Source organism: Aquarana catesbeiana, linkage group LG13 (assembly GCF_042186555.1).
Source record: "Aquarana catesbeiana isolate 2022-GZ linkage group LG13, ASM4218655v1, whole genome shotgun sequence".
Taxonomy (NCBI): domain Eukaryota; kingdom Metazoa; phylum Chordata; class Amphibia; order Anura; family Ranidae; genus Aquarana; species Aquarana catesbeiana.
The window spans coordinates 1,074,475-1,558,266 of NC_133336.1; the positions used below are offsets into that span (position 1 = coordinate 1,074,475).

The 483,792-nt window shown below is 48.7% G+C and overlaps 2 protein-coding genes across 5 annotated transcripts; one reads left to right on the forward strand and one right to left on the reverse strand.

The window, feature by feature from the left end:
- WDR25 (WD repeat domain 25) lies at positions 1–48,160 on the forward strand (the record flags this gene model as incomplete). Its single annotated transcript, XM_073609953.1, is given in 5 exon segments — positions 1–92; positions 5,668–5,798; positions 38,742–38,912; positions 45,590–45,730; positions 47,282–48,160. Coding segments are annotated over 5 exon segments (757 nt in total), but the record flags the coding sequence as incomplete, so codon positions are not given.
- A 24,061-nt stretch (positions 48,161–72,221) lies between these two features.
- Positions 72,222–312,051, reverse strand: BEGAIN (brain enriched guanylate kinase associated). Of its 4 annotated transcripts, XM_073610034.1 has the most exons (8): positions 311,727–312,049; positions 221,497–221,586; positions 178,789–178,950; positions 171,885–171,951; positions 101,337–101,444; positions 98,946–99,029; positions 88,545–88,568; positions 72,222–88,448 (listed from the first exon to the last, which is right to left on the reverse strand). In XM_073610034.1, the coding sequence occupies exons 1-8, from the start codon at positions 311,738–311,740 to the stop codon at positions 87,198–87,200; spliced, it is 1,800 nt and encodes a 599-aa protein (XP_073466135.1). In that variant the 5' UTR covers positions 311,741–312,049; the 3' UTR covers positions 72,222–87,197. The 4 variants fall into 4 exon arrangements, with proteins under 4 accessions (XP_073466135.1, XP_073466132.1, XP_073466134.1 ...); XM_073610031.1 differs by having other exon boundaries at positions 72,222–88,568; positions 311,727–312,051; XM_073610033.1 differs by lacking the exon at positions 221,497–221,586 and having other exon boundaries at positions 72,222–88,568; positions 311,727–312,051.
- Positions 312,052–483,792: the final 171,741 nt, after the last annotated feature.

Below are 483,792 nucleotides of genomic sequence, written 5' to 3' on the forward strand. Positions count from 1 at the left end.
GGCGGTCCGGGACGCGCAGTGGTCTGTCTGCGGCCAGAAGATTCTCACCGGCGGCTTTGACTCCACTTTACATTTAACTGACGTGGAAACAGGTCAGTCCAATTCACCGAATCCACCCAGAAGATACACCCCGCTCCGCCCACAACTGACATCATAGTGTACACCCCCCGCTCTGCCCACAACTGACATCATAGTGTACACCCCCCGCTCTGCCCACAACTGACATCATAGTGTACACCCCCCGCTCCGCCCACAACTGACATCATAGTGTACACCCCCCACTCCGCCCACAACTGACATCATAGTGTACACCCCACTCCACCCACAACTGAGATCACACCGTACACCCCGCTCCACCCACAACTGAGATCACACCGTACACCCCACTCCACCCACACCTGAGATCACATCATACACCCCGCTCCACCCACACCTGACATCACATCATACACCCCGCTCCACCCACAACTGAGATCCCAGGTCTCCGTAGTGCTGACATGTTGGAGCAGGTCTATCTCTGGCAGCCATTGGATGGAGTCATGAACTCCTCTGGTCTCCCAGTGATCTGGAATAAAGGAATTCACACTGAGAGTGACGTCTTCATTATGACCTCATAGAGATCTGATCTCCGCCCACACAGGAATCACTACAAATACCATCTGCCACCACGGCTGCCAGCTTGTATCTCTCTATGAACTGTGGGGGCGCTGGTGAGCACTCCTGTCGTTTGATGACAATTGCTTCACCTTTCTAAGAGCCCTTCACACCGAGAGCGCGGCTGCGTTATCACTTTACCGTCATTTTTGAGGCGCTTTTAACCCCTGCTGGCGGCCAATCAAAGGGTCAAAAATTAAAGTAAGCGGGACCTGTCACTACATTTAATTTAGGAAAGGCGTGACTCCAATATTGGAAGAAGGAGACTTTGAATGAGGCGTAGAATATAAAGAACATAAAACCATGACATGTAATAATTCATAACATAATATATTATAATATACTAATGAAAAATCTATGTTTTAAACATAATAGTAATAATAAAATATTTAATAAATGTTTAGCTAACATGACTGATACAATAATGCAGCAAAAATGATGTAGACATAATTAGCAAAGTATACCCACATCGAATCTTACATCAATAATAAAAACATATAGATTAAAAATTCATAGTTAAGGCAAGCTTGTCTTGGCACCCTATGTTGGAAACTCGACGCGTTTCATGTCATACAGCCACTCATCAGAAGATAAATGCATAGTTATACTAGAAGGATAAATGGATAATAAATCGATTAATATGTGATACTTTCTAAGAAACATCACATACCGAGCCAGTCCTCAATCACTCACACAGCAGCCCCTGGGCTGAGCCCAGCTCCTATGGGGGAGTGAGCGGTGGTCTTGCCCGAAGTTGAGGACCCGAAGAAGCTACCAAAGGGAATAACCAATTGTTGGGGCATATTCCCTAGGTGGCGTGTGTGCACTTATCATGAACATGATACTTTGCAGGCGCTTCGGTGGCTCTGCCCTTTGATTTCAATGGGCGGGGCGCTTTAGGAGCGGTTTATACAGCGCCCCAAAGATACTGCTTGCAGGACTTTTTTTAGCTTTCTGCCAGTGCAGCGCCCCCCTGTGGAAGCCCTCGGGCCTTCACACTGGGACTGCAGGGGAGGCGTTTTCAGGCACTATTTTTAGCACTAAATCCCCTGAAAAACGCTTCATTGTGAAAGGGGTCCGACTGATACCTGTACAGATGCCCTTATACAACCACGAACCTATACTTATCCCTATATACTTATCCACTATACTTGGTCCACAATTGTATTGGCAACTTGCTTTCTGGGGATGATACCTTTTGTGGTCTGTCATCTGCTGGAATTCCTTCCACCTCCGCTCCCGGGACGGGCAGCCCCATTTGGCCCAGTTCTCACACATATCACAGCTCAGTATAATTCGTAAGGACGCAGAATTGATATATTGTCTCTTCTGGTGATATTAAGTCAATCATCTGATTAGTCTATACTCTATTGTTTCACCCTTTAGCATCCGCCCCTGAGGAAGTGTTTTCACATGAAACGCGTCGGGCATCAAGGATGTAGCTATATGCGCTAATAAGATTCCAATCTAATATACCATTTTTATACAACCTTTCAATGTTTTACTCAGGTTACCACCTGCTATGTGCTGCTCAGCTTTTATATGTTTATACACTATATGTTGCTTTGATCTTAACCATGTACTGCTATGTGTTACCTTACTAACATTTGGTTATGCTATGTGCTTATGTACACGCTACCTGTACACATGATATTCATTACCCAATACACATATGCAACACTACAGGTTTCATTTAATTTTTTTATCCCTACCAGTCTACTGCTTCATTCAAAGTCCCAATGTCCTTCCGATCCTCCCATTCCCCCGATCCTCCCATTCCCCCGATCCACCCGTTCCCCGATGCTCCCGTTCCCCCGATCCACCCATTCCCCGATCCACCCATTCCCCGATCCTCCCGTTCCCCCGATCCTCCCGTTCCCCCGATCCTCCCGTTCCCCCGATCCACCCATTTCCCCGATCCTCCCGTTCCCCCGATTCTCCCATCCCCCCCTATCCTCCCATTCCCCGATCCTCCCATCCCCCCAATCCACCCATTCCGCAATCCACCCATTTCCCCGATTCTTCCAATCCCCCCCTTTCTCCCATTCCCCGATCCCCGATCCTCCCATCCCCCCAATCCACCCATTCCGCGATCCACCGTTCCCCCGATCCTCCCATTCACAATGCTCTGATGGCTCCTGAGGAAAACAATTTAAATGCCAAATAATAGATACTTTTTTTTTTTTTACCTGAAAATCATCACCATTTATTTTTGTAAAAGATGAGCTTCTCCTTTTAAGGGCGCTGCAGGTCCCCTTGTAGTTTCTGTCCTAAATGTGACACAGAGTCAGGAGGAGGTATATCTGAGGATCGGAGAGTCAGGAGGAGGTATATCTGAGGATCGGAGAGTCAGGAGGAGGTATATCTGAGGATCGGAGAGTCAGGAGGGGGGTATATCTGAGGATCGGAGAGTCAGGAGGAGGTATATCTGAGGATCGGAGAGTCAGGAGGGGGGTATATCTGAGGATCGGAGAGTCAGGAGGGGGTATATCTGAGGATCAGAGAGTCAGGAGGGGGGTATATCTGAGGATCGGAGAGTCAGGAGGGGGGTGTATCTGAGGATCGGAGAGTCAGGAGGGGGGTATATCTGAGGATCGGAGAGTCAGGAGGGGGTATATCTGAGGATCGGAGAGTCAGGAGGGGGGTATATCTGAGGATCGGAGAGTCAGGAGGGGGTATATCTGAGGATCGGAGAGTCAGGAGGGGGTATATCTGAGGATCGGAGAGTCAGGAGGAGGTATATCTGAGGATCGGAGAGTCAGGAGGAGGTATATCTGAGGATCGGAGAGTCAGGAGGGGGGTATATCTGAGGATCGGAGAGTCAGGAGGAGGTATATCTGAGGATCGGAGAGTCAGGAGGGGGGTGTATGTGAGGATCGGAGAGTCAGGAGGAGGTATATCTGAGGATCGGAGAGTCAGGAGGGGGGTATATCTGAGGATCGGAGAGTCAGGAGGGAGGTGTATCTGAGGATCGGAGAGTCAGGAGGGAGGTGTATCTGAGGATCGGAGAGTCAGGAGGGGGTATATCTGAGGATCGGAGAGTCAGGAGGGGGGTATATCTGAGGATCGGAGAGTCAGGAGGGGGGTATATCTGAGGATCGGAGAGTCAGGAGGGGGTATATCTGAGGATCGGAGAGTCAGGAGGGGGGTGTATCTGAGGATCGGAGAGTCAGGAGGGGGGTATATCTGAGGATCGGAGAGTCAGGAGGGGGTTGTATCTGAGGATCGGAGAGTCAGGAGGGGGGTGTATCTGAGGATCGGAGAGTCAGGAGGGGGGTGTATCTGAGGATCGGAGAGTCAGGAGGGGGTTATATCTGAGGATCGGAGAGTCAGGAGGGGGGTGTATCTGAGGATCGGAGAGTCAGGAGGGGGGTATATCTGAGGATCGGAGAGTCAGGAGGGGGGTGTATCTGAGGATCGGAGAGTCAGGAGGGGGGTATATCTGAGGATCGGAGAGTCAGGAGGGAGGTGTATCTGAGGATCGGAGAGTCAGGAGGGGGGTATATCTGAGGATCGGAGAGTCAGGAGGGGGGTGTATCTGAGGATCGGAGAGTCAGGAGGGGGTATATCTGAGGATCGGAGAGTCAGGAGGGGGTATATCTGAGGATCGGAGAGTCAGGAGGGGGGTGTATCTGAGGATCGGAGAGTCAGGAGGGGGGTATATCTGAGGATCGGAGAGTCAGGAGGGGGGTGTATCTGAGGATCGGAGAGTCAGGAGGGGGTTATATCTGAGGATCGGAGAGTCAGGAGGGGGTTATATCTGAGGATCGGAGAGTCAGGAGGGGGGTGTATCTGAGGATCGGAGAGTCAGGAGGGGGTTCTATCTGAGGATCGGAGAGTCAGGAGGGGGTTATATCTGAGGATCGGAGAGTCAGGAGGGGGGTGTATCTGAGGATCGGAGAGTCAGGAGGAGGTATATCTGAGGATCGGAGAGTCAGGAGGGGGGTGTATCTGAGGATCGGAGAGTCAGGAGGGGGGTATATCTGAGGATCGGAGAGTCAGGAGGAGGTATATCTGAGGATCGGAGAGTCAGGAGGGGGGTATATCTGAGGATCGGAGAGTCAGGAGGGGGGTATATCTGAGGATCGGAGAGTCAGGAGGAGGTATATCTGAGGATCGGAGAGTCAGGAGGGGGGTGTATCTGAGGATCGGAGAGTCAGGAGGGGGTATATCTGAGGATCGGAGAGTCAGGAGGAGGTATATCTGAGGATCGGAGAGTCAGGAGGAGGTATATCTGAGGATCGGAGAGTCAGGAGGGGGGTGTATCTGAGGATCGGAGAGTCAGGAGGGGGTATATCTGAGGATCGGAGAGTCAGGAGGGGGTATATCTGAGGATCGGAGAGTCAGGAGGAGGTATATCTGAGGATCGGAGAGTCTCCCATCACCCTGTCCATCTAACCCAGGGGGGTCAGAACTACATTCCGGGTTCCAGAGGGGGCTGCTTGTGTCTGTACAGACCGGGGTCACACCTGATCCATCCCATAGCCACGCCCGTTCTTCTCCCGCACTCTCGGGAAGTAGTTATTGGGATGACATGAAATGTGTCGCTTCCAATGGAAGTTGTAATTAGCGCTGGAAACATTGATAAAATTACAGTGGGCTCGCCGATCGTTTGCGCTGACGTGTGTTTTTTTTTCTCCCAGCTGTCAGAGAGTTTTGCCAAAGGTTTTGTTAATAAAATTTTGTATCTAACAGTTGATAATAATTCCATACATAATTACATCTTAAACCGCATCCCCATGGTAACCACCTCCCTCCCCTCCCCCGTCTTAATATCTCAATGTTATTTTCCGTGGGGAAATTAAGATGCGTTCTTTCACATGTTTCATGTCGTGTATTAGAAAGGAGAACAATTACAATTTTCTGATGATTATTTCGCAGGACGCAGAACGGGACCCCTAATTTACACGCGTCCCATCCCCCCCATGTGGTGATTACAGGGGCGGGGCAATCAGTCATTTCTGCCTATTTTTACTGATAACTTATCAGACGATTTGTTTTCCCTTTGTTTAGGAAAAGACCTTCTGCGTGCAAACAATGAATGGAAGATTGGCGCAGTCAAGTTTCATCCAATTGACCCGAATCTTTTCATATGTGGGGGGTCCTCACCGACCGTGAAGGCGTGGGATGCCAGGATGAACAAGGTAGGTGTACGTGTGAGTATGTACAGTCAGTGGCTGGTGTATATATACTGTGTGGAGAAATATATATATAATTCTGAGTCATGGGGAAACAAAAGAATTGTCAAAGGATCTGCGGGAAAAGGTAGTTGAACTGTATAAAACAGGAAAGGGATATACAAAGATATCCAAGGAATTGAGAATGCCAATCAGCAGTGTTCAAACTCTAATCAAGACGTGGAAAATGAGGGGTTCTGGTGAAACCAAGCCACGGTCAGGTAGACCAAGTAAAATTTCAGCCACAACTGCCAGGAAAATTGTTTGGGATGCAAAGAAAACCAGACAAATAACTTCATGTGAAATCCAGGACTCTCTGAAAACATGAGGTGTGGCTGTTTCAAGATGCACAATAAGGAGGCACTTGAAGAATGATGGGCTGCATGGTTGAGTCTCGAGAAGAAAGATGGGCTGCATGGTCGAGTCTCCAGAAGAAAGATGGGCTGCATGGTCGAGTCACCAGAAGAAAGATGGGCTGCATATTCGAGTCTCCAGAAGAAAGATGGGCTGCATATTCGAGTCTCCAGAAGAAAGATGGGCTGCATGGTCGAGTCTCCAGAAGAAAGATGGGCTGCATGGTCGAGTCTCCAGAAGAAAGATGGGCTGCATGGTCGAGTCTCCAGAAGAAAGATGGGCTGCATGGTCGAGTCACCAGAAGAAAGATGGGCTGCATGGTCGAGTCACCAGAAGAAAGATGGGCTGCATGGTCGAGTCTCCAGAAGAAAGATGGGCTGCATGGTCGAGTCACCAGAAGAAAGATGGGCTGCATGGTCGAGTCTCCAGAAGAAATATGGGCTGCATGGTCGAGTCTCCAGAAGAAATATGGGCTGCATGGTCGAGTCTCCAGAAGAAATATGGGCTGCATGGTCGAGTCTCCAGAAGAAATATGGGCTGCATGGTCGAGTCTCCAGAAGAAATATGGGCTGCATGGTCGAGTCTCCAGAAGAAAGATGGGCTGCATGGTCGAGTCTCCAGAAGAAAGATGGTCTGCATGGTCGAGTCTCCAGAAGAAAGATGGGCTGCATGGTCGAGTCCCCAGAAGAAAGATGGGCTGCATGGTCGAGTCTCGAGAAGAAAGATGGGCTGCATGGTCGAGTCACCAGAAGAAAGATGGGCTGCATGGTCGAGTCACCAGAAGAAATATGGGCTGCATGGTCGAGTCTCCAGAAGAAAGATGGGCTGCATGGTCGAGTCTCCAGAAGAAAGATGGGCTGCATGGTTGAGTCTCCAGAAGAAAGATGGGCTGCATGGTTGAGTCTCCAGAAGAAAGATGGGCTGCATGGTCGAGTCTCCAGAAGAAAGATGGGCTGCATGGTCGAGTCTCCAGAAGAAAGATGGGCTGCATGGTCGAGTCTCGAGAAGAAAGATGGGCTGCATGGTCGAGTCTCCAGAAGAAAGAAGGGCTGCATGGTCGACTCTCCAGAAGAAAGATGGGCTGCATGGTCGAGTCACCAGAAGAAAGATGGGCTGCATGGTCGAGTCTCCAGAAGAAAGAAGGGCTGCATGGTCGACTCTCCAGAAGAAAGATGGGCTGCATGGTCGAGTCACCAGAAGAAAGATGGGCTGCATGGTTGAATCTCGAGAAGAAAGATGGGCTGCATGGTCGAGTCACCAGAAGAAAGATGGGCTGCATGGTCGAGTCACCAGAAGAAAGATGGGCTGCATGGTCGAGTCACCAGAAGAAAGATGGGCTGCATGGTTGAGTCTTCAGAAGAAAGACGGGCTGCATGGTCGAGTCTCCAGAAGAAAGTCATTACTACACAAATGCCACAAAGTATCCCGCTTACAATACGCCAAACAGCACAGAGACGAGCCTCAAACCTTCTGCCACAGTCATTTAGAGTGATGAGACCAGAATTTATCTTTTTGGCCACAACCATAAACGCTACATTTGGAGAGGAGACAACAAGGTCTATGATGAAAGGTCCACCATCCCTACTGTGAAACACGGAGGTGGATCGCTGATGTTTTGGGGATGTGTGAGCTACAAAGGGAACAGGAAATTTGGTCAGAATTGATGGCAAGATGAATGCAGTATATTATCACATAATACTGGAGGAACATTTCATTCATCAGCCAGGAAGCTGCGCATGGGACAGACTTGGACATTCCAACATGACAATGATCCAAAACATAAGGCCAAGATCGACCCGTCATTGGTTACAGCAGAATAAAGTGAAGGTTCTGGAGTGGCCATCTCAGTCTCCTGACCTCAATATCATTGAGCCCCTCTGGGGAGATCTCAAATGTGCCGTTCATACAAGACAGCCCAAGAATTTCCAGGAACTGGAGGACTTTTACCAAGAGGAACCATCTGAGAAGATAAAGAGCCTCATCCACAAATACCATCAAGCTGTCATTGGGGGCAAAGGGGACAATACACGGTATTAAGAACCTGGGGTATGTAAACTTTTGATCAGGGTCATTTGGGTAGTTTCTGTTGTGATTATGATATAAAAAGAGTAAATACAGATGATTGATAATAAATGTCTTCAGACAAACACTGACCATGAGTGAGAGAAAAGTGTTCTCATTTATATTCTCTGAAAAATGGTCAAGAAATCATAAATTCTGCTAGGGTGTGTAAACTTATGAGCACAGCTGTTTGTATGTGTATATATGTGTGTGTGTATATATATATATATAATAATCTATCTCACATTTTTCAGCTTTTATTGTCTCAGTGAAATATATTGTAAAACAAGGTAACAATTGGAGATTAAAATGAAATTTTGGAATCATTTTAACAAAATTTTTACATTTAAATTTTTGACTTGTGAAAGTCGCCTCCTTTGGAGATATGAGAGGCGATCTCACTCCTAATATTCTATTTATTAATCGGATATTACGTGGAACACGACATTCACACTACTAATGGAATCACATCTGTTCCTGCACCTGTAGCCGGAACCCGCTGCTCTTTAAAAACACGTGGTGCTGCCGTTCATCCTCAATGGTGCGTCACACGTCTATAGAGGCAGCACATTTGTATACACCATGCGATTTTTTTATTTTTTTTTCCCAACCGCTGCATTTTCAAAGTGCTGCTGGAACCTTTTTCCTGCGTGAAGCACAGGAGTGAAAGTACAAACAAATGGCCACTGCCCCACCTATAAGTGGCCTTCGTACTGTTGGAATACTGGTGAGGGGAAGTATTGGACACCTTTGCTGCCTTTGTGCTATGTGCTGGGTGTCCGGTGCGGCCTTCCCGCACCTGGTTTTTAGGAAGTGGTTGTAGCGGGATGATCTGCAGCTGCAGGCTTCACCCCGGTACCGTTTTTTTAGAGCTGCCGGTCGGCTTTCTGATAACAGCCGCTCAGCTGTTGTCACAAAGAGCGGGGGGGGGACACCACCCCCCCCTTCTGCCGCTCCGCCCAGGTCTCCCTTCCCACCGTGAAACCCGAGTGACCAACCAGTGCGTCCGCCAGCTGGCCGGAGTCCTGAACAAAGCCGGAATTGGCTTCAATCGGGTCTCCAATGTGGTCACCCGGAACTAACGTCACAACATCACTTCCGGTTTACTCCGCTGCGAATGGCGCCGATTTAAAAAAAATTCCACAGTATTCAATAACGCAGATTTTTGCAGTTTGAATACTTTTAAGTGCAGTGGAGGGGTTTGGGGTCTTTTAGATAAAGAGAGCAATAAAAGTGATCAGATTTTTTTTTTTTTTCTTTTTAAAAAGAATCCGTGTAAATAAATAAGAAAAAAAATTAAAAATTTTAAGCGCCCCCCCATATTCCCACATTCTCGCGCACCAAAGAAAACACAAACGTAAGTCCCGCCCACAAATGTAAACGGTGTTCGCACCACACACGTGAGGTATCGCCGCAATTGTCAGAGTGAGAGCAATAATTCTACCACCAGACCTCCTCTGTAACTCTAAACTGGTAACTGTTAAAGTTTTTTTTTTTTTTTTTCATTTAAAGAGTTTTTTATTGAGTACACCGGGTAGGGCAAAACAAGACCAACATTGACAGTTTGTACATTGAAGGCAGAACGATATATAGACCAAAAATACAGCATCAATATACTATATGAAGGTGACACGTCTGCTGGCACCAAAAATAGCGCCAGCTCACCCACAATAACCATAAAGTACTACGATGTACATTAAAAAGGCAATATGCTCGCCCCAGGTCAGGTGCACCCACACAAGTTTTTCAAGTAGTAAAGAGGACATAACAGTACGGAAAACTGAAGACAGGAAAGAAGACTTGAACAAGGAAAGAACCGATAAGGTAAGGCATGTTTAAAAGAGAGAAAGGGGTGGAAGGACAGTAAGGGGAGGGAGAGGGGGTTGGCAAGAAAAAAAAAAAAAAAAAAACCCCAACCCACATGCTCCGTCACTGTAGCTCTACTGAGGGGGTCACAAAGGTGTTGTAATCCTGAGAGAATCGGAAATCGTGCCAGTGATACCAGGTTTTGTTGAATTTTTCCTCCTTACGATGTAATGCAGCCGTCAATTGTTCCATCAGGTTAATTTCATTCACCACAGCTATCCACTGTCCAATCGACGGGGGTTCTGAGCATTTCCATTTTTGCGGAATGCATATTTTAGCGGCGTTTAGAAGGTGTATTAAGAGGGACTTCTTATACCGACGTCTCGACATCGGAGTAAGGTGGAGCAGGCATTGAGCCGGATCATCTGCTAATGTAATGTCTGTCAATCTATGAGTTATGCGCCTAATGTCATCCCAAAAGGGACGAACCCGGGGGCATGTCCAGAAAAATGTGCAGTATTGATCCGTCAGGGTGCTGGCAACGCCAGCAGGAAGAAGGAACTGAAGGGTAGATTTTGTGGAGAAGCTTGGGCACTCTATACCAGCGAGTCATTATCTTAAACCCAACCTCCTGGAACCTGCTCGCAATTGAGGAGCGGTGTGCAAAGTATAAAATTCGTTCTCTCTCTTCCTCCGAGAAGGCTCGACTCAGGTCATCCTCCCATTTCCGTAAATATTGAGGTATAAAGCCGTCCTGAGGGTCGACTAGAATCCCATACATTAAGGACAATAGATGACGGAGGGGAGTAGGATCCAGGTAGAGCCTCTCAAAATCGGACGAGGAATAACTAGTGGATGGCACGAACTTCGAGGAGGTAAGGAAGTGTCTGATCTGCGTTGCTCTCCATCTACCTAATGGTGGCGATAGCATTGCTTGTATTTCCTCGATGGTACGCCAACGACCCTCATGATGAAAGTCTTGAAACCTAAATCTGTTGATTATCAGAAATTCCCTAAACCTCCTCCCCGATAGACTACATGGGAACTCCTGAGCGCCAATTACCGGTGACAAAGGTGAGGGAGTGTGGGAGACCAATGTGACACATCCCGTTTTTGCTACCACCGACACCGTAGTCCCAATCAAGGGGTGGGATTTCAGGGGTACTGGCAAGGCTGAAGTCTGCCACATCAAGGTTGGGAGCGGGAGAGGTGTCAATGCCTGCTCTACCCCCACCCACTCCTTCTCTGAGGCATGCTTGGCCCAGTCTAGGGCTCTAGTTAGATGAACCGCCTGGTAATACTTAAACGGGTCTGGGAACCCCAAGCCGCCCTGGTCTTTTGGTAAGGACAGGATATGATGAGACAGTCTTTTTGCTTTGTAGCCCCATAAGAAGTTCAAAAATTCTCCTCTGACAGAGCGAAGGAAGTGATTTGGGACCGTTATTGGCAATGTTTGGAGGAGATATAATAATTTTGGCATAACCGCCATCTTTAAAATACTGTTCCTTCCGAACCAGGAGAAAGTATTCTTGTGCCAGCGCTGGAGATCTCGACGTAGAGAGGCCAGCCAGGGGACGTAATTCTCTTGGAAGACTGCTGGCACCGAGGGTGTAAGGTAAACACCCAGATATTTCATTTTTTGGTGTGCCCATGAGAAGGGGAAATTCTGTTGAATAATGTTGAGCGTCTCCCTGGGTAAATTAATATTTAGTGCTTCTGATTTGTGCACATTAATTTTATAATTAGAAAGAGCAGAGTATGTCTTGAGCGCCTGTAGTAAATTGGGGATTGAAGTGACGGGACTTGTCACAAAAAATAATAAATCATCGGCGTACGCCGCAACTTTATGCTGTGTGTTGCCAGTGCTAACGCCCTTTATATTTTGGTCATTCCTAATGTGAGCTAGCAGGGGTTCTAGTACCAATATAAATATTAAAGGCGACAGTGGGCATCCCTGTCTTGTCCCGTTGCTCAAGGGGAAGGGGGCTGAAATTGCTTCGTTTGCTCGGACTGCTGCTGAGGGTTGGGAGTAGATTGCCTCTATCCATTGACACATATGGGGCCCTATGCCAAGGTGCTTCAGCGTGCGTTTCATAAAGAGCCAGTTGACCCGGTCGAAGGCTTTCTCCGCGTCAGCTGAAATCAGCAACATTGGAGTTTTCCTGGACCGGGTCAAGTGGATAAGATTCAAGGCCCTAATCGTATCATCCCTGGCTTCCCTAGTTGGGACAAAACCTACTTGATCGTAATGGATTAATTTGGGGACAAAGGAGATCAGGCGGTTAGCTAATATTTTGGTAAATATCTTGAGGTCCGTATTCAATAAAGATATTGGGCGGTAGTTTGCACAGTCTGTCGCATCTCTACCCTCTTTAGGTATCAGGACTATGTGAGCAAATAAGGAGTCCCTAGGGAGTGGGGTCCCATCCAGGAGCGCATTGTAGGCCTGCACAAAACGCGGCACCAAGTGCGATGCAAACGTCTGATAATAAAGCAGGGGAAAACCATCGGGTCCCGGTGCTTTGCGCGCTTCCATACCTTTGATGGCTTTGAGCACTTCTTGTTCTGTAATATGGCCTTCCATTTCCTCCCTCTCCTGAGACGTCAACGTGGGAACACCTGAAGTGAGCAGGTATTCGTCTATTAACGAGTTGTGAGTCTGCAACGCAGACTCTGTTGCCTTAGGGGTCAAATTGTAAAGTTTCTCGTAATAACTGCGAAAGCAGTTGGCAATCTCTTGTGATTTGAAGATTTTTTGGCCCGACGGAGACGTCAGAGAGGGGATATAGGAACGTGTCGTGGTCTCACGTAATGCACGGGCTAGGGGTCTGCCGGGTTTACCACCAAATTCATAAAATAGTCTCCGTGAGTACATGAATTTGGTTTTTGCTTTAGCCATCAGGAGAGAGTTAAGGGAGTCACGTAAGTTCTGTAGATCTACGGCAACGTCTCGGGCTAGAGATAGTTTATGTTGCTTTTCCAGGACCCCAATGCGCTCCAAGAGAGAGTCCACCTCCCTCTGACTGTCTTTCTTGACTTTAGCTCCCAATTTTATAAGTACTCCCCTGACTACACATTTGTGTGCCTCCCATAACAAGCAAGGCGAGGACACCGAAGCTGCATTGGTTGCAAAATAAGCTTTAATCTCCTCCTCCACCATTTTTGCATTTGGAGGCTGCTGGATCAAACTCTCATTTAACCGCCATGACCCTGGTTGATGTGGCCGTCCCCCTCCCAACATGAGTGTCAGTAGAATTGGTGCGTGATCCGAAATGGATCTCACCCCTATACTGCTGGAGGACACTAAAGGAAGGGCCGATTGGTGTATTAGAAAGTAATCCAGTCTCGAGTAAGAGTTATGGGGAGACGAAAAAAAGGTATAATCCCTAGTGTCACTGTGTGTGATCCTCCACGCGTCCACCAAGTGTACAGCTGTCAAGGCTTTCTTAATCCGACGAAGGGCCGCATACGACAGATGCGAGGAACCCGTGGAGGTGTCCAACAGGGGGTCCAAGGCTACGTTTAGGTCTCCTCCCAAAATCACCTGTCCCTCTGCAAAGTCAGTCAGTTTGTCCAAGCAGTCCTCAATAAAGCCCACCTGACCTATGTTGGGGGCGTAGATGTTGGCTAATGTAACAACCTGCCCATAGATTGAACCCTTCACAAAGATGTAGCGTCCCAGATTGTCACTGAAGACAGCTGACATCGACCAAGCCACATTTTTAGAGATAAGAACACTTACCCCCCGAGATTTAGAGTCTGGGGAGCAGCCGTGGTAAACAAAAGGGTACCTGAAGTTCCCAAATTTTGGGGGTTTTGAGGCCTTAAAATGAGTCTCCTGGAGGAAGGCTACGTGGGCACGATTTCTCCAAATCTCACCCAGCACCTGCGACCTCTTCTCTGGGATATTCATCCCGTGGGCATTCAGGGAGAGCATGGTAACTTTTGGCATGTTGAAGAGCGAAGTATTCCCTGGAAAAAAAAAAAAAAAAAAAAAAAAAAAAAAGGGGGGGGGGGGGGGGGGGGAGGAGAGAGAAAGAGAGAGGGGAAGGGGAAGGAAAGGGAGAAAGAGAAAGAAATAGAGGAAGAGAGAAAGAAAGGTAGAAAAGTAAACCACCTGTCAGGATCACTCCCTCAAGGGTGGTAGCACAAATTCACAACGATATAAACACTTATACCAGAAAGATCTGGTAAACACAAGACTAATATATGGTCTCCACCTAAAAACGCAGGTGGAGAACGGGCCTATGTGGGGGAAGTGTTGACCGTGGCGGACCCGATTACACACATGGGCCTCCCGGGCCAAGGTGAAATGACAGTAAGTCACGGGGACCTTAAACATATCAACCTGGCCAGGGCCTGAAGCTATCCACTAAACCACTCCCCGCAAGTATAAAAATGAGGAATATAAAAGAAACTGAATGCACAGTTGTTTAGTGACCAACCGGATCTCCGGGACCCAAATACCAACCGTTTGAGTGGGATTGGGTTTGCGGTTGTCGTATAAGGTGCAGGGAGCAGTGTAGTGGCCGCTCGTGGCAAGGTAACTTATAGAAGAACGGAGCTAGAAAAAAAAAAAAATACAGCAGAAAACAGCTTAATGTATTTGTAGCCTTAATATGTTATGAAATGAAATGCCCCCAAAACCTCCCTCATCGGGCCACCCAACCATGGGAACTGGGGTGAAAGGGACCAGTCCTTATATGCCATCCCGTTGGCAGAGAAACCCGGAAGAGGATGAGCTGGGGACAAAGTACAAAGCCGCCCCATATCGACTGAATGTCGATCAGAGCTCGCCCATCCCTCCGCGTAGATATATAACTCTGGAACTTTGGGTGACCTGGACCGGTAAGGTTAAAGTTAACCATGATGTATCCAGCGGGAGCAAAGGTTCATAACCGAGGGTTATTGGCTATAGGTATAACCGTGTAATGTCATCTTTGGAAGTTCACAGGGCACTTGATGGTTGTCACAGCTCCGGATCAGAAGGGTGGATGTGAGCCTGACCTGAGACCGCACCTCTGGAGCGAGACCTTCTGCGCCTTTGGGGCAGGGGATTGGATATCTGTGGAACTGGATCATCAAGGAGGACATCCAACCAATTGGGTACGGGGATCGGGTCAGACCCCAAGAACAGAAAGAGTTCAGGGAGTTGGTCCGGTGACCTCAGAGTAAATTGGCGATTTTCCTTCTTCACTTGCACATAAAATGGGAAGCCCCAGGTATATGTAGCTCCAGATTCGCGTATAACATTTAGGAGGGGTCTAACTGCCCTGCGCATCCCTAGGGTAGCACGGGACAGATCTGGCAGGAGTTGTATGGAGGCTCCATCAAAGTCAATAGGACCCCTGTGCCAAGCCTTCCGGAGGATCAGGTCTTTCTCTTTATAGTAATGGACGCGACACAAAACATCCCTTGGGCGTCCGCTAGCAGGGGTCATGCCTGGAGACACTCTGTGTACTCTGTCCAACTCAATCTCTGTGGTTGGGGCTCTATCAAGGTAGGAGTTAAAAATGGATGTAATAGTCACAGCAAGGTCCCCGGGGGCCGTGGCTTCCGGTAAACCCCTGATCCTAATGTTATTCCTCCTGCTCCTGTTCTCGAAATCTTCTGACCTTAGTCGGACTTGGAGGAGTTGGGATCTATGGTGGGACACTATGGATTCCAAAGCAGTGATGCGGGTCTCCTGTAGAGCTTGTTCTGAGGCAATAGCAGTGACCCTATTATCAGTGTGGGTGACCTGTGTTCGGAGATCCTCCACCTCTCTCTTGAGGGAGGATTCAATCCGTTGAGCCCAGTGATCTAGCTCCTGTCTAGTGGGGAGAGTGGCTAAGCTGTGTTGAATCTGCTTCAGGGCTTCTAAAGGGAGTAGCTCTTCAGTGCCGTGTCTGTCTTCAGTAGCGGCATGTGAGGGAGACAGGCTTAGGCATGGTGAGGGGATCGGAGAACAGTCTCTCACCTCATCTGTGGGCGCCTCCGGTGAAGCAGTGAGGCTTGATCGTGGGGATGGTCTGTTCGTCACTGCGCGGCTTGTGGTCGGAGGCGCCGGCGCCATGTTGGCTGCGGCCGACTCCACGAGGCCTGGTGTTTCTGGGTCCCGGGAACCAAAGTAGCGGGTGATTACCGCCGATGTTCGGGGTCGCGGGACGCTCTGGGTCCTCCTCCTTCTGGGCATCAGTCGGGTGACTGTCACATCTAGTGAAACGGCCGCGGGGATAGCTCCGTGTGTCGGGAGCTCTGGAATCAGCGTCCGAACTCCGCCATGGCCAGCCACGCCCCCCTGTTAAAGTTTTTTAAAGCGTCACCTATGGAGATTTTTAGGTACTGTAGTTTGTCGCCATTCCAGGAGTGTGCGCAATTTTAAAGTGTGACATGTTAGGTATCTATTTACTCGGCATAACACCATCTTTCATGATATACAAAAAATTGGGCTAACTTTAATGTTTAGTATTTTTTTTTTTAAATCAGTGAAGTGAATTTTTTCCAAAAAAATTGCGTTTGAAAGACTTCTGTGCAAATACCGTATGACATAAAATATTGCAACGACCGCCATTTTATTCTCCAGAGTCTTTGCTAAAAAATAAGATACATAATGTTTGGGGGTTCTGAGTAATTTTCTAGCGAAAGATACAGATTTTTACTTGCAAACAAAAAGTGTCAGAAATAGGCCTGGTCCAGAAGTGGTGAAGGACGGGGGGTGGGGGGTGGGGTGGTCTCCCTCCAGGCTCACCTGCCCTCTATCTATCCATTGTTATAAATGTGCTCCTCCTGTGGAGGTTCTCACAATTTAGAGTGAGGATTGCAGATAATACCTCAGATAACACCTCGGACTTTACCGGGACACACATGGATTATCTGATATAAATACAGTACATGTGTTGGTAAGGTCCGATGTTTCTTCTTCTTGGTGGAAGTTTGGTATACATTACGGATGTGGCACCACAGGGGTCTCGTTGCTCCAGGCGTACATGTATGTGATCTTATACACCTTCATAAGTCCTTTCAGGAATGGTGTCTCCTTCGTGTTCTTGTGATTACTCTCATATATTAATTCCCACGTGAGTTGCCACCACCTTCACCTTTCACTCGATGTGCGCTCACCTCAACGAATTGACCTAATAAATAAATAGGTCACCATGTGCTTTCCCCTTTCATGGATTCCAACCATCTCCTCAGGATATCTCCTGGATATATCATCAATCTCTCTCTTTTCTCTCCAGATCTTCTTATTAGTTACAGCAATAGAACTCCTTGCTCCCCTGGTAAGCTCCTCAGCTCAAAAAAGGATTAAAAAGCCATCATTGTGCTTTACCATTTCTAAGAATGACACTTTATTAAAAGAGAAATTTGAGTTTAAGTAAAATAAAAAAAGATACTGACCTAGATACTCACCAGATTCGAAGGGAGTCTGGTTACAAAGGATGCGGAGATGGCGAAGGTATTGAATTTATTCTTCTCCTCAGTCTTCACGAGTGAATCGGGGGGCTTCAGTAACCAAAACTGCAGTGTTTATCCTCAGGACACAACACAGGAAGCACCTCCATGGTTAACAGAGGACAGAATTAAAATTAGACTTGAGAAACTTAACATTAATAAATCACCGGGACCAGATGGCTTGCACCCGAGGGTACTTGTCAAGCCAATGTAGCACCAATATTTGAAAAAGGGCCCAAAATACACCCCTGGGAATTACAGACCAGTTAGCCTAACATCAATAGTATGTAAACTCTTGGAGGGGATGATAAAGGACTATATATACAAGATTTTAGTAATAAGAATGATATCATTAGCAGTAATCAGCATGGATTCATGAAGAATCGTTCTTGCCAAACCAATCTATTAACCTTCTATGAGGAGGTGAGTTGCCATCTAGATAAAGGAAGGCCCGTAGACGTGGTGTATCTGGATTTTACTAAAGCATTTGACACAGTTCCCCATAAACGTTTACTGTACAAAATAAGGTGCGTTGGCATGGACCATAGGGTGAGTACATGGATTGAAAACTGGCTACAAGGGCGTGTTCAGAGGGTGGTGATAAATGGGGAGTACTCAGAATGGTCAGGGGTGGGTAGTGGGGTCCCCCAGGGTTCTGTGCTGGGACCAATCCTATTTAATTTGTTCATAAACGATCTGGAGGATGGGATAAACAGTTCAATCTCTGTATTTGCAGACGATACTAAGCTAAGCAGGGCAATAACTTCTCCGCAGGATGTGGAAATCTTGCAAGAAGATCTGAACAAATGAATGGGGGAGGGGCGACTACATGGCAAATGAGGTTCAATGTAGAAAAATGTAAAATAATGGATTTGGGTGGTAAAAATCTGAATGCAATCTATAGACTGGGGGGAGAACCTCTGGGGGAATCTACGATGGAAAAGGACCTGGGGGTCCTAGTAGATGATAGGCTCAGCAATGACATGCAATGCCAAGCTGCTGCTAATAAAGCAAACAGAATATTGGCATTAAAAAGGGGATCAACTCCAGAGATAAAACGATAATTCTCCCGCTCTACAAGACTCTGGTCCGGCCGCACCTGGAGTATGCTGTCCAGTTCTGGGCACCAGTCCTCAGGAAGGATGTACTGGAAATGGAGCGAGTACAAAGAAGGGCAACAAAGCTAATAAAGGGTCTGGAGGATCTTAGTTATGAGGAAAGGTTGTGAGCTCTGAACTTATTCTCTCTGGAGAAGAGACGCTTGAGAGGGGATATGATTTCATTGTATAAATACCGGACTGGTGACCCCACAATATACAAATACCGGACTGGTGACCCCACAATATACAAATACCGGACTGGTGACCCCACAATATACAAATACCAGACTGGTGACCCCACAATATATAAATACCGGACTGGTGACCCCACAATATATAAATACCGGACTGGTGACCCCACAATATATAAATACCGGACTGGTGACCCCACAATATATAAATACCTGACTGATGACCCCACAATATATAAATACAGGACTGGTGACCCCACAATATATAAATACCGGACTGGTGACCCCACAATATATAAATACCTGACTGATGACCCCACAATATATAAATACCGGACTGGTGACCCCACAATATATAAATACCGGACTGGTGACCCCACAATATATAAATACCGGACTGGTGACCCCACAATATATAAATACTGGACTGGTGACCCCACAATATACAAATACCGGACTGGTGACCCCACAATATACAAATACCGGACTGGTGACCCCACAATATATAAATACCGGACTGGTGACCCCACAATAGGGATAAAACTTTTTCGCAGAAGAGAGTTTAATAAGACTCGTGGTCACTCATTATAATTAGAAGAAAAGAGGTTTAACCTTAAACTACGTAGAGGGTTCTTTACTGTAAGAGCGGCAAGGATGTGGAATTCCCTTCCACAGGCGGTGGTCTCAGCGGGGAGCATCGATCGTTTCAAGAAACTATTAGATAATCACCTGAACGACCGCAACATACAGGGATATACAATGTAAAACTGACATATAATCATATGGACTTGATAGACTTGTGTCTTTTTTAAATCTCACCTACTATGTAACTATGTAGGTGGGTGCTGCATCTGTCCCCATCAGTTCCACCCCTAATTCTGAGAAATGAACAATCAAGGACTGCTGATTGCTCAGTTCTCAGCCTTCAGCAAGCAGAGAGCCAGGACTGTCAGTCACCGGCTCTCTGCTCTCCCCTCCAGCACTCACGGGAGTGCTGGGCTGTGAAGTTGGTGGGAGGGGCTAGCTCAGGCTCTCGGCTGATCACTAAGAGGCGGAGCCAGTCGCTGGTCCAGGCTTCTGGGTGGATCCTGACCATTTGGTTGATATTTTTTCAGAGCATAGATCGTCTCTGTGACGTCTTCTGACAGCAGGCTTTAGCAGGAACTGCTCTCCTGTGATCCAAAGGAGAAGTCCAATCAAAAAAGATTCAATACTTCTCCTTTAAAATAATACAACAGTTTCACTCGCATAACTTGTGTGCTCTATACCAGGTACACAGCAGTATTTTCACCTCAAAATATCAAAGCATTGCCCCCTTAAGGCCTGGGAATCAATATCGCCTCATTAGAAAAAACTTCTTCCAATCGCTTCTGGTTTTACACAATGAAGTCGCTAGGCTCCGCCCCTCTGTTGTAGAAGTTTCCACAAATTAGTTTCACTTGCAGGCTTCTTTGCTCTCATTCTTTTATCCATTTCCTCCCACACCAGCTTTGTGGGATTTATGTCTGGAGGTATGATATAACCCAAAGGTAGGTTTAGGATTATCGTCTTGCTGTAGGAGGAACTCCAGACCAATTAGGCATAGGATAGAGGTATTGCATAGCGCTTCAAAATGCAGTGGTAGACTTTATAGGGTCAGGGTGTCGGTCACTCTGTACAAGTCGCCAGCACTGGATCCAACAAAAGAGGCCCAGACCATCATGATTTTTCCCACAATGTTTACAGATGGCGTCACACTTAGGATCCATCCTTTCGCCGGCTTGAGACACAAACCCTGTGTGATGAACCAGAGATATTACATTTTTAATTGGTCCATTAAACGTACTTCTAGTCTTTAGTAGTCCACTGGCAGTAATTCCTAGCCCAGGCAAACCTCTTACGCCCACTCAACCTCAACCTCAAGCTACAGCTTGAAGCATTCTCTTCAAAGATAATAGTGAGACTTGCTTACTTCAACCACTGTTATGCCCCGTACACATGGTCGGACATTGATTGGACATTGATCGGACATTGATCGGACATTCCGACAACAAAATCCATGGATTTTTTCCGACGGATGTTGGCTCAAACTTGTCTTGCATACACACGGTCACACAAAGTTGTCGGAAAATCCGATCGCTCTGAACGCGGTGACGTAAAACACGTACGTCGGGACTATAAACGGGGCAGTAGCCAATAGCTTTCATCTCTTTATTTATTCTGAGCATGCGTGGCACTTTGTCCGTCGGATTTGTGTACACACGATCGGAATTTCCAACAACGGATTTTGTTGTCGGAAAATTTTATATCCTGCTCTCAAACTTTGTGTGTCGGAAAATCCGATGGAAAATGTGTGATGGAGCCTACACACGGTCGGAATTTCCGACAACAAGGTCCTATCACACATTTTCCGTCGGAAAATCCGACCGTGTGTACGGGGCATTACACTGTTTCTTGGAGATTATGTCCTCTAAGGTTGTTCTAGAGTTGGGTCTGAAGAATCTGTTGTCCTGTAAGGCTGTTGTGGAGTTGGTCTAAAAGACCTATTGTCCTCAGAGTCTGTTGTGGAGTTGGGTCTTTAGGACCTGTTGTCCAGTGAGGTTGTTGTGTTGTTGGGTCTAAAGGACCTGTTGTGCTTTGAGGCTGTTGTGTAGTTGGGTCTTAAGGAACCTGTTGCCCTGGGAGGCTATTGTGGAGTTGGGTCTAAAGGACCTGTTGCCCTGGCAGGATGTTGTGGTGTTGGGTCGGAAGGACCTGTTGTCCTGGGAGGCTGTTTTAGTTTTGGGTCTGAAGGACCTGTTGTGCTTTGAGGCTGTTGTGTAGTTGGGTCTTAAGGAACCTGTTGCCCTGGGAGGCTATTGTGGAGTTGGGTCTTAAGGACCTTTTGTCTTGTTTGGCTGTTGTGGAGCTGGGTTTAAAGGACCTGTTGTCCTGTGAGGCTGTTGTGGTGTTGAGCCTGAAGGACCTGTTGCCCTAGCAGGCTGTTGTGGTGTTGGGTCGGAAGGACCTGTTGTCCCGGGAGGCTGTTTTAGTGTTGGGTCTGAAGGACCTGTTGCCCTGTGATTCTGTTGAGGTTTTGGGTCTGAAGGATCTGTTGCCCTGTTGGATTGTTGTGCTGTTGGGTCTGAAGGACCTGTTGTACAGTGAGGTTGTTGTGGTGTTGGGTCTGAAGGACCTGTTGCCCTGGGAGGCTGTTGTGGTGTTGGGTCTGAAGGACCTGTTGTCCTGTGGGGTTGTTGTGGGGTTGGGCCTGAAGGACCTGTTGTACAGTGAGGTTGTTGTGGTGTTGGGTCTTAAGGACCTGTTGCCCTGGGAGGCTGTTGTGTTGGGTCTGAAGGACCTGTTGTCTTGGCAGGCTGTTTTAGTGTTGGGTCTGAAGGACCTGTTGTCCTGTGAGGCTGTTGAGGTTTTGGGTCTGGAGGACTAGTTCCTATTAGCGTCTCCTCCAGTTTTCAGGTGTTGTGTGATGGTTTAGGGAACTGAACTCACTGACACCTTTTTTTTTTTTTCTTTGAAAGTTCTCCAAAGGAAAGCCCTTCACCTTCTATTGATACAATGGTCTCTCTGTCTTCAGGGACAACTGTAGGGATTGTTTGCATCAAAATTCATAATGTAATTACTGTAGAAAATCTCCAATTTTTTTGTTCCTGAAAAGGACCTTTTTGTATGAATTTATATAATTTTTTGGTAACAAACTTTTTTTTCTTTTTTTTTTTTTTTAACCACTTGCACCATTCCAGAGTATTGCTTGGACTTGAGATTCTTAACATTGAGAAAGTGGTGGTGTTTTGTAAAGTGAACCTGACCCTATTCTGTGCAATTCAACTGACAATTTCATGAACAATCTGGATAGGTGGAGATTAAAGAAAAATGAGACATTAAGAAACTGAATATAGAACCAGATCTTGACGAGTTCTCTGGCGGTTGGGTCTGGTCCCATCTTCTGAGCTCTCTTGTTAGTTGGTGAGATCCCTTTTCTCATGACAGTTTATGTAAATCCATTTCTTTTTAGTTCTGGATAGAATAGGAAAGTGTTAGAACCCCTGTCAGGTTTTTATGGAGGGAAAGGATAAGGACGTCAAGTTGTAGGGATCGGTCCAGACAGAAATTTGCTTTTGTCGTCCTAAAAGGGACCATGAAGAACTGAGAGCATCGTGTTGGTTAAGCACAAACCTCTCTTCACCAGGACTGGATTTATCATCTGAGTGGGATCTGGATAGGGGATGATCTGGGATTTCATTTCTTTCTGGGTTGTGGTGAGAAGTATCCATTAGACAACTTAAGTGAGTGAGCTTCTAACCGCAGCTCAAGAAGAATGTAAATCCAGGAGTAACTCCTCACCTCGCCCCGTCTAGATTCTTCCTGCACAATAAATCTAAGCCCTGATGAAGGGAGGTTTGTACATACCCGCCGGAACGTGTTGGTTTTCTATCACTATAAGCTGACTGATCCAGGGACCCCGCTGGGATTCCACCAGGGGGTAGAGAGCTGCCACGCTTTATCCACTGTTTAATTTATTCTGACCCCCTCATCAAGCTTAGAATCCAGCACTCAGCACTTTTTCAACATACGTTGGTGTGTCCCCTTGTACCGCACTATACTGCAGGCCTGACGGGAAGGTGTGATGGGGCCCCACTCAGAATTCTGTGCATGTTCCTGCAATGCGATGGTGTGAATGGAATCTAATGACAGCGGAAGGGATTGGTCTGTTCTTCCTCCAGGTAGAGATTCAGCCTTTGTTTTCATTTCCCTCAATGTGGAGTGAGAAAAGTTGACGCCTTAGTCGTTCTGCTGAGTTTCAGTCAATCTTTTGTTACCGTGGTAACCACCCTGCAGATGATTGCCTCTGTGACAGCTCCTCACACTTCTCCTCTGAGTGTTCTCCTCCAATCTCACTCTTATAGCCAATCTTTTTGAGGGAACCGGTCGAGTTGAAAGACTTGTCTTCAGGGTGAGGTCCAGGACTGTCATCTTTATCCTTGCTTTACGGCTGGGATGACCCAAAATGAGTATTTGGGTCTGAAGTTATGACGCCAGGAAGCAGGCGACCCCTGGTGATCCCCGAACAAAGATGGCGCCCTCCTTCTTGAGAGAAAAGAAGATGAAGGCATTGTCAGGGGGAGTCCTGTGATGTCTGTGGGAGAGAATACCTGGGGGGGTCACGGTGACTTAGTACTGAGCATGCTTCAGTTACCATAAATGAAATGTCTCTTTTGCTAGGTCCCCTGTAAGTGCGGTTGTAAAGGGGCCGGTAAAGGAAGGGGGTTGGATCCACCAGAATTCCTCATAGTGGAGTAAAAGGACCGCCCCACCTTCTCCACTCTCCTTCCTTCCAGTAATTGTAAGATGACAGGTGCACTTTACTGACACTTTACTGACACTCAGTGTTATCCAGCAGATGATACATTTGTAAAGCCGCGTACACACGAGCGGAATGTCTGACAGAAAAAGTCCGACGGAAGCTTTCCATCGTCTATTCCGATCGTGTGTATTCCTCATCTGACTTTTTTTTTTTTTGAAAATTCTGATGGACCTAGAAATGGAACATGTTCTAAATATTTCTGACGGAACAAATTCCTATCGGGAAAACCGATCGTCTGTATGCTGTTCTGACGGACCAAAAACGATGCATGTTCTGAAGCAAGTACGAGACGGAAGCGATTGGCTACTCGCTATTGAACGTCCTTTCTCTAGTCCCGTTGTGCGTGTTGTACGTCACCGCGTTCTGGACGGTCAGATTTTGGTCCAACTTTGGTTTGACTGTGTGTAGGCAAGACCGCTTGAATGGAATTCCGTCAGAGAAACCTTCGGAATTTATTCCGACGGCAAAACCGGTCGTGTGTACAGGGCATGATATAGAAGAGTGATGGCAGAAAAGACTCTGCGATCCATTGAGTCCGCCCATTTTGGGGGGGAGGGGACTGTTTCTATTGGTCTGAATATAGATCTATGTTTGTCCTAGGAATGTCTAAAGTCCCTGAAAGTTGTCACTCAGACCGGCTCTAAGAAAAGGGCTCCTGTCCCACTTCTAAAAAGGAATCATTCCAGGACTGACCTGCCCATCTGATGACATCATTGTGGGAGGAGCTATCTGTGATAGGCTCACCCGGGACAGAGGCTTTTGGAGGGGACTGAATGCTAGCCTCTTACCTACCAACAATGGGCTCTGGCATTTGAGGGAGCTCCAAGCATTTGTGAAGGAGTTCTGTGTTTATACTTCTGATGATGTGTATTGTGTCTTCTGAGCTAGAAGACAGCAAGTCTGACCTGGAAGGTCAAACCTCGGAGTCACTCGGAGTTAATCATAGGCTGGTTAAATGAATAGTTAATTAGCTCATGATAATTTATGTTTCTGGTTACAGTTTTTATTGTTAGGGTGATGTGATCAGGAGGGGGAACCTCCTTCTCAAGTGTATAAAAGCCTGTGTTCTTGTCCAAATTATTCTAGTTTACTCCAAAACTGGTATTGCCTGGTTCTTGGGGTAACTATAGCCAGACTTGCAGGTCTCGTGTTCCAGAACTTGGGAAGCAGCTTCTTGGTGGGTGTCCGGAGTCCATCACACTATCTCTTTGGCTTTGTCAGCCATATCTCCGTGTGTTGTTTTCACAATCGGTCTTCTGTCTCATCTGTGGCTGATAAATAGAATTATTTCCCCACTCCTTTCTCTCTATGACTAAGTCCTGGTGGGTGGGGCTATATGCATGAGGGGCGTGGCTTAGGAGGAGTTTCAGGCATTCCTCTCCACCCGTTGAGCCGGTGGTGTGCATTGTCTCCTCCCTTTATGCTGGATGCTGATGACGTCACATTTCTTCCGGGGAGATCCCGGGGAATACAGAGCAGACCACATCCGGTGGGAAGAGCTTCTTCCAATGGACTGGAGGCTTTACCGGCTCTCCAGAAATCTTCCAGGAAGGACGGTGACATCACACCCCACCATATGGAAGGTCGGGGGGGGGGGGTTTACATCTGCCTTCATTTTACACCAACAGTAAGGGATGTGTAATGGGGGAGGGGCATTTTCCTGGAAGGTCAGCTGGAAATAGGTTTTTATAAAGGCGGGATGAGTTGGAGGGTACATCGGGATGCAGCAGATTTTAGGGTCCTCAGCCTCCCCGGATCTCAGCACCTCTCTAAGTACTCAATCCTGCAGACGCGGCTGGGAATCCCGCCCTCCGCCTCCGGCGCACATCGTCTTATAGCGTATGGATTTTTCCTGTGTGCTCCTATTGATCTTCCCGAGAGCTCAGCCGCTGATGTGACACGGAGAATGCCGCCATCGATCAGGACGGTCCTTCATTGTAATACTTCATTTAATGTGAAAGTGCGCGAATCCCGATCGATGAGCGGAGGATGGGAACTCGTCTCTTCTCTACACGCAGGAACAGCGGAAAGAACAGAAGGAATGAAGATAAAAATCTGTATTTCTGTCTCATTTGGGGGGATTTTCCTGCACTTCCTATCTCTGAAATAGGAAGGTTGTCACCAGGAGCTTTTCTATCCCTCCCCTGTTAGAGAGATTCAAACCACTTCCTGTCCTGAGAGGAATGTGATTGGCTGGGAGACCCGAGTACATGGGACGGGATTGCATCCTCCCCCTATGCCAAGAAGCATTCATTATTTTAGCCAGGGGGGTCGCTGGAAAGCTGAGAATTGGCTGTTCTGGGGGGGGGGTTCTTGTACCCTGTCATCATTGCTGGCACAGAATCGCTTTAACACTTAAAAGTTTCATATTATTTTCACCCAATACGAGGTGTTCAGAGATTGGACATGGGGAGATCCTGTTGTTCATCCATCCCCCCTCTCCCTTTATTCATCCATTCACGACAACTCGTTATGTGTATAAAAGACACCTGTCCACAGAATCTCTTTCTTCCATCCAATCCTCACCATCATGGGGAAGACCAAAGATCTGTCAGAGGACGTCAGGGAGAAGATTGTAGACCTGCACAAGGCTGGAATGGGCTACAAGACCATCAGCAAGAAGCTTGGTGAGGAGGAGACAACTGTTGGAGCGATTATTCACAAATGGAAGAAATACAAAATAACCATCAATCGTCCTCGGTCTGGAGCTTCATGGAAGATTTCTCCTCATGGGGTGAGGATGGTCATGAGAAAAGTGAGGGATCCGCCCAGAACTACATGGGAGGAGCTTGTGAAGGATCTCAAGGCAGTTGGGACCACAGTCACCAAACAAACCATTGGTAACACAATACACCACCATGGATTGAAATCCTGCAGCCCCCGCAAGGTCCTCCTCCTCAGGAAGACGCATGTAGAGGAACGTCTGAAGTCTACCAATCAACATCTAAATGATTCAGAGAAGGAGAAAGTTCTGTGGTCAGAGGAGACCAACATTCATCTCTTTGGTATTAACTCGACTCACCGTGTTTGGAGGAAGAAAATTGCTGACTAAGACCCTAAGAACACCATCCCTACAGTCACATCATCCCTACAGTCACATCATCCCTACAGTCACACACCATCCCTACAGTTACACATCATCCCTACAGTCACATCATCCCTACAGTCACACACCATCCCTACAGTCACACACCATCCCTACAGTCACACATCATCCCTACAGTCACACACCGAGGTGGAAACATTATGATTTGGGGCTGTTTCTCTGAGCTCACCAGTGCGTTCTTCTTTCCTCAGAATGTACCAAACTGTTGATTTGGCCACTCCTAATGTTGCTGCTATCTCTCTGATTGATTGGTTTAATTTTTGAAGCCTTACAATGGCCGTTTCACCTGCATGGACAGCTCCTTGGAACGCATCCTGTAGGTTCACAGCAATAGATTCCAAATTCAAATACCGCACTTTTACCTGCATAATTGATGAAGAAATAAGGAAGGAATAGCCCACACCTGGCCATGAAACCGCTTTTCATTCAATTGTCCAGTTACTTTTGGTGGATGGATATTCTTAGGAGTTGTAATTCCTAAACCCTTCCTCCGATTTGGATGTACATACCCTCAAATTAAACCTGAGAGTGTGACTGTAACGAAACGTCCCACACTCCATTTGAGTGCTTTTGTCATATACCACTTCCTCCAGTCTGTATATAGATATCAGATATTCCAACCTCTCTGAGCACAAAACAAGACGATACTTATTTAGTTGCTGAACATGGACTGTTTTATTAGAACCAAAATACAAGTCTTATATACAGTGAAAGAGGAGGTTCCTCCCTCCTGCTCATATTACTCTAATGCTGCGTACACACGGGCGGACTTTCCGACAGACTTTCTAACGAACGGACTTGCCTACAAACGATCACACCAAAGTCCGACAGATTTGTGCGTGATGACGTACACCGGACTAAAATAAGGAAGTTGATAGCCAGTAGCCAATAGCTGCCCTAGCGTCGGTTTTCGTCCGTCGGACTAGAATACAGACGAGCTGACTTTTCGACCAGACTCCGTCGGAAAGATTTGAAACCTGTTCCAAATCTAAAGTCCATCAGATTTTCAACCGAAAAAGTCCGCTGCAGTTCCGATGGAGCCCACACACGGTTGAATTGTCCGCCGGATTTGGTCCATTGGACCAGTCTGGTCGAAAAGTCCACCCCTGTGTATGCGGCATAACAATACACCTGTAACCAGAAACCTAATTAACATGAGCTAGTTTACTAAATCATTTACCCAGACGAGGTGACTCAGAGATATGACCTCTCAGGGTAGACTTCACATCTCCTAGCTCACTGACTATACACTATACATTATCATAAATATCAACACACAACGCCTTCATACAATAGCAAGGTTAATTAGCACAAACAACAATGGGTGAAAATACTCTTAGAAGCCACACTAGTAGACAACAGGAGACCCAGGGCTTTCCAGATCTCATTAATCATCATTCCTTTCACATACATCTGCTATATGAGTCCCAAGCTGGCCGAGACCATCATGGCCACCTTAATAATGTCCTTTTGCATTACATAACAGAACATCTAACTAAATGCTTGTAGCTCCCTCAAATGCCAGGGCCCATAGTCATGTATCCAGGTCCTCCAGGGCCCATAGTCATGTATCCAGGTCCTCCAGGGCCCATAGTCATGTATCTTTGTCCTCCAGGGCCCATAGTCCTGTATCCGGGTCCTCCAGGGCCCATAGTCATGTATCCGGGTCCTCCAGGGCCCATAGTCATGTATCCAGGTCCTCCAGGGCCCATAGTCATGTATCTGGGTCCTCCAGGGCCCATAGTCATGTATCCGGGTCCTCCAGGGCCCATAGTCATGTATCTGGGTCCTCCAGGGCCCATAGTCATGTATCTGGGTCCTCCAGGGCCCATAGTCATGTATCTGGGTCCTCCAGGGCCCATAGTCATGTATCCGGGTCCCCCAGAGCCCATAGTCATGTATCCGGGTCCTCCAGGGCCCATAGTCATGTATCCGGGTCCTCCAGGGCTCATAGTCATGTATCCGGGTCCTCCAGGGCCCATAGTCCTGTATCCGGGTCCTCCAGGGCCCATAGTCATGTATCCGGGTCCTCCAGGGTACATAGTCATGTATCCGGGTCCTCCAGGGCCCATAGTCATGTATCTTGGTCCTCCAGGGCCCATAGTCATGTATCCGGGTCCTCCAGGGCCCATAGTCATGTATCCGGGTCCTCCAGGGCCCATAGTCATGTATCCGGGTCCTCCAGGGCCCATAGTCATGTATCCGGGTCCTCCAGGACCCATAGTCATGTATCCGGGTCCTCCAGGGTCCATAGTCATGTATCCGGGTCCTCCAGGGCTCATAGTCATGTATCTGGGTCCTCCAGGGCCCATAGTCATGTATCTTGGTCCTCCAGGGCCCATAGTCATGTATCTGGGTCCTCCAGGGCCCATAGTCATGTATCCGGGTCCTCCAGGGCCCATAGTCCTGTATCCGGGTCCTCCAGGGCCCATAGTCATGTATCCGGGTCCTCCAGGGCCCATAGTCATGTATCCGGGTCCTCCAGGGCCCATAGTCATGTATCTTGGTCCTCCAGGGCCCATAGTCATGCATCCGGGTCCTCCAGGGCCCATAGTCATGTATCCGGGTCCTCCAGGGCCCATAGTCATGTATCCGAGTCCTCCAGGGCCCATAGTCGGTAGGCAAGAGGCTAGAATTCAGTCCCCTCCAGAAGCCTCTGTCCCGGGTGAGTCTGTCACAGGGACCTTTCATCCCATATCCATTATAGAACTAGAGCTTGAACATGTTTTGGTAAATACCAGAAAAAAACCTAACATTGTGCCTGTGTCCAAATATATATGGACCTAACTGTGTGTATACAGTGATACCTCGGTTTGCGAGTAACGCGATATATGAGCGTTTCGCCAGTTGAGCGGTATTTAAAAAAAAATCCTGACTTGATTTGTGAGCGCTGTCTCGCAAGACGAGTTGGTCGCAAGCCGCTGTGTATATATTACTTTATGTGGCCAGAGGCCCGGGGGCGCTGGTGGCTCCCAGCAGTTCATGGAGAACTCAGAGACGCTCGGAGACACTCCCAGCTAGGTGGGTCAGGCGTAACGTATGTCATAGCACCTGAAAGTGTCAACAGTTCCAGAGCACCTCTGGCCACATACAGTACTGCACACACCAGCGCCCCCGCACCTCTGGCCACATACAGTACTGCACACACCAGCGCCCCCGCACCTCTGGCCACATACAGTACTGCACACACCAGCGCCCCCACACCTCTGGCCACATACAGTACTGCACACACCAGCGCCCCCACACCTCTGGCCACATACAGTACTGCACACACCAGCGCCCCCACACCTCTGGCCACATACAGTACTGCACACACCAGCGCCCCCACACCTCTGGCCACATACAGTACTGCACACACCAGCGCCCCCACACCTCTGGCCACATACAGTGCTGCATACACCAGTGCCCCCCACACCTCTGGCCACATACAGTGCTGCAAACACCAGCGCCCCCCACACCTCTGGCCACATACAGTGCTGCAAACACCAGCGCCCCCCACACCTCTGGCCATATACAGTACTGCACACACCAGCGCCCCCCACACCTCTGGCCATATACAGTACTGCACACACCAGCGCCCCTGCACCTCTGGCCACATACAGTACTGCATACACCAGTGCCCCCGCACCTCTGGCCACATACAGTACTGCACACGCCAGCGCCCCCGCACCTCTGGCCACATACAGTACTGCATATATCAGCAGAGGTTGTAGAACTAATCATCTGAGTTTCCATTATTTCTTATGGGGAAACTCGCTTTGATATACAAGTGCTTTGGATTACAAGCATGTTTCCAGAATGAATTATCCTTGCAATCCAAGGTTTTACTGTGTATATATGTGTGTGTGTATATATATATATATACTTTGTGTAAAGCAGGTCCCTCTATACAAGGACTGTGTCCGGTCCTCAGGGACATTTTTGTATTCTGGGCCCAGAAGAGAATAATGAATGTTTTGGTTGAGGCGAGCTCTGTGGTAACCCCTCTCTATAGGAACACATTGTACGGAGCTCTGCGCTGCGCATTAGTGGGGAGGAAGGAGGTAGAGGGGCTCGTCAACAGTTTATCATACAATACGGGGAATTTAAGCGGCAATAACAGGATAATGGTTTACTAAGCCAAGTACCAAATCCTTAGTTTCCATAGCAACCATTTGTGCACATTAGGGCCGGTTAGCGAGTAATATTCAGCCGGGGGTAAATGGCGGGAGGTAATTGTTTCTAGTAGGAGCCTCCGGTCACCCCCCTGAGCCTCCGTTTGTTTGACCTCATTATTTCCAGCTCTTCCATCTGCTGCAGTAATTACATTTACCATTAAAATCCACCAAATAAGGTACAGAGAGGTAATTTACCGTGACGGGAAGTCGGGGCGCGCCGCCCGTCTGCGACATGAAACGCCAAAACATGGAACTTTTTATTGTTCGCTGTACATTTCAATCAAAACCCATCCGAAACAGAGGGGGGGGGGAGGGAACACTTCTGTCCCTGACACCATTGGGGAGATTTTCACTCACTTCCTGTCCTTGTGACACCTGTTAAAAGAATGAGGGGTGTGGTTGTCACCCACCTAGACAGCAATGACAGAGGCTTTAACACCCCCTCCCCCCCTTCCCACCATCACTTTGCTAAAAATGTATTTTTTGTCCTGTATTGGCGAGATTTTCTATTACTTCTCCACTGGAAACGGGGAGAAATCTTAAAGCAGAACTCCAGCTGCAAATGACAAGATTACAATAAATAATCCATAAAAGAAAAACTGTGTTTGCTGCAAAATTCACCTTCAATCCACAGATTTCCCCCGCAGTAATTATTTTCTGCCACTAGATGTCCTCAGTCTGATGGCCAGCATCATTCAACCCACTGCCTCTGAGCCCAGGTCATCCTGAACCCCTCCCCCAGCCTGTGACTGGACAGTGAAAGGAGAAGCAGCACAGTGATGAGCTCATCTTTTTGCCACTCATTGACATACACTTTATTATTTAGCAGATTAATAGAAATCATTTATTATGATCTATTTTCTAATCATTGAATTTCATACATCAGACAGTGCAATCTGCATTCTTGCTGAACGCCTGCTGGGAGTAAAACAACCGCAGCACCTCCAGACTGCGCCGTCTCCTGAGACGCAGGAAGAGGCCGTCCATCCGCCATACTTGTCACTTTTCAGAACCTGAATTTCGGGTCATAAGTCAGAATCGGCGGCTCCCATATTGAGTTCTCTAGTTTTGGGAACCTTGGCGCCGGTCTTCATGGTGCATTTTATAAAGCGTGTCCATTGTCTGCCCTTGAGGAAGGCGGGTTGTGCCGACGCGGTGTGCACTCTATGCAATAAAACCTCTATGCAAAAAAAAAAGCGCCGGAAGTTTTGCCGCGACGGTTTCTAAGCGATGGAAGGCTGATGATCGGTGAAATTCATAGTAGCCGGGACTTCTGACCTTCATGAGCTCTGCGATTCTAAAGCGGCGTCTCTGTGCTGGTAGACAGGAGCGGTGACCTCCAATTACTGCCGGATCAATAGACGGTCGTTTTCATTATTTGTTGACACAAAGCGACTTCCAGAGCAATTGTTCTGCGTCTAATTATAGCACCGCCGGCGAGCGATGGCCTTGCCGGATCTCCAAATTAAAGGACTCGGCTTGTTACTGTAAATAGGACACGGGGACAGATTGTCTAACCAGAGAGCGAGAAGAGCGGGATGAACCCTCGGAGATCGATCGCACTGCTGGGGTACCGATCACACAGGACAATGTCTTCATCGGCACCCCAACACTCTACAGATAAAAAGGATCTTCTGACCCTCAAAATGTGAATGAGCCCTATGAGTAGACCTAGATCTCCTCACCTTTAATGATCACCAGACAATGGAGCAGATCGTATGCGGGCAGGAGATAGAGGACACTGGATGGGGGAGGGGAATGGAGGGGAGGAAGGAGACACGGGACACCGGAGAGGGGGGTATAATACCTCTTCTATTACAGGGAATGGAGAGGAGGTAGGAGACACAGGACACCGGAGAGGGGGGTATAATACCTCTTCTATTACAGGGAATGGAGAGGAGGTAGGAGACACAGGACACCGGAGAGGGGGGTATAATACCTCTTCTATACAGAGAATGGAGAGGAGGAAGGAGACACAGGACACCGGAGAGGGGGGTATAATACCTCTTCTATACAGAGAATGGAGAGGAGGAAGGAGACACAGGACACCGGAGAGGGGGGTATAATACCTCTTCTATTACAGGGAATGGAGGGGAGGTAGGGGACACAGGACACCGGAGAGGGGGGTATAATACCTCTTCTATACAGAGAATGGAGAGGAGGAAGGAGACACAGGACACCGGAGAGGGGGGTATAATACCTCTTCTATTACAGGGAATGGAGGGGAGGTAGGAGACACGGGACACCAAAGAGGGGGGTATAATACCTCTTCTATTACAGGGAATGGAGAGGAGGTAGGAGACACAGGACACTGGAGAGGAGGGTATAATACCTCTTCTATTACAGGGAATGGAGAGGAGGTAGGAGACACAGGACACCGGAGAGGGGGGTATAATACCTCTTCTATTACAGGGAATGGAGGGGAGGTAGAAGACACAGGACACCGGAGAGGGGGGTATAATACATCTTCTATTACAGGGAATGGAGAGGAGGAAGGAGACACAGGACACCAGAGAGGAGGGTATAATACCTCTTCTATTACAGGGAATGGAGAGGAGGAAGGAGACACAGGACACCGGAGAGGGGGTTATAATACCTCTTCTATTACAGGGAATGGAGAGGAGGTAGGAGACACAGGACACCGGAGAGGGGGGTATAATACCTCTTCTATTACAGGGAATGGAGAGGAGGAAGGAGACACAGGACACCGGAGAGGGGGGTATAATACCTCTTCTATTACAGGGAATGGAGGGGAGGTAGGAGACACAGGACACCGGAGAGGGGGGTATAATACCTCTTCTATTACAGGGAATGGAGGGGAGGTAGGAGACACAGGACACCGGAGAGGGGGGTATAATACCTCTTCTATTACAGGGAATGGAGAGGAGGAAGGAGACACAGGACACCGGAGAGGAGGGTATAATACCTCTTCTATTACAGGGAATGGAGAGGAGGTAGGAGACACAGGACACCGGAGAGGGGGGTATAATACCTCTTCTATTACAGGGAATGGAGAGGAGGTAGGAGACACAGGACACCGGAGAGGGGGGTATAATACCTCTTCTATTACAGGGAATGGAGAGGAGGAAGGAGACACAGGACACCGGAGAGGAGGGTATAATACCTCTTCTATTACAGGGAATGGAGAGGAGGTAGGAGACACAGGACACCGGAGAGGGGGGTATAATACCTCTTCTATTACAGGGAATGGAGAGGAGGAAGGAGACACAGGACACCGGAGAGGGGGGTATAATACCTCTTCTATTACAGGGAATGGAGAGGAGGTAGGAGACACAGGACACCGGAGAGGGGGGTATAATACCTCTTCTATTACAGGGAATGGAGGGGATGTAGGAGACACAGGACACCGGAGAGGGGGGTATAATACCGCAAAGTCAAATTTTGGTGTCATCTGACCAGATCACCTTCTTCCACATGTTTGCTGTGTCCTCCACATGGCTTCTCACAAACTACAAACAGGACTTCTTATGACTTTCTTTCACCAATGTCTTTCTTCTTGTCACTCTTCCATAAAGGGCAGATTTGTGGAGAACACGACTAATAGTTGTCCTGTGGACAGATTCTCCCACCTGAGCTGTGGATCTCTGCAGCTCCTCCAGAGTTACCATGGACCTCTTGGCTCTTCTCTGATGAATGTTCTCCTTGCCCGGCCGGTCAGTTTAGGTGGACGGCCATGTCTTGGTAGGTTTGCAGTTGTGCCATACTCTTTCCATTTTCCGATGATGGATTGAACAGAGCTCCGTGAGATGTTCAAAGCTTGGGAGATTTTTTTATAACCTAACCCTGCTTTATACTTCTCCACAACTTTATCCCTGACCTATCTGGTGTGTTCCTTGGCCTTCATGATGATGTTTGTTCACTAAGGTTCTCTAACAAACCTCTGAGGGCTTCACAGAACAGCTGTGTTTATACTGAGATTAAATGACACACAGGTGGACTCTATTTACTAATTAGGTGACTTCTGAAGGCAATTGGTTCCAGTAGATTTTAGTTAGGGGTATCAGAGTAGAGGGGGCTGAATACAAATGTCCCCCCCCCACACTTTTCACATATTTATTTGTATCATTTATAATTTTCCCTCCACTTCACAATTATGTGACACTTTGTGTTGGTCTATCACATAAAATCCCAATAAAATACATTTACATTTTTGGTTGTAACAAAATGTGGGAAATTTCAAGGGGTATGAATACTTTTTCAAGGCACTGTATATCTTTTTCATACACCTTGTTTGAATAGTCCGGGTATGTGACAGGTCCTCTTTATCGAGTAACAGAATTGCGCTTTGTTTTCTATTGCTGGATCCTGTTGCTTGGTCTCAGGCCAGTCGTTGTGAATTGCATGGTGGCAGGACAGGTGGTGAAGGTGACAAAGGCCGATCGAAGTCCTGGCCAGCACTCTGTCACACGGCTGTTGTATTTTTCTCCCGCTCCTTTATTGCCTCTCTGGACAGAAGTCCAACTGTCATTCCCGGAAATATCATAGCATTTAATTGCCTCTGGATGAAAGCGATGAGCAGTAATAGTCCCCTGAAACGCAGAGACGATTGCTCGGTCTTAAAGTGCTTATTAGTGTCATCCATTTACTTGCGGGTTGAATGTACTGTGTGGACAGTTTGCACACAGGCCCTGAAGAGTCATTTTTCTTCATCTCTGCTGAGGAAGCAAAAACTGCAAAATGTGTCTGTACACATTATAAAAAAATACCTATATATTGTATATAATGTGGCCAAATGTATGTGAACCCCCCCCCCCCCCAAGTTCAGGGGTCTCCAGTGAAAGGTCCTGGTGATACTCCAAAGACATTGTAGACATTTGTGCTCTTCAAGCCTTGTGGTAACCGTTTGACCCTTTTCTGTTCCAGCATGACTGCTGGAGGATGTTATAGTCACAAAGAGGACAACTCCATAAAGAAATGGATGACCAGTTTGATGTGGAGGAATTGTCCCGAGAACCTCCAGAGAAATGTGAATGAACAATGAGGCCTACAGTAATTTCATGAGGCCTTGGTTGACCTAGGCCTAGGGGACTCTTCATAGACAATTGTGCTCTTCCAACCTTGTAGTAACAGTTTGAAGACCCTTTTCTGTTCCAGCATGAATGTGCCCCCCTTGTGTACAAAGCTAGCTCCATAAAGACACGGTGTAACCAGGATGGTGTGGAGGAACTCAAGTGTTCTGCATAGAGCTCTGACCTCATCCCTATTGATCACCTTTGGTATGAATTGAAATCCTGATGTGAGCCAAGTCTTCAGATCTAATATCAGTCCTGTCCCTCATTTATGATCGAAGAACTCAACCAATAATGGTAATAGGGCCATGCTACTCCAAAATATCAAATTGCGTGGCCAAAAGAATGTGGACACTCCTCCCAATGATGGGGTTCATGTGTCTTCAGTGAGGGTTCTGGTAATCCTCCATCATACAAAGACATTTGTAGACAATTGTGCTCTTCCAACCTTGTGGCAACAGTTTGATGAAGACCCTTTTCTTTTCCAGCTTGACTGTGCCCCCCCCACCCGTGTACAAAGCCAGCTCCATATAGACATGAATGTGCCCCCCTGTGTATAAAGCCAGCTCCATATACAGTGGGGCAAAAAAGTATTTAGTCAGCCACCAATTGTGGAAGTTCTCCCACTTAAAAAGATGAGAGAGGCCTGTAATTGTCATCATAGGTAGACCTCAACTATGAGAGACAAAATGTGGAAACAAATCCAATCACATTGTCTGATTTTTTAAAGAATTTATTTGTAAATTATGGTGGAAAATAAGTATTTGGTCTCCTACAAACAAGCGAGATTTCTGTCTCTCACAGACCTGTATCTTCTTCTATAAGAGGCTCCTCTGTCCTCCACTCATTACCTGTATTAATGGCACCTGTTTGAACTTGTTATCAGTATAAAAGACACCTGTCCACAACCTCAAACAGTCACACTCCAAAATCCACTATGGTGAAGACCAAAGAGCTGTCGAAGGACACCACAAACAAAATTGTAGCCCTGCACCAGGCTGGGAAGACTGAATCTGCAATAGGCAAGCAGTTTGGTGTGAAGAAATCAACTGTGGGAGCAATAATTAGAAAATGGAAGACATACAAGACCACTGATAATCTCCCTCGATCTGGGGCTCCACACAAGATCTCACTCTGTGGGGTCAAAATGATCACAAGAACGGTGAACAAAAATCCCAGAACCACACGGGGGGACCTAGTGAATGACCTGCAGAGAGCTGGGACCAACGTAACAAAGGCTACCATCAGTAACACACTACGCCGCCAGGGACTCAGATCCTGCAGTGCCAGACGTGTCCCCCTGCTTAAGCCAGTACATGTCCGGCCCCATCTGAGGTTTACTAGAGAACATTTGGATGATCCAGAAGAGGATTGGGAGAATGTCATATGGTCAGATGAAACCAAAGTAGAACTGTTTGGTAGAAACACAACTCGTGTTTGGAGGAGAGAGAATGCTCAGTTGCAACCAAAGAACACCATACCTACTGTGAAGCATGGGGGTGGCAACATCATGCTTTGGGGCTGTTTCTCTGCAAAGGGAACAGGACGACTGATCCGTGTACATGAAAGAATGACTGGGGCCATGTATCGTGAGATTTTGAGTGCAAACCTCCTCCCATCAGCAAGGGCATTGAAGATGAAACGTGGCTGGGTCTTTCAGCATGACAATGATCCCAAACACACCACACGGGCAATGAAGGAGTGGCTTTGTAAGAAGCATTTCAAGGTCCTGGAGTAGCCTAGCCAGTCTCCAGATCTCAACCCCATAGAAAACCTTTGGAGGGAGTTGAAAGTCTGTGTTACCCAGCGACAGCCCCAAAACATCACTGCTCTAGAGGAGATCTGCATGGAGGAATGGGCCAACATACCAGCAACAGTGTGTGACAACCTTGTGAAGACTTACAGAAAACGTTTGACCTCTGTCATTGCCAACAAAGGATAAATAACAAAGTATTGAGATGAACTCTTCATATTGACCAAATACTTATTTTCCACCATAATTTGCAAATAAATTCTTTAAAAAATCAGACAATGTGATTGGATTTGTTTCCACATTTTGTCTCTCATAGTTGAGGTCTACCTATGATGACAATTACAGGCCTCTCTCATCTTTTTAAGTGGGAGAACTTCCACAATTGGTGGTGACTAAATACTTTTTTGCCCCACTGTAGACATGGTGTGGCCAGTTTGGTGTGGAGGAACTTGAGTGTCCTGGACAGAGCTCTGACCACATTCCTACTGAACACCATGAATTGGAACTCAATACGGGGTACAGGGTATAAATCTCAGTGTACTGAAGAGCAGCTTATAATGAAATCTTCATCTTTCAGGTGATCCATGTATATAAAGCTTCAGTGCAGCAACACTTCGATGTCCTCTTCCTCCCCGGTGGGAAGGAATTTGTGAGCACAACAGACTGCGTGAGCCGAGATTCTGCTGACCGCACCATTATTGCCTGGGATTTCGGCACAGCTGCCAAAATATCTAATCAGATATTCCATGTAAGTTTTTTTTTTTTTGTTTTCATGTTGTAATTTTATTTGGTGTATATAAAGGGCTTTTAAAAAGAAGTGGGTGGGGTCAGACCCCCTGTCAGGCTTTGATTGCTGTACTACGAGGACTGGATCTGGGCGTCTTACAGAGGAAGGCCTCTTATGGAGTTCAGTGGCTCCAGTAGGACACTTTTTGAGCATGAAATGGCCGATTCTAAGTTCTCTGATAGAATTCAGGAAATATGAGAGAAGAAGATCGATTCGCCGTTGATTGTGAAGTACAGAAGTAATTCAATTACTATGTCTTAAAAATCTAAGCTGACAAACCAATACCATGTTTTTGGGAAGGGGGTGGGGGTAAAAGGTAGCCCCTTCATCAGGGATTAAGGTGCCATATAGAATACTTTTAGACTCAAAGCCGATGGTGTGGTGTTCTTGTTCTCTTTTATTCCCTGGTATTGATTGCTGACTGTTCATTGGGGATATTTCCCCTCATTTCCTGTCCCGGTGGCTGGGGAAATTTGAGAGACAGGAAGTAGCACCCTATGGGGAGAGTAAAGAGGAAGAGGTATTCATTATCATTTCTCTGCACACAAGTCATGCTACAACATAGGTTGTGACAACATTCTAAAAATATTTTTATGAATGAAGCCTGCAGCTAATGTTTGCAGACATCATTTACACAGAAGCTGCTGTCAGTGCTGATGCAGAGAGCTGGACCCAGCTTTGAGATATATAGTGAGGTCACTGCTTGGCCTCCCCCTGATTGGCTGACCAGGGGTTGCCTTCCGCTTGATTGTTTGCCATAGTTGGATGAGAAGATTGGTGTACTGCACAGAAATGTGGAAATTCAAAAAACAGAGCTTTTTTCCCACACATGTATTAAATTGAATAACCAACGCGTTTCAGAGGACACACTTTGCCCCCTTCTTCAGGGCTTACACATTCCAGCTGCTGAACGGGACCAAGCTGTGTTTGATATTCAGTTTTCTCTATATTCTGAATGCTTCTCAGCCATCTTCTGAAGCCTATTGCATTCACAGCTGGCTGTCTGTGTGGGAGGTCCTCGATGTCCTCGATGTGGCCCACATATCACCCAGATGCCTTACTGGGATAGTATCAGTATAGTGTTGATACAACTGATCTCAGATTCCAGTGCCATCAGCTCACTACCTCAATCACAACAATTGACAGGGCTTTGAATGTATTGGGGTCTCCTCCTGCTCTCTCCTGATTAGCTGACTTGAGGTGTGGATGTGTTGGGGCCCCACCTCCTGTCCACTCTCTGATTGGCTGACCTGGGCTTAAGATGGGGTCACCTCCCGTGGTCTGAGCAGATGGTTGCACTGACATTAGGACCTGTTAAATATGTTTTGGTGCTATCAACCTCCCCCCTACTCTGCCGCATCACACCCCCAAGGGGGGGTATAATTTGTGGTAATGGTATGCCGAGGTGTACCCAAATGAAAAAAAGGGAACCACTGGACGCAAATTTTCATCAGCATGTACCTTCCCCACCCTTCTCTTTCGCAGTGGTGGCCCGGGTGCTGTGTGTTCTGTTCTATCATGACGATGTCCCTGGCACCATGACACAGGTGCCGCCATCTTTGTTTATCACCACCTCAGTGTTCAAGGCTTCCATGGTCGGTGTCTGCTCCATTGTGTGCTTTCTAGAACATCGCCCGTTAAAAAGAAAATCTTTTAGAAAAATGTCCTTCCAATCAGCGTGACGTGACGCCTTGATGGTTCTCCATATAATGAGCAGTTCTGTGGAGTCTGCCATGTGGAAAATAACTCGTGTTCTTCTAGTAGAACCCATTAATATTTCCCGTCTCAGCGCAGAGCGTGACACTGTGCTGAGGATTATTTGTTGATTGTGATTCCTGAGGGTTTATTAAATGTGTACATTCTGCATGTGTCAACCTCTCACCAGAAGACTGGAGGGGCCGGAGGAGGTCGTCCCGACTTTCATGTCAAAATTTGAATAGAGCACCTTGAAGGGAACAGGGAGGCTGCCATTGCCGTCCTCTCCATACAGGTGAGGTGAGACTGGGCTGCCATTACTGCCCCTCCCTATACAGGTGAGGTGAGACTGGGCTGCCATGCTGCCCCCCCCATACAGGTGAAGTGAGACTGGGCTGCCATGCTGCCCCCCCCCCCATACAGGTGAAGTGAGACTGGGCTGCCATGCTGCCCCCCCCCCCCCATACAGGTGAAGTGAGACTGGGCTGCCATTGCTGCCTCTCCCTATACAGGTGGGGTGAGACTGGGCGGCCATGCTGCCCCTCCCTATACAGGTGAAGTGAGACTGGGCTGCCATGCTGCCCCCCCCCCATACAGGTGAAGTGAGACTGGGCTGCCATGCTGCCCCCCCATACAGGTGAAGTGAGACTGGGCTGCCATGCTGCCCCCCCCCATACAGGTGAAGTGAGACTGGGCTGCCATGCTGCCCCCCCCCATACAGGTGAGGTGAGACTGGGCTGCCATTGCTGCCCCTCCCTATACAGGTGAAGTGAGACTGGGCTGCCATGCTGCCCCTCCCTATACAGGTGAAGTGAGACTGGGCTGCCATGCTGCCCCCCCCCCATACAGGTGAAGTGAGACTGGGCTGCCATTGCTGTCCCCCCCGCACACACAGGTGAGGTGAAACTGTATATAAAAAGGTATAAGCTCCATATATAGTATGTATAAGCTCCATATAAAGTATGTACAAGCTCCATATTACTAATAGATGGTGTGATATCATTCCTACTCCAGGCAAATAAAAAGCTGATCGTCCTCCAGCAGATCCGCCATGTATAATATAGAACATCTATTCTCTTTCTTCATTGAAGGACACAGTGAAGATTTCTGACAATTGGGTTCTGGTGTCACCTTCAGGAGTAGGATATGGGACACAAGAAATTAAACCCCCTAGTGATAGCCAAACCCTCCCGAACACCAGAGACGACTCAGGTCACACCTGACGTCCAGGAGAGAGGTCCCAGGTCCCTACGGGGAATCTTCTTTTTGTTGTTTTCTTCTTTTCCTTCATTGCCTTGAGGTTGTCTTCCTTATTTCTATCACCTCCATGAGGTACACATTTCCTGAGCGGTCTTGTCCTGTACAGAACCTTTCCGGGTCCTATATGAGGGGGGCAGGGGTTTTTCCAATGTGATTTTGGCTGTCTACTTCAGTCAGGGCGGCTTCCCTGGATTTCTGTCAGCTCCTCGGATGGAAATGTTCTCCTCCTGTCTCTCTGTAGCTCCTCAGGTTGGACCATCTCACAACATTGCTTCAGTTTGCTCTGTGGTCTTCTTCAGACCTCCTAGCAGGGGGTCCTACAACCCCCCCCCCCAATCCCTCGGGCCATTCTCCTATTGGAACTAAGGCAGCCCATGCAAGATTCCCCATCTGTAGAAAGTATGTGTTGACCGCACTCCCATTATAATGGAAAACGTGAACTTTATTAGATAAAATCTGTACACAGAGTAAGCACAGATCCCAAGTCTATTATGACAGCGGTAGATGTTAACGCGTTTCATGCAGGAAGTGCTTCGTCATAACAGCCCATACTGGATCCATTCCGTGGAAACCGCCTGGAGAACATTCCACACAACTAAGAACCTGTGGTTCCTCCATTGTTGGCGGTGTCCCCTCACATTTGGGTTGATGCCAGGGGGTGAGGCCCCCGTTCCGATGGTTGTTTACTCATCCGATACAAACACAGTAAGTTTATAAAGAAGCCTGGGCTTATGTCCATCATAAGACCTGTTTACACCTCTAATTATTATTTATATCAATCTGTCAGCGATGTATGAAGGGGAGGGGGAGGGGGTGTTAGTCGGTTTCATATAACTCTATACCCGGGTGATCTGTTATGTGTATAATATGGTTTTGTACAAATAAAGTTGTCATTGTTTTGTTTACATATAAATAATGGTGGGGTATATGAATCTGACTGCTATACAGTCCTGGGGGGAAATATAAGAGAATGAGGAGGAGAAGGAGGGTGGGTGGAGCTTCAGAGAGATGTAGGGGGATGGGTGAGGATAGAGAGAAGAATGAATGGATGTAGAGATATGAATGGATCAGTGGAGGATGAGATGAGGAGAGGAGAGGTGGGTGGAGATCAAGTGATATAGATGGAGAAGGGTGATCTAAATGGATGGAGGGAGAGATGTAGGGAGGGGGGAGGGAGGGATAGCGGGTGATATGGATGGATGGATGGATGGAAGGTGATATAGATGGAGATATGGATGGATGGATGGATGGAGGGTGATATAGATAAATGGAGGGAGGGATGGATAGATGGAGGGATGGATTGGTGGAGGGTGATATAGATGGATGGAGGGTGATATAGATAAATGAATGGATGGATGGATGGAGGGTGATATAGATAAATGAATGGATGGATGGATGGAGGGTGATATAGATGGATGGATGGATGGATGGATGGATGGTGATATAGATAAATGGATGGATGGATGGAGGGTGATATAGATGGATGGATGGATGGATGGATGGAGGGTGATATAGATGGATGGAGGGTGATATAGATAAATGGAGGGATGGAGGGTGATATAGATGGATGGTGATATAGATACATGGATGGATGGATGGAGGGTGATATGGATGGATGGTGATATAGATACATGGAGGGATGGATAGAGGGTGATATAGATGGATGGATGGATGGATGGATGGAGGGTGATATAGATAAATGGATGGATGGAGGGTGATATAGATGGATGGATGGATGGATGGAGGGTGATATGGATGGATGGATGGATGGATGGAGGGTGATATAGATGGATGGAGGGTGATATAGATGAATGGATGGATGGATGGAGGGTGATATAGATGAATGGATGGATGGATGGAGGGTGACATAGATACATGGATGGATGGATGGATGGATGGATGGAGGGTGATATAGATGGATGGATGGATGGATGGAGGGTGATATGGATGGATGGATGGATGGATGGAGGGTGATATAGATGGATGGAGGGTGATATAGATGAATGGATGGATGGATGGAGGGTGACATAGATGAATGGAGGGTGATATAGATGAATGGATGGATGGATGGAGGGTGATATAGATGAATGGAGGGTGACATAGATGAATGGATGGATGGAGGGTGACATAGATGAATGGATGGATGGAGGGTGATATAGATGGATGGAGGGTGACATAGATGAATGGATGGATGGAGGGTGATATAGATACATGGATGGATGGATGGATGGATGGATGGATGGATGGAGGGTGATATAGATGGATGGAGGGTGATATAGATACATGGATGGATGGATGGATGGATGGAGGGTGATATAGATGGATGGAGGGATGGATGGAGGGTGATATAGATAAATGGATGGATGGATGGATGGATGGATGGAGGGTGATATAGATAAATGGATGGATGGATGGATGGAGGGTGATATAGATGGATGGATGGATGGATGGAGGGTGATATAGATACATGGATGGATGGATGGTGATATAGATGGATGGAGGGTGATATAGATGAATGGATGGATGGAGGGTGATATAGATGGATGGAGGGTGATATAGATACATGGATGGATGGATGGATGGAGGGTGATATAGATGGATGGAGGGTGATATAGATACATGGATGGATGGATGGATGGAGGGTGATATAGATGGATGGAGGGTGATATAGATACATGGATGGATGGATGGTGATATAGATGGATGGAGGGTGATATAGATGGATGGAGGGTGATATAGATGGATGGAGGGTGATATAGATACATGGATGGATGGATGGATGGAGGGTGATATAGATGGATGGAGGGTGATATAGATACATGGATGGATGGATGGATGGAGGGTGATATAGATGGATGGAGGGTGATATAGATACATGGATGGATGGATGGATGGAGGGTGATATAGATGGATGGAGGGTGATATAGATACATGGATGGATGGATGGATGGAGGGTGATATAGATGGATGGAGGGTGATATAGATACATGGATGGATGGATGGATGGAGGGTGATATAGATGGATGGAGGGTGATATAGATACATGGATGGATGGATGGTGATATAGATGGATGGAGGGTGATATAGATGAATGGATAGATGGAGGGTGATATAGATGGATGGATGGATGGATGGATGGAGGGTGATATGGATGGATGGATAGATGGAGGGTGATATAGATGGATGGATGGATGGATGGATGGATGGAGGGTGATATGGATGGATGGATGGATGGAGGGTGATATAGATGGATGGATGGATGGATGGATGGAGGGTGATATAGATGGATGGATGGATGGAGGGTGATATAGATAAATGGATGGATGGATGGATGGATGGATGGATGGTGATATAGATAAATGAATGGATGGATGGAGGGTGATATAGATGGATGGATGGATGGAGGGTGATATAGATGGATGGAGGGTGATATAGATGAATGGATGGATGGAGGGTGATATAGATGGATGGATGGATGGATGGAGGGTGATATAGATACATGGATGGATGGATGGTGATATAGATGGATGGAGGGTGATATAGATGAATGGATGGATGGAGGGTGATATAGATGAATGGATGGATGGAGGGTGATATAGATGGATGGAGGGTGATATAGATGAATGGAGGGATGGATGGATAATGTGGCATTGTGCAGTAAGATTATTTCTCGGGTATTTCAGGAGCGGTACACCTGTCCCAGCCTCGCCCTGCATCCCCAGGAGAGCGTTTTTATCGCACAGACTAATGGGAACTACATCGCTTTATTCTCCACCCAGCCCCCCTACAAGATGAACAAGAGGAAGAGATATGAAGGACACAAGGTAACACACTCTGTCTGTTTAGGACCATAGAGAGGCCAGGATAATGGGGGGCCAGGGGGTCAGTTTAGGTCAAAGATGGGTCATGGCATCCAGGGGAGGGGTGATGGGGATCAGTGTGGCGATCCCTCCAGTGAATATGTCCCGGTAGGGGGAGTTATGGATAATGTCTCAGTCAGGGAAGGTGAATTTACAGTCCTTACCGTTCCACACTCCACCCAAATCTACAACCAAGTCCCGGAGATCCGGCATCCAGTCCCAGCAGCCGCTACAATGTGGAGCTCCGGTGGAGGGGCTTACAATAGATACAATTTATCGGATAAGGTTTTGGGGTACAGAGGATAGATACAATTCTGGGGTACAGATATGAGGATGTGGGTATGCTGGAATCTGGTCCGTGGTTTGTGAAACGCGTTGCTCTGCTCCCCCAGCTCAGACACAATCCCAGATAAATGAGATCTGGGAGTCTCCACCGTTGGAATTGATCGTTTATACTTCACACCTGAAATGTGACAGAAAATGAGATGAGAGCCTGGAGGATATAGACAGAGCGCCCCCATATCAGCCGCACGTTGTACCGCCATCGGCGGCACGCTCATCTATCATTCATGTTCAGCTCTTTGTCTTCTCCCTGAGAGCGGTGTGGAGACGCGTCTGATGTGAGCGGCAATACGAGGGAATATTTGGTTTGATAGATTGAAGTGAAGAAATATTTAGTTTATACGCAGACTCTGCGCTACTCATCTCCATTCCTTATACCCATCATACAGTAGCCGAGTAATGAGCAGTGGAAATTCATGTCTTTAGTTAAATATCTCTTGTATCAAAATCTGATCTTCATCCCTACATTGTCCTCCAATGATCTCCAGCCTCCTCCTGTCACTCTGAAGGAGACCCCACACATCTCCTTCCTGGAATTCTGGGACATAGTCACTATGCCCTGTGAGGAGGCACTGCTGTGTCACACATTTCAGAGCCTGCCTTCTGAGGGGAGGAGCTTCAGGCAGAGTTGGACCTTGTTGGGTGATGTACAATGTGGAGCTAGTTGGGCAGTATATGATTTGGACCTCGTTGGGTGGTGTATGATTTGTTCCTCATTGGGGGGGGGGGGGTGTATGATTTGTTCCTCGTTGGGGGGGGGGGGGTGTATGATTTGTTCCTCATTGGGGGGGGGGTGTATGATTTGTTCCTCGTTGGGGGGGGGGTGTATGATTTGTTCCTCATTAGGGGGGGGGGTGTATGATTTGTTCCTCGTTGGGGGGGGGTGTATGATTTGTTCCTCGTTGGGGGGGTGTATGATTTGTTCCTTGTTGGGGGGGTGTATGATTTGTTCCTTGTTGGGGGGGTGTATGATTTGTTCCTTGTTGGGGGGGTGTATGATTTGTTCCTCGTTGGGGGGGTGTATGATTTGTTCCTTGTTGGGTAATGTACGATTTGTTCCTTGTTGGGTAATGTACGATTTGTTCCTTGTTGGGTAATGTACGATTTGTTCCTTGTTGGGTGATGTATGATGGGGATGATACTCTCACTAATCTCTGTTCTTGCCTCTTCTAGGTTGAGGGGTACTCTGTGGGATGTGAGGTGTCCCCCGATGGGTCACTTATCGTCACGGGAAGTTCTGACGGCTCCGTGTATTTCTACAATTATCGCACTTCCAAGATGATCAGATCGCTGGCTGGTGACGGCACCGCGTGCGTCAGCGTTTCCTGCCACCCAGTTCTCACCTCCCTGCTGGCCACGGCTCACTGGGATGGACACATCCGAGTCTGGCAATAGCCGTATTGTGACCCTGACCACCTGACTGTATGACCACATCCAGCCAAAGCCACCTTCCTGTAGTGAGGACGGATTGTGTAATCACTGTCCCAGAGATCTCCCTTCTCCCCCTGGTGGTCAGAGAACAGAATGTTTTATATGGAATAAGAGCCGACACATTCCGGCAGACACTTCCCTTCATCAGGGAGTGTATGTATATATGTATGTATGTGACCTCATAACGAATGGCTGGACACAGGAATCTGATATGTGAGAAATTCAGATTTTACCTCCAGCGGTTTGTGTGATGTGAGCCAAGTCCCCCCCCCCCTTCCCCAAATGGGCTCTCCCGCCCCTCCTGGAACCACAAGGAGTGGTGTTAGGATGGATAACCAAAATACAGTGGGAAAGTTCCTGGGAGGGTGAAGCACTCAATTCTGGGATTCAGAACTTGGTTGCCTGGAGTCCCTGCCAGGGGACCAGTGGATCAAACACAATGTGTTCTCACCTGGCTACAGCAGAGGGCAGGGGAGACATGAGGGGTCTGGAAGAGGACCTGTCACCTGCCAATATTATGAAAATGTAATAAACTAAATACAAAAAAAACAAGAAATCTTTTCCTGAAGACATATAAAGAATTGTACAAATCTCATGTGACATAAAAATTGTTTCTAAACATTTTGTCTAAATGGACTTCCTCAGGGGGTGGGGGGGACTCCTCTCCTGAAGAAGTCAGTACAGACAGAACACTCAGTGGGAGGGGATAGGTGACATTGTTATGTTTCCAGGAAGTGATCAGCTGCTGCTTGTCCTGGAAGGTGATTGGTGTACAGAATGTCAGTCTTTGTTTTATCTTTGAATGAATTGCTTTGATGGTTTTACACAACGAGAGACTCTTCATGACCCCACACATTCTGGGACACGGAGTCAGGAGGAACTGCTGTGTCACACATTTCAGAGAGCCCGCCTTCTGAGGGGAGGCGGAGTCAGTACAGGAATCAGCAAGGTACCAAGGGATATGTAGTCCTTAGATCTTATATGTCACATTTTGTTGGGTCAGTAAGGAATATTTGTCCCTCATTGTATATATCTGATATTTATTGTGTATGTAGTGAAGTGAGATCTTCAGCAGGGACACAGACAGGGGAACTCTGGGACAAGGGGTGGGGGGTGGGGTGGCTGCCCTGGGCACAATGGTCAACTGTAGGGATGGGGGCGCTTCTCCCTTCTGTCACAAGGCTGAAAGGAGTGACAAAGGCAGTGATTTTAACAAGGGTGTGACAGCTAAACGTATTGGGAGGGTGCAGCTTGGCATCTTTGCCCCGGGTGCTACATGACCTTGTCCCAGCACTGCAGATAGGGAACGACTGGGACCTCTCACTGCTTCCTGTTGCAGATTTCTCTCACTTCCTGTTTGATGAATTTGTTGTCACAGTGATAGGAAATCTCTCTTGGGTTTTTTTTGCCCCTGAACCCAACTCAATAAAAACGGATGTCTCCAGAGACTTTCTTCAGAGTTCAGGGGCCGTCCTTGTCCTGAGTGCAGAAGAATCGCCTTCAGGAGAAAAATCAAACATGGAAAAACTGTGTGAACGCACCTGAGCACGAGCCACGTTTAGCGGCTGGATGCTTATTCAATGGCAAGTACTCTGGCCAATGAAATGAATGAACTCCAAGCACTTAATGCAGCAATGACCCGGTGCCGCATTTTTGCTGCGTTTATTGTTTTTCTGCTGCCAGGAGAGTTCTGTTTAGGGGTGACCAGTGTACAGGCAGCCTTACAGATCCTCGGATGTCATAAAAACCCGACAGAAGTTCTAATCCTCTCCTGGGGATGACCTGACATTTCCAATGCATTGTCTTCGCCCCGCCCCCTGCTATATGTACAATGCGGGAAGGATGTGGTTCATGTTGGAGAGGTCGGGGGATACTCACAGTATTCCTCCACTGTCCTGAGTTTCCACCCCGCTCATCTGATTGGCAGACAAAAGAAATGAAACCGCCCCAACACGGGGTCATTCCTCCGGACTTCCAGTATACAGCTCAATCAGTCTACCACTGACCCCACCCAGTGTCCTGGCAACTCCACCCCACCCGCTATCAGTGAAGAACTTCTGCACATCACACACTAAACAATCTCCTCCGAGAATCAATCATCTATACCTGATGTGCTTTAATCTATTCTGCATGAAATCGCTTATTTTCTGCTTCCTTAGGGTTAGCTCCCAAACGTCTCCTTAACCCCCCTCACTTCCATTTGTTTGGAAGAAGCAATGTGTTAGTGGTGGCCATGTGTACTGCTCTGTAATATAGTCCTTAATTCATAGTCCTTAGACCATACTCCATTCTCCATAGTCCTCAGACCATACTCCATTCTCCATAGTCCTCAGACCATTCTCCATAGTCCTCAGATCATACTCCATTCTCCATAGTCCTCAGATCATACTCCATTCTCCATAGTCCTCAGACCATACTCCATTCTCCATAGTCCTCAGACCATACTCCATTCTCCATAGTCCTCAGACCATTCTCCATACTCCTTAGACCATACTCCATTCTCCATAGTCCTCAGATCATACTCCATTCTCCATAGTCCTCAGACCATACTCCATTCTCCATAGTCCTCAGATCATACTCCATTCTCCATAGTCCTCAGACCATACTCCATTCTCCATAGTCCTCAGACCATACTCCTATCTCCATAGTCCTCAGACCATTCTTCATACTCCTTAGACCATACTCCATTCTCCATAGTCCTCAGACCATACTCCATTCTCCATAGTCCTCAGACCATACTCCATTCTCCATAGTCCTCAGACCATTCTCCATACTCCTTAGACCATACTCCATTCTCCATAGTCCTCAGACCATACTCCATTCTCCATAGTCCTCAGATCATACTCCATTCTCCATAGTCCTCAGACCATACTCCATTCTCCATAGTCCTCAGACCATACTCCATTCTCCATAGTCCTCAGACCATACTCCATTCTCCATAGTCCTCAGACCATACTTCATTCTCCATAGTCCTCAGACCATACTCCATTCTCCATAGTCCTCAGACCATACTCCATTCTCCATACTCCTTAGACCATACTCCATTCTCCATAGTCCTCAGACCATACTCCATTCTCCATAGTCCTCAGACCATACTCCATTCTCCATAGTCCTCAGACCATTCTCCATACTCCTTAGACCATACTCCATTCTCCATAGTCCTCAGACCATACTCCATTCTCCATAGTCCTCAGATCATACTCCATTCTCCATAGTCCTCAGACCATACTCCATTCTCCATAGTCCTCAGACCATACTCCATTCTCCATAGTCCTCAGATCATACTCCATTCTCCATAGTCCTCAGATCATACTCCATTCTCCATAGTCCTCAGACCATACTCCATTCTCCATAGTCCTCAGACCATTCTCCATACTCCTTAGACCATACTCCATTCTCCATAGTCCTCAGATCATACTCCATTCTCCATAGTCCTCAGACCATACTCCATTCTCCATAGTCCTCAGATCATACTCCATTCTCCATAGTCCTCAGACCATACTCCATTCTCCATAGTCCTCAGACCATACTCCTATCTCCATAGTCCTCAGACCATTCTTCATACTCCTTAGACCATACTCCATTCTCCATAGTCCTCAGACCATACTCCATTCTCCATAGTCCTCAGACCATACTCCATTCTCCATAGTCCTCAGACCATTCTCCATACTCCTTAGACCATACTCCATTCTCCATAGTCCTCAGACCATACTCCATTCTCCATAGTCCTCAGATCATACTCCATTCTCCATAGTCCTCAGACCATACTCCATTCTCCATAGTCCTCAGACCATACTCCATTCTCCATAGTCCTCAGACCATACTCCATTCTCCATAGTCCTCAGACCATACTTCATTCTCCATAGTCCTCAGACCATACTCCATTCTCCATAGTCCTCAGACCATACTCCATTCTCCATACTCCTTAGACCATACTCCATTCTCCATAGTCCTCAGACCATACTCCATTCTCCATAGTCCTCAGACCATACTCCATTCTCCATAGTCCTCAGACCATTCTCCATACTCCTTAGACCATACTCCATTCTCCATAGTCCTCAGACCATACTCCATTCTCCATAGTCCTCAGATCATACTCCATTCTCCATAGTCCTCAGACCATACTCCATTCTCCATAGTCCTCAGACCATACTCCATTCTCCATAGTCCTCAGACCATACTCCATTCTCCATAGTCCTCAGACCATACTTCATTCTCCATAGTCCTCAGACCATACTCCATTCTCCATAGTCCTCAGACCATACTCCATTCTCCATAGTCCTCAGATCATACTCCATTCTCCATAGTCCTCAGACCATACTCCATTCTCCATAGTCCTCAGATCATACTCCATTCTCCATAGTCCTCAGACCATACTCCATTCTCCATAGTCCTCAGACCATACTCCATTCTCCATAGTCCTCAGACCATACTCCATTCTCCATAGTCCTCAGATCATACTCCATTCTCCATAGTCCTCAGACCATACTCCATTCTCCATAGTCCTCAGACCATACTCCATTCTCCATAGTCCTCAGACCATACTCCATTCTCCATAGTCCTCAGACCATACTTCATTCTCCATAGTCCTCAGACCATACTCCATTCTCCATAGTCCTCAGACCATACTCCATTCTCCATACTCCTTAGACCATACTCCATTCTCCATAGTCCTCAGACCATACTCCATTCTCCATAGTCCTCAGACCATACTCCATTCTCCATAGTCCTCAGACCATTCTCCATACTCCTTAGACCATACTCCATTCTCCATAGTCCTCAGACCATACTCCATTCTCCATAGTCCTCAGATCATACTCCATTCTCCATAGTCCTCAGACCATACTCCATTCTCCATAGTCCTCAGACCATACTCCATTCTCCATAGTCCTCAGACCATACTCCATTCTCCATAGTCCTCAGACCATACTTCATTCTCCATAGTCCTCAGACCATACTCCATTCTCCATAGTCCTCAGACCATACTCCATTCTCCATAGTCCTCAGATCATACTCCATTCTCCATAGTCCTCAGACCATACTCCATTCTCCATAGTCCTCAGATCATACTCCATTCTCCATAGTCCTCAGACCATACTCCATTCTCCATAGTCCTCAGACCATACTCCATTCTCCATAGTCCTCAGACCATTCTCCATACTCCTTAGACCATACTCCATTCTCCATAGTCCTCAGATCATACTCCATTCTCCATAGTCCTCAGACCATACTCCATTCTCCATAGTCCTCAGATCATACTCCATTCTCCATAGTCCTCAGACCATACTCCATTCTCCATAGTCCTCAGACCATACTCCTATCTCCATAGTCCTCAGACCATTCTTCATACTCCTTAGACCATACTCCATTCTCCATAGTCCTCAGATCATACTCCATTCTCCATAGTCCTCAGACCATACTCCATTCTCCATAGTCCTCAGACCATACTCCATTCTCCATAGTCCTCAGACCATTCTCCATACTCCTTAGACCATACTCCATTCTCCATAGTCCTCAGATCATACTCCATTCTCCATAGTCTTTAGACCATACTCCATTCTCCATAGTCCTCAGATCATACTCCATTCTCCATAGTCCTCAGACCATACTCCATTCTCCATAGTCCTCAGACCATACTCCATTCTCCATAGTCCTCAGATCATACTCCATTCTCCATAGTCCTCAGACCATACTCCATTCTCCATAGTCCTCAGATCATACTCCATTCTCCATAGTCCTCAGACCATACTCCATTCTCCATAGTCCTCAGACCATACTCCATTCTCCATAGTCCTCAGATCATACTCCATTCTCCATAGTCCTCAGATCATACTCAATCTCCATAGTCCTCAGACCATACTCCATTCTCCATAGTCGCATAGTCCTTAGACCATTCTCCATAACCCCATGGTCTTTAGACCATACTCCACACGCCATTCTCCACAGTCCTTAGAACATACTCCATTCATTCTCAATAGTCCTTAGACCATACTCCATTCTCCACAGTCCTTAGACCATACTCCATACACCATAGTCCTTAGGCCATACTCCATAATCCTTAGGCTATGCTCCATAGTCCTCAGACCATACTCCATTCTCCATAGTCCTCAGACCATACTCCATAGTCCTTAGACCATACTCCATCCTCCATAGTCCTTAGACCATACTCAATTTTCCACAGTCCTTAGACCATACACCATTCTCCATAGTACCATAGTCCTCAGACCATACTCCATTCTCCATACTCCTTAGACCATACTCCATTCTCCATAGTCCTCAGATCATACTCCATTCTCCATAGTCCTCAGACCATACTCCATTCTCCATAGTCCTCAGATCATACTCCATTCTCCATAGTCCTCAGACCATATTCCATTCTCCATATGCCATTCTCCACAGTCCTTAGACCATACTCCATTAATTCTCCATAGTCCTTAGACCATGCTCCATTCTCCACAATCCTTAGACCATATTTCATTCTCCAAAGTCCTTAGACCATACTCCATTCATTCTCTATAATCCTTAGACCATACTCCATACACCATAGTCCTTAGGCCATACTCCATAGTCCTTAGGCTATGCTCCATAGTCCTTAGACCATACTCCATTCATTCTCCATAGTCCTTAGACCATACTCCATTCTCCATAGTCCTCAGACCATACTTAATTCTCCATTCTCCATAGTCCTCAGACCATACACTCCATTCTCCATAGTCCTCAGACCATACTCCATTCTCCATAGTCCTTAGACCATACTCCATAGTCCTTAGACCATACTCCATTCTCCATAGATCTTAGATCATACTCCATTCTCCATAGTCCTTAGACCATACTCCATTCTCCATAGTCCTCAGACCATACTTCATTCTCCATAGTCCTCAGACCACACACTCCATTCTCCATAGTCCTCAGACCATACTCCATAGTCCTTAGACCATACTCCATAGTCCTTAGACCATACTCCATTCTCCATAGTCCTTAGATCATACTCCATTCTCCACAGTCCTTAGACCATACACCAGGGGTCTCAAACTGGCGGCCCTCCAGCTGTTGCAAAACTACAAGTCCAATGAGGCATTGCAAGGCTGAGAGTTACAAGTATGACTTCCCCAGGCAGAGGCATGATGGGACTTGTAGTTTCGCAACAGCTGGAGGGCCGCCAGTTAGAGACCCCTGCCATACACCATTCTCCAAAATCCCATAGTCCTCAGACTATACTCCATTCTCCATAATCCCTTAGTCCTTAGACTATACTCCATTCTTCATAGTCCTTAAACCATACTCCATTTTCCATAGTCCTCAGAGTATTCTCCATAATACCATAGTCCTCAGACTATACTCCCTTCTCCATAGTCCTCAGACCATACTGCATTCTCCACAGTCCTTAAACCACACACCATTCTCCATAATACCATAGTCCTCAGACCATTCTCCATAATACCATAGTCCTCAGACTATACTCCATTCTCCACAGTCCTTAAACTATACTCCATTCTCCATAGTCCTCAGACCATTCTCCATAATACGATAGTCCTCAGGCTATATGTTATTCCCCTTAGCCCTCAGACTATACTCCATTCTCCATAGTCCTCAGACTATACTCCATTCTCCATAGTGCTCAGACCATACACCATTCTTCATAGTCCATCATGGGAGCAGTGAAGAGAGGGTGGCTACCATCGTACATTCAGGGGGACCACGGAGGACGAATGAAGCCACCCTCTACCAGTAAGTGTGATCCCAGCAGCAATACAAAGAGTAGATTTGGAGGCTGAGAGCCATAAGAGGGACTTTCCCAAGACCACAGATTGGAGTAGAATGGATTTGGTGTCACTGTGATGACAGCTCAGTCATATTTGTGGTATTCCCTCCCCCCCCCCATGTCAGTGATAGCGGGAGAAGCAGATTGTTATTTAATGAAATGAACTGCGTCAGCTCTTTCCATATCTGTGCGCTATGTCACCTTCAGACCCGTATACAGAACTTTCCGCACCAGAGGAGACATTGAATTCTGGTGTAGAATGGAAGGCTGACCTCACAGAGGACCTGTCACCCCGAACTGGAGGAATCTTCTTCATCCTGATACTTCATCTGACAATCTTTGTAAAGATGCAGCCTATACCTAATAGATCTCCACATTGATCAGCCCTTCCCCCCACTGATCAGGCCTTCAGTTTAGGCATCGGTCACATAGTCTGTGGCGCCCTGCAGCCTCCTGAGAAGATGACTTCACTAAAGGCCTCAGGAAGATCTTTCCAATCCAAGTGCCTGCATCTTCTTGTTTTTTAGCGCTGATGAAGGCCGAGTGCTGACCCCCCCTCCCCCCCTCTAAAACGTGTTGGCTGTTACAAAATAAAAAACTGCGTACAAGCTGGTGTGATGCTCCCAACATTTTAAAACTTCAACAAACTCCTCTGGGGGGTCCAGCACAACCCCACAGTTGCTGGTGAGCAGCCTTTAGGACCGCAAACCACCCATCTCGTTAAAACGCATCTCCATAAGGTTCAGTGCTCCCACATCACAAAGAGTTCAGGAAGATCTCAGGAATATACAAAATTTTACCAATCTAAGGAGAAAAACCATTGATGTGCATCGCTATGAATGTCGTTATTTTATTCCTGGGATCCGCCTGCGTCCGGTCATGACTTTCTATAGAGATTTCCAGAAAAGAGGATCAGGATGACGGACCCAGTTCGGTGTAAAAGGTATGCTATAAGTCGAGGTGAGCAGTAATTCAGATGGGGGGGGGGATAGATTAAATTTGCTGTAAAAGAAAAAAAAATCTGTGTTTGAGAAATCCTTCCGTGCTGCTGTGACGCCCCCCTCAGGCCACCTCTGTGAACTTCATGCCTCACTCGATAAAATGGTTTAATAAGACAACTAAGCCGACATCAGACAGGCGGTCGTCACAATACTGGCCAACCGGATGAATGCAGCATACAGCTACCTACCGCAATCGTGGTACTTCTACCAAGACACCCGAGCAACAGACGATTATCCCCGCCCTCCAAATTCCCCATCCTAGCACAAATACCCCCCAATCATCCCTACTAGCACAAATCCCCTCCACCCAAAAAAATAAATCCCCCCCCACCTCCACATCACCTCTTCCAGCACAGACCCCCGCAAATCCCCCCTCCGAGCACAAATCCTCTTCCCCATCACCCCTTACAAAACATATCCCCCTAAATCACCACTCCTAGCAACCCCCCCTAAAATTTCTCCTCCTAGAACAATTCTTACCCCCTCGCGCCCCCCCAAATTCCCCCTCCTATCACAAATACCCCTCCCCCATCTCCCCATGCCCTTCCCCCACCTCACACCCCTCCTGCCCACCCTTTGTCCCCAGCCTTGTCAGATTTACATCCATCACTAAAATGTAATTTAATGTTTTGCGATTTAATGTAATTTCAAGCGACTTTCAATTACTAATAATCCATGGGGATCCCGCCATGGAGGTCCTTGTCCAGGTACTTCCTGTTATAGGGTGACAACCCTGTGTCCCTGTCTACCAGTTGTGCTCCATGTGTTGTCACCCTGGTGATCCCGCCATGGAGGTCCTTGTCCAGGTACTTCCTGTTATAGGGTGACAACCCTGTGTCCCTGTCTACCAGTTGTGCTCCATGTGTTGTCACCCCGGTGATCCCGCCATGGAGGTCCTTGTCCAGGTACTTCCTGTTATAGGGTGACAACCCTGTGTCCCTGTCTACCAGTTGTGCTCTATGTGTTGTCACCCCGGTGATCGAGCCATGGAGGTCCTTGTCCAGGTACTTCCTGTTATAGGGTGACAACCCTGTTTCCCTGTCTCCCAGTTGTGCTCTATGTGTTGTCACCCCGGTGATCGAGCCATGGAGGTCCTTGTCCAGGTACTTCCTGTTATAGTATGACAACCCTGTTTCCCTGTCTCCCAGTTGTGCTCTATGTGTTGTCACCCCGGTGATCGAGCCATGGAGGTCCTTGTCCAGGTACTTCCTGTTATAGGGTGACAACCCTGTGTCCCTGTCTACCAGTTGTGCTCCATGTGTTGTCACCCCGGTGATCCCGCCATGGAGGTCCTTGTCCAGGTACTTCCTGTTATAGGGTGACAACCCTGTGTCCCTGTCTACCAGTTGTGCTCCATGTGTTGTCACCCCGGTGATCCCGCCATGGAGGTCCTTGTCCAGGTACTTCCTTTTATAGGGTGACAACCCTGTGTCCCTGTCTACCAGTTGTGCTCTATGTGTTGTCACCCCGGTGATCGAGCCATGGAGGTCCTTGTCCAGGTACTTCCTGTTATAGGGTGACAACCCTGTTTCCCTGTCTCCCAGTTGTGCTCTATGTGTTGTCACCCCGGTGATCGAGCCATGGAGGTTTTTGTCCAGGTACTTCCTGTTATAGTATGACAACCCTGTTTCCCTGTCTCCCAGTTGTGCTCTATATGTTGTCACCCCGGTGATCGAGCCATGGAGGTCCTTGTCCAGGTACTTCCTGTTATAGTATGACAACCCTGTTTCCCTGTCTCCCAGTTGTGCTCCATGTGTTGTCACCCCGGTGATCGAGCCATGGAGGTCCTTGTCCAGGTACTTCCTGTTATAGGGTGACAACCCTGTCTCCCAGTTGTGCTCTATGTGTTGTCACCTGCTCCCATGTTGGAGAAACTACAGACAGCCAACACATTGCACAGGCCTTGTCCACCGTTGTCACCACCAGTAGGCGCAGTGATGTGCGGCCATTGATGGAGCCTGTGCATGTAGACAGGAAATGGCTGAAAGAAGGTGGAGGAGATCATCAGCAATGAGCTGGAAAAAAAGGATGTAAATCTGTCATCCAGTTCTGGTTTCCATCTGCTTTACACTTACACTTTACATCTGTTTCTGTAGAAACAAAACTGCTGAAAACGTCTTCCCACTGAAAATTTCCCATAAATCTACCGAGAACCCCGATATGACCCTGCCCCCCCCCCCTCTATTGGTGTCTATGGTGACTTTGGAGGGGCTCAGATATTAGAAGAGAATTTCTGGGCTGTATCAGTCCTGGCTCCCTGACAAGGCGGCACAAGGCCAAGAAGGGTGACGTTGTTTAGAGAGTAAAGATCCGTGACTCACTTTGTTTCACCATCTGCTGGAGAAAATCCCCCAAGACATCGAGGAGGACAAACAAACAGCAGGAGCGCCGACTTCAATCACAAGGAAAGAACGTGCGCTGGCTGCACTGACTGCCTCATCAGAATTCTATTACTGCAAAACAAACGCTATCAAAGGAGAAGCCGGGGTTGCCCTGGGAGACGGGGCTCGCCAGTGATTTGAAAGCCGTGACATTTGCCGGCATTAGATGATGACATTTCTTTGTCTAATGAGATCCGACGTCTCAGCAGAGCAGTCCAGTGTTGAGAACCGTGCATGCCGCAACCATGAAGGCCGATTTACTGAACGCAATGTGTGACAAGCAAAGTCCTCTTGTTTCATCCGCATTGGACTGGATCATTGCATTCATTGTCTGAAGATTCTCATCTCCTTTACTACATTATGTGTAAATTCACAACAACGCATGGCAGTCTATGTAGTGTTCTGCAGTGACAATCCAATACACAGAACAGTAAGTATTGATGGACCTGCGTTGTGTCTAAGGTTTGAGTAACCACCGAGAACATGCAGCAACCCAGCACTAAGGTGTGAAGGGGACCTTAAAGCAGAATTAAAGGCGTTGTAGGTCCACGCACAGCACTTGCCTATTTTGGCAGACTTTCTTCCGTGACCTCCAGCAGTGGGAGGTTTGCACCCCCCTTCATCGCTCCATCTGCTGCTGCCACCATCATCTCATGGACCACTCTCCCCTTCATCGATCCATCCACCACTGCCGCCATCTTCTCCTGGTCTGCTCTCCCCTTCTGTGTAAAAAATACATAATCTAAATCCCTGTAAGAAAATCAGAAATGTGCATCAAAAAATATTGATAATTAATCAATGGTAAAAAGCTGTGAAAAAAATATGCTTAAAAAGTGTCATAACATTTCAAGAAAAGTTTTCACAACCCAAATGGATAAGGAACAGTCCTTAGATGAAATACTCCAAGGAGCGAAAGTTCTTATGATGAACAGTAGGAGAGGGAGTCCCATACATAAACAGTTACTTCACAGAAGCAGGAGGAAGCATCCACCTTCCGGCCAGTCAGACACTGCACATATATATCATTGATAGGAACAAACGGCTGCAGCAATCAGCGTACGGATGTCAGCCTGCCTGACATGTTTCATCATAACAGATGTCTTCACATGCCTCTGAAGACATCTGTTATGATGAAACATGTCAGGCAGGCTGACATCCGTACGCTGATTGCTGCAGCCGTTTGTTCCTATCATTGATGCATGCTGTTTTAAGCTTCAACTTGTGCTTGTCACTCCCTCCCCCCCAGGTGGACGAGTTGGTAGAAGCCAAGCTGGAGACGCACACTGTATGAGCTGGATCCGGACATCATCCATCCACAGTCCCTGCAGAGGGCAAAGTCTGCCTGCGTGTGAGACCTCGCCAGAGAGGAGGTCCATCATTGAGGGTAAGGGTCCACCTTTTAATACTGTGGGACTATATGAGAGCTCTTATCCTCATTTCCCTCCCTCTCCATATATATGTGCAGTGTCTGACTGGTCGGAAGGTGGATGCTTCCTCCTGCTTCTGTGAAGTAACTGTTTATGTATGGGACTCCCTCTCCTACTGTTCATCATAAGAACTTTCGCTCCTTGGAATATTTCATCTAAGGACTGTTCCTTATCCGTTTGGGTTGTGAAAACTTTTCTTGAAATGTTATGACACTTTTTAAGCATATTTTTTTCACAGCTTTTTACCATTTATTAATTATCAATATTTTTTGATGCACATTTCTGATTTTCTTACAGGGATTTAGATTATGTATTTTTTACACAGATTATGTTCATTATGAGCGCACGTTTGTTTTCTCTTTTATTTTTATTGTACACAGGTATTGGTGTTTTATTCGTGCAGCTTTAAGTGTTTATATTATTTTTCAGCGCGTTTTTTTTTCTTTTATTTATTGCTGCTCTCCCCTTCACCTATCCATCCACCACTGCCGCCATTTTCTCCTGGTCTGCTCTCCCCTTCACCTATCCATCCACCACTGCCGCCATCTTCACATGGTCCGCTCTCCCCTTCACCTATCCATCCACTGCCGCCATCTTCTCCAGGTCTGCTCTCCCCTTCACCGATCCATCCACCACTGCCGTCATCTTCTCCTGGAGACTCTCCCCTTCATCGATCCATCCATCACTACCGCCTTCTTCTCCTGGTCTGCTCTCCCCTTCATGGATTCATCCACCACTGCCGCCATCTTCTCCTGGTCCGCTCTCCCCTTCATGGATCCATCCACCACTGCCGCCATCTTTTCCTGGTCCGCTCTCCCCTTCACCTATCCATCCACCACTGCCGCCATCTTCTCCTGGTCCGCTCTCCCCTTCACCGACCCATCCACCACTGCCGCCATCTTCTCCTGGTCCGCTCTCCCCTTCACCGACCCATCCACCACTGCCGCCATCTTCTCCTGGTCCGCTCTCCCCTTCATCGATCTATCCACCACTGCCGCCATCTGCTTCTGGTTGCTCTCCCCTTCATCGATCCACCACTGCCACCATCTTCTCCTGGTCCACTTTCCCCTTCGTCTATCCATCCACCACTGCCACCATCTTCTCCTGGTCCGCTTTCTACTTCATCTATCCATTCACCACTGCCGTCATCTTCTCCTGGTCCGCTCTCCCCTTCATATATCCATCCACCACTGCCGCCATCTTCTCCTGGTCTGCTCTCCCCTTCATCGATCCATCCACCACTGCCGCCATCTTCTCCTGGTCTGCGCTCCCCTTCATCGATCCATCCACCACTGCCACCATCTTCTCCTGGTCTGCTCTCCCCTTCATCGATCCATCCACCACTGCCGCTATCTTCTCCTGGTCCGCTCTCTCCTTCACTGATCCATCCACCACTGCCGCCATCTTCTCCTGGTCTGCTCTCCCCTTCATTGATCCATCCACCACTGCCGCCATCTTCTCCTGGTCTGCTCTCCCCTTCATCGATCCATCCACCACTGCCACCATCTTCTCCTGGTCTGCTCTCCCCTTCATAGATCCATCCACCACTGCCGCTATCTTCTCCTGGTCCGCTCTCTCCTTCACTGATCCATCCACCACTGTCACCATCTTCTCCTGGTCTGCTCTCCCCTTCATCGATCCATCCACCACTGCCGTCATCTTCTCCTGGTCCGCTCTCCCCTTCATATATCCATCCACCACTGCCGCCATCTTCTCCTGGTCCGCTCTCCCCTTCATCGATCCATCCACCACTGCCACCATCTTCTCCTGGTCCGCTTTCTACTTCATCTATCCATCCACCATTGCCGCCATCTTCTCCTGGTCCGCTCTCCCCTTCATATATCCATCCACCACTGCCGCCATCTTCTCCTGGTCTGCTCTCCCCTTCATAGATCCATCCACCACTGCCGCTATCTTCTCCTGGTCCGCTCTCTCCTTCACTGATCCATCCACCACTGCCACCATCTTCTCCTGGTCTGCTTTCCCCTTCATCGATCCATCCACCACTGCCGTCATCTTCTCCTGCTCCGCTCTCCCCTTCATATATCCATCCACCACTGCCGCCATCTTCTCCTGGTCCGCTCTCCCCTTCATCGATCCATCTACCACTGCCGCCATCTTCTCCTGGTCCGCTCTCCCCTTTACCTATCCATCCACCAATGCCGCCATCTTCTTCTGGTCTGCTCTCCCCTTCACCTATACATCCACCACTACCACCATCTTTTCCTGGTCTGCTCTCCTCTTCACCTATCCATCCACCACTGCCGCCATCTTCTCCTGGTCTGCTCTCCCCTTCATCGATCCATCCCCCACTGCCGTCATCTTCTCCTGGTCCGCTCTCCCCTTCATCGATCCATCCACCACTGCCGTCATCTTCTCCTGGTCCGCTCTCCCCTTTACTTATCCATCCACCAATGCCGCCATCTTCTCCTGGTCGGCTCTCCCCTTCACCTATCCATCCACCACTGCCGTCATCTTCTCCTGGTCTGCTCTCCCCTTCATGGATTCATCCACCACTGCCACCATCTTCTCCTGGTCCACTCTCCCCTTCACCTATCCATCCACCACTGCCGCCACCTTCTCTTGGTCCGCTCTGCCCTTCACCTATCCATCCACCACTGCCGCCATCTTCTCCTGGTCCGCTCTCCCCTTCATCGATCCATCCACCACTGCCGCCATCTTCTCCTGGTCTCTCCCCGCTTCATCGATCCATCCACCACTGCCGCTATCTTCTCCTGGTCTGCTCTCCCCTTCATCGATCCATCCACCACTGCCGCCATCTTCTCCTGGTCTGCTCTCCCCTTCATCGATCCATCCACCACTGCCGATATCTTCTCCTGGTCCGTTCTCTCCTTCACTGATCCATCCACCACTGCCGCCATCTTCTCCTGGTCCGCTCTCCCCTTCACCTATCCATCCACCACTGCCGCCATCTTCTCCTGGACGACTCTCCCCTTCATCGATCCATCGATCACTACCGCCATCTTCTCCTGGTCTGCTCTCCCCTTCATGGATTCATCAACCACTGCCGTCATCTTCTCCTGCTCCGCTCTCCCCTTCATCGATCCATCTACCACTGCCGCCATCTTCTCCTGGTCCGCTCTCCCCTTCACCTATCCATCCACCAATGCTGCCATCTTCTCCTGGTCCGCTCTCCCCTTCACCTATACATCCACCACTACCACCATCTTCTCCTGGTCTGCTCTCCCCTTCAACTGTCCATCCACCACTGCCACCATCTTCTCCTGGTCCACTCTCCCCTTCATCGATCCATCCACCACTACCATCTTCACCTGGTCGGCTCTCCCCTTCACCTATCCATCCACCACTGCCGTCATCTTCTCCTGGTCCGCTCTCCCCTTCATGGATTCATCCACCATTGTCACCATCTTCTCCTGGTCCACTCTCCCCTTCACCTATCCATCCACCACTGCCGCCATCTTCTCCTGGTCCGCTCTCCCCTTCATCTATCCATCCACCACTGCCGCCATCTTCTCCTGGTCCGCTCTCCCCTTCATATATCCATCCACCACTGCCGCCATCTTCTCCTGGTCTGCTCTCCCCTTCATCGATCCATCCACCACTGCCACCATCTTCTCCTGGTCTGCTCTCCCCTTCATCGATCCATCCACCACTGCCGCTATCTTCTCCTGGTCCGCTCTCTCCTTCACTGATCCATCCACCACTGCCGCCATCTTCTCCTGGTCTGCTCTCCCCTTCATCGATCCATCCACCACTGCCACCATCTTCTCCTGGTCTGCTCTCCCCTTCATAGATCCATCCACCACCGCCGCCATCTTTTCCTGGTCCACTCTCCCCTTCACCTATCCATCCACCACTGCCACCATCTTCTCCTGGTCTGCTCTCCCCTTCATCGATCCATCCACCACTGCCGTCATCTTCTCCCGGTCCGCTCTCCCCTTCATATATCCATCCACCACTGCCACCATCTTCTCCTGTTCCGCTCTCCCCTTCATGGATTCATCCACCACTGCCGCCATCTTCTCCTGTTCCGCTCTCCCCTTCATGGATTCATCCACCACTGCCGCCATCTTCTCCTGGTCTGCTCTCCTCTTTATCTATCCATCCACCACTGCTGCCATCTTCCCCTGTTCCGCTCTCCCCTTCATGGATTCATCCATTACTGCCGCCATCTTCTCCTGTTCCGCTCTCCCCTTCATGGATTCATCCACCACTGCCGCCATCTTCTCCTGTTCCGCTCTCCCCTTCATGGATTCATCCACCACTGCCGCCATCTTCTCCTGGTCCGCTCTCCCGTTCATGAATTCATCCACCACTGCCGCCATCTTCTCCTGGTCTGCTCTCCCCTTCATCTATCAATCCACCACTGCCGCCATCTTCTCCTGGTCCGCTCTACCCTTCATCGATCCATCCACCACTGCCGTCATCTTCTCCTGGTCTGCTCTCCCCTTCACCTATCCATCCACCACTGCCGCCATTTTTTCCTGGTCCACTCTCCCCTTCACCTATCCATCCACCACTGCCACCATCTTCTCCTGGACCACTTTCCCCTTCATCGATCCATCCATCACTACCGCCATCTTCTCCTGGTCCGCTCTCCCCTTCATGGATTCATCCAGCACTGCCGCCATCTTCTCCTGTTCCGCTCTCCCCTTCATGGATTCATCCACCACTGCCGCCATCTTCTCCTGGTCTGCTCTCCCCTTCACCTACCCATCCACCACTACCGCCATCTTCTCCTGGTCCGCTCTCCCCTTCACCTATCCATCCACCACTACCGCCATCTTCTCCTGGTCCGCTCTCCCCTTCACCTATCCATCCACCAATGCCGCCATCTTCTCCTGGTCCGCTCTCCTCTTCATGGATTCATCCACCACTGCCGCCATCTTCTCTTGGTCCGCTCTCCCCTTCACCTATCCATCCACCACTGCCGCCATCTTCTCCTGGTCCGCTCTCCCCTTCACCTATCCATCCACCACTGCCGCTATCTTCTCCTTGTCCGCTCTCTCCTTCACTGATACATCCACCACTGCCGCCATCTTCTCCTGGTCCGCTCTCCCCTTCATGGATTCATCCACCACTGCCGCCATCTTCTCCTGTTCCGCTCTCCCCTTCATGGATTCATCCACCACTGCCGCCATCTTCTCCTGGTCCACTCTCCCCTTCATGAATTCATCCACCACTGCCGCCATCTTCTCCTGGTCCGCTCTCCCCTTCATCTATCCATCCACCACTGCCGCCATCTTCTCCTGGTTCGCTCTACCCTTCATCGATCCATCCACCACTGCCGTCATCTTCTCCTGGTCTGCTCTCCCCTTCACCTATCCATCCACCACTGCCACCATCTTCTCCTGGACCACTTTCCCCTTCATCGATCCATCCATCACTACCTCCATCTTCTCCTGGTCCGCTCTCCCCTTCATGGATTCAGCCACCACTGCCGCCATCTTCTCCTGGTCCACTCTCCCCTTCACCTATCCATCCACCACTGCCGCCATCTTCTCCTGGTCCGCTCTGCCCTTCACCTATCCATCCACCACTGCCTCCATCTTCTCCTGGTCTGCTCTCCCCTTCATCGATCCATCCACCACTGCCGCCATCTGCTGGTCCGCTCTCCCCTTCATCGATCTATCCACCACTGCCGCCATATTCTCCTGGTCCGCTCTCCCCTTCACCTATCCATCCACCACTGCCGCCATCTTCTCCTGTTCCGCTCTCCCCTTCATGGATTCATCCAGCACTGCCATCTTCTCCTGTTCCGCTCTCCCCTTCATGGATTCATCCACCACTGCCGCCATCTTCTCCTGGTCTGCTCTCCCCTTTATCTATCCATCCACCACTGCCGCCATCTTCCCCTGTTCCGCTCTCCCCTTCATGGATTCATCCACCACTGCCGCCATCTTCTCCTGTTCCGCTCTCCCCTTCATGGATTCATCCACCACTGCCGCCATCTTCTCCTGTTCCGCTCTCCCCTTCATGGATTCATCCACCACTGCCGCTATCTTCTCCTGGTCCGCTCTCCCCTTCAGGAATTTATCCACCACTGCCGCCATCTTCTCCTGGTCTGCTCTCCCCTTCATCTATCCATCCACCACTGCCGCCATCTTCTCCTGGTCCGCTCTACCCTTCATTGATCCATCCACCACTACCGCCATCTTCTCCTGGTCCGCTCTCTCCCCTTCATGGATCCATCCACCACTGCCGCCATCTTCTTCTGGTCCGCTCTCCCCTTCACCTCTCCATCCACCACTGCCGCCATCTTCTCCTGGTCCGCTCTCCCTTTAAATATCGTACAGGACACAGGCAGTAGATTCGTATTTGTAGACCCTGGGTTATAGGTATGTACCTTTGGGTGATAGGACAATGGCAAAGATTTGAGGACACGCCCCCTAAGGGCCTTCCATATAAACAAGACCAGTTGCCCTGCACAAGGAGAGAGAGCAGAGGTATGGGAAGGGCCAGCAGGCTCCACCCAATACAGAAAACTACAGGAGGGGGTGGATACAAGACCAGTCCCTCTGCACAAGGAGAGAGAGCAGAGCTGTGGGAGGCGTCCAGCAGACTCCACCCACTACAGGAAACTTCAGGAGGGGGTGGAGACAAGACCGGTCCCCCTGCACAAGAAAAGAATGCAGAGCTGTGGGAGGGGACCAGCAGGCTCTACCCACTACAGAAAACTACAGGAGGGGGTGGAGACAAGACCGGTCCCCCTGCACAAGAAAAGAATGCAGAGCTGTGGGAGGGGACCAGCAGGCTCTACCCACTACAGAAAACTACAGGAGGGGGTGGAGACAAGACCGGTCCCCCTGCACAAGGAGAGATCACAGAGCTGTGGGAGAGGCCCAGCAGACTCCACCCACTACAGAAAACTACAGGAGGGGGTGGAGACAAGTCCGGTCCACCTGCACAAGGAAAGAGAGCAGAGCTGTGGGAGGGGCCCAGCAGACTCCACCCACTATAGAAAACTACAGAAGGGGGTGGAGACAAGACCAGTCACCCTGCACAAGGAGAGAGGGCAGCAGTGGACGGTCTTTATTACAGGAAGTTTCACACTGGATTACTGCACAGATCTAGAAGAAGATTCCAGAAGAAGTCACATGACCGATGGATTTATTATCTCGGAGTTCACTTAACTCAACTGTTCATTGAGAAGACAAATGGTAAAAGTCTGTTGTTGGCTTTCTTAGTAAAAATCCCAGCATCCTTTTCAAATTGTGCATGTGAAGGTTCCATGTCATAATTGTTAATCTGTGTAAAATATTTAGTTCCCAAATGATTAAAAATATACAGTAAATAAAACCTAAGTTTATAAATCTGTAAACCTCCAAAATAAAAATAAATAAATGAAAATGCTTAATATTCATTATAGTTTCCAGACAAAGTAGCAGATTTTTCATGTAGAGTAAAAAGACTAAAGTCTTACCTGGTAGGTGGCTTTTAACTATCATTCCGGCATTGATGTTGCCCACCTGGCTGAGGCCCTGTTTGGTGCATATTCAGCTGCTTTTGTCCTCATCTTGCCTATGTGACCTGAAACTGAGCCCTTGTATATGCAGGTCATTGGGATCAAAGATACCTACAGGTGCATACCAGTTATACCTGGCTCACCATCGGTGTCCCAGTTCATCCCAAAGGTGATCAGTAGGGATGAGGTCAGGGTTTTATGAGGAACACTTGCGTTCCTCCAGACCAAACTGGTCACATCATGTCTTTATGGAGCTTGATTTGTACGGGGGGGGGGGGGCACAGTCATGCTGGAACAGAAAAGGGTCTTCACCAAACTGTTCCCACAAGGTTATAAGAGCACAATTGTCTACAATGCCTTTGTATGATGGAGGATTACCAGGACCCTTCACTGGAGACACCTAGACTCTATAATGCAGAGGGGAGTCCACTGATTTTTGGCCATATGGTGTTTGTTTATAGTTGGATGACCCTTATACCATTAATAGTAGAGTTATTTAGTCATGAGCCTGCAAGAACAGGATTGATATTGGATTAAAAGACCTGGTTCACTTTTAGTGTTACAGTTCATCCCAAAGGTGTTCAGTAGGGATGAGGTCAGGGCTCTGTACAGGATATTCGAGTCCCTCCACACAATACTGGTCAAATCATGTCTCTGGACATCGAATTTCAAAACCCATGGCCATTATTATGGAGTTCCCTATGGCCATTTATATTGTGTTGCCCCCTCTCCTGTCCCCCCCCCCCCCCCATGGCCACTAGCATACCCTACTTTGCAGCTTTAATATCCTCCACTTTTCTAGGAAGACTTTCCACAAGATTTGGAGGGTGTCTGTAGGAATTTAGCCCATATGGGAGGTCAGGTACTGATGTTGGATGAGAAGACCTGACTTACACATTGATGCCTCACATTGGGCACCAAATAAATCCTAGTTCATCCCAAAGGTGTTCAGTAGGGATGAGGTCAGGGCTCTGTGCAGAACACGCAAGTGCCTCCATCCCAAACTGGTCAAACCATATCTTTATGGAACTGACTCCACTCTTCATAAATAGTTGGCTTTCTTTGTGTCTCTAACATCCTCCACTCATCCAGAAAGACTTTTCATAAGATTTTGGAAGGTGTCTGGGAATTTGTGTTCATTTGTGAGGTCAGGTACTGGTGTTAAATGAGAAGACCTGGCTCACCATCACCATTCCAATTCATCCCAAAGGTGTTCAGTAGGGCTCTGTACAGGACACTTGAGTTCCTAAACACCAAACTGGACAGACCATGTCTTTATGGAGCTGGACATCTCATTTATGAAATCCATGGCCATTATTATGTAGTGCCCCTATAGCCATTAATGTGTCATTGCCACACCCATGGTCATTAACAGTTATCCTCCTTTGTGGTTATAACATCCTTCATTATCTTTCTACATTTTTCACAAGATTTTGGAGGGTGTCTGTGGGGATTTGGCCCATTTGTGAGGTCAGTTACTGATGCTGGGTGACAAGACCTGGGTCACCAATCCATCCCGAAGGTGTTCAGTAAGGTTGAGGTCAGGTACTGATATTGGGTGAAATGACTTAGGTCACTGTTAATGTTCCAGTTCATCCCAAAGGTGATCAGTAGGGATGAGGTCAGGGTTTTATGAGGAACACTTGCGTTCCTCCAGACCAAACTGGTCACATCATGTCTTTATGGAGCTTGATTTGTACGGGAGGGGGGGGGGGGGCACAGTCATGCTGGAACAGAAAAGGGTCTTCACCAAACTGTTCCCACAAGGTTATAAGAGCACAATTGTCTACAATGCCTTTGTATGATGGAGGATTACCAGGACCCTTCACTGGAGACACCTAGACTCTATAATGCAGAGGGGAGTCCACTGATTTTGGGCCATATGGTGTTTGTTTATAGTTGGATGACCCTTATACCATTAATAGTAGAGTTATTTAGTCATGAGCCTGCAAGAACAGGATTGATATTGGATTAAAAGACCTGGTTCACTTTTAGTGTTACAGTTCATCCCAAAGGTGTTCAGTAGGGATGAGGTCAGGGCTCTGTACAGGATATTCGAGTCCCTCCACACAATACTGGTCAAACCATGTCTCTGGACATCGAATTTCAAAACCCATGGCCATTATTATGGAGTTCCCTATGGCCATTTATATTGTGTTGCCCCCTCTCCTGTCCCCCCCCCCCCATGGCCACTAGCATACCCTACTTTGCAGCTTTAATATCCTCCACTTTTCTAGGAAGACTTTCCACAAGATTTGGAGGGTGTCTGTGGGGATTTGGCCCATTTGTGAGGTCAGTTACTGATGCTGGGTGACAAGACCTGGGTCACCAATCCATCCTGAAGGTGTTCAGTAAGGTTGAGGTCAGGTACTGATATTGGGTGAAATGGCTTAGGTCACTGTTAATGTTCCAGTTCATCCCAAAGGTGATCAGTAAGGATAAGGTCAGGGCTCTGTACAGGACACTTGAGTTCCTCCACACCAAACTGGTCACACCAAGTCTTTATGGAGCTGGCTTTGTACACAGGGGGGCACATTCATGCTGGAACAGAAAAGGGTCTTCACCAAACTGTTACCACAAGGTTGGAAGAGCACAATTGTCTACAATGTCTTTGTATGATGGAGGATTACCAGGACCCTTCATTGGAGACACCTGAACCCCATCATTGGAGGGGATTCCACATTCTCTCACCCATATGCAAAAAGACCTGAACAAATTAATGGGGTGGGCGACTACATGGCAAATGAGGTTCAATGTAGAAAAATGTAAAATAATGCATTTGGGTGGCAAAAATATGAATGCAATCTATAGACTGGGGGGAGAACCTCTGGGGGAATCTAGGATGGAAAAGGACCTGGGGGTCCTAGTAGATGATAGGCTCAGCAATGACATGCAATGCCAAGCTGCTGATAACAAAGCAAACAGAATATTGGCATTAAAAAGGATCAACTCCAGAGATAAAACGATAATTCTCCCGCTCTACAAGACTCTGGTCCGGCCGCACCTGGAGTATGCTGTCCAGTTCTGGGCACCAGTCCTCAGGAAGGATGTACTGGAAATGGAGCGAGTACAAAGAAGGGCAACAAAGCTAATAAAGGGTCTGGAGGATCTTAGTTATGAGGAAAGGTTGTGAGCTCTGAACTTATTCTCTCTGGAGAAGAGACGCTTGAGAGGGGATATGATTTCATTATATAAATACCGGACTGGTGACCCCACAATATACAAATACCGGACTGGTGACCCCACAATATATAAATACCGGACTGGTGACCCCACAATATATAAATACCGGACTGGTGACCCCACAATATATAAATACCGGACTGGTGACCCCACAATATATAAATACCGAACTGGTGACCCCTCAATATATAAATACCGGACTGGTGACCCCACAATATATAAATACCGGACTGGTGACCCCACAATATATAAATACCGGACTGGTGACCCCACAATATATAAATACCGGACTGGTGACCCCACAATATACAAATACCGGACTGGTGACCCCACAATATATAAATACCGGACTGGTGACCCCACAATATACAAATACCGGACTGGTGACCCCACAATATATAAATACCGGACTGGTGACCCCACAATATACAAATACCGGACTGGTGACCCCACAATGTATAAATACCGGACTGGTGACCCCACAATATATAAATACCGGACTGGTGACCCCACAATATATAAATACCGGACTGGTGACCGCACAATATATAAATACCGGACTGGTGACCCCACAACATATAAATACCGGACTGGTGACCCCACAATAGGGAGATAACTTTTTCGCAGAAGAGAGTTTAATAAGACTCGTGGCCACTCATTACAATTAGAAGAAAAGAGGTTTAACCTTAAACAACGTTGAGGGTTCTTTACTGTAAGAGTGGCAAGGATGTGGAATTCCCTTCCACAGGTGGTGGTCTCAGCGGGGAGCATTGATAGCTTCAAGAAACTATTAGATAATCACCTGAATGATCGCAATATACAGGGATATATAATGTAATACTGACATATAATCACACACATAGGTTGGACTTGATGGACTTGTGTCTTTTTCAACCTCACCTACTATGTAACTATATAGTAGATGTGAAGGTCAGGTGTCTACAAATGCTTGACCATATACTATATGTAGGCATTAAACTGCCAATACTAAAAAAAATTTCATGATTTTGAATATCTAGTCAGTATGTGAACACCACCATGTTGTGTCTTCTAGGGGTTCTTTAAAACTGAACCCCAGATAAAAGTAATAGAGTGGAAGTGATGGGGTGGAGGGCTAGACCTACTGTATATCAGTGTTTTTTTATTACTGTATATCCAATGAGAAGATCCCATGTCATTTCCTTTCTCGGTGACCATCCAACACCAGGACAGAAAGTGGAGGGAAATCTGCCTAGAAATTACAGACAGTAATAATAAACACAGAGAAGCGACCACCAACCGCCCAATAATCCCCCCCCCCCACCACCCCATAACAATTCTACTTCATTAAAACATTTCTGTGTGCACCGCGGTATAAGGAGTTTAAATACTGCCTCAGCTCGGAATGGCTGAAGCTCAATAATAACCCCCCCCTCATATATTAGTTACCTTCAACCCCAACCAATGACAACACCAAATAACCACACGAATTATCACTAAGTCATATTTTTTTATTCATTTTAGGAGCTTTCATCATTGAAAATTACAAAATATTTCATAAATGCATTCTTCTTTTTTTCCCAAAAAATGGAAATGTCACAGTTAGCAGAATAGACAAATTTTAAAGGTGACTGGATGAAGAAAAAGGGCAGCAGCAAAATCTGGGATCAGTATGAAACCAACCTTGCCTAGTTTATAAAGCAAGGGCGTTCGGGAAGAAAAAGAAAGAAAACACCAAAAACTAAAATGTACAATGCAGCTGCATAAATCTCATCCATGTGCAGAAATCGGGGGATGTGCTCCACCGGCGGGGCGAGGTCAGTCCGCTCTTTTTTTTAATATTTTTTGTCATTGTTTTTCTAATGAAGGAAATGCTGTTTGCTGTGTTTAAAGGATAAGTGCACTTTTAAAACTCATTAGCTCATTGAATAAATTCAGGTAAATGATTATTAGACAGAATTTATATTGCGCCAATGGTTTGCGCAGCGCTTTACAACATGAAATCAAGCATGTTTGCAGATTTAGCCAATTTCCTTACCCCTTTCCTTACAGTTCTAAAGAGCGGTCTTCAAGGACCCGTCTGGTCTATATATCCTCCTTATGTTTACATTGGACCTTCACACGCATGTGTTAAAGAAGGCTCCCATGGAGCGTTAGCGTCTAAAGGCTAGCTGCACCTGGACAGAGGTCGGCTCTCAGAGCCCAAGAGACAAAGTGCTGCTGGGGACGCCGTCTTCTGCAGCTCCACCCACTTCCTCTCATTTCCTGTCTGTAGAAGTTCCACTGAAGGCATGTACTGTTTGGAAATCATTTTATGGCTCCTAGCATTAAATTAACCAGGTATGAGGAGCAATATAACATTATTATATCACAGAGGTGGACATATCCTCCTTCCCGACACTTTGTAGAATTCTGGTCTATCAAGTGATTGGTGCAGGAGAGGGCGCTCTAATCTGTAAACTGTGCTTCCTTCTTCTCTGTGCTGTTAACAGTGGATTAGGTTTGCTTGGCTTACGTGCAACTTTAACGCACATCAAAATTCAGCCAGTCTTATGATACACTCACCTCCATACCCTTCTGGTTTGTGAAGGTCTAAATGAACCAATTTTAAATAGGGTTCCTCCAGAGATTGCTGGGGGTTCCTTAAGTTATGGCCGATTGACCTCCTATTTGATGTTGCCTGCATATTTCTGTGGGCCAACTCCCCATGGCATAGCCAGTTGCATGACACCATTGATCTTTTTAGCTGTCTCTAAGGGTAGAATTCTGACCACCACTGTAAGGGGAGCATTCTTCTCAAAATAAGGGGCAATTTTTATACTGACTCCCAAAAGAATTGGTTGTAGCGGGGGTTCCCAATGACCTGAAAATTATTTTAAGTGTTCCTCTGAAGTAAAGGTTGAGAAAAGCTGGATTCTGGAGCACTGACAACTAGCTGTGCCACACATTCTCTCGGTGCAGGAATATATTGACTGTTTTGGGATTGACACCCGGTGAAAGGAAATGAAAACAAACTTTGCACTTGGAAACCTCCAGGGGTCTCCAGTAAAAACAAACAAAACCTTATTCTCCTATCAGGGTTAAATAGGTAATGGCATTTCTATAGCCACATCTACCGCTGAATTAACTGGCCTAACTCGGAACTAAGGTCTACAATGACCACTTTAAATCATTCACCGTATGGCCTAAAGCTTGTGCAGCCCTGACCTTCACACCTATATGAACATGTTACACACCCCATTCCAAAACTATAGGCATTAATAGGGACTCTTCCCCACTCCCCCCCTGTCCTTATTGCTACAACATCCTCCACTTTTCTGGGAAGGCTTCCTACAAGATTTTGGAGGGTGTCTGTGGGAATTTAGCCCATTTGTGAGGTCAGGTATTGATGTTGGATAAGATGACGTGGCTCATAATTCGTGTTCAAATTCATTCCAAAGGTGGTAAGTAGGGATGAGGTCAGGGCTCTGTGCAGGACACTGGAGTTCCCTACTCACCAAACTGGTCACAACAAGTCTTTATGGAGCTGGATTTGTACACAGAAGGGGGTACAGCCATGGTGGAACAGAAAAGGGTCTTCACCAAACTGTTACCACAAGGTTGGAAGAGCACAATTGTCTACAATGTCTATAATTTGGAGGAATGCCCACATGGGTGTAATAGTCAGGTGTCCAATACTTTTGGCCACATGGCGTACCTGCTGCTCTCTTGTTCAATCGCTGATCTGAACAAACAAAGTTGTGTTGGGGAGGAGAGGAGTGGTGTACATTTTTTTTAGTGGAAGTGTGATGGCTTTTCTGGGGTGCATTAAGGTGTAAGAAAGGATTGACACAAAGATTTGTCGGAGAGATGTCCTGAAATGGAAACCAAATCTCTCAGATTGTCAGTTCGGAGGGGTCAATCAAAACTGTACTGAATGTAGCATTTTTGGCAAGTAAAATAGAACAGGAAAAAAATGAATGAAGACCTTGATATCATTCATCTTCCCGTGCTTCCTTACACTGGCACCAACCATTCCTTTACCACATTCATCAGTAAGGACCCTCACAATTCTCACATTCGATATTTTGTGGGTATTGTACATCGGCATGGCATTTTACCTGGAAGCTGTCCTTGAGCCATTTGTTTTTTAGGGCTAAGTGCTTGCTGGAGTTGACCTTCACAAGGTCTGACCAACTTAAAAACTTAAAAAAAAAATCTTCAAAAGATTCCAGCTTCCTAGAAACTCACCAAGATGCCAACAGATGTGACCACTGCTAAGATCCCAGCTGTCCCCCATAACGCCCCATGACTTGCCTAAAGGCCTTTGACTGGACAGTGTTGGTTCCCATCACCCACTGGATTGTCCATTAGATGATCCGGGTAGCAATGCTCCTCAGTATAAAGCCATGTTGGGGAGCCTGTGGCACATTTATTTGAAATCCCAGTAGGGATTATCTTTGTTTTGGAGTCCTGGAAAGCCCTACCAAGCTGGTGATTGTTAATACATTTGGGTTGACTTGTCCTTGTGGTCCTGTCACAAAGTGCACCTAGAACTTTGTTCTCCTTCAACAGCATTTCAGCTAAAGCTTTTACTCCATTCAGAACTGCAATACTTAACCCTGAAGCCTAATGAACACAAGCGCCCCAGGTGTACAATGAAGGCTTGTTTAAAGCGGATGTTTAGTCTGGTTATATTTTGCCTTCCCCGGATCCCCCCTCATTAACACGCTGAAAAAATGTTTCCATCAAACCTATCTATTTTCATTACATAACCTATTTTAGATCCAGTGATGTCATCACCGGGTCTCTATGTTTCTCTTTGCAATGCAGGCAGATCATGACTGGTGGGAGGGGCTGGCTGGGGCCTGGAAATATCACAGCCCCCGGCCTCAGTACTCCTCTCTAGAGCCCTCAGTCCTGATGCAAGCAGTGGGAGGGGTTATGGAAATATCACAATGCCTTGATGGGTGGGTGTCAGTCTGGAGGAGTGGGCGGTCCTAGGCAGGCTGTGTTTGCATAGGTAACGCCCACATGTGATGCTGAGCCTCCATGATTGACAGAACTGAAATCCAATTAATAAAAGGGGTGGGGCCAGGGACAGTCAGGCTGGGGAGAAAGGGGCTAGATCAGTGGGCTCCAAACTGCTGCCCATTGTTTGCTTTTATCCGGCCCCTGGAGCACTATTTTATCCCCTGATACCTAAAATGGGGCATAATTCTCCCCAATGACACCAATGAAGGGGCACAATTTCTTCCAATGACACCAACAATGAGGCCCAAAGACACCAATGACAACCAACAATGGCATCCAATGATAGGGCACAATTCCTGCCAGTGACACCAACGATGGGGAACAATTACTCCTACTGAAACAAACAATGGGGCATTATTTTCTCTCACTGACATTGGGACCTTTTCTACTCCCAATGGCCACAGTGCAACCCCCCTAAAGTCTGAAAGACCGTAAACTGGCCCTTTCTTTTAGAAAGTTTGGAGACTCCTGGATTAGATGATGCTGGACATCCTCCAGACAGGAAATGAGGTGGGGCTCTATCTGACTTGCTGCAGCTTCCAATGCACATTGTGAGAAGCTCAGAGTGTTCAGTGAAATCAGAGGAAGCTGTTTCAGTCCAGGAGAGGAGCCGGTACAACTGCGCAAGACTGAAGGGGAGGCCGGAACCTTTACTTCCTTGGAATATTTCTTTTAACTTTTCTAATGGCTCCATTTAACATATAATGTTTTATGGAGGTTATTATGCAAAAACAGAGCAGTTTAGCACTGCAGCACCATTTGACAGACTGAAGGGTGCATCTCCCAATCTTTCTGGTCTTCCATAGTGCATCTCTGACCTGGATGTACCAGCACATCGGCCCACCAGCAGTTTAAACTCAGCAAAGCTGCATCATTAGGATGTGATCGGGTGCCCATGTACATGGCCCTTAGATGTGACCTCGCCCTCCAGTGATCGGGTGCCCGTGTACATGGACCTTAGATGTGACCTCGCCCTCCAGTGATCGGGTGCCCGTGTACATGGACCTTAGACGTGACCTCGCCCTCCAGTGATCGGGTGCCCGTGTACATGGACCTTAGATGTGACCTCCCCTCCAGTGATCGGGTGCCCATGTACATGGACCTTAGACGTGACCTCGCCCTCCAGTGATCAGGTGCCCATGTACATGGACCTTAGACGTGACCTCGCCCTCCAGTGATCGGGTGCCCATGTGCATGGCCCTTAGACATGACCTCACCCTCCAGTGATCTGGTGCCCGTGTACATGGCCCTTAGACATGACCTCACCCTCCAGTGCTCGGGTGCAAGTCTACATGGACCTTAGACGTGACCTCGCCTCCAGTGATCAGGTGCCCATGTGCATGGCCCTTAGATGTGACATCGCCCTCCAGTGATTGGGTGCCCATGTACATGGACCTTAGACGTGACCTCGCCCTCCAGTGTTTGGGTACCCATGTATACGGACCTTAGACTTGACCTTGCCCTCAAGTGATTGGGTACCCATGTACATGGACCTTGGATGTGACCTCGCCCTCCAGTGATTGGGTGCTTGTGTACATAGACTTAAGATGTGACTTTGCCATCCAGTGATCGGGTGCCCATGTGCATGGACCTTAGACGCGACTTCGCCCTCCAGTGATCGGGTACCCATCTGCATGGACCTTAGATGTGACCTTGCCTTGCAGGGGGTATTCTCTCCACGTTGTGGAAAGGAGCCGAGCTTCAGTCATACTTTCCAGTCCTCAGGTTTGATGAAGACCTTTCATTTGTATGTAGATGATGGATGGTGGGATTGTCCACCACAGTGAGAAAGTATTTGGTTGTGGAATTCTGTCTCTACTTTGAATTTTGAGGTTCACTTTAATTTCTAAAATGAATAATGGTGGAAGGTTTTATCTATGAAAATAAATTACAATGGAGTGCACCTCCAGCCCAAATGTTTTGAGTCAGTTATGGATGAGGAAACCTGCTGTCTTTTCTTTCTGTGTCCCATTGGGGAGATTTTCTTCTACATCTTGTCACATAAACAGCAAGGAGGAGAAATGCCCTCTCAGGGGTCCTTCCTGAAAAATGTTCCCCTCACCTCCCATTCTGGTAACCAAAAGAGAGTTTTAGATTTTTCATTACTCTGACCATAGAGCTGAAACCTGGAGTTTTTTTTATTTTAAATGATCATCTGATAGTCTGGTGGTGTAAGCATAGAATATTGGGCCAGCTGCCTCTACACATCAGGGGATTTCAGTTATCACTCTGGGTTGTGATAGGGATGGGAGGAATCTAGAATGGAAGCACCAGAGTGTGATATTCATGTCCAGATACAAGTTCTTTCCAATGTCTGGTTCGTTGGATGTACACAGGCTCAGTAGTAAGGGTATAGTTGGGTCAATGTTGTGGGTTTGCTTAGCATCCATCAGCAGATGGCTCTAGCGGGGCTACTATGCTGAGCAGACCAACAACATTGTCTAAACACCCAATAGTACCCTTACTACCGAGTCCATGTACATTGTTACCCCAGCATTTCACATCCCTGATAAATGTCAGTTGTCCCATGTACTGGTATGAAGAAGTCTCCTGTTCTCTTTGCATTGCTTCCATTGCGTGAAATACCTGATGATCCTGCCAGCCCCTCTGCTTTCTATTTTAAACTGACCACACCAGGACATGGAAGCACATGCATCCCAGCGTGGTCAGTTTTCTTCTTTGCATTATACTTGGGAGCACCGCCTGCCTGTGAGGGTTCACATATACTTTATATTTTGATGTAGGACCTGAAACATGTTGGATTCGCAAAGAGTCTGTTATTGGAATAAACTTGTTTCTGGACTCGAATATCACACTGTGGCACTTCACTTCCGGGTGACATGGATGACCAATAGAGTAAACCTCCAGAGCGGGGACACAGAGCAGTAAAAAACTGACAGAGGTACTAATCCTTCCCCAATCCATCCATAAACTACACAAGAGATACTTTAAGAACCTCAGTTGGTAAAAAGACACAAGAAATCCTTCCTCCAACATAGTAGAATACCCCCTGAGCGTTGTAATCATCACCCATGCAATGCTCCATCTCTAATCCAAGAAAACAGAATCAGCGGAATGAATAGAAAATGTTTGACTCTTGTCCTGCTTCTCACATTTCTCACCGTTCCAAAATGTCTGAAGGGGAAACGTATTCCTGAGAAGGGTGAACATTTTAAGCAAGGCGCTAGTGTGCATTAAATCCACAGAGCGTCCTCCATGGCGGATCCATCGTCTTGACAGACAGGAAATCATCTGCAGATTTTTTTTTTTCCCATTTAGAAACACATTTTTAAAAACACAATCCTCATAGAAAATAGAAAGAGTCCAACTTGCTGCTTTCATTGGAGAATGCAAAATACAACACTAGTAAGGACAGTTCATGCGTTATTACCAATATAAATGCAAGCCTATAGAAAAAAATTCCTCTCAACAAATCGCCCCTCTTGTGAGGTAGCCATGAGGAGCCCCCCTCTGTGCCACCCCTACGATCAACCTCCCTAGTTTAGGAAGCTGGGCATAGTTGGTGATACGTTTAGGCTGAAAACCTTTCATTGATTCCCGGGAAGCACCGCAGCGTAGACGACGTTCTTAATTTGGTTGCAGATAGTGGTGGGGCCCCGCGGTACGACATGTGCAGCTACGACAGTCACAGTTAAAAATTTGCAAATTTATTCAAATATATACAGTGCATTTTTTGTTTTTGTTTTAATGTACACTTTTGAACACCTTACTGACCAGCTCCTATAACGTCACATCCTCATTCCCACACTGGGGCTTAGATCTATGCTACGTTTATAAAGTGCCCGTGCCCCTGCACTCACATGCACACTTCAGTATGACGGCTGTGAGCAAGCGATTGCTATGCATATGACCACAGTCCTGGTGGGTGGAGCCTAAGGATTTTAGAAGACAGATGATAGCTGGGTGTCAGTATTGTCATGGGGGGCAGTAAATGTAGTACCAGCTGACCACTCTTGGTCAGTGGGGGAGGGAAGAAAATTGGTGGACATTGTTAGAAAAACTGTTTTGAGATAGGTAGTGCATTCAGCATCTGCCTGCACTGGTCTCCTACTCTGCTCTCCATCAACAAACTCACATTCTAAAATTGCGAATCGGAAATTCCTCCAACTTGCCTATTCCACTCCACGAAAGTCGATCCAAACCCTGACTGGGTGACATTCAGTTTATTGAAGGACTGTGAATCAAACAATTGCCCCTTTTTTCCCCCATAGAACACTGTTTTTACCTTTATTTCAGTGACACTGATCTCCTACAACCTTTTCCAGCCTCTTCCTATCTCCATGCACTTGCTTCAACATTGGCTGCACATCATTGTTGGAGATCAGCTTCCTGATGGTGACAACAGTGGACCACGTCTGCACAAAGTGTGTCATTCACAGCCACTTGCCTCCATGGGGGGTGTAGATGGCCATTCACTGGCCCAAATGCCTTAACATTGGGTCTCTGCTTGTTCACATTGACTCGCCCGTATATTAGAGGTCAATATTTCAGGGCGCCTGTCGCTCTTCTATGACTTTTGGTGAGCATGGTGGGTAACTAGGCAGGGCTCTGATTGGACAAAAGTTCCATTATCAGAGTATCAGACAACAAAGAGAATCCCAATGGTTGGAACTTGACGACATATTTTAAATCTTGTGTTTGTACTTATGAACCCCAAAGCAGTGACAACAGTCGGTCCATAGGAAGACAATGATCCCACACCGACTCAAATCCTTTCTCCGCCACTTTTCACTCTGGATTTTATACAAGCCAACACGGGGTTAGCAGTCCTAAAAATCAACAATGGATTTCCTATTGGCTGTACTCGGTCATGTGACATGGTACTGCTTCTTTGCTCAGTATGTCCTATCATGAACACTCAAAACCATCAGACTGCTAGAGAGAGTCAGAGCTTTCCTTCACAAGGGCTAAATTCATTTTACTTTTGACCCCAGCCATGTACGATTGTAATAGAGATTTGTTTTCATTCAAAGCAGCATAAAAGGACACCAGCCTTCCCACACTGGTGACTACTATGTAGAGAGATCCAGACTTTGGGGTCACCTAAGAAAGGGTAATTTTTGGCTCTGCTCTGTGACTACAATGTAGAGATTCATAATATGGGGTCACCTAAGGAAGGGTCTATCTTGGCTCTGCTCTGTGACTATGATGTAGAGATCCAGACTATAGGGTCACCTAAGGAAGGGTCATTCTTGTCTTTGCTCTGTGACTACGATGTAGAGATCCAGACTATAAGGTCACCTAAGGAAGGGTCATTCTTGGCTTTGCTCTGTGACTACGATGTAGAGATCCAGACTATAGGGTCACCTAAGGAAGGGTTATTCTTGGCTCTGCTCTGTGACTACGATGTAGATATCTAGACTATGGGGTCACCTAAGGAAGGCTCATTCATGGCTTTGCTCTGTGACTATGATGTAGAAATTCAGACTTTGGGGTCACCTAAAGAAGGGTCATTCTTGGCTCTGCTCTGTGACTACGATGTAGATATCCAGACGATAGGGTCACCTAAGGAAGGGTCATTCTTGGCTCTGCTCTGTGACTATGATGTAGAGATTCAGACTTTGGGGTCACCTAAAGAAGGGTCATTTTTGGCTCTGCTCTGTGACTACGATGTAGATATCCAGACGATAGGGTCACCTAAGGAAGGGACATTCTTGGCTCTGATCTGTGACTACAATGTAGAGATCCAGACTATGGAGTCATTTAAGGAAGGGTCATTCTTGGCTTTGCTCTGTGATTACGATGTAGAGATCCAGACTATAGGGTCACCTAAGGAAGGGTTATTCTTGGCTCTGCTCTGTGACTACGATGTAGAGATCCAGACTATAGGGTCACCTAAGGAAGGGTTATTCTTGGCTCTGCTCTGTGACTATGATGTAGATATCTAGACTATGGGGTCACCTAAGGAAGGGTCATTCATGGCTTTGCTCTGTGACTATGATGTAGAAATTCAGACTTTGGGGTCACCTAAAGAAGGGTCATTCTTGGCTCTGATCTGTGACTACAATGTAGAGATCCAGACTATGGAGTCATTTAAGGAAGGGTCATTCTTGGCTCTGCTCTGTGAGCATGATGTAGAGATCCAGACTATGGGGTCACCTAAGAAAGGGTCATTCTTGGCTCTGCTCTGTGAGCATGATGTAGAGATCCAAACTATGGGGTCACCTAAGAAAGGGTCATTCTTGGCTCTGTGACTATGATGTAGAGATCCAGAACGTGGGTTTACCTAAGAAAGGCTCATTCTTGGCTCTGCTCCTCTTTCAGGTACTGCATGATGGGACAATATCTCCTTCATAAAACCTGAATCAACCCATTTCCTGCTCATGGACACTTCAGTCTAAAGCGAATCTTTCATTTGATGTATACAACTGAACGCAATCAGCTTAAAGAGAACCAGTCATCGTTGGGCTGATGCAAGAATACAAATGGTTGTACACAAGGCAAAGATACTTTGTTCTCCCTAACACTCAACGCAACACTGCTCGTGTTTATTTGCAGCTATGCACTATGGTGTGGTAAAGGGTCAGGTGTGTTACTGCATGGAAGTCTAGGGAGCTCCACTGAAATAAATGGCCATCATTCTAATCGCATTCACAACATTCCGCAATGCACATGGTAATGCATATAGGGGGAAGTCAGCCTGAATAAATAGACTTATGTGTCATTGGGAAAGGTTTGATTTTTTGCCCTCCTATTTAGCTTTACATTCTCTGAGCTAGGCTCTTCGGCGTGGCAGGCAAGGGTCAGAGGCCACCAGAACTTTGGAAATTACTGTTCTGTCAACTTTGTTACCACAAATACAACATTAAACACATATAGGACTTCTACGGGTGTCCTAACATTTATACACTGTACACCACAGCTAAGACCTCAACCTTCTCACTTCTGTTCCTCTATAACATTGTTCTTCAGATTCATTAAAATACATAATTCTCAGGCAGAAGACGGCCCATTAATGGACATAGAACAGCAGATATTACAGTACATACTCATAATGGTCTCACAGGTAACCCTTGTGCTGCCCACCCTTCAGCCAATGGCTCATATCTTCATCATTTCTGTACAGGGCGTTTTCCAAAACCCTACCTGGTGATCAGATCAGGGGGTTTCAGCAGCTATTACACAACACATTTACTGGGTTTTACAGGTCCCACTTCTTCAGGTTCTGTGAGAAAGAAAGTAATAATGTTGCCCCTCTGCTATCCCAGGCCAGTCAATTATCCGTGGGGAAGAGACTCATGATAATTATATAACGACCTTAAGTCATGTGGCAGAATCGTATGTCCCTATGCCTGAGTGAGACGGAGCCACCAGAGGATATGTGCTTAAGGGCATTCGAACCTGAAGAAGTGGGACCTGTACCCAGCCACTGACACCAATGATGGGGCACTATACCTCCCACTGATACCAATGATGGGACACTATTCCTCCCACTGACACCAATGATGGGACACTATACATCCCACTGACCCCAATGATGGGACACTATTCCTCCCACTGACACCAATGATGGGGCACTATTCCTCCCACTGATACCAATGATGGGACACTATTCCTCCCACTGACACCAATGATGGGACACTATACATCACACTGACACCAATGATGGGGCACTATTCCCCCCACTGACACCAATGATGGGGCACTATTCCTCCCACTGACACCAATGATGGACACTATTCCTCCCACTGATACCAATGATGGGGCACTATTCCTCCCACCGACACCAATGATGGGGCACTATTCCTCCCACCGATACCAATGATGGGACACCATTCCTCCCACTGACACCAATGATGGGGCACTATTGCTCCCACTGACACCAATGATGGGGCACTATTCCTCCCACTGATACCAATGATGGGACACTATTCCTCCCACCGACACCAATGATGGGACATTATTCCTCCCACTGATACCAATGATGGGACACTATTCCCCCCCACTGATTCCAATGATGGGACACTATTCCTCCCACTGATACCAATGATGGGGCACTATTCCTCCCACTGATACCAATGATGGGACACTATTCCTCCCACCGACACCAATGATGGGACATTATTCCTCCCACTGATACCAATGATGGGACACTATTCCCCCCCACTGACACCAATGATGGGACACTATTCCCCCCACTGATACCAATGATGGGGCACTATTCCTCCCACTGATATCAATGATGGGACACTATTCCTCCCACTGATATCAATGATGGGACACTATTCCTCCCACTGATATCAATGATGGGACACTATTCCTCCCACTGACACCAATGATGGGGCACTATTCCTCCCACTGACACCAATGATGGGGCACTATTCCTCCCACTGATACCAATGATGGGACACTATTTCTCCCACTGACACCAATGATGGGGCACTATTCCTCCCACTGATACCAATGATGGGGCACTATTCCTCCCACTGATACCAATGATGGGACACTAATCCTCCCACTGACACCAATGATGGGACACTATTCCCCCCCAACACCAATGATGGGGCACTATTCCCCCCCAACACCAATGATGGGGCACTATTCCCCCCCCAACACCAATGATGGGACACTATTCCTCCCACTGATACCAATGATGGGGCACTATTCCTCCCACTGATACCAATGATGGGGCACTATTCCTCCCACTGACACCAATGATGGGGCACTATTCCACCCACTGACACCAATGATGGGGCACTATTCCTCCCACTGATACCAATGGTGCGATTTTCTTTGCTCCCGCTGATGCTGGGATATTTTCTACTTTCACTGGCCACAATCTTGCTCCCCCCCCCGAAGTTTGAAGGCCAGTAAACTGCCCTTTTGGTTGAGAAGTCTGGAGACTCCTGATATAGAGAAACACAAATGAAAATGTAGAAGACTTACCCGTGGTGTACAGTGTATAAATGTTGGGGAGCCTATAGAAGTCCTATATGTGATTCTTTGCAATTTATGGGATATTGGTGTCCTTCTATGTGATCTGCTGCTTTGTTTGACCACAAATATTGTCTTCCAGCTCCTGAGTGTGCACAGCTGTGTCACCTATCATAGCCCGCTGCTTGTTTTCTGCATCGCTACACAAGTCAGGAGCTGACAGGACGATCAATGTGACCCCAAACGGGTAAAAGCTGAACAGGTAAATGCCGAGGCAAATCTTTTGTAAGCAGCCGTAATCTACTAATAACATTGAGGTTCTTGCATAAGCCCAATCATGATCGATTTCTTTGATGTTAATGCTGTGAGATCGTTGTGTCTATGTGGAGTTTCTATCATTGGGAAGGTTCCAGCCATGCTTGTCCCATTCCCATGCCGGCTGGACTTCCCTTTTCGTAGGGCTGCACAGTGATTGTACTATACTGCTCCTCATTCATTGCAGGTCAGTCAGTCTGCTAAGACTGAGAACACAAGGATGGACTTGCAATGGTTTTCTTCAGCAGTTGTAGTTTTGTGTGGCCAATCAGACAGACTGACGCTAGAAGGAGGATCTGTAATGTATGAAATGCCGCCACGAAAAATATGGAACAAGCAAGCATGTAAAAAAAGTGAAGGTCACATCAAAAATCACTTTCAGGTAACAATAATAACAACTCAAACTTACTGAAAAGAACGCTTTCCCTTTAACTTTAGATTTTTATGGCTAAATGTAAACGATCGTTCGGGCTTTGGTTCAATTATTTGTCTCCCGGCCTTAGAAATGTGACTGCGCTCAGTATAGAAACGAGGCCGGCGCTCCCTTCCTGACAAACCTGATCTGGTAAGGTATGGCAGAAGACTGCTCTCCCGATGATTGGGCAGGCTCTAGAGGTATCCATCATGGTGGAGGGATATTTGGAGCGGTTGTATTTGCTGCATTGGCACCTCAGAAATTCTACACAAGCATAGTAGTAGCCATACCTATTTGGAACTGACGCTAATAGCCATTAAATATAATTTACCTGAACCCTTAACTTAACCCTGATCCCGAAGACTCAACAATGCACTGGAATCATAGGCATGCGCACAGGGTGTGCCGGGTGTGCCTGGGCATACTCTAATCACCTAATAATGCACATTAGCATTATCGCTCTATGTAGCAGCGGGGAAATGGGAAAGATCTCCTTTTTACCGGCTCTGCCATAAGGGAAGTGCTTACGCGCTTCTCTTTCTCTGTGCTGGCAGGGAGGTCAATGTGCCAGGGTCATATATACAGTATATAGACACACACATGTGTTTGAGCTTTGGGGTGCACACCCTAATGCAATAGGCTTTGCACAACTATGATTGGAATCAATGGGGGGAGGTGAATGACGGTGCTTTCTGGGGGTTTTATAGGTATAATGGCTTAAACAAAAAAACAAAAACACAAAAAAGTGGCAATGTGGGGTTACAGAAGGTCCCATCAAGGTATCCTGGACCAGATCTTGTACCAGGTGAAAGCCTCTCAATGGCCTCCTCACTCGTCTTCACAGAAATATAAAAAAGTGAAAAAAGAAAAAAAAAGTACACAAATAATGAAATACATAAAAAAGGGGGAAAACCCAAATAAAACCCCCCTAAAAGCCCATTTACACCGATGCAGTGCGGTAATGCTCCTGGTATCGTAGGGCGCATAACACACATTGGTGTACTCCGGTGCGATTCATTCTTAATGACACTTCAACACACCTGGCCAATACACCTATAGCACGATGTATGGTGGCACACAAGGGTGCGTTGAGGTGTTCTGCCTTGTAGGAAATGGGGCAGGCTGTCTTCTCTGTGCATTGCCAACCCATGCCAAGGAAGAGGTCACCTTAATCCAATGTACTGGCATGAAGGGCTCTGAAAAAAGCTAAACTACCCGAAATACACAAAGAAAAAAAATACATCCTGCAAATAAAATTTCAAGAACGCATAATTTCCTGGTCACTCTGCCATCCCTAAACATACCTACCTACCATACAAAAGCCATAGATCTAGAACCAATGACTTGGGCCTCAATCCTCAGCCACCTATGAACAAGAAAATTACAACCTACAATATACCAAATAAAAAATAATTCCGTAAAGCCAATGCCAAATACAACCGGGTCACCATCTGGTCCAGCAGAAGTTCCAGAGTTTGCTTGGAGTTTGCACACGTTCCTCTGGACATAATGGTCACCTCCAAGGCTTGTACAAACATGAGCAGATAAAAGAAGATAATACATGAAAGCGCCCGACTTCACCAGATCAGATTTCTTAGAAAAGTGGAGTTCTACTTTAATATGAGGTAATCTTTATATGTACAAGGTCATTAAATTTTGTTTTTGTTTTTTCTCTTCTTAAACTGGAAGCTTTCCACAAAAAAAGTGCAAGTTACACGAACATGGAATAAAACAACTGGTAATACTGGCACGCTAGCATCATCAGAACCCCACGGCGTTCCCATCATCCTTTGTGTCAATGCGTACTCTGCAATGTTGCTTATTGCAATCTGGAAGATCATTAATTTAAGAGGGTGCCGTACAATTGTGCTTTTGTAAGACTGTCTTTCCTAGTTAAGCCGATGCTCCCAGTTCTTTGGAATGGCTGGGGCTTGCCGTGGAAACTGGCGTGTCCTTGGTCAATGGAAGACTGGTGTAAGTCTGAGGCCTCAATGGGGCTTTGATTCAGAGATTCTGCCGAACTGTTTGGGCTGACGTCTACATATTCCCTCTTGACTGACGAGTTGGAATCCAGGCTTTTGCTCCCTAGCTGGACCGACATCCGCTCACTTTTTTGGTCTCTCGTTTCTTTTGCCTTAAAAGAAGACAGCATTTCTTGTTTGCAGCTGGCGCTGATGTCAATTTTCAAGCCAGAGTCCGTTCTTAGGAAGCAAGAGTCTCCCATTCTGCTTTGACAAACCTCTTCTCCTTCCGAAAAGCTATCCTGCTTGTAACTGGCATACAGCGGGCTTATGGGGCTCTCCAGCTGCTTAACTGGACTTGGTGCAAAATACTGTTCTGTAAAACTACACTGCGATATTCTGCCATCGTTGCTGAAAGAGTATGCGCCAATATCTTCTACGCTCAGCTGCCTCCACCTAGTCGGTAAGTCTTCTTCGGAAAGGTTTGAGCTTCTACACTCACTGTGTGACTTGTGAGATCCCTGTTGAGTACGGATTCTGGAGAAGTGGAATGGTTCCTCTACATAGGAAGAAGATCTTATGAAGTTTGGAGATACTGCGTTTTCCGGACTGTGCTCCATGTGCTGGACAGACTTGGACTTTACAAAGCGAGGACTGGCTGCATGTTCGTAACCGGTGGTGGACTTCCTTTCGAAGAGGTCATCTCGGTTTCCCATGTATATGGCCTGTTGGGAAGCGGTCAACGTATTGGCTTGGTTGTTCTCTTTCTCTTCAGAAGTAGCGCTGAAGCTGGAGTAGGAACTTGATGTTGGTAAAGATGCTACATATTCATTGAAGGCTTCGTGTGAAAAACTTGAGTGGAAGCCGTCTTCTACCGTGCTGTCTGTGGAGTTCTGAGATCTCAGGAAGACCTCGCCTTTGACCTGTACGTCAAAACTCTGCCTCCGGTCTCTTCTCCTTTCTTCTGGGCAGTACAGGGCCGTGTCACTACAGTAGATCTCTGACTTGAACTGCTGCCTCTGGCGGAACTTTTCCTCCGGTTCTTGACTTGCTTGTTCATAAGTAAGGTCCCTCATTGAAGTACTTGATAGATGTGAAGAGAGGCTGCTGGGATCGGGCTTTTCCAGCACCTTAGCAATGACACAAGTAGGAACGCTGTCAGCATATGTAGCGTTAGAGAGGGGCACACTTAGTTTACACCCATGCTTTTCCAAGTGTTCACTTACTCTTTCCTGGAAGTCGGCTGGCAGCTGCAGGCAAAAAAAAAAAAAAAAAAAAAAAGGTGTCAAAATTTAGTATTAAATGTTATGAAATAGAGAAAAACACATTCCATTGGACACATTTACATCAGACATGATAACCAACAAAGGAATCCTTTTCACAATCATATTTTTAGCTCCATGATTAATTCTATGTCTGTCGCTATGTCTGCCCGGGAGATGACCGGCCTCCATGTGTAGAACCTCAGACTGCCAGCTGATAAATATATCTTCGCTGATTCATCATCATCATTCTGCTTAGAGGATTACTAGTGAGTGCCATCTTCAATGGAAAAACACATTTAAAGTGGTTGTAAACCCTCCACATCCCCAAGTGACTGGCCTCAGGTCATACACAGAGAGGAAACAAATCCTCCTACATAAGTTGCACCTGTTTTTCTGCTGCAATCTTCCCCCTACGTCCGTTCAAAGTGCAGAATTTACACAGGATCTCTGAAAAGAAGAGGCGGAGAGCTGAAATTACATCAGTGAGGGGAGCTCTGAGAGCTGATTGGAGGGAAGGGACACCCCCCCCCCCCTTCACACAGCACACAGGAACAGAGCTGAGGCTGTCAATCACAGGCTGTGTGCTGAAGCTCCTTCCCCGGTCACCTTTTATCTCTTGGTGTCAGGAAAACTTGTCAGAAGTGACTCATGCAGATAGCAGAGGAAGGAGGGGGAGGGGGGAGGAGGAGGCTCATGCAGATCGCAGAGGAAGGAGGGGGCAGGAGGAGGCTCATGCAGATCGCAGAGGAAGGAGGGGGCAGGAGGAGGCTCATGCAGATCGCAGAGGAAGGAGGGGGCAGGAGGAGGCTCATGCAGATCGCAGAGGAAGGAGGGAGGGGGGAGGAGGAGACTTATACAGATAGCTGAGGAAGGAGGGGGAGGGGGGAGGAGAAGACTCATGCAGATAGCAAAGGAAGGATGCAGCAGACAGACACTTTGCTCTGTAATAAGACAAGTATACACTAAAGGGATATGCTTTGTTCAGATTTCATGTCTGAGGTTTCCAAACACTTTAAGTCTGATGGTCTTCTGCGATAACCGGAGTAGTTGCTGGTCCTCAGCCTCGTAGTCAGTGGCTCTGCTTGCGGTTTCCATGTTTTCCCATTTACAGGTATATAGATTCTCTCCTCATGAGTTGCTTTTCTCTGATGACCCTAAAAATATACTTGGTGGTTGACCCCCATGCAACCTTTTTTTCTTCATATGCTTGTCTGCATCTTATGCTTGGAAATGAGGCAGACTGGATGGAGGACGTGGTCTTCTTTCTGCCGTCACTCTTCTCTGGGGATGGCTCTACACTGTTTTTAGGGTTCGTTGTTCATGTGTGGGTACTTGGGGTGTACACATAGGGCAGGCTATGGATGGGTTAGGTAAGCAGCTGGGGGTGTAGGTTTACGCTCCAGGCAAGGGGGGTAAGTCCACTTTGGCTAAAAAGCACACTTGCCCTATAAAGCAGATCTTCCAGAAACCTGCAAATCCCGGGTTGTTGAATAGTAATAAATCTCAGAGGTTTTGTGGATTAGAATTCTGCAGTTCTACAAATTACTGGCAGAAGCATCGTCTGGTAAAATAGGATTTGTGACGGGAGTCACTTTGGGTGGGGGGCCCGTGGAACCCAGAATCCCTTGGAGAGGTTGGGAAACCCTTGCTCGAGCTCCCCATGCACCTCCTATGTCTAAGTCACCCTCTGTCCATTCGAGGCCCAGGGTGTCGGAGAACCCCAGTCTGATCTGTACTAATCGGACTCGCTGTACAACCACACTGGAATGTTGTGTATATATTTATATTGTATATTGTCTCATACTGTTGTGGTCTCTTTGCTTGGTCATTTGGGGTGTGGCTGTATCCCATTCTACTGTGTGTGTCTGCCTTGGGAGAAAAGTATTATGGGATGTGTATGTGTGTTTTCTGTGAGGAGGGAGGGGGGAATTCCTCCAACAGCTCTCCCTGCTGATTGGACAGCCTACTCCACCCTGAATGCAAAGGGAGGGGGGATTGTCCCGAGTGTTACCGCTGTGTACTGGTGTTTCAATAAACAGTTCATGTTCAGCAGCCAAAACGAGTCCTGCCTAGTTCTTGGTTGTCAGCGGTTGGAATATCTGATATCTATATTCAGACTGGGGGAAGGAGGTATATGACGAAAGCACTCAAGAGTAGTGTGGGACGTTTCGTAACATTTTATTTTTAATTTTTTTAATGTAACGAAACCTCCCACCTTCCTCCTCACAGCAAACACACATACACATCCCATAATACTTTTCTCCCAAGGCAGACAGACAAAATAAAACAATGGAATACAGCCACACCCCAAACGACCCAGCAAAGAGTCCCCAACAGTATGAGACAATATACAATATATATATATATATATATATATATATATATATATATATATATATATATATATATATATATATATACACACACACAACATTCCAGCGTGGTTGTACAGCGTGTCTGATTAGTACAGATCAGACTGGGGTTCTCCGACACCCTGGGCCCCGAATAGACACAGAGTGACTAGACATAGGAGGTGCATGGGGAGCTGAAACAAGGGTTTCCAACCACCCCAAGGGATTCTGGGTTCCATAGGCCCCCCGCCCAAAGGGACTCCCGTCACAGGATTGTCTGTGGAAATCATTGTAAATACATGGCGACTTGACTCCACCTACCAAACATTGTAAATGTTGTGGGGGCGGAGTCTGATTCTCCAAAATGTAACAGCGACAGTAAAGATCGCTTCACTGGACTCTGCGGCTAATCTGTCCAACTGAATGATTTTCACATTTTTCTAAGGACATATAAGGATTTCATTTGGTATATGTTTATATACAATATTATATATACATTTTTTGCATTTTTGGGATGTATTTTTTTTATTACTATAATTGTACAGTGAGGGGAAAAAAGTATTTGATCGGCTGCTGATTTTGTGATAAAGAAACGATCGTCTATAATTTTATTGGTGGGTTTATTATAACAGTGAGAGAATAACAACAAAAATATCCAGAAAAACACATTTCATAAAAAGTTATAAATTGATTTGCATTTTAATGAGTGAAATAAGTATTTGACCCCTTCACAAAACATGACTTAGTATTTGGTGGAGAAACCCTTGTTGGCGATCACAGAGGTCAGACGTTTCTTGGAGTTGGCCTCCAGGTTTGCACACATCTCAGGAGGGATTTTGTCCTCTTTGCAGATCCTCTCCAAGTCATTAAGTTTTCCAGGCTGACGTTTGGTAACTCGAACCTTCAGCTCCCTCCACATATTTTCTATGGGATTAAGGTCTGGAGACTGGCTAGGCCACTCCAGGACCTTCATGTGCTTCTTGAGCCACTCCTTTGTTGTCTTGGCCGTGTGTTTTGTACCATTGTCATGCTGGAAGACCCATCTATGACCCATTTTCAATGCCCTGGCTGAGGGAAGGAGGTTCTCACACATGATTTGATGGTCCATGGCCTCGTCCATCATCTCTTTGATGCGGTGAATTTGTCCTGTCCTCTTAGCAGAAAAACATCCCCAAAGCATAATTTTCCCCTTCCATGTTTGACGGTGGGGATGGTGTTTTTGGGGTCATAGGACCTCCATGTATGACGGTGAGGGATGGTGTTTTTGGGGTCATAGGACCTCCATGCATGACGGTGGGGGATGGTGTTTTTGGGGTCATAGGACCTCCATGTATGACAATGGGGGATGGTGTTTTTGGGGTCATAGGTAGCATTTGATGTTCATTAGTGATCTTCAGGCGGACCTGTACATGTGATTTCCTGAGCAGGGGGACCTTGCAGGCGCTGCAGGATTTCAGTCCTTCACGGTGTAGTGTGTTACCGATTGTTTTCTTGGTGACTATGGTCCCAGCTGAGATCATTGACAAGATTCTCTCGTGTAGTTCTGGGCTGATTCCTCACCGTTCTCATGATCATTGAACCTCCACGAGGTGAGATCTTGTATGGAGCCCCAGACCGAGGGAGATCGATCGTTATTTTGTGTTTCTTCCATTTGTGAATAATCCCACCAACTGTTGTCACCCTCTCACCAAGCTGCTTGGCGATGGTCTTGTAGCCCATTCCAGCCTTGTGTAGGTCTACAATCTTCTCCCCGACATCCTTGGACAGCTCTTTGGTCTTGGCCATGGTGGAGAGATTGGAATCTGATTGGTTGCTTCTGTGGACAGGTGTCTTTTATACAGGTAACAAGCTGAGATTAGGAGCACTCCCTTTAAGAGAGAGTACTCCTAATCTCAGCTCATTACCTGTATAGAAGAGGCCTGGGAGCCAGAAATCTTGCTGATTGATCGGGGATCAAATACTTATTTCACTCATTAAAATGCAAATCAATTTTTAACTTTATGGAAATGTGTTTTTCTGGATATTTTTGTTGTTCTTCTCTTACTGTTATAATAAACCGACCAATAAAATTGTAGACGATCGTTTCTTTGTCACAAAATCAGCAGCCGATCAAATACTTTTCCCTCACTGTATCAGACAATTACAATATTAAACAGAAGCACACTGCCATCTAAAAGACCTTTTCCTTAATCAAGCCTTAGTTTAAATATGATCCCGATATGTCATACAGTAGCTGACATAGTGATCACATGATCGAGAAGAATCTGATTGGTTCTCGATTGTTAGCTGGGACCAAAACTGTCAGAAGCAGCCATGCAAAGTGCCATCTGAGAGCTATCAAACATTTATTAATGTATCCTCAGCATGGAGCACCACATACAGACCACAGGCTGAAAGGGGGGCAAAGAAATTATTTTCTGTCAGGTCATCTTCTTCCTAAAATGGATTGGCGTGATACCAGGAGAAACCACCCGCATCCTCCACCCCAATACCAGGAGAAACCACCCGCATCCTCCACCCCAATACCAGGGGAAACCACCCGCATCCTCCACCCCAATACCAGGAGAAACCACCCGCATCCTCCACCCCAATACCAGGAGAAACCACCCGCATCCTCCACCCCAATACCAGGAGAAACCACCCGCATCCTCCACCCCAATACCAGGAGAAACCACCCGCATCCTCCACCCCAATACCAGGAGAAACCACCCGCATCCTCCACCCCAAGGCCAGGAGAAACCACCCGCATCCTCCACCCCAAGGCCAGGAGAAACCACCCGCATCCTCCACCCCAAGGCCAGGAGAAACCACCCGCATCCTCCACCCCAAGGCCAGGAGAAACCATCGCATCCTCCACCCCAATGCCAGGAGAAACCACCAGCATCCTCCACCCCAATACCAGGAGAAACCACCCGCATCCTCCACCCCAATGCCAGGAGAAACCACCCGCATCCTCCACCCCAATACCAGGAGAAACCACCCGCATCCTCCACCCCAATACCAGGAGAAACCACCCGCATCCTCCACCCCAATGCCAGGAGAAACCACCCGCATCCTCCACCCCAATACCAGGAGAAACCACCTGCATCCTCCAACCCAATACCAAGAGAAACCACCCGCATCCTCCATCCCAATACCAGAAGAAACTACCCGTCTCCTCCACCCCAATACCAGGGGAAACCACCTGCATCCTCCACCCCAATACCAGGAGAAACTACCCGCATCCTCCACCCCAATACCAGGAGAAACTACCCTTCTCCTCCACCCCAATACCAGGGGAACCACCCGCATCCTCCACCCCAATACCAGGAGAAACCACCCGCATCCTCCACCCCAATACCAGGAGAAACCACCCCATCCTCCACCCCAATACCAGGAGAAACCACCCGCATCCTCCACCCCAATACCAGGAGAAACCACCCCATCCTCCACCCCAATACCAGGGGAAACCACCCGCATCCTCCACCCCAATACCAGGAGAAACCACCCGCATCCTCCACCCCAATACCAGGAGAAACCACCCGCATCCTCCACCCCAATACCAGGAGAAACCACCCACATCCTCCACCCCAATACCAGGAGAAACCACCCGCATCCTCCACCCCAATACCAGGAGAAACCACCCACATCCTCCACCCCAATACCAGGAGAAACCACCCGCATCCTCCACCCCAATACCGGGAGAAACCACCCCATCCTCCACCCCAATACCAGGAGAAACCACCCGCATCCTCCACCCCAATACCAGGAGAAACCACACGCATCCTCCACCCCAATACCAGGAGAAACCACCCGCATCCTCCACCCCAATACCAGGAGAAACCACCCGCATCCTCCACCCCAATGCCAGGAGAAACCACCCGTATCCTCCACCCCCATACCAGGAAAAACCACCCACATCCTCCACCCCAATACCAGGAGAAACCACCCGCATCCTCCACCCCAATACCAGGAGAAACCACCCGCATCCTCCACCCCAATACCAGGAGAAACCACCCGCATCCTCCACCCCAATACCAGGAGAAACCAACCGCATCCTCCACCCCAATACCAGGAGAAACCACTCGCATCCTCCACCCCAATACCAGGAGAAACCACCCGCATCCTCCACCCCAATACCAGGAGAAACCACTCGCATCCTCCACCCCAATACCAGGAGAAACCACCCGCATCCTCCACCCCAAGGCCAGGAGAAACCACCCGCATCCTCCACCCCAAGGCCAGGAGAAACCACCCGCATCCTCCACCCCAAGGCCAGGAGAAACCACCCGCATCCTCCACCCCAAGGCCAGGAGAAACCACCCGCATCCTCCACCCGAAGGCCAGGAGAAACCATCGCATCCTCCACCCCAATGCCAGGAGAAACCACCAGCATCCTCCACCCCAATACCAGGAGAAACCACCCGCATCCTCCACCCCAATGCCAGGAGAAACCACCCACATCCTCCACCCCAATACCAGGAGAAACCACCCGCATCCTCCACCCCAATACCAGGAGAAACCACCCGCATCCTCCACCCCAATGCCAGGAGAAACCACCCGCATCCTCCACCCCAATACCAGGAGAAACCACCTGCATCCTCCAACCCAATACCAAGAGAAACCACCCGCATCCTCCATCCCATTACCAGAAGAAACTACCCGTCTCCTCCACCCCAATACCAGGGGAAACCACCCGCATCCTCCACCCCAATACCAGGAGAAACTACCCGCATCCTCCACCCCAATACCAGGAGAAACTACCCTTCTCCTCCACCCCAATACCAGGGGAACCACCCGCATCCTCCACCCCAATACCAGGAGGAACCACCCGCATCCTCCACCCCAACACCAGGAGAAACCACCCGCATCCTCCACCCCAATACCAGGAGAAACCACCCGCATCCTCCACCCCAATACCAGGAGAAACCACCCGCATCCTCCACCCCAATACCAGGAGAAACCACCTGCATCCTCCACCTAAATACCAGGAGAAACTACCCGTCTCCTCCACCCCAATACCAGGGGAAACCACCCGCATCCTCCACCCCAATACCAGGAGAAACTACCCGCATCCTCCACCCCAATACCAGGAGAAACTACCCTTCTCTTCCACCCCAATACCAGGGGAAACCACCTGCATCCTCCACCCCAATACCACGAGAAACCACCCGCATCCTCCACCCCAATACCAGGAGGAACCACCCGCATCCTCCACCCCAACACCAGGAGAAACCACCCGCATCCTCCACCCCAATACCAGGAGAAATCACCCGCATCCTCCACCCCAATGCCAGGAGAAACCACCAGCATCCTCCACCCCAAGGCCAGGAGAAACCACCTGCATCCTCCACCCCAATGCCAGGAGAAAACACCCGCATCCTCCACCCCAATACCAGGAGAAACCACCCGCATCCTCCACCCCAATGCCAGGAGAAACCACCCGCATCCTCCACCCCAATGCCAGGAGAAACCATCGCATCCTCCACCCCAATGCCAGGAGAAACCACCAGCATCCTCCACCCCAGTGCCAGGAGAAACCACCCGCATCCTCCACCCCAATGCCAGGAGAAACCACCCGCATCCTCCACCCCAATAACAGGAGAGACCACCCGCATCCTCCACCCCAATACCAGGAGAAACCACCCGCATCCTCCACCCCAATACCAGGAGAAACCACCAGCATCCTCCACCTAAATACCAGGAGAAACCACCCGCATCCTCCACCTAAATACCAGGAGAAACCACCCGCATCCTCCACCCCAATGCCAGGAGAAACCACCCGCATCCTCCACCCCAATGCCAGGAGAAACCATTGCATCCTCCACCCCAATGCCAGGAGAAACCACCAGCATCCTCCACCCTAATGCTAGGAGAAACCACCCGCATCCTCCACCCCAATGCCAGGAGAAACCACCCGCATCCTCCACCCCAATGCCAGGAGAAACCACCCGCATCCTCCACCCCAATACCAGGAGAGACCACCCGCATCCTCCACCCCAATGCCAGGAGAAACCACCCCATCCTCCACCTAAATACCAGGAGAAACCACCCAATCCTCCACCCCAATACCAGGAGAAACCACCCGCATCCTCCACACCAATACCAGGAGAAACCACCCGCATCCTCTACCCCAATACCAGGAGAAACCACCCGCATCCTCCACCCCAATACCAGGAGAAACCACCTGCATCCTCCACCTAAATACCAGGAGAAACCACCCGCATCCTCCACCCCAATGCCAGGAGAAACCACCCGCATTCTCCACCCCAAGGCCAGGAGAAACCACCCGCATCCTCCACCCCAATGCCAGGAGAAACCATTGCATCCTCCACCCCAATGCCAGGAGAAACCACCAGCATCCTCCACCCCAATGCCAGGAGAAACCACCCACATCCTCCACCCCAATGCCAGGAGAAACCACCCGCATCCTCCACCCCAATACCAGGAGAGACCACCCGCATCCTCCACCCCAATGCCAGGAGAAACCACCCGCATCCTCCACCTAAATACCAGGAGAAACCACCCGCATCCTCCACCCCAATACCAGGAGAAACCACCTGCATCCTCCACACCAATACCAGGAGAAACCACCCCATCCTCCACCCCAATACCAGGAGAAACCACCCGCATCCTCCACCCCAATACCAGGAGAAACCACCCGCATCCTCCACCCCAATACCAGGAGAGACCACCCGCATCCTCCACCCCAATGCCAGGAGAAACCACCCGCATCCTGCACCTAAATACCAGGAGAAACGACACGCATCCTCCACCCCAATACCAGAAGAAACCACCCGCATCCTCCACACCAATACCAGGAGAAACCACCCGCATCCTCCACCCCAATACCAGGAGAAACCACCCGCATCCTCCAACCCAATGCCAGTAGAAACCACCCGCATCCTCCACCCCAATACCAGGAGAAACCACCCCATCCTCCACCCCAATACCAGGGGAAACCACCCGCATCCTCCACCCCAATACCAGGAGAAACTACCCGCATCCTCCACCCCAATACCAGGAGAAACTACCCTTCTCCTCCACCCCAATACCAGGGGAAACCACCCGCATCTTCCACCCCAATACCAGGGGAAACCACCCCATCCTCCACCCCAATACCAGGAGAAACCACCCGCATCCTCCAACCCAATGCCAGTAGAAACCACCCGCATCCTCCACCCCAATACCAGGAGAAACCACCCCATCCTCCACCCCAATACCAGGGGAAACCACCCGCATCCTCCACCCCAATACCAGGAGAAACTACCCTTCTCCTCCACCCCAATACCAGGAGAAACCACCCGCATCCTCCACCCCAATGCCAGGAGAAACCACCCGCATCCTCCACCTGAATACCAGGAGAAACCACCCGCATCCTCCACCCCAATACCAGGGGAAACCACCTGCATCCTCCACCCCAATACCAGGAGAAACCACCTGCATCCTCCACCCCAATACCAGGAGAAACCACCCACATCCTCCACCTAAATACCAGGAGAAACCACCCCATCCTCCACCTAAATACCAGGAGAAACCACCCAATCCTCCACCCCAATACCAGGAGAAACCACCCGCATCCTCCACACCAATACCAGGAGAAACCACCTGCATCCTCCACCCCAATACCAGGAGAAACCACCCGCATCCTCCACCCCAATACCAGGAGAAACCACCCGCATCCTCCACACCAATACCAGGAGAAACCACCCGCATCCTCCACCCCAATACCAGGAGAAACCACCCGCATCCTCCACCCCAATGCCAGTAGAAACCACCCGCATCCTCCACCCCAATACCAGGGGAAACCACCCCATCCTCCACCCCAATACCAGGAGAAACCACCCGCATCCTCCACCCCAATACCAGGAGAAACCACCCGCATCCTCCACCCCAATACCAGGAGAAACCACCCGCATCCTCCACCCCAATACCAGGAGAAACCACCCGCATCCTCCACACCAATACCAGGAGAAACCACCCGCATCCTCCACCCCCAAGCACTCAGAGAGCTTAGTCATGAAACACCGACCTCAGACAGCTTGTGCGCTCTGTAGAAGCCTTTGCTGCACTGCAGTAACTGAGAGGCCAAGTTGCAGTCTTTTCGGTACAGCTCCTAAAAAGTGAACATACAGCAAGATTGAAGGTCACACAGCAAGATTGAAGGTCATACAGCAAGATCGAGGGTACTATTGCTGTACATGGGAGCAAACAGCTTTTGCTGCAATATTTACATTCAGTTCAGAGATTTTCCCATGTAATACTTTTTTCTGCCATTAGATGTCCCCAGCCTGATAGGCCAGCTTCATTGAACCCACTCCCTCCTAACCCACGTGGACCTGGACAGCACCTCATCTTCCTGTCACTCTGCTCTCTCCTCCTATCTGCATGGTCTATGTACTGCATTGCAATTGTTTGGCTCATTGTGCTGCTTCTCCCTCCCCTAGTTTGAGTTCTGCTGTACAGAAGATTGCAGGGGGCTGATACAAGGTAACTTTTAGGTGCTTGTATTAATGATACAGACCTGCAATGACGAGTGCCCAGAGCTCCTTCCTATTCAGTCTTCTCTATAATGGATCAGACCCGCCTTGTACCCCATTATATGGTGTCATGGTGCAGCTCTAAGACCCGCCTTGTACCCCATTATATGGTGCAGCTCTAAGACCCGCCTTGTACCCCATTATATGGTGCAGCTCTAAGACCCGCCTTGTACCCCATTATATGGTGCAGCTCTAAGACTCGCCTTGTACCCCATTATATGGTGCAGCTCTAAGACCCGCCTTGTACCCCATTATATGGTGCAGCTCTAAGACCCGCCTTGTACCCCATTATATGGTGCAGCTCTAAGACCCGCCTTGTACCCCATTATATGGTGTCACGGTGCAGCTCTAAGACCCGCCTTGTACCCCATTATATGGTGCAGCTCTAAGACCCGCCTTGTACCCCATTATATGGTGCAGCTCTAAGACCCGCCTTGTACCCCATTATATGGTGCAGCTCTAAGACCCGCCTTGTACCCCATTATATGGTGCAGCTCTAAGACCTTCCATGTACCCCATTATATGGGGCAGCTCTAAGACCCGCCTTGTACACCATTATATGGTGCAGCTCTAAGACCTTCCTTGTACCCCATTATATGATGTCATGGTGCAGCTCTAAGACCCGCCTTGTACCCCATTATATGGTGCAGCTCTAAGACCTTCCATGTACCCCATTATATGGTGCAGCTCTAAGACCCGCCTTGTACCCCATTATATGATGTCATGGTGCAGCTCTAAGACCCGCTTTGTACCCCATTATATGGTGCAGCTCTAAGACCCGCCTTGTACCCCATTATATGGTGCAGCTCTAAGACCCGCCTTGTACCCCATTATATGGTGCAGCTCTAAGACCCGCCTTGTACCCCATTATATGGTGCAGCTCTAAGACCCGCCTTGTACCCCATTATATGGTGCAGCTCTAAGACCCGCCTTGTACCCCATTATATGGTGCAGCTCTAAGACCCGCCTTGTACCCCATTATATGGTGCAGCTCTAAGACCCGCCTTGTACCCCATTATATGATGTCATGGTGCAGCTCTAAGACCCGCCTTGTACCCCATTATATGGTGCAGCTCTGCCTGTTCTGCTTTATGTAAGTGAACAGAAGGCTGATGGGGAAGTAGTTCGGGGCAGACATGAAATACACCAATCAATGCAGCTCTATATACATGAGTGTATGTAATCCCCTTTATATACAGAAGAGGGAGGGGCAGGGCTGGGAGCCAATAAGATGTGCTGCATGTAAATATGTTAAAAAGGGGCATGCTGATAGGAGGAGACAACAGAGTGAGTAGAGGGATGACCTCCCTTCTGCTGCTCCTTCACTGTCCAATCAGCAGGCTGGAGGAGGAGCGAACACCCCTGCATTCCTTCTACAGTATAAAACTAATAGAGAAATTGGTGTCCTTTGCATGGCTAAGCTTTGTGACAGAGCTGTGTAAATCTCAGGACTGGATGGACAGAAATACAAACCTTTTTGCAGGTAAAACATCTCCCATATGTGACTGTCATCCCTGTTCTTGCAGTTCAGATTCGCCACAAAACGACTCGGGAGGGGGGGGGGGGATTTACTAAAACTGGAGAGTGCGGAATCTGGTGCAGATCTGCATGGCAGCCAATCAGCTTCTAACATCATCTTCTTCAATGAAGCTTTGACAATAAATCCTGGAAGCTGATTGGTTCCCATGCAGAGCGGCACCAGATTCTACACTCTCCAGTTTTAATAAATCCCCTCCCCCCGTGTCACCCCTCCAGCCACACTGTTCATGTATCTTCTATGGCAGCCAAAGATAAGAGACATTCATTTCTTATATTTAGTGATTAATGATTGGTAACATTTTATCTGACTACGGAAGATTTGATACCATTGGTTGTCCACTTACGTTGTCCTCGGAGAGTTTCTCGATGGTCACCTTGGCCTCCAGCAGATGATTATTGAGCGCGATCACCTCGTGACCCAAAGCTCTCTTCTCCTCTTCATAATGTTGTCCCTGGAAATACACAGCTGGCGTTAGCGAATGGTTTGTCCCTCCGCTGCAATCCAGGTAAAATGAGGCAATCAGTAATGGTGAAAGGCTTCCCCTCCCAGAGATGGAAGGAAATCTGCGTCCAATCCGGACACGGAAATCTCATTTACATTTACATTCATTCCCACAATGACTTCCTATACATAACACCCCCCCCCGGATCCGAGAGCCCCCTCCACCATTCCCACAATGACTTCCTATACATACCCCCCCGCATCCGAGAGCCCCCTCCACCATTCCCACAATGACTTCCTATACATAACACCCCCCGGATCCAAGAGCCCCCTCCACCATTCCCACAATGACTTCCTATACATACACCCCCCGGATCCGAGAGCACCCTCCACCATTCCCACAATGACTTCCTATACATAACACCCCCCCCCCGGATCCGAGAGCCCCCTCCACCATTCCCACAATGACTTCCTATACATAACACCCCCCCCCCGGATCCGAGAGCCCCCTCCACCATTCCCACAATGACTTCCTATACATACCCCCCCGCATCCGAGAGCCCCCTCCACCATTCCCACAATGACTTCCTATACATAACACCCCCCCCCCCGGATCCGAGAGCCCCCTCCACCATTCCCACAATGACTTCCTATACATACCCCCCCGCATCCGAGAGCCCCCTCCACCATTCCCACAATGACTCCCTATACATACCCCCCCCCCGGATCCGAGAGCCCCTCCACCATTCCCACAATGACTTCCTATACATAACACCCCCCCTCCTGGATCCAAGAGCCCCCTCCACCATTCCCACAATGACTTCCTATACATACCCCCCCAGATCCAAGAGCCCCCTCCACCATTCCCACAATGACTTCCTATACATACCCCCCCGGATCCGAGAGCCCCCTCCACCATTCCCACAATGACTTCCTATACATACCCCCCCAGATCCAAGAGCACCCTCCACCATTCCCACAATGACTTCCTATACATACCCCCCCGGATCCAAGAGCCCCCTCCACCATTCCCACAATGACTTCCTATACATACCCCCTCCTGGATCCGAGAGCCCCCTCCACCATTCCCACAATGACTTCCTATACATAACACCCCCCCGGATCCGAGAGCACCCTCCACCATTCCCACAATGACTTCCTATACCTACCCCCATCGGATCCGAGAGCCCCCGCCACCATTCCCACAATTACTTCCTATACATACCCCCCCAGATCCGAGAGCCCCCTCCACCATTCCCACAATAACTTCCTATACATAACACCCCCCCCGGATCCGAGAGCCCCCTCCACCATTCCCACAATGACTTCCTATACATACCCCCCTCAGATCCAAGAGCCCCCTCCACCATTCCCACAATGACTTCCTATACATACCCCCCCGGATCTGAGAGCCCCCTCCACCATTCCCACAATAACTTCCTATACATAACACCCCCCCCGGATCCGAGAGCCCCCTCCACCATTCCCACAATGATTCCTATACATACCCCCCCCGGATCCGAGAGCCCCCTCCACCATTCCCACAATGACTTCCTATACATACCCCCCCGGATCCGAGAGCCCCCTCCACCATTCCCACAATGACTTCCTATACATACCCCCCTGGATCCAAGAGCCCCCTCCACCATTCCCACAATGACTTCCTATACATACCCCCCCCGGATCCAAGAGCCCCCTCCACCATTCCCACAATGACTTCCTATACATACCCCCCCGATCCAAGAGCCCCCTCCACCATTCCCACAATGACTTCCTATACATATCCCCTCCTGGATCCGAGAGCTCCCTCCACCATTCCCAAAATGACTTCCTATACATACCCCCCCCCCGGATCCAAGAGCCCCCTCCACCATTCCCACAATGACTTCCTATACATACCCCCCCGATCCAAGAGCCCCCTCCACCATTCCCACAATGACTTCCTATACATATCCCCTCCTGGATCCGAGAGCTCCCTCCACCATTCCCAAAATGACTTCCTATACATACCACCCCCCCGCATCCGAGAGCCCCCTCCACCATTCCCACAATGACTTCCTATACATACCCCCCCCTCGGATCCAAGGGCACCCTCCACCATTCCCACAATGACTTCCTATACATATCCCCTCCTGGATCCGAGAGCCCCCTCCACCATTCCCACAATGACTTCCTATACATACCCCCCCCCGGATCCGAGAGCCCCCTCCACCATTCCCACAATGACTTCCTATACATACCCCCCCCCCCGATCCGAGAGCCCCCTCCACCATTCCCACAATGACTTCCTATACATACCCCCCCCGGATCCGAGAGCACCCTCCACCATTCCCACAATGACTTCCTATACATACCCCCCCGATCCAAGAGCCCCCTCCACCATTCCCACAATGACTTCCTATACATACCCCCCCCTCAGATCCAAGAGCCCCCTCCACCATTCCCACAAAGACTTCCTATACATAATACCCCCCCGGATCCGAGAGCCCCCTCCACCATTCCCACAATGACTTCCTATACATACCCCCCCCCCGGATCCGAGAGCCCCCTCCACCATTCCCACAATGACTTCCTATACATACCCCCCTGGATCCAAGAGCCCCCTCCACCATTCCCACAATGACTTCCTATACATACCCCCCCCGGATCCAAGAGCCCCCTCCACCATTCCCACAATGACTTCCTATACATACCCCCCCGATCCAAGAGCCCCCTCCACCATTCCCACAATGACTTCCTATACATATCCCCTCCTGGATCCGAGAGCCCCCTCCACCATTCCCACAATGACTTCCTATACATCCCCCCCCCCGGATCCAAGAGCCCCCTCCACCATTCCCACAATGACTTCCTATACATACCCCCCTCGGATCCAAGGGCACCCTCCACCATTCCCACAATGACTTCCTATACATATCCCCTCCTGGATCCGAGAGCCCCCTCCACCATTCCCACAATGACTTCCTATACATACCCCCCCCCGGATCCGAGAGCCCCCTCCACCATTCCCACAATGACTTCCTATACATACCCCCCCCCCGATCCGAGAGCCCCCTCCACCATTCCCACAATGACTTCCTATACATACCCCCCCCGGATCCGAGAGCACCCTCCACCATTCCCACAATGACTTCCTATACATACCCCCCCGATCCAAGAGCCCCCTCCACCATTCCCACAATGACTTCCTATACATACCCCCCCCTCAGATCCAAGAGCCCCCTCCACCATTCCCACAAAGACTTCCTATACATAATACCCCCCCGGATCCGAGAGCCCCCTCCACCATTCCCACAATGACTTCCTATACATACCCCCCCCCGGATCCGAGAGCCCCCTCCACCATTCCCACAATGACTTCCTATAGATACCCCCCCTCGGATCCGAGAGCCCCCTCCACCATTCCCACAATGACTTCCTATACATACCCCCCCCGGATCCAAGAGCCCCCTCCACCATTCCCACAATGACTTCCTATACATACCCCCCCGCATCCGAGAGCCCCCTCCACCATTCCCACAATGACTTCCTATACATACCCCCCCCGGATCCGAGAGCCCCCTCCACCATTCCCACAATGACTTCCTATACATACCCCCCCCGCATCCGAGAGCCCCCTCCACCATTCCCACAATGACTTCCTATACATACCCCCCCGGATCCGAGAGCACCCTCCACCATTCCCACAATGACTTCCTATACATACCCCCCTGGATCCAAGAGCCCCCTCCACCATTCCCACAATGACTTCCTATACATACCCCCCCGGATCCGAGAGCCCCCTCCACCATTCCCACAATGACTTCCTATACATAACACCCCCCCTCCTGGATCCAAGAGCCCCCTCCACCATTCCCACAATGACTTCCTATACATACCCCCCGGATCCGAGAGCCCCCTCCACCATTCCCACAATGACTTCCTATACATACCCCCCCAGATCCAAGAGCACCCTCCACCATTCCCACAATGACTTCCTATACATACCCCCCCGGATCCAAGAGCACCCTCCACCATTCCCACAATGACTTCCTATACATACCCCCTCCTGGATCCGAGAGCCCCCTCCACCATTCCCACAATGACTTCCTATACATACCCCCCCCCCGGATCCGAGAGCACCCTCCACCATTCACACAATGACTTCCTATACCTACCCCCATCGGATCCGAGAGCCCCCTCCACCATTCCCACAATTACTTCCTATACATACCCCCCCGGATCCGAGAGCCCCCTACACCATTCCCACAATAACTTCCTATACATAACACCCCCCCCGGATCCGAGAGCCCCCTTCACCATTCCCACAATGACTTCCTATACATACCCCCCTCAGATCCAAGAGCCCCCTCCACCATTCCCACAATGACTTCCTATACATACCCCCCCCGGATCTGAGAGCCCCCTCCACCATTCCCACAATAACTTCCTATACATAACACCCCCCCGGATCCGAGAGCCCCCTCCACCATTCCCACAATGATTCCTATACATACCCCCCCCGGATCCGAGAGCCCCCTCCACCATTCCCACAATGACTTCCTATACATACCCCCCCGGATCCGAGAGCCCCCTCCACCATTCCCACAATGACTTCCTATACATACCCCCCTGGATCCAAGAGCCCCCTCCACCATTCCCACAATGACTTCCTATACATACCCCCCCCCGGATCCAAGAGCCCCCTCCACCATTCCCACAATGACTTCCTATACATACCCCCCTCGGATCCAAGGGCCCCCTCCACCATTCCCACAATGACTTCCTATACATATCCCCTCCAGGATCCGAGAGCCCCCTCCACCATTCCCACAATGACTTCTTATACATACCCCCCCCCCGGATCCAAGAGCCCCCTCCACCATTCCCACAATGACTTCCTATACATACCCCCCTCGGATCCAAGGGCACCCTCCACCATTCCCACAATGACTTCCTATACATATCCCCTCCTGGATCCGAGAGCACCCTCCACCATTCCCACAATGACTTCCTATACATACCCCCTCCTGGATCCGAGAGCCCCCTCCACCATTCCCACAATGACTTCCTATACATACCCCCTCCTGGATCCGAGAGCCCCCTCCACCATTCCCACAATGACTTCCTATACATACCCCCTCCTGGATCCGAGAGCCCCCTACACCATTCCCACAATGACTTCCTATACATATCCCCTCCTGGATCCGAGAGCACCCTCCACCATTCCCACAATGACTTCCTATACATACCCCCCCCCGGATCCGAGAGCCCCCTCCACCATTCCCACAATGACTTCCTATACATACCCCCCCCCGATCCGAGAGCCCCCTCCACCATTCCCACAATGACTTCCTATACATACCCCCCCCGGATCGGAGAGCCCCCTCCACCATTCCCACAATGACTTCCTGTACATACCCCCCCCCCGGATCCGAGAGCCCCCTCCACCATTCCCACAATGACTTCCTATACATACCCCCCCCCGCATCCGAGAGCCCCCTCCGCCATTCCCACAATGACTTCCTATACATAACACCCCCCGGATCCGAGAGCCCCCTCCACCATTCCCACAATGACTTCCTATACATACCCCCCCCCGGATCCAAGAGCCCCCTCCACCATTCCCACAATGACTTCCTATACATACCCCGCTGGATCCAAGAGCCCCCTCCACCATTCCCACAATGACTTCCTATACATACCCCCCGATCCAAGAGCCCCCTCCACCATTCCCACAATGACTTCCTATACATACCCCCCCCGGATCCGAGAGCCCCCTCCACCATTCCCACAATGACTTCCTATACATAACACCCCCCCCTACCGGATCCGAGAGCCCCCTCCACCATTCCCACAATGACTTCCTATACATACCCCCCCCCCGGATCCGAGAGCCCCCTCCGCCATTCCCACAATGACTTCCTATACATACCCCCCGGATCCGAGAGCCCCCTCCGCCATTCCCACAATGACTTCCTATACATACCCCCCCCCCGGATCCGAGAGCCCCCCTCCACCATTCCCACAATGACTTCCTATACATACCCCCCCCGGATCCGAGAGTCCCCTCCACCATTCCCACAATCACTTCCTATACATACTCCCCCCCCGGATCCAAGAGCCCCCTCCACCATTCCCACAATGACTTCCTATACATACCCCCCCCCTCAGATCCAAGAACCCCCTCCACCATTCCCACAATGACTTCCTATACATAACACCCCCCTCCCCCGGATCCGAAGGCCCCTCCACCATTCCCACAATGACTTCCTATACATACCCCTCCTCGGATCCGAGAGCCCCCTCCACCATTCCCACAATGACTTCCTATACATACCCCCCTGGATCCAAGAGCCCCCTCCACCATTCCCACAATGACTTCCTATACATACCCCCCCCGGATCCGAGAGCCCCCTCCACCATTCCCACAATGACTTCCTATACATACTCCCCTGGATTCAAGAGCCACCTCCACCATTCCCACAATGACTTCCTATACATACCCCCCCGGATCCAAGAGCACCCTCCACCATTCCCACAATGACTTCCTATACATACCCCCCTGGATCCGAGAGCCCCCTCCACCATTCCCACAATGACTTCCTATACATACCCCCCCCCGGATCCGAGAGCCCCCTCCACCATTCCCACAATGACTTCCTATACATACCCCCCCGGATCCGAGAGCCCCCTCCACCATTCCCACAATGACTTCCTATACATACCCCCCCCCGGATCCGAGAGCCCCCTCCACCATTCCCACAATGACTTCCTATACATACCCCCCCGATCCGAGAGCCCCCTCCACCATTCCCACAATGACTTCCTATACATACCCCCCCCCCTGGATCCGAGAGCACCCTCCACCATTCCCACAATGACTTCCTATACATACCCCCCTGGATCCAAGAGCCCCCTCCACCATTCCCACAATGACTTCCTATACATACCCCCCCGATCCAAGAGCCCCCTCCACCATTCCCACAATGACTTCCTATACATACCCCCCCCCGGATCCGAGAGCCCCCTCCACCATTCCCACAATGACTTCCTATACATAACACCCCCCCTACCGGATCCGAGAGCCCCCTCCACCATTCCCACAATGACTTCCTATACATACCCCCCGGATCCGAGAGCCCCCTCCGCCATTCCCACAATGACTTCCTATACATACCCCCCCCCACGGATCCGAGAGCCCCCCTCCACCATTCCCACAATGACTTCCTATACATACCCCCCCCGGATCCGAGAGCCCCCTCCACCATTCCCACAATCACTTCCTATACATACTCCCCCCCCGGATCCAAGAGCCCCCTCCACCATTCCCACAATGACTTCCTATACATAACACCCCCCTCCCCCGGATCCGAAGGCCCCTCCACCATTCCCACAATGACTTCCTATACATACCCCTCCTCGGATCCGAGAGCCCCCTCCACCATTCCCACAATGACTTCCTATACATACCCCCCTGGATCCAAGAGCCCCCTCCACCATTCCCACAATGACTTCCTATACATACCCCCCCCGGATCCGAGAGCCCCCTCCACCATTCCCACAATGACTTCCTATACATATTCCCCTGGATTCAAGAGCCACCTCCACCATTCCCACAATGACTTCCTATACATACCCCCCCGGATCCAAGAGCACCCTCCACCATTCCCACAATGACTTCCTATACATACCCCCCTGGATCCAAGAGCCCCCTCCACCATTCTCACAATGACTTCCTATACATACCCCCCGGATCCGAGAGCCCCCTCCACCATTCCCACAATGACTTCCTATACATACCCCCCCCCGGATCCGAGAGCCCCCTCCACCATTCCCACAATGACTTCCTATACATACCCCCCCGGATCCGAGAGCCCCCTCCACCATTCCCACAATGACTTCCTATACATACCCCCCCGATCCGAGAGCCCCCTCCACCATTCCCACAATGACTTCCTATACATACCCCCCCCCCTGGATCCGAGAGCACCCTCCACCATTCCCACAATGACTTCCTATACATACCCCCCCGAATCCAAGAGCCCCCTCCACCATTCCCACAATGACTTCCTATACATACCCCCCTCGGATCCAAGAGCACCCTCCACCATTCCCACAATGACTTCCTATACATATCCCCTCCTGGATCCAAGAGCCCCCTCCACCATTCCCACAATGACTTCCTATACATACCCCCCTCGGATCCAAGAGCCCCCTCCACCATTCCCACAATGACTTCCTATACATACCCCCCCCCAGATCCGAGAGCCCCCTCCACCATTCCCACAATGACTTCCTATACATACCACCCCCCCGCATCCGAGAGCCCCCTCCACCATTCCCACAATGACTTCCTATACATACCCCCCCCGGATCCAAGAGCACCCTCCACCATTCCCACAATGACTTCCTATACATACCCCCCTGGATCCAAGAGCCCCCTCCACCATTCCCACAATGACTTCCTATACATACCCCCCCGGATCCGAGAGCCCCCTCCACCATTCCCACAATGACTTCCTATACATACCCCCCCGGATCCGAGAGCCCCCTCCGCCATTCCCACAATGACTTCCTATACATACCCCCCCCGGATCCGAGAGCCCCCCTCCACCATTCCCACAATGACTTCCTATACATACCCCCCCGGATCCGAGAGCCACCTCCACCATTCCCACAATGACTTCCTATACATACCCCCCCCCTCAGATCCAAGAGCCCCCTCCACCATTCCCACAATGACTTCCTATACATAACACCCCCCCGGATCCGAGAGCCCCCTCCACCATTCCCACAATGACTTCCTATACATACCCCCCCGGATCCAAGAGCACCCTCCACCATTCCCACAATGACTTCCTATACATACCCCCCTGGATCCAAGAGCCCCCTCCACCATTCCCACAATGACTTCCTATACATACCCCCCCGGATCCGAGAGCCCCCTCCACCATTCCCACAATGACTTCCTATACATACCCCCCCCGGATCCGAGAGCCCCCTCCACCATTCCCACAATGACGTCCTATACATACCCCCTCCTGGATCCAAGAGCCCCCTCCACCATTCCCACGACTTCCTTTACATACCCCCCTTGGATCCAAAAGCCCCCTCCACCATGCCCACAATGACTTCCTTTACATACCCCCCCGGATCCAAGAGCCCCCTCCACCATTCCCACAATGACTTCCTATACATTCCCCCCCCCCCGGATCCAAGAGCCCCCTCCACCATTCCCACAATGACTTCCTATACATTCCCCCCCCCCGGATCCAAGAGCCCCCTCCACCATTCCCACAATGACTTCCTATACATACCCCCCCGGATCCGAGAGCCCCCCTCCACCATTCCCACAATGACTTCCTATACATACCCCCCCGGATCCAAGAGCCCCCTCCACCATTCCCACAATGACTTCCTATACATACCCCCCTTGAATCCAAGAGCACCCTCCACCATTCCCACAATCACTTCCTATACATACCCCCCCCGGATCCGAGAGCCCCCCTCCACCATTCCCACAATGACTTCCTATACATACCCCCCCCTCAGATCCAAGAGCCCCCTCCACCATTCCCACAATGACTTCCTATACATAACACTCCCCCCCCCCCGGATCCGAGAGCCCCCTTCACCATTCCCACAATGACTTCCTATACATACCCTTCCCCCCGGATCCAAGAGCCCCCTCCACCATTCCCACAACGGCTTCCTATACATAACACCCTCCGGATCCAAGAGCCCCCTCCACCATTCCCACAATGACTTCCTATACATACCCCCCCCGGATCCGAGAGCCCCCTCCACCATTCCCACAATGACTTCCTATACATAACACCCCCCGGATCCAAGAGCCCCCTCCACCATTCCCACAATGACTTCCTATACATACCCCCCCCAGATCCAAGAGCCCCCTCCACCATTCCCACAATGACTTCCTATACATACCCCCCCGGATCCGAGAGCCCCCTCCACCATTCCCACAATGACTTCCTATACATACCCCCCCCAGATCCGAGAGCCCCCTCCACCATTCCCACAATGACTTCCTATACATAACATCCCCCCCGGATCCGAGAGCCCCCTCCACCATTCCCACAATGACTTCCTATACATACCCCCCTCAGATCCAAGAGCCCCCTCCACCATTCCCACAATGACTTCCTATACATACCCCCCCAGATCCGAGAGCCCCCTACACCATTCCCACAATAACTTCCTATACATAACACCCCCCCCCCGGATCCGAGAGCCCCCTTCACCATTCCCACAATAACTTCCTATACATAACACCCCCCCCCCGGATCCGAGAGCCCCCTCCACCATTCCCACAATGATTCCTATACATACCCCCCCCCCGGATCCGAGAGCCCCCTCCACCATTCCCACAATGACTTCCTATACATACCCCCCCCCGGATCCGAGAGCCCCCTCCACCATTCCCACAATGACTTCCTATACATACCCCCCCCGGATCCGAGAGCCCCCTCCACCATTCCCACAATGACTTCCTATACATACCCCTCCGGATCCGAGAGCCCCCTCCACCATTCCCACAATGACTTCCTATACATACCCCCCTGGATCCAAGAGCCCCCTCCACCATTCCCACAATGACTTCCTATACATACCCCCCCCGGATCCAAGAGCCCCCTCCACCATTCCCACAATGACTTCCTATACATACCCCCCTCGGATCCAAAGGCACCCTCCACCATTCCCACAATGACTTCCTATACATACCCCCCCGGATCCAAGAGCACCCTCCACCATTCCCACAATGACTTCCTATACATACCCCCCCAGATCCAAGAGCACCCTCCACCATTCCCACAATGACTTCCTATACATACCCCCCCGGATCCAAGAGCCCCCTCCACCATTCCCACAATGACTTCCTATACATACCCCCTCCTGGATCCGAGAGCCCCCTCCACCATTCCCACAATGACTTCCTATACATAACACCCCCCCCGGATCCGAGAGCACCCTCCACCATTCCCACAATGACTTCCTATACCTACCCCCATCGGATCCGAGAGCCCCCTCCACCATTCCCACAATGACTTCCTATACATACCCCCCCAGATCCGAGAGCCCCCTCCACCATTCCCACAATGACTTCCTATACATACCCCCCCAGATCCGAGAGCCCCCTACACCATTCCCACAATAACTTCCTATACATAACACCCCCCCCCGGATCCGAGAGCCCCCTTCACCATTCCCACAATGACTTCCTATACATACCCCCCTCAGATCCAAGAGCCCCCTCCACCATTCCCACAATGACTTCCTATACATACCCCCCCAGATCCGAGAGCCCCCTACACCATTCCCACAATAACTTCCTATACATAACACCCCCCCCCCCCGGATCCGAGAGCCCCCTTCACCATTCCCACAATAACTTCCTATACATAACACCCCCCCCGGATCCGAGAGCCCCCTCCACCATTCCCACAATGATTCCTATACATACCCCCCCCCGGATCCGAAAGCCCCCTCCACCATTCCCACAATGACTTCCTATACATACCCCCCCGGATCCGAGAGCCCCCTCCACCATTCCCACAATGACTTCCTATACATACCCCCCTGGATCCAAGAGCCCCCTCCACCATTCCCACAATGACTTCCTATACATACCCCCCCCGGATCCAAGAGCCCCCTCCACCATTCCCACAATGACTTCCTATACATACCCCCCTCGGATCCAAAGGCACCCTCCACCATTCCCACAATGACTTCCTATACATATCCCCTCCTGGATCCGAGAGCCCCCTCCACCATTCCCACAATGACTTCCTATACATACCCCCCCCCGGATCCGAGAGCCCCCTCCACCATTCCCACAATGACTTCCTATACATACCCCCCCCCCGATCCGAGAGCCCCCTCCACCATTCCCACAATGACTTCCTATACATACCCCCCCCGGATCCGAGAGCACCCTCCACCATTCCCACAATGACTTCCTATACATACCCCCCCGATCCAAGAGCCCCCTCCACCATTCCCACAATGACTTCCTATACATACCCCCCCCTCAGATCCAAGAGCCCCCTCCACCATTCCCACAAAGACTTCCTATACATAATACCCCCCCGGATCCGAGAGCCCCCTCCACCATTCCCACAATGACTTCCTATACATACCCCCCCCCCGGATCCGAGAGCCCCCTCCACCATTCCCACAATGACTTCCTATACATACCCCCCCTCGGATCCGAGAGCCCCCTCCACCATTCCCACAATGACTTCCTATACATACCCCCCCGGATCCAAGAGCCCCCTCCACCATTCCCACAATGACTTCCTATACATACCCCCCCGGATCCAAGAGCCCCCTCCACCATTCCCACAATGACTTCCTATACATACCCCCCCGCATCCGAGAGCCCCCTCCACCATTCCCACAATGACTTCCTATACATACCCCCCCCGGATCCGAGAGCCCCCTCCACCATTCCCACAATGACTTCCTATACATACCCCCCCCGCATCCGAGAGCCCCCTCCACCATTCCCACAATGACTTCCTATACATACCCCCCCCGGATCCAAGAGCACCCTCCACCATTCCCACAATGACTTCCTATACATACCCCCCTGGATCCAAGAGCCCCCTCCACCATTCCCATAATGACTTCCTATACATACCCCCCCGGATCCGAGAGCCCCCTCCACCATTCCCACAATGACTTCCTATACATAACACCCCCCCTCCTGGATCCAAGAGCCCCCTCCACCATTCCCACAATGACTTCCTATAAATACCCCCCGGATCCGAGAGCCCCCTCCACTAATCCCACAATGACTTCCTATACATACCCCCCCAGATCCAAGAGCACCCTCCACCATTCCCACAATGACTTCCTATACATACCCCCCCGGATCCAAGAGCACCCTCCACCATTCCCACAATGACTTCCTATACATACCCCCCCAGATCCAAGAGCACCCTCCACCATTCCCACAATGACTTCCTATACATACCCCCCCGGATCCAAGAGCCCCCTCCACCATTCCCACAATGACTTCCTATACATACCCCCTCCTGGATCCGAGAGCCCCCTCCACCATTCCCACAATGACTTCCTATACATACCCCCCCCCCGGATCCGAGAGCACCCTCCACCATTCCCACAATGACTTCCTATACCTACCCCCATCGGATCCGAGAGCCCCCTCCACCATTCCCACAATTACTTCCTATACATACCCCCCCGGATCCGAGAGCCCCCTACACCATTCCCACAATAACTTCCTATACATAACACCCCCCCCGGATCCGAGAGCCCCCTTCACCATTCCCACAATGACTTCCTATACATACCCCCCTCAGATCCAAGAGCCCCCTCCACCATTCCCACAATGACTTCCTATACATACCCCCCCCGGATCTGAGAGCCCCCTCCACCATTCCCACAATAACTTCCTATATATAACACCCCCCCCGGATCCGAGAGCCCCCTCCACCATTCCCACAATGATTCCTATACATACCCCCCCGGATCCGAGAGCCCCCTCCACCATTCCCACAATGACTTCCTATACATACCCCCCCGGATCCGAGAGCCCCCTCCACCATTCCCACAATGACTTCCTATACATACCCCCCTGGATCCAAGAGCCCCCTCCACCATTCCCACAATGACTTCCTATACATACCCCCCCCCGGATCCAAGAGCCCCCTCCACCATTCCCACAATGACTTCCTATACATACCCCCCTCGGATCCAAGGGCACCCTCCACCATTCCCACAATGACTTCCTATACATATCCCCTCCTGGATCCGAGAGCCCCCTCCACCATTCCCACAATGACTTCCTATACATACCCCCCCCCGGATCCAAGAGCCCCCTCCACCATTCCCACAATGACTTCCTATACATACCCCCCTCGGATCCAAGGGCACCCTCCACCATTCCCACAATGACTTCCTATACATATCCCCTCCTGGATCCGAGAGCACCCTCCACCATTCCCACAATGACTTCCTATACATACCCCCTCCTGGATCCGAGAGCCCCCTCCACCATTCCCACAATGACTTCCTATACATACCCCCTCCTGGATCCGAGAGCCCCCTCCACCATTCCCACAATGACTTCCTATACATACCCCCTCCTGGATCCGAGAGCCCCCTACACCATTCCCACAATGACTTCCTATACATATCCCCTCCTGGATCCGAGAGCACCCTCCACCATTCCCACAATGACTTCCTATACATACCCCCCCCGGATCCGAGAGCCCCCTCCACCATTCCCACAATGACTTCCTATACATACCCCCCCCCGATCCGAGAGCCCCCTCCACCATTCCCACAATGACTTCCTATACATACCCCCCCCCGGATCCGAGAGCCCCCTCCACCATTCCCACAATGACTTCCTGTACATACCCCCCCCCCCCCCGGATCCGAGAGCCCCCTCCACCATTCCCACAATGACTTCCTATACATACCCCCCCCGCATCCGAGAGCCCCCTCCGCCATTCCCACAATGACTTCCTATACATAACACCCCCCGGATCCGAGAGCCCCCTCCACCATTCCCACAATGACTTCCTATACATACCCCCCCCCGGATCCAAGAGCCCCCTCCACCATTCCCACAATGACTTCCTATACATAACACCCCGATCCAAGAGCCCCCTCCACCATTCCCACAATGACTTCCTATACATACCCCCCCCGGATCCGAGAGCCCCCTCCACCATTCCCACAATGACTTCCTATACATAACACCCCCCCTACCGGATCCGAGAGCCCCCTCCACCATTCCCACAATGACTTCCTATACATACCCCCCCCCGGATCCGAGAGCCCCCTCCGCCATTCCCACAATGACTTCCTATACATACCCCCCGGATCCGAGAGCCCCCTCCGCCATTCCCACAATGACTTCCTATACATACCCCCCCCCGGATCCGAGAGCCCCCCTCCACCATTCCCACAATGACTTCCTATACATACCCCCCCAGATCCGAGAGCCCCCTCCACCATTCCCACAATCACTTCCTATACATACTCCCCCCCCGGATCCAAGAGCCCCCTCCACCATTCCCACAATGACTTCCTATACATACCCCCCCCTCAGATCCAAGAGCCCCCTCCACCATTCCCACAATGACTTCCTATACATAACACCCCCCTCCCCCGGATCCGAAGGCCCCTCCACCATTCCCACAATGACTTCCTATACATACCCCTCCTCGGATCCGAGAGCCCCCTCCACCATTCCCACAATGACTTCCTATACATACCCCCCTGGATCCAAGAGCCCCCTCCACCATTCCCACAATGACTTCCTATACATACCCCCCCGGATCCGAGAGCCCCCTCCACCATTCCCACAATGACTTCCTATACATACTCCCCTGGATTCAAGAGCCACCTCCACCATTCCCACAATGACTTCCTATACATACCCCCCCGGATCCAAGAGCACCCTCCACCATTCCCACAATGACTTCCTATACATACCCCCCTGGATCCAAGAGCCCCCTCCACCATTCCCACAATGACTTCCTATACATACCCCCCGGATCCGAGAGCCCCCTCCACCATTCCCACAATGACTTCCTATACATACCCCCCCCCGGATCCGAGAGCCCCCTCCACCATTCCCACAATGACTTCCTATACATACCCCCCCGGATCCGAGAGCCCCCTCCACCATTCCCACAATGACTTCCTATACATACCCCCCCGATCCGAGAGCCCCCTCCACCATTCCCACAATGACTTCCTATACATACCCCCCCCCTGGATCCGAGAGCACCCTCCACCATTCCCACAATGACTTCCTATACATACCCCCCCGAATCCAAGAGCCCCCTCCACCATTCCCACAATGACTTCCTATACATATCCCCTCCTGGATCCAAGAGCCCCCTCCACCATTCCCACAATGACTTCCTATACATACCCCCCCCCCGGATCCGAGAGCCCCCTCCACCATTCCCACAATGACTTCCTATACATACCACCCCCCCGCATCCGAGAGCCCCCTCCACCATTCCCACAATGACTTCCTATACATACCCCCCCCCCGGATCCGAGAGCCCCCTCCACCATTCCCACAATGACTTCCTATACATACCACCCCCCCGCATCCAAGAGCACCCTCCACCATTCCCACAATGACTTCCTATACATATCCCCTCCTGGATCCAAGAGCCCCCTCCACCATTCCCACAATGACTTCCTATACATACCCCCCCCCCGGATCCGAGAGCCCCCTCCACCATTCCCACAATGACTTCCTATACATACCACCCCCCCGCATCCGAGAGCCCCCTCCACCATTCCCACAATGACTTCCTATACATACCCCCCCCGGATCCGAGAGCCCCCTCCACCATTCCCACAATGACTTCCTATACATACCCCCCCGGATCCGAGAGCCCCCTCCACCATTCCCACAATGACTTCCTATACATACCCCCCCGATCCGAGAGCCCCCTCCACCATTCCCACAATGACTTCCTATACATACCCCCCCCCTGGATCCGAGAGCACCCTCCACCATTCCCACAATGACTTCCTATACATACCCCCCCGAATCCAAGAGCCCCCTCCACCATTCCCACAATGACTTCCTATACATACCCCCCTCGGATCCAAGAGCACCCTCCACCATTCCCACAATGACTTCCTATACATATCCCCTCCTGGATCCAAGAGCCCCCTCCACCATTCCCACAATGACTTCCTATACATACCCCCCCCCCCCGGATCCGAGAGCCCCCTCCACCATTCCCACAATGACTTCCTATACATACCACCCCCCCGCATCCGAGAGCCCCCTCCACCATTCCCACAATGACTTCCTATACATACCCCCCCCGGATCCAAGAGCACCCTCCACCATTCCCACAATGACTTCCTATACATACCCCCCTGGATCCAAGAGCCCCCTCCACCATTCCCACAATGACTTCCTATACATACCCCCCCGGATCCGAGAGCCCCCTCCGCCATTCCCACAATGACTTCCTATACATACCCCCCCCGGATCCGAGAGCCCCCCTCCACCATTCCCACAATGACTTCCTATACATACCCCCCCCGGATCCGAGAGCCCCCTCCACCATTCCCACAATGACTTCCTATACATACCCCCCCCTCAGATCCAAGAGCCCCCTCCACCATTCCCACAATGACTTCCTATACATAACACCCCCCCGGATCCGAGAGCCCCCTCCACCATTCCCACAATGACTTCCTATACATACCCCCCCCGGATCCAAGAGCACCCTCCACCATTCCCACAATGACTTCCTATACATACCCCCCTGGATCCAAGAGCCCCCTCCACCATTCCCACAATGACTTCCTATACATACCCCCCCGGATCCGAGAGCCCCCTCCACCATTCCCACAATGACTTCCTATACATACCCCCCCCGGATCCGAGAGCCCCCTCCACCATTCCCACAATGACGTCCTATACATACCCCCTCCTGGATCCAAGAGCCCCCTCCACCATTCCCACGACTTCCTTTACATACCCCCCTTGGATCCAAAAGCCCCCTCCACCATTCCCACAATGACTTCCTTTACATACCCCCCCGGATCCAAGAGCCCCCTCCACCATTCCCACAATGACTTCCTATACATTCCCCCCCCCGGGATCCAAGAGCCCCCTCCACCATTCCCACAATGACTTCCTATACATTCCCCCCCCCCGGATCCAAGAGCCCCCTCCACCATTCCCACAATGACTTCCTATACATACCCCCCCGGATCCGAGAGCCCCCCTCCACCATTCCCACAATGACTTCCTATACATACCCCCCCGGATCCAAGAGCCCCCTCCACCATTCCCACAATGACTTCCTATACATACCCCCCTTGGATCCAAGAGCACCCTCCACCATTCCCACAATCACTTCCTATACATACCCCCCCCCTCAGATCCAAGAGCCCCCTCCACCATTCCCACAATGACTTCCTATACATAACACTCCCCCCCCCGGATCCGAGAGCCCCCTTCACCATTCCCACAATGACTTCCTATACATACCCCTCCCCCCGGATCCAAGAGCCCCCTCCACCATTCCCACAACGGCTTCCTATACATAACACCCTCCGGATCCAAGAGCCCCCTCCACCATTCCCACAATGACTTCCTATACATACCCCCCCTCAGATCCAAGAGCCCCCTCCACCATTCCCACAATGACTTCCTATACATAACACTCCCCCCCCCGGATCCGAGAGCCCCCTTCACCATTCCCACAATGACTTCCTATACATACCCCTCCCCCCGGATCCAAGAGCCCCCTCCACCATTCCCACAACGGCTTCCTATACATAACACCCTCCGGATCCAAGAGCCCCCTCCACCATTCCCACAATGACTTCCTATACATACCCCCCCCGGATCCGAGAGCCCCCTCCACCATTCCCACAATGACTTCCTATACATAACACCCCCCGGATCCAAGAGCCCCCTCCACCATTCCCACAATGACTTCCTATACATACCCCCCCCAGATCCAAGAGCCCCCTCCACCATTCCCACAATGACTTCCTATACATACCCCCCCGGATCCGAGAGCCCCCTCCACCATTCCCACAATGACTTCCTATACATACCCCCCCCAGATCCGAGAGCCCCCTCCACCATTCCCACAATGACTTCCTATACATAACATCCCCCCGGATCCGAGAGCCCCCTCCACCATTCCCACAATGACTTCCTATATATACCCCCCCCGGATCCAAGAGCCCCCTCCACCATTCCCACAATGACTTCCTATACATACCCCCCCCGGATCCGAGAGCCCCCTCCACCATTCCCACAATGACTTCCTATACATACCCCCCCGGATCCGAGAGCCCCCTCCACCATTCCCAAAATGACTTCCTATACATACCCCCCCCGGATCCGAGAGCCCCCTCCACCATTCCCACAATGACTTCCTATACATACCCCCCCAGATCCGAGAGCCCCCTCCACCATTCCCACAATGATTTCCTATACATAACATCCCCCCCGGATCCGAGAGCCCCCTCCACCATTCCCACAATGACTTCCTATACATACCCCCCCCGGATCCAAGAGCCCCCTCCACCATTCCCACAATGACTTCCTATACATACCCCCTCCTGGATCCAAGAGCCCCCTCCACCATTCCCACAATGACTTCCTATACATACCCCCCCCGGATCCGAGAGCCCCCTCCACCATTCCCACAATGACGTCCTATACATACCCCCTCCTGGATCCAAGAGCCCCCTCCACCATTCCCACGACTTCCTTTACATACCCCCCTTGGATCCAAAAGCCCCCTCCACCATTCCCACAATGACTTCCTTTACATACCCCCCCGGATCCAAGAGCCCCCTCCACCATTCCCACAATGACTTCCTATACATTCCCCCCCCCGGATCCAAGAGCCCCCTCCACCATTCCCACAATGACTTCCTATACATTCCCCCCCCCGGATCCAAGAGCCCCCTCCACCATTCCCACAATGACTTCCTATACATTCCCCCCCCCGGATCCAAGAGCCCCCTCCACCATTCCCACAATGACTTCCTATACATACCCCCCCGGATCCGAGAGCCCCCCTCCACCATTCCCACAATGACTTCCTATACATACCCCCCCGGATCCAAGAGCCCCCTCCACCATTCCCACAATGACTTCCTATACATACCCCCTTGGATCCAAGAGCCCCCTCCACCATTCCCACAATGACGTCCTATACATACCCCCTCCTGGATCCAAGAGCCCCCTCCACCATTCCCACGACTTCCTTTACATACCCCCCTTGGATCCAAAAGCCCCCTCCACCATTCCCACAATGACTTCCTTTACATACCCCCCCGGATCCAAGAGCCCCCTCCACCATTCCCACAATGACTTCCTATACATTCCCCCCCCCCGGATCCAAGAGCCCCCTCCACCATTCCCACAATGACTTCCTATACATTCCCCCCCCCGGATCCAAGAGCCCCCTCCACCATTCCCACAATGACTTCCTATACATACCCCCCCGGATCCGAGAGCCCCCCTCCACCATTCCCACAATGACTTCCTATACATACCCCCCCGGATCCAAGAGCCCCCTCCACCATTCCCACAATGACTTCCTATACATACCCCCCTTGGATCCAAGAGCCCCCTCCACCATTCCCACAATGACTTCCTATACATACCCCCCCCGGATCCGAGAGCCCCCCTCCACCATTCCCACAATGACTTCCTATACATAACACCTTCCCCCCGGATCCGAGAGCCCCCTTCACCATTCCCACAATGACTTCCTATACATAACACCCCCCCTCCCCGGATCCGAGAGCCCCCTTCACCATTCCCACAATGACTTCCTATACATACCCCCCCCCCGGATCCAAGAGCCCCCTCCACCATTCCCACAACGGCTTCCTATACATAACACCCTCCGGATCCAAGAGCCCCCTCCACCATTCCCACAATGACTTCCTATACATACCCCCCCCGGATCCGAGAGCCCCCTCCACCATTCCCACAATGACTTCCTATACATAACACCCCCCGGATCCAAGAGCCCCCTCCACCATTCCCACAATGACTTCCTATACATACCCCCCCAGATCCAAGAGCCCCCTCCACCATTCCCACAATGACTTCCTATACATACCCCCCCGGATCCGAGAGCCCCCTCCACCATTCCCACAATGACTTCCTATACATACCCCCCCCGGATCCAAGAGCCCCCTCCACCATTCCCACAATGACTTCCTATACATACCCCCCCTCAGATCCAAGAGCCCCCTCCACCATTCCCACAATGACTTCCTATACATAACACCCCCCCTGGATCCGAGAGCCCCCTTCACCATTCCCACAATGACTTCCTATACATACCCCCCCCGGATCCAAGAGCCCCCTCCACCATTCCCACAACGGCTTCCTATACATAACACCCCCCGGATCCGAGAGCCCCCTCCACCGTTCCCACAATGACTTCCTATACATACCCCCCCGGATCCGAGAGCCCCCTCCACAATTCCCACAATGACTTCCTATACATAACACCCCCCGGATCCAAGAGCCCCCTCCACCATTCCCACAATGACTTCCTATACATACCCCCCCCCAGATCCAAGAGCCCCCTCCACCATTCCCACAATGACTTCCTATACATACCCCCCCCAGATCCAAGAGCCCCCTCCACCATTCCCACAATGACTTCCTATACATACCCCCCCCGGATCCAAGAGCCCCCTCCACCATTCCCACAATGACTTCCTATACATACCCCCCCCGGATCCAAGAGCCCCCTCCACCATTCCCACAATGACTTCCTATACATACCCCCCCGGATCCAAGAGCACCCTCCACCATTCCCACAATGACTTCCTATACATACCCCCCCGATCCGAGAGCCCCCTCCACCATTCCCACAATGACTTCCTATACATACCCCCCCGGATCCAAGAGCACCCTCCACCATTCCCACAATGACTTTCTATACATACCCCCCCGATCCGAGAGCCCCCTCCACCATTCCCACAATGACTTCCTATACATACCCCCCCGGATCCAAGAGCACCCTCCACCATTCCCACAATGACTTCCTATACATACCCCCCCCCCAGATCCGAGAGCACCCTCCACCATTCCCACAATGACTTCCTATACATACCCCCCCCCGGATCCGAGAGCCCCCTCCACCATTCCCACAATGACTTCCTATACATACCCCCCCGGATCCGAGAGCCCCCTCCACCATTCCCACAATGACTTCCTATACATACCCCCCTGGATCCAAGAGCCCCCTCCACCATTCCCACAATGACTTCCTATACATAACACCCCCCGGATCCAAGAGCCCCCTCCACCATTCCCACAATGACTTCCTATACATACCCCCCCCCGGATCCGAGAGCCCCCCTCCACCATTCCCACAATGACTTCCTATACATACTCCCCCCCCGGATCCAAGAGCCCCCTCCACCATTCCCACAATGACTTCCTATACATACCCCCCCGGATCCAAGAGCCCCCTCCACCATTCCCACAATGACTTCCTATACATACCCCCCCTGGATCCGAGAGCCCCCTCCACCATTCCCACAATGTTGTCCTATACATACCCCCTCCTGGATCCAAGAGCCCCCTCCACCATTCCCACGACTTCCTTTACATACCCCCCTTGGATCCAAAAGCCCCCTCCACCATTCCCACAATGACTTCCTTTACATACCCCCCCGGATCCAAGAGCCCCCTCCACCATTCCCACAATGACTTCCTATACATTCCCCCCCCCCCGGATCCAAGAGCCCCCTCCACCATTCCCACAATGACTTCCTATACATTCCCCCCCCCCCCGGATCCAAGAGCCCCCTCCACCATTCCCACAATGACTTCCTATACATACCCCCCCGGATCCAAGAGCCCCCTCCACCATTCCCACAATGACTTCCTATACATACCCCCCTTGGATCCAAGAGCCCCCTCCACCATTCCCACAATGACTTGCTATACATACCCCCCCCGGATCCGAGAGCCCCCCTCCACCATTCCCACAATGACTTCCTATACATACCCCCCCTCAGATCCAAGAGCCCCCTCCACCATTCCCACAATGACTTCCTATACATACCCCCCCCCGGATCCAAGAGCCCCCTCCACCATTCCCACAATGACTTCCTATACATACCCCCCCCAGATCCGAGAGCCCCCTCCACCATTCCCACAATGACTTCCTATACATAACATCCCCCCCGGATCCGAGAGCCCCCTCCACCATTCCCACAATGACTTCCTATATATACCCCCCCCCGGATCCAAGAGCCCCCTCCACCATTCCCACAATGACTTCCTATACATACCCCCCCCAGATCCGAGAGCCCCCTCCACCATTCCCACAATGACTTCCTATACATACCCCCCCGGATCCAAGAGCCCCCTCCACCATTCCCACAATGACTTCCTATACATACCCCCCCAGATCCAAGAGCACCCTCCACCATTCCCACAATGACTTCCTATACATACCCCCCTTGGATCCAAGAGCACCCTCCACCATTCCCACAATGACTTCCTATACATACCCCCCCAGATCCAAGAGCACCCTCCACCATTCCCACAATGACTTCCTATACATACCCCCCTTGGATCCAAGAGCCCCCTCCACCATTCCCACAATGACTTCCTATACATAACACCCCCCCCCGGATCCGAGAGCCCCCTTCACCATTCCCACAATGACTTCCTATACATAACACCCCCCCCCGGATCCGAGAGCCCCCTCCACCATTCCCACAATGACTTCCTATACATAACACCCCCCCCCGGATCCGAGAGCCCCCTTCACCATTCCCACAATGACTTCCTATACATAACACCCCCCCCGGATCCGAGAGCCCCCTCCACCATTCCCACAATGACTTCCTATACATACCCCCCCCGGATCCGAGAGCCCCCTCCACCATTCCCACAATGACTTCCTATACATACCCCCCCCCCGGATCCGAGAGCACCCTCCACCATTCCCACAATGACTTCCTATACATAAAACCCCCCCCCGGATCCGAGAGCCCCCTCCACCATTCCCACAATGACTTCCTATACATAACACCCCCCCCCCGGATCCGAGAGCCCCCTTCACCATTCCCACAATGACTTCCTATACATAACACCCCCCCCGGATCCGAGAGCCCCCTCCACCATTCCACAATGACTTCCTATACATACCCCCCCCGGATCCGAGAGCCCCCTCCACCATTCCCACAATGACTTCCTATACATACCACCCCCCCCGGATCCGAGAGCCCCCCTCCACCATTCCCACAATGACTTCCTATACCTAACATCCCCCCCGGATCCGAGAGCCCCCTCCACCATTCCCACAATGACTTCCTATACATACCCCCCCCGGATCCGAGAGCCCCCTCCACCATTCCCACAATGACTTCCTATACATACCCCCCCCCGGATCCGAGAGCCCCCTCCACCATTCCCACAATGACTTCCGTATACATACTCCCCCCGGATCCAAGAGCACCCTCCACCATTCCCACAATGACTTCCTATACATACCACCCCCCCGGATCCGAGAGCCCCCTCCACCATTCCCACAATGACTTCCTAAAAACTGCACCCGATCAATAAGGTAAGTAAACAACAAACTTCTCTTCTATAAAATCTGTGAAAATTCCAAGATAAAAATGTGACAAAGTCTGTTGGCTTCTCATGGCATTCACCGTGTTACTCCACAGTGCCTGGAACTATAATACACCTCCATCCAAAATCTACACCGTGCTACGAAAGCCCTTCCCGGACCCATGTGGAGTCTATCTTCTACTGACTCTAAACTTAAAGTGTTTGTAAACCTCAGATATGAAATCTGAACAAAGCATCTCCCTCTATAGTGTGTACTTGTCTCAGTCCGGAGCACTAAGTGTCATTTCTGTCTGCTGCCTCCTTCCCCCTCCTCCCTTCTATGCTATCTGCATAAGACCCCTCCCCCTGCCCCTCCCCCTCCTCTGCTATCTGCATGAATCACTTCTGACAAGTTTTACTGACATCAGGAGAATAATGGTGACAGGGGAGGAGCTTGTTGTAATTATGCCACAAAAAATGAAGGCCAAAGGGGGTCCAACCCGCTACTACCAAGGTGGACCTAATAAAGGGGGTCCAACCCACTACTACCGAGGTGGACCTAATAAAGGGGGTCCAACCCGCTACTACCAAGGTGGACCTAATAAAGGGGGTCCAACCCGCTACTACCAAGGTGGACCTAATAAAGGGGGTTCAACCCACTACTAGAAAGGTGGACCTAATAAAGGGGGTCCAACCCACTACTACCAAGGTGGACCTAATAAAGGGGGTCCAACCCACTACTACCAAGGTGGACCTAATAAAGGGGGTCCAACCCACTACTAGCAAGGTGGAACCTAATAAAGGGGGTCCAACCCACTACTACCAAGGTGGACCTAATAAAGGGGGTCCAACCCACTACTACCAAGGTGGACCTAATAAAGGGGGTCCAACCCACTACTACCAAGGTGGACCTAATAAAGGGGGTCCAACCCGCTACTAGCAAGGTGGACCTAATAAAGGGGGTCCAACCTACTACTACCAAGGTGGACCTAATAAAGGGGGTCCAACCCGCTACTAGCAAGGTGGACCTAATAAAGGGGGTCCAACCCACTACTACCAAGGTGGACCTAATAAAGGGGGTCCAACCCACTACTACCAAGGTGGACCTAATAAAGGGGGTCCAACCCACTACTAGCAAGGTGGACCTAATAAAGGGGGTCCAACCCACTACTTCCAAGGTGGACCTAATAAAGGGGGTCCAACCCACTACTAGCAAGGTGGACCTAATAAAGGGGGTCCAACCCACTACTACCAAGGTGGACCTAATAAAGGGGGTCCAACCCACTACTACCAAGGTGGACCTAATAAAGGGGGTCGAACCTACTACTACCAAGGTGGACCTAATAAAGGGGGTCCAACCCGCTACTAGCAAGGTGGACCTAATAAAGGGGGTCCAACCCGCTACTAGCAAGGTGGACCTAATAAAGGGGGTCCAACCTACTACTAGCAAGGTGGACCTAATAAAGGGGGTCCAACCTACTACTAGCAAGGTGGACCTAATAAAGGGGGTCCAACCCGCTACTAGCAAGGGGGACCTAATAAAGGGGGTCCAACCCGCTACTAGCAAGGTGGACCTAATAAAGGGGGTCCAACCCGCTACTAGCAAGGTGGACCTAATAAAGGGGGTCCAACCCGCTACTACCAAGGTGGACCTAATAAAGGGGGTCCAACCCACTACTACCAAGGTGGACCTAATAAAGGGGGTTCAACCCGCTACTACCAAGGTGGACCTAATAAAGGAGGTCCAACCCACTACTACCAAGGTGGACCTAATAAAGGAGGTCCAACCCACTACTAGCAAGGGGGACCTAATAAAGGGGGTCCAACCCACTACTACCAAGGTGGACCTAATAAAGGAGGTCCAACCCACTACTAGCAAGGGGGACCTAATAAAGGGGGTCCAACCCACTACTACCAAGGTGGACCTAATAAAGGGGGTCCAACCCACTACTAGCAAGGTGGACCTAATAAAGGGGGTCCAACCCACTACTACCAAGGTGGACCTAATAAAGGGGGTCCAACCCACTACTAGCAAGGTGGACCTAATAAAGGGGGTCCAACCCACTACTACCAAGGTGGACCTAATAATAGGGGGTCCAACCTACTACTAGCAAGGTGGACCTAATAAAGGGGGTCCAACCTACTACTACCAAGGTGGACCTAATAAAGGGGGTCCAACCGCTACTAGCAAGGTGGACCTAATAAAGGGGGTCCAACCTACTACTAGCAAGGTGGACCTAATAAAGGGGGTCCAACCCACTACTACCAAGGTGGACCTAATAAAGGGGGTCCAACCCACTACTAGCAAGGTGGACCTAATAAAGGGGCGTCCAACCCACTACTACCAAGGTGGACCTAATAAAGGGCGTCCAACCCACTACTACTAAGGTGGACCTAATAAAGGGGGTCCAACCCGCTACTAGCAAGGTGGACCTAATAAAGGGGGTCCAACCCGCTACTAGCAAGGTGGACCTAATAAAGGGGGTCCAACCTACTACTAGCAAGGTGGACCTAATAAAGGGGGTCCAACCCACTACTAGCAAGGTGGACCTAATAAAGGGGGGTCCAACCCGCTACTAGCAAGGTGGACCTAATAAAGGGGGTCCAACCCACTACTAGCAAGGTGGACCTAATAAAGGGGTCCAACCCGCTACTAGCAAGGTAGACCTAATAAAGGAGGTCCAACCCACTACTAGCAAGGGGGACGTAATAAAGGGGGGTCCAACCTACAGCTACGGGCCGAATGACAGCTACGGCGCAACACATTGCTGGGAGAGCGTCATATGATGTCCAGCCTTGATTGTGCTTCTCGCACATCTGCAGGCATCTGTGATCACAGATCGGGGTAAACTGATCACAGTGCACAGAGGATTTGCTGGTTATCGGAATTCCTCTCCTCACACTGACAGCATATGAGAAAAGGAGATCCGATAACCAGCAAATCCACAGAGAGGACATCTACACTGATAATCAACATAATAATAAAGAGTACCCATCATTGCCGCCTATCAATACCCATCATTGCCGCCTATCAGTACCCATCATTGCCACCTATCAGTACCCATCATTGCCGCCTATCAGTACCCATCATTGCCGCCTATCAGTACCCATCATTGCCGCCTATCAGAACCCATCATTGCCGCCTATCAGAACCCATCATTGCCACCTATCAGAACCCATCATTGCCGCCTATCAATACCCATCATTGCCGCCTATCAATACCCATCATTGCAGCCTATCAGAACCCATCATTGCCGCCTATCAGAACCCATCATTGCCGCCTATCAATACCCATCATTGCAGCCTATCAATACCCATCATTGCAGCCTATCAGAACCCATCATTGCCGCCTATCAGAACCCATCATTGCCGCCTATCAGAACCCATCATTGCCGCCTATCAGAACCAATCATTGCCACCTATCAATACCCATCATTGCCGCCTATCAGAACCCATCATTGCCGCCTATCAGTACCCATCATTTCCGCCTATCAATACCCATCATTGCCGCCTATCAGAACCAATCATTGCCACCTATCAATACCCATCATTGCCGCCTATCAGTACCCATCATTGCCACCTATCAGTACCCATCATTGCCGCCTATCAGTACCATCATTGCCGCCTATCAGTACCCATCATTGCCGCCTATCAGAACCCATCATTGCCGCCTATCAGAACCCATCATTGCCACCTATCAGAACCCATCATTGCCGCCTATCAATACCCATCATTGCCGCCTATCAATACCCATCATTGCAGCCTATCAGAACCCATCATTGCCGCCTATCAGAACCCATCATTGCCGCCTATCAATACCCATCATTGCAGCCTATCAATACCCATCATTGCAGCCTATCAGAACCCATCATTGCCGCCTATCAGAACCCATCATTGCCGCCTATCAGAACCCATCATTGCCGCCTATCAGAACCAATCATTGCCACCTATCAATACCCATCATTGCCGCCTATCAGAACCCATCATTGCCGCCTATCAGTACCCATCATTTCCGCCTATCAATACCCATCATTGCCGCCTATCAGAACCAATCATTGCCACCTATCAATACCCATCATTGCCGCCTATCAGAACCCATCATTGCCGCCTATCAATACCCATCATTGCCGCCTATCAGTACCCATCATTTCCGCCTATCAATACCCATCATTTCCGCCTATCAGTACCCATCATTGCCGCCTATCAGAACCCATCATTGCCGCCTATCAGTACCCATCATTGCCGCCTATCAGTACCCATCATTGCCGCCTATCAATATCCATCATTGCCGCCTATCAGTACCCATCATTGCAGCCTATCAGAACCCATCATTGCCACCTATCAATACCCATCATTGCCGCCTATCAGAACCCATCATTGCCGCCTATCAGTACCCATCATTGCCGCCTATCAGAACCCATCATTTCTGCCTATCAGAACCCATCATTGCCGCCTATCAGAACCCATCATTGCCGCCTATCAGTACCCATCATTGCCGCCTATCAGAACCCATCATTTCTGCCTTATCAGAACCCATCATTGCCGCCTATCAGAACCCATCATTGTCGCCTATCAGAACCCATCATTGCCGCCTATCAGAACCCATCATTGCCGCCTATCAGAACCCATCATTGCCGCCTATCAGAACCCATCATTGCCGCCTATCAGTACCCATCATTGCCGCCTATCAGAACCCATCATTTCTGCCTATCAGAACCCATCATTGCCGCCTATCAGAACCCATCATTTCTGCCTATCAGAACCCATCATTTCTGCCTATCAGAACCCATCATTGCCGCCTATCAGAACCCATCATTTCTGCCTATCAGAACCCATCATTGTCGCCTATCAGAACCCATCATTGCCGCCTATCAGAACCCATCATTGCCGCCTATCAGAACCCATCATTTCTGCCTATCAGAAACCATCATTTCCGCCTATCAGAACCCATCATTTCTGCCTATCAGAACCCATCATTGCCGCCTATCAGAACCCATCATTGTCGCCTATCAGAACCCATCATTGCCGCCTATCAGAACCCATCATTGCCGCCTATCAGAACCCATCATTGCCGCCTATCAGTACCCATCATTGCCGCCTATCAGAACCCATCATTGCAGCCTATCAGTACCCATCATTGCCACCTATCAATACCCATCATTGCAGCCTATCAATACCCATCATTGCCGCCTATCAGAACCCATCATTGTCGCCTATCAGAACCCATCATTGCCGCCTATCAGTACCCATCATTGCAGCCTATCAGAACCCATCATTGCCGCCTATCAGAACCCATCATTGCCGCCTATCAGAACCCATCATTGCCGCCTATCAGTACCCATCATTGCCGCCTATCAGAACCCATCATTGCAGCCTATCAGTACCCATCATTGCCACCTATCAATACCCATCATTGCAGCCTATCAATACCCATCATTGCCGCCTATCAGAACCCATCATTGTCGCCTATCAGAACCCATCATTTCCGCCTATCAGAACCCATCATTGCAGCCTATCAGAACCCATCATTGCCGCCTATCAGAACCCATCATTTCTGCCTATCAGAACCCATCATTTCTGCCTATCAGAACCCATCATTGCCGCCTATCAGTGAAGGAGAAAAATTACTTATCTACAAAATTTTATAACAGAAATTAAGAAAAATCTTTTTTCATTTACATTATCTGACAAAAGTAAGTACACCCCTCAGTGACATTTGTGTAAATCTTTTCTTCTCTCTTTTCATGTGACAACACTGAAGAAATGACACTTTGCTACAATGTAAAGTAGTGAGTGTACAGCTTGTATAACAGTGTAAATTTACTGTCCCCTCAAAATAACTCAACACACAGCCATTAATGTCTAAACCGCTGGGGGTGCTCTATAGGTAAGTGGGTAAGGATTACTCTGCTCAGGTTTTTATTATATAAGGGATGTTTTATTAATGTTCTAAAATCCTATTTTCATGTAACAGATGGCGCCTCCAGCGATCTTCTATGGATGAAGCTCTGACATGTGATGACAGTCATATTTCTCGATCACATGGTCATCAATAATACTGATTGGTTCCTGTACACCAAGGCAGGCCCAGAGCTGTCATGTGACATTGGAGTCTGATCCCTGGAAGGTGCACAGGGGTGTTGGGACGGAATGTTTTCTGCGGGTCAGTGACTCACGGCTGTGCCAAGGATCCCACACTCCATTATTCTATTGTTGCTCAGTCCGCCACATGACATCATTATTTTTTCATCCAATGACATTGCATCTCATTCTCTGTGTTTGTCGTCTTCACCAGGGACATCCCGGAACCCCAATACAGCGATATTCCTGAGTTCTCCAATAGCCCTGCAGGGGGCGCCACAGCCCTGGCCACGATACAACCCAATACAAGTCTAACATTTAATCCATTATAATAAATTGTACAAAAATCTGACAGGTTTTCTCTTTTCCATCCTGGAGACAAAATGAAAATAGAAAGTTCTTGGCATTGGCTGCACTTTAATTTGACCCACAAATCCCCCTCAGGCCTGCCTGGTCACTTCCAGAGCCTGCGCAGCATGTAGAACGCCTGCCATTCATCACCGCTCATAAAAGGACCTGAAAGCCTCCAGGAAGATTGAAGGTTTATTTTTCCTGCCAAAAGCTCTGCCAGTCTTGCTCTAAAATTAGCCGCTTTTCCCGGAATCCCGCTCATTAATTCAACCCGGCGCTCCGAGCCGCAGAAGATCCTCCAACTTGAATCTGTCAGAATTGACTTCTCCTCACCGGCTCTGTGCAGGGGGGCGCCTCCCATCCTCCGCGAGTTCCAAATGCGAACGGCGAGGAGATATTTGTATAAAACGTACCTGAAAATTAGCATCAGGCCTAATGACCTCACAAGTGTCAGATGTTACTATGGGATACGGAAATATAATGACATCATAGTGTCAGATGTTACTATGGGATACGGAGATATAATGACATCATAGTGTCAGATGTTACTTTGGGATACGGAAGTATAATGACATCATAGTGTCAGATGTTACTATGGGATACGGAAGTATAATGACATCATAGTGTCAGATGTTACTATGGGATACGGAAGTATAATGACATCATAGTGTCAGATGTTACTATGGGATACGGACGTATAATGACATCATAAGTGTCAGATGTTATTTTGGGATACGGAAGTATAATGACATCATAGTGTCAGATGTTACTATGGGATACGGAAGTATAATGACATCATAGTGTCAGATGTTACTATGGGATACGGAAGTATAATGACATCATAGTGTCAGATGTTACTGTGGGATACGGAAATATAATGACATCATGGTGTCAGATGTTAATATAGGATACGGAAGTATAATTTCAAGCATTCCATAAGTGTCAGAGGATTTTATTGCCAATGACATGAAGTTTATGCAAAGAGTCAATATTTGCAGTGGTGACCCTTCTTTTTCAAGACCTCTACAGTTCGCCCCCAGATGCCATCACTCAACTTCTGGGCCACACCCTGACTGATGGCCACCCCTCATTCTTGCATAATCAATGCTTGGAGTTTGTCAGAATTTGTTGGGTTTTTTTGTTCACTCGTCTCTTGAGGATTGACCACAAGTTCTCATTGGGATTAAGGTCTGGAGAGTGTCCTGGCCATGGACCAAAAAAATTTCCCCAAGACACTTAGTTATCACTTTTGCCTTATGGCAAGGTGCTCCACCATGCTGGAGAAGGCATTGTTCCTCACCCAACTCTTCTTGGATGGTTGGGAGAAGTTGCTCTCGGAGGAGGTTTTTGTACCCTTCTTTATTCCTGGTGGTGTTCTTAGGAGCCCCCCACTCCCTTGGCTGAGAAGCCTCCACATATGAATGGTCTCAGGATGCATGACACAGGACTGATGGTAGCGTTCACCTATTATTCTCTGGACAAGGTTTCTTAGGGATGCCCCAAACAATGAGGAAGGAGAAAATGACTTTCCTCCAGTCCTTAGCAGTCCAATCCCTGTAGATTCTGCAGAATATCAGTCTGTCCCCGATGTTTTTACTGGAGAGAGGTGGCTTCTTTGCCGCCCTTCTTGTCCCCAGGCCATCCTCCAAAGGTCTTCTCCTCTCTGTGCGTGCCGATGTCCTCACACCTGCCTGCTGCCATTCCTGAGCAAGCTCTGCACTGGTGGTGCCCCGATCCCTCCTCCCTTCTGCACTGGTGGTGCCCCCGATCCCCCCTCCCCTCTGCACTGGTGGTGCCCCGATCCCCCCTCCCTCCTGCACTGGTGGTGCCCCGATCCCCCCTCCCCCTGCACTGGTGGTGCCCCCGATCCCCCCTCCCCTCTGCACTGGTGGTGCCCCGATCCCCCCTCCCTCCTGCACTGGTGGTGCCTTGATCCCCCCTCCCCCTGCACTGGTGGTGCCTCGATCCCCCCTCCCCCTGCACTGGTGGTGCCCCCGATCCCCCCTCCCCTCTGCACTGGTGGTGCCCCGATCCCCCCTCCCCTCTGCACTGGTGGTGCCCCGATCCCCCCTCCCTCCTGCACTGGTGGTGCCTCGATCCCCCCTCCCCCTGCACTGGTGGTCCCCCGATCCAGCCTCCCCCCTGCACTGGTGGTGCCCCGATCCCCCCTTCCTCCTGCACTGGTGGTGCCCCCGATCCCCCCTGCACTGGTGGTGTCCTGATCCCCCCTCCCCCTGCACTGGTGGTGCCCCGATCCCCCCTCCCTCCTGCACTGGTGGTGCCCCCGATCCCCCCTCCCCCCTGCACTGGTGGTGCCCCCGATCCCCCCTCCCTCCTGCACTGGTGGTGCCCCCGATCCCCCCTCCCCCCTGCACTGGTGGTGCCTCGATTCCCCCTCCCCCCTGCACTGGTGGTGCCCCCGATCCGCCCTCCCTCCTGCACTGGTGGTGCCCCCGATTCCCCCTCCCCCCTGCACTGGTGGTGCCCCGATTCCCCCTCCCCCCTGCACTGGTGGTGCCCCGATTCCCCCTCCCCCCTGCACTGATGGTGCCCCCGATCCCCCCTCCACCCTGCACTGGTGGTGCCCCGATGACCCCTCCCTCCTGCACTGGTGGTGCCCCCGATCCCCCCTCCCTCTTGCACTGGTGGTGACCCCGATCCCCCCTCCCACCTGCACTGGTGGTGCCCCGATCACCCCTCCCTCCTGCACTGGTGGTGCCCCCGATCCCCCTCCCTCCTGCACTGGTGGTGCCCCCGATCTCCCCTCCCTCCTGCACTGGTGGTGCCCCCAATCCCCCTCCCTCCTGCACTGGTGGTGCCCCCGATCCCCCCTCCCCCCTGCACTGGTGGTGCCCCGATCACCCCTCCCTCCTGCACTGGTGGTGCCCCCGATCCCCCTCCCTCCTGCACTGGTGGTGCCCCCGATCTCCCCTCCCTCCTGCACTGGTGGTGCCCCCGATCCCCCCTCTCCTGGTGGTGCCCCCGATCCCCCCTACCCCCTTCACGGGTGGTGCCCCCGTTCCCCCTCCCCCCTGCACTGGTGGTGCCCCGTTCCCCCCTCCCCCCTGCACTGGTGGTGCCCCCGATCCCCCCTCCCACTGCACTGGTGGTCCCCCCGATCCCCCCTCCCCCTGCACTGGTGGTCCCCCGATCCCCCCTGCACTGGTGGTGCCCCGATCCCACAGCTGAATCAACTATAGGAGACAGTCCTGGCACTTGTTGGACTTTCTTGGGCGCCCTGAAGCCTTTTTCACAACAATTGAACCTCTCTCCTTGAAGTTCTTGATGATCTGATAAATGGTTGATTTAGGTCAATCTTAGTAGCAGCAACATCCTTGCCTGTAAATTCCTTTTTGTGCAAAGCAATGATGACTGCATGTGTTTCCTTGCAGGTAACTGTGGATAAAAGGGGAACAATGATTTCAAGCACCACCCTCCTTTTAAGGCTTCCAGTCTGTTATTCTAACTCAATTAGCATTACAGAGTGATTTCCAGCCTTGTCCTCGTCAACACTGACACCTCTGTTACCGAGAGAATCACTGACATGTCAGCCGGTCCTTTTGTTGTTGGGCTGAAATGCAGTGCAAATTTTTTTTATGGGATTAAGTTCATTTTTATGGCAAAGAGGGACTTCATTCATCTGATCGCTCTTCATAACATTCTGGAGTATATATGCAAATTGTCATCATAAAAACGGAGGAAGCAGACTTTGTTAAAAGTAATATTTCTGTCATTCTCAAAACTTTTGGCTATGGCTGTAATTGTACCTCCAGAAATAAAACACATCCTCCCCCGCCCCCGCCCGGACCGCAACCACCACAGAAAGTAAATCTTATAGTATGTGGAGTCATTGAAGGACAGAAATGAATGCATGATCTGCTTCTAGCCACCCCCCATACAGGGGCATTCATTGTGGAAGGGGAGGGGCATGACAGGGAGTCAATCAAGTTCACTGCGTGCAAATATGTTGGCAGGGAACATGCTGATAGGAGGAGAGAGCAGAACCAAATTCTCATATATCCGCTGTATTCGGACTGGCAAATCTGGTAACATATAGAAAGAAGATGATTCTACAGAATTCCACCACCAGGGTTCAAATAAATCCTCTTGTGACACCCCTCACCCGATTCATAGAGAGGATGGACCATCGATCTCTAGAATGGTAAACCTCTGCAGGATGTTAGAAGCGTTAGGACTCTCCCTGGATCAATGTATGATTGCCGTGACAAACTCCCATATAGATGTCCAGATCTCAGCCAGATATGATGAGTATGTGAAGAAAGAAGGGGCTCCAGTAATGTAATACAATAAGGACTACGTTTATATAAAAGTCAAAAACCTACTTACAATTATAAAATCAAAAGTGAGCCTTTCATAAAATGTGTTTGCCGACACACAATCAGTTCCACCCGCACTTCCAGGATCATAAGGGATGTGACAGCTTTGGCACGTAGCTCCGCCCGACATGTTTCGTCCTACATGATGTCTTCCTGCGGAGCGGGCGAAGCGCTGAGCTGTCGCTATAAATAGCACAATAACCAGGCCGAGCCTCGTTCTTGAACAGCGGCCATTTTAGGCAACATCCAAGCCTTGTTTTAATAGTCCTTAATGTATTATATCACTGGAGCCCCTTCTTTCTTCACATACTCATCGTATCTGGCTGAGATCTGGACTTCTATATGGGAGTCTGTCATGGCAATCATACATTCCAGTGATCCAGGGAGAGTCCCAACACTTCTAATACCCTGTGGAGGTTTATCTGCATGTGTGGGTGACCATTCTAGAGATCGATGGTCCATCCTCTCTATGAATCGGGTGAGGGGTGTCACAAGAGGATTTATTTGAACCCTGGTGATGGAATTCTGTAGAATCATCTTCTTTCTATATCTACCACAGGGAGAGAATTCTTATAACACTTTTGCACTGATTTATGGACTTTTATGGATTATTGATTTGTTATTGATGTATTATATGTCACCAAAACTTTTCACTTTATAGAGAGAGACTTTTTATATCACGTAGTCGCTGCAATTCACTGCAAAACTTGTGTTTATACCTCAGTGCGGTATTCTTCTTTATTTAAAATCTGGTAACATGTCTGTTATGTTCTGATTGTATGTGTGCTGTGCCAGTACGTGTTCTATGTGTCCCCCAATCATGTGTCCCCCAATCATGTGTCCCCTGTGTGTCCCCCAATCATGTGTCCCCTGTGTGTCCCCCAATCATGTGCCCCAATCATGTGTCCCCTGTGTGTCCCCCAATCATATGCCCCCCAATCATGTGCCCCCCAATCATGTGTCCCCTGTGTGTCCCCCAATCATATGCCCCCCAATCATGTGCCCCCCCAATCATGTGTCCCCTGTGTGTCCCCCAATCATATGCCCCCCAATCATGTGCTCCCCAATCATGTGTCCCCTGTGTGTCCCCCAATCATGTGTCCCCTGTGTGTCCCCCAATCATATGCCCCCCAATCATGTGCCCCCCAATCATGTGTCCCCTGTGTGTCCCCCAATCATGTGCCCCCCCAATCATGTTTCCCCTGTGTGTCCCCCAATCATGTGCCCCCCAATCATGTGTCCCCTGTGTGTGCCCCAATCATGTGCCCCCCCAATCATGTGCCCCCTGTGTGTCCCCCAATCATGTGTCCCCTGTGTGTCCCCCAATCATGTGCCCCCAATCATGTGTCCCCCAATCACGTGTCCCCTGTGTGTGCCCCAATCATGTGCCCCCCCAATCATGTGTCCCCTGTGTGTGCCCCAATCATGTGCCCCCCCCAATCATGTGTCCCCTGTGTGCCCCAATCATGTGCCCCCCCAATCATGTGTCCCCTGTATGTGCCCCCCAATCATGTGTCCCCTGTGTGTCCCCCAATCATGTGCCCCCCAATCATGTGTCCCCTGTGTGCCCCAATCATGTGCCCCCCAATCATGTGTCCCCCAATCATGTGTCCTCTGTGTGTGCCCCAATCATGTGTCCCCTGTGTGTGCCCCAATCATGTGCCCCCCCAATCATGTGTCCCCTGTGTGTCCCCCAATCATGTGTCCCCTGTGTGTCCCCCAATCATGTGCCCCCTGTGTGTCCCCCAATCATGTGTCCCCTGTGTGTCCCCCAATCATGTGTCCCCTGTGTGTCCCCCAATCATGTGCCCCCTGTGTGTCCCCCAATCATGTGCCCCCCAATCATGTGTCCCCTGTGTGTCCCCCAATCATGTGCCCCCCCAATCATGTGTCCCCTGTGTGTCCCCCAATCATGTGTCCCCCAATCATGTGCCCCCCAATCATGTGTCCCCCAATCATGTGCCCCCCAATCATGTGTCCCCTGTGTGTGCCCCAATCATGTGTCCCCTGTGTGTCCCCCAATCATGTGCCCCCCAATCATGTGTCCCCTGTGTGTCCCCCAATCATGTACCCCCCCAATCATGTGTCCCCTGTGTGTCCCCCAATCATGTGTCCCCTGTGTGTCCCCCAATCATGTGCCCCCTAATCATGTGTCCCCTGTGTGTGCCCCAGTCATGTGCCCCCCCAATCATGTGTCCCCTGTGTGTGCCCCAATCATGTGCCCCCCCATCATGTGTCCCCTGTGTGCCCCAATCATGTGCCCCCCCAATCATGTGTCCCCTGTGTGTCCCCCAATCATGTGCCCCCAATCATGTGTCCCCTGTGTGTGCCCCAATCATGTGCCTCCCAATCATGTGACCCCTGTGTGTGCCCCAATCATGTGCCCCCTGTGTGTCCCCCAATCATGTGCCCCCCCAATCATGTGTCCCCTGTGTGTCCCCCAATCATGTGTCCCCTGTGTGTCCCCCAATCATGTGCCCCCAATCATGTGCCCCCAATCATGTGTCCCCTGTGTGTCCCCCAATCATGTGTCCCCTGTGTGTCCCCCAATCATGTGCCCCCCAATCATGTGTCCCCCAATCATGTGCCCCCCCAATCATGTGTCCACTGTGTGTCCCCCAATCATGTGTCCCCTGTGTGTCCCCCAATCATGTGCCCCCCAATCATGTGTCCCCTGTGTGTCCCCCAATCATGTGCCCCCCAATCATGTGTCCCCCAATCATGTGCCCCCCCAATCATGTGTCCACTGTGTGTCCCCCAATCATGTGTCCCCTGTGTGTCCCCCAATCATGTGCCCCCCAATCATGTGTCCCCTGTATGTGCCCCCCCAACCATGTGTCCCCCAATCATGTGCCCCCCAATCATGTGTCCCCTGTGTGTCCCCCAATCATGTGTCCCCCAATCATGTGTCCCCTGTGTGTCCCCCAATCATGTGTCCCCCAATCATGTGTCCCCTGTGTGTCCCCCAATCATGTGTCCCCTGTGTGTCCCCCAATCATGTGCCCCCCAATCATGTGTCCCTTGTGTGTCCCCCAATCATGTGCCCCCCAATCATGTGCCCCTCCAATCATGTGTCCCCTGTGTATCCCCCAATCATGTGCCCCCCAATCATGTGTCCCCTGTGTGCCCCAATCATGTGTCCCCCCAATCATGTGTCCCCTGTGTGCCCCAATCATGTGTCCCCCCAATCATGTGTCCCCTGTGTGCCCCAATCATGTGTCCCCCCAATCATGTGTCCCCTGTGTCCCCTCAATCATGTGCCCCCCAATCATGTGTCCCCTGTGTGTCCCCCAATCATGTGTCCCCTGTGTGTGCCCCAATCATGTGCCCCCCAATCATGTGTCCCCTGTGTGCCCCAATCATGTGCCCCCTGTGTGCCCCAATCATGTGCCCCCCAATCATGTGCCCCCTGTGTGCCCCAATCATGTGTCCCCTCAATCATGTGTCCCCTGTGTGTCTCCCCCAATCATGTGTCCCCCAATCATGTGTCCCCTGTGTGTCCCCCAATCATGTACCCCCCCAATCATGTGTCCCCCAATCATGTGTCCCCTGTGTGTGCCCCAATCATGTGCCCCCCAATCATGTGCCCCCCAATCATGTGTCCCCTGTGTGTCTCCCCCCAATTATGTGTCCCCCATTCATGTGTCCCCTGTGTGCCCCCCGATTATATGCCCCCCAATCATGCATCCCCTGTGTGTCCCCCAATCATGTGTCCCCTGTGTGTGCCCCAATCATGTGTCCCCCAATCATGTGTCCCCCAATCATGTGTCCCCCAATCATGTGTTCCCCAATCATGTGTCCAATCATGTGTCCCCTGTGTGTGTCCAATCATGTGTCCCCCAATCATGTGTCCCCCAATCATGTGTTCCCCAATCATGTGTCCCCTGTGTGTGCCCCAATCATGTGTCCCCCAATCATGTGTCCCCCAATCATGTGTCCAATCATGTGTCCCCCAATCATGTGTCCCCCAATCATGTGTCCCCTGTGTGTCCCCCAATCATGTGCCCCCCAATCATGTGTCCCTTGTGTGTCCCCCAATCATGTGCCCCCCAATCATGTGACCCCCAATCATGTGTCCCCTGTGTATCCCCCAATCATGTGCCCCCCAATCATGTGTCCCCTGTGTGCCCCAATCATGTGTCCCCCCAATCATGTGTCCCCTGTGTGCCCCAATCATGTGTCCCCCCAATCATGTGTCCCCTGTGTGCCCCAATCATGTGTTTCCCCAATCATGTGTCCCCTGTGTCCCCCCAATCATGATCCCCCCAATCATGTGCCCCCCAATCATGTGTCCCCTGTGTGTCCCCCAATCATGTGTCCCCTGTGTGTGCCCCAATCATGTGCCCCCCAATCATGTGTCCCCTGTGTGCCCCAATCATGTGCCCCCCCAATCATGTGCCCCTGTGTGCCCCAATCATGTGCCCCCCCAATCATGTGTCCTCTGTGTGCCCCAATCATGTTCCCCCCCATCATGTGTCCCCTGTGTGCCCCAATCATGTGCCCCCTGTGTGCCCCAATCATGTGTCCCCCCAATCATGTGTCCCCTGTGTGTCCCCCAATCATGTGCCCCCCAATCCTGTGTCCCCTGTGTGTGCCCCAATCATGTGTCCCCCAATCCTGTGTCCCCTGTGTGTGCCCCAATCATGTGCCCCCCAATCATGTGTCCCCTGTGTGTGCCCCAATCATGTGCCCCCCAATCATGTGTCCCCTGTGTGCCCCAATCATGTGCCCCCCCAATCATGTGCCCCTGTGTGCCCCAATAATGTACCCCCCCAATCATGTGTCCCCCAATCATGTGTCCCCTGTGTGTGCCCCAATCATGTGCCCCCCAATCATGTGCCCCCCAATCATGTGTCCCCTGTGTGTCTCCCCCCAATTATGTGTCCCCCATTCATGTGTCCCCTCTGTGTCCCCCGATTATATGCCCCCCAATCATGCATCCCCTGTGTGTCCCCCAATCATGTGTCCCCTGTGTGTGCCCCAATCATGTGTTCCCCAATCATGTGTCCCCAATCATGTGTCCCCCCAATCATGTGTCCCCCAATCATGTGTTCCCCAATCATGTGTCCAATCATGTGTCCCCTGTGTGTGTCCAATCATGTGTCCCCCAATCATGTGTCCCCCAATCATGTGTTCCCCAATCATGTGTCCCCTGTGTGTGCCCCAATCAGTCCCCCAATCATGTGTCCAATCATGTGTCCCTCAATCATGTGTCCCCTGTGTGTCCCCCAATCATGTGTCCCTTGTGTGTCCCCCAATCATGTGCCCCCCAATCATGTGACCCCCAATCATGTGTCCCCTGTGTATCCCCCAATCATGTGCCCCCCAATCATGTGTCCCCTGTGTGCCCCAATCATGTGTCCCCCCAATCATGTGTCCCCTGTGTGCCCCAATCATGTGTCCCCCCAATCATGTGTCCCCTGTGTGCCCCAATCATGTGTCCCCCCAATCATGTGTCCCCTGTGTCCCCCCAATCATGTGCCCCCCAATCATGTGTCCCCTGTGTGCCCCAATCATGTGTCCCCCCAATCATGTGTCCCCTGTGTCCCCCCAATCATGTGCCCCCCAATCATGTGCCCCCCAATCATGTGTCCCCTGTGTGTCCCCCAATCATGTGTCCCCTGTGTGTGCCCCAATCATGTGCCCCCCAATCATGTGTCCCCTGTGTGCCCCAATCATGTGCCCCCCCAATCATGTGCCCCTGTGTGCCCCAATCATGTGCCCCCCCAATCATGTGTCCTCTGTGTGCCCCAATCATGTTCCCCCCCATCATGTGTCCCCTGTGTGCCCCAATCATGTGCCCCCCAATCATGTGCCCCCTGTGTGCCCCAATCATGTGTCCCCCCAATCATGTGTCCCCTGTGTGTGCCCCAATCATGTGTCCCCCAATCATGTGTCCCCTGTGTGTCTCCCCCAATCATGTGTCCCCCAATCATGTGTCCCCTGTGTGTCCCCCAATCATGTACCCCCCCAATCATGTGTCCCCCAATCATGTGTCCCCTGTGTGTGCCCCAATCATGTGTCCCCCAATCATGTGCCCCCTAATCATGTGTCCCCCAATCATGTGTCCCCTGTGTGTCTCTCCCCAATTATGTGTCCCTCATTCATGTGTCCCCTGTGTGCCCCCCGATTATATGCCCCCCAATCATGCATCCCCTGTGTGTCCCCCAATCATGTGTCCCCTGTGTGTGCCCCAATCATGTGTTCCCCAATCATGTGTCCCCCAATCATGTGTCCCCCGATCATGTGTCCAATCATGTGTCCCCTGTGTGTGTCCAATCATGTGTCCCCCAATCATGTGTCCCCCAATCATGTGCCCCCTAATCATGTGTCCCCCAATCATGTGTCCCCTGTGTGTCTCTCCCCAATTATGTGTCCCTCATTCATGTGTCCCCTGTGTGCCCCCCGATTATATGCCCCCCAATCATGCATCCCCTGTGTGTCCCCCAATCATGTGTCCCCTGTGTGTGCCCCAATCATGTGTCCCCCAATCATGTGTCCCCCAATCATGTGTCCAATCATGTGTCCCCCAATCATGTGTCCCCTGTGTGTCCCCCAATCATGTGTCCCCTGTGTGTGCCCCAATCATGTGTTCCCCAATCATGTGTCCCCCAATCATGTGTCCCCCGATCATGTGTCCAATCATGTGTCCCCTGTGTGTGTCCAATCATGTGTCCCCCAATCATGTGTCCCCCAATCATGTGCCCCCTAATCATGTGTCCCCCAATCATGTGTCCCCTGTGTGTCTCTCCCCAATTATGTGTCCCTCATTCATGTGTCCCCTGTGTGCCCCCCGATTATATGCCCCCCAATCATGCATCCCCTGTGTGTCCCCCAATCATGTGTCCCCTGTGTGTGCCCCAATCATGTGTCCCCCAATCATGTGTCCCCCAATCATGTGTCCAATCATGTGTCCCCCAATCATGTGTCCCCTGTATGTCCCCCAATCATGTGCCCCCCAATCATGTGTCCCCTGTGTGCCCCAATCATGTGCCCCCCCAATCATGTGCCCCCTGTGTGCCCCAATCATGTGTCCCCCCAATCATGTGTCCCCTGTGTGCCCCAATCATGTGTCCCCACAATCATGTGTCCCCTGTGTGTCCCCTAATCATGAGCCCCCCAATCATGTGTCCCCTGTGTGTCCCTCAATCATGTGCCCCCCAATCATGTGTCCCCTGTGTGTCCCCCAATCATGTACCCCCCCAATCATGTGTCCCCCAATCATGTGTCCCCTGTGTGTCCCCCAATCATGTGCCCCCCAATCATGTGTCCCCTGTGTGTCCCCCAATCATGTGTCCCCTGTGTGTGTGCCCCAATCATGTGTCCCCTGTGTGTCCCCCAATCATGTGTCCCCTGTGTGCCCCAATCATGTGCCCCCCCCAATCATGTGCCCCCTGTGTGCCCCAATCATGTGTCCCCCCAATCATGTGTCCCCTGTGTGCCCCAATCATGTGTCCCCTGTGTGTCCCCCAATCATGTGTCCCCTGTGTGTGTGCCCCAATCATGTGTCCCCTGTGTGTCCCCCAATCATGTGTCCTCTGTGTGCCCCAATCATGTGCCCCCCCAATCATGTGCCCCCTGTGTGCCCCAATCATGTGTCCCCCCAATCATGTGTCCCCTGTGTGCCCCAATCATGTGCCCCTTGTGTGCCCCAATCATGTGTCCCCCCAATCATGTGTTCCCTGTGTGTCCCCCAATCATGTGTCCCCTGTGTGTGCCCCAATCATGTGTCCCCCAATCATGTGTCCCCTGTGTGTCTCCCCCAATCATGTGTCCCCCAATCATGTGCCCCCCCAATCATGTGTCCCCCAATCATGTGTCCCCTGTGTGTGCCCCAATCATGTGTCCCCCAATCATGTGCCCCCCAATCATGTCCCCCAATCATGTGTCCCCTGTGTGTCTCCCCCCAATCATGTGTCCCCCAATCATGTGTCCCCTGTGTGTCCCCCAATCATGTGTCCCCCAATCATGTGTCCCCTGTGTGTGCCCCAATCATGTGCCCCCCCAATCATGTGTCCCCTGTGTGTCCCCCAATCATGTGTCCCCTGTGTGTCCCCCAATCATGTGTCCCCTGTGTGTCCCCCAATCATGTGCCCCCTGTGTGTCCCCCAATCATGTGCCCCCCCAATCATGTGTCCCCTGTGTGTCCCCCAATCATGTGTCCCCTGTGTGTCCCCCAATCATGTGTTCCCCAATCATGTGTCCCCCAATCATGTGTCCCCCAATCATGTGTCCCCTGTGTGTGCCCCAATCATGTGTTCCCCAATCATGTGTCCCCCAATCATGTGCCCCCAATCATGTGTCCCCTGTGTGTCCCCCAATCATGTGTCCCCTGTGTGTCCCCCAATCATGTGTTCCCCAATCATGTGTCCCCCAATCATGTGTCCCCTGTGTGTGCCCCAATCATGTGTCCCCCAATCATGTGCCCCCTGTATTATAGATACAGAAGATTGGGACATTTGTGGGAAGATGGAGAGATTTCTCTATAATGAATCCAATGATTGCTCCTCACACCGCGATCCGCCGCCCGCCATTCTCAGTGATGGATTGCCGGGTGAAATGGAACGTCAATTCTACTAAATTATTCAAAGTCATCCAATATTCATAGTGAGAGATAATTGGTGCCGCCATCAGTGCGGAATAATCCGGAGACACGGGATGTGGAGGCCAACGGTCATTTTATGGGGCTCAACCCCAAATTCAGAGAGGACAGACTTCGGGCTCACAGCTTTCACATCCATTCCTCAATAAACATCAGGAAAAGAATTCCACCAAACACCTTTACAAACCCAGATATCACCTTGTAAATGTAGCATAGCCTGTGCAGAAGTGCGAGGGGCCAGCAGGCCCCACCCACTACAGGAGGGGGCGGAGACCAGACCAGTCCCACTGCACAAGGAGAGAGAGCAGAAAGGTGGGAGGTCCCAGCAGGCCCCACCCACTACAGGAGGGCGGAGACAAGACCAGTCCCACTGCACAATGAGAGAGGGCAGAGCTGTGGGAGGGGTCCCAACAGGCTCCAGCCACTACAGGAGGGGGCGGAGACAAGACCAGTCCCACTGCACAAGGAGAGAGGGCAGAAAGGTGGGAGGTGCCATCAGGCGCCACCCATTACGGGGGGGGGGTGGAGACAAGACCAGTCCCACTGCACAAGGAGAGAGAGCAGAAGTGAGCGGTCCTTATTCCAGGAAGTCTTGCACTGGATTACTGCACAGATCTGGGAGAAGATTCCAGAAGAAGTCACATGACCGATGGATTTATTACCCCGGAGTTCGGGGTTAAAGCAGCACCTGTGTGCACTTGAAGCCCTGGTGATAATGCTGCTTGCTTGGCAGTCTCTGGCTTCTTATTTGTTCCAGAATGGTGAAAGCCAGGCAACCAGGATGTTAGAGGAAGAATAACAGTAAAGGAGACCACATACATCTCCATTACCACTGTCACGGAACGCCCCACACTCCGCTTGAGTGCTTCCGTCATATACCGCTTCCTAAGTTCTGGAACACGAGTCCAATGGATCTGGCTATAGGAACCCCAAGAACTAGACAACACCAGTCTTGGAGTACATCAGAACTACCTTTATTTTGAGATCTCACAGACCTTTATACAGCAGGGATGACTCAAAGCTAACCTAATTAACATGACCTAATTTACTACAAAATGTACCCAGACCAGATGACAGTCTTGTGGGCACCGAGCTTCACACATTAATACAATTAACAATACAAACAACAATCTCCCCCCTCCTCAGCCTAGACCATTCGTCTATTAGCCAGGGCTGGTGGCTAATGTGATCAGCTCTCTCAATTAACATAAACACATGTTGATAACACCAGCATCTCCTCACAGGATGTGTCCCAGCAGAATGAATCAGTCTTATCAGCAGGGGGCTGCTGGAGGAATCCCCCCTCCCTCTTCAGGGACACAAATATACAGTAAGGAGTCCCCATACAATATATACATGACTGAGTCCGATTAATACAGTTCAGACTGGATTTCTCATTCACCTCAAATGCTAGGGCCCATAATCGGTGGGCAACAGGCTTGCACACAGTCCTCTCCAACAGCCTCCGCTCTGGCCATGCCCGTGACATTTCTCCCCTTTCGGCAGGAGACTAACACAGGAGGAGACCCCAGACGGGTTGACTCCGAAGTTAGTCCATAGTTCCAGTCCTCTACTGCCTGTACCCACACAGTACCCCAAACAAATCATCCCAAACAGTGTATTACTCACCCAGCCAACCTCTGCCTCTCTCAGAGAACATATCTGCCGCTGGGGAGAGGCCCAGACTGGCCCTTCTCCCTGGAATCCTTTCTGCCGCTGGAGAGAAGACAGGGGGACTGGGCTCACTCCATCCTGCTGTTGGGGATCTGGGCCGACTGCCCAGCATCCCTGGGGTATACAGGTGGGGACTGAAGCCCCATCAACCAACACCAGATCAAGCTGCAGTTGTGAGGTGATGACTGCATTCTCTCCTTGGATCCTGATCTGCAGCTCGCGATAGACTGCAACCTCCTCACCTTGGGCCTCCACAATTGCTGCAGGTGTGGGGCAGAGGTCTTGGACCCTCTGTCCGGTTGCCAGCACTTCTGCTGGGGGTTTGCCAGGTGGTTCCTCCTCTACAGAAACGTCTATTAAATCCCCAGTCTCTGGAATTGGTAAGAGTGTGGGACAGAGGTCTTGGACCCTCTGTTCAGTTACCAGATCTTCAGCTGGAGAAGTTTGTTTTAACTCCATAGATGCTGCTGGCAGAAAATCACATGTCCCTGTCATTGTTGTGGGAGAAAGGCTGACTACCTCTTCTCTCAGGAAGGCTGAAGCCACTGTTGGTGCTGGGCAGAACACAGTGAACTTTGGCCCTGATAGCAGCTCTTCTGCTGGAGGCTCATCAGGTTGTTCTTCCTCAGCAGAAAAGTCTATTAAATCCTCTACCTCTATAACTGGTGTCTGTGGATAGAGGTTCACCATCTCCTGTCCGTGGAACTCAGAAGATGCCATCAGTGCTGGGCAGAGGTTAGCAGAGCTCTGCCCTGTTGTCAGCACTTCAGTTTTGGGATGGCAATCTCCAGATTTTCCACTGCAGATTCTCTGGCATGCTGCTGGACAGGCACATTCCTCCATCCAAGATCATCCCATGCAGAAACAGGATCATCAAGGTCAGTCAGCACTTGCTGCATCCGCCATAAGACCTCCGCCTCCATAGCTGTGGGGGCAGGTTGGCAAAGCACACTATCGCTCTGCCCCATTGCCGACTCTTCAGCCAGGATTTCAGGGTTGTCAGCTGGTATTTCCTGATAGTCCCAGGCAAAGGGAGCCCAGCCCTGGCACTGAGCAATGTCTAGCAGCCGTCTGTAGGCGATCTCTAGCTCCCATTCCTGAACGGCCAGAAACTCCAAATCTTCCTGTGCCCAGTGCACTTCCGAAATGTTCAGTAGCCCTTCTCTGAAATCCATGATTTCGTCCACCCGCCGCTCCAAATCACTCCCAAAGTTAGGGTCCCCTGTCAGCTTCACAAACAACAGTCCCAAGCCGCCGTAGCTTAAGCCTTCCGTTGGGCTGTCATCCGCTATCCAGGGACATGCTTGGGATACATGCCACCGGAGGGCTCTGTAGCTCTCATCCAGCTTTATCTCTGCCCAGACCAGCCTGCTTAATTCAGCTGTCTGCTTCTTGTGTGGTTTTTCCCCCAAAAACCGCACCCGCAGTCCGTACTGCGACCAGTACCTTTCCTCGATGGAGGGGAGAACTTTTCCCTGGTGTCGCTGCTCACGGGCTAGCGCTTCCTTCCAGAGTTTGCAGCGAATAGAATCACACCATCCCAGCAGGACCTGCTCCGATACTGGTCCTCTGTGCTGTATCTGCATCTCTCGCAACCTCCTTCTGAATTCCTCATCCATGGCGGCTGGTATCTGTACCTCTCCTCTTCTGCTATCTGGACCTTGGATCCAGATGGAAGTTTGGATGTCCCAGACTTCAGGAAGCTTTCCCGCTGCTTGCCACCAATGTCACGGAACGCCCCACACTCCGCTTGAGTGCTTCCGTCATATACCGCTTCCTAAGTTTTGGAACACGAGTCCAATGGATCTGGCTATAGGAACCCCAAGAACTAGACAACACCAGTCTTGGAGTACATCAGAACTACCTTTATTTTGAGATCTCACAGACCTTTATACAGCAGGGATGACTCAAAGCTAACCTAATTAACATGACCTAATTTACTACAAAATGTACCCAGACCAGATGACAGTCTTGTGGGCACCGAGCTTCACACATTAATACAATTAACAATACAAACAACAATCTCCCCCCTCCTCAGCCTAGACCATTCGTCTATTAGCCAGTGCTGGTGGCTAATGTGATCAGCTCTCTCAATTAACATAAACACATGTTGATAACACCAGCATCTCCTCACAGGATGTGTCCCAGCAGAATGAATGAGTCTTATCAGCAGGGGGCTGCTGGAGGAATCCCCCCTCCCTCTTCAGGGACACAAATATACAGTAAGGAGTGCCCATACAATATATACATGACTGAGTCCGATTAATACAGTTCAGACTGGATTTCTCATTCACCTCAAATGCTAGGGCCCATAATCGGTGGGCAACAGGCTTGCACACAGTCCTCTCCAACAGCCTCCGCTCTGGCCATGCCCGTGACAACCACAGGTTTCTGTTTAGGGGAATTCTTCACAGAGTGTATCTAAAGCCCAAACTTCATATTCATTGTGTAACAAAGGAACACTCCAAGGTGAATAGGCCCCCAAGATTCAGCCAGGAGCAGAAAATGTTCTTTAGGGACTTTCCTCCATATGGAGTCATAGATCATCATTCAGAGCCTGTAAGGTTTGATGGCTTCACATTAGTGAACTTCTGACTCCACCCCATCCCAAAGGGTTCACCAGACTCCGAGGCTGGCCATCTGCAGAAAATGAGACCAGCAAACCTTTCTCCAGTCTGGACTCATCCAGTTTTGGTGACCCTGTACCCTCCCCCGAAGTCTCATTTTCCCATCCTTAGTGCCCAGAGGTGCAGCTTGCTGGGATCTGTAGTGTACTGTGTCCTCCTCAAGGTTCCTCTATTCAGGGAAACCTTTCTGCTCAGCACTGCTGTAAACAGAAGGTGTTAGGGCAGTTGTGGACATCTTTTCTGGTCATTCTCCTTTGACTGTCACTCATGGGAGGCTCTTCTTTAGTCTACACCCTCTGGTGACTGATGTGGGCTCACTGGAAACGTGGAGTCTAAGTATCAGCTGGTTCTCACCAGAGCTCCTGATGATGGAGATAACTTTTGGATGTGTTTGGACAAGGAAGCCATGGTGTGGAGACATGAGACTGGAGTGTAGGCAGGATCAAGAAAAGGGTCCCAACAGGGAGCAAGCAGAAAATAGCCAGGCAGTCCAGGTCATCAACAAGTAAGCAGAAGACAAGGCAGGAGATGAGCAGGGGGTCGGGTGGTCTAGGTCAGCAACAAGCAAGCAGAAGACAAGGCAGGAGATGGGAGAGGGGACGATGGTGTGGGTGTCAGTTGGTGTCAGTCTAATGTCAGTTGGTGTCAGTGTCGGTCTAAATGTCAGTGGGTGTCAGTGTCTCAGTGTCAGTTGGTGTCAGTGTCTCAGTGTCAGTTGGTGTCAGTGTCTCAGTGTCAGTTGGTGTCAGTGTCAGTTGGTGTCAGTGTCTCAGTGTCAGTTGGTGTCAGTGTTTCAGTGTCAGTTGATGTCAGTGTCTCAGTGTCAGTTGGTGTCAGTTGGTGTCAGTTGGTGTCAGTGTCTCAATGTCAGTTGGTGCCAGTGTCAGTTGGTGTCAGTGTCTCAGTGTCAGTTGGTGTCAGTGTTTCAGTGTCAGTTGGTGTCAGTGTCTCAGTGTCAGTTGATGTCAGTTGGTGTCAGTGTCTCAGTGTCAGTTGATGTCAGTTGGTGTCAGTGTCTCAGTCTCAGTTGATGTCAGTTGGTGTCAGTGTCTCAGTGTCAGTTGATGTCAGTTGGTGTCAGTGTCTCAGTGTCAGTTGATGTCAGTTGGTGTCAGTGTCTCAGTGTCAGTTGATGTCAGTTGGTGTCAGTGTTTCAGTGTCAGTTGGTGTCAGTGTCTCAGTGTCAGTTGATGTCAGTTGGTGTCAGTTGGTGTCAGTGTCTCAGTTGGTGTCAGTGTTTCAGTGTCAGTTGATGTCAGTTGGTGTCAGTTGGTGTCAGTTGGTGTCAGTGTCAGTGTCAGTTGATGTCAGTTGGTGTCAGTTGGTGTCAGTGTCAGTGTCAGTTGGTGTCAGTATCTTTAGGTAGAACAAAGGCACAATGCATACTATTGTTTCTTGGCCCTCCAAATATCGCACACATATGTGGTATCGCCTTTGATTTGCTGGTGTTTTTGGTGGTGGGTGATATACAAATCTGCAGCTAGAATTGAAAAGATTATATTTTTTGTACTATTTTGGGTCAGTTTTCTTTTTATAATAAAATAATATCAGAAGAAATCTATTAAAATTTACCAGCCAATGAAAGCCGATCTGTCCTGGAAGAAAGGCGGTATAATCCGCCTGGATACACTGAGTGGATGTGATGAAATGTGCGATTTACTAACACATGTCAGAGTTGTGAAGTTGGATATGATTTTGGTAAAGAAGGGGTTAAGTTCCAGGAAAGTGTCCTGAATATTAGATGGAATGATCTGATATGGGCAGAGTTCCCCTTTATGGAGTCTATAGGTCCTCAGTGTGAAGATGGAGAAGGCGGCACAAGAGGGATCGTTTGACTGACAGATGCCGGGAATGGCCGTTTAATTAGATTTGCTCTATTTACAACAATTCATCATCTGGCTGACAGTTCTAGCGGAATGGAGCTTCAGGCCACATTAAACTCATAGAAGAGACGTCTGGAGACCTTTGCAGGATCCAAGAGTCCCGGCCTGGCAAAACAAAACTCTGCATTTTACAGGATTTAAAGGTAAGTGACCAAAAAGAATTAAATAAATGCAGATTTTGCTGCTGAACTCACCTCCTTTCCAGAGCCGTCCTCTGCAGACTCATCCCACTCCTGACCCGACTGTGTCCTGATGGCGATGTCCTCACCAGGACAGGAAAGAAGGGCGATGTGGTCACCAGAACAGGAAAGAAGGGCGATGTGGTCGCCAGGACCGGAAAGAAGGGCGATGTCCTCACCAGAACAGGAAAGAAGGGCGATGTCCTCACCAGGACAGGAAAGAAGGGCGATGTCATCACCAGAACAGGAAGGAAGGGCGATGTCCTCCCCAGGACAGGAAGGAAGGGCAATGTGGTCACCAAGACAGGAAGGAAGGGCAATGTGGTCACCAGGACAGGAAGGAAGGGCGATGTGGTCACCAGGACAGGAAGGAAGGGCGATGTGGTCACCAGGACAGGAAAGAAGGTCAATGTGGGCACCAGGACAGGATAGAAGGGCGATGTGGTCACCAGGACAGGAAAGAAGGATGATGTCCTCACCAGGACAGGAAGGAAGGGAGATGTGGTCACCAGGACAGGAAGGAAGGGAGATGTCGTTCACCAGGACAGGAAAGAAGGGCGATGTCCTCACCAGGACAGGAAGCAAGGGCGATGTCGTTCACCAGGACAGGAAAGAAGGGCGATGTCGTTCACCAGGACAGGAAAGAAGGGCGATGTCCTCACCAGGACAGGAAGGAAGGGCGATGTGGTCACCAGGACAGGAAAGAAGGTCAATGTGGGCACCAGGACAGGATAGAAGGGTGATGTGGTCACCAGGACAGGAAAGAAGGTCAATGTGGGCACCAGGACAGGAAAGAAGGGCGATGTCCTCACCAGGACAGGAAAGAAGGATGATGTCCTCACCAGGACAGGAAGGAAGGGAGATGTGGTCACCAGGACAGGAAGGAAGGGCGATGTCGTTCACCAGGACAGGAAAGAAGGGCGATGTCCTCACCAGGACAGGAAGCAAGGGCGATGTTGATATCAAGACAGGAAGGAAGGGCAATGTGGTCACCAGGACAGGAAGGAAGTAAATTACTGCAGAACACAAGAATGGAAAAGAGTCCCCAATGTAAGAATTTAAAACAGGTCAGCAATGATTTTGATGCTGGATGTCATTCTACCCTGAATACGAAGGACATCTTGTCATGAAGGAGTGGTACTGCAGGGACAGCTCTGAATTTAAGGTGAAGATGGCAGCCGGAGCTACTTTTCTTGTTTTATCACTTTCTGTTTAAGTGGAAGAAATGTGCTCAGGGTTGGGCTGGAAGATTTTGTGAACGTTGGATCCTGATCAATTTCCGCCCACCAGAAAGCCATTGCTGGGAATTGAGAAAGGAAAGTATCAGCATTGCCCGTGGCAACCAGAGCGCTGCCGCATCCCGAGGTAAAACCAGGACAGCTGGAATGTAATTGATGGCCACAGGCAGCACTCATCTCTGCTTGATGTATCCTATATAATTACCATGGAGGCACTACGGGCCCCACACAGAAGGGGCCCCACACAGAAGGGGCCACACGTCTCCATATCCCTGCACGGTGCATGCGTCACCGGTGTCCCCTCCACATCTGACCCCACTTCATGGTAAAATGGAGGGTTATGTCCGGACTGAATTCATTAACAGCGCTAATGGCTTCTAATTGATTATTAAAAGCTCAGCGTGCGGCTCGGAGTGGCGTTTAATGACAGATTTGATGCATTTAATCTACACAAAATCAAAGTCAATTAAATCAAAAAAACTTCCATGTAAATGAGGAGAAATCATCTTTAAATAGAACATTTCAGATGACGTCCCCTCTATTTTAAGACGATGGAATATCTAGATGCAGCTTTTCTCATTACCCACCGAGGACGATCCTCACACACCACATTGGAAGGACAGAGGTGGACGGGGGGTGGAAGGACAGAGGTGGACGGGGGGTGGAAGGACAGAGGTGGACGGGGGGTGGAAGGACAGAGGTGGACGGGGGGTGGAAGGACAGAGGTGGACGGGGGGTGGAAGGACAGAGGTGGACGGGGGGTGGAAGGACAGAAGTGGACGGGGGTTGGAAGGACAGAGATGGACAGGGGGTGGAAGGACAGAGGTGGATGGGGGGAGGTATATGGGGGGTGGAAGGACAGAGGTGGACGGGGGGTGGAAGGACAGAGGTGGACGGGGGGTGGAAGGATAGAGGTGGACGGGGGGGGGGTGGAAGGACAGAAGGTGGACGGGGGGGTGGAAGGACAGAGGTGGACGGGGGGGTGGAAGGACAGAAGTGGACGGGGGTTGGAAGGACAGAGGTGGATGGGGGGAGGTATATGGGGGGGTGGAAGGACAGAGGTGGATGGGGGGAGGTATATGGGGGGGTGGAAGGACAGAGGTGGACGGGGGGTGGAAGGACAGAGGTGGACGGGGGGGTGGAAGGACAGAGGTGGACGGGGGGGTGGAAGGACAGAGGTGGACGGGGGGTGGAAGGACAGAGGTGGACGGGGGGGTGGAAGGACAGAGGTGGACGGGGGGGTGGAAGGACAGAGGTGGACGGGGGTGGAAGGACAGAGGTGGACGGGGGGTGGAAGGACAGAGGTGGACGGGGGGTGGAAGGACAGAGGTGGACGGGGGGGTGGAAGGACAGAGGTGGACGGGGGGGTGGAAGGACAGAGGTGGACGGGGGGGTGGAAGGACAGAGGTGGACGGGGGGTGGAAGGACAGAGGTGGACGGGGGGTGGAAGGACAGAGGTGGACTGGGGGGTGGAAGGACAGAGGTGGACGGGGGGGTGGAAGGACAGAGATGGATGGGGGGTGGAAGGACAGAGGTGGACGGGGGGTGGAAGGACAGAGGTGGACTGGGGGGTGGAAGGACAGAGGTGGACGGGGGGGGTGGAAGGACAGAGGTGGACGGGGGGTGGAAGGACAGAGGTGGACTGGGGGGTGGAAGGACAGAGGTGGACGGGGGGGTGGAAGGACAGAGATGGATGGGGGGTGGAAGGACAGAGGTGGACGGGGGGTGGAAGGACAGAGGTGGACTGGGGGGTGGAAGGACAGAGGTGGACGGGGGGGGTGGAAGGACAGAGATGGATGGGGGGTGGAAGGACAGAGGTGGACGGGGGGTGGAAGGACAGAGGTGGACGGGGGGGTGGAAGGACAGAGATGGATGGGGGGTGGAAGGACCTCTGTTGGGTCTTTGTGGTCTGGGGAAGATTGGGGGAGATTTATTTTCATTGTGATGTCAGCAGGGCGGAGCACAGAGAAAAGTCAGCTAATCACAGGTGACCGTTGCACACGGAGTGACCACACAGATACATTTATAGGAACTCTTCCACACGTCTACAACTGACAACCCTTCAATGTTTCTTCATTTCTTTCACTTAATGTGGAACTAAACCCATCGATTTACCAGTTGCAAAAATCAGTTACATTCCCGGCATGGCAGGAGTGCTTACTTTCACAGTTGCTTGTGCTCTCAACAAAAACTGTTAAACATCCAATTGTAGGTGTCATAACGGATCACATGTGCAGCATCATGGTAGCTGAAGATCAAACATGGCGGCTTCCATGGCTGAGAAGGATAGCGGGGTTTAGTTCCTCTATAAAGGATTTGTATGTCCCGTGTGGCCATCTGATCAGCAAACTGGGCAGCGAAATATGTCAAAATAGATCAAGAAATACTTTTCCTTCAATTTCCTGCCTTCTCCCCGTCTTCTGTGCACATCACCGGCACAGTCCCGGTGTGACGTCATCCCGCTCCAGATAATGATGACGCCTGTGACCGGTCTTGTGGAACCTCCTCTCTAAGGTTCTCCCAGTCGCACGTCTGCCTAATGATGATGCTGAAGGACCGCCCACAAAATCCAAAGCCCCGGAGGGGGAGGAGAGCACTAAAGCCTGTCATAGTAAGGGGGGCGGGGGCAGGGAAGGACCTCCCACAAAAACCAAACCCCTGGAGGGGGAGGAGAGCACCAAAGCCTGTCATAGTAAGGGGGGCGGGGGCAGGGAAGGACCGCCCACAAAATCCAAAGCCCCGGAGGGGGAGGACAGCACCAAAGCCTGTGATAGTAAGGGGGGCGGGGGCAGGGAAGGACCGCCCACAAAATCCAAAGCCCCGGAGGGGGAGGAGAGCACCAAAGCCTGTCATAGTAAGGGGGGCGGGGGCAGGGGCGGCCCACTGCACAGGTTTTTTTCCCCTCCTCCAGCCCGGAGTTGGGCTTTAAGAACCCTAAAACTTTTTTTGGCGGGACTTATGACATAATTTCTGTCTGGGGGTGGGCGGTACCTTGTTTCCTGCTTGGTTCTGATTGGTGGATGTGTAAATATTTTGCTGTACACGTATCACATGCCTGATGAAGGGTCCCGCGTGATTCCGTAACGCTCCCTTCTTTGTGGTGATACTTCAATTAGAATGATTGGACTCAATGTGAAGATCGGAGGTGAGCTGGAAATATCTACACTAACCCTAAAACTAAAAAAAAAACAAAAACCATTCTTCTGTCCCTACAGATAAATATAATCACATGACACAAGGGGTGGAGCTTATAGAAAAGGGCCCCGGGCCACAATATCCAAGTTGTAGAGGAGTTGGCGTTCTTCCTTAAGTCCTCGTGATAATGAGGTGGGAATATTCAAGTCTTCCTCTGAGGAGAGATACAAAGTCATGAATCGCACATCTTTCTTCTTTGTTGGCTCTCGGTTTCCATTCATTATCCCCGTGTGGTTCTGCCGCATTGGAGATAGACAGAGTTTCCTTTCAAGCGGTTCCCGCCAAGAACACAGCGCTCCCTCGAATTATCATATTTCCACACTGAATACCGGGACGCCGATTTGCTCGCTCTTTGTTGTGACAGCGTTTGTCTACGCACAGCTGTGCCGACCTTATAAGGCAACGAGACTTGTCATCCAATTAAGTCCTGCCGGACCTCTTTCTTCTCCTCTGCCCCCCTCCCCCTCCCCCCATCTTTTGCGTCTTTATCTCCGACTTCAATATTCATGTCTTCCATCCTCAACCTCATTATGCAGCTTCTCCGCTGCACAGAAGAAGCATGTAAAAAAGGAGGATTGTCTTCTTCTACGGCTTTAACAAATATTCAACTTGATTGGCTTCTCTGGCTTTTCACGAAGCCCATCTGCGCTGGGCCAAGAAGGAAGAGGAGCAGCTGCTCTATTTCGCACGTTCGTTCGGCGTACAGAAAGGGAAGAAAGGGAAGGCAGATTTGGGAAGCAAGTCAATGCAAGAAAATAATTAGCTCCTACGCCTTGCAAGAAGAGATTCTGGCATTAAAGAGAACATATACTCTACATCGATTTTTTACAAGGAGCAACCCTAATGTACATTCTATGTTAAAAAGTATGTGAACCCCCTCCAATGATGGAGTTGAGGTGTCTCCAGTGAAGGGTCCTGATAACCCTCCATCAGATAAAGACATTGTAGACAATTGTGCTCTTCCAGCCTTGTGGTAACAGTTTGGTGAAGACCCTTTTCTGCTCCACCATGACTGCCCCCCCATGTACAAAGCCAGCTCCATAAAGACATGGTGTGACCAGTTTGGTGTGGAGAAACTCAAGTGTCCTGTACAGAGACCTGACCTCATCCCTACTTTTGGAAGATCTTTGGTATAAGGTCTTCTCATCCAACATTAGTACCTGACCTCAACCCTACTGAACACTCTTTTAGGATGACGCCTTCCCAAAAGGTGTTTTGTAGGTTTGAGGTCATGGAGGAACTCGAGTGTCCTGCACAGAGCCCTGACCTCATCCCTGCTAAACACCTTTGGGATGAACTGGGATTTATTTTGTGCCCTATGTGAGGCCCTGACGTGCAAGTCAAATTCCCACAGACACCCTCCAAAATCTGGTGGAAATACTCCCAGAAGACTGGAGGCTGTTAAAGTCACAAACCGGGCACCTTCATATTATTGGCCACCCCATAAAGACATGGTGTGACCAGTTTGGTGTGGAGGAACTCGAGTGTCCTGCACAGAGCCCTGACCTCATGTCTATTGATCACCTGACCTCATCCCTATTGATCACCTTTGGGATAAATTGGGATCACAGATGGACCAGGTCTTCTCATCCAACATCAGCACCTGACCTTACAAATGGGCACAAATTCCCAAGGAGCACAAAGCCAAAGGGGCACATTGCAGTGTTGGCCAGGTGGTCCTGAAATGTAAAAAATATAACCAGCAAGTCCTGTAGTGCTCCAGTTCCAGGTTGCATGCCCTAAGACTATGACAGAAATGCATCATGGGTGCTAATATCCATCTGACCCCATATTGCCTTGGAACACATTGGCCAATGTGCTACTGAGGGTCACATGACCTCTTATTTCCACCTGATGGGCAACTTTTTTGGTTTGGGACCCTCACCCTGCCTCTCTAGGGGACTTGGCAAACTCTTCCTAAGATTGAATAGAGAGATTCTGCGTATGAGTGGGCCTGGCGTCTTCATGGACAATATCTCACAGGATCCGGGAAAGGAGTAGAAGACTGGGTGGGGGTGGGGAGGGATTGGTGGTATCAAGGTGCAGCTACATCTGTGGTAAGTGATTTCCTATTGGTAGCGACCACTCTGCAGATGTTCAGTATCTATACAGTCATTAAAGCTGGACTATACAATTGTGTTACATGGTCCAATGGCACCACCAGCCCCTGAGGACACAATGAAGTCATAAGGGGGGAGTCCCCCCCCCCCCCATCTGCTGAGCCACCAGGGACACCTAATGTGCTGGAGAACCAATGATCCCGGAGACCACGACCCATATAATACGTCTCACCCCTTCCCCCGAGGAACGTATATCACAGCATCTCCTATGTAGACTCCCCAAGATGGACAATGCACCATGTGAACCCCAAATCTTCACCCACATCACCAATAAGAACAGCCCCCCCTCCCTCATACATGGTGAAAAGACGATTATTCTGGGATGTTTCAGGACTTTCTGCTTTTTTCTCAATCTTTGAAGACAACAAAATTAAGAAATAATTGGACTATTTTATTTCACTTTTTTATGTCCAAATAAATTCTGCCCTAAGCCCAGCATGATAGTCTGCTGACCAATATACAGTGCTGTGAAAAAGTATTGGCCCCCTTCCAGATTTACTCTTTTTTTTTGCACATTTGTCACATAAATGATTCGGATCATCCAACAAGTTTTATTACAACACAAAAATAACCGAGGAAATACAAAATGCAGTTTTTAAATGAGGATTTCATTTATTAAGGGAAAAAAGCCGTCCAAACCTGCCTGGCCCCGTGTGAAAAAGTCATTACTCCAAGGAGCACAACGAGGACTCATCCAGGAGGTCATAAAAGAACCCAGAACATCATCTAAAAGACCTGCAGACCTCACTTCCCTCAGGTAAGATCAGTGTTCATAATTCAATAATAAGAAAGAGACCGGGCAAAAATGGCGTCCATTGGAGACTTCCAAGGCCAAAGCCACCGCTGACCAAAAAGAACACAAAGGCTCATCTCACATTTGATTATCCCCAAGACTTTTGGGCAAATATTCTGTGGACTGATGAGAGAAAAGTAGAACTTTTTGGAAGGTGTGCGTCCCGTTATATCTGGTGTAAAACTAACACAGCATTTCATAACAAGACCATCATACCAACAGTCAGACATGGTGGGGGGTAGGGGGATGGTCTGGGGCTGGACGACTTGCCATCATTGATGGAACCATGAATTCTGAGCTCTACCAGAAAATGCTGAAGGAGAATATCCGGCCATCAGTTCCTGACCTCAAGCTCAAGTGCACTCGGGTTATGCAGAAGTACAATGATCCGAAACCCACCAGCAAGTCCACCTGTGAATGGCTCAGAGAAACTAAAATGATGGTTTTGGGAAGGCCTAGTCAAAGTCCTGACTTAAATCCCATTGAGATGCTGTGGGATGACCTTCCACAGGCCGTTCATGCAGGAAAACCCTTCAGTGTGGCTGAATGAAAACAATTCTGCAAAGAAGAGAAAAATGCCTCCACAGCGATGTGAGGGACTCATTGCCAATTATCGCAAACACTGGATTGCAAGGCTGGCTCAACCAGTTATTAGGTTTAGGGGGGTGATTACTTTATCACACGGGGCCAGGCAGGTTTGGAGATTTTCTCCCTTAATAAATGAAATCGTCATTTAAAAAGGTCATTTTGTATTTCCTCGTTTATCTCTGTGTAATAATAACGTTTGTTTGATGATCGGAATCCTTGAAGTGTGACAAATATGCAAAACAATAAAAAATCAGGACGGGGCAAATACTTTTCCACAGCGCTGTAAATACCATATAGCCAGCGGCGGCTCTGAGTGAGAGATAATTTCCCAACAGGCTGGTTGTACACAAGTCGATCGATAGATTAATAGGTAGACTCGCGTACAACCAGCCTGCCCATACACACATGGAAATCTGTCCGGTCCCCGCTGAATTTGATCCATATATGGCCGGCCTGAGGCAAAAATCTTTTGTTGCGGCTGCTTCATATTCCATTGTCAGCGACATTCATCAAATCACAGCGATCGCTTTTTATAACAGACATTTCAAAGACGTAGAAGGAGGCATGAAATCCCCAGACAGGCATCCCGCCGGTTATTTCCCGCCATAAATCCACATTTCAGCAATAAGAACTCAAAGCTCGGCATTTTCCTGCATCATTTCACCAAATTCATTGATTTCCATCCCGGTGCGGCGCGTTTCCCCCCCTCATCAGAGCCCGAGAAATGCCGCGTTCCTAAATGGCAGACGAACGAGCGGCGAGGGGCAGAACATGAAGTCTGACTATTGTTCAGGCAGCTGATTGCACTGCGTACTTGTCACCCATAATTGTGCCGCCGCTTAAAACCTCTCAACAAAACGCGTCGGTCATCAGCAAGGGAAGAACGAGTCCCATTCCCCCACAGCTCCTTCCAATTCTTCAGTTCTAATGAGTGTCAGGAAGTTCCCCCAATATCTGTACACAGGGGGCCCCAACACCTTCATCCAATTATCATGGGATGTGTAGATGTGGGCTGTCCAAATACAAAATGGGAGGGGCAAATGTTGTGGACCCCCCCCTGTTCTGCTTATATAATCCCATCCTGTAACTAGACAACCAATGTCTGCCTTGATACATCTCATGGTGATTGGATGAAAGTGGTTCCAAAATTCTAAAATGAACAAATCATATCCTTCTATTTCTGTCCATGTTTTCCTATGAGACTGTGTAAAGGGGGTGTGTCCATTCCCTCAGGTCTCAGATTACACCTGGCTCTATGCTGTGCAGTGTGTGAGGTAGATGTCAATAAATTTGTTTCGTTTTAAAATTAATTCGTAATTCGTGTCCGAAATTCAATTCAGATTCCTACGAAATACGAATTTTCGTTGGGTTCGTAAACTTTTTGTAACAATAACGAAAGTTCGTTATGATGAATTTATCATTATGAGGGGCTCCCACCATCCCTGTGCTGTGCTCATTATGAGGGGCTCCCCCCATCCCTGTGCTCATTATGAGGGGCTCCCACCATCCCTGTGCTGTGCTCATTATGAGGGGCTCCCCCCATCCCTGTGCTCATTATGAGGGTCTCCCACCATCCCTGTGCTCATTATGAGGGGCCCCCACCATCCCTGTGCTGTGCTCATTATGAGGGGCTCCCACCATCCCTGTGCTGTGCTCATTATGAGGGGCTCCCACCATCCCTGTGCTGTGCTCATTATGAGGGGCTCCCCCCATCCCTGTGCTCATTATGAGGGGCTCCCACCATCCCTGTGCTCATTATGAGGGGCCCCCACCATCCCTGTGCTCATTATGAGGGGCTCCCCCCCATCCCTGTGCTCATTATGAGGGGCTCCCACCATCCCTGTGCTCATTATGAGGGGCCCCCACCATCCCTGTGCTCTTTATGAGGGGCCCCCACCATCCCTGTGCTCATTATGAGGGGCTCCCACCATCCCTGTGCTCATTATGAGGGGCTCCCACCATCCCTGTGCTGTGCTCATTATGAGGGGCTCCCACCATCCCTGTGCTCATTATGAGGGGCCCCCACCATCCCTGTGCTCATTATGAGGGGCCCCCACCATCCCTGTGCTCATTATGAGGGGCTCCCACCATCCCTGTGCTCATTATGAGGGGCCCCCACCATCCCTGTGCTCATTATGAGGGGCCCCCCCATCCCTGTGCTGTGCTCATTATGAGGGGCCCCCACCATCCCTGTGCTGTGCTCATTATGAGGGGCTCCCCCCATCCCTGTGCTCATTATGAGGGGCTCCCACCATCCCTGTGCTCATTATGAGGGGCTCCCACCATCCCTGTGCTCATTATGAGGGGCTCCCACCATCCCTGTGATCATTATGAGGGGCTCCCACCATCCCTGTGCTCATTATGAGGGGCTCCCACCATCCCTGTGATCATTATGAGGGGCTCCCACCATCCCTGTGCTCATTATGAGGGGCTCCCCCCATCCCTGTGCTCATTATGAGGGGCCCCCACCATCCCTGTGCTCATTATGAGGGGCCCCCACCATCCCTGTGCTGTGCTCATTATGAGGGGCCCCCACCATCCCTGTGCTGTGCTCATTATGAGGGGCCCCCACCATCCCTGTGCTGTGCTCATTATGAGGGGCCCCCACCATCCCTGTTCTGTGCTCATTATGAGGGGCCCCCACCATCCCTGTGCTGTGCTCATTATGAGGGGCCCCCACCATCCCTGTGCTGTGCTCATTATGAGGGGCCCCCACCATCCCTGTGCTGTGCTCATTATGAGGGGCCCCCACCATCCCTGTGCTGTGCTCATTATGAGGGGCTCCCCCCATCCCTGTGCTCATTATGAGGGGCTCCCACCATCCCTGTGATCATTATGAGGGGCTCCCACCATCCCTGTGCTCATTATGAGGGGCTCCCACCATCCCTGTGATCATTATGAGGGGCTCCCACCATCCCTGTGCTCATTATGAGGGGCTCCCCCCATCCCTGTGCTCATTATGAGGGGCCCCCACCATCCCTGTGCTCATTATGAGGGGCCCCCACCATCCCTGTGCTGTGCTCATTATGAGGGGCCCCCACCATCCCTGTGCTGTGCTCATTATGAGGGGCCCCCACCATCCCTGTGCTGTGCTCATTATGAGGGGCCCCCACCATCCCTGTTCTGTGCTCATTATGAGGGGCTCCCCCCATCCCTGTGCTGTGCTCATTATGAGGGGCCCCCACCATCCCTGTGCTCATTATGAGGGGCCCCCACCATCCCTGTGTTCATTATGAGGGGCCCCCACCATCCCTGTGCTCATTATGAGGGGCCCCCACCATCCCTGTGCTCATTATGAGGGGCCCCCACCATCCCTGTGTTCATTATGAGGGGCCCCCACCATCCCTGTGCTCATTATGAGGGGCTCCCACCATCCCTGTGCTCATTATGAGGGGCCCCCACCATCCCTGTTCTGTGCTCATTATGAGGGGCCCCCACCATCCCTGTTCTGTGCTCATTATGAGGGGCTCCCACCATCCCTGTGCTCATTATGAGGGGCCCCCACCATCCCTGTGCTCATTATGAGGGGCTCCCACCATCCCTGTGCTCATTATGAGGGGCCCCCACCATCCCTGTTCTGTGCTCATTATGAGGGGCCCCCACCATCCCTGTGCTGTGCTCATTATGAGGGGCCCCCACCATCCCTGTGCTCATTATGAGGGGCTCCCACCATCCCTGTGCTCATTATGAGGGGCTCCCACCATCCCTGTGCTCATTATGAGGGGCCCCCACCATCCCTGTGCTCATTATGAGGGGCTCCCCCCATCCCTGTGCTCATTATGAGGGGCTCCCCCCATCCCTGTGCTCATTATGAGGGGCTCCCACCATCCCTGTGCTGTGCTCATTATGAGGGGCTCCCACCATCCCTGTGCTCATTATGAGGGGCCCCCACCATCCCTGTGCTGTGCTCATTATGAGGGGCCCCCACCATCTCTGTACTGTGCTCATTATGAGGGGCTCCCCCCATCCCTGTGCTCATTATGAGGGGCCCCCACCATCCCTGTGCTGTGCTCATTATGAGGGGCTCCCCCCATCCCTGTGCTCATTATGAGGGGCCCCCACCATCCCTGTGCTGTGCTCATTATGAGGGGCTCCCCCCATCCCTGTGCTCATTATGAGGGGCCCCCACCATCCCTGTGCTCATTATGAGGGGCCCCCACCATCCCTGTGCTGTGCTCATTATGAGGGGCTCCCACCATCCCTGTGCTGTGCTCATTATGAGGGGCTCCCACCATCCCTGTGCTCATTATGAGGGGCTCCCCCCATCCCTGTGCTCATTATGAGGGGCCCCCACCATCCCTGTGCTCATTATGAGGGGCTCCCCCCATCCCTGTGCTCATTATGAGGGGCTCCCCCCATCCCTGTGCTCATTATGAGGGGCCCCCACCATCCCTGTGCTCATTATGAGGGGCTCCCACCATCCCTGTGCTCATTATGAGGGGCCCCCACCATCCCTGTGCTCATTATGAGGGGCTCCCACCATCCCTGTGCTCATTATGAGGGGCCCCCACCATCCCTGTGCTGTGCTCATTATGAGGGGCTCCCCCCATCCCTGTGCTCATTATGAGGGGCTCCCACCATCCCTGTGCTCATTATGAGGGGCTCCCCCATCCCTGTGCTGTGCTCATTATGAGGGGCTCCCACCATCCCTGTGCTGTGCTCATTATGAGGGGCTCCCACCATCCCTGTGCTGTGATGACTTCCTGGGGTTTTTAACTTTTAGGTTTAACTTTTCGTAACAATTACAAATGTTCATTATGATAAATTTATCTGAAGTTTGTAAACCAAATTTCGTATTTCGTACAAAATTCGTATTTCGGATCCTCAGGAATGTAGGAATTTCCGATTCATAGGAAACGAATCGCACATGTCTAGTGTGAGATCCTCCAGACCAGACACTACGAATTCCATTCCTGGCTTTATCATAAACCCCAGACAGGGAAGAAAGACCCCCAACCTTAATCAGTAGATCCTCTACAGCTGTCAATCAATCTTTAAACAATGAATTGAAGGTCTTAAAGGGTAAGTTCACCTTTGTACATTTTTTTTTTTTTAATTTCCAGCTCCTCTGTGCACCAATATCGCATTCATGTACTTTTTTTGCAAAAATATCAAAGCTTTAAATCTCCAGTCACTTTTCTTGTCCTCATCCATGTTTCCAGACATTTCCATTAGTGATGTCTTTCTTCCTGATCAGAGGTCATGACACAGGAAGGAGATGACCAGCTGACCTCACCGGCACACCCCCGGCATCATCCGCCCTCCCACTCCCAGGTGCACGTTTTTTAAATGAAATGCAATCAATCAGTGATCGCCCTTCTCACTAAATACACAATCAGATTGTTTAGTGTATGGCCACCTTTATACACCTACAATGACTAGTTGGCTTTCAGTGTCATTAATTGGTAACGGCGCACCAAACACACATTTTACCATGGGAAAAAACGAGGGACAAATGCTGCAAAACACACCGTAAAAAACATGCAACCCACAAAACGCCAAAATGTCCCATTGACCAAATATAGTGCAGCCAATTTCGATCAGCAGTCTGCCCTATGCGTGTCACAGGAAAAACGAGCCACAAAACGTTCGCTCCCCACTATACTAGATGTGAACGGGGCCTGAAAGTGAAATTGGTGCAATAAGACGAGAACAATGCGGCTCCAATCACATCTGTGCGTTTCCTCGCATTTCAGAAATAAGCTGCCCCGAAAATTGCAGTAAAAAACGCACCAAGCCCCGCCCTAAAAAAAGCTTCTTCAGAAGTCCCGGCGTGAGGAACTCCTTCATCCTCCTCCATTCACAGGAAATCGGTTTTTGTTTTTTTGTTCAACCTGCTGACTGAATGAAAATAAAATAATTTATGGCGGCTGATAGGTTGTCTATACTGATAGGTTGTCTATACTGATAGGTTGTCTATACTGATAGCGTCTGCCGCGCCTGCAAACCGCCCCTAATAGGATAATTCTATACAAATAATACTATATATATCTATCAATAATCATATAGAAAGTATTAACATCTCATGAGTAGTTTGGTACCGATCTCACTGAGGTTATGGATCGGTCCTATACTGGGCATGGCTCGGTCCTATACTGGGCATGGCTCGGTCCTATACTGGGCATGGCTCGGTCCTATACTGGGCATGGCTCGGTCCTATACTGGGCATGGATCGGTCCTATACTGGGCATGGCTCGGTCCTATACTGGGCATGGCTCGGTCCTATACAGGGCATGGATTGGTCCTATACTGGGCATGGATTGGTCCTATACTGGGCATGGCTCGGTCCTATACTGGGCATGGATTGGTCCTATACTGGGCATGGCTCGGTCCTATACTGGGCATGGCTCGGTCCTATACTGGGCATGGCTCAGTCCTATACTAGGCATGGATTGGTCTTATACTGGGCATGGCTCGGTCCTATACTGGGCATGGCTCAGTCCTATACTAGGCATGGATTGGTCTTATACTGGGCATGGCTCGGTCTTATACTGGGCATGGCTCGGTCCTATACTGGGCATGGCTCGGTCCTATACTGGGCATGGATTGGTCCTATACCGGGCATGGATTGGTCCTATACCAGGCATGGATTGGTCCTATACTGGGCATGGATTGGTCCTATACTGGGCATGGATTGGTCCTATACTGGGCATGGCTCGGTCCTATACTGGGCATGGCTCGGTCTTATGCTGGGCATGGCTTGGTCCTATACTGGGCATGGCTCGGTCCTATACTGGGCATGGCTCGGTCCTATACTGGGCATGGATTGGTCCTATACTGGGCATGGCTCGGTCCTATACTGGGCATGGATTGGTCTTATACTGGGCATGGCTCGGTCTTATACTGGGCATGGCTCGGTCCTATACTGGGCATGGCTCGGTCCTATACTGGGCATGGATTGGTCCTATACCGGGCATGGATTGGTCCTATACCAGGCATGGATTGGTCCTATACCGGGCATGGATTGGTCCTATACTGGGCATGGATTGGTCTTATACTGGGCATGGCTCGGTCCTATACTGGGCATGGCTCGGTCTTATGCTGGGCATGGCTTGGTCCTATACTGGGCATGGCTCGGTCCTATACTGGGCATGGCTCGGTCCTATACTGGGCATGGATTGGTCCTATACTGGGCATGGCTCGGTCTTATACTGGGCATGGATTGGTCCTATACTGGGCATGGATTGGTCCTATACAGGGCATGGATTGGTCCTATACTGGGCATGGCTCGGTCCTATACTGGGCATGGATTGGTCCTATACCAGGCATGGCTCGGTCTTATACTGGGCATGGATTGGTCCTATACTGGGCATGGATTGGTCCTATACAGGGCATGGATTGGTTCTATACTGGGCATGGCTCGGTCCTATACTGGGCATGGATTGGTCCTATACCAGGCATGGCTCGGTCTTATACTGGGCATGGATTGGTCCTATACTGGGCATGGCTCGGTCTTATACTGGGCATGGCTCGGTCCTATACTGGGCATGGCTCGGTCTTATACTGGGCATGGATTGGTCCTATACTGGGCATGGCTCGGTCTTATACTGGGCATGGCTCGGTCCTATACTGGGCATGGATTGGTCCTATACCAGGCATGGATTGGTCCTATACTGGGCATGGATTGGTCCTATACCGGGCATGGATTGGTCCTATACTGGGCATGGCTCGGTCTTATACTGGGCATGGATTGGTCCTATACTGGGCATGGCTCGGTCTTATACTGGGCATGGATTGGTCCTATACTGGGCATGGATTGGTCCTATACAGGGCATGGATTGGTCCTATACAGGGCATGGCTCGGTCCTATACTGGGCATGGATTGGTCCTATACTGGGCATGGCTCGGTCCTATACTGGGCATGGCTTGGTCTTATACATGCTATGGGGGAGATTTACTTAAACTGGAGGGTGCAAAATCTGGTGCAGCTCTGCACAGAGACCAATCAGCTTCTAACTTCAGCTTGTTTGATGAAGGTTTGACAATAAAACCTGGAAGCTGATTGGTTTCTATGCAGAGCTCACCAGATTTTGCACCCTCCAGTTTTAGTAAATAAACTTGGCATGGTCCTATACAGTATGTGGCATGGTCCTGTACAGTATATGGCATGATGGTCCTATACAGTATATAGCATGGTCCTATACAGTATATAGCATGGTCCTATACAGTATATGGCATGGTCCTGTACAGTATATGGCATGATGGTCCTATACAGTATGTGGCATGGTCCTGTACAGTATATGGCATGATGGTCCTATACAGTATATAGCATGGTCCTATACAGTATATAGCATGGTCCTATACAGTATATGGCATGATGGTCCTATACAGTATATGGCATGGTCCTATACAGTATATAGCATGGTCCTATACAGTATATGGCATGGTCCTGTTCAGTATATGGCATGGTCCTATACAGTATATAGCATGGTCCTGTACAGTATATGGCATGGTCCTGTACAGTATATGGCATGATGGTCCTATACAGTATATGGCATGGTCCTATACAGTATATAGCATGGTCCTATACAGTATATGGCATGGTCCTGTTCAGTATATGGCATGGTCCTATACAGTATATAGCATGGTCCTATACAGTATATGGCATGGTCCTGTACAGTATATGGCATGATGGTCCTATACAGTATATGGCATGGTCCTGTACAGTATATGGCATGGTCCTATACAGTATATGGCATGATGGTCCTATACAGTATATGGCATGGTCCTATACAGTATATAGCATGGTCCTATACAGTATATGGCATGGTCCTGTTCAGTATATGGCATGGTCCTATACAGTATATAGCATGGTCCTATACAGTATATGGCATGGTCCTGTACAGTATATGGCATGATGGTCCTATACAGTATATGGCATGGTCCTGTACAGTATATGGCATGGTCCTATACAGTATATGGGATGATGATCCTATACAGTATATGGCATGGTCCTATACAGTATATGGTATGATGGTCCTATACAGTATATAGCATGGTCCTATACAGTATATGGGATGATGATCCTATACAGTATATGGCATGGTCCTATACAGTATATGGCATGGTCCTATACAGTATATGGTATGGTCCTGTACGATGGGAGGTATATAATTCTTATGCCCCATACACACGGTCGGACATTGATCGGACATTGATCAGACATTGATCGGACATTGCTCGGACATTCCGACAACAAAATCCTAGGATTTTTTCCGACGGATGTTGGCTCAAACTTGTCTTGCATACACACGGTCACACAAAGTTGTCGGAAAATCTGATCGTTCTAAACGCGGTGACGTAAAACACGAGCGTCGGGAGTATAAACGGGGCAGTGGCCAATAGCTTTCATCTCTTTATTTATTCTGAGCATGCGTGGCACTTTGTCCCTCGGATTTGTGTACACACGATCGGAATTTCCGACAACGGATTTTGTTGTCGGAAAATTTTATATCCTGCTCTCCAACTTTGTGTGTCAGAAAATCCGATGGAAAATGTGTGATGGAGCCCACACACGGTCGGAATTTCCGACAACAAGGTCCTATCACACATTTTCCGTCGGAAAATCCGACCGTGTGTACGGGGCATAAGAATCTACTGGGATGGTAATTGAATGGTATCACATTGCAGCATTGAGTACAATACAAATATGACAATCTTCCGTCAGCAGAAGGTGACTGAGGTTCTAACCCTTCCTTACTATCCAAAGCGAAAACATGACGGATGATGGAATGGAAGACGAAGAGCGGCTCAAAGACAATATAACAGAAGGAAAAGAGATTGCAAGCCGCAATCAGGAGATGAGAAGGTGGCAGACCGATCCCTCAGAAGAAGATTCGGAGCTTCCGGGGTGTTCTGACCGAATCCTCAGCCAGGAAGACGTCTCACATCTTCACTTTGATACCTTCATCACTCCGAGCCAAATCCCAGAATGAAGAAGAAGGAGCCGGACGGGTTCCCTTTGATCTCCTTCTGTACAGCGAGGAGATGGAAAGTGAAGGAACATCGTGTGCCAGATCAATGCCAGGACTGCCGAAATAACAATCCTGTATACAAGATAAATACAACTCAGCCTCCGTATGTAGACCGGTCAGGGGTCCGTATACTGTGGGGGATGGGAGAACTATATATATATATATATATATATATATATATATATATATATACACATACAGTATCTGACAAAAGTAAGTACACCCCCCAGTCACATTTGTGTAAATCTTTTCTTCTCTCTTTTCATGTGACAACACTGAAGAAATGACACTTGTCTACAATGTAAAGTAGTGAGTGTACAGCTTGTATAACAGTGTAAATTTACTGTCCCCTCAAAATAACTCAACACACAGCCATTAATGTCTAAACCGCTGGCAACAAAAGTCAGTACACCCCTAAGAAAAAAAAAATCTCCAAATTGGGCCCAATTAGCCATTTTCCCTCCCCGGTGTCATGTGACTCGTTAGTGTTACAAGGTCTCAGGTGTGAATGGGGAGCAGGTGTGTTAAATTTGGTGTTATCGCTCTCACTCTCTCATACTGGTCACTGGAAGTACAACATGGCACCTCATGGCAAAGAACTCTCTGAGGATCTGAAAAAAAGAATAGTTTCTCTATATAAAGATGATCTAGGCTATAAGAAGATTGCCAAGACCCTGAAACTGATCTGCAGCACGGTGGCCAAGACCATACAGCGGTATAACAGGACAGGTTCCACTCAGAACAGGCCTCGCCATGGTCCACCAAAGAAGTTGAGGTCACGTGCTCAGCGTCATATCCAGAGGTTGTCTTTGGGAAATAGACGTATGAGTGCTGCCAGCATTGCTGCAGAGGTTGTAGGGGTGGGGGGTCAGCCTGTCAGTGCTCAGACCACACGCCGCACACTGCATCAAATTAGTCTGCATGGCTGTCATCCCAGAAGGAAGCCTCGTCTAAAGATGATACACAAGAAAGTCTGCAAACAGTTTGCTGAAGACAAGCAGACTAAGGACATGGATTACTGGAACCATGTCCTGTGGTCTGATGAGAGCAAGATAAACTTATTTGGTTCAGATGGTGACAAGCGTGTGTGGGGGCAACCAGGTGAGGAGGACAAAGACAAGTGTGTCTTGTCTACAGTCAAGCATGGTGGTGGGAGTGTCATGATCTGGGGCTGCATGAGTGCTGCCGGCACTGGGGAGCTACAGATCATTGAGGGGACCATGAATGCCAACATGTACTGTGATATACTGAAGCAGAACATGATCCCCTCCCTTCAGAGACTGGACCGCAGGGCGGTATTCCAACATGATAACCACCCCAAACACACCTCCAAGACCACCACTGCCTTGCTAAAGAAGCTGAGGGTAAAGGTGATGGACTGGCCAAGCATGTCTCCAGACCTAAACCCTATTGATCATCTGTGGGACATCCTCAAACAGAAGGTGGAGGAGCGCAAGGTCTCTAACATCCACCAGCTCTGTGATGTCATCATGGAGGAGGGGAAGAGGACTCCAGTGACAACCTGTGAAGCTCTGGTGACCTCCATGTCCAAGAGGGTTAAGGCAGTGCTGGAAAATAATGGTGCCCACACAAATTATTGACACTTTGGGCCCAATTTGGAGATTTTCACTTAGGGGTGTACTGACTTTTGTTGCCAGCGGTTTAGACATTAAATCTGCAATTTTTTTTTTTAAATTCAGCAGCTACAAACTTTTAATAAGGACACTTATCTGTCCAGCGAGCATGGGATGTTGGCCCCCCGAGGCCGATCTGTCCATCGGATGCTGGCGCCTCCATCCTAATGAGGGGAAACAGGCAGTGGAGCCTTGCGGCTCTACTGCCAGTTTCCTACTGCGCATGTTCGAGTCGCACGGCGCTTTGTGAATGGCCCCGTTGTTTTTTGGGACACACACATGTCCCAGAATGCAACGGGGCTGCTCGTCGAAGAGGAGGAAGCTCCGCGGAATAGGAAGAGGCAGATTAGGAAGACTGCGTAGCAATAGGGGTTTCAGGCAAGTTAAATTTTTTTTTTTTTCAAATGTTTTTTTTAAAATTTTTTTAAGAATATGAATGCACTTTTTTTATTTTAGGGTGGCCTTCCGCTTTAAGGGCCTTGTCTTGAGTTATTTTGAGGGGACAGTAAATTTACACTGTTATACAAGCTGTACACTCACTACTTTACATTGTAGACAAGTGTCATTTCTTCAGTGTTGTCACATGAAAAGATAGAAGAAAAGATTTACACAAATGTCACTGAGGGGTGTACTTACTTTTGTCACATACTGTATTTATATGTATTGCTGCACATTGAAGGGCGTGTTCTCTGGGGTGAGCTGCACATGTCCGGCATGTCTGTGTTCCTCTCTCATTCATCAGGCCTGCAGATTTATTTCACTTGTATATTTAGCGGTTTGCCTGGAGTTCATCTAGTGGACCGGTTGGCTCAGATATATATACAGGGGCTGCATCTGACTTATGTGCAGGCTCTGTGCTGTCAGCCGTACCCTGACCCAGAACAAGCTCAGACTTTGCTGTCTTCATGCTTGTTCCAGGTCAGTGACAGCCCCGGAACCGGCACCAGTGAAAACAAGTCAGCCCCAGAATCGTGTCCCGATCGCTTTTATTTTATCTCAAAAAAATCAAATGCAGTAAAAATATTCAAAATATTAAAAATGCAGCAACAGCATTAAATCCATAGAAGGTTCTCTCACCATCCGGTGCAGCTTCTCCTCCAGCTCCTGATTTATTCTCTGCAGGGACATGTAATTGGTTTGTATTCTGAAAAGAAAAAATACAAAAAAAAAGAAAAAAGAAAATCGATCAGAAATAACAACTTCCATTTTTTATTTAAAGTGATCATGTCAGCCATTTTTAAATGTTTAATATGCGCCGCTGTTATCTGTGTTACCCCCCCCCCCCCCCCCCCCCCGTGCTCCTCTCTGATCTGGTTTCACATTGTCATGAACGGATTGATTTCCCTGATGTTGTGGCTAAGCCCCGCCCCTGGCGACAAGCTGTGCCCACCCAAGTCGCGGTGTCAGTAAAGCCACGGCTGAGCTGATATAAATGTCCCGCCGAATCTCTGTTGACAAACCTGCTTTAGATGATGAATATTCATTGCGGCACGGTGAAATCTTTCTGGCGGGGTTACGGCAGCGATACTTCTCGCTGGTTCCTTAATGAGTTCTTCTGTCCACCAATTATTCTAAATGCCGCAGAAACAATGAATCACAGACGGGCCTGTCAGCTCGGAAAAATTCCGCCAGACGGGGATCATTAAGGTCCAGGCAGCCTGGGACAGATAATAAACGCGGATTCTGCGACAGATGATGAGGGGCGCCGGGCGATCGTAAACATCGCACTCTGATTTGCACTTTTATCAGCGGCTTAATGTCACATGGGGATAAAATACAGCAAATTACTGTACATGCTAAGGAGCTCAGCTCTGTCCTATACACAGGAGGGTGACATCCCATAATATACTATACAGGGGACTACATCCCATAATATACTATACAGGGGGCTACATCCCATAATATACTATACAGGGGGCTACATCCCATAATATACTATACAGGGGACTACATCCCATAATATACTATACAGGGGGCTACATCCCATAATATACTATACCGAGGACTACATCCCATAATATACCGGGGACTACATCCCATAATATACTATACCGAGGACTACATCCCATAATATACTGGGGACTACATCCCATAATATACTGGGGACTACATCCCATAATATACTATACCGAGGACTACATCCCATAATATACTATACAGGGGGCTACATCCCATAATATACTATACCGAGGACTACATCCCATAATATACCGGGGACTACATCCCATAATATACTATACCGAGGACTACATCCCATAATATACTGGGGACTACATCCCATAATATACCGGGGACTACATCCCATAATATACCGGGGACTACATCCCATAATATACAGGGGACTACATCCCATAATATACTATACCGAGGACTACATCCCATAATATACAGGGGACTACATCCCATAATATACCGGGGGCTACATCCCATAATATACCGGGGACTACATCCCATAATATACAGGGGACTACATCCCATAATATACTATACCGAGGACTACATCCCATAATATACTGGGGACTACATCCATAATATACCGGGGACTACATCCCATAATATACCGGGGACTACATCCCATAATATACAGGGGACTACATCCATAATATACTATACCGAGGACTACATCCCATAATATACAGGGGACTACATCCCATAATATACTGGGGACTACATCCCATAATATACCAGGGACTACATCCCATAATATACCGGGGACTACATCCCATAATATATGGGGACTACATCCCATAATATACTATACCAGGGACTACATCCCATAATATACCGGGAACTACATCCCATAATATACTATACCGAGGACTACATCCCATAATACACCGGTGACTACATCCCATATATACCGAGGACTACATCCCATAATATACCGAGGACTACATCCCATAATATACCGAGGACTACATCCCATAATATACTATACCGAGGACTACATCCCATAATATACTATACCGGGGACTACATCCCATAATATACAGAGGACTACATCCCATAATATACTATACCGAGGACTACATCCCATAATATACCGGGGACTACATCCCATAATATACTATACCGAGGACTACATCCCATAATATACTATACCGAGGACTACATCCCATAATATACCGAGGACTACATCCATAATATACTATACCGAGGACTACATCCCATAATATACTATACCGAGGACTACAATGTATCCAAACTGTCCTATACTATCACACCTGTATCTCCTCCAATGATCACACCTGTATCTCCTCCAATGATCACACCTGTACCTCCTCCAATGATCACACCTGTACTTCCTCCAATGATCACACCTGTATCTCCTCCAATGATCACACCTGTATCTCCTCCAATGATCACACCTGTATCTTCTCCAATGATCACACCTGTACTCATCCAATGATCACACCTGTACCTCCTCAATGATCACACCTGTATCTCCTCCAATGATCACACCTGTACCTCCTCCAATGATCACACCTGTATCTCCTCCAATGATCACACCTGTACTTCCTCCAATGATCACACCTGTATCTCCTCCAATGATCACACCTGTACCTCATCCAATGATCACACCTGTACTTCCTCCAATGATCAAACCTGTATCTCCTCCAATGATCACACCTGTACCTCCTCCAATGATCACACCTGTATCTCTCCAATGATCACACCTGTACCTCCTCCAATGATCACACCTGTATCTCCTCCAGTGATCACACCTGTACTTCCTCCAATGATCACACCTCTATCTCCTCCAGTGATCACACTTGTACTTCCTCCAATGATCACACCTCTATCTCCTCCAATGATCACACCTGTACCTCATCAATGATCACACCTGTACCTCATCCAATGATCACACCTGTACTTCCTCCAATGATCACACCTGTATCTCCTCCAATGATCACACCTGTACCTCATCCAATGATCACACCTGTACCTCCTCCAATGATCACACCTGTATCTCCTCCAATGATCACACCTGTACTCCTCCAATGATCACACCTGTATCTCCTCCAATGATCACACCTGTACTCCTCCAATGATCACACCTGTATCTCCTCCAATGATCACACCTGTACCTCCTCCAATGATCACACCTGTATCTTCTCCAATGATCACACCTGTATCTCCTCCAATGATCACACCTGTACCTCTCCAATGATCACACCTGTATCTCCTCCATGATCACACCCGTACCTCCTCCAATGATCACACCTGTATCTCCTCCAATGATCACACTGTACTTCCTCCAATGATCACACCTGTACCTCCTCCAATGATCACACCTGTACCTCCTCCAATGATCACACCTGTATCTCCTCCAATGATCACACCTGTACCTCCTCCAATGATCACACCTGTATCTCCTCCAATGATCACACCTGTACCTCCTCCAATGATCACACCTGTACTTACTCCAATGATCACACCTGTACTTCCTCCAATGATCACACCTCTATCTCCTCCAATGATCACACCTGTACCTCCTCCAATGATCACACCTGTACCTCCTCCAATGATCACACCTGTACTTCCTCCAATGATCACACCTGTACTTCCTCCAATGATCACACCTCTATCTCCTCCAATGATCACACCTGTACCTCCTCCAATGATCACACCTGTACCTCCTCCAATGATCACACCTGTATCTCCTCAATGATCACACCTGTACCTCCTCCAATGATCACACCTGTATCTCCTCCAATGATCACACCTGTATCTCCTCCAATGATCACACCTGTACTTCCTCCAATGATCACACCTGTATCTCCTCCAATGATCACACCTGTACCTCCTCCAATGATCACACCTGTATCTCCTCCAATGATCACACCTGTACTTCCTCCAATGATCACACCTGTACCTCCTCCAATGATTACACCTGTACCTCCTCCAATGATCACACTCGTACCTCCTCCAATGATCACACCCGTATCTCCTCCAATGATCACACCTGTACTTCCTCCAATGATCACACCTGTATCTCCTCCAATGATCACACCTGTATCTCCTCCAATGATCACACCTGTATCTCCTCCAATGATCACACCTGTACTCCTCCAATGATCACACCTGTATCTCCTCCAATGATCACACCTGTATCTCCTCCAATGATCACACCTGTATCTCCTCCAATGATCACACCTGTATCTCCTCCAATGATCACACCTGTACCTCCTCCAATGATCACACCTGTATCTCCTCCAATGATCACACCTGTACCTCCTCCAATGATCACACCTGTACCTCCTCCAATGATCACACCTGTACCTCCTCCAATGATCACACCTGTACCTCCTCCAATGATCACACCTGTATCTCCAGTGATCACACCTGTATCTCCTCCAATGATCACACCTGTATCTCCAGTGATCACACCTGTATCTCCTCCAATGATCACACCTGTACCTCATCCAATGATCACACCTGTACCTCATCCAATGATCACACCTGTACTTCCTCCAATGATCACACCTCTATCTCCTCCAATGATCACACCTGTATCTCCTCCTCTGTGTCCCAATAGTGCCACGTCAGTGCCCAGCAATGCCCCTTCAGTACCACATCTGCTTTACAGTGCCACTAAAGTGCCCAATAAGTGCTCACGTCACGAGTGCCACCTTGTCAGTGGATCCTCATCAGCGCCGTCAGTGCCGTAAAAAATGCATAGAAAAATGCGTTTACATTTTCTTTCCACATTTTCCAAAAACGTGTGGAAAAAAATGACATGTTCAAAAGACTCATTATGCCTCATAGAATATATAGGTTGGGGTATATGGTTTCCAATATGGGGTCATTTTTGAGGTGTTTCCATTGTCCTGGTGCTCAGGAAATGAGATGTGTAATTTATGACCCTAGAACCCCCTGAAGGTGCTCCCTGCATGTTGGGCCTCTATGTGGCCAGACTGTGTGAAGGTCTCACACCTGTGGTATCGCCGTACTCAGGAGGAGCAGCAGAATGTATTTTGGGGTGTAATTTGTGGTATGCATACGCTGTGTGTGAGAGATAACCTGATAATATGACAACTTTGTGAAGAAAAAAAAAATCTTCATTTTGCAAAGAATTGTGGGGAAAAAAATAAAAACTTCAAAAAACTCGCCATGCCTCTTACTAAATACCTTGGAATGTCTACTTTTGAAAAAGGGGGAGATTTGGGGGGTATTTGTACTTTCCTGGCTTGTTCGGGTCTCAAGAAATGAGATCGGCCGTCAGTACATCAGGATTGATCGATTCTCAGTGATTGGCATAGATTGTGGACTCGATAACTTTCACAAAGACCAAATAATTTACCCCGATTGGGGTTATTTTTACCAAAGATATGGAGCAGAATACATCTTGGCCAAAATTTATGAAGAAAAATTATGAATTTGCAAAATTTTTTAATAGAAACGAAGAAAAATGCATTTTTTTAACAAAGTTTTCAATCTTTTTCTATTTATAGTACAAAAAATTTGCCCCCCCCCACGAGCAAAAGAAAGTTCTATTTATGTGAAAAAAAGGACAAAAATGTTCCATGTGTACAATGTCACATGACTGAGTAATTGTCATTCAAAATGTGAGAGCACTGAAAGCTGAGAATTGGCCTGATTAGAAAGGGGGAGGGGAGTGCCCGGTGGGTAAGTGGTCGGGAAGGGGGAGGGGAGTGCCCGTGGGTAAGTGGTCAGGAAGGGGAAGCGGAGTGCCCGGTGGGTAAGTGGTCAGGAAGGGGGAGGGGAGTGCCTGGTGGGTAAGTGGTCAGGAAGGGGGGGGGAGTGCCTGGTGGGTAAGTTGTCAGGAAGGGGAGTGCCCGGTAGGTAAGTGGTTAGGAAGGGGGAGGGGAGTGCCGGTGGGCAAGTGGTCAGGAAGGGGGAGGGGAGTGCCCGGTGGGTAAGTGGTCGGGAAGGGGGAGGGGAGTGGCCGGTGGGTAAGTGGTCAGGAAGGGGAGTGCCCGGTGGGTAAGTGGTCAGGAAGGGGAGTGCCCGGTAGGTAAGTGGTTAGGAAGGGGGAGGGGAGTGCCCGGTGGGTAAGTGGTCAGGAAGGGGGAGGGGAGTGCCCGGTAGGTAAGTGGTCGGAAGGGGGAGGGGAGTGGCTGGTGGGTAAGTGGTCAGGAAGGGGAGTGCCCGGTGGGTAAGTGGTCGGGAAGGGGGAGGGGAGTGCCCGGTGGGTAAGTGGTCAGGAAGGGGGAGGGGAGTGCCCGGTGGGTAAGTGGTCGGGAACGGGGAGGGGAGTGCCCAGTGGGTAAGTGGTCAGGAAGGGGGAGGGGAGTGCCCGGTGGGTAAGTGGTCAGGAAGGGGAGTGCCCGGTGGGTAAGTGGTCGGGAAGGGGGAGTGCCTGGTGGGTAAGTGGTTGGGAAGGACGAGGGGAGTGCCCGGTGGGTAAGTGGTCAGGAAGGGGAAGGGGAGTGCCCGGTGGGTAAGTGGTCAGGAAGGGGGAGGGGAGTGGCCGGTGGGTAAGTGGTCAGGAAGGGGGAGGGGAGTGCCCGGTGGGTAAGTGGTCAGGAAGGGGGAGGGGGGTGCCCGGTGGGTAAGTAGTCGGGAAGGGGAGTGCCCGGTGGGTAAGTGGTCAGGAAGGGGGAGGGGAGTGCCCGGTGGGTAAGTGGTCAGGAAGGGGGAGGGGAGTGCCCGGTGGGTAAGTGGTCAGGAAGGGGGAGTGGCCGGTGGGTAAGTGGTCGGGAAGGGGGAGGGGAGTGCCTGGTGGGTAAGTGGTCAGGAAGGGGGAGGGGAGTGCCCGGTGGGTAAGTGGTCGGGAAGGGGGAGGGGAGTGCCCGGTGGGTAAGTGGTCAGGAAGGGGGAGGGGAGTGCCCGGTGGGTAAGTGGTCAGGAAGGGGGAGGGGGGTGCCCGGTGGGTAAGTGGTCAGGAAGGGGGAGGGGAGTGCCTGGTGGGTAAGTGGTCAGGAAGGGGGAGTGGCCGGTGGGTAAGTGGTCTGTCTGTCTCTGGGGGTTTCAGACTCCGCCCACACAGAAGGGCGCGGTAGGTTGGTGGACTGACCTGCGCAGCTTCTCGGTGACTTTCTCCAGCTCCTCCTGCGCCCTCCTCAGCTCCGTCTCCAGATATTGGCGGGTGGAATCAAATTCGCTCTCCATCATCTCCAGCTTGTGCGTCGTGTAGGACAAACGTTTCTGCACTTCCTCCTTCTGGTCCTGCAAACTGCTGAAAAGAGAAATTCCAAGAAATGGGATTATCAGCGAATGGCTCGGCACAAGACGATCGCTGCCCGACGCTCGCTGCGCCCCCCCCCCCCCCCGCCATGCACAACGCTCATTAACTATTCATTCCTTCCTCGCCTTTAATTGGCACGACGCAGACTTACTTCAGAGAAAATTCCTCCCCACCCCCCCTCCTCCTTCATATCTGCAGTCGGGGGATGGTGGATGGGATTTGTGCCCCATTTGTGTCACATTAGCGGGAGATTAGTGACGGGCAGATCTGATTGGGTGGGATTGACCGGCACTTCCTGCAAACATCTAAAAATCTGCAAACTTTAATGTGAACCCCACTGAAGTCAATGGGAGGCAAATCCTGAAAGGATTGTGGGGGAGGGGCACTTCCAGGGGAGACATGGAGGGGGGCACTGCCAGGGGAGACATGGAGGAGGGGCACTGCCAGGGGAGACATGGAGGAGGGCACTGCCAGGGGAGACATGGAGGGGGGCACTGCCAGGGGAGACATGGAGGAGGGGCACTGCCAGGGGAGACATGGGGGGCACTGCCAGGGGAGACATGGAGGGGGGGCACTGCCAGGGGAGACATGGGGGGCACTGCCAGGGGAGACATGGGGAGGGGCACTGCCAGGGGAGACATGGAGGGGGGCACTGCCAGGGGAGACATGGAGGGGGGGCACTGCCAGGGGAGACATGGGGGGCACTGCCAGGGGAGACATGGGGAGGGGCACTGCCAGGGGAGACATGGAGGGGGGCACTGCCAGGGGAGACATGGGGGGCACTGCCAGGGGAGACATGGGGGAGGGGCACTGCCAGGGGAGACATGGAGGAGGGGCACTGCCAGGGGAGACATGGAGGAGGGCCACTGCCAGGGGAGACATGGGGGAGGGGCACTGCCAGGGGAGACATGGAGGAGGGGCACTGCCAGGGGAGACATGGAGGGGGGCACTGCCAGGGGAGACATGGAGGAGGGGCACTGCCAGGGGAGACATGGAGGGGGGGCACTGCCAGGGGAGACATGGGGGGCACTGCCAGAGGAGACATGGGGAGTGGTACTGCCAGGGGAGACATGGAGGGGGGCACTGCCAGGGGAGACATGGGGAGGGGCACTGCCAGGGGAGACATGGAGGGGGGCACTGCCAGGGGAGACATGGGGGGCACTGCCAGGGGAGACATGGGGGAGGGGCACTGCCAGGGGAGACATGGGGAGGGGCACTGCCAGGGGAGACATGGAGGGGGGCACTGCCAGGGGAGACATGGGGGGCACTGCCAGGGGAGACATGGAGGAGGGGCACTGCCAGGGGAGACATGGAGGAGGGCCACTGCCAGGGGAGACATGGGGGAGGGGCACTGCAAGGGGAGACATGGAGGAGGGGCACTGCCAGGGGAGACATGGAGGGGGGGCACTGCCAGGGGAGACATGGGGGGCACTGCCAAAGGAGACATGGGGAGGGGTACTGCCAGGGGAGACATGGAGGGGGGCACTGCCAGGGGAGACATGGGGGGCACTGCCAGGGGAGACATGGGGAGGGGTACTGCCAGGGGAGACATGGAGGGGGGCACTGCCAGGGGAGACATGGGGGGCACTGCCAGGGGAGACATGGAGGGGGGCACTGCCAGGGGAGACATGGAGGGGGGCACTGCCAGGGGAGACATGGAGGGGGGGGCACTGCCAGGGGAGACATGGGGGGCACTGCCAGGGGAGACATGGGGAGGGGCACTGCCAGGGGAGACATGGAGGGGGGCACTGCCAGGGGAGACATGGGGGGCACTGCCAGGGGAGACATGGGGGAGGGGCACTGCCAGGGGAGACATGGAGGAGGGGCACTGCCAGGGGAGACATGGAGGAGGGCCACTGCCAGGGGAGACATGGGGGAGGGGCACTGCCAGGGGAGACATGGAGGAGGGGCACTGCCAGGGGAGACATGGAGAAGGGGCACTGCCAGGGGAGACATGGAGGGGGGGCACTGCCAGGGGAGACATGGGGGGCACTGCCAGAGGAGACATGGGGGGCACTGCCAGAGGAGACATGGGGAGGGGTACTGCCAGGGGAGACATGGAGGGGGGCACTGCCAGGGGAGACATGGGGGGCACTGCCAGGGGAGACATGGGGAGGGGTACTGCCAGGGGAGACATGGAGGGGGGCACTGCCAGGGGAGACATGGGGGGCACTGCCAGGGGAGACATGGAGGGGGGCACTGCCAGGGGAGACATGGAGGGGGGAACTGCCAGGGGAGACATGGAGGGGGGGCACTGCCAGGGGAGACATGGGGGGCACTGCCAGGGGAGACATGGAGGGGGGCACTGCCAGGGGAGACATGGGGGGCACTGCCAGGGGAGACATGGGGGAGGGGCACTGCCAGGGGAGACATGGAGGAGGGGCACTGCCAGGGGAGACATGGAGGAGGGCCACTGCCAGGGGAGACATGGGGGAGGGGCACTGCCAGGGGAGACATGGAGGAGGGGCACTGCCAGGGGAGACATGGAGAAGGGGCACTGCCAGGGGAGACATGGAGGGGGGGCACTGCCAGGGGAGACATGGGGGGCACTGCCAGAGGAGACATGGGGAGGGGTACTGCCAGGGGAGACATGGAGGGGGGCACTGCCAGGGGAGACATTGGGGGCACTGCCAGGGGAGACATGGGGAGGGGCACTGCCAGGGGAGACATGGAGGGGGGCACTGCCAGGGGAGACATGGGGGAGGGGCACTGCCAGGGGAGACATGGGGGAGGGGCACTGCCAGGGGAGACATGGAGGAGGGGCACTGCCAGGGGAGACATGGAGGGGGGCACTGCCAGGGGAGACATGGAGGAGGGGCACTGCCAGGGGAGATATGGAGGAGGGGCACTGCCAGGGGAGACATGGGGGGCACTGCCAGGGGAGACATGGGGGAGGGTCACTGCCAGGGGAGACATGGAGGGGGGGCACTGCCAGGGGAGACATGGGGGGCACTGCCAGGGGAGACATGGGGGAGGGGCACTGTCAGGGGAAACATGGGGGGCACTGCCAGGGGAGACATGGGGGAGGGGCACTGCCAGGGGAGACATGGGAGAGGGGCACTGCCAGGGGAGACATGGGAGAGGGGCACTGCCAGGGGAGACATGGGAGAGGGGCACTGCCAGGGGAGACATGGGGGAGGGGCACTGCCAGGGGAGACATGGGGGGCACTGCCAGGGGAGACATGGGGGGCACTGCCAGGGGAGACATGGGGGGCACTGCCAGGGGAGACATGGGGGGCACTGCCAGGGGAGACATGGGGGAGGGGCACTGCCAGGGGAGACATGGGGGAGGGGCACTGCCAGGGGAGACATGGGAGAGGGGCACTGCCAGGGGAGACATGGGGGAGGGGCACTGCCAGGGGAGACATGGGGGGCACTGCCAGGGGAGACATGGGGGGCACTGCCAGGGGAGACATGGGGGGCACTGCCAGGGGAGACATGGGGAGGGGCACTGCCAGGGGAGACATGGGGGGCACTGCCAGGGGAGACATGGGGGGCACTGCCAGGGGAGACATTGGGGAGGGGCACTGCCAGGGGAGACATGGGAGAGGGGCACTGCCAGGGGAGACATGGGAGAGGGGCACTGCCAGGGGAGACATGGAGGGCACTGCCAGGGGAGACATGGGGGCACTGTCAGGGGAGACATGGGGGAGGGGCACTGCCAGGGGAGACATGGGGGAGGGGCACTGCCAGGGGAGACATGGAGGGGGGCACTGCCAGGGGAGACATGGGGAGGGGCACTGCCAGGGGAGACATGGGGGAGGGGCACTGCCAGGGGAGACATGGGGGAGGGGCACTGCCAGGGGAGATATGGGGGAGGGGCACTGCCAGGGGAGATATGGGGGAGGGGCACTGCCAGGGGAGACATGGGGGGCACTGCCAGGGGAGACATGGAGAGGGGCACTGCCAGGGGAGACATGGGGGAGGGGCACTGCCAGGGGAGACATGGGGGAGGGGCACTGCCAGGGGAGACATGGGGGGCACTGCTAGGGGAGACATGGGGGGCACTGCTAGGGGAGACATGGGGGAGGAGCACTGCCAGGGGAGACATGGGGGAGGGGCACTGCCAGGGGAGACATGGGGGAGGGGCACTGCCAGGGGAGACATGGGGGAGGGGCACTGCCAGGGGAGACATGGGGGGCACTGCCAGGGAAGACATGAAGAGGGGCACTGCCAGGGGAGACATGGGGGAGGGGCACTGCCAGGGGAGACATGGGGGGCACTGCCAGGGGAGACATGGGGGGCACTGCTAGGGGAGACATGGGGGAGGAGCACTGCCAGGGGAGACATGGGGATGGGGCACTGCCAGGGGAGACATGGGGGAGGGGCACTGCCAGGGGAGACATGGGGGAGGGGCGCTGCCAGGGGAGACATGGGGGAGGGGCACTGCCAGGGGAGACATGGGGGAGGGGCACTGCCAGGGGAGACATGGGGGGCACTGCTAGGGGAGACATGGGGGAGGAGCACTGCCAGGGGAGACATGGGGGGCACTGCCAGGGGAGACATGGGGGAGGGGCACTGCCAGGGGAGACATGGGGGGCACTGCTAGGGGAGACATGGAGGAGGGGCACTGCCAGGGGAGACATGGAGGAGGGGCACTGGCAGGGGAGACATGGGGAAGGGGCACTGCCAGGGGAGACATGGAGAGGGGCACTGCCAGGCGAGACATGGGGGAGGGGCACTGGCAGGGGAGACATGGGGGAGGGGCACTGCCAGGGGAGACATGAGGGAGGGGCACTGCCAGGGGAGACATGGGGGAGGGGCACTGCCAGGGGAGAAATGGGGGAGAGGCACTGCCAGGGGAGACATGGGGGAGGGGCACTGCCAGGGGAGACATGGGGGAGGGGCACTGCCAGGGGAGACATGGGGGAGGGGCACTGCCAGGGGAGACATGGGGGAGGGGCACTGCCAGGGGAGACATGGGGGAGGGGCACTGCCAGGGGAGACATGGGGGAGGGGCACTGCCAGGGGAGACATGGAGTAGGGGCACTGCCAGGGGAGACATGGGGGAGGGGCACTGCCAGGGGAGACATTGAGGAGGGGCACTGCCAGGGGAGACATGGGGGAGGGGCACTGCCAGGGGAGACATGGAGGAGGGGCACTGCCAGGGGAGACATGGGGGAGGGGCACTGCCAGGGGAGACATGGGGGAGGGGCACTGCCAGGGGAGACATGAAGAGGGGCACTGCCAGGGGAGACATGGGGGAGGGGCACTGCCAGGGGAGACATGGGGGAGGGGCACTGCCAGGGGAGACATGGAGGGGGGCACTGCCAGGGGAGACATGGGGGATGGGCACTGCCAGGGGAGACATGGGGGGCACTGCTAGGGGAGACATGGGGGAGGAGCACTGCCAGGGGAGACATGGGGGAGGGGCACTGCCAGGGGAGACATGGGGGGCACTGCTAGGGGAGACATGGAGGAGGGGCACTGCCAGGGGAGACATGGAGGAGGGGCACTGCCAGGGGAGACATGGAGGAGGGGCACTGCCAGGGGAGACATGGGGGAGGGGCACTGCCAGGGGAGACATGGGGGAGGGGCACTGCCAGGGGAGACATGGAGAGGGGCACTGCCAGGCGAGACATGGGGGAGGGGCACTGGCAGGGGAGACATAGGGGAGGGGCACTGCCAGGGGAGACATGAGGGAGGGGCACTGCCAGGGGAGACATGGGGGAGGGGCACTGCCAGGGGAGACATGGGGGAGAGGCACTGCCAGGGGAGACATGGGGGAGGGGCACTGCCAGGGGAGACATGGGGGAGGGGCACTGCCAGGGGAGACATGGGGGAGAGGCACTGCCAGGGGAGACATGGGGGAGGGGCACTGCCAGGGGAGACATGAGGGAGGGGCACTGCCAGGGGAGACATGGGGGAGGGGCACTGCCAGGGGAGACATGGGGGAGGGGCACTGCCAGGGGAGACATGGGGGAGGGGCACTGCCAGGGGAGACATGGGGGAGGGGCACTGCCAGGGGAGACATGGGGGAGGGGCACTGCCAGGGGAGACATGGGCCAATGCAAAGAAAATAGTGAAATCTGAACTCCAGGTCTGGTATATATATTGGATTGTTACATTGCTCCAGTTTGGACCAACTCTGTATATACCGGATCTGGGGGGTCCCTCAGGAGAAGTGGGAGGACACAGAGGGGTTGGGCCAGTCATGGAGGATTCCAATATCTTTCCTGAAGGAGGGGTGCAGGGGGGGGGTGCGGGGGGGTGCAGAGGGGGGGAGGTGCCACCTTTCCTTCAAGCAAAACCCCAACACAGCTAATTGTTGGGGGATTTATAAAATGAGGATAATATTTTGTCTAAATACTTTTTCTAATCATATGGAGTTAATCACAAGAGTCTCCCCTACATCTGAATCCGCAGAGTTCCCCTTTACATCTGAATCCGCAGACTTCCCCTTTACATCTGAATCCACAGAGTTCCCCTTTACATCTGAATCCGCAGAGTTCCCCTTTACATCTGAATCCACAGAGTTCCCCTTTACATCTGAATCCGCAGAGTTCCCCTTTACATCTGAATCCGCAGAGTTCCCCTTTACATCTGAATCCACAGAGTTCCCCTTTACATCTGAATCCGCAGACTTCCCCTTTACATCTGAATCCACAGAGTTCCCCTTTACATTAGAGTCCACAGAGCACCCCTTACATCAGAGTCCCCCCCAGAGGCAGGAAAGAGAAGGAGAGGAGGGGGGAGACTTCAGTCACAGACGGGATGGATGGTGTAATGGAAATTTGTAAGTTCTGTATATAATTGTATTGTATTTTGTATGTATTGCACTCTGCCTTCACTGTGCACACGGCACTAATAATGTTTTCAGTAAATGTTTACATTCTTTTGAGTCCTGATTAGAATTAGCCTGCCTATGTTACGCCCCTTGTTACCATAAATGTACAATTGTAATATTAATGTGATACCTACGTAATCATGTGCATAAAAACCTTCAAATTGCGTCATAATAAAGCAGAACAGTAATTTGGAAAGATGCTGAGCGTATCTTTTGTGTCTGTTCCCTACTGCAGTAGTTATTATTAATTTGGAACCACTAATCAATATGAGGATAGGAGTTGCCTATCATCAATTTAACCAAGTCATGCATGGCGAGCTTTGCCTTAGGAGGGGATTCCAGGTGACCCTGAGTATCCGAAACAAGGAGCTTGAGACGATCCGGGAATTTCTGATAATCAGCCTTTTGCTTACATTTGAGTTATCAGACTTCCTTGATCGGTAAGGCATTTTCGGGACAAAGGGTACCTATTTTACTCCCCTTAATCGAACTGTATTGATTGGTGGTTATATGTTATGTTGTCACTGTCTATTGTCCATCGGAGTGTTATAGATAAGAAAGGGAAGAATAGTGCTGTTTACAGGTATATGTAGTAAATCTGCTAGATAAAGTAGTTTAGAGGCAAGAGGGTATAGGCACACGTAGAGAAGAGAGAAGACTGGCCAGTCATTATAGGCATTGAATTAAGTAAGGGAATGAAGGGTAAGAGACCCTCAAAAATGCCCAGCGCAAGAGGAGTGCTATATATGAACCGAAGGTGCGGTTCTGCCTATACTGAGCCCCTAGATTAATGGTTAAAGTGGACAGGGATCCACATTGGGTAACTGGGTTACCAAGGTCCACAGAGACTAAGAATCATGCAGAGTAAACAGCTAGAGAAACAGTTATCTATGTGAGCAGGATGGATCAAGGGTGACATTAACACTAGACAGAAAGGGACATTTTCATGTAAGTTGTGGGATGAATTTGGGGTCAGGCACTACAACTAGTAAAAGTCAGAAACAGAGAAATGAGAGGTAAAACAGAATACTTTATATGTTGTCAGAGAGAGAAGATGGGATGAGCACTGTGGCTCCCCATCTGATCATAGAATCATAGAAGCTAGATATAAAAGTTATTTAAACAAAATAAGGAAAGCAGAATTTAGGCAGGGAAATATTAAAGAGTTAAAAGAAATTGAGAGAATGATATGCATGTGTTGTGTACAAATGGGAAAAATGTAAGCGATTTTAGAGAGATATTGGTGTATGTGTGTGAATGCTGGGACCTTTAGTTCTATTGCTTGTGTGTGTCATGTATGCAGATGTGACCCCCTCCTTTGTGCTCTCATGAAAGAAATGTGGCTGGGATGAGAGGTCAGTGATAAGCTGGAAGGACACCATGCCAATTTCTGTTTTTTAGACAAAACATTTAACAAAATGTGCCGGGTTAACGAATCTAATGGTAAACAATGTGATCATAATTATTTTGAATCTGTTTTCCGGACATGGTAAAATGAAGGTTACATTTAACCGTGTATTACACAAATTGAATATCCTTTGATAGTGGAAACACTGCATGTAAAAAAGTAAAATTAAGTAATAATAAGTATTAATTTCTAATATGAGTTTAACAATTATATAGATATATTGAAACTGGTTTAGACAACCTTTGGTTGGAAATGAAATCCAGGTTATTGGGGAAATTTGTAAAAATGGGATTAGTTTAGATTAAGATAACAATTTTGTAATTTTACATTTATTCAATAAGCCCTTATTGAGAGAAAAAAAAGATTAAGATGAGGTTGTTATTTGGAATAAAGCTGCCATAATATTTAACAAAGCCAAGATGGATGGGATACATAAGAAGTTCTTCTACAAAAATGATATTGTAAGGTTTTTGATGATAACTTGATGTGCGGTCCATGATGTGAGAGTAATAATAAATAAAATGTAAATATAACAGACCCATCACATCAAGTCCACACACCCTGTTAGGATAGATGCCGCCTGCAGCCAGTTGTTTTATAGTTTTTGATGCTTTCTGGTCCATCATACAGATTGTTGGTCCTTTTGTTTTATTTATTTTTATTTTTGAAATCCAAAGCAGAATGTGTGGATTGTGAAATGATGTGCCCCTTTTTCTTGTAAGTACAGTGGTATAAGCAGAAGAATAGTTTTGGATTTATGGACATCTCTGCATGACCGCAGGGTATTGTTATCATTTATTATAATATTGCCAGGAAGAAGTTGTCTTTTGAAACATGAAACTGGAGTTCTTACACAAACAGTGTGATAGAAAACAATCCATTGTAATATATTTATGTAGCTGGACCCAGTAATGAAGGGTTCATCCCGATATATCAGAGCTGCAGTTTTTATGCAAAGGTGTTATTAGACAAAGTTAGATATTGTTTTGGTCAAACATTTAATTTTTAATGGTCCGACATTCTGTGCAGCAAATTTACAGCTAACTAAATGTTTGTATAATGAAAGGTTTAAAATATGAGTTTGTTTATGTACAAATCTAACAATGAAAAGTGCGTACATTTGAATCCAGCCACCTTATTGCCTCTATTGGAGGAGGCTGGAGACAAAGGAAGACACGTGTGTTAAATTGATGGTGTAGGAATCAGCTGCTGTGAGCCCAGTGCAGGACACACTCCCTGAAGACCCAGATATTACATTTTTTGTAGATTTGAGTATGCAGTTTATCACCCAGAAGGATACTCTGTATTCAAAGTCATTGGATCCTTTTTCCCCAGCTCAAGAAGCAGAGCTCCATGTTTTAGCAAAGCCTGTGAGCTATAAAAAGAGTGTATATTTATATAGATAGTCGAGATATAGAGAGCTTTTGGTTCCCTTTAAAGGGCCAGAAGTTTGTTTTTACTTCATCAGTTAAACCAACCAAGCATGCCAAGTTAATTTGATTGGCTGTTTTCAGCCTTCCAGCTTCTTGCTGAGGTAGCCATATTAACTTTCACACATGGAAGCAGACCAGGTGACTAAGGATGCTGCATTCACAGCCCCGGACACTTGATGGGTCTGTGCAACTCACAGATTCCACCCTAGTTCTGGCCCAGTATAGCTGGGATTAATAATTCAACTTTAAGGACCCCAGAACGAGAAGAACAAGTGGTCCACAGGGGGCAACTTCTTATGAAACAGGACTTTGGAAAAGGTGATCATTTATGTCTGCCAGCCACTCTTTTCCCTCCAGCTTGACACATGGACCGTGTCATCAGTCACAAGCAGTTATGGCTGCCTTAGTAAATGAGCGTGGGATAGAGCCAGGGTTCACCACAGTTGTTTTTATAACACACCACTTCTTGTTTTACCTGTTACCAAAGGTGTTACCAAAAGCTGAACATCCCTCCCAGAGATTACAAAAAGATATATCCAGATGCCCAAGTCAGGATCTTACAAGCATGCATTTTGTCTGTATGGACATGTTTCTTGGATGTCCAGTGGCAAATGCTACTGCAAAGGCCACAGTAAAAAGTGTTATCAGAAGTAGTTTGTAAGTACAGAGTGCCAGAAAGTACAGAGAGTAACAGAGGAAATCATTTTTTATAGGAGAGTCCTTAATAGAAGTTTTGAGGTTTTATTTTTACACCCCTTACTGTCTACAATGTAGCGGACAAAGTAGAGTAAGAAACTAGAAAACTTTTGCCTGAATGTTTTCTTCTATTTTATGAAGCCCCTAAGGGGGATGTTGGACTCTCTCCCTATGGGATTTGGTTTGGGAGTGTGTTACTCATTTGCTTATATTTTGTCTCAGCAGCTGAAGTCCTCCATTCGGATCTCACAGAGAATGTTGCTGATCTTTTAAGGTTTTTGACAAACTCATTTATGTGTTTTCTCCCCAATTCCAGATCCTAAAAGTTTGGAAGGATCTAAAACTAAAGCCAGGTGACTTGTGGATTGTTAAGAGACATTTATATATAAGGAAATGTTTGGAGACTCAATACAGCGTCTATTCCATGTACAAGTTGTGCAAAACTTGAAGGAAAAGTCACCTGGATCCACACCAGACACTGCAAAAATGACTAAATTACAGAAATCTCTGGGTTTGATTTGTTTCCCTCTTGTGATCACAGTCTAGGGTACTTTTTTATTCAATTACTTTAATTGTAAGGGATATATATATTTGAAAAATAGTTTAGCCATGTTGAAGTCATATTTGTCTTTTGTACGTCTTCCATTTTATGTAGAATTGTCTGTGTTTACATATGCTGATAAGTCAGCATGTCCACAATTCAGCTAGAAGGCCATTCTGGCCACAGGAGTGTACAGCCAGTACTCTGTAAATATGTCTTATAAATCATTTGTTCTTCACAATGAAAAGTCATTTTGTAATGAAAAAGTTGCTCAGCTATTATTTTCTCCACAATGGAGTTTTTGCTCTTTGGCCAGGACTACCTCTACCTAAGCGTGTGGAGGTTCCAGGTTAAAGGTGATAGCAGGTATGGTTAGTGATCAAAATATTGATCAAAAGAGGGGAGACTGTAATGGAAATTTGTAAGTTCTGTATATAATTGTATTGTATTTTGTATGTATTGCACACTGCCCTCACTGTGCACACAGCACTAATAATGTTTTCAGTAAATGTTTACATTCTTTCGAGTCCTGATTAGAATTAGCCTGCCTATGTAACGCCCCTTGTTACCATAAACGTACAATTGTAATATTAATGTGATACCTACGTAATCATGTGCATAAAAACCTTCAATTGCGTCATAATAAAGCAGAACAGTAATTTGGAAAGATGCTGAGCGTATCTTTTGTGTCTGTTCCCTACTGCAGTAGTTATTATTAATTTGGAACCACTAATCAATATGAGGATAGGGGTTGCCTATCATCAATTTAACCGAGTCAGCGGTGAGCTCACTCACCCAGGATGGATGCTCAGCCATCTGCAGCTTTCATCCATGATGTAGTTTCCAGCTGCTGGGCTTCAATTTTCCTGCCCACTCATCCCCTTTCTGAGGCACGGCACTGCTGAGGATAGGAGTGTGGGCGGGGCAGACACGGGATGGGAGGGGCGAGAGGAGGAGCACATTGAGCAGGAGAAGGGCAGGGGGTCAGCACTGGCTCTGGGCAGTGTGTGAGAGAGTCACAGATACTCGTATCTTACAACTGCAGCCAGCAGCCCTCCTGGGGAGCCAAAGTCCGGGCTGAATAATGTGTCCGGGTATCAGGCAGTCATAACCGAGCACATGATTGAAAACCCAGATTGTCTGGGTGAATCCTGGACAGATGGCAACCCTAGCGGGGAGGCTTACCTGCTGGCAGAGCATAATGATTACTGCTGGTGCTGTGGCCACCAGCAGTAATCCCGTGCAAAAAATCTGACAGCCTGGTTGTCTACTTCAGTACAACCAGCCTGCCCATAGATGAATCAAATCTCGCTGGTCCCTGCTGAAACAGCTTAAATCTGATCTATTTATTGCCGGCTAGGAGAGTGTCTTCTCTCCCCAACATTCTCTCCTTTCTTCCTCATCCACAGCCTGTCAGCCTTCTTCTCTAGCTGAGCCATGGCCTGTCAGCTTTCCTCTCTAGCTGAGCCATGGACTGTCAGCTTCCCTCTCTAGCTGAGCCAAGGCCCGTCAGCCTTCCTATCTAGCTGAGCCAAGGCCTGTCAGCCTTCCTCTCTAGCTGAGCCATGGCCTGTCAGCCATCCTCTCTAGCTGAGCCACGGCCTGTCAGCCTTCCTCTCTAGCTGAGCCAAGGCCTGTCAGCCTTCCTCTCTAGCTGAGCCACGGCCTGTCAGCCTTCCTCTCTAGCTGAGCCACGGCCTGTCAGCTTTCCTCTCTAGCTGAGCCACGGCCTGTCAGCCTTCCTCTCTAGCTGAGCCAAGGCCTGTCAGTCTTCCTCTCTAGCTGAGCCAAGGCCTGTCAGCCTTCCTCTCTAGCTGAGCCAAGGCCTGTCAGCCTTCCTCTCTAGCTGAGCCACGGCCTGTCAGCCTTCCTCTCTAGCTGAGCCACGGCCTGTCAGCCTTCCTCTCTAGCTGAGCCAAGGCCTGTCAGCCTTCCTCTCTAGCTGAGCCAAGGCCTGTCAGCCTTCCTATCTAGCTGAGCCAAGGCCTGTCAGCCTTCCTATCTAGCTGAGCCAAGGCCTGTCAGCCTTCTTCTCTAGCTGAGCCAAGGCCTGTCAGCTTTCCTCTCTAGCTGAGCCATGGACTGTCAGCTTCCCTCTCTAGCTGAGCCAAGGCCCGTCAGCCTTCCTATCTAGCTGAGCCAAGGCCCGTCAGCCTTCCTATATAGCTGAGCCAAGGCCTGTCAGCCTTCCTATCTAGCTGAGCCAAGGCCTGTCAGCCTTCTTCTCTAGCTGAGCCAAGGCCTGTCAGCCTTCTTCTCTAGCTGAGCCAAGGCCTGTCAGCTTTCCTCTCTAGCTGAGCCATGGACTGTCAGCTTCCCTCTCTAGCTGAGCCAAGGCCCGTCAGCCTTCCTATCTAGCTGAGCCAAGGCCCGTCAGCCTTCCTATCTAGCTGAGCCAAGGCCTGTCAGCCTTCCTATCTAGCTGAGCCAAGGCCTGTCAGCCTTCTTCTCTAGCTGAGCCAAGGCCTGTCAGCTTTCCTCTCTAGCTGAGCCATGGACTGTCAGCTTCCCTCTCTAGCTGAGCCAAGGCCCGTCAGCCTTCCTATCTAGCTGAGCCAAGGCCCGTCAGCCTTCCTATCTAGCTGAGCCAAGGCCCGTCAGCCTTCCTCTCTAGCTGAGCCATGGCCTGTCAGCCATCCTCTCTAGCTGAGCCACGGCCTGTCAGCCTTCCTCTCTAGCTGAGCCAAGGCCTGTCAGCCTTCCTCTCTAGCTGAGCCACGGCCTGTCAGCCTTCCTCTCTAGCTGAGCCAAGGCCTGTCAGCCTTCCTCTCTAGCTGAGCCAAGGCCTGTCAGCCTTCCTATCTAGCTGAGCCAAGGCCTGTCAGCCTTCCTCTCTAGCTGAGCCACGATCCTGGCTGAAGATTGTTATTTTAGATCAGGTTGTTCCAGGGTACCTATCATAACCCTAACCCTGCAGTCTCCTCTCCCCTCTGCAGTCTCCTCTCCCCTCTACAGTCCCCGCTCCCTTCTGCAGTCTCCTCTCCCCTCTCCCCTCTGCAGTCTCCTCTCCCCGCTCCCCTCTGCAGCCTTCTCTACCCTCTGTAGTCTCCTCTCCCCTCTGCAGTCCCCGCTCCCCTCCACAGTCCCAGCTCCCCTCTGCAGTCTCCTCTCCCCGCTCCCCTCTGCAGCCTTCTCTCCCCTCTGTAGTCTCCTCTCCCCTCTGCAGTCCCCGCTCCCCTCCACAGTCCCAGCTCCCCTCTGCAGTCTCCTTTCCCCTTTGCAGTCCCCGCTCCCCTCTGCATTCCCAGCTCCGCTCTGCAGTCTCCTCTCCTCTCTGCAGTCCCCACTCCCCTCTTCAGTTTCTTCTCCCCTTTGCAGTCCCCGCTCCCCTCTGCAGTCTCCTCTCCCCTCTGCAGTCCCCGCTCCCCTCTGCAGTCCCCGCTCCCCTCTGCAGTCTCCGCTCCCCTCTGCAGTCCCCGCTCTACTCTGCAGTCTCCTCTCCCCTCTGCAGTCCCCGCTCCCCTCTGCAGTTTCCTTTCCCCTGCAGTCCCCGCACCCCTCTGCAGTCTCCTCTCCCCTCTGCAGTCCCCGCTCCTCTCTGCAGTCTCTTCTCCCCTTTGCAGTCCCCGCTTCCCTCTGCAGTTTCCGCTCCCCTCTACAGTCCCCGCTCCCCTCTGCAGTCTCCGCACCCCTCTGCAGTCTCCTTTCCCCTGCAGTCCCCGCACCCCTCTGCAGTCTCCTTTCCCCTGCAGTCCCCGCACCCCTCTGCAGTCTCTTTTCCCCTGCAGTCCCGCACCCCTCTGCAGTCGCCTTTCCCCTCTGCAGTCTCCTCTCCCCTCTGCAACCCCCGCTCCCCTCTGCAGTCTCCTCTCCCCTCGGCAGTCCCCTCTCTCCTCTGCAGTCTCCTCTCCCCTCTGCAGTCCCCCCTCCCCTCTGCAGTCTCTTCTCCCCCTTCAGTCTCCTCCCCCCCTTCAGTCTCCTCTGCCCTCTTCAGTTTCCTCTTCCCTCTGCAGTCTCCTCTCCCCTCTGCAGTCTCCTCTCCCCCCTTCAGTCTCCTCTCCCCCCTTCAGTCTCCTCTCCCCCTTCAGTCTCCTCTCCCCTCTGCAGTCTCCTCTCCCCTCTGCAGTCTCCGCTCCCCTCTGCAGTCTCCTCTCCCCTCTGCAGTCTCCTCTCCCCCCTTCAGTCTCCTCTCCCCTCTGCAGTCTCCTTTCCCCTGCAGTCCCCGCACCCCTCTGCAGTCTCCTTTCCCCTGCAGTCCCCGCACCCCTCTGCAGTCTCCTCTCCCCATTGCAGTCCCCGCTCCCCTCTGCAGTCTCCTCTCCCCTCTGCAGTCCCCGCACCCCTCTGCAGTCTCCTTTCCCCTGCAGTCCCCGCACCCCTCTGCAGTCTCCTTTCCCCTGCAGTCCCCGCACCCCTCTGCAGTCTCCTCTCCCCATTGCAGTCCCCGCTCCCCTCTGCAGTCTCCTCTCCCCTCTGCAGTCCCCGCACCCCTCTGCAGTCTCCTTTCCCCTGCAGTCCCCGCACCCCTCTGCAGTCTCCTCTCCCCATTGCAGTCCCCGCTCCCCTCTGCAGTCCCCTTTCCCCTCTGCAGTCCCCGCTCCCCTCTGCAGTCTCCTCTCCCCCCTTCAGTCTCCTCTCCCCTCTGCAGTCTCCGCTCCCCTCTGCAGTCCCCGCTCCCCTCTGCAGTCTCCTCTCCCCCCTTCAGTCTCCTCTCCCCCCTTCAGTCTCCTCTCCCCTCTGCAGTCCCCGCTCCCCTCTGCAGTCCCCGCTCCCCCCTGCAGTCTCCGCTCCCCTCTGCAGTCTCCTCTCCCCTCTGCAGTCCCCCCTCCCCTCTGCAGTCTCCTCTCCCCCTTCAGTCTCCTCTCCCCTCTGCAGTCTCCTCTCCCCCCTTCAGTCTCCTCTCCCCCCTTCAGTCTCCTCTCCCCTCTGCAGTCTCCTTTCCCCTCTGCAGTCTCCTTTCCCCTGCAGTCCCCGCACCCCTCTGCAGTCTCCTTTCCCCTGCAGTCCCCGCACCCCTCTGCAGTCTCCTCTCCCCATTGCAGTCCCCGCTCCCCTCTGCAGTCTCCTCTCCCCTCTGCAGTCTCCTCTCCCCTCTGCAGTCTCCTCTCCCCTCTTTAGTCCCCTCTCCCCTCTGCAGTCTCCTCTCCCCTCTGCAGTCTCCTCTCCCCTCTGCAGTCCCCGCACCCCTCTGCAGTCTCCTTTCCCCTGCAGTCCCCGCACCCCTCTGCAGTCTCCTCTCCCCATTGCAGTCCCCGCTCCCCTCTGCAGTCCCCTTTCCCCTCTGCAGTCCCCGCTCCCCTCTGCAGTCTCCTCTCCCCCCTTCAGTCTCCTCTCCCCTCTGCAGTCTCCGCTCCCCTCTGCAGTCCCCGCTCCCCTCTGCAGTCTCCTCTCCCCCCTTCAGTCTCCTCTCCCCCCTTCAGTCTCCTCTCCCCTCTGCAGTCCCCGCTCCCCTCTGCAGTCCCCGCTCCCCCCTGCAGTCTCCGCTCCCCTCTGCAGTCTCCTCTCCCCTCTGCAGTCCCCCCTCCCCTCTGCAGTCTCCTCTCCCCCTTCAGTCTCCTCTCCCCTCTGCAGTCTCCTCTCCCCCCTTCAGTCTCCTCTCCCCCCTTCAGTCTCCTCTCCCCTCTGCAGTCTCCTCTCCCCTCTTTAGTCCCCTCTCCCCTCTTTAGTCCCCTCTCCCCTCTGCAGTCTCCTCTCCCCTCTGCAGTCTCCTCTCCCCTCTTTAGTCCCCTCTCCCCTCTGCAGTCTCCTCTCCCCTCTTTAGTCCCCTCTCCCCTCTGCAGTCTCCTCTCCCCTCTGCAGTCTCCCCTCCCCTCTGCAGTCTCCCCTCCCCTCTGCAGTCTCCCCTCCCCTCTGCAGTCTCCCCTCCCCTCTGCAGTCTCCCCTCCCCTCTGCAGTCTCCTCTCCCCTCTTTAGTCCCCTCTCCCCTCTGCAGTCTCCTCTCCCCTCTGCAGTCTCCTCTCCCCTCTTTAGTCCCCTCTCCCCTCTGCAGTCTCCCCTCCCCTCTGCAGTCTCCTCTCCCCTCTGCAGCCCCCCCTCCCCTCTGCAGCCCCCTCTCCCCTCTGCAGCCTCCTCTCCCCTCTGCAGTCTCCTCTCCCCTCTGCAGTCTCCTCTCCCCTCTGCAGTCTCCCCTCCCCTCTGCAGTCTCCCCTCCCCTCTGCAGTCTCCCCTCCCCTCTGCAGTCTCCTCTCCCCTCTGCAGTCTCCCCTCCCCTCTGCAGTCTCCCCTCCCCTCTGCAGTCTCCCCTCCCCTCTGCAGTCTCCCCTCCCCTCTGCAGTCTCCTCTCCCCTCTGCAGTCTCCTCTCCCCTCTGCAGTCTCCTCTCCCCTCTGCAGTCTCCTCTCCCCTCTGCAGTCTCCCCTCCCCTCTGCAGTCTCCCCTCCCCTCTGCAGTCTCCCCTCCCCTCTGCAGTCTCCTCTCCCCTCTGCAGTCTCCTCTCCCCTCTGCAGTCTCCTCTCCCCTCTGCAGTCTCCTCTCCCCTCTGCAGTCTCCCCTCCCCTCTGCAGTCTCCCCTCCCCTCTGCAGTCTCCCCTCCCCTCTGCAGTCTCCCCTCCCCTCTGCAGTCTCCCCTCCCCTCTGCAGTCTCCTCTCCCCTCTGCAGTCTCCCCTCCCCTCTGCAGTCTCCTCTCCCCTCTGCAGTCTCCTCTCCCCTCTGCAGTCTCCTCTCCCCTCTGCAGTCTCCTCTCCCCTCTGCAGTCTCCTCTCCCCTCTGTAGTCTCCTCTCCCCTCTGCAGTCTCCTCTCCCCTCTGTAGTCTCCTCTCCCCTCTGCAGTCTCCTCTCCCCTCTGTAGTCTCCTCTCCCCTCTGCAGTCTCCTCTCCCCTCTGTAGTCTCCTCTCCCCTCTGCAGTCTCCTCTCCCCTCTGTAGTCTCCTCTCCCCTCTGTAGTCTCCTCTCCTTGATGTCACCTAAAGTCCTAATCAGTCACAAAGTCACTTCTGGATCATTCACACTCCTCAGTGGCTGCAATCATTGCAGAGGATTTATCCTGAGAGACGATCGAGTGAACGACCATAAAACAGCGGGAAGGATGTGAAGCTTTGATAAAAAAAACCTCCAAATATTCAGAAATCAGAGAGATCAGCAGATGAGCGTCTATGAGATTATCAGACATGAAGAGAAGGGGAAGGAGCGGAAATGAGGAGCGGCTGGAAATGAGGAGGGGCTGGAAATGAGGAGCGACTGGAAATGAGGAGCGGCTGGAAATGAGGAGCGGCTGGAAATGAGGAGCGACTGGAAATGAGGAGCGGATGGAAATGAGGAGCGGCTGGAAATGAGGAGCGGCTGGAAATGAGGAGTGGATGGAAATGAGGAGTGGATGGAAATGAGGAGCGGCTGGAAATGAGGAGCGGATGGAAATGAGGAGTGACTGGAAATGAGGAGCGGCTGGAAATGAGAAATGAGGAACGGCTGGAAATGAGGAGTGGCTGGAAATGAGGAGCGGCTGGAAATGAGGAGCGGATGGAAATGAGGAGCGGATGGAAATGAGGAGCGGATGGAAATGAGGAGCGGCTGGAAATGAAGAACGGCTGGAAATGAGAAATGAGGAACGGCTGGAAATGAGGAGCGGCTGGAAATGAGGAGCGGATGGAAATGAGGAGCGGATGGAAATGAGGAGCGGATGGAAATGAGGAGCGGCTGGAAATGAGGAGCGGCTGGAAATGAGGAGCGGCTGGAATGAGAAATGAGGAGCGGCTGGAAATGAGGAGCGACTGGAAATGAGGAGCGGCTGGAAATGAGGAGCGGCTGGAAATGAGGAGCGGCTGGAAATGAGGAGTGAGTGGAAATGAGGAGCGGATGAAAATGAGGAGTGGATGGAAATGAGGAGTGAGTGGAAATGAGGAGCGGATGGAAATGAGGAGTGAGTGGAAATGAGGAGCGACTGGAAATGAGGAGCGGCTGGAAATGAGGAGCGGCTGGAAATGAGGAGTGGCTGGAAATGAGGAGCGGATGGAAATGAGGAGCGAGTGGAAATGAGGAGTGGCTGGAAATGAGGAGCGGATGGAAATGAGGAGCGAGTGGAAATGAGGAGTGAGTGGAAATGAGGAGCGGATGGAAATGAGGAGTGGCTGGAAATGAGGAGCGGATGGAAATGAGGAGCGGATGGAAATGAGGAGTGAGTGGAAATGAGGAGTGGATGGAAATGAGGAGTGGATGGAAATGAGGAGTGGATGGAAATGAGGAGTGAGTGGAAATGAGGAGCGGATGGAAATGAGGAGTGAGTGGAAATGAGGAGTGGATGGAAATGAGGAGCGGATGGAAATGAGGAGTGGCTGGAAATGAGGAGCGGATGGAAATGAGGAGTGAGTGGAAATGAGGAGCGGATGGAAATGAGGAGCGGATGGAAATGAGGAGTGGCTGGAAATGAGGAGCGGATGGAAATGAGGAGTGAGTGGAAATGAGGAGTGATGAGCCTGGAAGGAAAGTTCCGGAGGTTTCTCCATGATTGATTGGAATTTCAGCCTCACAATATGTTGTGTGTTTGGAGAGAAGTCTGATACGTGTCGGGAGGACCTCCGGGGATCGGCTTTATTACTTATTAATTAGTAAATAAATGAGTGAAGCTGAAGAAGTTTCCAAACAATCCAACAAATCTCTGCAATCCTAGAGAGAAAATCCTCGAATGAAAGGTTATTTATCATCGGGGAGGTGAGTACCGAGGGGAGTCTCTGGGCACCTCTCTACAATCTGCTTCTGGGTAAAGTAGGAAATGGTCCTTCATTGGGGAGATTTCCCTTCACTTCCTGTCCCCAAAACACAACAGGAAGTGAGAGGAAATCTCTTCAACAAGTCACTGGAACAGGTGTCCCCATTGGAGGATTTCCTCTCACTTCCTGTTCTGGGAAGTCATGATCACCAGGACAATAGAGAAGAGGAATCTCCCCAGCGGAGACACAAAGAGAAGTACAAATAGAGAGACTTCGAATGGATTTATATACACAAAGGCTCAAAAGCTAATTTTAATGACATTCTGAAAAAGAGTTAAAACACCCCCTCCCCCCTTCCTCACACTTACTAGCAATTCCCAGCTGTCACAATGACAGCCGAGAGTTGCTGTGTATATGCAGAAGTTGTAGAATCAGCAATTGTCAAAATAAAAACAAAAGAGATAGAGAGATACAAAGTAACATTGTTTATAAACATTGATCAGACTGCAGATAGATACAAAGTAACATTGTTTATAAACACTGATCAGACCAGAGATACAAAGTAACATTGTTTATAAACATTGATCAGACAGGAGATAGAGAGATACAAAGTAACATTGTTTATAAACATTGATCAGACAGGAGATAGAGAGATACAAAGTAACATTGTTTATAAACATTGATCAGACGGGAGATAGAGAGATACAAAGTAACATTGTTTATAAACATTGATCAGACGGGAGATAGAGAGATACAAAGTAACATTGTTTATAAACATTGATCAGACAGGAGATAGAGAGATACAAAGTAACATTGTTTATAAACATTGATCAGACGGGAGATAGAGAGATACAAAGTAACATTGTTTATAAACATTGATCAGACGGGAGATAGAGAGATACAAAGTAACATTGTTTATAAACATTGATCAGACTGCAGATAGATACAAAGTAACATTGTTTATAAACATTGATCAGACCAGAGATACAAAGTAACATTGTTTATAAACATTGCTCAGACCGGATGTGTCATGTATAATTGGGAACTACAAACTAAGACCCCACTGGACCCATCTGTGTATTCCTCCCGGGGTTGTCGGAGGTCGTGTTCTTACTGCTGCCCGATTGCTTCATATTGGAGGCAGACACCGACCCACAATACCAGATTTACATTCCCGCCAGTGGCGACTGGTGCTCAACGATCCATGGCCTTACCTTATGTGGGGCGGAGGTTGCAGAGGGAGGAGCCAAGCCGAGCCGTTGCAAAGACTCCCTGGCCAATCGGGTCTCAGGACTCGCTTCCTGATTGGCCAGGAGGAGAAGCAGGAAGACATTAGCAAATATTAATTTGCTCTTGTCACACAACTGGGTGGGATCGGGGTGTGGTGCAATGCTCTGCGCCCCCAGCCCACCCTTCTTGAAGACAATTAGAGCCTCCGGCTATAATCAAGTACTCCTAAAAAATAAAAAAACCCCATAGAAATCCAAGTGTCCGGCTCCCTGCATGGAGATTAGGGGTCGGGCACATGGATTGGGGGGACAGCACCCCTGGGCCACTAATGAGCGGGCCGCCACTGATTCCCACTGTAAAAAAAAAACAGCGAGCAGGCAGGCTTGTATTGCAGAAGAGACGTGCGCTGTATTGTATGTATGTATTGTATGTATTGTATGTATTGTATGTATTGTATGTATTGTATGTATTGTATGTATAGTATGTATTGTATGTATTGTATGTATAGTATGTATAGTATGTATAGTATGTATAGTATGTATTGTATGTATTGTATGTATAGTATGTATTGTATGTATAGAATGTATTGTATGTATTGTATGTATAGTATGTATAGTATGTATTGTATGTATAGTATGTATTGTATGTATTGTATGTATAGTATGTATTGTATGTATAGTATGTATAGTATGTATTGTATGTATTGTATGTATAGTATGTATTGTATGTATTGTATGTATAGTATGTATAGTATGTATTGTATGTATTGTATGTATTGTATGTATAGTATGTATTGTATGTATTGTATGTATTGTATGTATAGTATGTATAGTATGTATTGTATGTATTGTATGTATTGTATGTATAGTATGTATTGTATGTATTGTATGTATAGTATGTATTGTATGTATAGTATGTATAGTATGTATAGTATGTATTGTATGTATAGAATGTATTGTATGTATTGTATGTATTGTATGTATAGTATGTATAGTATGTATTGTATGTATAGTATGTATTGTATGTATAGTATGTATAGTATGTATTGTATGTATAGTATGTATTGTATGTATAGTATGTATTGTATGTATTGTATGTATTGTATGTATTGTATGTATTGTATGTATAGTATGTATTGTATGTATTGTATGTATAGTATGTATAGTATGTATAGTATGTATAGTATGTATTGTATGTATAGTATGTATTGTATGTATAGTATGTATTGTATGTATTGTATGTATAGTATGTATTGTATGTATTGTATGTATAGTATGTATTGTATGTATAGTATGTATTGTATGTATTGTATGTATTGTATGTATAGTATGTATTGTATGTATAGTATGTATTGTATGTATTGTATGTATAGTATGTATAGTATGTATAGTATGTATTGTATGTATAGTATGTATTGTATGTATAGTATGTATTGTATGTATTGTATGTATAGTATGTATTGTATGTATAGTATGTATTGTATGTATAGTATGTATTGTATGTATTGTATGTATAGTATGTATAGTATGTATTGTATGTATAGTATGTATAGTATGTATAGTATGTATTGTATGTATAGTATGTATAGTATGTATAGTATGTATTGTATGTATGTATTGTATGTATTGTATGTATAGTATGTATTGTATGTATTGTATGTATAGTATGTATAGTATGTATGTATTGTATGTATTGTATGTATAGTATGTATTGTATGTATTGTATGTATTGTATGTATAGTATGTATTGTATGTATAGTATGTATTGTATGTATAGTATGTATAGTATGTATAGTATGTATTGTATGTATAGTATGTATTGTATGTATTGTATGTATAGTATGTATTGTATGTATAGTATGTATTGTATGTATTGTATGTATAGTATGTATAGTATGTATTGTATGTATAGTATGTATTGTATGTATAGTATGTATAGTATGTATTGTATGTATGTATTGTATGTATTGTATGTATAGTATGTATTGTATGTATTGTATGTATAGTATGTATTGTATGTATTGTATGTATAGTATGTATAGTATGTATAGTATGTATTGTATGTATTGTATGTATAGTATGTATTGTATGTATGTATTGTATGTATAGTATGTATTGTATGTATTGTATGTATAGTATGTATAGTATGTATTGTATGTATGTATTGTATGTATTGTATGTATAGTATGTATAGTATGTATTGTATGTATAGTATGTATTGTATGTATTGTATGTATAGTATGTATAGTATGTATTGTATGTATTGTATGTATTGTATGTATGTATTGTATGTATTGTATGTATAGTATGTATAGTATGTATTGTATGTATTGTATGTATTGTATGTATAGTATGTATTGTATGTATAGTATGTATTGTATGTATGTATTGTATGTATTGTATGTATAGTATGTATAGTATGTATTGTATGTATTGTATGTATTGTATGTATAGTATGTATAGTATGTATTGTATGTATAGTATGTATAGTATGTATTGTATGTATAGTATGTATTGTATGTATTGTATGTATAGTATGTATTGTATGTATTGTATGTATAGTATGTATAGTATGTATTGTATGTATAGTATGTATAGTATGTATTGTATGTATGTATTGTATGTATTGTATGTATAGTATGTATTGTATGTATAGTATGTATTGTATGTATTGTATGTATAGTATGTATAGTATGTATTGTATGTATTGTATGTATAGTATGTATAGTATGTATTGTATGTATTGTATGTATAGTATGTATAGTATGTATTGTATGTATGTATTGTATGTATTGTATGTATAGTATGTATAGTATGTATAGTATGTATTGTATGTATTGTATGTATAGTATGTATAGTATGTATTGTATGTATTGTATGTATTGTATGTATGTATTGTATGTATTGTATGTATAGTATGTATAGTATGTATTGTATGTATAGTATGTATTGTATGTATTGTATGTATAGTATGTATAGTATGTATAGTATGTATTGTATGTATAGTATGTATTGTATGTATTGTATGTATAGTATGTATTGTATGTATAGTATGTATAGTATGTATTGTATGTATTGTATGTATTGTATGTATAGTATGTATTGTATGTATTGTATGTATAGTATGTATTGTATGTATAGTATGTATTGTATGTATTGTATGTATAGTATGTATAGTATGTATTGTATGTATTGTATGTATAGTATGTATTGTATGTATTGTATGTATTGTATGTATAGTATGTATTGTATGTATAGTATGTATAGTATGTATTGTATGTATAGTATGTATAGTATGTATTGTATGTATAGTATGTATTGTATGTATTGTATGTATAGTATGTATTGTATGTATTGTATGTATAGTATGTATTGTATGTATAGTATGTATAGTATGTATTGTATGTATAGTATGTATTGTATGTATTGTATGTATAGTATGTATAGTATGTATTGTATGTATAGTATGTATAGTATGTATTGTATGTATAGTATGTATTGTATGTATTGTATGTATAGTATGTATTGTATGTATAGTATGTATAGTATGTATTGTATGTATAGTATGTATTGTATGTATTGTATGTATAGTATGTATTGTATGTATAGTATGTATTGTATGTATTGTATGTATTGTATGTATAGTATGTATTGTATGTATAGTATGTATTGTATGTATTGTATGTATTGTATGTATAGTATGTATAGTATGTATTGTATGTATAGTATGTATTGTATGTATTGTATGTATAGTATGTATAGTATGTATTGTATGTATAGTATGTATTGTATGTATTGTATGTATAGTATGTATTGTATGTATAGTATGTATTGTATGTATTGTATGTATTGTATGTATAGTATGTATTGTATGTATTGTATGTATAGTATGTATAGTATGTATTGTATGTATAGTATGTATTGTATGTATTGTATGTATTGTATGTATAGTATGTATTGTATGTATTGTATGTATAGTATGTAGGGATGAGCTTCGTGTTCGAGTCGAACCCATGTTCGACTCGAACATCGGCTGTTCGATCGTTCGCCGAATTGCGAACGTTATGGGCCGTTCGCGCTAAATTCGTGTGGCGCGTCACGGCCCATAATTCACTGCGGCATCGCAGTGCATTGCTGGCTGATGATTGGCCAAGCATGCACTATGACCCGCATGCTTGGCCAATCACAGCGCTGTCAGTAGAGAGAGCTGTAATTGGCCAAAGCCAGGGTGGCTTTGGCCAATTACGGCTCAGGGCATTTAGTACACACCCCACACTATATAAGGCCGCCTGCACGGCGGCCCTGTGTAGTGTGTGTTCCGGTGTGCTGAGAGATAGAGAGAGAGAGAGACAGTGTCATTTGATTTGAGTTAGATAGATTAGGCAGAACAGTCAGTCAGTTAGCTGCACTTACAGTGTATTGTGTATATATATGCATCCCAGGTGTTGCATATATATATATACACTGTATTCAGTTTAGCTAGATCCGTTCCTGTTATCTTCTATCTAGACTATTTACATTTAATGCAGTGCGTCCTGCTCACAGTGTTCAGCTAGATCCGTTCCTGTTATCTTCTAGACTATTTACATTTAGTGCAGTGCGTCCTGCTCACAGTGTTCAGCTAGATCCGTTCCTGCTATTTACATTTAGTGCAGTGCGTCCTGCTCACAGTGTTCAGCTAGATCCGTTCCTGTTAAATTCCTACTGACCGGCAGGCTTGTCTGGTTACAGTATATAAAGCTACCTGAAGAAAATTACAGGTGTTCTATTTGATCCTATTAGTACCACGGTCAGGCAGCTAGACTATTTACATTTAGTACAGTGCGTCCTGCTCACAGTGTTCAGCTAGATCCGTTCCTGTTATCTTCCTACTGACAGGCAGGCTTGTCTGGTTACAGTATATAAAGCTACCTGAAGAAAATTACAGGTGTTCTATTTGATCCTATTAGTACCACGGTCAGGCAGCTAGACTATTTACATTTAGTACAGTGCGTCCTGCTCACAGTGTACAGCTAGATCCGTTCCTGTTATCTTCCTACTGACAGGCAGGCTTGTCTGGTTACAGTATATAAAGCTACCTGAAGAAAATTACAGGTGTTCTATTTGATCCTATTAGTACCACGGTCAGGCAGCTAGACTATTTACATTTAGTACAGTGCGTCCTGCTCACAGTGTACAGCTAGATCCGTTCCTGTTATCTTCCTACTGACAGGCAGGCTTGTCTGGTTACAGTATATAAAGCTACCTGAAGAAAATTACAGGTGTTCTATTTGATCCTATTAGTACCACGGTCAGGCAGCTAGACTATTTACATTTAGTACAGTGCGTCCTGCTCACAGTGTTCAGCTAGATCCGTTCCTGTTATCTTCCTACTGACAGGCAGGCTTGTCTGGTTACAGTATATAAAGCTACTTGAAGAAAATTACAGGTGTTCTATCCCAGCTTAGTGCAGCTACAGGCCATTAGTATGTCTGGAAGGCCAAGAAGGAGAGGCAGACAGTCACAAGCCAATAAGAGAGGGCAAGCAGGCTCTGTGTCTAGTGCTGGTCGTGGAGACGGTGCATCCTCATCAGCACGTGGCCATGGGACACGCTTGGCCTTTTTTTCGGCAGCTGGCCATGTTGAGCCGCAACATGCGGAAGACTTGGTCGAGTGGATGACCAAGCCGTCCTCATCCTCCTCATCCTCTCTCACCCATGCCCAGGGTGCTTTGTCTGGCAAAGCAGCGGCCTCTTCCCTCAGCTCAATGTCATCAGTGACTCCTTCCCTAGCTCCACCATGTCCTCATGAGGATTCCCTCGAACTGTTTGACCACAGTGTTGGGTACATGCTCCAGGAGGATGCCCAGCGTTTGGAAGGCTCTGATGACGATACTGAGCTCGATGAAGGCAGTAACATGAGCGCGGACAGAGGGGGTGCCCAAGAAGGACAGCAATCTGGCAGTCATGCTCCCCCTGCTGCAGCATACTGCCAGGTTTGCTCCAGTGATGAGGAGGGAGGGGATGATGAGGTCACTGACTCAACGTGGGTGCCTGATAGGAGAGAGGAGGAGGAGGAGGAGGAGGAGGAGGAGGAGGAGGAGGAGGCGGCAGCACATCACCAACGAGGCAGGATGCCCTCCAGGGGCCAGCCTAAGGGCAACACATTGACTGCATCACACCCCAAAGCTCCACATGTGCAGGGCGCTGCAGTCTCTGCGCGTTATTCAAAAAGTTCTTTGGTGTGGGCCTTTTTTGAGACGAGTGCATCAGATCGCACCGCTGCTATTTGCAACATATGTCTCAAGCGTATCTCGCGTGGCCAAAATATCTCCCGCTTGGGTACCACATGCTTGACCAGACATATGTTGACCTGCCATGCAGTTCGTTGGCAAGCGTATCTAAAAGACCCACACCAAAGAACAAAGAGGATCTCTCCTTGCTCCTCATCAGCTGAGATTTCCAACCCCACTAGACCTTCAGTCCTCTCTGAGACCTGCAGTGAGAGGAATGAAGGTGTAGAATTAGGTGTGTCACAGCCAAGTACTTGTGGGCAATCTGCTTTTGGTACACCGACGTCAGATTGTACCAGGCAAATTTCCCTGCCCCAGCTGCTGCACCGCCGAAAGAAGTTTGCTCCCAGCCATCCACATGCCCAGCGGTTGAATGCTAGCTTGGCAAAATTGCTAGCACTTCAACTGCTGCCTTTTCAGTTGGTAGACTCTGCCCCCTTCCGTGAGTTTGTGGAATGTGCGGTTCCTCAGTGGCAGGTACCCAAACGCCACTTTTTCTCACGGAAGGCGATTCCGGCTCTCTACCGGCATGTGGAAGGCAATGTCCATGCCTCGCTGGACAGGGCGGTCAGCGGTAAGGTGCATATTACCGCTGACTCATGGTCCAGCAGGCATGGACAGGGACGTTACCTAAGTTTCACGGCGCATTGGGTGACTCTGCTGGCAGCTGGGAAGGATGCAGGACAAGGTGCAGTAGTGTTGGAGGTTGTTCTGCCACCACGCCTCCAAAATGCTGATTGTGACACACCTCTCTCCTCCACCCCCTCCTCTTCTTCTTCCTCCATGGCCTCTTCCTCGGAACCAGCGGTGCTCCGTAGGCGTTCAAGGGGCTACGCAAGTACGCAGGCCAAAAGATGCCATGCGGTGCTTGAGCTGGTGTGCTTGGGGGACAGGAGCCACACTGGGGCAGAGGTTCTGTCAGCTCTGCAGGGGCAGGTTCAGAGGTGGTTGACGCCACGCCAACTTAAGGCAGGAATGGTGGTTTGCGACAATGGCACCAACCTCCTCTCTGCCCTCCGACAGGGACAAATGACCCATGTGCCCTGTTTGGCTCACGTCCTTAACTTGGTGGTGCAGCGGTTCTTGGGCAGGTACCCGGGCTTACAGGATGTCCTGAGGCAGGCCAGGAAAGTCTGTGTGCATTTCCGCCGGTCATATAATGCCAGTGCTCAGCTGACGGACATCCAAAAGGAGTTTAACCTGCCCAAGAACCGCCTAATCTGTGACATGCCCACCAGGTGGAACTCAACGTTGGCCATGCTGCAGCGGCTGCACACGCAGCAGAGGGCCATCAATGAGTACCTGTGCGACTATGGCACCAGGACAGGGTCAGGGGAGCTTGGTTTTTTTTCCCCACGCCAGTGGGCCATGATCAGGGATGCATGCACTGTCCTGTCACCATTCGAGGAGGCCACGAGGATGGTGAGCAGTGACAGTGCATGCATCAGTGACACTGTCCCCCTTGTCCACCTGTTGGAGCACACGCTGCGTGGAATAATGGACAGGGCACTTGAGGCAGAACAGAGGCAGGAAGAGGAGGACTTCCTTAGCTCTCAAGGCCCCCTTTATCCAGACAGTGTTCCTGCGTGCCCGCCGATCACACAGGAAGAGGACGAGGAGGAAGAGGAGGAGGAGGAAGATTGTGTCAGTATGGAGGTGGAGCCTGGCACTCAGCATCAGCAGCAGTCTTTAAGGGATCAGTCCCAAGAAACACATGGACTTGTACGTGGCTGGGAGGAGGTGGCTGCGGACCATGTCGTTCTTAGTGACCCAGAGGACTCCGGACCGAATGCCTCAGCAAACCTACGCTGCATGGCCTCCCTGATCCTGCAAAGCCTGCGTAAGGATCCTCGTATTCGTGGTATCAAGGAGAAGGACCAATACTGGCTGGCAACCCTCCTTGATCCACGTTACAAGGGTAAGGTTGCGGACCTTATCTTGCCATCGCAGAGGGAGCAGAGGATGAAACATCTTCGGGAGGCCTTGCAGAAAGGTCTGTGCAACGCGTTCCCAGAGACTGGGAGGTTACAAACTCCTGTTTCTGGACAACGTGTTGCTGAGGCTTCGGTCAGTCAAAGAAGGAGCGGTGGAGAAGGTGGCCGTCTGACCGATGCGTTCAGACAATTTTTTGGTCCGCAGCCCCAAGGTATGATCGGTTCCAGCAACCATCGCCAGCGTCTGTTTTACATGGTGCAGGAATACCTAGGGGCAAGATCAGACTTGGACACCTTTCCCACCGAAAATCCTCTGGGTTACTGGGTCTTGAGGATGGATCACTGGCCAGAGCTTGCACAGTATGCAATTGAGCTACTGGCCTGTCCTGCATCCAGCGTTCTTTCGGAACGCACATTCAGTGCTGCTGGAGGCGTGGTAACCGATCACAGGGTGCGTCTGTCCACCGACTCGGTCGATCGGCTGACCTTCATAAAAATGAATGAGTCTTGGATCACCACCAGCTACCAAGCACCTGATGCTGATGTAACCGAATAATTTTTTTTGAAATCTCAGATCCCTTCAAAGACTGCCTATGCTGATGCTGAGTGACTATCCCTGAGTAATTATCCTCTTCCTCCTCAATCATCACGCTGATAGCTTGTAAGAACATTTTTGGTTCTGGGCGCCACCACCAGTGCCTAAGGCACAATTTTTCAGCCCCTGTTTAACAGGGGCGTGTAATTACAATTTTTGATGTAATACTTTGCAGCAGGGCTCGTTCCTGCATTCCAACTAGAGTGTCTGTGAGGGGTTGCAGTGTTGTGGCACCAGCACCAGTGCCTAGGGCCCAATTTTTCTGCCCCTGTCTAACAGGGGCGTGTAATTACAATTTTTGATGCAATACTTTGCAGCAGGGCTCGTTCCTGCGTTCCAACTAGAGTGTCTGTGAGGGGTTGCAGTGTTGTGGCACCAGCACCAGTGCCTAAGGCCCAATTTTTCTGCCCCTGTCTAACAGGGGCGTGTAATTACAATTTTTGATGCAATACTTTGCAGCAGGGCTCGTTCCTGCGTTCCAACTAGAGTGTCTGTGAGGGGTTGCAGTGTTGTGGCACCAGCACCAGTGCCTAAGGCCCAATTTTTCTGCCCCTGTCTAACAGGGGCGTGTAATTACAATTTTTGAAGCAATAATTTGCAGCAGGGCTCGTTCCTGCGTTCCAACTAGAGTGTCTGTGAGGGGTTGCAGTGTTGTGGCACCAGCACCAGTGCCTAAGGCCTAATTTTTCAGCTCCTGTTCAACAGGGGCATGTAATTACAATTCTTGATCTAATATTTCACAGCAGGGCCCTGTGAGGGCTTACAGTGTTGTGGCCACAGCAACACCTAAGGCCCAAATTTCTGCTGAGTATATAGGGCAGGACCCTACTTTCAAACATCTAACTTACAAACGACTCCTACTTGCAAACGGAAGGAGACAACAGGAAGTGAGATGAAATCTACCCCTAGGAAGGGAAATTCTCTCCTGTAAGAGTTAATATGGGAAAACAATTTCTCCTTTCCACTGATGCTTTCCAATCCTTGTTCCACAAAAAAACCCAAATTTTCAAAAAACATTTTTCATTGGGACAAAAAAGTGAGGTGAAATCTTCTGAAGAGGAGGAAAGACAGCAAAACAAATGTCACAGGGGTGATAACCCTTCCCTATGTTTTCCAAAAAGCTTAGAAAAGATTTTTTGGCTGGAGCTAAACACGTTAAAAATGTTCAAAATTACAAACAGATTCTACTTAACAACAAACCTACAGTCCCTGTCTTGTTTGCACCGCCTGTATACTGCTGTTCAGAGTATATAGGGCCTGGTGGCCCCACACCTTTCCTTATTTTAATTTGGGTGCGGGGTTCCCCTTAATATCCATACAAGACCCAAAGGGCCTGGTAATGGACTGGGGGGTACCCATGCCGTTTGTCTCACTGATTTTCATCCATATTGCCATGACCCGACATGACATTAAACCCGCAAGCAGTTTTAAATGAGATTTTTTCCTTTAAAAATGACATTTGGTGCAGGGACTGTTCTAAACATGGGAAACACGCGTCACTTTACAGGCATACTATAGACACCCCCCAGGTACGATATTTAAAGGAATATTTCACTTTTTTTTTTTTACTTTAAGCATCATTAAAATCACTGCTCCCGAAAAAACGGCCGTTTTTAAAAGTTTTTTTTGCATTGATACATGTCCCCTGGGGTAGGACCCGGGTCCCCAAACCCTTTTTAGGACAATACCATGCAAATTAGCCTTTAAAATGAGCACTTTTGATTTCGAACGTTCGAGTCCCATAGACGTCAATGGGGTTCTAACGTTCGTGCGAACTTTCGGTCCGTTCGCGGGTTCTGGTGCGAACCGAACCGGGGGGTGTTCGGCTCATCCCTAATAGTATGTATTGTATGTATAGTATGTATTGTATGTATTGTATGTATAGTATGTATTGTATGTATAGTATGTATTGTATGTATAGTATGTATTGTATGTATAGTATGTATAGTATGTATAGTATGTATTGTCTCTTCTGTAATAAAATCCCCCAAACCTGCCAGCTCACTGTCTCCTCCGACACTGTAAACAGAGCTGTGCATGCGTGGCTTAGCTTATAGTGCCGGGCCGGTCTCTTTGTGCCGGGATGATGGCCTCCTGCACATGCACAGGAGTGACGTCACCCCCCTATTGGCCAATGAAGAAACCTGAAGTCCAGCACTCAGAAGAAGATGTTGATGGAGGACCATTGGACAGGTAAGTATGGAGACTTCAGTGCCGCTTTAAACTTATGGAAGGGCTTACAGAAAGGACAAATAATCCTCTTGTGACCTTGGAATGGGTGTGGGACCCCTAAATCCACATGGACACCTCCCCAGAAATATATGCTGAGACACTGACCCGGGGTAATTGTCGATCTCTCTCCCCCTTCTCTTCCAGCCACCCCATTCCTTCCCCCATCCACTTTCCATGAGGATAATGTTTATCTGTTTACATCTGAGGAGATCTACCTCCTCGGCACAGAGCCAGGACAGATTGTTCTATGCATGCCGACGGAATGATTCCTCCAAAAAAAAGAGACTGTGACCCCGTACACTATACAATGTGCGTTAGTACGGCTTGTCACATTTTTGTACATCCTCCATAAGACCCTTTTGGTGACAATTGGAATGAAATTTCACCAACTTGCATTGGGGGAAGGTAAAATGTACTCTGGTGTCTTTAGGGGTGCAATGGGTTTTAAATGGTTCTGGATCCATTTTTGAAGGGTTCTGGAAGCTCCTTCCAATTGCCCTGGACCTCTGTCCTCATTAGTCTCATTATTTTCATAGAAAGAAAGAAAATAAAAACTGTGAAAAAAAAGTAAAAAAGTAAACTTTTAAGTGACAATACCTTAATAACAAAAAAGGAAAAAAAACTAAAATACTAAAGTAAATCCCCCTCCCTATATTACACCCCCTAAAAACAAAGGAAAGTGACAGGACAGGTGAGCAGACTAGGAGACGTTATTTAGAATTCGTTGGGTGGGGTAGCAGTTACAGCCGAGGTTTAAAGCTCCTTCAGTTCATAGAACTGTTGGTGTCTTTAGGGACTCATTGATGGGGTGTACCTATCCCTACACCTGTGTGTGGAGGACTTTCTTTACCCAGATGGGATGCAAAGGTGTTCCATACATCCACATGCAGGCAGTCCTATGCATGCCTATTAATTCCAATTTGACATCCTTGTGGGTGCCTGTCCCCGAACTCACATTGTCTGTATTTGGAGACACGCACCCTTACAGCTGGGAGCAGCAGCTGTCTATTGGAATCTCTATCTCTGCTTCTCTTCCTCTTTAGGTTAGGGGAGCCCAAGTCTATGTCCTTCCAAAGCTCTGTCCTTCCAAAGCTCTGTCCTTCCAAGGTTGTGTCCTTCCAAGTCTCTGTCCTTCCAAGTCTCTGTCCTTCCAAAGCTCTGTCCTTCCAAAGCTCTGTCCTTCCGAGTCTCTGTCCTTCCGAGGCTCTGTCCTTCCGAGGCTCTGTCCTTCCAAAGCTCTGTCCTTCCGAGTCTCTGTCCTTCCGAGGCTCTGTCCTTCCGAGGCTCTGTCCTTCCGAGGCTCTGTCCTTCCGAGGCTCTGTCCTTTCAAAGCTCTGTCCTTTCAAAGCTCTGTCCTTTCAAAGCTCTGTCCTTTCAAAGCTCTGTCCTTCCGAGGCTCTGTCCTTCCGAGGCTCTGTCCTTCCGAGGCTCTGTCCTTTCAAAGCTCTGTCCTTTCAAAGCTCTGTCCTTTCAAAGCTCTGTCCTTTCAAAGCTCTGTCCTTTCAAAGCTCTGTCCTTCCGAGGCTCTGTCCTTCCGAGGCGCTGTCCTTCCGAGGCTCTGTCCTTCCGAGGCTTTGTCCTGCCGAGGCTCTGTCCTTCCAAAGCTCTTTCCTTCTGAGGCTCTGTCCTGCCAAGGCTCTGTCCTGCCAAGGCTCTGTCCTCCAAGGCTCTATCCCTCCAAGGCTCTGTCCCTCCAAGGCTCTGTCCTTCCAAAGCTCTGTCCTTCCAAAGCTCTGTCCTTCCAAGACTCTGTCCTTCCGAGGCTCTGTCCTTCCAAAGCTCTGTCCTTCCAAAGCTCTGTCCTTCCAAAGCTCTGTCCTTCCAAAGCTCTGTCCTTCCGAGGCTCTGTCCTTCCAAGGCTCTGTCCTTCCGAGGCTCTGTCCTTCCGAGGCTCTGTCCTTCCGAGGCTCTGTCCTTTCAAAGCTCTGTCCTTTCAAAGCTCTGTCCTTTCAAAGCTCTGTCCTTTCAAAGCTCTGTCCTTTCAAAGCTCTGTCCTTCCGAGGCTCTGTCCTTCCGAGGCTCTGTCCTTCCGAGGCTTTGTCCTGCCAAGGCTCTGTCCTTCCAAAGCTCTGTCCTTCCAAAGCTCTTTCCTTCCGAGGCTCTGTCCTGCCGAGGCTCTGTCCTTCCAAGACTCTGTCCTTCCTAGGCTCTATCCTTCCAAGGCTCTGTCCCTCCAAGGCTCTGTCCTTCCAAAGCTCTGTCCTTCCAAAGCTCTGTCCTTCCAAGACTCTGTCCTTCCGAGGCTCTGTCCTGCGGAGGCTCTGTCCTTCCAAAGCTCTGTCCTTCCAAAGCTCTGTCCTTCCGAGGCTTTGTCCTGCCGAGGCTTTGTCCTGCCGAGGCTCTGTCCTTCCAAAGCTCTTTCCTTCTGAGGCTCTGTCCTGCCAAGGCTCTGTCCTGCCAAGGCTCTGTCCTGCCAAGGCTCTGTCCTGCCAAGGCTCTGTCCTTCCGAGGCTTTGTCCTGCCGAGGCTCTGTCCTTCCAAAGCTCTGTCCTTCCAAAGCTCTTTCCTTCCGAGGCTCTGTCCTGCCGAGGCTCTGTCCTGCCGAGGCTCTGTCCTGCCGAGGCTCTGTCCTTCCAAGGCTCTGTCCTTCCGAGGCTTTGTCCTGCCGAGGCTCTGTCCTTCCAAAGCTCTGTCCTTCCAAAGCTCTGTCCTTCTAAGACTCTGTCCTTCCAAGGCTCTGTCCCTGGGTCCCTCCTATTCTTTCTCTACACCTCTTCCCTGGGCCAGTTGATAACTTCCCACAGTTTCTACACCAATGACATCCAGATATATCTCTCTACTCACCGACCTCACCTCACCCCCTTAATCTCTTCACATATCACAGATTTACTGAGTGATACATCAGTCTGGATGTAATATTTCCTCCTCTCCGACCCCCGCACACATGACTTTACCATTGGGATCAACAGCACAATAGGTGTGATCCTAGATTCTGACCTCTCCTTCTCCCCACATCCAATCACAACATTTCCAGAATCTGCCCCTTCCTAACGACACCATGAAACAACGTATTCACTTCTTCAAGCCCCTGATGCTGATGTAACTGATTGAATTTTCTATGGCTGTGGGATGACTATCCTATTCCTCCTCAATCTTGATGATTCTAGCTTCCAACAATATTTTTGGTTTAGGGCACCACCAACACCCAAGGCCCAATTTTTCTGCCCCTGTTTAACAGGGACATGTAATTACAATTTTTGATCTAATATTTCACAGCAGGGCTCGTTCCCACGCCCACCAAGAGTATCTGTGAGGGCTTACAGTGTTCTGGTACCACCAACACCTAATACCGCGTACACACCACCGGTTTTGCTGTCAGAATAAACTCTGAAGGTTTTTCCGACGGAATTCCACTCAAGCTGTCTTGCATACACACGGTCACATCAAATTCCGACCGTCAAGAACGTGGTGACGTACAACGCGTACGATGGGACAACGTGTGCGACGTCTCATACTTGCTTCAGAGCATGCGTCATTTTTGGTAAGTCGGAACAGCATACAGACGATCGGTTTTCCCGATAGGAATTTGTTCCGTCGAAAAAAAAAAAGAACATGTTCTCTAAGTCTGTCTGAATTTTCGACGTAAAAAGTCCAATGGGACATACACACGGTCAGAATATACGACGAAAAGATCCTGTCGGACTTTTTCTGTCAGAAATCCTGCTCGTGTGTACATGGCATAAGGCCCAATTTTCTAAGGAGTATATAGAGCAGACCGTATAGTATATATACTGCTGTTCAGAGTATATAGTGCCTGGGGGACCCCCACGCCTTTTTTAAAAATTTGGGTGCGGTTACCCTTATTATCCATACCAGACTTGGTATGGCTTTTGGGGGGGGGGCATCAATGCCATTTTTTTTGGTATTTTTATCTATATTGCAGGGTTCCCACAATTCATTATTAGCCGCAAACAGTTTTAAATGACATTTTTTCCTTTAGAAATGTCATTTTGCTGTGGCACTGTTCTACACATGGGAAAGATGCGCCACTTTACAGGCATACTAAGGGGACCCCCCAGGCACGATTCTTAAAGGAATATTTCAAAAATTCTAATTTATTGTTTCACTTTAAGCATTATTAAAATCACTGCTCCCGAAAAAACGGCCATTTTTAAAACTTTTTTTTGCATTGATCCATGTCCCCTGGGGCAGGACCCGGGTCCCCAAACACTCCCCTGGGGCAGGACGCGGTCCCCAAACACTTTTTATGACAATAACTTGCATGTAAGCCTTTAAAATGAGCACTTTTGATTTTTCACGTTTGCGTCCCATAGAGTTTAACGGGGTTCACACAAAATTTTTGCCTGTTCGCATGTTCTGGGAGTGTTCGGCTCATCCCCACATACAAAGCCATTCACAACATCTCCCTCAGCTACATCACCAACCAAATCTGCAGATATCACCCAAATCCTCCTCTCCAGCTCCCTTGTCACCTCCTCCCATGCACACCTTCAGGACTTCTCTAGAATCTCTCACATCCTCTGGAACTCCCTACTCCAGTATGGAGTGCCAATCCTTCCACTGGAATCCAGTCAGTGTCCTCCACCCCTCTGTGCCAATCCGTCCACTGGCCTCCACCCCTCTGTGCCAATCCGTCCACTGGCTTCCACCCCTGACCTTCCCTCCACTGGCCTCCACCCCTCTGTGCTAATCCCTCCAGTGGCCTATACCCCCCTGTGCCAATCCCTCCACTGGCCTCCACCCCTCTGTGCCAATCCCTCCACTGGCCTCCACCCCTCTGTGCCAATCCATCCACTGGCTTCCACCCCAGACTTTCCCTCCACTGACCTCCACCCCTCTGTGCCAATCCCTCCACTGGCCTCCACCCCCTGTGCCAATCCCTCCACTGGCCTCCACCCCTCTGTGCCAATCCCTCCACTGGCCTCCACCCCTCTGTGCCAATCCATCCACTGGCTTCCACCCCTGACCTTCCCTCCACTGACCTCCACCCCTCTGTGCCAATCCCTCCACTGGCCTCCACCCCCCTGTGCCAATCCCTCCACTGGCCTCCACCCCTTTGTGCCAATCCGTCCACTGGCTTCCACCCCTGACCTTCCCTCCACTGGCCTCCACCCTCTGTGCTAATCCCTCCAGTGGCCTATACCCCCCTGTGCCAATCCCTCCACTGGCCTCCACCCCTCTGTGCCAATCCTTCCACTGGCCTCCACCCCTCTGTGCCAATCCCTCCACTGGCCTCCACCCCTCTGTGCCAATCCATCCACTGGCTTCCACCCCTGACCTTCCCTCCACTGACCTCCACCCCTCTGTGCCAATCCCTCCACTGGCCTCCACCCCCTGTGCCAATCCCTCCACTGGCCTCCACCCCTCTGTGCCAATCCCTCCACTGGCCTCCACCCCTCTGTGCCAATCCATCCACTGGCTTCCACCCCTGACCTTCCCTCCACTGACCTCCACCCCTCTGTGCCAATCCCTCCACTGGCCTCCACCCCTCTGTGCCAATCCCTCCACTGGCCTCCACCCCCCTGTGCCAATCCCTCCACTGGCCTCCACCCCTCTGTGCCAATCCCTCCACTGGCCTCCACCCCTCTGTGCCAATCCCTCCACTGGCCTCCACCCCTCTGTGCCAATCCATCCACTGGCTTCCACCCCTGACCTTCCCTCCACTGGCCTCCACCCCTCTGTGCCAATCCATCCACTGGCCTCCACCCCTCTGTGCCAATCCCTCCACTGGCTTCCACCCCTGACCTTCCCTCCACTGACCTCCACCCCTCTGTGCCAATCCCTCCACTGGCCTCCACCCCCCTGTGCCAATCCCTCCACTGGCCTCCACCCCTCTGTCACCCATCCCCCCTTCTATCCTCACCGCTGTCACCCATCCCCATTCTATCCTCACCGCTGTCGCCCATCCCCCCTCATTTCTCACCGCTGTCACCCATCCCCCCCTCAATCCTCACCGCTGTCACCCATCCCCCCCTCAATCCTCACCGCTGTCACCCATCCCCCCTCAATCCTCACCGCTGTCACCCATCCCCCCTCAATCCTCACCGCTGTCACCCATCCCCCCTCAATCCTCAGTGCTGTCACCCATCCCCCCTCAATCCTCACCGCTGTCACCCATCCCCCCTCAATCCTCAGTGCTGTCACCCACCCCCCCCTCAATCCTGCCCGGGGTCACTGGATGGAGACAGCGGTGACCCCTTCATTCTTTTAGCAATGGGGCCAATTAGAAGATATTTTCTGTAGCAAAAAAAAAACCCGGAGGGTGCGCTGACTGCGCTGTCGGCTGTCATACACTTTATGATGACAGTGATCCTGGAAACTACTTAGAGGACTTCTCTACCTTCTCCTCCATGGGGGTGGAGCTGGATGGAGTCTCTGCACCCCTCCCCCTTAGATACCTTATACCAGGGGTCTCTAAACCTCCGAAACAAAGGGGCCAGACTATGGTCAGCTGGAATAAATAAAGTTACCTACCACCTGTAGTCAGCAGGAGGAGGAATAGTGCCCCATCATTGGTGTCTGTGGAAGGAATAGTGTCCCATCATTGGTATCAGTGGGAGGAATAGTGTCCCATCATTGGTATCAGTGGGAGGAATAGTGTCCCATCATTGGTATCAGTGGGGGGAATAGTGCCCCATCATTGGTGTCAGTGGAAGGCACAGTGCCCTATCGTTGGTGTCAGTGGGAGGTATAGTGCCCCATCATTGGTATCAGTGGGAGGAATAGTGTCCCATCATTGGTATCAGTGGGAGGAATAGTGTCCCATCATTGGTGTCAGTGGGAGGAATAGTGTCCCATCATTGGTGTCAGTGGGAGGAATAGTGCCCCATCATTGGTGTCAGTGGGAGGAATAGTGTCCCATCATTGGTATCAGTGGGAGGAATAGTGTCCCATCATTGGTATCAGTGGGAGGAATAGTGTCCCATCATTGGTATCAGTGGGAGGAATAGTGCCCCATCATTGGTGTCAGTGGGAGGAATAGTGCCCCATCATTGGTATCAGTGGGAGGAATAGTGTCCCATCATTGGTATCAGTGGGAGGAATAGTGTCCCATCATTGGTATCAGTGGGAGGAATAGTGCCCCATCATTGGTATCAGTGGGAGGAATAGTGCCCCATCATTGGTATCAGTGAGAGGAATAGTGTCCCATCATTGGTATCAGTGGGAGGAATAGTGTCCCATCATTGGTATCAGTGGGAGGAATAGTGTCCCATCATTGGTGTCAGTGGGAGGAATAGTGTCCCATCATTGGTGTCAGTGGGAGGAATAGTGTCCCATCATTGGTGTCAGTGGGAGGAATAGTGTCCTATCATTGGTGTCAGTGGGAGGAATAGTGCCCCATCATTGGTGTCAGTGGGAGGAATAGTGCCCCATCACATTGGTGCCAGTGGGAGGAATAGTGCCCCATCACATTGGTGCCAGTGGGAGGAATAGTGCCCCATCATTGGTGCCAGTGGGAGGAATAGTGCCCCATCACATTGGTGCCAGTGGGAGGAATAGTGCCCCATCACATTGGTGCCAGTGGGAGGAATAGTGCCCCATCACATTGGTGCCAGTGGGAGAAATAGTGCCCCATCATTGGTGCCAGTGGGAGGAATAGTGCCCCATCACATTGGTGCCAGTGGGAGGAATAGTGCCCCATCACATTGGTGCCAGTGGGAGGAATAGTGCCCCATCACATTGGTGCCAGTGGGAGGAATAGTGCCCCATCATTGGTGCCAGTGGGAGGAATAGTGCCCCATCACATTGGTGCCAGTGGGAGGAATAGTGCCCCATCACATTGGTGCCAGTGGGAGGAATAGTGCACCCCCCTCCTGAACCATACCAGGCCACATGCCTTTACATGGGGGGGGGGGGTTGAGGCAGGGGGGCTCTGCCCCCCAAAGCACCTTTTTCTCATGTTGATGAGGACACAAGGGCCTCTTCTCCACAACCCTGGCCCGGTGATTGTGGGGGTGGGGTGGGGGGGTGACTTATCACAACCTGGAAGCCCCCTCAAGCACCAGTTTTTGAGAAGTCCTTTATTAAAAAACAAAGAACAAAAGATAAATGTCCCCCAAAGTAGATCCAAATGGAATCATGATGGCCGCCGAAGAAGTAAAAAAGAAAGCTCTGCACCCAGCGAAGGCTCCTGCTGTCTGACAGTTCTTACATAACTAAGGGGCGGGGCCATCCAATGACATCATTGACCAGGGCATGCTGGGTCGATGATGTCACAAGGGTCACCCCATGTAGTCATCAGGGGGTCCCAACCCCTCAGATATTTAAGTACTGTCAGATGGCGGGAGCCTTCGTTGGGTGCAGAACTTTTTGTATGTATTTTTGTGGTGGGTCGGCGGCAGTGATTGACGATGGATCGACTTCTGGGGACATTTATTTTTTATTTTTAATAAAAGGGCTGTCTGTTTTTTTATTTACTTTTTACACTTTTTCTTGGTCAATGTGTGGGGGTAGTATGTACCCCATAAATCATTCACATGGGGGGCCGGGATCTGGGGGACCTCTTGTTATAGGGGACTGCCAGATTCCAATAAAAGATAAAAGCCTCCCCACCCCAACATGGAGGACAAGGTGCTTTGGGAAGGGAGCAGAGATTTTGGGGGGGACCCCAAATTATTTTTTTTAAAACAATTTGGTGTGGGGTTCTCATTAAAATTCATAGTAGACCTGAAGGGCCTGGTATGGACTGGGGGAGGGGATCCCCACCGTTTTTTTTTTTTTTTAACCGGCATTCTTTTTTTTTACATGTTTAGTGAGGAATCCTCCTGACAGCGGACGAGTTCTGGTTGTTAGGGACGCCAGCGGCCGCCCACTCCTTAACAACCAGTTATTCTGATTTCTGAATGTACAAAAGGAATGCCGAAGATGCAAAACCAATTCTGAAATTCCAAAACTAATGGTCCAATATTGCAATAACGGACCAATTCATTTTCTGAATTTTTTTATTTGTTTTGTATTTTTAGCATTGTTTATTCAGAATAGCATTCAATTTTTTTCTACAGCATGGGGTCCCCCCCAATCCCTAACAGGCCCTCAGGCCTGGTATGGATTTTAGGGGGAACCCCACACCATTTAAAAAAAAAATGGCATGGGGTCCCCCCCGAAAATCTATACCAGACCCTTATCTGAGCTTTCAGCCGGACAGGTCAGGAAAGGGGGGGGGGGTTGAGCAAGTCCTTCCCTCTTGAATCATACCAGGCCACATGCCCTCAATGTGGGGGTGTGCTCTGGGGTAGGAGGGATCCCCCCAAAGCACCTTGTCCCCTGTTGATGAGGACAAAGGCCTCTTCCCCACAACCCTGGCTCGGTGGTTGTGGGGGTGCAGGGGGTGACTTATTGGAATCTGGCAGCACCCTTTAAGAAGGGGGCCCCCAAATCCCCCCCATGTTAATGAGTACCCCCAAATCCCCCCCCATGTTAATGAGTACCCCTACCCATTCACCAAAAAAGTATAAAAAGTAAATAAAAACACAACAGTTTTTGACAATTTCTTTATTAAAAAACAAAAAAATAAAATAAATAAATGTCCCCCGAAGTAGATCCATCATCAATCATGATGCCCGCCACGACCCGAAAAAAAAAAAAACAGTTCTGACAGTTCTTATTTACTAAAGGGTGTGGCCACTGGATGACATCATCGTGTGACCCCCTGCCCCCTTGTGACGCCATGGACCCAGCATGCCCCGGTCAATGACGTCACAAGGGGGCGGGGGACACCCAATGAAATAATTGGATGGCTCCGCCCCTTAGTTATTTAAGAACTGTCAGAGGGCGGAGCTGACACTTGGTGGGAGCCTTGGAGTGCGGAGCTTTTTTTGGGGTTTGGCAGCGGGAATCATGATTGACGATGGATTTACTTTACGGGGCATTTATTTTTTTGGGATCTTTTTTGTTCTTTAATAAAGGAATTGTCAAAAACTGCTGTTGTGTTTTTAATGACTTTTTCCACTTTTTTTGGTGAATATGTAGGGGTTCTTTGTACCCCTGACTCATTTATATGGGGGGGCGGGATCTGGGACTCCAGATTACAATAAGTCACCCTCCACACCCCCACAACCACCGAGCCAGGGTTGTGGGGAAGAGGCCATTGTCCCCATCAACAGGGGGAGAAGGTGCATTGGGGGGGGGAAGCCCCCTCTGCCCCAAAACACCCCCATGTTAAGGGTATGTGGCCTGGTACAGTTTGAGGAGGGGGCGCTCACTCGTCCCCCCCCCTTTCCTGGCCTGCCCGGCTGCATGCTCGGATAAGGGTCTGATATGGATTTGGGGGGGACGCCATTTTTTTTACCCTTAAAATCTATTGGATTGGGGGGGCGACCCCACACAATTTATTTTAAAGAATTTTCCAATGTTTACATTTCAGCTGTCAGAGGGGAAGACCGCTGGCAGCTGATCTGTTGTTAAGGACGCGGCGGACGGCTTCCCGACCTGATCCTTACCAACCAGCTATTCTTCACACAGAATTTGAATCGGTCCATCATTTTTCGACTGATCCAAATTCGAGTCTTTATTAAAATTTGGAATTTGTTAGAAAACGAATATACGAAACTAAACACATTTCAACAGAATTTGTTACTATTTCATTCAGAAATTCAGATACATCCAAATCTCCGAATAACCCAAATTTTCAGAATTTCTATTCGGATCCAAACGAATTGCACATGTCTATATCAGATGTCGAAGCCTGACCCCCCCCCCCCCCCCCCGCTGGTGCCCCCCCCAACATGTGAACTGATCTTATAGAAAGTGCCGGATTTCCCGGTTCGGCGTCCTTCAGTCTCTATTGTATGTATGGATAATAGGTGAAGAAAGTCCCTCTACTAGAGTCCTGGAATGACAGAAATACACAGAACATCACATGTAGTTACCTGTCCCAGAAGCTAGGAGAAGATTTGGCGTGACTGTCTTGGAGAATTTTAGGTTGCCATAGACAGGTGGGCACCCAGGAATTTCGTACCCTGCAGCATAAAGGATAAACCATGGCTAAATGTGGGACATACATAACAGATATCAGAACACCCTCAACTTCAACACTGTGCATGAGAACCTGTCATTTACACCCCACCGGGGGGAGGGGAGGGGGGGTACGGTCTTATTTTAGTATTAAGGTGCCTGAGCCATATAAAGGTTAAACTTGTCACAAAGCAGGGGGGCGATTCAGATGGAGTGTACATTGAAAATATGAGGAAGCAGAGGGCATCTCCAGAGAACATCGCATGTAAAGTGACCAGCAGATCCGGAGATATAAGCAGACAAAGATCTATGCCTCAAGGAAAAGTACAGCGTGGCCCCACCCCCTCCTGCTCCAAGCCTTCCTATTGGTCACTGAGGTTGCCCTTTATATTAGCAGGCCAATGGGAAGAAGCCTGGCCCTCACCCCTCCTGCTCCAAGCCTTTCTATTGGTCACTGAGGTTGCCCTTTATATTAGCAGGCCAATGGGAAGAAGCCTGGCCCTCACCCCTCCTGCTCCAAGCCTTTCTATTGGTCTCTGAGGTTGCCCTTTATATTAGCAGGCCAAAATGGAAGAAGCCTAGCCCTCACCCCCTCCTGCTCCAAGCCTTCCTACTGGTCACTGAGGTTGCCCTTTATATTAGCAGGCCAATGGGAAGACCTGAGAGGCAGGGCCAAGTCTGACTTTTGTAGAAAAAGAGGAGATTTTGACATAACTTCAGCTGCCCATATCTCTGCATCTTTTTTGACATGCAGTTTTTACTGAAAATGCAACTAAAAGGCAAAACTTATTTTTGTTTATTTTGGATGGTGTAAAGGGGGGGGGGGGGGGTTATAACCCTTGTCAGTTTTTATGCCATCTGTGTCCCATAAAGGTGATTTTCCTTCACTTCCTGTCCCATAGCCCAAACAGGAAGTGAGAAGAAATCCCTCCAAAAAAGGAGGGAATCCCTGGTTGTCACCAGAACTAGTGTCCCCATTGGAAGATTTCCCCTCTATTAGTGTTCTGGTGACAACTCCTAATTTGTGATTTTCTTTTACTTTCAATAATAATGGTAAGCAGAACAAGGAATTGCAATCATCAGGATAATTCTAGAGCTTCTGAAAATTCTATCACCAATTATTTCACATTCTGAAAGAAATCTGCAAAAGATGCGCCACAAACAAACAAAGCCACGGAGATTTCAAGCCCATCGAATAATAAAGCAGCGACACATGGCGGTCATTGGCGACCAACGTCAGCGTTTAGCGGGACGACAGGCTCAGCGTTCTGCATGTGACAGACATGGAACACACGCAGCATCGGGGTACAGAGATTACCGGCCTCTCCTATGGGTGAAGGAGGTTCTCAACCTGCAGTCCTAGGGGCCCTTTGGTCTATGAGGTGTGGCCCTTGGCCCTCAGCAGTCTGTAGTGGGAACATTGATCTCTATCAGGTTTATGTAACATCTCCCCAGCCTACAATGTATCCTGTCCATAGGCATGCTACGCTGCGCGCTTCCAGCACAGAGATCAGGATCTCATCGGTTGGGGCCCAGGACTCCCACTAACCATTTGGGGCCCGGGACTCCCACTAACCATTTGGGGCCCAGGACTCCCACTAACCATTTGGGGCCCAGGTCTCCCACTAACCATTTGGGGCCCGGGACTCCCACTAACCATTTGGGGCCCGGGACTCCCACTAACCATTTGGGGCCCGGGACTCCCACTAACCATTTGGGGCCCAGGACTCCCACTAACCATTTGGGGCCCGGGACTCCCACTAACCATTTGGGGCCCGGGACTCCCACTAACCATTTGGGGCCCGGGACTACCACTAACCATTTGGGGCCCGGGACTACCACTAACCATTTGGGGCCCGGGACTCCCACTAACCGTTGGGGCCCAGGACTCCCACTAACCGTTGGGGCCCGGGACTCCCACTAACCATTTGGGGCCCGGGACTCCCACTAACCATTTGGGGCCCGGGACTCCCACTAACCATTTGGGGCCCGGGACTACCACTAACCATTTGGGGCCCGGGACTACCACTAACCATTTGGGGCCCGGGACTCCCACTAACCGTTGGGGCCCAGGACTCCCACTAACCGTTGGGGCCCGGGACTCCCACTAACCATTGGGGCCCGGGACTCCCACTAACCATTGGGGCCCGCGACTTCCACTAACCATTGAGGCCCAGGACTCCCACTAACCATTGGGGCCCTGGACTCCCACTATCCATGAGGCCCGGGACTCCCACTAATCATTGGGGCCCGGGACTCCCACTATCCATGAGGCCCGGGACTCCCACTAACCATTGGGGCCCGGGACTCCCACTATCCATTGAGGCCCGGGACTCCCACTAACCATTTGGGGCCGGGACTTCCACTAACCATTGGGGCCCGGGACTCCCACTATCCATGAGGCCCGGGACTCCCACTAATCATTGGGGCCCGGGAATCCCACTATCCACGAGGCCCGGGACTCCCACTATCCACGAGGCCCGGGACTCCCACTATCCACGAGGCCCGGGAATCCCACTATCCACGAGGCCCGGGACTCCCACTATCCACGAGGTCCGGGAATCCCACTATCCACGAGGCCCGGGACTCCCACTATCCACGAGGCCCGGGACTCCCACTATCCACGAGGCCCGGGACTCCCACTATCCACGAGGCCCGGGACTCCCACTATCCACGAGGCCCGGGACTCCAGTTTCTTAGTCACCTGATCGCTGTGATAGCCTCTCATTGGCTATCGCAGTGATCAGTCAATCTGTGCAGCCCGCCCCCGTGTTTTTTCTCTTTTGAATAGAGACAAAGATACTTTGTATCAGGAGAGAGAGAGAGATGGAAACAAATAGAAGTATGTACAAAATAATTTAAAAAAATTAAAAACAAAATTAAAAACAGGGAGATCAAGGTGTGATGGAGGTCAGTGCCGGGTTAGTGTCAGGGTCAGTACACACTATATTACTAGATTACCCAAAGAAGAACCGCCCAACACCCCCCTCCCAGGTCAGTCGGTCGCACCCCCCCTCCCCCCCGTTGCTTGATCGTTAGCCCACCAGCCCCACACTTACCCCGTCTAAGTCGTGGTCAGCGCTTCCTCCTCCTCGGCCTCCCCTGCCTATTCTCCCCCTCCTCGGCGGCCAATATGATCGCTTCTCCTGTCGGCCAATTGGGTCTCAGGACCCTCTTCCTAATTAGCTGGGAGAAGAATCGGAAGACAATAACGAATATTAATTCGCTATGGTCACACAACTGGGTGGGCTCAGAGTGCACCCCGAGCCCACCCTTTTATGAAGCCAGTTAGAGCCTCTGGCTTTAATCACATGCTTCTAAAAAAAAAAAAACCCACTGGAATCCATGCGTCCGGCACCCTGCATGGAGATCAGGGGCCGGGCGCATGGATTAGGGGGACGGCACCAGTGCACAAAGCAAGGTCCATAAAGACATGGATGAGCGAGTTTGGGGTGGAGGAACTTGACTGTACTGCACAGAGTCCTGACCTCAACCCCACAGAACACCTTTGGGATAAATTAGAGTGGAGACTGTGAGCCAGGCCTTCTCATCCAACATCAGTGCCTGACCTCACAAATGCTCTTCTGGAAGAACGGTCAAACATTCCCATAGACACCCTCCTAAACCTTGTGGACGTCCTTCCCAGAAGAGGTGAAGCTGTTATAGCTGCAAAGGGGAGGAGCCAACTCAATATTGAATCCTACGGACTAAGACTGGGATGTCACTAAGGTTGGGTTCACACTGCCGTATGGAGCGGCTCACATCGGGGGTCCGGTGTGTCCCCATTCAACGTTTCAGGTCCGATTTCAGTCCGAATTTGGACCTGAACAAGGACCAGAAGACACACAGGACTCCTGTGCAATTCGCCCTGCGGCTAGGATTGCACCTCATCCCCTTAATCCGGAACACATCTGAATTACTCGGGTTCTGAGGACAATTTAATGCAGATGAGGCCCCAAGTGAGTTTAATTAGCACCTTAATCAGCCACAGAACCCGAGTAATTAATGGGTGTCCTGGATTAAAGGAATGATGTGGCAACTCTACCTGCACCCACTGGAGATGTGTGAAGTTCTCCATAGAGAGCTCCATGAAGAGCCAATCGCAATCTCCTGACATGCCAATTGGATGCAGGGAAACCCTCATCCAATCCGCAATTGTCTGAACTCAGCCGTGTAAAGGCAGGTGTCCCAATACTTTTGGTAATAAAGTGTATTTTGAGTAGAATTATTATTTTTTAAACATTTTTTAAATTAATGTCTGTGTGGGGTTGGAAGCTCTTAAATCTAAATGGACGCTGGACTAGGGTTGCCACATCATCCCTTTAATACAGGACACACAATAATTACACAGGTTCTGTGGATGATTAGGGTGGTAATTAAACTCATTTGTTGCCTTATCTGCATTAAATCGTCCTCAGAACCCGAGTAATTCATATGTGTCCTGGATTAAAGGGATGATGTGGCCACCCTACGCTGGACGTCCCTGACATGGATAATGAAGGGTGGGAAGAGACATGGGAATGTGAATTTTTAGAGCTGGTTTCCGGAAGGGACAGGTGGATTGAGTACAAACTCCTACATGGGATGTCCCTCACGGCTGTGCGTTTACACAGAATATATCCCTCCGTTCCTGCAGAGTGTTGGTCATGTGCGGCGCACTCAGCAGACTTTCTCCACGTATTCTGGCAATGCCCTAATATTGAGATATTCTGGGAAGCGGTGGTCTCGGTCATACACTCTGTGACCACCATTCATGTGGCCCGGACAGTGGTGGTTTGTTGGTTGGGTTTGGTGGACGGTAATGTATGACGAGTTGTAGATATAATAACTTTTAGCAGAGGGTTCCCTGAGACAAGAAAGTTATTTCAAAGATTCCTCTGGGTGGAACACACTGAGGCTGGTGAAGAGATACCGGATGTATGGTTTTGCCAAGCAGTCAGCCCATATCTCCTGAGGACCCGGCTTCCATGTAGTGCTCGGTGTCCATGGGTGGTCATCCTTGGCAGTGCCTACATTATAATTGGGTATCTTCTCCTCACCAGCCCTCTTTATAATGGAATCAATGTTATAAACTTTGCCCGGGCTCAGTTCCCTGTCCTTTCCCAATAATCCACCTAAAGAAGCCAATCCTAGCGCAGTACATATGTAAAAATGTATGAAAATGTTACATTAGGATACAGAAGATCACAAGATACGTTTCATTTTAGATTGTAAGCGCTGAGGAGCAAAACCCTCCTGGATTGGATTGTAACTCTCTGGTCTCGTTTAATAAAGTGCTGAGCAAACTGTTGGCTATAAATAAATCCTGTGCAATAATAATAATAAAAAGGGATCCAAATTCATTGGCAAAGTGTCCCTGAAAGTTTAAAATGTTGAAGACTTTTCTAGTTTGGTGATCGGTTTTCTTTTGTAATCGATGGATTTGTGTTTTACAGAATCTAACAGACGTTTAAGAAGGTTTACGAAGGTAAAGCCCAAGTCTTTTATTATGAATTTTATTATTAGGAATATTCGCTGTTGTAACACTGATCCTCAATCCAGCTAATCAGAAGAGGGTGTGAGACCTGTTTTCTGATTGGCCGAAAAGAAAAGACTCGCCAAGAAGGAGGGAGGAAACGGAAGCTGCCGCCGCCGCTGCCGTGGAGACCCGTGGAAGACAGGGGAACGGGAGGCCGCCGCCGAGCATGGGAAGCCGCGATGCGGTAAGTGCGACCGACTATCCCACCGACCGGCCGCCACTGCTGGATACACACTATACAACTTTTGTTGTTCGATTCCCTTTAGATTTACCGTCAACTATGTAGTGCAAGGACCTGCCTGATTCCATACAACTTGAAAATGTTTAGGTTTGACCTCATATTATATGGTTTTGGTAAATCTAAAGGAAAAAAATCTAAAGAAAATTGTATAGCGTGTATCCAGCTTTAGGAACTCTGTCTGTAGGGCCCAGTCTGTGAGGTAGGGATGTTATACAAAGTTAGTAGGGGGTTTGTAGATATAGTAAAGTGGGGACACTTAAGAAAATGCTTGGAGAACAAGCTTCAACAGATACTTCAAGGGTTTGGGATACTTCAAGGGTTTGGTAAGTTTCTAGGGATAGACAGAAAACTGGATCTTCTTCAACAAAGATATTAAAGAGAGAACACATGAGAAGAGAAAGGCATCCAGAGGGATGAGGAAGCCAGAATAGAAAAAAAGAGATGTTCAGGGTTTGGTTAGGTGTGTAAGGTGGTGCTGGACTTGAGGAGTAAAAGGTGGTAGTGGACCCATAGTATAAGTAACCTAAGTTAGATTGATTTTGCTCACAGTATGAGCAGAGAACGATTCACAGCAGGAATCTGGCTCAATCTGGGTTTTTTTCCTGGCTCTCTTGGCCTTCTTCACTCGGGCTTCAGCTTGTAAAAGAACAACACGTAACAACAAGCTTTTATGAAGCATCAATTATCTCCACCAGCTTCAAGCAGCTTTGCTAATGGTTTTAAAGCCCCTTTATCTCTGGTTTGGAGATGGTAATCATGGATCCCAATGGGAGTGGAAGCTGCTAGCAGGAAGCTTCAGTAAACTTTGCTTGTGGAATCCTCTGCTCCCATTACATCTGCATTGAATATCTTTCAACTGGACCCGAAGGGTGCTTTACACAACAAAGTTGTCTGAAACTTGCTAAAAGTTTTGCTTTGCTTAGGAAAAGATTGCTGTACACACGGCTCCTATACAAGTTTTATACCCACCCTGGAGGGGTTTCTTTATCCTGAGTCTGATATGTGGCTGTGAGCCAAAAGCTGGATGGTAGTTGGTTGGTTAGAAGGAGTGAAATGAAAGGGATATGTGGATCAGATGTTCATGGTGGATGAACTGTTCATCCTCAAGGTGAAGATTCACTCATTGAACCCTACAGACCCCTTACCAGGACACTTTCTTCTCATGCAGCATGCAATGGGTTCCCGCCATCCTCCTCCAGTCACAGAGTCCCCATCTGGAGCACCACCACCTATTATGGCTGACTTACTGAAGACCTTAAAACGCTTTCTATGAAGAGTGACCTTCTAAGGCTGTCTTCACATCAACAGAAAATGACCAACTTGCCGATTGACCATGTAGAGGCCACTGAAGAGGAGATGGCTGCAATCTTCCTAAAAAGACGAGCAGGAGAGGAACCTGTCCCCCATAAGAGGGATTTAGGTGGATCAAATGTTCATGGTAGATGGACTGTTCGTGCCTCAAGGTAAAGATTCACTGATCGAGCCCTATAGACCCCTTACCAGGACATTTTTGTTCTCATGCAGCATAAAGTGCCCCCCCCCCCCCCACATTTTCCTCCAGTCACAGATTCCCCAACTATCAGGGTTGACTTACTGAAGACCAAAAAACACCATCTATGATGCGTGACCTCCACCTACACTTCTACAAAAGATGGCCACCTTGTCTATTGGACCAAATAAAGGCCACAGAAGAGGAGATGGGAGGCCACACTCTTCCTGAAGGCTGGAGGAGGGGAACCTGTGTATCCTATGGATGGATGTGACAGGCGGGCAATGTGAACGATGAACAAGGTCTTAAGGCACAAAGACATGATTTGTACTTAGACCCAGCATGGCACTTGGCGTTCTGTCTCCCCCGCATTCAGTGTGAAGCCATCCCCCGGTGAGAGGTACAATTGAACAGAATTCCTTATCACCACCGCTACGTCTGTTCCAGAGCTACGTACACGTTATAAATAAATACAACGAAGGGCGAAATTTAAGCCTCATTCTCTTTCTTTTCCCCTCGTCGGCAGAAAAGTTGAGTTAGAATGTGAGCGCTCAGAGTCTGTAATCACACAATGGATGCCGGTGACTGGAGATCTGCGTGAGGCCTCCTGGCTGCCATAGGCGGCTGTCAGCTGTCACCGGCAGAGATGAATGTGAGGCTCGGCACGGCTCTGTCAGGTAATGATCCCGGCGTGTTGAGTGAGTTATTATGAGGCACAGGTGCCACCGCTGCTCCCAGAATGCTGAGCCAGCTGAAAGTTAAGGAGCTGAGCTCTCCATGGAAGTCATCAGAGACTATAGAAGAACGTGGGCGTTATTAGACACAAGACCACCTTCATTATAAAGACTGCTGTGCTCATTTCTATATATTAAGGAACTCGGCTCTCCGTGGAAGTCATCAGTGACTATAGAAGAAAGTAGGCATCAGGGCCGGATCTAGATTGTCTGATGTGGGAGTGCAGTAAAAAATGTCAGGGGGTCAGAGAATGCGAGGTCAGCAGGGCAGTGTACAGGGGGTCAGTAGGGCAGAGGATAGGGGTCAGCAGGGCAGTGTATAGGAGTCAGTATAGCAGTGTATAGGAGTCAGTATAGCAGTGTACAGGGTGTCAGCAGGGCACTGTATAGGAGTCAGTATGGCAGTGTACAGGGGGTCAGCAGGGCACTGTATAGGAGTCAGTATGGCAGTGTACAGGGGGTCAGCAGGGCACTGTATAGGAGTCAGTATGGCAGTGTACAGGGGGTCAGCAGAGGAGTATACAAGAGTCAGTATGGCAGTGTACAGGGGGTCAGCAGGGCACTGCATAGGAGTCAGTATGGCAGTGTACAGAGGGTCAGCAGGGCAGTGTATAGGAGTCAGTATGGCAGTGTACAGGGGGTCAGCAGGGCAATGTATAGGAGTCATTATGGCAGTGTACAGGGGGTCAGCAGGGCAATGTATAGGAGTCAGTATGGCAGTGTACAGGGGGTCAGCAGGGCGCTGTATAGGAGTCAGTATGGCAGTGTACAGGGGGTCAGCAGGGCAGTGTATAGGAGTCAGTATGGCAGTGTACAGGGGGTCAGCAGGGCACTGTATAGGAGTCAGTATGGCAGTGTAGAAGGGGTCAGCAGGGCACTGTATAGGAGTCAGTATGGCAGTGTACAGGGGGTCAGCAGGGCAATGTATAGGAGTCAGTATGGCAGTGTACAGGGGGTCAGCAGGGCACTGTATAGGAGTCAGTATGGCAATGTACAGGGGGTCAGCAGGGCAATGTATAGGAGTCAGTATGGCAGTGTACAGGGGATCAGCAGGGCGCTGTATAGGAGTCAGTATGGCAGTGTACAAGGGATCAGCAGGGCAATGTATAGGAGTCAGTATGGCAGTGTACAGGGGGTCAGCAGGGCACTGTATAGGAGTCAGTATGGCAATGTACAGGGGGTCAGCAGGGCAATGTATAGGAGTCAGTATGGCAATGTACAGGGGGTCAGCAGGGCAATGTATAGGAGTCAGTATGGCAGTGTACAGGGGGTCAGCAGGGCAATGTATAGGAGTCAGTATGGCAGTGTACAAGGGGTCAGCAGGGCAATGTATAGGAGTCAGTATGGCAGTGTACAGGGGGTCAGCAGGGCAATGTATAGGAGTCAGTATGGCAGTGTACAAGGGGTCAGCAGGGCAATGTATAAGAGTCAGTATGGCAGTGTACAGGGGGTCAGCAGGGCACTGTATAGGAGTCAGTATGGCAATGTACAGGGGGTCAGCAGGGCAATGTATAGGAGTCAGTATGGCAGTGTACAGGGGGTCAGCAGGGTGCTGTATAGGAGTCAGTATGGCAGTGTACAAGGGGTCAGCAGGGCAATGTATAGGAGTCAGTATGGCAGTGTACAGGGGGTCAGCAGGGTGCTGTATAGGAGTCAGTATGGCAGTGTACAGAGGGTCAGCAGGGCAATGTATAGGAGTCAGTATGGCAGTGTACAGGGGGTCAGCAGGGCAGTGTATAGGAGTCAGTATGGCAGTGTACAGGGGGTCAGCAGGGCAGTGTATAGGAGTCAGTATGGCAGTGTACAGGGGGTCAGCAGGGCACTGTATAGGAGTCAGTATGGCAGTGTAGAAGGGGTCAGCAGGGCACTGTATAGGAGTCAGTATGGCAGTGTACAGGGGGTCAGCAGGGCAATGTATAGGAGTCAGTATGGCAGTGTACAGGGGGTCAGCAGGGCACTGTATAGGAGTCAGTATGGCAATGTACAGGGGGTCAGCAGGGCAATGTATAGGAGTCAGTATGGCAGTGTACAGGGGATCAGCAGGGCGCTGTATAGGAGTCAGTATGGCAGTGTACAAGGGGTCAGCAGGGCAATGTATAGGAGTCAGTATGGCAGTGTACAGGGGGTCAGCAGGGCACTGTATAGGAGTCAGTATGGCAATGTACAGGGGGTCAGCAGGGCAATGTATAGGAGTCAGTATGGCAATGTACAGGGGGTCAGCAGGGTAATGTATAGGAGTCAGTATGGCAGTGTACAGGGGGTCAGCAGGGCGCTGTATAGGAGTCAGTATGGCAGTGTACAGGGGGTCAGCAGGGCAATGTATAGGAGTCAGTATGGCAGTGTACAAGGGGTCAGCAGGGCAATGTATAGGAGTCAGTATGGCAGTGTACAGGGGGTCAGCAGGGCAATGTATAGGAGTCAGTATGGCAGTGTACAGGGGGTCAGCAGGGCAATGTATAGGAGTCAGTATGGCAGTGTACAGGGGGTCAGCAGGGCACTGTATAGGAGTCAGTATGGCAATGTACAGGGGGTCAGCAGGGCAATGTATAGGAGTCAGTATGGCAGTGTACAGGGGGTCAGCAGGGTGCTGTATAGGAGTCAGTATGGCAGTGTACAAGGGGTCAGCAGGGCAATGTATAAGAGTCAGTATGGCAGTGTACAGGGGGTCAGCAGGGCACTGTATAGGAGTCAGTATGGCAATGTACAGGGGGTCAGCAGGGCAATGTATAGGAGTCAGTATGGCAGTGTACAGGGGGTCAGCGGGGTGCTGTATAGGAGTCAGTATGGCAGTGTACAGGGGGTCAGCGGGGTGCTGTATAGGAGTCAGTATGGCAGTGTACAGGGGTCAGCAGGGCAGTGTATAGGAGTCAGTATGGCAGTGTACAGGGGGTCAGCAGGGCGCTGTATAGGAGTCAGTGAGACAGTGTACAGCGGGGCAGAGGACAGCAGGGAAGTATGTGGGGGGTCAGCTAGGTATTGTACAAGAGCTAGTATGGCAGTGTACAGGGGGGTCTGCAGTCCAATCTAGCGATCCTGTGTCATCTTCTGCATGGAGGAGCACTGTTCTGATAGGAGGAGGAGAGCACAGCCCGCACCTCCACCTGGCTCTCTCCTTCCTGACTCACCAGGCTGTCCCCCTTTGTCCCAGCTTTGAGTGCCGGGATGGGGGGGGGCTCAGCAGGCCAGGTACAATGTCTATGGGGGGGCCAGCCTGGGAAAGCACAACTGAAATTTGCCCCACCCCCGCACCCTCCTAGATCCAGCCATGGTAAGCATTATTAGACAGAAGATGATTATTATAAGGACGGCTAAGTTCATTTATAAATATGTTCTATAGAATAATCTGTCTACAAGGAACAAAAAACACCCAGTAAAGTATCTAAATGTATCCAGTGTTTATATGTATCAAAGTTTGGACAGAGTGGTGGTGGTGGGGGGTTAGAGCCTCTGTCAGATATTTATGGCCTTCTGTGTTCTGGCTTGAGAGAATAATGATGAGAAATATGAAATGTTACAGATGGAGGGGTGGAAATGTTCAAATGGTGGCACATTATGGTGACAACCAAGAGTATTCCTCACACTTCCTGTTGGGCACTGAGGTATCATGTGAGGTGGGGGAGGGGGGGGGGCACCACAAGGAGATTGGAGGGGAAGGGATTTGGGTTGTAAAGGGGGAATTTGAGGGGTAGTAGGTGGTAAGTATTGTTCTAGGAAGGGGAAATGGGGGGGGGGGAGTGTTCTAAGAGGGGTGATTTAAGGGGGATTTGTGGAGGGATGCGGGGAAGATTTGTGCTAGGAGGGGGGATTGGGGGGGGGATATGTGCAGGGGGGGGATTTAGAATGGATATATCAGAAGATGTAGACTCAGAGGAGACATTTTATGGGTAGAGGAATGATTTGGAGGGGAGGGGGGTCAAATAGCTCTGCTGGAGGGGGGGGGGGATTTGTACTGGGAGGAGGGGGAATTTATGATTAGGGGTAATCATGCAGATTAGTGCTGTTTTTTGGGGGGTATTTTTGTTCACATATAATGCTCATACATCTTTAAAGGGGGGTGGTGGCGCAGTTTGGCATGTTCGCCCTCGGCTATAGGTGACCTTGTCCCGGCACTGCACGGTGGTCAATATTGTGAATGTGACCCCAGCATGGGATAAGTTGGGGGTTCCCCTATAAATGAAGCTGATTTTGTCTGAAGGTTTATCCTGCGATCTCCTCATTGAAGAGCAATCACTGGAGGTTTAGACATATTAGACCTCCCCGGGGCAGCAGGAAAATAAGAAATCCTTAAGGGCAGATGGCAAAATCCAACTTCCTGCGGTATGACAAGAGAGGCGCGCTGATTTAACAAGAACGCTATTAGAAGAAGGCGAGCGATAAATAATGCAGAACACGGGCAGCTGGAGGCTGCAGAATTAGCAATGCAAAGTATTCATATGTGAGCCAAACTCAGTGTGACTCCAGGATAATAGAACCGAGGATCCGAAATACCCACCAAGGTGAAGGAGGACCTCGGCATAGATAACCCTGCTTCTCACTGCTGCCTGCTAAGAGCCGGTTCACACGGGGGCGACTTGTCAGGCAACCTAGCCGCCTGCCAAGTCGCCTCCTGTTCTGTACAATGGAACCGTTCTAATCGGAGCGACGCAAGTCGCTCCGACTTAGAAGAAAGGTTCCTGTACTACTTTGGGGGCGACTTGCATAGACTTCTATACAGAAGTCGTCTTGCAAGTCGCCGCGGCAGTCGTGTGAGGCGACCTGCAAGTCGTGCCGCTTCTAATGTGAACCGGCGCTAAATCTTCACTAGAATATATCAATGGAAGTCAAATATATCCAGAATATCACTGAGAATGCAGCCTATCCAATCACTAGAGAGCAATGACATCACTGAGAATGCAGTCTACAGTATCTGACAAAAGTCAGTACACCCCTAAGTGAAAATCTCTAAATTGGGCCCAAAGTGTCAATATTTTGTGTGGCCACCATTATTTTCCAGCACTGCCTTAACCCTCTTGGACATGGAGGTCACCAGAGCTTCACAGGTTGTCACTGGAGTCCTCTTCCCCTCCTCCATGATGACATCACAGAGCTGGTGGATGTTAGAGACCTTGTGCTCCTCCACCTTCCGTTTGAGGATGTCCCACAGATGATCAATAGGGTTTAGGTCTGGAGACATGCTTGGCCAGTCCATCACCTTTACCCTCAGCTTCTTTAGCAAGGCAGTGGTGGTCTTGGAGGTGTGTTTGGGGTGGTTATCATGTTGGAATACTGCCCTGCGGCCCAGTCTCTGAAGGGAGGGGATCATGCTCTGCTTCAGTATGTCACAGTACATGTTGGCATTCATGGTCCCCTCAATGATCTGTAGCCCCCCAGTGTCGGCAGCACTCATGCAGCCCCAGACCATGACACTCCCACCACCATGCTTGACTGTAGACAAGACACACTTGTCTTTGTCCTCCTCACCTGGTTGCCCCCACACACGCTTGTCACCATCTGAACCAAATACGTTTATCTTGGTCTCATCAGACCACAGGACATGGTTCCAGTAATCCATGTCCTTAGTCTGCTTGTCTTCAGCAAACTGTTTGTGGACTTTCTTGTACATCATCTTTAGAAGAGGCTTCCTTCTGGGACGACAGCCATGCAGACCAATTTGATGCAGTGTGCGGCGTATGGTCTGATCACTGACAGGCTGACCCCCCACCCCTACAACCTCTGCAGCAATGCTGGCAGCACTCATACGTCTATTTCCCAAAGACAACCTCTGGATATGACGCTGATCACGTGACCTCAACTTCTTTGGTGGACCATGGTGAGGCCTGTTCTGAGTGGAACCTGTCCTGTTATACCGCTGTATGGTCTTGGCCACCGTGCTGCAGATCAGTATCAGGGTCTTGGCAATCTTCTTATAGCCTAGGCCATCTTTATGTAGAGCAACAATTCTTTTTTTTTCAGATCCTCAGAGAGTTCTTTGTTATGAGGTGCCATGTTGAACTTCCAGTGACCAGTATGAGAGAGTGAGAGCGATAACACCAAATTTAACACACCTGCTCCCCATTCACACCTGAGACCTTGTAACACTAACGAGTCACATGACACCGGGGAGGGAAAATGGCTAATTGGGCCCAATTTGGAGATTTTCACTTAGGGGTGTACTGACTTTTGTTGCCAGCGGTTTAGACATTAATGGCTGTGTGTTGAGTTATTTTGAGGGGACAGTAAATTTACACTGTTATACAAGCTGTACACTCACTACTTTACATTGTAGACAAGTGTCATTTCTTCAGTGTTGTCACATGAAAAGATAGAAGAAAAGATTTACACAAATGTCACTGAGGGGTGTACTTACTTTTGTCAGATACTTTATGTACATACAGACGTGTATTTTGTTCGGTGCCGTCCGCCATCCAGGGAAGGGCCCCTCCTCACCTCCGCACAGCGGAAACCATCGTTCTCTATGACATTCGATGTAAAGTCGTCTTTGAAATGCGTGGTTCAGGTAAAACAAACGCTCCCAGAAATGCCGATGTGGAAATTTATTCACAGCAGGAAACGAGAAGATATTTGTCACTTCGGAGCAGCTGTGATCTTCCCGGATATCGGGCGCTGTGTGAAACGTGGGTTGGGGGTCATACAAACAGAATATGGAGAGGAGATTGTATGTTTTATGGAGAGAGGTGGGAGGGAGATATCTGAGTATTACATAAGATCAGCCGGTGGTCGGATCGCTTCCCTCCTGAGTGCTGAGTCTGCAGATTTTGGGCTGCTATCTGGATTTTAGGTCAATGCAGGACTCAGCGCTGCTCGAGGTGTGTGAGGTCTCTTCATTGGAGTCTTCACCGAAGAGGTCACATATTGAAGATTATTAGTCCTTGTGTCAGGACGCCCATGTGCAAAAACAAAATGCTGGCCACACACTATACAAAAAATTGTTCAAACCCATTTTTAAAAAACGAACATTCGGCCGTGAGAGCAAACGATAGTGCCGCCATGTAATGACCGATAAATCGTTCAATAGACATAAATTAATCCATTTTTTGTTTATTTTTTCACATATATCTAGTGCAAGCAGTTTAGACGGGGAACACATTAACCTTTCAATTTATCGTTTGTTTGGCAGAAAATTTCCAAACTTATCCTACGTTTTTTTGACTAAAAACGTCCCAACCGATTACCAATTTGTACCCATTAACTGGCCGAAAAACGAACAAACTGTCTAAATGACCGAATTTCAGCCAATTTTTCGTATAGTGCACGGCCAGCAAAAAAGACTAGGAACTCCCAGCAGAATTCTGTGTGGACACGCCCATTTCTGAAACACATTCAGGCGCATTGCAGAGACATCTGAATGTACAGGTGAGCACAATTCCAGATCTGGCACCAAACACTCTTTGGCTTTGGCTTCTGACCACTTCGTCATCTCCATTCCTACTGACCACCTGTGTATGACCTTATCTTGGCTCCCGAACATCACTCTCCCATCTCCATTAGTACTGACCACCTGTGTATGACCTATGGCTTGGCTTCCAACCATAACTCTCTGATCTCCATCCAACTGACCACTTGTGTATGACCTTGGCTTGACTCCCAACCATCACTCTCATCCTATTCGTACTGACCACCTGTGTATGAACTTGGCTTGGCTCCCGACCATCACTCTACCATGTCCATTACTACTGACCACCTGTATATACCCTTGGTTTGGCTTCCAACCATGACTCTCTCATCTCCATCCTACTGACCACCTGTGTATAACCTTGGCTTAGCTTCCAACCATGACTCTCATCTTAATCCTACTGATCACCTGTATATGAACTTGTCTTGGCTCGCGACCGTGACTCTCATCTCCATCCTACTGACCACCTGTGTGAGATGACCTTGGCTTGCCTCCCAGCCATGACTCTCATCTCCATTCCTACTGACCACCTATGTAAGACCTTGGTCCTATCCTGCATCATCTCTGCCTATGGTCTGTGTCAGCATTCCCCCAGCGGCTGGGCCCAACCTGCTCCTCTTCAATGTCTCTCCATGATCCCTCTGAGGCTCCCATCTCCTGCCTAGAGAGCCACCCTGCTGACCACCTCCATGAGGAACCAATAATGAACTGAGCCTTCGGCACCCGCACCACTTTGTGGCCTGCACTCCCTGTCACCACCTCCAAGGGCGTTCAGACCAGAGCTGCAAGGGAAGCCCTCACATCACTTTGGCCTCTAACTAGGTACATGCCACCTTGAATGTGTTGGCTGCATTTGTTTTTTCTTTTTCAGGCTAAGAACATTGTCATCATATACAGAAAAAAAATAGTTGACCCTGCCAGAAATGACGTGTCCTTATCACTTCCTGTGAGTTGTGATGAAATCACAAACTGTTTTCTTCACTCTGAACTATATAATGTAAACTTCTAATCTCCCCCCCCCCCCCCCCCATTTAATGGACATGGAGAGGAAGATGTGTTTGTAGTCTGAATCGGGAGAGCAGCCTCGGGTGACAACCATGGTTCCCTCCATAGATATAGTGATGTGGGCGTTGTCACCCTAGGACAGAAAATGCTTTATTTGCAGGATTATGGGGTAAAAATAAAGGAAAAAAAATCCTGCAACAAGAAAACTAATGCAGCCAGCTCATGTAAGGATTGCTAAGTGGAGTTGTATTAAAATGTTGTTGTTGGTCCAGCACATATCTGGTCCCCCCCCCGACCGAGCGGATACAGCACCTGAGAACTGTTCCTGATCTCCCATAATGATGAAGAGCGGTAATAACCACCCAGGTTTACGGATCTCTTTATGAAATCAATGCGTTTGTTCTGGCACCTCATCAGAGTGCCATCATTAAGATGATGTATTGCCCGGGAACGCCGCGCTCTCCCGGCTTACCATCCGCCGCCACCTCTCCCAGGCTGGAGATTCATGATGTAGATTGAGTCATCAATAGTTAATGAGGGAACTATGGGAACACCTGCCATGTCGTACTCACAGAATCCACTGAGGGACTAGGAATGGGACTAACACACCTATCAATACAACCCTATTATCATCGAATGTTACTCTGTATCCACTCAGTTCAATGGAGCTTCAGTACGTTATCAGTGAACGGTGCAGTCTGGTCATAAAATACAGTCTAGTGGTCGGTGAGATGTCCCACTTGTAGATCAGATCTGTCCGTCATCTTATCTCCATCCGGTCTTTGCTGCTATTATTCCTGTCGCAGTGTCCCCTCCCCTGTGCCTCCTGACTGGTGCCTGAACTCTGCTGCCAAGGGCTCATTCACACCATACAGTTGTGTAAATGCATGTGTTTGCCCATTAACTTCAATGGGTTGCCCTATGAGCGCAAGACAACCAAAAATATAGCGCAGGCACAATTTTTAAAATTGCGCCGCACCAAACCGCATAGTACCGCAGTGCAGTCTGATAGGTGTAAATAAAGATGTGTGGGGGTGCCATTAGGGATCAATGGCACCCACGAGCCTCCGCAGAAGGCAGTGTGTTTTCATGCGGGAAAACGCGCAATTTTGCACACTGCACCCATCCCATTGTGAACAAACTCTAAGTTCTGCCCTGCTCAGATACCAGCAGATATCTCATACCATGTATACTAAGTGTAGGTTTTATAGATGAATAGATGGAAACGAAGGACAGACAGACATTTCAGGTATGGAGACACTGCAACTTACATTCATATAAAATCCAATGGACTCATCCTGACAGCTCCTCTGGTGCCTCCCCCTGGACTTGAAGATTGTAAAAACTTCCAGAGCTAGTGGGTGGAGGTTAGGAGGAGCTGTTTGGAACACTTATGAGGGCCTCAGCCAATCCCCAGTAAAGGGCCGGCAGGGGGCAGGCCACCTCATAGATGGGCATGATTTATACCATCAGAAGAGGAGTCAAATATGGAGATGTAGTGCTGTGGCCCTCAAGGGTTAACCCTTGTGTAGCGCTACCCCCACAGGAGCCGCTTAAGTATGTTTGTTGTGTACTCTGCCTCTCAACCCCAATAACAGTCTCTGCCCCTCTTGGCACACCTGGTAATAGTGTAAGTGCAATGACCAATGAGAAACACTCGTTATGATAAAACACAGAAATTGTCTTTACTGCAATATTTCTGTGGACAAGTAACAGACAATACCAGTATATATATATTCAAGTAATCAACTGGATGGATCAACAAGGCTTTGACATTCTCCGTTAGTTGGAGGATAACCCCCCTGCAAGGCGTTGGGAACTCCCTTCTTCCACTCTGTCAAAACAGAGGTAGTATCAGAGCTAGGATCTGCCTTCACATCCAAAATGCTTACTCTTTGGCCCAGATCCAAGGCATCCAGGGCTTCACAGACCGGATCCTCGGTCCAGCCACCGCCAGGAACTTCAATCACCACGCACACAGCTCCACTTGGTTGTTTTCTTCTGTATACCACTGGGTCACAGCAGCAGAGTCCAACTTGGTGTCTTTAGGGGTGCTGTCTTGAGGAGTTGATTGCAGAGTAGTGGTAATATCCCGGACGAGCCCCCACATGTATCGCTACCCCCGCAGGAGCCGCTAAAGTATGTTTGTTACGTACTCTGCCTCTCAACGCCAATAACAATCTCTGCCCCTCTTGGCACACCTGGTAATAGTGTAAGTGCAATGACCAATGAGAAACGCACATTATGATAAAACACAAATTGTCTTTACTGCAATATTTCTGTGGAAGAATAACAGACAATACCAGTATATATATTCAAGTAATCAACTGGAGAGCAATAACGGAGATTAAGAGCAATATAGCCCAATACTATAATCAGGCTGCTTTCAGGGGATTCCAAACCTGAGAATGTCCCCAAGAGCAGAGGCACAATTAAATGGCAAACAAAACCCAATATGACACTTTATATCGGATTGGTTACCTCTACTCAAATGTGGCTCTATGAGTCCAGGCAGGAGGAATGCAGAGGAAGGACCCTCTCTTAATGTCAGAACTCTCGCTTCTGTTTTCTGACACCACAGGCCCAACAACAAACACTTTATTCAAATCAACATTCAATGGATCAGGCCCCAAGATAAACTACCCCGCACTCCCACTGCATTTACAGAGCCCTGACTATGTGTGTGCGGGTCCATATGGCACTAATAGCTTCAGTCCTTTTGAAGAAAGAAGAGGCTTTGTATCTTCAGCCACTCTCGTTGGTGCACTTAAACTCCTGAATAGCAGAGCCAAGCAACACAACTGGCCTGGATTATCAAGGAAAGAATACAGGATCTTCCTCAGCAAGGTGAAAGAACAATGATGTCTATATACAGCGTCTCTGTATCTGAATCGCTTTGTGTCCTGCGACACTACAGGTGTCAGCAAGGTGACTAAGAGCAATGGTGTCTGTATACAGTGTCCATACAACTCTGTGCGCAGTGTCCTTGTTTCCTGCAAATGGGCAAAAGCCCTCTCACCCAGTCCTGCGGTCAAGGCCCAAACGAAGGTCCTGGAACAGACAGGCTCTTCTAGTGACCTGACTGGTCACCTCACATTGTCGGTGCAGGTGTGTCTGGATATGCACCTGGGATCCCCCTCTCTCAGGCTGGATGTCCCCACTGGCTGTGGATGCCTGAAATCACGCGGTGGTGGACTGACCTGGGAGGCAGACCCTCTCCCCTAGGACGAATTTCTTCCCTTGTGTTGTTGGAAAATCCCTCAGCAAAGCAAGAATGAGTCTTCAGTTCCTCTTCTCCAGAGCATGCTGGCTCTTGTAGTTCCATACAGTTCAATCTGAATGTGTAACTTGAGTGCTGACAGGATGTGATGACACAGAGTCTTAGCTGGCACTAGAGGGAAACAGTCTTACTGCAACAATGTTGCAGAGTGTCTTCTGATACCGCAGATAAAGTAGCCAGCCCCCCGCTACACTAATCTGAGAGTTTGTCAGATATCCAAACAGTGATTCAGCTGGGTTCTGCAAGCGAGTGCTGGAGGAAGAGATCAGAGCTGTATATAGATTGTATATAGGAAGAGTGTCCCTGAAGTTTTGCTATAGTCAAGTGGGCATCCCATAACCTCCCATCCCTATCCAAGTTATTACCCTTAGTAAAACACAAAAACAAAGTCCCGGACTGTTCTCTGTCTTCGGAGTGCCTGTGAAAATCCGCTGTGCAGGGTGGGGGATCCCAGTTTACCTGCGGCTCCTTAGGGGGTGCGCTACACATAAAAAGTTTATCTTATAAAGGTGTCCGGCCACCAACAGTCATTGTAATCCCTCCATCACAAACAGATCCCTACCCAGCACCCATTAAATACAACCATTATACAATATGTGTACCCCTGCTCAGAAAAACATTCATTGGTCACATTATCAATTGTCTAATATGGGATTGAACCAGGGATCTACGCGTTTCACGGGTGAACTCTGCTTCTTCAGGAAGGTGACGGAGGCGATTTCCAATTACTGCAGACACAAAGGAGCAAGGTCACCAAGACTGTAATCAAGGAGCCCCCAGGAAGCACAGACTTCCACAGATCTTATATTAACGTGTTCAATTATTTCCCAAACTCTTCCCATATCCATGGGGCCTGGTTCATTTCATCTGGCCTCGTTCTGTAGGTGACACTAACACTTCCCTCCTCTTGTGGGAGTAGTTGAGGTTGTGAGTCAGATTAGTTGGGGTTCATATTTCTCCACATGACCAGATGTACATAGATAGTGATCCCTGGGCTCCATAAACTGGTATGGGATGAGGAAGGAGAAATAGATGCACTAAAGATGGAGAATAAACTTCTCACCTCCCCTGAGGCTGTCCTCTTAGTACTGATATTATTTTACATCTGGATTACTACATATGTAGGGATGTAGGGTTTTTGCTACATTTGATTTTTTTTCTAATTATGTAGTCAGTCTAACTGTTACCCTCTAAGCATACAGTGTACGTTCTCTGCCACATGTTGTTTGAGCTTGCTCCAGCAGGGTGTGCTAGGGAGGTATCATTATGTGTTATGAATACTTAATAGTCGACTCTGGCCAATCAGTGGGCCTGGAGAACCTGCTGAGACATATTGGGAGAACATAAATATCTAAGTCACTCCCTGATCTGGTTCTTCCCTCCTGGGCTTTTGTGAGATGTGAGAACATCAGCCTAAGAGTTCAGTCTCTTGTGGGCCTTGTGCCTAGGCATATAAATGGAAATTATGACATTTTGAGAAGTGTGATGGACATATGGAGATGTGGAGAGGTGTGATGGACATGTGGAGAGGTGTGATGGATATATGGAGAGGTGTGATGGACATATGTAGATGTAGAGAGGTGTAATGGACATATGTAGATGTAGAGAGGTGTAATGGACATATGGAGATGTGGAGAGGTGTGATGGACATATGGAGATGTGGAGAAGTATGATGGAGTGGGAGATTATACACACTGACCTATCTTTGTTTGTCCTGCCTTGGAAGTGGACACTGAGATATAACTTGTACCTCCATTGGAAGGAAGCCTGAGCTCTGCAAGAGTCCAGCCAGCACAGTCTGTGATCTGAAGGTAGCAATGAGAGACTTGAGTGAGTTCTACAAGAGACTGAGGTCTAATGTCTGAGATCCAGTATACTCAGGAACATCCTAATCCCTACCTCACCCTCCATCCCACATTGCCATCTAAAATACATTTCTTTTCCATTTAAAAAGAGAAGTAGGTGGCGAAAGCATTGATCCAACATTGTCTCTGTTCCCGCTGCTGCTAAGACCGAGAACTGAGCAATCAAAGACTGCTGATCGCTCAGTTCTTCATCTTTAATGAGTAGAGAGCCATGACTGTCAGTCACCACTCTGTACTCAGCCCCTCTGGAGCTCATTGGAGCGCCAGGCTGTGGAGGAGGTGGGAGTGGCTGGCTCAGGTGCTGAGAAGCTGAGCCAGCTGCTTGTCCAGGCATCTGGATGGATCCCAACAATAAAGTTGGGATCGCTCCAGAGTTTGGACCGGCTGAGTGATGTCAGCCAACAGTGGGCTAAATTCGGGTCACAGGAGTGCAAAGCGAAGTGCCCTCATGTGATCCCCAGGAGAAGTATGGCCAAAAGAGCTTTCCCCGTACATCTCCTATAAAGTCTTCTAACGTTAGTGGTGCCCATCATTCTGAACATCCAGAGCGAGGAACCACTCAGAAAAAAATGTTCCTGAGATTTCACAGCAGATAAGTGGACTGAAAACATTTGTAGTCGCAGCAGAACTGAAGATCGATGTTTAGTATTAAAGTGCGTCACCCTCGGGTTACACATGTACAGCAGGAATGAGCAAATAGTGGGTGTGTTTGGGAGCACTAAGTCAAATTCAGGGGCTTACACCGTTTACGTTCAGAAAACACATTGAAATGATGTATGATAAATATGGAAGTCCATTCATTTGTGTCCCTCCCATCTGCCCAGAGTTCAGCTTTATTCTGTGGAAAGACTTTGTTCAGAGGAGTCCCGAGGAGTCCCTGCAGCTCATTCCAGCAGATGACAGCTCAGCCTTGTCCATGGAGGGGGACATGGTGATGTCACGACCTCTTCTATCACCGTTTGTGGAATGGAGCTGTGAACGCTTGGGGGGCGCTGTGAACGCTCGAGGGGGGTGCGGCAACACTGGGGGGGCGCTGTGAACACTCGGGGGGTGCTGTGAATGCTCGGGGGGCGCGGTAACACTGGGGGGGGGGTGCTGTGAACACTCGGGGGGTGCTGTGAACGCTCGGGGGGAGCGGTAACACTGGGGGGGTGCTGTGAACACTCGGGGGGTGCTGTGAACGCTCGGGGGGCGCGGTAACACTGGGGGGGGGGGCGCTGTGAACACTCGGGGGGTGCTGTGAACGCTCGGGGGGAGCGGTAACACTGGGGGGGTGCTGTGAACACTCGGGGGGTGCTGTGAACGCTCGGGGGGCGCGGTAACACTGGGGGGCGCTGTGCACACTCGGGGGGTGCTGTGAACGCTCGGGGGGCGCGGTAACACTGGGGGGGGGGGTGCTGTGAACACTCGGGGGGTGCTGTGAACGCTCGGGGGGAGCGGTAACACTGGGGGGGTGCTGTGAACACTCGGGGGGTGCTGTGAACGCTCGGGGGGCGCGCGCTGTAAACACTCAGGGGGTGCTGTGAACGCTCGGGGGGAGTAGTAACGCTCGGCTGCTCTGACATGTATTCGCTTTGTTGCAGATTTCCTTGGCAATTTATCAGCCAGAATGAAGGTGCAAATCTTGGCTTTTCACAAGTCATTATATAAAACAAGGCTGTGACTGCGGAAACGCCCGCAGCCAGATGCAGAGTCATATTGCTACTGACACCCGTTAATGGCAATAATTTATTGTCTGAAACATATCCAGCCAGATGAGGAAACGCAGCCAAAAATTTAATAGAATTTCGTGTTTTATCCGGTGAACGGTCCACTTCATGTCCTCCGTCCGCTACAAAGTATAAAAGTGAATATTGGAATCAGAGATCTCATAGATTGCTACAAATATCATTCACTGGAATCAGCATATCCCAGCAATGATACAATGTAACAAAACTCGGGGGGGGGGGGGGGGGGTACAGTGTTCCCATCTTCTGATGGCTCCTTCCAGCAGGATAATGCACCATATCACAAAGCTCCAATCATCTCACCACTGGACAATGAGGTCCCTGTACTCCAATGGTCTCCACACTCACCACATCTCATCCAATAGAGCACCTTTGGGATGCGTTGGAATGGGAGATTGGCATCATGAATGTGCAGCCGACAAATCATTATCATGTCACTATGGAGCAAAATCTCCATAGTTTCCAACACCAGGAACAGGAACGTTTCTAACACCTTGTTGTATCTATGCCACCAAGAATGAAGGCAAAAGGGGGTCCAACCCGCTACTAGCAAGGGGGACCTAATAAAGTGGCTGGTAGGTATATAATACTCCTTAAAAACCCCCATACAGTATATCTGCCCCATGTGGTAGATTCTATAGGCTTCTCTCTACCAGGAGATGATATTGTGATGAAATGGAATAAAAGGCACTTAATGAAGACATTTGCCCGTTCTCTAGTGATCCCAATTTTCAGTCTCAGTAGATAATCTGAATAATAATAATCTGATAATTCGATCCCAAGTACACGCTGCGATCTGCTCCCTGAGCTCTCGCTAATATAGACTCAGTCACTAGGGTAACCCTATTTTAAACAAAAGCCGTGGAATAATGATTTACGGTTGCCATGGCAGCAGAGAATCTCACAAGACAATGGCTGACAGCGGTTGACTAGCGGGGGTCACGTGATATCACGGCGGCTCCACACGACAAAACCTCGCACATCCCCAGGAAGAAAACTGCAATTATCCCCGTTTCCTTCTTCGGTAGTTATGCGCTCTTAATTAGTACATACCATGAGATCTACATGGAGGATCCCATCATTAATTAGTACATACCATGAGATCTACATGGAGGATCCCATCATTAATTAGTACATACCATGAGATCTACATGGAGGATCCCATCATTAATTAGTACATACCATGAGATCTACATGGAGGATCCCATCATTAATTAGTACATACCATGAGATCTACATGGAGGATCCCATCATTAATTAGTACATACCATGAGATCTACATGGAGGATCCCATCATTAGAGACAACATTTTGGAGATACAGGACTTTATGGGTGCATTGCAACGCAGAAATCACTGGAGAGTGTATGTACAAATATATAAAAAATGTATTATAAAATGAACAATATAAAACGGATACATACAATACAGTCCTAGATGTCCTCATGTTTTCTACATGTTTCACCATATGGCTTCCTCAGGAAATAACGTGAAGATTCCTTTATTAAATATGAAGACCTATAATCAATCAGCTTTAAATATGCACAAAGAAACAAAAAAACAAAAACTGAGTACACCAAAAATGAAGAAATCATATTATTTATACACATATATATGGCTGGCGTTGTACACATGACAAGGAACACCTAATGAGAAATCTTATGTTCCTTCCTCACTGACTGAGTTTGGGAACTCGGATGAAATGTAAAATATGAATAGGGAGTGGGATCCCATAATGCACTGCATCCACACAGCCAAAACCGCCCAAAAGTTGCCGGTTCTCCCGTAGGGAGGGGTGTGAAGCGTTATGGTAAAGAGAGGTTCCAAAGATGACCTGCCGATATAAACCTACAATAATCACATCACATTATACTAGATAAGAGTGAGAGATGAGAATTCATGGCAAACTTCTAAATATGCTCAACTCAGTCAAACCCGACTTCTCATCAGGAGTGATCTATACGGGGAGCCTTCGTTTCTGATAGACTCCACCAAATGCCTCGTAGTTCAGAGGAGCGTTCTGTGAATGTAAGGATACATAGAAGTATACGGAGGAGTCCTCGTCATACCGCATTCACAGTGCAATACAACCTGTTAAGGTGCTTGAATTAAATCTCAAATAAATTTGCCTCAATTTTAAGTCAATGAAGGCCACCCATGGGTCAATCTATATTCCAACCGACAAAGAAAGAGAGACCACAGAAAAGCCCCTCACCGCAGACGATGTCTACACCTAATAAAGATAAACAAAATAAGGATATTGCTCTTCTGTGGTTTGTCAAGCAAAGGGATCTCCTCAAACACTTGTCTAGGCCACAAAGTACCTGTTGTCCTGTCACAATCAGCGCAAGGCTCCCAGGGATCCCTACAAAATGGCTACTGCCACATGGGTCCTTAAATACCCCTCCCCGTTGCATCAAAACACGGTCCGTTACGTTGCACCATGATGACGCACCGCGGACGCAAAAAGGGGAGGGGACGCGTGGCACATGAATCTAAAGCAGCAGATTATCTTGGCACCGCTATATCGATGACGTCTTCATGGTATGGGCAGGATCAAAGGACGATCTGATTACATTTTTGGACAGCTTACAGCAAAACTTATATAATCTTAAGTTCACGTATACTTTCGAGCAGAAAAGGATTACATTCTTAGTCGTGGAAATTTTCATTAATGAGATGGGAGTCCTGTGTTCCACATTATATAGGAAACCTTCATCTGGAAACAGCTTGCTACATGCAAGTAGTTGGCATCCGGAACAATTAATTAAGAGCATCCCTTACAGTCAATTCCTCAGAATAAAACGTACGTGTACCCAGCATGAGGACTTCCAGAAGGAAGCAGATCTGCTGTGAGAAGGCCTCCTGGTTAGGGGCTACAGCAAGACATGCCTTAGAAAGGCTTTCAACAGGGTTAATATTCAGGATAGACACTCACTGATTTACAAACCTAAAGGAGATACACAAACAACATCCACACAAATCGTTACCAAGTACAATCGACAGCATGGCAAAGTACGCAGTATATATAAAAAATTTTGGTATCTTTTAACTGCGGACCAAAAGATTTTGAAATTTATTAAACCTTACCCCGAAATCACTTATAAAAGATCAAGATCCCCTCGAGATACATTAGTGACCAGCCACCACAAGACCAATGATATAGGTAAGATCATGACACCAGGCACATATCCATGTGGAAAATGTCACTTTTGTCCCTTTATTTTGAAAAGGAACAGAGTCTTCCTTCCCAACAACACAACTTGGACCCCGAGATACAGAACCACCTGCCAATCCATTGGAGCTGTATACATAATGACAGTTTATATAAGAAAGACGAAGTGTCCCCTTTTATGCAGGATTGGGGGCCATGTTTCCCTAATTTCCAAACATAAAATGGACACTCCCATTGGTAGGCATGTAGGATTACATCATAACTTTCATCGTAACTCTATTGCTTTCTTTAGTCTTGAACACATCCCCCATCATGAATGTGGGGGTGACATTGACAGGAAACTTCTACAACTAGAAACCAGGTGGATTGATTTGTTACAAGAGACCCGATATCCTGCCTTCAATGAGGGAATTAGTTCTAATACATTCCTGTAAAGGTTTTTGGCAATTTGTGGTTTTCCACTCTACTGGACTCTGTTTGATGCCTGGTGCCGCGTTTTGTCCGCGTCCCCTGTTCTTCTCCATTAGACTCGGCAATATCCTGGGATGTGTTTGCCGGTATCCGGTCCTTATAGCTGCTACCGTGTTCTGTGCAAAGGTAAATACAATATATTGTTTGTACTGCATATGTTTCTCTTTAATAGCTGTCATGGGTTTTTATACCCTTGTAATCTTTAATGTGTTTATGCTTTATTTGAATTTATGTAATTGTGCATGGCTGCATTTGTCCATTTGGCGAGACCCCTTTTTTTTTATTAGGGGACGCTATCCATTTCTGCTCTGCTTCTTGCTTTGGGTCCCTATACGGCCGAGGGCGTTCATGGGATTGCCCCGATTATCTTTGGGGTGCCCCTGTGGCATGGCCTTCCAGTTCCGTGCTGTGCGGTGTGCGGCGGTGGCGTCCCACTTACACGCAGAGGGAACAGTCTCTGGTCTCCGCCCTATGGGCGTGTATACCTTGACGCCCTTTGTGTCTGGTGGGCGTGTCTGGAGCGTGCGGCGCGGCTTTTGGATTCCGGATATTACTCTGTGCCATGCGGCCCCTCCCCTTTTTGCATCCGCGGTGCGTCATCATGGCGCGACGTAACGGACCGTGTTTTGACGCAACGGGGAGGGGTATTTAAGGACCCATGTGGCAGTAGCCATTTTGTTGGGATCCCTGGGAGCCTTGCGCTGATTGTGACAGGACAACAGGTACTTTGTGGCCTAGACAAGTGTTTGAGGAGATCCCTTTCCTTGACAAACCATAGAAGAGCAATATCCTTATTTTGTTTATCTTTATTAGGTGTAGACATCGTCTGCGGTGAGGGGCTTTTCTGTGGTCTCTCTTTCTTTGTCGGTTGGAATATAGATTGACCCATGGGTGGCCTTCATTGACTTAAAATTGAGGCAAGTTTATTTGAGATTTAATTCAAGCACCTTAACAGGTTGTATTGCACTGTGAATGTGGTATGACGAGGACTCCTCCGTATACTTCGATGTATCCTTACATTCACAGAACGCTCCTCTGAACTACGAGGCATTTGGTGGAGTCTATCAGAAACGAAGGCTCCCCGTATAGATCACTCCTGATGAGAAGTCGGGTTTGACTGAGTTGAGCATATTTAGAAGTTTTCCATGAATTCTCATCTCTCACTCTTATCTAGTATAATGTGATGTGATTATTGTAGGTTTATATCGGCAGGTCATCTTTGGAACCTCTCTTTACCATAACGCTTCACACCCCTCCCTACGGGAGAGCCGGCAACTTTTGGGCGGTTTTGGCTGTGTGGATGCAGTGCATTATGGGATCCCACTCCCTATTCATATTTTACATTTCATCCGAGTTCCCAAACTCAGTCAGTGAGGAAGGAACATAAGATTTCTCATTAGGTGTTCCTTGTCATGTGTACAACGCCAGCCATATATATGTGTATAAATAATATGATTTCTTCATTTTTGGTGTACTCAGTTTTTGGTTCTTTGTGCCCATTTAAAGCTGATTGATTATAGGTCTTCATATTTAATAAAGGAATCTTCACGTTCTTTCCTGAGGAAGCCATATGGCGAAACATGTAGAAAACATGAACGTGATGAAAACACGAATGTGATTACAGTAAATCATTGTCAATAATAGGATGTTTGCGCACACCTATGGCTAGGACTGTATTGTATGCATCTGTTTTATGATATTGTTCATTTTATAATATATTTTGTATATATTTGTACATACACTCTACAGTGATTTCTGCGTTGCAACGCATCCATAAAGTCCCATATCTTCAAAATGTTCTCTCTATGTCTAAATAGATGTTGGTGTCATATTTTCTGTAGATTGTGATGCTGGCCTCTGTCCATACATTTGTCCATCATTAATTAGTGCATATCATGAGATCAACATGGAGGATCCGATCACACTATACAAGAAATTAATCTTTAATCTCCAGAAAATGGGATCCTCATCCGATGGTGGGAATATTGGACGGTGGAAGCTGCAGCCTATGGAGGCCGAATACACTGCCTTGCAAAAGTATTCACCCCCCTTGGCTTTTTACCTATTTTGTTACATTACAGCCTTTAGTTCAATGTTTTTTTAATCTAAATTATATGTGATGGATCAGAACACAATAGTCTAAGTTGGTGAAGTAAAATTAGAAAAATATATACATAAAACTATTTTTTTAGAAATAAAAAACTGATAATTGTCATGTGTGTATGTATTCACCCCCCTTTGTTATGAAGCCAATAAAAAGCTCTGGTGCCACCAATTACCTTCAGAAGTCACATAATTAGTGAAATGATGTCCACCTGTGTGCAATCTAAGTGTCACATGGTCTGTCATTACATAGACACACCTTTGTGAAAGGCCCCAGAGGCGGCAACACCTAAGCAAGAGGCACTACTAACCAAACACTGCCATGAAGACCAAGGAACTCTCCAGACAAGTAAGGGACAATGTTGTTGAGAAGTACAAGTCAGGGTTAGGTTATAAAAAAAATCCAAATCTTTGATGATCCCTAGGAGCGCCATCAAATCTATCATAACCAAATGGAAAGAACACGGCACAACACCAAACCTGCCAAGAGACGGCCGCACATCAAAACTCACGGAGCGGGCAAGGAGGGCATTAATCAGAGAGGAGCACAGAGACCTAAGGTAACCCTGGAGGAGCTGCAGAGTTCCACAGCAGAGACTGGAGTATCTGTACATAGGACCACAATAAGCCGTACGCTCCATAGAGTTGGGATTCATGGCAGAGTGGTCAGAAGAAAGACATTACTTTCAGCAAAAAACTAAATGGCACATTTTGAGTTTGGGAAAAGGTATGTGGGAGACTCCCAAAATGTATGGAGGAAGGTGCTCTGGTCTGATGAGACTAAGATTGAACTTTTTGGCCATCAAAGAAAACGCTATGTCTGGCGCAAACCCAACACATCACATCACCCAAAGAACACCATTCCCACTGTGAAACATGGTGGTGGCAGCATCATGCTGTGGGGATGTTTTTCAGCAGTCAGGAAACTAGTCAGAGTTGAGGGAAAGATGGATGGTGCTAAATACAGGGATATTCTTTAGTAAAACCTGTAGCACTCTGTGTGTGATTTGAGGCTAGGACGGAGGGTCACCTTCCAGCAGGACAATGACCCCAAACACACTGCTAAAGCAACACTTGAGTGGTTTAAGGGGAAACATGGAAATGTGTTGGAATGGCCTAGTCAAAGCCCAGACTTCAATCCAATAGAAAATCATTGCTGCATTTTCTACTATTGTACCTTTTAACGCCAATAAAAATATTGAAATATAAAAGGAACTTGTCAGGATGGACATGTGGAAGCTGCCATGTTGACAATTTTGGAGGCGCGGGCATTCTTATCCTTTCTTCTCTACACGAGGAATCACTGAAACAAATCTGTAGATTATCAGTTATTAGGACATCTCTGCACACGCTTGTTACCAAGTCAGTTAATTACTAAGCAGTGAGGGAGAAGGATGAGCCCTGGACTGGGCACCTTAGAAAACAAGTCGGCAGTGGCGGCTCCATTGCTTTGGCCTTTACACGGTTCCCTTTGAAATGTTTGTGAAACGCGTCGTGGTTCTTATCGGTATGATAGAAGATGGTGATGATAGAAGAATTAGGATGATATCTTAACATTGCCTAGCAGTTCTCAATCCCTTTTATCTCTTGTATAGCGCTCAATAAACTTCCCCGATACAATCAAAGAATTACAAGGATTTGCATTTCCTTAGCATAGAATAAGAGGTGTCGGTACGGCTCTCCCCGAGCCTCCTCGCCACACTACAATATTTACAACAAATAACACTTTCAAAGAAATAATCTTGTTTCACGCTGGATTTTGTTCAGGCTCTCAGGCGTTTGATTATTCCGGCTATAGACGTACATCTCCAAATCTAACTTCTTCTTCCTTCCAAGTCATCAGCCTGTCCCCCCAGCACCTGCTGGTCACTCGACAATTCTGAATGCAACCAATGAATGGCTCTGTTTACCCCAGGGGCAGACATATTGCCTGTGCTGGACAGTGGTGCCAGCAATTCTGACATTAGTTTGCTGCAGAAATTCCAGACCTTGAAAATAAATTAATTATTACACCCGAAAAGAGTAACAATATGGCCAAAAGTTTTGGGCACACCTGACCATCACACATATATATGCTTGAAGGACATTCAATTCCAAAACCATGGCCATTAATGTGGAGTCCCAGCCCCCCCCCCAAATAATGGCTATTAATATGGAGGTGCCCCTCCCTGCATGACCATTAATAAGTAGGTTCCCCACTTTGTGCCCTATAACATCCTCCACTCTTCTGTAGAGGTTTTCTCCAAGATGTTAGAGAGTGTCTGTGGGAATTTGTGTTCATTTGTATGTCGGATGAAAAGACCCGACTCACCATCGGTGTTCCAATTCCATCCTAAAGGTGTTCAGTAGGGTTGAGGACAGGGCTCGTTGTCTCCCTCCCATTAATATGGCGTCTCCCCCTTAGTGCCTAAGGATGAGCTCCGGCGTGTTTGCATGCTGAATGTGCCGAGCCCGCCGGGAAGTCGGCACGGCGCAGCGCTAATCACAGGTAGGGAGACATTTCCCGATCTCTGCAGCCACACATCGGGAAACGACTTCCTGGCGGGCTCGGCACGTTCAGCATGCAAACACGCCGGAGCTCATCCTTATTAGTGGCTATTACAGTCTCCACTCTTCTGGGAAGGCTTTCCACAAGATTTTGCAGGGGGTTTGCGGGAATTTGTTTCCATGTATAAGACCCATTAGTGTTCCAATTCACCCCAAGGTGTTCAGTAGAGATGAGGTCAGGACTCTCAAGTTCCTCCACACCAAACTGGTCACACCATGTCTTTATGGAGCTGGCTCTGCTCTTCTGGAAAGCCTTCCCACAACATTGCGGAGTATGCCTGTGAAAACTTTTGTGAGTACTGCTTGGACCTTGAAGAAGGGGACATACCCCGAAAGCTTGTCCTGAAAAATTGTATGTTAGTGCAAATAAAAAAAGTATCACGGACAGTACTTAATTTTCTCTGTCACAATTGCACTAATACGGCTACAATCAAATCAAGTATGTCCAATAAGCCAAAGGAATATTTGTAAGGTCAGGTTCTGATGTTGGACCAGAAGACCTGGCTCACAAACCATCCCAAAGGTGTTCAGTGGGGATGAGGTCAGGACACTCGAATTCCTCTACACCAGACTGGTCACACCATGTCGTTATGGAGCTGCCTCCACTCTTCAGGGAAGGCTTCCTACAAGATTTTGGAGGGTGTCTGTGGCCATTTGTGAGGTCAGGTACTGATGTTGGGCACCAAAAAAAGACCTGGCTTGCCATTAATATTCCAATTCATCCCAAAGGTGATCAGTAGTGATGAGGTCAGGGCTCTGTACAGGACACTTGAGTTCCTCCAGAGCAAACTGGTCACATCATGCCTTTATGGAGCTGGCTTTATACACGAGGGGGCACAGTCATGCTGGAACAGAAAAGGGTCTTCACCAACCTATTACCACAAGGTTGGAAGAGCACAATTGCAATGTCTTTGTATTACCAAGACCTTTCACTGGAGACACCTGAACTCCATCATTGGGAGGGTGGATCTACATTCTTCGGCCATACCTGAAAATGAATAGTTACTGAGGCTGGCCAAAGGCAGGTAGATACTTCCCCCAAGAACACCTGGAAAGTATGTCTCATCTACACTAACGTGTTGAGCTCCTCTCCTGACTGCAATGAAGATCGGGGCTTCTGATTATTTAATCTAACTCAGAAAAGTAAATAAGATCTGCACCCTCAGAGGTAGGCATTCATACAAGTTAGAAAATCTGATCATAAGATCCTCTACTTCTTTGTAAAATCCTCTGTGAGCTCTTGAACCTCTCATATCCCCCCTCAATTCTGTTTGTTTGCAAGGAGCAGTGCAGGTTAGCTGTAGTTAAGTGCACTGCTCTAGGCATACTACAAACCCCATAGTCCATAGTTCCTAATTCATAATCCATAGTTCCATAGTCCCTAATTCATAGTCCTACTGTGTTTACCTCATTTCATTTTTTTCCATCTCAGAGCTGCTGATTTCCTTTGGTCTTTTTCAGTCATTTCCTGTTTACGTGATCTCCATTTAGTGTCAGCTGCACATAGTTTCTATATGACATTCACAACAGCAGAACATGCCTGCCTAATGCAGAGGAACATGACAAGAGAGCAGGAAAGGATTGGACGGCTATTGGCCGAGAGCAGGAAAGGACTGGACGGCTATTGGCCGAGAGCAGGAAAGGATTGGACGGCTATTGGCCGAGAGCAGGAAAGGACTGGACGGCTATTGGTCGAGAGCAGGAAAGGATTGGACGGCTATAGGCTGAGAGCAGGAAAGGATTGGACGGCTATTGGCCGAGAGCAGGAAAGGATTGGACGGCTATTGGCTGAGAGCAGTAAAGGATTGGACGGCTATTGGCCGAGAGCAGGAAAGGATTGGACGGCTATTGGCTGAGAGCAGGAAAGGATTGGACGGCTATTGGCTGGGAGCAGGAAAGGGTTTGACAGCTATTGGCTGGGAGCAGGAAAGGATTGGGCGGCTATTGGCTGAGAGCAGGAAAGGATTGGACGGCTATTGGCTGGGAGCAGGAAAGGATTGGATGCCTATTGGCCGAGAGCAGGAAAGGATTGGACAGCTATTGGCTGGGAGCAGGAAAGGATTGGATGGCTATTGGCCGGGAGCAGGAAAGGATTGGACGGCTATTGGCTGGGAGCAGGAAAGGATTGGACAGCTATTGGCTGGAAGCAGGAAAGGGTTGGACAGCTATTGGCTGGGAGCAGGAAAAGATTGGACGGCTATTGGCTGGGAGCAGGAAAGGGTTGGACAGCTATTGGCTGGGAGCAGCAAAGGATTGGACAGCTATTGGCTGGGAGCAGGAAAGGGTTGGACAGCTATTGGCTGGGAGCAGGAAAGGATTGGACAGCTATTGGCTGGGAGCAGGAAAGGATTGGATGGCTATTGGCCGGGAGCAGGAAAGGATTGGACGGCTATTGGCTGGAAGCAGGAAAGGGTTGGACAGCTATTGGCTGGGAGCAGGAAAAGATTGGACGGCTATTGGCTGGGAGCAGGAAAGGGTTGGACAGCTATTGGCTGGGAGCAGCAAAGGATTGGGCAGCTATTGGCTGAGAGCAGGAAAAGTTGGACGGCTAATGGCTGAGAATAGTTAAGGATTGGACAGCTATTGGCTAACAGGAAAGGACGGCTATTGTTTGAGAACAGGAAATTACTGGAAGGCTATTGGCTAAGGGCAGGAAAGGATTGGACAGCTATTGGCTGAGAAAAGGAAATGATTGGCTGTTTGTTGGTTGAAAATTATCTAAGTAAATGATTTCATCTGAGATCATAAACAATCCTTTTTTTATTTCAGTACCCAAAAACAGCCGAAGTGCTGGACGTTGGTCCAACCATGTACTGTATATACATCCCAGGTACCAGCCATAGGATCCCACCATGTATATACATCTAGGGTTGCCACTTTTTCTCCAAGCCAACCCCGAACACTGTAGCGGCGCACAGCAAAATGATCTTTTTTTTAGTATAAACTATAGCAGTGGTCATCAACCCTGTCCTCAGGACCCACTAACAGGCCAGGTTTCCAAGATAACTGAAATCCATCTCAGGTGATATAATTTGCTGCTCAGTGATTGCAGTATTCTAGTCTACATCTCCCCAAGGTAATACATAAAACCTGGCCTGTTAGTGGGCCCTGAGGACAGGGTTGATGACCACTGAACTATAGGATTGTAACAGATCTGGGACATCTTTGGGAGGTCCAAAGAGAATACTAATGCATAGTGCCCCATAACCCTCCTGTCAGGCCCTGTTCCGAGCCACATTCCTGTCTAAATAATGTGTCTGGGTTTCAGGTGGACTGAAACCTGGACACATGATTCAAAACCCGGACTGTCCGGGTGAATCCTGGACAGGTGGCAACCCTATATACATCCCAAATGCCGGCTGTAGGATCCCACCATGTATATATATCCCAAGGATCCCACCATGTATATACATTCCAAGTGCTGGCCGTAGGATCCCAAAATGGATATGCATCCCATGGATCCCACCATGTATATACATCCCAAGGATCCCACCATGTATATACATCCCATGGATCCCACCATGGATATACATCCCAAGGATCCCACCATGTATATACATCCCATGGATCCCACCATGGATATACATCCCAAGGATCCCACCATGTATATACATCCCATGGATCCCACCATGGATATACATCCCAAGGATCCCACCATGTATATACATCACAAGGATCCCACCATGTATATACATCCCAAGGATCCCACCATGTATATACATCCCATGGATCCCACCATGGATATACATCCCAAGGATCCCACCATGTATATACATCCCAAGGATCCCACCATGTATATACATCCCATGGATCCCACCATGTATATACATCCCAAGGATCCCACCATGTATATACATCCCAAGGATCCCACCATGTATATACATCACAAGGATCCCACCATGTATATACATCCCATGGATCCCACCATGTATATACATCCCAAGGATCCCACCATGGATATACATCCCAAGGATCCCACCATGGATATACATCCCAAGGATCCCACCATGGATGTGGAGTGTTTCTACAGATCTACACTAGTCAGATGTGAGACTGCGGAGAGGGAAGACCGGAGGGCTGCGCTGGGTCTGCTTGGGAAACCCTCAATCGCTTCCCTGGATGACTCACCCCGTTCTCCGGCTCCAGGAAAATCTCTGCCAATTACATCGGAGTCAGGAGAAGCCAGCGTGACCGAGGCCATCAAATTCTAAGCACTGCTCCAACGCTATACACCAGACTCCGCATACTAATAACCGCTGTACCGACAGGGAGGCACAGAGAAGAAAAAACACGGCCAATCCCATTCACTAAAACATTAACAATCGCAATAACTCGGATCTATAAAGCCCCTCCACACGGTGCGAATGGTAAAGTGTGTAAACCGAAGTCTATTTCTCAGTATATTTGGCTCCATGCCTCACTACATACAGATTCTTTGGGCAAATCATTTTTTGTCAATCTGTTACAAAGCTTCTTACCGGAGATCCTGCCACAAACAGAACTTCCTGTTGCAGGATGACAACGCTAACTCAGTGTTATTAGCAGTGTTGTCAGCCCGCCATTTCCCCCGTTGTGATTTGTCATTAGGCTGCCTATCAGGGGAGCAGGAGACTCGCTCAGACCTTAGTGGACAAGTAAAGGAGGTGACAACGCCGCTGCTGATGGTGGATTAGCGTTGTCACCGAGCAACAGGAAGTGATGTTACTGGCAGGATCTCCAGGCAAGAAAATTTACATCAGAATGACAGAGAATGAAAAGTGAAATGATCCCCCCTAATGCTGAAGATGGGTTTACATATAACGTGATCCGCAGGCCGGAAAACAATCAAATGTCATTAAATGATGAAATGAGATCAAAGTTCACCAACCTCACCCCATTCTAATCTATACATTATTAATCCTGAAGGATATAGGCATAGCAGCAGCTCAGCTCCCCCCTCCCAGCAATGTCTCAGCTCAGCAGCTCAGCTCCCCCCTCCCAGCAATGTCTCAGCTCAGCACCTCAGCTCCCCCCTCCCAGCAATGTCTCATCTCAGCTCCCCCCTCCCAGCAATGTCTCAGCTCAGCACCTCAGCTCCCCCCTCCCAGCAATGTCTCATCTCAGCTCCCCCCTCCCAGCAATGTCTCAGCTCAGCACCTCAGCTCCCCCCTCCCAGCAATGTTAATCTCAGCTCCCCCCTCCCAGCAATGTCTCATCTCAGCTCCCCCCTCCCAGCAATGTCTCAGCAGCTCAGCTCCCCCCTCCCAGCAATGTCTCAGCTCAGCTCCCCCCTCCCAGCAATGTCTCAGCTCAGCTCCCCCCTCCCAGCAATGTCTCAGCTCAGCAGCTCAGCTCCCCCTCCCAGCAATGTCTCAGCTCAGCAGCTCAGCTCCCCCCTCCCAGCAATGTCTCAGCTCAGAAGCTCTGCTCTCCCCTCCCAGCAATGTCTCAGCTCAGCAGCTCAGCTCCTCCTCTCAGCAATGTGTCAGCAGCTCAGCTCCCCCTCTCAGCAATGTCTCAGCAGCTCAGCTCCCCCTCTCAGCAATGTCTCAGCAGCTCAGCTCCCCCCTCTCAGCAATGTGTCAGCAGCTCAGCTCTCCCTCTCAGCAATGTCTCAGCAGCTCAGCTCCCCCTCTCAGCAATGTCTCAGCAGCTCAGCTCCCCCCTGTCAGCAATGTCTCAGCAGCTCAGCTCCCCCCTCTTAGTAATGTCCCAGCAGCTCAGCTCCCCCTGCTCCCCCTCTCAGCAGTGATTTAACAGCTCAGCCCCCCCCCCCCCAGCAGTGGCTCAGCAGCTCAGCTCATCTCACTCCAGACCAGCTTTTTTTCCCAGGACATTCTGATGCTTTTTTCCTGAATCTGGCTCCAGCAGACTCATTTTTAACCCTTCATTTCACCAGTTCTGGAGAATTTTATTCTCACCTTAGAACATGGTTTGGCCCACAGTTGGGTGACTGGTGTCCACTCTAACTTCCTCATTCTTCCACTCTATACTGCATGGCGAAAGGCCCTTCCCGACTTCCACTTGTCTCCAGAAGCTTTTCTGAGAGTCGTCTCCTCATCTCCACATGCCCCCCACATTGAGCTTTATTGGACTTCAACACCCATTCCTCACCACCTTATATTCCAGCCTGGGAAAAAAACTCAAACCTCTTACAAAAAACCAAACTGGCTAAAGCCTTCTCTTAGCTCACAATCTTCTGTTTCCAGTACAATCCAGGAATCTGGTGGTGAGACGGTATATGACCCTGGAGCCCCTGGATTGGATGTACCCACAAAGGTCCTCACTGGATGTACCCTGGAGCTACTACTGTACACTGGATGTACCCTGGAGCTACTACTGTACACTGGATGTACCCTGGAGCTACTACTGTACACTGGATGTACCCACAATGGTCTCCACTGGATGTACCCTGGAGCTACTACTGTACACTGGATGTACCCACAATGGTCTCCACTGGATGTACCCTGGAGCTACTACTGTACACTGGATGTACCCTGGAGCTACTACTGTACACTGGATGTACCCACAATGGTCTCCACTGGATGTACCCACAATGGTCCCCACTGGATGTACCCTGGAGCTACAAGACTGGATGTACCCTCAAAGCTTCCCACTGGATGAACCCTCAAAGGTCCCCATTCTTCTTTCATTGTCAATCCCCCAGGGTCAGTCTTCTCCGTGTACTTTGGAATGCCATCTCATTACTTCAATGTGGAAGTCAGTAAGGAAATTTCCACTGAATAAAGATCCCTTCGCTTTTTTATTCCATATCAATCCCCTTTCCACCCAAATATACGAAAACTCTGAGTATTTATTTTATTGTCTCATTGGCTCATTGTCTCATTATGTACTCCCTTCCTTTGGGAACAATCATCCCCTCCTATGGTGCAATGGTGTTTCTACATTAATGAAACCACGGAAGACCTAACAGCCTGTCTCTATCATTGAAAAAAATTTAAACAAATAAGTAAAACATGGAAATATTGTTTAGATTTCCTCACCACTCTGGAATATGGTTCCATCCCACTAGATGGACCAACATGGACCTACATGGACTTAAATGGACCTATGTTCTTAGGGCTGGTCCCACATGCCTTCTTTTCTCACACCAAGAGTTGACTTATCCCCTCTTCCCTCCCTTCCACTGCAGACCCCACTTATCCCTATGTCCGTCCTCACCCCTCCTTGTGTTTTTATCTTTCCTGTCTTACCAGACCCCATCTTCCCAAATGCCACACCAGACCCCATCCCCCCAAATTCCACACAACACCCCACCACACCAAACTCTACACCGGACCCCACCCCCCCAACGCCTCTCCAGACCCCATCACCCCAAATTCCACACACACCCCACCATACCAAACTCTACACCAGACCCCACCTCCCCCAAACGCCACACCAGACCCCATCCCCCAAAATTCCACATAAGACCCCACCACACCAAACTCTACACCAGACCCCACCCCCCCAAACTCTATACCAGACCCCATCTTCCCAAACTCCACACCAGACCCCATCCCCCTAAACCCCACAATAGACCCCGTCCTCCCAAACCCCACACCAGAGTCCATCCCCCCAAACTTCACACCAGACCCCATCTTCCCAAACCCTACACCAGAGTCCTTCCCCCCAAACTTCTCACCAGACCCCATTTTCCCAAACGCCACACCAGACCCCATCCCATCAAAATTCCACACAACACCCCACCACACAAAACTCTACACCGGACCCCACCCCCCCCAAACGCCACTCCAGACCCCATCCCCCCAAATTCCACACAACACCCCACCACACCAAACTCTACACTGGACCCCACCCCCCCAAACGCCACTCCAGACCCCATCCCCCCAAATTCCACACAACACCCCACCACACCAAACTCTACACCGGACCCCCCCCCCCAAACGCCACTCCAGACCCCATCCCCCCAAATTCCACACAACACCCCACCACACCAAACTCTACACCGGACCCCACCCCCCCCCAAACGCCACTCCAGACCCCATCCCCCCAAATTCCACACAACACCCCACCACACCAAACTCTACACCGGACCCCACCCCCCCCAAACGCCACTCCAGACCCCATCCCCCCAAATTCCACACAACATCCCACCACACCAAACTCTACACTGGACCCCACCCCCCTCAAACGCCACTCCAGACCCCATCCCCCCAAATTCCACACAACACCCCACCACACCAAACCCTACACCAGAGTCCATCCCCCCAAACTTCACACCAGACCCCATTTTCCCAAATGCCACACCAGACCCCATCCCCCAAAATTCCACACAAGACCCCACCAACCCAAACTCTTTACCAGACCCCATCTTCCCAAACTCCACACCAGATTTTATAGGGAATTCTTCTCTATGGAAGGTCCATATTTTTGGTATTATCAGATTTTCTTGTTCGGGTTTATTTGTCTGGAAGTGATTTCCTCCCCATAGGTCTCTTGAGCCCAATTAACATTATAAATCCAGAATCCGTCACTTTAAATATGTATCCCGACTCCTAATATTTGTATATTTTATCTCCACCTAAAATGAAATTAATCCAGAAACTTCCTTCCTGTGGAATATGGAAGATAAACGCCGACCATCTCCCAATAACGACCCCCAGGAGACGAGCTCACCGATGTCATACATGTATCCCGGGAGACGAGTTCACCGATGTCATCCATGTACCCCCCGGAGACGAGCTCAAAAATGTCATCCATGCACCCCCCGGAGACGAGCTCACCGATGTCATCCATGCACCCCCCGGAGAGGAGTTCACCGATCTCATACATGTATCCCCAGAGACGAGCTCACCAATGTCATACATGTATCCCCCGGAGACGAGTTCACCAATGTCATCCATGCACCCCCCGGAGACGAGCTCACCGATGTCATCCATGTACCCCCCGGAGACGAGTTCTCCGATGTCATCCATGTACCCCCCGGAGACGAGCTCACCGATGTCATCCATGTACCCCCCAGAGACGAGCTCACCGATGTCATACATGTACCCCCCGGAGACGAGCTCAAAAATGTCATACATGCACCCCCGGAGACGAGTTCACCGATGTCATACATGTACCCCCAGGAGACGAGTTCACCGATCTCATACATGTATCCCCAGAGACGAGCTCACCAATGTCATACATGTATCCCCGAGACGAGCTCACCAATGTCATACATGTATCCCCGAGACGAGCTCACCAATGTCATACATGTACCCCCCGGAGACGAGTTCACCGATGTCATACATGTACCCCCCGGAGACGAGTTCACCGATCTCATACATGTATCCCTGGAGACGAGCTCACCAATGTCATACATGTATCCCCGAGACGAGCTCACCGATGTCATACATGTATCCCCGGAGACGAGCTCACCGATGTCATACATGTACCCCCCGGAGACGAGTTCACCGATGTCATACATGTACCCCCCCGGAGACGAGCTCACCGATCTCATACATGTATCCCCGAGACGAGCTCACCAATGTCATACATGTACCCCTGGAGACGAGCTCACCGATGTCATACATGTACCCCCGGGGACGAGCTCACCGATGTCATACATGTACCCCCGGAGACGAGCTCACCAATGTCATACATGTATCCCCGAGACGAGTTCACCGATGTCATACATGTACCCCCGGAGACGAGCTCACCGATGTCATACATGTATCCCCGAGACGAGCTCACCGATGTCATACATGTACCCCCCGGAGACGAGTTCACCGATGTCATACATGTACCCCCCGGAGACGAGTTCACCGATCTCATACATGTATCCCCGGAGACGAGCTCACCAATGTCATACATGTATCCCCGAGACGAGCTCTCCGATGTCATACATGTATCCCCGGAGACGAGCTCACGATGTCATACATGTATCCGCGGAGACGAGCTCACCGATGTCATACATGTACCTCCGAATACGAGCTCACCAATGTCATACATGTACCCCCGGAGACGAGCTCACCAATGTCATACATGTATCCCCGGATACGAGCTCACCAATGTCATACATGTACCCCTGGAGACGAGCTCACCGATGTCATACATGTACCCCTGGAGATGAGTTCACCGATGTCATATATGTATCCCCAGAGATGAGCTGACCAATGTCATACATGTACCCCCGGAGATGAGCTCACCGATGTCATACATGTACCCCTCGGAGACGAGCTCACCAATGTCATAGATGTATCTCCGAAGACGAGCTCACCAATGTCATATATGTATCCCCGGAGATGAGCTCACCAATGTCATACATGTACCCCCCGGAGACGAGCTCACCGATGTCATACATGTATCCCTCGGAGACGAGCTCACCGATGTCATACATGTACCACCCGGAGACGAGCTCAGCGATGTCATACATGCACCCCCCGGAGACGAGTTCACCGATGTCATACATGTATCCCCCGGAGACGAGTTCACCAATGTCATACATGTATCCCCGAGACGAGCTCACCAATGTCATACATGCACCCCCCGGAGATGAGCTCACCAATGTCATACATGTATCCCCCGGAGACGAGTTCACCGATGTCATACATGTATCCCCGGAGACGAGCTCAAAAATGTCATACATGCACCCCCCAGAGACGAGTTCACCTATGTCATACATGTATCCCCGGAGACGAGTTCACCGATCTCATACATGTATCCCTGGAGACTAGTTCACCGATGTCATACATGTATCCCCGGAGACGAGTTTACCGATGTCATACATGTACCCCCGGAGATGAGCTCACCGATGTCATACATGTATCCCCGGAGACGAGTTTACCGATGTCATACATGTACCCCCGGAGATGAGCTCACCAATGTCATACATGTACCCCTGGAAACGAGCTCACCAATGTCATACATGTATCCCCGGATACTAGCTCACCGATGTCATACATGTACCCCCGGAGACGAGCTCACCGATGTCATACATGTACCTCCGGATACGAGCTCACCGATGTCATACATGTACCCCCAGAGACGAGCTCACCGATGTCATACATGTACCCCCGGAGACGAGCTCACCAATGTCATACATGTACCCCCCGGAGACGAGTTCACCGATGTCATACATGTACCCCCGGAGACGAGTTCACCGATGTCACACATGTAACCCCAGAGATGAGCTCACCAATGTCATACATGTACCCCCCGGAGACGAGTTCACCGATGTCATACATGTACCCCCGGAGATGAGTTCACCAATGTCATATATGTACCCCCAGAGATGAGCTGACCAATGTCATACATGTACCCCCCGGAGATGAGCTCACCGATGTCATACATGTACCCCTCGGAGACGAGCTCACCAATGTCATACATGTATCTCCGAAGACGAGCTCACCAATGTCATACATGTATCCCCGGAGATGAGCTCACCAATGTCATACATGTACCCCCCGGAGACGAGCTCACCGATGTCATACATGTACCACCCGGAGACGAGCTCACCGATGTCATACATGTACCACCCGGAGACGAGCTCACCGATGTCATACATGCACCCCCCGGAGACGAGTTCACCGATGTCATACATGTATCCCCCGGAGACGAGTTCACCGATGTCATACATGTATCCCCAAGACGAGCTCACCAATGTCATACATGCACCCCCCGGAGATGAGCTCACCAATGTCATACATGTATCCCCCGGAGACGAGTTCACCGATGTCATACATGTATCCCCGGAGACGAGCTCAAAAATGTCATACATGCACCCCCCCGGAGACGAGTTCACCTATGTCATACATGTATCCCCGGAGACGAGTTCACCGATCTCATACATGTATCCCTGGAGACTAGTTCACCGATGTCATACAGGTATCCCCGGGGACGAGTTCACCAATGTCATACATGTACCCCCGGAGACGAGCTCACCGATGTCATACATGTACCTCCGGATACGAGCTCACCAATGTCATACATGTACCCCTGGAGACGAGCTCATCAATGTCATACATGTATCCCCGGATACTAGCTCACCGATGTCATACATGTACCCCTGGAGACGAGCTCACCGATGTCATACATGTACCCCCGGAGACGAGCTCACCGATGTCATACATATACCCCCGGAGACGAGCTCACCAATGTCATACATGTACCCCCCGGAGACGAGTTCACCGATGTCATACATGTACCCCTGGAGACAAGTTCACCGATGTCACACATGTAAACCCGGAGACGAGCTCACCAATGTCATACATGTACCCCCCAGAGACGAGTTCACCGATGTCATACATGTATCCCCAGAGATGAGCTCACCAATGTCATACATGTACCCCCCGGAGACGAGTTCACCGATGTCATACATGTATCCCCAGAGATGAGCTCACCAATGTCATACATGTACCCCCCGGAGACGAGTTCACCGATGTCAAACATGTACCCCCGGAGACGAGTTCACCGATGTCATATATGTATCCCCAGAGATGAGCTGACCAATGTCATACATGTACCCCCCGGAGATGAGCTCACCGATGTCGTACATGTACCCCTCGGAGACGAGCTCACCAATGTCATACATGTATCTCCGAAGACGAGCTCACCAATGTCATACATGTATCCCTGGAGACAAGCTCACCAATGTCATACATGTACCCCCGGAGACGAGCTCACCAATGTCATACATGTATCCCTGGAGACAAGCTCACCAATGTCATACATGTACCCCCGGAGACGAGCTCACCAATGTCATACATGTACCCCCGGAGACGAGCTCACCGATGTCATACATGTATCCTTTGGAGACGAGCTCACCAATGTCATACATGTATCCCCGGAGACAAGCTCACCAATGTCATACATGTATCCCCGGGGACGAGCTCACCAATGTCATACATGTATCCCCGGAGACAAGCTCACCAATGTCATACATGTATCCCTGGAGACAAGCTCACCAATGTCATACATGTACCCCCGGAGACGAGCTCACCAATGTCATACATGTACCCCCGGAGACGAGCTCACCGATGTCATACATGTATCCTTTGGAGACGAGCTCACCGATGTCATACATGTATCCCCGGAGACAAGCTCACCAATGTCATACATGTATCCCCGGGGACGAGCTCACCGATGTCATACATGTATCCTTTGGAGACGAGCTCACCGATGTCATACATGTATCCTCGGAGACAAGCTCACCAATGTCATACATGTATCCCCGGGGACGAGCTCACCAATGTCATACATGTACCCCCCCGGAGACAAGCTCACCAATGTCATACATGTATCCCCGGGGACGAGCTCACCAATGTCATACATGTACCCCCCCGGAGATGAGCTCACCGATGTCATACATGTACCCCCCCCCCCGAGACGAGCTCACCAATGTCATACATGTACCCCCCCGGAGACGAGCTCACCAATGTCATACATGTATCCCCAGAGACGAGCTCACCAATGTCATACATGTACCCCTGGAGATGAGCTCACCAATGTCATACATGTACCCCTGGAGACGAGCTCACCGATGTCATACATGTACCCCCCCCCCCCGAGACGAGCTCACCAATGTCATACATGTACCCCCCCGGAGACGAGCTCACCAATGTCATACATGTATCCCCAGAGACGAGCTCACCAATGTCATACATGTACCCCTGGAGATGAGCTCACCAATGTCATACATGTACCCCTGGAGACGAGCTCACCGATGTCATACATGTACCCCCACGGAGAGGTGGTGGGATGTGACGGGAGCCGGGATTTAGTATTTTTCTCAGCATGGAAAGGAGGAACAGAACCCATTGATGCCGGTGACAGGCGCGGACGTTGTTCCACTATATTAGTCATTGTTTTCTTCATTTCCCTCTGGTATGGCAAACAGCAAAACAATTTATTTCCTCTTGAGAAAGCAAGTAGCTCAGTAGTGTTCCGGAATCTGAGGCCGGCTCTCCTCGCAATGCTGCACGCGCTTCGCTTTATACATTTCAAACCCCCTAAAGGATAGTCACAGTTTAAAGAGTACAAGTCACCATTGAGCTCATCCTGGAATTTAAAGAGGAACTTTGGCCTTTTCCCTTCTCTCATTTTGAGAGCTGCACTACCTGTATAAAGGATTTGTGACCACTCAGTCCTGAGATTTACACAGCTCTGCCATTCAGCAAAGCCGTGTCTGCTGCAGTTTCACTTTCACATCTCTTCACAGCTCTTTCCCCACTGGCAGTAATTTTTGCCTTTATGGTTGTGGTGTGGCCCCATTAATCTCGGGGGGAGTCTGATAGGTGGTGCCGTCTGTCAAACTCTTCAGCTGCTACATGTGTGCAGGCCTGTCAGTCTGTAATGTCAGAATTCCGGTGAGCAGCCGGGAAAGGGGGCAGTACGACCGCAGCTCAGCCGCCTGTTTTTACTGCTCCCTGGCCGCCAGCATAAATGAAACCCTACAGCTGAGGGCTAAATAGGAGTCCCTTAAGAGAAGGTCTTGGATAGCTGGAAGAAGATTACATTCGGTTTCCTCATTGACTCCCAAAATGACAAAATTTCTCTTAAGCCTCCAGATTTTTGCAGAAATTTTCAGGGAAATTTACATTTTTGCCCACCATACCTATTCAAGACAACTCTTTGGAGAACCCAACACACAACTCTGCACCCTGTGTATAGTGCACTCCTGAACTCTGCACCCTGTGTATAGCACACTGCTGAACTCTGCACCCTGTGTATAGCACACTGCTGAACTCTGCACCCTGTGTATAGCACACTGCTGAACTCTGCACTCTGTGTATAGTGCACTCCTGAACTCTGCACCCTGTGTATAGCACACTGCTGAACTCTGCACCCTGTGTATAGCACACTGCTGAACTCTGCACTCTGTGTATAGTGCACTCCTGAACTCTGCACCCTGTGTATAGCACACTGCTGAACTCTGCACTCTGTGTATAGTGCACTCCTGAACTCTGCACCCTGTGTATAGCACACTGCTGAACTCTGCACCCTGTGTATAGCACACTGCTGAACTCTGCACTCTGTGTATAGTGCACTCCTGAACTCTGCACCCTGTGTATAGCACACTGCTGAACTCTGCACCCTGTGTATAGCACACTGCTGAACTCTGCACTCTGTGTATAGTGCACTCCTGAACTCTGCACCCTGTGTATAGCACACTGCTGAACTCAGCACCCTGTGTATAGCACACTGCTGAACTCTGCACTCTGTGTATAGTGCACTCCTGAACTCTGCACCCTGTGTATAGCACACTGCTGAACTCTGCATCCTGTGTATAGCACACTGCTGAACGCTGCACCCTGTGTGTAGCACACTGCTGAACTCTGCACTCTGTGTATAGTGCACTCCTGAACTCTGCATCCTGTGTATAGCACACTGCTGAACTCTGCACCCTGTGTATAGCACACTGCTGAACTCTGCACCCTGTGTATAGCACACTGCTGAACTCTGCACCATGTGTATAGCACACTGCTGAACTCTGCATCCTGTGTATAGCACACTGCTGAAATCTACACCCTGTGTATAGCACACTGCTGAACTCTGCACTCTGTGTATAGCACACTGCTGAACTCTGCACCCTGTGTATAGGACACTCCTGAACTCTGCACCCTGTGTATAGCACACTCCTGAACTCTGCACCCTGTGTATAGCACACTGCTGAACTCTGCACTCTGTGTATAGCACACTGCTGAACTCTGCACCATGTGTATAGCACACTGCTGAACTCTGCACCCTGTGTATAGCACACTGCTGAACTCTGCATCCTGTGTATAGCACACTGCTGAACTCTGCACCCTGTGTATAGCACACTGCTGAACTCTGCATCCTGTGTATAGCACACTGCTGAACTCTGCACCCTGTGTATAGCACACTGCTGAACTCTGCACCCTGTGTATAGCACACTGCTGAACTCTGCACCCTGTGTATAGTGCACTCCTGAACTCTGCACCCTGTGTATAGTGCACTCCTGAACTCTGCACCCTGTGTATAGCACACTGCTGAACTCTGCACTATGTGTATAGCACACTGCTGAACTCTGCACCCTGTGTATAGTGCACTCCTGAACTCTGCACCCTGTGTATAGTGCACTCCTGAACTCTGCACCCTGTGTATAGTGCACTCCTGAACTCTGCACCCTGTGTATAGCACACTGCTGAACTCTGCACCCTGTGTATAGCACACTGCTGAACTCTGCACCCTGTGTATAGCACACTGCTGAACTCTGCACCCTGTGTATAGTGCACTCCTGAACTCTGCACTCTGTGTATAGCACACTGCTGAACTCTGCATCCTGTGTATAGTGCACTCCTGAACTCCGCACCCTGTGTATAGTGCACTCCTGAACTCTGCACCCTGTGTATAGCACACTCCTGAACTCTGCAGCCTGTGTATAGCACACTGCTGAACTCTGCACCCTGTGTATAGTGCACTCCTGAACTCTGCACCCTGTGTATAGTGCACTCCTGAACTCTGCACCCTGTGTATAGCACACTGCTGAACTCTGCACCTTGTGTATAGCACACTGCTGAACTCTGCACCCTGTGTATAGCACACTGCTGAACACTGCACCCTGTGTATAGCACACTGCTGAACTCTGCACCCTGTGTATAGCACACTGCTGAACTCTGCACCCTGTGTATAGTGCACTCGTGAACTCTGCACCCTGTGTATAGTGCACTCCTGAACTCTGCACCCTGTGTATAGCACACTGCTGAACTCTGCACCCTGTATATAGCACAGTGCGAAATCTGCACCCTGTGTATAGCACACTGCTGAACTCTGCACCCTGTGTATAGCACACTGCTGAACTCTGCACTCTGTGTATAGTGCACTCCTGAACTCTGCACCCTGTGTATAGCACACTGCTGAACTCTGCAACCTGTGTATAGCACACTGCTGAACTCTGCACCCTGTGTATAGCACACTGCTGAACTCTGCATCCTGTGTATAGCACACTGCTGAACTCTGCACCCTGTGTATAGCACACTGCTGAACTCTGCACCCTGTGTATAGCACACTGTTGAACTCTGCACTCTGTGTATAGCACACTGCTGAACTCTGCAACCTGTGTATAGCACACTACTGAATTCTGCACCCTGTGTATAACGCACTCCTGAACTCTGCACCCTGTGTATAGCACACTGCTGAACTCTGCACCCTGTGTATAGCACACTGCTGAACTCTGCACCCTGTGTATAGCACACTGCTGAACTCTGCACTCTGTGTATAGCACACTGCTGAACTCTGCACCCTGTGTATAGCACACTGCTGAACTCTGCACCCTGTGTATAGCACACTGCTGAACTCTACACCCTGTGTATAGCGCACTCCTGAACTCTGCACCCTGTGTATAGCGCACTCCTGAACTCTGCACCCTGTGTATAGCGCACTCCTGAACTCTGCACCCTGTGTATAGCACACTTCTGAACTCTGCACCCTGTGTATAGTGCACTCCTGAACTCTGCACCCTGTGTTTAGCACACTCCTGAACTCTGCACCCTGTGTATAGCACACTCCTGAACTCAGCACCCTGTGTATAGTGCACTGCTGAACTCTGCACCCTGTGTATAGGACACTCCTGAACTCTGCACCCTGTGTATAGCACACTGCTGAACTCTGCACCATGTGTATAGCACAGTGCGAAATCTGCACCCTGTGTATAGCACACTGCTGAACTCTGCACCCTGTGTATAGCACACTGCTGAACTCTGCACTCTGTGTATAGCACACTGCTGAACTCTGCAACCTGTGTATAGCACACTACTGAATTCTGCACCCTGTGTATAGTGCACTCCTGAACTCTGCACCTGTGTATAGCACACTGCTGAACTCTGCACCCTGTGTATAGCACACTGCTGAACTCTGCACTCTGTGTATAGTGCACTCCTGAACTCTGCACCCTGTGTATAGCACACTGCTGAACTCTGCAACCTGTGTATAGCACACTGCTGAACTCTGCACCCTGTGTATAGCACACTGCTGAACTCTGCATCCTGTGTATAGCACACTGCTGAACTCTGCACCCTGTGTATAGCACACTGCTGAACTCTGCACCCTGTGTATAGCACACTGTTGAACTCTGCACTCTGTGTATAGCACACTGCTGAACTCTGCAACCTGTGTATAGCACACTACTGAATTCTGCACCCTGTGTATAACGCACTCCTGAACTCTGCACCCTGTGTATAGCACACTGCTGAACTCTGCACCCTGTGTATAGCACACTGCTGAACTCTGCACCCTGTGTATAGCACACTGCTGAACTCTGCACTCTGTGTATAGCACACTGCTGAACTCTGCACCCTGTGTATAGCACACTGCTGAACTCTGCACCCTGTGTATAGCACACTGCTGAACTCTACACCCTGTGTATAGCGCACTCCTGAACTCTGCACCCTGTGTATAGCGCACTCCTGAACTCTGCACCCTGTGTATAGCGCACTCCTGAACTCTGCACCCTGTGTATAGCACACTTCTGAACTCTGCACCCTGTGTATAGTGCACTCCTGAACTCTGCACCCTGTGTTTAGCACACTCCTGAACTCTGCACCCTGTGTATAGCACACTCCTGAACTCAGCACCCTGTGTATAGTGCACTGCTGAACTCTGCACCCTGTGTATAGGACACTCCTGAACTCTGCACCCTGTGTATAGCACACTGCTGAACTCTGCACCATGTGTATAGCACACTGCTGAACTCTGCACCCTGTGTATAGCACACTGCTGAACTCTGCATCCTGTGTATAGCACACTGCTGAACTCTGCATCCTGTGTATAGCACACTGCTGAACTCTGCACCCTGTGTATAGCACACTGCTGAACTCTGCACCCTGTGTATAGCACACTGCTGAACTCTGCACCCTGTGTATAGTGCACTCCTGAACTCTGCACCCTGTGTATAGTGCACTCCTGAACTCTGCACCCTGTGTATAGCACACTGCTGAACTCTGCACCCTGTGTATAGCACACTGCTGAACTCTGCACCCTGTGTATAGTGCACTCCTGAACTCTGCACCCTGTGTATAGTGCACTCCTGAACTCTGCACCCTGTGTATAGTGCACTCCTGAACTCTGCACCCTGTGTATAGCACACTGCTGAACTCTGCACCCTGTGTATAGCACACTGCTGAACTCTGCACCCTGTGTATAGCACACTGCTGAACTCTGCACCCTGTGTATAGTGCACTCCTGAACTCTGCACTCTGTGTATAGCACACTGCTGAACTCTGCATCCTGTGTATAGTGCACTCCTGAACTCTGCACCCTGTGTATAGTGCACTCCTGAACTCTGCACCCTGTGTATAGCACACTCCTGAACTCTGCACCCTGTGTATAGCACACTGCTGAACTCTGCACCATGTGTATAGTGCACTCCTGAACTCTGCACCCTGTGTATAGTGCACTCCTGAACTCTGCACCCTGTGTATAGCACACTGCTGAACTCTGCACCCTGTGTATAGTGCACTCCTGAACTCTGCACCCTGTGTATAGTGCACTCCTGAACTCTGCATCCTGTGTATAGCACACTGCTGAACTCTGCACCCTGTGTATAGTGCACTCCTGAACTCTGCACCCTGTGTATAGTGCACTCCTGAACTCTGCATCCTGTGTATAGCACACTGCTGAACTCTGCACCCTGTGTATAGCACACTGCTGAACTCTGTACCCTGTGTATAGCACACTGCTGAAGTCTGCACCCTGTGTATAGCACACTGCTGAACTCTGCACCCTGTGTATAGTGCACTCCTGAACTCTGCACCCTGTGTATAGTGCACTCCTGAACTCTGCATCCTGTGTATAGCACACTGCTGAACTCTGCACCCTGTGTATAGCACACTGCTGAACTCTGCACCCTGTGTATAGCACACTGTTGAACTCTGCACTCTGTGTATAGCACACTGCTGAACTCTGCAACCTGTGTATAGCACACTACTGAATTCTGCACCCTGTGTATAACGCACTCCTGAACTCTGCACCCTGTGTATAGCACACTGCTGAACTCTGCACCCTGTGTATAGCACACTGCTGAACTCTGCACCCTGTGTATAGCACACTGCTGAACTCTGCACTCTGTGTATAGCACACTCCTGAACTCTGCACCCTGTGTATAGTGCACTCCTGAACTCTGCATCCTGTGTATAGCACACTGCTGAACTCTGCACCCTGTGTATAGTGCACTCCTGAACTCTGCACCCTGTGTATAGTGCACTCCTGAACTCTGCATCCTGTGTATAGCACACTGCTGAACTCTGCACCCTGTGTATAGCACACTGCTGAACTCTGTACCCTGTGTATAGCACACTGCTGAAGTCTGCACCCTGTGTATAGCACACTGCTGAACTCTGCACCCTGTGTATAGTGCACTCCTGAACTCTGCACCCTGTGTATAGTGCACTCCTGAACTCTGCATCCTGTGTATAGCACACTGCTGAACTCTGCACCCTGTGTATAGCACACTGCTGAACTCTGCACCCTGTGTATAGCACACTGCTGAACTCTGCACCCTGTGTATAGCACACTGCTGAACTCTGCACTCTGTGTATAGCACACTGCTGAACTCTGCACCCTGTGTATAGCACACTGCTGAACTCTGCACCCTGTGTATAGCACACTGCTGAACTCTACACCCTGTGTATAGCGCACTCCTGAACTCTGCACCCTGTGTATAGCGCACTCCTGAACTCTGCACCCTGTGTATAGCGCACTCCTGAACTCTGCACCCTGTGTATAGCACACTTCTGAACTCTGCACCCTGTGTATAGTGCACTCCTGAACTCTGCACCCTGTGTTTAGCACACTCCTGAACTCTGCACCCTGTGTATAGCACACTCCTGAACTCAGCACCCTGTGTATAGTGCACTGCTGAACTCTGCACCCTGTGTATAGGACACTCCTGAACTCTGCACCCTGTGTATAGCACACTGCTGAACTCTGCACCATGTGTATAGCACACTGCTGAACTCTGCACCCTGTGTATAGCACACTGCTGAACTCTGCATCCTGTGTATAGCACACTGCTGAACTCTGCATCCTGTGTATAGCACACTGCTGAACTCTGCACCCTGTGTATAGCACACTGCTGAACTCTGCACCCTGTGTATAGCACACTGCTGAACTCTGCACCCTGTGTATAGTGCACTCCTGAACTCTGCACCCTGTGTATAGTGCACTCCTGAACTCTGCACCCTGTGTATAGCACACTGCTGAACTCTGCACCCTGTGTATAGCACACTGCTGAACTCTGCACCCTGTGTATAGTGCACTCCTGAACTCTGCACCCTGTGTATAGTGCACTCCTGAACTCTGCACCCTGTGTATAGTGCACTCCTGAACTCTGCACCCTGTGTATAGCACACTGCTGAACTCTGCACCCTGTGTATAGCACACTGCTGAACTCTGCACCCTGTGTATAGCACACTGCTGAACTCTGCACCCTGTGTATAGTGCACTCCTGAACTCTGCACTCTGTGTATAGCACACTGCTGAACTCTGCATCCTGTGTATAGTGCACTCCTGAACTCTGCACCCTGTGTATAGTGCACTCCTGAACTCTGCACCCTGTGTATAGCACACTTCTGAACTCTGCACCCTGTGTATAGCACACTGCTGAACTCTGCACCATGTGTATAGTGCACTCCTGAACTCTGCACCCTGTGTATAGTGCACTCCTGAACTCTGCACCCTGTGTATAGCACACTGCTGAACTCTGCACCCTGTGTATAGTGCACTCCTGAACTCTGCACCCTGTGTATAGTGCACTCCTGAACTCTGCATCCTGTGTATAGCACACTGCTGAACTCTGCACCCTGTGTATAGTGCACTCCTGAACTCTGCACCCTGTGTATAGTGCACTCCTGAACTCTGCATCCTGTGTATAGCACACTGCTGAACTCTGCACCCTGTGTATAGCACACTGCTGAACTCTGCACCCTGTGTATAGCACACTGCTGAAGTCTGCACCCTGTGTATAGCACACTGCTGAACTCTGCACCCTGTGTATAGTGCACTCCTGAACTCTGCACCCTGTGTATAGTGCACTCCTGAACTCTGCACCCTGTGTATAGCACACTGCTGAACTCTGCACCCTGTATATAGCACACTGCGAAATCTGCACCCTGTGTATAGCACACTGCTGAACTCTGCACCCTGTGTATAGCACACTGCTGAACTCTGCACTCTGTGTATAGCACACTGCTGAACTCTGCAACCTGTGTATAGCACACTACTGAATTCTGCACCCTGTGTATAGTGCACTCCTGAACTCTGCACCCTGTGTATAGCACACTGCTGAACTCTGCACCCTGTGTATAGCACACTCCTGAACTCTGCACTCTGTGTATAGTGCACTCCTGAACTCTGCACCCTGTGTATAGCACACTGCTGAACTCTGCAACCTGTGTATAGCACACTACTGAATTCTGCACCCTGTGTATAACGCACTCCTGAACTCTGCACCCTGTGTATAGCACACTGCTGAACTCTGCACTCTGTGTATAGCACACTGCTGAACTCTGCACCCTGTGTATAGCACACTGCTGAACTCTGCACCCTGTGTATAGCACACTGCTGAACTCTACACCCTGTGTATAGCGCACTCCTGAACTCTGTACCCTGTGTATAGCGCACTCCTGAACTCTGCACCCTGTGTATAGCGCACTCCTGAACTCTGCACCCTGTGTATAGCACACTTCTGAACTCTGCACCCTGTGTATAGTGCACTCCTGAACTCTGCACCCTGTGTTTAGCACACTCCTGAACTCTGCACCCTGTGTATAGCACACTCCTGAACTCAGCACCCTGTGTATAGTGCACTGCTGAACTCTGCACCCTGTGTATAGGACACTCCTGAACTCTGCACCCTGTGTATAGCACACTGCTGAACTCTGCACCCTGTGTATAGCGCACTCCTGAACTCTGCACCCTGTGTATAGCATACTCCTGAACTCTGCACCTTGTGTATAGCGCACTCCTGAACTCTGCACCCTGTGTATAGCACACTCCTGAACTCTGCACCCTGTGTATAGCACACTCCTGAACTCTGCACCCTGTGTATAGTGCACTGCTGAACTCTGCACCCTGTGTATAGGACACTCCTGAACTCTGCACCCTGTCTTTAGCACACTGCTGAACTCTGCACCCTGTGTATAGCGCACTCCTGAACTCTGCACCCTGTGTATAGCATACTCCTGAACTCTGCACTCTGTGTATAGCGCACTCCTGAACTCTGCACCCTGTGTATAGCACACTCCTGAACTCTGCACCCTGTGTACAGCACACTGCTGAACTCCGCACCCTGTGTATAGCACACTGCTGAACACTACCCCCTGTGTATAGCACACTGCTGAACTCTGCACCCTGTGTATAGCACACTGCTGAACTCTGCACCCTGTGTATAGCACACTCCTGAACTCTGCACCCTGTGTATAGTGCACTCCTGAACTCTGCACCCTGTGTATAGCGCACTCCTGAACTCTGCACACTGTGTATAGCACACTGCTGAACTCTGCACCCTGTGTATAGTGCACTCCTGAACTCTGCATCCTGTGTTTAGCACACTCCTGAACTCTGCACCCTGTGTATAGCACACTCCTGAACTCTGCACCCTGTGTATAGTGCACTGCTGAACTCTGCACCCTGTGTATAGCACACTCCTGAACTCTGCACCCTGTGTATAGCACACTGCTGAACTCTGCACCCTGTGTATAGCGCACTCCTGAACTCTGCACCCTGTGTATAGCACACTCCTGAACTCTGCACCCTGTGTATAGCGCACTCCTGAATTCTGCACCCTGTGTATAGCACACTCTTGAACTCTGCACCCTGTGTATAGCACACTGCTGAACTCTGCACCCTGTGTATAGCACACTGCTGAACTCTGCACTCTGTGTATAGCACACTGCTGAACTCTGCACCCTGTGTATAGCACACTGTTGAACTCTGCACCCTGTGTATAGCACACTGCTGAACTCTACACCCTGTGTATAGCGCACTCCTGAACTCTGTACCCTGTGTATAGCGCACTCCTAAACTCTGCACCCTGTGTATAGCGCACTCCTGAACTCTGCACTCTGTGTATAGCGCACTCCTGAACTCTGCACCCTGTGTATAGCACACTTCTGAACTCTGCACCCTGTGTATAGTGCACTCCTGAACTCTGCACCCTGTGTTTAGCACACTCCTGAACTCTGCACCCTGTGTATAGCACACTCCTGAACTCTGCACCCTGTGTATAGTGCACTGCTGAACTCTGCACCCTGTGTATAGGACACTCCTGAACTCTGCACCCTGTGTATAGCACACTGCTGAACTCTGCACCCTGTGTATAGCGCACTCCTGAACTCTGCACCCTGTGTATAGCATACTCCTGAACTCTGCACCTTGTGTATAGCGCACTCCTGAACTCTGCACCCTGTGTATAGCACACTCCTGAACTCTGCACCCTGTGTATAGCACACTGCTGAACTCCGCACCCTGTGTATAGCACACTCCTGAACTCTGCACCCTGTGTATAGCACACTCCTGAACTCTGCTCCCTGTGTATAGTGCACTGCTGAACTCTGCACCCTGTGTATAGGACACTCCTGAACTCTGCACCCTGTGTATAGCACACTGCTGAACTCTGAACCCTGTGTATAGCATACTCCTGAACTCTGAACCTTGTGTATAGCGCACTCCTGAACTCTGCACCCTGTGTATAGCACACTCCTGAATTCTGCACCCTGTGTATAGCACACTGCTGAACTCCGCACCCTGTGTATAGCACACTGCTGAACACTACCCCCTGTGTATAGCACACTGCTGAACTCTGCACCCTGTGTATAGCACACTGCTGAACTCTGCACCCTGTGTATAGCACACTCCTGAACTCTGCACCCTGTGTATAGTGCACTCCTGAACTCTGCACCCTGTGTATAGCGCACTCCTGAACTCTGCACCCTGTGTATAGCACACTGCTGAACTCTGCACCCTGTGTATAGTGCACTCCTGAACTCTGCATCCTGTGTTTAGCACACTCCTGAACTCTGCACCCTGTGTATAGCACACTCCTGAACTCTGCACCCTGTGTATAGTGCACTGCTGAACTCTGCACCCTGTGTATATCACACTCCTGAACTCTGCACCCTGTGTATAGCACACTGCTGAACTCTGCACCCTGTGTATAGCGCACTCCTGAACTCTGCACCCTGTGTATAGCGCACTCCTGAACTCTGCACCCTGTGTATAGCACACTCTTAAACTCTGCACCCTGTGTATAGCACACTGCTGAACTCCGCACCCTGTGTATAGCACACTGCTGAACACTACCCCCTGTGTATAGCACACTGCTGAACTCTGCACCCTGTGTATAGCACACTGCTGAACTCTGCACCCTGTTTATAGTACACTGCTAAACTCTGCACCCTGTGTATAGCACACTGCTGAACTCTACACCCTGTGTATAGCACACTGCTGAACTCTGCACCCTGTGCATAGCACACTGCTGAACTCTACACCCAGTGTATAGCACACTGCTGAACTCTGCACCCTGTGTATAGCACACTGCTGAACTCTGCTCCCTGTGTATAGCACACTGCTGAACTCTGCACTCTGTGTATAGCACACTGCTCAACTCTTCACCCTGTGTATAGCACACTGCTCAACTCTGCACCCTGTGTATAGCACACTGCTGAACTCTGCACCCTGTGTATAGCACACTCTTAAACTCTGCACCCTGTGTATAGCACACTGCTGAACTCCGCACCCTGTGTATAGCACACTGCTGAACACTACCCCCTGTGTATAGCACACTGCTGAACTCTGCACCCTGTGTATAGCACACTGCTGAACTCTGCACCCTGTTTATAGTACACTGCTAAACTCTGCACCCTGTGTATAGCACACTGCTGAACTCTGCACCCTGTGTATAGCACACTGCTGAACTCTGCACCCTGTGCATAGCACACTGCTGAACTCTACACCCAGTGTATAGCACACTGCTGAACTCTGCACCCTGTGTATAGCACACTGCTGAACTCTGCTCCCTGTGTATAGCACACTGCTGAACTCTGCACTCTGTGTATAGCACACTGCTCAACTCTTCACCCTGTGTATAGCACACTGCTCAACTCTGCACCCTGTGTATAGCACACTGCTGAACTCTGCACCCTGTGTATAGCACACTGCTGAACTCTGCACTCTGTGTATAGCACACTGCTGAACTCTGCACCCTGTGTATAGCACACTGCTGAACTCTGCACTCTGTGTATAGCACACTGCTGAACTCTGCATCCTGTGCATAGCACACTGCTGAACTCTGCACCCTGTGTATAGTGCACTCCTGAACTCCGCAGCCTGTGTATAGCGCACTGCTGAACTCTGCACCCTGTGTATAGTGCACTCCTGAACTCTGCACCCTGTGTATAGTGCACGCTAGACATGTGCGCCGTCAATAAATTTGTTTTTTTTCGTTCCGTTTTGTATTAAAATTGATTCGTAATTCATGTCTGAAATTCAATTCGGATCCATACGATTTCGTTGGGTTCGTAAACTTTTTTGTAACAATAACAAAAGTTTGTTATGATAAATTTATCCGAAGTTCGTAAACGGAATGCCGTATTTCGTACAAAATTTGTATGCATAAAAATTCGTATTTCGGATCCTCACGAATGTACGAATTTCCAGAAATTCGTACGAAACTAATCGCACATGTCTAGTGCACGCCTGAACTCTGCAACCTGTGTATAGTACACGCCTGAAAGTTGCACATAGCACACTCCTGAACCCTACACTCTGTACGCAGCACACTCCTGAACTCTGCACCCTGTGTAAAGCGCAGTCCTGAACTCTGCACCCTGTGTATAGTGCACTCCTAAGCTCTGCACCCTGTGTATAGCACACTCCTGAACTCTTCACCCTGTGTATAGCACATTTTTACACTCTGCATTCTGTATGTAGCACACTCCTGAATGCTGCACATAGTGCACTCCTAAGCTCTGCACTCTGTATGCAGCACATTTCTGAACTCCGCACTCTGTATGTAGCACACTCCTAAACTCTGCACTGCATATGTAGCACACTTCCAAATCCTGCACTCAAACAGCACACCCCTGAACTCTGCACTCTGTACGCAGCCCACTCCTGAACTTTGCACACAGCAAACGCCTAAACCCTGCACTCCATACGCAGCACACACCTGAACTCTGCACTGCATATGCAGCATGCCCCTGAACTCTGTATGCATCCTGCTCCTGAACTCTGCACTCTGTACACAGTGCGCTTCTAAACTCTGAACTTTGCACTTTGTATGTAGCACACGCCTTAAAGCTGCACGTAGCACACTCCTGAACCCTGTACTCCGTAGGCAGCACACTTCTGAACTCTGCACTGTGTACGTAGTGTACTGCCGAACCTTGCACCCAGTGCATAATTCACTCCTGAAATCTGCACGCTGTACATAGCACACGCCTCAACCCTGCACTCTGTGCATAATGCACTCCTGAACCTTGCATTTTGTATGTAGTGCACTTTTGAACCCTGCACCCTGTGTGTAACTTACTCCCATTAAGACTCTCCTACTTTTAGTGCAATTTGGCCACACCCACTATTTGATCCACCAATGGGGGAGTGGGGGGTTGATGGCATGCGGTGCAGGCGTGGTTGAGTTCCTGCACCTATTGTCTAAGAAAAAAGCCCTGTTCTATCCATAACTAGTAATAATAGAATAAATAATAATAATAATACAAGATTTTGGCTTTAGATAGACAGAGTAACAGGAATAGCACCATTCTCTGAAGGGTTTTCCATCCCAGGATGGTCTTCCTATTGGTTGTTCTATCAGGGTAGATGTAACACATCATAGAGGGGGACTGTACAGAGGCCGGCCTTTCCTGGTTTAATAATTAGATACTTGAGGACTTTGGGTGAAAGAGATATACCCTAAAATCTGTTCCCCTACCCCTGCTGCTGCTCCTGTGCCACTATCTTATTTTCACAGCCGGGACTTGCAAATCACAGGAATGGCTGATCTGCAGAGTTGTGTATAGTGATGAGCTGAACAGCCCTGGCTACGGTTTGAGAAAAGTTTGGCAAACCCAAACCAATAGGAGCCAAATCTGTCAAATCAAAAATGACAATTTTCTGGGCTAATAGGCAAGGAGTTGGTGGGCACTGCCCTGGGGAATATGTACCAATGCACAATGTACAGTATCTGACAAAAGTAAGTACACCCCTCAGTCATATTTGTGTAAATCTTTTCATGTGACAACACTGAAGAAATGACACTTGTCTACAATGTAAAGTAGTGAGTGTACAGCTTGTATAACAGTGTAAATTTACTGTCCCCTCAAAATAACTCAACACACAGCCATTAATGTCTAAACCGCTGGCAACAAAAGTCAGTACACCCCTAAGTGAAAATCTCCAAATTGGGCCCAATTAGCCAGTTTACCGGATCCGGCCGTGACCACCAGCTGGATACCGGAACATACACGGCACAACGTAAATATTCGCCACCACACCGCGGATCTTCAATTAAAGGAAAGATCGCATCACAGTGCAACGTTCCAAAGCCGCAATCATCACATGCCTGACGGAGGGTCCGAAACGTTGCACTACACATACATGTTATGTGATGTGAACTTTCTTCAATAAAAAACGTTTGGACGTAATTGAAGATCTGCGGTGTTCTGGCGAATATATACAGTGTCTGACAAAAGTAAGTACACCCCCTTCTTCTATCTTTTCATGTGACAACACTGAAGAAATGACACTTGTCTACAATGTAAAGTAGTGAGTGTACAGCTTGTATAACAGTGTAAATTTACTGTCCCCTCAAAATAACTCAACACACAGCCATTAATGTCTAAACCGCTGGCAACAAAAGTCAGTACACCCCTAAGTGAAAATCTCCAAATTGGGCCCAATTAGCCATTTTCCCTCCCCGGTGTCATGTGACTCGTTAGTGTTACAAGGTCTCAGGTGTGAATGGGAAGCAGGTGTGTTAAATTTGGTGTTATCGCTCTGACTCTCTCATACTGGTCACTAGAAGTTCAACATGGCACCTCATGGCAAAGAACTCTCGGAGTTTCTGAAAAAAGAATAGTTGCTCTACATAAAGATGGCCTAGGCTATAAGAAGATTGCCAAGACCCTGAAACTGAAAATCTCCAAATTGGGCCCAAAGTGTCAATATTTTGTGTGGCCTCCATTATTTTCCAGCACTGCCTTAACCCTCTTGGGCATGGAGGTCACCAGAGCTTCACAGGTTGTCACTGGAGTCCTCTTCCCCTCCTCCATGATGACATCACGGAGCTGGTTGATGTTAGAGACCTTGCGCTCCTCCACCTTCTGTTTGAGGATGTCCCACAGATGATCAATAGGGTTTAGATCTGGAGACATGCTTGGCCAGTCCATCACCTTTACCCTCAGCTTCTTTAGTAAGGCAGTGGTGGTCTTGGAGGTGTGTTTGGGGTGGTTATCATGTTGGAATACTGCCCTGCGGTCCAGTCTCTGAAGGGAGGGGATCATGCTCTGCTTCAGTATGTCACAGTACATGTTGGCATTCATGGTCCCCTCAATGATCTGTAGCCCCCCAGTGCCGGCAGCACTCATTCAGCCCCAGACCATGACACTCCCACCACCATGCTTGACTGTAGACAAGACACACTTGTCTTTGTACTCCTCACCTGGTTGCCCCCACACACGCTTGTCACCATCTGAACCAAATACGTTTATCTTGGTCTCATCAGACCACAGGACATGGTTCCAGTAATCCATGTCCTTAGTCTGCTTGTCTTCAGCAAACTGTTTGTGGTCTTTCTTGTACATCATCTTTAGAAGAGGCTTCCTTCTGGGATGACAGCCATGCAGACCAATTTGATGCAGTGTGCGGTGTATGGTCTGAGCACTGACAGGCTGACCCCCCACCCCTACAACCTCTGCAGCAATGCTGGCAGCACTCATACGTCTATTTCCCAAAGACAACCTCTGGATATGACGCTGAGCACGTGACCTCAACTTCTTTGGTGGACCATGGCGAGGCCTGTTCTGAGGGGAACCTGTCCTGTTATACCGCTGTATGGTCTTGGCCACCGGGCTGCAGATCAGTTTCAGGGTCTTGGCAACCTTCTTATAGCCTAGGCCATCTTTATGTAGAGCACCAATTCTTTTTTTCAGATCCTCAGAGAGTTCTTTGCCATGAGGTGCCATGTTGTACTTCCAGTGACCAGTATGAGAGAGTGAGAGCGATAACACCAAATTTAACACACCTGCTCCCCATTCACACCTGAGACCTTGTAACACTAACGAGTCACATGACACCGGGGTGGGAAAATGGCTAATTGGGCCCAATTTGGAGATTTTCACTTAGGGGTGTACTGACTTTTGTTGCCAGCGGTTTAGACATTAATGGCTGTGTGTTGAGTTATTTTGAGGGGACAGTAAATTTACACTGTTATACAAGCTGTACACTCACTACTTTACATTGTAGACAAGTGTCATTTCTTCAGTGTTGTCACATGAAAAGATAGAAGAAAAGATTTACACAAATGTCACTGAGGGGTGTACTTACTTTTGTCAGACACTGTATATATTCGCCAGAACACCGCAGATCTTCAATTACGTCCAAACGTTTTTTATTGAAGAAAGTTCACATCACATAACATGTATGTGTAGTGCAACGTTTCGGACCCTCCGTCAGGCATGTGATGATTGCGGCTTTGGAACGTTGCACTGTGATGTGATCTTTCCTTTAATTGAAGATCCGCGGTGTGGTGGCGAATATTTACGTTGTGCCGTGTATGTTCCGGTATCCAGCTGGTGGTCACGGCAGGATCCGGTAATTTTGAGAGTCCATCCCAGGAAGGTGTGCGGTGGGAATATGGACTCTTGTACCAATGCAAACATTTTTTTTTTTAAATCCCCAGTGACATCATTGGTCATATACGGTCATATCCATATATAGGTAAAGATGTCGCCGGTGAACCCCGCCCCCCTTGTATATAACAGGCGTCATGCACAGGAATAGTCATTTGGCCAGACTGAGATACAACATAAGATGAAGAAAAAGCAAATAATGGGAACGGTTTCTCAGTGATTTCGGGTTTCTATCACATTTCTTATTAAATATTATTCATGAAAGCCGGAATTCTTTTCCTTTAATATCAGAATTCCTTGGTGACTTTGGCGCGGTGACACGTTGCAGTAACAGGTCCGCGTTAGGCAAGCTCTGTTTTCATGTCAGAGCGTGGAATTGCAACTCAACGGTTAACATGAAACAGAAGCTAATTAACTTGGGGAGCACAGTGCGCCTTTGTTGATTCCGCTCAGCCATCTATTTTGGCGTGACAGTTGCGGTTTTCAGGAGCGAACAGTCCCCGCTGTGTTGGATGTTTCCCCATCCTAGAAAGTCCTAATCGCTTTCTGAAGACTGCGGCCATTCCACTGAAAATACTGCAAGGCTCAACATGGCATCCAAATTAAAAGGGCTCACCCTGCGTTTTACTAAAAAAGATTGTAAACTACGGATGATTAAAAAAAAACAAAAACCATTGGTACAGCACTCCTGACAAAATACACAAATGGGATATACAAAAACCAGACACTTGCTGGAGATGTCTCTCCGAAAAAGGCACACTAGCCCACATCTGGTGGCATTGTCACAAAATTGAACCATTCTGGAATGAAGTTAGGGTTTTAATTAAAAAAATTACAGAAACCAGAGTAGAACTGACCCCAGCATGTTGTCTACTACACCTGTCCAATACCTCTTTTAAACGCTACAAACGCTCGTTGACGATTCACCTCCTCAATGCAGCCAAATCTCAAATACCTCTGCACTGGCTCTCTACATCTACTCCAACTGTTAGGGATTGGCTGTCGAGAGTCAGTGAAATCCACGAAATGGAAGACGTACTGGCTCAAGACAAAGGCCATATCGAACGATTCCGCAAAACATGGCAACCCTGGTTGCTTTTCAAATACTCTGCAGAATTCCCTTCCTGAACTAGGTTTGGGAGGGACCTCGCGGTCTGGGCGGGTGCCCTGCCTCTGTATTCTATTTCTGCCCTTCACATCATTATTTCCTTTACTTTTTCTTACTTCTTTTTCTACATCTAACTTCTTACCACTTTATGGTTGATCTATAGCCTATGTTCTCACTGGTATATATCTTGGAAATCCGTACTTCTCTTATAGACGTGAGTTAGATTGTCTCAGAGAATCATAGAGACCACACTTCTGCCTGTTCTCAACAATAAACAATCTGAACAACTGATAAGAAATGTTTGTCGCAATGGCTTACGAATGCGTAGATAGAAATATTATATTGTATTTTTTACAGTCACAAAGTCAGCTTAGTGGAAATAACCTCAGTGATGCGGTGTCTGTTAAACATTTAGACTTCTACACGAGTTTCACACTAACTGTTTATTTTGTAAAAAGACGGAAAGTACGCAGTTGCATCTGCAAAATTTGCAATATACAGTGTATTCTTTTGTTGCTATTCTTTTTTTTTTCAATAAACTTGAAATGATAAAAAAAAAAAAAAAAAAAAAAACCTGCAAGGCAATGTCATAATGTGTGAGATGCATCACATACTAGAACTATTAAATACTCACCTCCGAACAAAGCCTTCCAACACTATGAAGTCACCATTGAGGAGGCTGACATCTTCCCCCCGCCTTTCTTCCGGGTTCGCGAGCTCCGGTGCTGTGCCTGGCTGGAGCCACAATGACGTCACTCCCGCACATGCAAGTCGGAGCCCTCAGTTCTGGAATGAACCTCTGAAGTTCCAGCAAGGTATGCTGGACCTTCAGAACGCATGTGCCAATGATGTCACTGGCCGCATGCAGGGCAAATACCTCCTAAGTGGTGTGCATTTAGGGGATATTCATTTTAGCTACAGGCAGGGCTAGCGCTCCTGCTAGGTCGCCTAGGTACTGCTGCCTAGGGGCCACAGCCGCTGACTTCACCACAGCTGGGGAGGAGGAGGGCGCGAGGACAGCTGGGGAGCCGGAGGAGACGGACAAGCTCCTCAACTTTATCCGACCACTGCATCTACGCTTCTCAACGTTACCTGACCACTACATCTACGCTTCTCAATGTTACCTGACCACTGCATCTACGCTCCTCAACGTTACCCGACCATTGTGTCTACGCTCCTAAACGTTACCTGACCACTGTATCTACGCTCCTCAACGTCACCCGGTCACTGCATCTATGCTCCTCGAAGTTACCCGACCACTACATCTACGCTCCTCAACTTTACCCGTTCACTGTGTCTACGCTCCTCAACTTTACCCGATCACTGCATCTAAACTCCTCAACTTTACCCGACCACTGCGTCTACGCTCCTCAGCGTTACCTGACCACTACATCTACGCTTCTCAATGTTACCTGACCACTGCATCTACGCTCCTCAACGTTACCTGACCACTGTATCTACGCTCCTCAACGTCACCCGGTCACTGCATCTATGCTCCTCGAAGTTACCCGACCACTACATCTACGCTCCTCAACTTTACCCGTTCACTGTGTCTACGCTCCTCAACTTTATCCGACCACTGCATCTACGCTTCTCAACGTTACCTGACCACTACATCTACGCTTCTCAATGTTACCTGACCACTGCATCTACGCTCCTCAACGTTACCTGACCACTGTATCTACGCTCCTCAACGTCACCCGGTCACTGCATCTGTCAGGGAAGTCATCCGCAGAATACAGCTAATGCTTGCAAGCATACGCCTGTGCGCAGGCGCCAGCAAGGGATTCTCAGAACAACTACGGGCGCATCGGCGAATACGCGATCGCGCATGCGCGATCGCGCGTTCGCGAGTGCGCGCGTTCGCGATCGCGCGTCCGCGCGTGCGCGCGTCCGCGTGCGCGCGCGTCCGCGCACGCCTGTCATCAGAACTGGCGCCAGACGGCCTATTTAAACACGGACTTAGTACTGGCTGGTTGCTGCTTGGTCTACAGCGTGTACCTGAATTCTTGCTACCTGTGTTGACTTCCGATTATCGAACCTGCCTGCGACCTGACCTCTCTCCTGCCTGCTGTTTGTACCTGATCTGCCTACCTGCTGCCGAACCTGCCTGTGACCTGACCTCTCTCCTGCCTGCTGTTTGTACCTGATCTGCCTACCTGCTGCCGAACCTGCCTGTGACCTGACCTCTCTCCTGCCTGCTGTTTGTACCTGATCTGCCTACCTGCTGCCGAACCTGCCTGTGACCTGACCTCTCTCCTGCCTGCTGTTTGTACCTGATCTGCCTACCTGTTGCCGAATCTGCCTGTGACCTGACCACGTTCCTGCCAGCCAAGTCATCTGATCTGTCTCTCTGCTGCCGAGACCTGCCAGTGATCCAGCGACTCTCCTGTCTGCTTTCAGTCAAGTCCAGCGTCCACCTGTGTGTTCCGGCAACTTCCTGCTCAGACTTCGGGACTTCCATAGGCACTCTTACCTCACCGTGCTCCAGCGCCAGCTGTTCCACTATCAGCGGCCCTTGAGCCGGAGTTGTACGGGAGGCCTTCCTCTACACGTCAGGCTCGCCATCAGGTACGTGACAGTACCAAGCAGCCATGACTGAGCCTGCAGGAGGAATCTCTCCCCTACATGAAGTCTGCCAATGTCTCACAGGCCTTACTCAAGCGGTCAAGTCCCTGCAGGAGAAATATGTGCGTCTGGTGGAGCACGTGCAAGTCCAGCTCTCTTCAGCCATTCCCGCTGCAATGATGACATCCCCAGAACCACGAGTACCTAATCCTGACAGATTTTCTGGAGATCGGACCCAGTTCAGAGCATTCCGCAATGCCTGTCAGCTTTACTTTTCACTTCAGCCACGGACTTTTTCTGCAGAGACTACAAAGGTGGGGTTCATCATATCCCTACTTCAAGGTGAACCCCAAGCCTGGGCTCATCGTCTGTTGGAAAAGAAGGACTCCCAACTAAATACTATGCCCTCTTTTTTCCAAGCAATGTCCAAGATATACGAGGACCCTCTACTAACCACTACTGCCGAGTCCTCTCTCCATGCACTCCGACAAGGCCGCAGAGCGGTCGAGGACTATATAAGAGACTTTAGGTGCTGGAGTGCAGATACCCACTGGAATAACGCTGCTCTGCGACATCAGTTTCGCCTGGGGTTATCGGAGGACTTAAAAGACGAGTTAGCTCGTGTGGGTGCTCCAAGTACCCTGGAGGACTTAATCACATTATCTATCCAGATCGACCGTCGTCTGCGAGAGCGCAGACGGGAGAAGTCAGCAGTTCCTGTTCGGCCAACATCTGTCAGGCCGGCCTCTCCCGCATTAGGAACCGTAACACCCACACGGCTAGGCTTGATTCGCCCGTCGCTGTCCCCTGAGGAACGGACACGACGTCTTCAAGGCAACTTCTGCCTCTACTGCGGCAGAGCGGGTCACTATGTACGGACTTGTCCTGCTAAGGGACGCGGATCCTTCCCGGCTTCTCCAGCAAGTCAGGCGGTTCCTCCAGCAACTTCTGCTCAATTGGCACTTCCTGTTACCTTTCAGCTCCCAGGGAGAAGTGTGTCAGCTACTGCAATTGTGGACTCGGGGGCGTGCAGTTGATTTATTGATCTGGCATTTGCTGTCAAACAAGGTATCCCTCTTCAATCCAAAGAGCAGGGACTTACCGTATTTCTGGCTGACGGCTCCCGTATAAAGTCCGGATTGGTGAACCAGGAGACCCCCCCACTGTTAACTACGACCTCTACTGGTCATAAGGAACTTTTGCGGCTAGATGCCATTTCTTCACCTCTGTACCCCGTCATTCTTGGTCTACCATGGCTACAGGCCCATAATCCGGCGGTGGACTGGAAATCAGGCAGTATCAAGTATCAATCATCTTACTGCCAGAAGCACTGCCTGTCCAATCCCACTGCTGCACCCACCACCCTGTTGTGTATGGACGTTGATGCTGAGCTCTGCCAAAGGGTGCCTGAGGCCTATCACGAGTTCCTTGATGTCTTCAGCAAGCGGGGAGCAGACACATTACCTCCACACAGGGCGTACGACTGCCCCATTGAGCTCCTTTCTGGGGCTGCTATTCCATTTGGTCGGATTTTCCCACTGTCTGAGAAAGAATTAGCAGCTCTAAAGGAATATATTGATGAGAGCCTCCAGAAAGGCTTCATTCGCCCTTCTACCTCACCTGCCGGGGCGGGAATATTCTTCGTGGAGAAGAAGGACCATTCACTACGGCCATGTGTAGATTACCGGGACCTGAACAAGATTACGGTGAAAAACCGTTATCCTCTTCCCTTGGTTCCTGAGCTTTTCCAAAGACTTCGTTCTGCTACTATTTTTACTAAACTTGATCTGAGGGGAGCCTACAACCTCATCCGCATACGCCAGGGGGATGAGTGGAAAACCGCCTTCCGTACTCGTTTTGGCCACTACGAGTATCTCGTCATGCCCTTCGGCTTGTGTAACGCCCCGGCCACCTTCCAACACTTCATCAATGACGTCTTCAAAGACTACCTGGACATTTTCGTTATTGTTTATTTAGATGATATCCTGGTGTTCTCTACCTCCCTTGCTGACCATCGGGAGCATGTCAAGAATGTTCTCTGCCGTCTCCGCTTACATGGACTCTATGCCAAACCCGAGAAATGTGAGTTCGAGCGGCAGAGTATCCAGTTCTTGGGCTTGATCATTTCTACCGGAGGAATTGAAATGGACCCTCAAAAAGTGTCTGCAATCCTGACCTGGCCTGCGCCCACTGATAAGAAGGGGATCCAGCGGTTCATTGGGTTTGCTAACTTTTACCGCAGATTTATCAAGAACTTTTCAGCTATCATCTCACCAATTACCCAACTTACCAAACAGGGTGCTCGTTTCCGCTGGTCTCCCGAGGCCCAGGCTGCCTTTGAAACTCTTAAAGGACTGTTTACAACTGCCCCTGTACTAAGCCACCCAGATCCGGCACTACCTTACATTCTGGAGGTAGATGCTTCCGAAAATGCAGTCGGGGGAGTTCTGTCTCAGCGCCAAGGTCCCAAGGATCTAGTCCACCCTGTAGCTTTCTTTTCCAGAAAGCTTGCCCCAGCAGAAAGAAACTACGACGTGGGAGACCGGGAGCTTCTTGCCATAAAGGCCGCCCTGGAAGAGTGGAGGTATTTGTTAGAAGGAGCCGCTCATCCAATTTTGATTTATACAGACCACAAGAACCTTGAATATTTAAGGACTGCCAAAAGACTAAGACCTCGACAGGCCCGATGGGCACTTTTTTTTTCAAGGTTCTTGTTCCACATCACCTATAGACCCGGATCAAAGAACGTCAAGCCTGATGCGCTATCACGTATGTTCGAGGATCCAAAGGTCTTACCAGTACCTGACACCATCCTACCAGCAGGAAATTTTCTGTTACTACAGTCCGATCTCATGTCCCAGTTGAAGCAGGCGTCCGCAGTCTCCCCTGATCCTGTCGGGGAGACGCTACAGGCAAGAGATGGACTTCTTTGGAAAGGGAACAAGGTCTTCGTCCCAGAAGCAGTCCGTTTATCAGTTCTAGGACTCTGCCATGATCACCCTCTAGCAGGTCACTTTGGCATTCGCAAAACAATAAACTTAATGCAACGCACATTTTGGTGGCCTAATTTGGAGAAGGACTGCAAAGAATATATAGACACCTGCATTACTTGCATCCGGAGTAAGAACATCCGAAATAAGGCGTGGGGTTTGCTCAGACCTTTACCCGTGCCTGACAGGCCGTGGACCATGATCTCCATGGATTTTATAGTTGAGCTACCTCCCTCTGAAGACTGTACAGCCATTTTCGTCATAGTAGACCGGCTAACTAAGATGGCTCATTTCCTACCCTTGAAGGGTACACCCTCTGCTGCTGAGACTGCTCGAGTATTTATTAAGGAAATCGTTAGACTCCATGGGGTACCCATCGACATTGTCTCTGACCGCGGAACCCAATTTACTTCAAGGTTTTGGAGGGCACTGTGTGAAGCTTTAAGAATTAAACTTTCCATGTCATCCGCATATCATCCGCAGTCTAACGGTCAGACTGAACGGACCAATCAGACGCTGGAACAGTACATCCGCTGTTTCACTTCGTTTGTGCAGGATGATTGGGTGTCTCTCTTACCCTTGGCCGAGTTTGCATATAACAACTCCTGTCATGCAGCCACCAAGCAATCCCCATTCTTCTCTAATTATGGCTTCCATCCCACCTTTTTGCCTGACCTTGTCCCTGAATCTTCAGTACCGGCTGTCCAAAGCACTGTAGACTTCTTCAATCGCAATAACAAGCTGTTGAAGGAAACCGTAACCAAGGCTCAACAGGATAATAAAAGAGCTTTCGATAGGAAGAGGAGAGGGGAACTCATTCTGCAACCAGGAGACCGGGTTTGGTTGGCAACAACAAATCTGAGACTGGCCTGCCCGTCAAAGAAGTTGGCCCCTAAATTCCTTGGGCCATTTCCTGTGAGGAGAAGGATTAATGATGTTTCTTACGAGCTATCCCTACCAGAATCCCTCAGCATACATCCGGTATTTCATGTATCTTTGTTAAAACCCGCATTGCCTGACCCCTTTCCTAATCGAGAGTCTAGACCACCCGAACCGGTGATGGTCAGTGGAGATGAGGAGTTCGAGGTGGAAGCGATTATGGACTGTAGAAGGAGAAGGGGTCAATTACAATATCTGATCAAGTGGAGAGGTTATGGACCGGAGGAGAACTCCTGGGAACCAGAGCGGAATGTACATGCTATGGACTTAATACGTGCCTTCTTCCGCAGTCATCCCCTGAAGAGGAACCAACTGGGCATCCGGAGGCTGCCCGTAAGGGGGGGGCAATGTCAGGGAAGTCATCCGCAGAATACAGCTAATGCTTGCAAGCATACGCCTGTGCGCAGGCGCCAGCAAGGGATTCTCAGAACAACTACGGGCGCATCGGCGAATACGCGATCGCGCATGCGCGATCACGCGTTCGCGAGTGCGCGCGTTCGCGATCGCGCGTCCGCGCGTGCGCGCGTCCGCGTGCGCGCGCGTCCGCGCACGCCTGTCATCAGAACTGGCGCCAGACGGCCTATTTAAACACGGACTTAGTACTGGCTGGTTGCTGCTTGGTCTACAGCGTGTACCTGAATTCTTGCTACCTGTGTTGACTTCCGATTATCGAACCTGCCTGCGACCTGACCTCTCTCCTGCCTGCTGTTTGTACCTGATCTGCCTACCTGCTGCCGAACCTGCCTGTGACCTGACCTCTCTCCTGCCTGCTGTTTGTACCTGATCTGCCTACCTGCTGCCGAACCTGCCTGTGACCTGACCTCTCTCCTGCCTGCTGTTTGTACCTGATCTGCCTACCTGCTGCCGAACCTGCCTGTGACCTGACCTCTCTCCTGCCTGCTGTTTGTACCTGATCTGCCTACCTGTTGCCGAATCTGCCTGTGACCTGACCACGTTCCTGCCAGCCAAGTCATCTGATCTGTCTCTCTGCTGCCGAGACCTGCCAGTGATCCAGCGACTCTCCTGTCTGCTTTCAGTCAAGTCCAGCGTCCACCTGTGTGTTCCGGCAACTTCCTGCTCAGACTTCGGGACTTCCATAGGCACTCTTACCTCACCGTGCTCCAGCGCCAGCTGTTCCACTATCAGCGGCCCTTGAGCCGGAGTTGTACGGGAGGCCTTCCTCTACACGTCAGGCTCGCCATCAGGTACGTGACAGCATCTATGCTCCTCGAAGTTACCCGACCACTACATCTACGCTCCTCAACTTTACCCGTTCACTGTGTCTACGCTCCTCAACTTTACCCGATCACTGCATCTAAACTCCTCAACTTTACCTGACCACTGCGCCTACGCTCCTCAGCGTTACCTGACCACTGCATCTCCTCAACGTTACCCGACTACTGCGTCTACGCTCCTCAACGCTACTGGACCACTGCATTTACGCTCCTCAACGTTACCTGACCACTGCATCTATGCTCCTCAAAGTTACCCGACCACTGCATCTACGCTTCTCAACGTTACCCGACCACTGCATCTACGCTCCTCAATGTTACCCAACCACTGCGTCTACAATCCTCAACGTTACCTGACTACTGCATCTCCGCTCCTCAACATTACCGGACCACTGCATTTACACTCCTCAACGTTACCCAACCACTGAGTCTACACTCCTCAACGTTACCCAACCACTGCATCTATTCTCCTCAATGTTACCCGACTACTGCATCTATGCTCCTCAACGTTACCCGACCACTGCATCTATGCTCCTCAACATTACCCGATCACCGTGTCTACGCTCCTCAGCCTTACCCGACCACTGCGTCTATGCTCCTCAAAGTTACCTGACCACTGTGTCTACGCTCCTCAACGTTACCCAACCACTTTGTCTACGCTCTCAACATTACCCGACCACTGCATCTCCTCAACGTTACCTGACTACTGCGTCTATGCTCCTCAACGTTACTGGACCACTGCATTTACACTCCTCAACGTTACCCGACCACTGCATCTATGCTCCTCCAAGTTACCTGACCACTGCATCTACGCTCCTCAATGTTACCCGACCACTGCATCTACAATCCTCAACGTTACCTGACTACTGCGTCTACGCTCCTCAACGTTACCCAACCACTGCGTCTACATTCAACATTACCCAACCACTGCATCTATTCTCCTCAATGTTACCCGACCACTGCGTCTATGCTCCTCAGCGTTACCCGACCACTGCATCTACGCTCCTCAACACTACCTGATCACCGTGTCTACACTCCTCAGCCTTACCCGACCACTGCGTCTACACTCCTCAAAGTTACCTGACCACTGTGTCTACGCTCCTAAACTTTACCCGACCACTGTGTCTACGCTCCTCAACGTTACGCGACCACTGCATCTATGCTCCTAAACGTTACCTGACCACTGAGTCTACGCTCCTCAAGGTTACCCGACCGCTGCGTCTACGCTCCTCAACGTTACCCGAATGCTGCGTCTACGCTCCTCAACATTACCTGACCACTGCATCTACACTCCTCAATGTTACCCGACCATTGCGTCTATGCTCCTCAACATTACCCGACCACTGCATCTATGCTCCTCAACATTACCCAATCACCGTGTCTACGCTCCTCAGCCTTACCCGACCACTGCGTCTACGCTCCTCAATGTTACCCGACCATTGCGTCTACGTTCTTCAACGTTACCCGACCACTGTGTCTACGCTCCTCAATGTTGCCCGACCACTGTGTCTACGCTCCTCAATGTTACCCGACCACTGCATCTACACTCCTTAACGTTACCAGACCAGTGCATTTACACTCCTTAACGCTACCCAACCACTGCGTCTACACTCCTCAACGTTACACAACCACTGCGTCTATGCTCCTCAACGTTACCCGACCACTGCATCTATGCTCCTCAACATTACCCGATCACCGTGTCTACGCTCCTCAGCCTTACCCGACCACTGCGTCTACGCTCCTCAAAGTTACCCGACCACTGTGTCTGCGCTCCTCAACGTTACCCGACCGCTGCGTCTACGCTCCTCAACGTTACCCGACTGCTGCATCTACACTCCTCAATGTTACCCGACCACTGTGTCTACGCTTCTCAACGTTACCCGACCACTGCGTCTACGCTCCTCAACATTACCTGACCACTGCATCTATGCTCCTCAACATTACCCGACCACTGCGTCTACGCTCCTCAACATTACCCGACCACTGCATCTACGCTCCTCAAAGTTACTCGACCATTGCATCTACACTCCTCAACGTTACTGGACCACTGCATCTCCTCAACGTTACCTGACCACTGCGTCTAAGCTCCTCAAAGTTACCCGACTACTGTGTCTACGCTCAACATTACCAGACCACTGCGTCTACGCTCCTCAACGTTACCCAACCACTGCGTCTACACTCCTCAACGTTACCCGACCACTGCATCTCCTCAACGTTACCCGACCACTGCGTCTATGTTCCTCAACATTACCCGACCACTGTGTCTACACTCCTCAATGTTACCCGACCACTGCGTCTACGCTCCTCAACATTACCCGATCACCGTGTCTACGCTCCTCAGCCTTACCCGACCACTGCCTCTACGCTCCTCAAAGTTACCCGACCACTGTGTCTACGCTCCTCAACGTTACCCGACCACTGCATCTACGCTCCTCAACGTTACTTGACCACTGCATCTACGCTCTGTTACCCAACCACGGCATCTACGCTCCGCAAAGTTACCTGACTACTGCGTCTACGCTCAACGTTACCGGACCACTGCCTCTACGCTCCTCAATGTTACCCAACCACTGCGTCTACGCTCCTCAGCATAACCCGACCACTGCGTCTACATTCCTCAACGTTACCCGACCAGCGTGCCTACACTCCTCAATGTTACCCGACCACTGATTCTATGCTCCTCAATGTTACCCGACCACTGCGTCTATGCTCCTCAACGTTACCCGACCACTGCATCTTCTCAACGTTACCCAACCACTGCGTCTACGCACCTCAAAGTTACCCGACTACTGCATCTACGCTCAATGTTACCGGACCACTGCGTCTACGCTCCTCAAAGTTACCCAACCACTGCGTCTATGCTCCTCAAGGTTACCCAACCACTGCATCTACGTTCTTCAACATTACCCGACCACTGTTTCTACACTCCTCAATGTTACCCGACCACTGTGTCTACGCTCCTCAATGTTACCCGACCACTGCGTCTACGCTCCTCAACGTTACCCAACCACTGCATCTCCTCAACGTTACCCAACCACTGCGTCTACGCACCTCAAAGTTACCCGACTACTGCGTCTACGCTCAATGTTACCGGGCCACTGCGTCTACGCTCCTCAAAGTTACCCAACCACTGCGTCCACGCTCCTCAACATTACCGGACCAGTGCTTTTACGCTCCTCAACGTTACCCAACCACTGCGTCTACACTCTTCAACGTTACCCAACCACTGCGTCTCTGCTCATCAACGTTACCCGACCACTGCATCTATGGTCCTCAACATTACCCGATCACAGTGTCTACGCTCCTCAGCCTTACCTGACCACTGCATCTACGCGCCTCGAAAGTTACCCGACCACTGCATCTACGCTCCTCAACGTTACCCGACCACTGCATCTCCTCAAAGTTACCCGACTACTGCGTCTACGCTCAACATTACCGGACCACTGCGTCTACGCTCCTCAACGTTACCCAACCACTGCGCCTACGCTCCTCAATGTTACCTGACCACTGCATCTCCTCAACGTTACCCGAGCACTGCGTCTACGCTCCTCAACGTTCCTTGACCACTGTGTCTATGCTCCTCAACGTTACCCAACCACTGCATCTCCTCAAAGTTACCCGACTACTGCGTCTACGCTCAACGTTACCAGACCACTGCGTCTACACTCCTCAACGTTACCCAAGCACTGCGTCTACGCTCCTCAATGTAACCTGACCACTGCATCTCCTCGTTACCCGAGCACTGCGTCTACGCTCCTCAACGTTACTCGACCACTGCGTCTACGCTCCTCAACGTTACCCAACCACTGCATCTATGCTCCTCAACATTACCCGACCACTGCGTTTACGCTCCTCAACGTTACCGACCACTGCATCTACGCTTCTCAACGTTACCCGACCACTGCGTCTATGCTCCTCAACGTTATCTGACCACTGCGTCTACGCTCCTCAACGTTACCGACCACTGCATCTACACTCTTCAACGTTACCCGACCACTGCGTCTACGCTCCTCAACATTACCCGACCACTGCGTCTACGCTCCTCAAAGTTACCCGACCACTGCATCTCCTCAAAGTTACCCGACTACTGTGTCTACTCTCAGCGTTACCAGACCACTGCGTCTACACTCCTCAACGTTACCCAGCCACTGCGTCTACACTCCTCAATGTTACCCGACCACTGCATCTCCTCAACGTTACCCAAGCACTGCGTCTACGCTCCTCAACGTTACCCGACCACTGCATCTTCTCAACGTTACCCAACCACGGCGTCTACGCTCCTCAACGGTACCCGACTATTGCATCTACGCTCCTCAACGTTACCTGACCACTGCGCCTACGCTGCTCAAAGTTACCAGACCACTGCATCTATGCTCCTGAATGTTACCTGACCACTGCGTCTACGCTCCTCAACTTTACCCGACCACTGCATCTCCTCAACGTTACCCGACCACTGCATCTACGCTCCTCAAAGTTACCTGACCACTGCATCTACGCTCCTCAACGTTACCCGACCACTGCGTCTACGCTCCTCAACGTTACCGTCAATGTTACCCGACCACTGTGTCTACGCTTCTCAACGTTACCCGACCACTGCGTCTAAACTCCTCAATGTTACCTGACCACTGTGTCTACGCTTTTCAACGTTACCCGACCACTGCGTCTACTCTCCTCAAGGTTACCCAGCCACTGCGTCTACTCTTCTCAACGTTACCCAATCACTGTGTCTACGCACCTCAATATTACCCAACCACTGCGTCTTCGCTCCTCAATGTTACCCAACCACTGTATCTACGCTCCTCAACATTACTCGACCACTGCGTCTCCGCTCCTCAAAGTTACACAACTACTGCATATACGCTCCTCAACAATACTAGACCACTGCATCTATGCTCCTCAGTGTTACCTGACCACTGCGTCTACTCTTCTCATCGTTACCTAACCACAGCGTCTACACTCCTCTTTGTTGCCCATTTCTTTCTGCTTCTTCAAAAGAGCCTGAACAGCACATCTTGAACCCCCAGTCTGCTTTGAAATTTTTGCCTGGGTTAGACGTTGCTGCAGTATAACTACCTTGTGTCTTGTTGCTGTGCTCAGTCTTGGTGTATGACCTGTGACATGGAACTGTCCTCCACAACATCACCTTAGTACCCCTGTTTCAACCTACATATGAAATTGATGATCATCAGCCCCTGCTTGGAATAATTGGTTAATGGTACAGCTGACTCCAATCCTCCAAAATCCCTGACTTTGTGCGAGTGTACAAAGTGTACGAGTGTAAGAACTGATGCTGGTTTGATGCCAAAGGGCGGTCACACCAAATATTCATTTGATTTAGATTTATCTTCTGTTTGCTCACTTTGCATTTATTAAAACGATAAAACAAGAAACAGTTAAAATATGTATTTCTGAAAGCATTCCTTCCTTAGAGCATTTCTTACCACCTGCCTAAAACTTTTGCACAGTACTGTATATTTTTATTTCTGTTTTTCTTTTGAAGATTTTCCTTCACATTCTGTCTGGCAAAGCCGTTGTCCCAGGACAGTAAATAAAAATCTCTCTCCTAAGATAGCAGTAAATCCCCCGCAGATACCCCCCCCCATGGTAGACATACACTTTAACTTAGCAGGATACCATCGTTCTTTGCAGTGACAGTGTTGCTATGCAACAGCCAAAGCCGGTGTCCCTTCCCATGATCCTGCACTCTCGGACTTTGATGGCGGGGCCCACCAAGTGCAGAGGACGAGCTCCACAACATGAACCCTGCTCTGCAGGAACGTTGTATAATGCACATCATCCAATGATGGCCTCAATAAAGACACACTGTTAATGTGAAAATGCTAACAATTGGTGAGAGAAGTAAAACATTTTAATTTCCGAACCCGCAGAGGTGACATGAGGGCGCTGGCGATGGGTGGCACTGGTGGACAGAATCTGTATTTGGTACATGAATGTGATTGACCATTGATGATCCCCCCCAGTAAAGCACCATCCTGCTTCCTAGCACCGCACTCTATCCTTCCAGCATAAACAAGTGGAGCTTCGTGACAGCTATCGCCATGGCGACCAAGCACACGCTCGCTCATTACCCGGGAAGAAGCTACCTCTGCAGTTGCACCATCAGATCAGAAGCAGCTTTTTCCCACCTGTGGCCCACAAATTGCACATCTCTCTGGCATTCTGGGCTTTTGGTTTTGTCCGGAGGCTCCAAATAATTGCATCTTGCTTAAAGGTCCTCACCCTGGGAATGGCCTGATATATGGCGCAATGTCCTGACAGGCCGCTCACCGGGGTGTTGGATGGATGTGTAGCAGATGCAGCCTGAGGCATTCCAGCCAAGGATCTGCACTATAGAGAGGAATATTGTATGCTGAAGCTGTACGGGGCCACAATCTCAGCTTTCATTACATAGATTCCTAGTTTATTTCACATCCCTGACTTACAAGGTTCTCCACATCTACATGAAGGCCAAGAGGTCCCGCAAAACTCCCAGGGCTTGGGGCAAACCATAGAACACAGAACTTACAACCATATATTGTTTGAACCTTTTTTCAAAGAATTTTAAGTGGAAGTAAACCTCAAAAACTAAAACTTGTCAGCAGGTCAGGTCTATTGGTGGAAGGGACTTTATAGGTTTCTTTGGCCAAAAAATGTAGCTACCTGCTAACAATTTCCTAATATCTGTACACCGATTGTGGTGCATGCGCAGTATACAGTCCTGATGTTATCGTGCCCCATGGTGGGTGACGTGAGCTAATCTGAGGAGGCAGAATATAAGAGGAAGCTACTTCTCACCAGAGCTCTTGATGGTGGAGATGGCTGGGAACCCTTAGTGGTTGTAATTTTCTTTAATGTAACTGGCACCAGGTCATTGCTCTTAGGATTGCCCCACAAGGGGATGGGGTTGAGACAGAAGGCAGGCGAGTGGGTAGTCAGGTTAATGCAGAGGTCATAAAAGGAGAGGGAGTAGGTCTATCTAGGCATCATACATACCCTGACTACATAGCACCATACATAGCATGTCTACATACCACCATATATAACATGTCTACATACCACCATACATAGCATGTCTACATACCACCATATATAACATGTCTACATACCACCATACATATCACCATACATAGCATGTCTACATACCACCATACATAGCATGTCTACATACCACCATACATAGCATGTCTACATACCACCATATATAACATGTCTACATACCACCATACATAGCATGTCTACATACCACCATATATAACATGTCTACATACCACCATACATAGCATGTCTACATAGCACCATATATAACATGTCTACATACCACCATACATAGCATGTCTACATACCACCATATATAACATGTCTACATACCACCATACATAGCATGTAGGTGAGGTTGAAAAAAAGACACAAGTCCATCAAGTCCAACCTATGTGTGTGATTATGTGTCAGTATTACATTGTATATCCCTGTATGTTGGGGTCGTTCTGGTGCTTATCTAATGCCCCGTGCACACGATCGGACTTCCCGACAACAAATCCGTGGATTTTTGTTGGAAGGTTGTTGGCTCCGAAATGTCTTGCATACACACGGTCACCCAAATGTTGGCCAACAATTACAAGACGTACGACGAGCCGATAAAAAGGAAGTTCAATAGTCATGTGATATCTCCATAGCGCTCGGTTTTACAAGACTTGATATCGAACATGCGTGGACTTTTGTGCGACGGACTTGTGTACACATGATCGGAAAGTCCGACAACAAATGTTCGATGAAGCATATACACGGTCGGACTTTCTGCCAACAAGCTCACATCCAACATTGTCAGAAAATCCGATCGTGTGTACAGGGCATAATAGTTTTTTGAAACTATCGATGCCCCCCACTGAGACCACCGCCTGTGGAAGGGAATTCCACATCCTTGCCGCTCTTACAGTAAAGAACCCTCTACGTAGTTTAAGGTTAAACCTCTTTTCTTCTAATTTTAATGAGTGGCCGCGAGTCTTGTTAAACTCTCTTCTGCGAAAAAGTTTTATCCCTATTGTGGGGTCACCAGTCTGGTATTTATATATTGGGGGGTCACCAGTCCGGTATTTATATATTGTGGGGTCACCAGTCTGGTATTTATATATTGTGGGGTCCCCAGTCCGGTATTTATATATTGTGGGGTCACCAGTCCGGTATTTATATATTGTGGGGTCACCAGTCCGGTATTTATATATTGTGGGGTCACCAGTCCGGTATTTATATATTGGGGGGTCACCAGTCCGGTATTTATATATTGTGGGGTCACCAGTCCGGTATTTATATATTGTGGGGTCACCAGTCCGGTATTTATATATTGTGGGGTCACCAGTCCGGTATTTATATATTGTGGGGTCACCAGTCCGGTATTTATATATTGTGGGGTCACCAGTCCGGTATTTGTATATTGTGGGGTCACCAGTCCGGTATTTATATATTGTGGGGTCACCAGTCCGGTATTTATATATTGTGGGGTCACCAGTCCGGTATTTGTATATTGTGGGGTCACCAGTCCGGTATTTATATATTGTGGGGTCACCAGTCCGGTATTTGTATATTGTGGGGTCACCAGTCCGGTATTTGTATATTGTGGGGTCACCAGTCCGGTATTTATATATTGTGGGGTCACCAGTCCGGTATTTATATATTGTGGGGTCACCAGTCCGGTATTTATATATTGTGGGGTCACCAGTCCGGTATTTATATATTGTGGGGTCACCAGTCCGGTATTTGTATATTGTGGGGTCACCAGTCCGGTATTTATATATTGTGGGGTCACCAGTCCGGTATTTATATATTGTGGGGTCACCAGTCCGGTATTTGTATATTGTGGGGTCACCAGTACAGTATTTGTATATTGTGGGGTCACCAGTCCGGTATTTGTATATTGTGGGGTCACCAGTCCGGTATTTATATATTGTGGGGTCACCAGTCCGGTATTTGTATATTGTGGGGTCACCAGTCCGGTATTTATATATTGTGGGGTCACCAGTCCGGTATTTATATATTGTGGGGTCACCAGTCCGGTATTTGTATATTGTGGGGTCACCAGTCCGGTATTTATATATTGTGGGGTCACCAGTCCGGTATTTATATATTCTGGGGTCACCAGTCCGGTATTTATACAATGAAATCATATCCCCTCTCAAGCGTCTCTTCTCCAGAGAGAATAAGTTCAGAGCTCACAACCTTTCCTCATAACTAAGATCCTCCAGACCCTTTATTAGCTTTGTTGTCCTTCTTTGTACTCGCTCCATTTCCAGCACATGTCTCTCCTACAGTATAAATCCTGCTTACAATTTTTTTCTTGTAAGTTTAGTTTCACTTTAAATACCCTTTGTCATTACTGGGAACTCTGGAAGTCCTGTAGGTAAAGGAGGTCTTAGGAAACTTGGAAAACCCAGCAGGGGTCCTGCAAAGAATCCTGGAAGACAAAGCAGGAATCCTTTGAAGAACCCTGGAAGACCCAACAGGGATCCTGTTAGGAATCCTGGAAGACCCGGGAGGGATCTGTGAGTACTGTAACACCTGTCTTTATCTAGATGCTGGGAGTTAACATAATGTAGCTTACGGGTGTATGCCTGGGAGTAACATCATCAGTGCCTTCCTGATGGGCAAAGCAGGAAGATGGCAGGAAGAGGGATAGAAACATACATGGCACTGATGGGGACACCATGGATTTGGGAAGCTCAGACCTCACATGGCTGGAGAAAGGCAGACCTAAGATAAGTGCTGTAAGATGTAGGGATTATGGAAGCACATTTCTGAACCTTGTAAAGGCAGCTCAGACATTGGTCAGTTGTCACCCTCAGCCGGTTTTGCTCAGACATTGGTCAGTTGTCACCCTCAGCCGGTTTTGCTCAGACATTGGTCAGTTGTCACCTTCAGCCGGTTTGGTCAGACATTGGTCAGTTGTCACCCGCAGCCGGTTTTGCTCAGACATTGGTCAGTTGTCACCCGTAGCCGGTTTTGCTCAGACATTGGTCAGTTGACACCCCCAGCGGTTTTGCTCAGACATTGGTCAGTTGTCACCTTCAGCCGGTTTTGCTCAGACATTGGTCAGTTGTCACCCGTAGCCGGTTTTGCTCAGACATTGGTCAGTTGTCACCCTCAGCTGGTTTGGTCAGACATTGGTCAGTTGTCACCTTCAGCCGGTTTTGGTCAGACATTGGTCAGTTGACACCCTCAGCCGGTTTTGGTCAGACATTGGTCAGTTGTCACCTTCAGCCAGTTTGGTCAGACATTGGTCAGTTGTCACCCACAGCCAGTTTTGGTCAGACATTGGTCAGTTGTCACCCACAGCCACTTTTGGTCAGACATTGGTCAGTTGTCACCCTCAGCCGGTTTCGTCAGACACTGGTCAGTTGTCACCTTCAGCCGGTTCGGTCAGACATTGGTCAGTTGTCACACTCACATGATTTTATGAAGGTCCTTTGTTGAGTCCCGGCATTTATCTCATCTCACCGTCAGCTCTCTCGTTTCTGACCTAATTATCACCCAGACATGATGTGTGACAGCAGGGAGGGGGGTGCTATGATTCTACAGGGTCCCAGAAGGCACCGGTGTAATTAAAACACAGAAGTGCTATGAAATGTTCCAGCAATGTTCTAATGCCCAAAACACATGCCGCTGCTACACCGCTCCCACCACTCATCACTCTGCATCCTTCAAATCATTATTTCTGGTGACGGGATCATTCCGAGTCCTCCTAAATTCATAGAGCTCTGGAGGAGGGGAGATCTGTGAGCCCCCAAAACACATCGGCCGTTTCATATCTTCTTGTTTTGGACTCTCGGCTCCTTGGTCTGGTGCTCTCATTAGACTTTTCATACCAGGTTTATATTGTGGGCCCCCCGATAGGGAGATTTACACTTTATTATCCTAATGTCACGGGACCGAAAGAGATGGAGAATCCAAATGAGTTGTCACCAGAACAGGAATAGAGGGGAATGGTGGGTCCCCGCAGTGTGGCCCCCAATGTGGAATGGTGGGTCCCCACATCTGCCAGCTCTCGCAGTATGATCAGGAACTGGAAAGACTCCCATTAAGTTGGCAAAGTCTATGATGGAATGAAGTCTCTGATCCGGAAGGTTCTCGTCATCTATTATTGAAGAAGGTTCTGAATTTTTTATCACTTTTTATGGAAGAGGTGAGGCCAGAGGAATGCCAGGGAGATATTTCCTCCACACAAGTCTATGACAACCCTTCACTCAGCTTTATACAACTTTATAAGACATGGAACCAATAGTGGGGGGAGGGGCAGGAGGAGGGTAAGATAGGGCCTGGTCGAAGCAAAGCTGAAATCTGGGATATAAAACCCACTAATAAATGTAGTTTATCCATAAAGAGGAGGACTAAGCGTTAGATATACTGTATCTTCTCATGTGAGGTACATGCATGCCGAGTATGGTGTCAGTGCCACCCCTCCAGGTGTTTATTACCCCTCACAGAGGTCACAGGACTGGGGGAACGGTCAATGGACAATGAGTGTGAAGCCTTCCCCTGAGAACTACTACTACAATTGGGAGGGGGGGGGATGGGATTTGTAGTTTATTCATTCACAGATCTCTGGTAATGGATGATGCAGCTGTGTGGGTGGAGCCATACAAATTGTGACTAGTGCCCAGGGGGAAGAACTCTGCAATCCCGTACGAGGGGGTCCCGTTGGGTACATCTTGGCACCCTATTACACCCTAAATATGTCTTTAACATGTAACATGGTATGAAAAGCGGACTGTGCCTTTACAGACATTTCCTCTCACTTCCTGTTTATCTCTGGCACAGGAAGTGAAGAGAAATCTCCCCAATGGGATCCAGATTAATAAAAAAACATCTGATGGGTTTTATTCTTCCTTAGTCTCTCCAAAACCAGAAAACATTGACTTTAGATACATTCTAACATCCGGCTCTCCTGGACCAAGCAGACTGGGAGAGGGAAGGACAATCCCGCTGTGCCCATTGGTGCCCACATGCCAGTCTGGTGATGGGGATTTCTTACACAAGCTGTGCTGCTGCAGTGACAGTGGAGGACCTGGCTGTGCTGTCTGGCAGGGGTGCCGGGTTGTGGCTGAACACAAGCAGATATACAGGTATACATTTATATATTCCGCGGATATTTTCTAATCATCAGCCTGTTCCTGACTAGAAGACAATTGTTCTCTATTTGTCCAGACACCAGCATTACAATAAAGCTTCTGATAGGTGCACTGTATGCTCCGCCCCCTTTCCTGGATGACATCAGACTGAACACAGCAGAGTCCAGTATAGATTACAAGTCACATGATTGGTAGCCCACAGGGCTCCGGACTCTATGTGTGACAGCTGTGATTGGGCCAACACTGTCACATGGAGCAAGTCACATGCTCCTCTGTACCTGGAAGTACTGGAAGTTTCCTTTATCTCTCAGCACTGAGCACAGCGATGGGGGAAGGGAAGGCGGGGATGTGCTGCTGGGAATGGGAGGGGAGGGAGGCAAAGAAAAAACCCAACAGAACAAAGTACAACTGAACCTTCAGTATAAATCCACCAAATTCATTCCAGGAGCATCAAAACAAAAGCCGTTCACTAGAAAGCAGAAAAGCCTGTCCACTGCCAGCAAGCTGCAGAGATGTAGCCATTGGTAGTTGTTTGTATGCAGGGGTCTCTCTGCAGAGGTCTGACATGCCTAGAGCTATAGTCCTCCAATCAGCAGGGAGCAGGAGTTCAGCTGATTGGAGAGCTATTTTCTGACTCAGCAGGGGGAATACCAGACCTCTGCAGAGAGACCACTGCTTCCCTGCAGAGAGCGAGGGTCCCACATTGCAGCATGCTGGCAGGGGGCCGGAATTCCTCCCCAGGCTGTGGCTGCTTTCTAAAGAAATATGAATGGTAAGACCTTGCACACCTTTTGTTCTGATGGACCTGGGATGGATGGATGGATGGAAGGACGGATGGATAGAAGGACGGATGGAAGGATGGATGAATGGAAGGAAGGATGGATGAATGGATGGATGGATGGAAGGACGGATGGATGGATGGATGGATGGATGGAAGAATGGATGGATGGGTGGATGGAAGAATGGATGGATGGATGGATGGATGGATGGAAGGATAGATGGATGGATGGATGGATGGAAGGACGGATGGATGGATGGAAGGACGGATGGAAGGACGGATGGAAGGACGGATGGATGGATGGAAGGATGGATGGAAGGATGGATGGATGGAAGGACGGATGGATGGATGGATGGAAGAATGGATGGATGGATGGATGGAAGGATGGATGGATGGATGGATGGATGAATGGATGGAAGGATGGATGGAAGGACGGACGGATGGATGGATGGATGGATGGAAGGATGGATGAATGGAAGGAAGGATGGATGGAAGAATGGATGGAAGGATGGATGGATGGATGGAAGGATGGATGGATGGATGAATGGATAGAAGGATGGATGGAAGAATGGATGGATGGATGGAAAGATGGATGGATGGATGGATGGAAGGATGGATGGATGGATGGATGGATGGAAGAATGGATGGATGGATGGATGGATGGAAGGATGGAAGGATGGATGAATGGAAGCAAGGATGGATGGAAGAAAGGATGGAAGGATGACCTGGAATGAAGTTATTTGATTTGTACTGAACGTTTAGTTGGGCTTTCAACTCATCTCATAAAAAGTGAAAAAAGTTGAGTTTCTTCAAATCCTTTAGACCTTCTCTACATGGCGGTCCAATAATGGAAGATGCGTCAGTCCACAATGAGACATAAGAAACCGATGTACAAGCGCCCCACCCACCAATGTGCCCAGTGCACAGACTGGGCGTGGCCTGTACATGGACCAGATACCAGCAGAGACATTCCGAAGCATCAAGCCGAATCTTTCTTCTATTCTTCTGCTTCAGACTTGCCTAATCACAGCCCTCTAACCTAATTATTACCCAACTACTACCTAATTATTACCCACTTATTAACTAAATTCAACTTACAGTACTTATCCAATTATTACCAAAATATTATCCAAATATTACCCAATCATTGCTCATTACCTAATTATTGCCTCTTGCTGATTTTGCCTCTAGTCTACTGTTAAAGCCCAAATAGTTTATAATATATAAATAGACATGACTGGTTCTCCCATACCGGCCCCAATTCAGATTGTTTGCTCAGATACTGAAGTATTGTCATGTAGGTCTGCTTTAAAGGGGACATGTTGGGGATGATGTAGGTCTGTGTTGTAGGGGCCATGTTGGAGATGATTTAGGTCTCTTTTGAAGGGGCCATGTTGGGATTGATGTAGACCTGTGTTGTAGGGGCCATGTTGGGGATGATGTAGACCTGTGTTGTAGGGGACATGTTGGGGATGATGCAGACCTGTGTTGAAGGGGACATGTTGGGGATGGTGTAGACCTGTGTTGTAGGGGCCATGTTGGGAATGATGTAGGTCTGTGTTGTAGGGGTCATGTTGGGGATGATGTAGACCTGTGTTGTAAGGGTCATGTTGGAGATGATGTAGGTCTCTGTTGAAGGGGTCATGTTGGGGATGATGTAGACCTGTGTTGTAGGGGTCATGTTGGAGATGATATAGGTCTCTGTTGAAGGGGTCATGTTGGGGATGATGTAGACCTGTGTTGTAGGGGTCATGTTGGAGATGATATAGGTCTCTGTTGAAGGGGTCATGTTGGGGATTGATGTAGACCTGTGTTGAAGGGGACATGTTGGGGATGATGTAGACCTGTGTTGTAGGGGACATGTTGGGGATGATGCAGACCTGTGTTGAAGGGGACATGTTGGGGATGGTGTAGGCCTGTGTTGAAGAGGCCATGTTGGGGATAATGTATTCCTGTGTTGAAGGGGTCATTTGGGGATGATGTAGGTCTGTGTTGAAGAGGTGATGTTGGGGATGATGCAGACCTGTGTTGAAAAGGCCATATTGGGGATGATTTAGGCCTGTGTTGAAGGGGTCATGTTGGGGATGATGTAGACCTGTGTTGAAGGGGACATGTTGGGGATGATGTAGACCTGTGTTGAAGGGGACATGTTGGGGATGATGTAGACCTGTGTTGTAGGGGCCATGCTGGGGATGATGTAGTCCTGTGTTGTAGAGACCATGTTGGGGATGATGTAGACCTGTGTTGTAGGGGCCATGTTGGGGATAATGTAGGTCTGTGTTGTAGGGGCCATGTTGGGGATGATGCAGACCTGTGTTGAAGGGGTCATGTTGGGGATGATGTAGGCCTTGTTGAAGGGGTCATGTTGGGGATGATGTAGGCCTTGTTGAAGGGGTCATATTGGGGATGATGTAGACCTGTGTTGAAGGGGTCATGTTGGGGATGATGTAGACCTGAGTTGTAGGGGTCATGTTGGGGATGATGCAGACCTGTGTTGAAGGGGTCATGTTGGGGATGATGTAGGCCTTGTTGAAAGGGTCATGTTGGGGATGATGTAGACCTGTGTTGAAGGGGTCATGTTAGGGATGATGTAGACCTGGGTTGTAGGGGTCATGTTGGAGATGATGTAGGTCTCTGTTGAAGGGGCCATGTTGGGGATGATGTAGACCTGTGTTGTAGGGACCATGTTGGGGATCATGTAGGTCTGTGTTGAATGGGCCATGTTGGAGATGATGTAGGCCTGTGTTGAAGGGGCCATGTCGGGGATGATGTAGGTCTGTGTTGAATGGGCCATGTTGGAGATGACGTAGACCTGTGTTGAAGGGGCCATGTTGGTGATTATGTAGGTCTGTGTTGAAGGGGCCATGTTGGGGATGATATAGACCTGTGTTGTAGGGGCCATGTTGGGGATGATGTAGTCCTGTGTTGTAGGGGCCATGTTGGGGATGATGTAGTCCTGTGTTGTAGAGACCATGTTGGGGATGATGTAGGCCTGTGTTGAAGGGGCCATGTTGGGGATAATGTAGACCTGTGTTGTAGGGCACATGTTGGGGATGATGAAGGTTTGTGTTGAAGGGGACGTGTGGGGGTTATATAGTCCTGTGTTGTAGAGACCATGTTGGGAATGATGTAGGTCTGTGTTGAAGGGGCCATTTTGGGGATGATGTAGACCTGTGTTGTAGGGCACATGTTGGGGATGATGAAGGTTTGTGTTAAAGGGGACATGTTGGAGATGATGAAGGTCTGTGTTGAAGGGGTCATGTTGGAGATGATGTAGACCTGTGTTGTAGGGGCCCCATGTTGGGGATAATGTAGGTCTGTGTTGTAGGGGACATGTTGGGGATGAAGAAGGTTTGTGTTGAAGGGACCATGTTGGAGATGATGTAGGTCTGTGTTGAAGGGGACATGTTGGGAATGATGAAGGTTTGTGTTGAAGGGGACATGTTGGGGATGATGAAGGTTTGTGTTGAAGGGGACATGTTGGGGATGATGTAGGTCTGTGTTCAAGGGGCCATGTTGGAGATGATGTAGGTCTGTGTTGAAGGGGCCATGTTGAGGACGATGTAAGTCTGTGTTGAAGGGGCCATGTTGGGGATGATGTAGACCTGTGTTGAAGGGGACATGTTGGGGATAATGTAGGTCTGTGTTGAAGGGGCCATGTTGGAGATGATGTAGGTCTGTGTTGATGGGGACATGTTGGGGATGATGAAGGTTTGTGTTGAAGGGGACATGTTGGGGATGATGTAGGCCTGTGTTAAAGGGGCCATGTTGGAGATGATGTAGGTCTGTGTTGAAGGGGCCATGTTGGGGATGATGTAGACCTGTGTTGAAGGGGACATGTTAGGGATGATGTAAGTCTGTGTTGAAGAGGCCATGTTGGGCATGATGAAGGTCTGTGCTGAAGGGGTCATGTTGGAGATGATGTAGACCTGTGTTGTAGGGGCCATGTTGGGGATCATGTAGGTCTGTGTTGTAGGGGCCATGTTGGGGATCATGTAGGTCTGTGTTGTAGGGGCCATGTTGGGGATGAAGAAGGTTTGTGTTAAAGGGGACATGTTGGAGATGATATAGACCTGTGTTGTAGGGGCCATGTTGGGGATCATGTAGGTCTGTGTTGTAGGGGACATGTTGGGGATGAAGAAGGTTTGTGTTGAAGGGGACATGTTGTATATGATGTAGGTCTGTGTTGAAGGGGTCATGTTGGGGATGATGTAGGTCTGTGTTGTAGGGGACATGTTGGGGATGAAGAAGGTTTGTGTTAAAGGGGACATGTTGGAGATGATTTAGGTCTGTGTTGAAGGGGACATGTTGGGGATGATGAAGGTTTGTGTTAAAGGGGACATGTTGGAGATGATGAAGGTCTGTGTTGAAGGGGTCATGTTGGGGATCATGTAGGTCTGTGTTGTAGGGGACATGTTGGGGATGAAGAAGGTTTGTGTTTAAGGGGACATGTTGGAGATGATGTAGGTCTGTGTTGAAGGGGTCATGTTGGAGGTGATGTAGACCTGTGTTGTAGGAGCCCCATGTTGGGGATCATGTAGGTCTGTGTTGAAGGGGACATGTTGGAGATGATGAAGGTTTGTGTTGAAGGGGACATGTTGGGGGTGATGTAGGGCATGTTTTGTAGGGGCCATGTTTGGGACCATGTAGGTCTCCATTGAAGGGGCACCATGTTTATGTTATGACAGTTGGACTCAGGGATAGAGGAGTGCCCTGACTTAGGGAACTGGTGCTCAGCCGTTCTGGCATGGCCTCGTCTTTATGTCTACGAGGCCACACACAGGTCCTGGATTTTTGTTTTCTTATACATGAGAGCGACAGTTAGGTGATGACTCTGAAATCCTGGTGGGGTATTTTTTTGTAAGGGGCACGGTTAGAACTGTACTCGCCCTGGTCCTGGTGTGACATTCCTTCCTGGCTTCCTGTCCCCCGGGTGTCACTGAGTGGGCACTGTGACTGGTTACAATGGGAACATTTGTGTCAAATATAAAGAAATCCAGAAAGATAATACAAGAGCCTCCAACATGGGTGCTAAACCTGTGGCCCACCAACTGTTGGGGAACTACAAGTCCCATGAGGCATTGCAAATCAGAAGAATTGAAGATACTAAGCCTGAGATGAGAAGAAGGTTTACAGGCTATCACTCACCAAGAAGGGGGTCAGACCTGCAGCAGCTCAATAATGATTGAAAGCCCATTATAACATTTATTAGAACACCCCAATAAATTCAGGGGGCATCCCGCAGCACCCATTGATTCCTGGCTACACTCCGCTTTGGGCTACGCCACTGGGAGTTTTTTGTATAGAATACAATTCCTCTGATTTTACACAGCTGGTTACTCAGCAAGCGACAAAGTGCAGTAACCCATAGCAGCCAACTGATCTGAAAGGTGATTGGTCACCATGGGGTTCTGCACTTTGCATACTGCTGTGAATTTAATTCTGGGGACTCCCGGGGTCACGGGTCCCTGCGTCCTGCACCCCGAGGAGGCGGATTTATACTGAGACAACCATATGAGATGATTAGCAGCACAGGCGAGCTGGAGTCTCCACGGGCAACGCTATGACAACCCGGCACAAATACCACGCCACACATTTACAGATAATAAAAGACAGAAAACACGCCACACAAAGCAAAGCACGGCATTGGACGCAGCCAACCTCAAACATCCGCTCTTTGTGTCTTTATCATTTCCTCGGCTGCAATGAACCCATTCAATAAAGCAGAGAGCGAATCTGCAAAGAGCCGTTACCCACGGCAACCAATGAGAAGGCTCAACCGCTCGCAGTATCCCGTGGCAACCACTTTGCAGATTGCTGCTCTGATTATCACAAAAAAATAACCCATTCCTCCTGAAATTGCAGGAAATGAATTGAGTTGGACACTTGGCTGCCTATTGTCCTGGCCATGAATTCCCCGCACCCCTCCGAATAATCGGCTCCCTCCTCGGGGACTCCCCCAACCCCCGAATAATCAACCCCCTCCTCAGGGACTCCCCCCCTGGATGATCGGCTCCCTCCTCGGGGACTCCCAGGGAACGCTCAGCTGGGTCAGAAAATGGAAATAAAATGGCACTTACCTGATTTTCTCCATGTCGGTGACGGAGGCCTAGAAGAGACGAGAGAGGAGGCTCATATGAATGATGGCAAGAGGCTTCACTCCGCACATTTATGCATCGCTCGAGCCCTATTGACGATCCCCGATTCTTTCTTTTTTTTTTTTTCCTGTAGAGCTGTGAACACAATCACATCCGCATCAGCAGAGAGCAACGCTGTGCCGCTCAACTCAGGAGTGCCGCCGCCGCCGCCACACTGCACAACCCATCTATACCCCAGAGCCAAAAGCAGGCGAATGACTCAGTTGTAGAGCAAAGACGGAATATTAAAAAAAAAAAAAGGAGCGAGCGAGAGATCGAGTAACAGGTTCTGCGCTCGTACATTCCTCCAGCTAAACTTCATACGGATTGATACATATCCATACCGATAGATATTTATACATAGCAATAAATAATGATACTCATTTATATATATCTCTATATATCGATACATATTTACACATATTTATATATATTGTTACATAGCAATACATATTTATACATATTGATATATACTGAAAATTCAAACAAGGATTGCGGCACTTTCTAATGTATAAGTGAAGTAATCCTTGTTTGAATTTTCTATATATGACCAGTGGGACGGTCTGATTGTTTTTGCACTTCATCTGGAACCGTTGTGCTGCTCACCTATTGATATATATTGATACATATTTATACATATTTATATCTATCAATTCATATTGATATATATATTGATACATATCGATACATATTTATACACATTGAGGTTGATTTACAAAAGACAAAACACACTGAGTACTTTGCAAAGTGCGGTTGCTCCAGATCTTAGTAAATGAGGGGAAGCTTCACTTTACAAAGAATAGCCAATCACATGCAAGGGGGGAAAAAAACAACATTTTTTTTTTTTTTGCTTGTATATGATTGGATGATGGAAGTCAGAACAGCTCTCCCTCATTTACTAAGCTCTGGAGCAAATGAACTTTGCAAAGTGCTCAGTCTATTTGCCTTTAGTAAATCAACCCCACTGATACATGTTCATACATATCGATACATATTGATTATATATTGATACATAGCGTTTCCTTTTATTGAAGTTGATACAAACCAACCACCAAAATCTCATACAACCTTCAATGTGATCCTGACATTCCACAAGTCTTTTTATTAGGACGGTCCCCGGGGACCCCTCTAGGAAGATTCAGGCACTTCCTGTTATACGGTGACAACGCTCTGTTCCTTTCTTCCACTTACATAGTCAGGTTGAAGAAAAGACACCCGGATTCCATTCAGTTCAACCAGCTGTGCTTCTATGTTGTCACCCCGTCACATGGACTTCCAGAGGAGACTACAGGCAGCCGTTCTAGCACACATGACACAGACACGGTCCACTGTTGTCACCATCAGGAAACCCACCCTGAGAAATGCCACGGAGCCATCCCTGGAGTGTATATAGGTAAGAAGTGGCTGCAAAGAGCATGCAGGAGATCAGCAGCACTGAGATGCAACAATGGTTAAAAAGAGATTAAATCAAATACTAATACTAACTAAAATGAATTATCAATATTAATTGTTAATGCCCAACCCTCACCCTCTGATTGGCTGTGCTGATATGAACCTCACTTAACGTCACAATTTAAAATTGCGCAAATTCGTGGAATGGCAACAGACTACAGTACTTAACCACTTACCCACTGGGCACTTCAACCCCCGCCCCGCCCCCACCCTATCTGCCCAGGATAATTTTCAGCTTACAGCGCTGTCACACTGTGAATGACAATTGCGCGGTCATGTGACACTGAACACAGAGGACATTTTTATTATTTTTTTCACACAAATAGAACTTTCTTTGGGTGGCATTTAATCACTACTGGGGGGGGGTTATTTTTTGTTAAAAAAACAAAATAAGACCGAAAATTTTGAAAAAAGAAATATTATTTTTCATAGTTTGTTATAAAAGTTTGCAAACAGGTAATTTTTCTCCTTCACTGATAGGCACTGATGAGGCGGCACTGATAGGCACTGATGAGATGACAATGATGAGTCGGCACTGACAGGTAATGATGAGGCGGCACTGATAGGTGACACTGATGATGAGGCACTGATGGGCACTGATTGGCAGCACTGACAGGTGGCACTGAAAGGTGGCACTGGTGGGCACTGATTGGCACCGAAAGCAAACTGCAACGTATATATTCATATTGCAGTCTGCAGGTGCTTAAAATGATCCCTCTCTGGCCAACTGTGTCAAAGTGATCCCTCTCTGGCCATCAATGTCAAAGTGAACACTCTCTGGCCAACCAAGTCAAAGTGAACACTCTCTGGCCAACCAAGTCAAAGTGATCCCTCTCTGGCCATCAGAGTCAAAGTGATCCCTCTCTGGCCATCAGTGTCAAAGTGATCCCTCTCTGGCCATCAGTGTCAAAGTGATCCCTCTCTGGCCATCAGTGTCAAAGTGATCCCTCTCTGGCCAACCAAGTCAAAGTGAACCCTCTCTGGCCAACCAAGTCAAAGTGAACCCTCTCTGGCCAACCAAGTCAAAGTGATCCCTCTCTGGCTAACCAAGTCAAAGTGAACACTCTCTGGCCAACCAAGTCAAAGTGATCCCTCTCTGGCCAACCAAGTCAAAGTGAACCCTCTCTGGCCAACCAAGTCAAAGTGAACCCTCTCTGGCCAACCAAGTCAAAGTGAACACTCTATGGCCAACCAAGTCAAAGTGATCCCTCTCTGGCCAACCAAGTCAAAATGAACCCTCTCTGGCCATCAATGTCAAAGTGAACCCTCTCTGGCCATCAATGTCAAAGTGAACCCTCTCTGGCCATCGATGTCAAAGTGAACCCTCTCTGGCCAACCAAGTCAAAGTGAACACTCTCTGGCCAACCAAGTCAAAGTGATCCCTCTCTGGCCAACCAAGTCAAAGTGATCCCTCTCTGGCCAACCAAGTCAAAGTTACCCCTCTCTGGCCATCAATGTCAAAGTGAACCCTCTCTGGCCAACCAAGTCAAAGTTATCCCTCTCTGGCCATCAATGTCAAAGTGAACCCTCTCTGGCCAACCAAGTCAAAGTTATCCCTCTCTGGCCATCAATGTCAAAGTGAACCCTTTCTGGCCAACCAAGTCAAAGTGAACACTCTCTGGCCAACCAAGTCAAAGTTATCCCTCTCTGGCCATCAATGTCAAAGTGAACCCTTTCTGGCCAACCAAGTCAAAGTGATCCCTCTCTGGCCATCAATGTCAAAGTGAACCCTCTCTGGCCAACCAAGTCAAAGTTATCCCTCTCTGGCCATCAATGTCAAAGTGAACCCTTTCTGGCCAACCAAGTCAAAGTGAACACTCTCTGGCCAACCAAGTCAAAGTGAACACTCTCTGGCCAACCACGTCAAAGTGATCACTTTCTGGCCATCTATGTCAAAGTGATCTCTCTCTCTGGCCAACCAAGTCAAAGTGATCTCTCTCTGGCCATCTATGTCAAAGTGAACCCTTTCTGGCCAACCAATTCAAAGTGAACCCTCTCTGGCCATCTATGTCAAAGTGGTCTCTCTCTCTGGCCAACCAAGTCAAAGTGATCCCTCTCTGGCCATCTATGTCAAAGTGGTCTCTCTCTCTCTGGCCAACCAAGTCAAAGTGATCCCTCTCTGGCCATCTATATCAAAGTGGTCTCTCTCTCTCTCTCTCTCTCTCTGGCCAACCAAGTCAAAGTGATCCCTCTCTGGCCATCTATGTCAAAGTGATCTCTCTCTCTGGCCAACCAAGCCAAAGGGATCCCTTTCTGGCCAACCAAGTCAAAGTGAACCCTCTCTGGCCAACCAAGTCAAAGTGATCCCTCTCTGGCCATCAATGTCAAAGTGAACCCTCTCTGGCCAACCAAGTCAAAGTGATCCCTCTCTGGCCATCAATGTCAAAGTGAACACTCTCTGGCCAACCAAGTCAAAGTGATCACTTTCTGGCCATCTATGTCAAAGTGATCTCTCTCTCTGGCCAACCAAGTCAAAGTGATCTCTCTCTGGCTAACTATGTCAAAGTGAACCCTTTCTGGCCAACCAATTCAAAGTGATCCCTCTCTGGTCATCTATGTCAAAGTGGTCTCTCTCTCTCTCTCTGGCCAACCAAGTCAAAGTGATCCTTCTCTGGCCATCTATGTCAAAGTGATCTCTCTCTCTGGTAAACCACGTCAAAGTGATCTCTCTCTGGCCATCTATGTCAAAGTGATCTCTCTCTGGCCATCTATGTCAAAGTGGTCTCTCTCTCTCTGGCCAGCCAAGTCAAAGTGATCCCTCTCTGGCCATCTATGTCAAAGTGGTCTCTCTCTCTCTCTCTCTCTCTGGCCAACCAAGTCAAAGTGATCCCTCTCTGGCCATCTATGTCAAAGTGATCTCTCTCTCTGGCCGACCAAGCCAAAGTGATCCCTTTCTGGCCAACCAAGTCAAAGTGATCCCTCTTTGGCCAACCAAGTCAAAGTGATCCCTCTCTGGCCATCAATGTCAAAGTGAACCCTCTCTGGCCAACCAAGTCAAAGTGACCACTCTCTGGCCAACCAAGTCAAAGTGATCACTTTCTGGCCATCTATTTCAAAGTGATCTCTCTCTCTGGCCAACTATGTCAAAGTTAAACCTTTCTGGCCAACCAATTCAAAGTGATCCCTCTCTGGCCATCTATGTCAAGGTGGTCTCTCTCTCTCTCTCTCTGGCCAACCAAGTCAAAGTGATCCCTCTCTGGCCATCTATGTCAAAGTGATCTCTCTCTAGCCATCTATGTCAAAGTGAACCCTCTCTGGCCAGCAACCAAGTCAAAGTGATCCCTCTCTGGCCAACAACCAAGTCAAAGTAATCCCTCTCTGACCATCTATGTCAAAGTGATCCCCCTCTGGCTAAACAAGTCATAGTGATCCCTCCGGCCAACCAAGTCAAAATGATTCCTCTCAGGCCAGCTATGTCAAAGCGATGTCTCTCAGGCCATCTATGTTAAAGTGATCCCCCACTGGCTAACCAAGTCAAAGTGATCCCTCTCTGGCCAACCATGTCAAAGTGATCCCTCTGTGGCCAACCATGTCAGAGTGATCCCTCTGTGGCCAACCAAGTCAAAGTTCATTCATCTAACCCCACACTTCATTAATCGAATCCTGCACTTCATTCATCAACGTCTGCTCTTACATAGTATTACATAGTAGATGAGGCTAAAAAAAGACACAAGTCCATCAAGTCCAACCTATGTGTGTGATTATATGTCAGTATTACATTATATATCTCTGTATGTTGTGTGATTATATGTCATATTACATTATATATCTCTGTATGTTGTGTGATTATATGTCATATTACATTATATATCTCTGTATGTTGTGTGATTATATGTCATATTACATTATATATCTCTGTATGTTGTGTGATTATATGTCATATTACATTATATATCCTGTATGTTGTGTGATTATATGTCATATTACATTATATATCTCTGTATGTTGTGTGATTATATGTCATATTACATTATATATCTCTGTATGTTGTGTGATTATATGTCATATTACATTATATATCCCTGTATGTTGTGTGATTATATGTCATATTATATTATATATCTCTGTATGTTGTGTGATTATATGTCATATTACATTATATATCTCTGTATGTTGTGTGATTATATGTCATATTACATTATATATCTCTGTATGTTGTGTGATTATATGTCATATTACATTATATATCTCTGTATGTTGTGTGATTATATGTCATATTACATTATATATCTCTGTATGTTGTGTGATTATATGTCATATTACATTATATATCTCTGTATGTTGTGTGATTATATGTCATATTACATTATATATCCTGTATGTTGTGTGATTATATGTCATATTACATTATATATCTCTGTATGTTGTGTGATTATATGTCATATTACATTATATATCTCTGTATGTTGTGTGATTATATGTCATATTACATTATATATCTCTGTATGTTGTGTGATTATATGTCATATTACATTATATATCTCTGTATGTTGTGTGATTATATGTCATATTACATTATATATCCTGTATGTTGTGTGATTATATGTCATATTACATTATATATCTCTGTATGTTGTGTGATTATATGTCATATTACATTATATATCCTGTATGTTGTGTGATTATATGTCATATTACATTATATATCTCTGTATGTTGTGTGATTATATGTCATATTACATTATATATCTCTGTATGTTGTGTGATTATATGTCATATTACATTATATATCTCTGTATGTTGTGTGATTATATGTCAGTATTACATTATATATCTCTGTATGTTGTGTGATTATATGTCAGTATTACATTATATATCTCTGTATGTTGTGTGATTATATGTCAGTATTACATTATATATCCCTGTATGTTGTGTGATTATATGTCAGTATTACATTATATATCTCTGTATATTGTGTGATTATATGTCATATTACATTATATATCCTGTATGTTGTGTGATTATATGTCATATTACATTATATATCCTGTATGTTGTGTGATTATATGTCATATTACATTATATATCTCTGTATGTTGTGTGATTATATGTCATATTACATTATATATCTCTGTATGTTGTGTGATTATATGTCATATTACATTATATATCTCTGTATGTTGTGTGATTATATGTCATATTACATTATATATCTCTGTATGTTGTGTGATTATATGTCATATTACATTATATATCTCTGTATGTTGTGTGATTATATGTCATATTATATTATATATCTCTGTATGTTGTGTGATTATATGTCATATTACATTATATATCCTGTATGTTGTGTGATTATATGTCATATTACATTATATATCCTGTATGTTGTGTGATTATATGTCAGTATTACATTATATATCTCTGTATGTTGTGTGATTATATGTCATATTACATTATATATCCTGTATGTTGTGTGATTATATGTCATATTACATTATATATCTCTGTATGTTGTGTGATTATATGTCATATTACATTATATATCTCTGTATGTTGTGTGATTATATGTCATATTACATTATATATCTCTGTATGTTGTGTGATTATATGTCATATTACATTATATATCTCTGTATGTTGTGTGATTATATGTCATATTACATTATATATCCTGTATGTTGTGTGATTATATGTCATATTACATTATATATCTCTGTATGTTGTGTGATTATATGTCATATTACATTATATATCTCTGTATGTTGTGTGATTATATGTCATATTACATTATATATCCTGTATGTTGTGTGATTATATGTCATATTACATTATATATCTCTGTATGTTGTGTGATTATATGTCATATTACATTATATATCTCTGTATGTTGTGTGATTATATGTCATATTACATTATATATCTCTGTATGTTGTGTGATTATATGTCATATTATATTATATATCTCTGTATGTTGTGTGATTATATGTCATATTATATTATATATCTCTGTATGTTGTGTGATTATATGTCATATTACATTATATATCTCTGTATGTTGTGTGATTATATGTCATATTACATTATATATCTCTGTATGTTGTGTGATTATATGTCATATTACATTATATATCCTGTATGTTGTGTGATTATATGTCATATTACATTATATATCTCTGTATGTTGTGTGATTATATGTCATATTACATTATATATCTCTGTATGTTGTGTGATTATATGTCATATTACATTATATATCTCTGTATGTTGTGTGATTATATGTCATATTACATTATATATCTCTGTATGTTGTGTGATTATATGTCATATTACATTATATATCTCTGTATGTTGTGTGATTATATGTCATATTACATTATATATCCCTGTATGTTGCGGTCATTCAGGTGATTATCTAATAGTTTCTTGAAGCTATCAATGCTCCCCGCTGAGACCACCGCCTGTGGAAGGGAATTCCACATCCTTGCCGCTCTTACAGTAAAGAACCCTCTACGTAGTTTAAGGTTAAACCTCTTTTCTTCTAATTGTAATGAGTGGCCATGCATCTTGTTAAACTCCCTTCTGCGAAAAAGTTTTCTCCCTATTGTGGGGTCACCAGTACAGTATTCCTATATTGTGGGGTCACCAGTCCGGTATTTATATATTGTGGGGTCACCAGTCCGGTATTTATATATTGTGGGGTCACCAGTCCGGTATTTGTATATTGTGGGGTCACCAGTCCGGTATTTATATATTGTGGGGTCACCAGTCCGGTATTTATATATTGTGGGGTCACCAGTCCGGTATTTGTATATTGTGGGGTCACCAGTCCGGTATTTATATATTGTGGGGTCACCAGTCCGGTATTTATATATTGTGGGGTCACCAGTCCGGTATTTATATATTGTGGGGTCACCAGTCCGGTATTTGTATATTGTGGGGTCACCAGTCCGGTATTTATATATTGTGGGGTCACCAGTCCGGTATTTGTATATTGTGGGGTCACCAGTCCGGTATTTATATATTGTGGGGTCACCAGTCCGGTATTTATATAATGAAATCATATCCCCTCTCAAGCGTCTCTTCTCCAGAGAGAATAAGTTCAGAGCTCACAACCTTTCCTCATAACTAAGATCCTCCAGACCCTTTATTAGCTTTGTTGCTCCTCTAAAACAGAAAAATAAAAGGTCCACTTTCCTGCCCACAGCTGTCCAAATCGAGAATTATCTGTAAAAGTTAGGTGGTCCCTCACCACCGCCTCCCAGGAGAGGACATCCTCGGAGAATATGCCCCGCCCATTACAGGACATCACTTGCACCTCAGGGGAGGGACATGGGGAGAACCTTTTCATCTGACCTTCTATTTACATGACAGGTCAGCTTTACATTTCTTTAAATCATTTTTTAAACAAAATTGAAGCAAAGTTTTTCTCTCTGGGGTCACACCCATCGATCACTGATAGGAGGAGTCTGCTAAACAATCAACACGATCGCCAAGTCAGTGCTGAGCAACAAAGCCATGCGATCACAATGTCGGTGTTTACATAGAGCCCCAAGAACCAGCCCCTCCCCCTATACTCCGCAGTGATCTTCTCCTAGATACAGTGGGGGGGGGGGGGAAATAATGAATGTCTCCCCTGCAGATGGTGTAAGTTTTGCCCCCTTACATAGAAATGAAGGGTCTATAATTTTTATCATAGGTGTATTTTATATGATAGAGACAGAATATCAACCAAAAATCCAGAAAAAACACAAATGTTATAAATGGAGTTGCAGTTCAGTGAGTAAAATAAGTATTTGCTCCCCTTAGTAGTTGGTGGAGAAACCCTTGTTGGTGATCACAGAGGTCAGACGTTTCTTGTAGGTGGTGATCAGTTTCCACACATCTCAGGAGGGATTTTGTCTTCTTTACAGATCTTCTCTAAGTCCTTAAGGTCTCTTGGCAACTCGAAGTTTCATCTCCTCCATACATTTTCTATAGGATTAAGGTCTGGAGACTGGCTAGGCCACTCCATGACCTTCATGTGCTTCTTCTGGAGCCCCTCCTTTGTTGCCTTGGCGGTAGGTTTTGGGTCATTGTCATGCTGGAAGACCCATCCATGACCCATCTTCAGTGTTCTGGATGAGGGAAGAAGGTTCTCCTCCAAGATCTTACAATACATGGCCCCGTCCATTGGACCCTCAATGCGGCAAAGTCGGCCTGAACCTTTATCAGAGAAACACCCCAAATCATCATGTTTCCACCTCCATGTGTGACTGTAGGGATGATGTGTGACTGTAGGGATGATGTGTGACTGTAGGGATGATGTTCTTAGGGTCATAGGAGCTTGACAAAGGAGCGTGCCCTGAGTCCCATCTACCAGTTCGCATGCTCCGAAACGCTGTTGCAACCCAAAAGTCTCTCTCCCGGCTAGGTCTGTCACAGACGTCATCACGCCCGGCACCGCGTTCCAGCCCTCACCATCGGCCTGATCTAAGCCTCGGTTTCATCAATGTGGTACTCAGAGATGCTGTTGGTTAGGATTTCTCCCCCACAGGCAGAAAAACCAGCTGTTCAGAATGCCGCTCTGCAGTGAACACCACGCCAGTGTGGATGGACTTGTGCCTTACTTCCTTAACCTGCACTAAGTGGATAATGGACCTGTATCTCATTAAAATGTTCACAGTTCTAACCTAGAGGCGCCTGTGTTTCTCTTCTCAAGAAATGTCTGACCTCTGTGATTGCCAACAAGTGTTTCTCCACCAACTACTAAGTCATGTTTTGCTGGGGATCAAATACTTATTTTGCTCACTGAACTGCAGCTCCATTTATAACATTTGTATTGTAAGATTTTTATGGATTTTTGGTTGATATTCTGTCTCTATCATATAAAATACACCTATGATAAAAATTATAGACCCTTCATTTCTATGTAAGGGGGCAAAACTTACACAATCTGCAGGGGAGACAATCAGTATTTTCCCCGCTGTAGGTGCTAGGTAAGCGGTAGGGTTTGCTTTGATTGGTAAAAGCATCGTTTGGTTCACTGTACTCAGTAAGCTGCAATTGGCTAGTCAGGCCTGATCTGTATGCTCTGCTGCTGCCAGTCTGGTCTATAGCTTCCTCTGGAGACTGGAGAAGTTTCTGGATGATAGGTGTGGAGCTATACAGCATGAAAATCAATACAGCCCCGGCCTATCCCAGAGAGGCAGGCTCTGAAGGCATTCTTGGAGTCTGTATTTATTATGACAGCACACTGAGCTCTGGGTCTTGTCCCAGAGGGGAGGAGTCCAGCTTGAGGCTCTAAAGGAAGAGGAACTCTTTGAAACGCGTTAGCCTATTTGCACGATGGCTCCAGGAGATGGGGATGGTTGTACATGGACTTTTATGGAGGAACTATTTGATGTGCTTTTATTCAAGTTTACACTTGTACTCTGAGTCTCTAGTAGACCGTATCAGGAAAGGTACGAAGGGAAAACAGGAAGTGACTTGGGGTGTGCCATAGTCACGTGGTCAGTATGACTAAAGGGGGCAAAAATAAAGACAGTAGGATGAGCTAGCCAAAAAGATTTATTGAAAGTCACCGTATGCAGCATAAATCAGCCAAACGCATGAATACCGTGACATCTCTACATGTGGATCCAGGATATATATATGAAGAAGCATGCTGAATTCCACTGGTCTCGAAAAATCTAACATCAGTACCGGCTCCTGTCTGCTGTGTCTTGCAAGCGTCCAGAAGCAACCGGAAATGAACGGGGTACCTAACTAACTGGTAGATCAAGAGTATGCGGAATCTCGTCCCTGTACGAGTGAACTCACCTGGCCCGAGAAAACCCATAGAAAGCCAGATACATGGCCACCTTGTGGACCAACCAAAAAATAGAGAAAATAGTTCTCCCAAGAGACCAAGCTGAGAAAAAAGTTCTCCTTTGTGGACCAAGCTGGGTAGCAGCCCGAAAGGAGACCTGGAGAGTAAAGCGGACATGCTCAGGAAAATATGCTCTCTAATGGGGAGTCTGCTAACCGTGGTAGGGGGGCTACTCTTCTGATTCCCCTTGAGAATGGCCTTGATGGGATGTGTTGCAAAATGGATGGCCTATTAGGGTCCCATACAGGACAAAAAATACTGGATACCTGACAGATATGTCTTGATAGTGCTGTAGGACAGCTTGAGCTGTGAGTGGCAGAAAGCAACAAAAGCAAGTAGATAATGAATGTTGGCAATCACTCCTAGGATACCTAGACTGGAAAGCCTGGATGGTACTCCAGGCCGTGTCATAAGCCTTCCTGATGTTAACTGACAATGACTTGTTGATCAAAACTGCTGCGTCGGCCCAGTGGGAATCTAGCCCATAGTTAGCAGCGAGAACTGCGGGACGGTGTGACACAGACGTCTGTGTCTGGGATCTGTCAGGAAAATATCGGGTAGTATAAAACGAGACACAGCATCCGCTGCTGTATACTCTACACCACTGATAAACCTACAGTGTATGTGGAAATGGAACTGAAGGGACAGCCAAATCAGCCTACGTACAGAAGACATGATGAGCAAGACCTGGATCTGCCTTTCTTAACAATTTCTGAAGTAGCCTGATTGTCCGTAGGGAAAAACATTGTTCCACCAGTCCAAAAATGACCCCACGCCTGCGCTGCCAACACTATGGGGTAAATCTCAAACAAAGCTGATATCACTGCAACCCTGGAATAGCTAAGATCTCATCTGGCCATGGCCCAGCTAGCCAGTGAGTGCCAAAAATAGCCGCATAGCCTTTGGTGGCTGCTGCATCACTCAAAAGCTTGAGGAGAAAAAAACGACTCTGCAGGGATGAACATGGTGACCCCGTTTCCAATGTTGAAGGAACTCGTCCCACATACGCAAGTCAGATAGAGCCGCAGAATCTAACTTGACCCGAAAGTCTGAGTCAGGGCCTGAGGATAACAAGGCCAACAAACGAGAAATGTACGACCTACCCTGGGGAATGATCCCCATGGCAAACTTATGCATGCCTAACAGTGACTACAATTTGATTCTGGAACAGGCTTGGACTTACCCGGTAGAATGGGAAGTTCCGTATTCGGGCACCAGTACCCAGTATATGGTATGAGATGACAACTGGCAAGTCACACAAACTGGCGACCTCAGCCCAGCAAAATTCCGGCAAAACAGCTCATGTCAATTTTGCTCCAGATTGTCACCACCTGGTGTTGAGGAAAAACGGCAGTGACTTTAGCAGAAAAAGAACGATGATAATTGTAAAACCAACCCCCTGTAATTCTGACATAACTCCACTACCGCATAGAAGTAAAGATCCAGCTCCTCCCTCCTCTGGGGGCTCACTGAGCAAATAATGTCCCGAAATAACTGAAAGCCAGGAAAAACTCTGAGATGGAAAGCTTACGGTTGAGCCTGTGGCCCCTGGTCTTAACAACCCCGGAAACGTCACCGCAAGCGCACGACTTGTTGTTGGCTAAATTGGGGGTGGCAATTAAGAGGGATGCCAAATCAACGTCTTTGCCGTCTGAACTATCTTTTCCGATATCCCCGGGAATGAAGTGAGCCGGGATAATGGAGGGAGCACTTGCGCTTTAACCTAAAGCTAAAGACCCGGGGCTTGGTACCAAGGGGGGTCCTGGAACCTGCTGACGTCCCTGGAACGGCAGGATCCACCGAGGCCAGACTTGGATGGCTCTCCAAAGCCTCCACCCTGGCCCATAACTTCTGACAGGAGGTTGCTAGTGAGCTCAGGGTGGCGTGAATCTGTGAAAGGGACAAGGAGACAGTCCGTAGGGTCACCAGCTCAGCATTTGAGCCTGAAGTACAGGAGAATAATAATCGTAATAGTTCCGCTTTGTGAGCCGAAGCCGGGTATGAAATACCCCTGCGTCACAGTTCCGCCATGAGTCTCGGTATGGTCCAGGTTCTTCTGGAGGGCGTGCTACCCTGTTCAGAACCCCTGGCCAGAGAAGGAGGGATGGAGGCAAAGTCTTCGATATCCGCTGCCCGTGACATGACCAATGCCACTGAGAACAACATTGTCATAAGCAAGAGTCATACCTAATGTACCCCTTTTCTAAGGAAAGGAAAATCTCTTTACTTTTTATTATTTTTTATTTATTTCCACAACCTCCCAACAGTGATCGTGGATAATGACGAAGTATACATTGTGCAGGACTGAAAACGCGTCAGTCTTACAACCTACCAAGGCCGAGTTACCTGAGGCGTATCAGGCAAATCAAAAACGTAAACTCAGACCTATGGAACCTGAAGAGGTGTCAGGCAAATGATATGAGTAGTATGAAATCACAATGTAAGCCATATGAGAAATGGGTGAGGAGACTTGCCACCGCACAAGTCACTTAGAAACGATCATCTCAATCCATTGGTACCCATAAATGTGACAGGTAAACTTGTGGTGGAGTGTTGCCGTAATACCCACAGTGTGAGGATATGATCATGTACCGTGTGTGCGATGACAATTAACCCGATGTTAGGAGAAAATGAAGTATTTAAGAAAATGTTCACCATATGAATTACCGAGGCCGAGTAACCTGAGGTGAAGCAGGCCAATTAAAAACATAAACTCAGGCCTACGGAACCTGAAGGCGTGTCAGGTCAAATGTGGTGAGTAGAGCAACAACAACAACAACGTATGAAAACAGTCTAAGGTCTGCTGTATGAGAAACGGGTGAAGAGACTTGCCACCGCACAAGCCAATTAGAAACGATCATCTCAACCCGCTGTTACCTATACATGTGATAGGATATACTGCAGTGGTGAATGCCATGACCTAAAACGTGCAGGCAAAACATACAGTATACCAAGTATGGAAATGACAACGAGACACCGGTAAGTGGGGAAAAAAAAAAAAAAAGTACAGATATCTGAGCAAGAATAGTACGTGAAAAGCAACCATAACTTACCTTCGCCCTAGATTTCGTTTCTCTTATCCTTTAAGGCCAACCCTGAAATACAGCGTATGAGTAGGACTGAAAAACGTGTCAACCCCCTGAAATACTGAGGCCAAGCAACCTGAAGCATGGCAGGCAAATGAAAACGTAGCTCAGGACTAAGGAAGACCTAAAGACGTGTCAGGGAACTGTAGGGGTGGTGAAATGTATGATGCATAAAAACGTAACGTATGAGAAATGGATGAGGAGACTTTCCACCGCACAAGTCAATTAAAAATGAACATCTCAATCCGTTAGCCCCCATAAACATGACGGGTGACCCCACAATGGTAGAACGTCATAAGCCTAACACATGAAATATGATCATGTAACATGTATGAGCTGCAAAAAAAAAATGCCGGTATTTATGTGAAACAAAAAGTATCCACATAAGATGGACTGAAACTGAAAAAATAAGAAACTTTGTGATCCCTGATGATCTGTAGAGGCAATGACTATGGAAAAAAGGAAGATAACATACCAACGATAACACTCGTAACAACGCATGGGTTATTCAAATCAGACTTGAAAAAGAAATCATCATCGTAACTGAAACCATGGCATGACTTGTGGAGTAGTGGACACGGTGAGTGACCTCTGAATGGAGGAGGTCCCGATAATACGTGCCCTATGTGACCCCTGCCAAGCTATGATGTGGGGTGCCCAGGTGCAAACAGGAAGATACCCGCTAGCCACTCCCAAGTAGCGTGGTGGGGTGCAAGCTGCCAACCATTGGAACAAGGTGATAAACAGTGCTGCTCCATGACTCAACTATGCCAAGAAATGTGGCCCATGCACCCGAAGGACAACCCACCTTATGTGGCCATGGACACTGAACCCAATATGGCTCCAGCAACACAATCCCCACAAACCTCCAACCCATCCTAAGCCTGCCCAGTGTCCTCACTCTGCCCGCTCTGCACCCCTTTATACCTATGTGAGGTATTTACAACAGTCTCCAGAACTTCAGCTGAATGACACCACCCCCCCCACCCCAACCTCCCCAGCGTGAGAAGACCCTCAACAGCCCCTCCACCTCCCCGGATTCCATGCAGAAGTGTGCGCTGGTTGCACCACCCCCCCATGGACAAGGAAAACCATACAGATACAGAGCTACACACATCGTGAAAGGACCCCCTCTGTACGCCATGCAGAGCAGGCCCCCCTAACGGCCAACACCGCGGCCACGAGACAGTCCAGAAGCGGGCAAATAAACCCAGAAATTACATCAATGGTCGCACCGGAAATGATGCAACACCAGAGAAACGTCAACAGGAAATGGAGGCTAGAGGGCGATTCCTCCTACAAATTTAGTCTGACCTGTGGTCAGCCTTCCTGCTTGTGAGTACGATACCTATTTATTATCTATTAATAAAACTTTTATTGAGGATAATGTGCTAGTCCGCGCGCCTTCTATTTGTTTTTATGTTCTACTTTGTGAAAGGCAGCAAGTCGTGCATTATCCACCTAGAGACCTCAGAACATTTACTCCATTTTTCATCAAGGCTTACCGCACAGCGCAGGAGACATATCTGTGTGTTTAGCAGGCTGCCATGAGGAGGGCTCAGGTGGGGAACTTGAGGGAGGAAAGCAGAGACCCGGGTGCTTAGAAGAAGCTGACTGAGGGGGGAGGGGGGGGGGGCACGCTGCCCTCTCAGACACAGGCTGCCATGAGGAGATCTCAGGTGGGGAACTTGGGGGAGGAAAGCAGAGACCCGGGTGCTTAGAAGAAGCTGACTGAGGGGGGAGGGGGGGGCACGCTGCCCTCTCAGACACAGGCTGCCATGAGGAGGTCTCAGGTGGGGAACTTGAGGGAGGAAAACAGAGACCCGGGTGCTTAGAAGAAGCTGACTGGGGGGGGGGGGGGGGGCATGCTGCCCTCTCAGGCACAGGCTGCCATGAGGAGGTCTCAGGTGGATGACCTGAGAAAGGAAAGCAGAGACCCGGGTGCTTAGAAGAAGCTGACTGAGGGGAGGGGGGGGGGGGCACGCTGCCCTCTCAGGCACAGGCTGCCATGAGGAGGTCTCAGGTGGATGACCTGAGAAAGGAAAGCAGAGACCCGGGTGCTTAGAAGAAGCTGACTGAGGGGAGGGGGGGGGCACGCTGCCCTCTCAGGCACAGGCTGCCATGAGGAGGTCTCGGGTGGATGACCTGAGAAAGGAAAGCAGAGACCCGGGTGTTTAGAAGAAGCTGACTGAGGGGGGAGGGGGGGGGGGGGCACGCTGCCCTCTCAGGCACAGGCTGCCATGAGGAGGTCTCGGGTGGATGACCTGAGAAAGGAAAGCAGAGACCCAGGTGCTTAGAAGAAGCTGACTGAGGGGGGAGGGGGGGGGGGGGCACGCTGCCCTCTCAGACACAGGCTGCCATGAGGAGATCTCAGGTGGGGAACTTGGGGGAGGAAAGCAGAGACCCGGGTGCTTAGAAGAAGCTGACTGAGGGGGGAGGGGGGGGGGGGGCACGCTGCCCTCTCAGACACAGGCTGCCATGAGGAGATCTCAGGTGGGGAACTTGGGGGAGGAAAGCAGAGACCCGGGTGCTTAGAAGAAGCTGACTGGGGGGGGGGGGGGGGGGCATGCTGCCCTCTCAGGCACAGGCTGCCATGAGGAGGTCTCAGGTGGATGACCTGAGAAAGGAAAGCAGAGACCCGGGTGCTTAGAAGAAGCTGACTGAGGGGAGGGGGGGGGGCACGCTGCCCTCTCAGGCACAGGCTGCCATGAGGAGGTCTCAGGTGGATGACCTGAGAAAGGAAAGCAGAGACCCGGGTGTTTAGAAGAAGCTGACTGAGGGGAGCTGTCTGCCATAGATCTGTCTGGTATCACTGGAGGGCACCGCTTGGAAGATTGGAAGGAGATACTGCTGGATCTTGGGGACCTTGTGCTCTAGCTACCCCTCTGGTGCTAGTTATAGTTAGCTGTGGGCCTATTGATGGGGACACTGGCTGGTGTCCTGAAGAGCTCTGTCCAGATACCTTACTACTTAAAGGGACTTTGCTCTTCTACTACTGTTTAAGCTAAAAGGAAGATTGATAAGTTCTTATCTTGGAGTATCCCACCACTTCCCTCATCCCTATCCAAGTTCTCCAAAAACAAAAACAATATCCCCTAGACTGGTCTATGGAGAAAGAGTGAATGAGCCTGTTGTGTTGGGTGGACCTGGACAAGTAAAGTTGTGGCTCCCACGGGAGTAGCACTACACACTCTTTATACATTTGTGATTTCACATTTGTATCTCTGTCCGTCTCTCTGTTGCAGATTTCCTCTCACTTCCTGTCTAGTGAAATTGTAGTCAGCGGGACATGATGGGAAAATCTCTCTATTGCAGCCCAGCAGTAAAAAACAGACAGGGGGTCTAACCCTCCACTATCCAAAACCAGGAAAATGTTTTTTGGATTGGAGTTCACATAAATGATTTGTTTTATTCACCTGTCTTTGATATCTGTCAGGGTTTCTGTAGATTCGGTACAAATTATTACTCAACAAAGATTGCAGGTGCAGAATCCGGTAATCCAGCTTTGTAAAGGCGGAAGGTCACCTCAAGTCCTGCCTGGCTATCCTGCCTATAATGTTTACTTTCGATTGTCTCTGATGGGGTTAATGTCCAGTGAGTAGTTAGTATGCTGTGGTGGGTCTGCCAATTGGCCTGTGGTGCTTCCCATAGTTGCGGATATTTAAGTGGGAAAGGGCTGGGTCAGTGGAGGACCTTGGTTGGTTGATTGGTTGGTTGGTCGTAGGAGTGAGAAGGACCATACATGGAAAGATGTGGTTTGCAGTGGGGTTGCCCCTTAGCAGGACCCTGAAATGAGGCCGTCTAGTCCAGCCATGTACCATAACTTGGAAATTACTACAAGCTGAAGGTATGAGGAGCCGGCAAAACCCAAGTCCAGTCTAGTGTATGAGAATGGGAAGAAGGAACCACGTCATGTTTGGTGACCATCATTTATCAGACTAATGGAAACGGTAATGTGGAGATAAAAATTAACCGTCACTCATTGCCTTTATTCAAGTGAAGAGAGTTCAGATTTAGTAACAAAGACTATTCAGATTTGCTGTAACCAAAGAATGAGAGGGCGCTCCTATCATGAATGGGGAACGAAGTGTAAGTCTTCATAGTAACCTTCTGGGTGATGGAGAGTCAGAAGTTCAAAGATGGGGAGCGGCTATTTGGAGAGAGGGAGACAGTAGTGGCCGGTGATGGAGGTTTCCTCAAAGGGGTAGATTGGTGACTGTACGGTCTTCCCTTCTAAGTGGTTGGGTCCCTACATTATGGTCCACTGCATAACGTAACCCTGCTATGGCCTGGGTCTGTTCCACGGGTATGCGAGGCCTTGTGAAGTACACAGCAGCTTCCTCCATGTCTTCAGGCTGAAGAGTGTAATGTATAAAAGAGCTGGTGGAAGAAAACCCACCATCTCCCTCAACGGTCAGTGCTGGGAAAGGTGTCACTGGCAAGACATTATCCTTCCAGTGTGGGACCAGATGTAGTGGTTTGGCCTCTGGCCATGAGGGGTGCTACCTCACACATTGCAGCAATTTTAATCATACTAACAGTTCACCAAATTAATTTAAGCTGACAGCACACAGAACACTCAACTAGGACTCTGAGTTATATCTGAATCAATCTACATACATTGGATGATGGAAGATGGAACAATCAGGGCTCAGAATTCCGGCTCTGACACGTTATCCGGGCCGGTGATGACTTGTAATGAGTTCCAGAGTCACATATCTGCAAAGGGCAGAGAGTCTTCCGAAAATTCACATCATTGGTGCACCTTTAGACACACCGGCAATTCCTGACCTTTCCGCTCGATGTCTCGGCCATCCCAGTAAATTGAATCTTGCCGTGAATTATTGTTTGATGCCGAATTACAAGAGAACATTTCCCAGGATGACATTTCAGAAGGCCCGGGGTGGTGGTGGGAAGTTTCCACAGAAGAAATAGAATTTCAGTGAAGGAGCACTTTGTACAAAATATCTCAACCAATATCTATCATCATCATTATCATCTTCATCGTAATCCTCATCATCATCATCTTTATCTTCATCATTATTATCATCACCTTCATCATCATCTTTGTCATCATCAGCATCTATTATCATCTTCTTCATCATCATCATCTCAGGATATTCTGATTCTCTCTTCAATGGACAATACAAGATTCTCACAATCCGGCCAATCAGAGCCTGGGAACCACGGAGGAGCTGAATGAATAGAGAGGAAGATACAGAATGCATTGAAGTCCATGGGGAAGGTGAAGTGAAGGTGGTTGTTGAAGGCACGATGGGCTTTAAATGACTCTTAAGACGTTCAGAAGTTTCTTTCAACTATCCAGGATCACTTTTTCTGCCAAATACAGACACTCACAGAGGTTTTTTTTGTAAAAAACAAAAAAAACAAAACAAAAACTATACAATCACAATCAAATACACAGAAAAGGCTAATAAGTGGATACTAGAGTTCCCCAATACACCCCACAGCAGATTCACCAATCAAACCTCACCAATGCAACTTAAAGCTGAACTTGATATGTTATACATGGTTACATTGTTTCAGCTTGGACAAACTATGTATATACCAGACCTGGGGGATCCCAAGCTGCAAATTTGTATAGGCACCACTACTAAATCCTTACTACACCACTACTATACCTCTTCTACACCTCTACTGCACCGCTATTTTACAGCTACTATACCTCTACTACAACGCTATTACACTGCTACTACACCTCTACTACACCTCTTCTACATCTCTACTGCACCGCTATTTTACTGCTACTATACCTCTACTACAACTCTACTACACCGCTATTACACTGCTACTACACCTATACTACAACTCTACTACACCTCTACTACACCTCTATTACACCGCTACTACACCACTATTTTACTGCTACTATACCTCTACTACAACTCTACTACACCGCTATTACACTGCTACTACACCTATACTACAACTCTACTACACCTCTACTACACCTCTATTACACCGCTACTACACCACTATTTTACTGCTACTATACCTCTACTACAACTCTACTACAACGCTATTACACTGCTACTACACCTATACTACAACTCTACTACACCTCTACTACACCGCTATTACACTGCTACTACACCTCTATTACACCGCTACTACACTGCTATTACACTGTTACTACACCTCTACTACACCACTATTTTACTGCTACTATACCTCTACTACAACTCTACTACACCGCTATTACGCTGCTACTACACCTCTACTACACCACTACTACACCTCTACTAAACCTCTAACAAACTGCTATTACACTGCTACTACAGCTGTACTACAACTCTACTACACCTCTACTACACAGCTATTACACTGCTACTACACCTCTACTACACAACTGATACACCTCTACTACACTGCTATTACACTGCTACTACATTTATACTACACCTCTACTACACAACTGATACACCTCTACTACACTGCTATTACACTGCTACATTCTATGGAGTCTGTGAGGAGGAAATTAAACCGAAAACGTTCAGATTTTTCTGTAAATGTGACCTGTGCATTGTGCAGAAATCATACAATTCACAAAGCAGATGTTCCAGGATTGTAGTATTCCTCAGAGAAATGTGCGAGTCTCCAGAAGGGGGAAATGATGAGCAGATGTTGCCGGGGATTACCATCCTGGAGGGGGGGGTCAGAGCTTGGCCCAGGCCGGCGTACAATCAGCCTCCTGCAGCACCCAAGTCTCTTTGGTCGGAGACCAGAGAAGAAGGAAGGAGGATGCCTACAGACGCCGGCCACATATTTCTACAGTTTCAAAGGTCAGATGCCACCTGACCTATGAGCATCTGACAGACAAGCCAGCTCAGTGTAGAGTTGGGGTCACTGGGGTACCCGGGGCTCTGTACTTTGTATTTTGAGATGGAAAACAGAAGAAGCCGACCCTTCATATTGGATCGATCCCCTGGGACGGTTCACACCACCTCCATGGAAAGATTAGACAGCTCCATGACTGAGGATGATATCCTCGTCCATGAGCAACTAATCCCAAGCATGTCTGAAGCCAGGAAAGTTGGGGCTCCTCATCAGTGGCACGCCAAGTAATGGAGCACCGGCAGCTCCCACATTAAAGAGGACATGGAACCCTCAAACCAGAAATACACAAGCTACCATTGCATTCATACCAATTGTCTCGGATTTACTGGGATAGTCCCTGTGACGGAATCGCTTCTCACACTCCGCTTGAGTGCTTCCATCAGTATATCGCTTCTTAAGCTCTGGAACAGGAGACCAGTGGATCTGGACAAGTTACCCCAAGAATCAGGCAGTACCAAGTTTTGGAGTAAACCAGAATAAGAACTGTTTATTTGAACACGTATACAGGCTTTTATACACTTGAGAAGGACATTCCCCCCTTCTGATCAGATTACCCGTAACAATACAAACTGCACACAGGAATATAATTACAACAACAGACATATACTATACACATGATGTTAATTAACCCCCTGGATGACTCAGAGGTCTGACCTTCCAGGTCAGACTTGCCGTCTCCTAGCTCACAAACTACAATACACATTATCATAAGTATAAACACAGAACACCTTCACACAATAGCAGAGTTAATTAGCACAAACAACAATGGGTGAAAGACCCTTAGGCGGCACACTAGACCTACTTAAAATAAACCCATTATGGCAGGGGGCCCCAGATGGTGGCTTGCTGAGGACATCTGCTATGAGTCTCAAGCTGGCAGAGACCATCATGGCGTCCTTAATAATGTCCTTTTGCATTACATAACAGAACATCTTCCCAAATGCTTGCAGCTTACCTCAAATGCCAGGGCCCATAGTCAGTAGGCAAGAGGCTAGCATTCAGTCCCCTCCAAAAGCCTCTGTCCCGGGTGAGTCTATTACATTTCTCCCCCATCACAAGTTGACTAACAAGGTCCCAGACCTCCACCTGGTCTGGACATGCATTAGTCGGGCAGAGTGAACTCACATAGTCAGTTCTTATGATCCCCATTCTTGGCTGCAAGGAGCAGTGCAGGGAATAGTTGTCGTCAGTAAGTGTGGGGCAGAGGTCTTTGTCCGGCTGCCAGCGCTACAGCTGGGTGATTTGTAACATTCTGGGGCTTGGTCTGCTGGGGAGAGGAGCCGATCGCCCCAGCTCTCTGAAGCTGTGGAGGCACTGTAGGTGCTAGGCAGAGGCCAGCGGCGCTCTGCCCTGTTGCCAGCGTTTCAGCTGGGAGTAGAAGCTTCATTACATCAGCTTGTCATTGGAGAGAGGGGCCGACTGCCATGGCTCCCTGGATCTCCACAGTTGTTGCCGGTGCTGGGCAGACGTTGGTAGCACTCTGCCCTGTTGCCAGCACTTCTACTGGGGACTCCACATCATCCATTCTGAGTAACAGTTGTGGCGGGAGGCCGGCTTCCCCCATTCCCAGACTGTGGATCTGCTGCTGGGGAAGAAGGAGACCTCCGTCTCTTCCAAACTGTGTAGCTGCCATTGGGGAGGTGAGCCGGCTGCTTCCTCTTCCGTTCCCTCATCTGGCTGCTGGGATGACATTTCTCTGTCACTGTCTGCCAGGTGCATGGTTCCTGGCTGGTGAGTGAAGACAATTTCCTCCACTCTGTCTGACTGTTGGGAAGGGAGGACGACAACCTCCTCTCCCTTTTCCCCTTGGATCCTGATCCGCTGCTGGGAAGTGACCATCTTCTCCTCACCCTGGACCTCCAGAACTGCAGCAGGTGTGGGGCAGATGTCTTGGACCCTCTGTCCAGTTGCCAGTGCTTCAGCTAGGGAAGTTTCTTGTAACTCCACAGATGCTGCTGGCAGGAAATCACATGTCCCTGTCAGTTTTGTGGGAGAAAGGCTGACTGCCTCTTCTCTCAAGACAGCTGAAGCCGCTGTTGGTGCTGGGCAGAGCTCAGTGTTGTTTGGCCCTGATGACAGATCTTCTGCTGGAGGCTCACCAGGTTGTTCTTCCTCAGCAGAAAAGTCGATGAAATCTCCAGTCTCTAAAACTGGTGTCTGGGGATAGAGGTTCACCATCTCCTGTTCTTAGAACCCAGAAAATGTTACTGGTGCTGGGCAGAGGTTAGCAGAGCTCTGCCCTGTTGTCAGCACTTCAGGTTTGGGGACGGCCATCTCTGGAGTTTCTCCTGCCGATTCTCTGGCATGCTGCTGAACTTGTTCTAGCAGTTCCCTGTATGCTCTTACCAGATGCTGTTCTTTCCTTAGCAAATACTCCAGATCAGTTTTGAGCTCTGAGACCCCTACAAGACTGAGCATAGCCTCTCTATATTCTCTCAGGTCCTCAAGGGTAGATTCCCCTTCATCGCCAAACACAAAAACATTTGTAAGGCTCTCCCACAGCGAACCAGGGCCACCAAAGTCATATCCCTCTGGAGAGAATTCTGTTGTCTCCCCTAAATATCCCTCCTCTGCGTGCCATTGCAGAGCCCGATAACGATTGTCCAGCTCTATCTCCTGTTGGACCAACCTGTCCAACTCAGTCACCCATTGCTCCTGGGGCCGCTCTCCCAGTAACGGCATCTGCAAATCCCGTTGGTCACTGGCCCTGTTGCTCTGGGGTTGGAAAGCACTTGTCCTGATGTATACCAACGACCTGGAGGGATTCAATCTAGAGCCCTACCCAAATCTGTTGCCTGAGCTCCAGGTATTGATCTGCAGACACAGTCCTGAAGTATCCTGAAAGGACGAACTGCAGCAGCCCCCGGGAACTCTGATGCCAGGTCCATATCTCCGCTGGGGTGGCTGAAGTCTGATCAGATTACCCTAAGGGTCCATGCACACATATGGACCGTTCAGGTCCGCCTGTCAGTTTTTCAGGTGGACCTGAACAGACGCTCAATGCATTCTTTATGGAGCGACAGATGTCAGCGGTGACATGTCCGCTGACATCCGATCCGCTACGCTAAATCCAGATAGATGGAAACCCTATTTTCCATCCGTCTGGCGGTTCGGATAAGAACGGACAGGTGGATCCGTTTTCATCCGATCCCCCATAGAGGAGAGCATGGGAGGAGCCTGTGATACTTATGTACATGGGAGGAGCCTGTGATACTTATGTACATGGGAGGAGCCTGTGATACTTATGTACATGGGAGGAGCCTGTGATACTTATGTACATGGGAGGAGCCTGTGATACTTATGTACATGGGAGGAGCCTGTGATACTTATGTACATGGGAGGAGCCTGTGATACTTATGTACATGGGAGAAGCCTGTGATACTTATGTACATGGGAGGAGTCTGTGATACTTATTTACATGGGAGGAGCCTGTGATATTTATGTACGTGGGAGGAGCCTGTGATACTTATGTACATGGGAGGAGCCTGTGATATTTATGTACATGGGAGGAGCCTGTGATATTTATGTACATGGGAGGAGCCTGTGATACTTCTGTACATGGGAGGAGCCTGTGATACTTATGTACATGGGAGGAGCCTGTGATACTTATGTACATGGGAGGAGTCTGTGATACTTACAGTGTGGAAAATTCTGATTGTCTCCCCTGCAGATGGAGTAAGTTTTGCCCATTTACAAAGAAATGAAGGGTCTATAATTTTTATCATAGGTGTATTTTATATGATAGAGACAGAATATCAACCAAAAATCCAGAAAGAAAACACATGATACAAATGTTATAAATGGAGTTGCAGTTCAGTGAGTAAAATAAGTATTTGTGTCATGGTTATGCAATAGAGTTTGTCTGTCAGCTTACCTCTCACCATGTGTTCATCTCTAGAGACCAGCCACTCTCACCTGACTACTTTTATAATCTCTCCTCTAAGCATGGCTCCACCTCAGCTCCTATCAGAGAACTCTATATTACCCTCTGTACTTCAGGCCAGCCCTGCTGATCAACATTGTGTGTTTGGCTTTCTGTTTCCTGCTTGCCGTGTGCTCCACGTTTGTCTCTGTGACCGACCTTGGCGTGTTCTCGACTATTCCTGTCTGCTCGTGACCCTGACCTTTTGGCTCATACTCTGTTGTCCTCGTCTGCTTGTGGCCCCGACCTTGGCTTATTCCCTTACTATCCCTATCCTCCTGTTGCCTACTGTTGGCGTGAGCTGGGGAACCCTGGGGGTAACGACCTGGAGCCAGTTGCAGCCCAGTCCATCCTCACCATCAGAGGCTCTGGTGAACACCTGCTGGCTCTTAGACTCCGCGCCCCAGGGAATCTTACGCTCTAACCCCGGTGGGATCCGTGTTGGTGTTCCAGCGGCCCTGCCTTCCTTTACCATCCTGACTCCCGTCCGTAGCAGTCAGCCGTAGGGTCCACTACCTTGCGGGGCACTCCTGATCCCAACGGGGTGCCTCTGTCACCTGGCCTCAGGTGGCCTGACAATTTGATCCCCAAGAAAACCATGACTTAGTAGTTGTTGGTGATCACAGAGGTCAGACGTTTCTTGTAGGTGGTGATCAGGTTTGCACACATCTCAGGAGGGATTTTGATCCACTCTTCTTTACAGATCTTCTCTAAATCCTTAAAGGGGTTGTAAAGGTTCGTTTTTTTCTAAATAACAAACATGTCATACTTACCTCCCTTGTGCAGTTGGTTTTGCACAGAGTGGCCCTGATTCTCCTCTTCTGGGGTCCCCCATTGGCGCTCCTGGCTCCTCCCTACATCAAGTGCCCCCTCGGAGACCCACATTCCAAGGGGACACTCGTGTCCATTGACACAAACAGCCCCCCGGCTCCCGTATCACTGGATTTGACTGACAGCAGCGGGAGCCAATGGCTGCTGCTATCAATCTATCCAATGAGGACCCAAGACAGGAGCTGCTGGGCTCGTTCTCGTCGCTGGAAAGATTGGGGTCAGGTAAGTAAAAGGGGGGCTCTGGGGAGATTTTTCACCTTAAAGCGGAGTTCCACCCATTTAAAAGTCAGAAGCTACAAAAAGTGTATCTGGTGACTTTTAATAATCGGACACTCACCTGTCCCTCGGTCCTGCAATGCGGGGGAATGAAGCCTCGCTCCTCTCCTCTCTGTGGTGCCGGCATTCTAATTGTGGGTACCCGGCTGTGGCTTCACAACCAGGCATGCACTGCACATGCGCAAGCTGCGCTGCACGCTATGAATGGCTGGGCAATCTTCTAGGACCTGTGACATATCCCAGAAGATTGCAGGGAGGGAAGGGGAGAGGTGATCTTCCTTCCGGCACCAGGGGAGGAAGTGGGAGCTGGGTGCCTGTAAAAACAGGGTACCCGCTCCTCCCCCCCAAAAAATGACATGCCAAATGTGGCATGTCAGGGGGTCATCAACACTTAAAGCGGAAGTTTCATTTTTGGGTGGAACTCCGCTTTAATGCACAGAATGTATTAAGGTGAAAAACCTCGAGGTTTACAACTCCTTTGAGGTATCTTGGCTGTCGCTTGGCAACTCGAAGTTTTAGCTCCCTCCATAAATTTGTGATTGTAAAGGTTCCAGTTTTATTTTTTTAAATAAGAAACATATCAAACTTACCTCCACTGTGCAGTTCGTTTTGCACAGAGTGGCCCCGAACACGGTCTTCTGGGGTCCCTCGGTGACTCCTCCCCACATTGTATAACCCCCTAGGAGAAACGCTCTCCCAGGGGGTTACCTTGCGGGCGCGCTCCCGAGTCCAGCATTCGGCGTCCATAGACACAGAATGCCTTACTTGGCCCTGCCCCCCCGGCATCATTGGATTTGATTGACAGCAGTGAGAGCAAATGGCTGCGCTGCTATCAATCTATCCAATCAAGAGCCGAGAACCCCCGACAAAGGAAGAGCGCATCCCCAGCGGGTCAAGTTCCAGGGCTCAGGTAAGTAATACGGGGGGGGCACTGTCAAGTGTTTTTTTACCTTAATGCATAAGATGAGGGTTTACAACCCCTTTAAGGTCTGGAGACTGGATAGGACACACCATGACCTTAATGTGCTTCTTCTTGAGCCACTCCTTTGTTGCCTTGGTGGTATGTTTTGGGTCGTTGTCATGCTGGAAGACCCATCCATGACCCATCTTCAGTGTTCTGGATGAGGGAAGAAGGTTCTCCTCCAAGATCTTACAATACATGGCCCCGTCCATTGGCCCCTCAATGTGGCAAAATCGGTCTGAACCTTTATCAGAGAAACAGCCCCAAATCATCATGTTTCCACCTCCATGTGTGACTGTAGGGATGGTGTGTGACTGTAGGGATGGTGTGTGACTGTAGGGATGGTGTGTGACTGTAGGGATGATGTGTGACTGTAGGGATGATGTGTGACTGTAGGGATGATGTGTGACTGTAGGGATGATGTGTGACTGTAGGGATGATGTGACTGTAGGGATGATGTGACTGTAGGGATGATGTGACTGTAGGGATGGTGTTCTTAGGGTCATAATCAGCAATGTTCTTAATCCAAACACAGTGAGTCGAGTTAATGCCAAAGAGCTGAATTTTGGTCTCATCTGACCACAGAACTTTCTCCCAATCTTTCTCTGAATCATTTAGATGTTCATTGGCAAACTTCAGACGGACCTGTCCATGTGTCTTCCTGAGGAGGAGGACCTTGCGGACTCTGCAGGATTTCAGTCCATGGTGGTGTATTGGGTTACCATTGGTTTGTTTGGTGACTGTGGTCCCAACTGCCTTGAGATCCTTCACAAGCTCCTCCCGTGTAGTTCTGGGCGGATCCCTCACTTTTCTCATGACCATCCTCACCCCATGAGGAGAAATCCTCCATGGAGCTCCAGACTGAGGACGATTGATGGTTATTTTGTATTTCTTCCATTTGTGAATAATCGCTCCAACAGTTGTCTTCTTCTCACCAAGCTTCTTGCTGATGGTCTTGTAGCCCATTCCAGCCTTGTGCAGGTCTACAATCTTCTCCCTGACGTCCTCTGACAGATCTTTGGTCTTCCCCATGATGGTGAGGATTGGATGGAAGAAAGAGATTCTGTGGACAGGTGTCTTTTATACACATAACGAGTTGTCGTTAGGAGAACCTTCTTACATTGACAGGACTAATCTGTGTACCACATGAGGACCTACTGTAGTGTCTGTGTATACTCCATATATACCCCCCATATATACTATATACACTCTCTATATACTCCATATATACCCCCCATATATACTATATACACTCTCTATATACTCCATATATACCGCCCATATATACTATATACACTCTCTATATACTCCATATATACCCCCCATATATACTATATACACTCTCTATATACTCCATATATACTATATACACTCTCTATATACTCCATATATACCCCCTATATATACTATATACACTCTCTATATACTCCATATATACCCCCCATATATACTATATACACTCTCTATATACTCCATATATACTATATACACTCTCTATATACTCCATATATACCCCCCATATATACTATATACACTCTCTATATACTCCATATATACCCCCCATATATACTATATACACTCTCTATATACTCCATATATACTATATACACTCTCTATATACTCCATATATACTATATACACTCTCTATATACTCCATATATACCCCCATATATACTATATACACTCTCTATATACTCCATATATACCCCCATATATACTATATACACTCTCTATATACTCCATATATACTATATACACTCTCTATATACTCCATATATACCCCCCATATATACTATATACACTCTCTATATACTCCATATATACTATATACACTCTCTATATACTCCATATATATACCACATGAGCACCTACTGTAGCCAGTCTGTGGGGGGAGAATTATTGTTGGTTGGTTGGGGATCAAATACTTATTTTACTCCATTTATAACATTTGTATTGTGAGATTTTTCTGGATTTTTGGTTGATATTCTGTCTCTATCATATAAAATACACCTATGATAAAAATTATAGACCCTTCATTTCTATGTAAGTGGGCAAAACTTACACAATCTGCGGGGGAGACGATCATTATTTTCCCCGCTTTATGTGCATGGGGATTTTTTTTATTTTTTTATTTTTAATACATTTGCAAAGATTTCAAACAAACTTTTGTAGAATTTTGAGGAAAATAATGAACTTAATCCATTTTGGAATAAAGCTGTGGCATTAGAAAATGTGGAAGAAGTGAAGCTCTGTGAATACTTTTGGGATGTACTGTATCTCTGTGTTAGACGTCGTTGATCTCCATGGTCGGTGGGCCTCCTCCCTCTGTGTTCTGCTTCTCTCCTCAGATCGCTGTGAGCTGCACTGTGCACCAGAGAAATGGCAGAAATATTCTGTTTTCAACCATTAAAAAAAAAAAAAAGAATGAAATAAAAGTTTGCTGAATGGAAAGTAGATGTTAAACGTTCGATTGATTGTGGTGGAAGCCAAGAAATGAATAAAGACCTCCTAGGACTGCAATATGTTCTGTAAATCTGAGCAGGTTGGAATAATCGCCCCATTGTCTGAGAATAAAGGCGCCTGACGGGCGAGCGGGCGACCACTGAGACGGAGGTGGCAGCGGCGGGGGGGAGGGGCTCAGGACGTGGCCGGGGATTGTGGAAGGTGGATGTACATTATAGAAAAACCAATTACCTTCCACACCGCTGATCAACGACACAATTCCTAATCACTCTAAAAATAAGAATCACGCCGGTCGCTAAAATATCGCTTCCTGAAATAATCGCTGGATTTTCCCGGGACAGAGGCGCTCCAGAGGGAACACACGGCTCGTGACTTTATCTGACAGCGAGCGTCCGGCTCCTGCCAGCTGGGAAGGAACACGCCGATCCTTCGCCATTTTCCTCCCTGGGTTTTCTGAATTGTGCTGAAGGGGGACAAACTCCGAATGAACAGGCTGAGGAATAGGTTTTTCACACCTGGATTTGGGGATCCTCTGCCATTCCTCCTTGCAGATCCTCTCCAGTTCTGTCAGGGGGGATGGTAAACATTGGTGGACGGCCATTTTTAGGTCTCTCCAGAGATGCTCAATTGGGTTTAAGTCAGGGCTCTGGCTGGGCCATTCATGAACAGTCACGGAGTTGTTGTGAAGCCACTCCTTCGTTATTTTAGCTGTGTGCTTAGGGTCATTGTCTTGTTGGGAGGTAAACCTTCGGCCCAGTCTGAGGTCCTGAGCACTCTGGAGAAGGTTTTCGTCCAGGATATCCCTGTACTTGGCCACATTCATCTTTCCTTCGATTGCAACCAGTCGTCCTGTCCCTGCAGCTGAAAAACACCCCCACAGCATGATGCTGCCACCACCATGCTTCACTGTTGGGACTGTATTGGACAGGTGATGAGTAGTGCCTGGTTTTCTCCACACATACCGCTTAGAATTAAGGCCAAAAAGTTCTATCTTGGTCTCATCAGACCAGAGAATCTTATTTCTCACCATCTTGGAGTCCTTCAGGTGTTTTTTAGTAAACTCCATGCGGCTTTCCTGTGTCTTGCACTGAGGAGAGGCTTCCGTCGGGCCACTCTGCCATAAAGCCCCGACTGGTGGAGGGCTGCAGTGATGGTTGACTTTCTACAACTTTCTCCCATCCCCCGACTGCATCTCTGGAGCTCAGCCACAGTGATCTTTGGGTTCTTCTTTACCTCTCTCACCAAGGCTCTTCTCCCCCGATAGCTCAGTTTGGCCGGACGGCCACCTCTAGGAAGGGTTCTGGTCGTCCCAAACGTCTTCCATTTAAGGATTATGGAGGCCACTGTGCTCTTAGGAACCTTAAGTGCAGCAGAAATGTTTTTGTAACCTTGGCCAGATCTGTGCCTTGCCACAATCCTGTCTCTGAGCTCTGTGCCTTGCCACAATTCTGTCTCTGAGCTCTGTGCCTTGCCACAATTCTGTCTCTGAGCTCTTCAGGCAGTTCCTTTGACCTCATGATTCTCATTTGCTCTGACATGCACTGTGAGCTGTAAAGTCTTATATAGACAGGTGTGTGGCTTTCCAATCAAGTCCAATCAGTATAATCAAACACAGCTGGACTCAAATGAAGGTGTAGAACCATCTCAAGGATGATCAGAAGAAATGGACAGCACCTGAGTTATATATATGAGTGTCACAGCAAAGGGTCTGAATACTTAGGAGCATGTGATATTTCAGTTTTTCTTTTTTAATAAATCTGCCAAAATGTCAACAATTCTGTGTTTTTCTGTCAATATGGAGTGCTGTGTGTACAATATGGGGGGCTGTGTGTACAATATGGGGTGCTGTGTGTACAATATGGAGTGCTATGTGTACAATATGGGGTGTTGTGTGTACAATATGGGGGGCTGTGTGTACAATATGGAGTGCTGTGTATACAATATGGGGTGCTGTGTGTACAATATGGGGGGCTGTGTGTACAATATGGGGGGCTGTGTGTACAATATGAGGTGCTGTGTGTACAATATGGAGTGCTGTGTGTACAATATGGGGTGCTGTGTGTACAATATGGAGTGCTGTGTGTACAATATGGGGTGCTGTGTGTACAATATGGGGGGCTGTGTGTACAATATGGGGGGCTGTGTGTACAATATGAGGTGCTGTGTGTACAATATGGAGTGCTGTGTGTACAATATGGGGTGCTGTGTGTACAATATGGAGTGCTGTGTATACAATATGGGGTGCTGTGTGTACAATATGAGGTGCTGTGTGTACAATATGGGGGGCTGTGTGTACAATATGGGGTGATGTGTGTACAATATGGGGTGCTGTGTGTACAATATGGGGTGCTGTGTGTACAATATGGAGTGCTGTGTGTACAATATGGGGTGCTGTGTATACAATATGGGGTGCTGTGTGTACAATATGAGGTGCTGTGTGTACAATATGGGGTGCTGTGTGTACAATATGGGGGGCTGTGTGTACAATATGGGGGGCTGTGTGTACAATATGGGGGGCTGTGTGTACAATATGAGGTGCTGTGTGTACAATATGGGGTGTTGTGTGTACAATATGGGGTGCTGTGTGTACAATATGTGGTGATGTGTGTACAATATGGGGTGATGTGTGTACAATATGGGGTGCTGTGTGTACAATATGGGGTGATGTGTGTACAATATGGGGTGCTGTGTGTACAATATGGGGGGCTGTGTGTACAATATGGGGTGCTGTGTGTACAATATGAGGTGCTGTGTGTACAATATGGGGTGTTGTGTGTACAATATGGGGTGCTGTGTGTACAATATGGGGGGCTGTGTGTACAATATGGGGTGCTGTGTGTACAATATGGGGGGCTGTGTGTATAATATGGGGTGCTGTGTGTACAATATGAGGTGCTGTGTGTACAATATGGGGGGCTGTGTGTACAATATGGGTGCTGTGTGTACAATATGGGGTGCTGTGTGTATAATATGGGGTGCTGTGTGTACAATATGGGGTGCTGTGTGTACAATATGAGGTGCTGTGTGTACAATATGGGGTGTTGTGTGTACAATATGGGGTGCTGTGTGTACAATATGTGGTGCTGTGTGTACAATATGGGGTGCTGTGTGTACAATATGGAGTGCTGTGTGTACAATATGAGGTGCTGTGTGTACAATATGGAGTGCTGTGTGTACAATATGAGGTGCTGTGTGTACAATATGGGGGGCTGTGTGTACAATATGGGGGGCTGTGTGTACAATATGGGGTGCTGTGTGTACAATATGAGGTGCTGTGTGTACAATATGGGGTGTTGTGTGTACAATATGGGGTGCTGTGTGTACAATATGTGGTGCTGTGTGTACAATATGGGGTGCTGTGTGTACAATATGGGGTGCTGTGTACAATATGGGGGGCTGTGTGTACAATATGAGGTGCTGTGTGTACAATATGGGGTGTTGTGTGTACAATATGGAGTGCTGTGTGTACAATATGAGGTGCTGTGTGTACAATATGGGGGGCTGTGTGTACAATATGGGGGCTGTGTGTACAATATGAGGTGCTGTGTGTACAATATGAGGTGCTGTGTGTACAATATGGGGTGTTGTGTGTACAATATGGGGTGCTGTGTGTACAATATGGGGGGCTGTGTGTACAATATGGGGTGCTGTGTGTACAATATGGGGTGCTGTGTGTACAATATGAGGTGTTGTGTGTACAATATGGGGTGCTGTGTGTACAATATGAGGGGCTGTGTGTACAATATGGGGTGCTGTGTGTACAATATGGGGTGATGTGTACAATATGGGGTGCTGTGTGCACAATATGGGGTGCTGTGTGTACAATATGGGGGGCTGTGTGTACAATATGGTGTGCTGTGTGTACAATATGGAGTGCTGTGTGTACAATATGGGGTGATGTGTACAATATGGGGTGCTGTGTGCACAATATGGGGTGCTGTGTGTACAATATGGGGGGCTGTGTGTACAATATGGGGGGCTGTGTGTACAATATGGGGTGCTGTGTGTACAATATGGGGTGATGTGTACAATATGAGGTGCTGTGTGTACAATATGGGGGGCTGTGTGTACAATATGGGGGGCTGTGTGTACAATATGGGGTGCTGTGTGTACAATATGGGGTGATGTGTACAATATGAGGTGCTGTGTGTACAATATGGGGGGCTGTGTGTACAATATGGGGTGCTGTGTGTACAATATGGGGGGCTGTGTGTACAATATGGGGTGCTGTGTGTACAATATGGTGTTCTGTGTGTATAATAAGGGGAGCTGTGTGTACAATATGGGGGGCTGTGTGTACAATATGGGGGGCTGTGTGTATAATAAGGGGAGCTGTGTGTACAATATGGGGTGCTGTGTGTACAATATGGTGTGCTGTGTGTATAATAAGGGGAGCTGTGTGTACAATATGGGGGTGCTGTGTGTACAATATGGAGTGCTGTGTGTACAATATGGGGTGCTGTGTGTACAATATGGGGTGCTGTGTGTACAATATGGTGTGCTGTGTGTATAATAAGGGGAGCTGTGTGTACAATATGGGGTGCTGTGTGTACAATATGGGGGTGCTGTGTGTACAAGATGAGGTGCTGTGTGTACAATATGGGGTGCTGTGTGTACAATATGGGGTGATGTGTGTACAATATGGGGGGCTGTGTGTATAATAAGGGGAGCTGTGTGTACAATATGGGGTGATGTGTGTACAATATGGGGGGCTGTGTGTATAATAAGGGGAGCTGTGTGTACAATATGGGGTGTTGTGTGTACAATATGGGGGGCTGTGTGTACAATATGAGGTGCTGTGTGTACAATATGAGGTGCTGTGTGTACAATATGGGGTGCTGTGTGTACAATATGGAGTGCTGTGTGTACAATATGGTGTGCTGTGTGTATAATAAGGGGAGCTGTGTGTACAATATGGGGTGCTGTGTGTACAATATGGGGGGCTGTGTGTACAATATGAGGTGCTGTGTGTACAATATGGGGTGCTGTGTACAATATGGGGGGCTGTGTGTACAATATGAGGTGCTGTGTGTACAATATGGGGTGCTGTGTGTACAATATGGGGTGCTGTGTGTACAATATGGGGGGCTGTGTGTATAATATGAGGTGCTGTGTGTACAATATGAGGTGCTGTGTGTACAATATGGGGTGCTGTGTGTACAATATGGGGTGCTGTGTGTACAATATGGGGTGTTGTGTGTTCAATATGGGGTGCTGTGTGTACAATATGGGGGGCTGTGTACAATATGGGGGGCTGTGTGTACAATATGGGGTGCTGTGTGTACAATATGGGGTGTTGTGTGTACAATATGGGGGGCTGTGTGTACAATATGGGGTGCTGTGTGTAGAATATGGGGTGCTGTGTGTACAATATGGGGTGCTGTGTGTACAATATGGGGGGCTGTGTGTACAATATGAGGGGCTGTGTGTACAATATGGGGTGTTGTGTGTACAATATGGGGTGCTGTGTGTACAATATGGGGTGTTGTGTGTACAATATGGGGTGCTGTGGTGCTGTGTGTACAATATGGGGTGCTGTGTGTACAATATGGGGTGCTGTGTGTACAATATGGGGTGCTGTGGTGCTGTATGTACAATATGGGGTGCTGTGTGTACAATATGAGGTGCTGTGTGTACAATATGGGGGGCTGTGTGTACAATATGGGGTGCCGTGTGTACAATATGGGGGGCTGTGTGTACAATATGGGGTGCTGTGTGTACAATATGGGGGGCTGTGTGTACAATATGAGGTGCTGTGTGTACAATATGGGGTGCTGTGTGTACAATATGGGGTGCTGTGTGTACAATACGGGGTGCTGTGTGTACAATATGAGGTGCTGTGTGTACAATATGGGGTGCTGTGTGTACAATATGAGGTGCTGTGTGTACAATATGAGGTGTTGTGTGTATAATATGGGGGGCTGTGTGTACAATATGGGGTGCTGTGTGTACAATATGGGGTGTTGTGTGTACAATATGGGGTGCTGTGTGTACAATATGGGGTGTTGTGTGTACAATATGGGGTGCTGTGTGTACAATATGGGGTGCTGTGTGTACAATATGGGGTGTTGTGTGTACAATATGGGGTGCTGTGTGTACAATATGAGGTGCTGTGTGTACAATATGGGGGGCTGTGTGTATAATATGGGGGGCTGTGTGTACAATATGGAGTGCTGTGTGTACAATATGAGGTGCTGTGTGTACAATATGGGGTGCTGTGTGTACAATATGAGGTGCTGTGTGTACAATATGGGGTGCTGTGTGTACAATATGGGGTGTTGTGTGTACAATATGGGGTGCTGTGTGTACAATATGGGGTGCTGTGTGTACAATATGGGGTGTTGTGTGTACAATATGGGGTGCTGTGTGTATAATATGGGGTGCTGTGTGTACAATATGGGGGGCTGTGTACAATATGGGGTGCTGTGTGTACAATATGGGGTGCTGTGTGTACAATATGGGGTGATGTGTGTACAATATGGGGTGCTGTGTGTATAATATGGGGGGCTGTGTGTACAATATGGGGTGCTGTGTGTACAATATGGGGTGCTGTGTGTACAATATGGGGGGCTGTGTGTACAATATGGGGTGCTGTGTGTACAATATGGGGTGCTGTGTGTACAATATGGGGAGCTGTGTGTACAATATGGGGTGCTGTGTGTACAATATGAGGTGCTGTGTGTACAATATGGGGTGCTGTGTGTACAATATGAGGTGCTGTGTGTACAATATGGGGGGCTGTGTGTATAATATGGGGGGCTGTGTTTACAATATGTGGTGCTGTGTGTACAATATGGGGTGCTGTGTGTACAATATATAGTGCTGTGTGTACAATATGGGGTGCTGTGTGTACAATATGGGGTGCTGTGTGTACAATATGGGGTGATGTGTGTACAATATGAGGAGCTGTGTGTACAATATGGGGTGCTGTGTGTACAATATGGGGTGATGTGTGTACAATATGGGGGGCTGTGTGTACAATATGGGGAGCTGTGTGTACAATATGAGGTGCTGTGTGTACAATATGGGGGGCTGTGTGTACAATATGGGGGGCTGTGTGTACAATATGGGGGCTGTGTGTACAATATGAGGTGCTGTGTGTACAATATGGGGTGCTGTGTGTACAATATGGAGTGCTGTGTGTACAATATGGGTGCTGTGTGTACAATATGGGGGGCTGTGTGTACAATATGGAGTGCTGTGTGTACAATATGGGGTGATGTGTGTACAATATGGGGTGCTGTGTGTACAATATGGGGTGATGTGTGTACAATATGGGGTGTTGTGTGTACAATATGGGGTGATGTGTGTACAATATGGGGTGCTGTGTGTACAATATGGGGGGCTGTGTGTACAATATGGAGTGCTGTGTGTACAATATGGGGTGATGTGTGTACAATATGGGGTGCTGTGTGTACAATATGGGGTGATGTGTGTACAATATGGGGTGTTGTGTGTACAATATGGGGTGCTGTGTGTACAATATGGGGTGCTGTGTGCACAATATGGGGTGCTGTGTGTACAATATGGGGTGCTGTGTGTACAATATGGGGTGATGTGTGTACAATATGGGGTGTTGTGTGTACAATATGGGGTGATGTGTGTACAATATGGGGTGCTGTGTGTACAATATGGGGGGCTGTGTGTACAATATGGAGTGCTGTGTGTACAATATGGGGTGATGTGTGTACAATATGGGGTGCTGTGTGTACAATATGGGGTGATGTGTGTACAATATGGGGTGTTGTGTGTACAATATGGGGTGCTGTGTGTACAATATGGGGTGCTGTGTGCACAATATGGGGTGCTGTGTGTACAATATGGGGTGCTGTGTGTACAATATGGGCTGTGTGTACAATATGGGGTGATGTGTGTACAATATGGGGTGCTGTGTGTACAATATGAGGTGCTGTGTGTACAATATGGGGTGTTGTGTGTACAATATGGGGTGCTGTGTGTACAATATGGGGTGCTGTGTGTACAATATGGGGGGCTGTGTATACAATATGGGGTGCTGTGTGTACAATATGGGGTGCTGTGTGTACAATATGAGGTGCTGTGTGTACAATATGAGGTGTTGTGTGTACAATATGGAGTGCTGTGTGTACAATATGGGGTGCTGTGTGTACAATATGGGGTGTTGTGTGTACAATATGGAGTGCTGTGTGTACAATATGAGGTGCTGTGTGTACAATATGGAGTGCTGTGTGTACAATATGGAGTGCTGTGTGTACAATATGGGGGGCTGTGTATACAATATGGGGTGCTGTGTGTACAATATGGGGTGCTGTGTGTACAATATGGGGTGTTGTGTGTACAATATGGGGTGCTGTGTGTACAATATGAGGTGCTGTGTGTACAATATGGGGGGCTGTGTGTACAATATGGGGTGCTGTGTGTACAATATGGGGGGCTGTGTGTATAATATGGGGTGCTGTGTGTACAATATGGGGGGCTGTGTGTACAATATGAGGTGCTGTGTGTACAATATGGGGGGCTGTGTGTACAATATGGGGGGCTGTGTATACAATATGGGGTGTTGTGTGTACAATATGGGGTGCTGTGTGTACAATATGAGGTGCTGTGTGTACAATATGGGGGGCTGTGTGTACAATATGGGGGGCTGTGTATACAATATGGGGTGCTGTGTGTACAATATGGGGTGCTGTGTGTATAATATGAGGTGTTGTGTGTACAATATGGGGTGCTGTGTGTATAATATGAGGTGTTGTGTGTACAATATGGGGTGCTGTGTGTACAATATGGGGGGCTGTGTGTACAATATGAGGGGCTGTGTGTACAATATGGGGTGCTGTGTGTACAATATGGGGTGCTGTGTGTACAATATGAGGGGCTGTGTGTACAATATGGAGAGCTGTGTGTACAATATGGGGTGTTGTGTGTACAATATGGAGTGCTGTGTGTATAATATGAGGGGCTGTGTGTACAATATGGGGTGCTGTGTGTACAATATGGGGTGCTGTGTGTACAATATGAGGGGCTGTGTGTACAATATGGGGTGCTGTGTGTACAATATGGGGTGCTGTGTGTACAATATGAGGGGCTGTGTGTACAATATGGGGTGTTGTGTGTACAATATGGGGGGCTGTGTGTACAATATGGGGGGCTGTGTGTACAATATGAGGTGCTGTGTGTACAATATGGGGGGCTGTGTGTACAATATGAGGTGCTGTGTGTACAATATGGTGGGCTGTGTGTACAATATGGGGGCTGTGTGTACAATATGGGGTGCTGTGTATACAATATGGGGGCTGTGTGTACAATATGGGGTGCTGTGTGTACAATATGGGGGGCTGTGTGTACAATATGGGGGGCTGTGTGTACAATATGAGGTGCTGTGTGTACAATATGGGGTGCTGTGTGTACAATATGGGGGGCTGTGTGTACAATATGGAGTGCTGTGTGTACAATATGAGGTGCTGTGTGTACAATATGGGGTGCTGTGTGTACAATATGAGGTGATGTGTGTACAAGATGGGGTGATGTGTGTACAATATGGGGTGATGTGTGTACAATATGGGGTGCTGTGTGTACAATATGAGGTGCTGTGTGTACAATATGGGGTGTTGTGTGTACAATATGGGGGGCTGTGTGTACAATATGGGGTGCTGTGTGTACAATATGGGGTGCTGTGTGTACAATATGGGGTGCTGTGTGTACAATATGGGGTGATGTGTGTACAATATGGGGTGCTGTGTGTACAATATGGGGTGATGTGTGTACAATATGAGGTGATGTGTGTACAATATGGGGTGCTGTGTGTACAATATGAGGTGCTGTGTGTACAATATGGGGGGCTGTGTGTACAATATGGGGTGCTGTGTGTACAATATGGGGTGCTGTGTGTACAATATGGGGTGTTGTGTGTACAATATGGGGGGCTGTGTGTACAATATGGGGGGGCTGTGTGTACAATATGGGGTGCTGTGTGTACAATATGGGGGGGCTGTGTGTACAATATGGGGTGCTGTGTGTACAATATGGGGTGCTGTGTGTACAATATGGTGTGCTGTGTGTACAATATGGGGTGCTGTGTGTACAATATGGGGGGGCTGTGTGTACAATATGGTGTGCTGTGTGTACAATATGGGGTGCTGTGTGTACAATATGGGGTGTTGTGTGTACAATATGGGGGGCTGTGTGTACATTAATGAGGGAAAAAATGAACTTAACTGATTTTAGCAAATGGCTGCAATATAACAAAGAGTGAAAAATTGAAGGGGTCTGAATACTTTCCCTCCCCACTGTAGATGTATATGTCAGATGGTGAGCTCTGCCTAGGAGGGGTTTTTCAGGTGACTCTGAGAATCCGAAACGAGAAGCTTGAGACGATCCAGGAATTTCTGATAATCAGCCGACTGATTGGGGGTATTTGTGATCGGATGGGGGATTGTAGAGAATTTGTGCTGGGAGGGGCTGATTTGGAGTTGGGGGAGAGGATTTGTGCTCAGAGAGTGGGGAATTATTTTGGGGGGGGGGGGGATTTGTGCTGGGAGGGGGGTTTATGATTGGGGGGTAATCAGGTAGATTAATGCTCGTTATTATACAGGATTTATATAGTGCAGTTTGCACAGCGCTTTACAACATCATTTATATATGAAAACATGAAACCTCCTCCATGTTCCGGAGGAAACAAAGATTCATCTTCGGAAGCATTGCCTGATTATTTCTTATTTTATCCAATTAAATCGTTCCCCTGTCATGTCTCCTCAGCAGACGCCCCACCAGTACTCCCAGTTCTCACCGATACTCCCAGTTCTCACCGATACTCCCAGTTCTCACCGATACTCCCAGTTCTCATTGGTACTCCCAGTTCCCACCAGTACTCCCAGAAATAAGCCCTGACTGAAGAACATTTGGCTTGCGTAGGAATTATATATCAAACAATTGTCTTGTTTTTTCTTTTTAAAAAACACTTCTTTCCATCTCAGAGCTGCTGATCTCCTGCGGCCTCTTTGCAGCCTCTTCCTGTCCCCATATACTCCAGTGATGGCTGCTCGGCATGCTCAGGCAGGTTTCCTGATGGTGGCCCATGGCTGTGTCATGTGTGCTGAACCAGCTGATTGAAACCCATGTGACATGGTGACAACACAGGAGCACAATCAGAGCGTTGTCACCTGATAACAGGAAGTGCCTTCATGGCAGGATCACCAATTACTAGGAAGGAAGGAAGGAGGGAAGAAGGGAAGGGAGGGAGGGAGGGAAGAAGGAATGAAGGAGAAGGAGGGAGGGAGAAAGGAAGAGAAAGCAAAGGGATAGAAAAAAGAAGAAGGTAGGGAAAGGAAAGGAAAGGAAAGGAAAGGAAAGGAAAGGAAAGGAAAGGAAAGGAAAGGAAAGGAAAGGAAAGGAAAGGAAGGAAGAAGGAATGAAGGGAAGGAAGAAAAAAGGAAGAAAGGAAATGAAGGGAGGAAAGAGAGAAGTAAGGAAAGGAGGGAAGGGAGGAAGGAATAAAGGCAAGGGAAGGTGGAAAGAAGGAATGAAGCAAGGGAAAGGAAAGGGAAGGGGAAGGGAAGGGGAAGGGGAAAGGGAGGAAGAAAGAAAGAAAAGAAAGGAAGGAGAAGGAGGGAGGCAGAAAGGAAGAGAAAGCAAAAGGATGGAAGAAAGAAGGAGGTAGGGAAAGGAAAGGAAAGGAAAGGAAAGGAGGGAAGAAGGAATGAAGGGAAGGAAAGGAGGAAGGAAGGAAAGGAGGAAGGAAGGAAGGAAGGAAGGAAGGAAGGAAGGAAGGAAGGAAGGAAGGAAGGAAGGAAGGAAGGAAGGAAAGAAAGGAGGAAGGAAGGAAGGAAGGAAGGAAGGAAGGAAGGAAGGAAGGAAGGAAGGAAGGAAGGAAGGGGAAGAGGAGGAAGGAAGGGAAAGAAGGGAGGAATGGAAGGAACAAAGGAAGACCCATCCATAGGTTCATACACACACAATACTACATACAGTATATATTCTATCTATAGACAATCTCTGGACTCACCATATTCGGGGCCTCAGTGATGAATGTTCTGCTGTACATCGGAAAGTCATTCTCATAAGTTCCGTCCAGCTTGCAGAGGCTCCCGGATACGACTCTCCTGGAAGTGAAACCGCCTTGGAATAGGCCAATGTCAGAGTCTAGAACCTTCCGGGCCTGGGCCATGGACTCCTCCATCCTCACCCCACTTTTATCTGTCACCAGATAGTCTTTATGAATGGCGTCTTCTTTCCACTTTGTACTGTTTTTGGGTCGGTGGACGTCCTCCAGACTTTTTGCGCTGTACTTCATAGTATCTTTACATTTCTCGCCATCAAACGACTTTTGATTTATTGGATTGAGGACGCTGGTGGTCACTTCATCCAGAAATTTGGAAAACTGGAGTTTGTGGCGGCTGTCTTCCCTGGCCGAGTTGAGGTTGGATGTCTCCTGGCTTTGTTGGCTGATGTCCGAGGAGGAGGAACTGAGGCGGAATTTGATTTTTCCTCTTTTATTCCTCAGAAACATCTTCTTTGTGTTTTATCTCTGAAGACCCAACCAGGGATGTTCTGCAACCTTTTTTAGTTTTCAGACTCACCGCTCCAGGTGTCTGTTTAGAATTAGCAAAGGTCTCTTGGATCTAGTTTGAAGTTTTTCTGCTTTTTGGTTCAATGAAAGTTTGTCTCCTCAGTATCTGGGGAGAAGTCCACCAGAAAGAATTTCACGAACTAGAAAAAAAACAACTTTGTTGTTTCTGGATATTGTGAGGAAGAGGAGCTCGGCTGGTAAAGTTGAGGAGATTCTTGTCCTTTTCATCTGTATGCAGAATCTGGGAGGAGGTCCTCAAGGACAATTGTTGGCCAAGGAACTCTACACCAAAGGCACCAACATCCTGAACTTCCACCTCAGCCTCAATGATGTGAATGGCACCAACCCAACTGTAGAGGCGGTTCAGCGTTCGCTTCCTCTCTTCTAAATGAAATGATTTTTGATGGTCTCTGGGTGGAGCTCCGATTTATTGATCATCAATGTCACACGGAATGTGCGAGCTCACTGAACCCTGCGCTATGTACCGCTCTCCCCGTGTGCTCATTCCTGGGCACATAATGGAAAATTGGCACTTGCCTTTTTAAAATCAGATATCAGAGAAGGTCATGTTTTAATTAGTCTCAATGACTCCATGCAATTAGCCGCCTGTACCAAAGGCGATCGATTGGAGACTGGCGACAATCCAAAAAAAAAAAAACACAGCAAAATGAGTTGTGGGAGGAAAATGGTATAAAAAAAAAAAGGAAAATGTGAAAATATTTCCATAAACTTGTATTAAAAGCAACGCCATAAACCGATATATAGAGGAATGGAAGATTGAAGGGCGACTCTGCGCGATATGTGGGCTCTATAGAGGAATCCGACACCACGGACACCTTCTCCTCCATGGACACCATGGACACCTTCTCCTCCATGGACACAATGGACACCTTCTCCTCCATGGACACCACGGACACCTTCTCCTCCATGGACACAATGGACACCTTCTCCTCCATGGACACAACAGACACCTTCTCCTCCATGGACACAATGGACACCTTCTCCTCCATGGACACAATGGACACCTTCTCCTCCATGGACACCACGGACACCTTCTCCTCCATGGACACAATGGACACCTTCTCCTCCATGGACACCACGGACACCTTCTCCTCCATGGACACCACAGACACCTTCTCCTCCATGGACAATGCAACCAGCTCCACTGATTGGTCAGAGAGTGCTGCCATCCTAAATTAATTCCTTCATTCTAATATAATAAAATAAATAAAAAGTGAAAAATAAAAAGCTCCCCAAAAGTGGAAATACCCAACTTCTGAGCACCACAATCTGAGAACCCCATTTTATTCATTCAAACACCCTCATCCGTCCATGTCTCCATCCATCCATCCATGTCTTTATCCATCCATCCATGTCTCCATCCAGCCATCCATCCATCCATGTCTCCATCTATCCATCCATCCATCCATGTCTCCATCTATCCACCCATCCATGTCCCCATCCATCCATCCATCCATCCATCCATCCATCCATCCATGTCTCCATCTATCCACCCATCCATGTCTCCATCCATGTCTCCATCCATCCATCCATCCATGTCTCCATCTATCCACCCATCCATGTCCCCATCCAGCCATCCATCCATCCATGTCTCCATCTATCCATCCATCCATCCATGTCTCCATCTATCCACCCATCCATGTCTCCATCCATCCATCCATCCATCCATGTCTCTATCCATCCACCCATCCATGTCTCTATCCATCCATCCATGTCCCCATCCAGCCATCCATCCATCCATCCATGTCTCCATCTATCCATCCATCCATCCATCCATGTCTCCATCTATCCACCCATCCATGTCCCCATCCAGCCATCCATCCATTCATGTCTCCATCTATCCACCCATCCATGTCTCCATCCATCCATCCATTCATCCATCCATCCATCCATCCATGTCTCCATCTATCCACCCATCCATGTCCCCATCCAGCCATCCATCCATCCATGTCTCCATCTATCCACCCATCCATGTCTCCATCCATCCATCCATCCATCAATCCATGTCTCTATCCATCCACCCATCCATGTTTCTATCCATCCATCCATGTCTCTATCCATCCATACATGTCTCTATCCCTCCATCCATCCATACATGTCTATATCCATCCAATAGATGTCTCCATCCATCCATCCATCCATCCAGCCATGTCTCTATCCATCCATCCATGTCTCTATCCATCCTTGTCTCCATCCATGTCTCCATCCAGCCATCCATCCATCCATGTCTCCATCCATCCATCCATGTCTCCATCCATCCATCCATGTCTCTATCCATCCACCCATCCATGTCTCTATCCATCCACCCATCCATGTCTCTATCCATCCACCCATCCATGTCTCTATCCATCCATACATCCATGTCTCTATCTATCCATCCATCCATCTCTCCATCCATTCATGTCTCTATCCATCCATCCATGTCTCTATCCATCCATCCATATCTCCATCCATCCATCCAATAAATGTCTTCATCCATCCATGTCTCAATCCATCCATCCATGTCTCCATCCATCCATGTCTCTATCCATCCATCCATGTCTCCATCCATCCATTCATGTCTCCATCCATCCAATACATGTCTCCATCCATTTCTCTATCCATCCATCCATGTCTCTATCCATCCATTTCTCCATCTATCCATCCATCCATGTCTCTATCCATCCATGTCTCCATCCATCCATGTCTCCATCCATCCATCCATCCATTCATGTCTCTATCCATCCATCCATCCATGTCTCCATCCATCCATGTCTCCATCCATCCATCCATTCATGTCTCTATCCATCCATCCATCTATCCATCCATCCATGTCTCCATCCATCCATTCATTTTTCTATCCATCCATCCATGTCTCTATCCATCCATCCATGTCTCCATTCATTCATCCATCCACCCACCCATCCATTCATGTCTCCATTCATCCATGTCTCCATCCATCCATGTCTCCATCCATCCATCCATGTCTCCATCCATCCAGTAAATGTCTCTATCCATGTCTCTATCCATCCATCTATCCATGTCTCCATCCATCCAATAAATGTCTCTATCCATCCATCCATCCATCCATTTCTCCATCCATCCATCCATACATCTATCCATCCATGTCTCCATCCATCCCTCCATCCATCCATGTCTCCATCCATCCATCCAATAAATGTCTCCATCCATTTCTCTATCCATCCATCCATCCATGTCTCCATCCATCCATCCATCCATTTCTCTATCCATCCATCCATACATCTATCCATCCATGTCTCCATCCATCCATCCATCCATGTCTCCATCCATCCATCCATCCATCCATCGTCTCCATCCATCCATCCCTCTATCCATCCATCCCTGTCTCCATCCATCCATGTCTCCATCCATCCATCCATCCATCCATGTCTCCATTCATCCATCCATCGTCTCCATCCATCCATCCCTCTATCCATCCATCCCTGTCTCCATCCATCCATCCATGTCCCCATCCATCCAATAAATGTCTCCATCCATTTCTCCATCCATCCATCCATGTCTCCATCCATCCATTCATCCATCCATCGTCTCCATCCATCCATCCCTCTATCCATCCATCCCTGTCTCCATCCATCCATCCATGTCTCCATCCATCCAATAAATGTCTCCATCCATGTCTCTATCCATCCATTCATCAAGCCATCCATCCATGTCTCCATCCATCCAATAAATGTCTCCATCCATCAAGCCATCCATCCATGTCTCCATCCATCCATTTCTCTATCCATCCATCCAGCCATCCATGTCTCCATCCATCCATGTCCCCATACGTCCATGTCTCCATCCATCCATCCATCCATGTCTCCATCCATCCATTCATCCATGTCTTCATCCATGTCTCCATCCATCCATCCATGTCTCCATCCATCCATCCATGTCTCCATCCATCCATCCATGTCTCCATCCATTTCTCTATCCATCCATCCATGTCTCCATCCATCCATGTCTCTATCCATCCATCCATCCACGTCTCCATCCATCCCTCTATCCATCCATGTCTCCATCCATCCATCCATTAAGCCATCCATGTCTCCATCCATACAATAAATGTCTCTATCCATGTCTCCATCCATCCATCCGTCCATGTCTCTATCCATCCATCCATCCATCCATCCATCCATCTCTCCATCCATCCATGTCTCCATCTGTCCATCCATCCATGTCTCCATCCTTCCATCCATTTCTCTATCCATGCATCCAGCCATCCATGTCTCCATCCATCCAGTAATGTCTCCATCCATCCATATCTCCATCCATCCATCCATCCATCCATGTCTCCATCCATCCATGTCTCCATCCATCCATATCTCCATCCATCCATCCATGTCTCCATCCATCCATCTAATAAATGTCTCCATCCATCCATCCATTTCTCTATCCATCCACCCAGCCATCCATGTTTCCATCCATCCATTAATGTCTCCATCCATCCATCCATCCATGTTTCCATCCATCCATGTCTCCACCCATCCAATAAATGTCTCTATCCATGTCTCCATCCATCCATCCATCCATCCATGTCTCCATCCATTTCTCTATCCATCCATCCATACATCTATCCATGCATGTCTCCATCCATCCCTCCATCCATGTCTCCATCCATCTAATAAATGTCTCCATCCATCCATCCATCCAATAAATGTCTCCATCCATTTCTCTATCCATCCATCCATCCATCCATGTCTCCATCCATCCATCCATCCATCGTCTCCATCCATCCATCCCTCTATCCATCCATGTCTCCATCCACCCATCCATCCATGTTTCTATCCATCCATCCATCCATGTCTCTATCCATCCATCCATCCATCCATCCATGTCTCTATACATCCATCCATGTCTCTATCCATCCATACATGTCTCTATCCCTCCATCCATCCATCCATGTCTCTATCCATCCAATAGATGTCTCCATCCATCCATCCATCGAGCCATGTCTCTATCCATCCATCCATGTCTCTATCCATCCTTGTCTCCATCCATCCATGTCCCTAACAATCCATCCATTTCTCTATCCATCCATTCATGTCTCCATATATCCATGTCTCAGACCATCTATCCATCCATCCATCCATCCATGTCTTTATCCATCCATCCATGTCTCTATCCATCCATCTAAGTCTCCATCCATCCACCCATCCATGTCTCCATCCAGCCATCCATCTATGTCTCTATCCATCCACCCATCCATGTCTCCATCCATCCATCCATCCATCCATCCATGTCTCTATCCATCCATCCATCCATCTCTCCATCCATTCATGTCTCTATCCATCCATCCATGTCTCTATCCATCCATCCATATCTCCATCCATCCATCCATCCATCCATCCATCCATGTCTCCATCCATCCATGTCTCTATCCATATATCCATCCATGTCTCTATCCATCCATCCATGTCTCAATCCATCCGTCCATGTCTCCATCCATCCATCCATCCATGTCTCAATCCATCCATCCATCCATCCATGTCTCCATCCATCCAATAAATGTCTCCATCCATGTCTCTATCCATCCATCCATGTCTCCATCCATCCATGTCTCCATCCATCCATCCATCCATCCATTTCTCCATTCATCCATCCATGTCTCAATCCATCCATCCAGCCATCCATCCATCCATCCATGTCTCCATCCATCCATGTCTCCATCCATCCATGTCTCATTCATCCATCCATCAAGCCATCCATCCATGTCTCCATCCATCCATCCAATAAATGTCTCCATCCATCAAGCCATCCATCCATGTCTCCATCCATCCATTTCTCTATCCATCCATCCAGCCATCCATGTCTCCATCCATCCATGTCCCCATACGTCCATGTCTCCATCCATCCATGTCTCCATCCATCCATCCATCCATGTCTCCATCCATACAATAAATGTCTCTATCCATGTCTCCATCCATCCATCCGTCCATGTCTCTATCCATCCATCCATCCATCCATCTCTCCATCCATCCATGTCTCCATCTGTCCATCCATCCATGTCTCCATCCTTCCATCCATTTCTCTATCCATGCATCCAGCCATCCATGTCTCCATCCATCCAGTAATGTCTCCATCCATCCATATCTCCATCCATCCATCCATCCATGTCTCCATCCATCCATGTCTCCATCCATCCATATCTCCATCCATCCATCCATGTCTCCATCCATCCATCTAATAAATGTCTCCATCCATCCATCCATTTCTCTATCCATCCACCCAGCCATCCATGTTTCCATCCATCCATTAATGTCTCCATCCATCCATCCATCCATGTTTCCATCCATCCATGTCTCCACCCATCCAATAAATGTCTCTATCCATGTCTCCATCCATCCATCCATCCATCCATGTCTCCATCCATTTCTCTATCCATCCATCCATACATCTATCCATGCATGTCTCCATCCATCCCTCCATCCATGTCTCCATCCATCTAATAAATGTCTCCATCCATCCATCCATCCAATAAATGTCTCCATCCATTTCTCTATCCATCCATCCATCCATCCATCCATGTCTCCATCCATCCATCCATCCATCGTCTCCATCCATCCATCCCTCTATCCATCCATGTCTCCATCCACCCATCCATCCATGTTTCTATCCATCCATCCATCCATGTCTCTATCCATCCATCCATCCATCCATGTCTCTATACATCCATCCATGTCTCTATCCATCCATACATGTCTCTATCCCTCCATCCATCCATCCATCCATGTCTCTATCCATCCAATAGATGTCTCCATCCATCCATCCATCGAGCCATGTCTCTATCCATCCATCCATGTCTCTATCCATCCTTGTCTCCATCCATCCATGTCCCTAACAATCCATCCATTTCTCTATCCATCCATTCATGTCTCCATATATCCATGTCTCAGACCATCTATCCATCCATCCATCCATCCATCCATGTCTTTATCCATCCATCCATGTCTCTATCCATCCATCTAAGTCTCCATCCATCCACCCATCCATGTCTCCATCCAGCCATCCATCTATGTCTCTATCCATCCACCCATCCATGTCTCCATCCATCCATCCATCCATCCATCCATCCATCCATCCATCCATGTCTCTATCCATCCATCCATCCATCTCTCCATCCATTCATGTCTCTATCCATCCATCCATGTCTCTATCCATCCATCCATATCTCCATCCATCCATCCATCCATCCATCCATGTCTCCATCCATCCATGTCTCTATCCATATATCCATCCATGTCTCTATCCATCCATCCATGTCTCAATCCATCCGTCCATGTCTCCATCCATCCATCCATCCATGTCTCAATCCATCCATCCATCCATCCATGTCTCCATCCATCCAATAAATGTCTCCATCCATGTCTCTATCCATCCATCCATGTCTCCATCCATCCATGTCTCCATCCATCCATCCATCCATCCATTTCTCCATCCATCCATCCATGTCTCAATCCATCCATCCAGCCATCCATCCATCCATCCATGTCTCCATCCATCCATGTCTCCATCCATCCATGTCTCATTCATCCATCCATCAAGCCATCCATCCATGTCTCCATCCATCCATCCAATAAATGTCTCCATCCATCAAGCCATCCATCCATGTCTCCATCCATCCATTTCTCTATCCATCCATCCAGCCATCCATGTCTCCATCCATCCATGTCCCCATACGTCCATGTCTCCATCCATCCATGTCTCCATCCATCCATTCATCCATGTCTTCATCCATGTCTCCATCTATCCATCCATGTCTCCATCCATCCATCCATGTCTCCATCCATCCATCCATCCATCCATCCATGTCTCCATCCATCCATCCATGTCTCCATCCATCCATCCATGTCTCCATCCATTTCTCTATCCATCCATGTCTCCATCCATCCATGTCTCTATCCATCCATCCATCCATCCACGTCTCCATCCATCCCTCTATCCATCCATGTCTCCATCCATCCATCCATTAAGCCATCCATGTCTCTATCCATCCATGTCTCCATCCATCCAATAAATGTCTCCATCCATCCATCCATCCATCCATGTTTCTATCCATCCATCCAATTAAAGTCTCTATGCTTCCAATAAATGTCTCCATCGATTTCTCTATCCATCCATCCATCCATCCATCCATCCATGTCTCTATCCATCCATGTCTCCATCTATCCATGTCTCCATCCAGCCATCCATGTCTCCATCCATCCATGTCTCTATTCATATATCCATCCATGTCTCTATCCATCCATCCATCCATGTCTCAATCCATCCATCCATGTCTTCATCCATCCATGTCTCAATCCATCCATCCATGTCTCCATCCATCCATGTCTCCATCCATCCAATAAATGTCTCCATCCATGTCTCTATCCATCCATCCATGTCTCCATCCATCCATGTCTCCATCCATCCATCCATTCATTTCTCCATCCATCCATCCATGTCTCAATCCATCCATCCATCCATCCATCCATCCAGCCATCCATCCATCCATCGTCTCCATCCATCCCTCTATCCATCCATCCCTGTCTCCATCCATCCATGTCTCCATCCATCCATCCATGTCTCCATCCATCCATGTCTCCATTCATCCATCCATCAAGCCATCCATCCATGTCTCCATCCATCCATCCAATAAATGTCTCCATCCATCAAGCCATCCATCCATGTCTCCATCCATCCATTTCTCTATCCATCCATCCAGCCATCCATGTCTCCATCCATCCATGTCCCCATACGTCCATGTCTCCATCCATCCATGTCTCCATCCATCCATTCATCCATCCATCCATCCATCCATTTCTCCATCCATCCATCCATGTCTCAATCCATCCATCCAGCCATCCATCCATCCATCCAGCCATCCATCCATCGTCTCCATCCATCCCTCTATCCATCCATCCCTGTCTCCATCCATCCATCCATGTCTCCATCCATCCATGTCTCCATACATCCATCCATCAAGCCATCCATCCATGTCTCCATCCATCCATCCAATAAATGTCTCCATCCATCAAGCCATCCATCCATGTCTCCATCCATCCATTTCTCTATCCATCCATCCAGCCATCCATGTCTCCATCCATCCATGTCCCCATACGTCCATGTCTCCATCCATCCATGTCTCCATCCATCCATCCATCCATCCATGTCTCCATCCATTTCTCTATCCATCCATCCATACATCTATCCATGCATGTCTCCATCCATCCCTCCATCCATGTCTCCATCCATCTAATAAATGTCTCCATCCATCCATCCATCCATCCAATAAATGTCTCCATCCATTTCTCTATCCATCCATCCATCCATCCATGTCTCCATCCATCCATCCATCCATCGTCTCCATCCATCCATCCCTCTATCCATCCATGTCTCCATCCACCCATCCATCCATGTTTCTATCCATCCATCCATCCATGTCTCTATCCATCCATCCATCCATCCATCCATCCATGTCTCTATACATCCATCCATGTCTCTATCCATCCATACATGTCTCTATCCCTCCATCCATCCATCCATGTCTCTATCCATCCAATAGATGTCTCCATCCATCCATCCATCGAGCCATGTCTCTATCCATCCATCCATGTCTCTATCCATCCTTGTCTCCATCCATCCATGTCCCTAACAATCCATCCATTTCTCTATCCATCCATTCATGTCTCCATATATCCATGTCTCAGACCATCTATCCATCCATCCATCCATCCATGTCTTTATCCATCCATCCATGTCTCTATCCATCCATCTAAGTCTCCATCCATCCACCCATCCATGTCTCCATCCAGCCATCCATCTATGTCTCTATCCATCCACCCATCCATGTCTCCATCCATCCATCCATCCATCCATCCATCTCTCTATCCATCCATCCATCCATCTCTCCATCCATTCATGTCTCTATCCATCCATCCATGTCTCTATCCATCCATCCATATCTCCATCCATCCATCCATCCATCCATGTCTCCATCCATCCATGTCTCTATCCATATATCCATCCATGTCTCTATCCATCCATCCATGTCTCAATCCATCCATGTCTCAATCCATCCGTCCATGTCTCCATCCATCCATCCATCCATCCATGTCTCAATCCATCCATCCATCCATCCATGTCTCCATCCATCCAATAAATGTCTCCATCCATGTCTCTATCCATCCATCCATGTCTCCATCCATCCATGTCTCCATCCATCCATCCATCCATCCATCCATTTCTCCATCCATCCATCCATGTCTCAATCCATCCATCCAGCCATCCATCCATCCATCCATGTCTCCATCCATCCATGTCTCCATCCATCCATGTCTCATTCATCCATCCATCAAGCCATCCATCCATGTCTCCATCCATCCATCCAATAAATGTCTCCATCCATCAAGCCATCCATCCATGTCTCCATCCATCCATTTCTCTATCCATCCATCCAGCCATCCATGTCTCCATCCATCCATGTCCCCATACGTCCATGTCTCCATCCATCCATGTCTCCATCTATCCATTCATCCATGTCTTCATCCATGTCTCCATCTATCCATCCATGTCTCCATCCATCCATCCATGTCTCCATCCATCCATCTATCCATCCATCCATGTCTCCATCCATCCATGTCTCCATCCATCCATCCATGTCTCCATCCATTTCTCTATCCATCCATGTCTCCATCCATCCATGTCTCTATCCATCCATCCATCCACGTCTCCATCCATCCCTCTATCCATCCATGTCTCCATCCATCCATCCATTAAGCCATCCATGTCTCTATCCATCCATGTCTCCATCCATCCAATAAATGTCTCCATCCATCCATCCATCCATCCATGTTTCTATCCATCCATCCAATTAAAGTCTCTATGCTTCCAATAAATGTCTCCATCGATTTCTCTATCCATCCATCCATCCATGTCTCTATCCATCCATGTCTCCATCTATCCATGTCTCCATCCAGCCATCCATGTCTCCATCCATCCATGTCTCTATTCATATATCCATCCATGTCTCTATCCATCCATCCATCCATGTCTCAATCCATCCATCCATGTCTTCATCCATCCATGTCTCAATCCATCCATCCATGTCTCCATCCATCCATGTCTCCATCCATCCAATAAATGTCTCCATCCATGTCTCTATCCATCCATCCATGTCTCCATCCATCCATCCATCCATGTCTCCATCCATCCATCCATTCATTTCTCCATCCACCCATCCATGTCTCAATCCATCCATCCATCCATCCATCCATCCAGCCATCCATCCATCCCTCTATCCATCCATCCCTGTCTCCATCCATCCATGTCTCCATCCATCCATCTATGTCTCCATCCATCCATGTCTCCATTCATCCATCCATCAAGCCATCCATCCATGTCTCCATCCATCCATCCAATAAATGTCTCCATCCATCAAGCCATCCATCCATGTCTCCATCCATCCATTTCTCTATCCATCCATCCAGCCATCCATGTCTCCATCCATCCATGTCCCCATACGTCCATGTCTCCATCCATCCATGTCTCCATCCATCCATTCATCCATCCATCCATCCATTTCTCCATCCATCCATCCATCCATGTCTCAATCCATCCATCCAGCCATCCATCCATCCATCCAGCCATCCATCCATCGTCTCCATCCATCCCTCTATCCATCCATCCCTGTCTCCATCCATCCATCCATGTCTCCATCCATCCATCCATGTCTCCATCCATCCATGTCTCCATTCATCCATCCATCAAGCCATCCATCCATGTCTCCATCCATCCATCCAATAAATGTCTCCATCCATCAAGCCATCCATCCATGTCTCCATCCATCCATTTCTCTATCCATCCATCCAGCCATCCATGTCTCCATCCATCCATGTCCCCATACGTCCATGTCTCCATCCATCCATGTCTCCATCCATCCATTCATCCATGTCTCCATCCATCCATCCATGTCTCCATCCATGTCTCCATCCATCCATCCATCCATGTCTCCATCCATCCATCCATGTCTCCATCCATCCGTCCATGTCTCCATCCATCCATCCATGTCTCCATCCATCCATCCATGTCTCCATCCATTTCTCTATCCATCCATGTCTCCATCCATCCATGTCTCTATCCATCCATCCATTCACGTCTCCATTCATCAATCTATCCATCCATGTCTCCATCCATCCATCCATTAAGCCATCCATGTCTCTATCCATCCATCCATCCATCCATGTCTCCATCCATCCAATAAATGTCTCCATCCATCCATCCATCCATCCATATTTCTATCCATCCATCCAATTAAAGTCTCTATGCTTCCAAAAAATGTCTCCATCGATTTCTCTATCCATCCATCCATCCATCCATGTCTCTATCCATCCATGTCTCCATCTATCCATGTCTCCATCCATCCATGTCTCTATTCATATATCCATCCATGTCTCTATCCATTCATCCATCCATGTCTCAATCCATCCATCCATGTCTCCATCCATCCATGTCTCAATCCATCCATCCATGTCTCCATCCATCCATGTCTCCATCCATCCAATAAATGTCTCCATCCATGTCTCTATCCATCCATCCATGTCTCCATCCATCCATGTCTCCATTCATCCATCCATCAAGCCATCCATCCATGTCTCCATCCATCCATCCAATAAATGTCTCCATCCATCAAGCCATCCATCCATGTCTCCATCCATCCATTTCTCTATCCATCCATCCAGCCATCCATGTCTCCATCCATCCATGTCCCCATACGTCCATGTCTCCATCCATCCATGTCTCCATCCATCCATGTCTTCATCCATGTCTCCATCCATCCACCCATGTCTCCATCCATCCATCCATGTCTCCATCCATCCATCCATCAATCCATCCATGTCTCCATCCATCCATCCATCCATGTCTCCATCCATCCATCCATGTCTTCATCTATTTCTCTATCCATCCATGTCTCCATCCATCCATGTCTCTATCCATCCATCCATTCACGTCTCCATCCATCCCTCTATCCATCCATGTCTCCATCCATCCATCCATTAAGCCATCCATGTCTCTATCCATCCATCCATCCATCCATGTCTCCATCCATCCAATAAATGTCTCCATCCATCCATCCATCCATCCATCCATCCATGTTTCTATCCATCCATCCAATTAAAGTCTCTATGCTTCCAATAAATGTCTCCATCGATTTCTCCATCCATCCATCCATCCATCCATCCATGTCTCTATCCATCCATGTCTCCATCTATCCATGTCTCCATCCATCCATCCATGTCTCCATCCATCCATGTCTCTATTCATATATCCATCCATGTCTCTATCCATCCATCCATCCATGTCTCAATCCATCCATCCATGTCTCCATCCATCCATGTCTCAATCCATCCATCCATGTCTCCATCCATCCATGTCTCCATCCATCCAATAAATGTCTCCATCCATGTCTCTATCCATCCATCCATGTCTCCATCCATCCATCCATCCATCCATGTCTCCATCCATCCATCCATCCATTTCTCCATCCATCCATCCATGTCTCAATCCATCCAGCCATCCATCCATCCATCCATCCATCCATCCATCCGTCCATCCAGCCATCCATCCATCGTCTCCATCCATCCCTCTATCCATCCATCCCTGTCTCCATCCATCCATCCATGTCTCCATCCATCCATGTCTCCATCCATCCATGTCTCCATTCATCCATCCATCAAGCCATCCATCCATGTCTCCATCCATCCATCCAATAAATGTCTCCATCCATCAAGCCATCCATCCATGTCTCCATCCATCCATTTCTCTATCCATCCATCCAGCCATCCATGTCTCCATCCATCCATGTCCCCATACGTCCATGTCTCCATCCATCCATGTCTCCATCCATCCATTCATCCATGTCTTCATCCATGTCTCCATCCATCCATCCATGTCTCCATCCATCCATCCATGTCTCCATCCATTTCTCTATCCATCCATGTCTCCATCCATCCATGTCTCTATCCATCCATCCACGTCTCCATCCATCCCTCTATCCATCCATGTCTCCATCCATCCATTAAGCCATCCATGTCTCTATCCATCCATCCATCCATCCATGTCTCCATCCATCCAATAAATGTCTCTATCCATGTCTCCATCCATCCATCCATCCATCCATGTCTCCATCCATGTCTCTATCCATCCATCCATCCATCTCTCCATCCATCCATGTCTCCATCTGTCCATCCATCCATGTCTCCATCCATCCATCCATTTCTCTATCCATGCATCCAGCCATCCCTGTCTCCATCCATCCATATCTCCATCCATCCATCCATGTCTCCATCCATGTCTCCATCCATCCATCCATGTCTCCATCCATCCATCCATCCATCCATCCATGTCTCCATCCATCCATCTAATAAATGTCTCCATCCATCCATCCATTTCTCTATCCATCCACCCAGCCATCCATGTTTCCATCCATCCATTAATGTCTCCATCTATCCTTCCATCCATGTCTCCACCCATCTAATAAATGTCTCTATCCATGTCTCCATCCATCCATCCATCCATCCATGTCTCCATCCATTTCTCTATCCATCCATCCATACATCTATCCATCCATGTCTCCATCCATCCATCCCTCCATCCATGTCTCCATCCATCTAATAAATGTCTCCATCCATCCATCCATCCAATAAATGTCTCCATCCATTTCTCTATCCATCCATCCATCCATGTCTCCATCCATCCATCCCTCTATCCATCCATGTCTCCATCCATCCATGTTTCTATCCATCCATCCATCCATCCGTGTCTCCATCCATCCATCCATCCATGTCTCTATCCATCCATCCATGTCTCCATCCATCCAATAAATGTCTCCATCCATCCATCCATGTCTCCATCCATCCATCAAGCCATGTCTCATCCATCCATCAAGCCATCCATTCATGTCTCCATCCATCCAACCATTGCTCTACCCATCCATCCAGCCATCCATCCATGTCTCCATCCATCCATGTCTCCGTCCATGTCTCTATCCATCCATCCATCCATCCATGTCTCCATCCATCCATACAATAAATGTCTCCATCCATCCTTGTCTCCATCCATCCATCCATCCATCCATCCATTTCTCTATCCATCCACCCAGCCATCCATGTCTCCATCCATCCATTAATGTCTCCATCCATCCATGTTTCCATCCATCGATCCATCGTCTCCATCCATCCATCCCTCTATCCATCCATCCCTGTCTCCACCCTTCCATCCATTTCTCTATCCATCCATCTATCCATCCATGTCTCCATCCATCCATGTCTCCATCCATCCATCCCTCTATCCATCTATCCCTGTCTCCACCCATCCATGTCTCCATCAATCCAATAAATGTCTCCATCCATCCATGTCTCCATCCACCCATCCATGTTTCTATCCATCCATCCATCCATGTCTCCATCCATCCATCCTTGTCTCTATCCATCCATCCATCCATCCATGTCTCCATCCATCCAATAAATGTCTCCATCCATCCATCCATGTCTCCATCCATCCATCAAGCCATGTCTCATCCATCCATCAAGCCATCCATTCATGTCTCCATCCATCCAACCATTGCTCTATCCATCCATCCAGCCATCCATCCATGTCTCCATCCATCCATGTCTCCATCCATGTCTCTATCCATCCATCCATCCATCCATCCATGTCTCCATCCATCCATATAATAAATGTCTCCATCCATCCTTGTCTCCATCCATCCATCCATCCATGTCTCCATCCATCCATCCATCCATTTCTCCATCCATCCATCCATGTCTCCATCCATCCATCCATCCATCCATCGTCTCCATCCATCCCTCTATCCATCCATCCCTGTCTCCATCCATCCATCCATCCATGTCTCCATCCATCCATATCTCCATCCATCCATCCATGTCTCCATCCATGTCTCCATCCATCCATCCATGTCTCCATCCATCCATCTAATAAATGTCTCCATCCATCCATCCATCCATCCATTTCTCTATCCATCCACCCAGCCATCCATGTTTCCATCCATCCATTAATGTCTCCATCCATCCATCCATCCATCCATCCATCCATGTTTCCATCCATCCATCCATGTCTCCACCCATCCAATAAATGTCTCTATCCATGTCTCCACCCATCCATCCATCCATCCATCCATCCGTGTTTCCATCCATCCATCCATGTCTCCACTCATCCAATAAATGTATCTATCCATGTCTCCATCCATCAATCCATCCATCCCTCCATCCATGTCTCCATCCATCTAATAAATGTCTCCATCCATTCATCCATCCAATAAATGTCTCCATCCATTTCTCTATCCATCCATCCATCCATGTCTCCATCCATCCATGCATCGTCTCCATCCATCCCTCTATCCATCCATGTCTCCATCCATCCATCCATCCATCCATGTTTCTATCCATCCATCCATCCATCCATGTCTCCATCCATCCATCCATCCATCCATGTCTCTATCCATCCAATAAATGTCTCCATCCATCCATCCATGTCTCCATCCATCCATCCATCAAGCCATGTCTCATCCATCCATCAAGCCATCCATTCATGTCTCCATCCATCCAACCATTGCTCTATCCATCCATCCAGCCATCCATCCATGTCTCCATCCATCCATGTCTCCATCCATGTCTCTATCCATCCATCCATCCATCCATCCATCCATGTCTCCATCCATCCATACAATAAATGTCTCCATCCATCCTTGTCTCCATCCATCCATACATTTCTCTATCCATCCACCCAGCCAACCATCAAGCCATCCATTCATGTCTCCATCCATCCAACCATTGCTCTATCCATCCATCCAGCCATCTATACAATAAATGTCTCCATCCATCCTTGTCTCCATCCATCCATCCATTTCTCTATCCATCCACCCAGCCATCCATCAAGCCATCCATTCATGTCTCCATCCATCCAACCATTGCTCTATCCATCCATCCAGCCATCCATCCATGTCTCCATCCATCCATGTCTCCATCCATGTCTCTATCCATCCATCCATCCATGTCTCCATCCATCCATACAATAAATGTCTCCATCCATCCTTGTATCCATCCATTTCTCTATCCATCCACCCAGCCATCCATGTCTTCATCCATCCATTAATGTCTCCATCCATCAATCCATGTTTCCATCCATCGATCCATCGTCTCCATCCATCCATCCCTCTATCCATCCATCCATCCCTGTCTCCATCCTTCCATCCATTTCTCTATCCATCCATCCATCCATCCATCCATCCATCCATGTCTCCACCCATCCATCCATGTCTCCATCAATCCAATAAATGTCTAAATCCATCCATGTCTCCATCCATCCATCCATGTTTCTATCCATCCATCCAATTAAAGTCTCTATGCTTCCAATAAATGTCTCCATCGATTTCTCTATCCATCCATCCATCCATGTCTACATCCATCCCTCCATCCATCCATCCATCCATCCGTGTCTCTATCCATATATCCATGCATGTCTCCATCCATCCATCCATCCATCCATCCATCCATCCATGTCTCTATCTATCCATCCATCTCTCCATCCATCCATATCTCTATCCATATATCCATCCATGTCTCAATCCATCCATCCATGTCTCCATCCATCCATGTCTCAATCCATGCATCCATCTATCCATCCATCCATCCATCCATGTCTCCATCCATTCAATAAATGTCTCCATCCATCCATGTCTCTATCCATCCATCCATCCATTTCTCCATCCATCCATCCATGTCTCCATCGATGTCTCCATCCATCCAATGAATGTCTCCATCCATTTCTCTATCCATCCATCCATACATCCATCCATCGTCTCCATCCATCCATCCCTGTCTCCATCCATCCATCCATCCATGTCTCCATCCATCCATCCATCCATCTATCCATCTATGTCTCCATCCATCCATCCATCCATGTCTCCATCCATCAAGCCATCCATCCATGTCTCCATCCATCCAATAAATGCCTCCATCCATCCATCCATGTCTCCATCCATCCATTAAGCCATGTCTCATCCATCCATCAAGCCATTCATTCATGTCTCCATCCATCCAACCATTGCTCTATCCATCCATCCAGCCATCCATCCATGTCTCCATCCATCCATGTCTCCATCCATGTCTCTATCCATCCATCCATGTCTTCATCCATCCATACAATAAATGTCTCCATCCATCCTTGTCTCCATCCATCCATCCATCCATTTCTCTATCCATCCACCCAGCCATCCATATCTCCATCCATCCATCCATTAATGTCTCCATCCATCCATCCATCCATCCATGTTTCCATCCATCGATCCATCGTCTCCATCCATCCATCCCTCTATCCATCCATCCCTGTCTCCACCCTTCCATCCATTTCTCTATCCATCCATCTATCCATCCATGTCTCCATCCATCCATCCATCCATCCATGTCTCCATCCATCCATCCCTCTATCCATCTATCCCTGTCTCCACCCATCCATGTCTCCATCAATCCAATAAATGTCTCCATCCATCCATGTTTCTATCCATCCATCCATCCGTTTCTCCATCCATCCATCCATCCATGTCTCTATCCATCCATCCATCCATGTCTCCATCCATCCAATAAATGTCTCCATCCATCCATCCATGTCTCCATCCATCCATCAAGCCATGTCTCATCCATCCATCAAGCCATCCATTCATGTCTCCATTCATCCAACCATTGCTCTATCCATCCATCCATCCAGCCATCCATCCATGTCTCCATCCATCCATGTCTCCATCCATGTCTCTATCCATCCATCCATCCATGTCTCCATCCATCCATACAATAAATGTCTCCATCCATCCATCCATCCATTTCTCTATCCATCCACCCAGCCATCCATGTCTCCATCCATCCATTAATGTCTCCATCCATCCATCCATCCATCCATGTTTCCATCCATCGATCCATCGTCTCCATCCATCCATCCCTCTATCCATCCATCCCTGTCTCCACCCTTCCATCAATTTCTCTATCCATCCATCTATCCATCCATGTCTCCATCCATCCATCCATCCATCCATGTCTCCATCCCTCTATCCATCTATCCCTGTCTCCACCCATCCATGTCTCCATCAATCCAATAAATGTTTCCTTCCATCCATGTCTCCATCCACCCATCCATGTTTCTATCCATCCATCCATCCATCCATGTCTCCATCCATCCATCCATGTCTCTATCCATCCATCTATCCATCCATGTCTCCATCCATCCAATAAATGTCTCCATCCATCCAGCCATGTCTCCATCCATCCATCAAGCCATGTCTCATCCATCCATCAAGCCATCCATTCATGTCTCCATCCATCCAACCATTGCTCTATCCATCCATCCAGCCATCCATTCATGTCTCCATCCATCCATGTCTCCATCCATGTCTCTATCCATCCATCCATGTCTCCATCCATCCATACAATAAATGTCTCCATCCATCCTTGTCTCCATCCATCCATCCAACCATGTCTCCATCCATCCATCCATCCATTTCTCCATCCATCCATCCATGTCTCAATCCATCCATCCAGCCATCCATCCATCGTCTCCATCCATCCCTCTATCCATCCATCCCTGTCTCCATCCATCCATGTCTCCATCCATCCATATCTCCATCCATCCATCCATGTCTCCATCCATGTCTCCATCCATCCATCCATGTCTCCATCCATCCATCTAATAAATGTCTCCATCCATCCATCCATTTCTCTATCCATCCACCCAGCCATCCATGTTTCCATCCATCCATTAATGTCTCCATCCATCCATCCATCCATCCATGTCTCCACCCATCCAATAAATGTCTCTATCCATGTCTCCACCCATCCATCCATCCATCCATGTTTCCATCCATCCATCCATGTCTCCACCCATCCAATAAATGTCTCTATCCATGTCTCCATCCATCCATCCATCCATCCATCCATCCATGTCTCCATCCATTTCTCTATCCATCCATCCATACATCTATCCATCCATGTCTCCATCCATCCATCCATCCATCCATCCCTCCATCCATGTCTCCATCCATCTAATAAATGTCTCCATCCATCCATCCAATAAATGTCTCCATCCATTTCTCTATCCATCCATCCATCCATGTCTCCATCCATCCATCCATCGTCTCCATCCATCCATGTCTCCATCCATCCATCCATCCATCCATGTTTCTATCCATCCATCCATCCATCCATCCATGTCTCCATCCATCCATCCATCTATGTCTCTATCCATCCATCCATGTCTCCATCCATCCAATAAATGTCTCCATCCATCCAATAAATGTCTCCATCCATCCATCCATCCATCCATGTCTCCATCCATCCATCAAGCCATGTCTCATCCATCCATCAAGCCATCCATTCATGTCTCCATCCATCCAACCATTGCTCTATCCATCCACCCAGCCATCCATCCATGTCTCCATCCATCCATGTCTCCATCCATGTCTCCATCCATCCATCCATCCATCCATCCATCCATCCATTTCTCCATCCATCCATACAATAAATGTCTCCATCCATCCTTGTCTCCATCCATCCATCCATTTCTCTATCCATCCACCCAGCCATCCATCAAGCCATCCATTCATGTCTCCATCCATGCAACCATTGCTCTATCCATCCATGTCTCCATCCATCCATGTCTCCATCCATTTCTCTATCCATCCACCCAGCCATCCATCAAGCCATCCATTCATGTCTCCATCCATCCAACCATTGCTCTATCCATCCATCCAGCCATCCATCCATGTCTCCATCCATCCATGTCTCCATCCATGTCTCTATCCATCCATCCATCCATGTCTCCATCCATCCATCCAATAAATGTCTCCATCCATCCTTGTCTCCATCCATCCATCCATTTCTCTATCCATCCACCCAGCCATCCATGTCTCCATCCATCCATTAATGTCTCCATCCATCAATCCATGTTTCCATCCATCGATCCATCGTCTCCATCCATCCATCCCTCTATCCATCCATCCCTGTCTCCATCTTTCCATCCATTTCTCTATCCATCCATCCATCCATCCATCCATGTCTCCACCCATCCATCCATGTCTCCATCAATCCAATAAATGTCTCCATCCATCCATGTCTCCATCCATCCATCCATGTTTCTATGCATCCATCCAATTAAAGTCTCTATGCTTCCAATAAATGTCTCCATCGATTTCTCTATCCATCCATCCATCCATGTCTACATCCATCCCTCTATCCATCCATCCATCCATCCATCCATCCATCCATCCATCCGTGTCTCTATCCATATATCCATACATGTCTCTATCCATCCATCCATCCATGTCTCTATCTATCCATCCATCTCTCCATCCATCCATATCTCTATCCATATATCCATCCATGTCTCAATCCATCCATCCATGTCTCCATCCATCCATGTCTCAATCCATGCATCCATCCATCCATCCATCCATGTCTCCATCCATCCAATAAATGTCTCCATCCATCCATGTCTCTATCCATCCATCCATCCATCCATTTCTTCATCCATCCATCCATGTCTCCATCCATGTCTCCATCCATCCATCCATCCAATGAATGTCTCCATCCATTTCTCTATCCATCCATCCATCCATCCATGTTTCCATCCATCCATACATCCATCCATCATCTCCATCCATCCACCCCTGTCTCCATCCATCCATCCATGTCTCCATCCATCCATCCATCCATCCATGTCTCCATCCATCGAGCCATCCATCCATGTCTCCATCCATCCAATAAATGTCTCCATCCATCCATCCATGTCTCCATCCATCCAACAAGCCATGTCTCATCCATCCATCAAGCCATCCATTCATGTCTCCATCCATCCAACCATTGCTCTATCCATCCATCCAGCCATCCATCCATGTCTCCATCCATCCATGTCTCCATCCATGTCTCTATCCATCCATGTCTCCATCCATCCATACAATAAATGTCTCCATCCATCCTTGTCTCCATCCATCCATCCATTTCTCTATCCATCAACCCAGCCATCCATGTCTCCATCCATCCATTAATGTCTCCATCCATCCATCCATCCATGTTTCCATCCATCGAACCATCGTCTCCATCCATCCATCCCTCTATCCATCCATCCCTGTCTCCATCCTTCCATCCATTTCTCTATCCATCCATCTATCCATCCATGTCTCCATCCATCCATCCATCCATCCATCCATGTCTCCATCCATCCATCCCTCTATCCATCTATCCCTGTCTCCACCCATCCATGTCTCCATCAATCCAATAAATGTCTCCATCCATCCATGTCTCCATCCACCCATCCATGTTTCTATCCATCCATCCATCCTGTCTCCATCCATCCATGTCTCTATCCATCCATCCATCCATGTCTCCATCCGTCCAATAAATGTCTCCATCCATCCATCAAGCCATCCATTCATGTCTCCATCCATCCAACCATTGCTCTATCCATCCATCCAGCCATCCATCCATGTCTCCATCCATCCATGTCTCCATCCATGTCTCTATCCATCCATCCATCCATGTCTCCATCCATCCATACAATAAATGTCTCCATCCATCCTTGTCTCCATCCATCCATCCATCCATGTTTCCATCCATCCATCCATCCATTTCTCCATCCATCCATCCATGTCTCAATCCATCCATCCAGCCATCCATCCATCCATCCATCCATCCATCCAGCCATCCATCCATCGTCTCCATCCATCCCTCTATCCATCCATCCCTGTCTCCATCCATCCATCCATCCATGTCTCCATCCATCCATATCTCCATACATCCATCCATGTCTCCATCCATCCATCCATGTCTCCATCCATCCATCCATGTGTCCATCCATCCATCTAATAAATGTCTCCATCCATCCATCCATTTCTCTATCCATCCACCCAGCCATCCATGTTTCCATCCATCCATTAATGTCTCCATCCATCCACCCATCCATGTTTCCATCCATCCATGTCTCCACCCATCCAATAAATGTCTCTATCCATGTCTCCACCCATCCATCCATCCATGTTTCCATCCATCCATCCATCCATGTCTCCACCCATCCAATAAATGTCTCTATCCATGTCTCCATCCATCCATCCATCCATCCATCCATCCATGTCTCCATCCATTTCTCTATCCATCCATCCATCTATCCATCCATGTCTCCATCCATCCATCCATCCATCCCTCCATCCATGTCTCCATCCATCTAATAAATGTCTCCATCCATCCATCCATCCAATAAATGTCTCCATCCATTTCTTATCCATCCATGTCTCCATCCATCCATCCATCCATCGTTTCCATCCATCCCTCTATCCATCCATGTCTCCATCCATCCATCCATGTTTCTATCCATCCATCCATCCATCCATGTCTCCATCCATCCATCCATGCATCCATGTCTCTATCCATCCATCCATCCATGTCTCCATCCATCCAATAAATGTCTCCATCCATCCATCCATTTCTCCATTCATCAATCAAGCCATGTCTCATCCATCCATCAAGCCATCCATTCATGTCTCCATCCATCCAACCATTGCTCTATCCATCCATCCAGCCATCCATCCATGTCTCCATCCATCCATGTCTCCATCCATGTCTCTATCCATCCATCCATCCATCCATGTCTCCATCCATCGATACAATAAATGTCTCCATCCATCCATTTCTCTATCCATCCACCCAGCCATCCATCAAGCCATCCATTCATGTCTCCATCCATCCAACCATTGCTCTATCCATCCATCCAGCCATCCATCCATGTCTCCATCCATGTCTCTATCCATCCATCCATCCATCCATGTCTCCATCCATCCATACAATAAATGTCTCCAATCCATCCTTGTCTCCATCCATCAATCCATGTTTCCATCCATCGATCCATCGTCTCCATCCATCCATCCCTCTATCCATCCATCCCTGTCTCCATCCTTCCATCCATTTCTCTATCCATCCATCCATGTCTCCACCCATCCATCCATGTCTCCATAAATCCGATAAATGTCTCCATCCATCCATGTCTCCATCCATCCATCCATCCATGTTTCTATCCATCCATCCCATTAAAGTCTCTATGCTTCCAATAAATGTCTCCATCGATTTCTCTATCCATCCATCCATCCATGTCTACATCCATCCCTCTATCCATCCATCCATCCATCCATCCATCCATCCATCTGTGTCTCTATCTATCCATCCATCCATGTCTCTATCTATCCATCCATCTCTCCATCCATCCATATCTCTATCCATATATCCATCCATGTCTCAATCCATCCATCCATGTCTCCATCCATCCATGTCTCAATCCATCCATCCATCCATCCATCCATGTCTCCATCCATCCAATAAATGTCTCCATCCATCCATGTCTCTATCCATCCATCCATCCATTTCTCCATCCATCCATCCATGTCTCCATCCATGTCTCCATCCATCCATCCATCCATCCAATAAATGTCTCCATCCATTTCTCTATCCATCCATCCATCCATCCATCCATCCATCGTCTCCATCCATCCATCCCTGTCTCCATCCATCCATCCATCCATCCATGTCTCCATCCATCCATCCATCCATCCATGTCTCCATCCATCAAGCCATCCATCCATGTCTCCATCCATCAAGCCATCCATTCATGTCTCCATCCATCCAACCAATAAATGTTTCCATCCATGTCTCCATCCATCCATCCATCCATGCATCCATTTCTCTATCCATCCATCCAGCCATCCATGTCTCCATCCATCCATGTCTCCATCCATCCATTCATCCATCCATGTCTCCATCCATCCATGCATCCATTTCTCTATCCATCCATCCAGCCATCCATGTCTCCATCCATCCAATAAATGTCTCCATCCATCCATCCATCCATCCATCCAATAAATGTCTCCATCCATTTCTCTATCCATCCATCCATTTCTCTATCCATCCATCCATCCATCCATCGTCTCCATCCATCCATCCCTCTATCCATCCATCCATGTCTCTATCCATCCATCCATCCATGTCTCCATCCATCCATCCATCCATGTCTCTATCCATCCATCCATGTCTCCATCCATCCAATAAATGTCTCCATCCATCCAACCAATAAATGTCTCCATCCATCCATGTATCCAATTCTCTATCCATCCATCCATCCGTGTCTCCATCCATCCATGTCTCCATCCATTTCTCTATCCATCCATCCAATAAATGTCTCCATCCATCCATGTCTCTATCCATCCATGTCTCCATCCATCCATCCATTTCTCTATCCATGCATCCAGCCATCCATGTCTCCATCCATCCATCCATGTTTCCATCCATCCATTCATGTCTCCACCCATCCAATAAATGTCTCTATCCATGTCTCCACCCATCCATCCATCCATGTCTCCATCCATTTCTCTATCCATTCATCCATACATCTATCCATCCATGTCTCCATCCATCCATCCATCCCTCCATCCATGTCTCCATCCATCTAATAAATGTCTCCATCCATCCATCCATCCAATAAATGTCTCCATCCATTTCTCTATCCATCCATCCATCCATCCATCCATGTCTCCATCCATCCATCCATCGTCTCCATCCATCCATTCCTCTATCCATCCATGTCTCCATCCATCCATCCATCCATCCATGTCTCTATCCATCCATCCATCCATCCATGTCTCCATCCATCCAATAAATGTCTCCATCCATCCATCCATGTCTCCATCCATCCATCAAGCCATGTCTCATCCATCCATCAAGCCATCCATTCATGTCTCCATCCATCCAACCATTGCTCTATCCATCCATCCAGCCATCCATCCATGTCTCCATCCATCTATGTCTCCATCCATGTCTCTATCCATCCATCCATCCATGTCTCCATCCATCCATACAATAAATGTCTCCATCCATCCTTGTCTCCATCCATCCATTCCTCTATCCATCCATGTCTCCATCCATCCATCCATCCATGTCTCTATCCATCCATCCATCCATCCATCCATGTCTCCATCCATCCAATAAATGTCTCCATCCATCCATCCATGTCTCCATCCATCCATCAAGCCATGTCTCATCCATCCATCAAGCCATCCATTCATGTCTCCATCCATCCAACCATTGCTCTATCCATCCATCCAGCCATCCATCCATGTCTCCATCCATCCATGTCTCCATCCATGTCTCTATCCATCCATCCATCCATCCATGTCTCCATCCATCCATACAATAAATGTCTTCATCCATCCATGTCTCCATCCATCCATTTCTCTATCCATCCACCCAGCCATCCATGTCTCCATCCATCCATTAATGTCTCCATCCATCCATCCATCCATCCATGTTTCCATCCATCGATCCATCGTCATCATCCATCCATCCCTCTATCCATCCATCCCTGTCTCCACCCTTCCATCCATTTCTCTATCAATCCATCTATCCATCCATGTCTCCATCCATCCATCCATGTCTCCATCAATCCAATAAATGTCTCCATCCATCCATGTCTCCATCCACCCATCCATGTTTCTATCCATCCATCCAATTAAAGTCTCTATGCTTCCAATAAATGTCTCCATCGATTTCTCTATCCATCCATCCATCCATGTCTACATCCATCCCTCTATCCATCCATCCATCCATCCATGTCTACATCCATCCCTCTATCCATCCATCCATCCATCCATCCATCCATCCATCTGTGTCTCTATCCATATATCCATGCATGTCTCTATCTATCCATCCATCCATCCATGTCTCTATCTATATATCCATCCATGTCTCAATCCATCCATCCATGTCTCCATCCATCCATGTCTCCATCCATCCATCCATGTCTCCATCCATCCATCCATCTATGTCTCCATCCATCCATCCATCCATCCATCCATGTCTCCATCCATCCAATAAATGTCTCCATCCATTTCTCTATCCATCCATCCATGTCTCTATCCATCCATCCATGTCTCCATCCATCCATCCATCCATCCATTTCTCCATCCATCCATCCATGTTTCCATCCATCCATCCATTGAATGTCTCCATCCATTTCTCTATCCATCCATCCATCCATGTTTCCATCCATCCATACATCCATCCATCGTCTCCATCCATCCATCCCTCTATCCATCCATCCCTGTCTCCATCCATCCATCCATGTCTCCATCCATCCATCCATGTCTCCATCCATCCATGTCTCCATCCATCAAGCCATCCATCCATGTCTCCATCCATCAAGCCATCCATTCATGTCTCCATCCATCCAACCAATAAATGTCTCCATCCATGTCTCCATCCATCCATCCATGCATCCATTTCTCTATCCATCCATCCAGCCATCCATGTCCCCATCCGTCCCTCCATCCATGTCTCCATCCATCCAATAAATGTCTCCATCCATCCATCCATCCAATAAATGTCTCCATCCATTTCTCTATCCATCCATCCATTTCTCTATCCATCCATCGTCTCCATCCATCCATCCCTCTATCCATCCATCCATGTCTCCATCCATCCATCCATGTCTCTATCCATCCATCCATCCATGTCTCTATCCATCCATCCATCCATCCATCCATGTCTCCATCCATCCATCCATCCATCCATCCATGTCTCTATCCATCCATCCATGTCTCCATCCATCCAATAAATGTCTCCATCCATCCATCCATGTCTCTATCCATCCATCCATCCATCCATCCATCCATCCATCCATGTCTCTATCCATCCATCCATCCATCCATGTCTCCATCCATCCATCCATCCATCCATGTCTCTATCCATCCATCCATGTCTCCATCCAACCAATAAATGTCTCAATCCATGCATCCATTTCTCTATCCATCCATCCACGTCTCCATCCATCCATCCATCAAGCCATCCATGTCTCCATCCATCCATCCATCCATCAAGCCATCCATGTCTCCATCCATCCATCCATCCATCAAGCCATCCATGTCTCCATCCATCCATCCATCCATCCATGTCTCCATCCATCCATCCATCCATGTCTCCATCCATCCATGTCTCTATCTATTCATCCATCCATGTCTCCATCCATCCATCCCTCCATCAAACTATTCATCCATGTCTCCATCCATCCATGTCTCCATCCATCCATCCATCCATCCATCCATCCATCCATCTATGTTTCCATCCATCGATCCATCGTCATCATCTATCCATCCCTCTATCCATCCATCCCTGTCTCCACCCTTCCATCCATTTCTCTATCCATCCATCTATCCATCCATGTCTCCATCCATCCATCCATGTCTCCATCAATCCAATAAATGTCTCCATCCATCCATCCATGTTTCTACCCATCCATCCGATTAAAGTCTCTATGCTTCCAATAAATGTCTCCATCGATTTCTCTATCCATCCATCCATCCATCCATGTCTACATCCATCCCTCTATCCATTCATCCATCCATCCATCTGTGTCTCTATCCATATATCCATGCATGTCTCTATCCATCCATCCATCCATGTCTCTATCTATATATCCATCCATGTCTCAATCCATCCATCCATGTCTCCATCCATCCATGTCTCCATCCATCCATCTATGTCTCCATCCATCCATCCATCCATCCATGTCTCCATCCATCCAATAAATGTCTCCATCCATTTCTCTATCCATCCATCCATGTCTCTATCCATCCATCCATGTCTCCATCCATCCATCCATCCATCCATTTCTCCATCCATCCATCCATGTCTCCATCCATCCATCCATTGAATGTCTCCATCCATCCATGTCTCCATCCATTCATCCATGTCTCCATCCATCCGTCCATGTCTCCATCCATCCATCCATGTCTCCATCCATCCATCCATGTCTCCATCCATTTCTCTATCCATCCATGTCTCCATCCATCCATGTCTCTATCCATCCATCCATTCACGTCTCCATTCATCAATCTATCCATCCATGTCTCCATCCATCTATCCATTAAGCCATCCATGTCTCTATCCATCCATCCATCCATCCATCCATCCAATAAATGTCTCCATCCATCCATCCATCCATCCATGTTTCTATCCATCCATCCAATTAAAGTCTCTATGCTTCCAATAAATGTCTCCATCGATTTCTCTATCCATCCATCCATCCATGTCTCTATCCATCCATGTCTCCATCTATCCATGTCTCCATCCATCCATGTCTCTATTCATATATCCATCCATGTCTCTATCCATCCATCCATCCATGTCTCAATCCATCCATCCATGTCTCCATCCATCCATGTCTCAATCCATCCATCCATGTCTCCATCCATCCATGTCTCCATCCATCCAATAAATGTCTCCATCCATGTCTCTATCCATCCATCCATGTCTCCATCCATCCATGTCTCCATTCATCCATCCAATAAATGTCTCCATCCATCAAGCCATCCATCCATGTCTCCATCCATCCATTTCTCTATCCATCCATCCAGCCATCCATGTCTCCATCCATCCATGTCCCCATACGTCCATGTCTCCATCCATCCATGTCTCCATCCATGTCTCCATCCATCCATCCATGTCTCCATCCATCCATCCATCCATCCATCCATCCATGTCTCCATCCATCCATCCATGTCTACATCCATCCCTCTATCCATCCATCCATCCATCCATCCATCTGTGTCTCTATCCATATATCCATGCATGTCTCTATCCATCCATCCATCCATGTCTCTATCTATATATCCATCCATGTCTCAATCCATCCATCCATGTCTCCATCCATCCATGTCTCCATCCATCCATCTATGTCTCCATCCATCCATCCATGTCTCCATCCATCCAATAAATGTCTCCATCCATTTCTCTATCCATCCATCCATGTCTCTATCCATCCATCCATGTCTCCATCCATCCATCCATCCATCCATCCATTTCTCCATCCATCCATCCATGTCTCCATCCATCCATCCATTGAATGTCTCCATCCATCCATGTCTCCATCCATCCATCCATGTCTCCATCCATCCGTCCATGTCTCCCTCCATCCATGTCTCCATCCATCCATCCATGTCTCCATCCATCCATCCATGTCTCCATCCATTTCTCTATCCATCCATGTCTCCATCCATCCATGTCTCTATCCATCCATCCATGTCTCCATCCATCCAATAAATGTCTCCATCCATCCATCCATGTCTCTATCCATCCATCCATCCATCCATCCATCCATCCATCCATGTCTCTATCCATCCATCCATCCATCCATGTCTCCATCCATCCATCCATCCATCCATGTCTCTATCCATCCATCCATGTCTCCATCCAACCAATAAATGTCTCAATCCATGCATCCATTTCTCTATCCATCCATCCACGTCTCCATCCATCCATCCATCAAGCCATCCATGTCTCCATCCATCCATCCATCCATCCATCAAGCCATCCATGTCTCCATCCATCCATCCATCCATCAAGCCATCCATGTCTCCATCCATCCATCCATCCATCCATGTCTCCATCCATCCATCCATCCATCCATGTCTCCATCCATCCATGTCTCTATCTATTCATCCATCCATGTCTCCATCCATCCATCCCTCCATCAAACTATTCATCCATGTCTCCATCCATCCATGTCTCCATCCATCCATCCATCCATCCATCCATCTATGTTTCCATCCATCGATCCATCGTCATCATCCATCCATCCCTCTATCCATCCATCCCTGTCTCCACCCTTCCATCCATTTCTCTATCCATCCATCTATCCATCCATGTCTCCATCCATCCATCCATGTCTCCATCAATCCAATAAATGTCTCCATCCATCCATCCATGTTTCTACCCATCCATCCGATTAAAGTCTCTATGCTTCCAATAAATGTCTCCATCGATTTCTCTATCCATCCATCCATCCATCCATGTCTACATCCATCCCTCTATCCATCCATCCATCCATGTTTCTACCCATCCATCCGATTAAAGTCTCTATGCTTCCAATAAATGTCTCCATCGATTTCTCTATCCATCCATCCATCCATCCATGTCTACATCCATCCCTCTATCCATCCATCCATCCATCCATCTGTGTCTCTATCCATATATCCATGCATGTCTCTATCCATCCACCCATCCATGTCTCTATCTATATATCCATCCATGTCTCAATCCATCCATCCATGTCTCCATCCATCCATGTCTCCATCCATCCATCTATGTCTCCATCCATCCATCCATCCATCCATGTCTCCATCCATCCAATAAATGTCTCCATCCATTTCTCTATCCATCCATCCATGTCTCTATCCATCCATCCATGTCTCCATCCATCCATCCATCCATCCATTTCTCCATCCATCCATCCATGTCTCCATCCATCCATCCATTGAATGTCTCCATCCATCCATGTCTCCATCCATTCATCCATGTCTCCATCCATCCGTCCATGTCTCCATCCATCCATCCATGTCTCCATCCATCCATCCATGTCTCCATCCATTTCTCTATCCATCCATGTCTCCATCCATCCATGTCTCTATCCATCCATCCATTCACGTCTCCATTCATCAATCTATCCATCCATGTCTCCATCCATCTATCCATTAAGCCATCCATGTCTCTATCCATCCATCCATCCATCCATCCAATAAATGTCTCCATCCATCCATCCATCCATCCATGTTTCTATCCATCCATCCAATTAAAGTCTCTATGCTTCCAATAAATGTCTCCATCGATTTCTCTATCCATCCATCCATCCATCCATGTCTCTATCCATCCATGTCTCCATCTATCCATGTCTCCATCCATCCATGTCTCTATTCATATATCCATCCATGTCTCTATCCATCCATCCATCCATGTCTCAATCCATCCATCCATGTCTCCATCCATCCATGTCTCAATCCATCCATCCATGTCTCCATCCATCCATGTCTCCATCCATCCAATAAATGTCTCCATCCATGTCTCTATCCATCCATCCATGTCTCCATCCATCCATGTCTCCATTCATCCATCCATCAAGCCATCCATCCATGTCTCCATCCATCCATCCAATAAATGTCTCCATCCATCAAGCCATCCATCCATGTCTCCATCCATCCATTTCTCTATCCATCCATCCAGCCATCCATGTCTCCATCCATCCATGTCCCCATACGTCCATGTCTCCATCCATCCATGTCTCCATCCATGTCTCCATCCATCCATCCATGTCTCCATCCATCCATCCATCCATCCATCCATCCATGTCTCCATCCATCCATGTCTACATCCATCCCTCTATCCATCCATCCATCCATCCATCCATCCATCCATCTGTGTCTCTATCCATATATCCATGCATGTCTCTATCCATCCATCCATCCATGTCTCTATCTATATATCCATCCATGTCTCAATCCATCCATCCATGTCTCCATCCATCCATGTCTCCATCCATCCATCTATGTCTCCATCCATCCATCCATGTCTCCATCCATCCAATAAATGTCTCCATCCATTTCTCTATCCATCCATCCATGTCTCTATCCATCCATCCATGTCTCCATCCATCCATCCATCCATCCATCCATTTCTCCATCCATCCATCCATGTCTCCATCCATCCATCCATTGAATGTCTCCATCCATCCATGTCTCCATCCATCCATCCATGTCTCCATCCATCCGTCCATGTCTCCCTCCATCCATGTCTCCATCCATCCATCCATGTCTCCATCCATCCATCCATGTCTCCATCCATTTCTCTATCCATCCATGTCTCCATCCATCCATGTCTCTATCCATCCATCCATTCACGTCTCCATTCATCAATCTATCCATCCATGTCTCCATCCATCCATCCATTAAGCCATCCATGTCTCTATCCATCCATCCATCCATCCATGTCTCCATCCATCCAATAAATGTCTCCATCCATCCATCCATCCATGTTTCTATCCATCCATCCAATTAAAGTCTCTAAGCTTCCAATAAATGTCTCCATCGATTTCTCTATCCATCCATCCATCCATCCATCCATCCATGTCTCTATCCATCCATGTCTCCATCTATCCATGTCTCCATCCATCCATGTCTCTATTCATATATCCATCCATGTCTCTATCCATCCATCCATCCATCCATCCATCCATCCATGTCTCAATCCATCCATCCATGTCTCCATCCATCCATGTCTCAATCCATCCATCCATGTCTCCATCCATCCATGTCTCCATCCATCCAATAAATGTCTCCATCCATGTCTCCATTCATCCATCCATCAAGCCATCCATCCATGTCTCCATCCATCCATCCAATAAATGTCTCCATCCATCAAGCCATCCATCCATTTCTCCATCCATCCATTTCTCTATCCATCCATCCAGCCATCCATGTCTCCATCCATCCATGTCCCCATACGTCCATGTCTCCATCCATCCATGTCTTCATCCATGTCTCCATCCATCCATCCATGTCTCCATCCATCCATCCATCCATCCATCCATGTCTCCATCCATCCATCCATCCATGTCTTCATCCATTTCTCTATCCATCCATGTCTCCATCCATCCATGTCTCTATCCATCCATCCATTCACGTCTCCATCCATCCCTCTATCTATCCATGTCTCCATCCATCCATCCATTAAGCCATCCATGTCTCTATCCATCCATCCATCCATCCATGTCTCCATCCATCCAATAAATGTCTCCATCCATCTATCCATCCATCCATCCATGTTTCTATCCATCCATCCAATTAAAGTCTCTATGCTTCCAATAAATGTCTCCATCGATTTCTCCATCCATCCATCCATCCATCCATCCATCCATCCATCCATGTCTCTATCCATCCATGTCTCCATCTATCCATGTCTCCATCCATCCATCCATGTCTCCATCCATCCATGTCTCTATTCATATATCCATCCATGTCTCTATCCATCCATCCATGTCTCAATCCATCCATCCATGTCTCCATCCATCCATGTCTCAATCCATCCATCCATGTCTCCATCCATCCATCCATGTCTCCATCCATCCAATAAATGTCTCTATCCATGTCTCTATCCATCCATCCATGTCTCCATCCATCCATCCATCCATCCATGTCTCCATCCTTCCATCCATCCATCCATTTCTCCATACATCCATCCATGTCTCAATCCATCCATCCATCCATCCATCCATCCATCCGTCCATCCAGCCATCCATCCATCGTCTCCATCCATCCCTCTATCCATCCATCCCTGTCTCCATCCATCCATCCATATCTCCATCCATCCATCCATGTCTCCATCCATCCATGTCTCCATTCATCCATCCATCAAGCCATACATCCATGTCTCCATCCATCCATCCAATAAATGTCTCCATCCATCAAGCCATCCATCCATGTCTCCATCCATCCATTTCTCTATCCATCCATCCAGCCATCCATGTCTCCATCCATCCATGTCCCCATACGTCCATATCTCCATCCATCCATGTCTCCATCCATCCATTCATCCATGTCTTCATCCATGTCTCCATCCATCCATCCATGTCTCCATCCATCCATCCATGTCTCCATCCATTTCTCTATCCATCCATGTCTCCATCCATCCATGTCTCTATCCATCAATCCACGTCTCCATCCATCCCTCTATCCATCCATGTCTCCATCCATCCATTAAGCCATCCATGTCTCTATCCATCCATCCATCCATCCATGTCTCCATCCATCCAATAAATGTCTCTATCCATGTCTCCATCCATGTCTCCATCCATGTCTCTATCCATCCATCCATCCATCTCTCCATCCATCCATGTCTCCATCTGTCCATCCATCCATGTCTCCATCCATCCATCCATTTCTCTATCCATGCATCCAGCCATCCATGTCTCCATCCATCCATATCTCCATCCATCCATCCATGTCTCCATCCATGTCTCCATCCATCCATCCATGTCTCCATCCATCCATCCATCCATGTCTCCATCCATCCATCTAATAAATGTCTCCATCCATCCATCCATTTCTCTATCCATCCACCCAGCCATCCATGTTTCCATCCATCCATTAATGTCTCCATCTATCCTTCCATCCATGTCTCCACCCATCCAATAAATGTCTCTATCCATGTCTCCATCCATCCATCCATCCATCCATCCATCCATCCATCCATGTCTCCATCCATTTCTCTATCCATCCATCCATACATCTATCCATCCATGTCTCCATCCATCCATCCATCCATCCATCCATCCATGTCTCCATCCATCTAATAAATGTCTCCATCCATCCAATAAATGTCTCCATCCATTTCTCTATCCATCCATCCATCCATCCATGTCTCCATCCATCCATCCCTCTATCCATCCATGTCTCCATCCATCCATGTTTCTATCCATCCATCCATCCATCCATCCATCCATCCATCCATCCGTGTCTCCATCCATCCATCCATCCATCCATCCATCCATGTCTCTATCCATCCATCCATGTCTCCATCCATCCAATAAATGTCTCCATCCATCCATCCATGTCTCCATCCATCCATCAAGCCATGTCTCATCCATCCATCAAGCCATCCATTCATGTCTCCATCCATCCAACCATTGCTCTACCCATCCATCCAGCCATCCATCCATGTCTCCATCCATCCATGTCTCCATCCATGTCTCTATCCATCCATCCATCCATGTCTCCATCCATCCATACAATAAATGTCTCCATCCATCCTTGTCTCCATCCATCCATCCATTTCTCTATCCATCCACCCAGCCATCCATGTCTCCATCCATCCATTAATGTCTCCATCCATCCATGTTTCCATCCATCGATCCATCGTCTCCATCCATCCATCCCTCTATCCATCCATCCCTGTCTCCACCCTTCCATCCATTTCTCTATCCATCCATCTATCCATCCATGTCTCCATCCATCCATCCATCCATCCATCCATGTCTCCATCCATCCATCCCTCTATCCATCTATCCCTGTCTCCACCCATCCATGTCTCCATCAATCCAATAAATGTCTCCATCCATCCATGTCTCCATCCACCCATCCATGTTTCTATCCATCCATCCATGTCTCCATCCATCCATCCTTGTCTCTATCCATCCATCCATCCATCCATGTCTCCATCCATCCAATAAATGTCTCCATCCATCCATCCATGTCTCCATCCATCCATCAAGCCATGTCTCATCCATCCATCAAGCCATCCATTCATGTCTCCATCCATCCAACCATTGCTCTATCCATCCATCCAGCCATCCATCCATGTCTCCATCCATCCATGTCTCCATCCATGTCTCTATCCATCCATCCATCCATCCATCCATGTCTCCATCCATCCATATAATAAATGTCTCCATCCATCCTTGTCTCCATCCATCCATCCATCCATGTCTCCATCCATCCATTTCTCCATCCATCCATCCATGTCTCAATCCATCCATCCATCCATCCATCCATCGTCTCCATCCATCCCTCTATCCATCCATCCCTGTCTCCATCCATCCATCCATCCATGTCTCCATCCATCCATATCTCCATCCATCCATCCATGTCTCCATCCATGTCTCCATCCATCCATCCATGTCTCCATCCATCCATCTAATAAATGTCTCCATCCATCCATCCATTTCTCTATCCATCCACCCAGCCATCCATGTTTCCATCCATCCATTAATGTCTCCATCCATCCATCCATCCATGTTTCCATCCATCCATCCATCCATCCATGTCTCCACCCATCCAATAAATGTCTCTATCCATGTCTCCACCCATCCATCCATCCATCCATCCATCCATCCATCCGTGTTTCCATCCATCCATCCATGTCTCCACCCATCCAATAAATGTCTCTATCCATGTCTCCATCCATCCATCCATCCATCCATGTCTCCATCCATTTCTCTATCCATCCATCCATACATCTATCCATCCATGTCTCCATCCATCCATCCATCCATCCCTCCATCCATGTCTCCATCCATCTAATAAATGTCTCCATCCATTCATCCATCCAATAAATGTCTCCATCTATTTCTCTATCCATCCATCCATCCATGTCTCCATCCATCCATCCATGCATCGTCTCCATCCATCCCTCTATCAATCCATGTCTCCATCCATCCATCCATCCATCCATGTTTCTATCCATCCATCCATCCATGTCTCCATCCATCCATCCATCCATCCATCCATGTCTCTATCCATCCATCCATCCATCCATGTCTCCATCCATCCAATAAATGTCTCCATCCATCCATCCATGTCTCCATCCATCCATCCATCAAGCCATGTCTCATCCATCCATCAAGCCATCCATTCATGTCTCCATCCATCCAACCATTGCTCTATCCATCCATCCAGCCATCCATCCATGTCTCCATCCATCCATGTCTCCATCCATGTCTCTATCCATCCATCCATCCATCCATCCATGTCTCCATCCATCCATACAATAAATGTCTCCATCCATCCTTGTCTCCATCCATCCATACATTTCTCTATCCATCCACCCAGCCATCCATCAAGCCATCCATTCATGTCTCCATCCATCCAACCATTGCTCTATCCATCCATCCAGCCATCCATCCATGTCTCCATCCATCCATGTCTCCATCCATGTCTCTATCCATCCATCCATCCATGTCTCCATCCATCCATACAATAAATGTCTCCATCCATCCTTGTCTCCATCCATCCATCCATTTCTCTATCCATCCACCCAGCCATCCATGTCTCCATCCATCCATTAATGTCTCCATCCATCAATCCATGTTTCCATCCATCGATCCATTGTCTCCATCCATCCATCCCTCTATCTATCCATCCCTGTCTCCATCCTTCCATCCATTTCTCTATCCATCCATCCATCCATCCATGTCTCCACCCATCCATCCATGTCTCCATCAATCCAATAAATGTCTCCATCCATCCATGTCTGCATCCATCCATCCATGTTTCTATCCATCCATCCAATTAAAGTCTCTATGCTTCCAATAAATGTCTCCATCGATTTCTCTATCCATCCATCCATCCATGTCTACATCCATACCTCTATCCATCCATCCATCCGTGTCTCTATCCATATATCCATGCATGTCTCTATCCATCCATCCATCCATCCATCCATCCATGTCTCTATCTATCCATCCATCTCTCCATCCATCCATATCTCTATCCATATATCCATCCATGTCTCAATCCATCCATCCATGTCTCAATCCATCCATCCATGTCTCCATCCATCCATGTCTCAATCCATGCATCCATCCATCCATCCATCCATGTCTCCATCCATGTCTCTATCCATCCATCCATCCATCCATGTCTCCAATCATCCATACAATAAATGTCTCCATCCATCCTTGTCTCCATCCATCCATCCATCCATCCATTTCTCTATCCATCCACCCAGCCATCCATCAAGCCATCCATTCATGTCTCCATCCATCCAACCATTGCTCTATCCATCCATCCAGCCATCCATCCAGCCATCCATCCATGTCTCCATCCATGTCTCTATCCATCCATCCATCCATGTCTCCATCCATCCATACAATAAATGTCTCCAATCCATCCTTGTCTCCATCCATCAATCCATGTTTCCATCCATCGATCCATCGTCTCCATCCATCCATCCCTCTATCCATCCATCCCTGTCTCCATCCTTCCATCCATTTCTCTATCCATCCATCCATGTCTCCACCCATCCATCCATGTCTCCATAAATCCAATAAATGTCTCCATCCATCCATGTCTCCATCCATCCATCCATCCATGTTTCTATCCATCCATCCCATTAAAGTCTCTATGCTTCCAATAAATGTCTCCATCGATTTCTCTATCCATCCATCCATCCATGTCTACATCCATCCCTCTATCCATCCATCCATCCATCCATCCATCCATCCATCCGTGTCTCTATCTATCCATCCATCCATGTCTCTATCTATCCATCCATCTCTCCATCCATCCATATCGCTATCCATATATCCATCCATGTCTCAATCCATCCATCCATGTCTCCATCCATCCATGTCTCAATCCATCCATCCATCCATCCATCCATCCATCCATGTCTCCATCCATCCAATAAATGTCTCCATCCATCCATGTCTCTATCCATCCATCCATCCATCCATCCATTTCTCCATCCATCCATCCATGTCTCCATCCATGTCTCCATCCATCCATCCATCCATCCATCCATCCATCCAATGAATGTCTCCATCCATTTCTCTATCCATCCATCCATCCATCGTCTCCATCCATCCATCCCTGTCTCCATCCATCCATCCATCCATCCATGTCTCCATCCATCCATCCATGTCTCCATCCATCAAGCCATCCATCCATGTCTCCATCCATCAAGCCATCCATTCATGTCTCCATCCATCCAACCAATAAATGTTTCCATCCATGTCTCCATCCATCCATCCATCCATGCATCCATTTCTCTATCCATCCATCCAGCCATCCATGTCTCCATCCATCCATGTCTCCATCCATCCATTCATCCATCCATGTCTCCATCCATCCATGCATCCATTTCTCTATCCATCCATCCAGCCATCCATGTCTCCATCCATCCAATAAATGTCTCCATCCATCCATCCATCCATCCAATAAATGTCTCCATCCATTTCTCTATCCATCCATCCATTTCTCTATCCATCCATCCATCGTCTCCATCCATCCATCCCTCTATCCATCCATCCATGTCTCTATCCATCCATCCATCCATGTCTCCATCCATCCATCCATCCATGTCTCTATCCATCCATCCATGTCTCCATGCATCCAATAAATGTCTCCATCCATCCAACCAATAAATGTCTCCATCCATCCATGTATCCAATTCTCTATCCATCCATCCATCCATCCGTGTCTCCATCCATCCATGTCTCCATCCATTTCTCTATCCATCCATCCAATAAATGTCTCCATCCATCCATGTCTCTATCCATCCATGTCTCCATCCATCCATCCATTTCTCTATCCATGCATCCAGCCATCCATGTCTCCATCCATCCATATCTCCATCCATCCATGTTTCCATCCATCCATCCATGTCTCCACCCATCCAATAAATGTCTCTATCCATGTCTCCTCCCATCCATCCATCCATGTCTCCATCCATTTCTCTATCCATTCATCCATACATCTATCCATCCATGTCTCCATCCATCCATCCATCCATCCCTCCATCCATGTCTCCATCCATCTAATAAATGTCTCCATCCATCCATCCATCCATCCAATAAATGTCTCCATCCATTTCTCTATCCATCCATCCATCCATGTCTCCATCCATCCATCCATCGTCTCCATCCATCCATTCCTCTATCCATCCATGTCTCCATCCATCCATCCATCCATGTCTCTATCCATCCATCCATCCATCCATGTCTCCATCCATCCAATAAATGTCTCCATCCATCCATCCATGTCTCCATCCATCCATCAAGCCATGTCTCATCCATCCATCAAGCCATCCATTCATGTCTCCATCCATCCAACCATTGCTCTATCCATCCATCCAGCCATCCATCCATGTCTCCATCCATCCATGTCTCCATCCATGTCTCTATCCATCCATCCATCCATGTCTCCATCCATCCATACAATAAATGTATCCATCCATCCTTGTCTCCATCCATCCATTCCTCTATCCATCCATGTCTCCATCCATCCATCCATCCATGTCTCTATCCATCCATCCATCCATCCATCCATGTCTCCATCCATCCAATAAATGTCTCCATCCATCCATCCATCCATGTCTCCATCCATCCATCAAGCCATGTCTCATCCATCCATCAAGCCATCCATTCATGTCTCCATCCATCCAACCATTGCTCTATCCATCCATCCAGCCATCCATCCATGTCTCCATCCATCCATGTCTCCATCCATGTCTCTATCCATCCATCCATCCATGTCTCCATCCATCCATACAATAAATGTCTCCATCCATCCTTGTCTCCATCCATCCATTCCTCTATCCATCCATGTCTCCATCCATCCATCCATCCATCCATGTCTCTATCCATCCATCCATCCATCCATCCATCCATCCATCCATGTCTCCATCCATCCAATAAATGTCTCCATCCATCCATCCATGTCTCCATCCATCCAATAAATGTCTCCATCCATCCATCCATGTCTCCATCCATCCATCAAGCCATGTCTCATCCATCCATCAAGCCATCCATTCATGTCTCCATCCATCCAACCATTGCTGTATCCATCCATCCAGCCATCCATCCATGTCTCCATCCATCCATGTCTCCATCCATGTCTCTATCCATCCATCCATCCATCCATGTCTCCATCCATCCATACAATAAATGTCTTCATCCATCCATGTCTCCATCCATCCATTTCTCTATCCATCCACCCAGCCATCCATGTCTCCATCCATCCATTAATGTCTCCATCCATCCATCCATCCATCCATGTTTCCATCCATCGATCCATCGTCATCATCCATCCATCCCTCTATCCATCCATCCCTGTCTCCACCCTTCCATCCATTTCTCTATCAATCCATCTATCCATCCATGTCTCCATCCATCCATCCATGTCTCCATCAATCCAATAAATGTCTCCATCCATCCATGTCTCCATCCACCCATCCATGTTTCTATCCATCCATCCAATTAAAGTCTCTATGCTTCCAATAAATGTCTCCATCGATTTCTCTATCCATCCATCCATCCATGTCTACATCCATCCCTCTATCCATCCATCCATCCATCCATCCATCCATCCATGTCTACATCCATCCCTCTATCCATCCATCCATCCATCCATCCATCCATCTGTGTCTCTATCAATATATCCATGCATGTCTCTATCCATCCATCCATCCATGTCTCTATCTATATATCCATCCATGTCTCAATCCATCCATCCATGTCTCCATCCATCCATGTCTCCATCCATCCATCCATGTCTCCATCCATCCATCCATCTATGTCTCCATCCATCCATCCATCCATGTCTCCATCCATCCAATAAATGTCTCCATCCATTTCTCTATCCATCCATCCATGTCTCTATCCATCCATCCATGTCTCCATCCATCCATCCATCCATCCATTTCTCCATCCAACCATCCATGTCTCCATCCATCCATCCATTGAATGTCTCCATCCATTTCTCTATCCATCCATCCATCCATGTTTCCATCCATCCATACATCCACCCATCGTCTCCATCCATCCATCCCTCTATCCATCCATCCCTGTCTCCATCCATCCATCCATGTCTCCATCCATCCATCCATCCATGTCTCCATCCATCCATGTCTCCATCCATCAAGCCATCCATCCATGTCTCCATCCATCAAGCCATCCATTCATGTCTCCATCCATCCAACCAATAAATGTCTCCATCCATGTCTCCATCCATCCATCCATGCATCCATTTCTCTATCCATCCATCCAGCCATCCATGTCCCCATCCGTCCCTCCATCCATGTCTCCATCCATCCAATAAATGTCTCCATCCATCCATCCATCCAATAAATGTCTCCATCCATTTCTCTATCCATCCATCCATTTCTCTATCCATCCATCGTCTCCATCCATCCATCCCTCTATCCATCCATCCATGTCTCCATCCATCCATCCATGTCTCTATCCATCCATCCATCCATGTCTCTATCCATCCATCCATCCATGTCTCCATCCATCCATCCATCCATCCATCCATCCATCCATGTCTCTATCCATCCATCCATGTCTCCATCCATCCAATAAATGTCTCCATCCATCCATCCATGTCTCTATCCATCCATCCATCCATCCATGTCTCTATCCATCCATCCATCCATCCATGTCTCCATCCATCCATCCATGTCTCTATCCATCCATCCATGTCTCCATCCAACCAATAAATGTCTCAATCCATGCATCCATTTCTCTATCCATCCATCCACGTCTCCATCCATCCATCCATCCATCAAGCCATCCATGTCTCCATCCATCCATCCATCCATCAAGCCATCCATGTCTCCATCCATCCATCCATCCATCCATCCATCCATCCATCCATCAAGCCATCCATGTCTCCATCCATCCATCCATCCATCCATGTCTCCATCCATCCATCCATCCATCCATCCATGTCTCCATCCATCCATGTCTCTATCTATTCATCCATCCATGTCTCCATCCATCCATCCCTCCATCAAACTATTCATCCATGTCTCCATCCATCCATGTCTCCATCCATCCATCCCTCCATCAAACTATTCATCCATGTCTCCATCCATCCATGTTTCCATCCATCGATCCATCGTCATCATCCATCCATCCCTCTATCCCTGTCTCCACCCTTCCATCCATTTCTCTATCCATCCATCTATCCATCCATGTCTCCATCCATCCATCCATGTCTCCATCAATCCAATAAATGTCTCCATCCACCCATCCATGTTTCTACCCATCCATCCAATTAAAGTCTCTATGCTTCCAATAAATGTCTCCATCGATTTCTCTATCCATCCATCCATCCATCCATCCATGTCTACATCCTTCCCTCTATCCATCCATCCATCCATCCATCCATCCATCTGTGTCTCTATCCATATATCCATGCATGTCTCTATCCATCCATCCATCCATGTCTCTATCTATATATCCATCCATGTCTCAATCCATCCATCCATGTCTCCATCCATCCATGTCTCCATCCATCCATCCATCTATGTCTCCATCCATCCATCCATCCATGTCTCCATCCATCCAATAAATGTCTCCATCCATTTCTCTTTCCATCCATCCATGTCTCTATCCATCCATCCATGTCTCCATCCATCCATCCATCCATCCATCCATTTCTCCATCCATCCATCCATGTCTCCATCCATCCATCCATTGAATGTCTCCATCCATCCATGTCTCCATCCATCCATCCATGTCTCCATCCAGCCATCCATGTCTCCATCCATCCATGTCCCCATACGTCCATGTCTCCATCCATCCATGTCTCCATCCATGTCTCCATCCATCCATCCATGTCTCCATCCATCCATCCATCCATCCATCCATGTCTCCATCCATCCATCCATGTCTACATCCATCCCTCTATCCATCCATCCATCCATCCATCCATCCATCCATCCATCTGTGTCTCTATCCATATATCCATGCATGTCTCTATCCATCCATCCATCCATGTCTCTATCTATATATCCATCCATGTCTCAATCCATCCATCCATGTCTCCATCCATCCATGTCTCCATCCATCCATCCATCTATGTCTCCATCCATCCATCCATCCATCCATGTCTCCATCCATCCAATAAATGTCTCCATCCATTTCTCTATCCATCCATCCATGTCTCTATCCATCCATCCATGTCTCCATCCATCCATCCATCCATCCATCCATTTCTCCATCCATCCATCCATGTCTCCATCCATCCATCCATTGAATGTCTCCATCCATCCATGTCTCCATCCATCCATCCATGTCTCCATCCATCCATCCATGTCTCCATCCATCCATCCATGTCTCCATCCATTTCTCTATCCATCCATGTCTCCATCCATCCATGTCTCTATCCATCCATCCATTCACGTCTCCATTCATCAATCTATCCATCCATGTCTCCATCCATCCATCCATCCATTAAGCCATCCATGTCTCTATCCATCCATCCATCCATCCATCCATGTCTCCATCCATCCAATAAATGTCTCCATCCATCCATCCATCCATCCATGTTTCTATCCATCCATCCAATTAAAGTCTCTATGCTTCCAATAAATGTCTCCATCGATTTCTCTATCCATCCATCCATCCATCCATGTCTCTATCCATCCATGTCTCCATCTATCCATGTCTCCATCCATCCATGTCTCTATTCATATATCCATCCATGTCTCTATCCATCCATCGATCCATGTCTCAATCCATCCATCCATGTCTCCATCCATCCATGTCTCAATCCATCCATCCATGTCTCCATCCATCCATGTCTCCATCCATCCAATAAATGTCTCCATCCATGTCTCTATCCATCCATCCATGTCTCCATCCATCCATGTCTCCATTCATCCATCCATCAAGCCATCCATCCATGTCTCCATCCATCCATCCAATAAATGTCTCCATCCATCAAGCCATCCATCCATGTCTCCATCCATCCATTTCTCTATCCATCCATCCAGCCATCCATGTCTCCATCCATCCATGTCCCCATACGTCCATGTCTCCATCCATCCATGTCTTCATCCATGTCTCCATCCATCCATCCATGTCTCCATCCATCCATCCATCCATCCATGTCTCCATCCATCCATCCATGTCTCCATCCATCCATCCATGTCTTCATCCATTTCTCTATCCATCCATGTCTCCATCCATCCATGTCTCTATCCATCCATCCATTCACGTCTCCATCCATCCCTCTATCCATCCATGTCTCCATCCATCCATCCATTAAGCCATCCATGTCTCTATCCATCCATCCATCCATCCATGTCTCCATCCATCCAATAAATGTCTCCATCCATCCATCCATCCATCCATGTTTCTATCCATCCATCCAATTAAAGTCTCTATGCTTCCAATAAATGTCTCCATCGATTTCTCCATCCATCCATCCATCCATCCATCCATCCATCCATGTCTCTATCCATCCATGTCTCCATCTATCCATGTCTCCATCCATCCATCCATGTCTCCATCCATCCATGTCTCTATTCATATATCCATCCATGTCTCTATCCATCCATCCATCCATGTCTCAATCCATCCATCCATGTCTCCATCCATCCATGTCTCAATCCATCCATCCATGTCTCCATCCATCCATGTCTCCATCCATCCAATAAATGTCTCCATCCATGTCTCTATCCATCCATCCATGTCTCCATCCATCCATCCATCCATCCATGTCTCCATCCATCCATCCATCCATCCATTTCTCCATACATCCATCCATGTCTCAATCCATCCAGCCATCCATCCATCCATCCATCCATCCGTCCATCCAGCCATCCATCGTCTCCATCCATCCCTCTATCCATCCATCCCTGTCTCCATCCATCCATCCATGTCTCCATCCATCCATCCATGTCTCCATCCATCCATGTCTCCGTTCATCCATCCATCAAGCCATACATCCATGTCTCCATCCATCCATCCAATAAATGTCTCCATCCATCAAGCCATCCATCCATGTCTCCATCCATCCATTTCTCTATCCATCCATCCAGCCATCCATGTCTCCATCCATGTCCCCATACGTCCATGTCTCCATCCATCCATGTCTCCATCCATCCATGTCTTCATCCATGTCTTCATCCATGTCTCCATCCATCCATCCATGTCTCCATCCATCCATCCATGTTTCCATCCATTTCTCTATCCATCCATGTCTCCATCCATCCATGTCTCTATCCATCCATCCACGTCTCCATCCATCCCTCTATCCATCCATGTCTCCATCCATCCATTAAGCCATCCATGTCTCTATCCATCCATCCATCCATCCATGTCTCCATCCATCCAATAAATGTCTCTATCCATGTCTCCATCCATCCATCCATGTCTCCATCCATGTCTCTATCCATCCATCCATCCATCTCTCCATCCATCCATGTCTCCATCTGTCCATCCATCCATGTCTCCATCCATCCATCCATTTCTCTATCCATGCATCCAGCCATCCATGTCTCCATCCATCCATATCTCCATCCATCCATCCATGTCTCCATCCATGTCTCCATCCATCCATCCATGTCTCCATCCATCCATCCATCCATGTCTCCATCCATCCATCTAATAAATGTCTCCATCCATCCATCCATTTCTCTATCCATCCACCCAGCCATCCATGTTTCCATCCATCCATTAATGTCTCCATCCATCCTTCCATCCATGTCTCCACCCATCCAATAAATGTCTCTATCCATGTCTCCATCCATCCATCCATCCATCCATGTCTCCATCCATTTCTCTATCCATCCATCCATACATCTATCCATCCATGTCTCCATCCATCCATCCATCCCTCCATCCATGTCTCCATCCATCTAATAAATGTCTCCATCCATCCATCCATCCAATAAATGTCTCCATCCATTTCTCTATCCATCCATCCATCCATGTCTCCATCCATCCATCCCTCTATCCATCCATGTCTCCATCCATCCATGTTTCTATCCATCCATCCATCCATCCATCCATCCGTGTCTCCATCCATCCATCCATCCATCCATGTCTCTATCCATCCATCCATGTCTCCATCCATCCAATAAATGTCTCCATCCATCCATCCATGTCTCCATCCATCCATCAAGCCATGTCTCATCCATCCATCCATCCATCCATCCATGTCTCTATCCATCCATCCATGTCTCCATCCATCCAATAAATGTCTCCATCCATCCATCCATGTCTCATCCATCCATCAAGCCATCCATTCATGTCTCCATCCATCCAACCATTGCTCTACCCATCCATCTAGCCATCCATCCATGTCTCCATCCATCCATGTCTCCATCCATGTCTCTATCCATCCATCCATCCATGTCTCCATCCATCCATACAATAAATGTCTCCATCCATCCTTGTCTCCATCCATCCATCCATCCATCCATTTCTCTATCCATCCACCCAGCCATCCATGTCTCCATCCATCCATGTTTCCATCCATCGATCCATCGTCTCCATCCATCCATCCCTCTATCCATCCATCCCTGTCTCCACCCTTCCATCCATTTCTCTATCCATCCATCTATCCATCCATGTCTCCATCCATCCATCCATCCATCCATGTCTCCATCCATCCATCCCTCTATCCATCTATCCCTGTCTCCACCCATCCATGTCTCCATCAATCCAATAAATGTCTCCATCCATCCATGTCTCCATCCACCCATCCATGTTTCTATCCATCCATCCATGTCTCCATCCATCCATCCTTGTCTCTATCCATCCATCCATCCATGTCTCCATCCATCCAATAAATGTCTCCATCCATCCATCCATGTCTCCATCCATCCATCAAGCCATGTCTCATCCATCCATCAAGCCATCCATTCATGTCTCCATCCATCCAACCATTGCTCTATCCATCCATCCAGCCATCCATCCATGTCTCCATCCATCCATGTCTCCATCCATGTCTCTATCCATCCATCCATCCATCCATGTCTCCATCCATCCATATAATAAATGTCTCCATCCATCCTTGTCTCCATCCATCCATCCATCCATGTCTCCATCCATCCATCCATTTCTCCATCCATCCATCCATGTCTCAATCCATCCATCCATCCATCCATCCATCCATCCATCGTCTCCATCCATCCCTCTATCCATCCATCCCTGTCTCCATCCATCCATCCATCCATGTCTCCATCCATCCATATCTCCATCCATCCATCCATGTCTCCATCCATGTCTCCATCCATCCATCCATGTCTCCATCCATCCATCTAATAAATGTCTCCATCCATCCATCCATTTCTCTATCCATCCACCCAGCCATCCATGTTTCCATCCATCCATTAATGTCTCCATCCATCCATCCATCCATGTTTCCATCCATCCATCCATCCATGTCTCCACCCATCCAATAAATGTCTCTATCCATGACTCCACCCATCCATCCATCCATCCATCCATCCATCCGTGTTTCCATCCATCCATCCATGTCTCCACCCATCCAATAAATGTCTCTATCCATGTCTCCATCCATCCATCCATCCATCCATGTCTCCATCCATTTCTCTATCCATCCATTCATACATCTATCCATCCATGTCTCCATCCATCCATCCATCCATCCCTCCATCCATGTCTCCATCCATCTAATAAATGTCTCCATCCATTCATCCATCCAATAAATGTCTCCATCCATTTCTCTATCCATCCATCCATCCATGTCTCCATCCATCCATCCATGCATCGTCTCCATCCATCCCTCTATCCATCCATGTCTCCATCCATCCATCCACCCATCCATGTTTCTATCCATCCATCCATCCATCCATCCATGTCTCCATCCATCCATCCATCCATCCATGTCTCTATCCATCCATCCATCCATCCATGTCTCCATCCATCCAATAAATGTCTCCATCCATCCATCCATGTCTCCATCCATCCATCCATCAAGCCATGTCTCATCCATCCATCAAGCCATCCATTCATGTCTCCATCCATCCAACCATTGCTCTATCCATCCATCCAGCCATCCATCCATGTCTCCATCCATCCATGTCTCCATCCATGTCTCTATCCATCCATCCATCCATCCCTGTCTCCATCCATCCATACAATAAATGTCTCCATCCATCCTTGTCTCCATCCATCCATACATTTCTCTATCCATCCACCCAGCCATCCATCAAGCCATCCATTCATGTCTCCATCCATCCAACCATTGCTCTATCCATCCATCCAGCCATCCATCCATGTCTCCATCCATCCATGTCTCCATCCATGTCTCTATCCATCCATCCATCCATGTCTCCATCCATCCATACAATAAATGTCTCCATCCATCCTTGTCTCCATCCATCCATCCATTTCTCTATCCATCCACCCAGCCATCCATGTCTCCATCCATCCATTAATGTCTCCATCCATCAATCCATGTTTACATCCATCGATCCATCGTCTCCATCCATCCATCCCTCTATCCATCCATCCCTGTCTCCATCCTTCCATCCATTTCTCTATCCATCCATCCATCCATCCATCCATGTCTCCACCCATCCATCCATGTCTCCATCAATCCAATAAATGTCTCCATCCATCCATGTCTGCATCCATCCATCCATGTTTCTATCCATCCATCCAATTAAAGTCTCTATGCTTCCAATAAATGTCTCCATCGATTTCTCTATCCATCCATCCATCCATGTCTACATCCATACCTTTATCCATCCATCCATCCGTGTCTCTATCCATATATCCATGCATGTCTCTATCCATCCATCCATGTCTCTATCTATCCATCCATCTCTCCATCCATCCATATCTCTATCCATATATCCATCCATGTCTCCATCCATCCATGTCTCAATCCATGCATCCATCCATCCATGTCTCCATCCATTCAATAAATGTCTCCATCCATCCATGTCTCTATCCATCCATCCATCCATCCATTTCTCCATCCATCCATCCATGTCTCCATCCATGTCTCCATCCATCCAATGAATGTCTCCATCCATTTCTCTATCCATCCATCCATACATCCATCCATCGTCTCCATCCATCCATCCCTGTCTCCATCCATCCATCCATCCATGTCTCCATCCATCTATCCATCCATCCATCCATCCATGTCTCCATCCATCCATCCATCCATGTCTCCATCCATCAAGCCATCCATCCATGTCTCCATCCATCCAATAAATGCCTCCATCCATCCATCCATGTCACCATCCATCCATTAAGCCATGTCTCATCCATCCATCAAGCCATCCATTCATGTCTCCATCCATCCAACCATTGCTCTATCCATCCATCCAGCCATCCATCCATGTCTCCATCCATCCATGTCTCCATCCATGTCTCTATCCATCCATCCATGTCTTCATCCATCCATACAATAAATGTCTCCATCCATCCTTGTCTCCATCCATCCTTCCATCCATTTCTCTATCCATCCATCCATGTCTCCACCCATCCATCCTTGTCTCCATAAATCCAATAAATGTCTCCATCCATCCATGTCTCCATCCATCCATCCATGTTTCTATCCATCCATCCAATTAAAGTCTCTATGCTTCCAATAAATGTCTCCATCGATTTCTCTATCCATCCATCCATCCATGTCTACATCCATCCCTCTATCCATCCATCCATCCATCCATCCATCCATCCATCCATCCATCCGTGTCTCTATCCATATATCCATGCATGTCTCTATCCATCCATCCATCCATCCATGTCTCTATCTATCCATCCATCTCTCCATCCATCCATATCTCTATCCATATATCCATCCATGTCTCAATCCATCCATCCATGTCTCCATCCATCCATGTCTCAATCCATGCATCCATCCATCCATCCATCCATGTCTCCATCCATCCATCCATGTCTCCATCCATCCAATAAATGTCTCCATCCATCCATGTCTCTATCCATCCATCCATCCATCCATTTCTTCATCCATCCATCCATCCATGTCTCCATCCATGTCTCCATCCATCCATCCAATGAATGTCTCCATCCATTTCTCTATCCATCCATCCATCCATCCATCCATGTTTCCATCCATCCATACATCCATCCATCGTCTCCATCCATCCACCCCTGTCTCCATCCATCCATCCATGTCTCCATCCATCCATCCATCCATCCATCCATGTCTCCATCCATCCATCCATCCATGTCTCCATCCATCGAGCCATCCATCCATGTCTCCATCCATCCAATAAATGTCTCCATCCATCCATCCATGTCTCCATCCATCCATCAAGCCATGTCTCATCCATCCATCAAGCCATCCATTCATGTCTCCATCCATCCAACCATTGCTCTATCCATCCATCCAGCCATCCATCCATGTCTCCATCCATCCATGTCTCCATCCATGTCTCTATCCATCCATCCATCCATGTCTCCATCCATCCATACAATAAATGTCTCCATCCATCCTTGTCTCCATCCATCCATCCATTTCTCTATCCATCAACCCAGCCATCCATGTCTCCATCCATCCATTAATGTCTCCATCCATCCATCCATCCATGTTTCCATCCATCGAACCATCGTCTCCATCCATCCATCCCTCTATCCATCCATCCCTGTCTCCACCCTTCCATCCATTTCTCTATCCATCCATCTATCCATCCATGTCTCCATCCATCCATCCATCCATCCATCCATCCATCCATGTCTCCATCCATCCAACCCTCTATCCATCTATCCCTGTCTCCACCCATCCATGTCTCCATCAATCCAATAAATGTCTCCATCCATCCATGTCTCCATCCACCCATCCATGTTTCTATCCATCCATCCATCCATCCATCCTGTCTCCATCCATCCATCCATGTCTCTATCCATCCATCCATCCATGTCTCCATCCGTCCAATAAATGTCTCCATCCATCCATCAAGCCATGTCTCATCCATCCATCAAGCCATCCATTCATGTCTCCATCCATCCAACCATTGCTCTATCCATCCATCCAGCCATCCATCCATGTCTCCATCCATCCATGTCTCCATCCATGTCTCTATCCATCCATCCATCCATGTCTCCATCCATCCATACAATAAATGTCTCCATCCATCCTTGTCTCCATCCATCCATCCATCCATGTTTCCATCCATCCATCCATCCATCCATTTCTCCATCCATCCATCCATGTCTCAATCCATCCATCCAGCCATCCATCCATCCATCCAGCCATCCATCCATCGTCTCCATCCATCCCTCTATCCATCCCTGTCTCCATCCATCCATCCATGTCTCCATCCATCCATATCTTCATACATCCATCCATGTCTCCATCCATGTCTCCATCCATCCATCCATGTCTCCATCCATCCATCCATCCATGTGTCCATCCATCCATCTAATAAATGTCTCCATCCATCCATCCATTTCTCTATCCATCCACCCAGCCATCCATGTTTCCATCCATCCATTAATGTCTCCATCCATCCATCCATCCATCCATCCATCCATGTTTCCATCCATCCATGTCTCCACCCATCCAATAAATGTCTCTATCCATGTCTCCACCCATCCATCCATCCATGTTTCCATCCATCCATCCATCCATGTCTCCATCCATCCATCCATCCATCCATGTCTCCATCCATTTCTCTATCCATCCATCCATCTATCCATCCATGTCTCCATCCATCCATCCATCCCTCCATCCATGTCTCCATCCATCTAATAAATGTCTCCATCCATCCATCCATCCATCCATCCAATAAATGTCTCCATCCATTTCTCTATCCATCCATCCATCCATCGTCTCCATCCATCCCTCTATCCATCCATGTCTCCATCCATCCATCCATGTTTCTATCCATCCATCCATCCATCCATGTCTCCATCCATCCATCCATGCATCCATGTCTCTATCCATCCATCCATCCATGTCTCCATCCATCCAATAAATGTCTCCATCCATCCATCCATGTCTCCATTCATCCATCAAGCCATGTCTCATCCATCCATCAAGCCATCCATTCATGTCTCCATCCATCCAACCATTGCTCTATCCATCCATCCAGCCATCCATCCATGTCTCCATCCATCCATGTCTCCATCCATGTCTCTATCCATCCATCCATCCATCCATCCATGTCTCCATCCATCCATACAATAAATGTCTCCATCCATCCTTGTCTCCATCCATCCATCCATTTCTCTATCCATCCACCCAGCCATCCATCAAGCCATCCATTCATGTCTCCATCCATCCAACCATTGCTCCATCCATCCATCCAGCCATCCATCCATGTCTCCATCCATGTCTCTATCCATCCATCCATCCATGTCTCCATCCATCCATACAATAAATGTCTCCAATCCATCCTTGTCTCCATCCATCAATCCATGTTTCCATCCATCGATCCATCGTCTCCATCCATCCATCCCTCTATCCATCCATCCCTGTCTCCATCCTTCCATCCATTTCTCTATCCATCCATCCATGTCTCCATCTGTCCATCCCTGTCTCCATCCATCCATCCATCCATCCATGTCTCCATCCATCCATCCCTGTCTCCATCCATCCATCCATCCATCCATCCATCCATCCATCCATCGTCTCCATCCATCCATCCCTGTCTCCATCCATCCATCCATCCATGTCTCCATCCATCCATCCATCCATCCATGTCTCCATCCATCAAGCCATCCATCCATGTCTCCATCCATCAAGCCATCCATTCATGTCTCCATCCATCCAACCAATAAATGTTTCCATCCATGTCTCCATCCATCCATCCATGCATCCATTTCTCTATCCATCCATCCAGCCATCCATGTCTCCATCCATCCATGTCTCCATCCATCCATTCATCCATCCATGTCTCCATCCATCCATGCATCCATTTCTCTATCCATCCATCCAGCCATCCATGTCTCCATCCATCCAATAAATGTCTCCATCCATTTCTCTATCCATCCATCCATTTCTCTATCCATCCATCCATCCATCGTCTCCATCCATCCATCCCTCTATCCATCCATCCATGTCTCTATCCATCCATCCATCCATGTCTCCATCCATCCATCCATCCATGTCTCTATCCATCCATCCATGTCTCCATGCATCCAATAAATGTCTCCATCCATCCAACCAATAAATGTCTCCATCCATCCATGTATCCAATTCTCTATCCATCCATCCATCCGTGTCTCCGTCCATCCATGTCTCCATCCATTTCTCTATCCATCCATCCAATAAATGTCTCCATCCATCCATGTCTCTATCCATCCATGTCTCCATCCATCCATCCATTTCTCTATCCATGCATCCAGCCATCCATGTCTCCATCCATCCATATCTCCATCCATCCATCCATGTTTCCATCCATCCATCCATGTCTCCACCCATCCAATAAATGTCTCTATCCATGTCTCCACCCATCCGTCCATCCATGTCTCCATCCATTTCTCTATCTATTCATCCATACATCTATCCATCCATGTCTCCATCCATCCATCCATCCATCCCTCCATCCATGTCTCCATCCATCTAATAAATGTCTCCATCCATCCATCCATCCATCCATCCAATAAATGTCTCCATCCATTTCTCTATCCATCCATCCATCCATGTCTCCATCCATCCATCCATCGTCTCCATCCATCCATTCCTCTATCCATCCATGTCTCCATCCATCCATCCATCCATGTCTCTATCCATCCATCCATCCATCCATGTCTCCATCCATCCAATAAATGTCTCCATCCATCCATCCATGTCTCCATCCATCCATCAAGCCATGTCTCATCCATCCATCAAGCCATCCATTCATGTCTCCATCCATCCAACCATTGCTCTATCCATCCATCCAGCCATCCATCCATGTCTCCATCCATCCATGTCTCCATCCATGTCTCTATCCATCCATCCATCCATCCATGTCTCCATCCATCCATACAATAAATGTCTCCATCCATCCTTGTCTCCATCCATCCATTCCTCTATCCATCCATGTCTCCATCCATCCATCCATCCATGTCTCTATCCATCCATCCATCCATCCATCCATGTCTCCATCCATCCAATAAATGTCTCCATCCATCCATCCATGTCTCCATCCATCCATCAAGCCATGTCTCATCCATCCATCAAGCCATCCATTCATGTCTCCATCCATCCAACCATTGCTCTATCCATCCATCCAGTCATCCATCCATGTCTCCATCCATCCATGTCTCCATCCATGTCTCTATCCATCCATCCATCCATGTCTCCATCCATCCATACAATAAATGTCTCCATCCATCCATGTCTCCATCCATCCATTTCTCTATCCATCCACCCAGCCATCCATGTCTCCATCCATCCATTAATGTCTCCATCCATCCATCCATCCATCCATGTTTCCATCCATCGATCCATCGTCATCATCCATCCATCCCTCTATCCATCCATCCCTGTCTCCACCCTTCCATCCATTTCTCTATCAATCCATCTATCCATCCATGTCTCCATCCATCCATCCATGTCTCCATCAATCCAATAAATGTCTCCATCCATCCATGTCTCCATCCACCCATCCATGTTTCTATCCATCCATCCAATTAAAGTCTCTATGCTTCCAATAAATGTCTCCATCGATTTCTCTATCCATCCATCCATCCATGTCTACATCCATCCCTCTATCCATCCATCCATCCATCCATCCATGTCTACATCCATCCCTCTATCCATCCATCCATCCATCCATCTGTGTCTCTATCCATATATCCATGCATGTCTCTATCTATCCATCCATCCATCCATGTCTCTATCTATATATCCATCCATGTCTCAATCCATCCATCCATGTCTCCATCCATCCATGTCTCCATCCATCCATGTCTCCATCCATCCATCCATCTATGTCTCCATCCATCCATCCATGTCTCCATCCATCCAATAAATGTCTCCATCCATTTCTCTATCCATCCATCCATGTCTCTATCCATCCATCCATGTCTCCATCCATCCATCCATCCATCCATCCATCCATGTCTCCATCCATCCATCCATTGAATGTCTCCATCCATTTCTCTATCCATCCATCCATCCATGTTTCCATCCATCCATACATCCATCCATCGTCTCCATCCATCCATTTCTCTATCCATCCACCCAGCCATCCATGTCTCCATCCATCCATTAATGTCTCCATCCATCCATCCATCCATCCATGTTTCCATCCATCGATCCATCGTCATCATCCATCCATCCCTCTATCCATCCATCCCTGTCTCCACCCTTCCATCCATTTCTCTATCAATCCATCTATCCATCCATGTCTCCATCCATCCATCCATGTCTCCATCAATCCAATAAATGTCTCCATCCATCCATGTCTCCATCCACCCATCCATGTTTCTATCCATCCATCCAATTAAAGTCTCTATGCTTCCAATAAATGTCTCCATCGATTTCTCTATCCATCCATCCATCCATGTCTACATCCATCCCTCTATCCATCCATCCATCCATCCATCCATCCATCCATGTCTACATCCATCCCTCTATCCATCCATCCATCCATCTGTGTCTCTATCCATATATCCATGCATGTCTCTATTTATCCATCCATGTCTCTATCTATATATCCATCCATGTCTCAATCCATCCATCCATGTCTCCATCCATCCATGTCTCCATCCATCCATCCATGTCTCCATCCATCCATCCATCTATGTCTCCATCCATCCATCCATCCATGTCTCCATCCATCCAATAAATGTCTCCATCCATTTCTCTATCCATCCATCCATGTCTCTATCCATCCATCCATGTCTCCATCCATCCATCCATCCATCCATCCATCCATCCATGTCTCCATCCATCCATCCATTGAATGTCTCCATCCATTTCTCTATCCATCCATCCATCCATGTTTCCATCCATCCATACATCCATCCATCGTCTCCATCCATCCATCCCTCTATCCATCCATCCCTGTCTCCATCCATCCATCCATCCATGTCTCCATCCATCCATCCATCCATGTCTCCATCCATCCATGTCTCCATCCATCAAGCCATCCATCCATGTCTCCATCCATCAAGCCATCCATTCATGTCTCCATCCATCCAACCAATAAATGTCTCCATCCATGTCTCCATCCATCCATCCATGCATCCATTTCTCTATCCATCCATCCAGCCATCCATGTCCCCATCCGTCCCTCCATCCATGTCTCCATCCATCCAATAAATGTCTCCATCCATCCATCCATCCAATAAATGTCTCCATCCATTTCTCTATCCATCCATCCATTTCTCTATCCATCCATCGTCTCCATCCATCCATCCCTCTATCCATCCATCCATGTCTCCATCCATCCATCCATGTCTCTATCCATCCATCCATCCATGTCTCTATCCATCCATCCATCCATGTCTCCATCCATCCATCCATCCATGTCTCTATCCATCCATCCATGTCTCCATCCATCCAATAAATGTCTCCATCCATCCATCCATGTCTCTATCCATCCATCCATCCATCCATCCATGTCTCTATTCATCCATCCATCCATCCATGTCTCCATCCATCCATCCATCCATCCATCCATGTCTCTATCCATCCATCCATGTCTCCATCCAACCAATAAATGTCTCAATCCATGCATCCATTTCTCTATCCATCCATCCACGTCTCCATCCATCCATCCATCAAGCCATCCATGTCTCCATCCATCCATCCATCCATCCATCCATCAAGCCATCCATGTCTCCATCCATCCATCCATCCATCCATCAAGCCATCCATGTCTCCATCCATCCATCCATCCATCCATGTCTCCATCCATCCATCCATGTCTCCATGTCTCCATCCATCCATGTCTCTATCTATTCATCCATCCATGTCTCCATCCATCCATCCCTCCATCAAACTATTCATCCATGTCTCCATCCATCCATGTCTCCATCCATCCATCCATCCATCCATCCATGTTTCCATCCATCCATCCATCGTCATCATCCATCCATCTATCCATCCATCCCTGTCTCCACCCTTCCATCCATTTCTCTATCCATCCATCTATCCATCCATGTCTCCATCCATCCATCCATGTCTCCATCAATCCAATAAATGTCTCCATCCATCCATCCATCCATCCATGTTTCTACCCATCCATCCAATTAAAGTCTCTATGCTTCCAATAAATGTCTCCATCGATTTCTCTATCCATCCATCCATCCATCCATCCATCCATCCATGTCTACATCCATCCCTCTATCCATCCATCCATCTGTGTCTCTATCCATATATCCATGCATGTCTCTATCCATCCATCCATCCATGTCTCTATCTATATATCCATCCATGTCTCAATCCATCCATCCATGTCTCCATCCATCCATCCATCTATGTCTCCATCCATCCATCCATCCATCCATCCATGTCTCCATCCATCCAATAAATGTCTCCATCCATTTCTCTATCCATCCATCCATGTCTCTATCCATCCATCCATGTCTCCATCCATCCATCCATCCATCCATTTCTCCATCCATCCATCCATGTCTCCATCCATCCATCCATCCATCCATCCATTTCTCCATCCATCCATCCATTTCTCTATCCATCCATCCATCCATGTTTCCATACATCCATACATCCATCCATCGTCTCCATCCATCCATCCCTCTATCCATCCATCCCTGTCTCCATCCATCCATCCATCCATGTCTCCATCCATCCATGTCTCCATCCATCAAGCCATCCATCCATGTCTCCATCCATCAAGCCATCCATTCATGTCTCCATCCATCCAACCAATAAATGTCTCCATCCATGTCTCCATCCATCCATCCATGCATCCATTTCTCTATCCATCCATCTAGCCATCCATGTCCCCATCCGTCCCTCCATCCATGTCTCCATCCATCCAATAAATGTCTCCATCCATTTCTCTATCCATCCATCCATTTCTCTATCCATCCATCCATCCATCCATCGTCTCCATCCATCCATCCCTCTATCCATCCATCCATGTCTCCATCCATCCATCCATGTCTCTATCCATCCATTCATCCATCCATGTCTCTATCCATCCATCCATCCATCCATGTCTCAATCCATCCATCCATCCATCCATGTCTCTATCCATCCATTCATCCATCCATGTCTCTATCCATCCATCCATGTCTCCATCCAACCAATAAATGTCTCCATCCATCCATCCATGTATCCAATTCTCTATCCATCCATCCATCCGTCCATGTCTCCATCCATCCATCCATTTCTCTATCCATCCAACCAATAAATGTCTTCATCCATCCATGTCTCCATCCAACCAATAAATGTCTCCATCCATCCATGTATCCAATTCTCTATCCATCCATCCATCCATCCATGTCTCCATCCTTCCATCCATTTCTCTATCCATCCATCTATCCACCCATGTCTCCATCCATCCATCCATCCATCCATGTCTCCATCCACGTCTCCATCCATCCATCCATGTCTCCATCCATCCATCCATCCATGTCTCCATCCATCCATCCAATAAATGTCTCCATCCATCCATCCATCCATGTCTCCATCCATCGTCTCCATCCATCCCTCTATTCATCCACCCGTGTCTCCATCCATCCATGTCTCCATCCATCCAATAAATGTCTCCATCCATCCATCAAGCCATCCATTCATGTCTCCATCCATCCAACCATTGCTCTATCCATCCATCCATCCATGTCTCCATCCATGTCTCTATCCATCCATCCATGTCTACATCCATCCATGTCTCCATCCATCCAACCAATAAATGTCTCCATCCATGCATCCATTTCTCTATCCATCCATCCACGTCTCCATCCATCCATCCATCAAGCCATCCATGTCTCCATCCATCCATCCCTCCATCAAACTATTCATCCATGTCTCCATCCATCCATGTCTCCATCCATCCATCCCTCCATCAAACTATTCATCCATGTCTCCATCCATCCATCTCTCCATACTTTATTCTAAACAAAAATCACTTTGAAAATCATCCCCTTAACATTTCCAGCTGTGGCCATCTGCCCAGGCAGGAGGGTGTGCTTAGCTGGGAAAGCCCCTCCTCCTCCTAGGAAGACCCCTGGGAAGGATGACATTATTGTAGCCTAGGCCAGAAACCAGGAAGACACTGAAGAAATGAAAACAAAGACTTTAAAAGCAGTAAATCTAATCTCCCTTTCATAGGTGTGTGCACAGGGTGTAGGGGGTGTGCCTGGGCATCACCCTCTGCATTGCAGATTTCCCCTTCTTCCTGTCCCCCCCTGCAGTGCTGCCAACTTCCCTCTCCTCTCCTTTCCACTCCACCCCTCCTCTCCCCTCCTCTCCTCTCCTCTCCTCCCCTCCTCTCTACTCCACTCCCCTCCTCTCCCCTCCTCTCCTCTCCTCTCCTCCCCTCCTCTCCACTCCACTCCCCTCCTCTCCCCTCCCCTCCTCTCCACTCCAATCCACCCCTCCTCTCCTCTCCCCTCCCCTCCTCTCCTCCCCTCCTCTCCTCTCCCCTCTCCTCTCCTCTCCTCTCCACTCCTCCCCTCCTCTCCTCTCCCCTCTTCTCCTCTCCTCTCCACTCCACCCCTTCTCTCCCCTCCTCTCCTCTCCTCTCCACTCCACTCCACTCCACTCCACCCCTCCTCTCCCCTCCTCTCCTCCCCTCCTCTCCTCTCCCCTCTCCTCCCCTCCTCTCCACTCCACCCCTCCTCTCCCCCCCTCTCCTCTCCTCCCCTCCTCTCCTCTCCCCTCCCCTCCTCTCCTCCCCTCCTCTCCTCTCCCCTCTCCTCTCCTCTCCACTCCTCCCCTCCTCTCCTCTCCCCTCTTCTCCTCTCCTCTCCACTCCACCCCTTCTCTCCCCTCCTCTCCTCTCCTCTCCTCTCCACTCCACTCCACTCCACCCCTCCTCTCCCCTCCTCTCCTCCCCTCCTCTCCTCTCCCCTCTCCTCCCCTCCTCTCCACTCCACCCCTCCTCTCCCCCCTCTCCTCTCCTCTCCTCTCCTCCCCTCCTCTCCTCTCCCCTCCTCCCCTCCTCTCCTCTCCCCTCCCCTCTCCTCCCCTCCTCCCCTCTCCTCTCCCCTCCTCTCCTCTCCTCTCCTCTCCTCCTCTCCTCTCCTCTCCTCTCCTCCCCTCCCCTCCTCTCCACTCCCCACCCACCCCTCCTCTCCTCTCCCCTGTCCTCTCCCCTCCCCTCTTCCCCCCTTTACCCCTCCTCTCCTCCCCTCTCCTCTCCCCTCCCCCCCCCAGACTGCTGTGGGGGATGTTTTAGGATAGAAAGTGGGGAAATGAAATATTTACTGTCCCATTCCTCTTCTGAATGAACACAGTGAGTGATCTCTACCGGTCGCCCTTGTCTTCATTCCTAATGGAAGCATAGGAATCTGTGTTTACTATGCTTCAGTTTGTGAATGAAGAGGAATGTGCTCAGTGCAGAGGACTTCCCATTCATTGTTCAGTGCAGCTGAGGCTGCGGAGATAGTGAGACATCGGGGGGGGGTCTGTTTAGATTTTACCAAAGCCCCCCCAACAGGGCTCCTAAAAACATTGTTAACAAATAATAATAAAAAAAATAAACTGCTGAAAACACCCACTGCTCTGCGGATATATGTGTGGGTGCAATAGTCTGCACTCACCTATGATATTCACTATGTGGGTGCAATAGTCTGCACTCTCCCAAGATATTCACTATGTGGGTGCAATAGTCTGCACTCTCCCATGATATTCACTATGTGGGTGCAATAGTCTGCACTCTCCCATGATATTCACTATGTGGGTGCAATAGTCTGCACTCTCCCATGATATTCACTATGTGGGTGCAATAGTCTGCACTTTCCCATGATATTCACTATGTGGGTGCAATAGTCTGCACTCTCCCATGATATTCACTATGTGGGTGCAATAGTCTGCACTCTCCCATGATATTCACTATGTGGGTGCAATAGTCTGCTCTCCCATGATATTCACTATGTGGGTGCAATAGTCTGCTCTCCCATGATATTCACTATGTGGGTGCAATAGTCTGCACTTTCCCATGATATTCACTATGTGGGTGCAATAGTCTGCACTTTCCCATGATATTCACTATGTGGGTGCAATAGTCTGCACTTTCCCATGATATTCACTATGTGGGTGCAATAGTCTGCACTTTCCCATGATATTCACTATGTGGGTGCAATAGTCTGCACTTTCCCATGATATTCACTATGTGGGTGCAATAGTCTGCACTTTCCCATGATATTCACTATGTGGGTGCAATAGTCTGCTCTCACCTATGATATTCACTATGTGGGTGCAATAGTCTGCTCTCTCCCATGATATTCACTATGTGGGTGCAATAGTCTGCTCTCACCTATGATATTCACTATGTGGGTGCAATAGTCTGCTCTCTCCCATGATATTCACTATGTGGGTGCAATAGTCTGCACTCTCCCATGATATTCACTATGTGGGTGCAATAGTCTGCACTCTCCCATGATATTCACTATGTGGGTGCAATAGTCTGCACTCTCCCATGATATTCACTATGTGGGTGCAATAGTCTGCTCTCCCATGATATTCACTATGTGGGTGCAATAGTCTGCACTCTCCCATGATATTCACTATGTGGGTGCAATAGTCTGCTCTCACCTATGATATTCACTATGTGGGTGCAATAGTCTGCTCTCACCTATGATATTCACTATGTGGGTGCAATAGTCTGCTCTCACCTATGATATTCACTAAGGAGAAGAGCAGAAGCATTACACGAAGCCCATCTGGTGATTGGGATCGATCTCTGGTGTGGGGGGATCGTGCATAGAACCCCCCCGAGGAGAACCTGCTCTGCAGTCACATGACCCGTCTTCTCTATGTATATATATATATACTCTGTGCTGCGGGGAATTTCTGTGTAATATCAGAGTAAGTACCCGTCTATGGTATGGCCTCCTATGGACCCGTCTATGGTATGGCCTTCTATGGACCCGTCTATGGTATGGCCTCCTATGGACCCGTCTATGGTATGGCCTCCTATGGACCCCTCTATGGTATGGCCTCCTATGGACCCGTCTATGGTATGGCCTCCTATGGATCCGTCTATGGTATGGCCTCCTATGGACCCGTCTATGGTATGGCCTCCTATGGACCCCTCTATGGTATGGCCTCCTATGGACCCGTCTATGGTATGGCCTCCTATGGATCCGTCTATGGTATGGCCTCCTATGGACCCGTCTATGGTATGGCCTCCTATGGATCCGTCTATGGTATGGTCTCCTGTGGACCTGTCTATGGTATGGCCTCCTATGGATCCGTCTATGGTATGGCCTCCTATGGACCCGTCTATGGTATGGCCTTCTATGGACCCGTCTATGGTATGGCCTCCTATGGATCCGTCTATGGTATGGCCTCCTATGGACCCGTCTATGGTATGGCCTCCTATGGATCCGTCTATGGTATGGCCTCCTATGGACCCGTCTATGGTATGGCCTCCTATGGATCCGTCTATGGTATGGCCTCCTATGGACCCGTCTATGGTATGGCCTTCTATGGACCCGTCTATGGTATGGCCTCCTATGGACCCCTCTATGGTATGGCCTCCTATGGAGCCGTCTATGGTATAGCCTCCTATGGATCCATCTATGGTATGGCCTCCTATGGACCAGTCTATGGTATGGCCTTCTATGGACCCGTCTATGGTATGGCCTTCTATGGACCCGTCTATGGTATGGCCTCCTATGGAGCCGTCTATGGTATAGCCTCCTATGGATCCATCTATGGTATGGCCTTCTATGGACCCGTCTATGGTATGGCCTCCTATGGACCCGTCTATGATATGGCCTCCTATGGACCCGTCTATGGTATGGCCTCCTATGGACCCATCTATGGTATGGCCTCCTATGGACCCCTCTATGGTATGGCCTCCTATGGACCCGTCTATGGTATGGCCTTCTATGGACCCCTCTATGGTATGACCTCCTATGGACCCCTCTATGGTATGGCGTCCTATGGGACTCGTCTATGGTATGGCCTCGTCTATGGTATGGCCTCCCTATGGACTCATCTATGGTATGGCCTCCTATGGACTCGTCTATGGTATAGCCTCCTATGGACCCGTCTATGGTATAGCCTCCTATGGACCCGTCTATGGTATGGCCTCCTAAGGACCCGTCTATGGTATGGCGTCCTATGGGACCCGTCTAATGGTATGGCCTCCTATGGGACCCGTCTATGGTATGGCCTCCTATGGATCCGTCTATGGTATGGCCTCCTATGGACCCGTCTATGGTATGGCCTCCTATGGACCGTCTATGGTATGGCCTCCTATGGACCCGTCTAAGGCATGGCCTCCTTTGGTATTGTCCTCGAGCCGGTGTTCTGCAGCTGAAGACCCTTAAGTGGTTCCGCCAAAAAATGTTGTGGTTGGTTCGGTAGTGCCTCCAAGGATCGGCACCCTGGGGGGGTCATTGTCATTATGTTTTTTTATCTCTGTTTTAAGGAATGTTTATATTTTGTTGTGGTTAATAAATTGCAGCTACGGCCAATTTTACTCCAAAAAGTGTGTTGTTTGTATCTCTTTAGCTGTACGTTGGATGTGGGGTTCAGACGATCGCGCTCTACAGGAGAACATTGGGCACAACCTCTGGTAGGCCTTACTCATGTCAGCAGCTTTTCACAATACATTTCCAAATTTTTTCCAGAGGTGTTTGTCAATGGGAGTCCCTTCCATCCATCCCTTCCATTACTGGTTATAGAACCCTTCATATTCTTAACCGCTTCATCCTGGAGGTACAAGCCGGCCCATCTGGAATCATTTCTGTCCAATGAGCAGGGAGGGATATTCTGGGAATGTTGCTGGGCGGGGGTTCAGGAAATCATTTTTTTCAAATTTCCATTTCCTCAAATCACTGAGATCCCAAAACAGAGAGAAATGAAGAGAAATGAGGGCAAAATTTCCAGAAAAAAAATGAAAACAAGTCAATTTTACTGATTTTTTTGAACGGGCCCCTCCTAGGGGTCACTATTACCAGCACATCGGCAGAGAGTCCACTTCCCCCCGCCCTGCCGATGTTCTATCGGATAGTGTCTGCTATTGAGAAGAGCCCGCGACAAACGGCACATGCGCAGCACAACAGCTGATTTTATGATCATTGTACTCCTCTCCTGATACATTGTACTCCTCTCCAGATACATTGTACTCCTCTCCTGATACATTGTACTCCTCTCCAGATGCATTGTACTCCTCTCCAGATACATTGTACTCCTCTCCAGATACATTGTACTCCTCTCCTGATACATTGTACTCCTCTCCAGATACATTGTACTCCTCTCCAGATACATTGTACTCCTCTCCAGATGCATTGTACTCCTCTCCAGATACATTGTACTCCTCTCCAGATACATTGTACTCCTCTCCTGATACATTGTACTCCTCTCCAGATACATTGTACTCCTCTCCTGATACATTGTACTCCTCTCCAGATACATTGTACTCCTCTCCAGATACATTGTACTCCTCTCCAGATGCATTGTACTCCTCTCCAGATACATTGTACTCCTCTACTGATACATTGTACTCCTCTCCTAATACATTGTACTCCTCTACTGATACATTGTACTCCTCTCCTGATACATTGTACTCCTCTACTGATACATTGTACTCCTCTCCTGATACATTGTACTCCTCTCCACATACATTGTACTCCTCTCCGGATGCATTGTACTCCTTTCCAGATACATTGTACTCCTCTCCAGATACATTGTACTCCTCTCCAGGTGCATTGTACTCCTCCCTGAATGCATTGTACTCCTCTCCTGATACATTGTACTCCTCTCCAGATACATTGTACTCCTCTCCAGATACATTGTACTCCTCTCCGGATGCATTGTACTCCTTTCCAGATACATTGTACTCCTTTACTCAAACAGATATTCATCCTGGACTCTCCAAAAGTGAGATCTTCTGGCCATAATATCCTATATAGCAAAAAAGCTTTGACTGCAATACTCCCCTTCAGTCTGGAGCTGCCCACCCCACCAGATGGTCTTCTGGGTAGAAAGATGCAGCCCACTTCCAGCTGTCATGGATCGGTGTCACCCCCCCCCCCCCCTGACTGACATGGGAATTCTGCAGAGAGTGACACCATGTCTGGCCCAGCACCAGGGGAAGACGTGTAGTAGGAGAACCCATGAGGTTCACAGACCCACACAGAAAAAGGTATTTATATAAAAAAACTTGGATCTGGAAATGGCAGAGATGGAGCAAAGGCTACACTTCAGATTTAAGTCTTCAGCAATCTGAAATATCATTTATTGGTGGACTGATAAAAAGATATAAAACAGGAGACAGACGTATTAGAAAGTCAAGGAATATGAATAGAGAACATGGAGGAAGAGGTGGGAATGTTAGGCTGGAGGAAGGTAGGAGAACATGGAGGAAGAGGTGGGAATGTTAGGCTGGAGGAAGGTAGGAGAATACAAAGGAAGAGGTGGGAATGTTAGGCTGGAGGAAGGTAGGAGAACACGGAGGAAGAGGAGGGAATGTTAGGCTGGAGGAAGGTAGGAGAATACGGAGGAAGAGGAGGGAATGTTAGGCTGGAGGAAGGTAGGAGAACATGGAGGAAGAGGTGGGAATGTTAGGCTGGAGGAAGGTAGGAGAACATGGAGGAAGAGGTGGGAATGTTAGGCTGGAGGAAGGTAGGAGAACATGGAGGAAGAGGTGGGAATGTTAGGCTGGAGGAAGGTAGGAGAACATGGAGGAAGAGGTGGGAATGTTAGGCTGGAGGAAGGTAGGAGAATACAAAGGAAGAGGTGGGAATGTTAGGCTGGAGGAAGGTAGGAGAACACGGAGGAAGAGGAGGGAATGTTAGGCTGGAGGAAGGTAGGAGAATACGGAGGAAGAGGAGGGAATGTTAGGCTGGAGGAAGGTAGGAGAACATGGAGGAAGAGGTGGGAATGTTAGGCTGGAGGAAGGTAGGAGAACATGGAGGAAGAGGTGGGAATGTTAGGCTGGAGGAAGGTAGGAGAACATGGAGGAAGAGGTGTGAATGTTAGGCTGGAGGAAGGTAGGAGAACATGGAGGAAGGTGAGGGAATGTTAGGCTGAAGGAAGGTAGAAGAACAGGGAGGAATGTTAGGCTGGAGGAAGGTAGGAGAACATGGAGTAAGAGGAGGGAATGTTAGGCTGGAGGAAGGTAGGAGAACATGGAGGAAGAGGTGGGAATGTTAGGCTGGAGGAAGGTAGGAGAATACAAAGGAAGAGGTGGGAATGTTAGGCTGGAGGAAGGTAGGAGAATACGGAGGAAGAAGTGGGAATGTTAGGCTGGAGGAAGGTAGGAGAACACGGAGGAAGAGGTGGGAATGTTAGGCTGGAGGAAGGTAGGAGAACACGGAGGAAGAGGTGGGAATGTTAGGCTGGAGGAAGGTAGGAGAACACGGAGGAAGAGGTGAGAATGTTAGGCTGGAGGAAGGTAGGAGAACACAGAGGAAGAGGTGGGAATGTTAGGCTGGAGGAAGGTAGGAGAACACAGAGGAAGAGGTGGGAATGTTAGGCTGGAGAAAGGTAGGAGAACACGGAGGAAGAGGTGGGAATGTTAGGCTGGAGGAAGGTAGGAGAATACGGAGGAATAGGTGGGAATGTTAGGCTGGAGGAAGGTAGGAGAACACGGAGAAAGAGGTGGGAATGTTAGGCTGGAGGAAGGTAGGAGAATACGAAGGAAGAGGAGGGAATGTTAGGCTGGAGGAAGGTAGGAGAACAGGGAGGAAGAGGTGGGAATGTTAGGCTGGAGGAAGGTAGGAGAACACGGAGGAAGAGGTGGGAATGTTAGGCTGGAGGAAGGTAGGAGAATACAAAGGAAGAGGTGGGAATGTTAGGCTGGAGGAAGGTAGAAGAACAGGGAGGAATGTTAGGCTGGAGGAAGGTAGAAGAACACGGAGGAAGGTGAGGGAATGTTAGGCTGGAGGAAGGTAGGAGAATACGGAGGAAGAGGTGGGAATGTTAGGCTGGAGGAAGGTAGGAGAACATGGAGGAAAGGGTGGGAATGTTAGGCTGGAGGAAGGTAGGAGAATACAAAGGAAGAGGTGGGAATGTTAGGCTGGAGGAAGGTGGAAGAACACGGAGGAAGGTGATGGAATGTTAGGCTGGAGGAAGGTAGGAGAACACGGAGGAAGAGGTGGGAATGTTAGGCTGGAGGAAGGTAGGAGAACAGGGAGGAAGAGGTTGGAATGTTAGGCTGGAGGAAGGTAGGAGAACACAGAGGAAGAGGTGGGAATGTTAGGCTGGAGGAAGGTAGGAGAACACGGAGGAAGAGGTGGGAATGTTAGGCTGGAGGAAGGTAGGAGAATACAAAGGAAGAGGTGGGAATGTTAGGCTGGAGGAAGGTAGAAGAACAGGGAGGAATGTTAGGCTGGAGGAAGGTAGAAGAACACGGAGGAAGGTGAGGGAATGTTAGGCTGGAGGAAGGTAGGAGAATACGGAGGAAGAGGTGGGAATGTTAGGCTGGAGGAAGGTAGGAGAATACGGAGGAAGAGGTGGGAATGTTAGGCTGGAGGAAGGTAGGAGAATACGGAGGAAGAGGTGGGAATGTTAGGCTGGAGAAAGGTAGGAGAATACGGAGGAAGAGGTGGGAATGTTAGGCTGGAGGAAGGTAGGAGAACACGGAGGAAGAGGTGGGAATGTTAAGCTGGAGGAAGGTAGGAAAACACGGAGGAAGAGGTGGGAATGTTAGGCTGAAGGAAGGTAGGAGAACACGGAGGAAGAGGTGGGAATGTTAGGCTGGAGGAAGGTAGGAGAATACGGAGGAAGAAGTGGGAATGTTAGGCTGGAGGAAGGTAGGAGAACAGGGAGGAAGACGTGGGAATGTTAGGCTGGAGGAAGGTAGGAGAATACGGAGGAATAGGTGGGAATGTTAGGCTGGAGGAAGGTAGGAGAACAGGGGGGAAGAGGTGGGAATGTTAGGCTGGAGGAAGGTAGGAGAACACGGAGGAATAGGTGGGAATGTTAGGCTGGAGGAAGGTAGGAGAACAGGGGGGAAGAGGTGGGAATGTTAGGCTGGAGGAAGGTAGGAGAACACGGAGGAAGAGGTGGGAATGTTAGGCTGGAGGAAGGTAGGAGAACACGGAGGAAGAGGTGGGAATGTTAGGCTGGAGGAAGGTAGGAGAACACGGAGGAAGAGGTGGGAAAGTTAGGCTGGAGGAAGGTAGGAGAACACAGAGGAAGAGGTGGGAATGTTAGGCTGGAGGAAGGTAGGAGAACACGGAGGAAGAGGTGGGAATGTTAGGCTGGAGGAAGGTAGAACACGGAGGAAGAGGTGGGAATGTTAGGCTGGAGGAAGGTAGGAGAACACGGAGGAAGAGGTGAGAATGTTAGGCTGGAGGAAGGTAGGAGAACACGGAGGAAGAGGTGGGAATGTTAGGCTGGAGGAAGGTAGGAGAACACGGAGTAAGAGGTGGGAATGTTAGGCTGGAGGAAGGTAGGAGAACACGGAGGAAGAGGTGGGAATGTTAGGCTGGAGGAAGGTAGGAGAATACAAAGGAAGAGGTGGGAATGTTAGGCTGGAGGAAGGTAGAAGAACAGGGAGGAATGTTAGGCTGGAGGAAGGTAGAAGAACACGGAGGAAGGTGAGGGAATGTTAGGCTGGAGGAAGGTAGGAGAATACGGAGGAAGAGGTGGGAATGTTAGGCTGGAGGAAGGTAGGAGAATACGGAGGAAGAGGTGGGAATGTTAGGCTGGAGGAAGGTAGGAGAACACGGAGGAAGAGGTGGGAATGTTAGGCTGGAGGAAGGTAGGAGAACACGGAGGAAGAGGTGGGAATGTTAGGCTGGAGGAAGGTAGGAGAACACGGAGGAAGAGGTGGGAAAGTTAGGCTGGAGGAAGGTAGGAGAACATGGAGGAAAGGGTGGGAATGTTAGGCTGGAGGAAGGTAGGAGAATACAAAGGAAGAGGTGGGAATGTTAGGCTGGAGGAAGGTAGAAGAACACGGAGGAAGGTGATAGAATGTTAGGCTGGAGGAAGGTAGGAGAACACGGAGGAAGAGGTGGGAATGTTAGGCTGGAGGAAGGTAGGAGAACAGGGAGGAAGAGGTGGGAATGTTAGGCTGGAGGAAGGTAGGAGAACACGGAGGAAGAGGTGGGAATGTTAGGCTGGAGGAAGATAGGAGAACAGGGAGGAAGAGGTGGGAATGTTAGGCTGGAGGAAGGTAGGAGAACACGGAGGAAGAGGTGGGAATGTTAGGCTGGAGGAAGGTAGGAGAACACGGAGGAAGAGGTGGGAATGTTAGGCTGGAGGAAGGTAGGAGAATACAAAGGAAGAGGTGGGAATGTTAGGCTGGAGGAAGGTAGAAGAACAGGGAGGAATGTTAGGCTGGAGGAAGGTAGAAGAACACGGAGGAAGGTGAGGGAATGTTAGGCTGGAGGAAGGTAGGAGAATACGGAGGAAGAGGTGGGAATGTTAGGCTGGAGGAAGGTAGGAGAATACGGAGGAAGAGGTGGGAATGTTAGGCTGGAGGAAGGTAGGAGAACACGGAGGAAGAGGTGGGAATGTTAAGCTGGAGGAAGGTAGAAAAACACGGAGGAAGAGGTGGGAATGTTAGGTTGGAGGAAGGTAGGAGAACATGGAGGAAGAGGTGGGAATGTTAGGCTAGAGGAAGGTAGGAGAATACGGAGGAAGAAGTGGGAATGTTAGGCTGGAGGAAGGTAGGAGAACATGGAGGAAGAGGTGGGAATGTTAGGCTGGAGGAAGGTAGGAGAACACGGAGGAAGAGGAGGGAATGTTAGGCTGGAGGAAGGTAGGAGAACAGGGAGGAAGAGGTGGGAATGTTAGGCTGGAGGAAGGTAGGAGAACACGGAGGAAGAGGTGGGAATGTTAGGCTGGAGGAAGGTAGGAGAATACAAAGGAAGAGGTGGGAATGTTAGGCTGGAGGAAGGTAGAAGAACAGGGAGGAATGTTAGGCTGGAGAAAGGTAGAAGAACACGGAGGAAGGTGAGGGAATGTTAGGCTGGAGGAAGGTAGGAGAATACGGAGGGAGAGGTGGGAATGTTAGGCTGGAGGAAGGTAGGAGAATACGGAGGAAGAGGTGGGAATGTTAGGCTGGAGGAAGGTAGGAAAACACGGAGGAAGAGGTGGGAATGTTAGGCTGGAGGAAGGTAGGAGAACATGGAGGAAAGGGTGGGAATGTTAGGCTGGAGGAAGGTAGGAGAATACAAAGGAAGAGGTGGGAATGTTAGGCTGGAGGAAGGTAGAAGAACACGGAGGAAGGTGATGGAATGTTAGGCTGGAGGAAGGTAGGAGAACACGGAGGAAGAGGTGGGAATGTTAGGCTGGAGGAAGGTAGGAGAACAGGGAGGAAGAGGTGGGAATGTTAGGCTGGAGGAAGGTAGGAGAACACGGAGGAAGAGGTGGGAATGTTAGGCTGGAGGAAGGTAGGAGAACAGGGAGGAAGAGGTGGGAATGTTAGGCTGGAGGAAGGTAGGAGAACACGGAGGAAGAGGTGGGAATGTTAGGCTGGAGGAAGGTAGGAGAACACGGAGGAAGAGGTGGGAATGTTAGGCTGGAGGAAGGTAGGAGAATACAAAGGAAGAGGTGGGAATGTTAGGCTGGAGGAAGGTAGAAGAACAGGGAGGAATGTTAGGCTGGAGGAAGGTAGAAGAACACGGAGGAAGGTGAGGGAATGTTAGGCTGGAGGAAGGTAGGAGAATATGGAGGAAGAGGTGGGAATGTTAGGCTGGAGGAAGGTAGGAGAATACGGAGGAAGAGGTGGGAATGTTAGGCTGGAGGAAGGTAGGAGAACACGGAGGAAGAGGTGGGAATGTTAAGCTGGAGGAAGGTAGAAAAACACGGAGGAAGAGGTGGGAATGTTAGGCTTGAGGAAGGTAGGAGAACATGGAGGAAGAGGTGGGAATGTTAGGCTGGAGGAAGGTAGGAGAACACGGAGGAAGAGGTGGGAATGTTAGGCTGGAGGAAGGTAGGAGAACATGGAGGAAGAGGTGGGAATGTTAGGCTGGAGGAAGGTAGGAGAACACGGAGGAAGAGGTGGGAATGTTAGGCTGGAGGAAGGCAGGAGAACACGGAGGAAGAGGTGGGAATGTTAGGCTGGAGGAAGGTAGGAGAACACAGAGGAAGAGGTGGGAATGTTAGGCTGGAGGAAGGTAGGAGAACACGGAGGAAGAGGTGGGAATGTTAGGCTGGAGGAAGGTAGGAGAACACGGAGGAAGAGGTGGGAATGTTAGGCTGGAGGAAGGTAGGAGAACACGGAGGAAGAGGTGGGAATGTTAGGCTGGAGGAAGGTAGGAGAACATGTAGGAAGAGGTGGGAATGTTAGGCTGGAGGAAGGTAGGAGAACATGGAGGAAGAGATGGGAATGTTAGGCTGGAGGAAGGTAGGAGAACATGGAGGAAGAGGTGGGAATGTTAGGCTGGAGGAAGGTAGGAGAACATGGAGGAAGGTGAGGGAATGTTAGGCTGGAGGAAGGTAGGAGAACACGGAGGAAGAGGTGGGAATGTTAGGCTGGAGGAAGGTAGGAGAACACGGAGGAAGAGGTGGGAATGTTAGGCTGGAGGAAGGTAGGAGAACACGGAGGAAGAGGAGAGAATCTTAGGTTAGGCTAGAGGAAGGTAGGAGAGGAATGAAAAGCATTACTATGTGCAGTCACATCAATCATCCTCCATGCAGATTTCAACTAATAAATCAATTTTAAAGCAAAACATAATTTCCATAATGACTCCCAACCTGGATCTATAGATCTAATCTTCAGCAGTGAATCATGACCTCCCTTATATCAATGGCAACATCCAATCTGCAGTGTGATCGATGCACTTTATATAAGAGTCAGTCTTTTCAAAACAATATCTCTAATTGGTAATACATTAAAATTCACTTCTCTCAGCTGGCTGTGTATCAAATGTCCATACAACGGGGGGAGAGACTGCTTGTGCCTAAGGGGCCCCTGTGCCCAGACTACATACATCAAGGACCTGTTCACACCATGGCAGTCCATTGTGTTTTATTTAACTTGCATTAAGTTGTACTTTAGCTTGTGTTGTTTTTAGCTGCCCATTCAAATAACAGTACAAATGACCACACATTGGACCAGCTGCATATCTGCTAATGCAGGTACATGGTAAAGGTGCACTGGGGTGCAATTCCCAATCAAAGGCACTGCACTACATCAATGTGTGTTTCCATAGTGCGGTGGTTGGAATGAGGTATTTGGTAGTTTTTTTTCAATCAAGCAGTACATGAACTTTAAATCAAGACCTCACTGACCTCTGTAGCTACAGATGCTGTGGAGAAATTCATCTTCTAAATTCACAGTAGAAGTTTGAAAGTCAAGGCTCTCCCCCCTCCCCCCTTTATGACTCCTGGTAGCAGAGACTAATGCCCCGTACACACGGTCGGATTTTCCGATGGAAAATGTCCGATCGGAGCGTGTTGTCGGAAATTCCGACCGTGTGTGGGCTCCATCACACATTTTCCATCGGATTTTCCGACACACAAAGTTGGAGAGCAGGAGATAAAATTTTCCGACAACAAAATCCGTTGTCGGAAATTCCGATCGTGTGTACACAAATCCGATGGACAAAGTGCCACGCATGCTCAGAATAAATAAAGAGATGAAAGCTATTGGCCACTGCCCCGTTTATAGTCCCGACGTACGTGTTTTACGTCACCGCGTTTAAAACGATCAGATTTTCCGACAACTTTGTGTGACCGTGTGTATGCAAGACAAGTTTGAGCCAACATCCGTCGGAAAAAATCCTAGGATTTTGTTGTCGGAATGTCCGAACAAAGTCCGACCGTGTGTACGGGGCATTACAGTGATACTGGAGGGAGAACCAGAAGAGAAGAGGCCAACTCTCCATTGCCATCAGTGTCCAAATAGAGCTACATTAAATGAAATGGAATGCAAGTATAAGCTGCTGCTGGCTGGGTCGCCGATGAAGTGAACCTTTGGCTGGGCTATGAGCATTCAAATATTTGCATATCCATAGCAGGCAGGAAATGAGCTTTAGAACAAACCCTCACTGACCTCCATAGCTACAATCACTGTGGAGCAATTCAATCTCAAATATTACTGAGGCAGTAAAATCACAGTCCCACTCCCCTTCCTCCCTCTAGCAGTAGGGACTGGGCAGCCTCCAGGCCTCTAATATACCAGCAGTGCTGGAAGCTGATAGAATCCGCAAACCTACCAAGACTTGGCCGTCCACCTAAACTGACCAGCCGGGCAAGGAGAGCATTCATCAGAGAAGAGCCAAGAGGTCCATGGTAACTCTGGAGGAGCTGCAGAGATCCACAGCTCAGGTGGGAGAATCTGTCCACAGGACAACTATTAGTCGTGTTCTCCACAAATCTGCCCTTTATGGAAGAGTGACAAGAAGAAAGACATTGGTGAAAGAAAGTCATAAGAAGTCCTGTTTGTAGTTTGTGAGAAGCCATGTGGAGGACACAGCAAACATGTGGAAGAAGGTGATCTGGTCAGAGGAGACCAAAATTCAACTTTATGGCCTAAAAGCAAAACGCTATGTGTGGGGAAAACTAACACTGCACATCACCCTGAACACACCATCCCCACCGTGAAACATGGTGGTGGCAGCATCATGTGGTGGGGATGGTTTTCTTCAGCAGGGACAGGGAAGCTGGTCAGAGTTGATGGGAAGATGGACGGAGACAAATACAGGACAATCTTAGAAGAAAACCTGTTAGAGTCTACAAAAGACTTGAGACTGGGGCGGAGGTTCACCTTCCAGCAGGACAACGACCCGAAACATCCAGCCAGAGCTACAATGGAATGGTTTAGATCAAAGCATATTCATGTGTTAGAATGGCCCAGTCACAGTCCAGACCTAAATCACATTGAGAATCTGTGGCAAGACTTGAAAATTGCTGTTCACAGACGTTCTCCATCCAATCTGACAGAGCTTATTATATAGCCGCATTGCCTCCGATGGAGAGAGAAGTCACTTATTACATGAAACCGCCAACGTAACATTACATCTCCGATCTCCCCGATATTAAAACATTATTTCATTTCAGAAAATCTCTATCAGTGCAGCTCCTCTCTGTATTACTCATGAGGAGAGGAGAGAAGTAGGTGGGGAGAGGAGAGGACAGAAGTAGGGTGGGGAGAGGAGAGGACAGAAGTTGGTGGGGAGAGGAGAGAAGTAATGTGGGGAGAGGAGAGAAGTAATGTGGGGAGAGGAGAGAAGTAGGTTGGGGAGAGGAGGAGGAGAGAAGTAGGGTGGGGAGAGGAGAGGAGTGAAGAAGGTGGGGAGAGAAGAGGAGAGAAGTAGGGTGGGGAGAGGAGGGGAGGGAAGAGGAGGGGAGAGAGAAGGGGAAAGAGAAGAGAGGAGAGAAGGGAAAAGAGAAGAGAGGAGGAGAATGAGAGAACAATGTTTGTAGATCTGGAAGGTTGAGGTGGGAATATATGAGGATTAAGCACTGTAGATGGTGTGAAACGCGTTGGCTGATGCTGTATATCCCTCTTCTGTATATTGTGGATTGTCACTGTGATTTATGGATTAATAAAAGTGATTTTATGGAAGTGCGGCATCCATTGGAAGTGTACTGGGTCGGCGGCACGCCTCGTGGTGGAATAGGCAGAGACTTACCATGCGGGTGTCTCACCTATTCTAAAGGTTAAAGTGCAGTTCCATAGAGAGCTGATAGAGGGCGCCCCTACAAGACGTGTCACACAATATGAATACAGCAGAGTAATGAGAATAGAAGGTGAACCCGTTACCACCACCTCTCTCATCATTACTGAACACCAATCCAGAGCCGAGTTTTTGCTTCTCCATTTCTGTCTTCAGTGTAGAAATATTTTGGGTGGAAATACATCGAGAACCTCCGAAAATGCCAACTTTCCCCCTCCCCGCTCCCAGAGGGGCCCCTTTATGAGATTGCTGATAGATATTGTAGTTGTAAGTGGAAAGACGGCAAAGAAGCTGAATTGTGGTGAACTGCACTGCCTGGAGAGAGAGGAAGAGGAGAATAATACTTTGCTCCATTCTTATATTATGACTGTTGGATAACAGATACACCTTATACACCTTATAACATAACCCCACCTAATCACCTCATTACTCATATTAATGGAGACCACACCAAGGTTGGGGTAACAAAAGCCTACTTTATTTAACAAAGTATGGAACTCTCTTCAAATTACCATAGAAAACATACAAGGGAAAAACATCTGTTATTCAACCCATAGATCTGACTAGCAATGGTCTGAGCAGGAACTTCGGAACCATCTGTGGCCATCACCATATTACACTGAGGTCCCTCTAGGGTGGCCATCACCATATTACACTGAGGTCCCTCTAGGGTGGCCATCACCATATTACACTGAGGTCCCTCTAGGGTGGCCATCACCATATTACACTGAGGTCCCTGTAGGGTGGCCATCACCATATTACACTGAGGTCCCTCTAGGGTGGCCATAACCATATTACACTGAGGTCCCTCTAGGGTGGCCATAACCATATTACACTGAGGTCCCTCTAGGGTGGCCATAAGCATATTACACTGAGGTCCCTCTAGGGTGGCCATCACCATATTACACTGAGGTCCCTCTAGGGTGGCCATAACCATATTACACTGAGGTCCCTCTAGGGTGGCCATAACCATATTACACTGAGGTCCCTCTAGGGTGGCCATAACCATATTACACTGAGGTCCCTCTAGGGTGGCCATCACCATATTACACTGAGGTCCCTCTAGGGTGGCCATCACCATATTACACTGAGGTCCCTCTAGGGTGGCCATCACCATATTACACTGAGGTCCCTCTAGGGTGGCCATCACCATATTACACTGAGGTCCCTCTAGGGTGGCCATCACCATATTACACTGAGGTCCCTCTAGGGTGGCCATCACCATATTACACTGAGGTCCCTCTAGGGTGGCCATCACCATATTACACTGAGGTCCCTCTAGGGTGGCCATCACCATATTACACTGAGGTCCCTCTCAAGTTTATGAAATAGGCCTCAAGCCGACAGGCTGCCTCAGAGACCACCACTGACCGCACTGCCCCCATTATCACTTCCCGGCTAACCTCCATTAACCGCAAACCACCATCAGGACCAACGATAATTCCCGAATTCTTAATTCTGTCCTGCACAGACCAAACGCCTGCCGCTGCCACGTCGTCCCATCCGCCAGGAACAAGTAAAGCAAGAACCTGCCAAATATACAGTCCACACCGCTAGGGGGCGTGGGCGGGAACTTTCCCCCACGCTTTGGTGACTTATCCAAGGCGGAGTCGCCTTTTATGACCTCATCCAGCCCCTCCCCCTCGGCTCCATAATACCACCCTTCTGCCTGTTATTAACCTCACTATTCTCACAGTCATGCGCGCCCTACGCCTAATTATTTTATTGCTATTGCTCCGGGCTTTCTATATTAACAGTAAATATACCCTCTGTATGAATATTATTTATTCTTCCTTCCATCAGAAGGGGGCGCTCTTTACTGCATTTCCTATCTGTCTTCATCCTCTTCATTAGAAGTCTGTAGAGCTCAATAGCTCAAGCAATTTACACACAAATCTGACATCTCTGTATGAGGAGGGAAGAAAGAAGAGAAGAGAGGGGGGAGGGGGTAATAAAAAAGAAGTAAAGGCTGTGGGGGGGGGGGGGTAATAGGAGAGAAGTAAAGGCTGGGGGGGTAATAGAAGAGAAGTAAAGGCTGCGGGGGAGTTAATAGAAGAGAAGTAAAGGCTGCGGGGGAGTTAATAGAAGAGAAGTAAAGGCTGCGGGGGGGGGTAATAGAAGAGAAGTAAAGGCTGCGGGGGGAGGGGGTAATAGAAGAGAAGTAAAGGCTGCGGGGGGGGTAATAGTAGAGAAGTAAAGGCTTCGGGGGGGGGGTAATAGAAGAGAAGTAAAGGCTGCGGGGGGGGGGGTAATAGAAGAGAAGTAAAGGCTGCAGGGGGAGGGGGTAATAGAAGAGAAATAAAGGCTGCGGGGGGGGGGGGTAATAGAAGAGAAGTAAAGGCCCGGGGGGGGGTAATAGAAGAGAAGTAAAGGCTGCTGGGGGGGGGTAATAGAAGAGAAGTAAAGGCTGCGGGGGGAGGGGGTAATAGAAGAGAAATAAAGGCTGCGGGGGGGGGTAATAGAAGAGAAGTAAAGGCCCGGGGGGGGGTAATAGAAGAGAAGTAAAGGCTGCTGGGGGGGGTAATAGAAGAGAAGTAAAAGCTGCAGGGGGGGTAATAGAAGAGAAATAAAGGCTGCGGGGGGGGGTAATAGAAGAGAAGTGAAGGCTGCGGGGGGGGTAATATAAGAGAAGTAAAGGCTGCAGGGGGGGTAATAGAAGAGAAATAAAGGCTGCGGGGGGGGGGGTAATAGAAGAGAAGTAAAGGCTGCGGGGGGGGGGGTAATAGGAGAGAAGTAAAGGCTGCAGGGGGGGTAATAGAAGAGAAATAAAGGCTGCGGGGGGGTAATAGAAGAGAAGTAAAGGCTGCGGGGGGGGGTAATAGAAGAGAAATAAAGGCTGCGGGGGGGGTAATAGAAGAGAAGTAAAGGCTGCGGGGGGGGGTAATAGAAGAGAAATAAAGACTGCTGGGGGGGTAATAGAAGAGAAGTAAAGGCTGCGGGGGGGTAATAGAAGAGAAATAAAGGCTGCGGGGGGGGTAATAGAAGAGAAGTAAAGGCTGCGGGGGGGGGGTAATAGAAGAGAAGTAAAGGCTGCGGGGGGGGGGTAATAGAAGAGAAGTAAAGGCTGCGGGGGGGGGTAATAGAAGAGAAGTAAAGGCTGCGGGGGGGGGTAATAGAAGAGAAGTAAAGGCTGCGGGGGGGGGTAATAGGAGAGAAGTAAAGGCTGCAGGGGGGGTAATAGAAGAGAAGTAAAGGCTGCGGGGGGGGGGTAATAGAAGAGAAGTAAAGGCTGCGGGGGGGGGGGTAATAGAAGAGAAGTAAAGGCTGCGGGGGGGGGGTAATAGAAGAGAAGTAAAGGCTGCGGGGGGGGGGGTAATAGAAGAGAAGTAAAGGCTGCGGGGGGGGGGTAATAGAAGAGAAGTAAAGGCTGCGGGGGGGGGGGTAATAGAAGAGAAGTAAAGGCTGCGGGGGGGGGGTAATAGAAGAGAAGTAAAGGCTGCGGGGGGGGGGGTAATAGAAGAGAAGTAAAGGCTGCAGGGGGGGTAATAGAAGAGAAGTAAAGGCTGCGGGGGGTAATAGAAGAGAAATAAAGGCTGCGGGGGGGGGGGTAATAGAAGAGAAGTAAAAGCTGCAGGGGGGGTAATAGAAGAGAAATAAAGGCTGCGGGGGGGGGTAATAGAAGAGAAGTAAAGGCTGCGGGGGGGGGGTAATAGAAGAGAAGTGAAGGCTGCGGGGGGGGGGGGGTAATAGAAGAGAAGTAAAGGCTGCAGGGGGGGTAATAGAAGAGAAATAAAGGCTGCGGGGGGGGGTAATAGAAGAGAAGTGAAGGCTGCGGGGGGGGGGGTAATAGAAGAGAAGTAAAGGCTGCGGGGGGGGGGTAATAGAAGAGAAGTAAAGGCTGCGGGGGGGAGGGGGTAATAGAAGAGAAGTAAAGGCTGCGGGGGGGGGTAATAGAAGAGAAGTAAAGGCTGCGGGGGGGGTAATAGAAGAGAAGTAAAGGCTGCGGGGGGGGGTAATAGAAGAGAAATAAAGACTGCTGGGGGGGGTAATAGAAGAGAAGTGAAGGCTGCGGGGGGGGGTAATAGAAGAGAAGTAAAGGCTGCGGGGGGGTAATAGAAGAGTAGTAAAGGCTGCGGGGGGGGGGTAATAGAAGAGAAGTAAAGGCTGCGGGGGGGGTAATAGAAGAGAAGTAAAGGCTGCGGGGGGGGGGTAATAGAAGAGAAGTAAAGGCTGCGGGGGGGGTAATAGAAGAGAAATAAAGACTGCTGGGGGGGGTAATAGAAGAGAAGTAAAGGCTGCGGGGGGGGTAATAGAAGAGTAGTAAAGGCTGCGGGGGGGGTAATAGAAGAGAAGTAAAGGCTGCGGGGGGGGGGTAATAGAAGAGAAATAAAGACTGCTGGGGGGGGTAATAGAAGAGAAGTAAAGGCTGCGGGGGGGGTAATAGAAGAGTAGTAAAGGCTGCGGGGGGGGTAATAGAAGAGAAGTAAAGGCTGCGGGGGGGGTAATAGAAGAGAAATAAAGACTGCTGGGGGGGGTAATAGAAGAGAAGTAAAGGCTGCGGGGGGGGTAATAGAAGAGAAGTAAAGGCTGCGGGGGGGGTAATAGAAGAGAAGTAAAGACTGCAGGGGGGGTAATAGAAGAGAAGTGAAGGCTGCGGGGGGGGGTAATAGAAGAGAAGTGAAGGCTGCGGGGGGGGGGTAATAGAAGAGAAGTAAAGGCTGCGGGGGGGGGGGGTAATAGAAGAGAAGTAAAGGCTGCGGGGGGGGTAATAGAAGAGAAATAAAGGCTGCGGGGGGGGTAATAGAAGAGAAGTAAAGGCTGCGGGGGGGGGTAATAGAAGAGAAGTAAAGGCTGCGGGGGGGGGGGGGTAATAGAAGAGAAGTAAAGGCTGCGGGGGGGGGTAATAGAAGAGAAGTGAAGGCTGCGGGGGGGGGTAATAGAAGAGAAGTGAAGGCTGCGGGGGGGGTAATAGAAGAGAAGTGAAGGCTGCGGGGGGGGAGGGGGTAATAGAAGAGAAGTGAAGGCTGCGGGGGGGGGGGTAATAGAAGAGAAGTGAAGGCTGCGGGGGGGGAGGGGATAATAGAAGAGAAGTGAAGGCTGCGGGGGGGGGGTAATAGAAGAGAAGTGAAGGCTGCGGGGGGGGGTAATAGGAGAGAAGTGAAGGCTGCGGGGGGGGATAATAGAAGAGAAGTGAAGGCTGCGGGGGGGGGGTAATAGGAGAGAAGTAAAGGCTGCGGGGGGGGTAATAGAAGAGAAGTAAAGGCTGCGGGGGGGGGGGTAATTGCAGTGAAGTAAAGGCTGCGGGGGGGGGGAATAGAAGAGAAGTGAAGGCTGCGGGGGGGGGGTAATAGAAGAGAAGTGAAGGCTGCGGGGGGGGGATAATAGAAGAGAAGTGAAGGCTGCGGGGGGAGGGGTAATAGAAGAGAAGTAAAGGCCCGGGGGGGGTAATAGAAGAGAAGTGAAGGCTGCGGGGGGGGGGTAATAGAAGAGAAGTGAAGGCTGCAGGGGGGGGATAATAGAAGAGAAGTAAAGGCTGCGGGGGGGGAGGGGATAATAGAAGAGAAGTAAAGGCTGCGGGGGGGGGGGTAATAGAAGAGAAGTGAAGGCTGCGGGGGGGGTAATAGAAGAGAAGTGAAGGCTGCGGGGGGGGGTAATAGAAGAGAAGTAAAGGCTGCGGGGGGGGTAATAGAAGAGAAGTAAAGGCTGCGGGGGGGGTAATAGAAGAGAAGTGAAGGCTGCGGGGGGGGTAAAAGAAGAGAAGTGAAGGCTGCGGGGGGGGGTAATAGAAGAGAAGTGAAGGCTGCGGGGGGGGGTAATAGAAGAGAAGTGAAGGCTGTGGGGGGGGTAATAGAAGAGAAGTGAAGGCTGCGGGGGGGGGGTAATAGAAGAGAAGTGAAGGCTGCGGGGGGGGGTAATAGAAGAGAAGTGAAGGCTGCGGGGGGGGGTAATAGAAGAGAAGTGAAGGCTGCGGGGGGGGGGTAATAGAAGAGAAGTGAAGGCTGCGGGGGGGGGTAATAGAAGAGAAGTGAAGGCTGCGGGGGGGGTAATAGAAGAGAAGTAAAGGCTGCGGGGGGGGGGGTAATAGAAGAGAAGTGAAGGCTGCGGGGGGGGTAATAGAAGAGAAGTGAAGGCTGCCGGGGGGGGTAATAGAAGAGAAGTAAAGGCTGCGGGGGGGGTAATAGAAGAGAAGTAAAGGCTGCGGGGGGGGGTAATAGAAGAGAAGTGAAGGCTGTGGGGGGGGGGGTAATAGAAGAGAAGTGAAGGCTGCGGGGGGGGGTAATAGAAGAGAAGTAAAGGCTGCGGGGGGGGGGTAATAGAAGAGAAGTGAAGGCTGCGGGGGGGGGTAATAGAAGAGAAGTAAAGGCTGCGGGGGGGGTAATAGAAGAGAAGTAAAGGCTGCGGGGGGGGGTAATAGAAGAGAAGTGAAGGCTGTGGGGGGGGGTAATAGAAGAGAAGTGAAGGCTGCGGGGGGGGTAATAGAAGAGAAGTAAAGGCTGCGGGGGGGGGGGGGTAATAGAAGAGAAGTGAAGGCTGCGGGGGGGGGGTAATAGAAGAGAAGTGAAGGCTGCGGGGGGGGGGTAATAGAAGAGAAGTGAAGGCTGCGGGGGGGGTAATAGAAGAGAAGTGAAGGCTGCGGGGGGGGGGTAATAGAAGAGAAGTGAAGGCTGCGGGGGGGGTAATAGAAGAGAAGTAAAGGCTGCGGGGGGGGGGTAATAGAAGAGAAGTGAAGGCTGCGGGGGGGGGGTAATAGAAGAGAAGTGAAGGCTGCGGGGGGGGTAATAGAAGAGAAGTGAAGGCTGCGGGGGGGGGTAATAGAAGAGAAGTAAAGGCTGCGGGGGGGGGGTAATAGAAGAGAAGTGAAGGCTGCGGGGGGGGGGGTAATAGAAGAGAAGTGAAGGCTGCGGGGGGGGTAATAGAAGAGAAGTGAAGGCTGCGGGGGGGGGGTAATAGAAGAGAAGTGAAGGCTGCGGGGGGGGGTAATAGAAGAGAAGTGAAGGCTGCGGGGGGGGGGGGTAATAGAAGAGAAGTGAAGGCTGCGGGGGGGGGTAATAGAAGAGAAGTGAAGGCTGCGGGGGGGGGGGTAATAGAAGAGAAGTGAAGGCTGCGGGGGGGGTAATAGAAGAGAAGTGAAGGCTGCGGGGGGGAGGGGTAATAGAAGAGAAGTGAAGGCTGCGGGGGGGGTAATAGAAGAGAAGTGAAGGCTGCGGGGGGGGGTAATAGAAGAGAAGTGAAGGCTGCGGGGGGGTAATAGAAGAGAAGTGAAGGCTGCGGGGGGGAGGGGTAATAGAAGAGAAGTGAAGGCTGCGGGGGGGGGGTAATAGAAGAGAAGTGAAGGCTGCGGGGGGGGGTAATAGAAGAGAAGTGAAGGCTGCGGGGGGGGGGGTAATAGAAGAGAAGTGAAGGCTGCGGGGGGAGGGGTAATAGAAGAGAAGTGAAGGCTGCGGGGGGGGGTAATAGAAGAGAAGTGAAGGCTGCGGGGGGGGTAATAGAAGAGAAGTAAAGGCTGCGGGGGGGGGGTAATAGAAGAGAAGTGAAGGCTGCGGGGGGGGGGTAATAGAAGAGAAGTGAAGGCTGCGGGGGGGGGTAATAGAAGAGAAGTGAAGGCTGCGGGGGGGGTAATAGAAGAGAAGTAAAGGCTGCGGGGGGGGGGTAATAGAAGAGAAGTGAAGGCTGCGGGGGGGGGTAATAGAAGAGAAGTGAAGGCTGCGGGGGGGGGTAATAGAAGAGAAGTGAAGGCTGCGGGGGGGGGTAATAGAAGAGAAGTAAAGGCTGCGGGGGGGGGTAATAGAAGAGAAGTGAAGGCTGCGGGGGGGGGGGTAATAGAAGAGAAGTGAAGGCTGCGGGGGGGGGTAATAGAAGAGAAGTGAAGGCTGCGGGGGGGGGGTAATAGAAGAGAAGTGAAGGCTGCGGGGGGGGGGTAATAGAAGAGAAGTGAAGGCTGCGGGGGGGGGGTAATAGAAGAGAAGTGAAGGCTGCGGGGGGGGGGGTAATAGAAGAGAAGTGAAGGCTGCGGGGGGGGGTAATAGAAGAGAAGTGAAGGCTGCGGGGGGGGGTAATAGAAGAGAAGTGAAGGCTGCGGGGGGGAGGGGTAATAGAAGAGAAGTGAAGGCTGCGGGGGGGGGGTAATAGAAGAGAAGTGAAGGCTGCGGGGGGGGGTAATAGAAGAGAAGTGAAGGCTGCGGGGGGGGGGGGGTAATAGAAGAGAAGTAAAGGCTGCGGGGGGGGGTAATAGAAGAGAAATAAAGGCTGCGGGGGGGGGGGTAATAGAAGAGAAGTAAAGGCTGCGGGGGGGGGTAATAGAAGAGAAGTGAAGGCTGCGGGGGGGAGGGGTAATAGAAGAGAAGTGAAGGCTGCGGGGGGGAGGGGTAATAGAAGAGAAGTGAAGGCTGCGGGGGGGGGGTAATAGAAGAGAAGTGAAGGCTGCGGGGGGGGGGGTAATAGAAGAGAAGTGAAGGCTGCGGGGGGGGGTAATAGAAGAGAAGTGAAGGCTGCGGGGGGGAGGGGTAATAGAAGAGAAGTGAAGGCTGCGGGGGGGGGGTAATAGAAGAGAAGTGAAGGCTGCGGGGGGGGGGGGTAATAGAAGAGAAGTGAAGGCTGCGGGGGGGGTAATAGAAGAGAAGTGAAGGCTGCGGGGGGGGGTAATAGAAGAGAAGTGAAGGCTGCGGGGGGGAGGGGTAATAGAAGAGAAGTGAAGGCTGCGGGGGGGGGTAATAGAAGAGAAGTGAAGGCTGCGGGGGGGGGTAATAGAAGAGAAGTAAAGGCTGCGGGGGGGGTAATAGAAGAGAAGTGAAGGCTGCGGGGGGGGGTAATAGAAGAGAAGTGAAGGCTGCGGGGGGGGGTAATAGAAGAGAAGTGAAGGCTGCGGGGGGGGTAATAGAAGAGAAGTGAAGGCTGCGGGGGGGGGTAATAGAAGAGAAGTGAAGGCTGCGGGGGGGGGTAATAGAAGAGAAGTAAAGGCTGCGGGGGGGGGGTAATAGAAGAGAAGTGAAGGCTGCGGGGGGGGGTAATAGAAGAGAAGTGAAGGCTGCGGGGGGGGTAATAGAAGAGAAGTGAAGGCTGCGGGGGGGGGTAATAGAAGAGAAGTAAAGGCTGCGGGGGGGGGTAATAGAAGAGAAGTGAAGGCTGCGGGGGGGGGGGTAATAGAAGAGAAGTGAAGGCTGCGGGGGGGGTAATAGAAGAGAAGTGAAGGCTGCGGGGGGGGGGTAATAGAAGAGAAGTGAAGGCTGCGGGGGGGGGGGTAATAGAAGAGAAGTGAAGGCTGCGGGGGGGGGGGTAATAGAAGAGAAGTGAAGGCTGCGGGGGGGGGGGGTAATAGAAGAGAAGTGAAGGCTGCGGGGGGGGTAATAGAAGAGAAGTGAAGGCTGCGGGGGGGGTAATAGAAGAGAAGTGAAGGCTGCGGGGGGGAGGGGTAATAGAAGAGAAGTGAAGGCTGCGGGGGGGGGGTAATAGAAGAGAAGTGAAGGCTGCGGGGGGGGGTAATAGAAGAGAAGTGAAGGCTGCGGGGGGGGGGGGGGGTAATAGAAGAGAAGTAAAGGCTGCGGGGGGGGGTAATAGAAGAGAAATAAAGGCTGCGGGGGGGGGGGGGTAATAGAAGAGAAGTAAAGGCTGCGGGGGGGGGTAATAGAAGAGAAGTGAAGGCTGCGGGGGGGAGGGGTAATAGAAGAGAAGTGAAGGCTGCGGGGGGGAGGGGTAATAGAAGAGAAGTGAAGGCTGCGGGGGGGGGTAATAGAAGAGAAGTGAAGGCTGCGGGGGGGGGGGTAATAGAAGAGAAGTGAAGGCTGCGGGGGGGGGTAATAGAAGAGAAGTGAAGGCTGCGGGGGGGAGGGGTAATAGAAGAGAAGTGAAGGCTGCGGGGGGGGGGTAATAGAAGAGAAGTGAAGGCTGCGGGGGGGGGGGGGTAATAGAAGAGAAGTGAAGGCTGCGGGGGGGGTAATAGAAGAGAAGTGAAGGCTGCGGGGGGGGTAATAGAAGAGAAGTGAAGGCTGCGGGGGGGAGGGGTAATAGAAGAGAAGTGAAGGCTGCGGGGGGGGGTAATAGAAGAGAAGTGAAGGCTGCGGGGGGGGTAATAGAAGAGAAGTAAAGGCTGCGGGGGGGGTAATAGAAGAGAAGTGAAGGCTGCGGGGGGGGGTAATAGAAGAGAAGTGAAGGCTGCGGGGGGGGGTAATAGAAGAGAAGTGAAGGCTGCGGGGGGGGTAATAGAAGAGAAGTGAAGGCTGCGGGGGGGGTAATAGAAGAGAAGTGAAGGCTGCGGGGGGGGTAATAGAAGAGAAGTAAAGGCTGCGGGGGGGGGTAATAGAAGAGAAGTGAAGGCTGCGGGGGGGGGTAATAGAAGAGAAGTGAAGGCTGCGGGGGGGGTAATAGAAGAGAAGTGAAGGCTGCGGGGGGGGGTAATAGAAGAGAAGTGAAGGCTGCGGGGGGGGTAATAGAAGAGAAGTGAAGGCTGCGGGGGGGGGTAATAGAAGAGAAGTGAAGGCTGCGGGGGGGGGTAATAGAAGAGAAGTGAAGGCTGCGGGGGGGGGTAATAGAAGAGAAGTGAAGGCTGCGGGGGGGAGGGGTAATAGAAGAGAAGTGAAGGCTGCGGGGGGGGGGTAATAGAAGAGAAGTGAAGGCTGCGGGGGGGGTAATAGAAGAGAAGTGAAGGCTGCGGGGGGGGGTAATAGAAGAGAAGTGAAGGCTGCGGGGGGGAGGGGTAATAGAAGAGAAGTGAAGGCTGCGGGGGGGGGGTAATAGAAGAGAAGTGAAGGCTGCGGGGGGGGGTAATAGAAGAGAAGTGAAGGCTGCGGGGGGGGTAATAGAAGAGAAGTGAAGGCTGCGGGGGGGAGGGGTAATAGAAGAGAAGTGAAGGCTGCGGGGGGGGGGGTAATAGAAGAGAAGTGAAGGCTGCGGGGGGGAGGGGTAATAGAAGAGAAGTGAAGGCTGCGGGGGGGAGGGGTAATAGAAGAGAAGTGAAGGCTGCGGGGGGAGGGGTAATAGAAGAGAAGTGAAGGCTGCGGGGGGGAGGGGTAATAGAAGAGAAGTGAAGGCTGCGGGGGGGAGGGGTAATAGAAGAGAAGTGAAGGCTGCGGGGGGAGGGGTAATAGAAGAGAAGTGAAGGCTGCGGGGGGAGGGGTAATAGAAGAGAAGTGAAGGCTGCGGGGGGGGTAATAGAAGAGAAGTGAAGGCTGCGGGGGGGGGGTAATAGAAGAGAAGTGAAGGCTGCGGGGGGGGGGGGGGGGTAATAGAAGAGAAGTGAAGGCTGCGGGGGGGGTAATAGAAGAGAAGTGAAGGCTGCGGGGGGGGGTAATAGAAGAGAAGTGAAGGCTGCGGGGGGAGGGGTCACCAGGCTTTTGCCATTGAAATATTTACAGAATGTAATTGAATGTTATAAATTCTCTTCCAATCTGCAGCCGCTGTAATTTTCTGGAAAATGCAATATGACCACCTGGAGGCGCTCTGTATATAGAACCCCACCCCCCCAGAAATATAATTTCCTGCTTGTGTGATTGGCTCACTGATTTTCCCTGAAGTCTGCACTAAGATACAAGTCAGATTTTGGGCATCCCCTGCAACACAAATGTCATTTTTCCCCGCAAAGGAAAATCGGGTCTAAAGGGATGCAGACCCTGCAGATTTCTTCATTAGAGCCCTGCAGGTGCAGCAGCTGATTGATAATTATAAAGTCACTCCCATTCACTTTGCACATGGACACAGAGAAACAAACAGCGATTTCTTCAGAATAACAAAAGGTCGGAATCTGCTACAAAGTTTGTTACAATCCCTGCAATGTACAGAGATCACCCTGAGGGGGAGGAGTTTATTTCTGAACAAAAGTGGAGTTCTTCTTTAATATACAGAGGTAATATAGTGGTATATGAGGGTGATATGCACTACAACTGCATCCCACCACATTCAACCGCATCGCACCGCATCCAACCACATCCCACTGCATTCAACCGCATCGCACCGCATCCAATTGCACAGCTTCCCACTGCATCTCAAAGCATCCAAATGCATCGCACTGTATCCTACTGTATCACACCGCATCTAATCGTATCGCACTGCATCCAACTACATCACACTGCATCCAACCGCATCACACTGCATCCCATCGCATCGCACTGCATCCCATCGCATCGCACTGCATCCCATCGCATCGCACTGCATCCCATCCCATCGCATCGCACTGCATCCCATCGCATCGCACTGCATCCCATCGCATCGCACTGCATCCCATCGCATCGCACTGCATCCCATCGCATCGCACTGCATCCCATCGCATCGCACTGCATCCCATCGCATCGCACTGCATCCCATCGCATTGCACTGCATCCCATCGCATCACACTGCATCTCATCGCATCGCACTGCATCCCATCGCATCGCACTGCATCCCATCGCATCGCACTGCATCCCATCGAATCGCAGTGCATCTCATCGCATCCCCCTGCATTCGGTGTGAAAGGCTCCTAAGAGCTCCAAGCTCCGGGAGTTTATTTCAGCTATTGAAATGAATGACCAGGGAATTGACACGTCCGGCGCTCTCGTACATTTCCAGGCCTTTACATGTCAGGCATTTTGTTCTACCAAAACTCCGCTTCTCCTGAACGCGCCGCCAGCGAGGGGTTTTCTTTTCCTGCCTCTAATCACCTCGCTGCGCATGAAAGCAGATTAACCACTTAATGATCGCCCTGTTGTATCTTCACTGCTACAGAATCACGTATAATTCCATCGTGCCCTCCCGGGAAGGTGGTGCGGGAGTACGCCACTGGAGCACCGCCAATCAGCGGGTCTCTGCCAATGGATGACCGCCGGCACCCGCTGATCAATGAGAAGGAACACAGAACAGAGCTCCGCCCTGTCAGCGGGGGATGGGATGGATTTTGTTTCCCTGCAAAGCACATCCCTTGGTGTAAGCACCTCCCCCACAGTACACATAAACACTGGCTAGGCACACATTTAACCCTTTGATCACCCCTGATGTATAATCCCCCCCCCCAGCCAGTGTCATTAGTACAGTGACAGTACATATTTTTAGCACCGATCGCTGTATTGGTGTCACTGGTTCCCACAAAGTGTCACTTCGTGTCCAAATTGTCCGCCGCAATGTCGCAGTCCCGCTATAAGTCACTGATCACCTCCATTACTTCTATCAATAAATAAATAAAACAAATTAAATACATTTCACCATTTTTCACATTAGAGTGATTTTGCACTTTAAAAGGCGCGCGGTTTGTAATGAACTTTTTGTTTTTTGATTATTATTATAACGTTCTGCTCCCAATCAATCTATTTCATTTTCCACATGTGCGAGTAGCTGGATGATTCCATTTCTCAAATATAAATTCCACTATATAGCCCATAGTTTGTGGAATATGTAGCAGAATACAGATTGGAATAAATTCATGAAGACATTTGATTATTTTAAACTTTTTTTATTGGATGTTTTATAGCAGAAAGTAAAAATTATTTTTTTTTTTTTTTCAAAATTGTCGTTTTTATTTTGTTTATAGCGCAAAAACCACAAAAAAATAAAATCGCAGAGATGATCAAAAACCACCAAAAGAAATCTGTTTGTGGGAAAAAAAGAACGTCAAGTTTGGGTGCAGCGTCGCACGACCGCGCAATTGTCAGTTAAAACGACGCAGTGCCGAATCGCACAACATGGCCTGGTCAGGAAGGGGGGGTAAATCTTCGGGGGGGGTAACATTGAGGGGTGTTTAGAGGCAGAAATAAGGAACGTCAGATGTGCGTTTACAAGGTCCGGTGTGCAGTAAGAGGCGGAGGAATGTCGCTGTACTTTGCGATCTCTGCAGATCATTCAATAATCCGGCTTCCAATCTGCGGATCTCCTCCTGTGATGAGCCTCCCCTCCCCCCTCTTCTATGATTAGCGACACGCCGCTTTATAATTACAAAATCACCGGAGACGCCGTCCTCACTTCACACAGGGCAGCAGATTAATATCCTGATAATTACCCCAATTCATCATTATCTGTCCTTCTACAGCCAGAGGAGGGATCATAGGGATCGCAGGGAGGAGAAGCGCTCATGGTGGGATCACAGGGGGGGTATATATATATATACAGAGGACTGGGATCTATAGACCTCACACACAGATCAGGAGGAGGACAGTCCATATCCATAGACCTGATCCCCAGAGACTGTAGGGATCACTCCAGAGAACGTCGTGTAGGTTGTCTGTCATCACTCCCTATACAGTGCCTGGAAAAAGTATTCATACCCCCTGAAAGTCCCCACATTTACAACCGAAAACGTAAATGTATTTTATTGGGATTTTATGTGATAGACCAACACAAAGTGTCACATAATTGTGAAGTGGAAGGAAAATGATAAATGATACAAATAAATATGTGAAAAGTGTGGGGGGGGAGGGGCATTTGTATTCAGCCCCCTTTACTCTGATAACTAAAATCTAGAGGAACCAATTGCCTTCAGAAGTCACCTAATTAGTAAATAGAGTCCACCTGTGTGTCATTTAATCTCAGTATAAATACAGCTGTTCTGTGAAGCCCTCAGAGGTTTGTTAGAGAACCTTAGTGAACAAACAGCATCATGAAGGCCAAGGAACACACCAGACAGGTCAGGGATAAAGTTGTGGAGAAGTATAAAGCAGGGTTAGGTTATAATAAAATCTCCCAAGCTTTGAAGATCTCACGGAGCTCTGTTCAATCCATCATCAGAAAATGGAAAGAGTATGACACAACTGCAAACCTACCAAGACATGGCCGTCCACCTAAACTGACCGGCCGGGCAAGGAGAGCATTCATCAGAGAAGAGCCAAGAGGTCCATGGTAACTCTGGAGGAGCTGCAGAGATCCACAGCTCAGGTGGGAGAATCTGTCCACAGGACAACTATTAGTCGTGTTCTCCACAAATCTGCCCTTTATGGAAGAGTGACAAGAAGAAAGACATTGGTGAAAGAAAGCCATAAGAAGTCCTGTTTGTAGTTTGTGAGAAGCCATGTGGAGGACACAGCAAACATGTGGAAGAAGGTGCTCTGGTCAGAGGAGACCAAAATTCAACTTTATGTCCTAAAAGTAAAACGCTATGTGTGGGGAAAACTAACACTGCACATCACCCTGAACACACCATCCCCACCGTGAAACATGGTGGTGGCAGCATCATGTGGTGGGGATGGTTTTCTTCAGCAGGGACAGGGAAGCTGGTCAGAGTTGATGGGAAGATGGATGGAAGAGGAGGAGGATGGGACTCTGCTTTAGTTTTCTCACCACTTGTTTAACAGATCACTAATTTTACTAGCGCTGCATTTATTTGGTATATTTTACTTGCTTGAAGTTTTTGTATTCAACTTTAACCCCTTCAATACCGGCATTTTCACCCCTTCCTTCCCAGACCAATTTTTCGTTTTCAGCGCTGTCGCATTTTGAAAGACAATTGCGCGGTCCTGCGACATTGTACCCAAACAAAATTGATGTTCTTTTTTTCCCCACAAATAGAGATTTCTTTTGGTGGTATTTGCTCATCTCTGCGGTTTTTATTTTCCGCTTTAAACAAAAGAAGACCGACAATTTTGAAAAAAACATAATATTTTTTACTTTTTGCTATAATAAATATCCCAATTTTTAAAAAAAAAAAACATTTTTTTTCCTCAGTTTAGGCCGATACGTATTCTTCTACATATTTTTGGTAAAAAAAAAATTGCAATAAGTGTATATTGATTGGTTTGCGCAAAAGTTATAGCGTCTACAAAATACGGGATAGATGTATGGCATTTTAAAAAATGTTTTATTTATTTATTTATTTTACTAGTAATGGCGGCGATCTGCGATTTTTTTTCGTGACTGCGACATTATGGCGGACACATCAGACACTTTTGACACATTTTTGGGACCATTCACATTTATACAGCGATCAGTGCTATAAAATTACATTGATTACTGTGTAAATGTGACCGGCAGGGAAGGGGTTGACCACTAGGGGGAGACGAGGGGTTAAATGTGTTTCCTAGGGGAGTGATTCTAACTGTAGGGGGAGGGGACTCACAAGGGGAGGAGACCGATCGGCGTTCCTCTGTGTTGGGAACACACCATCGCTCTCCTCTCACCTGACAGGACGTTGATTTGTTCACACACAGATCCACGGTCCTGCTCGGACATCGCGGCCGCCGGGCACACGCACCGGGTCCCAAGCCATGCGGCGGCACGTGCGCGCGCCCCCTAGACGGCCGGGAAGCCCAGGACGTCATTTGACTATGAGCGGGTATTGAAGCGGTTAAAGTGCTGGCAGCTGTATATTGTTTACTCACATATAATAATTATCAATTTATTTTCACCAATTTTCAAACGCTACGTTGGCCTTCAGGCTTCTCTTTTTACACTGTATGTACAATGTACGCGCCTTCCCAGCCAAGCTACACCTTTCACTTTCTTCAGCTAAACAACCCAACATATCTGCCATTTCAGCTCACATAGTCTTCTTGCCTATCTCATTCCAGCTTCCGGGAAGAACCGTGCCAGGGACGGCAATCATCGATTCGGGAGCTTGCAGTTGCTTCATTGATCTGTACTTTGTGGCCCAGCAGCACATCCCACTACAACCTAAGGACCAAGGGCTCACCGTGTTCCTGGCAGACGGATATTGCCTTAAATCAGGACTTGTGACCAAAGATATCTCCCCACTTCTAACTACAACCACTACCAACCACCAGGAACTATTACGTTTGGATGGGATTTCTTCACCTCTTTTCCCTGTCATCTTGGGCCTCCCTTGGTTCCAGGCTCACAACCCACATATTGACTGGGAATCTGGAAGAATAGACTTCCTTTCACCTTACTGTCAGAAACAGTGTTGTCCAGCACCGCCTCAACCTCCTGCTTCTTTACTATGCTGGGAATCGCATGCCAAACTGTGTCAGGTAGTCCCCAATGCTACCATGAATTCCTGGATGTGTTCGGTAAAAGGGGCACAGATACCCTTCCTCCGCACAGCACCATATGTTTGTCCCATTGAACTTCTTCCGGGGGCAGAAATTCCCTTCGGACGTATCTCTCCCCTGTCTGAGCGTGAGTTAGAGGTTCTGAAGGACTATATTGAAGAGAACCTACGGAAGGAGTTCATTCGCCCCTCAGCTTCACCAGCCAGAGCAGGTATATTTTTTATGGAGAAAAAGGACCAGTCCCTGAGGCCACGTGTGTATTACCGCGACATTAATAAGATCACAGTAAAAAAACGCTACCCCCTGCCCTTAGTTCCTGAATTCTTTCAGAGACTCAAGTCTGCCAGGGTATTTACAAAACCTGACTTACGAGGAGCCTATAACCTAGTCCAGATCAGGGAAGGCAATGAGTGGAAGACAGCCTTCCATACCCGCTTTGGTCACTATGAATATCTGGTCATGCCGTTCGGCCTATGCAACGCCCCAGCTACTTTTCAACACTTTGTCAACGATATCTTCAGAGACTTCCTCATACTTGGACGACATTTTGATATTTTCCATCTCATTAGAGATACATCAAGGGCATGTCAAGAGTGTACTTCTCCGACTCCGCCAGCATGGACTCTAAGCCAAAGCTGAGAAGTGCGACTTTAAACAGCAGAGCATCCAATTCCTTGGGTTAATTATGTCCACTGAGGGAATCAGGATGGATCCCCAAAAAGTATCCACAATCTTGGATTGGCCAGCTCCCACCGTTAAAAAAGGAATCCAATGCTTTGTAGGCTTCACCAACTTTTATCGTAAATTCATCAGGAACTTCTCAGCTAATATTTCTCCTATCACCCAACTTACCAAACAAGGCATCCGTTTCCACTGGTCTGCTGAAGCACAAACTGCATTTGAAACCTTGAAGGAATGATTTACCACTGCTTCTGTTCTAAGTCATCCAGATTCCGCCCTGTCCTACATCTTAGAAGTAGATGCATCAGAAAGTGCAGTTGGAGCAGTCTTGTAGCAGTGACAGGGCCCCAAGGATGTGATTCATCCGGTCGCATTCTTTTCTTGGAAGCTTACCCAACCAGAAAGGAATTATGACGTGGGAGATAGGGAGCTTCTGGCAATCAAGGCAGCATTGGAAGAGTGGAGGTACCTGCTGGTAGGAGCCACTCATCCGATTAATCTTCACAGACCATAAGAACCATAAGAACCACAGACCATAAGAACCTTGAGTACCCGGATCAAAGAACAACAAACCTGACGCGTTATCACGCATGTTTGAGGATCCAAAGGACATACCTTCACCAGACACCCTCTTACCAGCCAAAAACTTTCTTCTGTTACAGTCAGGCCTACTTCCACAATTGCAGCAAGCCTCAGCAGGTACATCCAGTCCTCCAGGGGTCACATTGCAGGCAAAGAATGGCCTATTATGGAAAGAGGAGCACATTTTTGTACCAGAAAATGCGGTCCTAGGATTCTGCCATGACCACCCGTTAGCAGGCCATTTCGGAACCCACAACACCATAGAATTGGTGGAACATACTTTCTGGTGGCCTGGGTTGGAGAAGGATTGCAAGGCTTGATAGGCCTTGGAAGATGATCGCCATGGACTTTGTTGCCGAGCTTTCACCTTCTGAAGACTGTTCTGCTATTTTTGTGGTGGTGGATCATTTATCAAAAATGGCACACTTCCTACCCCTGCTGCCGAGACCGCTCAGGTCTTTATTAAGGAGGTGGTCAGACTTCATGGCATTCCGATGAACATCGTATCAGACCGTGGAGTCCAATTCACATCAAGGTTCTGGAAAGCATAATGTGGATCCCTAAAAATTGAACTATCCTTTTCTTCAGCTTACCATCCCCAGACAAATGGACAAATGGAACGAACCAATCAAACGCTGGAGCAGTATATCCGATGTTTCACGTCCTTTGCCCAGGATGACTAGGTATCTCTTTTACCACTAGCAGAATTTGCATATAATAACACCTCTGCCACCAAACTATTCCCATTTTTTGCAAATTATGGGTTCCACCCAACCTTTTTACCTGACCTGATTCCTGAAACTGCTGTTCCTGCTGTCCAGAGTACTCTGGATATCTTTTCTACTAATAACTTGTTGTTAGAGGAGGCGGTCAAGAAGGCTCAGGAGGACAACAAAAGCATATTTGACAGAAGGAGAAGAGGGGAACTGTTGCTGCAACCAGGGGACCAGGTATGGCTCTCCACAACGAACTTAAAGATGACTTGCCTGTCTAAGAATTTGGCACCGAAAATGAATGTTGTGTCTTATGAGAACATCTGAGTCCCTCAAAGTACATCCAGTATTTCATGTACCCCTGTTGAAACCGGCAGTACCAGATCTATTTCCCAATCGCAGTTCAGGACCCCCTGCACCTATTACCATTAATGGGGATGAGGAGTTTGAAGTCGAGGCCATCATAGACTGCAGGAAAAGAAGGGGGCAAATGCAGTACTTAATTAAATGGAGAGGTTATGGTCCAGAGGAGAACTCTTGGGAACCTAGTAGTAATGTGCACGCAGTGGACCTGATTCGTGTATCTTTTCATAGCCACCCACAGAAGAGGAGCCAGTTGGGCATCCAGAGGTTGCCCGTAGGGGGGGGCAATGTCAGGAAAGGCATAGCTGTGCAGCAGGAATTGCATGGCAGGCACGCGTGTTCACGGTGCGTCGGCATGCACACACACATGCGCCTGTCACCAACATGGGCGCCAAAAGGGCTATTGTACTGTGTGCACCAAAGACTGTTTGGTCTACAGCTTCTGTGTGTCCTGACCTGTTATCTGTGCTGACCTCTGCCCTTGATCCGGCTTGTTCTTTCTAATGCTGTCTGCTTGATACCCTGACCCCGGCTTGCTTTTTGGACTTCTCTTTTGCCTGTTGCTCTGCTGTTCCTGCCCGAATGTTACCAACTTGGCTTGCCTGACCCTGCATCTGCTCCTCCAGTCCACTATGGCTCTGCGGAACGCATCTGGTTCCTGCTCCTGCTGTGATCTCAGCCTGCCCCAGTTCTGGTCTGCCTATCCTTTACCAGTCTGCCTGCTGCATATCCAGCCACAGACAACCAGCCATACTGAATACTGGACTGGCCCTAGGCACTCCTATGTCACCGAGCTTCTGTGGCTGCTGTCTACACCTCAGTGGCCCACAAGCCTGGGTGGTACGAGAGGCTCTCCTCTACATGTCAGGCCCACGAACCAGGTACATGACAGATGTTTAGGAGCAAACCCAGCCATTGGTTCATTCTAAGGGGGCGGTATCCATTCTGATGCTTGGAATACATCATGTTTTTTTGGGTACAGAGCCCACAGGGGTGTCATGGCGATACCTCTCCTGTATTACAGAACCTTGACCAGAAGGGGTCTCCAGACCTCCACCTATAGGCATGGATGGTGCATTACAGCTGAGCCTGGAGGAAAATCTCTGCTCCCCATTGTGCTCCTCCACATATTATCAATGGTTCCCTTTAATAATTATAAATTCAGTCTCAGCCTCTGGACTGCAGCGATCTGATCGACCCTCCAGGTGATCGATATGTGTTGGCCGCCGGCCCATGAACAAGACTTGTCACTTTCTGTCTCCATTAGTTGCACTCAATACATCCCCAGCAGCCTCCTGAAGTGACAATATGTAAATGTATCTCCTTCCAGAGGCAGGAAACGTTCTTCTGGAGAAGAAAAACATCTAAAAAGGGTTCAATCTTAAAGCTTTTCCTTCTCAAGAATTCTCAGGAAGGAAATCACTAAATTCGATGTGACTTTTCATTGTGTCCGATCCGCCGAATGTTCAACATTTTCATTGAGCGCCCATTCTGACTTCCTGTGACGTTTGCTGAGGATTTCATATTTTTACTTGTTAGTCGTACCGGATCGATGGCCATCGTAAGTCTCAGGACTGAATGGATGGGAATATCAGCTTAAAGTGGAACTCCGGGCTAAATCATAAATGACCGTCAGTCACTAGGATTAGCTGAGCAGCCCCCCCCTCCCCCCTCCCTGTAATATACACATTTTAAACGTACCACTCAGACCTGGGGATCAAAGACACCCACATCCCAGGAAAGAACATTTTGTGAGCAAGGAAGGGGACTTTAAAGGTGCCATGACACACACATCTAATTCAAATGTTAATTGTTATTGTACTTCAATATTAAAAATATGTAAATACAAACATATTAAAATCAAGCAAGGAATATTGTATACAAATTCTTATGCTCTTCGCTCGACATGTTTCACCAACCGGCTTCTTCAGGAGCTGCAAAACATTATATGTATTGTCACAACCTTTAAAGATGTAAATACAATGTATGAAGACACAATTTTTCTTATTTAAACAAACACAATATACATTTCCAAAAGAAGAAGAAAGAAAGAAAATGCTCACATAACTAATCAATATTACAATAATACCAATCAATAGACAAATCAACCGCAGTGTGAAGGAGGATGCACCAAAGGAACAAAGTGGTGGTATGGTTCCTATGGTGCACCCTCCTTCACACTGCGATTGATTCGTATATTGATTGATATTATTGTAATATTGATTAGTTATGTGAGCATTGTCTTTCTTTCTTCTTCTGGAAATGTATATTGTGTTTGTTTAAATAAGAAAAATTGTGTCTTCATACATTGTATTTAGGTCTTTATAGTTGTGACAATATATCTTGTAACGGAACGTCCCACACTCTGCTTGAGTAATTCCGTCATATACCGTGATTCCGTCATATACCGCTTCCTCCAGTCTGAAGATAGATATCAGATATTATAGCCGCCTACTGCAACCAGGAACTAGGCAGGACTCGTTTGGCTGCAAAGCTGGAACACATTTATCGGAACAAACTAACACAGAATATATACCCCACAGGATGACACCCCACTCCTGATTATATTACTCTAACAATACAAACTGCACACAGGATAATAATAATTAGAACAACAGACATATACTATAAACATTATGTTAATTAGCCACCTGAATGACTCAGTGCCCCCCCCCCCCGGACAGAAACAAAAAGGTCAATGGGAATTCACGCCTAGACAATGCTTTGATGAATCAGGATCTCATTATAGGTCAGACTTGTCCCCGAGCTTCACACAGTACATTATACATAAGTATAAACACAGAACACCTTCTCCAGGGCCCATAGTGATGTACCTGGGACCTCCAGGACCCATAGTCATGTATCCGGGTCCTCCAGGGCCCATAGTCATGTATCCGGGTCCTCCAGGGCCCATAGTCCTGTATCCGGGTCCTCCAGGGCCCATAGTCATGTATCCGGGTCCTCCAGGGCCCATAGTCCTGTATCCGGGTCCTCCAGGGCCCATAGTCATGTATCCGGGTCCTCCAGGGCCCATAGTCATGTATCCGGGTCCTCCAGGGCCCACAGTCCTGTATCCGGGTCCTCCAGGGCCCATAGTCATGTATCCGGGTCCTCCAGGGCCCACAGTCCTGTATCCGGGTCCTCCAGGGCCCATAGTCATGTATCCGGGTCCTCCAGGGCCCATAGTCGTGTATCCGGGTCCTCCAGGGCCCATAGTCGTGTATCCGGGTCCTCCAGGGCCCATAGTCGTGTATCCGGGTCCTCCAGGGCCCATAGTCATGTATCCGGGTCCTCCAGGGCCCATAGTCGTGTATCTGGGTCCTCCAGGGCCCATAGTCGTGTATCTGGGTCCTCCAGGGCCCATAGTCGTGTATCTGGGTCCTCCAGGGCCCATAGTTGGTAGGCAAGAGGCTGGCATTCAGTCCCCTCCAAAAGCCTCTGTCCCGGGTGAGTCTGTCACAGATATAATGCTTTGCAGCTCCTGAAGAAGCCGGCTGGCGAAACATGTCGAGCGAAGTGCATAAGAATTTGTATACGATATTGCTTGCTTGAGTTTAACATTTGTTTGTAATTACATATTTTCAATGTTGGAGTACAAAAAAAAAAATGTATATGTGTGTGTCATGGCACCTTTAGAGTCCCCTTCCTTGTTATTCCAAAAAAAAAACCTGTAATCAGTGGCGGCTGCTCTCTAGGGGCGCCGCCCCCCTAATCCATGCACCCGGACCCTAATCTCCATGCTGGGCGCCGGACTCATGGATTTTAATGGGTGTTTTTTTTTTTTAAGCACATGATCAGAGCCTGAGGCTCTAATTGGCTTCAAAAAAGGGTGGGCTCGGGGCGCAGAGTACTGTGCCCCGAGCCCACCCACTTGTGTGACATTAGTAAATTAATATTTACTAATGTCTTCCTGCTTCTCCTCCCAGCCAATCAGGAAGCGGGTCCTGAGACCCGATTGGCCGGGAGTCCTAAGATCCGGGAGGAAAATTGACCACCAGGACTTGGGAGGAGATGCAGGGGGGAAGCTGTGACCTGGATGGGGTAAGTGCGGGGCTGGTGGGTGGCCTGGCAAGCGATCGATCGATCCTTTCGTTGGGATGGCTTGGTGGGGTGGGAGTGAGGGGTCCAGGTGTGTTTACCACACCCCCCCCCCCAAAAAAAATTGAGCACCAACCGCCACTGTCTGTAATATAGATGTATTATCTGTTCCTCCAGGAAGTCATTTTTTTAACTTCCTTTAATAGACCAAACTGTGCTGCAAAAGTGTCAGTGAGGCCCCTTTCACACTGGGGCGGTTTGCAGGCGTTATTGCGCTAAAAATACCGCCTGCAAACCGCCCCAAAACAGCCTCCGCTGTTTGTTCAGTGTGACACCCGAGGGCCCCGAGGGCTTTCACACTGAAGCGGTGCGCTGGCAGGAGAAGAAAAAATCTCCTGTCAGCCGCATCTTTGGAGCGGTGAAGGAGCGGTGTATTCACCGCTCCTAAACCGCTCCTTCCCATTGAAATCAATGGGACAGCACGGCTATACGAGTGGATTTAACCCTTTTTCGGCCGCCAGCGTGGGGGTTAAAACCGCACCGCTAGCGGGCGAATACCGCGGTAAAACAGCGCTAAAAATAGCGCTGTTTTACCGCCGACGCCCCCTACTGCCCCAGTGTGAAAGGGGCCTTAGAGGGTTCGGGGAGGAAATGGGGGTGTTTGTGGAAAAAAGAAAGGGGGGGGGTAGACTTTAATTTGTTAATCACTTATGTAAAGTTCCTCTAAATCTACTTGTACATCCAACACCCCCTCTCCATGAGGTGAAAATGCTGCTGTCCAGAGGTGACTACACTTCCCTCCATAGATACAGTGCACTGAGCGTTGTCACCCGAGGACAGGAAGTGTGTCACTGGCGGGATCACCAGGTGGAGGAAATACATATAGTTACATAGTTGGTCAGGTTGAAAAAAGACACAAGTCCATCCAGATCAACCATCAAAACAATAAATAAATAAAATAGAAAATATTGTACAATCCAATATACCCGATTTTATTCCCTCAGGTGATCCAGAGGAAGGCAAAACCTCCCAGCAGAGCATCATCCAATCTGCTACAGCAAGGGAAAAAATACCTCCTGATCCCCCGAGAGCCAATCGGATATTCCCTATAAATGTCACCCAGTTCTATTCTGTACATTGAGGAAAGTATCCAGACCTTTCTTATAGAAATCTACTGAGCTGCTCAGATCCACCTCTGGAGGGAGAATATTCCACATTTTCACACCTCTTACTGAGAAGAAACCTTTCCGTATTTGGAGATGAAATCTCTTTTCCTCCAGATGTAAAGATCCTCCCCCCTTGTCCTCTGTGATGACCATACAGAGAACACCAAGTTCACTATATGGACCCCTTATATATTTATACATGGAGATCATATCCCCCCTTATGTATTTATACATGGAGATCATATCCCCCCTTATGTATTTATACATGGAGATCATATCCCCCCTTATGTATTTATACATGGAGATCATACCCCCCCTTATGTATTTATACATGGAGATCATATCCCCCTTATGTATTTATACATGGAGATCATATCCCCCCCTTATGTATTTATACATGGAGATCATATCCCCCCTTATGTATTTATACATGGAGATCATATCCCCCCTTATGTATTTATACATGGAGATCATATCCCCCCTTATGTATTTATACATGGAGATCATATACCCCCCTTATGTATTTATACATGGAGATCATATCCCCCCCTTATGTATTTATACATGGAGATCATATCCCCCCTTATGTATTTATACATGGAGATCATATCCCCCCTTATGTATTTATACATGGAGATCATATCCCCCCTTATGTATTTATACATGGAGATCATATCCCCCTTATGTATTTATACATGGAGATCATATCCCCCCTTATGTATTTATACATGGAGATCATATCCCCCCTTATGTATTTATACATGGAGATCATATCCCCCCCTTATGTATTTATACATGGAGATCATATCCCCCCCTTATGTATTTATACATGGAGATCATATCCCCCCTTATGTATTTATACATGGAGATCATATCCCCCTTATGTATTTATACATGGTGATCATATCCCCCTTATGTATTTATACATGGAGATCATATCCCCCCCTTATGTATTTATACATGGAGATCATATCCCTCCTTATGTTTTTATACATGGAGATCATATCCCCCTTATGTATTTATACATGGAGATCATATCCCCCTTATGTATTTATACATGGAGATCATATCCCCCTTATGTATTTATACATGGAGATCATATCCCCCCCTTATGTATTTATACATGGAGATCATATCCCCCCTTATGTATTTATACATGGAGATCATATCCCCTGTTATGTATTTATACATGGAGATCATATCCCCCCTTATGTATTTATACATGGAGATCATATCCCCCTTATGTATTTATACATGGAGATCATAGCCCCCCTTATATATTTATACATGGAGATCATATCCCCCCTTATGTATTTATATATGGAGATCATATCCCCCCTTATGTATTTATACATGGAGATCATATCCCCCCTTATGTATTTATACATGGAGATCATATCCCCCCTTATGTATTTATACATGGAGATCATATCCCCCCTTATGTATTTATACATGGAGATCATATCCCCCCTTATGTATTTATACATGGAGATCATATCCCCCCTTATGTATTTATACATGGAGATCATAGCCCCCCTTATGTATTTATACATGGAGATCATATCCCCCCTTATGTATTTATACATGGAGATCATATCCCCCCTTATGTATTTATACATGGAGATCATATCTCCCCTTATGTATTTATACATGGAGATCATATCCCCCCTTATGTATTTATACATGGAGATCATATCTCCCCTTATGTATTTATACATGGAGATCATATCCCCCCTTATGTATTTATACATGGAGATCATATCCCCCCTTATGTATTTATACATGGAGATCATATCTCCCCTTATGTATTTATACATGGAGATCATATCCCCCCTTATATATTTATACATGGAGATCATATCCCCCTTATGTATTTATATATGGAGATCATATCCCCCCCTTATGTATTTATACATGGAGATCATACCCCCCTTATGTATTTATACATGGAGATCATATCCCCCCTTATGTATTTATACATGGAGATCATATCCCCCCTTATGTATTTATACATGGAGATCATATCCCCCTTATGTATTTATACATCGTGATCATATCCCCCCTTATGTATTTATACATGGAGATCATATCCCCCTTATGTATTTATACATGGAGATCATATCCCCCTTATGTATTTATACATGGTGATCATATCCCCCCTTATGTATTTATACATGGAGATCATATTCCTCCTTATATATTTATACATGGTGATCATATCCCCCCTTATGTATTTATACATGGAGATCATATCCCCCCTTATGTATTTATACATGGAGATCATATCCCCCTTATGTATTTATACATGGAGATCATATCCCCCTTATGTATTTATACATGGAGATCATATCCCCCCTTATATATTTATACATGGAGATCATATCCCCTCCTTATGTATTTATACATGGAGATCATATCCCCCCTTATGTATTTATACATGGAGATCATATCCCCCCCCTTATGTATTTATACATGGAGATCATATCCCCCTTATGTATTTATACATGGAGATCATATCCCCCCTTATGTATTTATACATGGAGATCATATCCCCCTTATGTATTTATACATGGAGATCATATCCCCCCTTATGTATTTATACATGGAGATCATATCCCCCTTATGTATTTATACATGGAGATCATCTCCCCCCCTTATGTATTTATACATGGAGATCATATCCCCCCTTATGTATTTATACATGGAGATCATATCCCCCCCTTATGTATTTATACATAGAGATCATATCCCCCCTTATGTATTTATACATGGAGATCATATCCCCCCTTATGTATTTATACATGGAGATCATATCCCCCCTTATGTATTTATACATGGTGATCATATCCCCCTTATGTATTTATACATGGTGATCATATCCCCCCTTATGTATTTATACATGGAGATCATATCCCCCCTTATATATTTATACATGGTGATCATATCCCCCCTTATGTATTTATACATGGAGATCATATCCCCCCTTATGTATTTATACATGGTGATCATATCCCCCTTATGTATTTATACATGGTGATCATATCCCCCCTTATATATTTATACATGGAGATCATATCCCCCCTTATATATTTATACATGGAGATCATATCCCCCCTTATGTATTTATACATGGAGATCATATCCCCCCTTATGTATTTATACATGGAGATCATATCCCCCTTATGTATTTATACATGGAGATCATATCCCCCCCTTATGTATTTATACATGGAGATCATATCCCCCCTTATGTATTTATACATGGAGATCATATCCCCTGTTATGTATTTATACATGGAGATCATATCCCCCCTTATGTATTTATACATGGAGATCATATCCCCCTTATGTATTTATACATGGAGATCATATCCCCCCCTTATGTATTTATACATGGAGATCATATCCCCCCTTATGTATTTATACATGGAGATCATATCCCCCCTTATGTATTTATACATGGAGATCATATCCCCCCCTTATGTATTTATACATGGAGATCATATCCCTCCTTATGTATTTATACATGGAGATCATATCCCCCCTTATGTATTTATACATGGTGATCATATCCCCCCCTTATGTATTTATACATGGAGATCATATCTCCCCTTATGTATTTATACATGGAGATCATATCTCCCCTTATGTATTTATACATGGAGATCATATCCCCCCCTTATGTATTTATACATGGAGATCATATCCCCCCTTATGTATTTATACATGGTGATCATATCCCCCCCTTATGTATTTATACATGGAGATCATATCTCCCCTTATGTATTTATACATGGAGATCATATCTCCCCTTATGTATTTATACATGGAGATCATATCCCCCCATAATATGAATGAAGTCGCCACACCTGAGGACAGGAGAGCTGCAATATGTGACATGTGGATGTAGAGAGACTTTATCTCTGGATTTCCTGTGAGATACAATGTATCAGAATAAAGGAACGGATTTCCTGTCCCGGCTCTCTATGGGGGGGGGTCTCAGTTTCCTGTCCCGGCTCTCTATGGGGGGGGTCTCAGTTTCCTGTCCCGGCTCTCTATGGGGGGGGAGGGTCTCAGTTTCCTGTCCTGGCTCTCTATGGGTGGGTCCCAGTTTCCTGTGCCGGTTCTCTATGGGGGGGGGGGGGTCTCAGTTTCCTGTGCCGGCTCTCTATGGGGGGGGGGTCTCAGTTTCCGGTGCCGGTTCTCTATGGGGGGGGGAGGGTCTCAGTTTCCTGTGCCGGCTCTCTATGGGGGGGGGGTCTCAGTTTCCTGTGCCGGCTCTCTATGGGGGGGGGGTCTCAGTTTCCTGTGTCGGCTCTCTATGGGGGGGGGGGTCTCAGTTTCCTGTGCCGGCACTCTATGGGGGGGGTCTCAGTTTCCTGTGCCGGCTCTCTATGGGGGGGGTCTCAGTTTCCTGTGCCGGCTCTCTATGGGGGGGGGTTCTCAGTTTCCTGTGCCAGCTCTCTATGGGGGGGTCTCAGTTTCCTGTGCCGGAGACTCTGAAGCGGAGGGCGTCACGTGGAATGGCGGCACCAGAAGCTTTATATAGTCGGTGAGAAATCATTCCCGCCAGCGGAGGAAGAAAAGTCTCTTCTAATTTGTTTTTCTCAAGTGTTATCAGATTCATCAGATCTATTTTTACCCCGGAATGCGTCGCGTGGTTCAGGTCGACTGGCTTTGCCTAATTGGAAGAAAGAGTGTTTGAGCTGGTGGGTACTTTAGTTATTTATTGGTTTATTTATGTATTGATTGATTGATTGATTGATTGACTGATTTGTTTTATTTATTTTGATTGCTTTTTTAAATGTACTTATTTATTGATTTGTTTAGTTATTTATCCATTTAATTAATTGATCGATTTGTTTATTTATTCATTTACTGATTTATTTAGTTTAATATTTATTTATTTTATTTATTTATTGATTTGTTTTGAATTTATTTATTGATTTGTTTGGTTTTGTTTAATATTTATTTAATGTATTAATTGATTTGTTTATTTATTTTATTTAATGGTTTGCTTGTTTATTTTATTGATGGATTTGTTTGTTCATTTATTGAATAGTTTAGTTATGCATTTAATTAATTGATTTGTTTAATATTTATTTATGTATTGATTTGTTTATTTATTCATTTATTTATTTGTTTAGTTTAATATTTATTGTATGTATTGATTGATTTGTTTATTTTATTTAATGGTTTGCTTATTTATTTATGTTATTGATGGATTTGTTTGTTTATTTATTGATTTGTTTTAGCTCACTTCACAGAATGAACATAAACACAAGCATCAGGAGCACCTATGTACAAAAATGATTGATTGGTTGATTGGATGTATGGATTCATTGTTTTTATTTATTTAATTTGATTGATTTTATAATTGATTTATTTATTTATTTTATGTACTCATCGTCTTTTTTAAATTCATTGGTAATTTATTTATTGATTGCTTTATTTATTTAATTAATTGATTTGTTTATAGTGTTTTAGTGCACTTCACAGAATGAAATTAACAGGAAGAAAAAAAAACAAAACAAAAACGACTTCTCGCACCCCTATGTACAGAAGAACGTAGACGCATGCATCAGGAGCACCTATGTACAAAAATGATTAATTGGTTGATTGATTGATTGGATGTATGGATTCATTGTTTGCATTTAATGTATTGATTTTAGAATGTATTTATTTATTTTATGTATTGATTGTCGTTTTTAAATTAATTGGTCATTTATTTATTTACATGTATTGATTGATTGCTTTACGGTAATTATTTGATTTGTTTATGGTGTTTTAGCGCACTTCGCAGAATGAAATTAACAGATAAAAAAAAGACTTCTGGCACCCCTATGTACAGAAGAACATTGTAAGGGCTTATCTTGGTTGGAGTCCATATTGCAGAGATGTACGCTCCCCCTTCCGAATACACACAGCACTCGGTAATAAGGTAAGAAGCTACCTGGGCTGTGAATCTGAGCATGGGGGGCTTCAATGGGAAGGGATAGTCGAGGTAAAGCCGGAGTCAAGGATTCCAGAAGTCAGGATAAACGATAAACGGAGCCGGGGTCAGAGGCCGGGGTCAGAAGCCGGGTCAGAGGCCGGGGTCAGAAGCCGGGGTCAGAGGCTGGGGCCAGAAGCCGGGGTCAGAGGCCGGGGTCAGAGGCCGGGGTCAGAAGCCGGGGTCAGAAGCCAGGGTCAGAGGCTGGGGTCAGAAGCCGGGGTCAGAGGCCGGGGTCAGAAGCTGGGGTCAGAAGCCGGGGTCAGAGGCCAGGGTCAGAAGCCGGGGTCAGAGGCCGGGGTCAGAAGCCGGGGTCAGAGGCTGGGGCCAGAAGCCGGGGTCAGAGGCCGGGGTCAGAAGCCAGGGTCAGAAGCCGGGGTCAGAGGCTGGGGTCAGAAGCCGGGGTCAGAGGCCGGGGTCAGAAGCTGGGGTCAGAAGCCGGGGTCAGAGGCCAGGGTCAGAAGCCGGGGTCAGAGGCTGGGGTCAGAAGCCAGGGTCAGAAGCCGGGGTCAGAGGCCGGGGTCAGAAGCCGGGGTCAGAGGCTGGGGTCAGAAGCCGGGGTCAGAGGCCGGGGTCAGAAGCCGGGGTCAGAGGCTGGGGTCAGAAGCCGGGGTCAGAGGCTGGGGTCAGAAGCCGGGGTCAGAGGACAGGGTCAGAAGCCGGGGTCAGAGGCTGGGGCCAGAAGCTGGGGTCAGAGGCCGGGGTCAGAGGCCGGGGTCAGAAGCCAGGGTCAGAGGCCGGGGTCAGAGGCCGGGGTCAGAGGCCGGGGTCAGAGGCCGGGGTCAGAAGCCAGGGTCAGAGGCCGGGGTCAGAAGCCGGGGTCAGAGGCCAGGGTCAGAAGCCGGGGTCAGAGGCTGGGGTCAGAAGCCGGGGTCAGAGGCCAGGGTCAGAAGCCGGGGTCAGAGGCTGGGGTCAGAAGCCGGGGTCAGAGGCCGGGCTCAGAAGCCGGGGTCAGAGGCCGGGGTCAGAAGCCGGGGTCAGAGGCTGGGGTCAGACTTGGAACATTGGAACAGAGACCAGGAACCCTTGGAGGCCAAGAGACCAGGAACTGAGCAGCCCTCGGAGTGAGGCAATCTTTTATAGCCAGCAGATTAGATAACCTGCCTCAGCTGATCCAGGAATGATCGGTGAAATCTGAGTATCGCCCTCAGTACTTCATGATGAACTGGACAAGGTTGGAAAGCGGGTTGAATAGAACTGAGGTGGGGCTCAGAGGTAAAGAAACCAGAGCACTAAACGGAAGGCCTTGAGTTCAGGGCCACCTGGGACGCGACCCGCCTGACCGTCTGCTTGGCATGGTAGGGACCGTGACAAACATAAACGTATGCATTAGGAGCACCTATGTACAAAAATGATTGATTGGATGTATGGATTCATTGTTTTTTATTTATTTAATTTATTGATTGATTTTTATAATCGATTTATTTATCTATTTTATGTATTGATTGTCGTTTTTTAAATGAATTGGTAATTTATTTATTGATTGATTGCTTTATTTATTTAATTCATTTATTGATTGATTTTTATAATCGATTTATTTATTTACTTTATGTATTGATTGTCGTTTTTTAAATTAGTTGGTCATTTATTTATTGATTGATTGCTTTATTCATTTAACGAATTTATTGATTGATTTTTAAAATCTATTTATTTATTTATTTTATGTATTGATTGTCGCTTTTTTAAATTAGTTGGTAATTTATTTATTGATTGATTGCTTTATTTATTGATTGATTTTTAAAATGGATTTATTTATTTATTTTATGTATTGATTGTAATTTTTTAAATTAATTGGTAATTTATTTATTGATTGATTGCTTTATTTATTTAATTCATTTATTGATTGATTTTTATAATTGATTTATTTATTTATTTAATGCATTGATTGTCATTTTTTAAATTAATTGGTAATTTATTTATTGATTGATTGCTTTATTTATTTAATTTATTGATTGATGTTTATAATCGATTAATTTATTTTACGTATTGATTGTCCTTTTTTAAATTAATTGGTAATTTATTTATTGATTGCTTTATTTATCTAATTAATTTATTGATTTGTTTATGGTGTTTTAGTACACTTCACAGAATAAAATGAACAGGTCAAAAATAAAAAAAAGACTTCCCGCACCGCTACGTACAGAAGAATATAAATGCATGCATCAGGAGCACCTATGTACAAAAATCATTGATTGATTTGATGTATTCATTGTTTTAATGTATTTGATTGATTCTAATTGTTTTATTTATTTTATGTATTGCCTTTTTAAAATTGATTAGTTAATTTATTTATTTATTCAATGTATTTATTGATTATGGTGTTTGGAGCACTTTAACGGGTTACATAAATAAATTGACATCCGGCATGTAAGGAGATAAACGCACACATCAGTATGTATGGAAATGACACCCCGGCCTGGTCCTTCTGGATCCACCATAACTGAGCGAAGGACCGGCAGGGGCTCTGACGGACAATCTTGGACGTTTGTCGCCGTTTCACAGGTGTCGGGACATGTTGGGTGTCTATTCACCTCACATAACCTCGTCTTTTATATTTTACCCCCCCCCCAAAAAAAAGAAAACGCATTTTCTGCACTAACATGTTTCCACTATTGCGTCCCCAAAGTCGTGTAATTTAAACTGCGACTTTGCTATGCGATTTGTGATGAGATGTCATGTGACCGGTGAAAACCATGTGAGAACAAGTCGCACCGATGTTGGAAAGCTTTTTTGGAGTCGCTGGGACCTGAGTCGCACCAATTAGAATGGGGACCATTGAAATTCATGGGTTTTGACTTGTCATGTGACTTCACATGTGTCAAGTCGCACAACAACAACTCGCAGTACTGGAAACAGAGCCTAAGTGTCTTTTTTTAAATGAAATGACGCGTTTGAGATACTGTTGCACTAATATTCTGTGACATAAAAATCTGGAACTGGCACCGTTTTATTCTCCGGGGTCTCTGCTTTCAGGAAATGTATCATATTTAGGGGTTTAAATGAATCTTCAGGCCTAAAATGTGCTTTTTATCACGTTTGCAAAAAATAAAATAAAATAAAAAAATGGCTCTGGTGGCAAAAAAAAATTTCTTTCAGAATTTCATCCCTTTAAATGTTAATGAATGTAGTGGCGGTTTTCTCGGCGCACAGTCGGCACAATGGCGAACCGTACAGCGACAGCCTCACTGCCAGAGCCAGGAATCAATCCACCTTATTTGGAATGCCGCTTCAGTGCACAATCACCAATCTTCCCTCTGCAGCCCCTCCCCCACCCGAAATAGAATTAATTTCCTGTGATAACGTGCGATCTCAGTGAAGAGAAGAAACAATGGATTCCATCCCAATCATTGGACAATGGAGGAGAACGTTCCAGAAATAGAAATCGATCGTCTGGTGTAGGATATCGATACAACGAATGTCTTCATTACAGAGGAAAGAATGGGAGATTATATATACATGTATATTAGAGGGGGAGGGGGGAGGGGAGGGAGAGAGTGCGCAAGAATGAGAAAGGAAGGAACCTGGTGATGAAGATGGTGGCAGAGATGGATGATGTACAGTAGATGGAGGAGAAGGTGGCGTTGTAGATGGCGGTGTGGATGGAGGTGTGGATGGAGATGGTGTAGAAGGTGTAGGTGGTGGTGTAGATGGAGGTGAAGGTGACGGTGAAGATGGTGGTGTAGATGGCAGTGGGTGGTGGTGTGGATAATGGTGTAGATGGAGGTGTAGATGGAGGTGTACATGGCGGTGGGTGGTGGTGTAGATGTAGGTGAAGGTGACGGTGTAGATGTAGGTGTAGATGGTGGTGTAGATGGAGGTGAAGGTGGCCATGTGGATGGAGGTGTAGATGGTGGTGGGCGGTTGTGTATATGGTGATGTAGATGGTGGTGTAGATGGTGGTGTAGATGGCGGTGGGTAGTGGTGTATATGGCAGTGTAGATGGTGGTGTAGTGTAGATGGAGGTGTAGATGGTGATTTAGGTGGTGGTGTAGATGGTGGTGTAGATGGCAGTGGGTGGTGGTATAGATGGCAGTGGGTTGTGGTGTAGATGGCGGTGGGTGGTGGTGTAGATGGCGGTGTAGATGGAGGTGAAGGAGGTTGTATAGATGGTGGTGTTGATAGTGGTGTAGATGGTGGTGTAGATGGTGTATATGGCGGTGGGTGGTGGTGTAGATGGAGGTGTAGATGGAGGTGAAGGAGGTGGTGTAGATGGAGGTGTGGATAGTAGTGTAGATGGTGGTGTAGATAAAGGTGGATGGTGGTGTAGATGGAGATGTAGATGGTGGTGTAGATGAAGGTGGGTGGTGGTGTAGATGGTGGTGTAGATGGCAGTGGGTGGTGGTGTAGATGGCAGTGGGTTGTGGTGTAGATGGCGGTGGGTGGTGGTGTAGATGGCGGTGTAGATGAAGGTGAAGGAGGTTGTGTAGATGGCGGTGTGGATAGTGGTGTAGATGGTGGTGTAGATGGTGTATATGGCGGTGGGTGGTGGTGTAGATGGAGGTGTAGATGGAGGTGAAGGAGGTGGTGTAGATGGAGGTGTGGATAGTAGTGTAGATGGTGGTGTAGATAAAGGTGGGTGGTGGTCTAGATGGAGATGTAGATGGTGGTGTAGATGAAGGTGGGTGGTGGTGTAGATGGTGGTGTAGATGGCAGTGGGTGGTGGTGTAGATGGCGGTGGGTGGTGGTGTAGATGGCAGTGTAGATGGAGGTGAAGGAGGTGGTGTAGATGGAGGTGTGGATAGTAGTGTAGATGGTGGTGTAGATGGAGGTGTACATGGCGGTGGGTGGTGGTGTAGATGGAGGTGAAGGTGACGGTGTAGATGGTGGTGTAGATGGTGGTGTAGATGGAGGTGAAGGTGGCCATGTGGATGGAGGTGTAGATGGCGGTGGGTGGTGGTGTATATGGTAGTGTAGATGGTGGTGTAGATGGCGGTGGGTGGTGTTGTATATGGCGGTGTAGATGTAGGTGTAGATGGCAGTGGGTGGTGGTGTATATGGTGGTGTAGATGGTGGTGTAGTGTAGATGGAGGTGTAGATGGTGATTTAGGTGGTGGTGTAGATGGTGGTGGGTGGTGGTGTAGATGGCGGTGTAGATGGAGGTGAAAGAGGTGGTGTAGATGGTGGTGTGGATAGTGGTGTAGATGGTGGTGTAGAAGGTGTACATGGCGGTGGGTGGTGGTGTAAATGGCAGTGTAGATGGAGGTGAAGCAGGTGGCGTAGATGGAGGTGTAGATGGTGGTGTAGATGGCGGTGGGTGGTGGTGTATATGGCGGTGTAGATGGTGGTGTAGTGTAGATGGAGGTGTAGATGGTGATTTAGGTGGTGATGTAGATGGTGGTGTAGATGGCGGTGGGTGGTGGTGTAGATGGCGGTGTAGATGGAGGTGAAAGAGGTGGTGTAGATGGAGGTGTAGATGGCGGTGGGTGGTGGTGTAGATGGCAATGTAGATGGAGGTGAAGGAGGTGGTGTAGATGGAGGTGTGGATAGTAGTGTAGATGGTGGTGTAGATGGCGGTGGGTGGTGGTGTAGATGTAGGTGAAGGTGACGGTGTAGATTTAGGTGTAGATGGTGGTGTAGATGGCGGTGAAGGTGACGGTGTAGGTGGTGGTGTGGAAAGTGGTGTAGATGGTGGTGTAGAAGGTGTACATGGCGGTGGGTGGTGGTGTAAATGGCAGTGTAGATGGAGGTGAAGCAGGTGGCGTAGATGGAGGTGTAGATGGTGGTGTAGATGGCGGTGGGTGGTGGTGTATATGGCGGTGTAGATGGTGGTGTAGTGTAGATGGAGGTGTAGATGGTGATTTAGGTGGTGATGTAGATGGTGGTGTAGATGGCGGTGGGTGGTGGTGTAGATGGCGGTGTAGATGGAGGTGAAAGAGGTGGTGTAGATGGAGGTGTAGATGGCGGTGGGTGGTGGTGTAGATGGCAGTGTAGATGGAGGTGAAGGAGGTGGTGTAGATGGAGGTGTAGATGGTGATGTAGATGGCGGTGGGTGGTGGTGTATATGGCGGTGTAGATGGTGGTGTAGTGTAGATGGAGGTGTAGATGGTGATTTAGGTGGTGATGTAGATGGTGGTGTAGATGGAGGTGGGTGGTGGTGTAGATGGCGGTGTAGATGGAGGTGAAAGAGGTGGTGTAGATGGAGGTGTACATGGCGGTGGGTGGTGGTGTAGATGGCAGTGTAGATGGAGGTGAAGGAGGTGGTGTAGATGGAGGTGTGGATAGTAGTGTAGATGGTGGTGTAGATGGCGGTGGATGGTGGTGTAGATGTAGGTGAAGGTGACGGTGTAGATTTAGGTGTAGATGGCGGTGAAGGTGACGGTGTAGGTGGTGGTGTGGATAGTGGTGTGGATAGTGGTGAAGAATTCAGTGTAAATGGAGACGGCGGTGTAGATAGTGGTATAGATGGTATAGATAGCAGTGTAGATGAAGGTGTATAAACAAAGTCTGGGGAATGCCCAGGAAAAAATTCCAATCCTACTTACCACCAGCTCGCAGACAATCAAATTGACCTGTCTAACAATATGCGTTAAAAACAGGGGTTTAGTCCGCACACATTTGCAAACGCATGCATAAGCCACAGAGCCTCATCACGGCACCCCGATATCTGTGGTCCTAACACTTAAGCATGAGTGTCCCCACAGTGGAGGCATATACATTCTGATGGATAAATGCGGGAAGGTGGACTGAAGGGGAGGCCCGACTTCTTAAAGGTACAGGAGCACACCAAACAGCCAGCAGATATCACTATGGCTGCAAAGGTGCTGGTGCGTTGCTGGACCAATACACAACCAACGTGATCTCAAAAAACTTGCCACCACCCTCATTTATAGCTGACTATTGCAGTAAGCGGCATTGAAGGGCTATAAACAGATACAAACAAAGCCTAGATGAAGATGTAGGTGGTTGTGTAGGTGGTGGTGTAGATGGCGATGAAGATGACGGTGTAGGTGGTGGTGTGGATAGTGGTGTAGATGGAGGTGAAGGAGGCAGTGAGTGTAAATGGAGACTGAGGATTGGCGGTGTAGATAGTGGTATAGATAGCAGCGTAGATGAAGGTGTAGGTGGTGGTGTGGATAGTGATGTAGATAGAGGTGAAGGTTGTGGTATAGATAGTGGTATAGATGGTATAGATAGAAATGTAGGTTGTGGTGTAGATGGTGGTGTGGATAGTGATGTAGATGGAGGTGAAGGAGGCAGTGTAGATGGCAGTGTGGATGGCGGTGCATATGGTGGTGTAGATGGCTGTGTAGATGTAGGTGAAGGTGATGGTGTAGATGGCAGTGTGGATGGTGGTGTAGATGGAGGTGAAGGTGACGGTGTAGATGGTGGTGTGGATAGTGGAGTAGATGGAGGTGAAGGAAGCAGAGTAAATGGAGGTGTAGATGGTGGTGGGTGGTGGTGTAGATGGCTGTGTACATGGTGTAGATGGTGTTGTAGATGAAGGTGTAGATGGTGGTGTAGATGGAGGTGAAGGTGACCATGCAGATGGAGGTGTATATGACGGTGTAGATGGTGGTGCAGATGGAGGTGAAGGTGACGGTGTAGATGGTGGTGTAGATGGAGGTGAAGGAAGCAGAGTAAATGGAGGTGTAGATGGCGGTGGGTGGTGGTGTAGATGGCTGTGTACATGGTGTAGATGGTGGTGTAGATGGAGGTGAAGGTGACCGTGCAGATGGAGGTGTATATGACAGTGTAGATGGTGGTGTAGATGGAGGTGAAGGTGACGGTGTAGATGGTGGTGTAGATGGAGGTGAAGGAGGCAGTATACATGGAGACTGTGGATGATGGTGTAGATGGCGGTGTAGATGAAGGTGTAAATGGTGATGTAGATGGTGGTGGGTTTTGTATATGGCGGTGTAGATTGTGATGTAGATGGCGGAGGGTTGTGGTGTAGATGGTGATGTAGATGGAGGTGAAGGAGGTGGTGTAGATGGAGGTGTAGATGGCGGTGGGTGGTGGTGTAGATGGCAGTGTAGATGGAGGTGAAGGAGGTGGTGTAGATGGAGGTGTAGATGGTGGTGTAGATGGAGGTGAAGGAGGTGGTGTAGATGTAGGTGTAGATAGTGGTGTAGGTGGCGGTGTAGATGGAGGTGAAGGAGGCGGTGTAGATGGAGGTGTGGATGGCGGTGGGTGGTGTAGTAGATGGCGGTGGGTGGTGGTGTAGATGAAGGTGTAGATGAAGGTGTAGATGGTGGTGTAGATGGCGGTGGGTGGTGGTGTAGATGGTGGTGTAGATGAAGGTCTAGATGGTGGTGTAGATGAAGTTGTAGATGGTGGTGTAGATGGAGGTGTGGATGGCGGTGGGTGGTGGTGTAGATGGCGGTGGGTGGTGGTGTAGATGGTGGTGTAGATGAAGGTGGGTGGTGGTGTAGATGGTGGTGTAGATGGCAGTGAGTGGTGGTGTAGATGGCAGTGGGTGGTGGTGTAGATGGTGGTGGGTGGTGGTGTAGATTGTGGTGTAGATGGAGGTGTAGGTGGTGGTGTAGATTGTGGTGTAGATGGAGGTGTAGGTGGTGGTGTAGATGGCGGTGGGTGGTGGTGTAGATGGAGGTGTAGGTGATGGTGTAGATGGCGGTGGGTGGTGTTGTAGATGGTGGTGTAGATGGAGGTGTAGGTGGTGGTGTAGATGGCGGTGGGTGGTGGTGTAGATGGAGGTGTAGGTGATGGTGTAGATGGCGGTGGGTGGTGTTGTAGATGGTGGTGTAGATGGAGGTGTAGGTGGTGGTGTAGATGGCGGTGGGTGGTGGTGTAGATGGCGGTGGGTGGTGGTGTAGATGGTGGTGTAGATGGAGGTGTAGGTGGTGGTGTAGATGGCGTTGGGTGTTGTTGTAGATGGTGTTGTAGATGGCGGTGGGGGGGTGTAGATGGCGGTGGCTGGTGGTGTAGATGGCAGTGGGTGGTGGTGTAGATGGTGGTGGGTGGTGGTGTAGATGGTGGTGTAGATGGTGGTGTAGATGGCGGTGGCTGGTGGTGTAGATGACGGTGGGTGGTGGTATAGATGGTGGTGTAGATGGTGGTGTAGATGGCGGTGGGTGGTGGTATAGATGGTGGTGTAGATGGTGGTGTAGATGGTGGTGTAGGTGGCGGTGGGTGGTGGTGTAGATGGTGGTGTAGATGGTGGTGGATGGTGGTGTAGATGGCGGTGAAGGGTGGTGTAGATGGCAGTGGGTGGTGGTGTAGATGGTGGTGTAGATGGCGGTGGGTGGTGGTGTAGATGGCGATGGGTGGTGGTGTAGATGGTGGTGTAGATGGCGGTGGGTGGTGGTGTAGATGGTGGTGTAGATGGCGGTGGGTGGTGGTGTAAATGGTGGTGTAGATGGTGGTGTAGATGGTGGTGTAGATGGCGGTGGGTGGTGGTGTAGATGGTGGTGGGTGGTGGTGTAGATGGCGGTGGGTGGTGGTGTAGATGGTGGTGTAGATTGCGGTGGCTGGTGGTGTAGATGGCGGTGGGTGGTGGTGTAGATGGTGGTGTAGATGAAGGTGGGTGGTGGTGTAGATGGTGGTGTAGATGGCAGTGGGTGGTGGTGTAAATGGTGGTGTAGATGGTGGTGTAGATGGTGGTGTAGATGGCGGTGGGTGGTGGTGTAGATGGTGGTGGGTGGTGGTGTAGATGGCGGTGGGTGGTGGTGTAGATGGTGGTGTAGATTGCGGTGGCTGGTGGTGTAGATGGCGGTGGGTGGTGGTGTAGATGGTGGTGTAGATGAAGGTGGGTGGTGGTGTAGATGGTGGTGTAGATGGCAGTGAGTGGTGGTGTAGATGGCAGTGGGTGGTGGTGTAGATGGTGGTGGGTGGTGGTGTAGATGGAGGTGTAGGTGGTGGTGTAGATGGCGGTGGGTGGTGGTGTAGATGGAGGTGTAGGTGATGGTGTAGATGGCGGTGGGTGGTGTTGCAGATGGTGGTGTAGATGGAGGTGTAGGTGGTGGTGTAGATGGCGGTGGATGGTGGTGTAGATGGAGGTGTAGGTGGTGGTGTAGATGGCAGTGGGTGGTGGTGTAGATGGTGGTATAGATGGAGGTGTAGGTGGTGGTGTAGATGGCGTTGGGAGTTGTTGTAGATGGTGTTGTAGATGGCGGTGGGGGGGTGTAGATGGCGGTGGCTGGTGGTGTAGATGTCAGTGGGTGGTGGTGTACATGGTGGTGGGTGGTGGTGTAGATGGTGGTGTAGATGGTGGTGTAGATGGCGGTGGCTGGTGGTGTAGATGACGGTGGGTGGTGGTATAGATGGTGGTGTAGATGGTGGTGTAGATGGTGGTGTAGATGGCGGTGGGTGGTGGTGTAGATGGTGGTGTAGATGGCGGTGGGTGGTGGTGTAAATGGTGGTGTAGATGGTGGTGTAGATGGCGGTGGGTGGTGGTGTAGATGGTGGTGTAGATGGCGGTGGGTGGTGGTGTAGATGGAGGTGTAGATGGCGGTGGGTGGTGGTGTAAATGGTGATGTAGATGGTGGTGTAGATGGTGGTGGGTGGTGGTGTAGATGGTAGTGTAGATGGTGGTGGGTGGTGGTGTAGATGGCGGTGGGTGGTGGTGTAGATGGTGGTGTAGATGGCGGTGGGTGGTGGTGTAGATGGTGGTGTAGATGGTGGTGTAGATGGCGGTGGCTGGTGGTGTAGATGACGGTGGGTGGTGGTATAGATGGTGGTGTAGATGGTGGTGTAGATGGTGGTGTAGATGGCGGTGGGTGGTGGTGTAGATGGTGGTGTAGATGGCGGTGGGTGGTGGTGTAAATGGTGGTGTAGATGGTGGTGTAGATGGCGGTGGGTGGTGGTGTAGATGGTGGTGTAGATGGCGGTGGGTGGTGGTGTAGATGGAGGTGTAGATGGCGGTGGGTGGTGGTGTAAATGGTGATGTAGATGGTGGTGTAGATGGTGGTGGGTGGTGGTGTAGATGGTGGTGTAGATAGCGGTGGGTGGTGGTATAGATGGCGGTGGGTGGTGGTGTAGATGGTGGTGTAGATGGAGGTGTAGATGGTGGTGTAGATGGTGGTGTAGATGGCGGTGGCTGGTGGTGTAGATGACGGTGGGTGGTGGTGTAGATGGTGGTGTAGATGGCGGTGGATGGTGGTGTAAATGGTGGTGTAGATGGTGGTGTAGATGGCGGTGGATGGTGGTGTAGATGGTGGTGTAGATGGTGGTGTAGATGGTGGTGTAGATGGCGGTGGGTGGTGGTGTAGATGGCGGTGGGTGGTGGTGTAAATGGTGGTGTAGATGGTGGTGTAGATGGTGGTGTAGATGGCGGTGAGTGGTGGTGTAGATGGTGGTGTAGATGGCGGTGGGTGGTGGTGTAAATGGTGGTGTAGATGGTAGTATAGATGGTGGTGTAGTTGGCGGTGGGTGGTGGTGTAGATGGTGGTGTAGATGGCGGTGGGTGGTGGTGTAGATGGAGGTGTAGATGGCGGTGGGTGGTGGTGTAGATGGTGGTGTAGATGGAGGTATAGATGGTGGTATAGATGGTGGTATAGATGGTGGTGGGTGGTGGTGTAGATGGTGGTGTAGATGGCGGTGGATGGTGGTGTAAATGGTGGTGTAGATGGTGGTGTAGATGGCGGTGGGTGGTGGTGTAGATGGTGGTGTAGATGGCGGTGGGTGGTGGTGTAGATGGTGGTGTAGATGGCGGTGGGTGGTGGTGTAGATGGAGGTGTAGATGGTGGTGGGTGGTGGTGTAGATGGTGGTGTAGATGGTGGTGGGTGGTGGTGTAGATGGCGGTGGGTGGTGGTGTAGATGGTGGTGTAGATGGCGGTGGGTGGTGGTGTAGATGGCGGTGGGTGGTGGTGTAGATGGTGGTGTAGATAGCGGTGGGTGGTGGTATAGATGGCGGTGGGTGGTGGTGTAGATGGTGGTGTAGATGGAGGTGTAGATGGTGGTGTAGATGGTGGTGTAGATGGCGGTGGCTGGTGGTGTAGATGACGGTGGGTGGTGGTGTAGATGGTGGTGTAGATGGCGGTGGATGGTGGTGTAAATGGTGGTGTAGATGGTGGTGTAGATGGCGGTGGATGGTGGTGTAAATGGTGGTGTAGATGGTGGTGTAGATGGTGGTGTAGATGGTGGTGTAGATGGCGGTGGGTGGTGGTGTAGATGGCGGTGGGTGGTGGTGTAAATGGTGGTGTAGATGGTGGTGTAGATGGTGGTGTAGATGGCGGTGGGTGGTGGTGTAGATGGTGGTGTAGATGGCGGTGGGTGGTGGTGTAAATGGTGGTGTAGATGGTAGTATAGATGGTGGTGTAGTTGGCGGTGGGTGGTGGTGTAGATGGTGGTGTAGATGGCGGTGGGTGGTGGTGTAGATGGAGGTGTAGATGGCGGTGGGTGGTGGTGTAGATGGTGGTGTAGATGGAGGTATAGATGGTGGTGTAGATGGTGGTGGTTGGTGGTGTAGATGGTGGTGTAGATGGCGGTGGATGGTGGTGTAAATGGTGGTGTAGATGGTGGTGTTGATGGCGGTGGGTGGTGGTGTAGATGGTGGTGTAGATGGCGGTGGGTGGTGGTGTAGATGGTGGTGTAGATGGCGGTGGGTGGTGGTGTAGATGGAGGTGTAGATGGTGGTGGGTGGTGGTGTAGATGGTGGTGTAGATGGGGGTATAGATGGTGGTGTAGATGGTGGTGGGTGGTGGTGTAGATGGTGGTGTAGATGGCGGTGGATGGTGGTGTAAATGGTGGTGTAGATGGTGGTGTAGATGGCGGTGGGTGGTGGTGTAGATGGTGGTGTAGATGGCGGTGGGTGGTGGTGTAGATGGTGGTGTGGGTGGTGGTGTAGATGGTGGTGTAGATGGTGGTGGGTGGTGGTGTAGATGGCGGTGGGTGGTGGTGTAGATGGTGGTGTAGATGGAGGTATAGATGGGAGTGTAGATGATGGGAGTTGTGTGTCTATCTATAGTCCAGGTAGTAGAGGATCCATTCATCTTTGGATTCTTCCCTTTCAGACTCACCAACACACAGACAATCGGAGGGTTCCGAGATTTCGGTCCTCCCAGAAGGAAGTTTCAGTTCTCAGATTCATTTTTCATTTGGCAGTAAAACAAAATGTGAAACAAGACTGATATGAGGGAACACGGGAACGGCGGCTTATCGCTACATACAGATAATGCAAATATTTATGTTGCGGATTAAATAAGCCGCGGCCGCGCATTCCTCTTTTTTTGCTGTATTTAGACTTTCCAGAAGACGATGATAATGGAATTCAGAGACTATTGTTGATTATCTCCTCGCGGGTTTGATAAAACTGGAAACCTTCGTTCTCCGGAGTACGAGAGAAAAATAGAGAAACACGCAGAGTATTGTGTGTCGGAATCGCTGCTATTCACTGCGTGTGACGGAGACAAAAGGCGCGATAAAGGAGTGCTGAGCATTTAAAATGGAGACCTTTGTATTAAACAAAAAAAAGGTTTTACAACCGGCCAATTAAAATAAAATCCTAATTTAAAGCTGAACACCAGACAAGCCGCCAAATTCCAAGATGAAATCCATAGACGGGAGTTGTTTTTATCTGCCTTCCAGTCCTGAGATTTATACAGCTCTGCTTCACAGTATGGCCCTGTCTGGAAAAGAAGAAGAGCCGATCCTTCCCGTGCAGCTGGACAAACAAGGCTCAATATTCCCTCATTCTGCTGATCAGAGTCCCCCCCATCCACGCCTAACTGCAGAGGGGGGGGGGGGCAGCTCATTGGAAGACACATAGTAGGGGTAAGAAGGAAATGAAAGTCCATCTGAAGTCTCTGTATAGACCCGGACAGCTGCATGTTATGATTTGTGATGGATCTATTTCTAGGAAATGGTGAAAATGCTGCATCCTGCCCTCCCACTGCAGTGCTCTGTGCTGGAAGAGCTGAGTAATGGCCACACCCCTCAGGTCAGGTTTTCTCAGGGTAGGGTCCGGAAAGGGGGGGGGGGGGTGCTGACCAGATCTGTGATATCACTGAGTGCATTGGGTGTACTTCCGGTACCATCTGACTGCAGATCTGTTTCTGTGATATTAAACCACCAGGGGGAGCCGACTAACATTATAACTGGCCGGTGGTCAATGTGCAGCTCACAGCGGCCTCAGCAGAGAAGCCGCATTTTATGGTTTTATTTTCAGGTCTCAGCACAGAATAGAAGAGAATTCGGGAGGACGCAAAATCCTGAAATCTGACATGACGTGAAATCATCCATCCTGGGGATATTTTATGAACATTGTAGATGAAAAGTTGGAGGTTTCCTTTAAGTGGCGGGAGGTGTCAGCATGCAGCCGCCACTCTCCGCCATCGATGTCCCTTTGAAGATTTGACGAGACCCTTTGGAAGGCTCCCAGGCGCTCCGGTCCCTTCATTCATTAGCAGTGTGGAGGTGGAAGGAGTTATTTATAACCAGACGACTTTCATCTCATGGGAGAGAATGAAGATAATGATGAGGATTTCTCTTCACCCAACCAACATCCTTCCAACCTCAGATCCCCCAACTCACCCGTCATCTCCATTCCACAATGCAATACGAATCCATCTATAAGGAGTCTGAGCTAAGAAAAGATTTTCCAAAATTATCAGTGTGGGGGTAAAACGGGGTGCCCAGCAAGTGTCTGAGACACTGAGGGGCCCCCGACATGAGGGCCCCGGACCCTGGTGTAATTAATCCCAATATACATGCGCCAACCATCTCACTTCACAAGAATCACATGAAGGTGAATAAAAAGAGAACAGTGACATCACTGAGAATGCAGCCTATCCAATCACTAGAGAGTGGTGACATCACTGAGAATGCAGCCAATCCAATCACTAGAGAGCAATGACATCACTGAAAATGCAGCCTATCCAATCAGTAGAGAGCGGTGACATCACTGAGAATGTGGCTTATCCAATCACTAGAGAGCGATGACATCACTGAGAATGCAGCCTATCCAATCACTAGAGAGCTATGACATCACTGAGAATGCAGCCTATCCAATCAGTAGAGAGCAATGACATCACTGAAAATGCAGCCTATCCAATCACTAGAGAGCTATGACATCACTGAGAATGCAGCCTATCCAATCACTAGAGAGCTATGACATCACTGAGAATGCAGCCTATCCAATCAGTAGAGAGCGGTGACATCACTGAGAATGCAGCCTATCCAATCACTAGAGAGCGATGACATCACTGAGAATGTAGCCTATCCAATCACTAGAGAGCGATGACATCACTGAGAATGCAGCCTATCCAATCAGTAGAGAGCGGTGACATCACTGAGAATGCAGCCTATCCAATCAGTAGAGAGCAATGACATCACTGAAAATGCAGCCTATCCATTCCACCGAATTCATAGAAGAGCACCAATTAGGATGGGAAGTCATTGATGCTCTTCTATGAATTTGGTGGGATGGGAAGTAATTGGCGCTCTTCTATGAATTCAGTGGGATGGGAAGTCTTTGGCGCTCTTCTATGAATTCGGTGGGATGGGAAGTCTTTGGCGCTCTTCTATGATTCGGTGGGATGGGAAGTAATTGGGGCTCTTCTATGATTCGGTGGGATGGGAAGTAATTGGGGCTCTTCTATGATTCGGTGGGATGGGAAGTAATTGGGGCTCTTCTATGATTCAGTGGGATGGGAAGTAATTGGGGCTCTTCTATGATTCGGTAGGATGGGAAGTCTTTGGCGCTCTTCTATGATTCGGTGGGATGGGAAGTCTTTGTCGCTCTTCTATGATTCGGTGGGATGGGAAGTAATTGGCGCTCTTCTATGATTCGGTGGGATGGGAAGTAATTGGCGCTCTTCTATGATTCGGTGGGATGGGAAGTCTTTGGCACTCTTCTATGATTCGGTGGGATGGGAAGTCTTTGGCACTCTTCTATGATTCGGTGGGATGGGAAGTCTTTGGCGCTCTTCTATGATTCAGTGGGATGGGAAGTAATTGGGGCTCTTCTATGATTCGGTAGGATGGGAAGTCTTTGGCGCTCTTCTATGATTCGGTGGGATGGGAAGTCTTTGGCACTCTTCTATGATTCGGTAGGATGGGAAGTCTTTGGCGCTCTTCTATGATTCGGTGGGATGGGAAGTCTTTGGCGCTCTTCTATGATTCGGTGGGATGGGAAGTAATTGGGGCTCTTCTGTGATTCGGTGGGATGGGAAGTCTTTGGCGCTCTTCTATTATTTGGTGGGATGGGAAGTAATTGGGGCTCTTCTATGATTCGGTGGGATGGGAAGTAATTGGCGCTCTTCTATGATTCGGTGGGATGGGAAGTCTTTGGCGCTCTTCTATGATTTGGTGGGATGGGAAGTAATTGGGGCTCTTCTATGATTTGGTGGGATGGGAAGTAATTGGGGCTCTTCTATGATTCGGTGGGATGGGAAGTAATTGGCGCTCTTCTATGATTCGGTGGGATGGGAAGTCTTTGGCGCTCTTCTATGATTCGGTGGGATGGGAAGTAATTGGCGCTCTTCTATGATTTGGTGGGATGGGAAGTAATTGGCGCTCTTCTATGATTCGGTGGGATGGAAAGTAATTGGCGCTCTTCTATGATTCGGTGGGATGGGAAGTCTTTGGCGCTCTTCTATGATTCGGTGGGATGGGAAGTAATTGGCGCTCTTCTATGATTCGGTGGGATGGAAAGTAATTGACGCTCTTCTATGATTCGGTGGGATGGGAAGTCTTTGGCGCTCTTCTGTGATTTGGTGGGATGGGAAGTACTTGGCGCTCTTCTATGATTCGGTGGGATGGAAAGTAATTGGCGCTCTTCTATGATTCGGTAGGATGGGAAGTCTTTGGCGCTCTTCTATGATTTGGTGGGATGGGAAGTAATTGGCGCTCTTCTATGATTCGGTGGGATGGGAAATAATTGGCGCTCTTCTATGATTTGGTAGGATGGGAAGTCTTTGGCGCTCTTCTATGATTTGGTGGGATGGGAAGTACTTGGCGCTCTTCTATGATTCAGTGGGATGGAAAGTAATTGGCGCTCTTCTATGATTCGGTGGGATGGGAAGTCTTTGGAGCTCTTCTATGATTCGGTGGGATGGGAAGTATTTGGCGCTCTTCTATGATTTGGTGGGATGGGAAGTCTTTGGCGCTCTTCTATGATTTGGTGGGATGGGAAGTAATTGGCGCTCTTCTATGATTCGGTGGGATGGGAAGTCTTTGGCGCTCTTCTATGATTTGGTGGGATGGGAAGTCTTTGGCGCTCTTCTATGATTCGGTGGGATGGAAAGTAATTGGCGCTCTTCTATGATTCGGTAGGATGGGAAGTCTTTGGCGCTCTTCTATGATTTGGTGGGATGGGAAGTAATTGGCGCTCTTCTATGATTCGGTGGGATGGGAAGTAATTGGGGCTCTTCTATGATTCGGTGGGATGGGAAGTAATTGGCGCTCTTCTATGATTTGGTGGGTTGGGAAGTACTTGGCGCTCTTCTATGATTCGGTGGGATGGAAAGTAATTGGCGCTCTTCTATGATTCGGTAGGATGGGAAGTCTTTGGCGCTCTTCTATGATTCGGTGGGATGGGAAGTCTTTGGCGCTCTTCTATGATTTGGTGGGATGGGAAGTATTTGGCGCTCTTCTATGATTTGGTGGGATGGGAAGTCTTTGGCGCTCTTCTATGATTTGGTGGGATGGGAAGTAATTGGCGCTCTTCTGTGTTTCGATGGGATGGGAAGTCTTTGGTGCTCTTCTATGATTCGGTGGGATGGGAAGTCTTTGGCGCTCTTCTATGATTTGGTGGGATGGGAAGTCTTTGGCGCTCTTCTATGATTCGGTGGGATGGAAAGTAATTGGCGCTCTTCTATGATTCGGTAGGATGGGAAGTCTTTGGCGCTCTTCTATGATTCGGTGGGATGGGAAGTCTTTGGCGCTCTTCTATGATTCGGTGGGATGGGAAGTCTTTGGCGCTCTTCTATGATTCGGTGGGATGGGAAGTCTTTGGTGCTCTTCTATGATACGGTGGGATGGGAAGTCTTTGGCGCTCTTCTATGATTCGGTAGGATGGGAAGTCTTTGGTGCTCTTCTATGATTCGGTGGGATGGGAAGTAATTGGCGCTCTTCTATGATTCGGTGGGATGGGAAGTATTTGGCGCTCTTCTATGATTCGGTAGGATGGGAAGTCTTTGGCGCTCTTCTATGATTCGGTGGGATGGGAAGTCTTTGGCGCTCTTCTATGATTCGGTGGGATGGGAAGTAATTGGCGCTCTTCTATGATTTGGTAGGATGGGAAGTCTTTGGCGCTCTTCTATGATTCGGTGGGACGGGAAGTCTTTGGCGCTCTTCTATGATTCGGTAGGATGGGAAGTCTTTGGCGCTCTTCTATGATTCGGTGGGACGGGAAGTCTTTGGCGCTCTTCTATGATTCGGTGGGATGGGAAGTACTTGGCGCTCTTCTATGATTCGGTGGGATGGAAAGTATTTGGCGCTCTTCTATGATTCGGTAGGATGGGAAGTCTTTGGCACTCTTCTATGATTCGGTGGGACGGGAAGTCTTTGGCGCTCTTCTATGATTCGGTGGGATGGGAAGTACTTGGCGCTCTTCTATGATTCAGTGGGATGGGAATTCTTTGGTGCTCTTCTATGATTCGGTAGAATGGGAAGTCTTTGGCGCTCTTCTATGATTTGGTGGGATGGGAAGTACTTGGCGCTCTTCTATGATTCGGTGAGATGGGAAGTCTTTGGCGCTCTTCTATGATTCGGTGGGATGGGAAGTCTTTGGCGCTCTTCTATGATTCGGTAGGATGGGAAGTCTTTGGCGCTCTTCTAAGATTCGGTGGGATGGGAAGTCTTTGGCGCTCTTCTATGATTCGGTGGGATGGGAAATCTTTGGCGCTCTTCTATGATTCGGTGGGATGGGAAGTCTTTGGCGCTCTTCTATGATTCGGTGGGATGGGAAGTCTTTGGCGCTCTTCTATGATTCGGTGGGATGGGAAGTCTTTGGCGCTCTTCTATGATTCGGTGGGATGGGAAGTCTTTGGCGCTCTTCTATGATTCGGTGGGATGGGAAGTCTTTGACGCTCTTCTATGATTCGGTGGGATGGGAAGTCTTTGGCGCTCTTCTATGATTCGGTGGGATGGGAAGTCTTTGGCGCTCTTCTATGATTCGGTGGGATGGGAAGTCTTTGGCGCTCTTCTATGATTCGGTGGGATGGGAAGTACTTGGCGCTCTTCTATGATTCGGTGGGATGGGAAGTCTTTGGCGCTCTTCTATGATTCGGTGGGATGGGAAGTCTTTGGCGCTCTTCTATGATTCGGTGGGATGGGAAGTCTTTGGCGCTCTTCTATGATTCGGTAGGATGGGAAGTCTTTGGCGCTCTTCTAAGATTCGGTGGGATGGGAAGTCTTTGGCGCTCTTCTATGATTCGGTGGGATGGGAAATCTTTGGCGCTCTTCTATGATTCGGCACAGAAGGGGTGTCTTTTCTCCAGTGAAATATTTAACATTTTCTTTTCTCCCCACAAATAAAGGAATATGTAAATGAGAATTGCGCGGCGCTGACAAGCATCAATTTACTCTCATTTGTTAAGTGAAAGGCAATATCTTGCATGTCACAGTTTGCAGGATCTCGTGTTCATCAAAGATTTCTCCGCGGGGATTTGGAACACGGCGCCTTTGCCGTTGACAGCTGTTGTGTGCCGCACAATCTCCGAGGGCCGCCAGCCTCAGGAATTAAACCGATCTTCTAAACCTGAGCTCTATTCTGGGACAGAAGTAAAGACATGTCAGCGCCATCTCATGTCAGCTCTCCACTACAACGCCACCGCCGCCGTACGGGGAATTCACTTCAATGGTCGAGACAGACCAGATCTTCTAACAACCGGCCTCTCCCCAGGTGTCCATCATTATACGAGTCGGCAATTCTACAATCGCTTTCCTTGGTGAAAAGTTTCCGAGCGATTTTTATTTTGGATGATCCCGAGAAATTCCATTTTATCCTGAGATGTGAGAGAAACCACCGAGGGCAATCATAATAAAAGTAATATAAATCCTGTATTATTATAATAATAATAATAAGAAGAAGAAGAAGAAGAAGAAGAAGAAGAAGAAGAAAGGAAACAATAAAAGAAAAATAATATTTGTTAGTGAAAAAAAAGAAAACTACAGTAGGGGGGTGGAGAAAAGACCAGTCCCCCTACACAAGGGGAAAGAGCAGAGCTGTGGGAGGGGCTCGGTAGGCTCCACCCACTACAGGAGAGGGTGGAGAAAAGACCAGTCCCCCTGCACAAAGGGAAAGAGCAAAGATGTGGGAGGGGCTCAGCAGGCTCCACCCACTACAGGAGGGGGTGGAGAAAAGACCAGTCCCCCTACACAAGGACAGAGCACAGTAGGGGGAGGAGCAGGGGGTGTGCGGAGAGGATGTTATCATGTATCCCTGACACGGGGGACACTGAGAGTCATTGTAGATGATGATGTCATTTCCGGCTCCTCCCCCACACTGACAATGTGATCTCATAGAGAATATTCAGGATTTATTCCCACCCACATTCCTATAGATCAATGAAGGGAAGAACGCCACTTTAGTCTTCGATGAATGAAATAAAAAAAAACAAAACAAATCATCTCATTTTTAATTTCTTTGCTACAATGTTACAGAATCTCGGAGAAGAATGTTCCGGACTTATTAAAATAAAATTCCATTTCATCCTCAGACATGAGAGAAACATCCGAGGGCAAAAATAATAATAATAATAATAAACAAAAGAAACAATAAAAAGATAAAAGATAGTAGAGGGAAAAGTAATATTTGATAGAGTAGATAAAACATGGAGAGATGGAGAGAAGGGGGGATGGAGGGAAGAGGGATGTAGAGAAGGGGTGATGGAGGGGAGGGGGGATGGAGGGAAGGGGGGATGGAGAGAAGGGGGATGGAGGGAAGGGGGGATGGAGAGAAGGGGGATGGAGGGAAGGGGGGGTGGAGGGAAGGGGGATGGAGGGAAGGGGGGGTGGAGGGAAGGGGGATGGAGGGAAGGGGGGGTGGAGGGAAGGGGGTTGTAGAGAAGGGGGGATGTAGAGAAGGGGGGATGTAGAGAAAGGGGGGTGGAGAAAAGGGGGGTGGAGAGAAGGGGGGATGGAGAGAAAGGGGGGTGGAGAAAAGGGGGGTGGAGAGAAGGGGGATGGAGGGAAGGGGGATGTAGAGAAGGGGGGATGGAGGGAAGGGGGATGGAGGGAAGGGGGGAAGGAGAGAAGGGGTGATGGAGAGAAGGGGGGTTGGAGAGAAGGGGGGATGGAGGGAAAAGGTGATGGAGAGAAGGGGGATGGAGGGAAGGGGGGATGGAGGAGAAGGGGTGATGGAGAGAAGTGGGGTTGGAGAGAAGGGGGGATGGAGGGAAGGGGGATGGAGGGAAGGGGGGATGGAGAGAAGGGGGGATGGAGGGAAGGGGGGATGTAGAGAAGGGGTGATGGAGAGAAGGGGGGATGGAGGGAAGGGGTGATGGAGGGAAGGGGTGATGGAGAGAAGGGGTGATGGAGAGAAGGGGGTGGAGGGAAGGGGTGATGGAGGGAAGGGGTGATGGAGAGAAGGGGGATGGAGGGAAGGGGGATGGAGGGAAGGAGGGGGGATGGAAGAGAAGGGGATGGAGGGAAGGGGTGATGGAGAGAAGGGGTGATGGAGAGAAGGGGGATGGAGGGAAGGGGTGATGGAGGGAAGGGGTGATGGAGAGAGGGGGGATGGAGGGAAGGGGTGATGGAGAGAAGGGGTGATGGAGAGAAGAGAGGGGGGAAGGAGAGAGGGGTGATGGAGAGAAGGGGGGTGGAGAGAAGGGGTGATGGAGAGAAGGGGGGTGGAGAGAAGGGGTGATGGAGAGAAGGGGGGATGGAGAGGAGGGGGGATGGAGGGAAGGGGGGATGTAGAGAAGGGGTGATGGAGAGAGGGGGGATGGAGAGAAGAGAAGGGGAGATGGAGAGAAGGGGTGATGGAGAGAAGGGGGCATGGACGAGAAGGGGTGATGGAGAGAAGGGGGGTGGAGAAAAGGGTGATGGAGAGAAGGGGGGATGGAGAGGAGGGGGGATGGAGAGGAGGTGGGGTGGAGGGGAGGGGGGATGGAGAGAAGGGGGATGGAGAGAAGGGGGGATGGAGAGAAGGGGTGATGGAGAGAAGGGTGATGGAGAGGAGGGGGGGATGGAGAGGAGGTGGGGTGGAGGGGAGGGGGATGGAGAGAAGGATGGACTCTTCTATTCTCTGGTGACGAGTCTTCTTCTCTTCTTTCCTATCAGAGATCACCGGACGGCACTGTTCGGATAATGCTGGGCTACGGACACACATTTCAGATCACACCGGTCGTGGTGCCGGAAGGGGACATTTTCCCGCACTGATGTCTCGCAGACGCTGTTAATTGTTAACAGCACCCAATCGCATCGAGCAAAGCATTTGCGGCCACCAAAACCCATCTTATCGCAGTTTGAAATGTCCCCTTGTTGTACTTTGTTTGCGGTTCTGTAGACATTTGTCGGCTCATTGGAATAAATAGACTGACAACAAACCCTCTGTGAAGAAATGTGAAGCTCCCTCAATGATACTCCTCAGAAACCACAAGAATATAAAATCCACTCCGTGTCTTACGAACATTTCACAAATCCAGATATTACCTTGTAACCTGTAGTAGTGACATCATCACTGGGCTGTACATCGCCTGTGCAGAGCTGTGGAGGGGCCCAACAGGCTCCACCCACTACAGAAAACTACAGGAGGGGGCGGAGACAAGACCACAAGACCAGTCCCCCTGCACAAGAAAAGAGAGCGGAGCTGTAGGAGGGGTCAGAAGGCTCCACCCACTACAGAAAAGTACAGGAGGGGGCGGAGACAAGACCAGTCCCCCTGCACAAGGGGAGAGAGAAGAGCTGTGGGAGGGGCCCAGTAGGCTCCACCTATTACAGGAGGGGGGCGGAGACAAGACCAGTCCCCCTACACAAGGAGAGAGGGCAGCAGTGGGCGGTCTTTATTATAGGAAGTCTCATACTGGATGACGGCCCAGATCTGGGAGAAGATTCGGGAAGTCACATGACCGATGGATTTATTATCCGGACTTCTGCTTTAAATACCGGAGAAGAGGAAGGACAGAACTGGTTGATACCATACTTACCAACTGTCACGAATTTCCCGGGATTTAGACCCTTTTCCCGGATTTAACCATTCCCGGGAAATGTCCCGGGAAATTCTTATTTTACCGATTTTTTTTCCGCCTCCGCCGCCGCTAGAGGTCTGTGGCCGATGGAGACAATGTTTCCACCGGCCGCCATTTTCCCGAAGACCAAAATAAACAATTTACTGTTTAGCAATGGCCGGGTGGCTGCCAATAGAATTTGACCTGTAGCACCGCCCACCTCCCGCCCCGCTGCCATCTGTCTGTGACGTGATGTGGGAAGGGGCGGGGGTGAGCGGCGCCACAGCTCAATTGCTATTGGCAGCCACCCGGCTATTTTGTCCCATTCTATTTAGTAATGGCGGCAGAGAGAGTCTCCACTGCTGGGAATGCCTGATCTGTAAGGAAAGGGGGGGCTCCATTGGGGGATGCCTGGTGTAAGGGAGGACTCCGCTGGCAATGTCTGATGTAAGGGGGGACTCTGCTGGCAATGTCTGATGTAAGGGGGGACTCTGCTGGCAATGTCTGATGTAAGGGGGGACTCTGCTGGCAATGTCTGATGTAAGGGGGGACTCTGCTGGCAATGTCTGATGTAAGGGGGGACTCCACTGGGGGACATCTGATGGCATCTGGTGGCAGGTG

Coding starts and splice junctions, on each gene's coding strand:
- BEGAIN (XM_073610030.1), bottom strand. CDS start 221,630: ATGTATGTCCCACATTTAGCCATGGTTTATCCTTTATGCTGCAGGGTA. Junction 171,952..178,788: donor GTCACCGAGAAGCTGCGCAG/GTCAGTCCACCA, acceptor TTTTCTTTTCAG/AATACAAACCAATTACATGT. Junction 101,445..171,884: donor AGGAGAAGCTGCACCGGATG/GTGAGAGAACCT, acceptor GTGTATTTCCAG/GGACAACATTATGAAGAGGA.